Consider the following 576,716-nt stretch of genomic DNA (forward strand, 5'->3'; position numbering starts at 1 on the left):
TCATTCCTGGCATAATAAGAACTCTCTGTCTTCCTCTTTCCTATGCCTAAATACATTAAATATTGAAAAGGATTTGACTCAAGATGTTAATACACATTTTAAAAGTACATTAAAGCTCATTTATAAAATATGAACAGACATAAGGATCAGTGTCACACTATAGAGGATGAATAAGCCTCTAAGATAGTAGGAAGAACTCAGGGTCCTCCAGGTCCTGGTATCTTGCAAATGATTATTCATTACAACACACCATTGATCTTGTTTAAAATGTAAAAAATAACTTGCTGGTTTTGGACATGTCAGCGTTTTCTATCAGGCACTGAATCCTTTGTTTCCCCTTTCAAAACTTTACTAAAACCCATAATTTTTTTAAATGAGTTTATTATACAACCTATATGAATTCTTGAGTGTCCTTAAAAAAGCAAACAGACTAGCATTTAGAATTTTCCATAAAACTTATAATGGGTATCACATTTTCATCGGTTAGTAAAGAAACTTACCAAATTGGGAGGAGTACTCAGAGATTGTGGTAAATAATGTCTTATGTAAATCTAATGGCTTATGTATATAATGTCTTATGCTGGCCTCAGTTCCTTCTGTTTGAGCATCATTCTCTAGCTTTGCTAATATTATTGGGATACAGGGGCCAGCGGTGAGAGTTCTCTAATGGAAATGGACTGGGAGGGAATTCTAGAATCTGATCTCTCAATAGAAAATAGGACTCGTGGTAATGTTAGAAAAAATGGCATTCTTTTATCACTATTAAAATATATGCAGAGGAGAGTTGGTCATTGAAGCGACTCTCTTCTCCATCCCCTGGTCAGACCAGAAAACTCATAATTACAAGATGTTTATGGGGTGTTAAACTAATTCTCAAGATACAGCTGTACATTCTGATAACTTTATGAGGTAGAAACAAGTCTCTTGAGTATATTCATGTGAACAACCTCATTGGACAAGCAAAAGAGGGACACCCTAGATAAGCACTAGATGTGTTAATTTGATGCCTGTGGGAAGGAAAAAAGGGATTTCTTTCCTTCCCCTCCCCATTGGTCGGATAGTTTTGAAAAGGAGCGACTAGGCCCGTAGGCGACACTGCATCCAGGACACATACCAGACTGACATAGACACAGAGGGGCAATCACTCAAGGGTGGAGGCAGCTTCCAACATTTGGACCTCTGGCAGCAAAGAAGAGAGCCATGGATTCAGAGCTAGCCCTGGCAGTCCAGATTTGGGCCACAGGGAGACCTTCATGAGGAGAGAGAAGACTTCCAGGCCCAGCAGCTCCAGAGTTGTGATTTGCATGGAATCAGGAAGTTCTCTGATATTCACTGGCCCAAATGACTACGAATTAGGGCCTGTGTAACTGCTGATCTACATTGGTGGCAATGGAAAATAGGGGAGGGGCGGGGTGGTTCCTCACTATGAGTTTCCTACACCAAAGAAATCATAAGTCCAGTCCAATAAAATTTTAAAAAATATAACAAATCTCAGCATTTAAGTTATCATTTTAGAAGAGAGGCAGCACGGAGTAGGAGAGGGTAGAGACCCTACCTTAAGAGTCAGGAAGGCCTGGGTTCCTGCCTTGACTTTGACAGCTATGATTGGGCCCATCCCCCACAAAAAATTGCATTTTAAATGAAAAATATAAATGCAGTTGATAAACTGGGAATAATTTACTAAAAAGGAAAAACAATCTCAGTGACAGAATGTGAGCTTCCACATTAGAATGAGTGACCCTTGAAGGCAGGGACTGTTTTGGCTTTTCTTTGTATCCCAGGTATTAACGCAGTCAGTGTCTGGCTTAAATGTTGCTAGACTGAAATTTAGAAAATCTGTTTCTGCACACAGTAACTATAAGGCCCAAATTACTTGAACATTTTAACAATTCTGTGATTATTTTGGTTATGTCCCTAGCCAGACATATGCCAGAACCATCTCTGGCTAGCTCAGAGAGGTGGTTGTTAAATTTTCAGCATGAGCATTCACAACTCAGAAATTGGCAAATGATACAAATCAAGGGCTTGATTTGTTGTTTTACTGATTGTCTATACTTAAGAGAGTGATGGAGAAATGTTAATGGTCAAGAACTTCTTTTGTTTGCTCATTTTTTCCGGGCTGTTTCTTGACTTTGAACTTGATGCCCAAGTTGAGCTCTGCTCATCTGTTGGTGGGGGAGCACTGTGCCAAGCCTCAAGTTTTTTGGGGGCTGCCATTTTCAGAGTTAGTTCTGGGGGCCTGCCAGTTTTTGGTGTTTCCAGGGTGGTGTTATCTGGTCTGAGCTCTGATCTTTATTCAGGAAGAACTCTCCTGAAGCCACAAGCTCAAGGGCTCACCTTGGCCTTGGCCCTGGAGCTGTTCCCTTGTGACCAAACACAAGTGTTCTTCTCCACCCTGGAACAGTGACTCAATGGGAAACAGCTGCCAATCAGTGCCAGCTGTGCCCAGTGTCAGCAAAAGGTCCTCTTTCTGACCAGTGATCTGACCCCCTTTCCGGCTCTGGGCTGAGAGCTCTGGAAGCTGCTGCTGCTGCTCCTTGTGGGATGCCTTCAAGGCCCACTGCTGGTGCTTCTGCTGGTCTTACACACCCTTCCTTCGGACCTCCTAAGTTGTCATAGGTTGAAAAAAATGTCTCTTTCTGACCTTTTGTTGGCTCTGCATCCCCCAAATTTGATTTGAGATGTTATTTTAAAGTTGTTTGGAGAAAAATGTTGGGAAAGTTAAGCCAGGTCTTGGCCTATACTCTGCTATCTTGGCTTCACCTCCAAGAAATGTTAATAATGAACATTAAATGTAAATGAATGCTGTACTTTTTGGAGAGCTGGTTGTTAAACATTTAACAACACTCTTTGCCCTAGTGTACAACTATATGTTTAATTCTCTTGTGATTTTTTTAGGTTTTTTTAAAAAAGGTTTTGAATGTTTTGAAAGGTTTGAAATGTTTTCTAATATACTTATGCATTCAGATATGAAAAAAACATGTGGAAGTATGACACCCACCTGACAGAACCAAGTGTGGCTGTTGAGTACAGGCTCCTAAAGTAGCTGATAAACTCTTTTGCATGAATTTCACTCCTGAAATTCAGTCACCTGACTGGCAGTTTATGTCCTTTTAGCTACCCTGAACATAAGCCATGTTTAGTAGTGAGGGAGAGAAAGGATCAACCATTGCACTTGAAAAGTAGCACTTTTTAATATGTTTAGAGTAAGCAGCCATCCTTGCTAGTCAATGAAAAGCTTCATTAGTTTCTGTGAAACTTGTTGAAGAGGGTGGGATGACACATTTTTGATGCCTATTTGTAGGGCTGTTTATTGGGGGCAGCTTGGTGGCTCAGTGGATAGAGCAGCAGGTCTGGAGTCAGAAAGACCAGAGTTCAAATCTGGCCTCAGATACTTACTAGCTGTGTGACCCTGGGCAAGTCACTTAAACCCTCCCTGTATAAAACCTGGAGAAGGAAATGGCAGACCCGCTCCATTATCTTCCAAGAAAACCTAACGGACAGTTAGTTGGTCCACAGAGTCATGAAGAGTCAGATACAAGTGAATGACTGAAAGACAAAAATGTATAGGACTATTAAAATAAAAGGGATAGAATCTCTGTCTTCCTGGCCCTCTGTAACTTGTTTACATCTGGCTAAACTTTGTTTACTCATTTATTTAGTTTGAAAAGAACTTGGAAGGTAGGTGATACAGTGGGCCTGAATTCCTGAAGATCCAAGTTAAAATCCAGCCTCAGACACTTAGTAGCTGCGTGACCCCAGGCAAGCCACTTAGCCTCTGTCTGCCTCAGATTTCTCATCTGGAAAATGGGGTTAATAGCATCTACCTGTCAAGATTGTTGTAAGGATTAAATAAAAACACTACATAAATACTAGCTATTGTTGCTAATTAATATTGTGACGTAAATCTGAAGTCAGTTCTCTTTAAATAAAGCTCAGATGCGTGTCATAGGTTCCTGAAGCATACTTTCCCCCGCCTTTTTAAAAGTAATTACATCTGAATCCTTAGTGCTCAGAGCCGGAGCCAAATAGCAAGCCATGGCTCAGAGCATTTGGGGACAAATTAATGTAAGATGCCCATCTCCTCAAGGATATCAGAGCACATAGTCATTCTCAGAATATTTTTAAAATTCAAAGGTGGAGCAGTAAATATTGTTCAAAACAAGGTTCTAAAATCACCAGGAAAGCGGAGCAGTCAGAGTGTCCGACCTCTGCTCACCCTAGATCACATCCCTTCAAAAGTGATAGCATGTTCATTTGAGAGATACTCACGGACATGTGAGTTCTGGAAATATTTGGGCCTTGACTTGCTTTGCATTCTAAACTGAGCTTCACTAGACCGTGGACTTTTGCAACCCGGGATATTCAGGCAGGGTTGTTATTTATGAGGCTCATGCTGAAGACTATTGAGCTGCCTGGTTTTAATGGCACTTTGCAAAATGGTCTGACTCAGTACACTGATTTAAAGGACTGAGGACCCACTAATTGAGAATTTGGCTATTGCCTGACTTTGTCCCAGGTGATTAACTATTTTATAAAGGAGACTGACGCTCGATTCATTAGCTCATCCTTGGATGAAAATTAGATAGGGCTTCCATGTTATTTTTGACTTGGATGCTTATTTGCTTAAATAACGAATTCCTTTTTCTTATTACTTCTTACACATTGCATTTGTTTTCAAGATTGGATCTGATCAGTAGTTGAGTCTGGGAGTGGGAAAGTGAAATCTTATTTGATTATTCTTATTTCTGTTTTCATTGAAGTCTATTGCTCTGGTTTGAAATTTTCAAAAAGACTTCCCAGGAGTCTTATTTTATTGATATAATTTTTTTGGTGGCTCTTCACTGAATCAGGTGACAGTGGGCAGGTAATGACTTCGCAAATTAAAATCATCCAACCTGTTGGAATTCAGCTGGTCAGATAGTCTGAACTTTCACCTGACTTGAAATTGAACGTTTCATAGTTAGCCCATCTGTACCCCAAATGACGGATGTATTCTTTTTTAATTAGTCAGTTACTAAGTACTTATTCAACACCTAATATGTGCCAGGCACTGTGCTAAGTGCTGGGGACACAAAGAAAGGCAAAAAACAGTCCCAGCTCTCAAAGAGCTCGTAGTCGAATGGGGTAGACAATACAAAAACAACTATATACAAACACAGATACATTCTGGACATTGCTGTTGTTTGTTCTTAGTTCTCAAAGATGACCATGACATCAGGGAGGTGATGCCATGACATACAAGTGAATTGGATTTAAGTGAGGGAGGTCACCAGCCTTACTTTCTCCTTCAGAGCCTTCTGGGTCCAGTGGTGAGATAAAAATCAAGCTGACTGGAGATGGCCCTGGATGAGCTGGGACCTACTGTTGGCCAATCAATACAGCCAGAGTGATTTGGGGTTAAGGCATGGTCCTTGAGAAAAAAAGAGGGAAAAAAAGAAAGGAAGAAAGAAAGGAAGAAAGAAAAGGAAGAAAGAAAGAAAGAAGGAAGGAAAGAAAGAAAAGAAAAGGAGGGAGGGAGGGAAGAAGGAAGGAAGGAAGGAAGAGCTGTGTTGCTCAACTGGCTAGTTCCATTTGGGGCCCCAGATAATGCACAGAAGAAAGGCAGTTGTGTAATCCCCCTTAATAGGGGGAAAGGCTTTGTGTAGAAGGGAGGATTTTAGCTGGAATTTGAAGGAAACCAGGGGAGACAGAAGGTAGAATCAGAGAGTATTCCAGGCATGGGAGAGAGCTGGTGAAAATGCCTGACATCTCCCTTGAGACTGCTGAGCTTGCCTACCAACTTCCATTGCATGTAAACCATTAACAATGATGGAAAAACAATATTGTATTACTGGAGTATTTTGTTATTATGCTGTCATTTCAGTTGTGTCTGACTCCCCCCGACCCCATCTGAGCTTTTCTTGGCAAAGGCATTTGAGTAGTTTGTTATTTCCTTCTCCAGATGAGGAAACTGAGGCAAACAGGGCTAAGTGACTCGTCCAAGCTCACACACCTAGTAAGTGTCAGAGGTCAGATTTGAACTCAGGTCCTCCTGATTCCAGGGCTGGCACTCTATCCACTGTGTCACCTCTCTGCCTTGTTACTTGAGTATACACAAAGCTTTATTACTCAAAGTCACCTCTTTCTTGGTAACAAGTTAAGAGAATCAACAATAGGGACCCAAGGAACCTCACACAACACTTGTGATTTATACAATGCATTTAATTGGTAGCAGTAAAATGCATTTCTTGAGTGGAATTCGTTGTGAAATGTAAACAAGTTGACAATGTTTATTGCAATCTTAAGTAACTAAAGACATATGTCCCAACTCTGCCTTTTCACTGGCTCTCCCCCAAGCCTGGAATGCTCTTTCTCCTTACCTCTGCCTTCTGGCTTCTCTAGCTTCTCTGGGCTTCTTTCAAAACTCGCCTCGGATCCCACCCTCTGCAGGCAGTGAGCAGCCACTTGGGAATCTCTTCTCCCTCCCCCACTGCCAGCGTCAGTACTCTGAGCTTACCTCCCTCTGGTACTGTTCATATCTCGTATGCCTATGGTTGTTTGCATGTTGTATCCTCATTAGCCTGTGAGCTCCTTGAGGACAGGAACTGTGTTTTTGCCTTTCTTTGTGTCCCCAGCACTTAGCCCTTGATTGCTGTATGTGCCTGGCCCAGGGTAAGCACTTAGAAATATTTGTTGACTGACTGTTGCTGTCCAGGGGTTTACAGGTGCTGAAAGTGGTAAATTGGCAGAAACACAGTCATCTATCAATTGTGAGTGTGTGTGTGTGTGTGTGTGTGTGTGTGTGTGTGTGTGTGTGTGTGTGAATGTTGGAGAAAGCAAAGAAGGGTAGTTTCTCTGAAATTAAAGAGAGGTGGTTTATCCAAAGAACTCTCAAAAGAAGAGGTTCTCTTTACCAACGTAGGTTGACACTTTCTCAGCCATGTATAGTCTTAGGGAATTGCTTAGAGTCCTGAGAGATTTAGTGATTTACCCAAGGTCACATAGCTACCACGTGAGAGACAGAACTTGAACTCAGGTCTTCTTGGATCTGAAGTTAGCTATTTATGACGCCATGCTGTCTCACAAGGTTGATAGAACATAGAAAGTTGGTGGGCCTGTCAAATAGTCTTTAATAAATGCATGTCGATTCACTGGCTATTATATATATCTATATCTATCAAGGTTCCTAAACCTATTTTCATCAGGGAATGGATACTTCAAGATGTATATTTGACAAACTGTATAAATAAAATATGACAACATCAAGAAGAAAAAGGAGATGAATCCAAGCATGGAGACATTGGTTACAAAGGAACATTTACCACCGCAGTAAATTGAATCAGATATTTGTGCATTTAAATTTTTAAAAATGGACTATCAATCTACTTCAAGGGCCAAGAGCTATAGAAGCTTCTTAAGGTAGCTACCACACACGAATTTTCATCTTGAAATTGGGCCTTTCTTTGGGCCTTCTTTTCATATCCTCAAACATGCCTCAAGTCCTTGACTGAGTCTTTGGGTCCTTTGCTTCTCTCTACTTCTTCTGTTCTGCTGTACTCATGAACCCATCCACAAAGGGGTGGATCAAAGCATAAATGATTTCAGGTCAGGTCAGTACAATTTTTTTAGCCATTCTGGCAAAAGCTTTCATAGGTGACGAGGTCGCATTATTGGTCAAAATGAGGTTTGAGGTTTTCTGTAAGTTTTATTTAAATTAATATGCCACTCCTGCCCCTTAGGTATCCGTATAATCAAACATTTTCTGTGAAAAAAAATCTATTTTCTCTCTGTACAAGTTTCTCACTACACACACCAAAATGATAATTGCATAATGCACAGTTCAAAACCTTTCAAATCTGAATGCCTGCAAAGATTATTTTTGTAATAGCATGCAAGTGATATCTTCTCCCTCTTCAAGTAAAGGAAATCCTTCCTGAAAACTGAGTGAAAATTTAGAAGCTATTGAATTTGAATGAGAAGTTTCTAATCTTTGGATGAATCTGACATATACGTAGTGTCTTCCATTGTGTTGATGGAATAATGTGTTGCATCACTTGACGAGGAGATTCCATTTTGAACATCTCCGTGCCGAACATTGCTTGATCATTCTGCCTAAGAAGGGCTTTGGGGAAAGACCTAATTTCTCTGCATTTCACAGGACGGACCTCCAACCCCAAATGTAATAGTAGCAGTATATACACCTTGTTTGTACTGATACTCTGGTGACTGGGAAAGGTCCTAGCACAGACAGAAGTGAAGAACCGAAGCAGTTATTTATATGATTCAATTTTAAAATTTAGGTAATTGAGGTAAATACCGAGGTTGAACAATGTGAATAAATGCTTCTGGTCTTCACTTGAAGTGAACAGTGTTTCAAATACAGGATAAAAGCAATAGCAACAATCATAGTAGCTGTCACTTATATAGTGCTTTAGGTTTGCAAAGCACGTTACTTATGCTTAATCATTTGATTCTCACAAGCACCCCGTGAGGCAGGTGCTATTATCATCCACATTTTACAGATGAGGGAACTGAGGCCCAGAGCGATTAATTGTTCCAGGGTCACACAGCTAACAAGGAGTCTGAGGCAGCATTTGAACTCAGGTCTTCCTTACTCCAAGTCTCGCCCTAAAGCTACTTAGAAGAAAGATTAAATTGTCATTAGCCAACTCATGGCTATTTGCTCCTAACCTCCATTTCCAAAGGTTTCTGCCTGTGTGCAGGCTTTAACCCTAGAACTATATGGAGATGTTCTGTATTGGCAGCTGTTTTTCTAGATCAGGTGCACATATTTAGTAGATTATTCGTGGATTAGATTATTAGTAGATCTTTCATCTCTTCTGAGACATTTAATATTAGAGATTACTTGGATCTGAGGAATAAAGTTGAATTCCTTACTTACGCGGGTTCATGTTAGTGAAGCTTTGATCTGATACCTTCAAATTGCAATGCAGTGAACACTTGGACTGAGTTCAACTGGAACAATTTCATTCACTTTTCCTAAACCTCTTTTCCAAGCAGTAATTAAATAGTGGCTAAAAACAAAAGCTTGGAAATTATACATGAAAGCTGTATTTTTATTAAATGTGAAAACATGTACCCATTAAAAAGGATATCTATATACATTTTCATGGCAAGTTCTCCTATTACAGGATAGACTCCATTACACACTTGAAAATAGAATGATGAATAATAGCCAAATATGTGTTGGGTTAAAACTTGTAAGAATGCACAATTAACAACACAAGAGAAGAGACTAGATTTACAAAATTGTTGTAGGTAGCTGAGGGCAGTGGTTTAATAAATTAAGAAAGAGAAGAAAGCTAAAAGTCATCCTAGATACCAATTATATGAATGCACAAATGTTGCATTAAAAAAACTTACAAATAATCTTATGTTCTTATTTCCAGGAATACTCGAGAATTAGCAATTTAACATATAGAGTAAGAAAAGAACACTTCAAATTCTAAATTTATCACAATTAGATAAGTTATTAAGATGGTTACCATGTGCAAGTAAAGAAATATTTCTATCTATAAAGGTTTTTCTCTTTTAATTATTTAAAACACCAACATGCCCTTTAAATTATCCTACCATACTAATATATAGTTTGTGTTAATTATATAAGATCTTAATGCAAGTAAAATATTTTGAAAAATATGTAAGGTCTAGTGAAAGACAGGACATCATGCACACATATTATTTCAATTATACAATAATTAGATATTGAGAAATTTCCTAAGGTTTTGTTGAGTCAATTTTTTCCCCATAGCATGGAAGCCTGGACAATTTTACCATTTGAATCCAATTCTTTAGCCTATCTTCTAATCAACAGATGGGTAATTGTGCTTCCATAGCAGTATTATCAGCTACATACTTTAGCTGAAGAATCAGATGAAAACTGAGTTGGCAACACTGGAGTGAAACACCTTTCCAAGTGACCTTATATACGGCAACCCAAGTTTCTCTTCCATTGTTATCCAGGCCATCTCAGTGGGAAAGAAAGAATCTTAAAGTTTAATTTGACATGAATCACTTATCAGTCTTTCAATAACTATTCAGATTTACCTTAGTTGTACTCTGGTTCCAAAGTTGGGACTGTGTGTGTGTGTGTGTGTGTGTGTGTGTGTGTGTGTGTGTGTGAGAGAGAGAGAGAGAGAGAGAGAGAGAGAGAGAGAGAGAGAAAGAAAGAGAGAGAGAGAGACACCGAGAGAGAGAGAGAGACAGAAGACGAGAGGGAGTTGAGTGAGGGGGAAGTAGTGAGGGATGAACATTATGAAAATCAAAATGGGTGCAATCTCTTCTGAGCACAGCCATTACATTTTAACTAGAGGGAAGAAACTGTGCTTCCAGACTTTGTAAAAACCTAACCTTCCTACCCTATTATCATCTCTAATTGTTCTATAGTACTGTATTTCATCATGAAAAGGATGAACTGGAAGAATAGTTTTGTTTAGTTAAGTTAGAAAAATGATTTTTTTTTTCTGTAGAAGAAAACCAAGGAGACTATTAATAGAAGGGTCATGATTCCTTGGCAGATTTAGTCATGGAAGGCTTTCTCTTTAGAATACACCTTAGGGTAGAAGTGTTCAAACTTGCAACAAGCAAAACTCACTGGATGAATTGCATTAAAGTGTAACTGGGAAGTGCTTAACAAAATAAATAAAAATACCATGCAACACAGCTAATGTTAATTTGTGGTTTTCTAAGTCAGTATGTGGCCCACCAGGATCCATTTCTTTTTTAGTTTGACTCCACTTCCTCAGGGAACTAATAGGACAGGACCCATGGCTTATTACCGATTATTATTATTACTATTCTGAATTCAATTTACAGATTATGATCAAATTAGGAAAGCTACTGATATGTGGTAATAATGCCATTCAGTTGCCTATTTACAAAAGCCCATGCTACATCTCCCCTCCTCCCTCGACAGCTGTCATTGTAATGAGGTTTTTTAATTCATGGTAATAGCAACAAGGACATTATGGATTAAAATCCATGTAGACTGAATTGAGCTCTTACCTTCCTTCAGATGCAGGACTTCCAAATGCAAGGTCTAATGCAGAGGTATTGGAATGAGCAATCATTAAGCATAAAAAAGTAAATGTATTTACTTGTATGAGTTCCCCCCTTTTAGCCTACATTCTTGAAATGGAAGTAGGGAGGGAGTGGGATCATGTTAAATTGCCAGAAAGTGGGGCACACTCTTGGAGGGCACCACCAGTGTCCTCCCTACCCCCCTCAGCACCACCCTGGGCTTTGGAACCAAAATTAAAGTTTATAAATAGTAAGCACCTCAGCAACTTCCCTTTTATTTCTTTTAAACAATTCTTACTTCTGCAGAGAAGCAGGTATTCTAGGAGGGAGGAAATTATGTATGTTACTTATCCCCAGTTTCCACATGTAAAATGAGATGAGAGAGTATGACCTATGAGATCCTTCCAAGCTCTAAATCTATGATCCCACATAAAGGAAACACACACACACACACACACACACACACACACACACACACACACACACTTCCCCCTACCCTTTCAAAAATATTTGAGGAAAAAGGGAACAAAAGAGAAAGACCAAAAAAAAAATCCAAGGGATGAAATCTACTGTATTTTATGTTTCCAGTGCTGAGTGTGGCATCCTTCAAAAAAACTTCAAATATTTTAAAAGTCAGATTAAAATGAGAGCAGAATTCAGTTCATCTGCTGTTTGTCCTCAGATTTTAACATGATTCAGAATGTGCATTTTGATGATAATCCCTTAAACTCAGTTTTGTGAGATCTGGGGATGGGAATCATTGCATTTCCAGACTGAAAAGTGGGAACCCAATTTGGACCAAAAGATCTGTTCCCATTAACTAACTGTAGGCCTTCTAACTAAATGCAGTTGTAAGAATAGGAATAATAATCACCATGAATGAGCTCTTCTACTAGACCTTGATCCCCTTGAGAGTAGGGGCTGACTTTCTGCTTTTCTTTGTATCCCCAGAGCTTAGCACAGAGCCGCCTAGCACACAGTAAGTGCTTAATAAATGCTTACTCACTACTTTTTGGATGCTTAATGTTAGATAATGATAAATAAAAATAATTGTGTCAATAGTGACACGTGTCCTACAAAGCTACACCAATTATTATAGTCCATTAACTAACTTGCCCCGAATACCTTTGGAAAAATATGTTCTTTTCAGACATAAAAGTAATATAAAAATATAATTTAAGAGAAAAATCTGACCCAATGTAGCAGAACAACACCCCCCCATACCAATGGCAGATCTCTTACTATTCCCAGTCGCCCCTTCTCCAAAGGAAAACAAGTGTAGTAATCAATGTCCTTCTATTACCGTGGATCTAGCTGGTGACACTGAACCAGGTTCATTTTCTGTATCTCGTGATGTATTTTCAGGGAAATGTTAGTAAAGGTAATTAACTAAACAATGCTGGTTGATATAGAAACCTACTGCATTAATTACAAAGGGACAGAAAAACCAGTCATTCCAACAGTTCCTCTCATCATATGAGCATTAATTTTGTGGCTTTTCCAGAAAGTTTTTCTTCAACTTTGACTAGGTTCCCTATACTTTCCAGGGCCTCCTAAGCTACCTTTTTATGAATCACTGGCTGTGTCTGAGGTATATAAAATATTAGCCTCAGCCAAACAACTAAATAAGTAAAGCTAATGCCAGAATGTCTATATATGTTTATAAATGGATTTATACAATATACATATGTGTATATGCACTTGCACACAAACATATATATGATATATGCTATGTACTACAACCTCCCCAAAGCCAAATAACCATGAGTGTATTCTGTAGTTACTTTCCTTCATAGCAAAGTGAATCGAGACTTATGTCTAAGCTTTGTCCCTAGAAAAACCAGAGTGTTATAAGCAGTAGATGTTTAAACCTCTTAAAATATTCCAAAGGCAAATATTTTGGAATGATTAGTCTCATTTCCATAGATGAAGATAGATCATTGGACCAGAAAGCCACTGAATTCATGACTTTCCAGTGGTATCTTATTCCCTCACTCAAGGAAAACTTGAACATGGCCAGATATGTACTATAGTCGATGGCATGAGGAGGGTAGGGAAGGAATGGACAGAATTAGACGGCTATCTGGAGCCACTCCCTATGACACTTTCTGAAGTGAGAACTTCTGTGTTTGGACACCGATGTTCAGGATTTGGTGATGGAATGACTCTGGGAGCTCCCGTGCAGGATCTTAGCTACCCTGGAAAATGGCCCTGCTCTTTTTGTGCCCCCCGGACACTATGCTACATGTCTACCCCCAAGAGCAATAGCATCAGTATGACTGGCCTTTAATGAACAGAAAACTTTGACTCTTAGGCCTTCAAATTTGAAGCGAAGACACTATGTTCAAACCAGAAAACTATTCCAAGTGAATCCATGTTACCCTTGCAAAGAATGCCATTGCTAAAGCCTATGGAATACCAAAGCTTTTCCTCCTCTTTGGCCAAATTTGTGAAAGGAAGACTAATGACTTGGTAGAATTAAGCCTACATCCTGAAAAGGACTGATATGTGCTTTAAATTATAGCAAATCTGGAATGATACAAAGCATAACCAAAAAAAAAACCAGTGTTTCATACATTGTTTTTCTGTGTTTTATTTATAGAATTTTTTTCCTGTGTAATATCACATTGGAAGGTAAGGGATGCTGATGCCACTAGTTATATGGAGTGAAATGTGTAAAAATAATCCGAAAGAGCAAGTGTGCATCGAGATCAACTCATACATGAGGAGAGATGAAAAACATGGGAGAAGTAGAAAGTTGAAGGATTTTGCTAGAAGTGGGGAAACCTGGGTTTAATGAATCAGAACATAAAAAACCCAGATTTATATTGTTTCTTTTTGTAAATAAAACAGAATTTTTTGACACATTAAGAACAAGATCACGTTAATGAATGCAAATTCTATTTTCTGTGCTTTCTTGAATAATCTTGTTTTTACTTAAGATAAACCAAACCAAACCAAATATTTATCTTTTTTTCCTTCTAGAAAGTGTTTGTAATGGCTGGTGTTAATGTAAGACCCAAAGAGAAAAAAAAGGAAATAATGGATATGAACAATGAGTTTGTCATAGCTTGAAAATCCTGTTTCTGCATTTCTTACAACATGGATTAGAAACATGAAGGCCAATGGTACCCTTTTTATTCTAGTCTTACCTCTAAATAAGAATAGCTAAATCAGGTCCAAGATTCTCTGAAATTGGAAGCCATTCTTGGTCAAATGAGAAAAATAATTCAAAAATTTTTTTAAAATGGGAAAAGCAGTCAACAAAATGGCTGAAATACAGTACTATGAGATTAGATAAGAATCCAGGGATTCTCCAGATGTTATATTTTGGCACTTTTTTTCTTAAAAATAGTTGCAGGTTTGGGACCATTTTTGATGACAGCCAGGTATCTATGCAGTATCATCTTTAGGATACTTTCCAACTGACTAAGATAAATTTGAGGTGGATGTCTCGTGTGAAAGGACAGCTTCTCCAGCTCGAGGCTTTGGGGCTGCTCCTCGCTGTGCAGGCCTGCGCTCTTGGCTCCTGAGCTCTCTATGATTCATGGTGACTCATTTTATTACAGTTTAAATCTGTACTATAAATTTAATTCAGCTCCTTTCTTCACTTCTACCTTGCATCCCCAGTAGACACTGGGAAAATCTGTTTTCCTGAGGAATAAATCATTAAGGATTCGAGAGATATAAGTCAGCTGGGACCAGAAACTGGCAAATAATCTGCCCTTTTTAAAAATTATTAAAGACTTTAGGCCTTTCCTACAAAAGACAGAAGATTCTCTTCACCTAAGATCAAAGAATCCCTTCTCATAGCCTCCCGAGTTTGAAGCTACAGTTGCTGGATGGTCACTGATGAATATTCTGTACCACGATTTTGACAGGGTGATCTATGACTCGCTTTTGTTTCAGAAATTAAGGTGAGACCGTCCCCCACCTTTCTGCCATTGTTGAAAGCTGGGCCTCTCTCAAGAGGATTTCTCATAATGAAACCCAACAAAGCAGGAATACCACAGATCAAGATTTTTTCCCAAGATCACAAGCTGGTACGGACCCTAGAGGGATCCCTTCATTTTGCAGATGAGGACATGGGAGATGCTAAAATCTATGATCTTATGATCTTAAGTGACTTACCCAATATTATATGGTGAGTAAGGAGAAGAGCCAAGATTCAAATACAGGTTTTTTGATTTCATTCTACCAAAATGCTGTCTCCTTACCAACATGGCTGAGTTGCTGTTGCTTAATTACCAATTTATTGTCTCTTTGGCAGAGAATGCTGATTTAACATGATGGAAGCTTTAAGGAGGCAAAATAGGTAGTGTTCCTTTTACTTACACCAGCGCAATATATTTGGGAGGGTCACAGAAGGATCCTGCCCTGGAAATGGTATGTATAGAGAGGCCCAATAATCCATCATTTCTCAGCTCTTCTGCTAGTTGAAAAGCCAACAAGGGAGCAGAAAAGACAATGACAGTGGTTTTCCAAGACTGGCAAAATTTTCCTTTTTATCCCTTTGGTAGAAAGTCACAATTCCAATCCATTTGCTTCTAACCCATAGGTGTGACCTGTGTGACGCCTTCAATCAATCTGGATAAATTTCATGACAGTGATGTGAGTGAAGGTCTCACTCCAGTATTTCTGGTGAGAAATGACAGCACATTAAAGTAAATGTCCTAGCTATGCCTTCTTGGCTGATTATGGCAAGCAAAAAATATGCTTCTGGAAATGGGACAACTGCTGCTTTATTGCTGCACTGTAAAAGAACTGTGGCAATGCTAGTTTCTTGTATAAACTAAGGTAAATTTGAAACCTTCATTTCCACCCAAAATTGCAGAAATGTGCTGCATCAGGCCTTACTTAAAGTCCCCTTTTTCCCCCCTAAGGGCAAAGTACAAAAAATCTTTCACCAAAAGTAAGTGAGAAATCGGTAGATTTTGACATAAAAATCAAGACAAGCTTTCTTCTATTTCTTGAGACAGTACAGTTTGTGATTCACAGGATAACTTGCATCAGACACCATTTAATGAAAGCTCTCAAATAAGCAATTTTATTCCTATCCATGATCGCAGACATTTACAAAACCATAACATCTGAATTCACCTTAAAAAATAACTTATATAAAGCAGTGATATACACAGCACAAAATAGTTCAGGGGGAGGGAAAAGTAACTTTTAATAATTAAAATGTAAACGTGAAAAAAGACGGAATAAAAGTCCCTACTTATTTCTACTTAAGATGTCATGTGATAATTATTTTACAATGTCCTGTGGATACATGTATGTATGTGTGCATGTATATGTCTATATAGCATACACATATACAGTACATTCATTGTCCCACACATATACATACACAGATAATTATTTGCAGTTCAATTTAGGGCAATTTTAATATGCCTCTCCGTACAGTTGTTTGTATCACGTTTGCACCTGCTTTCTTCACAAAATAAGGGAGAGAGCAGGAAAAAAATAGAGTTGGTTTGGTTGTGACTGAGATCCTTTTGTTTCTTAAACTGTACACGGTGATGAGTAATTTTCTTCTGGAGTAGTTCTGTGAAGAAGGCTGACTCACTGTTGTTGTCAGAGGAGGCTTGGGGATGGATCACACGCTCATTGTCATGCTCGGGGAATACTGAAAGAAAAGAGGAATCCATATTGTAACAACAGGACTTGCTCAGACCGCTGACGTGCTTTTCCAGGGCTATAAGAGTTCCTGGGCATCTTGTTTTTTTTCTTCTCACACTTACAAGTTTAACCTTGAAGAGCAAAAGCTCTAAGACCATAAAACGTGTAAGGTAAAACAGACTTGGCCTATTTAAAAAAAAACCACAAACTTTGTAGTGTTGTCTTTAGGCATCCACCACTTTTCATTTCCCCTTCAGGCCAGGGAGGGTGTTAATTAATCACTTAGCTCTATGGAGGCTGACTGGAGAATAGACATCTTTAATGGACTCTCACATGTTTCATGGAAAATCATCGGGGTGGTGAAGTGGATACAGAATGCTGGGCTTGGAGTCAGGAAGACCCGAGCTCCAATCCAACCTTGGACACTTACTAGCTGTGTGACCCGGGGCAAGTCTGTTTGCCTGTTTCTTCACCTGCAAAATGGGGATAGTGATAGCCTCTACCTCCCAGGGCTGTTGTGGGGATCAAATGAGGTAATTGTAAAGTGCTCAGCACAGTGCCTGGCACATAGAAAGCGCTACATAAACGTATTATCATTGCTGTTGTTGTTGTTAACGTGAGTGATACATCACCAAGAGTGGTTTCCCTGGAGTCGCAGGGCCTCAGTTTTCTCCTCTATAAAATGAAGGGATTGGGCTAGACAGCCAGTAAGGTCCCTTTCCAGCTCCAGATCTATGGTCCTAGTCCAGGTTAGTAATTGTGGAAGAATCATGTTTCCCCAAAGTCCATGGTTCAGAGCATTGAAAAAGGGCTTCCTTTTTATACCTTTTTATGTCCAGGGGCCAAGTGTCACTTTGTAGCAGTTAACCACACACACACACACACACCACAATTCTCCAATAATATGGATAGAAAATAGTATAATTATTAAACGCCAATTGCTTTTTTTATTGCTCTGTAAATGAGGCTATATTCCCGAGTGTCTGAAAGCTTTACCCTCTGGTCTACTATCATCTTATCGTATTACCAATTAGGGGCATACAAAAATGCCTTCTTTCCCCCCAAAAAGTGACTGTAGATTGAACTGGGATCTCAGATCAGGGCGCGGAGGTTTATGTATTACAATCTAAATGTATAATCATGACTGTCTGAAATATTTTAAAGTCAGACAACAGGTACTTCCTGGATTTATTCCCAGGCTCTAATTCTCTTTATCAAGTTAAGGTGTGTTGTGTATCACTGAAACTTGGTTAAATAAGTTGAACCCAGGCACCAAGATATTGGGGAAGCTTCAGTTAGACCAGAGGTGCTGGTGGTAAGAGGATGGCAGGGCAGGCTGAAGTGATTTTCAAAAAAGGAGCAGGGAGAAAGAGTAGTCTGACTAGAAACTAGGTTGAGCTGGTGTAAAGCAGAAAGGAGGAAAAGCTACATGTAAAAAGAACTGAAGATGGAGAGAAAATAAATTTCAAAGGAGGCAAAACCTAAGTAAGCTGAAGCAGATGAAGAAAGCCTCTGCTCGAACCAGGAGAACATTGTACACAGTAACAGCTACTTTGTGTGGTCACTGACTCTGATAGACTTAGCTCTTTTCAGCAGTACAATGAATGATCTAAGACAATTCCGAAAGACTCATGATGGAAAATGCCATCCACATCCAGAGAAAGAACTATGGAGTCTGAATGCAGATCGAAGCAGGCTGTTTTCTCTCTTTTTCTTTCTCACGGTTTTTCCCTCTTGTTCTGATGCTTCTTTCACAACAAGACTAATGTGGAATTATGTTTAATATGATTGTGCATGTATGGCCTATATCAGATTGCAGGCTATCTTGAGGTGGAGTGAGGGAAAGGAGGGAGGAAAAATTTAGAACTAAAAATCTTATAAAAGTGAATGTTGCAAACTAAAAATTAATTCATTATTTTTAAAAAAGCTTCTATCCAGCACCCTGCTTTGACCAGAGACTGAGGGCTGTCAGGGAGCTCAGAAGCATTTGACTGATAAGGAAACCGAAGGTCAAAGAGCTTACTGACTCCCCGAAGGTCACACTACCCAATAGGCTGAGCTGGCACCAGAACGCCAATTGGTCGTCTGATTACAAATTCAATATCCTTTCTGTCTCCTACCCTGCAATGGCCTAGATAAAGGGAAGAACATTATTCCTCCAGAGACCAGAAGATGAGCTAAAAGTTGTTTGGCCTTGAATTAAATAATAAAATCATGGTCTAGTAAGAATAGCTGTATCCTTGAAGGTAGGGGGCCTGGAGGAAATGACCCATGGTCTGAGGACATTAAGAACCTGGAAAAGGACCATATAATCCTTTTAATATATTCCAACCCAACCGGGTAATGTTGGTCTTTTTGTGATTTGACTCAAATTTATATAATTTGTACCCTGAAATTCTCTAATTTTGGTCTAAAGTTTAGTTGTGAAAGTGACTTCTCTGTACTAGACCACATTAGACAAAAGAAGAGGATGGGGCACAATAGGATTAGAGGAAAAACTAGGGAGGGATTAGTTTTCTGGCACAGAAATCATTTCCCCTTTTAACCACAGGGTGGTAGTGGGGAAAAGCTAACCAGAATCCAAAATCTCCAGGTTGAAGAATCTATCTTGCTGAGCCTTCGATTTGGGCCTTTGGCTGAAATGGGTGTATCTCATTCACTCACATGGTGTATTCACCATACAGATTCTTACAGATAAAAGTAATAATTTCAGGAACATAATATAACCTCAATTGTAGCTAGAGCCTAACTAAAGAGAAGCCTCAATTAGCTGGATTATTTGCTGGCACTTCATTTTTAAGGTAGAAAGGAAAAAAGACAAATAAATAAGCTTGTAACAGATTTTTCTTTTTAGGGGAAACTTTCAGGGAAGAGATTCACCTTAATCATTTTACATCTATACTATTTTGTCCTGAGGGACAACACTCATAATGATCCTGAGACATTATAAGACTGTCAGTTACCAGAGATTAAATATCCAGCATTACTAAGACAGCAAAGGATAGCCATATATTTTGGGAATATTTTAAAAAATGATCAGAAGAAAGGAAATCCTGTTTAATTTAGAATTAAATAGCACATTTAGTTAATCAGACCACCTCACTCCATGACCATTTTCATTAAAGTTTTTTTAACAGTGCTAAAGAAGTCTACCTCATTCAAATATTAAAACAGTAAGACGCGTGTTTAAAGAAGATACTATTGCTTTCACATGGAATCTAAGAGAGAGATTATTAATGTCAATTTGATTCTTTTTACGTGAGTGTGTTTAAAAATAGATGTGCGCACGCCTCAGCTATAGATGGAATTCAAGCTATAGCAAGAAAGAACACTTGTAAAATTTATTATCCTTCTAATCTCACTTCAATTCTAAAAGCTGAACTGAACTGACCTTGATTTCTTGAAAGATCTGTGGAATTTAAATATGTTTGTGAAATGTAAGAATAATTTCATCTATTAGTGGTCACTAATAACTTGTAATCAAAACATAGCCTCTTAGGCAATTAGCTTGTTTACTTGGAGTATGGAGAGAACAATTCATGAATTTGCTAACAATGCTTGGTCTTTGATTTCTATAACAGGAGACACTTAAAACAGAGTAACTGAGAAAAACATTTGAGAAGCTATTTGATCAACTTAAGTATCATCTGTCCTTAATAGTATAGAAGGAAAGTAGAAAGCAGAGATATATTATGGCATCAAGCACTGATATGAGTTGTGATAAGATCCATCTATTAAAATTGGTTTTTGTTAATACTGATATTTGGCCAATCTTGAGCAAATCACAAAGACTGACATTTATCGTCAGATTGATTTGGAGCCTGAGAGCTGGATTTGTCCAAGGAAGAAGCGAAATGGGTAACAATGGTGGAACATTAGAAAAGATGAGTGTTGGATACAGGGAAATAAAGCATCAGCTAGGAACATTAAGATACTGAGAAATTAGAAGCATCTAATAAAATTTAATTTCTGAATAGTCTGAATAACTGCAAATGTCACTTTAAATGCATTTGGTGCAATAAACTAGATTCTGTCTATTATGTCTAATTATCTAGATCAGCAATATGCAATTTTCACTTCTATGGCAGCAAACTATTCATCTCATGCTGCCTTTCTGAATATGTAGCTTTTATTATAGCTCCTGGATTCTGGGAGAAGTCACAGAATTTATAGGAAAATGGGGGTGGGGCCTTGCCAATGGAGCAAATGATACAGAATTTCTGACACTGTTCCCCATCTTTCAAAAAAGGAGCAAGAAATGAAAGGGGGAAGGGACTGTCTTTTTTTCCCTAGCAGTAAAGGGGGGGCAGGTGTTAAACAGAGTATCATGTAGAGAGACATAAAACATTCATGGTATATTATACTGATATTACATTGTAATGTTTCTATTGTAGTGCTGTCTCGATGAAATGACTTACTGAAACGTCTGTGCTATCTAGCGGCTCTGTTCCAAGACTATCTGTGAGGTTGCTTCCCCTCAAACGGAAGATAAAATGGCTCTTGTAAATTTGTTGGCAGCACTACTATTCGGTTATTCAGAGCTTAATAAACTTGATTTTACTTCAAAGCATTACCAAATGCAATGCTGAAACTATGTTGCATATACACACAGAGATAGACTGAGCTCTTTGCCACCACGCCACCAAGAATCCTCAGACATTTCACAGTCTGGATCCAGCTTATCGTTCTGAAATAATACACTACTACCCCACGTTCATTCTAGTTCCAGATAAACTGGCCTCCTACTTCAGGATGGGCAGCTAGATGGTGTGGTGGATAGAGTGCTGTGTCTAGAGTCAGGAAGAGTCATCTTCCTGAATTCAAATGTGACTTCAGACACTCACTAGCTGTATGACCCTGGGTAAGTCACTTTACTCTGTTTGCCTTAGTTTCCTCATCTGTCAAATGAACTAGAGAAGGAAGTGGCAAACCACTCCAGCATCTTTGACAAGAAAACCCCAAATGGAGTCAGGAAGAGTTGGACAGAACTGAAAAATGACTGAACTCCAAGATAGTCCATCTCTACTGCTCTCTCTCTTTATCACTGCCCTAACCCTAGCTCCTATTCAAGGGTCATCTCCATGAGGCCTTGCCAGACAGTCCCAGTTGGAGCCTCCCACTATCATTCTGTATTTATTTTGTGTACATCCTATATTCATTCATGAATGGTGCACAATCCTAGGAGAATGTGAAGCTCCTTGAGGGCAGAAGTCTCATAAGATGCCTGCACAGAGTAGGAACTAGATAAATGCTTGGCGCTTAATTTTTATGGACAGGAGCATATTCTACTTTTTCATTTAAAAAACATTTTCCATCAGTTTCTATTAGTGAACTAGAAAATATGCATTTTAAACTTTGGATGTTGATTTTTCTCTTTTTTTATCTAATCCATGTTCCCAGGGTATCCAACAGAGAAAACACTTAAAAGTCAAAATAAAATGTGTAAATTCCTACTGATATATTGCAAAAACACTTTGAATCTTACTAAATTTGTATGTATAAGCATCTAAATGACATTTTACTCTTTCCATGAAAAAAGAGAACATGTGTGCCAGTACATTCCACTCTAGGAATAAAATGAAATTCAGCAATTTTAAAGGTTTTAGTCTTTTTAATGGTCAAGTTAAACAAGGATATGATGATTTCTTGACGACAACGAGGGGGGCAGGATCATAGATCCTGTGTGACCCTGTGGAAGTCTCTGATCAAGATCTTGGTTTTAATATCGTGTTTGCTTAGCTGATCTTTGTGAACACTAAAGATAAAAACAGTTCTGTTGAGACTAGTTAACGAAATAAACCAAAGTGCCTTATCCACCTGAATCATTAAAAAGTTTCTTTTGGCAGCAAAGCCTTTTGAGAAGCATTTCCCAAGATGAACCTAAATTTAGGGGATCATGTATATGAGGGGGCATTCTTTGCTTCTGAAAAGGTCTTTATAATTCCTTCAAAAAAAAGGAGTCCAGGCAGTGGCTTCCTTTCTGTTTTGCACAATCTGCTGACTTAGCAGAGTTTCTGAGCTGGGAAGTCCCATTTTGTAGATAGTTTAATATAATTATTCTAAGATAAGTAGTGTCATAATCCTGAGAGGATAGATTGTTCCAAAAATGTGTGTCTTCAAGTTGTCTGTGCAAAGCAAATAAAATTTGCATATTCTTTACACTGGAAAATGTTCTCTTTATGAATCCTTCATGTAAAACAATCCCTGCTTTGCTTTGATCGCACTGAAATTTACTGGAATAGGCTGTCTTCTTCATTTCTTTAAAGCATTCTGATTTTTTGGTGGTTGTTTTTCTTGTTGTTTCTTTCATCCCAACCAGCCTGTACATCCCATGCCATTCCCTCTTTCTCCCCAGTTGGGATTCAAACAGAAATGTAAGGTGACCATGATATAGAAAGAAAGCCAATTGGCTATAAAACTGTGCATACCCTTTGACCTACCAATATCACTATCACGTCTGTATCTCAGAGACCGCAGAAAAAGGAAAAGGACCCATAGTACAAAGATATTCATAGCAATTCTTTCTGTGATGGCAAAGAAGTGGGAACTGAGGGGATGCCAATCTATTGGGGAATGGTTAAACAACTTATGGTATACTGTGATGGAAAACTATTGTGCTACAAGAAATGACGAAGGAGGTGGTTTCAGAAAAAAGCTAGGAAGACTTATGTGTGATGCAATGTGAAGTAAGCAGAACAAGGAGAACATTGTACACATTGGTAGAAATATTGTAATGATAATCAACTGTGAAAGACTTGGTAACTCTGATCAAGACAAAGATGCATGAGAATTCCAAAGGACTCATGATAAAAAATGCTCTCCACCTCCAGGGAAATAATTGATGGACTCTGATTCAAGCATATTTTTCACTTTATTTTTCTTGCTTTTATTCTTACAAAGCTAATGTGGAAATAATGTTTTGCAGGACTGCATCTATCTATTATCTATAGATATATGTATATATATATGGAGTATCATATTTCTTGCCTTCTCAATGAGGAGGGGAGGGGGTGGAGAGAGAGAATTTGGAACTAAAGATAAAAATTTAAAATAAATTAAAAATCAAAGGAAAGCCAATGATATTCACAATGAAAATGGTAACCATGGTGGTTGGCATGACGGCAACCTTTCCTGATGAAGAAGCAGGGGAACAAGAAGGCAAGGATGCTATCAAGGTGAAAAGAACTGTTTGTGCCCTAAAAGGCAATTTTGTCCTTTTGCTTTCTTTTGTGGGGGTGATAGAGAACGGACCGGTAGGACGTTGCTGCTCCTGCAAACTGTACACATTAGTCTGGCATCTAAAAGACTATCCTTTGCTTATATTTTGGGGGGAGTGAAAGACCTACTTTAACTTCTTTCCTTCCCATGCATATAATAAGGGGGTGGGGCTAGAATCTTTCTACCTTCCCTCTCCCTTGCCATTTGAATGGCTGGGAGGAATAAATGGTATCTATCTGAAGACATGAATGGCAGAGGATGGGCCTGTCAACTAGTAGAATGGGCCAAGGAAAGAGGAGAGGAGTACCCAGAGAAAGAAGAGGGAGTTTGGAAATCTTGCCCTCATATTGTATGAAAAAACTGGGAAAACCTGGCCTTCCCTGAGAAATTGTATGGACTCAGAGGTTGTGGACAGTCACGAGGAGCAAAAGGAAGCTAGAGAGAGAGAAAAAAAGCCTCCTGGGTCAACCCTTCAAACAACAGAGTAGCAGGTAAAGATAGGGGCTGCAGGGGGTCCCTTGCCAGAGGAAAGCTAATAGCTGGCCCATGACTCCAAAGGGAGTCAGCCTCAGTGTATCAAACAATGCCCAGCAGAATCTCTGGAGTTCTCTGGTTCTTTGATAACACCCTGACCTTCCTTGCTAGCAGAAAGGATGCACCTTAATTGAAGAAACTATGGGAAAAGTATGCTATATCTGGATAGCCTGCTGCAGCCATGCATAAAACCAGTGGAAGATCCATGACTTGAAAAATGAGTCCCACAATTCTATGTAAAGTGCCTTTGGGGGCAGCTAGGTGATGCAGTGAGTAGAGTACTGGCCCTGGAGTCAGGAGTACCTGAGTTCAAATCTGGGCTCAGACACTTGACACATTTACTAGCTGTGTGACCTTAACCCCAATTGCCCTGCCTTCCCCCCTGCAAAAAACAAAACAAAACAAAACATGCACCTTTTCAGATGTTTCCCACTTTCTCCATTCTCATGTTCAGACTAGTTAGCTTTTTGAAACAGAAGCTCCCATTTACATAAGGCTTTGAGAACTACACTATCCTTCCCTCACAATAACATTGTGAATGAAAAGAATATTTATTATCTCCATGGAACTGCTGGTTTTACTTGTTCACAAATATGGGATATTCTGCCTCTCCCCATGATCTTAAGCATAATTACACAACATTTTAACTGATGTAGAGGCTCTAGCAGAGTTTAGACATGAATATTTGTGAGATGAATAAATTAGTGCTTTTAAATTGGTGTGGGATGGCATAAAGAACAATAGGTCTGGAATCAAAAGATCTGGGTTCAAATTTCATCTCAGATAGTCACTACCTGTATGACCGTGGACAAGTTTCTTAACTGCCTAGGGCTCTTTATCTGTAAAATCGAAGGCTTGGCTTAGATGGCTTTTGAGGTCCCCTAGTTCTAAATCTGTGACAAGGCAGAGTGAGAGGCAAGGTGGTCTAACTGGATAACTGGACCGGGAAGCAGAAGACATGGGTCTGAGTTCTTTTTCCTCATCCATAACCTTGTACTTGGTAAACAATAAAGCACTATATATTTGAGGGCTGTATAAGGTCCTGGGTCCCTGTGAATAATAACCAAGAAAATAAAAGCAGCTCTACTGCTGGCCTCTATGTCTGAGGAAGCTCTAGAAACAGTCATTATGTTAAGAACAAAGGGTGTTATCAGTAGTTACTGCCTTGGACAAATGCTGGGCCAAGAGGCTGACATCCGGGGCTCTTCACCCTTGATTCTTTTACCACCATCGCTCAGCAGCCTCTCTTCCTTTGAGGTTCATTCTTTTGTTGTCACTTGGTCCAGATCTTTGTTACAGTCATTTACTGGACTCTAAGTCATCCTTTGCCCCTTCCTAAAGGACATGAATACTTGGCCTTCAGTCTTCTCCAATCCCACCACTGTCTTAACAGTTTGGGATTTCAATGTATGTTTCAATGTTCCCTCAAACAGACCTGGCCTCCCAGCTCCTTAACTCCTATGATATCAAATTTTACTACATATAGTGATATTCTATTTCTATGATTCAGAAGTACTCTCAAATTTCTTGCCAGTTACACAATCTTCTCTTTCTTCTTTCCTCTCTCCCTTTCCCTCACTCCTCCTAAACCTATTCTTCATTAGGAAATCTAATCGCTCCACCTCTATGTTTTCCCAGTGGGCCCATCTCTGCTGAATCTTAATTTTGCCGAGTAATTCAAATATACTGAATCTCTGGCCTCCTGCTCCTATTTCCTGTTGGGCTGCCACTCACAAGCCCAGACTATTCACACCATCTGCCATCTCTGTTCTTACTCATGTGATGCTGAAAAGCACAACAGGAAGATAACACCCCTTGTTTTTAACACAATGGCTGTTTCTAGAGGCGCCAACAGTAAGTAACCATGCTGACTGGATTGTTACCTGTACACTTACATTATGTAACCTCAAATGGGCTGCGTAACAATCAATCCATTTACTCTTCCCTTACTGATTCTTTGTCACGCTCCCCTCAGTGGCTCTTCTGGACCCATCTCTTCTCAAATTTCCCATCCCATACCTATTCCTTGATACTCTCATCCAGAATACTACATTTCCTACTTTACTGAGAAAACAGAGGTTATCTATCTTAAGTTTCCTCTTTTTTTCCTACATGACAAACCTCAAAAACTCTTCATCATTCCCTAACCTCTCCTCTTTTGCTCCAATCTTTAGAGAAAAGGATGCCCCTCCCATTTGCTAACTCAAGCCTCCACTGACCCCATCTCCCTTCTGTTTGGAGGGCAGAGTACCAAACTCCTCCCAATGCCTTCCTTTGTCAAGTCTCAGATGACTCCACTTTGTATCTGCTGCTCTGCCTGATTTCAGCTCCACAGAACACGAGGCCCACTCCCTTTCTTCCCCTCCCCCTCTCTTTGTTGCCTGATTTCATGTGTTGCTTTCTCCTTTAAATTGAAAGCTCTTTGAGGGAAGGGACTGTTTTTCTTTTATTAATGGTATTCCCAGCACACTTAATAAATGTTTATTGGACAGGGTTGGATTAAATTACTAATTAAATTCATGGGAGCTGATGATGACCAAGTGAAGTAGTATAGAGGGAGAAGAGAAGAGGGCCTATGACAGAATCCTCTGAGACACCTACTGTTAATAAGCATGACTTAGATAAAGGTCGAGCAAAGGAGTTTGTGGAGTGGTTTGACAGGTATGATGAAAACCAGCACAGAACAGTTTTCTGAAAACCTAGCGGGAAGAAAGTATCAAGAAGAGGATGATCTACAGAGTCAAAGGCTGCAGAAGCATTAAGTCAAGCAGGATTAGGAAAATGCCAGTGGATTTGACAGCTCAGAAATTATTGGTAACTTTGGAGAGAGCAGTTTGAGTTAAATGATGAAGTTACAAGCCAGACCGTTGGGGGCTAAGAAGTGAGTGAGAGGAGAGAAAGGGGAAGCGCCTCTTTGCGGATGGCCTGTCCAAGGAATTTAGCCACAAAGGACAGAAGAAATACAAGGCCATAGTTAGTGGGGATAAAGGTGATTCTTCCTCTCCAAGTGGGGGTCTTTTCATCATGGTGGTGACGCGGCATGTTTATGGGCTGAACAGAGAGGCAGAAAGAGAGAGGATGAAAATAAGTGATAGAATGGGATGATGTACGGGGCAATCTTCTGGAGGAGAAAGGATGGAAGTGGATTTCTTGAGGAGGTATAGGAGTTAGCCTTGGTAAGGAGTAAGGCCATTTCATCATGTGAGATAGGGGAGAAGGAAGAGATAGTGGCTGAGGTATATGAGTGATGAGATGAGGAAAAGGGGAGAACCTATCAAAATAATGGCTATACAGACCTCCAGAAGACCTACAATGAAGGATCTGACCAACCTCCTGACAGAGATGACCACTGTGTGGATTTGTTTTTCTTTACTATGCTTTTTTGTTACAAGGAATTTCCCCCTGTTTACAATTCAGGAATGGGATTTGCGGAGTAGGGTTGCCAATGATAATACTAAAATGAAGAAAAGAAAAAGAGGGCCATGGAAATATATATATATATATATGTATGTATGTATGTATGTATGTACATGTATAGGCACACACACACACATATATATTTTTTAATGTACACAAGAAAAACAGAAGGAAGTTTAGAAGGAAGTACAGACAAGCAGGACAGCTTTGATAGTAAAATGCTGAATTTATTATATATGTTTTTAAAAAGAAAGCAGCATTGAATAGAGATTCATAGTTTCATAACCAATTCTCGTTTTATTTTGTGCTTTGTATGTAGAAATGCTTACTTTTTGGGTATTACATTCAGGATAAAAAAATTAAAAGAAAGTGAGTAGAGGACAGGAAAATGAAAGAACAAAGTAGACCATAGAAATTTATTATGGCAAGTCACTTAAAAGTTACTGAGACGTCATTTTAAATTTGTCTGTCCTTTGCTTCATCCAAATACAATTTGCTTTCTTTGTATCCCCAGCATTTAGCACAGTGCTGAATAAATGCTTGGTGACTGATATATGCACTTTTCCTATTTCGGGATCTAATGGCTGAATAATAATATAACAAAGAAATACTTACACTCTCACTCTGAAAAGGATTTAAGAAATTTCCCCCCATTTCACCATCATCTCTTGGAGTGCCAGGCTGATTACTCAGGCTCATGTTATTGGGAGAATTCTGTAAACAAGATGCATAAAATAAGGCATTGCTGAAGACTTTGCTTTGTACTATGTGTCACAAATGACTCTAGGCTCTCAGGAGACAGACCCACCTACGTTTCTAATCTGAGCATTCTGGCATCGAGTATTAGTTCATTTTTGTACCTTAACAAACACAAATATTTTCCCAAATGAAAAAAAAATAGCACACGCTACAACTTTTTTTTTCTCCTAGTTTCAGAAATAATTACTCCAATCTCCACATTTAGCTCACAGACTTCCTAATATCCTAGAGACTTTAAACCACATTCTCAGCAGGGGAACTACGAAGGGAACCTACCTACTGATGAGGCATAATAGGGCAGTAACTGCCCTTGGTAATTTTACTAATCAAACTTAAAAGGTCACTGTTTTAATGAGCATGTTCCTTTAATTCTACACTCAATTTTGCATAGCAACACCATTTCAACAATTTTTCATTTTATGTGATGTATAAAGAAAAAGAGAGTGAACTACAGTGGTTGGCCACAAAAGGAAACACCTAAGAACTCAAGAATTTGTTGTCTATGCATCCTTTAAAGGAAAACGTGAAGCTCAGAAGTTAAAAGTTAATTAGAACTTTTTTTTTATTTTGCCATGCATCTTAAGAGATTTACTTGATTCTTTTATAAAAAATAAAATGCCTTACCTTAGAAAAGTAATGAAATGTTGAAATAGCAGTAAATTTTTGCATTTTGGGTGTAAATTGTGTCTAGTGTCTCAAAATTGCAACATACCCTAGCCTTGCCAGGAAACATGATGCCTTCACTATCAACAAAAGATGCAGAATGCACTTCCATTTCATGTCTCAATTTTTATCTTTCGGTTAAATCCTTACTTGTTATCTGAGGTGGGGCTAACAGTTTAATGTTTTGCTAATTTTTTTAAATCAAAAATTGATTAATGTGACTAATACGGAAATATTTTTATATGATGGTACATGTATAAACTGTATCAACTGTCTACCATTTTCAGAAGAGGGGAGGGAGAAACATTTGAAACTCAAAATCCTGTAAAAATGAATGCTAAAAATTTTCTTGACATGTAACTAGGGAAAAATAAAATACTACTGAACTTAAAAAAACCCTAAAATAATTGGTTAAGCAATAAGGCAGAAGTGAAGTAGGGCTTGTATCTTGTTACTTTGCACCCTGCAGAGAGGACCTGAAGTCGACTGGAACTCTGCGCTTTGTTAAATTTCACAGGGGTAGAACAAAATAAAAAATGGGCAAGAGTGAACGACATAAACAGTATTTTATTTTTCCTATAAATCTGCACCCTCACCAAAAAATACACATAGGTAACTTACCTATGTGTTGACAGAGAAAAAGCACTTGCATTTCTAAAATGAACGTGCATAGACTGTTACTGAAATCATTAAACATTTATGAAGGTATCAACCTTAAAAGTACTTAATAATAATTTATTAGTGATTTTTCATAATAAACTCTGAAAACAGGAATTTGATCTTTGACTTGGTTCAAATGAAGTTCATTAAAATATAATATTACTTAGGATTTTAAAGGTCTAAATTTTTCTGATTTTCAAATTAAATGAAGTTAATTGCTATTATTATTATTAAATATGATTAGATATGTGACAAACTGAAAGAATGCATCCCAAATTACTAATATATATTTAAATAAACTTACAAAATGTATTCTACTCTTCTTCATGTCAAGGCAACTTCCCATGGAGCAAATGAGGTGCTCAGAGAGCTGTATTAGCTGTTTAATTGTATTAGGGAATTCTTTAGTGCATGGATTGATCAGATATTACAGTAAATCACTTCTTGATCAAATGGTTTACACTCTGTAATGTTTAATTGACTTCAAACAAAGGGCTGACTCAAAATATTTAAAGCAATAATAATGCATTATTTTTACGTGTGAGGAAGCTAATATAGAAATCTTAGCTGGTTCTGGCACACACAAACCCCTCCCCCACCTAAGTAAAGGGTGTGCCAGGGTCACAGGTCTAAAGCTGGAAAGGTTCTTAAAGCTCAGCTAGTCCAATTCTTTTATTTTACAGGTGAGGAAACTCCACTAAGATGTACTAAGGGGGAAGTCACTTTCCCCAAGACCAACATTAACATCCTATCTGATATGTTTTTAAAAACATGGACAGGAAAGTAAGTGACTAAGCCACGTTAAGAAGTAAAGGACTGGGCCACCCAGTCCTGCCCAGTTCGCTAAGCTGTCACCGCACGGTCATATAATGAGACGGCAAAATCATTTTACCTGAAGAGAAATGCGCAGGATGTGCTGTGGAAATAACAAGGGGTCCTCTGGGGCGAATTCTTACAAGTTCCTTACAGAAGTTGTGCTCTAAGTGATCAGTGAATGGCACAATGAGGTCACAAACCTGCACAGCATTCTCAACAGCAGCCTCTGAGAAGGGACTGAGCTCTTCAGTGATGTGCACTTATTATGCTCTGACTCATCATCAAAGCAAGTAATTTTTGAGTGCACAGTCCTCAGCTGGACTCAAGGGCCTTGGCGGGGGGCTGCAGTATAATTAGGGAAGAAGGTATCCCCCAAAAAGAGTATTTGCAGAAACTTAAAGGAATTATTTTTAGCAACACAAGGCCCTTTAGTTTAGGCATCTAAACTTTTTATTCCCTTGCTGCCTATTTAGAATGCACTCCAAAAATCCAACCATTTCAATATAAGTGGTTTCCTCTATAACCCCCTGGCTTTTATTTAATGCATATGTAAACATTTTTCTGAGAAGGGACCCAATGGCTTCACCAGACTCCCCAAGGTTCTATGACACCAGAAAGGTGAAGCCTTCATCTTACGAATGAGAGAGTAGAGGCCCAGAGGGGTTTATTTGCTTAAGGTCACATGGTAGCAAGAGAGCCAGGATCCAACTCCATGGCTACTACCAAATCCAACGCTCTTTCCACTGTTCTACTCAAGCTCAGGTCTTGCCCACATTTTCCTAGGCAGCAGGGGACAGAATGGAGAGGGTGCAGGGCACTGCATCTGGAGCCACAGGACCCAGGTTTGAATCTTGCCTCAGCTGTGTGCTGCTCATGTGAACTTGGGCAAGTTGATTTACCTCTCTGGGTCTCCTTTTCCTTACTTGTAAAGTGAGAGTCAGACTAGATGACTGACTAATAGGGTCCAAGTAAGGCTCCTTTTCAGCTCTATCTCCACAATCCTATTCTACCTTGAATTATACTGATTTGTATAATTACATGGTATCCTCTCCACTGGTCTGCAACCTCTATGAGGGCAAGGGAATTTTTTCATAGAATCATCTGAACTGGATGTGATCTGAGAGGTCATGTAATAAAACTCCCTTATTTTTACAGATGAGAAGAATGAGGCCAAAAGAGCCGATGGACTGGATATTGGCAGAGGTGAGATCTGATCCCCCCCTTCCCGCGCCAGGTCATCTGACACCAAATCCATCGCTCTTGCTATTTGACCATACTGCCCCTCTAGGGACGATGAAAAATCACTCTTGTTTTTCATCTTTGTCCTTTCAGTTCTTAGCTCAGGACCCTGCACAAAGTAGGGGTTTAAGAAATGTTTCTGTGATATTCACTCATCTTAGTTAACTTACTAGGACCATAAGTTACAGACCAGGTTCTGACCTGCACTGATAGAGAGAGTTTCCTCGTGGAGAATTCCCAATACCAATGAGAACACAAGTCCGATCTATTCCACCAACCCACCTCATCCCTCCCCAAGCTAACACTAAACTAAACTAAACTAAAAAATAGAGCTAATATTACTCCTACACAGCTGTTTTGAGAAAAGCGTTTTTGTCAATCTTCAATGTTCCAAATGCACGCGCGCGTGTGTCTGTGTGTGTAAATTTAACTATATAAATTTGAGTTGTTATTATGTACAATCAATTCCACATCTTGGAAGCAATTGCCTGGTGGCATATATCTTGATGTTTTACCTATTCTGTTCTATGTTGCTAAGCCTACAATTCATTTGCTAGAACACATATTCGCACAGAAAATGTTATATTAATATGAATCCATATCTTCATGCGTAAGAATGTGTATGTAAGTTCCCTGTGTAAATGTGTGTGTTACTACAGGTGTGTGTGTGTGTGTGTTCTCTGTCAGGCTCATAGGAGTCTGCTTAATCCACTGTATAGCTATAATATTGGAGATTTGCAATTTAAAAAAAAAGTAGAAAACAGTATTTTTTAATACTGGTAATTAAATAAGATAAAAATAATAAAACTAAATTGGAAAGTTTTTATTTCTTTTGAATGCTAAAGCTTGAGAAAAAAAGGGAATTTTTTCTCTTTTTCTCCCCCCCCCAACCCGCCACTTTGTTCCATTTGTGAACTAAAAACCACCATCATATACACGGCTGATAAACCCAAGAGCAGCTCAGTAAACAGTGGGAAGTGTCAATAAATGTTTAGTGAATGGCTGGATTGTCAGGTGGAAGACTGTTAGAAACACAGGGTAAAGTGTATGGAAGACATTAGACTAGGGAATGGGATTGTAGAAAAAAAGATTATTTTGCTAGAGTGAGGAAACTGATGGAGACTTTTGCAGAGATTCTGAGTGACTCTGAGACACTTTCAAGGGCTCTAGAGGGTTGATGGGGCTGCTTCTTTACGAGATCTAGTTTCAAAACTTGTGGTTTTCATTTCCCTTGGGAAAAATATACCTCTAGTGCTACTTTTATGCTTATCCACCATGATTGAGGTTATTTTTGGATTCCAAATGGGATGGGGGGGGGAGGAAAAGAGAAGGAAAGAAGAAAGAAAGGGAAAGAGAGACAGTGCCATGCAAAGGAAATAAATGATTTTATACTTGAGCTTAAGCCTTCTTGGTTGCCCCAAATACAGGTGTCCTAGCTGTTTGCCAAATTTGTTGTTGCTATGCAAAATAAGACAACCTAGACATGCTGTCATATTCCAAATTAAACATTTGACTTGAGGTCTTAATTTAAAACAGTATTTTCTCATACAATCTTATTTTCAACTTCTGGGGAAGTCATTCAGTTTTACAGTAGCACAGACAAATTAAAGGAAATGAAATGGTCCTTTAATGAATTTCCATAACTTCTAGATGAAAAGCAATTGTCCAACGCACTCACTTCATTGGTAGTGAATAAATAGTTCCTATCAGTCATATCTACATTGTACTATTATTCTGGTTTGGGTTTGGTCTGTTTTTTTTTTTTTTTTGGAGACTAGGTCTCCCTATCTCTTCCAGGTTGAAAGTTGTGTAGCCACTCACAGGCTTGATCTCACTGATGACCAGCAGGGAAGCTTTGATCTGTTTCATTTCTGACCTGGACTAGTTCCCGTCCCTCTTCAGGTAGCCTTGGGGACTCCTGCTCTCAAGGATTCACCATATATGCCAAATTTAGTACAGACAAATGATTAGCTTTCTGCACTGTAGCTCAGAATCCCCAAACACAAGCGATCCACCAGCCTCCCTAGTAGTTGGGTTTATAGGCATGTGCCACCATCCCTGGCTATACTGTACTTCTAACAAGAATAGAATTTTTTTTTGCATTTATAATAAACCCAAAGTTGTGAGGTGTTCTTTAGAAATAAAATATACATTTAAATTAAAAACTTATCTTTAGATTCCTAAACCACCAATAACTAAGAGTAAAAAGACAACATGCTATTGTAATAACCACTTTCTCCTTGTTTTAATATAAACTCCTTTTGATTTTTTTCCATTTTAGGGAAATGAGAATAATCACTAAATAATCAGGCTTGCCTGATATCTTTATGAAATATAACATATAATTTCCTCAAGTTTACCTCTTTCTGATATTTGACTAAACTTTATTGCCTTTTCAAAATGTTATTTTCTCAGTGGTATTAATTTTTTAAATAAAATAACAATATAATATGACTAAATTTGTTATGACATGGACATGAATTAATCACATTGGGTAGGTTCTGTTAATAGCCACTGGCATATTCATGGGTAGTCAAAAGAACCATTTTACCATTTCCAACCAGTTTTAAACATCAAGCTATCATGGTTAAAAATAAAGCTCATAAGATAATTTAACAATTCAAACTAAATATTTAACAAAAAATACACAACATACTCACTTTGGAAATACTGTCCATATCTCCTGAGCCTGAAAGAAAAAATAAAACACACGCACACACACACAAAACCCTCATTAGTATCTAAGTAATTCAAGTAAGATTTATTTTCCAAATTTTCATATTCTGTGCTTCAAATGTATTTTTCAGTGCACACATCTCAAATAGTTATCCTCTGTTGTGAATCTAAAATAAAAAATCTCTGGCCCTCCAATTTGTAGGCAGGAGTCACTCCTGGCGCATGGTGGCAAATTCATGAAAAATTTCTACTCTTGGCAAACAAAGTCAAAAGCATATAACAACAAAACAAAACCAAACAACCCCACGGTGAAACCCTTACCAGGGCTCATGAATAAGACTCTTATGGAAGTGTAGACTTCTTTATGGAACAAATATGTCTCACTTAGTCTGATTTTCAGGTACGTCTTTATCCCCAGATAGATTTTGTTTTGTTTTGTTTAATTTTACTAATCTGGAGCTATGATTTCATTGGTACAGGAACCATCTAGTACAAAATCTCACTTCAATGAGGCAGACTGGACATTCTTTTGCAACTTTACAGGTTAAGATAGTGGCTAAGTGGCACCCAGAGCTTAAGTAACTTGCCCAAGATGACCTGGCCCTAGAACTTGAACCTGGGTCTTACTGCATGATCAGTCTACTAGAACTGTTTTTCAAAAAATAAAATCCTACAGAACTTTGGAAACCATCGAAAAGAGACATGATCAAAAAGACCATGACCAATATTTTCCCATGGTAATCAAAATAAAAAATTTCATATTAAACCTTCTATAAATACATAGGAGCTTCACAGAATTATTTCATAGTTATGGTTGGTCTTTCAAAATTATATCTTCAAAATAGCTAAGATATTTTGTTTTTATGAAGATACATGAAAGAAAGGTAAAATGATAACAATTCATTCCTGTTTCTGTACGGGGGAGTATGAGTTTCTACACAAGCCATTACTGCAGAGCAGTGGCCCTATAGCAAAAGATGAACTGTAGTTTAAAACAAAACACTAGTAATTTTTGGCATAATCATTCTAAAAATACATTCTAATGACAGGGCTTATTTTAAAAGCTAGAACTAAACAGGAATAATAAATTCTTTCTGAGAGAGGACATGTATTATTGAAAGTATGTTGATTTTAGCTAGCCACACTGAAAGAAGCCGTCTACCAAACACACATAAAGCTTCTGCAAATTGTTTCTAGTCTAATGAATATTATAACTAAGAACATGTTTGTAGCTATCATATACTTTATTAATAAGCTCACTACTAATAAAGTTTATTCATCAGAAGCAAAGTGATGGAGAAAGAAAATGTGGTACTTTGTAATAAAGGAGAACATGAGAAAGTGATCTTTGAAACTTCCATGGGTGAGAGATTTCACTTATCACTGTGGGTCCTGTTACCAACAATGGAGACCTCAAACTAACTGTGTTTTTATTGAGTGACTCTTGTTCATGTCTTCCCTTAAATCCTTCAAAGGGCTTTCATGAAACATGTGTGTGTACAGGGGGGCGGGGAATGCTAATCTACATCTCTAGACATTGCAAGGATATCATTAAAGGCATGAGGGCTAGCAATTAACCAGTGTCCCTCTCTACATGCCCACCTCCTCTTCTGGTCATACATTTCTCTAATAATGTCTATGCCACTTCCTCTGCATGATATGCCATAATAGCTTGCAGCCTACTTACATGTAGTGTGCCTCTCCATTGACCTTCTGGTGACCCATAACTTAATTTCTCTGGAGCCTGTGGCATTACATGGCTAGAAGCCATAAAGTGTCACCAGAAAACTCTTGAATTTATAAAAGATGGGACTTTGTTTGAGGGGAAGCTTGGGTTCATTAAAAGCACTCTGTAGATTCTCAGAGCAACATAACCTCCTCTACTCTTCCTACTCATTTATGCATCCAGTTCATTTTTCAACCCAAATATCTGTCTAAGGACTATGTATAAATGGGGTTGCCCATCCAGACGTAAATCATACTCTGGAAAACAGGTGCTCTATAAATATTTTGAAATCCAGGCAAATTGGTAGCTATGCACCCTTAATAAACACAAAGGCTTTTGCAACTATCAATACAGTGTGAATAATCTAGTGTCTCCCCTTCCCTTCCCACAGCCCTGTCTAGGTTTTTGACATACCCCCTTGTGAGACAGAAAAGGAACCGAAGCGTAAGCTTTGAGTTTTCACGGCATAAAACTTACCGTGTCAGAATTCTTTATGTCTGGTTGTTTGTGACAAATTATAGGATTGGTCAAAACAAAAGAAGGTAGCTCCACCTTTATGTTCTGTTCATTTGTTTTCAGTCATGTCCAATTCTTCATGACCCCATTTGGGTTGTTCTTGGCAAAGATACTGGAGTAATTTGTCATTTCTTTCTCCAGCTCATTTTTATAGATGAAGAAACTGAGGCAAAAAGGGTTAAGTGGCTCGCCAAGCGTCACACAGCCTAGGAAGTGTCTGAGGCCAGATTTGAACTCAGGAAGATGACTCTCCCTCACTCCAGGCCTGGCGTTCTATCCACTGCGCCACCTAGCTGCCCTAAGCTCCACTATGTTGCTAATATCAATGACTGGCATGAAGCTAGTGTTTAAAAATTTTTTTTTTGCTTTTTTTTGGGGGGGGGAGGGCAGAGGGCAATTGGGGTTAAGTGACTTGCCCAAGGTCACACAGCTAGTACATGTGTCAAGTGTCTTGAGGCTGGATTTGAACTCAGGTCCTCCTGACTCCAGGGCCAGTGCTCTACTCACCGTGCCACCTGGCTGCCCCTAGTGTTTTAAAATTTACAAAGCACTTGACATATAATCTTGCCTCAGCCTCAAAACAACTCAGGAAGTAGATACTATAGGTATTATCCCATTTTACAGATGAAGAAACTTATTAAGACAGGTTAAGTCATTTGTTCATGGTCACATAGGTAAATTCAGAGACAGGACATGAACTTATATCAGACATTAGTTGTCCACCCCCACCCCACTCTGATCTGGCCTCCTTTGTTATGACGTCAATACATTCTCAGAGCACTGAACAAGTGTTGTCCCACAACTGCAAGAGGTGAGAACTGTATCTATGCCTCTTTATCACACTATTTGCTTACCACAGAGAAACAGTCTGTCAATCGATTTACCCTCTACCCTCTATTCCTGTTTTGTAAACATTTTTCCCTTGCACTTTAGGATTGTTTTAAAAATATCTTTAATTTTTTTTATTTTACAAGTAACAAGTATTTTTCTACTCATTTACCTTTCCCATCACCCTCCCTCCCCTTAATTTTTTTTTTAAAATTTAAAAACCTAGAAAAAAATCCCCACATTAGCCATGTCCAAAAATGTATTTCTCCCTCCACATTTTAAGTTCATCATCAGGAGGTGATTCATAAACTTTTTTGCAGAATGACAGGTTTAGAGGTTTTATATGTACAGAAGGGGCACCATGTGGAACCAAGCTGCAGGTAACACCTGTAACTGATTCAGTAAACAAGTAATCCCAAAGCCTTTCATTCAATTAAATGAATTCAGGCCAATAAACATTTATTGATCACTTGCCCTTTTTTAAAAGGCTCTGTGGCATTCTATAAACAAGAGAATCAGCTCATTTCATGAGAAAAGAAATATGCAGAAAGGAAAGCATGCCTCGATTTGGGTGACTATGATTTAATCAAATCACTTGACCTGAATCTCCGTTTTCTTATCTGCAGATCCTTCTGGGATCCCTCATAGCTGCCACACTGGATGTATTTAGGGTCTCCCACCCCAGGCAAGCTCATTGCTGGATCACCAATGTTACCACTCCTATTGCCACCATATTTCCACAGTCTTAGTTTTCACCTTTCTCTGTATCCACAGTGCTTAGGACATAATAAGCACTTAATAAATGCTTTTTCCCCCACACTATGAGTTTGGTAGATAAGTAGGAAAGTGACAAGCTATGGTTAGATAGATAAGAGACAGTGTCATTTAGGGTTTTGTTAAAATGTACCCAGAGCTGCTCCCAAAATGGCAAGTTTTAAGTCATTCTATATATTCTTTCCTTAACTAAGGAGTTCCTGGTTACTGGAAGAAACCTGTCATTCCCCCAACTTAGGAGGGGCTTAAAGAAAGAGAAAATTTAACTGAAGGTATATCTGATAGGAATGAATCACAGTAATCACCAAAACCAAAAGAATAAAATTCCTCATTGGTTCTATCTCACCTCATGCAACCATCCCCACTATTCATAGTCCTGTATCTCTGCTCCTTGAGAAGGATATCTACCCTCAGCGAGTGTCTCCGCTTCTCCTCTCACTCTCTTTGTAACCCTCTGCAATCTGGCTTCCAACCTCTTCTTTCAACTGAAACTGTCCTCTCCAAAGTTACCAATGATTTAATTGTCAAAGCCCATGGCCTACTCTGAAATCTCATCCTTCTTAACCTCTTTTCAGCATTTGATATCTGGGTTCTACTGACACTTGCTCTCTCCTGGCTATCTGACCACTCCTCAGGCCCTTTTGTTGATTCTTCATCCATGTTATAATCATGAAGTGTAGTTAGTTATCCAAGGTCCTATCATGGGCCGCCTTCTCTTTTTTTCTTCTTGTAACAACAATGCTACTTGCCGCTACTGTGGCTGTGTAAGGCCAATTAACACCAGCACACAGGAGGGCTGCTAGCACAGGTTATTTGATCTGCTTTTCTAAGGAAAGCAACTTTAAGGGGTTTACAATCTCACTTTAATTAAACATACATATATCATTCACTTAGTTCAGGGGTAAAAGTCAGCACTCTGAACTTCAGAGAAAACACAAACAGAAATTATGAGCAGAAATTACATAAAAAGAGCAAATAATCGTCAGACAAAGCTTCTGTCTGTCTACAGCAATAACAAGCACCAAGATCTGGGTTTTCAAAGCCTGGGGGCTCCTTAACGGCTACGCAGAGTCTCGTCTGGCCAAATCACAGGAATATTCTTCCAATGAGTGAGCCCCAAAGCAAAATGCTAACCTCAGAGTACATATACACTTCTTCAGTGTCAGAGGGTGTCACAACCATGTGATTCAAACTCATGTGACTTAGGCTTTCTTGTGACTTAAGCAGGTCATCAACCACTCTTGATTTAATCAAAGACTCTTGATTTAAACAAAGGCAATGTTCAATCAAAGGCACTTGATTACCTTAGTGCTGGGAAGTACTCCAAAAGAAAAAAAAACAGCAAAAAGTCCCACCCTGCTTGCCATTACACCTCTATACCCTCTCACTTGGCCACCTCCTCACCTTTCATGAATTCAATCACCATCTCTCTGCAGATGTTTCCTAGATCTCTTTATCCAGCTCTGGTTTCTCTCCAGAGCCACAGTCCTGGGCCTTTTGGACATCTTAGAGCAGATCTCAGACTCAACATGTCCAAAACAGAACTCATTTTCTTTGCCTCCAAACCCATACTTCTTCCACACTTTTCCTATTAGTGCTGAGGGCATGCCTAACCTCCCAGTTACTCAGGCTTACAGCTCCAGTGGCATCCTCAACCCTTCATTTGCACAACATACCAAATCTATGGCTAAATTTTATTGTGTCTACCTGCACACCTCTCACATACAGCCTCTTCACCATTTGCCAGGACTGTTGCAGTAGGTTTCTAATTGGTCCTCTGACTCAACTCTCTCCCTTCTCCAGTTCTTCTTCCACTCAGCTGTCAAAAGATGTCCTTGAACACAGGTCTAGGCTTCCTCTTACATTCCAGGATCAAACAGAAAAGACCCATGTTTGGTATTTGAAGCTCTTCATAACTTGGCCTTCCTACCATTTCTGTCTTCTACCACTTTTCTCTACCCCATGGAATGATCCAGCCACAATGGGCTTGCCATTCCTTGCACTCTACCCCCTGACTTTGAACTTGCTGTCTCCTACGCCCAGAATGTTTTTCGTCTTCACCTTCACCTTTTAGTTTCTTTGGCTTCTGTGGAGACTCAGCACAAATTCCACCTTCTGCAGGAAGTCTTCTCTTTTAGGGTGACCTTCTATCTACTCTTTATATCTTGCACGTTTATCTCCTCCATTATAGTGTGAGTTTCTTGAGGTAAAGAACCATTTTTGTCTTGTTTGTATCTCCAGCACTAGGCACAACGCTTGGTGCATAGTTAGTGCTTCGGGAATGCTTGTTGACTGACTGAATAAAGCTGAAATCCAAACACTGCTTTCCTATAGATATTGAGATGATCCAAGTTTTAACAAATCCTTACACTTCCCAAATTTGTTATTTGCTATAGGGGGAGCTAGGTGGTGCAGTGGATAGAGCGCCAGACCTGGAGTCAGGAAGACTCATCTTCCTGAGTTCCAATCTGGCCTTAAACATTTACCAGCTGTGTGACATTGGGCAAGTCACTTAACTCTGTTTGCCTCAGTTTCCTCATTTGTAAAATGAGCTGGAGAAGGAAATAGCAAAGCCCTCCAATATCTTTGCCGAGAAAACCCTAGACAGGGTCATGAAGAGTCAGACAGGACTGAAAAGTGATTGACTAAATCTGTTTGCTATTGTGTGGATGTAGCCCCCAAAGAGATTTTTCTGGCTGTCTTCTCTCACACAAGCAACATGGAGGATTGAAGCAATCATTTATTCCGCACCTAAATTCTGCTACCTGCCTGCAGAGAGGTGGGAGGCATGCTTCAGCATCTCTTCTCTAAAGTCATTACTTGCCAATTTCACTGATCAGAGTTCTGGAGTCTTTCATGTTTTTTTTTCTTTTTTGTTTTTAACATTGCTGTCATCATTGTGTAAATAGTTCTGATTCCGCTTACTTTTCTCTGGGGACTTGGCTTTTCTTACAGTCTCTTATATGTATGTTTAAGGCCTTTCACTTTTTAAAGTGTGGTAAAACTCCAGGAAATATTTTGTCTTTAAAAACTGCATGGGAGATTCTGATTGTGACAGGATGATCTGTGGAATATGACAGAAAGATGTAGTTCACGGTGGAATTCAGTTGTCATGGGGACGTCAATATCTCTTGAGAAACTATAGGATTTAAAGATTCTATTCACATAGCTACTAAAGTGGAATTTTTTTTCTTTTATGTAGCTAAATGTGGTATGTTCATCATGAAAAATCCTTAGATTTCTATGTTTTGAGTCTGCTACTAGGATTTTAGTCACTGTTAAGTTTTTGGAGCACATATTAAGAAATACACACTTTTATGTTGAAAGAATTACCACTTAAAGTTTAAACAGTATTTCTCCATCTATATTTATATGTATAGTTAAAAGCTCCAAGACCTTTTCTTCCACATGCTAGTCAAAGGCACACTGACCAGACAGCCACAGAAATAGATGTCAGTCAGGTTTGAAAGCACTGTAAGATACTTCTAACCTTAAGCTATGGTGCAAACAGCACATTTATTTAAGATGATTTTACCTACAGCTAGATTGTGTATTAGGTACAGTATAATAATATGAAGGCTGTGAATTCATTGGCTGCCTTAAAAGTGATTCCTAAATACATCAACGGATTCAATGATCTTATTTATGTGGGTATTTCTGCCCTTGGTGCTATGATCTCATCCAGTGCGATTCAATAAATTTCACTGTAGTAATAATAACTGACACAATGTAATCTTTAAAGTTTACAAAGTATTTTAAATATATTATCTACTGTGAGTTTCAAAAGAACTGTGCCATAAGTACGTTAAGTATCATTATCCCCACTTAAGAGATGGGGAAATATTCTGCGAAGTTAAATGACTTGTCCACAGTCATTCAGTTAAAAGACGTCAGAGGGAGTATTTGAAAATACAAGTCTTTCTTGCCCCCGAGTCCAGTGCTTTATCCCCTGGGCCAATAAAACATTTTTTCTCTTCATCTTATTGTACTGCTGGGATTTTTCTTCATTCTAGTTTTCTCTCACCTCCTCTGCACTACCTCCCTTTTTATGAGGGAAGAACAACTGGAAATCCCATTGTTGTTCAGTCCTTTTTCAGTTGTGTCTGACTCTTTGTGACCCCATTTGGGGTTCTCTTGGGAAAGATACTGGAACGGTTTGCCATTTCCTTCTCCAGCTCATTTTACAGATGAGGAAACTGAGGCAAACAGTTAACTGACTTGCCCAGGGTCACACAGCTGGTAAATGTCCGTGGCCAGACTGGAACTTAGGAAGATGACTTTTCCTGACTCACCACCTAGCTGCCCCCTGAAAATCATGAAGCACAACAAAAATTCCTCATTTCAGCACCAAATGATTCAGCAGAATGTTGGAGTCAAAGCACGTGTGTTCTCATGTTGGCTCTGCCACTAATTACCTGCGTGACCTTAGCCAAGCCATTTAGTGTCGATTAGGGTTTCCATAAAATGAGGGGTTTAGACTAAATGGTCTTTAAGTTTCCTTCTCCCTCTAAATCAATGATCCTGTCATATCAGGTGGTCAACGAATAGATATGGAATACTGGTATGGTTTCTCATGTGTTCTGGTAAGCAGACTACTCTCGGTCCTTCAACACATCTGTCCTCCTTTTATCTCAGCCATATGGGTCCTCCATGCCCTGCGACAGATCACAACCCATCCCTGCCTTCTTGGCCTGTGTGCCTCCTGTCCATTAGCCTTCCACAGATCCTTCTTAAAATATGCTCTCAGTGTACTGGAGGCCTGCCACTCAATGTACCCCATATTAACGAGCATGTTCCCAAGAATTTGAACAGGATAAAAAGAACTGAGCGTTCAAGCTACTCTGAATGGGGTTGGGACTTAATCTTTCTCTGATTCAGGATTCAGGAGTTAGCGCAGGTTCCTGCACTGCCTCAAGATCATCATTAGGAACATCCCTGGCCATTGTACTGGGAAGCACAGAAGTTCAGGATCACAGAGTTCTCCAGCTGATAGGATGCTGGATAATAGGATTTAAAAGATTGTTAAAAAAATAGTTACTTACACATGTTACAATATAATATTATATAATATAATAAATATATATACTGATTTGTTTCTTAGGATAACACAACCTGTACTGCTTCTTAAGAGTTTAAAAAACTTCTCATTCTCCAATTACAAAGTTTATAGGCATAAATTCACAGTTAATTTATTTAAAGAAATTACATAGAGAGAGTATGTATTTTAATTTTTAGAGTAGCCTGGTAAAAGAGGTGAATGATAATTAACTTCTTTATGTACTGAAGAATACACAGATCATAGGACTTTTCAGAGTAAAAGAGAGTACAAGAACTCAACACAAAAAAGTATTGAGATTTAATTAGCCTTCTAGTAGGAGATAAAATGGTCACTTTGGATATTAATTATTAAAAAAGAACAGTTATTCAATTGGCATTTAACCAATATTCTCTATGACCATTAACTTAAGATTATATATATTTTAATAGATTAAGATAAACAACTGAATCTGTAGTTGGATTTGAGCACTTACATTGTTTCATATTTTCAGATGAAATTCAGGCACCATGCCAACAACATTTGGGCACCACAATTTAGAATATGTTAATACCTTGCATCAAGAACTGTCATGACATTAAATATTATATTTAATTTCCTTACCTAAAGATCCATTCATGTGATGTGATTCCATTCCTCCTAATCCACCCATTGGACCATCTGACCCTGGGCCCATCGGAAACTATTAAAAAAAATGAAAATGACTGATCATAAATTTAAAAGCTCAAGTTAAAGTCTGGGTACAACTTCAGTCCTCAATAATCAAGTATCCATTAATGAATAACTCTGATAGGGAACACATGCATGCTTTTCACTTAAAAATTGTAATTTCCAATGCCTTCTCCCAATGTTTTTCCACCCTGAGTGGACTGACAGTCACTTCAGGACAAGAACTGTGTCATATGACTTTGCAACTGCTACAGTGTTTTGTACATGTCAATTAATAAGCATGTATTAAGTACCCGTTATATGCCAGGCACTGGACTGGGTGCTGGGGATATGAAAACATAAATGAAGTCGTCGAGGAGTCAACAGTCAACAGATAACATGCGCATCTAAGAACACGTAAACGTGGCAGCAAGGTGGCAACGTGCATAGAGTACATGACACTGGGCAAGTCACTTAATCTCTCTGTGCCTCAGTTTCCTTGGGTGTAAAATGTGAATGATAAAAGCACTGATCTCCCAAATTAAGGTAATCTCATTTGTATTAATAATAACTGTACTAGCTATTTTACAGGGCTATCGTGAGGATCAAATGGGACCATGTTTTTAACACCCTAATCTTTAAATAAAGTACTCTCTAAGTGCCAGCTATGATCCTATGATTGATTATTATTGTAAATAACTGGAACTGAGATTATAAATGATGCCTTGCCGCTATCTCGTTAAGGATGAGATAATATCCATAAAGCACTTCGGAAACCTAAGACTATTATTGTCATAATATAAAAATAAGTATGCATAAACTATATACAAATAAATCAAGGTTATTCAGGGAGGAAGCGCCATCAGCTGGGAAGATCAAGAAAGGCCTGTTGATTTCCCTAATCTCTCCTCCCACTGCTGGCTGTTGCCATAGTCAGATCAGAAATGTATCACACAGATTTGAGAGATGGAATGGAAAAAAAAAAGTATGTGAGTCTTATCCATTGAATTGTGAAAATTTTCATGTTTGGAAGATTTCTTCCTATGGGTATGTACATTCATATGAAAGTAATACTCTAGAATAACAAATGCTTGGATATTCCCAAATTCTCAGCTTCTAAATATCCTGACAGGATTTTATTTTTATGCTAAATGGAACAGAATTTATAATCTGCATTACCATAACAAGGGAACAGAAGGTAGGACTGAAAGATGTGGTTGGCTTGTGTCAACAAGGGTTCTTTCCAAACACTATGCCAACATCAGAACTGATACTTCCAAATCCTTGGTATGTACAACCACTGGTATGGCAACATTTTATACTTTCAGTTCCAATTATTTACAGTAATAATCATAGGATCATAGCTGGCACTTAGATAGTGATTTATTTAAAGTTTATAAAATGTTGCATCCATGATCTCATTTCTTTTACATAGTATACCTCACACTCTTGCTCTAAAGATGAAGAATTTTTTTTTTTAAATTTGGTACCTGTTAAACTTACAATTATAATTCTGTTTGTTCAATGAGATCAAGTAATATCATTTGATCCTCATAGTAACCCTGTAAGATAGCTAGTATAAATATTATTATCCCCATTTTATGATGAGGAAATTGAGGCCAAGAATGGCAAAGTGAATTACCCAACATCACAAGACTAGTAGGTGACAGAGCTGGGACTCCTCTTTTGACCCTAGCTTCTACTTCATGGTTCTCAATTCCTAGAATTATAGGTGCTGATAGAGACCAGTCAGGTCAAGGTAGCCCTTCAAAGGACTTGTTTTAATGACATACTTTCCTTTTCAATAAACTGTGCATTTTAAAATCAGGGTTTGAACATAATATACAGCTTGGAGCCTCAATATTGTCAAACTCAAGCTTACTACTAGACAAGCCATGGGTTCTGATTTTACACAAACTAACTACTCAAACAGGGATCATTACTTTAGTACTGGGTTATTTTAACAAATAGGGCCTAGATTTCCTAATCTCATGGCACATATTGTTATCCTAGCTCACAACATGTCAGGAAAACCAAGCTAATAATAAAAATCTTTTCATGTGGAAGAGGAAAAAACAAGTCACCACTACATGAATAAAGAGTGACCATAAAAATGATCACATAAATTATTTCAAATTATCCAGAATTCCTATTTTTCTATAATATAATTAGTAAGCCAGAGACCATTAATAACTTATTTTATTCTAAATTATATTCAAATGACACCTCTACAAAATTTCTTTTGTCAATTCTATGTGCCAATAGTACAGAATTCCTGGAATCTCACAATTCTGTTTGTTCAACTTGGAGAATTTGAAGAAAATTTCATTTTTCTCTGGTAGTTTTGTCTAGACTGCCTAGAATCTTCAAAAATGTCCAAAAGAACTGATTTTGCAAATCTGAAGGACATAGTGTACACTCAAGAAAAACTAATAATGGATTCATACTTACATTAGGTCTGTTGGGTCCAGGAGGTACTGCATTCATTAGAGTATACATGTTATCTCCAGAATTGGTAGAATCTAAAACAAAATATTAGCTCATTAATATCCTTCCTTATTGTCAAGACATATGAGGTGTTGCATAGTGAAAAAACTAGTGAAAGACTGTGTAAATGTTTAGACATGTTTTTAGCTGCATCATCTGAAACAGGCAGCAGCAAAGCTTATTAACAAATAGGTGCCAGTCTTCATTTTTCAGTTGATTTGAGAATTCAATCCCATTATGATTAAAAGCCTATAAACAGGCAGTGACATGGAGAAGTGGGACAATTACTTGCATGATGCTATTTAAAAAAAACAAATACTACTACTTGAGAATTCTATAAAATTGAGGGAAAATCATTTGTTCTCATTGAATTAACTAGATACTTGCCTTAATTCTCCACTTCATTGACTACATGCAGATATAGCCCAAATCTCCTAAAGCCAGGTTCTACTGAGTCTCTCATTTCCCCTCAGGCTCTGCAAGTATTTCTTTTTTCTTTCAATTTATTCAAATAATTAGCAAGAGTTAGAGGAGTCCTCTGGCTTAGTTCCAAGAGAAAGACAAGAAGGAGCCTATACAGTCTGAATATAAACAGATCACCTGACTGAAGTGTAAGATACTTTCTTCCAAAATAGCTGCTGTGATATTTTTTTCATACACTTGATCTCACATATATAGTAATTTAAAAATGTGTTGAGTCTATGCATGTAAGTATAAAGTACAATAATATACCTCACAGTATAGTAGCAGCATCACTTTTAAAACACTTATATTTAATGACAATTCTCTAGACTTCTGTAAATTCAAATGGTTATTTCTGTGAGTAAGGTGCAGAAACGTTGGAATTTTTTCTTGTAAGAACAACCATTAACTATGTAATACTGCTCCATATTAATGGATTTATTGTGCCCAGAGATTCATTAAGTCTATGTGAATTGGTTCACCGTGTTGAAGACAGAAATTATCTAGCATCATAGCAACAGCTGTGTCAACAGTTGGCTGAGGGCTCTTACCCTGGAACCTATGGTCCCACTTCTCTGCCCACCACTGTGACTGGAACAGTATGAGCAAATTTCTGTTTCCTTCTTACTAACAATGAATAAAGGATCTGAGGACATGTAGAGCTCCTTCACCTTCTTTCACTTATTTCAGTGCTACCAGGCCTCAAGGTTGCTGGCTATTCCTGCAGCAGACGTGGGACTTCTTTGGACACGGTCATGCATCTTTGTTTGCTGTCTATTTGAATTTTACTTTTGTATCAATGCACCATGCCTCTAAAACGTATACCCCAAGTTAGCCTTTAAATGGCTATGGAAAAATCTTTATCTACTAAATAAAATTCTTTTTAAAAGCAAAACACTGGGTTGCTTAAAAGAAATATCGAAGAGACTTTTTAAAAGTTTTAACAGCCTTGGTCTTTGGGTAGGATTAAAGGGAAAATGAAGGCACATGTAGAGGGGAAGAAATCAACACACATTTCAAGTTTCTATGAGGTGAAAAGGACAGAACTTCTTTTTCACTCATTCACTATTTTTGTGTGTAACCAATGCAATACCAGAGGGAGAGGAATAAGGTCAGTATGATTAACCAGGGATTCTGTGCATCTACCCTGGAAATGGCATTGCAAAGTGGGTTACTTATGTGATATCTAGTGAGTAACTAACTTTCCTCTGACCAAGGATGAAAGGAGAGAATTTGGGAGTGGGAATCTGTGGGCACAGACCACTAGTAACCTCCCAGGACCTAACTAACTGGATGGTTTATTGATTAGTACATGCTGTGTCCTGGGTTACCATATGATAGTTAATAGAGGTTATGTATACCACATGTGGAAGGCAGAGCGGCAGAAGAGATAGCCATCCTTGAAGCTTGGAAGACCTGGAAGTTAAGTCCTACCTTTGACATGGATATACTGGCCAAATCAAGTCACCTTCGAGTGTTCTAGGCAACTCTCTAAGAACAGAGGAGGCCAATCTGTATTGGTACTGAGAATTTCCTCACCTGGGAGGTCCCTATATACCAGTCCCTGTCCATTTTCCTACAAGGTGTCGCATCATTACAAACTAATGAAAGACTGTGTAAATACTTATACATGTTTTTACCTAGGATATGCTATGAGGTTTCATTTTTCCATGTTGTTTATAAGAACATATTGTCATGCAATATGGACCTTATAATTGAAAATTAATTGAACCAAGGCTTTTAATAAGACCAGTAACTAAGACATGGACAGTAAGATTAATTTATATCTTTCTGTCTCCATTGAATTTTGCAATATTCTCCTTGGGGAAGTTCAGAATAGAGATACCTAAAAGGCTTTGCCTTTGAGATAACTTAAAAGAGTTCATAAAGCAAGGTACAAAATCACTGTTAATTATTAACTTTGCGTTTTAAAAAAATGACAATGAGTATAAATATTTACAAGGTGCTATTTAAACTTCATTTCAAACTTTTCTATATGATATAGTTATGTAAATTTAATGTTTTTAAATTCCATATAAAAACCTTACAAGTAATAGTAATTTAAAGTATTGTTATTTATTTGATTTTATAATTTTTTAAAAGACATTAACAAATATCCTAGTTGAAAAGATTTTTTAAAAAAGCCTTTCTGATATACTTTGGCTTTAGTGGCTAAATAATCCTTGTGGTGAGTGGCCTACATCAAAAGGGTCAAACTCTATGACTGAAAGTGGCCTGCAAAACTCCTTAGTGTTGAACAAAATGAAAATGTAATTGAGAAATGTTTAACAAAGTAAACAAAAATACAATGCAACATAATGTTAATTTGTGGTTTTCTTAGTTAATATGTTATTTAATATGAACCCACTAGGCTTACACCACTGGCCTACTTGCAGCCCTAGGCCTGAAAGATTTGGGAGGGAGGTCCCATTTGTGGCTATACAGCTATATGGGTCCATAAACAGCAGGGAATCTGAAAGCATTACTTCCTTTTTTGTGGCAATTTCATGAATTGGGAGATTTGGATTAAATCTTTTATTTTTATTCAACAAATCTTTAAGTTAGACAATTTCTTCTATAAATTCCATAGAGGCTATTTCACCATGTTGATAGTTTAGAAATTTTAAAAATAAACATCTTACTGAAAGATTTAAACTGAAAAGTAGAAGCAAACTATAACAGGTTAATGCATTTACACAGATATTTAAAGTTAAAATATTAAAATCTTTTTTTTAGAGCTGAAAGACACTTCAGGGATAGTACAAGCCCCCCATGAGAAACTCATGGCTCCGAGTGGCTTAAGTTAGTTGCGCAAGGTCTCACAAATAGCGAGTAACAAATATTTCCTTAGTGCTTACTTAAAATTAAACCAGTAACTAAAGGGCATAGTTGACTACTACCTACACAATTCTTCTATAAGAGATGAGAGGCAATCACTATTTAGAAGCAAGTTAATTTAACTATTATAAATTTACTCTACTCATTAAATGACCATATGGTCATTTGTATTCCAATACCTGCTGGACTAGGCATGATGGGAGTTCCTGGTGGCCCTCCACCTCCTGGAGGACCCTAAAACAATTATAGAAAATATTTAGTGAAAAGAAAGGTATCTCATTAATAATAATAATAACAACAACAAAGAATAAAGGTTATGTTTGTCTTTGCAAAATACAGAATTGAAAACAGAGGCTAATATTTTCTCCATTTATTTTCTGTGAAATATCACTATCTTACTTTATCATTATGCAAAACATGATTTAGTTTAATATATTTGAGAATTCTAAGCACTTTAGATAAGCATTCTAAAAGCACTGAATCTATAACTCCGAGTACAGCGCTCGATCATTAATGATATTAACATATCACACGATGAAGTATAAAAGGTAAACCATTTAATATGGCCTTTTAAATCTATATAACGAAAATTATTTATGTGTTTGTCATTTACTTTTCTTTCCCAGTGATTCACTGTAGTTGTGAAGAAATGAAAATACTAAAAGAGATTTGATGTAAATAAAATATGCTCCTCTTGGCAGTGTTCTTTTTAAAAAATTCTAATATTTTCTTCCTTCAACCAAGCATCAACACAAATGTGTGTAACGTTTTGTAGATGTGTTCCTACTTCTGTAATTAGAAATCAGTTACAATTCTAAAACTGTGTGTTAATAAGGTGAAGATGTGGAAGGTCCAACATTAACTGATTTACTGTACACAGCTACTATAGGTTATTCAAACAGACTTTGGTTGTTGAATTACTAAGTGTGGCTTATCAATACCCTATTTAACAGCTAGAGGGCAGTTAAACTTTCCTTCAAAGTTCTACAAATTTACTATAAATCACAATTACTGTGATTAAAAAGAATGCATTTTCCAAATGTCTCTTACTTTCCATTGTGTTCACATTTTATGTAATCCTAGAAAAAATTGGGTTTTAGTTAGGGACAATGAGCACTGTCATTGTTTGAAGGCCCCAAAAGTAAATTTACTTTAAAATGTTAAGATATGAAAAAGGCAACTTGAAGGAAAAATACCTAAGTAATTTCCTTTTCCTTTTAAGTGATTAATTTAAACTCACAACCTAATAACATAACACTGGTTATAAAAAGCTCTGGAGTAGCAAGTAAACATTCTTTGTTTTTCACATGCGCTAACTGATTCATAAACAAAATGCACCTCAATAATGGCTGAGTCACAAACTTCTGAAAGCCACCTAAACAAAGGTTTCCAGTTTCATCTATTTATTCTTTGTTTCTTGGCTTAATATTGTTTTCTTTTTATTTCACCTCCTTTCATGAAATGAGATCAGTGCAGGCTGTAAATTATATATAATTTTCCAATGCATTAAAATCCAATTATGCGAAAGGAGAACTACAACACAACGTCGCTCTTACTGCATGGTGGGCAGCAAGGAAAAACTATTAAGCTGTTAAGTTTTTTCAAAGTATTAGAGACATTTCCTACACAAGAAGGACATTATAAGAAAAAGCATCTGAAAAAAAAATCCAACTCTTAACTTTTACTTGTCAGTAGTTTGTTGGAATGATGCACTCTATATTTGCAGGGTGGGGAAGTTTACTATCTACTCAGACTTTAAAAGCAGGTTTCAAGTGAAACACCATGTAACTGAGAAAGTCTCTCTTCTTCATTGGGCAGGGTATCCGTATTATACTGGATACAGAGCATATGCTGAAGTAAAGCAGAGCACTCAGGGCAATTCTGACCAGATTGATAACTGTTCTACTAATGAACGTCAACATATGTATTGTAGATGGCAGACAAAGCAACTAAACATAAATCAGATGTTCACTTCTCAGCCAATACACAAGGGCTCGTCTTAACATCTGGACAACTATTTCTCTGCCTAAGTAAAATGTAACATCAATTCTAATGAGCAAACAAACCCAAATGTACTTACTACATAATTCCCAGGAGATGCTGAGGAGTATGGTATCTAGAAGGCGAAAAGGACAGAACAATTTATTTTCTTTTGATTTATGTCAAAGAATCAAGGCTGAAGCAAAGTGAATTCGTGTTCTTACTTTTAGTTAAAGATAAATTTAAAAAGAGTAAAAAAAGAAAAAAAAGTAAAAAAAGAGGTACTGCCAATAAATACAGTTCAAGTAGTGAAAGAATCAAAGAACAATTGCATTATCATTTTGTGGTTTTAAAAAACAAAGGCCAGATCTTAGTCAAGAAAATTCAACCAAAGTTGTGCAGATAAGGAATGATCTAGTTTAAGGTTCTCATGTCCTGACTATATATTACTGTTAACTTCCCCCCCCATATTGACGAACAATATTCATATACACAAAAACAAGAAAACTTACCAGTAACCAGAACTCTGGAAATCAGTCATCTTCCCAATTGTGTACATGAAAGGCGGTAACCGGTATTTTACAAAGGCAGATTACACCCTACTGAACACAACTACTTTGATTCAGTACTTGGACACTGATATCAACCTATACCCTTCGCAAAGTCACCAGCCTCACTTTCTCCTCTGGAGCCATCTGGGAGGCCAGTGGTCAGACATAGATCAGGAAGACCACGGGTGGCCCTGGATGCAGTGGGAGACCTTGGTCTTTCTAAGTTAAGTTCTTTCCTAGGTCTCAGTTTGACCAAGGCAATGACCATTCTGTGATTAAGGTTACATAAGAAATTTCTTTCTTAAGGACCATGCCTTAAACCCAAATCACTCTGGTTCTCACTGACTGGCCAACAATAGCCCACCTGGTCATTTGTTTGGAAAACTGAGAACTGGGAAACTGGGCGCCCTGATGGCTCTGGAGGAGAGAGTGAGGCTGGTGACTCTGCACAGCCCGTCCTCACTTAAATCCATTCCACTTGTAAGTCATGGTATCACCTTCCTGATGTCATGGTCCTCTTCAGGAACAAAGGACAAACAACAACAACCTATACCCTTTACTGTCTAGCCACTGAGTGTTGTGTAGGGGAGAGAGCGTTGTTTTTAAGTCAGAGGATCATATTCTGCCTCTGACCTTTACTCCCTGTGTGACTCTGGGCAATGACAATGATGGTGATAATCATGATAATAAGTGGCATTTTTATAGTGCCTGCTGAGTACTTTACAAATATCATCTCATTTGATCCTCACAGCAATCCTGGGAGGCAGGTGCTATTACTGTCCCCATTTTACAGTTGAGGAAACTGAGGCAAACAGATTAAATGATTTACCTAAGGTCACACAGCTAGAAAGAATCTGCCAGTTGGATTTGAACTCAGGTCCTTCTGACTACAGACCCAGTGCTCTAACCACTGAGGCACCTAGCTGCAACCTCTCAAATTATTTAACCTCCTTGTGCCTTTACTTTCCTCACCTATGAAATGATGGGGTGGGATTTGGCCCTTTCCTTCTCTGTATCTGGGATCCTAAATTTTCTAACAAGTAAATCAAGGATGCTGCTCAGTTGCCAGAACTTGACCACTAGTAACAAAATCATCTTGACCTCTCCATAAAAGAACCTTGATCAGGATCCTTTGTAGAAGACTATTCAAAAATATTATGATGCTTATTAGTATATGGCTGAATACTAAGAAATGAGGACTCAACAACATATTTATTAAAATAAACCTTTTATCAAAAAATACTAATACTTTGGTCAGCTTGATGTGGGTCTTCCCTCCTGCAATGAAGCATACCACCTATTGATTCTTTCTTATCTCATGGATTCTTGTCCCCCTTTTCCCATTAAGCCTCTACAAAGGGTCCACCCTTTGTAGGGCTAGGGACTAGTGTCCTCTAGCTAACTTGACATTATATGCACACTAATGGAAGAATCCCTGAGGTATCCATCCCCTCCTCTTGCCGTATGACCAGTCACTCTCCCTTTCTAGTCATCCATCTTTCTGCTGGTGTTCTGGATACTGTTTTCATTCTCCCTCCCTCTCTAGTAACAGGTTACAAGTGACTGAAGTAGACCACATGCTCTTCAGTGCATGTGCATTTTTAATTCTTAAGGAGACTATAGTTTTCTGTGACTGGCAGAGATACAATCTCTATTCAAGAATATTGTCAAATACAAGATTGGCTTTTCTTTCAGAGATAAGGATGAGGTCATCAAAAGCACCTTAAAACTTCATAAATACAAGTTCACATTTCTCCTCCTCTAGGACCCAAATCATTGTATATCCCCAGTGTTTGTCTAAGATACATGTGTAGTAATGGCCCAGTTCTAGGGGATGCAGATTACGAGGTCTATTTTTTTTATCCTATTAGGTTTTACTGTCAAGCTACTAAAGCTGAGTAGCTAGGTGGTGCAGCAGTGGATAGAGCATTGGACTTAGAGTTAGGGAGACTCAACTTCTGAGTTCAAATCTGGCCTCAGACTCTTACTAGCTGTGTGACCCTGGGCAAGTCACTTAACCCTCTTTGCCTCAGTTTCCTCATCTGCCAAATGAGCTGGAGAAGAAAATGATAAACCACTCTAGTATCTTTGCCAAGAAAACCCCAAATAGGGTCATGAAGAGTTGGCCATGATTGAAATGACTGTACAGCAACAACACTAAAGCTAAACTCTTTTGAGTGACTTTTTAAAAACTACACCTGTGATTTCACTGGTATAAGAAGTTCCCAATGAGGAAATCCCTCTATTAATGCAAATCTATACCATTTTACAATCTAATAGAGTTGACTGGAGAAGAGAGAGCTTAAATGACTTGCCCAGGGTCACACAGCTAGTATGTGTTGGAGGGAGGACTTCCTGATTCCAAGGAGGTGCATGATGCCAAGCTGAACAGAAGCAAAATATGGATTAAGCCCATCTCTTTGTTTTCTGATATTATAATCCTATTTACCTGCTATGATATGCTTATCATCTTAAAATCTACTTAACCAATTATTTTTAAAAAGCAGCCAGTTTTAAGAAGCACCCTCTACATTTTTGGGGGTATTCTTAATACCAATCTCAGCTCATTCTGAGTTTTAGTATTCCTGATACTGTTTCCTTCCCCTCCCACCCCCAGGACAAGGGCAGTCTTATATATTCATCCTCAGTTTCTTGCATTTATTTCAATTTTTATATCTTAGTGATATGATGCTTAAGATGTTTTCATTAAAATAGAGGATTCTGCTATATCAAGAGGAAAATTTATTTTACCATTTACTCCCCTTTAGCCTAGGGTCCTAGGCTTGTATATTTAATTATGCAGTGGCCAGAATGTGCTGCCAAGTTTTGTACATCATGTAGAGTAGTTATCACTTTGTAAGAGGAATTATGGATTTGTAAACTAGTTTACAAGTAAGCTTTTCCTCCAGGCTTTTAAACTTATTTGGAGCTTAATTCAGTTTTTTTTTTTTAAAATTAAGTACTTAAATTGCCTAGTTTCTACACCAAACATTGGAGGTAGGGATATGGTGTTCATTCATTCACTCAACAAATATTTATCCATATTTGTATGTTATGTGTTGTGTGTGGGAGGTGGAGGTAGGGAATATCAGTATGAATAGGAAACACTTTTTGGTTCATAGAGTCTGAAGTATAGTATATAACCCAAAATTCTATTGTTTTATTATAGAAGACTGTCAGAAAAATTCTACTTGTGGCTAGCTCCTGATGAAGTGAAAATATTGCTCAAATGGGGACCAGAAGAAACCACAGTATTCCTTCTCTGCCACTTACCAGTGGTAAAATTATGGGCAAAACCCTTATCCTCTCTGAGCCTAATTCCTCATCTGTAAAGTGGGGTATTAGAATTATATGCCTGTATCACTTCCCACAGTTGCTGTGAGGATTAAATGAAATTTATAGAAAGTGCTTTATAAACATTAAGGTACAAGGAAAAAAAAAACTAAAAAGAACCTGGAATGTTATATATAGCAATGAGAAGAGATGACATATACGAGTTGAACTGAGTGATTCAATTCAGATCAACAAACATTATTAAGTTCTTACTATTTAAAAACCATCAGAATTACAAAATGCAAAATTAAGCCATCCCTACCTTTAAGGATGGTTTACATTTTACTGCGGTTGTGGAGGAAGCAAGGTACTATACTTATATGAATACATAGTAATTTAAATAAGGAAAAACGGTTTTTGAGGGGGTTGTTTTTAAGTTTAGAATGTTTTAATGCTGGCTCCTGAGAGATGATTGTTAAATTTGCTATGTGAGCATTTACATCTTAGAAATCTGCAAATGCTACAAATCAGGACTTGATTTACTATTCTGTTGATTATATAAACTTAAGGAAGTGATGGAGAAAATTTATAATAATGCAGAATAAACTTATAAGTTTATCCTGTGACTCTTTCCCCTGCCCCTGAGAACTTTCCAGCATATCTGCATTTATATATGAGTGAAGCCAGTTTCAAGGTCAGGTACAACTATTTGTAAAGTTTCAGAGAGGACATGGGAAAAAAACCCTTTCATAAATTCCAAATTTCTTGTCTGAAGTGTTTCCATTTAATGGGATAGTCATTGTCCTTTAATGAATTCCCAGCAGTGAGAAATTAGTATGTGAATGTACCAAATTTTATATATACATATATATACATACACACACACATATATACACACATACACAAATATATGTATGAATTGTGGTTGTTTTTTCTTTCTGACATCAAGTTAGCTAATGCTTTACCTATTTTATTTTTCATATTAAAATTAACAACAACATGAAATACTAGGTTAGTTTCGTATTTGCTCTGGTACCACCCAAATTATGACTCTAAATTTAAGGAAAAGAAAAAAAGGAAGAATCTCCACACGCTCAGAAGGACTAAATGTGGTCTAATTTTCATGCTGAATGAATCCACTACCATATTAGACAGTGCAGTGAAAAAATCAGACTGGCCAAATTCTTACCATTGTAGGCCACTAAGCAAATTATGGATGAGTAACAGATTATATCTGTTACAGATATCTTAGGATACTAATTTAAAAGGAAAAACAGGTGGTCTACCAATTTTAAAGATAAGTCTGACCTGAAATATTTAGTGACTATTATAGTTTTAGAAGTTCATACATTTTTCTTAGACATACTGACTAAAGGGCTATGTTAACATAATGGATAAAATAGCAGTATTAATATTAATATGTTTATAAAAAGTATTTATCTGCAAAGAATACACATATTACTCCTCTAAGTAGGAAAAAATCTCACAATAAATTTCATAATTCAAGTATATGCATTTTCTTTAGAATCAATTACTAATTTATGATATGTGTGTGTGCACACATATATATGACCTTGGTCCTACCCAATTCACATTTTGGTCAGTGTAAATGATTCAAAGGGACAGCTAAGTGGTGCACTGGATAGAACACCAGGCTTAGAGTTGGGAAGACTAATCTTCCTGAGTTCAAATCCCACCTTAGATACTTACTAACAGGGTGACCCTGAGCAAGCCACTTAATCTTGTTTGCCTCAGTTTCCTCATGTATAAAATGAATTGAAGAAGGAAATGGCAAACCATTCTAGTGGCTTTGCCAAGAAAACCCCAAATGGGGTCACAAAGAATCAGACACAACTGAAAACGACTGAACAACAAAACAATTCAAGGGCCTTCAAAAGCACAATGTTTTGCTAAGCTATTGAATATGCTATTCTAAATAAGAGGTCCAATGCTATGATAAAGAATTAATTTCACAAGCTATAACAATATCCAGTCCCACAAATGTACTCACTGAATTGGCATTTGTTGGATTTGGCCAAGGTCTACCACCACCTGGACCCCTATAAAATAAGATAATAAACAAATGTTTAACTCAAACTAGTTTTAGCTTCTGACCAACTGACAACACGTAAATATATTAAATAACAAAATCCCAATAATTCCACCAAAACTTTACTAAAGTAGTCCTTTTCCAACAAAGAAATAACCTTTTCCTATGTCTCTTTTTGAAACAAAACAAATTACTTTATTACAAACGTATTCTATCATTTAGTATTTTAATATTTTGAAACAAAACAGACAAAAACCAAAATATAATCTCTATAAATAGTTAGGCCGAATAATACAGATAAACGACTAAAACGCAGCTGTACACTTGTATTATTTACCATTTGTTAAAAGAAAGAAAGGCTGCAGGCTCTAACTTTAATAGGGTAGTAACAACATGCAACACTGTATTTAACCTGAGATTTGTTGCTGTTCAATGTCACCTTTATTTATAATAGTTGCTGTAGGTTTGAATATTGTTCTTCTGTTCCTGCATTCTTTACTTGTATCACTTTATATGTCTTCCTACATTTCTTGAATTGTTTATATTTATTATACCATACAGTAAAATAATAATATTCCATTTACATAACACAATTTATTAACTTTTCCCCATTTAATTGTACACACAGATCATTCCCAGCCTTTTGCTATTACAAACAGTGCTACTTTGAATTTTTTTTTGTACAGATAAGTCTTTTTTTCTTGTGCATAACCACCTTAGAGTATGAAACTAATCATGGGATTACTGGTTCAAAAGAAAAGAATGTTTTGGGTTTTTAATTTAATTTTTGGAGGGGGGAAGGCAGGGCAATTGGGGTTAAGTGGCTTGCCCAAGGTCACACAGCTAGTGTGTCAAATGTCTAAGGCTGGATTTGAACTCAGGTCCTGACTCCAGGGCCGGTGCCCTACTCACTGTGCCACCTAGCTGCCCCTGTTTTGGGAACAGGTATGAAGAGGTTCCCACAATACCCCCATGTAGCCAGGGCACATGCCCGGAGGGCACCCGGTGAGGAAGCTGTGTGGCCAGGGCAAGCAGTGTCTCTGATGCTGCAGGGGCTCGGGGGCTCTGGTCATGCAACTGTCTGACTTTCTGTGGATGTCTGCTGGGTGTCATGTTTCTGCTTTCTGTGGGTGGTCAGCACATCTCCGCAGGACTTCCCATGGCTTATGCTGGGCTTTGTATCTCTTTGCTCAGTGTCTACTTGTGTCTGTTGGCCATCTGTGTGGGCATCATTGTTAACAAGTTGCTTTCTGCTGTCATCCGGTAGGCTTTACCTCTTCAGGGTTATCTCCTAGGCCCTCTGCTCCTACGGCTTCTACAAAGCCTCTCTCCAATAAGAACAAGCTGATGATTTTTAACACGTAGCACTAACACTGAGCTTTTGATGCTATCAGCTGACCAAGAAAAGAGAAAAAGCTGTCAGAAAGTCTCCTAGCCAGGATGAATCCTTTTCTTTTATCTGTCCCTTATTTGGAGCTGATCACGATCATCTCCTAGTCTGATGGGTTTAGAAAAGTCCTTGCTGTTCTCCTTTAACTCTCAACTTCGAGCACATGTCCTCAAAGCCTAGTCAGGTGACTCTGACCTAAAATCCTACCCATCTGCCTCAAACTTCCAAGAACTCTTTGATGGACTTATAAATTATATTCCAGGTTCGTCTTTGATTTCTCATCCTGAATGAGAATTCCTGTGTGATTCAAATTCATACTTTTTGATATGCTATGTATTTCTTCCTGGATCAGTGGTGAAGAATCTGCAGCCTTGAGGCCACATGTGGCCCTCTAGGTCCTCATGTGCGGCCCCTTGACTGAATCCAAACTTCATAGAACAAATCCTTTTATTAAGGGGACTTGTTCTGGGAGATTTGGATTCAGTCAAAGGGCTACACTTGAGGACCTAGAAGGCCACATGTGGCCTCAAGGCTGCAGCTTCCCCACCCCTATGACCTGGATGTTTATAAAAATCTTCATTTTATTGTTGAAGCTCTGGAGTCCAGCAACTGAATTTCTGGGTGAGTTCAACTTGAGGACCATCTCTGTCAAAGTCCAGCGTGTTTCATCGAGCTTCATTTTGTCCTCTGTTTTCAATATTTCTGGGAAATTGTTTGGTGTGATTTTCTAAAATATGGTATTCAGAACTTTTTAAAAAATGCTTCCTGCTGACCAATAATTCTCAGGTGGTGTCACTTGGTTATATCCTCTATCCTCTATTCATACTGAAGAATGTAGACATTCTCAGTTAAGCTCTTTAAAAATTTTGTTTAGTTTTTGTTCTACCTCTTCTTACATTGAGACTATTCTACTTTTCAGAGATTCTACCATTTAATCAACACTTTCCAGTGAATGATCCAAACAAGGGGTGGGGAACCTAAGGCCTCAAGGTTACATGTGGCCCTCTAGGTCCTCGAATGCGACCCCTTGACTGAATCCAAACTTCATTGTGAAGATCCCCACCCCTGGTCTAAACTGTTGAGTCTAATATGTATCTAGTTGACTTGATTTCTTCCTTCACTGATTTTAATTCTATGTTTATAGATGCCAGGTAGCTCTGTATTTCTGTTGTTGAACTCATTACCATTCAGAAGATTTTTGTGTGAGATCCAGTTTCCCTTCTAGATATACTGTTCTTTTTTTCTTTCCTTCCAATGTTCTCTCCTCCTTTACTCTTGCCTTATAATGTTTAGTCAATGCATTGAGGCTTTTTTGGTTCTTCTTTTTCTTCTTCCATGAGAATATTATTTTCTGTGAGCATTCCCCACCCTCTTTTTGCTGTTCTTTTACTTATAAGGTAACAAAATTGTGCTTAGTCATGATCGTTCAGATCTCCATCATCTTGCTAGCCATCTCTCCAATGTAGAATTATTTCTGAAAGAATTAAGCTGATCATTAGTAATAAGCCAAAACAGTGTAAAATTCTTTGGTTGCAGCTATTCACAAAGTGATAACTCTGTCACTCTGACCTGAAATAATAATATAATAAGAACAACTATAGCTAAATATAGTTATCTCCCCATGTTTTCTACACACACACACACACACACACACACACACACACACACACACACACACAAAATAAAAATAGCACAGGTATACATTTGAGAGGCATGGTGGCATAGAAGACAGAGAATTAACTCTGGAGTCGAGAAGGTCTTGCCTTAAAAACACATGGCAACATGATCCTACACAAGTCATTTAAATTTTCCAGGCAACTCTGTAAGAGTGTCACTTATGTGACCTATATGAGCTATGAGGATTCTTATTTTAACTTCCACAGGTGAATCTTGAGTTGTAGATCAAGGCCATACCTCCCTCTCATGAGTTTTAGGGGTGCCCTGAGGAGTTGGTGGGTAATTCTTTAATGTCTTTGATATATGCATCTTCTACTGATATACTTCCCCCTGCATCTGAGAATCAGCTACTGTCAGTCAAAAACAACAAAAAAAATTCTTGTCTGATAATCTGTCCTTTAAAAACCTCTGTCCTAATGTTAAGTTTCTAAAAAACCTGTTTTCAGAGATAGGATTTCAGGGCTTACTGACATCATAAAGTCTATAATGTAAGCTGATGTATGTGGTGATCCTCTATCAATGAATCATTTAGGCAGTAAAACAAGTGATTCTATACAAACTATCTGCTCTTCAGTTGTGTTTCATGTAGATAAATAAAATGGAGTAAAGAAGCAATTGGGGGCCAAATGATACAGTAAGTTCATAGGCAAAGGGCCACAAACAGACTCATACATTTAGTGAAGCAATGTCCCATTTGGGGAAGCCTAGACCTCAGCTTGAAATTCTGCCCATTTCCTATTGGATACTTACCTCATCTGTCAAAGAAGAGACTAAGGATTAGAGTGAGGATTTGCTAGTGTTAGCTATTACTCTGGTATTTCTTAAATAGAATGTGGTACATTATATGCTTGGACTAATGCCTGGGATACTTTCTTTTCATCTGAAGATGACTGGAGCTTCTTTTCAGTTAAAACATCCTCTGTCTTTGGGTGGCTGAACTGTCAGTCAGAGTAAATCGCTAGAGGCATAAAAATGAGTTAAACTGGTGACTGGCCTGATGCTGACTGATAGTCCTGTTAACCAGAGATGGCAATGTTTCTAGGCTCTAATTTATACAAAAATCCTGCACAAAGCCTTGATTGGAACAAAGTGTTGAATTTATCATTTAAAAAAATCATAATAAAAGCAATAGAATATATTACACAGCTATCCTTATCATAATTTTGTATATTTTGTGTCAAGCTTAAACAAGAATTATTAAAGTAGCATGAAAATAATATACTTGTTTTGTGACTTTCAAATGTTCTATAAACACTCATTTATTCTTATGATCCCAATGAGTTTTCCATTAAATTGCATTTTAATATTTTAAGAGAAGTATTAATAATAATTCATATTTATATGGTAAATTTTCTTCCAAGTACTTAGAACACTTGGAATCCACTTTAACCTTCACAGCATTTTTGGCTGGGTGGGAAGAGGTAAGCAAGAAGGAGAGCAATGGTATTGAATGGCAATTATTATTAGATGAGATTCTAAAATTCTGTGATTGTGTCTCCCCCTTTTCTGTCCCCCCTTTTAATATCAGCCACATTATAAAGAATGAATATTATAACCCATGACATAAGGCATGTCATAGAGAGGAAGTTTCTATGTAAATATAGTGCAGCCATGAAATTTAAGCTATGCAATTTCATAATAAAAACTGAAATTGAAAGAAGTCAGATTTTTATAAAACACGGCTGGCCCTCAATGAGTTAGAGCATATCATTAATATCAAAGCAACTGTCTTTAACAAAGAAACAAGAACTTGGACCTCTGCAATCCTTTTCCCCTTCTGTTTCAGACAGGAGATTCTCACAGAAATAGACATTTCTTATCTTAACTAAAATTCATCTTATTCTAAGAAAATAACACAGAGAGCCATAAATGTATAGGACTTATAAAATATAAAAAAATACTTTTAAAATTAACTCAATTATTTTATCTTCAGATATATTAGGATTGTTTCCCTTTACCTGGAAATTTAAAAAAAATATGATTGCACAAATTCTTGTATTTTCTTCTCTATAACTGTAACTTCTAAGGAAATGAAAATTAACTAGGATATAATACCGAAGGTAGCATAATACATAATCAACAAAATATGGAGAAAATGACTCTTAGATATAAGCATCATACAAACTGCTAAGCGTGATATAATGGAAAAATTGTAATATATTTGGATCCATATTCTGGATCTCTATACATAAACATAAATTATCTTTAATGATCAGCTATGACCAAAGTATATATCTAACGATTAAAGATGCTTTACGATAAATTTTTCACACATATTTTTAGACTCCATAGTAGAAAATATGACTTGGATATGGGTTATTAATTATTCATACATGCAAGCACAGGAGAACAAAGATAGTCATTTCAGTTTCAGAGATTCAAGGAGCATTTTAAGGCCATAAATGATCATATGGAATAATACCTTTTCATACTCTAAAACTGGTTTGCCTAATATACAAATAATTGTAATGTGAATATGATTAGAAGAAATTAGGCATATATTAATGACTTTAAAATGATTATCAAAGTTAATCTATAAACCTTACCCCCCCGAAAAAAATTAGTTATACTCCATACTAATGGTGCAGTTCAGTTACTATCTTTAATTTTTTTACCTTTTTAAAATAAATTACTTACCTTTAATTCTGATGTTATTAAAGTAGTAATTCTAGAAAAGAAGTATATATTTGGGAAACTACTGCCCGAGTTAAGCTAACATACTGGCTATGTGATCTGATAGTAAGTCATTGGACCTCCCAGTGTAAATAGCCAAATGGTTGTCAATCTGTTTCAGTAGAGGGCATTTCCCAAACTGGAAGTTACTTACACCAATGAAATCACATATGGCCCATGCCCTTGACAATTTTTTTTGGTTCAACTTGTCACCAAAATTATTGATCATTAGCATGTTTTTCATGATCACTAGCATGTTTTTCAGTGCCAGCAAAATGTTAATAGGTAGGTAGACTAGATATAGTTGGATCCAAAAAATGTTCAGTATTATATAAAGTATCTCTATTACTTTGGATCATCCATCTTTAGACCACATATCTGCAATTCATTAACGGATTCTCCAGATTACCAGTGACTTTTATAATACCTAACCCGGGGCAAATGGAACTTGTAGGGTAAATTGGACAATTTTGAAATGTGAACTTTCTTAATACATTTCAGTACAATGGCAAATGAAAATAACTATTCAGTTCTCTAAAACAGCCTTTGCAGTAAATCTCTGCCATTTGCTCTATGACAGGCTGAATTCAAACATTTATCAGAGTTCCTTTAGGGGTGGAAAATGAGGATGGCTTTACCAAAGCTTACTTTTTAATGAGAATGGCTTTATCAAAGCTTACTTTTTAATCAGAGGTAAGTCTTGTCTTTTCCAACAGCTAATTGGCTAAGTGTAGAAATTAAATTTTAAAAAGATAAGGTTCTTTACTATTGCAGGTTTGAATTAAGATGCTGTTTACATCTTTATTTTTTGTGACTTCATTTTTTCATAATTGGTACTGTAAGGAATCTATGAACTCATCAATGTGGGTACTCCCTGCAGTAACACATTTGCCCATTCTTTATGACTCCTGTCCATGTACTTTCTTATATCTGCCACAGGAGAGCCAGCCAATATGCTGAAGACCTTCCTCTCATTCTCTTGGCATCTCATGCATACCGATTAATTGGCATGCAATAAAACATTAAAATTTAACAGAAATATCAAGCAAAAGTTTGCATCAAAGGACCCTGAAAATGGCATACCCATTCTTTATACAGGTTGTAAAAGGAAAAAAAGAAAAAAATATGCAGAGCATTTTTTGGAAAAAAATTAATAAAATGACGATATTGTTACGATATTCAACCAAATAATACATACATTCCCTCTCTTGGTTTGAGCCACAGCTTATTGTTTGTTTTTAAAATGAGTATCATTCTAATAAAGAGAATAGTGTAACAGATTTGCTTACATGTTCATTCCAGGCATTCCAGGGCCACCTAAAGCATTCAGAGGGGGCCTCATTGCACCTCCATAGTTCTGCAATGATAACCAAGGGTCAGACTACCACAAAACAAAAAAACAAAACCAAAGAGGAGGGGGGAAAGAAAGGAGAGCAGGTTAATGACTTCCCTACACAATTGCTGACTGGATAAGGCCTGTGCAATTCAGTGAGGAATCCATTCTTGTACTTTTTAATTTTTAGCTTATGAAAAATGTATGAAAATGTAGGCTTATTGAGGAATATTAAATGAATTTGAGAAATGTTTATAATCATAACATTCAATACACATTTATTAATCACCTACTGTGTGCATAACGCTGTACTTTTTAAGTGGAGGGATTTCTTATAAATTACAGATTTCTTATCTTGGCACAACAATATAGGCAAAGTTCAATGCAAGAAAATCAATTTGAAATATTCAATGATCACAATTAAAATTCCAGGGTTAAATTATAAATTCCATAGTAACCTAAAAAAACAAAACTAAATCATGCACATTCATAAAAGCACTAATTTATACATATATGCACATGTAACTTCTTAGGCATAATGGTTAAAGCTAACTTGGAATTAAACGGTTTTAGAGTTGGAAAGAACATTAGAATTCACCTGGTTTAAAGTCTGCCAGTGCAAAAGTCTCTTTTATAAGACCTTGATACTTATGGTCACTGAGCTGCCTTAAAACTTGCAATTATAATAGGAAGTTCACTCATTTAATTGTTACAATGTTCTTTCTAATGCATCAGAAGCCAAAACCCTGTGTCAATATACTAGTTTGCCAGCAGTAACAATATAAAACAACAAATCTCTTCCTCGTTCTCAAACTGATCTTTTTCTAACTAGTATTTTTTTAATTTCATTGTTAGGTTAATGTTACCACTGATTATAGGAACACTAGGTTAATATGGAATCCTTGTTGCACCAAAAGTGAGTCAAGATAAAAAGAGAAATAATCTTGGTGTAAATTGCAAAGAGAAAGATTTTTTTTTTAAATTGAGAAAGTACCCTAATTAGGGACATACAAAGGAATACAACATGTAGACCAATAACTGAAGTAGGGAACACGGGAAGATAAATCTTTTGGTAATTTGGACATGAAGTCAAACGGAATGTTTGCTCATTCATGCAACATGCAAATATTTAATCTTTGTATGCCCACACCCCCAGTTTCGAATACAGCATTCTGCACACAGTAGATGCTTTATTTTGATATGAATTGCACTGAACTATCGTGTGTCAACTATATAATCAGCACAAACACTATATATTCTAAATCTCATAACTTATGGGCATCTTACTGGGACTTCTAGAGGAACCTACACTGATTAAAAGATATAATTTTCTTCCATTTTTAAGGTTCCAAAATGCTCCTATACTTGCAAATTCTTTCCTCTACCACATGACTCTCAACCTTAGAACACATAAGCTTAAGAACAAATATTCAATATTGCACTGTTTTCAAAGATCATAGTCAACATGGTATTTTACATAAGAAGCCTCTATTTGGTTTCCTCCAAGCAAATTTTTGGCTATGATGTTACTGTTGACAAAGTTTAAAGTATATAGGGTGTAATGAAGAAATTTAAACATAAATTCTCATTAGAATCCCCTCACTTCAAATTATTTTACCTGAGCCAAGAATAGCTCTTGTTTTTTCTTAATATGGCATAAACAAAAGGATAGTTTCTTCTTTCATTTAAATATAGATGACTCATACAAGCAATTTCCTTTGTCTCTGTGTAGCCTAAATTTGAAAAACTGTCTGATTTTTCATGTAAATCCATAATACCGTATATGAAAATGAAGAGTAAGGATGCTGCTCTGCCACAAGCAAGAATAATTTCAAAGAATGAATTCCTGTCTGTTATGATTTTGATAGCCATTGCTCACAAATAAAATTTACCTGAAATGAGTATTTTCTAAACTTTATTAATTTAATTTATTTACAACCTAAGCCAGATAAATATACAACTGTGTAACTTAGAGTATAACCAAAGTGACCAGCCTGCTTACTATTACTACATTTTCAAATGAAGTCTAAGTGCTTTGACATCTCAGGTCAGCACATTCTGAACGATGTTAGCATAATTCCTCCAATACAAAATTTGTTAAAACAACAAACAACAACAACTCTCCTTAGTAGAGTACTATTGTGTTTGGAATGAAAACAGCTGAAGGGTCAGTTGCAAATTAAATACATTTAATAAATTTGGGCACGAATTACTATGCATTAAGAAAACCTTCTGGAGAAAAATTTCAGCTGCTAATTTGTCCAGAGGTAACCTCTTTGATTCTGTTATTTGAGAATGAAAAACACATTTAACCAATGAAATACACTGCTAGAACAATTACGTATTTGGCACAATACACACTAGTTAGTTAGCAAATTGCTCTTACTAACTGAACTTCTCACATATTTTAATGATTCTTAAAGGAAAAAAGGTAGCAAAACGGTAGAGAAGCAGAAATAAAAATTGAAAATCTGGTTCAAATAAACTGGATCATGGTATAGAAATAACAGAAAAAGTTAAAAATTCTTAATGACCTATACAAGATCTTTAGTTGAAAAGAAATTTAAGTAAAACAAACCTTGACTGGCTTCAAATCTATATTATCTAATTTCAACAGAACCCTCATCATAACAAAGCAATTTATTTTACTCCTTCCTAATTCATTTTGTATCCTACTCCCACAAAGACTAGTCCAAACCTCTTCTCTGTTCAAGCCTACCACATAATTTCTTCCTTTCCCACTTTTGGGAGGGTCTCACCTCATACTTTATTGAGAAAACAGAGACCATTCACTAAGACCCATGTATCTCCCACTCTTCTCTTTATCTTAAAGTTACTTGACATCATTCCCTATTCTCCCCTCCTTTACTCCAGTCTTTGATGAAGAGGAGACCAATCCCCTTCCTAAAGCCAACTTTTCTATGTGATCCTACCATCTCTTGTTTTCTCTAACAAACTGTCCCTTTTAATTATTCCTTCTTTTCTCCAGTCTCCCTATCTCTGGGCTCCTTCACTGCTACCTATAAACTTGCCCAAATCTTCCCAATTCTAAAATAAAGCCAGACAAAACAAAACAAAAACTCAATTGATCCAACCAATTCCTGAAGCTAGATTCTTAATTACTTCTCCCTTTCTCAGCTAACTCTTAAAAAAGCTCTTACATTTGTTGTCTCACTTCTCTCCAAACTCATCAACTCAGCTGAAATTACTCTCTCCAAAGTCACCAATTATTTTACTGTTAATTGCTAAATTTGATAGCCTTTTCTCAATCCTCCTCCTTTTCAATATCTGGCAACTCGACACCTAGCTGACCACTTACCCCCTCAACATATTCTCCTCTTTGGATTTTTTTTTGACATTGCTACTTCTTGGTTCTCCTTCTAAATGTGTGACAATTCCTTCTTATACTATTCTTGGATAGTTTATTATTCATGTCATGCTTCCTACCTGTGGTTGTACCTCAAGGATCTATCTTAGCCCTTCTCTTTTCTTATTTGGTAACCCGACCAGCTGCTGTTTTCTCTGATGAGATGATAAGACTTTCAAGATCTCTCCAGTTGCTAGTGGCTCTTCTCTTTAATTACACTGTATTTATTCTGCATATTCTGTGTGTGTGTGTGTGTGTGTGTGTGTGTGTGTGTGTGTGTATAAAACGTGCATATACACACATACATATATATACTATATGTCATGAGTACACACAAGTATGTATATATGTATGTCTATACATGTTATGTATACATGTTTACCCTAATTCAATGTAAGCTTCTTGAGGGCAAGGATTGTTTTATCTTTTTTCTTTGTATTCCTAGCACTTAGTACAATGCCTGGCACATTGTAAGCACTTAATAAATACTTATCTATCAACTGATTGGGCCTAATTACCATGAAAATTGGCCTGGTTCAGATAATAGAGTTTGGAGCTTGCATTTGTATAATGTAAGATTTTATTTCATGTAAGTACTCTGAAAAGGTAAGTTTTAAAACATACAAGTTTAGCTATATGAAACCTATATGATTCTATAAAGTCATTTTACATATGTTCATAATATCTAACACTTTGAACCCTTTGGTTCAAACTCTCAGACTACTTGGACACAATTTAATAAACTTAATTCATTATTATGAACTTGGGAACAGAAAGAATTAAAGAACTTAACTGAAGATGCTTAAAGGATACCTAGGAATATTTTGGGTCCAGAATGAGCAGTTCCATTTAAATTTGGGTATCTTGGGGGAAACTGATTTTAACTAATCTTAGAAAAATGTGAAAGTTTTGAAAGGATGGGGTTACCAATTTTAGTGATTATTTAGAACTTTAGTGGAAATAATTTAATTCTCATATGAACAATCAGTAAACATTTATTAAGTGCCTATTATGTTACAGGCACTGGGGATATAAGGACAAAGAATGAAATGACATCAACTCACAAAGCAGCAAGGTGGAAAACCTAAATAGTTTATCTTTAGCATAAGTTAATATGACCAGAACAGTCAATCAAATGAGCCATGAGAATAAAATTAATTTGAAATCCTGTCAGGTACTTGAAAAATAACAAACCAGCCCAATGCTCCTATTACATATCCAAACTGCCTTCAAACACATTCCAAAAGAGCAAAACTATTAGTTGCTTTCATGAAGATGACAGGGAAAGAAATTCACTGACTACTGTTAATGATGTGAGAGCCTCCCTCTACAGGTTTATACAACTCTCATCTCTGTTATTTTGATTCACTCTTTAGAAATTAATTTCCACTTCAGGCACTTTATTTTTTTGCAAATGTAAGGGAAAATGTAAAGAAACTATCTAAAACAAATTTGACCTCCTGGGACAAAATGCCACTGCTGGATAGAGAAGTCTCAATTCTAGTGTATAATCTCTTGCTTCTGGTTAAGTACAGCTGACATATATCGAATAGTATTAGATCTGCACAAGAGAACATACTTCAAAGATGACTTCTCAATGGCCCTCTGGTGTACACTAGAAAATTGTGAATATAAAGCTCACATGATTTTTCCTAATGTTTTGCTATTTAACATTATCAACACCTTGATTTTTATTTAGGATATCACAACCTTTTTTCCAGTATATCTAACAGAAAGGCATTGATACCAATCAATTACCGAATTATACTTCTAAATACATTTCCTCTAAAGAGGAAAAGGCACTATACAAATAAAGTGGAAAGCTGTTAAGACACGATTTATTACACAGATTGGGATTTACACAGATAAAATCACATCCCCAGAAACAACATTATATCAGGCATTTGTCATGTTAAAAGCCAGATATAATATGGTTAGCCAGTGTGAAATAAGTATTATGTATGAGTCCTGTTTTGGAAATAAACACATCGTTACAATGATTTAAAGACCAGTATTGGGGTGGATGTGATTTAGAAAATTCATAATATATGTGTAAACATTTGCATCAAACTGGCCAGACTCTTTTTTTTTAATCAGCTGATATTATTCAGATACATTTTGTATATTATTGCTGAAAATATTTGTGCATTTCAGCACATGAATTTATAATAAAGTTATTACTTAGGCAGAAAAAAGAAATAAGTATTATGGATATAACATCATCCTTAGTCCTATTCTACAGCTACTGCATCATAAAAAGGCTCTTGGCCATGCTTATGGTTTACCAATGTCAACCGCCACACACAAACATTCATGCCAAATACCTGTGGCCCTAAGGGAACCATTCCTCTTGGAGGGGTCATTCTCTGCATTGGTCCGCCCATATTTGGATGACCTGAAAAAAGACATGAAAATGTAAGATTTCAATGTGCACAAATGCCAAAGCAGAGTCAACAGTTTATATAACTATATTGGTAATTAAGGTGGGACTTTTTTTTTTAACTGTTTTCTCTTTTAGAATGCTAAAGTAATCAAATGCCTTTGATTAAGTCTTACTAGGTGCAAAGTCCCAGGCCCACCCTTTTGCTGATTAGGTATGAAGCCTTCAGGACCTAAGAAGGGCATATAAACTCAGAGGTTAACATTTTGTCTGGGGCTCACTCATTGGAAGAGTATTGGTGTGGAAACTCTGGGCAGCCATTGTGAAGAGCACCTCAGCTTTGGAAAAACCCAGGTGTTGATGCTTCTCTGGTAACTGTATTGCTATAGATAGACTGGTTTGTGTTATTTGCTCTGTTTATATAATATATGTTTGTAATTTCTGTTTGTATTTGCTCTGAAGTTGAGGGTGTTGGCTTTTTCCTCCTGGACTAAGTGAATAATATATGTGTATTTAATTAAAGTGAGATTGTTAAGCCCTTAAAGTTGCTTTCCTTAGAAAAGCAGATCAAAGAACCTGTGCTGGCAGTTCTTGTGGCTGGTCTTGTTGGGTCTTACCCCACCTACAACAGGTGCTAGCCACATTGTTGTGATTTCACATATATTATCTACTGAACCTTCTCAACAATCCTTTGAAGTAGGCACAGCTGATTATTGTCCCCATCTTACAGAGGAAGAAGACTTGCCTAAAGTCACATGGCTTGTAACTGGCTGAGCAAGGACCCAGAACGCAAGTCTCCTGATGACTCCAATGATCTATTTTATTATTTTGTTGTCGTTCAGTCTTTTCAGTCGTGTCTGACTCTTCACGACCCCATTTGAAGTTTTCTTGGAAGAGATACTGGAGTGATTTGCCATTTCTGTCTCCAGTTCATTTTACAGATGAGGAAACTGAGTCAAACAGGCTAGTAAGTGCCTGAGACCAGATTTGAATTCAGGAAGAGGAGTCTTCCTGACTCCAGGCCTGGAATTCTATCCACTGTGCCACCTAGCTGCCCCTGTCCTCCATTTAACTACACTGAGTCCATAAATGCAAATCATAAGATACCACTTACAGAATGTCAGAAATGAAAGGATTTTTCTGACCCAAATGCCCCAGAAAACCAAGACCTGGAGAGATGAAGTGGCCTCTCCAAGGCTACAAAGTTAATGACATGCCTGCAATGAAAATCCAGGTTTCCTGACAGATTTCTAGTACGCTGCAGTTGAGTAAATTACTTGCACAAGTGCAATGTTACCAGCTGGTGAAACTTACAGAAAGGAAATTTACTTGGGAAAGTAAAGTATTTCCATTGAGATTCTTAGCATCAATATCATAGTCATATATTTTAAAGAACTAACCTTGTTGTCGTGTTGGGTCCATTCCACTAGGCAGTAATGGCTGACTTCCTGGGACACCTCCAAGTGCCTGATATATTTAAAGAGAAACAAAGCATGATGATAGAATTCAACAAGTTATATTAAATACTTAAATTAATTTTAGTATTTCTCAAGGGTCCTTCTCAATCATGTCAATCTCTCAATATGAGAAAAACCCTCACATGCATATAAGACCATTCAGTGTCTATTACTGATCAAAAGAAGATTATTTCATGACTTTATTCAGTGAGTCAAAGACTCTTTGGGCTTAAAGAACTGAGAAAGCAATCACTGACTTTAGAAGAACACTTTTTCAAAAAATTACCTTTTTCACATAGGTCTCCACAAATCCTACACAAATGCTTTAGTGTGATCTGGAGGACACCCTGGATTCTCAAAGACCATTCTAACCAAGCACAAGGTCAAGCAAGTCCTTCCAGGCTGGAAAAACTTTGAGTAAGTCTTAGCAACAGCCTTGTCCACTTCCTGAGAACCAGCCTACACGTAGGAGAGGCTCAGCAAGCCAAGTCTGTTGGCTACTTGGTGGTGAATTCTTTGGCTGTGGTAACCCATTAAATAAACTGCCACAATATTGCATTTGGGGAAACTGTATGGAAAGAAAAGGCTAAAAGTATTATAATGATACAGAGCTAGGCAAAGCCTAGTTGATGTCAGTGTGACACCTCTTTGTAATATTTTCCTTTGTATTCTCCATAGCTCCTGCTCCATCACTTTGCATAGAGTAGGTGCTTAATAAGTATTAAGTGAATGACTAAAACATGCTTGGATAATAACCAAGGCAGCATTATAGCTGGGATATGGCCTAAGAAGCTATGAACTTTGTGCAACTATCCATATAGAGTAAAATCTGGCAACTCTGTAGAGCATATGATCCCCGCAAATCTTCTCAAATTAGATCATCTCAGCTCAAGCTTACCTTTACAACTTTCTTCCTATTGATACCTTTGGTTGCCCAATACAACCACCCCTTTTCCCCTCACCCAGAGAGGCATTTCACTGTTAGAGGCAGGGAGTTAGAATGTTCTTTGCTCCCCATTGCCACTTCCAGGTTCTTTCCTGACCTCTATGATTCAGTAACATCTCTTCCTTTGAGGTTCATGCAATTCCCATGTATGACACAATCCAAATCTTGGTTTGTTTATAAAGATCATTTCCATACCTTCCTCACTGAGTTCAGTACCTGGCTCACAATTTTTCTCTCCTCCTCACTCATGTCCTCATACTAGGAGATTTCAAATACTTTGTTTAGTCCTTCATAACTTAGCCCCCTCCTGCCTCTCCAGTCTTCTTTTTTTTTTTGGAGGGGGGAAGGCAAGGCAATTGGGGTTAAGTGATTTGCCCAAGGTCACACATCTAGTAAGAGTGTCAAGTCTCTGTGGCCACATTTGAACTCAGGCCCTCCTGACTCCAGGGCCGGTGATCTATTCACTGCACCACTTGGCTGCCCCATCTCCAGTCTTCTTACACCTTACTCCCTGACATGTATTCTTCCATCCAGTGACACTTTTCTCCTGGAGATTCCACAAATAAGACACTCCATCTCGACTCCGGGCATCCTCTCTGGCTATCCCCCACGTCTGGAACACTCTCCTCTGACTACCAACCTCCCTGATTTCTTTCAAATTCAAACTAAAATCCCAAGCACAGGCCGTGCGCCCCCGTGTGGCCTGCCTGTGTCCACCACAAGCACTGAAATACACACAAATGCTCTAGTTAAAGCACTTATGTCACTTTCCATGCCTGTAGTAAACATTGGGGGGGGGGAGAGGAGGGGCGCACTTTCTGCAGCCCTGTTCTAGAGGAAGCCTTGCCCAACCCGTCTTAATTCTAGAGCCTTCCCTCTGTTAATTATTTCCTGTTTATCCTGTATATAGATTGTACATATTTGTTTGCTTGTTGTCTTCCCCGATTAGACTCTGAATTCCTTGAGGGCAGGGACTGTCTTTTGCCTCTTTTTATATCTCCCCTGGGCTTAACCCAATGCCTGACGTATAGAAGACACTTAATAAATGTTTATTGACTGACTTATAACAAAGAATATAAAAGAAAGAGGAAAGAGGCAGATTAGAAAAACTAACCATTCCAGTCAAACATATATGCTCTGCTCATCTCCATAGCCCTACACTTCTGCAAAGAGAGGTAGATGCAGTCACATCTCCTTTCTTTGTACCAAGCTCGTTCATTAAATTTGCACAGCATTCAGATTTGATTTCTACTGCTGTTTCTATTTACATTACCATAGTTATTCTGTAAACTTTTCCTGGTTTTGCTAACTTCACTCTGTATTGGCTTGTAGAATTCTTCCTATGCCCCCATACTTTCTTCATACTCACCATTTCTTATGATATAGTAATATTCTATTGCATCCATATTTGGTTACACAGTGTCATTTGATGGACATTGCTTTGCTTCCAATTTTTGCTTTCACTTTGCTAGAAATATGTTGGTATCTATTGGGCCTTTCTGTCTAGCCTACACTTCCTTAGGGGTGTTTGTCTAGAAAGTGAATCTCCGGGTAAAATGGTATGAACTTTTTAGCTACATTTTTTTTTAGCAAAATTCCAGGTTACTTTCCAAAATGGTCAAATTAATTCACAGTTAACAAATATGTTATTAGTATGCCTGTTTTCTCACACAAACCCTCTAAAACTGACTATTCCCATTTTTTGTCATCTTTGCTAATTTGCAGGGTGTGAGGTACTTAATAAATACTTATTCCCTTCCCTCCCAAGCCATGAACACTGAATATTCCTACAGTTAAATAATTACTTCTTTAAAGAATTTTTTTAAGTTGGAATGTTAATTAGTTAAAAATTCTAAATTATTAAACAATTTATAGTTTTGCTACTTTTGTGCTTATGGTATCTATAAAGTACATAGGATAATAGGCCTATTTGTAAATAAACATACTAAACTTACGAATATAAATGAGTCTCTGAAAGACTAAAACATGTATTGCAAAATGATGTCGCAGAGCCCAGAATATTTTGGGGACTTCTCTTTTGAAGCTGCCTTCAAAAACCACCACATTCATTAAAATACAACCCACTAGTGGAAAAATTTCATTCTTCTGGTGGGAATAGATATGATACTTTGAAATAGCTAAAAGTTATGTGGATACCAGTTCAATTAAAAATTGTTTCAATGGAATCTGGATGAGTACCATGGTGAAGAAATCCTAGACCTTAGTTCGCTCCTTTTGTGTCATATTGACTCTTTCAAACATGGCAGTTTCATTGTAACCCTGATTTCCAGCCAAGCTAGACCATCTTTCATGAGGCTTTCCTAAGGCTCCACCTAAATGGTGGAGAGAATGCTGATGTGATGCTGCATAAGTGCTTTGAGGAGCAGTGTTCGTACAAGAGTTTTGGAGAGGAGGGACATTCTTGAGTCCTTATTCAAAAAAGACATGCGATTCCAGACCCTATTCAGGAATATCTCCAGGTAGGAGAAAGAGAAAGGTTTTCTTAAAAGATAAGTAAGGAAGTCTGTTCCTCAACATGTCTCTGATTTTCAGCTTGCCTCCTGAGAGACTTTTAGGAATTTCCCCTTTGGCAAGACTGGAGACTGTTTAAGCTGAGATCTTGCTCTCAGTGGGAAAGCAGATTTAGACTTGTATATTTTCTGGTTAATCTATAAAACTTTCCTTATTTTTGTTTTTTATTTGCTTAGATCTTTTGTGAAACCAGATGTTGGAATTAAGGGGCCAAGAAAATGGGTATAAGTTTAGTATACCTTCCCTGCTTTAAGAGAGAGTTACTAGGGAAACTAGTGGCTTTTCGTTCTGAACCAACCAGGCCCCTATACCAGCAATGTTTTGCAATGGGTCGGGGGGAAGAGGGCAGACAGACATAATTCTCGTCTGGTACCCTTACATCAATGGAGAACTGAACACTCACCTTCATGGTCGTTTCTCTAGCTCCCCTCAAGGCAGAAATTACAATCTCCCTTAGAGAGGAGTGAGCAAGATTCCAGAGATATCCATCAATGCTCTTCATGAGCTGTGTTTTGACATTCTATGTGGATATACATAACGTACATGGGCAGCACACACCTTATATCTAAATGATTAGCCTGATTAACTATTGAGCACCATAGGATAAATTTCATGTGATGCCATCAATATCAAAGAAACAACCATCACTATTTTCAGTTGTGATTTTGACATACACATTCTCTTGGAAATTTAGGAAAATTATAGAAAATTTTGGCACTGACACTTTCTGGGTAATTCTGGAAACACTTTATTTCATCAATGGTTACTGCCTCAAAAAATAATAAAAAGTAAAAGTCAAGTTTTTGCTCTTTCTATTCATTGCTCAAATGTCTGATATAATCATTGTAAACATCCTTAAGTATCCTTTTAAGTCTATTTTAAAAAATCTAAATTTGTCTTCAGTTATCATGCTCTTAATCATCCATTTGACCTCGTTAAAATTTTGACTTTCATAACATTTTCCTTATGGATGGATGGATGGTCTCTCTATCCCTAGTCATGGACCTATAGTTTACTTTTAAGAAGCATTTTGTGAGTCAAAACATTTTATATTGATATCTCATTGACAGGTTCAACTTCATAGATTTGATATAAATTATTTGCTCTAAATATCCAAACACTCATTTTGTGTTTTATCATAGAGCAATATGAGTTTCTATTCATTACTTCCTGAAATAAGTTCATAATCTTTCACCTGGCATTCAAGTGTAACACTATAAAAATCAGTTTATTTTCAGCTCAGGGAGTATCTGAGGAAAGACAGGCAATGGAAGGGTAACTTGGGGAAAGAATTCCCCTTAAATATCTTTCAGCTCTCTAATGCTCTGCTCTAAAATGCTTATATAGCCAATGATTTTCCTTGAGATCTCCCTTATTGGCATAACTCAGCCCTCCCTTTGCTCCTCATCTATGTACTGGGAATGCCAGCTTGCTTCAGCCCGTTAAATCCACATGCTCACAATCTCTCCCTTGGTACTGAGAAAACTTCTCCCTTTTATATAGATTCCTTAGGGTGTAATACGGTCTCTCATAGACTTTGATTCAAGGAGGTATACAGGTTCTGTCCACATTGGTTTTGATTGCTTAAATCAATCAATAAGTTTACCTCATTAGGCTAGCAGTGCTAACGTGGGGGGAGTTTGAACCTCACTTTTACATTCCCCCTCCCAATTTTAATATTTACCATTCTCAGCAAATCTAACTGGAGTTTGTTTGGAAAAGGTCAAATACTGGATAGCTTTTTAGTGATGGGAGGATAATCTGCATTATCTGATTTGAAGAACAGTGTACATGGAAGAGTTTGCAATAAAATCTCGTAATTAATATTCCTCTCTTTCCAGAAAAGTCTAATTCCCATTATAGCAGAAAAAAACTCTGTTTTCCAGTTTTGATCCCTAGAAAGCTTAAATTTAAACACACACACACACACACACACACACACACACACACTCCTCAATAATGTGGCCACAATATACCTTTTGAGCTTTATTTTCCATTGTCTAACTTCAAACTGGCCTATATTAGCTGTATCCAGACTTTATGACAAAAGTTTTTTGTTGCTTTTGTTTTCCAACATCCTACTGCAATACTTCTTGAAGCGTTGAGATTATTTCTGCTTCATCTATGAGTAGTGCACTATGGATACATTTTCATCTGAAGTGCCAGATGGGATATGTCCATCGAGCGAGTCAATCTCTCTCAAGCCAAATCATGAAGAAATTGCTTGTTCCTACCATGTTTTGGGGTCATTGCCAGATAACAGCATCATCAGGACTGGAAATCAAGAAGTCTACTGATATCCTACCAAGATTTTCTTCAACATATACTAGAGACCATCCAATACCTCGCTGGTGAAACTCTTCTCCCTCTAGCGTTGTTTATCTTGGGAACTGAGGGTTCACCTACATCAAGATCCAGCAAAGCAACCAGTTTACTGTCACTTTCTGTGAGACCAGGAATAAAGGGAGTACTGGAAGTACTTTTGCTAACACCATCTTTCACAGACAAGACCAAGATTTTGTATTCCACAGTGCTCCTTTCTTCTTTGATTTCCTCTATTGTTGGGTCAGTGGTGGGGTTGACCTTGGAGGTACACAGCTCCCAATGGAAGTCCCTTTGCCTACCTGAGCACCACCAGTCCCTGGGCAGTCCTGGGGCACTTCTCCAATTCTGCCACCTTTCTTTCAATAAATGGTTCTTGATAGTGATTACCATTATGTTAAGTCAACAAGAACTTTTTAAGTACCTTCTATATGCCAAGCACTCTCCTAGGTACCGAGGAAGCAAGAGCAAAGAATAAAACAATCTCAGACCCCAAGAGGTTACTATAATGCTTTAAAATATTATACCCTTTATACAAATTTGATTTAATCACTGCCAGACCTATTGCAAAATGAAGTAGGTTTAACATAGTATTTATTTTTCTTCCTTCTTTTCTTCTTTAATAAGATTATCAGGAGAAAACATTATTAAAATATGCAGAAATAAACAGTATAGTCAGATTGCAAGGAGATTTTGGGGGGAGAAAAAAGCTACTATTTTATATGTAGATTTCCTATTTTCCTTTGGGGTTGCTAGCTGGATATACAGTGTGTGTGTGTGTGTGTACATATATATACACACACACATACATATATTTTATTTGCTAACATCTGAAAAGAACATTACCGTGGTACAAAGGCTTCAGGTTAATGAGATATTTTATGTTCTCTGAAGCTTTGGGAGAAGCAACAGGACCAAAAATCAAACCCAGATGTCTTGTGCAACTAAGATTTAAATGGGGCAAGAGCTCACAGCACTGGATGAAAGACTTTATTTTATTTGGTGTGGGAAGGAAGAGAAAAAGTACTATTTTGCAGGCATGTGTGATCTGTTATTACTTTTTCCCCCACACCATTAAAGTCCTTCATACAATACTTACAACTTCAAGTCATAAGGAAATGAGATTTAAAAAAAAAATCTGATTCCATGGGATTTCAAATAATAATTTTAAACACATGTAATCATAATATAAATAATTTAGGCATACTTTATAACAAATTACTATTTATATAGCTGAAATGTATACTTGGTGTTTAAATATTTCAATAATATATATTATTAACTACTCTAAGAACAACCACTATCGTAACTGAAAAACAATAAGCAAAGAGAATTCAATGATGGAAGGGGCTATCTTGACCTGGCAAAGGAACAAAACTTCTTCCTCTAATCATTAGCCATTAATTTTTATAAATCCTAAGTATATTCAAATAGTTATGAATCTAAGCATTAAGCAGGCCTTAGTATATTTAATTTTTATAGTCCAACCCTCATCAAAGCCATCTGTTTCTAGAAACCCGATTCTCTATATTTTCAACTGCAAAATACAGTGCCACTGATTTACCCAGTGCAGAATGTACTTGCATTTATACTGTAGAAGTCTTTACTGCATCATGTCATCCTGGTGGTTTTCACATTTTAAATTAGGGTGACATGCCGAAAAAAAGGTACAAGATTACTGGTAAAGGACATGGCTGCTAAATGGAACTTAACTCTGAATAAGGTATTCAAATCACGTACTGTGAAAGAAGTGTAACTATAGGGTTTGTTAAAGTTACAAGTTTCTCTCTTGCTCTGGGATTTGAAAATCTGGCTGATCATGTTTATTTTCTTTGTAAGACTAAAGTGTTTTAAAGGCTTCTTTCACCCAGATGCCCACTTTTCCTATCTGAATGGAAGGTACAATACTGAAAAAAGAATAGGTTTTAGAACTAGTATTGCGTAGCAGTATTTACATTTAGAATGCTAAAACCCAAGTCCTCTTACTGAACATGTGTGGGCAGAAAAATGATTCATTTTATATTAATAAATAATATCCTTACAACATGAGATTGCCTCCAGAGTTGCGCAGCTATTTCTTGAGGGTTGTAAAGCACAACAGGCAAACATAAGGTTATTCTAGTACAGCCAACAGAGGACACGATCTGAAATAGACTGCGCTTACGACGCACAATTTCAATTCACTTAATTGTTGACAGAGTTTATGGGGAAAAAGGATTCTGATAACTTCACATAGTTAACAGAAAAACAGTTGCACCTTCCTTTGGGTATTCAGTATCTGCTCTTAAATTTCTTTTTTCCCTTTTGATACACAGAATATTCTGGAAGCCACAGCCTTTCAACAATAACAGTTACACCCTCTAACTGATCAAATCTTAACTTTATTTGTATTTCACATACATCTCTCAATTTTAATATATAAAATCATATCATCAAATACAAAGAAAACAGTAGGAAGAAAAAATAGTGGAGAATACAATTTTAATTAGAAGAGATCATTACAGTCTTAGGAAGTACTTAAAAGTCCAAGAATTTTCATTATTCTGAATGAATAACAAGCTCTATTTTTTTTAAAGACTTTTGATCACTTAGCTTTCCATTCTCTACAATGGGAAGAAAACTAGATCAGCACAGCATAGTGGATAGAGAGCTAGCCTCAAAGTCAGGAAGATTGGGTGAAATGTCACGATAACATCCCTGGACAAGTATGTCACTTGAGCTGAGTGCTCTAGACAACCCTCTAAATTATAGAGAAGATTTTTGTTGTGGTTGTTCAGTCACTTCCTACTGTTCATGACTCCATTTGGGGTTTTCTTGGCAGAGATACTCAGGTGGTTTGCCATTTCCTTCTCCAGCTCATTTTACAGATGAGGAAACTGAGGCAAACGGAGTGAAGTGACTTGCTCAGGGTCACACAGCTAGTAAGTGTCTGAGGCCAGATTTGAACTGGGGAAGATGAATCTTCCTGACTTCAGGCCCAGAGCTTTATCCATCTCACCACCCAGCTGCCTTTTACAGAGAGGGTAAAGACCCTCAGAGGTAGAGGAAGTTTCCTATACCAATGAGAGCATAAATCCATTCCCTATCTCTATGCTATCTCTCAAGTTGAGTTAACAAGCATTTATTAAGCATTTACTACATCAGGCATTTTTGCTAAGGACTAATAAAGGGAGGAGGTAGGAGGAGCAAAACCAGCTCCTGCCCTCAAAGGACCTGACATTCTAATGGAGGAGACAACGTGGAAATGAGGTCCGTATAAGATATATGCAGAGTAGATAGAAGCCAGTGAGAGAGGAAGGCATTAGCAGCTGGGACATCAGGAAGCAAAACCAGAAGGTGGAAGTGAGAGGGCAGAATATTCCAGGCAAAAGGAGAGAGGCTGTGAAGAAGGGGATGCTGGGCTTCAGGAAGTGCAAGTGAGCCAGCGTATCAGGAATTGTAGAGTGTGAAGTGGGACAAATTACAAAAAGCCTGGAGAAGTCAGAAGGGCTCAGATTAGGAGGAGCTTTAGATGTCTCTAAACATTCTTGTTAGATTACCTGACTCAGAGTCAAGGAAGCTTTTCTGCAATGAGACAAAGTCCAAGTATTCTCTCATGGCTCCTGAGTTTATTGGCATTTATTCTTTGCCCAACATACTTCAAGGCATTCCTCTCTTCCACCACCACAATGGCTACTATAGCTTCCTCCTTTTTGTTGCAAATATTTTATTACTTCATAGCTTTTTACCTTCCCCAAACAAACAGCACTTACAACCTCTGATACATATTATAAAAAGTACCCTTTTTGTGTGTTTACACACAAACTATGGGGAAAAGCCTAAAGAAAATCTAAGGTGGAAGACTGTCTTAATCAATTGCAGCTATGAATTCTTCCAGTTTTTGCTCATTTTAAAGATGAGCATTATGGATTCATAATGACATGCCACAATCATTAGGTATTTAACATTTTATTATTCAGTCTCTTGGTAGGAATATTTTTGACAATACAATAAAACTACATTAATTCAAAGGCCAATATAAATTAATAAAACAACTGAATTATAGAATACTAACGAGAGTATTATTAAATTTTTATTGTTCCAAATACATATGTAATAATGCCAACTTACTATTAACCATAAAGATTCTATCAGTCCCACTTTAATGGGTGTGTGATTCATTTGTAACTATTATATTAGTTGTATGTAAGACAATCTTATGAAAGTGCTCAAAAATTGTTCATTCTTAAGGAGGGCAAATATTATTCCCCTATATGATCCAGTTTATACTACTAATTTGCCTGAGAAACCTTTTCTCTCAGTAGTACAGAAGTAAAATATTATAAATATTGAATTAGTAGAATATGAATTAGCAAAATTTCAGTGTTTATGAGAAAAAACAAAGGGAACAAAGAGCCTGTCATATACATTATAAAACAAACATAAATGGGGACAAGGCACCACTGATTTCAGCACACTTCACTTGAGGAGGTAAAATGTATCCAGGCTTAAAGAGCCACCAACACTCCTGTCATGCAAAAATGTCAGGCTACTCTGACTGAGAATTTATGAAACATTTCTATGCAGCAATTTTGCCCAATATTTAAAAACAGTCATTACACAGGTTGTTCTTGTTCAATTGTTTCAGTTGTGACTCTTCATGACCTCATTGTGGGTTCTCTTGGCAAGATAATGGAGTGATTTGCCATTTTCTTCTCTAGCTCGTTTGCAAGTCCTCTTTCAAATGGAGGAGTAATCTGAGGTAAACAGAGTTAAGTGACTTGCCCAGGGTCACACAGCTAATAAGTGTTTGAGGCCTGATTTGAACTCAGGACTTCCTGACTCCAGGCCAAGTGCTCTAACCACTGTATCACCTAGCAGCCCTATTCTACAAGTACCGGAAGGCTTCTTTTACATATATTTATAAGAAAGAGGATGCTAATTGTTGACTAAATAGAGGAAATTAACTATTACAGACATAAAGCAAAATAATTTTCAGTTTATCTACTGAGTTAAGGAGGAACATTTTTAGGCTCAGGAGGTAGTGTTTAAAATTCTTACACAGGTGGTATAAAAGTCCTCTTTTAGCTAAGGTAGAAGAAGCTCACCTACGGAGTCCCTTAGTCTCTGAAAACAACAGGGTTAAGGACAAACGGGACTGTAGAAACTCCTGAAAGGGCGGTGTGCCCCCAAAGTGTTAGTGTAGTTTTAAGCTTTAAAAGCTTAACTGCCAATTGAGAGAGTAAGATCTAAAAGCTTAAAACTGCACTAAGACTTTTGGGACACCCTGTATTTTCTCTGGCCTTCAAGCCATCATCATCAGGGAAGCTATCGTTGCAGAGTCATGAAGGGCTCTCTAAGTATTTGGGCAACAAGGAAACCACCTTGCCCTTCCTATAGGTGCTCTGAGTGTTCCTCTTCTTAGTGTAATTTCAATTGTGACTAGTACAAAATATAAAATAGGAAGCTGGAAAAATTCTTAGCAAAATTCAGAAACAGCAGTTGAAAAAGTCCCATCCTCTATGCAGAAACAATAAAGGCATTTACATAAATAAGCAGATTTGAATGTCAATGTATGTGTTCACCCATAGAGAAAATAGGGTTTCCATATGTCAGGATCCAAGGCATCTGTATACTTTCCCATTTCATGGCCTATTCCCTGGCTTAGACCATGTTTTTCAATACTGAGTTGGGATTGTGGAGAGATGCTCCAGCAGCTCCAATGAGCACTGCTGGTCACAGAAAGAGTGAAAGACCCTGTCCATGGTACAAGTCTTCACCCAGAGCTGGGATTGGAAGCTAGTATTTCTTGCTTCTACAGTGGCCGCAGAGGAAGATTGTTTGTTATGGGATTCTGCAAGGACTTTACAAACATTTCAACCAAAATTAGGGTAGAAATGGGTTAAATTTGGTAGAATTTGAAATTTGGTAGAATTACTGTGAGAATTAGCATAAAGGAATAATTCAGGAAGGTGTGGGGCTTAAGATTTGTATTTTGGAGCAATATTAGGGGTTAAAAAGAAAATGAGTTAATGAAGTCAACAAACATTTATTAAATGCTTCTGAGCTAAGTGCTGGCACTAAGAAAAAGGAGGGAAGGGGGCAGGCAAAAACGGCTCCTCTCCTTAAGAGCTCACATTCTAATGGTGGAGAAAACATGCAAAAGTTAGGATAAGAAGAGAATAAATTAATACTATTACAGATATGGACAGTTTTCCTTTAGACACAAATGGAATTAGGGAAAAGGCCATCTTTTGTTTGTACTCACTAGCACCATGTCGTTCTGTGATTGTTTTCTAAGTGTTTTATGTTTTTGTGAACTGTCCTCCTAGCTCCTTGAACAAAGGAACATATTTTACACTTAGTTTGTATTTCCTCACAGTGGTAAGCACATAGTAGGTGCTCAGGGAAGGCTTAATTGCCTAAGAAACATGTGGATCTAAAGACATGTGAAATGCCACAAGAAGTCAGAGGCTACTTATTTTTGTATTGGGTGAGAGCTCAGTCCTTTGAGTGGTCACTATTTCCTGCCTAGTTCCTGTGCCTGTGGAATCTTAGTGAGGCTGCTTTCCTGCACATGCAAGAGAGAGACTCTGCTCTCCTTTCTCCCATTTCAGAGAATAAACAGATAGCCTCTGACTGTTTCCTGTCAGCTTACTATGTGACAAAAATTCTTTTAGTTAGCTTCTGAGCTAGAACTAAGTTTGCATATAAGTTTCAAGCAACTGATATCTTACTCTTTTCCTCATCTGGAAGAGCCATTGGGGGCCAAAGAAAATGTCATCAGTAGCAAACTCTGTCATAGCTGCAACAGCCCTAAGGAATGATATGCTTGACCCAGCCTAGCTAAGCAAGGGAGCACCTTGCCAACTGGTTATACCAAATGTAGAAATGAACTTAGAAGAGGGAGAAAAGTATTCACGGGCCAGAAGGTTCCACCTAAAGTGTAGCCGCCACTTCAAATACGAGTCCACTCTCTCCAGGGACTGAATGTGATTCCCAGTGTGGGGAGGAGAGGATTATTGTTCTTTTTGGTCCCTTTGTAAAAGCTAATTGATGTCAGGTTAACTGTAATTGGGCAGTTGCTAACTGGTTAAGTTAAATTGTGGAGGGTGAAGGGAATGAATGCCAGGGCTTGTGAGCAATAGTTTTAGATGCCATAACCCTTCAGGATTAACTGAGGGGGAAGTAAGAGCTGCCCTCCAAGACCTGACCTGCCAACTGGGAGAGTGAGCCTAAAGCCTGCACTATATCAATATATGTCAAGAAGCTAGAGAACCATCGGAAGGCTAGCAACCTAGCTGTAGATCGAGATAAAAATAGTCTTAGTTAATTATATAGTTATAATTGATCTAAAATCGAAATTATGAACTTAAATGTAAGTAACACGAAAAGAAATGAAAAAATTAGGTTAATGATGATTTTTTCAACAACATTCACTATAGCAAGGTTTTAACTGGCAATACTTAACTAACATTTACCCACTTTTTCAGAATGCCGTAGTGGAAGGAACAGGCAGAAGACAATGATTGGAAGTGTTGTGTCACTAACTGTATAATCTCAAGGTAACCTCTTTGGATCTCATAAGATTCCTCATTAACAGAATCAGGGAAATGGACTAGGGAATCTCTAAGGTCCTTGCAGCTTTAAATTCTATGATTTTTATGAGGCAAAATTATGTAACGAAGAAAAAAGCATAAGGTGCTTAGGAATCACAGTAAAAGTAGCATTAAAAAGTACAGACATGATTTTTTTACATTTCGTAAAAATTCAGAATTTTTTACTGAATTATAATGCAAATTTATATTTCATAGAGGCCTTACCTGGTTAGGTATTCTCAGTGGTGGTCTTGGACCTCCAGGGTACCGAGGTGACATGAAAGGCTATTAAAAAAAAGAGAGCATATAACACTGCTGTGAGATTCAAAAATCTAAGGCTTATATCTTTAAGATATTTATCATACTATTTTTATATACGGCTACCTTTTATTAAATAAACCTCTTGAGGAAATTAGTATCATGTCACCCAGGAGATATACTTTGAGACTTTTATTGAAGATTATGTGAACTCTGACTTTACCCTTAATATTGCATAGGAATCAAAATATGCATTATCATTAATGGAGAGGCACAGGTGTGTGTGTGTGTGTGTGTGTGTGTGTGTGTGTGTACGTGTGTGTGCATGTGTACATGTGTATGCAGGCTATTATGCGTTACAAACAAGGAATTACAAAATGATACATAGTATATAGGATGTCCCTAAATATATGGTCAAAAAGGAAATGAAATGGCCCATGTTCCACTTGGTATCCTGGAGATGTTACAAAAACTCAAAGAAGGGATTAAGCACCTGTGTGGTCAACATTTCAAGGGAAAAGACAGGATCAAGGGTTGTGTAGGATGAGCAGATGTAGGTGGGTTGCGATCTGCATTATCAGCAATAATACGCCTATCAAGAACATCACAGATTTCTGGGAGTCACTGAATATTTATTAATGATGATAGAAATAATATTAATTTAGGGCCAATTTTCTGGTTTGGAGGGAAGATGTTGAACTCAGCTCTTCCCTGCCCCCCAACCAATCTTTATCCCATAGCCATGCTGCTTCTTATCCACACACTGGCTGTGTGACCCTAGGCAAGCATTTCTCTGCACTCTGGGAAACACCCTTTAGGTGCCTATGTGGCCCGGAAGATGTGCATGTGCACTGATAGGCATTTCCTCTTATGGGAGATCCTGATGCCAGTTGCCAGTGATATCGTAAGTCCAGTCCCTCTCACTTTCTTCTCTGGCTGAACACTTACACTTATCACAGCATCAAATATTTAGAGCTGCCAGGACCCTCATGAGTCATCTAATCCAACACCCTCATTTGACGAATCAGGAAACTAAGGCCCAGGGAGTGATGTGCCTAAATATCACATGAGTGGTAAGTGGCAGGGATGGTGGGATTTTATATAATTACTCAGGAAACTGTCATATTAAGGGTCTGACTAACCAGCAAAACGAAGTTTTAAATTAGATGAACAATTTGGTCCTCTGCTCAAGATTCTGAATTCTTCTTAGGTACAAACTTTAGATGTGGAAGAAAAATGTTTCTTAGTCTTCCACTCAAGTCCTTGCCTGATGTCTCAAGGTAGTGCACAGCTCTGGGTTTGGGAAGGCCGGGACGGTGGAGAGGTCCCTACCAAACTAGCAAGGCTTCATGGTACAAGCTGGTACCTGTTTCAGGCCCCCGGCCTCGCAACTTTCTTGGGGTTCCCCCCAAGACCCAGGCCTTTGCCTAGCAAAAGGCCTGATCTCACGGAGAATGAATGGGGCAGGAGCCGAAAGATGGTGAATGACTCCGAATTTTATTTCAGCAAGCAGCATTTTTATATCTTTACTGACGTAGGTACATTCTTTGGTTACGTGGATGAAGGATAGGTAAAAATCAAGACACCTGGATACTAGGACCGCCCTGACTCCGCCTACTCTCCTCCCCTTCTCTTCCCAAGCTAACTCGAAGCTCCCTCCGGGCAGTCCAGGCAAAGAACCGGAAATTCCATGTGTTCTGGCAAGCCCAGACAGAAAGCTGGAAGTTCCATGTGCTCAAGCAGGTCCTGGCAAAGACCTGGAATTGCTAGGGAGGCAACAAAGTGGAGAACCCTCCTCCTGGCTCCACCCATATCTCAGAGGCCTGAGTTTATCTCAGCAGGCCCCTGGGCGTGGAGGTCCAAGGAGGGCAGGGCTCGGCTCTAACTCGGCCGAACAGGTACCCAACTGTCTGAAGAGCCTCAAGCTAAATTCAGAGTAACTGCAGAGCTTGGCTGCAGGGTAATGACTTTTTCAGCCTTAGAACCTAGTAAATCATCTAGTAATAGTTGTAGAAAAGTTACAGTCTCTGGGTAGAGAGCACCCACACCTACAAAATTACAGATCCTTGAAGTACTTAAGAAGGAGGAAGTTACCCACAACAAAAAGAAATTATGCAAAGCTCTCTTTTGTTCCCAAAGTGGGAGAGAGCCACAGACAAATGGGAATCATCCTTCCCTGGCTGCCTAACTACTAAGTTCCCTGGAAGGGCTCCCCAGTGCAATGGAATGCTCTGCCTTTTCCCAGCCGCCACCACCTTTTACTGTTCTTTTCCCAGGTGGAGATTGCACGGTAACTAGCTTGCAACCAACTAACTGCAAGAGAACATTTTATTCTCCCCAACCACTGGGTTGTATGTTAGTTTTATCATCTCTCCTATTCGAATCATGAAAAAATTGTCCTCAAACTAATTTCCCCCAAGTCAATTTGCAATTTTTATAAAGTTCCTTAGTTAAGACTCATAGTATTAAATATTTCTTAATTTTCACATTCATTTGCTCAGTGCAAGAAACATAATTATTTATGAAAGTTCTTAAATATCTTGTCCTAAGAGTAGATTCTTTTCTCCTCTGCTCATTTACTTCACTGCAATACAGCAAGACATGGGTCAGAAACAGCTCATCTTTTTCTTTGTTTTACTTGCAAAAATGTGTTAGCTTCTTGAAATTATTAAGAATCAAATATTTGATTCAATGTTTATGTATAGCTGTAAAATGTCTCTCAAAAAGTGTCATTTCAAGTAATTTATTTGCTCAGATTATAATTGAAAAAGTAGTTTGGGAACATGGAAAAATAAGAGTGGATAATTAAATAGTACTATGTTATTTAAAGAATTTTACTGTGAAATACAAAGAAATTCATGGAAATTATGTTAAATGTTAACTCAATGTCAAATGTTGAAAAGTTTAGAAGAATCCTAGAACAAAATAAAATTTAAAAATATTTTTCAATGTTCCTATCTATAGTTGAAAGATGATTCAATATTAATTAAATGAAACATTTAAAATGAGAAATTTCTCATCTTAAATATGGCACTGTGGAGTAATGTATTTTAATGTTATTTCCTGTGTCCCTCCTACCTGACCATGAGGTCCTATCATGGGATTGCTGGGCTTGGGAGATAGGGAACTGGAATGTGGTGATGGTTGTGAACCAGCACGTCCCTAAGGAGTAATAAAATCAGGGAAAGGGTTAGAAAGAATTTCTTTTCAGCTCTCTCTTTTTTGTTGTTGTTGTTCTTGCTTATTCTCTCCTTTCAGAAACTGTCATTGTGTATTATATTGGGGAAAATTTGGAAAACTACTTACGTATTTGGATTAAACTACTTTATGCACATGTGAAATAAAGTAGAAAACCAACAGTCATTCAGGTAATTCAAGTCACATCTACTTGCAAACTAGAGTGAAAATTTAAAAAAAAATGTTTTTACAGTACTTAGAACACAATACTTGTTGAGTCATTTTTCGTACTTAAATAACCTGGATAATTGCCACAATTATCCACTTCTGAAAGGTAAATGGTGATACTGGGCCACCAGGGTTATGTCCTGCCCAAGACAAATAAGGTCTATGTGACCCTCGACCAGTTGTTTAATATTTGCGTGCCTGAGCCAACTACCTAAAAAAGCAACTTGCCTAAACTTTGAAGATCAGCTTTGGGCTTTGGGAGAGAGAGCTTCCCTCACTCCCTTACACTGAAGGAATCACAGGTTCCAGTGCCCTCATTCCCCCTCACATCTCCCACCACTTTAGTGGACTGTAGAGACAGACCATCAATGTCTAAAATGAAAGGTAGCTTATTTGTAGTAAAAGCTACAAAGGAAATATTGCTATTTGCTTTCAGATTCAATTAAAGGTGCAAAAATTAACATGAAATCTTATACTGTGAAAGTCCTTATTTAAATTATAAAGTCTACACTAGTAACAGAAGTAGTTATCATTTGATAAGTTTCATCAATATAACATCTATACTATTACTCTGGAAAGAAATCTTTTCTTGGTTAGGAGTCCTTCCCTATGGAATTTTTATTTACTTGTTTCACCTCTGTTATAGAGGATTTTAAAAATTTTAATTTAAAAAAAAATCAAGGTCTTTGCTTGAAATAGTGGTGGTAGTAGGGGCGGTAGTGTTAGTAGTGAACCAGTGACTGGAAAGAAGTGTTGGCCTCCCTCAAATTCTCAATGCTTTGATAAGAGTGTTGATAAGAGCCACGATAGGTATGTCTTAGGCCCAATTCTACCACTGACTCCATTACTTTAAGAAATCAACAATCTCTCTGGGTATTTGTCCTTTACCTGTAATATGAAGCAATTGGACTGGGCCATCACTAAGGTCCCTTGAAAATCCTACAATTCTACATTAGTTAAAGCTATTATCCTCAGCATTATAATTCACTACAAAGAACATATAGAAGATGCTTGCTAAATATGCCAATTGTTTTTTTTCTCCTTTTATGGCAGCAAAGAGAATTGATTATTAGCTAAATATCACGGGCAGCGGTTGGAAACATTCTCTTGTTTACTATGAATCTAAATAAATGTTATAAAATTTTGAAGAATATAAATAAATAAATTAATTAAAATATAAATAAGTTATGCTTGAGCTTAGGGACCATGAATGAGCAATATGACTTTATTATTCTTTAAAGTTTTCATGCATATAGACGGTGAGTTAGAGAATTGCCACAGCCATCTTGTTTGTACAGGACTAGCCATGAAAACATTTACAAGAGGCTTAAGTGGTGGAATATGAGGACACAAATTCCCACCATTAGACATTTTGTGAGTTTTTAGATAGAAGCAATTTATAAAGTATACCTTCTTGTCTAGGCCAAGATCTATTTAATAAACACTTACAATAGAGAGCATGGTTGGGAGTTTATAGTCCTCATATATGCTACCCTTTTTGGTGAATGTGAGAGAAGAAAACCTCAAACTAATAACAGAGAAAATGTTCTGAGTTTTATTATTAAAAATATAAATATAAGAAAAAAACTTAGAATTTTCAATCAAAAACAAGTATAAAATATAATTTCTTCTTCAGAATTCCTAACAATCCATGGTGCAAATCTGAAATTTGTTTTGGGGTAGTACTTCATCTTACAGTAGTCCTAGTAACATCAGTAATAATAATGCATTTTATTATACATTAAAATTCTGTCTCATAGTTTAATTAATGTTACCATCTTTCTGCAACTTCAAAATGATGTTAGGTTTACTTTTATTTATTTATAAATGGCTCTGTTATTTGCTATGTAACATTCTTCTTAGAGGTAATATTATCAAAGTACCAAATCAAAGAGTCAAAAATTAGTAGGTAAAATAATTAAAGATATATAGCCAATTAAGAAATTAGTATGTGGCAAATTAATAAAAGTCACACTAAATGAAGCCTATAGTATTTTACAGAATTACATCACACTGTTGTATGGTATTAATTTAGTTATCACTAGTTATTAATCCTGTAGTTAATGGATGTACACATCTTATATCATCAAGACAACAAGCATTACCTCTTAGTATGCCTAGGTGACTCTCTAAATCTAAGTGGCAGAGAAGTTGTTGACTTGTATTGGTAGAGGGAGCTTCTCCACCTAGAATCTCCTCGTACTAATGAAGTCAAAAGTCCAGTCCCTATTCTATCCCTTCTTGTAAATAACATATTGTTGGGTTTTGCTTTCTAACCCGTTCTGCTACCTTCCTCAATTTAATGGGTGAGTTAATTTCATTTACATCCACACGTAACTTTTAAGCTTGCTTTTCTTTCAAATAAATTCTATTCTAGCATTTCTTTCTCCTGACACCCACCCCTCCCTAGTTTTTAGAAGAATAATAAAAACAAATGACTTTTTAGCATTAGTGGCTTGTTATACTTAACAAAACTCTGATTTCATTATTTCCACATTCCCTCTTCTCCCAAACTAAACCCATATTGGTAGATATTGTAGTTTTCCCTCTTTCTGTTGCTGTCTACTTTTAGCCTACCTTCTGCAGCCTAGTCCCTTATTTTGAATAATTTTGTATGGAATCTGAATTACAAGAAATAGCTCTTATTTCCTCTTCAGTTTGTTTATTGAGCCTTACAGTCTTTTTTTTTAAAGTCCTAGTTGTAGTTGGTACACAATTATTCTGAAGTTTTACATGAGGCTTCCATGATACCATAATTTCTTCATTATAATTTATTCACTATATTCAAAGATTTTTGTTTTTTGTTTGTTTTGCTTAATAATTCCCTCAGTCAGAATTGGGAAGCCAATTGCATTAAGGACATAAGTTTTCCCCCTTCTGGAATTTTTTCTTTAAATTCCTTTGGAATGCATCTTAAATATGCATCTTAATGTTTTTGGAGTAGTCAAGGAGATAGCTGGATTCATTTGAAAATTTTCACTCCATTACCTTGCCTGAAGTTACCCCATTTACTTGGATTTTACTTGTGTAAATCGCTAGGCCTATCTCTTTTGAGTGGTCATGAAGTTTACTGAAGAGACTCTATGCTATGATGGGGCTCAGTGTAATTATCATTTTGTCATCAGTAAACAGGAACATCTGAAAGACCTCACCATCTATAGGGAATCCTTTCCATAATAATGCTTTTTTTGTTTTAAAGAACCTTTATAGCTTAGCACTAATAGATTTTATTGAAGGATTTTATGCATTTATTTATATAATTAAGTATATGAATTGCTTTTCTAATGGAGAACCATATTTGAATGGTATAAATCCAAATGGGTCACACATATTTCTTATATCTTTTATAATTTGTGCATAAAGAAAGACTATACCTATGTTCATTGCAAATAAGCAAAGAAATTGGATCATTTAGTCTCTCAAGTAACATTTTCCTGAATATGCATTTTCAATATCAGTCCACCAGTCTGCAGTGAATAGAATATTCTTATCAAATGGCAAACATTAATGCACTGAAAGTAATACTCCAAACTTGTGTCTTCCCTTAGAAAGTCATATGCATAGAACATGTACTACTAAGAAAAAATGTAAAACAATCCATGTGCAAAATACATGTTGGATGATTTAAGATCAGTAAGAGCAGTCAGTGACTTGGGATCCAGAAATCTGTACTTAGAGACTGAATTATCATTTTTTTACATATGTAGTCTAAGACGTATAAAATAACACCAAATGGAAGAAGTAAAGGGTATACTGAGTCACAAGCAAAGCCAGGAAGATGAATGAGTTGGGGAGACAGAGATAAAGCTAAGCCGAGGGGTAAGGTCTTTATTTCTCCTAATAGCCTAGTTAAGTTCCTGGTCTTTTATGTGAAGAAACCCAGCCAAAATCTATAAGGACTTTGTATTTATTCTTATGCATTCATTTTATAGATGTGACAACAGTTGGAGAAAGGAAAAGTGATTTGCCAATGGTCACACAGCAAGTCGGGGGCGTGGAGTGGGGTGGAGGGGAGGCGGCCCATGTATCTTAGTGCCCAGGTTTATGCTCCTCCTCAGCACAACAGAATGCAGGTGATGGGGAGTGACCCAAGGCCCTTTTGAAGGGTTTTCTTGGAGGGAGGGAGGGAGGTCTGACTGTGAAGACTGAGATCTAAGGAAGCAAAGGAAAATCCTTCTCCTTTCCTTTTTGGCTTTTCTCTAGAGGTTAGAAACTATTAGCAATCCCCAGAATACTTGAACAGAAAAGTTTGGGCTCAGAAACGCTTCCCTGAAACTCCTTATCTGCTGAGGGCCACTGGCTTGGTCCAGCCAGATCTGACTGGTCTTTAATAACCTTTCCCTCACACCTCACACACACTTCACATAGTATTTTTTTTTGCAACTCTCTAATGCACTTATTATATAATACTGTTATCTGTATATCTTATTTCCATATTAAACTGGGAGCTTTGCCATCATGCCTTGGTAGACTGTAGGTACTTAATAATGTTTATTGAATGAATGAATGAATGAATCAAAGACTGGCAGCCTTTCAAACAAACTGAACTTGTAACTTTTAAAACTGTAACTGAAACCTCAGGGTTGAACCATTCAAGGTCAAAGGGTTAACCAGGAATGAGTTTTCTAGACCAAATGTAGTGGATCAAGGCTGTCATCCTAGCTGATGGACAGGCTGAGTGATGCTGCTGGATCCTTATGCTTGAGAGTCCTGAGTTTCATCTGGCCAGGTCGCCTGGTTATTCTCACTAAGTCTGGCATTAAAATGGTGAGCATCCTGGAGCAGGGGATTACTGTGATGCCTAAGGATGGGCTTCTGTGCCAGTCAATGGGATCAAGAGTAAGTGGCCACTGTACTTCTAGCCTGGGCATGACTCAGTCATGGACGGAAGGAAGGAAGGAAGGAAGGAAGGAAGGAAGGAAGGAAGGAAGGAAGGAAGGAAGGAAGGATGGACAGAAGGAAGGAAGGAAGGAAGGATAGGAAGGACAGAGAAGGAGGAAGAAAGGAAGGAAAGAAAGAAGGAAGGAAAGAAAGGACAGGGAATGAGACAGGAAGAGAGGGAGGGAAGAAGGGATGAAGGAACAAAGGAATGAAAGAAGAAAGGAAGAATGAAAAACAAAGATGTTTATTTTCTAAAGGGCATAAGCATATTTTCTCAGAACTGCAGTTCTGAGTGTGTTCATGAGGAGTAGATACTGGATAGCAGACCATTCTCAAGGTTAGGGACATTCTCCAATGGCAGTGCTGACAAAAATTATAGGATTTAGAGCAGGAAAACACATTAAAGAGTTCCTGGTACAACACCCTTATTTAACAGATAAGGAATGTCAGAAAATTTAAAAGACTTCTATAAGGTCACAAAGATGACCTTGCAAAAAGCTTTCCACTTGAGTCAAACTGTCCCAAAATGGTCCATTCTGAGTGCCTCAAGCTGCAAATTTATTCATTCTTCCAACATTTATTAACAGTTTTCCATATGCTTTACTGTGCTAGGGCTTTCAAAGATATAGGGGACAAAGACTGCTCTCTAGGAGTTTATAATATAACAAGAGGAAAGATACATACATAAATAACTATGATGCAAGAGAGAAGGAGATAATATAAAGGAGAGAGTTAGAGGTAGGGCAGACTCAGGTCAGTGCCCTGTTAACTGAAGTCTGATCCTGGGACAAAATGAGGTTCTCAGGGGTCATTCAAAACAAAACTAAAGGAAGTTTACTTAGCTATAGCATAGAAAGGATAAGCAACAAGGACGTTCCAGTACTTAGCTCTGGTATACTTGGCCCCTCTCATTTCCACATGCAAACTTCTCTGGTCAGCAGGTCAGGGCATGGTGACTTATTTGGTTTTGGAACATCCACCAAGTCTGAAGGGTCCCGACTCCATAGGGGTGGACCTTTTCATGTCCTCAGGTGACCAGGAAGTCATATTAATATTGCCGGAGTCTACCATCTGGGACAATCAAATCCTGGGGACAGAAGTGTCACCTTTTGAGGAAAAACTAGCCTAGTTCATGTTGCAGGGGGAGGGGGAGCCCTAGGAGATATTGATGTTATCATAGAGAGGTTCAGGCACTCTACTATGAGAAATTGGTGGTGGTGGTGGAAAGAGGTCACTTTCAGTTGGGCTGATTAGGGAAGGCTTCCTGGAAGAGGCAAACTTCCAAAAAACAGATTGATTGGTGTGAGTAGGAAAGGTCGATTCCAGGTGAGCAAAGAATTTAAAGATGGAAGATAGATTATAATCTAATTTGGCTTTTAGTATTTAATGAAAATGTATAGTTAAAAAGAATTCATTGTTTATTAAAAATTTTTCTGAACTGTTTTCCTATAAATAAAAATGCATATTTATTTTAGAAAAATTGGAAAAGTCTGCTTTCAGATAACAATAGATTTTCTATATTAGTATGTCTATACTTTACATGACAATTTACAAACTAATCCAAAGTCACGTATGGCAAAAATGGAATGGATGATATTTTTTATAAAATAAGAATCCTTCTTAAAATTCTTCTTTCCTTATTTCAGCTTCATGATGACTACAGAACAAGGTGACACCATTAAGTGGTTTAACAGGCATTCTTGAGAAGTTATAAAATTAAGTAGGAAGCTCTTGTTATACTGACACTTGTAGGTAAGAGTAAAAGAAAAAGGTATTAATATTATCGAAAGAATTAAAATAATTGTAGTAGCTGGTCACAGTTCACTTGCTTAGTTCATACCATCACTGATAGACTGGTTTGCCAAATGGGTGACTGTCACTCTTCCAAGGGTTCTAGGAGTAATTTTATGAATGAGTATCCTACTAAATGCTAGCTCATGAGCCCCTATCAGTGTGCTTCCCTTTAAATGACCAGCAGTCTTGGCTCTTTAGCAAAGACATTTACTCAAATGCAATAGCAAGAACAAAACATCTTACCCAACACCAGAGGCACACTCTCCAACAAACATATGCAAAGACCAAGAGAGAGAAATAGTAGGCACAAACTTAAAGTATAATGGTAGTGAGATTCACAGTAAAAGAACACATCTGGCCAAGGCATATGAATGATAATACATTAACCTGAGTCTCAAACAACAGGCAGCAATGCATAGGTTACTATCAGCATTGATGGAAGGAACTCTAAAATCAATGATATCATAGAACAGTTTGAGTCTTTGATTATGCCTCTGCATATGCTATAAAATAGAATTCTTATAGAGTTGCTTTCTCTAAAATTATTTCTCATTTACTGTATATCAAATATTTAACTCCTAAATTTAATTCTTTTTTCAATTCCATTGTGGATAAAAATGTACCTATATTATGGGAAACATACAAATTACATACATTTTTTCAAAAGAGCTTATATTCTAACAATTATTAAAACACCTTTAGTTCTGAAGTAAATTTTAGTGTAATATGAAGATAAGAAATCAATCAGATAGGGGAGAGGGCACAGAAAATCATATGTTTACATAACCTAGACTAGAGAGCCACTTCAAGAGTCAAGTATTTTGTAGAGGACACAGTTTAGATAACATTTAATATTCTTTCCAAAGCTAAAATGCTGTGAATCTATGAGAAACACACAAGGGCATTGATCTGCTACAACTTAGTGAACATATGAATAATTGCTCTAGTTTATTCATTTTCCTGTTATTTGATTTATTTAAAGTTAATCTACCAATGAAAGGTCTTTGTGTAGATGGACAAATGCAAAAATTAAATACAATAATATTATAATGTATGTAGGATTTAAATGATGGTACTTTCATCTTTGTAAAGTATTCCTAATCAATTAAATCATTCTCCGCAGGCCACCAAAAATGGTGCTACTTTTGATATTCTTTAACATTCTGGGAAAAGTTAAGAATTCCTATGTTGAAATTTGGCAAAGAACTCCCTATTTTGAGGTATGTATGTCTAAGTTCTCTAAAGGCAACAGGGAAAGGAAGCATACGCTTTTAAAATGTTTTAGTTGTAAGACCTAAATATCCATTCTGTCATAAATAGGGAAACTAAATCTGTTTTAAGCACATCATTGGAAAACCAAGAGGGAACTATTTTCTCATAACAATAAACTGGTTATACCCAGAAAACGAAATGGTCAACTTCTAAAGAAATAACTTAAAGCTGTGATATAGCAATTTAGAAGTTACTCCAAGTTTTATTTCAAAAATTTTCAATTAATCCCTCCAACTTCAATAGTGTATATGAATAAAAATTATTAAAAGGTTACTGAACCAATTAAAAAAAGTATTTCCAAATATTTCATTCCCCCCCTGTCATGACTGTGCTTAAAAGGTAGAAGATTACAGTGGTGATCCATTTTAAGGCTTGGTACTACTGAGGTCTTAAATATTATCGTGATTTTTAAAACTGTTTTACTCTTCAGGCAGTATGCTATTCTGAGATTAGTAATATGGCATACAAAATACATATGATGCTTCCAATTTAACAGAATTTAATGGACAAAAACAAATGTAATAGTCAAAACTGAAAATATGAATGTAGTATATATACATACCATTAGACATAGTGGGAGTACAAGAATGGACTATAAAGAAAGACCTAATAATTTTATTTACAAGAAACAGTTTAAGACAAAGTTTCACATAACAGGTTTAGAATGGCTATGGTAGAATTTATCAAACCTCAGCAGAATCAAAAAAAGTCTGTACTGGTAATTCTTAATCAGAGAAGACAATAGTAAAACTAGAGACAGTTAAGAGAGATAAGGAGAGAAATGGTATAATATTTAAAAGCATTATAGATAATAATTATATAAGCATTAAATATACATCAAATAGCATAACCTCTAAGTACTTAAAGAAAAAACTATTTTACAGTAAGATCTAGATTAGTTAATAATTATTAGAGACCTCAACATATTTCCTGTAGAATCTGACAAATCTAACAGAACTTAGAGGAAATAAGTTGAGATTCACAATAGAATACTAGCAAAACTAGTTACTACTAACTATTTGTAATTACTGAGTGGGAATAAAAACACACTTTTTAAAAAAGTATTGTATGGTACCTGTACAGAAACTGACCATATTCTAGAGCATAAAGAAATTATGATTAACGGAAAAACTATGAAGTATTCAAAAATAAATGGAGGATAAAGTATGTATCTCTAAATAGTGAATGGACTAAATAGCAAATCATGAAAAGAAAATAACAATAAAGAGACAGTATGGCAAATAGCCTTACCACTATTTACCTATGTGAACAATTAACAAGTCAATTAACATATTATGAGGAGTTTGGACTCAATGACCTTTAAGATCTCTTCTGGTCCCACATCTATGATCTTATGAAATAGTATACCAAAATTTGTAGAATACAGGTAAAGCAAAGCCTAAGGGGAAAGTTCTCTTTCTCTAAACACTAATATCATTAAAAGAACCAAAGGACATATCAATGAAAGTTAATGTGTCACTAGAAAAAACTAGACTATCAACAAATAAAAAAATCGCAAAACAAATACAAAAATTAAAAAAAAAATCTAAAAGTTAAAGAAAGAAAATTGATAATAAAGTACCATTGAGATGATAAAATTTGGGAGCAATTTTGTTTTTTAAATATAAAAAGAATTATCTCATTTGATTAAAAAAGGAGAGGAAAACTACAATTTGCCAAAATTAAAAATTAGAGAGGGAAATTTACAACAAATAAAAAATTAAAAAGTACTAGAAACTATTATACCCTATTACATGCCAGCAAAACTGATAAGTTAAATGAAAAATTATGAATAATATATAAACATAAAAGATGCCCCAAAAGTCTTAGTGTAATTTTAAGCTTATAAACCCAGTATTAAACCCCAGAAGAATAACAGAGCAAGTAAGAAACTAAGTAACATAATCTTAAGGAAAGAAACTGAGCAAACTATAACTGAGTTCTTAAAGGTAAAATAAAAACCTTAGACCAGATTTTTTTTTACAAGTGAATTCTATGAAACATTTAGGGAAAAATTAATCCTTATAATAAACTATACACAAAAATGGAGACAGAAAACACCTTATCAAACCCTTTACCATTGGATAAATAGGCCAATGATACTAGAAAAAAGAGAAAGATAAATAGAAAATGAAAGACTATCACTAATTAATATTTATGTAAAAATGCTGAATTAAATATTAACAAACAGGCTAAGCAATTATATTCAAAAATTACTCACTATGATCAGGTTGGATTTACAACAGAAATGCAAGGATTAGGAAAAACTATACACCTAATAAACCATATTAATAAAAAAGTCACATGTCTACATTAACAGATAAAGAAAAATAGATTTCAACAAAATACAGCATTGATTGGTACAAAAAATTCTAAAAAGCAAAGGAATAAATGGATCTTTCTTCATTATGATCATAGATATCTATTTAAAGGCAAAAGCTAGTATTATCTGCAATGGAGAAAATGTAGAAGATGAGAGAATGCTGAAGTTTCTCAATAATATCAGGGATAAAGCAAAGAGGTCCATTATCTCCACTCTTATTTGACATAGCACTAAAAACTGAAGGCTATTTATTAGCAATAAGAGAAGAAAAAGAAACTGAGGGAATAAGATAGGTAAAAACACTGTATTTGCATATGATGTGACCTTTAAACAACGTGAGGTTCAATGAAAAAAATTAATAGAAATAATTAAATTTCAACAAAGTGATACACGATCAGCCATTAGAAATCATCAGTCTGGGGCAGCTAGGTAGCACAGTGAGTAGAGCACTGGCCCTGGAGTCAGGAGAACCTGAGTTCAAATCTGGGCTCAGACACCTGACACATGTACTAACTGTGTGACCTTGAGCAAGTCACTCAACCCCAACTGCCTTGCCAAAAAAACCCAAAAAACAGAAATCATCAGTCTTCTTCCATCTTACTAATAAAATCGAGGAAGAACTAGAAAGAGAAATTCCATTCAAAATAACAACAAAATGCATAAATACTTGGGTTCTGACCTAAGACACAAGCATAATTTATGCAAATAACTATAAAATATTCTACCAAAATAAGATGACCTAATATTTATAGATATGCATTTTCATTCATGTTTTTCCTTGACAATATAATTTTTCTATTACATAAGTTAATTTACAAGTCCAAAATAACTGCCAGGTAGTTAGAGAAAGAAGACACTAAAAATCAAGAGAATCAGGAAAGGTAGCATGTACAAGATGGTACAGAGCTCCATGTGGAAGGTGGGGGCTCTATGGGCAAAAGTGAGGAGATGGTACATTTTATGGATGGCAAACATCCAGCGTAAAGTTAGGGAGGCAGGAGATAGAGTACCAGGTGTGAGGAAGAGAGAGAAGGCTATTTATGGACTGGACTACAGAGTGAAAAGAGTACTGTATAAAGAGATTAGCTTATAGAGTGTTTTAAAAGCCAAAGAGAATAGCTTCTATTTGATCCTGGAGGCAACAGCATACAAATGGAGCTTACCAAATAGGTGAGTAATATGCTTGTATCTGCAAGTAAGGTAAACTACCTTGGCAGCTATGTGGAAGATAGACTGTGGTGAGGCAGGGAGACCCTTTAGAATAATGTTGCAATAGTCCAGGTGAAATCGGATTAAGGTGAAAATGGATTAAGCTAGTACTGACTGTGAATAGAGAAACTGGAAAAGATGCAAAAGATTCTACGGAAAAAGAAAATTGGCAAGATATGACAACTGATTGAATTATGTAGGATAACTAACTGGTTAATTTAATCAAGACAACTAAACCTCATCACTGTGGTACCAATGGGGAATTTTAAGACTGAATAATACAGCTTAGCTTTATGGACACAATTTCATTATATAAAGTCTTTTTGTAAAATTAAGGGACAATTCACAAATTAAACCACTGGCCTACAGCATAAAAAGCCATCCTGGTACCCAAAAGAAGAATCAAAAGACCTTTGTACTGGAAGAGATTTTAGAAATAATTTAATCCCATTTCCTCTTTGAAAAAGAAATTCATTCTACAACATTTCAGACAGATAGTCAGCCTCTGTTTGAATGATTCCATGGATGGGAAGGGCTACTACATGGTGCAGTGGATAGAACCCTGTGCCTGGAGTAAGGAAGACCTGAGTTCAAATCCAACCTCAGACACCAGCTGTATGATGCTAGGCAAGTCACTTAACCCTTTTTGCTTCAGTTTCCTCATCTATAAAATGAGCTGGAGAAGGAAATGGCAAACCCCTCCAGTATCTTTGCCAAGAAAATCCCAAATGGGATCGTGAAGAGTTGGATATGATTTAAATGAATGAACAACAACAACTGATAGGGAACTCATAACTTCATAGGGCGACCTACTCTATGTATGGATAACTCTAAGAGCTGGAATGTTCTTCTTTACGTTGAACTTAAATCTGCTTCTCTCCTAACTTGCCTTTGTTCTAGATCTGTCCCATGAAGTGACATAGAACAAGTTTAATCTCTCTTTCCACAAAAGCCCTTCAAATATTTAAAGACAACTATCCTGCCCTGCCCATGATTTCTGTCCTTATGGCTAAAGGTCCCCAGTTTTTAAGTAGTTTTTCATCACTAAGGTTTCAAAATCTTCCTTGCATTCATTTGTCATCCTCCTATACCTTCTATCCAGTTTTTCATTTTTTTCTTTTAAAATGGGGAGCTCCGGTGACCAACAAGGAGAGGAAAACTATAATTATTGAGGAATTTATGAATGATAAAATAAAAATTTCATAGCAGACATAATATTAATAAATGAAGAAATCATAAAGTATTCATCTAATGCTTCCAAGTTTAGGAAGCATTTTCCTAACAACTATACTATGAGGTAAGTAATTATTAACATTGTATATTAAATTTATCACATATTTAGAAAGAAAAGCAAGCTGTATGCAGTAGATACGTAGTTTTATTACAATTCTTTTTTCTGTTATATTACCTATATGAAAGTTCTCATTTTAGTTGTTGTTTATTAAGTTTAGAATAGGAAAAAATAAAATGAAAATATGTAAATGTAAGTATTATCATCCCATTTTACCAAGGAGGAAATGAAGCTTAGATAGATTAAGTATTTTTTTTCCTCTGTCTATTGATTATCTCCAATGTATCTGCCTGTATCTTGTTTGGACTTTGTTGCTTGCACTGTTGACTCTACCTTTGGCTGTGGACTCCTTAACAGTCGGGATTATATTTTGCCTTTCTTTGCATTCCTAGTACTCAGCACAATGCCTCCTCACAGTAAAACAAATTAGGAGGATAGTAATCCCAGGTAAGAGGTGATCAGGGCCTGAACAAGGGTGGTGGCCATCAAGATCCTTTTGAATCCTACTTCTGCCTTGTATGATCCACCAATGTAGCATATGACTTCAGTGTTACTCAATGTCCTTCACAACTTGGTCCCAATCTCCCTTTCCAGTCTCATTATATATTGTTGCTATTCAGTCATTTGAGTCATGTGTGACCATGACCCCATCTGGGGTTTTCCTGGCAAAGATATTAGAGTGATTTGCCATCTCCTTTTCCATTTCATTTGACAGATGAGGAAACTAAGGACAACAGGGTTGAGTGACTTGCCCAGGGTCACACAGCTAATAAGTGTCGAAGGCCAGATTTGAACTCAGGAAGATGAGTCTTCCCTTATTACATACTACCACCTATTCAATAAACTCTAGTGGCTCTCTATTGTCTCCAGGATTAAATACAAAATCCTGTTTTTGGTATGCAAAACACTTCATAATCTACTCTCTGGGCCACCACTAGGGCCCCATCTCCCACCCCCACCCCTGTCCCCCACCGGAGTCTTGTTATACCTTATTCCCTGCTACACACTCTTTGATTGCACTTGATCTATACTGGCCTCCTTGCTGTTCTATGAATATGACACTCCATCTCTCAGTTTCAGGCATTTTTTTTCTGGCTGTCCCCCATGCCTGAAATGCTCTCCCATCTTATCTTCGTCTACTGGCTTCCTTCAAGCCCCAAGGCTTCTATAGGAAGTCTTTCCAAACCTTTCTTTAACTCTAGTGCCTCCCCTCTATTAATTATTTTCTATTTATCTCATGCAGAGTTTATTTATATTTGTTTGTTCATTGTGATCTCCTTGAAGGGAAGTCTTTTGCCTCTTTTTGTACCTCTAATAGGTGTTTAATAAATGTTTGACTCTTATTGACTAATGACTTTACAAATTACTAATCAAAATATTGTGCAGAGAAATGCCAACAACAGAGTTCTGTGCCACAGTATTGGAGACTACACATCAGATTGACATGGAGTCATTAAATAATACTCTTTCGATAAATGTCGTTCCATTAGCTATGAATTTACCCAATCATATTGCTCTATGTCCTGTCCACACACATATGAGAACAAACTTTATCAAATGCTTTATTAAAACCCAGATAAATGGAGTCTGTAGCATTTACCTGATCTGATAACCCCATCAAAAAAGAAATGAAGTTGTTTTACCATAATTCTTTTCTTAGGGAATCCTTGCTGGTATTCAGTATCATTAATTCTCTTTCTAAATGTGCATTAACCATCTACTTAGTAGTCCTTTCTAGAATTTTCCCAGACATTGAAAAAACCCCAACAATAATTAGTTCCCAGAATCTAACACCCCTTCTCAATTAAAATGATAACATTTGCCCATTTCCAAATTTTTGGCATCTCTTCTAGTCTTCATGATTCAAAACAAAACAAAATGATAGTAGTTCCTTGTTTTGTATTATGCCCTAAACTTTCTGTGCCTCAGGATGTAATTCATCTAAGCTTAGAGATTTTTTTAAACATACTTAAAGCATCTGAGTGTACTTTTACCACATGTTCACCTATTGTGGGCTTAAATTCTCTCTCTTAATAATGTCGGTCCTGCCCATTTATATTTGCCAATCATTCTTCCTAATGACAAATATAGAAATAAAATAGAGGTTGACTAACCTTGCTCTTTCTTAAAAGACACGAAAGGATTAAATTTTGCAGTAACTAGCTTAATATTTACAGTTTTGCAGAGTCAAATAAAGTCAGTGTAATATTTCTGATAAACCAATAAGAAATACATGCAAGGGGGTCACATGATCAGTACTGTAGTGTAGTGTTTCTTTTAGCACAACTTTCCTATACCATAGCCACATAACAGCAAGAAATGCAGCACACACACATACAGTAATTAAAATATCAGCAAGAAAAAGATAAGATGGAAATCTTTTTTCCAACCATATAAGGTAATCCTACTGACACAACAGTGAAGGACAAAGTCCTTAAAGTTCCCACTCACTTTAACTATACTTGGTCCTATAAACTATAGAATTACATGACCTTATAGAAGATTACTTCCCTATACCTCATAAAATTGGAAAATATTGATCCTGTCAAACTATGCAACAGAAAGGGACACAACTGTGTTGTGGGTCTGTATGTGTCTGTTTCTCACACAGAAGTGTCTTATTAGCAAGAGAAAAGAGAATCTCTAAACTTAGATATCATCTTTTCCTGTGGGGTTTACATTGGTCAGAGACCTAGCCAGACCCCACACTCAAACATAAGGAGGCTGAGTTTGTGCAGATTTAGGTGTTGGCACAGAAGAAAATATACATTATGAAGGTTGAAGAAGGGGTCAAAAATAGAGTAGAACGAAGTCAGAGACAACCTACTAGAAGAACAAAAAGACTGAAAGACATTAAAGCCAATAGAGAAAAGTTGGCTAAAAGCCCAAGTCCCAAGTAAATGAACGAACAATAACACCCCTCAAAAGAAGAAAAAAATAAATAATACACTTGAGAAATAGCCAAAGCACTCTTAAGTTGTGCGTTTTAATGGAAGACAAATCAAAAAACCTTAAAAAATGAGAAAACATGACAATAAATTCTATGAACTAACAGAACACAAGCAAGAAATTCTTGAGCTGTGAAAAAGAGAAAAACAATTAGCCAAATAAATTAGCATTGAAATTAGGCTGAAAACCAGAATACTTAAAGAAAAAATGCATGAGAAAAATAAGAGTGTACAATTAGGAATACATCTTTCAAAACAGCAAATGTTTTGAAAAAGATAATAAAAGATGTGTAATGGAAAAAATTCGAGAAGAAAAATTGTCCAGAAAAAAGCAAAAAACAGTTTAAATTATTATACAAGGTAAACTGTCTAACCTTAAAGATAAAATACATGGATATAACTTAAGGCTCAGAGATATCCCAGAAAATCACAATAGATCTGAAACTCTAAATAATATTTTACAAACAACAACAGCAGCAGCAACAAAAACCACACATACAAAAAAATTATCCAAAAATATTTGAAAAAAATGGCAAAGTGTTGATTTGACAGAATCCACAGAGCAAAAACTAAGCTTAAAAATTTAAGGCATGTTCTGGTAAAAGTTTTATGTTAAAGTACAGGCGATAAAGCAATCTTTTTAACATCAGAAAAATATCTACCTAAAATGAAAAACAAGCTTGATATGCAATGGGGATATACTAGAAGCTTTTCCAATAAATACAGGAGTAAAGCAAGGATGCTCACACTCTACACTATAATTTGATATAGCTCTCGAAAGGCTAGCCATAGCAATAATTCAAGAGAAAGAAATTAAATGTGTAGTGATAAGCAAAGAGGAGATAAAATTATCCATATTTACTGATGACATGATGGTTTACTTAGAAAATTCTAGGAAAGGAGCAAAGATACTAACTAAAATAATTAATAGATTCAGCAAAGTTGCAAGAGAAAAAATCTCCTACCCAAATCAAGAAGATGTCTATATAACACCAAAATCCAAAAGGTATTAAGAGAAAGGGAAATCTGGTTCAAATAACAACAAACTGAATGAATTATTTAGTGATAAATCTAACAAAGCAAACAAAATCCTTATAGAGATTCTACTGCAAAATGCTCCTTAAAAAGATAAAGTATAACTTATATGTCTTAAGGAAGAGTCCTTGTTAGTTTCTTGGCCACGCTGATACAATAAAAATTGTAATATAACAAAATTTTTAGTTTTTAGTCATTTTCTGCTTTACTGCTATGCCAATCAAAGTACCAAAGGAATACTGTATAGAACTCAATAAAATAACAAAATTCATTCAGAGAAACAAAAACTCTAGAATATAAAGAAAATGATGAACAGAGATATCAGCGAGAAAAGAATAGCACTTCCAGATCTCAAAATATATTATAAACAGTATTCATCAAAATAATTTGGAATTGCTTTAAAAAAAGAGGTATATCAATGGAAAAGACTAACAAGGGAAAGACAGAAGAAAGGCAAATAACTCGGTGTTGCATAAATCTAAACACATAAATTGCTTAAGAAAGAACTCCCCTATGGTAAAAAAATGAGAAAAGTAGAAAGCAGTCTGTCAGAAATTAGGCTAGCACCAGCATCATATGGATTATTTTACAATAAATTCAAAATGACTAATATAAAAGATCATACCATAAAAAAATTAGAAGAGAAGTAAATCATATTCCTTTCATAAATATGGGTAAGAGATATATTCTTAACAAAACATGTGATTATAACGGATAAAATTGATATTTTGATTACACGAAACTGAAAAGATTCTGAACAAGCAAAATTAATGCATCTAGGATGTGAAGAGGTGAGGTTGAATAAGGGAAAAAGATCTTTGTATCAAATTTCTTAGATAAGAGTTTGGTATTCAAGATATATAAATAACTAACATCTATGTGTGTGTATGTACGTACACACATATTTATATATGGTGTTTAAGTTAAGTACAAAAATACATGCATATGTGTGCATATACATCTAATTCTTTTTGAGAACTATTGAAATCATTTAACTATGCACATACTCACATGTGTGTATAATATTTATGTGCATATGTACAAATACATGTATATATGTTCACATGAATATGTACCTATGTATGTATATAAATACATATATATAAATACATACATATATACATATGTATATATATATCCATATATATATATCCATGTATCCATAGAGGCAGCTAGGTGGTGCAGTGGGCCTGGAATTAGGAAGACCTGAGTTCAAATATGGCCTCAGACACTCCCTAGTTGTGTGACCCTGAGCATGTCACATCACCTCTGTTTGCTTCAGTTTTCTCAACTGAAAAATCTGAGGATCAAATCAGATAATATTTGTAAAACACTTAGCACAGTATCTGGCACACAGTAGTTACTATATAAATGAAAGCTATCATAATCATCATCATTATCATCATCCATTCCCCAACAGATAAGTGATTAAAGGATTTGAACAAATGATTCCCAAAAGAAATGCAAAAAAAAAATGAAAGAATGTTCAAAATCACTAATATAGTCAGTCAACAAGCATTTATTAAGCACTTAGTACATGACAGGCACTGGGGATACAAAGAAAGGTAAAAGAAAATCTTTGCTCTTAAGGACCTCACAGTCTAATGGGAGAAAAAGATTATTAAAATTATATACAAACAAGAAATATAGAGAATAAATTAATTAGAAATCAACAGGGAAAAGGCACTAGCATTAAAGGGGATCAGGAAAAGCTTCTGGTAAAAATGGGATTTTAGTTGGGACTTAAAAGAAGACAGGGAAGCCAGGAGGTGAAGGTGAGAAGGGAGATAATTCCACACATGAGGGATAACTAGTAAAAATGCAGAAAGTAGTGCAATGGAGTGTCTTACATGAGTAACACTATAGAAGTCGGTGTTACTGGAATGCAGAAAACATGGATTTGGCTAAGGTGTAATAAGACTGCAATGTTCTCAGGCAAATTTTTGCTTTACTTAATCAGTTCCCTGCTAGACTTAACGCTCTCCACTTTGCTGCCATTTTTGCATTAACAATAGCTCCTCCTATAATATCAGCCTACGATGTCAGTAAGTTTTTTCTTTAAACTTTTTGCATGCTTAAAAATTCCGTGAGAAACTTCATGAAATAAGATTTCTTATAAAAGTAATACAAATATTCCAAGTATTAGGTCCAGATTAGTGTAAATAATGAGTCCCCTAAAGAGGCCACATGATTTGAAACTGCAGTGCACATTTCCATTGGACCATATTACCATCGCTGTATTTTATATGGTAAATATCTGTTATTATATTTTACATAAGTATAACTTTGAATAGAGTGAATCTGAAATGTGACTACTTTAGAGGCTTCATTATTTACACTAATCTGGACCTCACTGTATTAGAATGTTATGATGATGTTTCTAGCATTCATTGGCATTATAAAAATATTTTTATTTTGAAAATTCTTTGAAATGTTTTATAAACCATCAGAAGTAAAGAAATGAAGCATAAATTGCACATCAAATGAATTTTACTAGTTAATTTACAATTCAAAAATCCTAATTTGTTTAGTTTCTCTTCTGTTTTCATGAATATCTCCATCAGACCTTACTGTCACCCCCAGAAGATAAGATACTGTTGATGAACAATTTTAATTCTAACCAATACTAAACTAATTTAGCTCACAAGATAACATGCTTGCGTTTCCATAGTCTGCTTATGAACACAGGTATGTAACAAATGTACCGAACATCTTAGATAGCCTACCATCAGCCCATAATTGAACAGCGTTCATATAAAATAACCATGAAGTAATATTGAAAATCTCATTTTTTTCCATGTTCTATTCTGATGAGTACTACATGGCTAATATCATGGAACACTAAGAAGTATAGCCAGAAGTAGTTTGTGAAGGGAAAGGAACAAGTATTTATTAAGTGGCTACTGTGTGCCACAAAATTATCTCATTTGATCCTTATAACAATCCTGGGAGGTAGGTGCTATTATTATTAGTCTCATGTGATGGAAGAGGAAGTTGAGGCAAATAGAAGTGATGTGACTTGCCCAGGGTCATGTAGCTAGGAAGTGTCTGAGGCCAGTTTAGAATGTAGATTCTCCTGACTCTAGGACTAGCACTGTATCCTCTATACTGCTTAGCTGCTAGTGGATAATTACCAACATTATTAATTATCTAGCAGCCAGGGGTGGTGAACCTGCAGCCTCGAGGTCACATATGGCCCTCTAAGTTGCCCCCCCCCGGCCCATTAAGAGTTGCACTTGAGGATCTAGAGAGCCACATGTGGCTTCGAGGCCACAGGTTCCCCACCCCTGAGTTGAAAGTCTTTCTACTCCAAACACTTTGTGATGGAATGTGCTTATAGGCCTATGTGTCTATTGATCAGTTCTCCATTTCCTATTTCAGAGAAGAGTAAAGATTCATGAGATTGCCATTCCTTCACAATCCTCATCCATGTTTTCTTGTTCTTCTAGTACCCTCCAGTTATGAAAGATAGTAAGATCTCCTGTTTTTTCATTTCCTCCCTAGTGTATTCTTTTCTCCCTTCCTCGAAACCAACAGAATAGAATAAAACTGGCCCCTGGATTCAGTTTTTTCTTTTCTAAAATTCTCTTTGTGATTTTGGAAGACTGTGGGATATTGAAGGGACATTTCTTGTCCCCCTTAGAATGTAAGCACTGATCATCATTTAGACTTTCAGTTTGTTAAAACTGATTAATTTTTCTAAGCTTCTCTTTTCCCCTGCTTTTATATTTCAAAGATGCTAACCAACTCTGATCTTTTTATTCAAAAGCATGGATGTCCTTTATTTCAATTAAAGGTCATTTCTGTCCCCTATAGGATTATACAGTTTTGAAAGCTATTATTTTTGGTTGTAAGCTTTTTTTCTTTTTTCTTTTGGGATATTGTATTCCAAGATTTCTTCTCCTTTAAGGTCATTGAAGCACAGGGGCATCGTGTGATCCTAGCAGTTAGTTGTTTCTTGATATTTGAACTCTTTCCTTCTGACTAATTATACTATTGTTTCTTTGATTTGGAAGACTGGATTTTTGTCTACATTCCTGGATGTTTTCAATTTGCTCCCCCATGCCCAGGATACGGCCAATGAATTATTTTTATTTTCATTTTGCCCTCTAATTCCAATAGATCTGAATTTTTTGAATGATTTTTTTCGAAATATGGTTTTTTACATTTGTTGCTTGATCATGATTTTCAAAAAGTCCTATGATTCTTCAATTGTGTCTCCCTGATTTGTTTTTCAGTTCAGTTGTTTTGGAGAGTGGATACTTTACAAGTTCTTCTAATTATAAAATCTTGACTTTGGTCTAATACAGCCTGTCTCACTGAATTTGTTTGCTTCATTGTATTTTATGAGTAGTATTTTATGACCATTACTTTGGTCATGTTATCCATTTTCTGTTCTATGTTATTTAATATCTTTCCAATATTTTTACTCAAGAGCTCTAATTCATTTTTTTATCACTTGCTACCTTTTTTCTATTCACTCTTAGAGCTCTTGTGATCAACCATATATTTTTCTGAGGCTCTACTTGTGTTTACTGTGAGGTTCAACAAAGGTTTGCTTCATTGTGTTCTGAATTTTCTTGTGTTTACTTGAATCTTCAATTTCAGTTCCTTGGATTTGGACTTTGTGCTAGGATATATACACTCCTCAAATTCAGGGACACTGCTTTATCTTGCCCCTTCTGTAATAAAGATGCTGCTGCCACTGACCTGTTGAAGATCTGGCTTTGTGACTGGATCCTGACCTTTTCTTCTGTTGAAATTTCTGATATCTGTTTCCCTATCTTGGTAGACCAATACAAATGTTTCCTTGGTCCTATTTCTATCTCCTCTTTCTGTAATCACCAACTGGAAATGATGCTGGTATGAGTACTACAAGGCAGTTAGATGGTACAGTAGATGGAACACTGGACCTTAAGTTAGAAGGACTTGAGTTCAAATCTAACCTCAGACACTTGCTAGCCATTTGACTCTGGGCAAGTCACTTAACCTCTGCCTGCCACAGATATCTCAATTATAAAAAGGGGGATAATAAAAAGTACCCACCCCTCTGGATTGTTGTGAGTATTAAATGAGATAATATTTGTAAAGGACTTAGCACAGTGCCTGGCACACAGTAAGGACTTCTTGTTCCCTCTCCTTTTCTTCCCCTCCCCTAGAGGAAGGGGGAGGAGGCTCTCAATGCAGGCTGTCTGAACATGACATTGTCTCTTGCTCTGGTCATCCATCTACTGGGAAAGTGCTCATAAGGTCTCTATCTCTTGGAGTGCCTCCATTAGAAGCACTGGCTTCTCAGAGGGCTCTAAGGCATGAATGAACTGCCCAACCCTATCTCCCTCTGCAGTGACCTACCAGGGGCTGTCTTTGTCCTTCACTATGATTATGACTGTCCAGGGCTGAGGTGCTATTTGTCTCAGGCTCCATTTACCAGAGACTGGAATGGTTTTATACTCCCCCCAAGCCCCACCAACATGCCCACAGGCTTCTGGCCATTTTCTTGTACAATTTTAGACTGGGTGGAGGTGCTTATGGGTCTTTCCCTTTGTTTACTTATCTCTATTTCATTTGGTGTATAAAAATTTTTGCTGGGGTGTTTATTGAGAAAACTGGGCTTGGAACTACCCTTTTACAATATCATATTAACTGGAAGTCCTGAGATTATTTCTTCTGATTGATTGATTGATTCATTTAACAAGTATTCATTAAATGCCCACTTTGTTACAATTTGTTTTGGCACAAGAGGAACTACCCAATGAATTCCTAAATAAATCCTTTTGTAAAGCATATCCCCAAAACAATTTGTTTTACAGAAAGATGCAATTTTAAATTTTGACAGTGGTATAGCATTAACTGTTGCATTTGCTGCCTGTCTTTCCATTTTTGCTACTGAATCTACTATGTACATTGTCTTCATCATATTTTCTTTATCATGTAAGTGTTCTCTAGTTCCTCGAATTTCTTCATATTTTTCATACCTTACGGAACAGTAATATTTAGTTACATTTATGTGTCATAATTTGTTCATCCATTTACAAATTATTTGTCATAAATTTTGGTCCTAGCTTTTTATCATCCCAAATCAACATTTTTATCTGTGTGGGGTCTGTTCTTGCTCTCAATAACCTCCTTTGGGTTATTTCCCAACAGCAGAATCTCTGGATCAAAGGGTATGAAAAGTTTAGTCATTTTGTTTGTACATTCCAGGTTTCTTATCCTGAATGGCTGAGGGAATTCATATCTCCAACATAAATGAATTAGTGTGTCTGTCTTCTCACAGATCCTCCAACAGTGAGTTTTCCCATCTTTGCTAACTTGATTCTTGTAAGGTGTTACCTAAGGGTTGTTTTAAAATGAAACTCTTCCATTAGCTTTGGTTTTGAATATTTTTTCCAGTGGTTATTGATAGATTATATTTCTCTTGAGAACCATTTGTTCATGTCTTTGACCACTTACTTTTCTAACAGGGAATGGCTCTTAATTTTATAGATGTGTCAATTCCCTATATATTTTGGATGTCAAACATCAGAGAGCAATTAATTCAAAGATTTTTTCCAATTCATAACTTTTATGGCTCAGCATTTAGCATAGTACCTGGCACTTAATAAATGTTTATTAACTTTTCTTCTGATTTCATGGGCAAGCACATGTGTATGTGCATGCATATGTATTTGTATTTCAATATATTATCATAATTACCTAATTAGTTTTGTTATGAGCTTTTTTTTCATCCTGGGTCTGGTTAAAAATTTTTCCCCTAGTTATAATTGTGAAGGCATAATTACTCATTACCTTCCATTTACTTTAAGGGTGTCTTTTTATATTTAGATAATTTGTCCATTTGCAACATATTGTGGTATATCCTGTAAGATGTTGGTCTAAACTAATTTTCTACCAAACTATCTAATTTTCCTAGTGATTCTTACCATCACTTTCCTAGTAGTTTGTGTTCCGGGTTTGTCAAACAATGGACTGCTGTGAACATTTGTTTCAAAGTCATGCACATCTACTTCATTCCATTCATCTACATTTCTGCTTTTCATCTAGTACCAGATGGTTTTGATATTTACTGCTTTGTAGTATACTTTGAAACCTGGTAGTACCAGATTTCCTTCCTTCCTACTTTCCTATCACTTCATTCCTCTATATTCTTTAACTTTATTTCTCCAATTGAATTTTATTACATCTAATGCTATAAAATATTCCTTTGGTAATTTGACTACAACATACACGAAAAACATAGAATTTGTATGTTCATTTTTGCTTCATATTTTTTTACCAAGAATAGCCCTGCTATGCACACTACATATCTTTCCAAGTACTTAGGTGGTCTTGTAGCCTATAAATGTTATTTTGTAGTTGTATTTATCTAAGTCTTAAATGTGTTTTGGTAGGTTGATTCTCAGGTATTTAATACATTTTGCTATTATTAAATGGAATTTCTCTTCCTGTCTTTCTTGGCTAGTAATATGAAAAAAAATCTATTCATGCTTGAAACTTTATTTTGTATCTTGTTACTTTATCGAAGCTATTAATTATCTCACAACTTGGCCTCAATCTACCTTTTGAGAACAATTGTACGTTGCTTCCTTTCATGTACACCACAGTCCAACCTGAACTGGCTTTCTTACTGTTCCTTATGCATAGAGTGTCATTTCTTGTCTCAAGTCTTTGCTCTGGCTGTCCCTTATGCTTGGGACACCTTGCCTCTCTCAAAATCCTTAATTGCTTAAAAGATTAAATGTTACCTTCTACATAAGGCCTTTCCTGAATCCTGCCCTGATCTGGTGCTTTCTCTCTAAAATAAATTTGCATCTACTTTTTATCTGCTTCTAGATGCACAGATTATCTCCCCTGGCAAGAGTCTATAGGCTCCTTGAATAAGGAAATAGTTTAAAAATTTTGTCTTTATAACCCTACTGCCTAGAATAGGGCCTGGCACATAGTTGATGCATAAAAAATGCTTGATGGTTGACAAATTATTTTTATGAGCCTCAAAGGTTCTTTAAATACCTATCTTCATACCCTCTATTTTTATTTCTTTCTTTCTTTTACTGCTAAACCTATAATATTGCTGTCATTATCTTCTGTGGTGCTGAAGCTCCAAAAGAGGAATTTATGGAACAAAGTTAGTGACTTTTCTTGTATAATTTCAAGTTGTTTTCCTAGAATGGTTGAAACATTTACAACTCCAACCAGCAGTGAATTAGTATGTCTGTCCTTCCACAGCCTCTCTAACAATAGGTTTTTCCCATTTTTGCAATTTGATGTATGTAAGGCAATACCTCAGGGTTATTTTAATTTGCAATTTTCTCATTATTAGTGATCAGTGCAAAATATCTAGCACCATGCCAAATAACAGTAAAGAGAATAGGCATCACTGCTTTATTTCTGACTTTAGGGGAGAAGTTTCCAATGCTGTCAGTGAGATTCGGTTATTCAAATTCTCTATTTTCTGACTTTCTGATCTGGGTATTTTAGATTTTTTAAAATACGAATTCATTTATTTTAATTCCATAATTTCTATAATCATACATAGATTGGGAAATTTTTTAACTTTCATTTTAACTCACTGTGAATTTCATCTCATTTTTAAAAAATTAGTAAAATAGTCTTCCCCTTGTTAAAAAAAGCAGCAAATTAGTGAGTAAACAATTTTGTTAATCTTTTTAAGATTTCTATTTTGTTCAGAAAGTTTTTGCAGTTTTGTTTTTCTCCTATTGTAAAAGTTTTTATGTTTACTTTGAAATTATTGTTGATTTTCTAGTTTTTTATTTACAAATTTAATGTATTAGGCTCCTGTTTCTATCGTATATATACACACACATTATATATGTGTGTGTGTGTATATATATATATGTGTGTGTGTGTGTGTGTGTGTGTGTGTATGTATATACACATGTGCTCAGAAATATATATTTTCCTGTAAAGAATGCTTTATCTACATCTCAAGAATTCTAGTATGTTATCTTATTATTTTCTTTAATATTTATTCTTGCTAAAATCTGTTCAATGACCTACTCATTATCTAGTCTCCATTGCAGTGTGTCATTTATCCTATTGATTAAAAAGTTTAATTACATTACGATTCATATGTAACGCATTTATTTTGGTCTTTCTGAATTCATGAATGCCTTATCTGTTACAATGAGCTCAATTTTTGTAAAGCTTTTTTGTAATGCTAAAAAAATAATGGGGGCTAGGGAATGTATTCCTTAAGGTTCTCATCCAAAGGGCTATGATGGATTTTTTTCTAATATCCTGTTAAGATTATTACTAAAAATCTTTGCTAGATTTTGTCCAAATGTGAAGGAGCCATGTTGAAATATCCTATAATTACAGTATTTTTTTAGATTCAGTTAGCTTATGTTTTAAGTACTTATATATGATGACATTCAGTGTAAACTATTTCATATTGCTATTGTTTCATTATCAATGGTGCCTTTAAGAATAATGTAGATTTCTTGCTTGCCTTTTGATTATAATTTTTTGCTATTGCTTTGTCTGAATGTCATATTAGCCCCTGCTGATGTGTTGTGTTCACCTGAGGAATAAATTCTATTCCAACCTTTCATTTTTTAAAAAATTGTATAAATTTGGATAATGCTAAATACATTTCATGTATGTAGCTAATTGCTGGATTTTGCTTTCTAATACATTCTTACAACTTCATTTTATGGGGGAGTTATTTCAAAGTTATATTTTGTTTATTCCTCCATCGAATCCTGTTGAAAATTTTTTTCTTTCTAAAAAGTAAAGAAATAACTACCCCAGATCTGCAATTTGTATTGCTTAGAGAATAATCTGACCCTAGTGTCATCTTCTCCTCCCTGAAACTTTGGAATTACTCTTCACTGTGTAGGATATGTGGGTAGAAGCCATTTTCTTTTTCTTTTTTGTATGCTATTCTACTTTTCCTTTACTTTTTTGTTTCTACTGAGTTGTACTAATTGATTCTAACTGGAGTTCCTCAGCACATATTTTTGCCTTCTCTGTTGCTTGAACTATTTTCCTTTTGATGTGGGAATTCTTAGCAACCGTAATTGTGGGCCTCCTCTAGTCATATGTGGCAGAGTTTATCAATCTGTACTTTGCCTTCTAGTTTTTATACTCCTTGGCAATTTTCTTTCATGATTTCCTGAAATATCATATTCACTCTTTTTGTTTCAAGATTTCTGTGGAGGCCAATGGTTCTTTATACCTTATCTTCTAGATCAGTGGTTTTTTATTATAGAGCCCACATGTAGTCTCCAAATTTTGCTTTTGACAATGCTTCACCCCCAGCTACTAGCACCTTTTCCACTCAAATTAACTTATACTTAGAGTATATACATACATACATGTATGTATATATGTATATGTATGTGGGTGTGCAGTATAGCTAGTATAAAGATGAAGTTCCACTCTCCCCCCTTAATTAATATAATCGCAGGAGGCCTAGATGCTTCAGTTGAATAAAAGATGCAAACTGAGTGTGAATATAGGCCTTTAATCAATTTTAAAGGATTATAGTATTTGACCACCATATGAAGGCAGTTGATGTGACACACTGACTGGCTAAAAGAATTAGACACACTTCTGAGCCTATGTATAAAAAAAGCGATTAGAATAGCAATGAGTCTGTCAAAAAGAGAACTAGTTTAGTTATAGAAAAATCCCAGTTTAAAAGATAGATCCAAGGCTTTCCAAGGGACACATTTTTGGAGAGGAAGGGGAAGGGGAGGAGAACATTTCAGTCTCTCTTTTTACCCCTCCCCATTAACCATGTTGTTGGAGAGACTGGACTAGTAACAGTATAGCTAACTGGAATCAGTTCTCTCTGGATCTATCTTTTAAACTGGGATTTTTCTATAGTACTGCCATCCACCCCTCCAAAACAATTATAGCCAGGTTTTTTTTGGAGCAGTTGGGATGAGCCAGGAGTACCCAAGGGCCTATTTAAGATGACCTCAAATACGGCTAACTCATCATAAGCAGAGATGTTACAGGATGTCTCTCTGAAGAGACTCAAATACATAAACATGCATTCTGAAGTAAATGTTCTTTAAAAGGATACATGTGTGTACCATGCTTAGACTTTGCTACCTGCTAACCGTTTAGGCGAAAGATGGAAAAGACTAAGTAATAATAAGAATAAGAATAATAGTTGTCTATGTAGGATCTTGAAGGTGTTTGTAACAATATGGTACACAGAATGACTGCATCTTAACAGAGAAACACCTGACTATAAATGAATGCAACTGCTGGTATGGAAACTGAATGTGTAGGAAGACCTGGGTTCAAATTCTGTCTTTGATGCTTAACCTCTCTGCATCTTTCTTCACTGATAAAGTGAGGGGATTAGATCTGCATAATTTTTGAGATCTCTTCTAGCTCTAAACCAATTACCTACGATTTGTATCGAGAACGTATTTCTAGGTACAACAAGATTTAATCCTATTCTATTATTTGTAGAGAAAAGAGCATGATAAATATTCTGTTGGCAGAGGGAATTTGGACCATCCTCTAGGACCCATAGGTCCTTGAATTATTCCTGAGAGCCAAGATTATTGCTGGGTGTCATGAAGGATGGACAGCAGCTGTCAGCAGCTTATGCTTCCTCTTTGTAGCTGTCAGCAGACGTGAAGATATGCCCACCTAGGCTGGGTTGTTTTCTTTCCCGTGTTTGCAGGGATGTGAAGGATTGACATAATTCCAGGAAATCACAGCTAAAATGAACCTTAAAGATCATATAATTGAGTACCTTCTAGAGATAGGAAAACCATGGCTTCAAGAGGTAAAATCATTTGCACACATGTGATGCAATATATTACAGAATCAAAGAATGTAAGTGCTGGAAGGTGACCTCAGAGATTACTTACTGAAGTCCAGAGAGGGGTCAAATAATGCTAAATAGGAGAACTAGGATTGAAATGAAAGTCTTTGAATTCCAAATCTAGCATTCCCTATGATATCAGTAGACCTGGGAACAGAGTTGAAATATCTTAATGATTTGTCCAGGGATTCAAGATAGAGGATAGCTAGTACAGAATTCCTACAAAGAAGGAGTTCTTATCTGACTCTTCTTAATTCAGATATCCAGGATACACTGAGATGACCATACAGCCAATGAATAAAATTGGACAACTTTCTATCTCTATTGTGTCATAAGTTGCATACATGTACTAAAAAGCATCTTTATGTCTAGAAGATATGATCAGATAGGTTCTGTTTATTAGAAGAATAATAAATGACAAATATCTTCCAAAATTTTAAATTTCCCAAAGAATGGCAACAGTTTCATCTGTGTTCAACTCTACATGTAAGACAATAGTACAAATATTCTGATATATTTTTCATTTCTAATAAATATTATACATACATTATTTTAAGGATCTTTAACATCTATATCATTCTATAAAGAATTTTCAAGAAGACACTTTTGAAAGCATAAATAATTTTATATTTTAATTAAACTGATATTTTTTTACCACAGAAGAAGGCATTGCAATGTTTTGTACCAAGTATCTTGGCACTTTTGGCTTGATTAAACACCACAAAAAGTGGCAATAGAAACAAACACAATTTGCGAATAACCTAACTTTTAAATTTTTATATTTTAACATTTATTTATGTTTAGTTTTCAACATTCACTTCCATAAGTTTTAAATTTTCTTCACCTCCCTTCCCTCCTTCCTCCCCAAGATGGCGTGCAATCTGATATAGGTTCTACATACATTCGTATTAAACATATTTTCACATTACTGACTAACTTTTTCTAAGTGAGCATTGTGACATGCAGGCCAGATTTCCAAAACAAAGTTCTAAATGGAAATCCAGGTAAAGACTTTCAAACACTTGCTTTCCTTCCTTCCTTTCTTCTTGATCTATTTCATCATTGGCAGCAGCTCTATAGGTGTTTTGTAGTTGCATTAAAAAAAAAGCTTATTTAGTTACTCAAGCTGAGCAGTTTTAATTTGTTCTAATAGTTGAGGCTAGTAAAGCCATTACCACAGCTGCGGGATGGCATTATCAAAGCCAGCAGCTGTCAGGCACCTTTATTTTTTTAGGCTGCTTTTATCTCTTCTACTAGGGAACAACTTGCTCTATTTTCCAAAATACTGAATTCTGACATCCTCATCTTTAAGAAATTTGTACCTTTTATTTTTTTATGTGTGATTGAGAGAGTTTTATTTTCAAAATAATGCTGGCAATTTAGCACTAAGTTTTACAAATTCAAATCTCAGTCAATTCTGAGCTATTAAAATGAATAATTTTCATAGTATTTATGATTACCAATCAATCAAGTTTACTCAGATATTCATTGGTCTCCTATTGCAAATTAGAAAGAATTTCTAATAGCTAATGCTTTGATTCTTTGTCTAAGACCAAAAAGACCTCTGGGGAAAGAGGTCTTTTCTTCCTTCTTCAAGTATTTCCTGTGACTAATTTCTGAAATAACCATGGTCAGGAAGGATAAACAGAAGAGACAGTCAAAACACGAATAGTGTGGAGAGCATGAAGATGACACTGAAGGACAAGTATCTAGACAGGCTGCTGTCACTGACTATGATGAACTGGCTACAGCAAAAAGGCAACTGATAATATAATGACTAGACTGAGAAATCCAAACAGTACTAAAAGCAGAAATCATTATAACCAGAGTTTAGGAAAACTTGAAAAATGAACAAAATATTTTCAGCGACAACTTAAGTATGTATTTGTCTAGGGGATATGTTTAATTAGCTATTAAGGAATAGTAGCATAATATTTTCCCCTTATTTTTGATTCATGCTCTTTGACTTTTTTTTTCTTTCAATAATCCAAGGAGAGGTTATGTCTATTCTTTGAATTTCCTCGCTCTGGTTATTTTATGCTACTAACTGAATGTTATTTAAATCGAGTTTTGTCTAGTCAAGAGTAATAACACAGAGAAGAAAGGAAATTTCTTTTTGTTCTTTCTTCTTGTATTCTTCCTGCCAAAGCATTAGGTCAGCTTGCTACTGTGCAGCATTGCTAAAAATAGCACCCCAGTAAAATATACCCCGAACAAATGGAGCTATCTAAAAACCACCACTAGATGGCAAGGCAGCTTTACCATTTTTAACATTATGCTTGTATGCAAAATATGATTTGAAAACATGCTAGCAACACATTTTTCACCATATCAAGGTTTTTAAAAAAAGTAATTCACATTTTTATATATGGATAAATATATAAGAAAATTATATATACTTTATGTTCAACAGTATGCCTGGTAAATTCAATAATAATTAACAATTATACTTATTACAAAGTACCACATTTACATTCATATTCACCCATATATAACCAGTTTTCAATAGGTTCCATTAAGAAAACCAAAGACTTGAAGACCAGAATACAGTAGTTCCATTAAGCTAAAAATCAAAACAAAATATACTGCATGCTGAAAATGAAATAAGAAGCCTACCCAATGTTCAAGAGTATTTCAGAGATATAGATTACCTAGAAACAATATTATCTACTTGCACACCTTATAAAAAGACTTGTATTTCACATTCAATGCAGATATAGGGAGTTGACAAAATCCAAAGAATAAAAGATATGTGTCCTCTGATATAAAATCACCTTTTGGTAAAATTCAAAGAAAAAAAGAAGCCTAAAATATTCCTCCTAGTTTAGCTGGATTAAGTAATAAGTGTAAAAATTAAACACAAATTTCAAGATACAATGAAAACAATAGCTCAGCCCTGTTGTCTGTGAGTCTAATCATTCCTTCATAAAATCTTAAGTGTTCTATAATCTAGAATGTATTTATGGAAATGATTTAAATTTTTCGAAACAGAAAAAGGTAACTGCTCTCCCTTTAAAAAAATCTTCTGTTTCATTAAGCCATGGCCATATTCTAAGCTTAAGGAAAAGCTAGTTGGTCTGGAACCCAGCTACTTTGTTTGAGTAGGGCAACAGGAAACAAGAACAGGGTAATAGTTACTAACTAGGATGCTTAAACCTCCTTCACTGGCTGTGGGACAGCTTTTTCAAATGAATGCCATTAATAAATAAGAAAATTATAAAAATCATTATTTAATTCAGATATATTGTCATCCAATCAAACTTTAGGCAGAAGCCTTCAGATTTGTCATTGGCCAATCTTTTTCAGCCACTCTGCAAAGGCCAAGAGGAGAGAATAGGAAGTCAAGCAAATACAAGGTTTTCCACTCATGGCTGGAAGGCTCCAACGTGACTCAAAGTACTGAGTGTCTATTATACTCCTGCCACCCCAGCAGGGAGTTAAATGGAAAAGAACTTGGAACTTCTCTCTTACTTCCCAATTTGAAAAACGCTACTTCAGACAAGTGATTTCCAAACTGTTTTTGCAATAACCTGGAATGTTTCCAGTTAGCTCAATGCATTTAATTCTCAAAAACGAATTTTTTTTTAATATGGCAATTTTGGAGAAGTTGAGATTCACTGCTCTAGGTCTTTCACCAATGCTGCAATTTATTTCACTTTAGAATATTTCTGCATTTGCCAGAAAGTTTTATTATTTACATTTTTATGTGGATGGTTTATATTCTACCAAACAAATCTCCCTTTGTACCTCCACTTCTTTTGCAGTTTTAAAATTGCAATTATATGCTCATTTTATTTTAATGTTCTTCAGAATCAAACTTCTTTTTCAAAAAAACTCTAATATCCTTTAGGATGAATAATGTTAATATTTGACCACATATAAAGATATGACTCTAAAGAAACTATATCAAGATGGGCTTCTTAAAAGCACATGGAATTTGTCATTTTTAAAGTTCCATCATTTAAATACATTCGTATTTTTCAAGTGAAGCCCTTGTCTAAAAAATTGTTTTGTTGGTACAAATTCCCATTAATTAAGACTTCACAAATTCAGAATTAGGGATAATTCTATTACGGAGTCAGCTGAAGTTTATATTTAAAACATTATGGAAAGGGAGGCTTGTTATGCGCACAAAAAGGAAAACATTATTAGGAGGGAAAGATTTGTCTATTTAAGATAATTATTTTTAAGCACTTTCTTAAAATTCATCCACATACAATATCATTCCATTATAAGCAAAGATTAGAACTACTATGGTTGGCACTTTGATATGTTAACTAGCCAATCATTCTTCTGTACACATTCGACTCTAGTAGGCAACACTCCATTAACCTTGGTCCTGTTCCTGAGTATATCTCAAAATATGAGGTATTTCATTGAAAATTTCTTTGCAAATATTTGGAAATATTTTGTAATTCTGATTTTCACTATGTCAGACACATATTTCCCTAAGATAGTGTGAATTAAGAAAAGTTAGCTATAGTTCAAGAAAATAAAATATCATTCAGCCGCATATAAAAAGAATTCATCTTGAATTCCAGAAAAATAAAAGTAGAGGATTGAATTAAAATATCTCTAAGGCCCCTTCTACTCTGATCCTATAACTAAAACTTGGGTAAATTTGGCATCCTCTTGGTTGGGCCTATGCATCACCCTCTAAAAGGACAATTAGAGATGGATATGTTAAGCTCAAATATGAATTTTCTGGATTGTGGGATTTCAAACCAATGTAATTAACTGACTCCATAATAGCTCAGCATAGATAAATCCATGCTGTAAAGAATGAAGCAAATATTATGATCTATGTTTTTGCATGCTTTTTTCATTCTATTAGCTAAGTGAATTAAAAATTCAAAACAATTACTTAACATTTTCTAATGACTGGCCATCCCATATTTATGCATTTGAAAATAGACTTTCCTAATATTTATGTATGCTACAAGTATAGCTCTTGTATATTGATTTTTATTAGCAACTGCCTTCTATTATCTGCCAGCACTCCATATGTTCACTGGTGTCCTTCACCATGGGAAAGGTTCTTCTCCAGTTGCCCTTCATACGTATTACATGAAGTAACAGAATGACTGGGGCAGGTGTGTAGCTCAAGTCCTTTGTTTTACCAGCAGAAATTATGTGAATAATCTTCTAGAAAGTTGACTCTTCATTTACTTTCAGTAAACAGAATTTATGTACAGTTCATGCTGCATCAATTGCTCTTACCAACTCCTTAGAACATGAGTGAGGAACCCAGAAAAGGCCAGGGGACAACATTTTGTTCCCTTTATCACACAGAAAATACAGAAACTGAAATTATGGCTATGTATCTTTTGTTATAGAATACAGAATGGAGAGGGGGAGGAATACCATGTAAACTTCTCCCCAAGTCCCACCCCAACAAGGGACATCTTCATTTCCTGCTCAATTTGATAAAGACTTCTGGCATGCCTCCTACAGCAACCCATCCTGAAGACTCATTCCTTTTAAAGAATTATGGCTTAAAATAGCTACTGTATGGCAAAAGGGTTGAGAACACGGCATAAATATAAAAAGGAACGAAAATATACAGTAAACTATGAATTACAGAAGATAGGCAGTGAATAATGTAAGCTTCTTGCTACAGGTATTCTATTGTTCAAAATCATGGATATGCTGATGTCTCTGGGATACTATAAACAGTACAAAACATGGCACACTGAACTGATCAGTGGAAACAGTGGTATGCATGTGGGCCTATTAATTCACTCAGATGTGTAAGCATATAGTATTTAGGATCATACATAATTTGAATAAATGAATATAACTTCATAGATTTATTCACACATATCATCATTAGTTTTGAGTTTAAGTTGTGGCTCTTTTTATTCGATTGCTATACATTGGGAGGCAGCGCTGGAATTGTGAGTGGAAAGGACAAGCCTTGAAGTAAAAACAGATCTAGGTTCAAGTGTGAGGGGATGTCGCTTAAGCTCTCCATGTACCCAGGCAACTCTCTCAAAATCCCAAGGTGAAGAACGGTGGCTCTTTGGCATTGGTTAGAGGAAGGTTCCTCAGAGGGAGTTAATTACACCAAAGGAATTACTGGTCCAGACAAAACAGTAACAGAAACTTGCCTCTGTTTCAGGCATTTCAAATTTGTTAAGGCATTGATCTATTCTGCAATGATGTTAGTATGGACTATCTAATGATTAATTATTAAAGATTTTGAAAATACAAAGCACTAAAATAATAGCCAAACATTTTCATATTCCTAATGTAACTTACTGTAAATAATATGTAACATACTTTATTAATTCTGCTAATGCAGTACATGATAATAACCCATATTTGGTAAAATAAAAGGATTCTCCAATTTTTTCAAAGATCTCAACATCAATTATATTTGGAAATTATATTTGCTAGATGTATATGGGGGTAGAGATAGGATCTGGAAGAGAAAATGGGCAGAGGTAAGAAATGCAATCTGTGAAATGAAAGTACCCTAAGGAGCCACAATTACACAAAGACTAGCAAGCATTGTGGTAATGAATGACATTGGAACAATTTAAAAATACAATGTATATTTTAAAATGTCAACTTAATATACTTCTTTTAACAATCTAGTTGACAAGCCACAGTCACTTGTCAAAGATGTGGCCTAAAGCTCTTCCCTGGTATAGTTGGACAGCTCATAACTTGGCTGTACTTTATAAATGCAGTGAAATTTGGATTTTCTCTGCCTTGGGGAGAAGGGAAGAGCATGGCTAGATCAAATTCAATACTATTCCAAAATCTAGTTTTAGCAACCTCTCCCACCAAACCTTTACCAAATACTAAGACCAAAATTGTGGCCCTTCTTTCCCTTTCAAGTAGGGGACAAGATGGTCAAAAGACAAGCAAATTGTGAAGAAGACATGAAAGAAAGATAAGTTATAAACTAGGTAAGGATTCATGAATAACCAAGAACTAGCATATAACATTACGTTCACCATAAGATTTAAAATAGACTTATCTTCCTGCATAGCCTCAAAGTCACATAAGAGTTTCTGCACCTTAACATTCCTGTAGTCACAGTTTGTTTGTGTACCTGAAAGAACCCTGGTGGTACAGGACCTACTGGCATGCCATCTCCTGGGGGAATGTTTCCTAGCACTGGGCTGGGAGCTGCTGCAGCGCTCTGAAAAGAATAAAGGGAAAAAAAAGCCTCTGTCATTACAATGAAGGCACAAAACCAAAGATCAATGAAACTAGACTGTAAAAAGGGACATTTAGGGCCAGCAACTAGTACTTCTATGTTCTCATTTCAAAGGTACTTCATAAGTCAATTAGTAATTTAGTCTGGGACTGTATAGGTCAGATGATTGAAACAGGAAGTTTCAAACTTTTTGAAATTACGAAACAATTTTTCATACTTTTTAAAAATCACAAAGCCTGGACCAAACAGGTACATACAAACACATATATATGAGATTATAGCAATAAACTATTCGTCAATAGTCCATTTTCAGGAAAGGCTGAGGAATATAAAAAAATGTTGTAGCAGTAATAAGAGTTAATTGTCAAGGTGGTGAGATTAAGAAAGAAAATTCTGGGAACCATAATAAAATTCTTTTTGTGGTTTGTTTTAGCTTCTCATTGCATTCACTATGCATTAATTAAGTACCTTCTATGTACAAGACTATTACTTAAGTTAGAAGTGGGAAGATAGAGTGGCTAGATAGTTGGCCTCAAAGCCAGGAAGACTTGTGTTGGAGTCATGGCCTTGACACATACCTTGGCCAAAACACCTGTGCTGCTTTAGGCAACTCTCTAACAGCAGAAGTTGGAGATAAACTGCTGACTAATATTGACAGAAGTAGTTGCTTACCTAGGGATGCCCTACCCCAATGAAATTGTAGGTCTAATCTCTATTTCCTATGTATCAGATACCGTTAAGCAAGGATTTTAAATAGAGCATAGTCCCTGCCATCAAGGAGTTTACATTCTATTTCAGGAAGGGAATATATATGCAACATGCCCAATAAGCATAATAAAAGGTAGAGTGCGAAAGAGGCAAAGGAGAGATACAAAGAACTTTAGGAAAATTTGAGCAGAAAAAAGAGAACTCTTTCCATCTGGGAGATTTTTTTTTAAAGGAGTGGTAAATAAAAGGGAGAGCTTCATATAGGACATAGTACCTGACCTGAGCCCAGAAGAAAGAGAAGTCTTAAAGTTTGAGGTGTAGGCTGTGTACTTTACAGGCACAAAGACACAACTCGCATAAATGTATGAAGACAGAGGCAACATCATGAGCTCAGGGAACAAACAGGTAGTTGTGTTTGGCTGGAACACAGAGTGCATGGAGAGTGACGTGAAATAAGGTTGCGAAGATAGGTTAATGTATGGTCTCGAATGCCAGGCTGAGAAGTTTGTGTTTGATCATGTCAACAATCAGAAGTCACAGAAGGCTTTTGACTAAGTTACTGATGGGTTCCCGTCTGTGTCTTGTTTGTGTCAGAAGCTGTGTGAAGCTGTGTTAAATTGGGGGCGCCTTGGTAACAGAACCTTTTACCATTACCTTGGAATCCTCAAAGTTCACTGAGGAGTAGGCTTTTTCAATCCTGACATACTATATAAATGTGTATAATGATTATTACCAGAGTGACATGAAAGTTGCTTCTACTTTCTCCAGATACCTTTGGTCTGGACTTTAAAATCAGAGTGCTTAGTGGGAGTGAATTTTAATTATCCTTTTGACAAGAATTTATGGAGTTACTTTTCATTAAAATAGGGAGTATGAATGAAGAAGCATGACTACACTACAACAGATGTAGGGGAAAACACTCTAAAATAAACACAGGAAAGCTAGAATTTGCAATACTGTTAAATGGAACTTAAAATACATTTCTACACATTCCCTCCTCTTTCTCCTACCTTCTCCCTTGCCTCTGCACAAAATAAGGCATGTTACTACTGTCCAGAATTTAAACAAGTGCAATAACCCTAAATATGAAAAAATTAATCTTAGTCATCAAATCTCACAGCTTATGATAGAATAGCAAAATAAATCTTAATGCATTATCAGTCCTTACAAAACATACAGCAACAAGACCCCTGAAAAACTCATAAAAATACAGGGTATCTATTTCAAAAAGTTATGAAAATTTGTCTTGAAATAGAATGTAGTTTCCATTCCAACAACTCTTTTTAAACAAGTATTTGACTGTTTCCTAGCAGTTTCAGAATTCTGGCAATTCAACTTTTTGTATACAATGTATATATGATAAAGTGATTTAAGTATTGATCAAAACAAGAGATAGCAGAAATTCATTTCTATGTGCTATGTTAAGGTCTCTGTATTAAAATATTTGTTTTTAGTCTAGATATAGACTGTATTTAAATATTTCATTTGTCATTGTATGTGAATTTATAAATTAAGTTCTTTGAGGGCAAGGAGTATCCCACTTTTGTATTTTCAGCCCTAGCACTCTGTATAGTGCCTGGTACATAACATGCACTTAATATGTGGTTGTTAGTTCTTTGACTGTTTGTAGAGTGGAGAGTCTGGTAGCAAAGAGATCAGTGAGGAGGTTATTACAATAGCCCAAACGAGAGAAGAAGAGACCTGAACTAGGGCTATCGCTATATAAGCAGAGGGAAGGACATGGAGAAAAGATTTCAGAGATAGAATCAATAGAACTTGGTAACTGGTAGCATGTGATGGTGGGGTGAGGAAAAGGGAAGAATCGATGATGACTGAAGTTTTTAACCTGAATGACTAAGAAGATGGTGGTATCACCAAGAGAAATAGGATAATTTGGAGGAAGAAAAGGTTTTGGGGGAGTTATTGACAAGTTCAGTTTGGGCTATAGTGGATTTGAGCTGCCATCATGACGTCAAAGTCATGGTAAAGACAAAATGTTACACATTTTCTGTCTATGAGGGTCATTATTTATATTGCTTTCTGGTGTACTCTTTGATTCTACTTGGGAACAATGTACTGCTAAAGAGTGAGTAGGATAATATTATTTGGAGAATCAGGTAGACAAAAAGAAGATTTAGGAAGACTACTATTAAAATACTTTAAAAAATCAGTAATTTCATAAAAACACCTGAAGTCCAATTCTACTTGCAAAATATAAAAGTATTCTGTAAAACAGATTGAAAGATCACGAAAAGGACCAAAGTGATGGATTTTATTTTATTTTTTTTGGCCAGTAAGCAGTGTTCTAACTATAGATTTCATCCCTAACTGGCACCAGTTGTCATGCAAATACTGAAGTTCATTATAAAGGTATTAGGAAATAAAGTAAAGATGAATTAATGTTAATTTATTACTTCTGGAGAAAAAATTCCCCAAAACCTTAAAGTGAGTAATTATGGTAGGTATGTATGATTATCTTTATAATAATAGCATATCCATCCATACAGCAAATTTGATTCTATATTATTATAATAATGCCATGACATTTAAGCATATTGATATAATGTTGTACATGTATATTTCTTAGTATATATTAATATGAATACTTAAAATTTTACATATGTTCCACAGAAGATGCAATCATCACTGAGTATAAAGGCCATCGAATTTTAATATTATCTTAAGGTAGCCCCAAATTTAAACAGTGCTATCTGAAATGTTATTTAGCTATGATTGTGCTTAGCCAAATTCATAGCCTTGCCAAAAAACTACGCCTAAACAAACTGAATTCTGGTTTACATTTTTGTTGAAACCAAAAAGTATAAAAGGAGAAAATACTTCTGAAAAATGAAAATAAAAAAGAAACTGGCTCCTTTTTAAATGGAAAAAAATAGGTATGCTTGTAAGGTAAATAGCTATTTTTTCATATTGTTATATGTATATGGTTACACATTTACCAAAGTATAATGTACCCAATGTAGAGCAGCATAAAGGAAAGTCAGAGGACTAAGGTTCCAATACCACTGATACTTACTACCTGGGTGGCCATGGGCAAGTTATTTAACCTTCCTGATTTTCATTTTCTTCATCTGTAAAATGAGGGATAAGATTTGACCTTATGACTCAGTATTGTGACCAACAGCATAATCTTGGGCAAGCTACCTAATCTCTTTGCTAGTACTTTCTCTTTGTGGAATATCTCCATTTTTCCAGTATATGTCTTTGTCTTTACATAGTTTTTTTTTCCATTCAGTCTCCCCTTTAGATTGTGGAAATGCCTTTTACCTTTCTTTGTTTCCCTAAACTTAGCACTTAGTATATCATAGGAACTCAATAAAGGCTAGTTGACTATGACTTTTGGACCTCAATTTCTCAATGTGTTGTTGATTGTGAGTTCCTTGAAGACAGAGACTATCTTTTGACTCTTTTTGCATGCTCATCCCTCAGCACAGTGGCTAGCACACAATTTGTTGTGGTGAGTTGTTTCAGTTGTATACAACTCCTTGTGACTCCACTTGGGGTTTTCTTAGCAAAGATATTGGAGTGGTTTGCCTTTTCCCTTTCCAACTCATTTTACAGATGAGGAAACTGAGGCAAGCAGGGTTAAGTGACTTACCCAAGGTCACACAGCTAGTAAGTGTCTGAAGTCATCATATCTGAACTCAGGAAGGTGAGTCTTCCTGACTCCAGGGCCAGCACTCTATCCATTGTACTACCTAACTGCCTGTAAAATGAGAAGAATGACTGTATTCTTTTTAACCCCAAATGAGTTCTGACTTGAAATCTTTACAGTCCCTTCTAGCTCTAAAGTTCTATGATTACAAGATCCAACTGACCTTTTTGGCTGTAAACTATGAGACCGTGCTATATTTGTTTTTGTGAGGTATATCAATACAAGGGAAAAGGTCTGATGCAGCAATACTTATGTGCCCATTGCCTGCCATATGGAATTCACAGTTATTACTAAAGAAAGAAAACACGAAACACAAGATAGATGGCTGGCCTTCCACACTGGGAATTCCCTACACCCATGAAAACACAGGTCAAGAAGGAGTTAGGTAATAGGGGAACAGAAAGATATGAAAAAGTATGTGATATAATTACCAGACATTTATTTGGCTATAGAAAAGATCTGATATTTCAAAGGGACAACGTAAAAATGGGATTCTTAGGTGTTTGGCCACTCTTTTTCAATTATAGTCATGCAATAGTAATATAAGAACATTTAGACAGTGAAATTAATTAGTCTGATAGTAATTTTTAATCTTTTCGAGATTATATGAAATTATTTGATCAGCATTACTTTTGCTGATTCAAGATATTATTAAGATACATTCTTAAAAAGTATTTTTATATCTTCTAATTGGTATTAGTCTTTTTTTTGAAGATCTATGACATTTTTTTTAATATACTTAGTTTTCAGCATTGATTTTCACAAAAGTTTGAATTACAAATTTTCTCCCCATTTCTACCCTCTTCCCCACTCAAAGATGGCGTATATTCTGGTTGCCCTGTTCCCCAGTCAGCCCTCCCTTCTGTCACCCCACTCCCCTCCCATCCCCTTTTCCCTTCCTTTCTTGTAGGGCAAGATAAATTTCTATGCCCCATTGCCTGTGTATCTTATTTTCTAGTTGCATGCAAAAACTTTTTTTTTGTTTGTGAACATCTGTTTTTAAAACTTTGAGTTAAATTCTCTCCCCTCTTCCCTTCCCACCCACCCTCCCTAAGAAGTCAAGAAATTCAACATAGGCCACATGTGCATCATTATGTATAACCCTTCCACAATACTCATGTTGTGAAAGACTAGCTATATTTTGCTCCTTTCTAACCTATCCCCCTTTACTGAATTTTCTCCCTTGAGAAAAGTGTTTGTTTTTGATTACCTCCACCCCCATCTGCCCTCCCTTCTATCATCCCCCCTTTTTTGTCTTCTTCCCTCTTCTTTCCTGTTGGGTAAGATACCCAATTGGGTATGTATGGTATTCCCTCCTCAGGCCAAATCTGATGAGAGCAACATTCACTCATTCCCCCCTCACCTACCTTCTCCTCTCTTCCTACACAACTACTTTTTCTTGCCACTTTTATGCGAGATAATTTACCCCATTCTATCTCTCCCTATCTCCCTCTCTTACTATATTCCTCTCTCATCCCTTAATTTGATTTTATTTCTTTTAGATATCTTCCCTTCATCTTCAACTCACCCTGTACCCGCTCTCTCTCTCTCTCTCTCTCTCTCTCTCTCTCTATATATATATATATATATATATATATATATGTGTGTGTGTGTGTGTGTGTGTGTGTATGCATATATACACACACATATATACACATACATATATACATACATACACACTCACATATACATATATACATAAACATACATATATATGCATATTCCCTTCAGCTACTATGATACTGAGGTCTCATGAATCATACACATCATCTTTCCATGTAGGAATGTAAACAAAACAGTTCAACTTTAGTAAGTCCCTTGCAATTTCTTTTCCTTGCTCTTTTTCTTCATTACCTTTTCATGCTTCTCTTGATTCTTGTGTTTGAAAGTCAAATTTTCTATTCAGCTCTGGTCTTTTCACTGAGAAAGCTTGAAAGTCCTCTATTTTACTGAAAATCCATATTTTGCCTTGGAGCATGATACCCAGTTTTGTTGGCTAGGTGATTCTTGGTTTTAATCCTAGCTCCATTGACCTCCGGAATATCGTATTCCAAACCCTTCGATCTCTTAATGTAGAAGCTGCCAGATCTTGGGTTATTCTGATTGAGTTTCCACAATACTCAAATTGTTTCTTTCTGGCTGCTTGCAGTATTTTCTCCTTGAGCTAGGAGCTCTGGAATTTGGCGACAATATTCCTAGGAGATTTCTTTTTGGGATCTATTTGAGGAGGCGATCGATGGATTCTTTCAATTTCTATTTTGCCTTGTGGCTCTAGAATATCAGGGCAGTTCTCCTTGATAATTTCTTGAAAGATGATTATCTGGCCTCTTTTTTTGATCATGGCTTTCAGGTAGTCCAATGTTTTTTAAATCATCTCTCCTGGATCTATTTTCCAGGTCAGTGGTTTTTCCAAGGAGATATTTCACATTGTCTTCCATTTTTTCATTCCTTTGGTTCTGTTTTATAATATCTTGATTTCTCATCAAGTCACTAGCTTCCACTTGCTCCAATCTAATTTTCAAGGTAGTATTTTCTTCAGTGGTCTTTTGGACCTCCTTTTCCATTTGGCTAATTCTGCTTTTCAAGGCATTCTTCTCCTCATTGGCTTTTTAGCTCTTTTGCCATTTGAGTTAGTCTATTTTTTAAGGTGTTGTTTTCTTCACTATATTTTTCAGTATTTTTTTGGGTCTCCTTTAGCAAGTCATTGACTTGTTTTTCATGATTTTCTTGCATCCTTCTCATTTCTCTTCCCAATTTTTCTTCTACTTCTCTAACTTGCTTTTTGAGCTCTTCCATGGCCTGAGACCAGTTCATGTTTTTCTTTGACTTTGTTGACTTCTTCGGTCTGTATGTTTTGTTCTTCTTTGTCACCAAAGAAAGAATCCAAAGTCTGAGACTGAATCTGGGTGCGCTTTCGCTGCCTGGCCATATTCCCAGCCAACCAACCTGACTCTTGAGTTTTTCAGTGGGGTATGACTGCTTGTAGAGTTAAGAGAACTATGTTCCAAGCTTGGGGGGATGTGCCAGTTCTGCCACACCAGCACTCCTCCTTCCCCAAGAACCCCCAACCCAGACTGGACTTAGATCTTCAGCAGGCTCTTCACTCCTGCTCTGATCCACCACTTAATTCCTTCCAACAGGTGGGCCTGCGGCCAGAAGCAACTGCAGTTGTGCTTCTGTAGCTGCCCCACCTCCGCTGCCCCAGGGGTGGTAGGAACTCCTTGTTAAACTCTGTCCCCAGCAGCTTTTCCCACTTACCTTCTCTGTTGTCTTTGGTGTTTGTGGGTTGAGAATTCTGGTAACTGCTGCAGCTCACTGATTCAGGGCGCTAGGGCACGCTCCGCCCGGCTCCTGGTCTGGTTGTTCTGCCCCGCCCATGCTGGGCTCTGCTCCGCGCGGGACAGACCTCATCCAGAGACCATCCAGGCTGTCCTGGGCTGGAGCCCTGCTTCCCTCTGCTATTTTGTGGGTTCTGCAGTTCTAGAATTGGTTTGGAGCCATTTTTATAGGTTTTTGGAGGGACTCAGCGGGGAGCTCACCCTAGTTCCTGCTTTCCTGCCGCCATCTTGGCTCCGCCCCCAAGTATTAGTCTTTAATGATGGAAAATAATAATTTAAATAATTTTTGCCCTCTGAAAGATTAAGTATTTCAACATTTCTACTCAATTCTAAAGAATCAATATCCTCCTTTGCTGCACGGCACTCTTTGGTTCTAATGATTAGAGGTGTTGCACAATGCAGAGTTTTTAGTAATTCAAAGACCTCTGCCTGTGCCAATTTCCAATGAGTTTTTAATCATATTTTAACTATGGTTATGACCGAGTGTGTCATTTAATGCTTTAATTTCTGAGCACACCTTTAAAAATGTTTCCTGACATTTAGAAGATGTTTAATAAATACCTGTAGAATAGCATAAAATAAAGCTCAAAAGGGAGGTTAGAGGTAGACTATAGAGTTTAGGGAGTTTATTTTGTTAAATATATGGAGGTAGGACATTGGAAGCAGGGTGATCAGTTGGGAGATTCTTAAAATAGTTCAATGAAGAGATGATGTGGACCAAAAACAGAAGCTTTTCATTTTTCAAAGTGAAAACTGTACTTCTGAAAGTGGATAATTTTTGCATGTAGAAATTAACACAATTTAAGAATGTATTGTACAAATGAAAAATAAAAGCTGCTCTGAAATTGTCCAAGACATTCCATTGGGGGGACGCTGGGGTTTTAAGTAGACAGGAGTACAGAATTTTGTGTTCATCTATGATGAAAATGTTTCTTATAAAAAAAACTATGATTATTTTTTAATATTTTGTGCTTCTGTAGGATAAAATTTATTTACGATTTCTCAAGTTTTCCTGATTTCCCCATCCCTCCAAGTTACCATCAGTCAAACCTATCAGATGATTTGTGAAAATTCATGTATGCAGAACACTGAGCTAAGTTCAGAGAAAGATAGCAAGTCTACCAAACAAATAAAGATTTAGTCCTCACGGGGCTCTCATAATCTAGCAGGGAATAGGACATATAACTACAATACACAATAACACAAGTCGGGTAAATCAAGAGACATGTACAACAAAGTGGTATGTGAGGTTCATGAGTCTTTCAAGACAGTGCTAATGTCTACACTGTCACAAGCGCTTAATTCATGATATACTACTTTTAGATTTTGATAACTATTTAAACCACAGAAAGGACAACAAATAATTTTGTGACACTGAGAACTATCAGTAAATGTTAATTTTATTTGACTTATACCACAGGGAGTTTTCTCTGTGACTCCTGATTTGGGTTTGGATACCCATTATGTAGCTCTATTTCTATAGATTTAATTTCACTTGAGTACATTTCTACTAACCAAACCTGGATATAGAGGCTACAAAGGCAATCAAATTTATCATAAGCATCTCTTTGGTCTTTGGTACTGGATGAATTTAACTGGCATACCTTTGCTTTGAAAGTGCTTATATGTCACTTTCTAAGTGTTCTTAAATCACTGAACAGGTTTATATTTTGTTTTTCCAAATTATAAGCTTCACAAAGAGAGTGACTTAGTCTTTTATTTGTAAGTTTTTCTTTCTCAGACCACTTAACAATTTGCTTTACACAAGAATATGTGAAAATCTAAAGCTAAATTGGGGGGAATTATTTGCTTTGTCAAAAGGAATGCAAAATTATTTAAAATTATACCAGAGTATGAGTCCATATTATCAAACCCATGGAATGCATTTCCAATTATTGACTAGATAGACAAAAAATTGGGTTTGTGCAATGTTAGCTTTGGAAAAGATCTAATAATGTAGTTGTAAACCTCGGTTTAATTATATCTGGTCTTTTAGACAACTACTTATATAACACGACTTGGAAAATTTTGGTGGCAATATTTTAAAAGATCAAAAGAAAGGGACATTATTAGTCCACTATGGCTGGCATTTTTCTCTAAAAAATGAAACAGGTTACTCCTAACATTAGGCAAGGAAGTTGTAGTTGTGAAAATGAGGTAAAGATGGAACTTGATGAAGATCTGCATCTCCAAATTGAAAAAATGAATTTTAATAGAAAATAGAAGATTTCTCAAAATATTTACTGAATTTTTAAATCTACAGGATTCTAGCTTTTGTAAAGTAAAAGTGACGATTGACAGGGTTAACTATTTGCATATTTCTCTGTCTCTGAATGTATCTGGCTCTGGATATGTAGCCTTTCTGCATATATCTCTAAGTTCACTTTTCTGTTAACACATATGCATGGAACTTTCTCTTTGACTTTCTTTGTCTTTTCTTCTCTGTATCTTTATCTATGTCTTACCAACTTTCTTCCATTACCCTACCACCTTTGTCATGTCTCTTCCTTGACATGCCATATCATAGAACTGGAGCTTTTATTTTTATACTCTTGAATAATTTTGGGTTCCTGATTAATTTAAAGAGCAGATGAATATATGGTTTTCTGTTTAATCTCTTCAAAAAAAATCCCAAATGACCTAAATTTTAAAATTATTTAAGTTTAATTTAATTAAACAATTCCACAAACATTTAGTGAGTGCTTAGTGTACATAAGATACTGTGTAATGAATTGTAGAGATACAAAGAGAAAACAGGAAAAATTCTCCACCCTATACTTACACCCTACTAGTATAGGAAAATTCAGCATATGTACAGATAGTAAATACAAATTATATACAAAGGGGATTGATCTTGCATAAGAAGTAACATCTGAGCTCAGTCTTAAAGGGTGCTGGTGGATTCCAAGAGGCAGAAGTAAAGAGGAAGTGCATGAGGCATGAAGGACAGACTACGTAAAGATAAGGAGGCAGGAGCTGTGTAAGAAAGTTGTATTGGACAAAGCAAAGCAGGCCAGTATGTCAGGAACAGACCAATGAATGAGGAAGATTAATACAAAACAGGGATGAAAAGAAAGTTCTCCTGGGGGCGGATTATGAAGGACTTTAAAATACCAAACAAATGAGTTTGTACTTTATCCTAGAGGTACCACTAAACCATTTTGAGTAGTGGATAGGCACAGTCAGACCTCGACTTTAGGGATACAGTTGGCAGCTTTGTAGGAAATGGATTGGAATGAAAGAGACTAGAAGCAGGCTATTGCAATTAATCCAGGCTAGTTGACTTGTTTGACTTTTCATTCCTATCTTCTATGGGTAAATAGTTGTTGGATAAAGTGGGGAAAAAATTCTTATCCATACAATAAACTAGAATGATGCTTTAAGGAAAAAAAGCATAAAATAAATTTGTATACATTATTATTTAATAAACATTTGTTTGTTAACAAGTGTTTAAAATGGACATCCTTTTAATTGCTAATGTTATTAGTTAAGATTGGATTGAGTCTATGATTTGTTCCTATGGTTAATCTTATTCATTAAAGGAAATGAGACAAAACATTCTGTAATTTTTAAGATTGCAAAAAGAGTAAATTTTGGAAACTACAAACCAATATTCTGGCAGAATTCTGGAAGAGTTAATTAAACAGATGGTTTGTGAAGATTTATCTAAATGAAAGTAAGGCTCACTGAGAACTAGGTTAAGTGAGAGCAAAAATCATTAGCAAAATATGTCCAATTAACCCCCCTTTCTTTTTCCATACCGTTATTATACTGGTAGAAAAGGGGAATTCAACAGACACTATATGAACAGTAAAGAATTAGGCAATTATGCTATCTTTTGTGGAGAAGATGGAGAAATGTTTATTAGATAAAGAGTAGTATTAAAGGAATTCATATAGCTAAAATGCTTCATTTGGGGGCTAAGCTAAAAGGAGCTCTCTAAGGGTTACAGATGGGGCTTCTCACTAATCCCACCTTATTCATCATTTTTATCAATGGCATAAAAGTTAAAGACATTCATGGCATTCTTACCAAGTATACAAGTGACACAATAATGGGATATACAAAATATATGTGTACATATAAAAGAAATGTGTATGTTCTAAGGAAGACAGGATTAGAAAAGATATAGACAGGGTGGAATGCTCGTGCAAGATGTACAATAATCCTAGGTACAGAATGTGTACATATTTTGATGTGCATAGCATATTAAGGATTACAAAGCTCTTTTCTCCTGTTGGAGCAATATCTATCATGTAGACTAGGCCAGTTTTTCCTACAAGTGTTTAAGTACCTTCAAGACTGATTTGGCTCAGGTTGTTAATAACGGCTGGCTGTTATTTGAGGAGACTAGAAGAATTTTCCCTTAGGCTTCACGAGCTTACTTTCATGGCCAACAAGAGAGGCAGGGAAGCTGTATTTTTCCTGTGTATCCTTTCCATGCTATGGCTAAGTAACAACCCTCTACCTCTACTCCCAATCCCTTTTATTATCTGTTAGATGTTCTACAAATGTCTCATTTCATTCCAGTCTCTAATGTAATCTATGCATCCTGAGTCAGGCCTGGACTACAACATCTCTCCAAAAACCAGTGAAGTAGGTGGTATGAGTATTATTTCCATTTTATAGATTAAGGGAAGGTATTATAGTGAAAAGAACACAGGGTTTGAAATCAAGTCATCTTGGTTCTAAACAGGGCTCTAACACTTACCTAATATGACTTTGGGAGAATCATTTAACCTCTCTAGGCTTAAATTTCCTTAGCCACACTGGATTACCTCTAAAGTCTTTCCCAGCTATAAAGACTCTAATCTTTTAAGATTTAAAGAGATTAAATGGTTTGGCCATAATCAGTCAGACAAGCAGTCAATAAACATTTATTAAGTACCTACTCAGTGCTAGTCACAGGTAGCTAGGTGACACAGTGGTTAGAGTGCATAGGGCCTGGAGTCAGGAAAACTGGTCTTCCTGAGTTCAAATCTAACCTCAGACACTTATTAGCTGTGTGACCCTGGGCAAGTCACTTAACCCTGTCTGCTTCAGTTTCCTCATCTATAAAAGGAGCTGGAGAAGGAAATGGCCCAAACGGGGTCATGAAGAGTTGGACATGACTGAACAACTGAACAACAAATATGTGAGGCACTGTGCTAGGCACAGGGAATACAAACTATGGTCATATAGCTTTCCAACATATTCTGGCCTCTAACTTAGATCTTCTCCCTCCAAGTCTAATAACCTTCCCAGCATGACATTTTCGGTGAAACTGAAAAGGAATAAATATTTTGCATTTAATTTTTGGGGTGTTTTTAAAGTCAATTCATTTAGTATATGATGGGTAAGACTATCTTTAAATTAATTTGTACAGAGAGAACGCAGGGGTTTTAGGTTGGGCAAAGGCACAACATAAGCTAAAAATGTCATAGCTGTTTGGAAAAAATAGCACTAATAAATCTCAGGCTATATTGATAGGAGAGTGTCCAGATCAAAGGCATCAAAGTATTGTAATAGTATTCTCTAGTGAGACCGCATCCAGTATACACTGTATGCAGTTCTATGAGCTATATTTTAAGAAACTTTGGGAGGTGTGGTGTCATAAAAATGGAAAAAAATAATTAAAAAAGTAAACTGGATTTAGAGTTTAAGCCCCGGGATTATTCTGTTCATTGGTGTACCACCTTTGAGGAAGGACATTAACAAGTTGGATTATATTTGGAAGGCAGCTAGAACTTTGAGAGGACCAGAGACTATTATCTTAGAAGAACCAATTGAAAGAATGGAGTTTGTTTGGCATGGAGAAGAAAAGATTTTGGGAGGCAATAACTGTCTTCAAGTATTTGAAGGGTTAGAATGTAGAGAACGGATTAGACATGGCTCAGCTATTTATTACCTACCTTGACCTCAGGCAAGTCACTTAATCTCTCCAGTTCTCATTTTCCTCATTGTTTTAAAAATGAAGGGATTTCACTAGATGATGGGTAAGGCACCTCTAGCTCTAAAAATTCTGTGATTTTATGATTCTAGCTAGCATAACCAGAAGAGGAAAACCAAGATGGGGATGGGTTTGGAAACATTGTTAAATGACAAACTGCATAAGGAACTGGAGATGTTTAGCCTGTAGTTGGACAGGGAAGGAAAGCGCATGACAGTTCTCTTCAAATACTTTAGGGGATGTCATATGGAAAAAGGAAATAGAATTCTTCATCGTAGCTAAAGGAGATACATCTAAAGCCAATGACGATAAATGAAAGAGGCAGATTTCAGTTCAGTATTGGAAAGAGCTTTCTAACTAACAACGGAATGGACGGCCTTATGAAATTAGTAAATCCCTATCACTGAAAACCTTTGAGAAGAGGGCAGGCATTTGCTAGGAGTATTGGAGAAGATATTTCTGCACTCAGTGGGTGACATCTAAAGCACCTTTCAACTTTAAGATTCTAAATCCCTGCCTATAAAAAGGAAGGAGGGGGTAGAAATAGAGAAACAACGTCTTTTAAAAGAGAAGATAAAAATTGAATTACTCGTATTAAAATGTGAACAATGTTGGGAAATGAAAGTACACATAAGCCACTTTTATTATCTAGAGAATATATAATGAAATGGACTCAGAGACAACACAGAGTTTGCACATAATATGGATTAGGATTGAGAACTAATAAAGCTAAACTAGATCCCTATAACAAATAGTTAGATGGCTTCTAGTCCATGAATCACACCTGGTCACAGCCAAATATCTCACAAATTCACATCATGGTTCGCTGAACTTATCTAATACAATAATAATTTCCAATAATGGAAAGACAACCAAAAAGATGATCACAGGACACTTCAGATGTGTCAGGAGCATCACTTCTAAATATGATGAAAAATTATTATCATTATTACAGTAAAATGAACTCATAAAGTACCTTAATATACTATAGAGAGTTATGTGTATGTATACAGACATAAATACATTAAGAAATGGTAAGGATTTTCCTTCCCTCAAGGCTAAATCTATCCTCTCTTCAGCTTTTTACTCATGGCCCCGGGAACCAGCCTCTTGGGTCAAGTGGAACATATCTAATCCATTCTCCACATTCTAACCCTTCAAATACTTTTCTTCTCCATGCCAAACATCCTCAATTCTTTCAAATGATTCTTCTAAGATAGAGTCTCTGGTTCTGTCACAATTCTGGTTGCCTTCTTCTGGATATGATCCAACTTGTTAATGTCCTTCCTCAAAGGTGGTATAAATCACTGAACGGAACACTCCAGATATGTCCTAACAAGGACAGACTACAGTGTAATAATTATCTTCCTCATTCTGGACAGAGAGATTCCCTTAATGCAGCCTAGGACAACATTACCTTTGTGACTGCCATTACATACTCTTATCTCATATTGAATTTGCCCAGGACTTTTTTATATAAACTATTCTCTAGCTAGGTGTCAACCATTTTGTACTTGTGAAATTGATTTTTCAAATCCATGTGTAGAACTTTATATTTACTCATTAAATTTCATTGTATTTGATTTGAGTCATTATTCCAGCCCACCAAGATCTCTTTATATTTAGACTCTGTCACTGAATGAACTATTTATTCCTCTTACCTTAATGTCATCTAAAATTTTGGCAATCATGTATTTTTTGTCTTCAAGGCTTTGATAAAAATGTCTAACAACTAACAGCTAAAGGCCAAGGACAAATCCTTGGGGCTCCAGGCTAAGACTGACTATTGTGGAGGGGGGTCCAGTCCTTCAACTACTTCTGATCCACTTAATTGTACCAGCACATACGCCGTGTCTCTTTATCTTGTGAAGAAGGATATTTGTAAAAAACTTTGTGGAAGTCCAAGTATATGGTCTCTATAGAAATTCTCCCAATCTACCCATCCAATTACTATGCCAAAAATGTAAATGAACTTATTCTGGCATGACTTGTTCTTGATAAAGCCATGCTTGCTTTTAGTGTTAATTGCTTCCTTTTCTAAATATGGACAAACTATCTCTTTAATGATATGTTCTAGAATTTTGTCAGGAATCCCAGTTAAATTGATGATGTGTAGATTGCAAACTCTACCTTCTTCCCTCTTTGAAGAACTACATGTCTGCCTTTCTTTAGTCTTGTGGCACCTCACCCTATTTTAAAGATTTCTGAGAAAACACTGCTCTCAATTCTTTCAGTATCTTTGGGTATATTTTGTCAGGGCGCCAAAATTTGAAAACTTTGAGAGTAACTGTTTTCTTACCATCTTCTCACTTATCTTGGGTTTCAACTCTGTAAAACTTTTTTGTATCCTTTCTAATTATTCATCTTATATAAGAAAACAGAAGCAAAGTACGAGTTAAGTTAAGAAATTTGGGCTGTTCCCCTTGACCTGTTATCATCACCTTATCCACCCTTCTTTATTCTCTTGTTCACTCAATAATAATAGTAATAGTAATAATAATAATAATAATAATAATAATAATGATAATAATAATAATAATACTAATGGTAAATAACATTTATATTGGAGAAGGAAATAGAAAACCATTCCAGTATCTTTGCCAAGAAAACCCCACATGAGGTCACAAAGAGTCAGACATGACTGAAATGAACAAGCAACAAAAAGTTTATATAGTGCTTACCATGTTCCGGGGACTATGCTAAATGCTTTACTATTACCTATTGAAACATATTCCCTAAAGATCTTTATTTGTGAATAATTATGATGATGATGACGAGGATGAGGAGGACTAACATTTATAAAGCACTGGCTATATGCCAGGTACTGTGGCAAGTGCTTTAGAATTATTATTTCATTTGATCCTCACAATAACGCTGGGGGAGGGGGATAGATGCTTTTATTATCCCTATTTTACAGATGAGGAAACTGAGGCAAGAAGAGGTTTAAGTGACGTGCCTAGGCTTACACAGGTACTTTTTTCTGTTCCTATAGCATTTATCCTCACCTTCAGCCCATTCTACACATTAGCACTCCTGACCATATTCTTTGTTGTTCAATCATTTTCAGTCATGTCCAACTCTTGGTAACTCCACTTTTTTTTTATTTGTTTGTTTGTTCTTTGTTTTGGGTCTTTTTGGCAAAGATACTAGAGTGGTTTGCCATTTCCTTCTCTAGCTCATTTTACAGATGAGAAAACTGAGACCATCAGGGTTAAGTGACTCATGCAGGGTCACACAGGTAGAAGGTCTGAGGCTGGATGTGAACTCAGGAAAATGAGTCTTCTTGACTCCAGGCCCGGCATTCTATCTACTGTGCTGCCTAGCTGCCCAGACCATATTCTTAGATAACCGCTATTCTTTTATTTTCATACCCAGCCGTTTTCCTTGCTTCTATCTTCTGTATATGTCTTAAGAACCTGAGTTAATGACTTATTTGTATGGCCACATAGGTTTCCTTAAGCAGACCTCTATTTTTCTCACTTGTATCAGTATAATTTCTGTTTGTCACTTCTGGATTTAATTCTTGGGAACTTCTTATCCTTTTGTGTCCTCACTTATCCTGTAGATTAAGGCATTGCAGCCTACGTATGCTTCTTCTGAGCCCTTTGAAATCTGCTCTTCCCTAAAACAAAGGACCTCATCTGATAACGTTTGGCTCCCCTCTACTTGCTATCATTAATTTTATCATGGAGGAGTCCCTTGCCCATGAGTATCAATAAATTCAGCTCAATGAATGAATTAAACACTTGTGTTCAAAGCACTGTGCTAGGCCACGGGGGCCAAAACTGAAAATGGAAGTGAAGTCTTTGCTCTGAAAGAATTTACATTCTAGCACATGAAATAACATACATATAAACTACTTTAGAAACATCTGAAAATGGGAAGAGTACTCAGGACTAGACTGGGTGAGGATGCGCAAAGGTTTCACAATAGAGGTGGCACTGAGCGGGGGCCTTGGAGAAGGATAAGGAATCTACCTGAAGATAGAAACAAGCGAGCAGAATACTCCAAGAAGGCATGGGGGTACAGGTAAAGTGACTATATAGAAGAAAGGGATGGAATTTTGAGTATGAAGAATTTAGAGTTGCCCACTTTGGCTAAAGCTTAGAATACATAAAAGATATTGATGTGAAATAAGTCCGGAAAGGAGGTTGTAATCAGACTGTTCAAGGCCTTAATCAATCGAACATTTATTTAGTCCTTGCAAGGAGAAAGCAAAACTAGTTGCTGTTCTCAAGGAGCTTACATTCTAATGAGGGTGACAAATACCCACACACATAAATAGGTGTATATAAGATATACACAGATAGAAAGTAACCTAAGTAGGAAGGTATCAGCAGCTGGGGAGAGTGGGAAAGGAAGACCTCCCGCTGAAGGAAGAATATAAACTGAGACTTGCAGGAATCCAGGAATTCAAAGAGGCCAACGTGATGAGGGAGCACATGGGGACGGTGAAAATGTATGGAATGTTGTGTGTGAGGAACAGGAAGTAAGCCAATATGGTTTACTACATCATTTGTAGACAGGGAATAGTGTATAAGATGACTGGAGAGAGAGAAGGGTTCAGTGACAGACTGTAAAGAGTTTTAAGGGGCAAAGGCATTTTTATTTGAACCTGAAGATAAAAGGGAGCCACTAGAATTCATTGCATGGGAGGAACTGCAGTGGTGGTGGTGGTAGTGACATGGTTAGGCCTATACTTTAAGGAAACTTTGACAGCTGTGGGAAGAACGGATTAGGGTGGGGAGAGATGAGGCTGGGAGATCATTTATAAGGCTGTTTTCATAGATTAGGAGAGATGTAAAAAAGACCTACATGTACACTGTAAGAATGAGGGGCCACTAGGTGGCGCAGTGAGTAAAGCACTGGCCCTGGAGTCAGGAGGACCTGAGTTCAAATCCGGCCACTTGACACATGTACTAGCTGTGTGATCTTGGACAAGTCACTTAACCCCAATTGCCCTGCCCCTCCCCCCAAAAAAACAATATAAAGAAGAGCACATATACATGAGAAATGGTGTGAAAGTAGAGATGATAAGACTTAGCAACTGATTTGGTATACAGATAGCGAAAGGGAGGTGTCAAGGATGACAGCAAGGTTTCTAACCCAGACCACCATTCTCCCAGGCACCTATTGGCTTTAACATGTCAATGAGGAAGAGGTGTGGGTTTTTAGGGAAAGATAATGGATCTAATTTTAACCATCATGAGTTTGTGACACCTATGAGAAATCTAGTCTGATTATCAATTCACTCCCTAGTGATGGGATCTTAGTTTATCTGATATGTTACTTATATGTGGTATATTTATATTACCTAAGATTCAAGTTGCCTCTCTTAGAATTTGTCTTCCTTGAATTGCTGAGGTTCTTGTCTGCTATTCTTTTTGCTATGTTATAGAGCTTGGAAGTTTTCTCCCTGCTTCTTGCTTTTCATTTTAAATCCTTCTTGAGAACACTTATGAATCTCCAGGGGGAAATGTACACACACACACACACACACACACACACACACACACATTTTACTGGCCCTTGTTAGGTACACTCCAGCCCTGGCCAAGAATGCATATTACTAACTATATTTTAAGCTATAGTACAGACATCCAAATCCCGTTCTCAGACACCATCTTCTTAGCCATCTGTTCATTTTGCAAATCTGCCTCTCTCTTCTGAATCCTCTACCTTCAATTGGCAATAGCCATCAAAAACACCACCTGGGTCCTTAATGTCTTCAATTTTTTCCCCAAGACTGCAAAATCCTTGGCAATGTTTCTTTTTAAATTCCTTTTGGTAGTATCATTTATTTCTATATGTATCACTAGGAGTGTCTTAATCATTACAAGATTTGACAAACCCCAAGAGGCTCTCCATCACACCATAAAGGAATGCCTTGGAAATTCAGGAGACCCCTCTGTTTATGGAGTAGATTGAGCTGGATCTCCATTCGGAAAACTGAATAGTGTGGTTTTCAATAATTCCAAATTGCTTGCTGCTGCAGAAGTCTATCTCTTTAACATATTCTCCTGGTGGTATCATCACATGTCTATGAATCATGGGATATCATGATCTCAAAAGAATTAAAATTTTAAATAATCCAAAGGGTAACATAAAGATGTGTGACAGGAATATCTGTACTTCAATTTTTACTCATGATAATTTTGCATAGGAGAGGTAGCTAGAAAAAAACATCATGGATGACATGACCAAAGAAGGATGTAGGTTGTCATGTATAAGGAATAAGGAACAGAAAACAGATAACTTGAGTTGTATATTGATACCCCTCAAATATCAAAATAACAAAAACAAATTCTTAAGCATATTCAGTCAATTCTCTATAGAGGATTTATGTAAAAATATGGGCAAGAACTGCATATGATTTTAAGTGGAGAAGTTGTGATCTGTTTCTGGATGGAATATCCCTATCAATGTATGAAAATAAAGAGCAAAAAAAGCTTACAACATTCAGTTATAGATTGCTGGTTAGCCTTATAGAGGTTCAATTTTTGCTAAAGACTTCCCATAAACTGTACAATTTACCTAAAGGAGACAGGACCATTGATAATGAATTTTTTGCATATAGATGGATACTTACAAAAACATCATTTAAAACAAAACTTTTGTTTGTGTCTGGAATCATAGTACCTCTAATATAAGAGAAATGTCTACCAGAGTCCTCAGACTCCCAGCAGAACTACAGACCCAAAAGCAACCAGGAAGAAACAAAACAAGAAGTACCTCTTCTGCTGAAGGAAAGCATCCTCTCAGCACCTAGAAACCAATAAACATGGCCCCAAAGAGCCAAGACTGCACTGCATCCTGTGGGTGAGGTGTTAATTTACTCTATGAAAAGATGAAACTACTCTGATTTTTAAAAGGTCAGTCTTTTCTTCAAAAGTCAAGAAGAATGGGAGAAGTTATAGGAAGCAAGAAAACAGAGCAAAAGAAAAACAGAGTGAAGAGAAAGGGAAGCGGGACGCTCTCCTGGCACTAGAGGAAGTGGTCAGCACTCTGGGAAGAAGAGTGATAATGAGAAAAGAACAGAAGGCAGACCAGCTCTGCAATGGTGACTGTGTCAGAGACAACATAGCACAAATACCGCGTTTATGCTGCATGTTTACAGAAAGGATAAGATTATAAGAAATAAACATCAGGTACAACTTGGTACCATTCTCAGTAATTCTTAACCATCATGATTCTAATAATAATTCCTATTTTTCCTTTAAGGAGAAAAGTCATCATTCTTCTCTCTCACTCACTAGTTTGGCATGCAAAATCCCCATGGATTTGTCTTTGTCATTTTACTTGGCTCCCCATGACAGCTTCAGGGTATAACAAGTATTTCTCTCCCTCTCTCAGTTATCCTGGGAAAGGTCTGTAGGGAACAGAAAAGACAACATAACAGTTCCCCAGCAAAATTTCTCTTTCTGCTTCGTCATGTAGGAGAAGCTGAAAGAGATTACAGCTTTGTGGGTGCCCCTCTATGAATGTCAGTAGCATGAAACTCTATACCTATCTTTGTTTCCCCATTAGAATAGAATAATTTTCTATTTATCTCTTAAAGCAATAGCCTTCATTACAAACAACTTTGACTCATAACAGTGGAGGCCAAATGAACTAGAATTTAAATGAAATGGTAAAGCTTACATCCTAAGCATTTCTCAGCTAATTCCCTTAGCAACAGCTCTAACTTAAGCTCAAATACAAATTTACTACTGATACAATGATCATCTTTCAGTAAAAAAAAGTCTAGAGCAAGCCCCCCCCCCAATTTTTAAGCATTAAAAATAAAACCTACCATTTTAAAAGTCAGAGTGGTTTCATATCATTTTATAAGATTTTCTTTAAAGAGTTGAATCAAAAACCATTTGCGCATTAAAATTCCAACCATCAGTTATTCAGGAAAATCATTAGTTAGAATCCTTCCCAATATTTTATGCATTACCATAGCTAGAAAGAGAACTGGAAATCAGTTTTCACTTTATTAACTAAATTTCAAAAAGTAGCTTTCCTTTCCTTTCTTTTTTTGGAGGGGGTATTAAAATATGGTTTTCATAACTGACATAACATTAGATTTCTCCCGTAAGTCCCTTTAAAAAGCACTAATTGAAAATAACGGTTGTTTACTTTGGCCAAAAACTTGAAAGAGGAACAGCATCTAAACAGGCCTTTCTGGATATCAACATAGAGTAAATAAATTCTGCTGGGGGGGCAGCATGAGGTTTGAATTATTTGATTGCTATGAAAATTGGACCATTTTAGAAAAAAAATCAAGTTATTTGAAACTGTACTGGTATAGACTACCACTAACAATAGTAAGTTTGAAAGATTTCTTACCCCATGCATAGCTTTGGGAGTTTTAGTGATTTTTTCCATGAAGTCAACTTACCTACTGCTAGAGAAATAAAATAATAAGTTCAAATAATTTGAAAGATACTTTATCATTCTAGCACTGAGGTCAGAGGGAGATTATAAATGGCAAAAAGAGTCTAAGAAGATGATATTGTTGAAGGTATACTACAATATAAACATTGATTAACTGGACCTCAACTTAGAAAGAACCACAATTAACTGGTTGTTTTGTTTTTACCAGCATTCTCCTTTTGGGAGAAGGCAGAAAATGTAAGAAAGGAACCCATATTGAGGATTTTCTTTTTAAAAACAAATACCCAAGGCCCTCAGTTTAATAAAAAATTCATTTGACTAGAACATTCTTTTTCCTAAGCAGCATACTTGGTGTTTATACTTTAATTTATACTTAGTCATACAAATTTATTGATCCTGATTGCTTACTCTGAGTGCAAGTATTTGGCAAGTTAATTCTATCTACATCTATCCCTCCTATATCTGTTGCCACTTTGGACCTCACATGGTTAGATTAGGGGAGCCTCACTGTATATGGGCCTACATATTTGACCTAATTGCAGGAGACCTGGGTCTAGAAAGTTCGCAAATTCAGAACTGAGAGGGATTATGAGAGAAACTGATACTGTAAGTACAAATTCACTGATGGCCTGAGAAACTGACAATCTCAGAGCCAACAGGCAGTTTGTAGTTGAGCTGGCTAATTAGCTGTCTAGGGTATTTTCAGTAAGATTTTTGTTCTATGTTAGGCTATGCCTAAAAATGTCTGACTTCCAGAATATAACTATAAAAGTATAGCAAATTAGAGACATTTTAATTTAAAAAACTTTTTAGTTTTCCTAAATTTATCCTAATTACTCACATATGACCAGTGGAGAACCACCTCTTCTGCATGTGCGGGCGCACACATACACACACACACAATCTTAAGAGTGGCCCCCAAGAATGAGGTTAAGATGAGGGATACTGAAAGAAAAAACTCATAACTCTGTGCGTGTGTGTGTGTGTGTATGTGTGTGAGTGTGTAAGCATAATTCAATTCTGTAGACAATTCCTTTATACCCCATACCATTTCTAGTTCAGAGAATGACAGCAGGCAAGATGCACAAAAGGCAAAATTATCATTTTTTTCCTTTTCTGCATGAAGCTTGAAACTGTTTTTTTAAGATTAGTATAATTTAAAGGGCAGCTGGGTGGTTCAGTGGATAAAGCACTGGACCTGGAGTTTGGAAGACCTGAGATCAATCCAACTTCACACACTAGCTGTGTGATCTTGGGCAAGTCACTTGACCCTTTTTGTCTTTCTCCATTTGTAAAATGAGCTGGAGAAGGAAATGGCAAACTACTCCAGCATCTGTGCCAAGAAAATTTCAAATGAGAAGAAGGTGGACTTGACTGAACAACACTTCTGGGGATGTCATCATGCCCCCCCCCACTTAGTTTTTTTTAATGTGTTATCTTCCTCTATTAGATTGTGAGCGTGGGGACAGAGACTGTTTCTTTGTATCCCTAGTGCTTTGCACAGTTCCTGGAACATAGTAGAAACTTAATAGATGTTTATTGACTGACTTCTCAAGTTCACTTGTACTTTTCATTTTTCACAGGGCTAACCAGAAGAGGAAATAAATTGTATTCATGAAACAGTTGTGTATGCCAAAACCTCAAGTACAATATACCCATTAGGGTTTGGAAGCTAGCTTTTAATGAATTAACAAAAATAGTTATACAGAAATTTGTTATTATTTCTTAGGTTTAAAAGGTCAATTTTTGTTCCATGAGTTGTTGGAACATTTAGTTGAATTCTTCTCCAAATCAATATTAATTTCCTTCCACTTTCCACATGTATCTAAAACTTTTTTTTGGTGTTCATAGGTCATGTTAAACACTGATGTCTTATTTTTCCTTGATGTTTTATTTAATATCTACTTTTCATGATGGCATCATAAGTATACATTTAGTAAATTACCCTAAGCATTTTGGAGGCAAATGGGACAACAATCTTTCAAGGTGATTGTACAGAATATGAGGCATGTACTCTTCACATTCTGGGTGTCTGATTATAATAGCTTTATTATGTAAATTCAGAAAAAAGAATGATATTCATAATGCCTTAAGAATAGAGGAGGATAAAATCCAAGCCAACAAAGTATTTCATCAACAGAACAGAATATTCCCTTAATTTTATTCTAACCTATAAAGAATCATAGGATCATCAACTCTAAAAGTCTTTCAGCCTTTCCTCCTTGTGCCTGTGACTAATAGCAGTATGATTCATTTTTGTTTGTAAAAAATACATCAGAACTTAACATATAAACAAGAAAGAAGACAAAGATTTATTCTAAGGATACTTCCAATAACTGCCCCTAAAAACAGGTGGGAAATCTTGTTCCTTTCCAAATAATTTTTTTGCAAACAAGAGAAAATTATTTAGAGCCCTATCTAATGAATAAATTGGAATATAAACAGTTTGGCATTAAAAAAAGATCAAGCTATAGAGAAATATGGTGGATTTTCATTTTCGACTTGTAAAGATTATCCAAAGGCAAATCCAAAAGATGTTTTCTAAATGTTTTTGAACAATGACACAGAAATGCCCAATCTGCCAATATTTTGAAAGGTAACACTCATTTGGATTGTAAAGTACTGTCATACTTGTGTAAAAAAAAATCAATCTCACTTTGTATTTTTCTTTATTAAAAAAAAAACATTAAAGTGAAGCCATTCAATATCCATCCTGATGTTTAAAAGATTTCCAAGAAGGCCATTCCATACCTTCCTGTAGCCTATACAAATATTTAACTCTTTTTTTTTACTATCATGCTATTCTACCTTAAATCTCTCCTCCTCTTCTTTAAATTCAAACTCTTTTGCTTCATGGAGGAGAAAAAATAATGGATTTCCATCTTTGACCACTCTAAGTAAAAGTGGAATTAGAATTTAGGACTGCAGCACTTTTTGAATAATCAAAGCTATTATGATTACAAATATTGTATTTGTCAGGCTAAAATAAATTTGGTATTGTTAATGGGATGAATGATAAATATCTTGGAGATGAAGTTACTTAGCAAATTCATCATTTCAAGTCACTACATGTCACTAGAAAGCACACTGACAAAAGCTGATGTTGCTAATGTTTGCTTTTGGTATTTTGTTAAATAGATTTGGATAATTTTAAAGGATACTAAAGTGGAGTAAATTATACAATCTTCATGTAAGGACTCTGCGAGTGATGAAAATGAATCAACAATGCTATTATTATATATTAAATACCGACTGATTTCATTATCATTTTATCTGAATAGTAATTTGACAACTGTAAGATAACCACAAAATTCATTTTCAAGCTCAAGTACTAATATATGGTTACAGCTAGCACATAACTGTTAAGTTAACATGATTTTAACCACCATTTTGAAAATGGAGCAATAAAACTCCTTTCCTTGTGAAATCATTTACTGTGATTACTCAACTAAATGAGACTATATGCCTTGTCTAATTCTGGCCAAAGAAGCATTGATTCAACATTTAACACTCAAATGATGTATAGTAGCCAAAACATGTTAGCAGAGGCCAAATCCTCTAATTTTTCATACTAAAAATGTCAATAGAGTCAATGTAATCAAGAAAGCACAAACTGTGTCTTGAACAAATTTACTGCCCAACATTCATACTGCCATTACTAGCATAATTTACATAGAAATAACAACACAGGATAAAAAGTATCTGTGGCATCTTTAGTTAGTGTTTCAAACCTTCCTCCTAAGTAGTCAACAACTAACATGGCAGTCCCACTAACAAACAGATTCTTGAGCATTTTATACAAGGTTAGAAGGAAGTGCCACAGAGTGAAAAAATTCCAATTGCCCTGTAAGTCACATCCTAGGCTGACCAAGCCAGAGGAATGGCGTATTGTGTTGTTTTTTTTTTTAACCCTGTAAGACTGATTTGATTGAAGAACCTAGGAACTACCTTGAATCTATCCCAAAGGAGATCAAACCCCTCAAACTGACTTTAAGAACACTTATTCTCCAGGAAATCTGATGGGGGGACAGATGTAATGAAGGAGAATTAGACCAATAAGTTTCCAGTTTGTTCTCCAAGACTAAAAAGGGTTGCTGGTTTGCCTAAGTTTGATTTGCTGAAGCATTCTTATGGATAGCACTTTCAGAAGCTAAGAAAGAAAAGGGATGGAAGGGTTAAATGATCTCATATCAATAGTCACTATTTGAAACGTACCACACTGACATTAGCATACACATTCCATTATCACTTGATATACGATATATACTACATGAAGTACACAACATAACAATTTAATACAAAGTTAGAAAAATCGCTGATTTGTTGCACAATTTATATATTGAAGGGAACACCTCTCAAAGTAAGATGTTTCATATATATGTATATATACACAAAGAATCAAATGTAACAATATTAACAGTAAAGACCTTTCAGAGGAATTTTCCCCCAAATGACTCATATTGAGTCTTTTTTTTCTTAATGTCAAGTGACCAAATGCAAGGATGTTTGTGGTGAACCACAAAAACTTCTAACTTAGTGTTAACACTTTGTGGGTTGTTGTAATGCTGAAAATAATAAAAATTCCCACAAATTTTTGTACAAGTGTTCATATTTTTAAAACAAAATCAGAAGGTTGCCTTTGTTTTCAGAACACAAAAATATTTATTTCCATCTTGTTTTTAAAATATAAATGAAGCAACCATTTTTCCCCTATAAGAACAAAGTAATGTATGATACCACATCTTTTCATCAAGGATAATATTTAATCCTTTTTCCCTAAAATCCTAATTCTAGCAATTATAACCTTACTGGCAAGATAAACTATGAATGGTCACTATTTCCTGCCCAACAGGGAAAACCAGTAATTTATCTTTTCATTTAATGTGTACTTAATACTTGCCAGTCTGACAACTTCTAACTGGAAAGCACAGCTATGAAAATAGTAAATGCCATTTTGGAATAAACAATTCTCTTTCTATTATAAACAGCACAAAACATAACTTTAATATCAAGAAGAACATTGCATGATCTGTTTAGAAGAAAATAGTTCTTCCCAGGGTTCTCACATGCCATTATCCACTGGACTTAATTATCCAAAACCTTCCCTTCTGCTCCCTTCTTCCATAATACTGCTGGTAAATCATGAGAGAAAACATTAAAATAACTCACAAGGTCAAACCAACTAAGTTGGTAGCTTCAGTCATAAATACCTAGAGTTGTAGAGCCGAAAGGGATTTTAGAAATCATCTAGTTTACCCCCACTAACTTTACAAGTGAGGAAACTAAAGCCTAACAACCTAAAGTGACTTGTCCAAAGTCATCAAGCTCTTCGTTGGCAAAAGTGAGTCTAGAAATAAAGTTCTCCTGACTTCCTAGTTGGTGTTCTTACTACTATACCATGCTCCCTCTCTCATTCCAATGCTTGAAAAGAATACAGTAACCTGGGTAATAGGCAACAAGATAGGAGCCATGTAGTGTTATACTGACTCTGGAAGATAACTGGTTTATACTCAGTTACTATATACTCAGCAATTCATATTGAAGGTTTAGAAATTCTTTCCTACCATTTGAATACAAGTACCCACCAGTTAACACAAGAAAAAAATACCTCGACCTAATGATATGAGCCAACAAATCAAGAATGACCAAATATCCGATTCCACTATCACCAAAAACTGACTTTGACCACTTTATACATGATGTAATTGTAAAGTTCTACAAGTATATCTTACCTCTAAAAGGTCCATTTTATCTGCATTTAAAATTTGGTAATGCTTATAACAATATATCTTAAAGAATATGCAACTGCAACAACAAACATATTATTTTTTTGCCCCATACAGAAAAAAATACAGTCTTTTCTATAAGCTTTTCAATAGTAAAACAGAACTGGGCCAGAACAGGGACATGTTTCCACCTTAAAAGTTAAAAGTTACCTATTTGAAGTAACAAGTAATATATTACTAGCTGTTGTAGATGTCCTCCTTTCTTATTTCTAGCAGGATATATCACAACTATCCTTTAAAACTCTGCTGAAGATTAATTTCCTTCATTAAGTCTTTATAGATCAGCCCCATTTGAAATGTCATTTCATTATTTAGCATCCTTTGAGATTATTTAGCCAATACTATATACTTGCATCTCTATATAGTTATAATTGGTTATGTATGTTTTTCCCTGTCACTTGTATATTCATTTACATATTGATACAGCTCTGGCTCTTGTGTTTATATGTGTGTGCGTGTGTGTGTGTGTGTGTATACACACACACACACATATATATACATACATATACACACACACATACATACACACATATATATACATACATATACACACACACACACATATACATATATATATATATATATATGCGCTTAGGTATATGTGTGCATGTATCTATCCATATCATATCCTTATCCATATCTACCTATTTATCTATAGCTAAATCTGTATATGTGAATAGACATGTATATGTATTATGTGTATATATTACATGCATATATATGTTTGTATGTGTGTATATGTATATATCCTTTTATTGTGTGTGTATATGTACACATGCTTTTATTTTTTCTATTACAGAGAGTAAGTTATTTAATGTTAGGGCAAATATCTTTTTTACTTACTCTAGAGGCTAGCATACTGCTCTGTATATGCTCAATATTAACTAAGCGTTGTTGACTCACAATATATTACAATTTTTACCACTTCAACAAAGACAATAGGATAGGGTGGATAGGGGAAGAGGAGCTAGAAGAAAGCAGAAGGTGGAGTTTCATCATGTCACAATTTTGGGAAGCCATGAATTTGACACAGGTAGAAGATAGTTCCTAAAACAGTAACAATCATCCCAAGATTCTTTGCCTTGCTTTTCTCTTTCTGTCTAAACCATGTTGCAAAATAGGCTATTATGAACCAGTAACTACTATCATTAACCACCACAGACCTTCTTCTCATTTGTGTGTATGCAGATAGAACTTAAAAACTCTCAAAGTCGAATTGTTTAAACATGTGGGTATAAAATGGAAAATCCTCTAAAAGAACATAAAATCTTGATATTCTCAATCTCCTAATCTGTATTACTCTAAATCTAGAGTGTGTTGGCAAACAGGAGTACCTTTTATTGCAGTTATTTGACAAATTTTGTCTGTTCTACCTCCAAAATATTTCTCATATTCATCTGTTTTCCTCCACTTTCGCAGTATTCATTCTCATTCATTATCACCTCTCATCTGTAGTACTGCTACAGCCTCCTAAATGGCTACCCTCATTTAAGTCTCTGCCCTCTCCATCTACATGCTCCACAGAGCTGCCAAAGTGACATTCCTAAAGCACAAGTCTGACCACGCCAAATAAATCCCAAAGAAAAACTCCTTTGGAACTTAAAGCCTTTTGACAATCTAGCTCCAACATACCTTTCCAACTTTATTTCATATTATTCTCTTTTACATGTTCTACAGGCCAGCCAAACCACCTTCTGCCTGTTCTCATATATGGCATGCCTCTCCTTTCTTTATGTCTTTGCACAGGCTATCCCTCTTGCTTGGAATGTGCTACCTTATTAACACCACATCTCAGATGCAACCTCCTACTCAATGCATTTCTTGGGTCCCCCAGTAGCTAGTGCCTTTCTCCACAGTTATATTAATGTGCATGGATCCTCTTCCCTGCGCTGAGAAAATGGAAGCTTCTGGAGGAGAGGAATTGTTTTATTTCTGTCTGTCTTGCCTAGTATACAATAAGTGCTTAAAAAATCCTTAACTGACTGATATTCCTTCATCATGAAACCTGGAATGCTATTATAAATGTTCCATAGACATTTAAATTGTGCTAGTCAAAAGGATTCAGATTTTTTCTTTTTATTTATTATAAGTCAAAAACCATTCTTTTCTTTGTCAAAGTCCGTTTCACCACTGATATGGTATAGTGGAAAAAAGCCACCTTTGGTGTCAGAAAGATCTGAGTTCAAGTCCTACCTCTAACACAGACATAGGTTGTATGATCACAGGCAAGTCATCACATGACTTCGCACTCAAGCCAACTTGATAACACTATATACAGTGTTACAGGGAGGGGTTGGGGGGGGGGTTGTCAGCATACGTTGGTGGAGAGAGTTTCCATATTTGGAATTCCCTATACTGATGAAATTCACTGGTCGAGACCAGGAAGGAAAAGTAGCTATTGAGAGATAGAAGACTTCAAAAAGAAACAAATCTCTAGGAGTTGGCATCTTGCTAATACTTAGAACCTCTAAGGTTACAAAACACAATATTTAACTGAGCAACACACACACACACACACACACACACACATACACACGACATACTAATTTGGCAGTTTAATCAATATTATATAATATTTCTTAAAAGTTATTAGCTTCTGGTTTATCAGACACACTAAAATCTTCTTTAGGTTATGTGGCATTAAGTTAAATATACTTTATATATTTTGAAGAATACTGACATACATGTCATACACATGTTTATGGTATGTTCTACTTATCTAGACATCAGGCTTCCATCAATCTCAAAGAAAGAAATGGCCTCTAAGCATGGAGGAAAAGAACTGCCTTAAGGTCCATCCCCTTATAGGAAAGGCCTCAGGCTTCCCACTCAGACAATACTGAGTAGACAAGGCAGCAGGGTTTTGATGTCACCAACAAAACAATTTCAAAAAACAGAAGAGTTATAAAAGCACAGGCATGGGGGTGTGAGGTTATCACTTACTCGAGAGACAAAAAGCCTTTATAATATTTAAATAGGTTTTGAAGCTGTAATTGTTCCAGCAATTGTATTTACAATTGATATTTACCATAATAGTTCTTAGTCATTAAAAAATATCATAGACACATAATTGGACTGGATCAGTTTTACTATTTGGTAAAACTCCCTCATGTTACATCAGGGCAAAGTAAGGCAGGGAGGTTAAACGAACTGCTCAAAATCCAACACAACTTCCATATAATCTAAGTGCTTCCTGATGCCTTCAATACACATCTATGTCCATGCTGTTGTATTATCCAATTTATCAGGATGACAGTATTTGATTAGAATTTAAATTAAAGACAGGTAAGGGCACAAATATTGCTACAACTGTGGATCTAAGTTGAGTAACAATGATATTCCAATAAAATGGTTTTTTTCCTCCGAGAAATTACATTTTTGCACTACTCCCCCAGCTTTGCTGGAATCCAAGATTCTTTGGTCCACAGGTATAACAAAAAGACACTTTCTGCATTGCTGGGTTTTTTGGGGGGAAGTACCTCCAAATCGTGTCTCTGCTGAATATAACTGACATCAAAACTCTCAATTTTACTTACTCAGATCTAAATCAAAAGGAACCTATGCTCATAAAAATGAAAAGAAAGTTATTTTAAAGATCGCTACATTAAAATTCGACATAATACATTCTGTTGGGACTTTGGGGAGGGGGTTATTATTGCTTGTGTAGTTATAAGCAGAATATGATAATACAGTGAACAGAAAGAAAGAAAAAGGTCTTTTTTAAAAAAAATCAGAATATAAAATAACTGAGATCATAAGTTATTTTTTTAAAGAAAAGGATTAGTTTTGTCACTAATAACGCAATGATTCCTGAGCTTCTGCAGGAGCAAAGAGACAAAGGAAATAGAAATAAAATGAAGTAGGATAGTAAGGATCATGAAGATCATATTTAACATGCTGTTGGTTAGAATATAAAAATCTTTGTTTCAACAAGTCAGATGGTGAAAGACTGTGTGTAATTCTTGTAACTTTGCTTTGATAAATTACTTTACAAATGCAGTTACTCATTTCCTTCTACATAATATACAGAGCCATTTTTTTCTCCCCACTCACTGAGTTGCCACTTTAGGTCAGACTCTCACAATCTTGTGTTTGGACTACTGCAAAAGTTAACTAATTAGACTCCTGGTTCACAGTCTTCTGCCTTCTCCAGCTTATCCTCCACACAACTGCTAAAATAACATTACTTTTACATCTTACCTAGAATCCTTGTCACCTCCTACAGAAAGCCTTTCCTGATGTCACATGTCAGTGCTCTCTCTTGTGTCAAATATATTTATCGGTCTAAATGATGCATCATTCAGAATCGAATGCATGAGTCTTGAAGGCAAGGACTTCTCTGTCTTTTTCGTCTTTGCATGTATCTATAGTACCTAACATAGTGCCTTGCATATATAAATGAGCAGATGCTGAATAAGGGAAAGTGGAATTTTGTCCAATATCCATCTACATTTTCAATTTCTGTCTATATAGATATTGTGTGTCTGAAATTAGAAGGCAGGTGCTATGAATCTAATATATATTTGTATGTATGTGTTTATGTATATGAATGTATATGTATATATACATATATAAATATACACTTATGTGTGTATGTATATGTGTATCTATCTATATGATTATAACTTCATTGGTCAGGGTATGGTGATGGGGAAAAAGAAGCAAAAATGAGAATAGAAACCTAACATGGCTTACAGGAAGTTAAATCCTGTCATACAGACAGGGAAACAGAGGTCCAGAAAAGAGAAGTCACTTGTCACAAGATCACAAAGGAGACTTGAGTATGAATCTGTGTTCTTCCACTAACTGGGACTATGAACTAGTCATTTAAACTCTTTAGGTCTCAGTTTCCTCAATTTGAAAATTATAACAGGTTAGATGATTATTGAAGTTCCTTCCAAAACTAAACTCTATATGATTCTGGAACTTATATTAAATATGTCATATTATGTAGCATATGCCTATATTTTTATACTATTAATATAGATTCTGATAAATTATTAAAGCGCCTTAATGTTTAGAATCACATCTATTCTTCAATGGGAATATTAGCCTACCTATTCCAATTCGCTTATCATTTATTTCAGAAATGCTCAAGTTGAAAAGTCAGTTGTAATATTATGTGTTACTTGTCTATTAAACATTGTATTATGAAAAAAATTATGGATAACACCAATATAAGGAAATAGCATCTGGCACCTTTTTATTTTGATCCTGATCTGTGATTTCATTAGTGTATTCCAGTGGTTCCCAATATTATTTGTTCCCCAACCGCACTTAAAAAAACAACAAAAAATGTGTTATGAACCACCAGAGTAATTTAATATCCTACTCATCATATTGTTTCAGATGTATTCATTAATTGCTTATAATAGCTATAAAGGTAACTTTTACTCCAAAAAGCTCCAAATTAAAATTTGCATTATATAATTATAAAATACAAAATATATTCTAGATAGAATTATGGAGCTCTAAATATAAAATTGATCATTCTGTAAGCATTAAAGGAATTCATCAAGCAAGACTTCATATGCTTACTGTTAGCTGCAAAATTTCATACTAAATTTCTTTATCTAATAAGTTTTGCTGAATATAAATAACATTTTGATGAAGTAAGTTACAATTTGGGAGATGTTTAAATAATACAGTAATCATATCTAAAGTGAATTTTGCTGTTGGGATTTTCTTATTTGAAAAAGTTTTGCAATATTTGGCTTAACACCAGACAAACACAGTCTTAAATGTAGTTTGACATTGAGTTTGTATCTGTACTATGATTTAAAACAAGAATAGAGTGATTATGCTAACTCACACAAATAGATGGTAGAAAATGGTTGGCAAATTTTATAAGCTCTCTTGCTGAGACAGAAATTCATTTTTCATCTTTAGCCATCTAACCAATCAATGAGTGAATAGCTAGTTATGATATAAAATATCCACTTTTATACTGGCTAATCCTAGGCACTATATTAAATGATAAATGTATTTAAAGTGTAATTGGATATTTATATATAAACTAAACTTTGTAAGGAAAGAATCTCTCCAGACATGACTTTCTTTCCTTCCACTACTGTCACACTGGCTCTACTCTCACAGAAACTCTATTGAGTAACTGACCAGTGGGGCTAACCAGCAGTTCTTTAAAAAATCTGTCAAACAGATTAATAAAAAGAAGAAGAATAGAAGTGGAAGAGAAGTTTAAATTGGGAAACTGCAAAAAGAGACAACACAAGGTTTGTTTCTGCATTACATATGTGATGGTCTATGATGGTATCAAGATGGAGTCTAATGTCCATACCCAGCCTAACATTAGTGCTACAAGAACACAAATACTTGTAACATCTTGATCACATGATTACACAATCAAGGAAGCACAATTAATAGACATTAGAGAGGAATGAGGAAGGTATTTTGGTGTACTGTACAAAACACAAGCAAAGGTGTACACATCTGTCTCACCATCTGTTGGGAATTGGGTTGTACTTGAATGCTGAATCCTTATGATGATTTTAGCAATAGAGAGATAAAGGAAGATTTGGAAGAGGAGAACATCTCGGGGGAAGGATAAAGAGCTTTGTTCTGGGCATAATGAGTGTGAGATGTCCCTAAGATATTCAGTTTGAAATGGTACAGGCCTGAAGCTCAGGGGAAGTCAAAGGGACAGATGTGTAGGTCTTGGAGTCATTTGTATAGTGATGATGATTTAACCTTGGGAACTGATGAGAAAGCATAGAGGAAAGGCACTGGGCTTGGGATCACTAAAACCTGAGTTCAAGTCCCACCTCCAACATGTATTAGCTATAGGAATTAGACCAAGTCACTTAGCTTTTCTATACTTCAGTTTACTTATCCAGACATGAGCTCTGAACCCAACAGCCTCCAAAGTTTTTTTTTCCATTTTTAAATACGTGATCCTATAAGAAGGCCTAGAACAGAGCTTTGGGGCACACCCACAGTGAGGGGCAAGATATGCTTGATGAACCAGGAAAGGAGACTCAACAGAAGTAGTTAGATAGGGAGGATAATCAGTAGAGAGTGTTGTTGTTGTTGGTGGTGTTCAATAGTTTCAGTCATGTCCAACTCTTCATGACTCCATTTGGGGTTTTCCTGGCAAAGATAGTGGAAAGAATAGTTTCAATTGAGTGATGAAGGTAGAAGCTGAATTTCAAAAGGTTGAAGAATGACTGGAAAGAAAGGAAGTGGAAGCAACCAGTATAATAAACATTTTCTTGGAGTTTGGGTAAGAAATGGAGAAGTTGGTAGGGTTTAATGAAGATTTAATGGCAGCGATTTGGGCATATTTGAAAGAAATAGGGTAGGAAGTTTTAGATAGTGGTTGAAGATCAAAGAGAAGGGGGAACAGGGGATGACTGAGGTTATGATCTTCTAGAGAAGATGGAAGGGGATAAGACCAAATGCACATGTAAATGGGTTAGCCTTGACAAAAAGAAGGGCCAGCTCATTTTCAGAGACTTGTAGAAAGGAAGAAGAAGTAGGAGTAAACATAATGGGAGCAGTTTTGAGATAAAGAGAAGAGGAGAAGAAGGTGCTTATGTAAGGTAGCCTCAATTTTCTCAGTAAAGAAGTGAGGCCTTAATATGGAAGGTTTGAGGAGAGAAGAGAAAGTTTGGAACAGCTTCTGCTGGAAGTGAGGTAGGGAATCAATTTGGGTGTTAAAAAACATTGGACTGTAGCAGTGAGGGCATGGTTGAAATGGAGTATCATGAATTTGTCATATACCCAGTCAACCTGGGTTGTGACTTCCTCCAGTGTGGTTCAGTAGCCTGGAGTAGGAACAAAGGAAACAGACAGTAGGAGTAATCCAGGCTAGGGGATGAATGGAAATAAGGTGAGACATTCAAGAGTAAAAGACAAAGCAGAGTTGAGCAAGTTAACTTTAGGGGTGAAATGGGCCAAAAGAGAAGTCATAACACAGACAGGGGCCTGAAATGGTACTAGGAGATGGAGGCAGTGAAGAGACAGATAAGTGTGAAGAATAGGGAGGGATGGAATGGTATGGGATTATAGTCAGACAGAGAAATATCAAGGGTATTATAGAGATGAAGGGGAGAGAAGGGTACAATTGGAGAGAAGAATAACCAGTTACGATTTTCCTCTTAATAGATGTACTCCCACCTCCCAAGATCTCACATATATGCAGTTTCTATAAGTTTAAATAAAGGCTGAATAAGACAACTTAAACTGGAGAGAAGCACAGCTGAATGAAGATGGCAATGTGATCTATCAAGCAGTTCCAGAGTAACAGGTCATTTTAGTATCCTTTAAGGAGATATAAAACTACTTTTCTTATGTCATAGATATTTGGTGAATGTTGACTATATGTATAGACCTATAGTGGATGCTATCTGGATCTATATAGGCACATACAAAAACATGGTACACGAATGTGGCAAATCTGTTAACTCTAATTCTCCTATCTTGAATACCAGTGATGCTGAATGCATTTTTTATTAGACGGTGGCATGACTGCTGATTTCAACCTTCCCAAGAAAAATAACAAACTACTTAATACACACTACTGGTACAGTCCATGCGGTACTATTATAGGATCATGGGCTTATAGAACTGTAAGGGATTTCTTGACTTGAAGGACTACAAGTCAAAAAGTTATACCATTTTCTTTTGCTAGGAAAAACTCTGGGATAGATTAGTTGGGACAATCTGAGGCGCAAAAAGACTCAATCTGAGTCAGATATCAAGGGTTTGAATCCTGGCTCTGACGCTTGGATAACTGCGTAGCCTTGGATAAACCACCTCCACCCTCTAAACCTCCATTTCCCTTAAAGGGATGGGGAGGGAAGAGAAGAGGGCACCTGCAGTGGTGGCTTTAATTGGGATTTCATGGTGAAAGAGAACTCAGAAGAGTCAACACCTCCAACTAATGCAAATCATTTGTTCAGCAACTCTTAGAGAGCTACCAGAGGCACAGAGGGACTAAGTGACTTAGCCAGAATCACACAGCAAATACTATTCCAACCAAGTTGTGCTCCAATCCAGTCAACTATTTAGGCATGTTTTATGTATCTAGGGATCATGAAGAGTCTGACACGACTTAAGGAATGAACAACAAAAGGGTGACTGCATTGCTGGAGGGATCTATTTTCAGGTAAGAATTGAAATTTACCAATTTTTTAGTCAAATGTGAGAATTCAAAAGTATATAGAAAGTTGGTTGCTACTATAAGACACATAAATAGCTTTCTGGTAAGTGGTGTATACATAACCCTAATTTTCAGAATCCTCAGTCCCTATTATTTTTAAAAGCTACATTTGTACTAACAAGTCTTTATCACTTAGGGATAAAAATTCCGAGTGTACAGAACCTACAAAGGCAAAGGTTCTTCTTTATTCAAGTCATGTTCCTCCCTTAGTTTGTTTTTAAAACAAAATATAAAGAACCAATAGCAATGGTCAGATATACTAGAAGGAAAAGGAATAAAAAACACCACCAGTAGGTTAATCCCCTTCCCCCTCCAATAACTCTTTAATGGGCTGGCTACATATTTTAAGAACTAGTCAAGAGAAAGGTATCTGCTAAATTAACATCAGCCTTATGCACATAAAATTTTCCATTCTAAAAAATATCAGTGATACAAGTCTACAGAATCCAGAAATATGGATTCTCTCAAAACCACTAAATTTACTCAGGAAATTTATCAGAATAATAATTGTTACAAGGTTCCAGCCAGGACTAATCTTCAGTCACAGTTATATTAGGCTTTTAGAGTGAAATGCAAATCTTGGCAGAAACCCCAATTCTATCAGAAAACACATGCTAAGATAACACTCTGTAAGGAAGGCTTAGGAAGTCCTTGAGAAAATGATATAAACCATAGGGCCACATAGTCTATATTACTATGGCACTTCATTGCAGTTATATAAATTAATCATTCATGTGAATTAGTTACATATGTCCTTTTCCAAGCTTTTCCCTCCCATACATGTTGAGTTAACCATTATACAAACTTTCAAATACATATAATGTTTGGAGGGTAGCTTCGTCTTCCACATATGGACATTATTTAACTAGGATTCTGTTGACTTATTTTCTATTAGACAGGGACCCCAAATGTCTATCAATGCAACAGAAATTTCAACATACATTTGAGCCTATGATCAAAAAGCCTTTCTGAAGCCATCAAAATTTGAAAATTAGTTTATGATTTTCCAAATTATTCAGCAGATTTTGAAAATTAGGAAAATGTTGATACAAAGAAAATTCACATCCTAAAACATTCTTATAATTGTAAAAATCAGTGATGGTAGTTTGCCAACACTATAATTAATGCTTAATTGTGATTTTTAAGTACTAAAGGACCAAGTCAAATCTCATCAATTGAGCAACATACTGTCTCTTGAAATCAAGGTATACAATTATCAATAACAATATTTCCCCTGGATTTGAACATATCATTGATAATTTTCATTCTAGTTCTGGGATGTTTACTTTACTTACAGAATTAAAGAACTTCAGAGTTGAAAAAGGCCTAAGGGCTAATCTAGTCTAATCATCTCATCTCATAGATGAAGGAATGGAGACTCCAAAAGATTAAATTAATTGCTCAAGGTTACAAAGATAGCACAAAGCTGCAATTAAAATCCAAGTCTCCTTCTTCCTGGTTCAGTCTTTTTCCCCTGCTGTTCCATGCTACCTAGTGAATAATGATTGTATCAAAGTACAAAGAGAAATTAGATGGTTAGAAAGATAACATTGTTTTCAGAAGAAGAGAATGCACTCTCTAGTACTTTGGAGAACTCTCAATACTACCAAGGAAGATACAAGGGTAACAAACAAAATTCATTTTTCACATAGAAGGAAGAACAATAAGACAATATCTCATTTGGACATTTGGGAGAAAATAATGTTAAAGTTAAAGATTATGATGAGTTATAATCAACTCCTTTGAGGTATGTTTGGAGTGATTAATCAGAGTTCCAAACTTTACCAACAAGCAACCTAGTCAACTCTTGGGACCATAATGTGAGGGTGTAAAACCCAAGAGTAAAGAACTAGAGAGAATTCTTATGTTTGGAGAACTAATTATGATGTATCTTTATAGATACTAATATAACTATATCTACTAATATAGATACTAATATAACTATTATAATTAGGATTTCTTTACGTGTAAATTTTTTCACATAGCTGTAAGTAAAAAGTAACTTGTATTGATCATTCAACAAATAAGTATTTGCTACATACTATATGCATATGACATTTTATTTTATAAACTATCCTGTTATTTTTGTACATAAATATATGAAGTATTGATTTAAAAATACTACCCTTTTCAAAAGAATATACAGACCAAGACTGGCTTTCTCATAACACCCTTCCCAAGTTTTATTTTTTAACAACAATAATGACAGCTAACATTTATATAACATTTCAAGGTTTACAAAGTACTTTACATATATTATTTCATTTGATTCTCACAACAATTCTGAAAGACAGGTGCGTGAGGAAATTGAAGGAGACAGAGGTTAAGTGACTTGCCCAGGGTCCCACAGCTAGTAAGTATGGGTCTGAATTTGAATTCAGATCTTCCTGACTCTAAGTCTGATACTCTAAACACTATGCCACCTAGCTACCTATGCACTTTTTTATCAATAGCTTTAAAACTGCATAATGGAAAAAAACAGAACTTTCTTGGTTGGATATGGAAAGGGGTGTTTTAGCTATCTCTGTTACCACCATAATTTAACGAGTAATATTGAAGGGGGTGTGTGGGTGCTTCTGCTTGGACCCTAATTCTAACATTTCTCCTTAGCCTCCGCTTGGGTGCCTGTGCCTGGACCCCAATTCCAAAATCACATCCAATTTGAAAATCACATCTCTCCCTAGCATCAAAACACTATCCCTAGCAGTTTCTCTCTAGCAAAACAGGACAGCATGCCCTAGCAAAATGCTTATCTCTCCTCCTGATACAGTGGACAGCTGCACCTATAGAATTTATTGGTCCAACTCCCTGTGTACGTGCTAAATTGGCTGTGCACTGGGCTATAACAATATTTACTACTTACTGACTTTACTGATATGTATTCTAGACAGAGTCAAATGTATACTCCCTTATATTCGTCTTGTCTAACAAGACTTTGATGGAAGCATCCTGGATATTACCAGTCAGACCTGACTGTTAGTTGACTTAGTGATGTTTCAGGGCTAAAACCACACTTCCAGGTAGGCCCCCCCCCCACCTTGGGCTATTTCCCAGTGAACTCTGGGTAAGATACCTGCGCAGTAGAACAAAAAGTGCATGTTCCTTTAAGAACTTGCCACTCCTTAACCACTCCCTAATCCCACCCCAAAACAACTAATTAATATTTGGCCTATATAAACTTTACCTGCACCCCTCTAAGGTTGCAGATTCCCTAAGAACTCTTGCCCACTGAAAAGCGTAATAAATCTTTGTCCCCTTGACTTGAAGAATGCTTAGGTCTGCGAATTCACTACAGATGGCCCCAACCCTCTCCAGTACTTGGGTCCTTGAAGGGTACTCCCCCCCTCAATGACCCTGCCTGGGAACTCCAGTCTTGGAGTTCCTGGACCTCGTCTCCCCATCCCTCAACAATATGAAGTTTAGGTGTTTGGAAAGGAGGAAAGGCAGAATAATCTTCACCTTCCTCATTTGGCTCCAACATGTATAATAGGTCTTGTGAATGGTTTCCAATGGATGGTGGCTTTAGCAGGTAGGGTTCTGTCATGAATGAGGTAATCTTTTTTTATTCAAGACTTACCTGTTCTTTGGAAACGTTTTAATCTGGTGGAGCACAGGAAGATAGGGAGGTACAATGTCTTCCCTGCCAAGAAGGCAGAGCTGAGCAATAAGGAGCATAGCTACGAACATGAGACCTCACTTGCCTAGAATTAGCAGGCAGGGCTTCAAGACAAGTGTTTTGCAGTTGACTTTTCCTCTGGGTGAGGATGGAAGAAACAAATATCCATCTCTCATCTCTTCTTTCACTTGAGCCAGAAGTTCTGAATGAAAAAGCACGAGAACTTATGACGCACCAAGCACCAAGACAGTGCTTCTTAAACTGTGGGTCATGACCCAAATTTTCTGAAGGCACAACCACCAAAAATTAATTAAAAATCAAACGTAATGAATCAGAGGTGTTTCTCGCAGTGTTGGCCCATGTTACACCACACAATTTCACTGCAGCCTTGGTTCTGAGCACAAAGCACGTGCACTTTGCACTGCACATGCCCTCAGGCTATACAACACCAATGAACTCTGCAAAACCGCAAAAAGGGGTCCTGAGTGGAAAAAGTTTAAGAAGCCCTGTGCCAGAACACAAATAGAAAAGGCTAGTCAGTACCTGATCTCAAAGATTCTGCGGTCTGAATGAGGAAGAAAACACATAAAGTTCAGCTCCTGGATGGATAGAAAGGCCCAGAAGTCCTAACGGGTTCCATGTTGGGGGAGATCTTAAGGCCCAGTGGTCCTTAGGTTATGTCAATAGGTCAGATGACATTTCGGGGCATTTTAAAGGCAGGGCAGATGGCAAGGCCTAGTGGTATTTTTACAGTTGTATCAGAAGGAATAGAATTGTTGGACCTTATCTCATCTAAGCCTTGTGGACAGTGAAGCAGCCCAAATGGATTTTGCAAGAAAGGCAGAGGAAGGGGAAAGGTATTCCCAGCAATTGTAAATCTCCCCACCACCAGACCCTTCTAGAAAGGTCTCAAACTTACAGTGAGTCTCTATTTTCATCATTTTCCTAAGAGTTTCTTCTACAGTCCATATGCGTGACAGTTCAAATTTTTTTCTCAAGTCAAAAAGTATCTTTGTATTTTAGGGTTCAATTTCCAGGTGTTCCAAACAGATCTGGGGATGGCAAACAGGCTAGTAGTTGATAAAAGGTCTGGGCTTAGGGCTTATTAATGACTTCCCCTTTCTTCCTATCTTGATAACAGAGGAATAAAAGTTAATCTATGATGCACTGGAAAGAGCCCTAAACTAAGTCAAGAGATCCCAGCCTATGAATGGCTCTGCTAATCAGTTGTACTATCCATAGCTAAGTCATGTAGACTCTTTGAGGCTTATTTTTCTACCTATAAAATGAGAGATTTGAATTAAGGACACTCTCAGGATTATGATTGAGAGTATGATTCTAAATAATGAATACAGTGAATGAAATTCTGAGTCAGCAAGTGAACCAATTAATTTTGACCTTGATAGATCTGACTAATTTGATATTTTTCATTCAGACCAAATGATTTCACACTTATTAATACTGGTGATTTGGGAAGAAAGTGGGTGCCTATCAATTGGGGAATAGTTAAAAAATAAGACATGTGAAAGAGTAAGAAAGCTATGGGTAAGATTTGTAGGAACTGATTCAGAGTGGAGTAAGCAAAACTGATAGAACAACATACACAATGACTACAACAATGTAAGTAAAAAAAAACTCTAAAAGGAAATTAAACTATGAGTGACTGAAAAATCAGTAAAAGTCTCAGAGAACAGTGAAATAAACAAAGCTCCCTCCTCATGGCATAGAATTCCTGTATACATTTTCAGGGCAAATCACTAAATCAGATGAGTTTCTGCTTAACTGTTTTCCATTTTTGAAATGTTCTTTTATCACAGTTCAACAAAATGCATGGAGAATGAATAAACCCCCATTCCTTCCCCAAGTTTTAATATCTCCCTTTCTACTGGCTACATCCCTGCTGCCTACAAGCATGCCCAGGTTCCCTCCATTCTTTAAAAACAAACAAAAACCCTTCTCTGGAGCCTGATCCTGACTAGGTATCCCTCCTCTTCTTACGAGCTAACCTCTTTTAAAAAGTCATCTGTACTCGATGCCTCTACTTTCCTCAATCTCTCCTAAAGCTTCTGGCTGCCTGGCTTCCAACCCCCTTATCCAATTAAAACTACTCTCTCCAAAGATAACAATGATCTTCTTAACAGCTTCTTCCTCATTCCTCTTCCTTTTGCCCTCTTTGCAGCCTTTGATCACCTACCAGACACTCTCTCTTCTTTAGGTTTTTGTGCCATTGCTCTCTGTGTTCTCCTACTGGTCTCAAAGCTCCTTCTCAATCTCCTTTAGGTCTTCTTCCATATAGAATAGCTCCTTTGGAACGATTTCTTTTGACCCTCACATACAGTATCTAAACAGAGCCACTAAGTGGGGCAAACTCCTACATATACACAAAGTCCCTGGGGACAACTGGGAAAGCCAGATTCTTGTGGAGTCCTGAGGTTGCCTCTCTTTGGAGTGTCCAGTTTGCCCTGAAAGCCTGATGCCAATACTTCAGTCAACTACTGATGTTCCGAGGACACAATTATCAAAGCAAAGGGAAAATCCAACTCTTCTGAAGTTGTTGAAAGTCATCCTCTGGTTGAAGAGGGTTGGGAAGAGAAGGAAACAGGGTCTCTCACTTTGCCACCCAAGTGATTCTCCCTCAGGGAGCTGGCTATAGCTTCTCCACCGCCAGGTAAAGTAGTGTAATCTTGAATTTCAACTTGGAATGCTGTTTTATATGAGCCCCACAGCTGTAACTATTTGTCATAGCTAGAAGAGATTTCCTGGAGGGAGTCACTGGCTTTCCTACAATGACCCAACTCCTTTACTTCTCCAAAATTCACTAAGAACTTGTTTGTGGCTTGTTTACATATTTAATTATTTCAGTAGAGATAGCTAGAAATTGTTCACACCTTTGACTGATTTTGTAACTCAAACAAAGAGGCCATCACACCTGATAAAGGTACCTTGACTTATGGCATCTTATTATGTTAAATGGGGTTGAGGGGCATAGGACAGTCCTCCTATACCCGAATTATCTCATTTGTTTCTTGCAGTAAATGGGAGGGAGATTACATAGACGAGAAAAATTAGGCTTCTTAAGTGTTTCAGGGGCTGTTTTTACTTTTCTTTTTATGGCCAACACTTAGCATGGGCCTACAGCATTGTAAGTGTTTAATAAATTCATGTTGACTGACTTAAAGACTGACTGTTTCAGGCAGATTTAATGAAGAGTGAGTGGGGTCTTTGGAAGCAGGGAAACCAATTCATTGGCTTCTATAATAGTTCAGGCAAAGAGGTAATGAGGGCCTTAGCTAGTGTGAAGGCTTTGTAGGTGAAGAAATGGTATGAAAGATCAGAATGGAGTGAGGCACTGGTCTGAAATTTCAGTTGCTGTTCACCAGACGTTAAACTTTGGTCAAATGATCTATTACCTTCTGAGCCTCCCTGTAGAATGAGGGGGTTGGACCAGATATTTCTGAAATGAGATCCCTTTTAGACCAATTAATAGTTCACAGGGTATTGCTTCTACCTTGTAGTTTCCCAATCCCTGAGGGAGGACCACTGTAGGTCTCAAAAAGTAGAAATGTGATTCGTAATGTGATGTGGACATGTTCGCTAGTGATGCTCTATGGCCAGGTCAATCTGGAAAGCCACAGTCACTGGTTCGGAACCAGGGGTGTGACACAGAGGCCCAGGGATAGGTCTGAGCATAGCTCTGAGGCAAGGACACAACTTCTACAATTGCCTGGCTATATCCTTCCCATCTCTATCATTCACCTTTAGGTAGCTATGTGGTGTAGTGGTTAGATCTTTAGGCTTGAAGCCAGAAGCTTACTAAGTCTGTGACCCTAGGTAAGTCACTTAAGCACCCGTCCCCCTCAGTTTCCTTATATGTAAAATGGGGATTAATAATAACAGTACCTACTTCATAAAGGTTTTGTGAGGCTCAAGGAAGTTAACACCTGTAGAGGGCTTTGTATTAAATAAATTCTAGCTATCATTATTGAAACAGGATTGCAAAAGCGTCAAAATCCCAGTCTTCTTTCCTTTGCCCTCCAGGTGTCTCCCATATGCAGGAAGTTCACATTATATTCCTGCCCCCAATGAACTAACTGGCTAAAAAGTCTCTCAATGCAGTCAGCTGCTTGCTGTCATGCAGACTGTTGGAACAAATGATTTTTATCCATTTTGGTGACCATACAGGACCTGCTTTAATTATGCTGCTAATACATTTACCAGTCCTCTCCTCTTTCTTCTTTATGCTCTCATTGTCTGTCTGCAATATTCTGGCTCTCTTCAGATTCAGTATCTTTGGTGAACAATTTCATTTTTCTATCTAACTTCTTTTTTGATACTGAGTTCCAACCAAGAAACAGTTAAATTATAGGGCTAAGCGTGTTTATTAGCTAAGGCTGGTTTCCAATGCAGGTAAAAATATGTGTCAAGTAACTAGTTACAGTGGTTACAGAATTCCTATTGTACCACAAACATCACCTTCTCTTTCAACCATGACTAAACAAACAAACAGTCTTCCATAACATGCCTTATTAAAATATCTTACTGGACTGAAACCTTTTCACTGAAGAGAGAGGAGACGGGAAAGGTCTAACAACCCACTTGCTGAAGTGGTTCAGCAAATAAACTTCACTGGCCTATTTCTCCAAAAAAGAGAACATCAGTTTAGGTAAAAATAGCCTACAGGAATTCTGTATTACAGTAAAGGCAGTCCCAACTCACCGAAAAAGGTGTGATTCCAAAGTTTGATTATGTTAGTTGGTTAGAAGTGGAAGTATTTCACCAAGAAAGTATTAAGCATAGGGGTAGATGAGCAGACCATTCTAGAAGTGCAAGCACAGAGTAATAAGACCAGATCTGAAATGCTGCACTGAGAACAGAGTGGTACTAACAATGGCACATGTGAATGGAGTCTTTGTTTAGGGCACTGTAAGATGTTAAAAGTTTTGGATATTAAGGAACTTAAAGGGAGTGTTCCAAACTGCATGATGTAATTTGATTTCTCCTAATGAAAATTTCTTCTGGTGCACTGTGACCAGTGCTTGAAAGTGGGAATGTAAGTATCAGCAGCCCACCAAGCTGTCTAGCAGAAAAAAAAATTTATGGTATTTAGGTGGAGATGAGCCCCACACACCACTAATCTGGTACTGCCAACGATGTCTCCGTACGCTTTACCTTCTGCAAAAGAAGTTTTATTGTGAGCCAAATAGAAAACTGATATGGTACTAAAAAGCTGCTTCCTAAGCTCCCCCATTTCTTTTTTCACTGAAATTCTAAAGGGCAAAATAATTCAATGGAATTGAAATATTTGAGTCCATAGAACTAAATTCTTCAGAGGAACACTCACATTCTTATCCTTCTGAGCATCTGCTTATAGAATTTGAGGAATCCTGGATTAAGGGGCAGAAGAATGGGTCTCTGAAAAGGACAGGGTAAAAGTTTTTACTAGATAGGAGAACAGAATATTAGGAAGGCAGTACTGAAGGAAGCAATTGGTGGACTCAGGATTCATCTTTCTCTCCTTGGTCCACCACTACAAGTTCCACTACCAAGCGCCTTCCTTGCCTGGGATAAGCACTAGAGCCTATCCATGAAGAAAAACAAGTACCAGAGGAAGGGGTGGTTGTGGGAAAGGAAGGTTTTAGGATAGAGTGAAATCTGTAATAGTGAGAAGGAAGAGGAAGAAGAATTATGGGAAATCTCAAGAAGAACTCCATTTTGAGCCCTCCTCATCTCTCACCTGAACATATATTTGTACAAGTGAGCATGAGATAAAGGCAAAGGAAATGTCAAGGCAAAGTATTACGATGAATTTTATTTTGGAGAGATAGCTTTTAAATAAATGGTGGGGAGTAAAGAATCAGTTCATGAATGTTAGCTGATGTTGGGGAATAATGTATGAATGAAAAATATTTATTAAGGGCTTACTGTGTGCAAAACACTACGCTGTAAGAAGCAGGGATACAAAGAGAAAAGCAAAACCAACTTCACTTCAAGGATTTGCATTCTAAGAGGGAGAGAAAATATATACATGGCATGATAGATGCAAGTCAGCATGGAAAGGCCCAGTGGTTCTTCAGATGCAGTGACAAAGCACTTAGAGTGGCTCTTGGTTGAAAGACACTTAACTGACTTCACTGAGGTCTCAGGGGAAGTTGTGGGGACAGTGTGATACATCTTTCATAGTCCTCCCCTCAGAGAACAAGGTATTTCAACAGATTGAGATGGCAACAAGAAGGAAGACATGATTCCATTCTAGACATAGTGAAAGGCAAAAAATGGGACAGGGAAGGCTAAGGATGACCGACAGAGAGTAGTCCAGTTTGGCTTTAACACAGATTAGGTAAAGAGAAGTGATATGAGATAAAGTTGAAAAGGTACACAGAAGTTAGATGTGAAGGGTTCTGAACACCATCATGTGATGGGCAACGGAGAACTACTGACGGTTTGTGAGTGGAGAGGCATGATCAGCAGTACATCAGAAAGATTAATCAAGCAATGGTGTGTGAAGGATGGCTTGAAAGGAGAGTCTGGAAGAATAGTTAATAAGCTATTGCAATGGTCTAGTATAGCACTCTCTCTCCAGGGCTGTTTCATCAATTCTCACTCAAATTGTCAGGCTTAGCTCAAAGGGTGATTACAACTAATCTGTTCAGGTTCTAGGGGTAACCCTGAGGGTTGCTGGGAGTTCCCTAGTAGCACTGTCACTCATTATCCCCACTCTGTTGGGCCTCCTACAGTTTATCAACCAGGCTTAATTAGATTTTAGAAAAGGTATTTACTAGGCAAAGCCCTTCCAAGAGTATTTTAAGGTAGCATGGCCTAGTGGATAGAAAACCAACCTTGAATCAAGGAAAACCTGGATTCAATTGCTGTCCTTGACCTATGTAGGCTGGGTGATGTTAGGCATGTAAATTCTCTATGACTATACATTATAGAGGAAATGCTGACCTGCATTTGTAGGGTAAATTTCTTCAGCCAGGAGATCTACTAAGTAGGTTTCACAAGAAAATGTTACAAAAACAAGCCCTTCAAACTAGGGATGTATTCCCCCTTTACACAAGTCCCTCTGGAAAATGGGCTCAAATTTGAAACACAAAGGTAGTGAAGCACATGTGACAAGGGAGAGAAAGCACAGCTTCCGGTCTCTGGGAATCATTCTCCACCTCTGTAGAGTCTTCACAAAGTATCTTATAAAGGTACCTCTCAATTGGGCTCACAAGATTGGTCCCTTTCTAGAGTTCGTAGCCCCAAGGGGTCCTTGACACTGCCTTTTCTCAGGGCATCTAGTTTATCCTCCCAGGGTCTCTCAGCTTCTGATGTAGACATTGCCATAAGTCACTACTGCTATGGGGATAATGTTACCTCTGCTAAAGAGAATTCCAGATCTTCTATTAAAGCTTTCAGAATCTGTGAGATGATCCCCTTTTCAACTGACAGAAGGGGGAAGAGAGGGAAAGAGGGAAATAGACACAGAAGGAGTGCACGAGAGAGAGAGAGAGAGAGAGAGAGAGAGAGAGAGAAGAAAAAAAGAGAAAGGAAGGGAGGGACAGGGAGAGAAGGGGAAGGGGAAGAAAAAAAGGAAAGGGAGGGAAGGGAATGGAGAGATATTTCTATCTTCTCCAGGACTCTCGGGAGTCTTGACACTACTTGAATAATGAGTTCTAGACTAGTTTGCTTTTAAAAACATGTAGCCCCAAAGTATATCTGATTCTTTTAGCCAATCACAAGATATTTCTTGTGTGGTATCATCAGTCTTTTATCCAGTGATTAAAGCACTTTAGTCCTCTCAGATTAATTAAGAACTTATTCTGCATCTAGTTTATACTTCTGACTGTCTGATCAGTTGATCTGTCTGGGCCTTCCATGGCTAACTGGGGTGAGATTGGAATGTCACCCATACTCTGCTAAAGAAGAGATAAGTGTCTGAACTAGGATGTTTATTTTGGGAACAAATTTTATTTTATTTAAATTATTAAATTATTGATTTGTTTAAATTATTTAATAATTTAAATATTAAATTTTTTTGTATCTGAAGTCATTACAGAGTTGATGGGAGTTGGTAACTACTGCAAATATAGAACAAAGAAGTGGGAAGAGTTAAAGTTACTTCCAATTATGATCTCAGCTGAATGGCGTTGAGAAAGTAGCAGATAAATAAATTTTGGATTCTTTGCTATCTCAAGTTATACATTTTCTTGACATATTTATTGAGAAATTCTTAATATATTTGAACAATGCCTTTCTAAAAGTATGTATATTTTTTAAATGTCAAAGAATAATTTAAAATCCTAATAGTTAATTAGGTATGACTGAGGGGGCTGAGGGGACTGACATGATTGGAAGGAATCTCTCCATTTTTATGTTCACATATTATTCAATTTGTCAAATTTATTTCTACTCACATACACTGATGTCTAAGACAAAAATAGCTTATGTTCATAGCTGCCAGGTTTCTCTGAATAAATGAAGGTAAGACGTAACCTAGTCAAAAGGAGGGAGCTAGTAAAGTTAGTCCTTCAGCTCATAACTTATCTTTCTTTGTCCTTTACCCTACTTTTTGTTAACTGTCCTCTTATTTTAGGTAACTAATAGTCTCTGGCTCTTTGTTTACTCATCGATGACTAAAGAATCTGATGCAAGTCACATAAACTTGAAAATTAATTAAATGGTCACACTTTATGTAAATGAATTCCAGTCAATGCCACCTTAAATTTCAATTATTTTATTTACAACTTAATGGTATTTTAGTGATGTGAATCTCCTTTTCTAGGATGCTGGAATGCATCAACATGCTGCTTCTATTATTTACACATTTGGTAACAGTTTCTGACAGTAATGCTCATCATTGGAATAGTCTCTTCATTAATATACTGTTGACTGTGATTTAATTCCTGTATTTTTATTTAAATTTGATGTTAAATAACCTTGCTTCCCTAACTACATCCTAAGGATAATACTTTCTCATATTCACCCCAGGACCTACCTGGCAAATTGCCTTACTGTATGATCTTGGGTAAAACTTAACCTCTCTGGCTACTTATGTCCTCCTCTGCAAAAGGCAGTGCCCCTGTTGTATGTGATCGATCCAGTTGCTGAAAGGGCAAAAAAAGAATATTTTTAAAGTAAAAACTTATAAAATCTACTACAGAAGAAATATAGCTTCTCAGATAAAATGCTGAAGAGAGACAACCTGTTTTCTTTGTCCCTCAGAGAAATGTATTGGGAGGACCTATTTGAAGGCAAAGCACAGACTGAGGTGATGATGGCCACAGGGCATTGTGGTCCACCAGCTCATTTGCATGTGACTGATCTTAGAGTTTTGAAGGATATAGCTGATAAATTGGAAATTTTTAAAAGTCAGTTTGAGGATGGTAGGAAGATCATACAAGGATTGTGGGGTCACAGCTTGTGGAAAGGTGGATCTTTTGAGTTTCACATCTTAAATCAGAAATAGATCACTGCTTAAGAGAGGGCCCTGATTTGAGGCCTGAGGTGCCTAGAAATAAAAGACAGGAGGGGTAGGAGATGACCAGCTAAAGACAAAAGCAGGAGACTTTGGGGACAAAAGGTTTAGAAGGTAAAGGTAAGAAAAAATGCTGCTTAAAGAAGACTGAATATAGGAGTTAACTCAAGTTAATAGACAGACTCTGCAGTTGTTTTGATGGGAATTATGCCTATTGGAAAAGATACATTGTTTTGCTAAAAGCTAACTGGCAGGAGAAAGGCCTTTGAGTACTATCTAAAGATCTAAAGGGAAACTTTTCAGGGATTCTCAGTGTTGCCCTTTACTGCCCCATCTGATTCAAGAGGGAGAAACAATGTGGGGAATCACAGGCATTGTTTTTGTTGGGAGAAGAGGTGTAGCTTTGCTGAAAGCCAACTGTATATAACAAAACTGGCTGCTATTTGAAGAGCTGCCTGGGGGAAAGGCTATATGGCCCTATTGGTATCTATAACTTGAGAGAGAAAACTCTCCTCATAGCTCCAAAGCAGATCTGGGAGAATGTAGCAGTTCTCTGGCTTAAGAGAACTTAAGCTCCTTTTCAGCTCAAACAATTGCTTGCCCTTGAAAGAGCATAATACTTTATCAGCACCCTGCCAAGGGTGTCTGAGTACTAAAAGAGCTAGTCACTGCTATGATGCCCCAGACTAAAAGAGAAGCAGCTTTTCCTGGCAGAAGAGTTCTCTAAAGCTTACATAAGATTTTGTATAAATGGAAAGTTCAGGATCTATAACCCCATCTGCCAGAGTAAGGGCGGGTTGGAGTGAGTGAGCTAGTCCATGGAGAGAGAAGAGGAGTATAGATGCTGCAGCAAAAGGTTTACAGATGGATGGTTCTATGTCTACATTATTCAATGGAAGAGAGATGGGACTGGGTGATCTCTTAGGTTTTTTTCCAGCTTCAAATCTTATGACATGGCCTGTTTATGACCTTTTCATTTCAGGAAATATTTAGAAGACAACTTTTAAAAATAATTCCAAGATTCCAAAGGACAGAAATCAGATTTTATGACACGACTACTAAAAAGAAGAGAAACCCAAGTTAGCTTTATAATTAACTCAATTCCACTGACAAATTTTATTTAAATACTAAAACAGGAAGGAAGAAAAAAAGCATTTATTAAGCACCTGTTATGTGCTAGGCATTACACTAAGTGCTTTACAAATATTAGCTTGTTTGAAATAACAGTTAACTAGTACCTCTTTTGGCCTTTTCTATATTAGCTTATCATGCAATATATTTGATTTTAGTAATCAGGGAAAGTGGACTTAATATTCTTTCAAGTATTCACTTCTGTAACAGTAAAGCCTCCTGGCTCTACAAATTTTCTGTCTTAACTCTTATATCCTTTAGCCCAGGGCTGTCCAACCTTAGGTTATCTTAGGGCCACATTAAAATAAAATAATTATTCGAGGGCCTCACCCAGAATAGAAAATGCAGTACACTACCAGAAGGTGGGGGAACACATGTCATCAATATGACAGGCGAAGGTGTGAAGTGCAAAAGCAAACACAAAACAACAAAGCAACAACACAACAGTATAAAGGTAGGTGCATACTGACTAGTCTGCATTGTACAGACACAACGCATCCCACAGATTGATTAAAAATTCCATGCGATACGTTCAGTCCATAATACTGCTTGAAAACACCAAAGAAAATTAACATCAATGAGATTATTTATTAGTGATGGAATTAAAAAATCTAATATGCATTCCATGTAAATAATTATTTTATTTTTTCGTGTGAAAATTGAAACCCCCAGGAGGGCGGTGCACTGTGGGCTGCGAGCAGGCCGTATTTTGGACAGCCCTGCTTTAGCCTATATTACTCATATTTGATTTCAGTTTTCTAATTAATGGCATTCCATCTGGAACATTTTAAGCATGAATTTCTAGTGCCTTGTTACACAAAATAATATTTAAGAACCTTTAGTAACTTAAAGACTGATTTAGGTGGCTCTCAGTTTATGAAGTTTTATCATACTTGAAGTAGCCTTGTTCCTAAAATGAAAGTTTGAACAAATATTTTACAAGAGCAATTTCAATTCTCCATTATTTATTGAGAGCATTTTTAATTTCAGGAAGTGGGAATGTATTTCTCACAATGAACCTTTCAATTTTAAATCCTGCTTAAAAGTTTAAAAGCAGTTTATTTGGCTTTTACTTATAGGAATGAATGATTCAATAATATTGCTACATTTTAAATTTCCCTTTAAAAACTGATACCAAAATTCAACTAAAATTTTTATAGTTATTTCTCAGCTTCAAAATTCATAGTTTATTAGTCTCCAAACCGCTGTAAGCTTCAGGCTTGTTCAATGGCTTTGTTCACACTTAATGTGAAAGTCTAAAAAGTCATTAACAAGAAATAAACATGGCAATGTCATTACCATTTTCACATTTGTAATACTGAGGTAAGCTGGGCATTTCAGAGAATTTTTAGTAATCATAACAGGAAATTTTAAGAAAAAAAACAGCAAGAATATTAATAAACAGCCTAAGTGTTTCACATTTCACCAGCTATTTCTATTATAAATAGAAGTAATCTCTTGCAACTTAAAAACAAGTTTTCCCATTTGGGCAAAACAAACAAAGAGAAAACCCCTACAGGTTTATTTTTGTTTTGTAGCATTAAGCTAAGAATGTTAGCATTAACTGGCTAATGTTCAAATAGTGAGAGCATTTATAATATAATTCTTTTGCAGCTACATACATAAGCAAAGGAGGGCTTTCTAAGTGTCTTTAGCATATTCTATTCTGGTGCCAAATTCATGTGACACAGCTGGCTTCACACGGTATTGATTTAGTACAAGTATCTATATTCAAGAAGCAGAATAGCCAAATATTTAATTATAATCAGACACTGTCTGAAGAAAATTGAGATTTACACAGCAAAAAACCTCATGATTTACATAGAATAAATAATGTTGGGGTGGGGGGAGGCTGAAATGAAACTACAATACAGAATTTAGAAAAAGAGTTTAATTTTCCAGTTAACCTGTAGCTTAAATAGTGGTGAGTATAAGTCATTATAAAGGGAAGGAGAATGCCAAGTTAAGTTCACTGTTTATAAATTCCCCTTTATCCATTTTACATAGCAATGTATGAAACTCAGCATGCAATAATATCACTTCACCTGAAAAGGCACCATTAAAAATAGGTCACAGCCTCCAAGGGAGGAGACAAACTGTGGAGAGGAGTGCCATGAGCCCGGCAGGGGTTCGAGAAATGATGCTGCTAATGAGGCTGCATGACCGCTGAGTACAGTACTAGGACTTAGCAGTGCTCATTCTGTCTCTGCCGCCCATCTCTGGGTGGCCTTGGGTGAGTCACTTAAACTCTCAGTGATTCGGATTTTCCAGCTATTAGATAGATACTAGAGATGATATTGTATCGATAGCCTTCATGAGGGTGTTAACAATCACAAGAAGTATCTTGGAGAACTGTGGACTTCAGCACATAGTGCTTTCACTATCATCATGACCCTAGCCTTTGTAATTACCTTTTAAATTATTTAACGTTGCTTTATTTAATCTAAAAAACATTGGTGTTAATTTCCTGCAAGTGCTGTTTGGAGATTAATTCTCAAGTATGAATTGCTTTCAAAAGAAAGGTAATTTTAAAATGAAAAAACAATCCTCAAAGCTGTAGGTGTTGAGAGGAAATTTGAGATTTTCTAGTCTGACACAGATGAAGAAATTTAGATGAGAAACATGATGTGATTGACTATTAATCAGTGGCAGAGACAGAATTGTAACCCAGGTCTTCTGATTCTAAGCATGAGGCTGCCCCCATTATACCATGCGGCCTCCTATGGCTCTTCTTTTCCTCTGGGTGGGACAGACTGTTAAGAAATAATCCATTTAGCAGAAAGGCAGCATGGCACGGATGGTCTTGGGAGTCAGGAATCAATCGAGTATTTATTAAGCACCTACTATGTTCCGAGGCACTGCAGATATAAAAAAAAGAAACAATTTCTATTCACAAGGAATTTAATTTGAATGGAATAGACGACAAGGGCATACATAAATATGTAAAAATATGAAGAGGATAAATGCCAATTAATAAAAAGTAATCAGATACAAATTAGGTTTGTGAGAGGGGACGCTGGCAGGTAAGAGGACCCCTGAGCTTTGACTTGAAGGAAGAAAGGGATTCTACCAGGTGGAGGTGAGAATGGAATGCATTCAGGCACAAAGGCAGAGGTGGAGACACAGGAGACCCAGATAGAGCGCTATGGGGTGTAGTATTCCACGTGATAGGAGAGGAAGGCACATGGTTGGAGCACAGGAGGTAAGTGGGGTTAGAGTGATGGATTCTGAAGCTAGAAAGATAGGTTAGGGCAAGGTTGTGAAGGGTTTGGAAAGCTAAGCAGAGGAGCTGATATTTCATTTTAGATATAATAGCAATCCAGTGGAGTTTAGTGAATAGGGAAGTGAGACATATGGTCAAATCTGCATTTGAGAAAATCATCCTAATAGCAGGGTGGAGGATAAGTGGAAAGAGACCCAAGCCAGGGAGCCCAATTAGGAAGCCACTCCAATAATTTGGCTAGAGGAGAAGAGGGCCTGAGCTAATTGTTTTGGACAAGTTGAGATCGAGATGCCTTGGGGAGATCCAGTTTGAAATGGCTTACAGGCAATTGGCCAAGCAGGATGGAAGGTTGGGGAGAATGCGGCTGAATGTTTAGTTCTCAGAGTGACTGGCAGAGAGATAAGTAAATTCATGAAAGATGATGTCACCAAGAGAGAATACAGAAAGAAGATTTGGAGACCTAGAACAGAACAGTGGGTAGCACCTAGTACTTTTATGGGGTGTGATCTGGATTGTGAAGCAGGAAAGGAGACAGAAGTACCAAGAGAGAATGGTGTTATCAAAACTAGAGAGGAGAGCGTATTCTGTCCAGGAGGAGAAAGTTGTCAAAAAGTATCCATTGCAGCACACAGGTTGCAGAAGATGAGGACTGATAAATGATGTCAGTTTCTGGGTTCAAGGTCTGCCTCTGACACATTAAATGTCTCACCATGATCAAGTCACTGAACCACCTTGTGCCTCACGTACAACTCTCAAAGACCAGAGTTACAGATTAATTTCCCATCTGCATCAGTAGAGGGAGTTTCCGTCACCAGTGAAATCTCAAGAACAGATGCCTCCTCCTCTCCCTGCAAAAACTCCTAAAACAGTGGTTTTAAACCATTTTTTGAGTGTATGATGGGCCCCTGTGACAGTCTAGAGAAACCCATTCTCAGGAGGATGCTTTATTAAATGCCTAAAATAAAATACACAAGATTTCAAAGATGTCGATGCAGTTAACAAGGTATAAAAAAGCTAAATTTGTGATAGAATATGTATACTTCTTTATTAATGCATTAAATAACAAGACAATAACTTTGAAATATAGGCAAGTTGAGGGACCTAATAACTACAGTAATTCTGAAGTAGTGATGAATGTAAACAATATTTCTAGATCTCTGCAACAACTGTGATATGATATGAAAATATCTGAGATCTCTGTTGGTGACAAAATCACAGGTAGAGTTAAGACTATGGCCATTTGTGGTCTATATTCATAACTGAAGGAAATGTTCAATTTCAGTCAGAGGTTAATGAAAATAAAGATGTCATTTTTCCCCCTCCATGTTCACTGACCCCCTGAAATCTATCCACGGATATGAACCCCCAACTTTAGCACTCCTAATAGAGAGATTGTTCCCCACCCCACACCCAAACTCAGCAGATATAATCAACACAACAGATTAACATTTTAAAGTAGCACCCGAAGACTGTAAGATAAAGCCATCCAGACAGACCTCTTTCTGCATTTTAAAGAAAAATGATCTTAAAGTTATGGTAAGGTCTACATGCGGCTATAGAACCATTAGAGAGATGGTGGGGAAGGGTGTATATGGTAGCAATTTACCTATAAATTAAGCTGCAAGTACTGAAATACAAAGATTTGTGAAAAAAAAACTGGTGCATCTGAGTGACTGAGTGCTGAACGTTCCTGTAAAACAGAAATATAAGCTGGGTATTCTGAGGATGAAAATTTAGAAATAGAATGGGATAACAAATATTTTCTTATGCATTGTAGTTCAATTGAACTAAATGTGCATAAAGATAAGCATCTCAATCTTTTTTCTTTTCTTTCTTTTTAAAAATGTTGGTTTTGGCTGAGGCCACAGTTACAACAGGAAATAAAAACTGCATTACTCAGGAAGGAAGCTAATGAGTTCCCCCTCCCCCTAAATGCCATTAGACACTTCCTGAATAAATGAGAACCACATTAATTTAAAGAAGGAGGGTACTCGCATGAGCAACAAAAAACAGATTCTGTTCTACATTAAGACTGAAATCAACTTGAATTATAAAAGTTAGAGATGGAAAGACCTATTAGTTCATCTTGTTCCTCTGTTGCCAATGCAGTATTGCTTCTAATACTATAATATGTATATTCTTGAGTGCATTGTTAAATGACAAGCAATGGGACTTTACCACTTCCCCTTGAAGATAATTTCACAACATAATGCATTTCATTGTCCGAATTTTTTCCCTGATGTTCATCATTAAGGCTTGTTTTCCCTTCAATTCCAATCTATTACATTGTGTTGTACTTGATCATGGGAATATACAAACAGATATTTACTCATGTTAGGCCTCTTACATAAAAATAGTATATTTGTGGGGTAGATATACTTTTCTTGTTCAGATTCTCATCCCATGGGGAGGGGGCAGCTAAGTAGAACAGTAGATAGAGCACCAGGTCTGGAGTGAAGACGACCTGAACTCAAATTCAGTCTCAGACACTTGTAAAAACTGAAATTGTGATAATTTCCATTCAAAAAGTAAAAATGCCCAGTCAATGAGAATTACATTTTTCCTAAATACTACAACTTCCATTTTTCCAAAGTTAAGTCTAACTAATATTCTTTGAATGAGTCAGAAAGACCTGAGTTCCAATCCTAACTGACAATTACTAGCTATATGGTCCTGGTCAAGTCACTTAACCTCTGTCTGCCTCAGATTCCTCAAATGTAAAAACAGGGATAATAACAGCACCTACCTTACATGGTTGTTGAGAGAATTAAATGAGATAATCTTTGTGAAGCGCTTAGTATAGTGCCCGGCATATTCTAGGGGCTATATAAATACTTATTCCCTTCCCATAGAACCTAGTCGTTTTTAACAAAACTGAAGAAAATGAAGTCTCTCTTGAGTTTAACTGCAAAGATACATCAATCTATTTTCCCAGCATCCAACCTTAAGAAACTACTCTAAAATAACTAGTTACGATCCTGCTACATTACTAGCCATGTAACCTAGGCACAATAATTTCTTTGCCTGAGTTTCCTTATCTGTAAAACGAGGTGGAGGGACTTGATGTTCACTGAATCTTTAGAATCAGATGGTGAGAGTTCTAAGTAACCTTTGAGATCACCTAGTCAATCTCGTCTAGTCCTCATATTCTCTGAATCTATGAAGCTAGGTTACCATGGAAAAAAATCTATTAGAAAGTATTTTATTTTATATTCAATCTTGCACCTTATTTCAATTATAATTACAGAGATAGTAAATATCACTCCTAGAGGAAATTTTATTAAAACCTCTAGGCCAACAGTATGATGCCCTTGGGGTTTGAAATTCAGTAAAAATGGGTATATATAGTCTACTTCAGCGAGTTCTAATGTAGCACAATCACTGAGATAAATGCAACTCTTGTTTTGGGTATTAGTCCAGCACCTGGGTATGGCCACAGTATAGCAAGTGGAATGCACTACCAAAGCAAGCAACCACTGACATTTATATGATGCTTTAGCATCGCAAAATGCTTCATATGCATTATCTTATGTGATCCTTGGAACTGTGTGGTAAATACTATAGGTTTTATTATCTTCATTTTACAAATGAGGAAATTTAGTTTGAGAAAAAGATCAAGTGATTTGCCATGTATCACACAGTGAGTAAATTTCAAGACAGAATTCAAAAGCAAGTCTTCCTAATTCCAAAATTCTATCCATTGTATGATCATGCCACCTAATGTTGCCATACATTAAATCTCATCTAGTTATTAAAATCACTACTTTCACAGACTGGAGCAATAGAAAATATTTCCCCAAATATACTGTTTTCCTTTTCAAGTAGGATTTTGATTCCTTGCAAATTTTAGACATACCTTTCAATTAAACTATAAATGGGCTTTTATAAGTTACATGTTAGATAAAATGTGAGATTTGTTGTTTAAGTGTTAGAATTCTATTTTTCAATTAAAAATTAGATCTTTAATATAAAAAAATCTGCTTCAGTCATGAAATTCTAAGCATAGTTTCACGTGTCCACAGCATGAAGGAAAACATATACATCTTTTGAAAATGAGGATGTAGATCTAAATGAAGTTTAATGTACTCTCATTCCCTCTCCCCATCTCCCACATTTTTCTTTTCTCCCTCTGTTCTCCTTCCTCACTCTGTTTCTGAGGAACTCTAGTTCTCCCTACTCTTGGCAGATGCTATCTAGCCTAGACAGTAGAATCTCTGTGACTTGAAGATGTGGGATAGTATGACCTTGTCAACAAATCCTCACGATCTTCCTGAGACCCAACATGGGCTTACTGACTCCATCTAATCTTTAGGTGCTCTTCAGTCCAGTTTAACTAAGTCAGAACATTTTCTTCTTGACAGCTACTACGGACCTCTCTTTCTAATCACTCTTTTCTAATCTACTCCACTAGTTCACTTTCTCACTGTTCCCTCAAAATGGCTATGTTTGAATTTAATTCAATTCAACAAGCAGAGTTATTCTAGAGGTCTATCCAAGGGATCTAACTTTTCCCAACTCGGCCCTGACCCTCTCTGTCGTTCCCTCCCATTTCCATGTTACTGTCCCTTCCAGTTCCATCCAGACTACTGATTGCACCCCCTCCGCCTCATTCAAGAAGTTGTTCCAACAGTCATCCCTCTACCCTAACTCATGTATCTTCAATTTCTCCCTCTCCAATGAAATGCTTACAAACATGGTTGGGTACCTCAAATCTAAAAATCTCTTTCTTTGATCCTCCTCCCATCCATCTGCCATACCAAAAAAAAAAAGTTATGCTTCACTTTCTCACTACTCTCTCTTGGATGTCTTGTAATATGGCTTCCTTTTTCACCACGCTACTGAAACTGTACTTCAAAGTCATCAATCCAAGAACTAATCCACTCGGTTATTTTTCCATTCTCATTCTGGATGCCTGGAATGCATTATTTCTCCTCTCCACCTGGTGAATCCCTAGCTTCCTTCAAAAGACAGGTCATGTGTCACCTCTGACACAAAGCCTTTCCTGTCCCCCACTATTAGTCTCTTCTCCCTCTTAGAATAACTTTGCACTATTTTATATTTACTTATTCACTGTGTATATGTTGTATCCTCCCTATAATAGAAAGCAGGTAAGCCGCTTGAGGCAGTAAACGGTTTCATTCTTGTATTCACATCCCCACAAGCTAGTACAGTTTCTTGCACATATTAATTAACATTAATAAATGTTAACTTGAATTAAAATATTTCTGTGAAACTTCCACCTTTTGCCCCTATCCTGGCATGTGAGCTTGATGCAAAGAAGACTAATTCTCCTTCTGTACGACAGCCCTACAGAAGTCTGGAGACAGCTACCCACCACTTTCCACCACGCTACCCAAGGCTTCTAGGAGAAACATCTTCAGTCCTTCTAGGGATACAATTTTGAGCTTCCTCAACATCATGGTCACCCCCTTCTCTTTCTCTCTCTCTTTCTTTCCTACATTCTTTATTTCCATTTTAAATGAGGGGAACAAAACATACGTATATAAGAATACACATGATATATCCAAAATGAATACAAGGTAATTTTGGAAGAGAATGAAAAAGCAACTGAGTTGTCCTGAGGGAAACCTCTGGTTCTACCTTCAGTTTTTTTATTTTGTATTACTACATTTTCAAGAATAACAAATTATTCAAACTAGTCTTTTGGGGGCTTTGATATAACTGCACAGTTCAGAAACTGAATAAATATGATGAAGAAAGGGACATTCATATCTGGTTGTGTCACATGGATTAATGTTCAGAAAGACTAGTCAGCAGGGTTTTTTTAATTTAAAAATATATAGCACAAGAGCTATAAAAATTGGTAACTTGTATTTCCTTAAGACAGAGAGGTAGTTGGTCCATCATAATTGATCTGTATTATACCTACAACTAGTTTGACCAGGAACAGAAACACTAGCAAAGTATAAGCCACCCCCAGCATTCCCAGTTTATGTCTCTCTCTCTCACTGATTGAGGCAGGAGAAAGCCATATGGGCTGGGAAAGGCTATCTGGACTATACTTAGAAGAGAATTTAGATATAGTCTTTAGATAGTTAACATGAGGAAGTTAAGCCTCCTGGCAATGGATATAGTAACTGGTTGGTTATAGTGGAGGGCAGTTCTGGGGAATAAACTTAGAAGAGAAACTGAACTAATGGTATCAATTCACTTTAGAGGTGAAAGAAAGAAATATTGTACTTTACTCCCAACAAGGGTTTGCACAATTCTTTTCAGAAAGAATATGGCTTAGTTGTGAAAAAACACAAAAGGACAGCCAGAAAGAAGTAAAGTGCCTCCAACCCTCCAGATTAACTGAGGATAGGCTGATTGTAAGAACATAGATTGTATTTTAAAAGAACAATTCCTAATATATTCAGTTCTGAAAGACTCCTTTCAAGGGGAAGGCTAGGAAGAACAAGAGCAAATCTAAAAAAGTGACCCATAGCACAGAGGTCCTTAGAAAGATCAAGCACACAGAAGATAAGGGTCTCAATTTTAGTATCAATATTTGAATGGGCAGTGGGTAACATATAATACAGAAGTACATTAGAAAATTAAAAGCTCCTGTTTGAGCTGTAAATATTTTGTCAATTTGGTTATTGCCCCAATGGTTAACTGTATTTACTTTTGTTAATACTTAATTACAAAGTAGGTTTTGTTAACAGAGAATAGTCCTTGACTTACATACATTCAATTTACAAGGGACTCATACATATAATTGGACACTCATGTTCTCTTCCTCCACCTCAGGAATTCCTAAAGACACTGCATTTAGAACCATCCACTCAGCTCTAAAAATTTGGAGCTTTTAAAGTTTCAGAAGAAGAGAGTAGTGTAAGGAAAATAGCAACTGATAAAAACTGTTTGCCTCAGCGACCGACACTTAAGAAAAATCACCTGCTCTACCCTTTAAAAGTTCTCATTTATATTGCTTTTTTCAAATCCACTTTGTTACAATTAATTTCACCAATAAAATTCATTTCGGTTAGCAATAATTCTCCCTGAAAAATGTAAACGTTTCTAGTAGACTAAGTGATTAAGCTATTCACAAGTTAGTATTTACACTGATAAAATGATTTTGAGAATGTCACCTAAAACAGTGTTAGGTGAGTACTTCGTTAATATTAAAAAAGAAAATAATACCAGTACTACCAGAGGTGGGTGGTGAAAAGTACACATTTTTTAAGATTTATATTTCAATATCTAATGATAAATTTTCTTATAAAACAGTGTTGGCCTGGATATGCCAAGAACTGGCTTTGAGAGGGCACATCTAGTTCTCTGGTCAGAATAGGAGCAATGGGAAAGGGTCAGGAAAAAGGCCCAAATGAAGGTGGTAGTAGGACTTCTCTCAACACTGCATTATTTTTGCCCTTTGAGGGGTACTCTGAATTGGGTGAACACAGGACTGATCTGGAAAACCCCTGAATAAGCAGGAAGCAATAGCATGGACCGACAATTCTAAAATAAAATTCTGCACAGGATTAAAAGAAACAGAACCAAAGGGGGCAGAGCCAAGATGGTGGCTGGAAAGCAGGGACTTGCTTAAGCTCTCCCCCAGGTCCTTCCAAACACCTATAAAAATGGCTCTGAACAAATTCTAGAGCTGCAGAACCAACGAAATAGCAGAGGGAAGCAGGGCTTCAGCCCAGGCTACCCTGGATGGTCGCTGGGAAGGGTCCATCGCATGGAGCTGGGAGCAGAGCAGAGCCCAGCATGGACCATGCTAGGACCAACCAGACCAGGAGTCAGGCAGAACAGGCAGTAGGGCCCTGAATCATTGAGCTGTGGCAGTTACCAGACTTCTCAACCCACAAACACCAAAGACAACAGAGCATATTAGTGGGAAAAACTTCTGGGACAGAGTGAAAGGAGTTCAAAGTCAGCCACCATCCCGGAGGCAGCGGAGGTTGGTGCAGCTCTGAGGCTGCTTCCAGAGCTACAGCTGCAGTTGCTTCTGGCCCCAGGCCCACCTGGTGGGAGGAATTAAGCGGCAGATTAGAGCAGGAGCGCAAAGCCTGCTTCGCCCTGCCTGGATCTGGGCAGCAATTCTGGTTGGTTGTTCTTGGGGGAGGAGGAGCACTGGTGTGGCAGAGCTTGCTGGGTAGAAGTAGCTCTGAAAATAGCAGTGCAGCCCCTCATGCTTGGGACACAGTACTCTCTACTCTACAAACAGTCATACCTTGACAAAAAGCTCAAGGATCAAGTAGTTGGCTGGGAACGTGAACAGGCAGCAAAAACGGTCTCAAATTCACACTCAGACTTTGGAATCTTTTTTTTGGTGACAAAGAAGACCAAAACATACAGCCTAAAGAAGTCAACAAAGTCAAAGAGCCTACATCAAAAGCCTCCAAGAAAAACATGAACTGGTCTCAGGCCATGGAAGAGCTCAAAAAGGATTTGGAAAATTAAGTGAGAGAAGTAGAGGAAAAATTGGGAAAAGAAATGAGAGAGATGCGGGAAAACCATGAAAAACAAGTCAATGACTTGCTAAAGGAGACCCAAAAAAATGCTGAAGAAAGTAACACCTTAAAAAATAGACTAACTCAAACAGCAAAAGAGCTCCAAAAAGCCAATGAGAAGAATGCCTTGAAAGGCAGAATTAGCCAAATGGAAAAGGAGGTCCAAAAGACCACTGAAGAATATACCACCTTAAAAATTACATCGGAGCAAGTGGAAGTTAATGACTTTATGAGAAATCAAGATATTATAAAACAGAAACAAAGGAATGAAAAAAGGAAGACAATGTCAAATATCTCACTGGAAAAACCAGTGACCTGGAAAATAGATCCAGGAGAGATACTTTAAAAATTATTGGACTATCTGAAAGCCATGATCAAAAAAAGAGCCTACATATCATCTTTCAAGAAATTATCAAGGAGAACTGCCCTGATATTCTAGAACCAGAGGGTAAAATAGAAATTGAAAGAATCCACTGATTGCCTCCTGAAAAAGATGCCAAAAAGAAAACTCGTAGGAATATTGTCGCCAAATTCCAGAGCTTCCAGGTCAAGGAGAAAATACTGCAAGCAGCTAGAGGAAACAATTTGAGTATTGTGGAAACACAAGATCCAGCAGCTTTTATATCAAGGGATCAAAGGGCTTGGAATATGATATTCTGAAGGTCAATGGAGCTAGGATTAAAACCAAGAATCACCTACCCAGTAAAACTGAGTATAATGCTCCAAGGCAAAATATGGACTTTCAAGCTTTCTCAGTGAAAAGACCAGAGCTGAATAGAAAATTTGACTTTCAAACACAAGAATCAAGAGAAGCATGAAAAGGTAAACAAGAAAGAGAAATCATAAGATACTTACTAAAGTTGAACTGTTTTGCTTACATTCCTACATGGTAAGATGATGTGTGTAATTCATGAGACCTCAGTATTAGGGTAGCTGAAGGGAATATACATATACATACATATACACATACACAAACACATACACATACACATATACATATACACATACATATATATATATGTATATATATATGCATGTATATATATACATATATATATATATATAAATAAGAGAAGCACAGGTTGAGTTGAATCTGAAGGGATGATATCTAAAAAAATAAAATCAAATTAAGGGATGAGAGAGGAATATATTGAGAGAGGGAGAAATGGAGAGATAGAATGGGGTAAATTATCTCACATAAAAATGGCAAGAAAAAGCAGTGCATTGGAAGGGAAGAGGGGGCAGGTGAGGGGGAATGAGTGAATCTTGCTCTCATCTGATTTTACTTGAGGAGGGAATAACATACACGCTCAATTGGGTATCTTACCCCACAGGAAAGAAGGAGGAAGGGGATGAAAGGGGGGGGGGGAACGACAGAAGGGAGGGAAGATAAGGGGAGGAGGTAATCAAAAGCAAACACTTTTGAAAAAGGACACGGTCAAGAGAGAAAACTGAATAAAGGGGGACAGGATAGGAGGGAGCAAAATATAGTTAGTCTTTCACAACATGAGTATTGTGGAAGGGTTTGTATGATGACACACGTGTGGCCTATGTTGAACTGCTTGCCTTCTTAGGGAAGGTGGGTGGGGAGGGAAGAGGGGAGAGAATTTGGAACTCAAAGTTTTAAAAGCAGATGTCCAAAAAAAAGTTGTTTTGCATGCAATTGGGAAATAGGATATACAGGCAACAGGGCACAGAAATCTATCTTGCCCTACAAGAAAGTAAGGCAAAAGGGGATGGTGGGGGTGGGTGACAGAAGGGAGGGCTGAATGGGGAATGGGGCAATCAGAATATATGCCATCTTGGAGTGGGGGGGGTAGAAATGGGGAGAAAATCTGTAATTCAAATCTTGTGGAAATCAATGCTGAAAACTAAAAATATTAAATTAAATAAATAAGGAAAAGAAAAAGAAACAGACCCAGAGCATACAGAAAATGTGTCTCTTGCTCCCATAGCTTTTTTGTTATTTAAGGAAGGCAGTAGTCATAGTTATCCAACTGCCTTGCAAAGAAAGTAATTGTTTACAAGGTCCAGCATAAAGAGGTGTTAGAAAACAAATAATACTTCTATAATGTCTGAAGCATGGGGAAATATGGGATTGTAATAGCTGGGTATTTTGCAACTTGGGAGAAGAAACACTGAAGTCTAAAACTAGGTTGTCTGTTTGGCTTTTGGAGGACTTCAGAGAGTGTGTGCTTCTCTCTTTCCCACCCCCCATAAAAGAAATATGTAATTGAAAAAGACGGGCTGATTGCATCATGAGAGAGAAAACCAAGAGTATAACCCTTATGATGTCAATAAAGACTTCCAGTTGGTAATGTGAACCCTCTGTGGCATATTTATAGGAAAATATAGATGAGTTGAACAAGATTTGCAGGCATGGTTGGGTTGTAGTGTGCATCACTGGAAGGATGTCTTGTATCAGTGAGATTACAGATCCATTTGACTTATCAAGTTTCTTTTCTATAAAATGCCAAAGACCACTGAGGTCTCTCCAACACTGAAATTATGATCATTGATGTTGTTTTAATATTTCAATGCTAGAACATTAATGAAATTTATCTCTAAGATGGCATGGTAGAAAGAACATTGTTTAAAAGGAAATCTGGAAAGTAAGGTTCTTCAACAAGCAGTTTCACTAATTACTTTTTTTAAACAAATCGCTTAACCTCTAAGTTTAATTATAAAATACAAGGTTGGATTAGATTAGTATTTTCCAACTGTCAATTTGTGGCAAATGTTGTTGGGTTAATTTTTAGTCAACAAAAATTTGGCTGCCAATAGTCTTTAATTATTCAAATACACAAAGAAATATTTAAAAGCAAAAAAATTCCCCATGTCCTTCCTGTTCCTCCTACCACTAGCTCTCTTCACGTTAGTTCCTGGTCTTTACTCACTGAACTACTATGAACCAATGAATTTATGGAGGGAAGAGAAGTCCATGACAGAGAATTTGGGTATTTTACTGGTTGACAATATCATCTGTGTTCAAAAATACTGAATTAAATTATATTCCAGGAATCTATGGGCAATGTATTCTATGCTGGCATTTATTAATCTGTTAAGAAATTTACCAATTAAATACCCAATTACTTTGTCTGTGAAAGATATTTTAATAATTTCAGTTCAAAAATGAAAATGCCTAGGAAGTGAGAATTACATTTTACCTGTACACTTCCACTTTCATTTTTCCAAAATGAATTCTAGGAATCAGCAAGGAATACCAGAGTTCAAATCCAGCCTTGGACACTTATTAGCTGTGGAACCCTGGGTATGTCACTTAAACACTCTGCCTCAGTTTTCTCAAATGTGATAATATAGTGCCTATATCCCAGGGTTGTTGTAACAATCAAATGAGATAATGTTTGTAAAGTGTTTCACACAATGCCTGACATGTAGTGAGCGCTTAACAAATGTTTATTCCCTTCCCTTCTCCTTACCAACAGTAATCTTCTGAAATAACACTTCTTCTCAAAGATCTCACTCCATAAATTATTCCCACTCTTACATCTTGCATCTTCAATCTTTCTCTTATTGACCAGCATTCTACCCTCTCCTCCATCCCCCACTCCCATGGAAAACTAACTTGGTTAAATCTCACTACCTCTTCTAGCTACAGTTTGATTTCTCTCCTTTCTTTTCCTGCCAAAATTCCTGAGAATTTTGAGTTATGATGAGAAGTTGAGTAGTTATGGGTTGTTACTTCTGCTTCTTCCTCACTCTTTAACCCCTCAAAATCTGCTAACGTCTTATATGTAAAATGATTTTTACAAAAATCACCAATGATGCAATTACCAAATGTAATGACTTTCACAGTCCCAAGCCTTCCTGATTGTTTTTAAGCAATCACCTCCTTTTTGACATTGTCTCCTGTCTGACCTTGGAAAAATCACTTTATCCTTCTGGGTATCCATGACCTCCTATCTGTAACATTAAAGTTTTGGAGTGGCTAGCTTCTAAGATTCCTTCCAGCTCCAATTCTCCAATTCCATGACCTCTATGTTTGCAAATTCTGTGGTTATTTGGGTAGAAAAGGCATTATATTTGAAAAAAGGAGGATGAACAAATCCCAGTTCTGCTACTTACTATCTGTGTGACCTCTGACAGCCAGGGAACTTTGCTGGATCTCATTTTCTTCATCTGTAAAATGGGGGAAGGGTATACTAGATGATCTCTAAGGTCCCTTCCCATTTTAGATCTGCATTTCTATAACTTTATTAGCTATTATTATTCTTATTAATTACTACTACTCTTCTCCCCTCTCTTTCCCTTGGTTCCTCTTCCTGATCATTCCACTTCAGCAGATATAAGTGCACCTCATAATTCTGTTCTCCTTCCTTTTCTAAATGTCAGTTCTAGGCCTCAATTGTTTTCATTTATAGAATGATTGTCATCACTCTCATTCCCTATGTTTACTCTCACTCAACCATCGCATCCACTCCCAAACTTTCTCCTCTCACTTATAAAGCAGTGACTCCTAGAACTATATGTCTTGTCCTAACCTCTTTTATAAACATGAGTCTCCCTTTTTTAACTGGCCTCTAGTCATCTCCATGTGTATCCCACCTGAAACTCAATTTATCTCTTTGGCAAAACTTTTTCTTTTTCTTCCTGATTAACATAAAACATGTTATGCTAAACTACAACCAGAACATAAATTAGTGCCTTGAAAGGTCTTCTTACTGAGGCAGTCTTTCACTGGACCAGGATCACATTCTTGAAAAGTAAGGGTTTTGTTTGTTTTTTTTTTAAACAAAAGGTACTATTAGTTTCTAAGTGACCCTCCACGCATATGGAGAAAGCCCCTCCACCAGCCTACCTCAGATAACTCAAAACATGATAAGCTAATAGAGGTTTTTACTGGCCTAAGTTCAGGCATAAACAAAACAGGAAAAAGAATAAAGTAAACGAATACCATAATGCATACGTTCATGTACTTGAGTACTATGCTGGCATACATTAGCAATTACCTTAGGATCATATCCTGTCTCTTCTATGTCTTTCTTCCCTCTTTCCAGCAACTGGTTTCACAGACCTGACCTTTCCCCCCAAAGCTGACAGCTCAGGAGATTGGTGGCTGCCTTTTATAACCACCTTTCCCTTTTAAACCATTCAATATACTGTTAAGTAGTTCTCTCTACTTCTATTTTCACTAATTTTCCACATGGACTGAGCTGGTTTCCTAACCATTGTATGCATTAGGACAGTTGTAAATAAGCACATATTCCCAATAAGTCTTAAAAAAACATTTCTTTACACTTCTATGTTTCTGTAAATGGCATTCCACCAACTTCCAGGTTATCCAAGGTTTGAAACTCCTGCATAATTCCATTTCATAAGCTGCATATTCCAATGGAAGGCTTTCATTTACCACTGCTGGAAGTAATGTGCCCTCATGTAAATTAAAAAGCACTTGGTTTATGCTCCTCACATGGCACTTACCAAATTCTATTTTGTTATTATTTGTATATATGCCTCATTTCCTATTTTCCCTACCAGAATGGAAGTTCATAAATGGTAGAGACTTCAGGATAGGACCTTTCTACTACTGCCTAGCACAGTGCTTCTTCACATATAGTAGTAGTATAAATGTTTGTTGAATGAATGAATGAATGAATGAATGAAAGACAGTAGGAGAACATTAACCAATTTGCTCTATGGAAAATATTAGTTATGTGTGTGTGCGCGTGTGCGCGTGCGTGCACGCGCACACGCGCATGTGTGTGAGAATGTATTTGTGTCTGTCTTACATTGTTATAATTACTTCATTTTATCCTGCTAAGATTATCTTCATTACGTCAAAATCCTTAGGAGTCCTTTTTTAGATCAATACAGGATGTCCATAAAGTCCGTGTACAATTTAAAATAGTTGTAACTTTGTAACTACATGTGATAGAAAGAATCTGTAACAAGGATTAGAAAGCTTGATGTATCTAGTTTATTTCTGTCTTTAGAAATTTTATGCTTGTTTTGTTTTTAGAAATTCAACTTAAAAATTACTTATTTTTTCAGGATTACTGTTGACCCATGGCTTCACTAGAAGAGAAAGTAAACTGTGTTCTTTGGTTGGCTGAACTAAAATCTACCACCACCGTCCAAAGTCTACCATTTTCTTGGCCTCCACATTCACCAGATTTGACTCCATTGGATTTCTTTTTATTGGGACATGTGAAAACTAATGCTTACTCAACCAAACCTCAATCTAAAGAAGACTTGCAAGCTAGGATAACTGTTGTGATTGCTGGCATTACTGAAAATCAGCTTGAAAATGTTTTCCACGAACTACAGAATCGTATTACCCTTTGTATTAGTAATGATGGTGGACATGTTGAAAGTTAACAAGAACAATAAAAAAAATTAAGTGTTTCTTCTTTTGCTTTTGACAGAATTTTTCTATCACACATAGTCAAAAAGTTACTATTTTAAATTGCAGATGGACTTGACGGACACCTTGTACATAGATTAAATATGCACCTATGTACAGAGGGCTAAAAATTGGAGAATAATTGATCTGAGCAGAACTTTGAAAATTGAATAGTCCAAACCAACCAGTTTATAGAATATACTAACGTTAAGCATGTTAAAGGCAGCTAGGTGGGACAGTACATAGAGCACCAGTCCAAGAGTCGGAAGGACCTGAGTTCAATTCCAGCCTCAGACACTTACTAGCTGTATGACACTGGGCAAGTCACTTAACCCCAATTGCTTCCCCCTTCCTGACAGAATTTCTAATATAATTTGGTATTATACTAACAAAGATAGAAATGAAAGTCAACTTGATATTTCAATATTAGACAAATTTACTGAGACTCTGTTTATAACCTATCCCTTCTCTTCTTCTCCCCCCAACTAATATTGTATCCCTTCACTAATAGCCAAAGTTGTCTTTGTATTAGATTGACAGAATTTTAGAAATGGAAGGAAACTGAGAGATTATCTAGTTTACCTCAAAGCTAAGCTGAAATTTTTTTAACCTTGTGTTAAAGACCCTCAATTATCTATCACCACTGTACTTTTCCAACCTTATTTCCTCTTTCACATTTCCCTTTTATTATGAAGTTAATAATCATTAAACCTAAACATTTAAATACACAAAAACATAAAAGAGGATCATAAACAAAGCCCTGAATTTGTCATGTACAACTGATTCTTTAACACTAAGTTCAATAAAGTAGCAACAAAACTGTCCTATATGGATCCTTTTCTGAACTTATTTTTTCCTGTGTATTTTAAAATGTTTTGATTCTTTTTTCCTTCCTTCTTTTTCTTTTTTCTCTTCCTTCCTTTTTTCACCTTCTTTCCTTACTTTCTCAACCTTATTTTATACTACTTTTTCTCCATATATTCTACTTTCAGTCAAACTGTACTACTTACTCTCTGTCCCCTGAAGACATTCTATAATTTTCTGCCTCTGGGTCTTGGTTCACAGTATTCTCTCTGTTTACAATGCCATTTCCCCTTATCCTTTAAATCTCAACTTAAATGTTCTTTCTTCTTCGAAGTCTAATCCTCTCAGTCATAACAATCTTCTCTATGCCTCTCTTTGAACTTCATACAATATTTGGGAGGGGGCAGAGTAGTAAAGGTGGGGGTGGTCTTCTCCAATACACTTTTCAATTACCAGATACATCATTCCTCCCTACTGGCCTAAATTTTCAATGAGTGTGGGAACTAGGTCTTATCTAAAATTTGCATTTTCCCCAATAACCTATGAAGTGTTCTGCGTATGGTAGATGCTCCTCCTGCTGAGGAGTCATTCCCCAACATGTATGTGGTTAAGGAGATGAACTGTTTTCAAAAGAATTTCAAGTGAAAAAATGCTCCCTATGATAAATGAGAGAAATGAAAATTAAAGCTCTAAGCTTTTGCCTCATACTCACCAAACTGGCAATGATAAAAGGAAAAATAGTTTTTACAAATGATTAAAATGTGTTTTCCTTTGATCAGAGATCCCTCTACTAGTCATAGAACTCAAAGAAGTGGAAGACTTAAAAAAGTACCCACATATAACAAAATATTCAAATAGCACACTTTGATGTAGTAGAAAAATGGGAATAAAGTAAGTGCTCAGTAATGGGGGACTGTTGAACAAATTATGGTATAGTAAATGAATGTAATGGGATATTATTGTACTGTAATGAATAAGGAGATAAGAGAAATTCAGAGAACCATGAGAAGACCTGAATGAATTAATGTAAAGTAAATGAAGCAGAAAGAGGAGAATGATATACACGATGACTACCAAAAAGATCATTAAAAGAAACACAAACTCTGAGTAATCAGAAAGTCCAATCTTGGCCCTTTCTAGGTAGTAGGAGATTGTGGGGATGAGGCTTTAAAGATATTGCAGAGGTGGTCAGATTGTGTCACTTGGTTTTAAGTGGCTTGTTTTTTTTTTTTTTTGTTATAAGAAATTGCTCCATTGGGAGGAGGGGGAGGGAGTCTATCTAGAAATTATGGTAAAATAAAAACAAAAGGCATCAACAGAATACACTTTTAAAAAAATACTTTTACAAATAAGTACTTGTTGAATTGAAATGAATTTGATGGATAGAGAAATAATGAAGGGAAGAGAAATGAAGTGATAACTTGTTTCAGAAACCAGTCCTGATTCCTGGTCCAGGTTGATTTCCAGAGTCATGTCGGGGGGTAGGGGCTGGTTTTGGACTGGATCTGTGATCACACTAGCAAAGGGGAGCTACCAGTGATGAAACTCCCTCTAGCAACGCAGAGCAACGCCTACTATAAAACTTAAAGAGCTGCCTGGGACACTGAGAGTTAAGCTGTTTGCCCAGGATACCAGAGGCACTGTGCGTCAGAGACAGAACTTGGGTCTAGGTCTTCCTGACTGACAACAGCAACAACAATTGCTTCTCTAGTATTTAAACAAAACGTGTTAGTGGATAGAGAGTCAGCCTTGGAGTAGGAACACCTGAATTTAAGTCCACATTCCAATGAAACTGTAGCTCTGGTAGGTGTATATATGCGTGTATGCACACACACATATATGCATATATATTATTTTGATATTACATGAAGAAGTACATATGTGGGTATACATATAGAGAGTATCACTAACATTAAGAGTAGAGTTTCTATAATAGTAGTTTTGCATGAATTGTCCTATAAATACTTTTGACAGCTTACTGTTTTGATTAGTAAAAACAAGTTGTAAAACCCTACAAATCTCCATCTGTACCTAGAATAGGCTAGAATGTGTCCAATTCTATGTGGAATACTCAAAAACTGTTTTGACTATTAAAGCCCAGTTGATACTATTCATTTGGAAATTTGATTTGCATGTTGTTTTGAGGTGTAAGAACGGATATTGATAAGTATGTTTAAAGTGGCACACAAGGAGTAAGTCACTGACTATTTTGTGGCCTCCTAGCATGCCCTGATTATAACTATAAATTCTCTGAGCAGGCTAATATTACCATGGAGAAGATTTAAAGCAAGACTTGGAAATGACAAATTAAAAATTATATATATACACACACACACACACACACATATACATATATATGTATGTATGCATATATATGTATATATGTACACACACAAATCTATATACATACACACATATATACGTGTATGTATAGATATATATCTATGTTTTCATCACTGTCTCAACTGCTAGTCTGCTTTTGATTACTGAAAACAATATGGGATCATAGAAGCAAACTATAAATAATAGGTAATTTTATGTGTGCATTTCATGAAAAAAAAGTTGTCTTTGTTAAGGCTTTTTTAAAAAGCCTATATAGGAAATATAACATCAGGAATAATCCTGCACATTATTACATAAGAATATCAAAAATATAATTATAAAAATGATTTCTCTAAAACACCTGTTGTTTCTTTCACATTTAGAATCTTCATTGTTGACTACGTTGAGCTAAATCCTCTTTCTGACACAAAATTAAATCCCAGAAAAACCTCCCAACTCAACTCAATTCAACTTCTTTAAGTTACAGCAACAACAAGAAGAGTAAAATTTAGAAAGGGTATTCCAGTATCTGAATTACTTCTTGTTGGCAGTTTATTTTCTTCATATACAGGTAGAGCAACAGCTGTTGCTGAATAGTTCTAATCACTAGAGAATTTCTCTTAGCACAGTTAGACAACATGGCCTAAATTCAAAGTGACACCAAATTAAGGCTTGTTATGGTAATAATCATGGCAGTGTAAAGTAGTTCAGTGCTATCTAAAGTCTGTGTCTTCTAGAATTAATTTTAATTACATCAGCCTTGATGATGACCAACTTCAAAACTTACAGTAAGCCAAGATAAAACTATCATGGTTTAACTACATTTAACCTGTGAGATATAGATGGAGAGAGAGATTTCTAAAAGATCCCAAACTGAAGGAACAACACATTAGCAATAAAATGATAAACAACACTTCTTCCTTAGCTAAGACAAGATTTTTCCTTTCAGCAATACACCATATTTGTGGAAGATAATCAGGATGGAATTAACCTGCCTTTATTCAGAGATTTATTACATTCTTTTAAAGTTTGCTCCTGCTACGAAGAGCAAGTCTTGGGGGTGGCGAGGGGGTCCTCAACTATCACTTTTATCTTTAACAGTAAAATTAGTCATAGGATGTTCAATTCAAGAAACATTTATTCCAAACAATGCAATGTATTAGCTACTAGAGATAAAAATATAAAACAAGACACAATCCCTGCCCTCAAGATACTTTAAATACAGGTGGGATTATGGAAAAAACATCTAAATAATTAAAATACAAGTTACGCTGTGATAAGCATGCCCAAGAGATCCATAATGACATAAGTTTTTGTAGTAAGAGATTCCCTTATTTGGGGAGCAGGCAAGAAATCAGGGATAACTTCACAAAGAAGGTAGTATCTGGATTTTTAACTCTAGGACAAGAGAATAGTTTACGCCTGGGTAAAAAGGCATCAAGAAAGGAAAGGGCAGGGTGAGACTGGGGAATGTGGATATAAATGAAACTTATCACCATCACCTCTTTCTACTCATAGATAGGAATGGTCCAAAGTCGCAGGACACTGTGCTATTTCATAGGTGAATAAAATGACAGTCTTTTGAAAATGAATAAAAGCACTGGGATATAAACTTATCTTCTATCAGCATCTTGAAATTAGCTTCAGAAGAGCTCTAGTATCTGATAGGATGATGAGATGAAATATACTTCACCTTATTCCAACATGGTTGCAATTTCTTCCCTAGATCTCTATATTTTGCAAGTTTTTTCATTATGTATGGCTTGGAGATTATGAGTATTCAGTATGGGGAAATCTATTAGAAACTTTATTCTTAAATTTTTATGAATCAATGTTATATCCAGGCAACTACGAATAAGAGTTCTGTCTGTGTCTGATACTCTCATTCTAGTACAGGTTATCTATTGAATTCTCCAGGATATTTGGAAGATTTGTTATTGGTAGTAGTTGGTGTTATATTTAGTCCAGAAAGGATGCCAATCAGAGATAGCTGTGAAGACATATCTATGAAAAACAAAGCAAGTTCTGCTAGTACCATGGCTAGCAAATACATCTCTGCAAATAAAACTGCATGTATAGAATTGTTCATTTTTGGATACATAATTTCTTTTGCCATTTTACTTGGGCATTGCCCTTAAAGAGATATCCATTCACATTCTCACTTTTGCTCTTGTACCTGTGTTCTGTTCCTTCCTCCCCTCTTTCTCTGCCCAAAGGAATGTCTGTATTGTAGTAGACCCACATTTCCAAGTTATGAAGGTCTATTATACTTTAAAATACAATTCTTCATTTTATACTTGCTATATATTACAGACTATGGACCCATTTAAAATATATGATTGATGGGTGGGGGAGAGTTTTAGAGCTTTTCTGACTTTAAAAATGATTATTACCCATTTTATTACTAACATTCTCTACCAAAATTATACTTTTACCCTTCGTCTGTTTATGACATAAAAACTATAGTGCTGAAATCAGGTCACGCTAAATAATGGAAAAGAAAACAGATGAAAAAAGAAATGCTTTGGGGATTAAGATCCTCTTTAACCTAACATAAAAGAAAAGGTAGGAGAAACAGTGCTATTTGGAGTATTTTTTAAAAGATGAAATATTACAGAAAGTTTCCTGGGAAGGAAACTCCTATTGCTAAGCCACTTTAGTGCAGTTACTAGAATCAGAGACTCTTGAATTTGTAAGGAATGTAATTTAACTCTTCTAAATTCAGGGATCTCTTTTATAGCGTATATAGTTATATAGACTTTGCTGGATTACCTCCAATGATGGGGAACTCATTATCTAATGAAAGTGATAGCTGCATTGTTAGTTTTAGTTTTTCAGAAGTTCTTTCTGTTGGGAAAAAAAACAACACAATGCAATGGAAAGAGCCTTGGTCTTGGAGTTTGAATATCTGAGTTTGAGTTTTGGTTCCAACACTTACTAGCTGTGAAATCAGTTAAGTTGTTTAATCTGCATAAGCCTCAGTTACCTCAACTATAAAATCAGAGTGTATTTTTTGCACTATGCGCCTCACAGTGTTGTTGCAAAGAAAGCATTTTTTAAAATTTAAGACACTAAATAAGTACGTGATTAATTTATTATCCTAATGCCCTGAAACTGTAAGCTCCATGTCAGCAGCTCTCAAGTCTTATCTAAATTCTTAACACCCCCAGAACCCAGCAAAGTGTTCTGTACAAACTAAGTACTTCATAAATATTTGCTGAATTGAATGTTGAGGCAGAAAATGCTTCCTCATAATTTCCATCCATTGGTTCTAGTTCTGTCTTTTCACAAAATTAGTCCATTCTGTCTACATGACAACACTCCAATGGTTTGAAGGTTTCATTGTCTTCTTTATGCTTAATAACCCAACCTCTTTCAACCATTTCTCCTATGAACTTTTACCAGTATGGCTTTCTTTTGATTCAAGTATTCTGTCAATGTTTTATCTAAAATGTGGTACCCGGAGCTGAACACAAAGAAGAATACACAGTTATCCCTCCCACATTGTGACTTTCCCATCACGGTTTCGTAGGTTGGCATGAGAAATTAAATGGGAATTTTGGGGGAACTTTATGGAAGCCGCAGATAACAAGTGAAGGCCAGCAGACAACACAGAAAAAGTTTAGAAACTTAAAAATGCATAAAATATATGTATAGTATTGTATAATATCAACATATTTTATCTTTTAATAGCACATTCTTCTCCTCTATGAAGGGAAGACCAAAAATTTTTATGCAGATTTTTTCAGATCAACGAGGCACTGCACCCTAACCCCCATAATGTGGAAGAGATGACTGTATTGAGAATCCTTTCACTTAGTATCTATATACTATATTAATCATTTGACCATAGAGTTAAAATTGGAAGAAACCTCAGAAAACACTTACCCAAAGCTCCTTATTTTACACATGGTCAGCCAAGGCCCAGAGAAGTTAAGCAATTTGCCCAAAGACATATAATGGCAGAGAGGAAACTTGAACACTAACTATAAACCCACATTTTCCCACTCTACAGTAAATCTTGTGGTCAACTAACATCTCTAAAGAGATTTTTTTTTAATAGGAAGAGACATCACGGGGCAGATTTCCCTTATCCTATCCTTCTACAAACGATTTTAACAAGCTAAATGCGAGATTAAATATATATTCCTATTAAAATTTTGTGTAACTTGTTCTAAAACCAGCCACATACAGTAGGGGAAAATGTTATGAACTCAGGATTTCTATGAAATTTAAGTAATAATTAAATTAGGCATATGACAGTCTCAGTTACAATTTTTCTTAAGCTCATTGAGTATGTCCTTTAGACAGGCCCAAAGGAACCTAAATTCTAACAGTGCTACAAAGCTTAATTTATATATGGTTTGGAAAAAGAATGAGGATACACATCATTGGAAAATATCTTGCTCAAAATAAAGTCTCATAAAGTAATAAATGATCAATCTGGGAGTGTCAATTTGGAGACTATGGTCATTGAATGTCGTTAATTCTTTTGTTACCAGGCTAAAGTTAGAGATTCTTAACAAAATGATGCTATATCATACCAGACATTTTGTCTAATGGAAAAGGGCATAAAGTTTTAGTATTCTTGTAGGTTCAATTATCCAATCTGTCTCAGGCCAGATAAGAAGTTTGCAATAGAAGAAAATAACAAATGCAGTTTCTAAAAGAAATGCATTAATAGATTTCCTGGGAAATAGTGAATAGCCAATTAACCTGAAAATAAATCTGAACTACTACAATATAATTAGACTTCTAAGATTTTAAAATTGAGGTTCCAAAGCCACAAAACAGAAATTAGTTTTGGTTTCCATTGCTGGTGGATTGTTTCACTGAAACATTCAGACAAGGGGAATCATCTCCAATTGGGACCTATAATTGAAAGTCAGATCACAAGCTTCAGCTTTCAATTGGTGAATATATCACAAGGGAGATGTCACTGAATATTCTGGCTTGGGGGCCAGTGCTAACAAAAGGAAGATCTAAATAATCATTAAAAGTGTCAAATATTTGAAGATCTGCAAATGAATTATAAAAGTATAGGAAATGACAAGCAGGTTGATGAATTATCCTTTAAGTGAATATGAGAAAATAAAGAAGGAATTGTGATATGTGTTAATATAAAATGAGAAATCCCCTAAGAGAGATCAGAACATATTTATAACTTAGAAGCTTCCTAAAACAAACAGCAGTTAACTTAAAAGAAAATAATAGTTAAATTAAGGTAAAGTTAAACTAGGTTAAGCCCAGTCACACAGCTAGTGAGTGGCAGGATTTGAACACTCCTCTTCCTGATTCTAAGTCTAACACTATATCAAATAAATATGTTGACTTTAAAAATGCACATGTAAATATTTCATTGTAATTTAATCCTATAAATAAATGTAACCCGAGGTTTAAGCCTAGAAATTTGTATGAGATCTTAGTGGTTGAAATAATCATTACTCAATGTTCTTTGTCCATGTGAGGCACTGGGCTGGTGAGATCTAGGGAAAGATCCTTGATATTTCCATCCCCCATCCCTGCCCCAGACTTCCTGAATTTCTTCAAAGAGGTCTCTAGAGGGAAAGATTTTCAGAAGATGACATATGTAGAGGAGTCAGTACCTTGAGTATTTAGGATTTCTTTATTTCCAGCTTATCACACTAAAGACCTCAGGTAACTTCCCCTCAGATGAGATCAGGCACTCTCTCTCTGTCTCTCTCTCTCTCCATTTCCCCATTTCTTGCTCTTAGTAAAATTCAATTACTCTGAGTATTGTTTGGCATATTCTAATTGTATAACTTCTCTGATTTCTGTGTACTATAGGCTTGGATAAATGGGCTTATTTGCTATTCACTACATTTGATGGTCTTTGTGTAACTGAAATTTGGCAGGGAAGGGAGTTCAGCCTTCACATATAGCCTAGGGACCTCCTTCCCAGTTGAAGGATAGTGACCAGGAAAAAAAAAGTTCAACCTAAAAATTATTATATGTAGATTATATATGTATGTATGTGTGTGTATATATATATATATATATATATACACATATGTATGTGTGTGTATATATGCATAGACAATACTTAAGGGGGCAGATAGCTATGGTTGTAACAGAGACTGCTCAGCTTTGTGACCTGTTTCTTGCTCTACCTCTTGGAAGGAAACAAAGCATTCCTTAGAAAGAGGTAGAGTGGTCTCTTGGGATATTTATCCCTGCCTCCTTGTGAATTGTAGCACAAACACACACACACACATACACACTCCCTCTATATAAACATTTTTTGTATTTTCAAAATCTGAATGGAATGTCATTCATGAGGCATAAAACTATATCATAACTGAGACTGGGAACAAAGGACAGTATAATGGAAAAAAATTTCAGCTTCAGGTAGTAAAGAATATTAGGGAATTTGATAGTGATAAGAGGAAGATGTGTCAGCCATCTGAGATTGACCACAGTCCCAAATCTTCTTTAGCCTACTGAGCAAAACTGCATATTTCTTTTTTGCTTTCTGTGAACTAAAGTACCTAAATTTAAGAACAAAAAGATGATCTAAAAGTTCCTCTCCTAGACAAATTTCTAAAGATGAGCCTGAATGCATTTAATGCAAGAAAACTTTGTTAGTCTCTCCAAGTTTGTTTCCTCAATTCCAAAATAATGGTAGTATGAATTGTTAAGGAAAATATGTTGAAATCTAACTTATGAAAATAATTTATATATACATCAACTTAATATATGGATATTTGGGAAAAAAACAGGAATGTAATGCACTCAAGGTAATTTACTTTTTATCATAAAAGGATAAGAAGCTGAAATAATTAGAATGACCAGTTTAAATTCAGTCACTATAATAAATATTAATCAGAAATGCTTGCAAATCTGAACTGATCATCTAGTCAGAAAAAGAACTGTATTTCATCAAAATCCAACTCACTAACCTGTTTCAGAAAATCACAGATGATGGAAGTTAAATTTAATCCACAAAATGACTCTATATTTATTATATATAAATATTTTTAAAACTTTGCAATATGAAATATGCTAAATATTTAAAGTATTTCTGATACTATGCAAAATTTCATTTTTATTTTCCTAGTTTGCAACCCATTTTCATTACATTTCTGGTGAGGTATATGGAGTTAATTAAGCACATCCAACAACTTGGTTTTTTCATACTGAAAATTTCAACTGAAAATTAATTACAACACTAAGAAAAAACATACTGAATTCTCCCTTTTCTCAACTCCTACAACTGAATCATAGGATCTTATACTTAATGATTTGTCATTTGTATTGTTTTTGAATGATTTCATGTATTCATTTTCTCTGGCTAGACTATAATCTACTTGTGGGGAAGGACTCTGTTGTGTATTCCTTATATTCCTCACCCAGCTAGCACAGAGGTAGATAGCCACAATAAGTATTCAATTAATACTGATTCTGAGTCCTTTTTTGTAAACTCTACCCATTGGTCTTTTGTGAAACTTTGATGGAATCAAGTGAGCCTGGATCAGTAAAAAGAATTTAACAGAGGGGGAAAGGACATCCTCCAATGAAATGACACTACAATATTACAAATTACATACAGTTGTTTCCAAGATGATCTTTACTTTGTTGGAATGCAAGTTGAAAGTAGGCCAAATTAACTGAGCTGACTAGTATTGTGAATGTGACCTATTTTCCCACCTCCCAAAAGGCTTGTTTTTATATTCTCTTTTTTCTATCTACTATTTATTAAAATTAACTACTAAGTTGCTTGAAAATTCCCCCAACCTAGAAATGAGAAACATCTTGTTAATGTAATAACTTAATAAGTGTAAAAGACTCCAATAAAAACATTAGCAAACATGCAAAAAAGGTATATAGTAGGAATTTAGATTTTCTTCAAAACAGAAGATATTTAAAAAGCTCTGAAAACTTGATTTTTTAAAAAATGTCAAATGAATTTCAAAATTTCAATATTTAAGAGTAAACACAGTAAAAGCATAACATAGTATAGTATGGTATAGTGTAAGTACAGTATAATATAATATAGTATAAAATAGATGCCTGCCAGGAGACTTTGCCAAATAATAAACATTACAAAAATGTGTTGCTGAAGAAAAGAAAAAAGAATTTTAACCCTTGCAGCAGAAAATATCAATCTAATTACTTGTTCAAGACATGAGCTATAATTAAAGTCTGCTCCCACAGCGTATATTTCAAAGCAACTGTCCCTTTTGTTTCCTTACTTTGGTAGACTGGTGATTTCAATGTATAGGTTTTTCCTCAATTGCTGTAGATGGCAAGCCAGCCTTCTCATCATCTGTGATTCTTGCCACTATTTTTCCTGTAGTTCCTCCATTGAGGATCCACCCAACTTATTGCAGAGTTTCCTCCAGTTCCCTTAATATTTTTATGGCTATTTCTGCAATAAACATGCTGACCATCTATGGTATTCTTCACTTTGGTACTTGACTGGTCTGTCCTTTTTTTTTCCTAGAAGTCAGTATCCCTGATGTTTTTTAAATCATTTCTTTAGCACAGATCATTCTGGCAACTTGGTGAAACCTATTTAACCCAGTTGGTATCTTTCGACTGCCCTTCAATTCATGTGAAATCTTGGTGTTCCACAACTCACAGCTGGAGACATGGGCTTTTGCAGGAGTAAATAGTTTTGATTTGTTCGGAGCACACCCCAATCTTCCAAATGTGATCCAGCCATATTGTTATGTTCACTGTACACCTACATCACCCAACCTAGAAATATATGTGTATGTGCTCACACACGTACACATATACAAGAACATACGTATAATCACAGAGACCAAGGGAAAAATCAGGAGTTGCTGTTACAATATGCCATACAGCAAGGGAACAGAGCATGTATCCAACAAAAAAAGAGGTCAGAGTACATGTCCCACAAAAAGAGACCAAATCAAGTATCCATTTCCATGTGAAGTATTCTAGTCCATTCCACAAACATATGCACATCCTCATTAACTAAATATTCTGCCTTAACAACTATATGAAATAACCTGTAACATGTTTAAAGTGGTTAGAAAAATAATCTTTTGAATAAATATTAGTTTCATTGATCAGACTTTATACTGTTCTAGGGCTCTAATACAATGTTACCTGTGAACAGAAACATTTTCAGAACCTTACCATCTGTTTCTATAAAGGATTTCCTTCCTTACACTGGTGATCATTTCAGGCAACTATGTATCTCCCTGTTGTATAATTCACTCGATATTGATACTAAGGAAATTGTTAAGCAAAGTTATGGCTAGAGTGACATTTGTCATAGAATCTTGTACGATTTTAACATATGCATGGGAAACAGGTTTAGGAAAGTTTTAAGATGCCCGTTTTGCTTTACTGAGAAATTCTTTTTTGAAACCCACATATAAGTTGATAGAGGAGAATCTCACATTCATTCTGCCTCTCAATTACATGACTTTGACGATATGGTCTGCAATAGAAAACTGTATGTGAACAACTACCTATATCCTTCACATATTTTCATCACTGATGTCCTCTGTGCAAAAATACACCATTCTCACTAAGATAAAGATTTGAAACGGTAGATATAGACCTTGAAAAATTCACTTAAGTTCTCTGAACCTTAGTTATACATCTATCAAAATAAGAATAGCAACACTTATTGTGAGGCAATATTATATAAGCCTACATGTGGTATATAAATGTGAGCTATCATTATTCATTGTGTTTATGTTACACATGGATTGCTAAGGCCAAAAGCACTCATCACCTACTGACCACTCTCTAGCCTTAAGCAATTCCACACTTCATTAGGCTGGCCCTCAGAAAACAGGAATAGTCTATTATTTGGTATATATCCAAAGCTTTTCAAGCTTTGTAGGGTTACTTCCACACCATGTTGAGGCATCAGAGTAGGACTTCCATGAGGAGCTCTGATAACAAGACTTCAAAACTCAATTTCAACTATGTGCCCGGGCGCACTGGGCTAGGTGCTGAGATAAAGACACAGATAAGAGAGTTCTTGCCCTCGAGCAAATTACATTCTAACTGAGTAGAGACAGCATGTACACAAATAAGTAACTGAAGTTACATATAAAGTAAATACACAATAATTTTTTGTAGGAGTGGCACTAACAACAGGGGGAATCAGAAAAGACTTAGTAGATGGTAGCACTTCTGCCAGGCCACGAAGAGGGTTGGGAATTCTAAGATGTGAAAGTAAGGATGGAGAGCATTTTAACCACACAGGACAGCATATGCAAAGGCACAGAGGGGAAAGATGGGGTGTGGTGTATGAGGATCAGCGAGAAGGCCGGTCTGGCTAGAAGGATAAGGATGTGGGAGGGAGAGGGATGTGTCTGTCACCAGCCTAGAATTAAGCTGGAACCAGTTTGTGAAGGACTTTAAATGCCAAATGGAGGAGGCTACACTTTATAAGCAGCACAATGTAGTGGAATGAACACTAGATCAAGTCAGAAGCCATGAGCTCAAATCCCATTTCTGATGGGCAAGTCATATAATCTCCTGAGACCTCAGTTTTCTCATTTGTAAAAGGAAGGAGGATGACTAGGAAGTCTCTCAGTCCTGTCCATGTCTAGATCCACGATCTATGATTCTGGAGGTGAGATGAAGAGTGAGCCACCATGGCTTTTGGAGTACATGACTGATATGGTCAAATCTGGGCTTTAGGAATGTTTGTTAGCTGGGTAGAAGAAGCATACACGTATTCCAAGTAATACACAGTACCTTTTCCCTCAAAGCAGTTGAATGAAAAGACTGATGTGTTTGGTATGAATTAAAATAATTTACTTCAAACCAGTGCAGTGAGCAAAAATTCCTCAAAAATGTAATTTGATTAAGTGATGTCTTGACTGTTTTAAAGAGTCTAGAATTAGTAAGATTCCCTTAAGTATTTATGATTTTTTGACTCCTAGAAGACAATGCCAACTCTGCAAAGATTATGCCACCATCCATTCGATGAATCAATCAACAAGCACCTATTAAGTGTCTCCTATTTGCCAAGCACTGTGCCAGGACCAGGAATACAAAGACAAGAATGGCTTGATAAGTACTTTCAAAGAATTTACATCCTATCAGCACATACTTATTACACCTGTACTATGTGCATGGTGATAGGATACAATGCCTGTTTCCAAGAAGTTCATAATCTGCTTGGGGAGTAAAGGGAGAAAGACAATGAAAGAAATAATTATGATGCAAGAACTAATGAAATGTGCGAAAAAATAAGCAACTGTTGGGAGACATGTTAGGTGAGAGAAATCACTTTCACCTAAGAGTTGAGGAGGGATGTGCCATTTGAAGTGAGCCATGAAGAGAGGTGCTAGTTATAAACGTTTAATCATTAATAATTGTGTTTTCTTCATTATCATTTATAAAGGATTTCTGGAAACGATATGTATGACTCTGGTCTCTGAGAAAAGTTGTTCAGGAAAACTTGAACAGAAGCCAAAGTAAGTGTTTACCAAATCATTTTTTCTACCTTAGAGTTGCCACTTTGAAGAAAGCCTGAATTTCCCATCTTTCACCACTAGATGGAAAGCTCCTATGTCAGTAAAGCTGACAAATAGGTGAGGTGGGCTAAGTAAAAATGAAAGTCTAGCAAAAGCTAATGAACAGGATGACAAATTTTGAGGTATCAAAAGGTAGGATCTTCTTGTATATATCTTTGTGTGGGTGGGAATGCATATACATTATATATGTATACACAACTAACGGATCCATATTCCTAAAGCCTAGATTGGATCATGTCAGTCATCTGTTCCAAAAGCCACATGGTTCACTCTCCATCTCACCTCCAGGATCATAGGGTCATGGATCTAGAACGGGAAGGGACAAAGACACTACCTTAGTCCAACTCCCCCCTTTTACAAATGAGGAAACGGAGGTCTCAGGAGATTATGACTCACCCACTAGAAATAGAATTTAAGCCCAAGTCTTCTGACTTGATCCAGCATTCATTCCACTACACTGTGCTGCTTGTAAAATGCAATCTCCTCCTTTTGGCATTTAAAGTCCCTCACAAACTGGCTCCAGCTTAATTCTAAGCTGATGAAACATTATTCTCTCACATACTTATCCTTCTAGCCAAACTGGCCTTCTTGGCCTTCTTCCTTCTCCTTCTCTCTCTCTCTCCCTCTCTCTCTCTCCCCCTCCCTCCCTCCCTCATATATAGCTACATATGTGTATATATGCACACACATATACATATATACACACATACATAGGCAACTATATGTTATATGTAACATATAGTCATTTAGTAATTCTGTACTCCACATCCAGTTCACAGTGTTTATTGCATCAGATTTTCTGTTCATTCATCAAATTTAAAAATTCAGTAAACTCTAGCTATGTCTTAAGTTTTTCTTAAGAACTTATGGGTAAGAAGTAGAAGGAGTAGCCTTTGGAATCTTAAACAGCGTATATTCCCTATTTGTATTGTATCTAATCAAAATGTTCCTCTTCCTCCACGGCAGCCAGGGACAAAACATATTAATGTTCCAGAAACTTCTGACCCAACCTCAAAGTCTTGAATTACCTCCAAGATCAATCAAGCAACCATGCATTTATTGAGTACTCACTGTTCAAAATCAGTCAACAAACATGTATTAAATGCTTGTTAGGTACACAGAACTGTGCTAGACATTGCTGTTACAGAGATACGGCACAGATACTGGTGCAAAGGAGCTTATAACCTAAAAGAGAGGAAAAATAAATTGTACACAAATAACTATGATGCAAGAGAAAGCATGTCAAATACAAAAGAGAAGTGTAAGTAAAATGTTGTGGGAAATCTGAGGAAGAAAGCACTTCTAGCTGATGGGGATATGAGAGTCAGAGAGAATCTCATGAAAGAGATAGATAGCACCTGAATTTGACCTTGAAGACAGAGAGCTATAAATAGTCAGATGTAGCAGGGCAAAGAGATTTCATTTATCCATAAGAAGCAGAGTGAGTAAAGATACAATGATGTAAGAGGAAGGACAAGAACTAGAGCTTGAAAGTAGCCTTGTTTGGAGGGTGGAAAATAGAGAATGTGGAAGGAAAGAGTTTAAGAAAAGGTTGGAAAGGTAAACTGAATCCGGATTATGGAGGACCTTTATTGTCAGGATTAAGAGTTTGCATCATATTTGGTAAACAATGGGGAGCCACTGATTAGAAGAGCTGAATGATCAGAATGATAGGCCAAGAAGATAATTTGGGAACTGGTGTGAAAAAAGGACTGCAGAGGGTATACACTGGAAACAGAAAGAATAGTTAGTATTTTATTACATTATATGAGAAGAGATAAGGTCCTGAACAAGTGTAGACGCAGGAAAAATGAGAAAAAAATAATATTTTAAAAGTACTCACCAAGGTAAAATTCACAGGGTTAGCAACTGTTTGGACATAACAGGTGGGAAATAGTGAAGGACTAAAGGTTACAAGCCTAAGTGACTGAGGTGATAGTCATGCTACCAACAGAAGTTAGAAGAGTTAGAGGGATTGAGAATGAGATGAAGAATTCTATTTGGGAAATAATGAATTTGTGATGCTGGTAGGATTTTGGAGCTTCAAGAGACATTGAAAATGAAAATACAGATTTAAAACTTTCTTGGAGGTGATAATTGAATCCACACTAATGGGGATAAAATCACTGAGAGAGTATAAAGGGGAAAGTTAGGAGAATTAAGGAAAGAATATCCATTTTATGGGAGTAGAAAAAAATATATGCAAGGAGCCAGAAAGGGAGTCTGAGAAGCAATGGTCAGACAGGGAAAAGAACAGTGAGAGCATAAAATTAAGAAAACCAAGTAGTGAGAGGTTATCAGGAAGAAAAGGGTAGCTCAAGAGCCACCAAAGACCATAAAGGCAGAAAACACTCTGGATTATTGATGAAAAAGGCATTAGTCAATCAACTAGCGTTTATTGTGTCTACTATGAGCCACACAGTGTTAAGCACTGGGAATACAGAAATACAGAATAGTGAGGCACAGAAATCAGATTGCAAGACACGGAAGAATTAATGGGAAGTGACACAATAAATACAGACTACTCTTTCCAGAAGCTGAGCAACAGAGGCTAAGAGACATAGGGCAATAGTTTTAGGGGGGTGGTATCAAGGGTAGGGTTTTCTTTCCCATTTTTCAAAAAGAGGGGAAAGCTAACTATCTTTTAGGCTCAGTAAAAAGGGACAATAGAAAGAGAAATGAAGATGCATGAGAGAAAAGAGATAACTGATGAAGTCAGGTTACAGAAGAGAAGTGAAGGTGTTAGCCTTGGTAAAGGGGTAAGGCCACCTCTTCTTCTAACACTTAAAGAAAAGAGGAGAGGAGAGTTGTGAGAGAATTGAGAGGTTCAAACTAGAGGAAGGAGGTTAAAGGAATTCACCTCTCTTTTCAGTCTTCTAAATAAAGTAGAAGTGAGGTCATCTGCTAAGACTGAGGAGCAGGTATTTGGGGTCTGAAGACAGAAGTGAAAATTTGGAACAGTCACTATGGGAAATGTGATAGAGAGTCAATAAGAGATGAATAAAAGGACTGCCACTTAGCAGGGAGGGTCCACTTAAGGTTATGTGGTATACATTTGCAGCAGACATAGAATACGTGCTATGTGGTTTCAGAATTTCCTTGAAAAGCATTGAGCTGGTCAGGCATAGGCTAGGAAGAGGTTAATTGATAGACATTACTGAGAGTTGAGGGATTAAGAAGGTAGGAGAACAGGAGAAGGGAGAAGGCTTTCTGGGTGAAGTAAAGGTATGACTGAACTGACTTGTTGAATTAACAGTGGACCTGGGTTAAATTTAAGTGGGAAACAAAGTGAGGCCAGAAAAGAGTTGATATACTTCAAAAATAGGGAGGAATCTAGGGAATAAAGGGCATAATGAGGTTGAAGAACAGGAATGGAAGTATTGAGGGAGAGGAAGAAGAGTAGAAGACTGTGGTGGGAGAAGGGAATTTCAGAGTTTAGGATCTTGGAGGGAGTACTAAGTGATGATGAGGTTTGGCTCGTAGTTGAAATGTAACAAATATAGACGTCAAAGGAGTGAGGGAGTCCAAGGAGCTGAGGACAGAGTGTTAGAAGGGTTATCACTGTACATAGTGAAGCGTTGAGTAATGATAGTAAGGAAAATGCGGAAAAGGAAGCCTGAGCCATATACCAAAGTCATTTAGAAAGGTGGAAGACAGCCTGGAGCTTCAGAGATGAAAGTTGCAACCATCAGTATGCCAATGACAAATATGAGTACGATTATGCCAGGCACCATGAATAATAGAGAAGGAAAAAAAAAGATCAGATAAATTTCTCAAAGGTAAAATACAAGGTTGAGCAGGATAAGCAGTCATAGATTTGCTGCAAAAAGGAATTTGGAGTTAATCTTGAGCTTCTTACTATAACTCAGAGTAGTTCACTATGGTAGTTGTTAAAAAATAGTATGGGCACACAAAGATTAGTTCATAAAGAATAGTAATAAGACCTACATATCTCTTCTCTCAAATTGCTTTTCTGCTATACTATCATGGGTTCTTTGAAATAAGGGAATCCATATCTAGTGTTCACTTAGCTGGTTTGTGCCAATCTGTTTTTATCTCTAAAAAAAGGAGGTAAATAAAGAGAATTAATTGTTATCAAATGAGTAAAAAGAGCGTTGAAAAAAATGTTTGTCAGCTCATTAAATTTTTTTTTAAACTGTTAGTTTTGGCTACCTCAAATACAGTTGAGTAACCCTCTAAATTAATTTTGCATATGCTTCTCTCTCTGTTATTAACTTTCATTTATGCCTTTTTAAAAATATTGAAAAAATTTCCCAATATGTCCCTCATTTGTTTAATATGGAAACATGAGTTGAGATGGCTAAATGGATAGGTAGATAGATAAATTAGATAGGTAATGAGAACAAATATTTATTAAGGCCTCACTATGTGCTAGACACTATGCTATGCAATGGGCTGAAAGACAGAAGGAAGTAACCCCATTCTTAGAAAAATGAAAGGTAAGAACTACAAGGTTAATTGCTAATTGGAAGCGAATGTGGTGCCATGCCTGTGTAGCAGATTTATGGAATAAGGTAGCAAAATAAAAGAAAGCCAGTAAAAATACAGTTAAAAGGAGAAAAAAAGTTATTTGCTTTGAAAACTGGTAGGAACTCATTTAGAAGTTCAGCATATTCTACTTCACCCAAACAGAAACAAATAAAAGTTATTAAAATTTCAACCTAATTTGCTAGTGTGGGAAAGAGAAAATTGACAGCCCTGTATCATAGAAATAAATGTATTCTTTCATTTCTTCTATCCCCATATTGCATATTCAATTTTGTAATACACATGGGAAATAATTTGTTTGCTTTGGGAAAATAAAATAAAACAAATTGTATCTTCCACAAGTCTCATTTACATTGAAATATATTATAGATAGCGATATGTACAGACTAATGTTAGATAAAACTTATCTTATTTAATGGTTCTTTTGGTGAGAATGGTTGTATCCTGGTGCCACAAAGCCATCTACAGTTATTACACTGACCATGCTCCTATATACTAGCACTCTCTTCTCATTTTCCTCTTGATTACTTCCCAATCACAACCCAGAAGCTGAATGTGCCAGACACCTTAAAGTCAAAATGTCCAAAATAGAACTCATTTCCGCCCCACCCCGCCCCCAGCCTTTCCCTCTTTCTAAGTTCCCTATTACTATCAAGGGTAGTGGCATCCTCCCAGTCACCAAGACTCCCATCCTAGGTGTCATTCTTGACTTATCACTCTCTCTTCCAATACCACCACCCCATATCTATTCAGTTGTCAATCTGTCATTTCTACTTTTGCAACTTCTCTCATCTATGCCCCCCCTTTTCTCCCTCAATGCTGTAAACACCCTGGTGCAGACCTGATCACCTCATGCCTGGACTACAGCCAGAGCCTGCTGGTTGGTCCCTCTGCCTCAAGCCTCTTCCCATTCTAATTCATCCTCTACTAAGTTATCAAACAGTTCTTAAAATAAAAGTCTGATGAAATCACCCCCTCCATTTAATATACTCCAGTGGTTCCCTATTACCTCCAGGATCAATCATAAAGTCCTCTGTTTGGCTTTTGAAGTCCTTCGCTGCCTATCCCCTTTCAACCTTTCCAGTTTTCTTAAATCTAACTCCCCTCCATATACTCTCCAACCCAATGCCATTAGCCTCCTTGCTATTCCTCAAACAAGATATTCTTGACTCTGAGCATTTTCACTGCCTGTTCCCCATGCCTAGAAATCTTTCCCCTCATCATCTCAATCTCCTGGATTCCCTGGTTTCCTTCAAGTCAAAAAGCCCCACCTTCTGTGAGAAACCATTCCCAATCATCCCTAATTCTACTGCTTTCCATTTGAGACTACATCCAATTTATCCTATTAGAATTATGTGCCTGCTGTCTCTCCCATTATATTGTCAGCTTCTTGAGCTCAGGGACTTTTTTGCCTGTCTTTGTATCCCCAATACTAAGCACAGTACCTGGCACATAATAGTTGCTTAATAAATGCTAGTTGACTGACAAAAAAGAACAAAAGAACTTTAATAGCAGTTGGAATCCATTGGTTTAACATGCTAGGTTACTCTGAAAGCATTTTTTTTTCCACTTACAGAAATACATACTTAGCTCTCTGAAATATTGGAATTCACAGTTTTTGAGTGTTTAAAGATTGAGAACAGTTTGAGAAGAAGCAAAAAGGAGTACACAGCTCTAAAGACATGGAGAATACACAAGGAGGTTAACAAGAAAAAAGTATAACAGGAAAGGGAGAAGAAACACACAAAAGGAAAAAGAAAAGGTGGAAGGTCAGCGCAGATATGCAAAAGGAAGGAAGTGTTAAAAGAAGGACAGTGAAAGTGAAAATAACTGAACAAAAAGTAGTCATGGTACAAAACAAGTGAACAAAGCAATAGTGAAACGTGCTTTTGGGGAAAGAGAAGATTTAATATTATTTTCAGTTGTCCTGAATATGTACAGTAATTGTAGGACATTATTGCTCTTTTTTGCATCACTCTCACCTGTTGTTTTCATTACTGTCTTCACAGATATGGTCTCTTTCTCAGTATTCAGATACCTAGGCTACTACTTTATCTAAGAGAAAAATATTTATCTTGCCACTTAAACCAATGTTGTGCTGTCTTCCTGACCTGTGTATTGCTATACCTTTTTTAAAAAAATTTCTTTGTATAATGCAAAATCTAATAAAAAATCTAAGTTAATTGTCTTCAGTTGCCATGACTTTCAGAAAATGAAATCTAAGTAGGCATCTTACTTTATCTGTCTTCCCTTTATCTTCAATACTTTTTTCATTCATTCCTTCATTCAACAAGCACTTATTAAGTATGCTCCTGTTTTCCAGACACTATACTAGGCACTGGGGACAAAAAGAAAAAAAATTAAATAGACCTTGCCTTCAATGAGCTTAAATTCTATTGTGTGAGGGAGTGAGGGAACAATACCTACTCAGAAATAAAATTTGAAGTACATACAAAGTAGACCCAAAATATTGTCTATTGGGTGGGCATTAGCTGAAATCAAGAAAGGCCTCATGAGGAGGCAGCATTTAAGTCAAGCTCAGAAGAAAGGAAGAGATCATAAGAGGCCTTGATGAGTAGGGCATGTCTTCCAAAGACGAAGGGCAGTCTATACAAAGGAAGAGAGTTGGGAGAACAGATATGGTAGACAGAGAACAGCAAAGCAAAACAGTTTAATTGGAATGAAGAATGCCAAAAGGTGACATGAAATGGGCCTGAGAGGCAAGCTGTGAAGGGTTTTAAAGACCAGATAGAGGAGTTTGCAAAGAAGCCACTGGAGCTTTTAGAACAGGGAGGGACATGGGAAGGTCTGAGAATATCAATTTCCCAGCCCTATTGAGGATTGGAATGGAGGCAGGGAGATCAATTAGGAGGTTAATGCACTGGTTTCCAAACTTTATGTAGTAACAACCCCACATTTTTAAAGAAAAAAAAAACTGTCCCCTCACCTTTCATAAAACAGCTTAAACAAAAATTTCTTTCACACATTTTAGCAAAAGAAAATTTAAAAGCTATTACTATATATAACACAAAAATTTTAAATGTACTAAAAATAATCTACATATTTACAATGTTCATATTTATGACAAAGTAATATCAAAGAAATTACATGTCTGGTCAAACAAAATAATAACCATAATAATATTATTATTAATGTAAATAGTTGGCTTGTTTTTCAATACAAAAGGTCTTTAAACATGGGTCCACTGATACTGTCACCTGTAATTCTTTTTCTACCTTAAGTACAAATTGTAAGCTTTATTTTATCCTAACATTCTTTTAGTTCAAAGTCCAATACAGTTCCTACATTCTTTCATTTTCATTTTAAAACTAGCAATTACATTGAAAATTTATCTTAATGGAGTATTGCCATAAATAGGTTTTCAAAATAACATATTTTCCCTAACAACAATTTCAATAACCTCTCTTACATATGTAATTAATTGGGCATCTTTGGCTACATCTGTTAATTTGTCAACTTGCAAAACAGAAGAATAAGATTTTCATTTTTCAATTAATAGCAAATGTCTTTAGACATATATGGGCAATTCTCCTTCCCACTGTATTATCTTAGAGTGGAACCATTTGAATTTGCTTTGCATATGATTTGGAAGTGACATCACTTCAATCACATCAATAGCTGCAGATAGTACCAACATTTCATCTGTCAAATGAGGCTTTTAACACTTGGTAGTTCTGTGGGCAACAGTAAAAGATACAATCATGGGTTTTTTTCGATGTCCCATATAATTTTTTGTTTTGTCTTTAAGGCATCTGATTTTTGCTGAAAATTTTTTCTTTTTTTGCCAATATATTCTAAATGCAAACTATCATTATACCATTTTAATTTGTTAGGTTTCATACTGTCTATAGATAAAGCATTTATACAAAACAAAGGGAAGCCTTTTCTTCTCCATCAATCCCAAAAAAAAGTAGACTGAATTTCTTTTTGGATTTGGATTTCTATATTTTTTCTATTGTCTCTATATTATCTTTTCTTATATTAGCTTTAACTATTCTGTTGAATTTTCTCTTCAAAACAGCCATGTAATTAAATCATCAGCATTTCTACATATCACCAACAAAGTCCAGTAGTAAGAGATAGAAAAAGAAATTCCATTTAAAGTAACTGTAGACAATATAAAACACTTGGGAGTGTACCTGTCAAGATGAGCTCAGCAACTACATGAACACAATTACAAAACATTTTTACTCAAAGTCAGATCTAAGCAAATTTTTAAAAAATCTATTGATCATGAGTAGGCTGAGCTAATATAACAAAAATGAGAATTCTACCTAAATTAATCTACTTATTCACCACACCAATCAAAATACCAAAAGTTATAGAGCTAGAAAAAATAATAACAAAATTCACCTGAAAAAAAAAAAACAAGATTCAGGCATATTAAGGAAAGTAATAAAAAATGCAAAGGAAGGTGGCATTGGGGTACCAGATCTCAAACTATATTACAAAGTGGTATTCATCAAACCTCTATCTGGTACTGGCTAAGAAATGGAGGTGGATCAATGACTAGGTTAGTTACACAAGACACAGTAGTTAATGACCACAGTAATCTAGTGTTTGATAAACCCAAAGATCCCAGCTTCAGAGACAAGAGTCACTATTTGACAAAAACTGCTAGGAAAACAGAAATAGTATGGCAGAAACTAGATATAAACCAACATCTTACACTGTATACCAAGATAAAGCCAAAATGGGTATATGAATTAGACATAAAGGATGATACCATAAGGAAATTAAAAGAGCAAGGAATAGTCTACCTGTCAGATCCATAGGGAGGGGAAGAATTCATGACCAAAGAGTTAGAGAGCATTACAAAATATAAAATAGAATTTGATTATATTAAATTTAAAAGCTTTTGCACAAACAAAAACAATGCAACTAGGATCAAAAGAAAAAAAAGCTGGGAAATAATTTTTACATCAAGTATCTCTGATAAAGGCCTCATTTCTCAAATATATAGAGAACTGAGTCAAATTTATAAAAATATAAGTCATTCCCCAGTTGATAAATGGGGAAAGGATATGAACAGGCAGTTTTCAGACAAAGAAATCAAAGTCACATGAAAAATGCTCTAAATCACAATTGATGGGAGAAATATAAATTAAAACAACTCGGAGGTACCACCTATCAGAGTGGTTAATATGACAATAAAGGAAAATGTTGGATGTTGGAGAGGATGGGGGAAAACTGCTGGGACACTAATACACTGTTGGTGGAGTTGTGAAATGATCCAACCATTCCGGAAAGCAATTTGGAATTATGCCCAAAGGGCTATAAAACTGTGCATACCCTCTGATTCAGCAATACCACTTCTAGATCTATATCCCAAAGACATCCAAAGGGGAAAAGGACCTATTTGTACAAAAATATTGTAAAGCCAATCAGTAAGTTAAAGATTTTTCCTGCCCACTGAACAGGCCTCAGGTGGGGACAACAAAGGGAGGCCTGATTAAAGACAAGCCCATACCCTTTCACTAACTAGGTGTTAAGCCCCAGGCTTACAGTTTTTTGCTAGTTAGCAAACTGGTTGGCTAGTTTGCAAGAGGTGTGAAGCCCCCAGGGCCCTAAGGGGAGTTGCTAAGACCAGAGCCAGTGGTATGTGCATGAGTTCCAATCAGCTAGGACTGTATAAAAAGAGAGCCCAGAACTGGGAGCAACAGAACTTGGAGCAGCAGAGAGCAGCAGGATTCAGAAGCAGACATCAAGAAGACATTGAGGCAGCGGACACAAAGGGAGAGCCAGCTTCAAAAGAGACTGAAGAGCAGAGAGTGCTAAACAAGAGAGAGTTGTGGAGATCAAGGAATTCGGAGTCCGAAGAGCTTCAGGAGAGAGTGCTGGGAGGAGAGTTAGGATTCCTGAGTGATCTTCTACAGGAAGGCCCTAGCAGGAGGTGGGGTGGGGGGGAGAGGCTACAGTATGGCTTGGTTTCTTACTATAATATTTTGTTATAATTTCCTTGTTACTACAGTGATTTTTGAATATTATTGCCACTGTATCAAACTGGGGGCAATGGTCCTTAGATTTGATCCTCTGGAGTCTAAATAAATGTTATGTTTCCTCTACCTTCTACCTAGAGAGTTCCTTATACTTTGCGATTCTGAACCACCCAGGCATGTCCATGGTCCTCTTCGAGGTCATGAATTTTGCCTTACTGTTAGGAATATTTATAGTAGATCTTTGTGTGGTGTCTAAGAATTAGAAATCAAAGTGATGCCCAGCAATTAGGGAATGGCTAAACAAGCTGTGGTATATGATTATAATGGAATATTACTCTGTGATAAGAATTGACAAGTAGGATGATTTCAGAAAAACCTAGAAAGGCTTACATGAACTGATACATAGTGAAGTGAACAGAACCAGCAGAATATTATACACAGTAACAGCAATATTTTTTGATGAAGAATTGTGAACGGACTCAGCTATTCTCAGCAATACAATGATTCAAAACAATCCCAAAGGATTAATGACAAAGCATACTATCTACTTCCAGAAAAAAGAACTGATATTGTTTGAATACAGGCTAAAGCATGCTATTTTTCACTTTCTTTCATTTTTTTTTTCTTTTGAGCAATCTTGCACAAAATGACTAATATGGAAATGTTTTACATAATTGCATATGTATAATCTATATCTGCTTGCTTACCATCTCAGGGAGGGGGAAGGAAAGGGAGGGATAGAATTTGGAACTGAAAACTTTAAATAAAAATGTTAAAAATATTGGGAAAAACCACAACTCTAAGGTACCACCCATGTTTATCAGATTGGCTAATATGACAGAAAAGGAAAATGATAAATGTTGATGGGGATATGGGAAAATTGGGACACTAATGCACTGTTGGTGCATTGTGAATTTATCCAACCATTCTGGAGAGCAATTTGGAAATATGCCCAAAGAGCAATCAAGCATACCCTTTGATTCATCAATACCACTACTAGAGGTCTGTATCCCAACGCGATCTAAAAAAGGGAAAAGGACCTATCTGCAAAAAATATTTATAGATGCTCTTTTTGTGGTGGTAAAGCTTAGAAATCGAGGGGATGCCCATCAATTGAGGAATGACTGAACAAGATGCAGTATATGGTTGTAATGGAATACTATTTTGCTAAAAGAAATGATGAGCAGGCGAATTTCAGAAAAACCTGAAAAGACTTACACAACTGATGCAAAGTGAAGTGGGCAGAACCAGGAGAACACTGTACACAGTAAAAGCAACACTGTATGATGAAGAGTTGTGAATGCTTTAGTTATTCTCAGCAATACAATGATCCAAGGCAGTTCTCCAAAGGACTCATGATGAAAACTGCTATCCACATACAGAGAAAGAACTGATAAGAGTCTGAATGCAGATTAAAACATACTATTTTCACTTTTTAATGTTTTTTTTTCCTTTGGTCTGTTTCTTCTTTCACAACATGACTAACATGGAAATATGTTTTCCATGACTGCACATATGTAACATATCAAATTGCTTACTGTCCTAGGGAGGAAAGAAATGAAGAAGGGTGAAAGAAAATTTGAAACTCTAAAATTTTTAAAAATTGATGTGAAATTTTGCTTTACATATATATTTGAAAAAAAACCAAAGACATGTATTTATCCATCCTGAAGATAAATTATTTCACTTTTAAAAAATTAAAGAGAACAAAAAAATTTAGACAATTAAATTCAAATTTAATTGTTGTAAATTTCCATCATCTATAACCATTTGAGTTATTTAATTTTTTACTGTTATTGTTCTTTCAGAAACTAGCTGGTTACTGAACTAAATAATGTTGAAAAATATAATAAATATTATGGTACTTTTAACTTGAACATAAAAATTATTTAATTTCAAGTTTGCACGCTTCATATTCAAATGTGGCAAACAGTAACTCATCCTGTCATGAGTATATACTACTGACAGTGATGCTGGCAGACTGCACAAATGGTAAAATTTAGTGACAACTCATATATGATCTTGTCTGCACATAGCACATTAGCTAATGTGCAACAGCAAATGTTGCTTTTGCTGACTTTGATTTGAAATTTATGCTCAACAAAAAAAGTGAACCTACTTATATGGGAGTTACATTTGAAAATAGCTAATACTTCTGGCCACTGATTCACACTTTCCCAAGATGCGTCTTGTATATCCCCACCACCTCCCACCCCACCTCCTGGGACATACCCAATAGTTTGGAAAATTCTGCTCTATTTAAAAAAAAAACAACAAAACAAAACCCACAATAACAAAAGTATACCACTTGAACTACTCATATGTTATCACCCAATGAAAAAAATCACAATCGGTTCACCTCTATCTTACATTAGATCATACATTTGCTGGATGATATCTTTTATGTCATTTCTTGTACATGTCAATACTGATTATGTACCATAACCTACTCACAATCACCAGGAACCTTCTCCATGCCCTTTGGGATACTTGTGTAGCATGGTCTTGATTGGAGTCCTTAGCCTTGGCCACTTCCAGGGAAACAGCTCAAGGAAGGAATACAGCACTGAAAGACCTGGGTGCTTCTGAAAGATTAACAATCTCCTTACTGGCTAAGCACAAGTGCCACTGACTCAGTGGATCTTTAAAAGAGGATCATCTATCCAGTCTTCTCTTCTTGCTTCCCATAAGATGAATATGTATGGGTGGTGGTTGGTCCCCTTCTCCCACACAGGCTAGAATAGCCTTGTGACAGCTCTGATTTGAAGTGGGGAGTGGCAGGGGAAAGAATCAGCATTCCATAGGGTGTACTCTAAGTCAAACCCTGCTACACTTGTATTTTGGGGGGTCCTGATCTGCGATTTCATCAGTACAGGGGGAACTCTATTGTTGAAACATGTTCTCCGACCCAGATCAGCACCTCCTCTGTTCTCCACTGTGTTCTGACTCCAAAGCCAGGCTCCTAGCCACTGTGCCATGCTGCCTCACCTGCTACTTCTATTTGTATTTAATGATAGATATTCTGTGTAATGGTAAACTGCAAAGTGCTGACAAATCTCTATATCCTTTCCTTGTCTTTTTCCTCAGCTTTTACATAAGACAACCTTCAGGAAAAGATTCATATGCTCACACCTAAAATCATGGCTTCTGGGACCTTAGCAGAGGTGTAAATCAGAAGTGCCATTAGTAGAACAAGAGACGAGAGTTTTAGAATCACAGGATGCTAGACCTAGAAGACATAACCTAGTTCAATACTTTCACATTATGGATGAGGCAAATGAGGCTAAAATAGTTAAGTGGTTATACAGTTAGCATAAATGAGACTGGAACCCACATCATCTTACATTAGGGCTCTTTTTATTTTGCCTTGCTTCCCAGAGGTAGCTTTAGCACCATTAATAGAAGAGTATTGTTTTCCTACATACAAGGAGACCCATGGCTAAAAACCATGGTCTGCAATCCACATAATCAACCTGTGTCAGGTACTCAGGTGTCAGAACAAAGCCATTGTGAACCTAATATAATCTCTTCAGAAGCTGAACAGAAAGTAGATAGTTTGAAACGCTCTATGACCCAGTAGGACTGGGTAATCACGAGGAAGAACATACTATTTCATGGTTCCATAAATGTCATCAGGAAGTCAAAGAAGACAAAAAATACAAAGTTACAAAAAGGATACTTCAAATGGAATTCATCTGAAGTCACCCAAAGGGTCATTAACACAAAATGTTTTAGAATAACTTATCCTCTTAATTTTTTTAATAGATCCCATTGGGATCTATTAAGAACAATTAAGAACAATAATGAATATAGAATTTAGGACATTGTTACCTATGCTATGGTTTCTTCAAGAGAAGTCACAAAAATATAAATGGCTGGTGTTACCAAGAGAAGTCACAAAAATACAAATATCAAGTTATTTCACTATGACAATCTTATAGCAATATTTCCATATTTTATACATTCCAGATTGTTCTCCCTAGTTCGGATTAAATAATTCTATCCATATAAAAATATTTTATCAATCACGTAAAACTGAAAAGGGCCCACTATTGTACACTGACATCCTTTTCCCCCCAACTTATACCTAAATAATTTGGTGCAGCTATTAAATTAATTCTATACACGTCCTCCAACTATAATACAGAGGAAGAAAAGCATCTTCTATTATGCCAGTTGCATGGATCTATTATCCTGGATTAGGAGAAACAGCTAAATTGCTGACCACTGTCCAAAGGAGTAGCTTATCATTAGCTATATTAAAACCCAAGATCATTGTATTTGGCAGAGATACTCTTACATTTAAAGAGATAAGCTCCACTAGGGGATGAACTGAAGCCAGCACAGTGAATGCTCTTCACACAGTAGGCGCTTAATAAATTTTTGTTTACTAGACATCATCATTCAAGTCAATTTACTCAACTTCTTCAAGTCTATTTATAGCTAATATCCTAAGAATCCACTGGAATACAATTCTATTCAGAGTTCAGCCCTCCATAAAGTCTTCATTGATGTATTTTTATGCTAGACAGTTGAGCTGCCTTGATTTTTCAGCTCAAAATACGTCTTCCTGTTCATATGGTCCCATTATCCAATGAACTCCTCATATGATAACTGCCTACGTGTTTGAGCAGATTCTAACTCCATTCTGGGGGAAAAATATTGGGCCTATTCACAATCACCCCCATGGCTCACCTTGGTGTGCTAACATTCCATCTGAGTAAAAATCTATTAAGCTTTCACAACAGAATGTCAACTCTGCCTCCTGCATATCTGGTATTTAAAATACACATATCCTCCTTTAATCAACACAGATTAAATCCCTGTCACTTTAGGCACTTGTCAGAGAATTCAACCCCAAACTGGACATGATATAGTTCTTGCCAAAGGTTTGCTCAAGCCATATTATATTTGAGTGAAAAAGAATAATGAACATCCACTTCACTATATTCAATTGAAGTCTATTTATCAAATAGCTAATCAGTCAAAGGCACAGTACCAGGTGTTAAAGATAGAATGACGAAAAAATAAAATATTTGGTCCCAAAGAAGCTTACATTATATAGGCAGATTCAATGTTTACATGGAATAATATGTTATAAGAAAGAATATGGTGGGAACAAAGTAAAAATCCAGACAATTTGGAAAATGTGAGGAGGAAGATGAATTTTCATCCTGATTACTAGAATTGTTTTCTTACTTCACCTTATCTTCCAATGTGAACCTTCTTGCCTGCCTGACCTGATTACCTTTCCCATCTCAAACTGTACCATTCAGGGTCCTTGACTTAGCTTAACTCTCAGTGATTGGCACCATAGCCTCTCCAGCTTATCCACCTTACCTTCTAACTTCCAGACCCATGTTGAAACTCTAGTCTTTGGCAGATGTGGAAGGTACTAAGTCCTCCTCTGCTGGAACTGGACCTTGGCTCAGCCCTCACCACCAGGGCCTTGTTTTTCATAACTAACTTAATTCTGTTGCCACCTATTTTCATGTACATTACACATGGGAAGTGAGATAGATGAGTAAGATAGAGTACGTCACCAGTTTGTATTCACCTTTAAATAATTCATGCAGCTCATGAACCACATTTTTCAATGAAACTCAGTAGTATATCAGATCTAATTTTCCTATATAAATAGACCTGTGAAATAAGTTAATACATGAACTTTAAGTAGTTACTAAGTCTAGCACTAGGTTAGGCTTTATGGAGGCTACAGGACAAATAAAAGAGGCAATTTGAAATATTGGATAGATATCCAACCTCAAAATCAGGGAGACTTAGGGTCAAATTTCTGATCTGACATACAACCTTAGAGATCCTGGCACTTTCCAAGACTATAAATTGCAGAGGAAATGTCCAAGTACATTAGTAGAAGTTTTCTCACTGGTAGCACCTATGCTAATCAATGAAATCACAGGTTTCATTCAAAAACACAAATCTGAAAACTGTAAGACTACCTCAAACGTTTTTAGTTAGGTACGTGGTGATACAAAGCTTAAATAAACAAATAAATGTTTAGATAAATCTTCGATGATCCAGAAGGTATTTTAAGGTCTTTCAGTGACACAGAAACCATTGCCTATGGTGGCTGTATAAGGTGAAGATTTTGCTGGATCTTTACTGAACATTTGGGAATGTGAGACTGAAAATTGATTTCAATTCTGTTTCTGTTAAGACCTCACTGGAGTCTTTAATCATTGAGAGAGGCCATTCATACCATTTATTGGTAACTGCTTGCCTTACCAACAAATGGATCATACTTAGAACTCTGTCTCTCAGAATTTCTATCAGGACAGGAGGCTATCTTCAGAAAACACCCAAATCCCAATACTAACTCATTCATTTGATGTGTGTTTTTTAACCATTCATTTGTATGTTTATATTTCACATTCCGAAATCCAAAGCACAATAATAAATATGTACATGAATGGTAAAACAAAACAATAACATATACATGTATATACACATACTCATTTGAACGTTCTGAATGTTGCATTCTAGATAAGGATAAGGACTAGATGTGTGATTTAATTAGTATAGGGAACTCTGGGATGAAGAAAATCCTTCATATCAACACAGGCTGGCAGTTTCTCAGCAACTTCTGGTCCTTGAGACTTACCTAAAGAACTGCAAGCTGTTGGAGGCAGAACATAAACCCAGCTCTTCTAGCCTATGAGGCCAGCTGCGCATCTACTACATCAGACTACCCATCCCTAAGGGTCACAGATCAGAACTACATTTATGTATATGTTCACAATACATATATACATTTGTATTATATATGCTCACCAACTATACCAAGATTTCACATTTGCTTAATCCATTTAATTTTCCTAAGCACTTTCATAGCATCTCATTTGATTCTTTAACCTTCTCAATGTGGTAGGTGGGACAAATATTACCAATTCTACTATATACATAAGAAATTAGGTCAAAGGTGCTTAGTGGCCTAAGATCCCACAATCAACTAATTGGAAGAGCCAGTATTAAAAGCCCTTAGACTTCTGATACCAATTCCAGCAACTTTTCCAATATATCACACAATCACGTACATAGTAAGAGCTTAATCAATGCTTGTATATCTCCATTATCACAAGTTCCGTTTGTATAACACTTTGAGGTCTGCAAAATCTGTTACATATATTATATTACTTGATCATTTCACATGTAAAAGCTTACTTTTTTAAAAAAATCATTAGATTCTTTCCACGAATTTATTAAATGATGAGAAATTTTTTAAATGAGCTGAAAAGTAGAATTAAAAAATCTCTTAAATGAAATGTTGAAGTTATACCAATGCTTTTCAAAATGTCATAGTATTGTTTTGAATGGTGTTATTTAACTGAACTAAAAGAATTATTATAGAAGAGACAAATTCATTTTATTAAACCTTAAGGTCAAATCCAAAAATATTTCTGCAAAGAGACAAAGATTTTTCACTTTTTGGTTCTCAGCATGGAACACATTACTAAATTTATTCCATTCTTTCACAAAGGTTTAACAAAGGCAGCTGCTGTTATAGAAAATTCTCTTGACAATACTTGACTACAAACTACTAAGCAACTAGAACAAAGAATACTGACAACAGAATTTCAGTCCCAAAGGAGTACATTTAAAAATCAAGTAACTGGAAATTGAGAGTTGAATCAAATGTGTATGCAATAATATGCTGATTTCAGTTCTGCAAATCTGAGTCTAAATGCAAGTTGAGGTAACAGAAAAAATTAAACTAGGAGTTTTATCATGTCAGAATGAAGACAATTTGGGGGGAAAGCACAAGAATAGCATTAACTCAAGTAAAGAATATGCATGTTTTACTTACTACACATCAATGATTTGCAGGAACTGTGAAACAAAGGGGATTATTAAAATTCAAGTATATCTTTTGACATCTCAAATTTTAACTTTACACACTTAATAAATCAAGGTATAAGTTGCTTAAAATCAATAATTTAACAAGCATCTATTAAGTGCTTACTCACTGTGCTAGGTTCTAAGAATACAAAGACAAAAAAAACCCAGTACCTGCCCTCAAGGAATTTACACTCTACTAGGCAGAAACAACAAGTACACAAATGTATAAATACAAATAATATGTGAAATAAAGACAAATTAATGAGGGGGTGGAGGCAGGGAGAAAACCTGAGGGAATGGGGAAGATCTTTTAAAAGAGCTGGCACTTGAGCTAGAAGAAAGAGGTAGGGAATTTTGAGGTTCCCACTAGGGTCTTCAGGCAATATATATCTGATTCATTTTCTGATTCATTAATTGCAAAATATCAAAATTCAGAAGTTCTGGCTTCTCATCACCTTTTCACTTTGCCAGCACTCTGGAGACAACTTAGGCATCATCTAGGGCCGCAGGCAGACAAAATCTGATTCCCTTGTGCCCACTCTCTTGTGGGAGTAAGAAGGAAAATCTAATGTGTCAGACATAATAAACCTAAGTATGGGGTGTGAGCTTTTCCTAGTATTTGGGGACCTTTAGTTGCTACGTTCACTGTTGTTCTCATTTCTTCCACTTCCCACTACGTGTCTTGATCAAGAGCTTGGAGGATATAAATGAACTGTTTAGCTCCGCTTGTGGTCACTTCCTGTTCCTTCTACCAAGTCTTATTTTTTTTTAAATCAATAATAGTAATAAAAAACAAAACCCCCATCCAAGTCCTTATAGAAGTTTAGTTCTTTGCTGAAAATCTGTATTCTGCTTTACATTTTCTGGGGGAAGGAGAGATACTATTTTTATGGGACACTTTATATTTTTATTCCAAAAGTTCAATAGTGTAGTTATCATATATTTTATTCAATATGTAATCTGTAAGACCATACAACTTTAAATGTCAGGCTCATGATCATGAAATTATAGAACTGAATAGGGAAGGGACAATAAAGGTCATCTAGCCCAATGCCTTTATTTTAGAGTTGAGGAAACTGAGGCCTGGAGAGGTTAAATGACTTACCCAAGGCCATACAACCCATAAGTGACAGAGCCAGGATCTAAGCCATGTAGAATAAAAAGAAACAACAGTAACAACCCCTTCTTAGTTTAGTCTTGGCAGAACAAGCCAATTCTGGATTTTTTCCATATACAAATGATGCAATTTCTACATAAGCATAACCTTCTCCTCCCACCTTAAATTCTTTGATTCTAATGTGTTCCTATGTTAATTCTCATTATCCTTAACCCCCGAAGGGAGACATAAGAAAAGAAAAGATAAAATTTTAACATTTGCATATCTTAGGCTTCCTCAGACTTGGGTCCCTGAGAACAAGAATGGCGTTTAAGACACTTATCTGGGTCAGCTTGTGAGCTCCTATCTGATGTTTCTTTTGCCAAACTAAACCAGAGGTTTTACTAAATAAAATTAGCTAAAAATAACCACATCCCTACCCATGTGAATACATTCATCCACTATAACTGCTAGGAGAGGAAACACGAACAGACTAGACCATTTATATGTTTAGGACTGTGTTCTTCCTGGTACACTTTTCTGCCCCTCTTGCCACCTGTTTTCTTACATAGCCACTGGTATCATCTGTTGTTCTGCTTTTTCTACTTCACTGCCTTCTACAGATTCTCTACTGAACTGCTATGACTACGCAGTAGCTCTCAAGTGAATACCAGTTGCTTTGCAGCTTCTTTCCCTAGAATGGTAACAGTTCTTTTTAGAGAAAGTCAATAGCCTCAGGGCTATTTCAGCTCATTTGTGAGTCAAGACCATAGTCATGCCAGCCAGTACATAGAGAGTACCTAAAATCTGTCCTGTGAACTAATTCTACTTCTCTCAAGCATCACCTCCCTCAGTCCAGCCCAACATTTGGGTTGGGTAAATAAATATCTTTCAATTCCTACCATGCCCCTAGCATTTAGACTAGATTCAATTAAATCAATTCAACAAGGAATTATTAAACACCTACTATATTCCAAAGCATCAGGAATAGAAACAAAGAACTAACACAGTCCCTGCTCTTGAGTAATTTACATTTCACCATAAGAGAAATAACACATACAAAAAAATTTTTGGTACAAACCTGTGATTTCATTGGTGTAGAAAGTGAGCATATTCTGTATGTATACAGAGAAAAGAGAAATATCAAATTAAATTATATGACCCATTGGTTAATTACCATGGACAATGGAGAGAAGGTAGAACTGCTAAAATCTAGTTATTTTTTCAGCCAAGGAGAATGATTTTATTCTAGAAATAACAAAATAAAAATAATTAATATGAAGTTGAAAAACAAGTTGATGATAAGTCCTAAGGGCCTTATGGCATTGAGCTTTGACACTGTAATAGTAATCAGGGTGGGACTTTTTTTACTGTTTTCTCTTTTGTAATGCTAATGCTTGATCAAGTACCCTTAATGAGTGTTGCCTTTGTTTGAATGGGAATGTCTTTTGTTTTGAAGTGCTTCTCAGCACTAAGGCAATTGAGTGTCTTTGAGTTTTGCCTTTGTTTGAATCAGGAGTCATTGACTGGCAACAATGTATATGATATGGTGCTAGTGATTGAAGATCTTTCCCACACCCTTTTGCTAACAGGGTATATGAGCTCTGAGGTTGGTGTTTTGCTTTTGGGGGTACACTCATTGGAAGGGTGTTAGTTACAAGACTCTGGGTAGCCACTGAAGCCCCCCAGCCCCCGCTTTGAAAACTCAGATGCTGGTGCTTTTCTCTCTGGTAACTATGTATGTAATGTCTTGATCAGACAAAAGTCTGTCTGTTGATCTGTTTATATTTTCTCTGCAATTTCTGCTTGCATTTGCCCTGAAATTCAAGGTGCTCACTTTTCCCCTGAACTAAGTAAATGATACATGTATGTTTAATTAAAGTGAGACTGTTAACCCTTCGAAGTTGCTTTCCTTGGAAAAGCAGATCAAAGAACCTGTGCTAGTAGCCCTCCTGTGTGCTCTTGTTGTTGGTCTTTCACCTCCACAGCAGCTGCTAGAAACATTGTTGTTACACGCTTATGCTGGGACTGTGTTTTTCTTGATTGCTGAGATAGCCCCAGAGCCCTAACCATTCTTCACCCCACCCATCTTCTCACTAAGACCTCATGAATACTTCTTGTTGTACAGTCTGTTACTTCCCTCTAAACCCTTTCTACTTGTTGTACTGAGAATCGATAATCAAATTAACATTATGATTGCTTCTGGAAAGAGTACATCAGTTGAATGCCCAAAGTCTCCACTAGAACTCTTTGTGACATCTCAGAAAAAAACACCATCCCTGGATCACTATTCCCCTTTATGTGTTGTCCACCCCACTACCCCCCCAACTAGAATATAAGTTTCCTGGTCTCTATTTTGTATTTGTATCTATAGCACTTAGCACAGTGCCTGGCACATATTCAGCACTTAATGATTTTTCATTAACTTATTTATTCAAATTAAGATAAAAATACCTCATTGCTCTGAGGAATTCAAGCAAAAGGCCCAAAAAGATGATACCTCAGGATACCGAAAGAAACTGGTAAATGTAATCACTGAGCCGCTGTCACGTCAAACATGAGAAATGCCATGGGACTGTAAAGATGAAATCTGTTATAGAATTTTGTTGTAAATTTCTACATCAGCAGTTCTCAAAAATGTGGTCCACAGACGACTGGGGGTTCCCTTTCAGAGGGTCCTTAAGGTCAAAACTATTTTTATATGAATACTAAAGTGTTAATTACCTATGAAAGTACTCTTCTCTTTTCCAACTATATACCTTCGTGAGGTAAGGTTTTCTTTATACATTTCAATAAACACAACAAAAACATATCACAAGTGATTAAGTGCAGAAGCAGATAAAAGAATCCAGTTATCACCATTAGGTCAAACACTAAAGAGATTTACAAAAATATATAAAACAATGTCACTATTCTCACAAATTTTTTTTGTTCTGGAAAATATAGAAATCTTCTGAAAAACATATTCCATTAACATATAATTGGCTTATTAATGTTATTTTAAATGAATTGATAAGTAAATATTTTATATTTTTGTTTTAATTTTTAATATGGTATGTATTGATAACTGTGATGAACAAAATTTGGGGTTCTTAATTTTTAAGATTGTAAAGGGATCCTAAAAACAGAAAGTCTGAGAATTTCTGATCCACATGTTTATTTTTCTAAAATTGATCATAGATGTCCTGGTTCTATGTATCAATTATCTTCAGAACTGCATAGCTATAAAGCCTGATACTATGGTGGCTGAAGCTGGTGGATTATTCAAGCTACAGAGTTCTAGATGGCAGTGGGAAAAAAAGCTGATCAGGTGTCCACACCAAGTCTGGCACCAATATAGAGTGACCCTTAGAACAGGGGACCACCAGGCTGCCTAAGGAGGGCCAAACTGGCCCATGCTGAAAAGAGAACTGGTCAAAGCTGCTGTGCCAGTCAACAGTGGGTTTGGGCTCATGAGTGGCACTGCACTTCCAGCTTGGAGGGAGACCCAGTCTCAAAAGAAAACAACAAAAACAAAGACTATGCTGATATGGGAAAGTAGATATGATAATAACAAAGACTAGAATTCATAAAGTGCTTTAAGGTTTGCCAGGTACTTTACAAATATTTCATTTGATCCTCACAACAAGTGTAGGAGGTAGGTACTATCATTATCCCCATTTTACAGATCAGGAAATGGAGGCAGAGAGAAGTAAAAGTGACTTGCCCACAATCTCAAAGATAATTGTCTTTGGCCACATTTGAACTCTGATCTTCCCAATTTAAGGTCAGCACTCTACCCACTGTGCCTTGGTTGACAGATATGTGAGCTGGTGGTTATTGATATTATTTTAATTTCCTTTGAAAAATAATCAGGTCTGAGGATGTTTCCAAGTCTTTGGCATTTTCTACTCTTTTAAAGAAATCCAATCCTAATCCTTTCAATGTCCCCACAACTGCACTGTCTAGAGCATGGATCTCCTCTAGGTTTACTTGGTCTTGGCTACTCTACCCATCTTGTTGTCTTCTATGACATCTTTACTTCCATATGCAGCACATCTAATACACTGATGTTCTTGTCTAAAAGTACTGACTGCTACTGTCACTGATGAAGAGTTTGTTTTAAAAATCTTCACAAACTTTTTCATTTTTGGTCTATCTGCTGTTTGCCTTCCAATTTCATCCTTAAGTGTACTTGGAATAGTTTTCGTTGATTGAATCTCTCACTCCAAGATGAAGAAACTTAAGAATGATAAAGGTCTTAGATGGGGAGTTAAAAACATCAAAATTACAAGATGGGAGAGATGTAGCTAGACAGTAGTACCTCTGGAAAAAAAATCTGAGGATTTTAGTGGACTGCAAGCTGAATGACTCAATAGCATTACAGGGCAGCCAAAAAAAACCTCCAATAAGATCTTAAACTCTATTAAGAGAGACATAAGATCTAGGAAGAAGGAGGTGATAATCCCACTGTCCGCTGCATATCGAAATATTGCGTTCAGTTCTGGGAGCTACATGTTAGAAACACATTGAAGTAAGTTAGAAACTTCAGAGACCAGTGAACAAGATAGTGAAGAGTTGGTTGCCATGCAAGGGTTGAAAGAAGAGGGATGTTTAGGCTGGAGAAGATCATGTGTGGGGGGATATAAAAGCTATCTTCAATAGCTCGAATAGCTGCTAAATTTTATTCTACTTTCTCCCTCTCTCTTTTCATAAGAGCAATTGCAGGGTGAAGGGTAGGGGAAATGGGAGGGAATATAAAGGAAGAAGATTTTAACCTTGATGTAAGGAAAAGCTTCTTTATAAGTGGAGCTATCTATAAATGGGATTAGATGATTTGGGAGGTAGTGGGTTCTTTCTCACTGAAGGTCATATTGTAAAAAGTATTCTTATTCAGGTTTGGATAGGGTAGACTAATTGCTTCCTGGGATCCCTTCTGTCTCTGGGTTTATTAACCCCCAAAAATGCTTTCAAGAAAGGTTTTGAGCACCTTAAAGCCTATAAGCAGAAATTTGCACTCCCTTACCAGACTTCAAACTGCAGCAGTATCTAAAATCACCATAATTCTCCCTACCATTAGCATCTATCCTTAAATGCCTTTGAAAATTTGTGAATTAGTGGGTATAGATTAGCTAGGTTAGTTAATCTGATTAAAATCTTTCATGGTTCCATGCCACTTATGAGAACAAAGGCCCTAAGCAATAAAATGGATGACAGTTTTTCATGGGTTAGAAAAGTAGGGTACAATTCAGGCCTAAGGCACTATCTCCAAGTCTCTGGACAAGAAAAGGTATGGTGAAGCACTTAAGAGGCTACAATTATCTAAGGAGGATAGGAAGGCATTGCAAATAGTAATGGGACCTTAGCTAAGTGCTTTAAAAAAGTTTATGTGATCTTAGGAGAATATTACTTTTTTTTCTTTTTTGCGTAGATAAGGATAGTTTTATTCCTATAAATGAGCTCCTGTGTCTTGATTTTTTTTACAGCTCCTATTTGATAGACTCCAGGTGATCAAGGAGAGTGAATGCCAAAAGCGGCATAATGAAACCTGGGAAAAGACTACATGATAACTGCTGTTTAAAAAGTATACCTCTTTTAACCAAGGAAATAAAGATAACTCTCTAACATTTACTTAATTTAGACACTTAAATTAAAAAACGTCCTAGACTTGAAACATAAAGACCCTAAACCAAGATATAACCAAGAAGAGTTATGTCTTAAGGTCAAGCAGAGGGGCTGTACTCCATTTTTTTAGCAGCTTCTTAGCAGATGAGTCGAAGAGTAAACAGGTGTTCCCTGGGTCCTTCAAACTGAGTTTGATATAAACCCTCTGGTTATTTTGTCTGAGAAAGGCCACCTTAGTATGAGAAAAGGGGCCTTAATTGTCTGTGTCTGGGGACTGCTGACTATTATTTTTCCTTTAATAAATAACAGAAATAACATTTTATAGAAAATAATAAAAAAGTACAGAAAAGCATTCCCCCTAAAATAAAAAAGGTGAATAACACATTGGAATAAGGGTCATGTTAGAGATCTGATAGACATTTCCATCTTGAAGTCAAACAAGATAATACTAGCATTACCTGATTCACTGATTTATAAACTCAAAGAAGTATGTATTTCTTTGAGAGGACTCCATCTTGAGCTTAAATCTTAAGCATTTAGAAAATGTGTCCTAGAATTCTACTTTACAATAACTTTTTCTAACATGTAATTTCTCCATGGAAGTCAACTAAAAGTTACCAAGAAGCCTAGGGTAAGATTTAGGGCATTTGAAATTCTTTAAAAAAAATAAAATGCGGTTTTTATTCACATAAAAACTCTTTCCATTTTCTACTATCTACAACTCTAATAGACAAAATTAAGTGTAAATAGCAGTCAAAACTGCTAGATTAGTTAATCTGATTAAAATCCTTCACCAATCCAAGTCACCTATTAGAACAAAGGTCCCAAAGGAAAAAAAATGGAAGAAAGTTTTTTTTTTTAATGGGTTGGAAAAGTAGGGAATAATTCAGGCCTAAGGCACTATCCCCTCAGTCTCTGGGTGAGAGTATGTTTGGTAAAGCACTTAACAGGCTGCAAGTATCGAAGGTGGATAGGAAGGCACTGTAAATAGGAGTGGGAGGGGCACATTTGACAAATTTCCCCCCCCTAAAATAAGGGAGCCAGGCATAATGCAGTAGAAAGAACTGTGGCCTAGGAGTCAGGATGCCTATTCTATTAACTAGCTGCATGAGCATTAAAGAACTACTACACATTAGGTATTTATTGTCTTATTTAAAAATGACAATTTTAACACTTATGTCCCATGCAGAAAATGTAATTCTTAATTCCTACATAACTGGATATGCTATAAATCTACAACACCTAATATAACCTTTTTCTGATAATCACTTTTTTAGCTTTTTAAGACCATATAGCATTATTTTTGTTGAAGTAAAGCTACTCAATCCCTAACTATTTCATTCCAGAAAATGAATCAACACATTGGCATCATTTGCCAGGCACTGATGTGAGAAACGCAGCTTCAACGGATGCCTTTCTCTGCTGTATCCTTGCTGTTAAGCATGATGATTACTGAACTGAAAACTATCATTATTTTTTTTACACAATAACTGCTGCCCCAGTGTCATGCATTCTCATATGAACATATAATCATATAATATTCTCATTCTCATGCCAGTTTGAAGCATAAACATTACATACTTGAAATTTGTCATTTTGAAGTCTATGTCTAAATACCACCATATAGTCATATAAAATGGAGAAAAATCAGTTATCTGGATATTCCCATATATCTGGATATTTTACTGAATTTTTCAAAGTCTCAACTTATAAGTCTGCCAAATATATTCTCATCTGGCAAACTTTTTTTTGCTAAATCTCTAATAATTCATGTAGTATATTTTAGGCTTCTTTAGATGATTTTTTAAAATTTTCCATAATTATCACCTTTAGTTAAGTTTTTAAAGATTAATTTTATTCCATAAAACAACTTTTATCCTTTGTTGGTACAAAATTCTGTTGCTAAAAAGGCTTCTTGCTTTTAATAAAAACCTTTTTTTATCTAAAAGGGGCAAAGTGTTTAGACTAAAAATTGAAGGGAGTTTTCTGCATGCCAAAGACTGCGAGATTCAAATGATAAAAGCCACTCTAGACTGGTCAGTAGGAAGTTTGTTCATTTTCTTGAAGAAAACAATCAACAGGATTGGGAAATTGGGGAGAACGCTTAGCAAAAAAAAAGCATTTGAAATAACAAATATTCAGAGACTTGAGAGCAATAGTAAAGCCAATGGGAGACAGCAGTATCTGGCTAAAAGCTCTATAAGGAGATACAAAAATAATGGGGGAAGTGGTCCCAGAGAGTGGTGGCACAGCATCCCCATGTGTAGAAATTCCATACTTCGATAATAAAACTGGCATGACAAGCATATAATACAGCCTACCTGAATGGGATACTACTGAATGCTAAATAAAATTTGAAAAATTATAATAATAATTATAATAAGGGGTATTTCATTCATTTCATAGAATAACATTATTTCATTGCAATGAGAAGTGGTCTTAAGAGTGCTCAATAAAGGAAATACCACATGCTAGAAAGAGTCATTTAAGTTTAAGAACTCACAAGGATAGAGTATAGATTAGACAAGAATCTGAGTAACAGAGAAATTACTGTGTGAAGTAATTTTGAGTGGATTTAACAGTAACGATCATCCGCAATTATTGTTTTACCATATGCCTTACTTACTTCATCCTACCTCCTTCTCCTTGTTAATGCTGTGGCTCTGCCAGAAATTCCCTTTCCTCTTTTCCAATGCAGATCATATATATTTTTCCAAGTTCATACCCCATTCCCTCCATGAAGTCTTCCCTAGTGACTCCAGCCTTCTTGAAATCCTAGAACATTTACTATCACTCAACTTTTAACTGTATTCTATCTGAATTCTACGTTCTAAGTACAGAATATAATAATTCTACAACTGAGATGAGATAATGCATGTTGAGGATTTTATAAGCGTTAATCACTATACACCATTTGTTACTATGATCACAATCGACAACAACGCAATGAGAACAATAACTACTACTAGTACCATTACTAGGCAGACACTCGACAAATCGAGACTGTCGATCCGCTGACACTGTTTGCTGTCCCAACAAAACCTGCAAAGAAAAGGGACTAGAAGTGTATTCGCTCTTTCTTTGTTTTCAACATCTTTTTTTATGGACGCGGTTCTATACCAACATGGTGAAATATTAGTGGTTGTTGGGGGGGGGGGGAGAATGAATTTTCACCATGGCAACTCATAAAACAAACGAAATAACAAAATGGTCTTCAGTCCTTTAAGACCCACTGACACATCTTCAGTGTTGGTGGCCATGGTGGTAAAGGGGGTAGAGAATGTTGACAATCACCCCATTTTTAGAATATCTATAAACATTAACCTATCTGAAGTTTCTCAAAATATGAGTCATATCTTGAGTCTAATGAACAGATATACTATTAAAGGAATTGAATCATAAACTGTCACATTCTTACTGCAAAGGAAACCAGAGACAAAAGGAAATCGTAGTTAATTGGATGGATGGCTCACAAGCTTTTCATGGAGAGGCAAATAAAGGTTAGTGGAGGTGGTTTCATTATGCGTCCAACAAAAAGCATCATTTGATGTCACAATTGGGCATTTGTATTGCAGAGCTCATTGTCAACATTTGCAAGAATACCAAACCGGTGCTCTAAATCAGTATTGATTAGAGAAATGCAAATCAAAACAACCCTTAGGTACCACATCTCTCCTGTCAGATTGGCTAACATGACAAAACAGGAAAATTATAAATGCTGAAGAAGATGTGGGAAAATTGGAACACTGTTACATTGCTGGTGGAGTTGTGAATGGATCCAGCCATTCTGGAGAGCAATTTGGAACTATGCCCAAAGAGTTATAAAGTGTGCATACCCTTTGACCCAATAATGCCACTTCTAGGGCTGTATCCCAAAGAGATCATACAAGTGGGAAAAGGACTCGTGTACAGAAATATTTATAGCAGTTCTTTTTGTAGTGGCAAAGAACTGGAAATCAAGGGCATGCCCATCAATTAGGGAATGGCTAAACAAGTTATGGTATATGAATGTAATGCTATAAGAAATGAGGAGCAGACAGATTTCATAATAACCCAGAAAGACTTACATGATCTGATGCTGAATGAGGGCAGCAGAACCAGGAGAACATTATACATCATTACAGACACACAGTATCTGTGATGACTAACTTTGATAGACTTGCCTCTTCTCAGCAATGCAAGGTTCTAAAACAGTTCCAAAAGACTCATGATGAAAAAAGCTATCAATATCCAGAGAAAGAACTACGGAGTCTGAATGTAGATTGAGGCAAACTATTTGTTCTCTCTTTTTTTTTCTTTTTTTGGTTTTGTTTCTTCTTTCTCATGGTTCATTCCATTGGTTGTAATTCTTTACAACTTGACTATTGTGAAAATAATTTTAATGTGAAGGTATATGTAGAATCTACATCAGATTACATGCTGTCTTGGGGGTAGGGGGGAAGAGAAGGAGAGGGAGAGGGGAGAAAATTTGGAACTCAAAAACTTGTGGAACTGAGTGTTGTAAATTAAAAATTAAAAATAAATTTTAAAAAAAGAATACCAAACCAGATAACCAAAGTTTATTATGTGCCAATTCTTGCTCCACAAAATGAGAAAAACTTGATGAAAAGGAAGCAGCTTGTGGTCTCAGAATTAGGAAAACATAGATTTAAATCCTACCATGAATATTGAGGAGCTATGTATCTATGGGCTTATAAACTCCCTAAGTCTCAGTTTCCATGTCTGTAGTATGGGGAAAATAATGTCTGGAGTACCTATCAGTGCTGTCATGAGACTCAAATGAGAAAATGATGGTAAAGTGCCAAGAAAATTTTAAAATGCTCTCTTAAGTCAGGTATTACCATTAATACCCTCCAAATGAAATTGCCAGACACTTTTAATTCTCAGTTACATCAATGGAAAGGTGGTCATAGAGAAAGGTGTCACAAAATCTTTTTTAAAACAAGGTTCAGAAGTAATCTACAAAAGAGAGCAAAAGTGTTTAGATAATATAGACCTTTAACATCTATCCAACACAAGCAGTTTCTTCAAGAAGAAAGCAGGAAATAGTGGACATGGCAAATATCCAAAATATGAAACTGTATTTTAAGAAATAACAAATAACATTACTGATACGTGAGTCATTTCTAAATCAAATGCCTATTTAGATTAAGAGTTAATGCTCTAGGATCAAAATCAATACTAAATTAGAAGAGAATAAAATTGTAAGATATGTCAAAGAATCAAAGCAATTCTAATATATTTAAAGAAGTAATTTATGTAAAAAAAGAGAAGTGGATAAAAGAACAGGCCTTGACATAGACTAAGGCATCATTTCCCAAAGAAGTTTCATGAATGTAAATTAATTGACACAATGAAGATATGCAAAAAAAAAACCCACAGACCATCTCCACTAGCACATACAAGATGTCTTTGCTAAGTAAAAAGTTACGGCATCATAGTTGATCTAGAATATAAACCTGTCTGTAAAATCTTATAGAAAAAGATCATAGAAGATGAAGAAAAGTATTGCCTTATATAACAGTGAAAAGTAGTAAAAAAGAAGAAAAATTCTAAAGATAGCTTAAGGAGAGAACCAATTAAACCAGATCATCCTTGGGAGTATTTAAAGATTAAACTAAAAGGAAAGAAACAGAAGACTGAAAAATTGTAAGATCCACAAAGAGTTCTATAAATTATTTTCCCCATCAACTGCAGTCATTCATAACATTTGAACTTGGACACCATTGTCCTCGATTGCTGCATAGGATCCTAGGATCTTGGATGTGAAGCTAAAAGGAACTTTGTCCCAACACCTCATTTTATTATAGGCGAAATAGCAAGCCCACTAACCTAAGCAATTAGCCCATAGTGATCACAAAACTAAATGCCAATTAACTAAAACAAAATAGAATATTCTAATACTATTACAGATAGCAATAATAATAATAATAATAATAATAATAGTAAGGCTTTCTATTCACATAAGTTTGCGTTTGGATCTCTGTGATTTCCAACACCTTTATCTTATCCTAGAGTCACTAAGGCTGTATGTTACTAATATTTCGTATCTTAAGTGTATTTTAACTTGTTTTACTTTTCAGTTAAAATCTCTGTTCTTAAGTTACTGCTATAAGGCAAATTGTGTAATTATATTGCAGATAACTACTAAGAATTTCCTAGAAGCCCCCTGAAAAAGTATATAGACCCTTAGACTTGCCCTAAGTTGTAGGATTCCTAACCAGGAAGGGGAATGAATCCATGTGAGTCAACAATAATCCTAGTGTCTGCTTGACTGAGTAATGAATATGCATTTCTGAGAGATCTGATCTCCTAAAACACAATGGTAGTGATTTCACTTATTTACTTCAATATGTACATTATCTTGTTTCATAAGAATGATTTACATATGGACTGAGGGCATCTTTGATTAAAGTTTGAAAAGGATACAGAGCTTCCAGGCTAGAACAGGAGCAACACAGCCATGTAGCTATACTATACCTAAAGGGTAAGGAAGCTTTAACAATCCGCTAGAGAATTTATTTCGGGTCATCTGTATAAACTACAGAGTATTAGGTCAAGGGCAAGAGGGAAATTTCAGAGGGGAGAAGAGGAGGGACTGAAACCATTGACATCTCCAGGGGAGGGTAAAGGGAGCTACTCCAAAGCCCACTGGTAAAAAAAAAAAATATATTTTTTTTAATTTTAAATTTTTTACTAAAGATCAGCACTAACTACTATATTCTTAATTTTTTAAAATGTTGTTTTTTTCATATGAAACCAGATGGGCTTAGCTAGATATGGGGCTTGTGTTAAGGAAAAGTGGAAAATGTGTTTGCATAGGTAGGAGGAGGAAGCCAGATTTTGTATGAATTTTAATGGCAGAAGATTCTGTCAGTACATTATCACTACCTGTTATTAAAATAATGATTATTTGCTAAAATCATCTAAAGATAACTTAACTTTTAGAAAATTGGGTATAGAAAAAGGTTAAAATGTCTTTATGCCAAAATTGTCTCTAATAGTGGTAATGCTGTTGCATTTTTAGCAGGTCTTAAAAATGTTAAAAGATTGAATTTTTTTTAAAGATAAAAGTAATTATCTTTTATCATCATCTCTGGAACAGTGACAATGTGTACCAAACATTGAAGAAGATACAAAGTTGTGGGTCCTCCCCTTGTACACATATCCTAAGTTAGGTAATGTAATTCAAGCCCTCCATGTATAATAGTTATGATGTCATAAAGAAGGATCAAAGCAGGGAAAGGTAGTAAGGAAGAAATAAATGTTATGATAGAAACAAAAGGGAGGAAGGAACAAAATCAAGAATTATTAAGTGATAGGGAATTTAAAAAATATAGCCTAAGACAAATATTCCGATTCCTTAGAAAGAATATTTCACTTTCATTTTTGCCATGAGGTGAGCCCATCTCAGGTGAGAAATCACTTTACCTCTCAGGGCCCCAGCAAATCTCTAAAACTATGCTTCAGAGTAGCTACAGATATGTATGGTTACAGGCACTTTCCTTACTGGGAGATCCCTTCACCACTCCCCCTTCTCTCCCTCCACTTCCCAAAACTACCATCAGGAATACTGACACAGCACAGAAGTCAACTGCCAAAAAAAATTACCGAATAATTATTTTGCTTATAATTTTACATACTGTACTATACAAAAAAAATTGAGAATAAAATCTCATCTAATTTAGAAGAGTATAAATTTCTTAATGGCAAGGACTGTAAATGTTTATTTAATCAAATTATATATTTCAAAGGTATTCTACCCTGATCAAAGTATATAGTATTATAGAAAAGAATGTATATACAAGCCTTGTCAGGTACTGTTTTGAAAAAGAAGAGTAGAAAAATACGAAAAGAAGCCAAGTTGTTTCTCTAGATGTAAACTGCTTTCTGAAACCACAATATAACTCTCATTTTTAAAAACTTGGCCATTTATTAACTCTAAAATAGATGCCTTTTTCAGTCTCTGTCACAATCTTAATTAGGACCAAGTTCCTTTTTTAAAACAAGAAAATTTGTTGAACATATACAAGTATGTTCATTTTTCTGAATATATGTGTTTATTTAAAATAGAATTGTCCTACAGATTTGATCTAATGACATAATAAAACAGATACTGTATTAAGAATGAAATGAAATGTGAAGTAATTATATATAATCAAAGCAGCATGATATGCAAAAATGATTCTCCAAATTGAATATTCTGGGAAGATCTAAATATAGAATTATTTTTTTAAATCTTGAATATTGCTAACCTGTCTGTGAATCAACTCAACATTTATTAATGAAGTTTTTGTGTAGACTACTGGGGGAACTTATGATCTAGAAGATATGGCCTGTGTCTGCTAGGAAATTATACTAAATGGAAAGCCAGAAAACACACAATACAGCCCTTTCCCCTCTTCCACAATAACTGCAAGATGCATTAACAGAGCTATATGTTGAGATATGAAAAATGCAAGAAGGGTACAAACTTAGTAAGTCTGGTGTTTACATTCTTTTCACCTTATGGTCCTAACTCTCCTCCTTTTCTTCCCTCAACCGTCCCAACCTTGGATATTAACCCATTGAGGAAAATGGATTGTTGAAATTCCTTTCCTGTCTGAAAGCTGACACAAAGCTAAAGAGATCCTGTCATGTTAGAAGATTGGGCCAAATCTACTGAGGTGAAATTTCAAAAGGATAAATGTAAAGTCTTACATACCAGTTCAAAAAAATTAACTTCCCAAGTCTAAATACAGCCAAATAGTTCTTCTTCTGCAAAAAGACCCAGGTGTAGGCAAGCTCAGAAAGAACAAAGAGCATCATGTAGGAACCAACAATGCTTATGCAATCTTTGGCTACATTAAAAGAGAGAAAATAGTGCCCAAGTATACTCTCTGCCCAGGTCAGAAGTACTGTGGTCAGTCTGGGTATGGTTTAGGAAGTGTACTGATTGATAGGCTAGAAAGCATCAACAGGAGAGGAAGTCACTTAGAATCACTGATTTTGATATAGAGCGTTCTTCAGGAGTCATACAAGTCCAACCACCTCATTTTACAGAGATCATGTCCAAGTCCAACCACGTCAGTTTACAGAAATAAAAACTCAAGTACAGTGAGCTTAAACATCTTGCTCAATGTCATCACACAGTTAGTAAGCAGCTCAACTTAAGATTGGGACCTGGGCCCTCTGACTCTAGACATCTTGGACCAGATAAGTTACAAGGTCCTTTCCAGCCACAGCTCTACTATAATCCTCAGCATCTGAGGCTCTGGCATGTGGAAAAAGAGATTGGCCTCATTCTGCTTGGCCCGGATAGCAGAACTGGCTGTGGCTTTGGGGAAGGTGGTGACTGTGATTTTTCTGAGTACCAAAGCAATGGGGCTTGGTACCTGAAAGATCTACATAAGACAGGAATGTGGACTATGGGGTGGAAAACAATGGCCTTGACTCCTCAATTTAACTTCTGCTTTAAATTGTATCTTCTTGCCAAGCCAGAAAAGATCTTGGAAATAAATTAAATTAGATAGCTATTTGTAATATTGCTAGCATAAAGGGCATATCAATCAATTCTTCTTTGTCTCCACTGACCACCAGTGTTGTTTCCCACAGGGTCCTACCTAAACATATAGGCTTCCTGATGAGAATGTAAGCTCCTTGAAGGGCAGGAATTGCCTGGCTTTTGTATTTATATGCCCAGTGTTTAGCAGAATACTTGACACACAGTAGGGACAGGGTATGACCTGTGGTTTTACTTATATTCCAAGAACTTCTGGATGAGAAAAACTTCTTTACCATTGGAGGTCAGCAATTTCTTTGCAACTAAGTCTTAGAGAGTTGGGTCGGGGGTCTTGCATGGTTCTGAGGCCAGCTGTCCATAAACTATTCCACACTGCCCCTCGCATACAATAAGAACTTAAGAAATGTTTTACAAGCCCAGGGAAGCAACAGGCCAGTGAACACTACATACACTAATTTCATCATAGGGTTAAGCAGATACAAGTGGAGGATACATACCCTCCTGACCCTACCCATTCAATACAGACCAGTGAATCCCAGCAGAGTAAAATGTACAGAAGAGATGTAGAATGGAATAGGATCAGTAGGGAGTAGGCCCATAAGAGCAATATGATTACATAACCAGAACACATAGGTGGTCCTGCAGCACAAGAAGTGTGAACTGGCCCCTCATATATGCATTCTTGACCATGTGGGTTCCCAAGAGGTGCCCCTTATACAAGATCACTTTGCATGTCCCAAGACCCCACTGCTGCTTTACATACATTAATGGAAGAATGAATAGTGGATTCCCAGGGAGCAATGACTATTATGAATTTTCTTGCAATGCTACTTCATTAAAAGTCTTTAGGAAATTTTTTCCTTGTGTATTGTGCCTGAATGCATTCTGTTCTAACTTGGAGGCCTCTGGAACATCTATCCTAGGTACTCTGTAGGACCACTTCCATTTGGAACTACAGCTCATGAGCCTCCATTGATGTGTTCACTTTTTCACTACTCCCACTGATTACACCACTGATTTCTAAGTACACATAGAAAAATTTCCTAATAATGAAAGCTATGTAAAAGTAGAATGCGCTGCCTTATGGGGGAGCAGGTTTTCTTTCCCTGGAAGTCTTAAAGCAATTGTTGGATTGTTACTTCTCGGAATATTGCAGATGGGATTCTGGTTCAGGTATGCGCATCTCCCTTTCTCTGAGCTCCTTTCCAATCAGGAGATTTTATAACTTTCTGAAAACACTTTTTATTTTAGCGGTTTACAGGGGAATTAAAAACTACAGGAAGATCTTGCAGAAGAGATGGCTTTGAGCTGAGCCTTGAAGGAAAAAAGAAAACACATTGCACCTAATGTCAGCAAATTTTGTAATGGAGAAGGGCTTTAGAATTCCTGGAACAATAGGAAGTGACCCGATTTGCCACTGACCCATGATAATGTGAGTCAGAGGCAGAATTTGAACCTTGGTCTTCTTAACTCCAAGGCTTTTTCTATACCCATGCTGAATGGTCTATGATGAAAGAAGTGAAGAAGCAAATGTGCACTTTGATGGGCGCATTTTTTCTTACTGCTCTCCATGTGTAGGAGCCAGATCTCCTAAGTAGGAATCAAAAGCCAGTTTTATGTCAACAGTCTTGAAAGCAAGAGTAGAATAAGTTAGAGAATAAAAACTGAAGTAGCCTACCAATACAATGATTTCTCATAAGGCACAATAATCTCTTCCTATGTGTGTGCATGTGTGTGTGTGTGGGTGTATATGTATATATGTGTGTATATATGTATATATATGTATATATATCATACACACACACATACATACATATTCATACACACACACACACACACACACACACACATTACTTTAACTGAAGAGGGCCTGACGTGCCTAGCAATCACGCTGTACACCTCTCAGCCCCAAGGGTCCTGGAGACTGTGGTTACTCTGGAAAACTACAGCCCAGAAGAACCCAGTGGCATTTGTACTTGGTTCTGAAGGACATCTGGCAAGTCCAAAACAAGCATTGTGCCAGATGGTGAGGTACCTGCAGTGGGGTGGGAGGGAGATATATTTCTACTACCAGGGACAATGAAACTAAGAAGGGACTATAGATGTAGAAAAGATTCACTCAGGAACTGAACAAGGAAAGAGTCTAGGTCAAAGGGCAAATAGGCAACTTGGTGCTTTACTCAGAATATCCTGCCTTACTCTTTACTAAAGAGTTCAAATGCAGAGAAGCACTGATTTAAAACCAAAACCAAAACCTTCTTCCTTCAAATCCTTTCTTTTCTTTTCCCTTTCAGAAACTATGAAGGACTGAAATTTTCAGTCAAAGCTGGACACCCCATTAAGGGAGCTACAGGTAGTTTTTCCTTTCAAATGAGCTGAAAAGGTCTCTACATCTGTAGCATTCTCATTGTTTCCATGAGATTAACCTAATGATCAGATAGAACAATTAAGTGATCAGATGGAAACCTCCTCTCACTTGACAGATGGGCTTTACGACAAAGGTACTTTTCAGGACCATCTAGTTCTACTGTTAAAACATTCAACCATGCCCACATCCTTAAACTAGATTACTCTTCTTTTCAAGGGAACATTGTTCTCACATTGGGCATGGGTTATAAGAAATGTTGCAATTAGCAAATGGTGTTTACAACCCTGAGGGCATTATATTTCCAGCTTATTCATGAAGACTTACAAGCCCTGATGAGAACAAAACAAAGTCTAAATTGTAGGAAATTATTTAAGCCATCAGCTCCCACTGGTGGGAAGCCATAGCATGGTTAACCCTAAAACATGGAAACTCTATCAGGGTCTGTCTGGGTTTTCGCTTTACTTCCCAGAAGCCCCAAGACAGGTTGATAGTATGGGTAACTACTAGGCAAAAGTTAAGTTTAGATTTTTTTTTTTTACTTTTTGCCATTCACTCACATTTCAATCTTTGCCAGTTGCTTCAAGGGAGTTCCACGCAGCTGCTGCGCTCCCTGCATCTCCAGAAGGGTCTCTCACCATACAACTACATCCGTGGAGGGGCTCAGCTAAAGTCCTCTATCAATGATGATGCAGATTTCAAAGGAGTAGCAGAAGCTATGAAAGTGATTGGCTTCAAGCCAGAGGGGATTCAAACCATTTATAAAATTCTGGCTACTTTTCTCCATTTGGTGAGTAGACACTTCCCCCAACGCGTGCCCACAATGTGATATGTTAGGAGGTCTTGGCTCTACTGTATGGTTCTCCAAAGTAATTTGATTTGGAAAAATAGGCTTTCTCAGATTTTTAAAGAAATAAGAGTGCCTATTGTCAATTCTGGGGGCGGAGCCAAGATGGACGTGTGAAAACAGCATTTCACCAGAGCTCTCTCACAAGTTCTGTCACATTCCTATAAAAAAGTGAATCTGAGCAGATTTGAGAGAGCTAGAAACCAGGAACAGTCTGAGTGAGGCAAATTTTCAAGCCAGGGAAGTCTGAAAGGCCAACAGCAAGAATTTGTCATGCGGAGCTGCTCCAGAAAGCACCAAAACGGAAGCAGCTGCGGAAACCAACATGCAAGACAGGCTAGGAGAAAGCTGGGTGCCCGAAACCTGCAGAGTTCTCCAGGCCTTCCAACACAGGACGGCAGTCTGTGGAAGCGATGAGAGGCAGCAGCGCAACACCACCAGCTGTGAGACATCAACTACTGGGTCTTGCAGCCCAAAGGCTTCTTGAACTTCTGGGAGACATAATGGCCAAGTAAATGGCTCCAATCCCTTCCCCCCCAACCCAGAGAAATCATCAGGAAAAAATACTGGAATAGAGGAGACAGAAGTGGGGCTTCAGTGGCTGAGCAGTGGGAGTTCCTGAGTCCCAGAGGGGCAGAGCCGGCAGGTCAACACCAGGAGCCCAGACGTACCTTTGCACCCTGAGGGGAAGTGCCAGACACCAGCACAAACGACAAATAGCCGAGACCATTCCTGAAGAGCAACAGTGCTGGAGAGCAACCCCAGGGGAAGAAGAGACTTCAGGCAGTCAGACTCTTCCCTCACACCTCAGGAAACTGAAGGCTATAATACACAAAGCCAACAACTTGAATCACAATCCCCAGAATAAGAAACCTGGGACAGAGAGCCCTGAGCCCCAAAATCAGAAATTCATTGTAAAGCCAGGAAAAGGCTAACCAACATGAAGAAGAACACAAAAAAACTGAGGACCGATGATTCTTTTTATGGAGACAGGCACAATCAAAATACCAATTTGGAAGAGGATAGCAATGACACTATACCCACATCTGATACATCAAAAGGGAATGTGAACTGGTCTCAAGCCCAAAAAGTATTACTGGAAGAGCTAAAGGAGGATTTTAAAAACCAAATAAGGGAGGTAAAAGAAAAAACAGAAAAAAATGGGAAAAAAATCACTGATGAAATCAAGTCCTTAAAAAATAAGACTGGTGAAATGGCTATGGAGATTCAGAATCTAAATAGAGAAAATGACACCCTGAGAGGTAAAATCAACCAATTGGAAAAGGAGACTCAAAAGCAAAATGAAGACAGCAACTCATTAAAAATTAGAATTGAGCATGTTGAAGCTAATGACTCTATGAGGCATCAAGAAGTAGTCAAACAAAATATAAGAATGAAAAAATAGAAAAAAATGTGAAATATCTGATTGGAAAAACAACTGACCGGGAAAATAGATCCAGGAGAGACAATTTAAGAATTATTGGTCTACTGGAAATCCACGATGAAAAAAAGAGTACCTGACAGTACCTTTGAACCAGAGGGTAAAACAGTCATTGAAAGAATCCACCGATCACCCCCTGAAAGAGATCTCAAATTGAAAACACTGAGAAATATTATACCCACATTTCAGAATTACAAAGTCAAGGAGAAAATACTGCAAGCAGCCAAAAAGAAACAATTCAAATACCGTGGAACTACAGTCAGGATCATGCAGGATCTCTCAGCTTCTACATTAAATTACAGGAAAAACTGGAATATAATATTATGGAAGGGCAAAGGAGCTGGGACTACAACCAAGGATCAACTACCCAGCAAAATTAAGCATAATTTTTCAGGCAAAGAGATGGACATTCAACAAAATAAGGGAATTCCAGACCTTCCTGATGAAAAGGCCAGAACTCAGTGGAAAATTTGACCTTCAAATACAAAACTCAAGAGACATAAAAAGGTAAACAGGGGGAAAAAACCCATGAAACTTATTAATCAACAAGGGTAAATTAGTGACATCTTTATATAGGATTCCATCATATTATGTATGATATATAACATACATATACGTATATATGTTAATTATATGACATATTATGACAATTGAAAGGGATACACATAGAGTGTGAATGTCTGTATAAAATAACTGATATAAGGATAAAAAACATAATCAAGAGATGTAAAGGGAGGGCTTTGAGAGAAGAGGTAAGGAGGTAGTAGAAAAGGGTAAATTACAGCAAATGAAGAGGAACAAAAACACATTATAATAGAGGGAAAGAAGTGAGGGAGAAGAGCAGTATTTGAGCTTTACTGTCATCGGATCTGGTTTAAAAAGGGAATAACATACCCTAATATAGAAATCTAACTTGTCCTCAGGCAGTGAGAGGGGAAAGAGGGAAACAAAGGAAGGAGGGGTGGTCAAAAGGGAGGGAAGAAGTAGCAAGGGGAAACCAGTAAGATAAGGGAAGGGACTCAAGAGGGAGGGTAAACTGAGGAAGGTGGTAGTCAAAACAAAACTTTGTTGAGGAGTGCAAGGGGAAAGAGAGAAATTAAAGCATTAACAGGGGGAAATAGGATGGAGAAAAAGACACAGATAGAAATCGTAAAGGTGAATGTGAATGGAATGAACTCTCCCATAAAATGGAAGCAGATAGCAGAATGGATTAAAAACCATAACCCTACAATACGCTGTTTACAAGAAACACATTTGAAACAGGGAGATACACACAGGGTAAAGGTAAAAGGCAGGAGGAAAATATATTGTGCTTCAGCTAAAGTAAAAGAAAGCAGGTGTAGCAATCCTAATCTCAGACAAAGCAAAAATAAAGATACATTTAATTAAAAGAGATAAGGAAGGACACTACATCCTGCTAAAAGGCACCATAAACAATGAATCAATATCATTGTTTAACATATATGCACCAAGTGGTATGGCATGCAAATTCTTAGAGGAGAGGTTAAGGGAATTACAGGAAGAAATAGATAGCAAAACTATTAACAATGGGAGACCTCAACCTCCCCCTCTCTGAACCTGATAAGTCTAACCTCAAAATAAATAAGAAAGAAGTTAAGGAGGTGAACAGAATTTTAGAAAAGGCAGATATAACAGACATCTGGAGAAAAGTGAATGGGCATAAAAAGGAATATACTTTTTTCTCAGCAGTACATGGCACATACTCAAAAGCTGACCATATACTAGGGGATAGAAACCTCACAATCCAGTGCAGAAAGGCAGAAGCAGTCAAAGCATACTTTTCAGATCATGATGCAATAAAAATTATTTTTAATAAAGAACCAGGTAAAAATAAGCTAAAAATTAATTGGGAACTAAATAATACAATTCTAAAGAATGAGTGGGCCAAAGAACAAATCAGAGAAACAATTAATAACTTCATTCGAGAGAATGACAATAATGAGACAACATACCAAAACTTATGGGATGAAGCAAAAGCAGTTCTTAGGGGACGTTTTATATCTCTAAATGCTTACATGACTAAAATAGAGAAAAAGGAGAGCAATGAATTGGGCATACAACTGAAAAAGCTAGAAAAAGAACAAACTGAAAATCCCCAAATAAATACCAAACTAGAAATACTGAAAATCAAAGGAGAGATTAATAAAATTGAAATCAAGAAAACTATTGAATTAATAAGTAAAACAAAGAGCTGGTTTTATGAAAAAACCAATAAAATTGATAAACCTTTGGTGAATTTGATTTTTTTTATTTTATTTTTTAATTTAAATTTATTTAACATATTTAGTTTTCAGCATTGATTTTCACAACAGTTTGAATTACATATTTTCTCCCCATTTATACCCTCCCCCCCAACTCCAAGATGGCTTATATTCTGGTTGCTCTGTTCCCCAGTCAGCCCTCCCCTCTATCACCCCCCTCCCCTCTCATCCCCTTTTCCCTTCCTTTCTTGTAGGGCAAGGTAAATTTCTACGCCCCATTGCCTGTGTATCTTATTTTTTAGTTGCATGCAAAAACTCTTTTTTTTGTTTTTGAACATTGTTTCCAAAACTTTGAGTTCCAAATTCTCTCCCCTCTTCCCTTCCCACCCACCCTCCCTAAGAAGTCGAGCAATTCAACCTAGGTCGCATGTGTATCATTATGTATAACCCTTCCACAATACTCATGTTGTGAAAGACTAACTACATTTTGCTCCTTCCCAACCCATCCCGCTTTATTGAATTTTCTCCCTTGACCCTGTCCCCTTTCCAAAGTGTTTGTTTTGATTACCTCCACCCCCATCTGCCTTCCCCTCCATCATCCCCCCCTTTTATTTTTTTTATCTTCCTCCCTCTTCTTTCCTGAGGGGTAAGATACCCAACTGAGTATGTATGGTATTCCCTCCTCAGGCCAAATCTGATGAGAGCAAGGTTCACTCATTCCCCCTCACCTGCCCTCTCCCCTCCTCCCACAGAACTGCTTCCTCTTGCTACCTTTATGCGAGATAATCCACCCCATTCTATCTCTCCCTATCTCCCTCTCTCAGTAGTTGCTCTCTCATCCCTTAATTTCATTTTATTTCTTTTAGATATCTTCCCTTCATCTTCAACTCACCCTGTGTCTGCTCTCTCTCTTTTACATATATATACACACATACACACACACACACATATATATACATACATACACATACATACATATACACATAGATATATACATACATACACATTACATATATATATATATATATAATATATATATATATATATATATATATATATATATATGCATATTCCCTTCAGCTACCCTAATACTGAGGTCTCATGAATCATACATGTCATCTTTCCATGTAGGAATGTAAACAAAACAGTTCAACTTTAGTAAGTCCCTTGCAATTTCTGTTTCTTGATTACCTTTTCAAGCTTCTCTTGATTCTTGTGTTTGAAAGTCAAATTTTCTATTCAGTTCTGGTCTTTTCACTGAGAAAGCTTGAAAGTCCTCTATTTTATTGAAAATCCATATTTTGCCTTGGAGCATGATACTCAGTTTTGCTGGGTAGGTGATTCTAGGTTTGAATCCTAGCTCCATTGACCTCTGGAATATCGTATTCCAGGCCCTTCGATCTCTTAATGTAGAAGCTGCCAGATCTGGGGTTATTCTGATTGGGTTTCCACAATACTCAAATTGTTTTTTGTGGCTGCTTGCAGTATTTCCTCCTTGATCTGGGAGCTCTGGAATTTGGTGACAATATTCCTAGGAGATTTCTTTTTGGCATCTATTTGAGGAGGCGATCGATGGATTCTTTCAATTTCTATTTTGCCCTGTGGCTCTAGAATAGCAGGGCATTTCTCCTTGATAATTTCTTGAAAGATGATATCTAGGCTCTTTTTTTGATCATGGCTTTCAGGTAGTCCAATAATTTTTAAATTATCTCTCCTGGATCTATTTTCCAGGTCAGTGGTTTTTCCAATGAGATATTTCACATTGTCTTCCATTTTTTCATTCCTTTGGTTCTGTTTTATAATATCCTGATTTCTCATAAAGTAACTAGCTTCCACTTGCTCCAATCTAATTTTTAAAGTAGTATTTTCTTCAGTGGTCTTTTGGGCCTCCTTTTCCATTTGGCTAATTCTGCCTTTCAAGGCATTCTTCTCCTCATTGGCTTTTTGGAGCTCTTTTGCCATTTGAGTTAATCTATTTTTTAAGGTGTTGTTTTCTTCAGTATAGTTTTCAGTATTTTTTGGGTGTCCTTTAGCAAGTCATGGTGAATTTGATTTTAAAAAAGAAGAAAATCAAATTACCAGTATCAAAAATGAAAAGGGTGAATTCCCCTCTAATGAAGAGGAAATCAAAACAGTAATTAGGAATTATTTTGCCCAATTGTATGCCCATAAATTTGACAACCTTAGGACTATGGATGAATATCTATAAAAACATAAATTGCCCAGGTTAACAGAAGAGGAAGTAAAATTCCTAAATAATCCCATCTCAGAAAAAGAAATTGAGCAAGCCATCAACGAACTCCCTAGGAAAAAATCTCCAGGGTCAGATGGTTTTACATGTGAATTTTATCAAACATTCAAAGAACAATTAATTCCTATACTTTGTAGATTATTTGGGAAAATAGGTGAAGAAGGAGTCCTACCAAGTTCTTTTTATGACATGAATATGGTACTAATACCCAAACCAGGTAGAGTCAAAACAGAGAAAGAAAACTATAGACCAATTTCCCTAATGAATATTCATGCAAATATTTTAAATAAAATATTAGCAAAAAGATTACAGCAACTTATCACGAGAATAATACACTATGACCAGGCAGGATTTATTCCAGGAATGCAAGGCTGGTTCAATATTAGGAAAACTATTACCATAATTGACCGTATCATCAACAAAACTAGCAGAAACCATATGATCATCTCAAGAGATGCAGAAAAAGCCTTTGACAAAAAGCACCTGTTCCTATTAAAAACCCTAGAAAGCATAGGAATAAATGGAGCCTTCCTTAAAATTATAAAAAGCATCTACCTAAAACAATCAACAAGCATTATTTGTAATGGGGATAAGCTAGATGCATTCCCAATAAGATCAGGGGTGAAACAAGGATGTCCATTATCACCCCTACTATTCAATTTGGTACTAGAAACATTAGCTGTAGCAATAAGAGGAGAAAAAGAAATTGAAGGAATTAGGATAGGCAAACCAGAAACCAAATTATCACTTTTTGCAGATGATATGATGATTTACTTAGAGAATTCTAGAGGATCAAGTAAAAAACTACCTGAAATAATAAACAACTTTAGCAAAGTTGCAGGATATAAAATAAACCCACATAAATCCTCTGTATTCCTATATATTACTAACAAAGCCCAACAGCAAGAGAGAGAAAGAGAAATTCCATTCAAAGTTACTGGAGACACTATAAAATATTTGGGAGTCTATCTGCCGAGACAAACCCAGGGATTATATGAACATAATTATGAAATAGTTTTCACACTAATAAAGTCAGATCTAAATAAATGGAAAAATATCAGTTGCTCATGGTTAGGCCGAGCTAATATAATAAAAATGACAATTTTACCTAAATTAATTTATCTATTCAGTGTCATACCAACTGAACTACCAAAAAATTATTTTACAGAGCTGGATAAAACAATAACAAAATTCATCTGGAAGAACAACAGGTCTAGAATATCTAGGGAATTAATGAAAAGAAATGCTAGGGAAGGTGGCCTAGCCATACAAGATATTAAACTGTACCATAAAGCAGCAGTCATCAAAACTACCTGGTACTGGCTAAGAAACAGAGTCATGGATCAGTGGAATAGGATACGTACACAAGGCGCAGTAGTCAACGACTATAGCAATCTACTCTTTGGAAAACCCAAAGAATCCAGCTTCTGGGCTAAGAATTCACTATTTCACAAAAACTGGGAAAATTGGAAAATGGTAGGGCAGAAACTGGCCATAGACCAATATCTTACACCATATACCAAAACAAAGTCAAAATGTGTTCATGATTTAGGAATAAAGGCTGATAGTACAAGCAATTTTGGAGAACAAGGAATAGTTTACCTACTGGATTTATGGAGAAGCAAAGAATTCATGACACAACAAGAGATAGAGAGCATTACAAAATGCAAAACGGATAATTTTGATTATGTTAAACTGAAATGTTTTTGTATAAAAAAGCCAATGCAACAAAGATAAAGGCCTCATCTGTAAAATATGCAGGAAACTGAGCCAAATACATAGGAATACAAGTCATTCCCCAATTGAGAAATGGTCAAAGGATATGAACAGGCAATTTTCAGAGGAAGAAATTAAATATATCTATAGGCATATGAAAAAATGCTCAAAATCACTACCGATTAGAGAAACGCAAATCAAAACAACTCTTAGGTACCACATCTCTCCTGTCAGATTGGCTAAAATGACAAAACAGGAAAATGATAAATGCTGGAGAGGATGTGGGAAAATTGGAACATTGTTACATTGCTGGTGGAGTTGTGAACTGATCCAGCCGTTCTGTAGAGCAATTTGGAAGTTTGCCCAAAGGGCTATAAAAATGTTCATACCCTTTGACCCAGCAATACCACTTCTAGAGTTGTATCCCAAAGAGATCACACAAGTGGGAAAAGGACCCATATGTACAAAAATATTTATAGCAGCTCTTTTTGTAGTAGCTAAGAATTGGAAATCAAGGGGGTGCCCATCAATTGGAGAATGGCTGAACAAGCTGTGGTATATGAAGGTAATGGAATACTATTGTGCTATAAGAAATGGGGATGATACAGACTTCATAACAACCTGGAAAAACCTACAGAACAATGCTGAGTGAGTGGAGCAGAACCAGGAGAACATTATATACAACCACAGATATATGGATTCTATGAGGACTAACCCTGATAGACTTTGCTCTTCTCAGCAACACACGGTGCAAAGACAACTCCAATGGACTCACGATGGAGAATGCTATCTACATCCAGAGAAAGAACTATGAAGTATGAATGCGGATTGAGGCACACTTTATGCCTGCCTTTTTTCCTCTTTTTTTCTCTCTTTTGTTTTTGTTTTTGGGGGGTTTTTTGGTTCTGTTTTTTCTTTCTCATGATTCATTCCATTGGTCATAATTCTTCTTCACAACTTGACTAGTGTGTAAATGAATTCAATACAAAGTTATACATAGAAGATATATCGGATTCCATGCCGTCTTGGGGAGGGAGGGAAAAAAATTTGGAACTCAGTATTATGTAGAACTGAGTGTTGTAAACTAAAAATAAAAAATAAAATTAAAAAAATAGAAAAAGCAAGTTAAGTTTAAAAATGGTACCTGAGCTCTGAAATTACCCTCCAGAATTGTTTATAGATAAGAAAAGAATAGCAAACTACAATTTTGTTCTATCATCAGCAATGATCTTAAAAGTACACTAAGAAGGCCTACATGGTGAGATTTCAGATTTATGTGGAAGGCTCCCTGTTCCCCAAAACAACTTTTCTTCATTGGTCACTGATGAATGAAATCTCCAATAACAGAAAGTTTTATCTCTATCCTAAGATTTGATGTGTTCATATTCAAATTCCTTCCAGAGAAACACTTTGAGCCAATTAATTATTGTTACACTTTAGCATAAAGAATATTTCCTGAAAGTAGGTTTGATATATAGGATGAGAGCAAGAGGGCTGCCTGAGGACACTAACTGCCTGGAAAGAACACCAGAGAGGAAAGGCTGGAGACATCAAAACACATTTTATCTCTATAATTTTGAGATGGTCTACCTTGATTAGCAAAATAAAATAATCACTGATTAGGACTTCACTGATCACAAATATGTGATAATTCAGACAGGATATTTATGATTTCACTAAGTTCAAAAAGGTCTTTGCACATTTATAGGGATTTATTTGGGAATGGGAAAAATCTAATCAAAACCACAGATATCAAGCGCTAAGTCCAGAAATTACACATTATGTTTTAAGTATGTTTATGAATAATTATCATATCAAGTGAGAAGCAGCTTGCTGCAGCAGAGATAATCCTTGGTGTCAGGAAGATGTGAGTTCAAGTCCTACCTTTTTAATCATGATGGCTACAAACCCTGGATAAGTCACTTAAGTTCTCAGTGCCCCACCCTCCTCCACAAGTCTCTAAAGTTGTTAAGCTTCAAAGCTGTTATCAACCTGCATTGGGAGAGGGGGTTACTCCCCAGGAACTCCCTTTACAGGTCAAGGTCAAAAAAAAAAGTCTAAACCTTCACAAAATCCTATTTCCATTCTTTATCATGGAATGGAGGCATCTGTTGATTCTGATGGCCCTGCCTGAAGAGTAAAGGCTGTGACAGCTTCTACTCAACTACAAAGGCTTCTAGCAGTCAATCAACAAGCACTTATTAAGCCCCTACTAAGTATGGTGCAGGGAAGCCTGCTTTTAAGAAGTTTATATGTACATATAACAAAATAAATGCAAGGAAACTAGGAGTAAGACACTAATCGCAGGGTGAATGTCCCCCAGAGACAGAACATGTTTGCTCTCTGAGGACTAGCTTTGCTAGGCCTTGAGAAACTTGCATTAGAGTGATTGGGGGTGAGGGTGGGGAATTCTCTCATTATAACAGACATTTCTATAAATCAAATTATACTATACTTTCCTATTGATTTAATTGGAGACAAATTCTCTTGGGTCCCAAGGTATAACAGAAATGTCACTTGGGAAATACAGTAAATTTTTTAAACATGCATTAAATGAATGAGTGTGTTGAAATGTGTATGTTGCAAACTGTAGACTGGCATGGGTAAAAGGAGTTCCTTAAATCAGTGAAATTACAGGTCCTAACCACCACCATCACAACCATCAACAACATACATATGGGTATTAGTTATTATAGCACTGATTATGTAATAGATTCGTTCTTCTATTTTTTTTGCCAGTTCTTCACATCTCTGAACAAAATGTTTTGGGTTTTTCATTTAAAATGAAGGAGGTAACAGGAAGTATTTTTCCAACTCAATATTTTCCTCCTTACCTATAAACATTTCTACAATTGTTTATTAAAAATTAAAATACATTTATCATTTTCTGATACTGTATATCTAGTGAGAATTCTAATCATCCTGTTAGGGAAAATAACAAGCACATTATTCATCAAATGTACACATGCACCTTATTTCACAGAGCAGATGTGTTCCCAAAAAACTGGCTGCAATACAAATTTCTGTAAGTCAAATGATACCTTCCCACTTATTTACTTGGAGATGAAAATTCCCATAGTAGAATAATCCCAAGATGATAGCTATGTCACTTAGGAAATAAAGCAAGTATTTTAAAGACACATTAAAAGAAAAATAATCACTTTCCAATAAAACAATATCACACGATTCTTAAATTTAAAACTGCAAGGCACTTCAGACCCCCCATTCTTCAGACATCCTCCATTTAGCTTTTAAAGCTCATCACAAACCTGGCTTCAACCTACTTGTGAAATCTCATTATATATCAACTCTCAGCACCTGCTTCATGCCCCTTCAGTTCATTCAGTTCAATGGTCCTTTTCTCTGTTCTCCACACTATCCCATCTCCCATCTCCATGCCATCACACTGGCAACACCAAAGGCTGGGAACGTGCTTCCCCCATTTATGTTTCACAGACTCTTTTTGCTTCCTTCTAGCCTTTTCCTGATTCCCCAAAAGCTGGAGCTTTCCTTCCTTAACAACTTCAAGTTTCTTTCATCCTTGGGTCTGGTTTTTTTTTTTCAAATTTTCTGTCAAATTGTCCACCCAAATTTCTTCATATTTCTGTTACTCAGCACCATCAGATCTCTTTGGTCATAATTTGGGGGGTCCCTCTCTACTTGGTCCTTTACAATACACGTCCGTATATTCAAGGTAACTGGAGTGTCTCATTTTATTCCCTTATAAATTTTACAATTAAAACTACACATTTACATTGATGCAAACCAGCCTCCAAGTCCCTATCAACAGTTGTGCCTTACTCCACAATCACTTCAGGAAAAGAGATGTACTTTGCTGCAATATGTTCCTCAAAGAGCTGATTAAATTTAAGATTAAATTTTCTTATAAAGCAAATAAAAACTAAAATGCACAAAGGTTTATTTCTTAGTAATCCTATGGCAAAATGATTTGTACATTAAAGAATCTTCACATAAAGTTAAGTAATTATCGCTTAATTTTTGTAAATCTAGACTTGGACATACCACTTTTGTTTCAAAGTAAGGTAACTTCAATAAATTAGAATTGTGACTGTATGGCCACCCTATATATGCTCACCAAAACTCAGATGGTAATGATTTGTTGATTTTTAAAAAGCAATTTTCCAAAACCAAAGCACAACCACAGTATTAAATAGAAATGTAAATGAACACGGACATATACATTACAGACAACTGATTTTTCAAGCCCTCTAGTTAAAAAAGAAAAAATGTTGATACAACTTAGTCAAACATCATGGGACTTACATAATCATGGAAGGCTTTAGCTTCACTTGAGTGTTCACAAGTTTCACGTCTTTCTGGTGCTGCACAGTAGAGATCCCAAAATACACTATAAAAAATAAAACAACAGTAAGAAAAAGTCATAGTATCAGTATGAGAAAATAACCAATTCCCCTAATGCAAAGACTTTTGGAACAATCTTGCTTTTCTGCAGCAAAATTTTCTTCTTAAGACAACATAACCTACCATTAGGAAAGTTAACATGTGACATTCATATAATTTTAGGGTACCTCCAGGAGTTTATTTCCCACAAGACTGGAAGGTGTTTTAGATGAGCTATTCCTGAACTGTGTATAAATGAAATTATTTAACATCTATGAATTAAAAATCAACACTGAAAAACAAAATTTAAAAAATCAACACATCCATCCATATATAGTAATGTTTTTCAAAGTTACTCAAAAGGATTTATGGAAATCATATAAGTCATTTTCAAGATAATCCCTGAAGTAGTGAAAAGGTAAGTAAAATATCATAATTTAATTGATGGAGAACAAAGATATTTGTTCATTTGTCCAAGATTATTGAGTTGTTCAGTGAGGAATTGTACTCATTTTAGCCAATTTTTCTGCCCACTAAAACACATCGAAGCAACATTTCTTCAAATGTTTTCTCTTTCTACAATGAAAAGAACAAAGTTATTCCGAATTCTAAGAATGTAAGTTTGATGATTATTCCAATAAGATATTTCCTCTTCCATGTAAGATCTAATACAAAGAAGTTTCTGGTAAGTGTTCTGTAGTACGGAAAACTTTTTTTTTTCTTATTTTAAAATTATCAGTCTGTACTTATTTGGAAATAATGCTACATAACACTAAAGATTTCCTCAGTTGTAATATCCACACGATTGAATAAAAGATAAAAGAAGTTTTGAAAAGATCTTAGAACTCGTAATAGTATTTCTACAGGACAAGGAGTTTTGTTTTTGTGAAAACTGATCAGCATGCCCTTTTAATCTTCAAAGAAAGGTACTACATCTCTTAGGGTATAGATGGCAAGCCTAGAAGACTCTCCTGATCTATGTGGTTTTTGTTCATGATTTTCCATAAAACCTCTCTAAAAGATCCACCAAAAACACTGGAAGATTTCCTCTGTTCCATTTAATCTTCCTTGGGCATCAGTTCAGCCACACTACCACAATTCTCTGTTGGTGTTTCATATTTAAATTCTTTCCTTGTTCTCTGGATTTTTGTTATAATACATCTTTTTTTTCTCTCACTGAAAAAAAATGGCTCATCTTTAATATCGCTACTCAAAGGCAAATCATTTTTGGTAAGACTCTTACAACCTTCAACGTCCTTTCCAATTGATTGTTCTTTTGTTCTGCCTATGAGTCTGATTGCACTTACAGTGTTCCATGATTTATAGCTCTACAGCATTACAGAAATAATATTGGTGCTTTTTAAAAATGGACTGTTGAAAAGGCCAAACAGTTTCCCAAATTCAGTATACCCAAATTCTTCTTTTTCTTAAGTTGTAGGCCCTCCTCGTTGTCCACTTGCCCAAGGAACATATACCAATATCCACTTTGGTTTCAATCAGAGAACAAAAGTTAGGCCAAGAGACAGCATGGCTTAGTAGACAGAATGCAAGGGTTTAGTTTCAAGAAGATATGGGTTCAAATTCAGCTTCAAGATGTTATTATTTAGTTGTTCTTGGAAATGTTGATTAACCTCTATACAACTTTCTAGGACTTGATAAATTATAGGCAGATTAAAATCTGCCTAATGGGAAGGAATTCCTATACTAAAAATCTCTTTTAAATAATTATCCATTTCTTTGGGAAGAAGTTTCTTTAGTGTTATGCATCATGGCTAAATTAGTATAATATCATCTATAAGAACCTTACACCAGGACTCCCCATCCCTGTTGGATCAAATATAAAAGTAACTGTTCGGTATTCAAAACCCTTTATAACATACTCTACTCTCTTCTTTTCCAGTCTCCTTACAGTTTATGCCTCCCTATGTACTCTGCAATGCAGTAACACTGGCTGTCACTCAAAAAGAAAACTTCATCTCCAAGCTGGACATTCTCACCGGCTGTCCCCCATGCATGGAATTTTCTCCCTCCTCATCCCCATCTACTGGCTTCCCTGGCTTCCTTCAAGTACTAATAAAATCCCACCTTCTGCAGGAAGCCTTTCCCGGGCCCTCTCAATTCTAGCACTTTCCCTCTGTTGATTATTTCTAATTTATCTTCTACATAGATCATTTGTGCATAATTATTTGCAGGTTGTTTCCCTAACTGGAAAATGAGCCCCTTGGGAGTAGGGGCTATCTTTTACCTTTTTTTTAATAACCCTAGAGATTAGCACAGTGCCTATGGCACATAGTAGGTGCTTGATAAATGTTTATTGACTGACTGGCTGACCGACCATCAATACAAAATGTTTCTATTTGGGCATTGTGCAAAAATTCCTTCTTCACACGGGTAAACACATTAAGTGAACTTGGGTCTTTTTTGTAGTTCTTATGCTGTTGGCATTAAATGGATTGTTGAACAGAATTATCGTGAAGGTGGTATCATCGATTCTGTGATGACTTTTAACATATGCATGGGGAGACACATTGTTTGAAAGAAGTCAACAATCATTGCTCTTTTTAAGCAATACACTGCTCTTTGTTCTTTGTATATTGAAATGTTTGTATTTGCTGATAATCCTTAAGTTCACAATAAAAAAGAAAATTTAAAATAAAAAAAATCCTCCATGACTGTACACTGTCCTATTCAAATACTTCATTAAAATCAGCAAACAATGTCCACAATGTAAACCTACATTCTTTATATCTTTTACCTAGCTGTAGAATCGTGGAGGTGAGATACTGTATAGAAAATAATCTACAAAAACATGCCTATCCTCTTATTTTGCCTTCAAGAAAACCCTCAATGTGTGCATAAAACATTCTCATAAAGATTTCATAGGAATGAGGCTTTTCAGTCACCTCTTCTATGTAAAAGTGTGGTCTTTTCTCCATTTGATGGTGTGGGGAGGTAACAGTCCATTCTAAATATATTTTAAAATGAGACTTGTGTACCCCTAATATTGTATAGCTTCCAGCGAATTTTTTCTGAATACATTTGGTCAAGTTCAGGTGCTTTTTTCTGATCTCACTGTCTTAAATGACAGTAATTATTCACATGGTATATCATATACTAAACCACTAGAGTCCAGATGTGATCATTCCAGCATTGTCACAATTAGAACAGATGACTTTAGGAACAATGGAAATTCTATCCCATTTCATGTCTATCTGTTTACCTCCATATTTCATCCACAGATGCTTTAAAGCATGATAAAATCTAGCTGAGCTTTCCATTGTTTTCTGCAGGCGTGTCAAGTATTTTCTGTTTTGTTAAATGATTCTGCTCTTAATTTCTATGATCCTCTCCCATAATATTTGCAAATCAGTTTGAACTCTACATGGTATTGCCTTTTGTTGTCATGCCTTTCTGTTTAACAAAGAGATGTTTAACCTGCAGAATGAGGCAGTTTCAGGGCTCTTCTGGACCTCTTGGTGAGAGCCTTGCCTCTGCTATCTTGGCAGTCCAAGCTCAAAGCAACTCAGGACTCACATGGACCAAGATCCATGTGTAGTAAACTTCTCATTAATAACAAAAGTCTTTGGTTCATTTTTCCCTAACAGTCAGAACTATTACACTGTCTCTAAGAAATGGGGATAATTACTTTAATCTATTTCCTATTTTGAGTGATCAAAACCTTGTCTGGGTTACTGCTGTTATAATCAAAAGCTATGACTCCTCAAGCCTATCCTTTTGTATAATTTAGCATTGATTTTGACCTTTAACCAGTCAGTCAGTCAACAAGCATTTCGTAAGTATGTACTAGAGATTGTGCTAAGCATTAAGGATATACAGAAAGTCAAAAGATAGCCCCTGCTCTCAAGACGCTCAAAATCTAACAGGGAAGACAAAATTCAAATGACTATATGCAAGCAAGATATATATATGTATATGTGTGTATATATATGTGTGTGTTTGTGTGTGTGTGTGTATGTCTATATATGTACGTACATATACAGGCTCAACTGGGGATAATCAACAGAGACAAGAAATAGTATTAAGAGGGATCAGGAAAGACTTCTTGTAGTAGGCAGAATTTTAGCTGGGATTTGAGAGAAGCCAGGGGACAGAATAATAAGCGTGGAGAGCAGTTGATGAAAATGCCCAGAGTGAGGAGATGGATCATCTAGTTTTAAGCGCAGCAAGGCTAGCAAAGTATGAGAGGTTGTGTACTATTTAACAAGTGACAAGGTAAAGGTGGGCAGATTATAAAAGGTTTTGAAGGTGAGAGGATTTTACATTTGATCCTGGAGGTATCAATGAAGTCTAATGAAGAGGACATGTGTTTTAGAAAGATCAATTTGACAGCTGAGTGGAAGATGGACTCGAGTGGGAGAAACTTGTGGCAGGCAGACCACCCAGCATGCTACTGCAACAGTCCAGACCTGGACCAGAGAGATGGCAGTGTCAGAGGAGAGGAGGAGATGTTAAGAAGGTAAAATTGCTAGGTTGGCAACAGATTGAATGTGGGTGGGGGTGGGGGGAGGAGAGAGAATGAAGAGTCAAGGATGACAGACATCTAAAGTGGGAGCCTGGGAGACTAGCAATATGGTAGTCCCCAGGCAACAATTTCATTAACTAAATAAAAACTACCAAACATTCACCCCCTTCCTCTCATTTATCTGAGACAACACAGGGGAGAAAGAGGAATAGATGAGATGGTAAAGCTTTTAGCTCACACAGTGAATTAGCAACCCCAATCCAACACAAATTAATTTTGTTTCCAGGTTGTCCCAGACTTTAACTCAGACTGACATTTCTTTTCAAACATTTGTATAGAATTATATTTACTATAACACTGTCTGTGCCACACATTGTGGCATCTAATCACAAACCATTCTCCTTCTCCCTCATTCCATAACATGAATAGCCATTCATCTCTCTAACCTCTCCTCCCCCCCCCCACCCCAGAAGAGGATATGCAAAGCTCTTTGAATGCCACTAGGAGCACAACACAACCTAAGTAAATACTAATTAAATTAATGTAATTTATGATTTCTTAAGAGGCCATGTTAACTTCTACCTCTGACCTATAATTCTTGCTCAGTAAAGGACATTTCCCTCAAAGACTAGATTTAGAGATAAAAAGGACCTTAACATTCATTCATCTAGTCCAAATCCCTCCTTTTCCATATAAGAACTTGCTTTTTATTAGTTATAAACATTTTTATGGTAAAATTCTTTCTTTTGTTAGGAAGAGGAAGAGAATACTATCATCCTTAACCCTCCACTGAGTTTTGAAATGGAAGAAAAGAACTCCATACTATGGTACTTTGTGGCAATGGAGGTACCTAACTACCTGAGAGATCTGGAGGACAAAGCACGAAGGAAAAACCTCACCTATCTTCTTTAACTCCTACATCCCTCCTCCAAAAAAATGGTAAATAAAAAATTGGGCCAAGTATTAATTAATTATGAAAGTTCACAGCCCTTTACTCCCATATGTATCACTTACATAATGAACAAAAAGAGAGAAATATGGGAATTTGGCATCCACAAATAAGGCAAATAATAAAAAAAAAATTCAGTCTGTAAATACAAGAGTATGATAAAATTAATCTGATTATAGTATGTTATAGTTTCGTTAATTTACATATGAATTTAAAGCCTATAAAGGCTTCTAAGGTAAAGTACTATGCTGACTGAACAGGTGATGCTGGTCAAATAAATGCTGGGAAATTTGGCACAGGGTCTATCTATCTTGAACTCAGGGGTCCATGTAACACCTATACAAACTTCTTATCTGCTAGGAGAAAATGTTTTCAAGTTTTTCAACAAAAAGACATCAAAGACAAATTTCAGGGATGAAAGCCACATAAAAGATGTAAGATTCAAGGATTCAATTTCTTGTCTACCTTATCAATTTACATAACAAGCAAGAAACAAAATAAAGGCAACAAGAACAGAATCAGTTCAAGATGAGAGAATTAATCATCAATTGCTTCAAGAAGATGAAGGCAGTTAAAGTTAGCACCAGAACCATATATTCCTTACTGACACAAAAAAATTTAAGATCAGACAAAAGAAATGTAAAAAAGCTATTCCTAGAAGTTTGGAAGTTTCTCACTTGAATTTTCTTATGCTCTATATTTTAAAACATGGTGGTGACAATATACTTAAAGATAATAGAGTATGTAAGTTCCTGATGAATATACTGAAAGTCCCTGAAATTAAGTTGTTGCATGATATGAAATCAAGGGTTCTTTACTTGCTCCAGTAGAACCTTCTTAAGCATATGTGACTCCGTGATTTTCAGTAAACAAGTTAAAGTTCTGTTGCTGTTTTGTAATTCCTCCCCATGAAGGACCACAAGGGCCTCAAATGGCTTCCATCCTTCTTCTGAAAATCATTTGAGTCTATCAACTTCTCATGGTTTCTAACTAATACTAATGACTAGAATATTAAGTGGCTTTATTTGTATATACATATCATTTGTTAGAAATGCTTATTTTTTAGAAAACCGTGTAAGCACATACTATAAGCGATGTCTTATCAGAACTTAGCAGTGAGCCCCGCTCTCCAGAAAGCCTAGCCATTATAGTGAGCATAATAAGTTCAGAGAAGTACTACCCACTTAGAAAGGCACTGGGTAAAATTAGACATAGCAATGAATTCTCATCTCATGATCAGTTAAGTTCAGAGAAACTTATCACAAAAAGGCTGACCATAAGGCGAGAGAAAGACAAACATTGTCCTGATTTTCAAAAGAGGGATGAAAATACAGTTGGCAAACTATAAACCAGTGAGTTTGATTTTGATTCCTAGAAATATTTTATTAAAGATTATCAAAGAGATGGTTAGCCAGCATCTAAAAGGAGAAGCGTCATTGTTTGGTCACATCAGATTCCTCATGACCGTGTTGGAATTTTCTTGGGGAAACTGAGGGAAACAGGGCTAAATTGGTAAGTGTCTAAGCCTAGATTTGAATTCAGGAAGATAAGTCATTTTGCTCCCAAGACCAGTCCACTGTGCCACCTAGTTGCCCAGAAAGAGAAATAGTAATTATAAAGAACCAATATTGCTTCACCAAGGACACACCAGACAAAACTCATTTTCTTATTTGACAGTTATTAAGGTGGGACTTTTTGCTATTCTTAAGTGCCTTTAATGATTCTGGCCTTTGTTTGAACAGGGCAGGTAAAATGGGATCTTTTTGTCTTGGAGTGTTTCTCAGCCCTAAGACAATGTAATGGTAATCAGGGGAGGCCTTTTGATTATCTTCTCCTTTGGGATGCAGAGGTAGTTAAGTACCTTTAATGAGTCTTGCCTTTCAAATGTAATGGCCAGCAAAATGGGATTTTTCACTCTTCTTTGTTTGAGTGCTTCTCAGCACTGAGGTAATCAAGTGCCCCAGGGTCCTGGGATATATAAGATCCAAGGTTTGTGTTTGACTTTAGGGCTCTCACTCATTGGAAGAGTGTCAGTATGGAGACTCTGGGTAGCTGTTGAGGAGCCCCCTGGCTTTGAAGAAACCCAGATGTTTGGTTTGGGGGCTCTCACCCACTGTGACTCTGGGCAAGTCTTTGTAACTGCCCCCCGGCTTTGCTAACCCAGACCCATTGGTTCTTCTCTGGTAACTGAATTGTGATTTGGTCTGTTTATATAATCTCTGTTTGTAATTCGTTTGTATTTGCTCTGAAGTTCAGGGTGCTGGCTTTTTCCCCCTGAACTAAGTGAATGATATTTGTATGTTCGATTAAAGTGAGATTGTTAACCCCTTAAAGTTACTTTCCTTAGTAAAGCAGATCAAAAGAACCTGTGCTGACACCTTTTGTCGCTGGTCTTGTTGGGTTTTACACCCCTGCGGTGCCAAATTGTTGCTACACAGGATCACTAAACTAGTAGATGAGGTAAATGGTGTATACTTTACCTAAATTTAGGACAACTTCTGATAAAGTATCTTACACTTTTCTTGTGGGGAAAAAAGGAAAGATGTGGACCTAATGATAATAAAATAGGATAGATTTAGAACCATTTGGATGGAGTCAAAAATAGTTATTAATGGTTCAACACTATGGCAGAAAGTCAATAATGGAGTAGCTCAGGGGATACCTGTTCACTGGCCATTTAATATTTTTATCAATAACTTAGATAAATACAAAGATGGTATGTGCTCATCAGATTTGCAGATGACAATAAGCTGGGAGAGATAGCTAACACGCAGGATGACAGTCAAATTTCAAAAAGATTTTGAAAGGATACAGCAGCAATTCTCAAACTTTTTGGTCTCAAGTATCCTTTATACTCATAAAAATGACTGAGGACACCAAAGGGCTTTTGTTCATATATGTTTTATCAACTGATATTTGCCACATCAAAAATTAAAACAACTTAGTATTATCGTGAAAATAGTTATGACCTCAATGACCGCCTGGAAGGATCTCAGGGACTCCTAGGGCTCAGGGACCAGAGTTTGAAAACTCCTGAGACAGAACTGGGTGATAGCTAATAAAATGAAATTCAATAGGAATCAATGGGAAGACTCACACTTGTGTAAAAAGTCAACTCCAACAACACAAGATGGGGGAAGGTTGGATAGCCAGTGGCTAGTCTAAAGGACATCTGGGAGTTTTAGTCAGCAGTAAACTCAATATGAGCCAGCAGGTAGGCGCAGCAGCCAAAACAGCTAAGCCAATCTTGGTCTACATTAAGAAGTTGTGTCTTCCAGGAACAGAAAGGTGATAGACACATGGTACTCTGCTTGATTTAGACTTCATCTGAAGTACTATGTCCAGATATGGATGCCACAGGTGAAGAAGACTGGTAAACCAGATAATATTGAGAGGAGGGAAAATAGGACAGTGAAGGGCCCTGAGGTCATGAAATATGAGGATCAGTTGTAAGGAACTTGGCAAGAGAAGGAAAAGAGAACACGGAAGGGAGAGGAAAGCAGGATGGAGTGCTGGGCCTAGAGTCAGCAAGACCTGAATTCAAATCCAGCCTCAAACACTTACTAGCTGGGTGACCCTGGGCAAGTCACTTAACTTCTTTTTGCCTCAGTTTTTTCATCTGGAAAAAATGGGGACAATAATAGCACCTACCCCTCAGGGTTATAGTGAAGATACCTAAAGGATTGTTTTATGGAGAACTCACACAAAGCAAGCGCTCAGATGGAGGTCAGGAGAACTGATACAAGGACACTTTCAAGGTCTCTCTGAAGAACTCTGGAATTGATTGTGAGACACAAGAGACATTGGCATGGGACTGCCAAGCATGGCATGTCTGCATCAAAGAAGGCACTGTGCTCTATGAGCAAAGCTCACATAGAAAGAAGAAATGTGAGATGTATAAATGTAGAGATATTTCATTCCAAATGCTCACCTGGACTATTTGTGCCCAACCTGTGACAGAAGCTTCCCAGCTCATATTGGTCTGACACACTGTACCTTGACTCCAAGATAGTGATGTCGTTTCAGTCCTCTTCAAGCATGAAGGAAAACTACCAACCAACCCACAGCGAAGATGAAATGACTTAATTATTGTGAAGCGCTTAACACAGTACCCGGGACACATAGTTATGTTAGTGATTGAAATTATTGTCATTAGTATCATACGTCAACAAATATCTGATGGGCTTTCCTGTGGAAGAGGAATTAGACAGATTCTGTTCAGACACAGGGAGCAGAACCAGGAAGAAGAGATGGAAATTGGAAGAGGGTCAATTTAGGTTTGGTGTTAGGGAAAACTTCCTAAAGACTGGAGCTGTCCAAAAGCAGAAAGTGCTGCCTCAGGAACTGGGTAGCACATTCCCTTCCCCTTCCTGAAAGTCTTCCAGCAGAAGGTGGATAATTACTTGTTAGGTATGCTATGGAAGATTATTTTCATGTATCTGTTGGACTAGATGGTCAATAAAGTTCCTTAAAATGCGCAATTTCTTTGCTTTGATGAAACAGTTTTTGTCCATAGAAACTACTAAAATCATCTACTAAAGTTTAGAAGAGTGATGATCCTCACTGGTAGGAAAGGTATCCACAATAACTGCAAAATCAGTGCCTGGTTTTGAAGTCCAGAAAGCCAAGCTGGGAAGGAAAACAAAGGTTGGCTAGCCTAAGACCTTTCACAAAATGGAGGTCCCAGGAGGAAGAGGGCCGACATTGATGAGGGATGTTCCAGGGTGAAAACCCTAGTGGGTGATTAGATGTTCAAAAGCAAGGAGGTCTCACGTGCTGAGAGAAGCTCCAGGTTTTGAAGTCCAGAAAATTAGGAGTAAGGCATGTGAAGTATGTGCAAAGCTCAGTGTATGAAAAAAATGCAAATTTCCTGCTCTACCTCCAAAACCTGCAAGGTACTCAGAGGTATAGGATATAAAGAACAATACTACAAATGAATTAATGTGCGAGCATTGCTGAGTGCTATGTGCCAGAAGCTGGGCTAAAAGGTGAGGAACAAAGACAAAAATAAAACAATCCCTGCCTTTAAAGAGCTTACATTCTGATGGGGTAAATAATTTATACATACATAAGTACAGAAAGAATCAATTAAAAATAAGTACAACGTAGCTTTGGGAGGGGGGCTGCAAGCTGGGGAACCAGAAAACATTTCATTTAAAAGGTGACACTTGAGCTGAGCACAAGTGAAAGAAAGCAATGATTTCATCAAATGCAAATCAGGAGGTGAAGTATTCCACAGGTGGGCATCAACACAAAGACAAAGGCCGTAGATGAACTTTCTTATGTGTGGAACACTGAATGGGCCATTATTTTTGGAGGGGAGCAATAAAGTATATGAAAACTGGAAATAGAGGAAGGGGACAGGTTGTAAAGAGACTTAGCTATCAGAGGAATTTATACCTGAACCTAAAGACAACAAGGAGTGAGTATAGTACACTGAACAGGGGGGAGGGTGGTAAGATCAAAATTATGCTTTTGAGAAAAATTCTTTGCTCCTTAAATTGAGGATGGATTTGAGTGTAGAGAGGACTGAGTCACAGAGACCAAATAGGTTACTGCAATGGTCCAGGAAAAAGTTGATGTGGACTTGAACTAGTGTGGAGGCTCTGGAATTAGAAAGGAGAGGGTATATGGGAGATACGCTGTAGAAACAGAAACAAGATTAGACAACTAACTAGATATGTAGGATGAGTAAAATGTGTGGAGGGTAACGGGTGTGGAGGATAATACTGAAGTTAGGAATCTGGGGAACTAGGAGCATAGTGGTATCCTCTATAACAACAGGGAAGTGCTGAAGAGGGATGGGTTAGGGTAGAGGTTATTCTGTTTCAGACATGTTCAGTTTCAAATGCCTATACAACATCTAGCAGTTGGTACTACAGGAATGAAGGTTAAGAGAGACACTTAGGCTGGATGGAGAGATCTGGAAATCATCTATATGTAGTAACTGAACCCATGGGTAGTACTGATGTCACCAAGAAATAGTGAATAGGAAGAAAAGCAAAGAGGGCCCAAGACAAAGCTCTGAGGCATGCTGACAGATGTCGATGATAAATTACCAAAGGAGCCTAAAAAGAAGAGGCTGGACTGGTAGAAGAAGAACCAGAAGACAGAAGTTTCATGAAAAGCCAAAGAGAAGAGAGTATCCAAGAGGAAGAAGTGCTCAACACCGTCAAAGGCTGCCAAGAAGTATGGAGGATGAGGAAAAACAGGAGTTCATTAGATTTGAAGATGAAGATATCAATGGGAATTTTGGACAGGGTCATTTCAGTTGAAGTCAGAAGTCAAATCGCAAAGGGCAGCTTAGAAGAGTGAAGAAAAAGGAACTGGTGATACAGGGTATGGATGGCTTTTTTCAAGGAGTTTGAGAAAGGGAGGAGAGAGCTAAGATAATAGCAGGCATGGTAGGATCTAGTATGGGTATTTCTAAGGATAGAGTCATCTTGGGCAGATTTGTAGGCTACAGGGAAGCTATAAATAAGGAGAACAGGCAGCTACACATTTTCATGAGAAAGCTGAGGGGAAAAAGAGCGGAGCTGAGGGGAAATCAATGAGGATCTATTTCATGGAGGCAGGAGCTGAGTTGTGCTTTAAAGGAATGAAGGGACTCACAGGAAGAAATGGGCAGAATGGGAGTCTATCCCAAAGACAATGATGGGAGGTCAAGACAAGAATTTTTTTTGCCTAATCCTGTGAATTCATTAGTACTGGGAACTTTCTAGACCAATGAAGAACGGGTTGGAATACAAAATTAAAAGAAAGCCAGGAAGTTAAGATCAAGCCAGAATGTTGTAGTAGTAGTAGTAGTAGTGGTAGTAGTAGAAGTAGAAGAAGTAGAAGTAGTAGTAGTAGTAGTAGTAGTAGTAGTAGTAGTAGTAGAAGATAGATACAAAGATAAATAGCATTTATGTAGCACTTCTGTGCCAGGCACTCTGTTAAGTGCCTTATAAATATTATCTTATCTGACTCACCCACAGTTCTGAAAGTAGGTGCTACTATTATCTCCCATTTTACAGTTGAGAAAAATGGGAAAACAGAGGTTAAATGACTTGCCCAAGGTCACAAAACCAATAAGTGTCTGAGGCCAGATTTGAACTCAGGTCATTCTGATATCTGGCCCAGTGCTCTGTGTCACCTAACTACCTCTCCATGGATTCATACTACATGTGATTAGTGTATTGTCTTTCATGAATTTGAAAAACAAACTGGATGACAGATTGAATTATTTCCTTCCCACACTGAAGTCAAGGGCACATATGCATTATTACCTCTTCTGAAAGTATAACACCCACCCCAGGTTCCTTTTCTAACAAAACCAAATTCAGGGTAATAAGATGGTTTGTGTCTTCTTTTCAAAGGGGTCACCGGGCAATGAAGTTTAACTACCTTTGGCTGTGATCTTTTTGCCTGGTTGTATTGTTTGGTTTTGTTTTGGGACATATGGATAGAATAGAGGAATGCATAATGTTGCTCCCCAGAAATGTCTGCCTAGTAGCCTAACATCATAGAAATTTGTTCTATGTACAGTTAAACATGTGAGTTAGCAATCAAAGTAAGCTAATAAAAAGACTGAGAAAAAGGGGGCTCTCTGATTCATTATAGAATGTTCAGTGTACATTCTGCCATCAGATCATTAGAAAAAAAATTACAGACTCACAAAAGCCCATTTCCTGCCAGATTCAACAGTTATTAATAAGGAAAGTCTTCTTACAAAAGGTGGGACACAAATGGTGAACCTCCAAAGGAGATTTAAAAGGAGCAGTCACTAAGGAGAACCAGGAGAAAAAAGTGTCATGGAAAACCAGAAAAGAGAGTATATCCAGGAGGAGAGGATGGGTGGTGTCAACTGTTGCAAAGAGGACAAAAAGGATCAGGCTTCAGAAAAGGCCACTGAATTTAACAGTTAGGAGATCTTTAAAAAATAAAAATTTTATATTTATAGCAGCTCTTTCTGTGGTGGCAAAAACTTGGAAATTGAGGACATGCCCATCAATTAGGGAATGGCCGAACAAGTTGTGATATATGATTGTAATGGAATATAATTGTGCTATAAGAAATGATGAGCACAGTGATTTCAGAAAAATCTGGAAAGACTTACATGAACTAATGCAGAGTGAAGTAAGCAGAATCAGGGGAACACTGTACACAATAAAAGCAATATTGAATAATGAAGAATTGTGAATGACAATCTATTCTCAGCAATACAATGATCTAAGACAATTCCAAAGAACTCATGACGAAAAATGGTATCTGCATGCAGAAAAAGAATTGATGTTGTCTGAATGCAGACCCAAGCATACTATTTTCACTTTCTTTTTTTGTTTGAGTTTTCTTGCACAAAATGACTAATATGAGAAATTAATATTCCTCTCTTGCATTTAATAACTAATTATTGTATTAGGACAAAGGTTTATCCCCTTTTATATTTCCACATCCCAAAACCAATCAGTGTAGGAAATCTCTCTTAAAGATTTACCCAGGCCAGCTAATCAGATAGTAAAAGAAATTCTAAGATAAGGCTAATGGGTGTATTTCTGCTCTTTGTATTTGCTCAGACAGGTCTGGGGAAGTAATGATTCTCCCGTTTGTCAAGACAGGTGATATGGAAATTGATATCTCTTTGACTAACATTTGGGTGACCCAAGTCAAGTACCCCAAGACTGTCATTTTGATATATAGCTTACCTCTCACTGTGTTAACTAAACAGAGTTGATTGGTACCCCTTAGGAACTCCTACTCTTCAAAAGGCATATAAATTATGAGCCCACTGTCATGAGGGGTCTTTGGTCGAAGACAGATTGCCAAATGACCATCCTTTTTATTAATAAATTGCTGGCCTTATGAATAAAATGATTAGATTACACAGAAACTATGTCTCTCAAAATTTTTTAATCACCACACTATCTGGAAATATTTCACATGATTGTACATGTAAAATCCATATCAGATTGCTTACCATCTTGAAGTGGTGACAGAGGGTGAGAGGGATAGAATTTGGAACTCAAAACTTTAAAAAAATTTAAAATTGTTTTTACATGTAAGTGGGAGGAATAAAATATCAAAAAATAAAAACAAAAGGTTTATCTTTTTAAATAAGAGAGACACTGAAACCTTTTAAAGTATACAAGATCATATGCTTAAAAACAAGTGACATAAGATGATTTACAGTTTTATATCAATTTTTGGTGTTCAAGTTCAGAATTTTTAAAAAATATTTTTAAAAAATATATTTAGTAACCTTAGAGAGAACAGTTTGACCCAAATAGTTAAGAAAGGAAGCCACGTTGCCAGGGGTTGAGGAGTGAGCAGGAGTTAAGGAAGTGAAGACAACAACTGCAGCTCATTTTTTTTCTAGAAGTTTGGTAATAAAAAGGAAGAGAGAGATAAGACCATAGTTTGAGGAAAATTCAGAATCAAGTGAGAGTTTTTAAAGATGGGGAAAATCTAAGTGTATCTGTAGGAAACAGGAAAGGAAGCTAGTGGAGAAAGAATGATTGAACATTATTAGGAAAGTAGAATAATGGAACAGCTGAGGCTCCTAGAGAAGAGCTGAGGTGATGGAATGAAGAACCCAAGGAGCTGGATTTGGTAACAATGACAGCCTCTGCCTCAGAAACTAGAGCAAAGGAAAGAACTGGGGGTGACGGGGTGTTAAAGAGCTTGAGGTAGAAGTGGGGAGGCAAAGTCCTCTTCTGAGATGAGAGGGGGAGAAACTGGAGTGGGAAATGTGAAGAGAAAGGAGTTTTAGTACTGGCTTCCAACTTTAAAATTTAAGAAAATGACCAAGACAACCCAAACAGAAAAAGAAAAATATTGACCAATGCAAAAATTTCAAATATTACATCAGCAAAGAAGCTACAGAAACATATCAAAAAAGTAATATACTATGACCAGGTTGGATTTATACCATGAATGAAAGGTTGGTTCAATATTAGGAAGACTATAATGATAACTGTGAATATTAATAGTAAGATATCAAGAATTGCATGGTTATATCAGCAGAGGTTGAAAATCATCTGACAAATACAATACCCATTCTTATTTAAAAACAATGATAGCAACATCAAAAGCATAGGAATAAACAGACCTTTCCTTAATATGTTAAATAGTTTCTGCCTAAAACCAAAAGCCAACATTATCTGTAATGGGAAAAACTAGAGGCCTTTTCAGTAAAATCAGAGGTAAAGCAAAAATATACCATATTACCACAGCTAGGTGATACAGTACTAGCTATAGAAGAAAAAAAATTAGGGAATAAGAACAGGCAAAAAAGAAACAAAAGCATCACTTATTTTGCAGATGAATTGATGGTTTGCTCGGAGAACCCCAGAGAGTGAACTAAAATTAATTTAAATAATTAATAATCTCAGCAAACTTGCAAGATTCAAAATTAATCCACATAATCAACTTTTTTATACTACCAAAAAAACTGAGCAGGAAGAGAAAGAAACATAACATTCAAAATTAAATATAGAACATGTAAAATACTTGGTAATCTACCTACCAAGATACACATAGTAATTATACGAATACAACTATAAAAGTCTTTATAGAAACAAAAAGATCTAAATAATTAGGGAAATACTAACTGCTAATGGGTAAGCTAATACAATATAATAAAAAATGACAATAGAGGGGCAGACTCAAGATGGCAGAGAAAAGGCAGCAACTTGCCTAAGCCCTTTCAAAAACCCCTCCAAAAGCTTTAAATAATGACATAAAACAATTCCTGGATCAGAAGAACCCATAAAAGGATGGAGTGAAATAATTTTCCAGCCTAAGACAACTCAGAAGGTCGACAGGAAAAGTCTGTTGAACCTAGGTGAGAGTGGAACAGTTCAGCAGAGGCTGCAACAACACAGACCCAGCCTCAGCAAACCAGGGGCAGGCTGCGGGAGCCACTGAATCTGCAGCAGCAGCAGCTGCTTCTGGAGCTCTCAGGCCACAGAGAGTGAGGAGATAAAACAATTGGTCAAAAAGAGATTACAAGGGTTTCTTTGCTAGCGCTGGGAGCAGGACTCTGCTGCTTTGCCCATACTCAGATCTAGTTCGCAGTCCTGGGTGGCAGTCTCAGGTGAGGAAGAGCACTAGCACACCAGAGCTTGTGTCCACAGCGGAGTGGGGACCCTCATCAGAGTCCCAGGGCAGAAAAGAGTGGTTATGGTCACTCATAGACCAGAGCACAGGCCAGGAGAGTAGTAAATGCACCTGTCCTTAGATCATACTATCTTGGAAGAACTGAAAATTTACAGGTCCCTAGAAGTATCTCTGAAAACAGCAGCACAAAATCCCCGAAGATTGGGACAGTGCACCCTCCATTCTGGAAGCAGAGGCCTACTTTAGCATAGAGTTAAAATTCAAAAAATAGGCTGGGAAAACAAGCAAACAACAACAAAAAACTTCTGACCATACAAAGTTAATGTGGTGAAAAGGAAAATCAAAACACACACTCAGAAGAAGACAACAAAGTCAAAGCTCCTACAACCAAAACCTTTAAGAAAAATGTGAATTGGTCTCAGGCCATGAAACAGCTAAAAAAGGATTCTGAAAATCAAGTAAGAGAGGTAGAGGAAAAAATTGGGAAGAGAAATGAGAGTGATGCAAGAAAATCATGACAAACGAGTCAATAGCTTCATAAAGGTGATACAAAAAACATACTGAGGAAAATATTACCTTAAAAAGTAGACTAGGCTAAGTGGCAAAAGAGGTACAAAAAGTCAATCAAGAAAAGAATGCCTTAAAAAGTTGAATTGGCCAAATGGAAAAAGAGACACAAAAATTCACCAAATTAAAAAAGTCCTTAAAAAGTAGAATTGGTCAAATGAAAGGGAGGTACAAAAGCTCACTGTGGAAAATAATTTCTTAAAAAGTATAACTGAGCAAGTGGAACCTAATGACTTTATGAGACATCAAGAAACAATAAAAACAAAACTAAAATAATGAAAAAATAGAAGACAATGTGAAATAGCTCACTCGAAAAACAAATGACCCAGAAAATAGATCCAGGAGAGAGAATTTAAATGTTTTTGACTACCTGACAGCCATGATCAAAAAAAGAGCTCACACATCAACTTTCAAGAAATTATCAAGGAAAACTGCCCTGATATTCTAGCACCAGAGGGTAAAACAGAAATTGAAAGAATCCAACAATCACCTCCTGAAAGAGATACCAAAATAAAAACTCCCAGGTCAAGGAGAAAATATTGCAAGCAGCCAAAAAGAAACAATTCAAATAGTGTGAAGCCACAGTCAGGATAACATAAGATTTAGCAGCTTCTACATTATCAGAGGGCTTGGAATATGATATTCTGGAGAGCAAAGTAGTTAGTATTATAACCAAGAATCACCCGCACCTAGCAAAACTGAGGATAATCCTTTGGGGGAAAAATGGACATTCAATGAAACAGAGGACCTTCAAGCATTCTTGATGAAAAGACCAGAGCTGAATAGAAAATTTGACTTTCAAATACAACACACAAGAAAAGTATAAAAAGGTATACAAGAAAGGGATATCATAAGGACCTTAATAAGTTTAAACTGTTTACATTCCTACATGGGAAGATGTAGGTATGTAACTTATAAGAACTTTCTCATTATTAGGGCAGTTAAAAGGCGTATATATAGATAGAGGACACAGGTATGAGTTGGATATGAAGGGATGATATCTAAACAAATAAAATTAAGGGGTGAGAGAAAGATGTACTGGAAGAAAGGGAAAGGGAGAGGTAGAATGGGGTAAATTATCTCACATAAAATAGGAAAGAAAAAGCTTTTACAATGTAAGTGAAGGAGAGGGGGGATGTGAGTGAACCTTACTCTCATTAGATTTGGTTCAAAAACGGAATAACATACACACTCAATCGGGTATAGAACTCTATCTTACCTTACAGGAAAGTATGAGGGAAAGGGGAGGGGATGAGGTGAGAGAAGGGAGGGCAGGTTGGGGGAGAAGGTAAAAACAGAGAGAAGCAAAACACTTTTGAATAGGGAAAGGGTGAAAGGAAAGAGAATAGAATAAATGGAGGAGAGAATAGGATGGAGGGAAATACAGTTAGCAATAGTAACTTAAAAATTTTTGAAGCAGTTTTCACTGATAAAGCCCTCATTTCTCAAACATATAGAGAAATGAGTCAAAATTATAAAAATAAGAGCCACTTCCCACTTGATAAATGATCAAAAGATATGAACCATTTTCAGATGAAGTAATCAAAGCTATCAATAGTCATATAAAATGCTTTAACTCACTACTGATTGGAGAAATGCAAATTGAAACAATTCTGAGTTACTACCTCATACCTATTAGATGAGCTTAATAGGACAGAAAAGGAAAATGACAAATGTTGGAAGGGATGTGGGAAAAATGAGACACTAATAAGGAGTTGTGAACTGATCCAACCATTCTGTAGAGCAATTTGGAACTATGTCCAAAGGGATATAAAAACATGCATACCTTTTGACCTAGCAATACCACTACTATGTCTATATCCCAAAAGAGATTAAAAAAAAAAAGAAAAGGACATCTATGTACAAAAAATATTTATAGCTCCTCTTTTCTGGGGGCAAAGACTTGGAAATTGAGGGCGTGCCCATCAACTGGGGAATGGCTGAACAAACTGTGGTATGTGATTATGATGGAATACTCTTTTTCTATAAGAAATGATTAGTAGGATGCTCTAAGAAAAACCTGGAAAGACTTACATGAACTGATGCAAAGTGAAATGTGCTGTGTACAAAATAATAGCAATACTCTAAGATCGGCTGTGAATGACTTAGCTATTCTCAGGAATACAGTGATCCAAGACAACTCTGAAAGACTTCTGATGAAAGATGCTATCCATAATCAGAGAAAGAACTGATGGTGTCTGCATACAGATTGAAGCGTACTTTTTTTACTTTTATTTTTCTTGAGGTTTTGTTTTTGGTCTATATCTTCTTTCACAACATGACAATGCATGACTACACATGTATATCGAACTGCTTGCCTTCTCCAATGAGGAGAGCTGAGGAAGAGGGAGAATTTGGAACTCAAAGTTTTAAAAAAATCAATGTTAAAAATTGTTTTTACATGTAGCTAGGGGAAATAAAATACTAAATAAATTAGAAAATAAAAAATGACAATAATACCTAAATTAATTTATGTATTCAATAACATACTAAACTACCAACTACAAAAGGTTTACTTTAGAAAACTAATAAAATAATAACCAAATTCAGCTAGAGGAGGAGTTCTTAAACTTTTCTATGATACTATCTTTCACAGTGTGTAGAGGCCAACCGACTCCTCTCAATAAAATTTTTAAATGCATAAAATAAAATGCATAACATTAAAAATAAAAACAAACTCATAGACCCCAGGTCCAGAACTCTTGATATTAAGGAAGGTCAAGAATCTTAACGGAAACAAAGAAAAAAGGAGGAAAGAGCCAGAAACAAAGAAAAAAGGAGGTAAGAGGGGGCCCTAGCAGTACTAGATCTCAAACTATACCACGAATCACTAATTATCACAATTATTTGGCACTGGTTACAAAATAGAGGGATCTATCAGTAGAAAAGATTAGATAAAAGCATATCAAAGCAAATGACCTAGTAGTTTAGTGTTTGATAAAACCCAAGAACATGGCTACTGGGGTAAGGAATTATTATTTGACAAAAATTGCTGGTAAAAAATGAAAAGCAATCTGGCTGAAATCAGATTTAGACTAACACTTCATATCACATACCAAGATAAGCTGCAAGTAGATACATGAACTAGATTGAAAACATCATATTATAAGCAAAATAGAGGAACAAGAAAGAAATTATCTTTCAGATCTATGGAAAGTAGATGAATTCAAGATTTAAAAAAGGGATAGAGAGCTTCATAGAAGATAACAGGGATAATTTTGGTTACATAAGATTTAAAAGTTTTAGCCCAAACAAAACCAATGCAATTAAATTTAGAGGAGGAAGACATAAAAGAAAAAAAAAATCTTTGCAATGAGATTCTGTGATAAAAGTCTCATATCCAGAATACAAAATGAAGTGATTCAAATTTACAAGAATAAGCTCCATTCCTCGATAAATAAATGGCTAGAGGATATTAACAGGCAGTTTTCAAAGAAAGAAATCCAGTTATCATCAAACACAGGAAAAAATATTCCAAATCACTAATAATTAGAAAAATGCAAACTAAATCAATTTTGCATTTCTACCTCACATCTATCATATTGGAAAAGGTTAAAAAAAGGAAAAATTACAGTTGCTAGAGGGACTAGTAGAAAACAGGAGTCTAATGTACAGTCTAATGTCATTGAAGTTGGGAATTGTTACAGCTATTCTGGAGGCTAATTCAGAACCATGGCCCCCAAATCACTCAACTGAGTACTCCCTTTGACCCAGACATTCTACTATCAGACCTATATCCCAAAAAGATCAAATAAAGGTAAAGAAGCTACTTGTACAAAGATTTTTATAGCAGCTGGAAAGTAATGGAGTTCCCATCAATTGGGGAATGGCTGAACAAATATATTAATGTAATGGAATAATACTAACATAGGAGAAATGATGAAAGGGTCAGTCTCAGAAAAACACAAGAAGACTTGTATGAACTGATACAGAGTCGAGTGAGCAGAACTAAGAAAACAATTTATATGATAACACAACATTGTAGAGACATAGGTTTGAAAGACTTAAAAACTATTATCAGTGTAATGACCAACTACAATTCCAGAGGATCAATAATGAAGCAAATTATCTACCTCCTAAAAGAGAAGTGATAGACCCAACATACAGAATGAGACATACATTTCTATATTTCTAATGCAGGAACTTGTTTTACTTGACTATGCATATTTGTTATAAGAGTTTTGGTGTGTTTTTTCTCAGATTTTTTTTTGGAGGGATATGGGAAACATTTAGAAAATGGAGTGCTCTTTGAGAACAAAAGACAGAAGTATAGAAAATATATACAATGACAAACTTGCATTGTTGGTCATTAAATACTCCTGCATATATGCTGGCCATTGGAATACATTATAAAGGTAGTTTAATTGGAAAAATTTAAAGATACACTTACCACCACCAAGAATGCAAGAAGCCTGGAGGTTCCCCCAATGTGATGTTTTTTTCCCATCTTATCTAAAACAGAGTTAAAAAGATATTAAAATTTTCCCCAAATGCTGTGTACACAAAATTTCTTCACACATATAATAAAGCAGTAACTTCCTTCTTTAATATTTTAATATATAGGCTTTTGTTATTGTCATATTATTATTTATTAAGGATTTATAAATATATATATTTAAGTAGTTATTGATTCCTGTAAACTAAAGGAAAAAAACCTTGAAATTTAACATTTATTGCAAAGATGATAATACAAGCAACAGTCATTTCTTTTCACAGAATTTGATGTCTCAAAAATTAATTCAAGTAACATTATATTATTTCCATCCATATAAATATAGCAGGACACCTAACACATGGTAAAACTATAGTATTTGTAAATATGCCACATTAGTTTCTTAACTTCCTGGATACTACAGTGGTGATCAATGTGGACCATTCTGCTAGCTAGATTATTCATCATTTGGTTTTAGATATCAGCTTGCCCTAGTGATGGCATGATCGGATAAATGTTTTAACTAAAAGCAGTGAATTGTGCTGGCATCTTATAATGAGATCCATCATAGTAGAGTGTTTGGCTTGATTTGGCCTGGTGTCTGTATACTAGCTCTAAAAGTTCCCTTGAGTAGATAGCTGAAATTTGCAAATAAAAGTAAGATATATGGATGTTATTTTTCCTTTTGATTTAGAAAATTAAGTTGGCAAGTTCTGTTGTATAACATAGATTGGTGGGTCACCAATAAAAAATTATAATAGAGATAGAAAATAGCAATGAGCAGCTATCACTTATACAGCAACACAGCATTTAAAAAAAATTTCACTTGATCCTCACAAAAGAATCCTATGACGTAAGTAGCACAGGTAACAGGGATAGGGACTAAACCTCATTACATAAAGAAATCTCAGGTGAGGACACTCCTTCCCCCAGTTTAAGACTGGCACCACTCTGTAACTTAGTCTTAAAGAGTTGGCTACTACAAGAAAGTTAAAGGAATTGTCTAAAGTTGCAAAGCCAGTATGTGTCTCAGAGTGAACCCAATCTTCCCAGCTGTAAAGTCAGCTCTCTAGCCATTATGTCAAAGCAGCCTCTGAAGTAAGTAGCACAGAAATCCACATTCCTGTTTCACAGATGAAGAATCTGAGACTCAGAGAAACTAAACTGTGGCTTAGTGGGAAAAGTACTGGGCTTGAAGTCTGAGAAGATCTGGGTTTGAATTCCCTATCTGGAACTCTGTGACCACTGACATGCCTTTAATCTCTCTAAGCCTCAGTTTCTAGAATGAGCCAGAGGAGAGGGGAAGTATGACATAATGAATAGAGTCAAAAAGTTAAGAATTAGGAAGATTTAGATTTAAATTCTGGCTTAGGGCACTTAATATGTGTGTCACCATCGACAAATTTAGCTTCTCAGCTCCCCAAAAGTAACCCTATAAGAGCTGCTAATCCACATCGGTAGAGGAAGTTTTCATACTGGGAATTTTCTTCTACTCACATAATCTACAGGTCTAGACCCTTCCCAACACCCACACAGAAAAATTCTAGTGTTTATAATAGTCATACATAATGTAAGGCAATTGACTTACACTAGAAGTGGTAATGACTGGATTTCAAGAAACAAGTTGTCTATTGGTCATATCTTCTAAAAGTAACATTTTCCTGACATTTCCCTCTTGATTAGTCATATTTAGGTGAAAAGGGAATTATGGGTGAAGTCTGGGGAATATTACCCTCTATTTCTGCTGGGGTGTGAAAGTTCCTTGATAAAAATGAAGAAAAGGGTCCCCAATCATAACATAAATGACATTTTAAGAAAACCATCAGTGACATACAGTAGTTTCTGTTTATCAAAATCACAGAGCAATGGAAAAGTCTGCTTCACTGAGAGGTTCCAGTTCCCCTGTATTTGCAAGCTGCAAGTACTTTTCCTTTGAAGTTACCTTCTGTCTACCTCATACATATTCTGTATATACTTAAATGTCTCCTCTAGTAGAATGTAATATTGAGGGCATGGACTATTTTTGCTTTTTTCTCTGTACCCCAAGCACTTAGCACAGTGCTAGGTGAACACAGTAAGTGCTTAATAAAATGTTTATGGATTATTAAATCATTGTAAAATGCCCTAGACATAAAAGCTTTGGAGAATGTGGATCCTATAACATACAAGTTCTTTCTAGCTCGAAATTTATGACTTTGTGATTATACTCTGAAAAATTTTTTCCCAAAAATAAATTTTCATTTATATCCTTTATTTTTAGATCCTCTGATATTCTCCAATATGTTCCTCCTAGGGAGCCATCCCTAATAATGAGGATTTTAAAGAGGAGAGAAAAAGGACAACAAGACTATCAGCATATTGAAAAAGTCTGACTTGATATGTAGTATTCCACATCCGCAGCTCCTCATTTCTGCAAAGATAGGGGGAGGGGCAGCGTTCTCCTGTGTCCCAGGAGGTCAAGCTTGGTCATTTCACAGAATTCAATTTCAGTTGTTTTGCTGTTGTTCTTCCCGTTTCTATTGCTATGATCATTGTGTAAAACTGTTTGCGCGGTTTGGCTTACTTTACTTTGCATCCATTCTTGTATGCCTTGCCCAAGTTTCTCAGTTTCATCATTTTTATGATTTCTCACATTCGCATTCATGTACCACAAGTATCTTAGCCATTCTCCAACCGAAAGGTGTCTACTTTGTTTCTAGTTCTTTGTCACTATAAAAAGTGCTGCTATAAATATTTTTGTGAGTACGGAGCCATTCTTTCTGCCATTGACCTCCTTGGGTTATGGATATTTCAGTCATTCTTTTTTGCCTAATTTCATCTTGATCTCAAGAATGTTTGAAAGAAATTTGCCCTTTATTGCCCAATAACAACTTATTCATTTTACTTGCTACTTGTTCCTTTCTCATAAAAGTTTTATGTGAGGGAGAATGCTTGTTTGAACCTTTTTTTTGGTTCCCCCAAAACGGGATTTAAAGTTTCAGACCTAGTTTAGCAATTAGTAACATTAATGATTTTACCGAAGACTTACTAAGCACACTGAAGTTTTACCTTATGTCAATGGTAAATGTTAAAATATTACTTAAAAATCAAATGTAGTAAGACTCAATTGTTGCCTTAACTTTAAAGATTAAATAATTAAAAATTAGTCAAGTACAAGAAGGAGAATGTGCCCACAGATCCTTGAGACCACCAAGAGGTAGAGGGCAATTAGAGAGGATCATTACTGTAGATTACAGAGAAATTGAACAAATTCCTTCCATTAGTCATTACTACAGAGATGGGGAAATTCCTATCCCAAGGGCTCTTAAAAAAAAATTAACAGGAACTCAGAGGGTGGCCTTAACTAAGACTGAAATCTTTAAGGAAGAATTTAGGGAATAGATTGAAAAACTTAAGTGCCATTAAATTGCTAGAAACTGGTGGGATTTGTCAAGGTTGTGAAGTAAATAAAATGTAAACCAGTGGGGATGCTGATGAAGACAAGTAATTTGCTTTTATAAACCAAAATTATCTATGAAGATTGGAAAGTTGTACATGTGATAAGCATTTTTTAAAAAGAGAAGAGGAAATCTAGGGAATTACTGATCTTAATTTGAAGGAAATTAATTGCAACATCTAAAAAGGTTTGTATTAATCATAATAAATATGGACAATGGCCAATCAATGTATATTATAAATACGAAAAAATGTCAAGCTTGAATTTTTTAAAGCGAATTGCATCAATAATTTGCCTACCTATGCCACTCCTACCTGAAATTTTAAACTAATCAATATATAGCTCTTCCAAGAAATTTATAACTATTACACAAAAATGAGGTAAAGTAGCTCAAGTGATTTTGTTCAAGGATTTTTAAAGAATAAAAAGGCCAAGTTATATGTAAAATTGTGGCATGATTTACATCTCTTTCAACAGCAAAAGCTCAAAGAGTAAAACAAATTCCTTTGTCAATCTTATATATTTTTCAACCTTGCCATTTTTCTACTTGGTATTAGATTCTGAGGTAATAGATGGAGAAATCACAAGGTCAAGAAAGCCTAGGTTCAAGTACTGCCTCTGACAGCCTCTGGCTTTGTGACTATGGACAAGTAACTTAACCTCTCAGTGCCCTAGGAAACTCTCCAAGACTATAAATTACTACCAGCTATGGTAGTACAAGCCTATATTCCCTTGCAGTGGGGGAGGCTAAGGCTGAAGCTGCTGGGTCCTTTGAGTTCAGGACTTCTGAGGTGCCACAGGACTAAAGCTAAGTGTCCATACTAAGTTCTGAATACGACAAGCCCCAGGATTGGGGGTGGGGGAAACGCACTGCCTAATGAGAGGAAAACAGGGGCAGGTCAGAAAAATTCAGCAGGTTAAAGCTTCTGTGCCAATCAGTACTGGGTTCTGGCCATGAATAGCCACTGCACTTCCAGCCTTGGTGACAAAGGGAGAGCCCTGCCCTACCCTTCCCAACAAAAGACCATGAGTTGCAGAGAAAGTGAGCATCTGCAATGAAATTGGGAACTCTTGGTGAGGATTCCCTCTCCACCAGTATTTGCACATACATTTATTTCTTTATCTGATTTATTTATCTATTTATTTAGAAGCAGCTCATTTTTCCACTGAATAAAACTAAGGAAAGGGATCTCAGAGAAGTCTTAACAATTATGATCATTTTCAGCAGCAGCATAAGACTTTTGATTTTTCAAAATGTTTTTCATGTATTTAACCTCACTGAATAATAGAATCTGACTTTTGGAAGGAATTTCTGAGGCAATCTAGAGCCACCCCGCCCCCGGACTAAGAATGCCCCCTAGAAAGTAAGCAACAAGTTGTTGTACAGTCTTTTCACTTTTACAATGCTCTCATAATTAGGAAGTTCTTATTTACATAGAGCCGAATCAGCATCTCTGTAACTTCTACCCAATGCTCCAAGTTTAGCCCTCTGGCAAAACCAAGCAATCTTTCTTGAATCCCACAGCTCTTCAACTACTTGAAGAAAGAACTCACAGCCATTCTTCCTTGCCCCCTACTCCTCCTCCCCACCAAACTGTCTTCTCTAACCTAAATATTTCTGGTTCCTTCAAATTATCTTCCTATGGCACAATCTCAGGACTCCTCCATCTAGGTCACTTTCTGGCTTATAAATATATTTACAAAAAGTGTGAACTTCTGTCATTTCTCTACTTCTACACCAGAAGTGTCAAACTCATGGCCTGAAGAACTCTGGGTTACAGCCTAAACCAGATTAAAATGTAACTGGAAAATTTTTAACAAAATAAATAAAATAGAAGGCAACACAGGTAATGTTAATTTGTTTTTCTAAGTCATTATGTAGCCCACAGAGATCCATTTCTATTTGAGTCTGACACTACTGTTTTACAACTCCTCTCATACACTACATTTACATTCCTTTTCTCCACTCACACAGTCACCATAGTTCATCAAGCCCTCATCATGATTCACCTGGACTATTACAATAGCTTTCTTACAGGTCTCCCTGTCTCAAGACTCTCCCCATTCCAATCCATCCTTCACATAAGTGTCAAAGTGATTTTCCTAAAGGTATGACCATGTCACTCTCCTATCCAAAAAACTTCTGTGGCTCCCTATTACCTCTCAAAGTTGTAAACTGAAGGGTAGAGATAGGAATACCAAGAAAGGGGATACAGAGCTGTTGGGTTCTGGTCCTTGCAAAAACACCCATAAGACAGAAATACAGCATGAATGAGATATGTCTAGACAGGAGCTTATGCACAAAGGACCTTGGGACTTTACTGAATGTTCTCCAAACCCACTGAGTTAGCAGTGCAACATGGCAGCCAAAAACAAGCAAAATGGTTCTTATGCTGCATTAATAGAAATACAGATTCTTGTATAGGACAAGCGGGCATTCAGATAGATTTGCTGCTGGAATCACTAGGAATTTCCATATTGATGAGATTACAGATTTATCAAGGACTCAGAACAAGGGATATACTCTGATCATACTATGAACAAACCTCACAAAATGTAATGTACTTAGAGAAAGGAGACCAGAATGGAGAGAAAACAAGGAACTATCATATGAAGAACAATTGAAGGAAGAAGACTGCTTAGTTGAGGTGAATAGACTTCTGGAGATTTCAGTGTTTTATTTAAATGTACAAAGCACTATCATCCAGAGATCAGCAGTAGGACCAATAGAAGGAACTATTTGGGAGCTAGATTTAGGCCCAATATAAAGAATTTCCTAACAATTGCAGCCATCTCAAACTAGAATGAGTTCCCTGTCAAAGGAAGCATTCATGTAGAAGCAGGACAACCAGTTGTCAGGGATGTGGTAACATAGGCGGCTGTGCAGGTTTGCTTAGATGACTCCTGAAGTTCCTGAAACTTTAAGAATCTGTGAGTCTAGTCCAGGCATGGGGAATCTGCAACCTCGAGGCCGCATGTGGCCTTCTAGGTACTTGTGTACAGCCTTTTGACTGAGTCCAAGTTTTACAGAACGAATCCTTTTATTAAGGGGATTTGTTCTATGAAGACTGGATTCAGTCAAAGGGCTGCACTTTAGGACCTAGAGGGCCACATGTGGCCTCCAGGCCACAAGTTCCCCACCCCTCATCTAATCATTCAGACCTGGCTACCTTTCTTCTCTTCCTAACAGTAAAGAATGGCCTGCCTTCTTAACTGTCCATCACTACTACTCATATTCCCCAATTAGTATTTCTCCCACTTAGTGGAAAACATAACAATCTCACAGCTTCTCCTCTCCTGACACTGAAGCAAGTACATGGTTCTTTTGAGACTTAAGACTCTAACTTATTGAAGTAATGGGAAAAGTGGTAAAGCTTAAAAGGCTCTCTTCTATCTACCTGACAACTCCCCTCAAACTTTTGAAAAAAAATTTTCTCCACTTAAGTTCCATAGGGAAAAAAACCCAAAGCACACAGAAGCAATCATGTTAATGTTTGAGTGCACAAAAGCCTAAAGTAAGATTCACCTATATTTTGGAAGAAATCCCAGACTTAGCCTATAGGGGGCATTTTGTAACAGGAGCTAAGGTAAGAGTTTGTGCAGAAAGTTGGAGATGAGGTGAGTGCTATGTTGCATATACCTTCCGATTCCGTTATTCTACTACTAGACAATACTCCAAAGAGATCGACGACAAGGAAAGTGACTAACATATGCAAAAATATTTGTAACAGAATTTTTTTGATGTAGCAACAAACTGTAAATGAAGTAAGTGAGTATCCATTTAACTGGAGAATGGCTAAAAACAAAAGTACAGGGACCTGATGTAATAATATTATAACTCTCTAAAAAATGGCACAAGAATTAGATTCAAAGAAACATAAGAAACCTAGTATGAACTGAGGCAGAGTGAAGGGAATAGGACTAGAATGATTTACACAACTGGGTAGAGAAAAACAAGTTGGAAAAATTCTGATCAGTGCAGTGATCAATCATGACTCTGGAAGACATGATGAAGCATGTCTCCCATCTTTGGGCAGAATGGTGATGCAGCATCAGAGGTGTGCAAGGAGACATACATTTTCTTACATGGACAATGTACTGATTTCTTTTGCTTGCCTGACTGCACTTGCTGATCGTAAGGAAGAGCTTCTTTCTAGCAGGGCTGGAGAGCTGATGGGTAGTGAGAGTGACTCAAATAAAAGAAGAGAAATAAAACTATCAATGAAACAAAAAACAGACGAGAGAGCAGAAAGAAGTTCAGGAGAGGACACATATAATCAGGATGCTATTATGTTAAATTTAATATATAGCTTTAAAAACTGAACAGAACAGAAATGTACAGCTTCATATAAGACTTTTTTTCCTGTTTTTGTACACTAGAATGTTCATGTTTGTTGGTATTTGCTAAGTTCATAACAAAAAACTAGAGGAGAGTACAAGGGGTAGTTCATGATGGAGTGGGACAGAATAACAGCTATAACTCTATGGAAAAATGATCACGAGGGGATAACTCTTCTTCCTTCACTTTACTTGCCAATTTTACTCACTCCTCTTTCTCCTTTACCATTGATACAACCACCACACAAGATGTCCTGAGTCAGTCCCTGGAAGAAGTTAAAACTAGGGACTGGAGGTAAAGGTTGATGGCAATTCTTGGCAGAAATGGTATCAGCAATTGCCCAGGGGGAAGGGGAAACAGGAAGGTAGAGAAATTTCAAATGGCAACCTAAGAGAGGGAAAGAATGTTCCTTCAAGAACACAGGCAACCAAATGGGGTGGTCATTCCATATTGGCATTCATTAAGTCAGGGGTGTTGAGATACAAGTATGCATTTATGTCCATATGTACATGGAAAAGAGGGTTGATCAGGGAATTTCTCCCCCAATTAACTTGAGCAGTGAGTGGGAATGGGACAGAATGGGAGACTACTTTTGGCCTTTTGCTTACTTACTTTTTCACAATTTCCCTTGAGCCTTTCTTCTACAGCACTAAGGAGTTAGGAAGCAGAAGGAAGGAAAGGGATTTCTCCCCTCTCCGCACCCCCACCCCCCAGCAGCAGTTGATGGTGACTTGTGGCAGAAAGACATGGCAAACGTTGGCACTCAGTCTTGGAATATGAAAAGGCAGCATTAAGACAGCTAGTTAATCAATCAGCAAGCATGTGCTAAGGGATGGGGATATAAAGACAAAAGTGAAAATCTCTGCCCTTAAGGAACCGGAGACATGTTCCATCATTGGTAAAATGAGGATGCTAGAATAAATTATCCATAAAGCTCTATGGTTCTACATTACATCTTTTTCTTTTGAAGAATATTACTTTTGTAGTCTCAAATAAAGGTATGGAAATATTGCAAAATTTAAGGAACAAAAAAGACTTATCCTGGTTTAGGAAAAAAAACCCACAAGAAGGTTGGATTCCAGTGATCCCAAGTGATGCCCTGAAGAGGCAAAATTTGCTCTAGGATTCAGAAAGAGCTCGTGGAATGGTCCAAATAAAAGCAAATCTGGTAATAACCTTGAACAAAAAAGCCCCGAAAACCCCGAACTCTTCTCTCACAGTCTGGAGAGCATCAGAATCAGTAACAGAATTAGAAAAAATAGAACCATTGTGGAAAAAAAGCTCAAATTAAGAGCTAGTCAAATACGTGTAGGTAAGGAAAACAGAAAGGCTCAAAAGGTGATAACTGAAATATTTCCTGACCAAAACATGAGAAAGGGATGTGGGGGACGAAGCCAACATGGTGGCTGTAAAGCAGGAACTTGCCTAAAGCTCTCCCCCAGGACCCTCCAAACACCTATAAAAGCGGCTTGGAACAAATCCTAGAACTGCAGAACCCATGAAATAGCAGATGGAAACAGGGCTCCAGCCCAGGACAGACTGGATGGTGACTAGTAAGGTCTATCACACAGAGCTGGGAGCAAAGTAGAACAGAGCCCAATGTGAGCAAAGCCCAGACCAACCAGGCCGGGAGCTGGGTGGAACAGGCCCTAGCACCCTGAATCAGTGAGCTGTGGCAGTTAACAGACTTCTCAAACCACAAACACAAAAGACAACAGAGAAGGTTAGTGGGAAAAACTGCAGGAAAAGAGTGAAAGGAGTTCGCAGTTCGGCCACCGCCCCAGGGGCAGCAGAGGTGCTGCAGCTCTGAGGACATAACTACAACTGCGGTTGCCTCTGGCCCCAGGCCCACCTGGTAGGAGGAATTAAGTGGCAGGTCAGAGCTGGAGTGCACAGCCTGCTTAGATCTGAGTTGCAGTCTGGGTTGGTGGTTCTTGGGGGAGGAGGAGCGCTGGTGCGGCAGAGATTGCTGTGTAGAAATAATTCTGAAAACAACAGCACAGCCCCTCAAGCATGGGACAAAGTACTCTCTACTCTACAAGCAGTCATATACCGACAAAATCTCAAGGGTCAAGTAGTTGGCTGGGAACATGGACAGGCAGCAAAAACAGACTCAGATTCAGACTCAGACTTTGGAATCTTTCTATGGTGACAAAGAAGACCAAAACATACAGCCAGAAGAAGTTAACACAGTCAAAGAGCCTACATCAAAAGCCTCCAAGAAAAACATGAACTGGTCTCAGGCCATGGAAGAGCTCAAAAAGGATTTGGAAAAGCAAGTTAGAGAAGTAAAGGAAAAATTGGGAAGAGAAATGAGAGTGATATGGGAAAACCATGAAAAACAAGTCAATGACTTGCTAAAGGAGACCCAAAAAAATACTGAAGAAAATAGCACCTTAAAAAATAAACTAACTCAAATGGCAAAAGAGCTCCGAAAAGCCAATGAGGAGAAGAATGCCTTGAAAGGCAGAATTACCCAAATGGAAAAGGAGGTCCAAAAGACCAATGAATAATATACTACCTTAAAAATTAGATTAGAACAAGTGGAAGCTAGTGACTTTATGAGAAATCAAGATATTATAAAACAGAACCAAAGGAATGAAAAAATGGAAGACAAGGTGAAATATCTCATTGGAAAAACCAATGACCTGGAAAATAGATCCAGGAGAGATAATTTAAAAATTATTGGACTACCTGAAAGACATGATCAAAAAAAGAGCCTAGATATCAGCCTTCAAGAAATTATCAAGGAGAACTGCCCTGATATTCTAGAGCCTGAGGGTAAAATAGAAATTGAAAGAATCCACAGATCGCCTACTCAAAAAGGTCCCAAAACGAAAACTCGTAGGAATATTGTTGCCAAATTCCAGAGCTCCGAAATCAAGGAGAATATACAGCAAGCAGCCAGAATGAAACAATTTCAGTACTGTGGAAACAATCAGGATAACCCAAGATCTAGCAGCTTCTACATTAAGGAATCAAAGGGCTTGGAATATGATATTCCAGAGGTCAATGGAGGTAGGATTAAAACCAAGAATCACCTACCCAGAAAAACTGAGTATCATGCTCCAAGGCAAAATATGGATTTTCAATAAAATAGAGGGCTTTCAAGCTTTCTCAGTGAAAAGACCAGAGGTGAATAGAAAATTTGACTTTCAAGCACAAGAATCAAGAGAAGCATGAAAAGGTAAACAAGAAAGAGAAATCATAAGGGACTTACTAAAGTTGAACTGTTTTGTTTACATTCCCACATGGAAAGATGATTTGTGTAATTCATGAATCCTCAGTATTAGGGTAGCTGAAGAGTATATATATGTGTGTGTGTGTATGTGTGTGTACATATATATATATATATATATGTACACACACACACACACACACACACACATATATGACAGAGGGCACAGGGTGAGTTGAATATGAAGGGATGATATCTAAAAAAAAAATCAAATTAAGGGATGAGAGAGGAATATACTGAGAGAGGGAGAAAGGGAGAGATAGAATGGGGTAAATTATCTCACATAAAAGTCGCAAGATAAAGCAGTTCTATAGGAAGGGAAGAGGGGGCAGGTTAAGGGAATGAGTGAATCTTGCTCTCATCGGATTTGACCTGAGGAGGGAATAACATACACACTCAATTGGGTATCTTACCCCACAGGAAAGAAGGAGGAAGGTGATAAAAAAGGGGGGATGATAGAAGGGAGGGCAGATAGGGGGAGGAGGTAATCAAAAGCAAACACTTTTAAAAAGGGACAGGGTCAAGGGAGAAAACTGAACAAAGGTGGATAGGATAGGAAGTAGCAAAATATAGTTAGTGTTTCACTACATGAGTATTGTGGAAGGGTTTTGCATAATGATACACATGTGGCCTATGTTGAATTGCTTGCCTTCTTAGGGAGGGTGGGTGGGAAGGGAAGAGGGGAGAGAAGTTGGAACTCAAAGTTTTAAAAGCAGATGTTCAAAAGTAAAGTTTTTGCATGCAACTAGGAAATAAGATATACAGGCAATGGGGCATAGAAATCTATCTTGCCCTACAAGAAAGTAAGGGAAAAGGGGATGGGGAGAGTGGGGCGACAGAAGGGAGGGCTGACTGGTAAACAGGGCAATCAGAATATAGGCTACCTTGGAGGGGGGGAAGGTAGAAATGGGGAGAAAATTTGGATTTCAAACTCTTGTGAAAATCAATGCTGAAAACTAAAAATATTAAATAAATAAATGATTCAAAAAAATAAATAATATATGAGAAAGGAATCAATTCTGTGCTATATCAATATTAATGGCCAGAACAAATATTCTAAAATAACAGTTACTCCCCAAATAATCTGTACATGAATATATAAGATTATTTTAAAGGAGCACATTTTGCTTAGGATAATATTAAAATTGCTTTGCATTTCCTAAGGAAACACCAACTACAAGGAGGGAAATGTAGACTAAAAGTATGCTAAGCGAGTAGTCTGGGATTTTAAAAAATTGCTTACACTGATAATCCACAAGGTAAATACATGCCAATAACAGAAGTTCACCATATAGCATGCAAGCACACATACATAAATGAATTATATAAAACTGCTTATTTTAAAACAGGCATTCATTTATTTATGCAATCTACCAAAATTGTAAGCCAAAAAAGATACAAAACATACCTCTGATAAAAATGTCTGAGCAGATTTCTGAGCTCCTACATGGAGCAGATATTCATATACATAGAGTGCTAACCTAGAAAATGAATAAAATATATTAATAATTGAGAAAGTTCTTAAAATTCAAACTCAAAGAAAACATATTATTTTTCCTTTCAAAATAATGTCATTATAAAATACAAAGAGAAACATCCTTTCCCATGCTTTATGGGGGCATTTACATTTCCATCTTTCTCTACATTCTTATGTCTGTACGTATACACACACAAAAAGCAGTTTTGAATAGGATCTGTAAGAGCTGGCTTTGGAGCTGAGAAGAGGGTTTAACTTTAGCCTCTCACATACATTACTTGGGTGACCCCAAATCAGTCACTTAACCTCTGAGAGCATCAGGCAACCAACCATCCAAACATGTAAGTTGCAGAGTAGGTACCAATCATCATTACGAGGAGTTTCCTTCCTAAAGAGGACAACTTCCCTACTAATAAAATCACACATATATTCACATGTTTCTGAGCACATACATAAAAACGTTATATGTATATGGGCATATGGACATGCATATATACACATTTATATATGTATTCACAAATGGAAATATCCATGTATACATTCATATTTGTTATATAGATTCATACACACTCATGAATATTCAGAAACTTCTTACAATTAAGATAATATGTGAAGAAAAAGGCAAAGATGTGTCTCTGTGAGCAAGAAAGGTCACGATCACAATTCAGGTTTGTTCATTCACTACCTTTGTCCTACCTTATACAGCATAATTTTACAATTATAAGTCTATGACCAATAATATGAATTCCTTTCCCTATTTTCCAGGAAGTCTCCTTTTATAATACAAATAAATCATTCATTTGCATAAGAATGTGATTGTTTCACGGAAACTTTCTAACAACTTTATCGCCTCCAATTTTTTTCTGTGTGTTAATATAAACCTTAACTTTTTCTACATGTGCATGCCAAAAATCTTAGTTCTCACTTATATGATATCCATTTTTATATTTGTTCAGCAATCTTTCATCAGTCTCTAGCTTTGACACTAACAGAAATTATTAAATTTTATGAGCTACCTAAAATATAACGAAAATGGTATTAAGAAGATCTAGAGATAGCAGACCTCACTAAAGCATTTAGAATTTTAGTTTGAAAATTATATAAATATATACATGTATATATGCACATACTTATGTACACGCCCCTCTATATATGATCTATATATACATTCACACTCATATATGTGTTATGTGTGTATACGCACTCTATAACACACGCAAAGAATATTAAGTATTCTGCCTATACACATACAGTTCCCATTATCACGTGAACTCTTCATTTTTAAACTACTCCATGTGATTTAATTTCAGTTGAGCTGTTAACAGAATATTATTCAAAAACCCAAATTAGTCTGTGGCAGTATTTTTAATGATATCTTGGACTGATGCCCAGATAGCACACAACAGTTCAGTTTCTGCTACTCTGTATTTACCAATATTGAACCAGGTTTCTAGTAAACAATACATTGTAACAATTCAGTATAGTCATACTATTTCTCCTGCCAAATGATTTTTTTGTTGTTAAAGACGGATGACATTTCTGTCTGAAACACTCCGCTTATAAATGAGTTGTCACACAAGTAGCAGAAAGAAAAGCTTTTCTCATTCCTGATCATCTATCTCCTTGTCATGAAGTGAGGTCTTCTACAGCTGATCTGCACATTGCTCTAACTAACATCCTGAGAGTCCATCTGTCTGGTCAGGCAGCTCACAGCTGAAGAGCGGTCTGTCTAAGGACATTGATACTCATGGATACAAACTCAAAACTGTTCCTCTTCCTAAATTAAAAAAAAAAACACACCGTTATCTGGATGGTATTTTCTTCTAGGAGCAAAGGGAGTATTTCTGAATTGTTTTTATTATAAGTGCTAACATTCATATAGCACTTGAAGTTTTGCAAAGTGCCATACAAATATCATAGGTGCTATAATTATAACCATTTTCCAGATGAGGAAAGGAAACTGAGGCTGAAAGAGTCTAAGTGGCTTGCCCTGTTTAAGGTAGGAATTGAATTCAGTCTTCCTGACTCGAAGTTAACACTTTATCCACTGTGACACCTCACTGCCTTACAACACTCTTCCCTTCCACAATTCTCCATTTAAGAAACAAAAGATACAATCTGAAAAAAAATAAAGGTATAATCTGAAATGAAATGTTAAGTGGGGTTTTTTTTGATCATTTGTTTAAAGCATCAGTCCCAATCCAGGCATTGTGAATTTAAAAGGAACATTTGGCACATGGATACACTTTTCTAGGTTTTCATCTATGTCTAAGGAAAAGAGTCATTTGTGTTATTATTACCAGGAATTAATAACTCATCATAGTGCTTTAAGGTTTACAAAGCACTTTTTTCGTAATATTGGAGGTAAGTAATACAACTATTACAATCTCCATTTTGTAATGATTTAGTGAGTCTGAGGTTGATTGTTTTGTTTCACATCATATGCTAGCGGCTGTGACTCAAAGCCAAGCCTTCTGACTCCAAGTACTGGGCTCTTTCTACTATACATCCCTGCTTCTTAACTTCTGGAAGGCCCACAACTTTGAATCATCTTCATCCTGTGACTCTCCTGAAAGACAATACAGAGCAGTACCTATAGGGTTGGTCCTGCATCAGGAAGACTTGGGTATTTGAAAATGTTGCCTCAGACATAACACATACACATTTGTATATGTATATACAAATGGCTGTTTCTATGTATACATTCATGTTTGTAATTGATTCATAGATACACGCAAATACTCAAAAAACTTCTTACAATATACTAGCAGACTGGCAGCCGAGTCTTCCTAATTCTACCTCTATAACACTTTTCATCAGCAGTCTCTTCTCCTCTCACAGCACAAACATTCCTGTTAAGGTCCTCCCTCATCAATTCTTCCAAGGCAACAGCCTCCTTATCGGCCACCCTAACTCTCTCCAGTTCATCTTCCATCCAAGTGCCTGGAGAATATTCCAGGCGATGCTCAGGAAACTTCAGCGGCTCCTCAAACTCCTATGACATTTCAAGTCCTCTCAGGCTTATTACACATCACTCTCATTTATACATACAGACACTGGCTGTGCTGTTCCTGACTCGGGAGACTCCTGTCTCATCCCCCAGAGTTTATACTGAATGTCACTCATGGCTAGAAGGCAGACCCCCTCTAACTATGTATGCCTCTTGGAACTTCCAGAATGCCCTAGTTTCCTTCTTTCAAAGGATAGTGCCTGCACCCAAAGGTTCACCATCTGACAGAATATGAGAGTTTTAATGGCAGGACCTATTTCATTTTTTTCTTTATCTCTGGCACCTCGTACAATGCCTGGCACCAACAGTCACTTGTTAAATGCTTGGTGATTAACTAATTTTCTGTCATTTCAATGCCACTGCCAATACTGGTTTTACATATCAGAGGAAGCATTAGTAGAAGTTTCTGCACAAGAAGGTCTTTCTAACAATACAGATATAGATCAAGTTCTTTGCCCCATCCCCCTCATCCCAAAGGGCTTCGTACACAATCAGATAGACAGAAGTCTAATTCTAATCTCTTCACTTTCACATTTTTCTTGTATTTTTTTGTTTCCACCCTGAGATCTCAAAAGTAGAATTGCGGTAAAATACTGACTAAAATAGGGTTTATTTGGTGGCTCAGTGGATAAAGCACTGGGCCTGGAGTCAAGAAGACTTGAATTAAAAACCAGCCTCAATTACTTATTAGCTGTGTGACCCTAAGCAAGTCACTTGACCTCTTTTTGCCTTAATCCACTGGAGAAAGAAATAGCAAACCATTTCAGTATCTTTGCCAAGAAAACAGCCATGGACAGTATGATTCATGCGGTCACGAAGACTCAGAAATGATGGAACAACAAAACCTTATATCCCTAGTTATTCATATTCTTTCCCATTATCAGATAATAGGAAATTATAACTTCATTAGAAAAATATGTGAACATTTGAGTAAATAACATTAATAAGCCATCTAATCTTTTTCTTTCACTCCTCTTAAAACTCAACTTCTAATATTTTAACAGAACTTCAAAATAGTTATTCTTATCCTTATAATAGACATATTAATGTTATTTAATCTAAATATTTTCCTTAACATCTCATTTAATAATTATTTTTCCAACTCTGAACTAAACAAGTTCAACTTTTTAATGTGCTGACACATAAAATTCTTAAATTCTGTGATTGGGAGTGAGGAAACACATAAAATCTACAAATAATTTCACTGCATCAACGTTAGCAATCCTCAGCTTCTCTCATCTCAAATTCTTCTGCAGAATGAATCCAGAGATACCTACCACTTGCTGCTCTCAGAGATGTGAAAAGTGATTAGATAATATCTGTAAAGTACTTGGAATTTCTTTGAAGAAAAGCATTAGAACATAAATATAATTTATTATTGAAAATAAAGTTATTCTATGCAAATAAAATTCGACAATTTTAGTCTAGACTTGATGAAGTAATTATGTTGATACTGAAGATAAGAAGGCAATCTTGGCAATTTCTAATTCCTTTTAAACCATCTTTTCAGTTAGACCTTAAAAATATTAATTCATTTCACTGCTGGAATCAGTGAAATTTGTGGTATAACAACAGAGGGAGAACAAACCTTGATCTTTAAAGACACCTAGAACTAGAGAGAACCTGTTTATCAATGGCAAAACTGATATAAGATGATTCATACCATTCACCTCCTGTCAGAGAGGTGACAGACTTAAAATCCAGAATGAAAACGTGTTTTTGGACAAGGCTAAGGTGGAAATTTGTTTTCCTGAATCATTTGTATTTTGTAGTATTTTTTTAAACTTTTAAAAATTGTTCAATGGAGGGGAAAGAAAATAAAAGATAAAAAACAAGTATTTTTTTAAAGAGAAGGAAGCGACTGGTATTATGTACAAATTTAGAAACTCCCTGGTATCATCTCCTCTACTAATATAATTAAAAGTTGTTTGTATGGCTAATCAAACTTTAGGCTAAAAAAAATAGAGTAAGATTCATTTTGAAGGCTAATATCAGAAGGCGTCCTGAAGCTTGTTGTCTATATTTCTTGCATACCAAGTTCACTATTACACTTTAATGATTTCTCTAACTTACCTTCAATGCTCTGCCCCTAGATTGAGGTGAAGAAAATAGGGAGTGCACTCACAGCTTCCTTAGTCATTCAAGCTATTTCCATCTACATATCCGTGCCTCCTCCCTTGAAAGGAAATGACCTAGTCCGACCAACTATATAAATGTCAAGTGGTATTATTATCATTAATATTAACATCGATATAATCTAGCCTCTACTTGTATATTCAGAGGTAGCTGAGGTCTGCTTAGATTTGCCTACTCTGATGTCTTTCGAGCCTTCTGATCCCTTGTCCTGCAACCACCTAGGGCCACTTGGAATCCATTTGTGGTTCTGGGTACAGCCAGATTCTAGCGATTATACATATGAGGCTTCATTCCTCAAGTCTAGAACAAACAATGAGATAGGTATCTTTTTGTATGTTTACCAAACCCAGTTTGCATACCATTTAAAAACGCTGTAATTAGGTAAACTAAATGAGGGATTCTGTTTCTCAAAATCCCAGACTACACAGGCAGGCATATTCCATTGAATCTTGTCAATAATCCTGCAGTAATGTCTATCTTTATAGATGAGGGGGAAAAAAGGCTCAGGAAAAAAGGAAATTAATACAGAGAAGTCCTTCATTTTATTAAAGCATTTCCTTCTAAACTCTCTTTCACCACCTATCCAAGTGTAAAAAGATTTATTATAACTATATATTCGTGCTAATCAAAAAGGAAAACAGGAATATGCAAGCTCATTCCACAAAACAAACATCTTAGATTTATTTGTATTTTTATTAACTAAAGTTTAACAATAATATATTTAATCTACTACTTTAGGAAAACTACAAATACCTTACATTATCAAATACATCACTGTTCTACCTCTAAAGACAGAAGAGATCCTATAGACTGAAATACAAGACTTTGAGTTAGCATTCAAAAAAAATTCTAAAGGTTTCGTCTAAATCACTAGATATAACACTTAACCTGCTTAGCCACTGATAAATGTAACATAATATAAATATAACACTTAACTCGGAACAATTAGGAGGATTCTACAAATTAGAACATAGGATGGATGTATAAAATTATCATGGGCCTTCCCAAATGTATTTAGGACAATGTAACACAGATTTTTTAAAAATTAAAATAGAGGAGGAGTTAGCAATAGAATAATTCTACGGATCAAGATGGGGCAGCTAGGTGGTACAGTGGATAGACTGCTGGACCTAGACTCATTTCCTTGAGTTCAAGTCTGGTCCTAGACACTTACCAGCTGTGTGACCCTGGGCAAGTCACTTAACCTTGTTTGCCTCAGTTTCCTCATCTATAAAATGAGCTGCAGAAGGAAATGGCAAACCCCTCCAGTATCTTTGCCAAGAAAACCCCAAATGAGGTCACAAGGTCAGACACAACAGAAATGACTGAACAACAATTAACCAAGAATTATTGTTGTTATTTATCCCTTTAAAATATCCTAATTATTGAGCTAGTAAATTCTTTGTAGAGAAAATTACTCTAAAATTGCTTTATAACTTTAAGGTGAACTTTAAGGTTCTAAAAAGCAAGTTAATCTGAAATGAATGTATCATCAATTTAACACTGCTCAGTGTTAGCATCCACTTATTTGTGGGAAATTAACTTGCTGCAAATATGTCCACCTTCTCAAACAGATATATCAGGGTCATTGAAGCATCTAATGTAATCTTTATAAATCTGAGTTTCTAATCCCAGTTTTACCACTCAACACCTACATCGAGCCTGAGTAGATAGATAACTGCACTTCCCTGGCTCTCAATTTCAATAAAATGTTCAACACAATTTAATATACCTTTTAAAACACCTTCTACATAAGACCCTCAGCTAGGCACTGGGGGATATAAAGATAAAATTGAAAAACAATCTTTGCCCTTGAGGAGTTTAGATTCTAGACTGGGTTGGATGACAATCTCACAAAGGTCATTCCAACTCTAAAATCCCAAGATTCAGTGATCTGGAAGCCATATCAAACATCACATTGTTTTAACAATAAGATCCTGGAATATAAATAGTTCATGAGCATTAAAACTTTGCTTTCTTCACTTCCGCTCCATTGGACTGAATGTGCCACAATCCAACTTGACTCAACAAGAGGAAGGCATGACACATGGAAGCATACACAAGAGCAGAGTGGGGCATAAGAAATGCTATAAAGATATGTTAAGACATAAGCAAAATGGCAGGATTTTTTCCTAGCATAAGATAGAAAAAGACAGACCAACTACATGGTGTGACAATCAGAAATGAGATTATAACTGGGAAAAAATCACAGCATAATACTGCATCTGCATGATACAGCAAAAGGTTCTAACTTCAACCATCATACCATGTGACTAAAGGATCATGCAAGTCACAAGAACAAGCAGAAAGCAAACAGCAATGGTGGCTAAAGGCTAAATAAAGCTGACTGTGCACCTCAGAAGCTCTAGGGCAATACCAGATTTAACCTTCTAGTCTAAGCTGCATCAAAGCCCAAACTTTTGTTCCAGATCTAATCTCCCATATTCAGCCAGAAACTTGTCAGTTCTGACTCAGGAAATCCCAAAGATTACAAAAATTTCCAAAGGTACTGATACTATCATAGAGAGACCAACATGCTTTATGCTAGTCAGAATGAAGCACAACAGATGACTAATTTTGTAGCTGGTAGTAACATAAATATAAACGTGTGTCTGCGTATACACGTGTGTGTGTGTGTGTATGTATATATATATATATATATATATATACACATACACACACACGTAACTCTGCATTATGCAAATACATAGGCAAGTACATATATATACAAATACACACATATACACACATACATATGTATATATGGTTTTCCAAAAGTCTTAGTGAAGTTTTAAGCAATTAAAGCTTTAAACTGTGAGACTTTGGGGGACACTGTATATATATATATGTGTGTGTGTGTGTGTGTGTGTGTGTGTGTGTGTATGTACATATATGTGTATATACATAATGTGTGTAAAGGCAGGATTTAAAAAAGGGATTTGAATTTTTTTCATCTCTTTGTTCTCCTTAACTTTATGTGCATGCCAAACAGGGATCTCAGAAGTGAGGGAAGCCTTGTTTCAGCATCCTTTATTCAGATCCTGGGGATTTTAGAACAGAACAAGCTAAATAAGCTTCATAGATTCAGACTCATGCACAAAGTATAGCAAAAATTAAAAAGAATTTTCTAGCCCTAAGTCAGACGATTGTCTGGGACCAAGGACATCAAATCCAAACCAGGAATAAAGCAGTCAAATAATCAGCCTGGGATATTTTGCTGCTATTACTGACTACTGACAGGGTATGATTTCTCAAAGCCCTTGACTATACACTAAAAGAGGACAACTAGGTGGCACAGTGATTAGAGAGAAGGGTTTGGAGTCAGGAAGATGTGAGTTCAAATCCAGCCTTAGGCACTTACCACTAGCTTAGCGACTCTGGGCAAGTCACTTAACCCTGTTTGTCTCAGTTGCTCATTTGTAAAATAAGCTGAAGAAGGAAATGGCAAACCACTCCAAGTATCTCTGCCAAGAAACCTCAAATGGGGTCACAAAGAATCAGACACAATTGGAATGACCAAATAACACGAACAACCACCACAACCACCACCACTAAAGGAGCAATACCTCTCCCTAACTAGGAGAGATTTTCTAATCACTGAACCCAAGCAGATGGTAGCAGGGAACAGATGATCCTGAAGAGGGTAAACAACTCGTCAGTGTTAGAGGTATGAGTTGCCCTGGTCACACAGGCTCCTAACGCATTCCCCTTCATACAAGTTCCATGGATACATATGCCCTCTGTGAGTGTTCCTTGATTACACATGTTCTCTATAGGTATGCCCTCCCCCTCTCATGGCATGGTAGCCTATGGCAGTGGACATGAGAGAATCTTTTCTTGTCATTTTATTTCTGCTGGTCAAATGTGACTAAACCTATTGTTTTTAATGTGTCTTCTTGTTAGCTGAAAGCTTATACATATTGGCAGAGGGTTATGAGCTACAGTTTGAAGAATGTGCTAATCACAGAGTGCCTTGAACACAGGCTAGCTTTTCAAGGTGTCCCAGGGTGTCCCTTCAAAGTGAAGGCTCACCAGACCTATGGAAAAGCAATGTGCTAACCGGACTGTGGAAACAGTTGGACTTTCAACTGTCAGTTTTTGCTACTAATGAGCAGTAGAGATAAGGGACTGGCAGAAAGGAAGATGAGGCAGCAGCATTGGATAGAGGCTGTCAGACCTACGGTGAGGGGACATAAACATAAGGCTATGGCAGTGTTATTGGGGAAAAGCAGAGGACAGTCATTGGTCAGGCTGTCCAGACTGACGGACTTCCTGAGTTCCAAAGGTAAGAGACATCAGACTCCTGAGGTTGCACAAATCTTAGTTGGGGTCTTCCCAAGTAAGGGAAAGAAGGGGGAAACCTGGCTTTGGGAGAGGCCCTGGAACTACCAGTCCACATAACAGCAGTGGCCAGAGAATTGGAATCTACCATAGGATTAAAAGTTAGGCAGACTCCAGGGCTACTGCTATACAGACATTAGAGAGAAAAGGTGGGAATCTAGATGAGGGAAGTCAGCTAACGTACGTGGCACAGCACACAGAGCGCTGGACCTGGAATCAAAAAGACCTAAGTTCAAATCTTAACTCAGACGATGACTAGTCGTATAACCCTGGCCAAGTCATCTCATCGTGCTTTGCCTCACTTTCTTCACCTGTAAAACAGGAATAATAAGAGAATCTACCTCCCAGTGTTACTATGAGAATGAAATGAAATTACATTTGTAAAGTACTAAGAAATGCTAGCTAATATGGTTATTATTCCAGCTTGGAAAAGCAAGGGGATCTATCTTTCCTTTTATTCCTTTATTCCCGTAACTCCTCTTTACTTCCCCTTCTCTCTCCCCTTCCCTTCCTTTACTAAATATTCTTTTATTTCTTCACTTTTGCTTTTGCTTCTACTTCCCCTTTCTTTCATCCTTGCTCATCATTCCCCATGCTCCTCTCCTTTTTTTTTTATTTCTCTGAGCTCTCTTCTCTTCCCTTATCACGCCTTGGCCTCCACTCTGCAAAGGGTAAGCTGAAATACAGTCCTAATATCCTTATCACATATATTAATCCTTTCGTTCAATTCAACAAGTACTTATTGAATACCTACAATACAGCTAACACTGTGTTAAGCACGCAGAAGGCGTAATTCAATAACATTCCCTTCCCCTTCTCAAGAAGTTTATAACCTAGTTGGGGAAAAAAGAGACCTTTTTTTCCCCCAACACAAAAGAAAACAGGACTCTATCTAACCAACTCTCAATAGAATGGGGAGGAAATAAATGCTACAAGCAGGACTGAAGCTAACATTTTTCACACCTGAGGCAAGCTTCATAAAATAGGATAAGAGTAAACAGCATGAAAAGCTTCCTCAAATTAACTTTAAAAGAGAAATTCTGCTGCACAACTAGAGGGGACATTGAGGCCACTGACCTGTTGGAGGCAAGAAAGTAGGGAAGAGTTCATCTGAAGTGAGGCAACCTGGGGGCAAAGTGTGAGCCATCTGGAAACTTTCAATTTTAACTAATTATTTTTGCTAACTAGGTGCTAAGATCAGTTGTTTCTATGCTGTTAAAGGAATACAAGCGCTGTTAGCACCCTCTAGAGTTCCATGAACTGAGAAAAAGGCCTGGTCATCCTGTCCTAGAAAGAGTGCTGACTGTAAGTGATGAATGAGGCCTTGAATAGAGAAAATTTTGGATCATAAAGGATGAATATAATTTGAATAAGCAGACTGGAGAGGAGAGTAAGAAATCTAGGCAGGCTCATGTAAGAACATGAGCAAATGCTACAGAGAGAGAAAGGAATGGGGTCTATTTGAGGGATATTCAAGAGATCAGAGTAGAGGGTTTGTAACCAGGGAATGATCAAAAAAAAATAAAGGTTGGATGGGTATGTATGATCTTGAGTCTCAAGCAGAAGAATGTATCTTATAGGCACCGTGGAGCTGTGAAGGTTTCTGAGTGCTAGTTTAGGAAGATGAGTCTAGAGACAGAATGTATTGTAGGATGACTTGGATAGGGGCAGAGACTGGAATCAGGAAAGCCAATTAGGAAGCTAGTCTGCTTTTAAAATATCTATATATACCACCAACCAGTATCACAAGCAGAGATATCTCTGATACGAACAATAGTAGTTAGAGAAAATAATGTAAAAATCTCAAGGCCAAATACTCTAGGACAGGGCTGTCCAACCTTAGGTTATCTTAGGGCCCCATTAAAATAAAATAATTATTTGAGGGCCGCACCCAGAATAAAAAATACAGTACACTAACAGAAAGTGGGAGAACGTGTATGATCAACACGGATGGGCAAAGGCTGGGAGTGCGAAAGCAAACACAAAACAACAAAGTGACAACACAACAGTATAAAGGTAGGTGCATACTGACTAGTGTACATTATACAGACAGAACGCATCCCACAGATTGATTGAAAATTCCATGCGATATGTTCCGTCCATAATACTGCTTAAAAACATCAAAGAAAATTGACATCAGCGAGATTATTTATTAGTGATGGAATTAAAAAATCTAATATACATTCCATACAAATTATTATTTTATTTTTCCACTCATGAAAATTAAAACCTACAGGCAGGCCGCATAAAATTGCACTGCAGGCCGCATACGGCCTGTGGGCCGTATTTTGGACAGCCCTGCTCTAGAAGAAGAAACTTCCAGCTTAAATTAGGACACCAAAAAGGCGGGGAAGGGATGGGGGTGAAGATTCTACAACATTGAAACTGTCATTGAAACCCAAATGTATAATAGGGAGATCAACCAATGAGAGTCTAATCTTGGAGTATGTACAATATATTCTCTGCCTGCTACTAATCTATGTAGCTGCTTGGTGAGCCTGCTTCCAGAAACTGGTAATGAGATAGGTATTCTCTGACTGTTTCCTACTGGCTTCCTACATCTTGACCGAGAGCCTTTTAACTGGCTGCTGAGCCAGAACTAAGTATGTGCATTTAGAATGTGTGCATATAAAAGGGCCAAACAGAGCTCCTTCTCTCCTTTCCCTGATAACTTTGTAGGAGGAAAAAGAGGTGGTCCTGCAACTGGCGGAAGAGCTGGTGGAGACAATTCTCAGGCAGTGTTCTGCTACTGGCTGCCTTATCTCCACACCAAGGAACCCCCCATGCCGCCATGACTTTAGAGTGCTGCTGTCACTTCTGTCTCTATGTATAGTACTCTTTTTTGATCTTAGGTGAATGAATATCAGGGATGAAAAAGAACCTTGGGAGCTTCAAAAAGTTGGAAGAGTCACCACAAGTCCCCTTAGCATGGGCTGGGGTAGCAGCAGTAGCCAAGGCCTGCAAGGAGCCTGTCTTGAGGGACAAACTGAGCCAGCCCAATAGTGACATGATCTGGCAGCCAAGACAGTGTTTCTTCTAAGCCACACGTGAACTTAGTGAGAACAACAGGACCTGAAATACACCTCCACCATACAACCCATCCACCTACCCCTACAATGGCCAGGATGGGAGGTGTATTATTTTACAACAACCACTTTGAGTGCATTCTCCCTAAGGACTTAATATACGTGTAGAGGAGGGAGTATGGCCCTGGATTAGGGAAGACATTTATAGTCTGGTACTTGTCATATATTCTCAATAAACATTTCTTTGTAAAAGTAAATTAAGAAGTTGATGGATATTGGGAAAATGTTAATTGGCCAACTGCTATCAGGGGCATGCTGTCAGGGACTCATGAGTGACAGTACTAGAAAAACTCCAAATCCCTAAAGGTTACCCCTAGAACCTCAGAGGAAAAATACCATTAGGGGACTTGACCTATTAGTGTGAATATGAGTTAGGAGAGTAAGCCCAGAACTCATGCTACAAATTTAATAAAATATAAAAAGTAACTGAATGGTGGTAGCAAAAACCATCAAATTATATTGACTCATAATATCAAGTACATGTTAGTAGTTTTGGACCTTTAGCTTAGGAAGATAAACAATTATGGAACTGAAAGTTTTGTTGAACAGTTTCTCATTGTGATTTTCCCATAGGGTTGTTCCAATCATTCTACCAGTCATGCCAGTAGTATCTTATAGTAAGGATGACAAGTTTGTTTTTAAAAAAAAAGCAGCCTTTTTGTAGGTATCAAAAAGATAACCTTTAACATGGAACAGGAAAATTTCTGTGCAGGTATAAAAGGACCCAAGTTGAAAAGGATTACTGTTCTATTCTGCTATTATCTTCATATTAGTAAGGTTGCTGGCATTGAGGGCTTGTTATTTAAGAGGGAACAAATAGTTCCTTCACAAGGGCCCTAGGGAACTTGAACCTTTCAAAGAGGGTATTCATAATTTCCATCAGAATAGAATCCCAGTATTCCTGCTACATTTATTTGCCAGGAAATGACACAGTATTGTTTTTAATAAATCATAGAACAGGATTCTTCAATCCTTAGAGCATCTCTCTGGCAGAGGAGGTGAATCTTAGCTGTGGACACTGGGTAAGTGTCAGCTACTGTATGAGAAGCAACATCTACAGCTGTAAAAATGCAATCTGTGTTCATTTTTTTCTGCAAAGAATGATCAATGCTTTACAAATTAAGTAATGTTGGATTTTAGGTTATTCTGGAGGCCATCTTGTTCAACTAGATGGTTAATGACCCAATTATCAATTAACATTTACTGAGGGCATACAACACAATAGACTTAAGTTTTATCGCTCTAACTTAACAGAAGCTTAGGCCAGACAACTTCAAGAAGGGCTAATTAGCTTTAATGGTGACTACAGCTTTAATTCACACATTACATTGTGTTTTGTGAGACTCAGTAACTTATGATCACCATATTTTAAAAGGGCATATAAAATTATAGAATTTGAGTTTGAAGCAACCTCAGGGGCCAAGTAAGCATTCATTCATTCATTCATTCAAAAAGAATTTGTTAAAGTGGCTACTAGGTGCTAAGTCTCTCAGTCTATCAGATTACTCTGTGCATACAGTGAGTACTTAGTATTTTAATAATGAACAAATTAAAAACTATAAAAACAGTCTTCATGTTTTAAAAAGTAGATAAAATAAACTTCTACAATTGAAATTATGGAATATGTAATTTGTTCTAGTTTTCAACCGATTACCAATCACAGATCTTCTAAAAATTCATCTCAACAGTCCTACAAAACTGTGCTTTCGCTCTATCTCTCAGTACTTTCTGAAGGTATCAGAAAAAGGGAACTATCTTTACCTAGTCCATCTGGTCACCATCTACTCACAATGAGCCTTAGAAGTGAAACAAAAAATAGAAACCAAAAAGCAGGACAGGGAGATTTGTGATAGCCAAAAGCCAACCTAAATCGAAGAAGCCAAATGTTTCCAACTACAGAACTCATAACCATTTATGAAAAAACATAGATATAGATTATGTAGTACTTATTCAAATAGCACTCTTTTACCCTTCCAAGATTACACTTCAATTCCATAACTATTCCTCATGTACAAATTCTGTAAGATGTAAAGTTCTGCACAGCTAGAAAACACCAAAAAATGACAATAGTATTTTGAAGGATCTATTGTTTCATTCATGAATACCCTTTCACCAATGCACATTGCAATTCCCTTCCCTAAATCTTCCAAGAGTATTGCACCTCTGGAAGGCACTGGCATTGGAGGCTTTCCTCTAGTTTTGTTTTTGACTGTCAAAGCCCACACTTCCTCATAAAAGAACTCTTATGCCATCACTTATAACCTATCTACTCTCAATTGATCCACATTTCTAGTAAGTTAGTTTTCTGTTATCCAGACACAAAGCAGAAAGATCACAACCATGGTAGTGGGGAGGGGAAAGGATCAAGAAATGGCAGGTTCTTCCCTATATGGCTTTGGGCAAGTCACAACCTCTCTGGGCTGAAGTTTCCTCTTCAGTAAAGCCCTGTTATCTGAAGAGGTTGGATTCTGGTTTGTCAGTTAACCTCTCTGGTCTTCAGTTTCCACAACTACAAAATGAGTATTAGACAAGATGGCCTCTGTTGTTGTTCAGTCATTTCTTCATGACCCCATTTTCTGTGGTACCTTTCAAGTCTAGATGTGATTCTATGCTTATGAAAGTCTCCCAGCTCTTAAATCTTATGACCAATAAAAAGCACCAAAATTTCTATAGAATCAACAAGTACAGTAGCCTAGGGCTAATTACTTGAGAGCCAGCACCACAGCAATACAAACCTCAATAACTGCAATGCTACCTAAGGGTATCTCTATTTATATATTATCAAATATAATATATTATTAATATAATGTTAATTATGCTTGTTAATATTATGTATTGCTATGTAAGTTAATATATCACCTATGTTTATTATAGTTATATATATAGTTATATAAGTTATATATATCACCTAAAGATATATTAATTAAGGTTGGCAATGATGACTCCGGGTCCTAAAGAAAATGTCATATTATATGCACTATAATCCACTTAGGGAGGCAGAGAAATGAGCAATTTTAAGAATACTTTCAAGGCAAGTTGTTAAATTAAAAGGTTTTGTATTAAAAGGAAAAAACCCTCAGTTGTCAGCAACAGTGCACATAAGTTTGGAAAAGAAGTGAACAATGGGAACAAACATCTAGCCTATTTATGAAAGGCAAACTTTGCAAATCCATTTAATCACAAACCATTAGACAACTTAGCAGATATCCGTGTGTCAGTTCCATTTGCTAATTTGCTAAAAGTAGATCTACTAGTCCTTCTCCTTGGGAACTTTTGTAGCAGTCAGTTTATGTTATTACAGACAAAAGATAAAACTTTATTTCCTTAAAAAGGTAAATAGAACTTTCTACTAATTCAAGACTAGTTTCCTCCTAACTATTCTAAATTAATGAAGTTGCATTAATCTCTAAACTACAATATTTGTTAAAAAAAACTATTCTATTCATTACAGATTTAGGTACATTCACTCAACAAGAATTTACTGTGCATCTCCCATGCTACCAACATATAAATTTTAATATCTGAACAACAAAATTACCTAACAATTAAATGTAATTATCTTAAATTGACCTTACCACAAATTACACTTGGACAAGGGAAGAAAAATGAATTTAACATTTATCTACAATGTTTGCCAGTAGGTGGCATCTATTATAGCAGCTACTAACATAGACTAAGGCTTAACATTTTTTAAAAGTATTATTTGCTCAATGGAAACATTCTCATTGAAATTGTATTTTTGTGACAGAGACATTGGTGCTTTTATTTATAAGGTTCTAAACTCTTTCGCTTTATTTTAGAAATCATCCATCTGCTTAATTTTGATTTAAGTATTAATTCTTTCCTTCACCTGAAAAACCTAACTGGCATCAGATGATCTGAGTTTGAATTGTGCTGCATCAACCTGGACAAGTCACCTAACCTCACAAAGGTGCACAAGTAAAATGGAGATGATAACAGAACGTACTTGTGAGGATCAAATGCAATAATATTAAAGCACTTTGTAAGCCTCACAACATCAAATAAATGTTTTTATTATTGCATGCTGTTTCCTCACTTCTACTTCTTATAATTGTTTGTTTCCTCTAAAGCTCAAGACAAATAACCCCCCTGAATGGGGGGGGGCCTTCCTTAAGTATCAGATACGTCTCCCGCAAATTATCTTTTATCCATTTTGTACATATTTTATGGGTACTTGGTTGTTTTTTCCTCTCACTGGAATATAAGCTCCTTGAGGGCAGGGATTGCTTCATTTATGTCTTTGTAGTCCTAGTTCATAGCAAAGTACTTGGAACATAATAGCCATTTAATAAATATTAATTGATCTAAAACCGTTTCAATTACAAGTAGTCATTAACCCAAATTAATGAAGAGCTTTTATGATATAAACAGAAGACCAAGGACACTCACCTCACATCAGAAAGGACTCCTAGGGAATGCAAATTAAATGGTCAGCGACATCTGTTCATTGTCACATTGAAAAAGTAGAAAGGAAACAGAAGGCAGGACACGTAGCCAAAGTTAAAAGGGGGGATACGGTCACTGCAAAAAAGATTATCTACTCATAAATACTTAAAGAAATGCCTTCCATCTGAAGCATTTCCTAAGACACATGCTAGAAACTGGACTGAAATCATTATTTATTTCACTGAGGACCCGTAATTAATCATACCCTATGTGATGAAAAATAAATTTTAAGGAACCCCAGAAAGAATAAGCACTTTACATAGATACCTGTCGCGTAAAACATAAATTTCTCTGTCAAAGTTCAATAAATGCAAAGCATGCCCAATTTTAACAAAATCTAAAACACAAAAATAAGATGAATTCAGATCTGTTCACTTAACAGAAGAATTCATTTTTTAAAAAGTCGTATTTGGTCCTATCACGGTGCAATAAAATGTGGTTTGACTACAACATAACTCTTCAAAACCCGATTTGTAACATAATGAAGAGGATGTGTTTATACAGTCCCCCTCAATAGCTGTTTATGGGTGGCATTTAATTATCACTCATAATATTTTTGAGTTGAATGCAGTTAAACAAACATAAATATCATTAGGTAGGTGGAGATGATTTTGTTACTTCCAACCTGAGCCTCAAATTGAAATGCTCATTTTCCTTGTAAAAATTACAGCTGCCAAGTTCCCCATAAATTCCTAATTTCACTTTTTAATTTTTTGACCATTGCCTAATAAGAATCTAGCTTTTTCAAGCTACCACTTCGTCTACCAAATGACAAACAAGTGTTTTTGAGTACCCGCTTCCATCTACACTTAGCAGAAAGGCTACAACCTCCTCTTTTGCGAAATCTTGACTCCACCACGTGCTTCTGTTTACCTGCCGACACAACTACTACAATTCCTCTTACCTCCAGTTACCAGGAAAAATGCAACTGCCTCTTGATGGAGTGAGCTATGAGAGGCTCATTACACTAGTGTTCTGAAGTCTGCACTGGCCACCACGCTGCTACAGAGCGTAATTTAAACTGTTCCCTTTAATCTATAAATCTTGTGTGGTTTAGGTTCTCATTATCTTCCAGATGGTCTCTTTCCTACAGATCCACAACAAATGAAAATCAATTAGATCACCTTATTAGCTGTTGCCAGATTGTTCACTCCAGGAAAATGCCTTCAAAGGATTTCCTACCTATATTAATTTGATAAATTAATCTGCTAAAACACAAGATTTATATTTTAAAGCTACTATATATAGATGGTAACAGTGTTGGCCCCAGGCAAAACCATGAACTATGGGAAAATTATTTTCAGTGTATCCCTCCAAATCATTGTACATTTCCTCCCCCTTTTTCTTCTTCATTGCTTCTCTGCTGCTTATGTCCATGGCCCTGACACTCAAGGCCACACCACCCTCAACCCCCAACCCCCTCCAGGACCGACTTTAGGCTACTGAACTTTCTTCGTATTACCCCAATCTGATACCACCAAAAATAAAAAAAAAATCCGAGACCACTTGGGTATCCTGTACCTGATTCTCGTAAGACTTTGATAAAGTGACTCATTAAGGAAACTGCTAAAATTTTAATGCGTTAGCATGACTCATACATTATCCCTTTCTGATAAAAATATTTTATATTTTATAAGAGTATTGAAGGCCTTAGCCCAAGGAAGTTAGGAATCTGAGAACTTGAAAAACCATGACGAGCCAACAGATCAGATTTAAAAGAAGGCAATGTGTTAACCCTTCAAATAATAACATACAGGCAGATGACCATTTCACAGACACATAGGTCCGCTCCTGGATGATGGGTCTCAACTACTGTACGTTTTTTAAGACATTATTATATTAACTATGCTGATTATTAGTGTAATTGATTGTAGTTGATTGTAAATGTGATACATTTAAGTATAAATAAACCCTGCAGTTTTCTGAATGTAGGGTAAATTTTTTTTAATTCAATAAGCAATTAACTTTTGAAGGCCCAGTATCTTCGTCCTTTTTAATCATCTCAGCATTGTATCATTTTATTTTTTCTAAGAAAACGAAGTGTTCTATTCTCCAGAGCAATATTGCTAGTGCTGCAATCCAGGAAGAGAATTCATGGATCTGTTTGTGATGTTAACATTCCCTGAATCCATCTATTTATAGTCAGTTTCTGTCTCCGCCTCTTCGTCTCTCTGTGTCTCTGTCTCTCTCTCTGTTTCTGTCTCCCCTCCTTCTCCTTTGCCCCCGTGATGACTCTGTTTTTACTAAGCTTTTCAGGTACAAAGCTACTTACAACTGTGAGAGACTAATCCATGTAATTGTCCTCAGCTCCTGTTGTAGACACTGCTGTCAGCTGTTCTGGTGATGCTGCTAGGACACTGATGGAAATTTCAAATCCTCTCAATTTCCCAAGTTCACAAGGTCCTATTCTAGCCAAACTGGGGAAGGAGATGCATATGTTAACCTCTCAACATCCCCAATTAATTCCCTCCCAGGAGCTTGGTTAAAACCTCTCTCTCACCTCGAGGCTGCCAGACCTTCAATGATCAGTTCCATGCTAGCTTACTATTTTCTATAAAACCCACAGGATATAACTGAGCATCCTCAGTCAATCCTAATATACTTCCTGTGAAATCAGTTCATTTCATCCAATGGCTTTCATTTCTTCCTAATTGATAATTTTCCCCAACTCGTCTAATGCCCTTGTTTCACTGAATTAAAAGTAGTATCTAGGGGCAGCTAGGTGGCACAGTGAGTAGAGCACCAGCCCTGGCGTCAGGAGGACCTGAGTTCAAATCCAGCCTCAGACACTTGACACACTAGCTATGTGACCTTCAGCAAGTGACTTAACCCCAATTGCTATGCCTTACGCCCTCAAAAAAAAAAGTAGCATCTAGACCTTATTCAGACCTAGTTGATACCTTAGATTGACTATGTCAATCAATCTTGGCACTCTCTAATGATTAAAAATAAGGGTAATGAACACCCACACCTCTCACATTAGGAAACTCACTATGCCCTCCCTTACTCCCAGACAGCCCATTCCAGTTTCTGAATACCTCTACTCATCGAAAAATTTCAGTATAATAACAAAACCTGCTTGCCTTCAAGTTATACAGACTACTTGCTTACCCGACAAAACAAATGCAACACCTTTTCCTCATAGCAATCCTGCAAATACTTGTGAAGGACAGCGCTCATTACCTACTCCACTTCCCTTAGACCTCTCGTCAGGCTTTAATATCACTAATTCCATCAATTATGAGTCCTTTCATCATCCTGGAAGCCTCCATATCTGGAATGTACTTCTGCTGAAATGAACAAAATATTATAAATGTGCTCAGACCAGGGCAGAGAGTAACAGCACTATAATCTTCCTTGTTCTAGACTCTATGCTTCTCTTTATAAAGCCTGGGATCCAACTAGTTTGTGGGTTGCTTTTCTTTTTTTTTTTTTAACATGGCACATCACATCTAACGGCAGACTCAGAATAAACTTACAAGGAACATCAGTCATTCACTCTAAATATTAGAAAGAAATAAATGTAAAATATCTTATCAATGTCCTTATTCTACCAACTTCAAAAATTTCTTCAAAAGAAGAGACAACAACAAAGAGTAAAAACAACAGGAAGACATTTTCTTCTTTTATTTTTTGGGTGGTAGGAGCAGAGAGAAGATAGAAAAGAAGACAAAACAAATCAGATACCACCAAGGCAATATATAATTTACTAATAACTGCTATCATTGAGCTAGAATTGTAGTCTAATGCTCAGAAGGGCTGGATGTTAGGTGAGGGGAGCAGGGTCTAAGTCCTGGCTCTGTTACTTCTGGCTTGTCTGACTTTGGGCATGTCACTTAACCTCAGAGCCACAGTCCACACATATACGAAATGAGAGTAGTAAACTACATGCTGCTGTAATCCCTTCCAACTCTAAATATATGCCCCTATGAACTTCATTCATGATCTACGAATTGCATACTTTTAGTAATTATTTTAGTAAACTGAAAAACATATAACTTAAAATTGTTTTGACATCACAGAATCACAGAATGTTAGAGTTGGAAGGGAGCCCAGAGATGTTGTCCAACCTCTTCCTTTTACACTTGAGAGTATTAGAAAGAGTGCTGGAATCGTATTTGGAAGACATATTTAAACTTAATCTTCTTCCCTTGTGCAAATCACTTCATATCACTAAGACTCAGTTTCCTCATCTGTAATATAAGAGTAATAATATTTAAACTACCTGCTTTGCAGGGTTGTTTTCAGGAAAAGATACTGGGAGTTATAAAACATTATATAAAGCGGGTTATTCTTAAAAAGCCAAGGCCAGGACAGACCCAAGATGGCAGAGCAAAGAGAGATTTTTTTCCAAACTCTCCCAACATTCTTCTCTAAACAACTTTTAAAAGCCTGCCAAATCAAATTCTAAGCTGCATAACCAACAAAATGTCAGAGTTGGTCATTTTTCCAGCCCAGGACAGCTTAGAAGGACAGAAAGAGAAGAATGAAGCACAAGAGTGGGTGGCTGGCTGGGATCTCAATGCAGCTGAGCTCACCAGCTGTCAGCCTTGGAAGTCGTGGTGGCAGCAGCAGTAGCAGAGGTACTCAGTGCTTAGAAATGGTTAGGGGATTGAACACCTGGTTAGAAAGAAATTACAGGGAACCCCATTGCTTGCCCAGTACATTTCAAGGAAGACAGGAGTGCTTGTGGTCTCAAGGGAGCAGAGTCCCAACTTAAATTTTTAAAAAACAGATTTAGAGCAAAAGATCAGTGACTACACATCTCCCTGATCCCACCACCTTGGGAGCACCAAAAACTTACAGGCCCCCAGAACTAGGTGTAAAAATAGCAGGATATAAAAGCCTGAAGCTCAGTACAGTCAATACCCCTCTGCCACACAAAAGTAAGCAGAGTACTACTCTACCATAAAGTTTAAAGTCAAGAAATAGGCTGAAAAACAAACAAATGACAAAAATAGAAAACATAACCATAAAAAGCTACTATGGTGACAGGGAATCCCATGAAACAAACTCAGAAAAAGACAATGACCTGGAAACATCTACCAAAAAGAACAAGATTGGACACAATTCCAACAAAAAATTTCTAAGAGCTAAAGAAAGAAAATTTTTTTGAAGAGCAAAAAAAAAAAATTAAAAATCAAATGAGTGGTAAAAGGAAACTGGGAAAAGAAATGAGAGCCATACAAGAAAATCATGGAAAGAGAAATAATGGCTTAATAAAAGAGGAACCAAAAATATTGAAGAAAATAAGGCAGTAACTTAACTTGACAATTGGTCAAATGGGAAAAGGGGTACAAAATCTCAATGAAGAAAATAATTTCCTAAAAACAATAATAGTCAAGTAGAAGCTAATGATTCCATGAGACATCAAGAAACCATAAAACGGTCAAAAGAACGGAAAAAAATAAAAGAAAACATGAAACCATCTCACCAAGTTTTTATAATAGAGGGGAAAATACAGAGGACCTGGGAACACCTGAATCTCACTCTCATATGAATCAGTACAAAGAGGTAATTATATACGTACGTACACGTACACACACACACACACACACACACACACACACACACACACACCCCTGAGTAAAGAATTACCTAACAGGGAAGTAAGAGGTGAAGGGGCTAAGGGGAAAAAAAGGTGGGGAGATAAGAGAAAGGAAAAATTAAGGGAGGCAGTGGTCAGAAGCAAAAGACTTCTGTTCTGAGGAGGGAAGAGGGTCAAAAAAAAGATAAGAATAAATAGAAGCGAATGGAGGGAAACTGACAGCTAGAAATCATAACTGAATAAAAATGTGATGAAGAGACCCATAAAATGTAAGTGTAGTAGGATGGATTAAAACCCATTTACAAGAGACGCACCTGAAAAAAACTGTTTACAAGAGACACACTTGAAACAGACAGGGGACATCTCCAGTTGTCCTGATGTATAGCAGGCCACCAGACCCAGATGGCTCCAGAGAGGAGAGTGGGCTGATAACTGCATAGTCCTCCCTCACTTAAATCCAATTCACTTGCAAGTTATGGCATCATCTTCCTGATGGCATGGCCCTCTTCAAGAATGAAGGACAAACAACAACAACTTGAAACAGACAAACACAGAATTAACATAAGGAGCTACAACAGAATCTATTATGCTTCAGCTGAAGTAAAATAGCAAGGGTCACAATCATGATCTCAGACCAACCAAATTCAAAAATAGATCTAGTTACAAAAGGTAATCTGAGAAACTACGTTGTGCTGAAAGGTGCCACAGACAATTAAGTTATATCAATACTAAACATATATGCGCCAAATGGCATACCATAAATTCTTGAAGGAAAAGTTAAATTAATTACAAGAAGAAATAGATGGTAAAATTATAATGGAAGACCTCAATGTAAACCTCTCAGATCTAGATAAATTTAAAGATAAAGTAAATAAGGAATAAGTTAAGGACAGGCAAGTTAGATAAGATAGACCTCTAGAGAATATTGAATGTTAACAGAAAGGAGTACATCATTTTCTCAGCTGTACATAGCACCTTCAAAAAACTGACCATGTATTACAGTGTAAAAACCTCTTAAACAAATGCATCCTTTTCAGAGTATAATGCAATAAAAAGCACATTCAACAAAGGGCTTTGGAAGCATACATTAAAAATGAATTAGAAACTAATCCAATCCTAAAAAATGAGTGGGTCAAAGAACAAATCAGAGAAACAATCAATAATTTCATTAAAGACAATGACAAACATAAGACAACATACTAAAATTTCTGAGATACAGCCAAAGCAGTACTTAGTGAAAATTTCATATCTCTTAACAGTTAATAGAAAGAGCAGATGAACTATAACAACAACAAAAGAAAACCTAGGGGAGAAAATGAATTTAAAATTTTCCACTTAAACACCAAAATAGAAATCCTGAAAATTAAAGGAGAAAAGAATAAAAATGAAAGTATAAAGGCCACTGAACTGATCAATAAAACTAGGAGCTGGTTTTATGAAAAAACAACAACAATAAAACTGAAAAACTATTGGTAAATTTGATTCTAAAAAAGAAAACTAAATTGTCATCATCAAAAATGAAAAGGATGAAAGTACAACCAATGAAGATGAAATTAAAGCAACTATTAGAAGCTATTTTTCCAGTTATATTCCAATGAAACTGACAATCTAAATTAAATGGATTAATATTTACAAAAATATAAATTGCCCAAAATAACAGATGAGGAAATAGAATACTTATATAACCCTATCTTATAAAAAAGAAATTAAACAAGCCATAAATTAGTTCCCTATGAAAAAAAAGGACTTGATGATTTACAAGCAAATTCCACCAAACATTTTTTCAAAGACTCAAAAATACTTCTCAGTACAATATAAACTATTTGAAAAAATAGGTAATGAAGGGATAATAACAATTTTTTCTATGACACAAATATAGTTCTGATACTTACACCAGGAAAAGCAAAAACAGAAAAAGAAAACTATAAACCAATTTCCCTAATGAATATTTATATAAAATTTTTAAATAAAATGCTAGCAAGGAGAAATCTGCAATATATCACAAAAATCACACATTGTGACCAAGGCAGTTCAATATTAAGAAAACTAAAAGCATAATTGGCCATATCAATAACAAAACAAATTATGATTATATCAATAGATGCAGAAAAAGCTTTTAATGAAAAATAATACTCATTGCTATTAAAAACACTAGAAAGCCTAGGAATAAATGTGTCTTTTCTTTATTTGGGTGGCATAGGCTAAGCAATCTGGGGGTAAGTGACTTGCCCAGGGTCACACAGCTATTTAGTGTCTGAGGTCGGATTTGAAATCAAGTCTTCCTGACTCCAGGGCTGGTGCTCTATCCATTTTGCCACCTAATTGCCCTCTTGGATCTTTACTTAAAATTATAAGTAGCATCCACCTAAAGTCAGAAAGATGTACTGTCTGTATTTGGGATAAGCTAGAAGTCTTCCCAATGAGATGATGGGAAAAATGGAGATATTCATTATCACCATTATTCTTCAGTATTATACCAGAAATACTAGCTATAGCAGTAAGACAAGAAATAAGTAAATTAAATGAAGGAATAAGAATAAGCAACAACGAAACATAGCTATCACTTTTGTACTATAGTATAGTGGTATATGCTTAACCCAAGAGAATCAAATAAAAAACTAGCTGAAACAACAACCAACTTTGACAAAGTTGCCGGATATAAAATAAACCCGTATAAATCATCAGCATTTCTATATGTTACCAACCAAACTCCACAAGAAGAGCTAGAAAGAGAAATTCCATTTAAAATAACTACAGACAGTACAAAATACTGTCTACTTGCCAAAACACACAGGAACTATATGAAAATAATCACAAAACATTTTAACATAAATAAAATCAGATTTAAACAACTGGAGAACTATTAATTGCATATGGTTGGGCCAAACCAATACAATAAAAACTACAATCGTAACAAAATTAATTTACTTGTTCAGTGCCATACCAATCAAAGCACTATTTTATTAATCTAGAAAATAATAACAAACCTCATCTGGAGTAATAAAAGGTCAAGAATATCAAAGACATCAATAAAAAAGTGAAGGAAGATAGTCTACATGTATTACAAACTTTATTACAAAGCAGTAATTGTCAAAACAATCTGGTATGGGCTAAGAAACAGAATGGTGAATTGTGGAATAGATTAGGTATACAATATGACTACAGTAACCCAGAGTTTGATAAACCCAAAGATCCAAACTAGTGGGGCAAAAGAACTCACTATTTGATAAAAACTGCTGGGAAAACTGGAAAGTAGTCTGGCAGAAACTAAGTATAGTACAACATCTCACAATATATATCAAGATAAGGTCAAAATGGACACATGATTTAGATACAAATGGTGATATCATAGGCAAATTATGAGAGCATGGAAAACATTACCTCTCTAACATATGGATAAGGGAAGAGTTCATGACCAAAGAAGAGACAGAATGGATCAAAGGTGGTAAAATAGAAATTTTGATTACTTGAAATTAAAGGTTTTGTAAAAACAAAACTAATGCAGCCAAAATTAGAAGGAAAGCAGGAAACGGGGAAAATTTTTATAGCAGATTTCCCTAACAAATCACTCATTTCTCAAATATATAGGGGACTGAGTATAATGTATAAAAATAAGAGCAATTCCTCAATTGATAAGTTGTCAAAGGATATGAACAGGCAGTTTTCAGAAAAAGAACTCAAAGCTATCTATAGTCATATGAAAAAGATGATCTAAATCACTAATAATTAGAGAAATTCAAATTAAAACAACTCTGAAGTACCACCACCTTATATCCATCAGATTGGTTAACTATGACAGTAAAGGAATATGACGAATGCTGCAGGGGATGTAAAAACATATGAACGCTAATGCATTAATTGGTTGGACATTAATCCAACCATTCTGGAGAATAATTTGTAACTATGACCAAAGGGCTATAAAACTGTGCGTAACTTTTGACCCAGTAATAGCAATACTAAGTCCATATCCCAAAAAGATTAAAGAAAAAGGAAAAGGATCCATATGCACAAAAATATTTGTAGCAGCTCTTTTTGTGGTGGTAAAGAATTAGAAATTGAGGGGATGGGGGGCAGAGACAAGATGGCAGCAGGAAAGCAGGGATCTGCTCAAACTCTCCTCCAAATCCCTCCAAATGTGTAAAAAATGGCTCCGAACAAATTCTACAACTACAGAACTCAGAAAATAACAGAAGAAAGCAGGCCTCCAGCCCAAGACAGCCTGGATGGTCGCTGGGAAGGGTGGGCTGCACCACAACAGACCAGGAGCTTAGGAGGTTGGGCAGAGCAAGCCATAGGGCCCTGAATCACTGAGCTGTGGCAGCCACCAGAGTTATCAACCCACAAACACCAAAGAAAACTTAGCAGGTCAGTGGGAAAACTGCTGGATCAGGGTGAGAGGAGTGCCGCAGTCTGCTCCAGCCCTGGGGGCAGCAGAGGTGGTGCAGCAAGGAGGCTGCAGCAGCAGGAAGCTCCTGCAGCTGCCTCCAGAGCTCCAGTAACAGTTACTTCTGGTGCCAGGCCCACCCAGGGGGAGGAGTCAAGCAGCAGATCAGAGCCAGAGTGCAGGGAGCACTTTTTCTGGCGCAGAAGCAGGGTTCTCTTGCTTTGCACTGCTTGGATCTGTGTCATTTTCCTGGTTGTTGGTTCTTTGGGGAGGAGGAGCACTGCTGTGGCAGAGCTTACCCTCTAGAAGTAGCTCTGAAAACAGCAATGCAAATGCCACTGAACCTTGGGAAAAAGCACTCATGATTCTGAAGGCAGTCATACCCTGACAAAAACCTCAAGGGTCAAACAGTTGGATGGGAACATGAACAGGCAGTGAAAGTAAGAAGATCAAAACACACAACCAGAAGAAGTCGATAAAGTCAAAGAGCCTGCATCAAATGCCTCCAAGAAAAACATGAATTGGTCTCAGGCCATGGAAAAGCTCAAAAAGGATTGAGAAAGGCAAGTGAGAGAGGTAAAGGAAAAATTGGGAAGAGAAATGACAGTGATGCAAGAAAATCATAAAAAAAAAACAATTCAATGACTTACTAAAAGAGACCCAAAAAAAGACTGAAGGAAATAACACCTTAAAAGAATAGACTAACCCAAAAAGCAAAAGAGGTCCCAAAAGCCAATGAGGAGAAGAATGCCTTAAAAGGCAGAATTACTCAAATGAAAAAGGAGGTCCAAAAGATCAGTGAAGAAAATACTACCTTATAAATTAGAATGGAGCAAGTGGAAGCTAGAGATTTTATGAAAAATCAAGAAATTATAAAACAGAACCAAAGGAATGAAAAAATGGAAGACAATGTGAAATATCTCATTGGAAAGACCACTGACCAGGAGAGATAACTTGAAAATTATTGGACTACCTGAAAGCCATGATCAAAAAAAGAGCCTAGACATCATCATTCAAGAAATTATCAAGGAAATGTGCCCTGATATTCTAGAACCAGAGGGTAAAATAGAAATTGAAAGAATCCACTGATCACCTCTTGGAAAAGACCCGCAAAAGAAAACTCCTAGGAATATTACAGTCAAATTCCAGAGTTCTCAGATGGAGGAGAAAATATTGCAAGCAGCCAGAAAAAAAACAATTCGAGTATTATGGAAACACAATCAGGATAACACAAGATCTAGCAGCTTCTACATTAAGGGATCGCATGACTTGGAATATGATATTCTGGAGGTCAAAGTAGCTAGGATTAAAACCAAGAATCACCTACCCAGCGAAACTGAGTATAACACTCCAGGACAAAATATGGATTTTCAATAAAATAGAGGACTTCCAAGAATTCTTGCAAAAGAAAAGACCAGACCTGAATAGAAAATTTTACTTTCAAATACAAGAGTCAAGAGAAACATAAAAAGGTATACAGGAAAGAGAAATCATAAGGGACTTACTAAAGTTAAACTGTTTGGTTACATTCCTACATGTAAAGATGATGTTTATAACTCATGAAACCTTTCTAAGTATAAGGGTAGCGGAAGGGAATATACAGAAATAAATATACATACATATGTATATGTAGACAAAGGGCACAGGGTAAGTTGAATATGAAGGGATGATATCTAAAAATACACAAATAAATACAATTAAGTGGTGAGAGAGAAACACATTGGGAGAAGCAGAAAGGGAGAGACAGAATGGGGTAAATTATCTCACAAAAAAGTGGCAAGAAAAAGCAGTTCTATTAAAAGGGAAGAGGGAGCAAGTGAAAGGGAATGAATGAAACTGGCTCTCATCAGACTTGACTTAAAAAGGGAATAACATACACATTCAATTGGGTATCTTACCCTACAGGAAAGTAGGAAGCAAGCAGACAAGAGAGAGGGGATGATAGAAGGGAGGGCAGAAAGAGGAAGGAGGTAATCCAAAGCAAATGCTTTTTAAATTTTTTTTTAAATTAAGATGTTTTATTTTTAATTTACAACACTCAGTTCCACATGATTTTGAGTTCCAAATTTTCTTTACCCCCTGCTCCCCTCCCTCCCCAAGATGGCATGGCATCCAATATATCTTCCACATATAACTTTGCATTGAACTTATTTACATAATAGTCAAGTTGTAAAGAAGAATTATGAACAATGGAATGAATCATGAGAAAGAAGAAACAAAACCAAAAAATAAAACAAAAACAAAAATGAAAGGCAAAAAAATAAAAAACAAAAGAAAAAATAGGAGAGCAAACAGTGTGCCTCAATCTGCATTCAGACTCCATAGCTCTTTCTCTGGATGTAGATAGCTCTCTCCATCATGAGTCCTTTGGAGTTGTCTTTGAGCCTTTGTATTGCTGAGAAGAGCCAAGTCTATCAAGGTTAGTCATCACAAAATCCATATATCTGTGGTTGTGTGTAATGTTCTCTTGATTCTGCTCCGTGCACTCAGCATCGTGTAGGTGTTTCTAGTGTATTATGAAGTCCGTATCTTCCCCATTTCTTATAGCACAATAGTATTCCATCACATTCATATACCACAACTTGTTCAGCTGGGCATCCCCTTGATTTCCAATTCTTTGCTACTGCAAAAAGAGCCGCTATAAATATTTTTGTACATATGGGTCCTTTTCCCACTTGTGGGATCTCTTTGGGATACAACCCTAGAAGTGGTGTTGCTGGGTCAAAGGGTATGAATGTTTTTATGGCCCTTTGGGCATAGTTCCAAATTGCTCTACAGAATGGCTGGATCAGTTCACAACTCCACCAGCAATGTAACAATGTTCCAATTTTCCCACATCCTCTCCAGCATTTATCATTTTCCTGTTTTGTCATTTTAGCCAATCCAACAGGAGAGATGTGGTATCTAAGAGTTGTTTTGATTTGCATTTCTCTAATCAGTAGTTATTTTGAGCATTTTTTCATATGCCTATAGATGTCTTTAATTTCTCCCTCTGAAAATTGCCTGTTCATATCCTTTGACCATTTATCAATTGGGGAACGACTTGTATTCCTATACATTTGGCTCAGTTCCCTGTATATTTTAGACATGAGGTCTTTATCTTTGTTGCATTGGCTTTTTTTATACAAAAATATTTCAATTTAACATAATCAAAATTATCCATTTTACATTTGTAATGCTCTCTATCTCGTTATGTCATGAATTCTTTCTTTTCCATAAATCTGATAGATAAACTATTCCTTGCTCTCCCAAACTGCTTATAGTATCAACCTTTATTCCTAAATCATGAACAATTTTGACTTTATTTTGGTATATGATATAAGATATTGGTCTATGCCCAGTTTCTGCCCTACCATTTTCCAATTTTCCCACAAGTTTTTGTGAAATGGTGAATTCTTAGCCCAGAAGCTGGATTCTTTGGGTTTATCAAAGAGTAGATTGCTATAGTCGTTGACTTCTGCATCTTGTGTACCTAACCTATTCCACTGATCCATGACTCTGTTTCTTAGCCAGTACCAGGTAGTTTTTATGACTGCTGCTTTATAGTACAGTTTAATATCTGGTATGGCTAGGCCTCCTTCCCTAGCATTTCTTTTTATTAATTCCCAAGATATTCTAGACCTCTTGTTCTTCCAGATGAATTTTGTTATTATTTTATCCAGCTCTGTAAAATAATTTTTGATAGGTTGATTGGTATGGCATGGAATAAATAAATTTATTTAGGTAAAATTGTCATTTTTATTATATTAGCTCGGCCTAGCCATGAGCAACTGATATTTTTCCATTTACTTAGATCGGATTTTATTGCGTGAAAACTGTTTCATAATTATGTTCATATGGGCCCTGGGTTTGTCTTGGCAGATAGATTCCCAAATATTTTATAGTGTCTACGGTAACTTTAAGTGGAATTTCTCTCTCTCTTGCTGTTGGGCTTTGTTAGTAATGTATAGGAATACAGAGGATTTATGTGGGTTTATTTTATATCCTGCAACTTTGCTAAAGTTTTTATTATTTCAAATAGTTTTTTTTTACTTGATTCTCTAGGATTCTCTAAGTAAATCATCATATCATCTGCAAAAAATAATAATTTAGTTTATTCTTTGCCTATTCTAATTCCTTCAATTTCTTTTTCTTCTCTTACTGCTACAGCGAATGCTTCTACCACCAAACTGAATAATAGGGGTGATAATGGCCATCGTTGTTTCACCCTGTATCTTATTGGGAATGCATGTAGCTTATCCCCATCACAAATAATGCTTGTTGATGGTTTTAGGCAGATGCTATTTATAACTTTAAGGAAGGCTCCACTTATTCCTACGCTTTCTAGTGTTTTTAATAGGAATGGGTGTTGTATTTTGTCAAAGGCTTTTTCTGCATCTATTAAGATGATCATATGGTTTCTGCTAGTTTTGTTGTTGATATAATCAATTATGCTGACAGTTTTCCTAATATCGAACCAACATTGCATTCCTGGGATAAATCGTACCCGGTCATAGTATATCATTCTTGTGACAGGTTGCTGCAATATTTCTGCTAATATTTTATTTAAAATTTTTGCATCAATATTCATTAGGGAAATTGATCTATAGTTTTCTTTCTCTGTTCTGACTTTTCCTGGTTTGGGTATTAGTACCATATTTGTGTCATAAAAAGAATTTGATAGGACTCCTTCTTTACTTATTTTCCTAAATAGTATATAAAGTATAGGAATTAATTGTTCTTTAAATGTTTGATAAAATTCACATGTAAAACCATCTGGCCCTGGAGATTTTTTCCTAGGGAGTTCATTGATGGCTTGTTCAATTTCTTTTTCTGAGATAGGGTTATTTAGGAATTTTACTTCCTCTTCTGTTAACCTGGGAAATTTATATTTTTGTAGATATTCATCCATATCCCTAAGGTTGTCAAATTTATGGGCTTACAATTGGGCAAAATAATTCCTAATTATTGTTTTAATTTCCTCTTCATTGGAGATGAACTCACCCTTTTCATTTTTCATACCGGTAATTTGATTTTCTTTTTTTAATCAAATTGACCAAAGGTTTATCAATTTTATTGGTTTTTTTCATAAAACAAGCTCTTGGTTGTATTTATTAATTTAATAGTTTTCTTGATTAATCTCTCCTTTGATTTTCAGTATTTCTAATTTGGTATTTAATTGGGGATTTTCAATTTGTTCTTTTTCTAGCTTTTTCAGTTGCATGCCCAATTCATTGATCTCCTTTTTCTCTATTTTATTCATGTAAGCATTTAGAGATATAAAACTTCCCCTAAGAACTGCTTTTGCTGCATCCCATAAGTTTTGGTATGTTGTCTCATTATTGTCATTCTCTTGAATGAAGTTATTAATTATTTCTATGATTTGTTCTTTGGCCCACTCATTCTGTAGGATTAGATTGCTTAGTTTCCAATTAATTTTTAGCTTATTTTTCCATGGTTCTTTATTACAAATAATCTTTATTGCATCATGATCTGAAAAGTATGCTTTGACTACTTCTGCCTTTCTGCACTGGATTGTGAGTCTTTTATGCCCTAGCACATGGTCAATTTTTGAGTATGTGCCATGTACCGCTGAGAAAAAAGTATATTCCTTTTTATCCCCATTCACTTTTCTCCAGAGGTCTATCTTATCTGCCTTTTCTAAAATTCTGTTCACCTCCTTAACTTCTTTCTTGTTTATTTTGAGGTTAGATTTATCAAGCTCAGAGAGGGAGAGGTTAAGGTCTCCCATTATTATAGTTTTGCTTTCTATTTCTTCCTGTAACTCCCTTAACCTCTCCTCTAAGAATATCACTTGATGCATATATGTTAAATAATGATACTACTTCATTGTCTATGGTGCCTTTTAGCAGGATGTAGTGTCCTTCCTTATCTCTTAATTAGATCTATCTTTTCTTTTGCTTTGTTTGAGATTAGGATTGCTACACCTGCTGAAGCACACCATATTCTACTTTTACCTTTACCCTGTGTGTATCCCCCTGTTTCAAATGTGTTACTTGTAAACAGTATATTGTAGGATTATGGTTTTTAATCCATTCTACAATCCACTTCCATTTTATGGGAGAGTTCGTCACATTCACATCACAGTTATGATTACTATCAGTGTCTTTTTCTCCATCCTATTTCCCCGTTTATGCTTTTATTCCTCCCTTTCCCCTTCCACTCCTTAACAAAGTTTTGCTTTTGACGCCCGCCTTCCTCAATTTACCCTCCCTCTTGATTCCCCTCCCTTATCTTACTGGTTTCCCCTTGCTACTTCTTCCCTCCCTTCTGACCACCCCGCTCCCTTTTCTCCCCTTTCCCCTCCTGCTGCCTGTAGGACATGTTAGATTTCTATACTTACCAGGGTATGTTATTCCCTTCTTGAACTAAATCCAATGAGAGTAAAGCTCAAATACTGCTCTTCTCCCTCCCTTCTTTCCCTCTACTACAATATGTTTTTGTGCCTCTTCATGTACCTCCTTACCTCTTCTCCCAGAACCATCCCTTTATATCTCTTAATTATATTTTTTATCATTATATCAGTTATTTTATACTGATATCCACAGTCTATGAATATCCCTTTCAATTGTCATAATAAGTATGCTATTCTCAAGATTGACATACATATGCATATATATGTATATATATGTATATAAAAACAAAATAATCCTATATAAGGATGTAACTAATTAGCTTTATTGATTAACTAGGGTTTTTTCCCCCGTTTACCTTTTTATGTCTCTTTTGAGTTTTGTATTTGGAGATCAAATTTTCCATTGAGCTCTGGCCCTTTCATCAGGAAGGTCTGGAATTCCCTTATTTCATTGAATGTCCATCTCCTTGCCTGGAAAATTATGCTCAATTTTGCTGGACAGTTGATCCTTGGTTGTAGTCGAAGCTCCTTTTTGCCTTTAGGAATATCATATTCCAATTTCTCCTGTCATTTAATGTAGAAGCTGAAAGATCCTGCGTGATCCTGACTGTAGTTCCATGATATTTGAATTGTTTCTTTGTAGCTGCTTGCAGTATTTTCTCCTTGACCTGGTACTTCTGGAATTTGGCTATAATATTTCTTGGAGTTTTCAACTTGGGGTCTTTTTCAGGGGGTGATCAATGGATTCTTTGGATGACAATTTTACCCTCTGGTTCAAGGACCTCTCTAGGCAATTTTCCTTAACGATTTCATGGAAGATATTGTCCAGGCTCTTTTTCTCATCATAGCTTTCAGGTAGACCAATAATTCTTTGATTGTCTCTCCTAGATCTATTTTCCAAGTCAGTTGTTTTTCCAATCTCACGTTTCACGTTTTCTTTTATTTTTTCATTCTTTATATTTTGATTCATGATGTCTCACAGAGTCACTGGCTTCTGATTTTTAGCGTTTTGTTTTCTTCCTTTATCTTCTCTATCTCCTTTTCCATTTGCTTGATTTTACTTTTCAATGAGAAATTTTCTCCATTTATAGTCTGATTTTCCTTAACCAATTCCCCGATTTTACCTTTTAAAGATTTGTTTTCCTCAGTGAATTTTTTTTCCTATTTTTTCTTTTACCTCCCTAATTTGGTTTTTAAAGTCCTCCTTGAGTTCTTCCAGAAATGCTTTTTGGTCTGGAGACCAGTTCACTTTCCGTTTTGAGGTTTCAGATGTGGGTGTAGTATCCATGCTGTCCCCTTCTGAATTGGTATTTTGATCTTCCCTGTCTCCATAGTACAAATCAATCATCTGGCTTCTTAGTGTATTTTTTCATGGTGTCTTTTTCTCCCCCTCCTGGCTTCTAAAGTAGATCTCTGTTTCTGCGGCTCAGGGAGCTCTGGCTCAAGTTTCTTGTGTTGGAATCTGTGGGTCTGCTCACTGGCTTTATGTTCTACAGCCTCCGGTTTCGTGAGGTGTGGAAGATGGGTGGTCTGGCTGCTGGTCTCCTCTTCCCCAGGACTGTTCTACAGAATGGGTGGTCTCAGCTCTTGTCTGTGCTGGTATCTGCCACTTCCCCTGGCTGTGCAAAGCTTTGTCTGGGGGCCTGGAGCTGAGGTTAGTTAGCTCCACCCCCTGAGGCTCAGTTACTCTCATTGTTCTGCTGCGGTGAAGGATGCTGGGACACCTCTCTTCCTGCACTAGTCTCCTTCCGCCATCACAGGAAGGGCCCTCTCCCCCACTTCTCTCACTAGTGAAGCCCCCCTTCTGGCTCCTCTGTTTCTCCTGAGGTATTATTCTCTGAGTTTATTCAAGAGAGGGATAAGAGCCGTTTTACCTGGATATCATGGCTCCTGGAAGTTCAAGAAGGCGAGTTTCAAACCTTTAGATTGTGGGTTGGAGGCCTCCGGGCTAGCTGCTCCGGTGGTCACAGGCTCTGCACTCTGACATACTCCTGTCCTGGGCTGAGAGGCCTGGGGCTCAATGGCGGCCATAGCTGGTAATTCCACCCTGGACCTGTTCCTGCTCTGGCGTTTTGCTCACCCAGCACTCTCCCAGACCCATGCGCTGGCTGGATTCCTCTGCTGTTCCCGATTGGTTTGGTCTGGTGCCACATGCCTGGCACTCCTACCTCTCACAGTCTACTAGCGGCTTCTAACTCTCTCAAACCTGCTCAGATTCATTTTTTCAGATGTATCTGACAGAATTTATGAGAGAGCTCTGGTAGTTCCTTCCTTCCACAACACCATCTTGGCTCCATGCCCAAAAGCAAACACTTTTGAAAAGGGACAGGGTCAAGGGCATAAAATTGAATAAAGGGGGACAGGATAGGATGGAGAGAAATATAGTTAGTCTCTCACAACATGACTGTTATGGAAGTGTTTTGCATAATGATACATGGGTGGACTATGTTGAAATGCTTGCCTTCTCAGTGAGGGTGGGTGGGGAGGGAAGAAGAAAGAAAATTTGGAACTCAAAGTTCTAAAAACAAATGCTCAAAAAAAGTTGTTTTTTACATGAAACTGGGAAATAAGACATACAGGCAATGGGGTATAGAAATCTATCTTGCCCTACAAGAAAGTAAGCAGAAAAGGGATGGAGGGGGGAGTGGGGTGACAGAAGCGAGGGCAGACTGAGGAAAAGGGAAATCAGAATATATGCCATCTTGGGGTGGAGGGAGGGTAGAAATGGGGAGAAAAGTTGTATCTCAAAATCTTATAGAAATCAATGTTGAAAACTTAAAAATATTAAGTAAAGAAATAAAGGAAAAATATAGATGTGGGAAAGCTTCCACATTTCATCAAAAAAAAAAAAAAACCAAAAAAAAAAAATTGAGGGGATGTCCATCAGTTGGGGAATGTCTAAAGAAGTTGTGGTAAATGATTGTGATGGAAAGGAAGGAAGAAAGGGATGGTTTCAGAAAAACCTGGAAAGACTTATTTTATGAGCTGATATGAAATGAAATGATAAATAGGAAAACATGTTGATGTTACACAGTAACATCAATATTATAACATCGACTATGAACAACTTAGCTTCTCTGATCAATACAATGATCCATGACAATTCCAAAGGATCCATGACAAAAAAAAAAGGTCATCTACCTCCTGAGAGAGGACTGATGAATTATGAGTGCAGATTAAAGCATTTTTTTCACTTTTTTTCTATTTTTCTTTCTTTTTCTTGTAACACGTCTAATGTAGAAATGTTTTACATGACTTCATATGTATAATGAATATTACATTATTTCTTGCTTTCTCAATGGGTGGGTTAGGGCATGGAGAGAAAAAGAGAATTTGGAATTAAAAATTTTTTTTAGAAAAATAAGCAAAGATTCACTTAAATCTATTAAATTACTAAATAAATTAAAATTAGTATTAAAAATAAGCAGGAAGGTTAATTTAATTTTTCAGAATCACAGAATATTGACAATAGAAGGGACTTTAAAGATTAGAATCTATTTTCACCATTTTAGATGAGGAAACTAAGCTCCAGAGAAATAAAATTAGATGATCATAGATTTAGAGCTAGCAAGGATGTTGGTAGTCATTTAGTACAACACCCTCATTTTATAGATGAATAAATTGAGGCCTGAAGAGTCTGTAGCTTTTCCAAGGTTAAACAGGCAGTACTCTATAACTCTAAATCCAAGGTTTTTCCCACTACAGTCCACTGCCTCACATCTACAAATTAGATGAATTCTAAGGAAAATGAATTGCAATATATATTAGCTATAAAATAGAACAAGTTAGAACAACAACATTGTCACCAGAACCCATTCCTCCAAGGTTTAAGAAAGGACTTACCCAAGGTCTCTCCCCAAGTCTAGTGCTAGATTTGTCCAAGATCACTAATCTGGTTGGTAACAAAAGTGGAAATTGAAATCTAAGTCTTTTAATTTCTAATCCATTCTTTTTTTTTAATTTGAAAAGGTATCATGAATTGAAGATATATTAAGATTGATACTCATTTTTATACCATATTATTAGCAGCCCTATGTAAACATCAAGATTATGCCAGCTGTCTTGAGGGCTTTCCATTTTGCCACTTAATTCAATCTATATTTAATAACTTTCTCTTATTACAATCTGATGCAATTCAAGTGATAAATAAAAAATAAAATCACATTAATGTGAGAGGCAAAAGATCTGAAAAAATGAACTTTGAATTAAACAGGTTCAGATTTTTTTTTCTAAAGAGTACATAAATCAGGAAATGGGAGCTGCTTAAAATGAATGATACATTATTTTGAATAGACTGATACCAGGCTAATGAGATTTTGTAATACTCAATGTAACAAACTCCCTCCAAAAAACTCAAGGTCTCAATGAAAGTGGAATCCAAACTTCAGGTGGCCTGAATAATACATTAAAAGATGGTGATAAGACATTGTCAAGCAAACTAAAAATTGGTATAATATAGATCCAACCTCCCTGGCTTCCTTTGAGTCCCAACTAAAATCTCACATTCTACAGAAAGCCTGCCCCAACCCCTCTTAATTCCAGCGCCTTCCCTCTATTAATCATTTCTTCTTTATCCTGTATTTAGCTTATGCTGTATATATTTGTTTACATGTTGTCTCCCCTGTTAGATTGTAAGTTTCTTGAGGGCAGAGATTTTCTTTTGCTGCATTTTTGTATCCCTAGCGCTTAGCATAATGCCTGGCACGTTGTAGACCCTTGATAAGTGTTCACTGATTTACTGACTGATCTATATTGACCCTTTGATTTCAATTTTTTTTCAGCTTCTCACCCTTCACCCCATTCTTGGAGTCACTACATCTATCTCCCATAGCTCTAGTCTAGTTCTAAGTCATGAGTAGGATGGTGAAGACCTCTCATGGAATCTGCGTCTCAGCCTTTCTGTAAATTGAGTGGAATAAATAAAAGTGAGGGCTTCTCAGCTTGGCTCAGGGCTTCTGATTGACAGCTAAGCCTAAGTTTCGAGTTACCTGACCTGTAGGAATCTGAAACTTAGAGCAGCCTGACCCCCTCAGCACGTGCCTCGCCAAATAAGGATAAAAGTGTTTTTAAGAGTTGGTATTGGCTAAATTAGCGCTTTCTTGTTCCTTGTACCTGGGGTAGATTTCCACATTTAGACTGTAAGCCTGAACTCCACCAATGAGAGTAAAAAGGTCAGTGGTGGGTGGGGGTTGTTGGCGTTAGGGTATATTAGCTGGATACTGCCCTCTGGGCACTGCCTCTCCCTACAACTGTCTATCCGTTTGGAGACTGCCCTTTCCCACAGGACTTCTGCTTTCTACTTTAGAAGCCTCTGAGTTTAATTTTGGGTGAAGTTGCTGTCCCACACAGTCAGATGGCAGCAAAAGTGTCTCTAAGCTTGCCATAGCTATGACAATAATGAGAAATGGCTATCAATCAATATGAATATATCAAACATATTAAACTCTGTGCCACCCACTTTATGCTAGGCACTAGAGAGCCAAGTACAAAGAATGAAGTAACTTTCAGGGGCAAGGAGCTTAGGAGACAGACTGGGTATGGGAAGTTACTTAAATACACAAGTTCTGAGCTATAGTAGGACTGATCGAGAGGCCACAGTAAGTCCAGCACTAACGTGATGAGTCCCAGAGAGTGAACACGATACTAGGTGCCTAAGGAAGGGAGAACAGGACCAAGTCAGAAAGATATAGAGCAGGTTAAAATATCCATATAGACAAGCATCAGGCTGGTGGACATGAGTACCCATTGCACTTCCCACCAGTACAAGCTAGAGAGACCTACACTTAAAAATGCAATTCAATACACAAATGCATATATTTACATATATATAGAACCTCATATATATGAAAAATAGTTAAATACAAGGTAGTTTGGGGACAGAGGGCATTAGGGGTTGAAAGAGGCTGGAAAAACTTTGTGTAGAAAATGGTACTTGAGCTGTGTCTAAAACGGTATATTTAACCTTTCGTGTATCATATGGCCTCCTTTGGCAACCTGGTGAAGGCTATGTACCCATTCTCGGAATAATGATTTTAAATAACTTAAACGCATAGGTCGAAAAAGAAAACCAATTATACTGAATTATAGTTTTCCATTTTTTTTAAAGATATTCACAACCCAGAGGTTAAGAATGCCTTATTTGGAATGAGAAAGACTGTATGAGGGGGAGGTAAGGAGTAAGTACATTCCAAGCACATAGACTGGGAGATGGAGTGACCTGTGTGAAGAAAAGAAAGACTACTTTGGCTGGATTGCAGAGTCCAGAAGGGGTAGTAATGTCCAATGGGATGGGAAAGATAAGTTGGGATAAGATTATAGAGGGCTTTAAATGCTAAACAGAGTAGTTTATATTTAATCCTTGAAACAAAAGAAGCTGCTGAATTTGACTAAGGTAGTCACATAGATCTGCACTGCAGGAAAATTTCTTCGGAAGCTGTGTGTAAGATTTACTATAGTGGCAAGAGAAGTGTGGTAGAGAGGCCAATTAGGAGGCTGTTGCAATACCCTGGGTGAGAGATGAGAGATGCCCTGGATACAGGGGTAGCTGTGTGAGCAGAAAAAGGGGTGGAGTGAGAGAGGCTGTGGAGGCAGGAATGCTGAGATGTGACAACTGATTAGTTACCTAGGGTGAGGGAGAATGAGGAATCCAAGAGAATGCCACCATTATTTACCTCAGAATCTGAAAAGATGATAATGCCTTTGACAGAAACAGGGAAATCTGGAAGAGGGGAGAAATAATGAAGTAAGGTTTAGATCTGCTGAGTTAAAGATGTTTGAAATGTCCAGCAGCAATTCATGATGTGGGACTGAAGTTCAGGGAAGAGCCTGGAGCTAGATACATAGATCTGAGAGTTATCTGCACAGAGATAATTGTCAAACTTATCAGGAGCTGATAAAGTTACCCAGAGGGAGTGTAGAGGGAAAAGAGAAAAGGCCTTAGGAAAGAGCCTTGGGGAACACATGTATGATACAAATGATGAGCTAAGAAAGGAGAGGAAGACAGACTGGTCATTGGGGTAGGAGGCAAAGGAGGAGAGAGCAACATCATCAAGACAGAGAGAAGAGAGCCTAACTTCCAGGAGGAAAGGGGGCCATATCTAAGGCAGCAGACAGGATAAGGACTGAGAAAAGACCCTCCAATTTGGCGATTAAGAGATCACGAGTAACTTTAGAGAGAGAAGTTTCAATTCATTGATGAGGCTAGAAGCCCAACTGCAAACAGTTAAGGAATGAATGATGAAAAGAGGAAGTAGAAGTAAATACTGTAACGTTTTCTAGGAGTTTGGCTGACAAATGGAGGTGAGATAAAAGATGGTTGTTTAAGGGCATGATAGGATCAATTGAAGGATTTTTTTTTAAGGAAGGAAGAACCTGGGAATATTTGAAAGCAGGTAGAAATAACCAGTATCCAGGGAAATGTTGAAATTCACAGAAGGGGAAAACTGAGCATGCAATTTACTGGAAAAGATGGGAAGGGGCAGGATCAAGCACATATGGAGGAGGGCTGGCCTTGGCAAGGAGAAGGCCCACCTTTTTCTCAAAAGCCTGGGGAATGGAGAAGAAAGGAGATGACGTGCCAAGGAGTTTTGAGATGAAGAGGATGAGAAAAGAGGAAGCTAATGTCAGATGGCCTTCATTTTCTGACTTAAGAGGCAAGGTTGTCACCTGAGAGAGAGACAGAATGGAGTAGGAGAGGCTTGAGAAAGGAAGAGAATGTTTAGAATAGCTTCTATAGAGAGTGAAACAGGGAATCAATAATAAATAATATTCAAATTGTATTTATTAAATAATAATAAATAAAAGGACTTCCTTCCTGCATAGGGACTCAGTTGAGGCTGGATAACACAAATTTGTAATGTATTTGGTCTGCACAACTGTAAGGCTACTTTGATTTTCTGTAGCAGGAATCATCTGTTCATTAGACTTCATGATCCTTCTCATATACTAAACCAGAGTAGGGAGAGTAGGACTTGCCTCAGGACACCTATTTCAATATAACACTGCCTCAGCTACAATGCAATTCTTCAGCCTATGCTCTAAGAGCTACATCACAGCAAGGTTAAAGCAGCTATCTAAAATATTCCGCAGGACCCTACCTACAAAATAGAGGCAGGATGATAAGGAATAAATCGGTGTATCTTATTATGGTCATATTTTAAAGAGAGGGAACATGGAAAGAACATTGGACAATCTGGGTTCAATTTCTGGCACTGCTACTTAATGGCTCTGTAACCTTGGACAAGTCACATAACCAATCTGCTCCTTGGTTCTTCCATTTGCAAAATGCAATAATAATACCTATCCTACCTAGCTAATGGAGTTATTAGGATCCAATGATTATAAGGGATATGAAAGGGCTTAGTCTCTAGCTACCAAAAAAAAGATTCAAGAACAATTCAATTGTTACATTTAGTTAAAAAAATTTAAAGAGTAAGTTGGCATATTTAGTTAGAATTTTTGTTTAAATAAGAGGTTATGCGGTACAACAGAAAGAATGCTGGATTTAGAGTTAGGAGTTCAAAGACCAGTGCCTCTACTTTTTTTTAGCTGTGTGACCATCTAAAGTCAGTCAAGCAGTCAATGAGCATTTATTAATTGCTTACTAGGTGTCAGAAACTATGCGAAGCACTGGAGATCCAAAACAAAAACAAAAACAAAAAAACCCATGGTCCTTGCTCTCAAGGGGCTCACATTCTAGTTTCTTCAACTGTAAAAATGGGAATAATACATACACTATCTATACCTCAAAAGGGTGTGGTGAAGAAGAAACTACATAGATCTTCATGTACGTGTTTTATTATTACTTCAAAAATCAGAAAGTGTTATCCAAGTGTAAGGCATTGTTCCCTGATAATATAAACAACAAAAAATCTCCAGGAAGAGCTTCATGCTTTTCCACCAAAAGATTTGCTATTCTTTTTGTTCATTACTTGGCACTGATATTGTTTGGCCCAGCCTGAGTCCAAGATTTGGGGGCTGCCTTTTGTTTGGGTTGTCTAAGGTATCCTGGGAACCCCCACAAAAATTCCAGGAGACTAGCTGCCAATTTGGGAAAACCAGGGGAAGGAAGAAAGGAAGAGATCACAGTAGTTGGTTCAAGGGTCCTGAGAGATGGGTTGGGCTACTCTGGAGATGGGGGGTGGGGTTCTTTGGCATTTTATTCCAAAGTCTCTTCAGCCTCCTCTCAGACGAGAAACAAGTAAGCATTCAGACATGGACAGCTCCTCCTAGGGTCTAGGTCTGGAAAAGCCCACTGAAAGCCAGACCAAGGTTCCTAGGCTCCCTAAAGCCACCCTAATGTGGACCAGAAATAATCAACAACTCTTCCATGTGGCTCTTGGGTGATTTTTTTGAGGCTTCTGGAGTGAGCCAGATTGTAGCTAACTAAATGATGTCAGTAAGCACTTGGCAGCAAATGCAAAGCCGTTTGTGGGACTGGAAACATTTATATTAACAGTGAAACTAGATCAGCTTGATCAAATGTTTCAGCAACGTTTAGAACCTGGTGCTAAAGAGGTGTTAAAAATCAGAATCCAACTACTATTAAGAAACTCTTGCCTTTCCAAACCCATACATTTCACAGGGTCGCAAAACAAAGGTTTGTGTGTCAAACACCAAATCTTGGCATCCTTGACTAGGTGACCACACAAGAATACCATATTCTTTTATGTCTAATCCTCTATATTTAAAGTTCCTGTTTTCATATTTTTATTTAAAAACCAAATTTGGGGAGGTGGGTAGCCTGCAGCTGGGTTTTTTTAGAATTTTGGTTTAAAATTTTTATTATTGTGAACTTGACAAATATCAACAAACATGAACATTTTCATTTACAAAGAACAAAAAAAGAAGACTATACGAAACTGCAAATCCCTAGTTAAATCATTTGGTTTTACGTATATAGTAAATTTAATATACTAGTTCTAATTCTGTCCTACTTGTGTCTGTCTTCCTATCAATTTCTTTGTGTTCTAAATAATATTTTTTAAAATGTTTCATTAATGCTCTTTTCTTTCTTACCTTTTTATGGCACCACTATAATTAGAGCCTTTGTCTCAAGCATAGTCAAGCAAACAAATTGGCACACTGGTTGTATCTAAAAATTTCTCTCTCAATCTGTACTTCTAGTCTAAGAGGTAGGGAGAAAGGACCAGCCAATTTAGAGAAGTGGGAGGAAGTAGTATACCCCAGCTCTCCCCACAACTACTCCAACAAAGAACTAAGACAAAAACCAGAGTAAGGAGTAAAGAGAAACAAATAAGAAATCATAAAGAGTCATCTTTTTAGCCTAAGATTAGAAATTCGACCTATAGTCAAGTGATCCCAGCAGGAAATATGGAACAAAGTTGGGCTTAGATCAGATACTCTGCCCAAAACTCTGAGCAAGGCCAGTAGTATGGAGATACCCATTGCTGATCCTGGACTCAACCACCAGCCCAGGTCAACAGAACTGGAGATTTCCCAGATAGCAGTGAATCAAAGAGCCTCAGAGCTCCCAGGCAGGCCAGTTATATAGGGTTGTCAAGAGCAGATGCTCGAAGAGTGTATAGACAAGCACGCAAAAAGACCAAGGTTACAGGCTATATGAGACCAGAGATACCTAAGACACAAATCCAGAGGAGAATTACAAAATACCTACAACCAAAGCCTCAAAGGAAAACACACCTTGCTCACAAGATCAATTTATATTCCTAGAAGAAATGATGAGTTTGTTTTAAATAAATTAAAATATTATAAATGTAATGAGAGTGATTCAAGAAAGCACCAGAAAAGCAATGAGAGCAGTGGAAGAGAAACTTGGAAAGGGAAATTGAGTTTTATCACAAGGAGTACAAAACCTTAGCCAAGTAACAAACTGAGGTGCGAAACTTGGGGAGCGTTCATGGAAAGAACCATTCTGATGCCTTGTTTTTCCAGACTGAAGCTTTGGGTATCATTATGGAATTAAACTATTTTGTTGTTGCTAACAACCCTGGGAAGCACTCTCTTGCTGTACTGCATTTGTTATATCTAAACTCTAGCAACTGGCCAATGATAGGAGAATTCTCCAAAATTCCTTAGCAGGAGCTATCTTCTATACACACACACACATGTATGTATGTATGTATGTATGTATGTATATCTATGTATATATGTGTGTGTGTATATCTATGTATATATGTGTGTGTGTATGTGTGTGTGTATATTGCCCAATAGTGTACTTCCCCTCTCCATCAACCCCAAGGAGCTAACTACAACCTTCCTGAAATATTAATTTGTGGTTTAATTTTAGAAAATCAACTGAGTGACATGAAACTCCAGGGTGATATGTGACCCTTATTACAATTTTTTTTCCTCTCCTCAGCAGGGGTTCAGATAAATTCATTGTCAATTTGGGAGCTATGGAAATATAAACCTTGTTTGGGCAGGACACAAGTCCTGCTATGTACGCCTAGTTTATGGATTAGCATCCACCAAATGCAATAAAAAGTATGAAGGTGGCAACAACATCAAGGAAAGGAGAAGCAATGTTATGTATTAGACAGAATGCTGAGCTTGGAGTCAGCAAGACAGGTACCCATCCCACCTGTGACACGCAGTGGCTGTGTGACCATGAGCAAGTCAGGTAATGTCTCTGAGCTTCCGTTTGCTCACTTGTGGAATGGCGACAATAACATTTATAGTAATACCTCACAGAGTTACTGTAAGACTCAAGTGAGGCAATGAATGTAAAGTCTTGCAATTTTTAAAATAATATATAAACATCCTAGAGGCAGCATGACATAGTAGATAGAGAGCTAACTTCAGTGGCACAGTGGATAGACCCTGAGTGTGGAATCAGGAAGACCTGAGTTCAAATCCAGTCTCTGATACTTATTAGCTACGTGATTTTTGGGGCAAATAACTGAACCCTTGTTTGCCTCAGTTTTCTCATCTATAAATGGGCACATAACAGCCCCTACCTCCCAGGGTTGTCCTGAGGATCAAATGAAATAGTAACTATAATGCACTTAGGACAGTACCTGCTACATAGCACATGCTATATACATGTTAGTTATTACTTATTATTATGGTTGTTCACATCCTGTCTCTGAAACATATTTGATCCTAGGCAAATGACTTAACTCCTTATTGTTCTAGACAATTCTTTAGGACTAAAGTTGCAGAAGTCACTATTTGCCTTGGTTGAAGGGAATTTTCTCATCTCAGAGTCTCTCAGAAATGTCTCTCACTACTCTTCCTACTGTGACTACTACTGGCAGTAGCCACCACAGTTAGATTCATCAGAATCAGGGGGTCAGAGACAAATAATGTTGCAAACAAGCTCTAGCCATTTACATAGCCCATGTGGCTCTGGGCAAATCTTTTGTCCTTTCCAGGGTCCAGTGTTCTCATCTGTAAAGTGAAGAGGCTGGATAAAATGACCTCTACAATCTCTTTCAGTTCTAGTACTGTGATCTTATATTATACATTTGGGTGAATCATCAGGCAAAAGAAATAACCAGGAGTCAGAGTCAGAGGCATGTTTCCAGGAAACAGAGAAAACAGGATGCAAATCTGGAATGCAAGAGATCTGATTCAGGTTGCCAAGACAAAATCAGAAACATGAGAGGGTTATGGGGAACCTCCACAGTTCAGGCTCATAGGCTGAATACGATAGAGCAGAGAGACAGGTCACCGACAGAAAAGAAAACGCATATAAGTGCTAAATAATTGATGGCATATTCTCCATCTGAACCCAATGAAGATTAATCCCTGCAGCTCTCTTGCTTTTCCAGTCTTGACAAACTCAGTATAATATATTTTATTATATTTTATCATATATTTATAATATAATTTACTCTGTTTTGTGTATTAGTCTTGTCTCCACAAAAATGGTGGAATTTTCCTGAGAACATGGATGTGTGTCATACTTCTGCATCCCCCATAGAACCTACATAAGGAGAATCCTTTGATACAGGCAACAACTATAGCAGGAGAGACTTGTTGGAATTTCCTTATAGAAACATCTTAGACATGGATTCTTAGCCTGATGTTCATGAAAATTTGTAAATGTGGATACATATGTACACATATAATATGCATATATGTATATCTATAGGCATGTATATGCACATATGTTTTTGTGGAACATGTGTACACACATGCATACATATACACATATATTTTATACACACATATATAAGTGTATTTCAATATAATTGGTTTCCTTTATAATTCTATGTATTTTATTTTATGCATTTAAGACTATTATTCTGCAAAGGGGTCCGTGGGCTTCACCATACTGCCAAAAAGGTCTAAAACACACTAAGAGATAAAGAACCTGATCTTAGAAAGTTGTCCAGAGCAATGAGAGGTTGACTTGGCCAGTGGGGTCAGACGTAGGACTTAATCCCAGGTCTTTCTGGAATTAGGGCCTGTACTCTGTATATGTTATTGTGCATGTTTTAGCTATTACTTTATTACATTTGAGGGAAAGAGAAGAGGGGATGATATTTAGTTTTCCAGCTGGACTCTATATTCAATGACATAAAGAAGTAAATTGGAGGTCTGGGGAAGGATTTACTAAACTGAAATTCCATTAATAGCTGAGCCTGAAAAGCTGTATCTAATAAAGGTAGTATTCCATTGCTAATTGTGCTTTATAATCTTGGGTGAATTTGTTTACCAAAATAAACCTTTGAGTAAAGTAATGAGAATATCATCATCATCATCATCATTTCATAGATGAAGAAAATGAAGCTCAGAGATAAGGGGTTTGTCCCAAGTCTCAGAAATAATAAGAAGCAGCCCTTGAAATTTATAACATTTTATTTATGAATAGCCTTACATCTTTTTTCCCCTTTCTGATACAACAGTGGTATAACTACTAAGTATATCTTTTAGGTAAAAATAGATGCCATTATTTCTCTAAGAATTAAATTAAAATTTTTTAAAAAGCATCAATGCAACCATGTTCCACCAAGCTAAAATGAAAATAGAGGTTACAAGAAAGATAAAATAATGTTTTAGTTCAAAACGCAATGTCATTTGTTCTATCAGTTTTACAATAGAATACAGACATTAAATTATGAATGGCTGGACTGTCAGAGGAGGGTGAGACTTAAAATGCTAAACCAGCCTAGAAATGATTGAGCTGTGAACTTTTTTTTGCCCAGTCTAATTATCTCTATCCCAAACTAGATTTCCTTTTAAAATAACTAAATGTAGTAACAAAACTTCTTTTTTGCTTTTAAAGAATTTTAGACTGTTTTAAATTTTGGCAGAAAAAGTTTGAAACACCAAGGTGGTTTACATGTCCTAGTAATTCAAAAATAGTTAAGTTCTTAATGGTAATTCTTGGATTATATTTTTAGCAGCTAAATAACTGTATGAGCTACAATGTTTTCCATATTATTGTTTCCTAATAATTGTCAGAGAATGAAAAGAGAAGAAAAGTGGAAAAGGTAGAAATAAAACCAATGATAGTTATTTTTGAAGGTACTTGGAGGGGCAGGAGATTGAAAATGCTGATTAAATGAACAATTATTTTATGTAGTATTTCTTAATTCCTGATTTTTTTCTTTATTTCCAAGACCAAGAAAAAAAACTGTTTTTCAACGTGGGTCTTAAAAAGAATCTTTTGGATCTTATAAGTGATCTGAAATAATAGTTTTTATTCCACCTGATTATTAAAGGTAACATTTTACTTTCTTAGGTATAGTATTCTACTCGATTTTACTAATTTGAGAGGCAACTTGGTTTAGGAGAGCTGGTGGTCTTGGAATCAGTAAGCCCTGGATTGATGTCCCACTTCTAAAATATGGTTTGTGTAACCCAAGCAAGTCATTTGACTTCAGTGACCCAGAAAACTTTCTAAAATTATAATTTTTAAAGTAATTTTTATTTCTTTTTTTTAAACATCATGATAGCTTCCCCCAGTTTCCCTGCCCTTCCCAAAGAGCCAGCCAATATAACAAATAGGATTTTCATATCTTTTCTTTCAAGTCTTGTTTTAACTTTTTCATTGTTATATTCACTTTTGATTTTGGGGAGGGGGTTGTTATTTCCATTTACACTGTGGTAGTCACTGTGTATATTATTTTCTTGCCTCTACTTACTTCACTTTGCACGAATTTATGTAGATCTTTCCATGCTTCTCTGTATTCATGGCATCATTTCTTACAACACAATAATATTCCAATATTTTCACCTACCACAATATTTTTTGGCAATTCCCCAATAGTTGGGCATCTACTTTTTTCCAATCCTTCACTAATACAAAAAAGTATTGCTATAAATATTTTGGTATATATGGGAACTTTCTTCTTATCAATGGCTTCCTGAGGATATAAAGTGAATCTCTGTATAATCTCTGGGTGAAAGAGTAAGGACATTTTAATTGCTTTATTTGCAGAATTCCAAACTGCTTTCCATACTAGCACCAACAATACATCAGTGTGCCTGTCATCCCATAACCCCCTCTAACATTGACTACTGCCATTTTTTTTAAAACTAAGATTATAAATTAAATAACAGTTGTTGATCTGCATTAACTAGAGGGAGTTTCCTCACCTAGAGTTCCCCATGCCAATGAGATACCAAGATCTGGTTCCTCCCCTCCCTACCACTATCTCACTTGAGTACTACTAAATATTTTTTTTAGTTCAACAATGAATCATTTCAGTATGTCAGAACATAGGATCATAGATTTATAGCTAGAAGGAATCTTGGACGTTATCTAGTCCCACCATTTCATTTTATGAATGAGGAAACTGAAGCTGAGAGAGGGGAAGGGATTTGCCTAGTTACTAAGATGGTTATTGGCAGAATCAAAATCTGACTCACTCCCAATTCTATGCTCCTTCCACTATACCATGGTATCAAATAAAAACTAATAGTTCCTAGAAAAAGTATTATATCAAATGTTTTCTGGTCACTTCTTATATTTATCTTATTTTTGGTTCTCTTATTTCAGGACAGCTGATGAATACTCCCCCAGGGCTTGCACATGTTCCCAAATCCTGCACCAATTCTGCCCAAGGCATTGCCACCTGCCTACAACTACAAAATTCTCTCGAGTGTGTAGGAATGGCCTTTCAGCATTTCTTTCTGACTTTACCAATCCTTATTTTCCCTTTATCTTTCTGTTAATTATCTTTTCAAATTCTTGTATCTGCTCTTGTCATTCTCTCTCCTCCAGACTCTACTGTGTTTCATATTTTTGCTATCTCTTCCTATTCAACTTCCCATATTCTGCTCTTTGACCTCAAGAACTTTATTTCATCCAAGCCAATCCCCCAAATTCTTATTCTATGCACTTTATAAAAGACTCAGATTTATTTCTTCAGTTTGCTTCTCTCCATTAATAAACATTTAAGTATTGACAATGTACTACTGAATGAGCCTAGTGAGAAACAAACCATTCACCATTTTCCATAAAGAATTCTGATAAAGCTGTTCTCACAATAGATTCCATAAACATCACTGACCAATGAGAACTCTTTGGGACCTATACTGAAGGCAAGGTCAAAAAAGAGTTTGGCAAACACAAACCTGCAGATAGAAAAAGCAAAACTCACAAGAGGAAGTGGTCAAAATTCCAAAGAAAAGCCCCAAACAAAAAACATAAGTGGTAACTCTGGTCATTTTGCTGTTGTTTCTAAATGCTTCTGACAATAATAAATTTATACCATGCAAAAACAAAGTCCTTCGCAGATTAATGAAATTCATTAAGTAAATATTAAGCCAGATTCTCCCAAAGCCCACCCAGCTGCAAAAGCATGAATCCAGTAGGATAATCTGGTGAAACTTCATTAGGACCCTGACTAACTCAGAAAATGTCTTAAGGGGACAGGGGTTTCACCTAAGCTTACATCTGCATTATGTAATAAAAAGTTTACTTGAATTAGGAGGATAAACAAATTTCAAGGGGATTTTTTAAGCTAATTACAAGAACTGCTCTCAAGTACCCTCAAGCACTTCAGAGGATACATTTACATAGAAACAATTACTATGCTAATCATCATCATCATCACCAAGAAGAACTATTTACTGTGCTCTAATTACAGGCTTCAGGTATATAACTGATGTAAGGATTTACTCACTGCCCTCCAGAAGCTTGGAATCTTGTTGCAAAGAATGGTGTGGGGGGTAATGAGGGAGGGAGAGAGGGAGAGAGAGAGAGACAGAGAGAGACAGAGACAGAGAGAGACAGAGACAGAGAGAGAGAGAACAATCCAGGGTAGAAGAGAAAGATCAATGAAGGAAAAAGACAGTATAATAATCTAGCGGTTATTTCTACAATCCCATTTCATCTCTGTTCGGGATAATTAGAAGTGGCAGTATCTGGGCACAAAGGTTTCTCACGCCTAGAGTTTCCTATCTCCTCCTCCTTTGTTGCCCCTGGGAGTCACTGCCTTTTGATCATTTTCAGGGTGTGGAATACATAAAGGACAGTAACTGAAGCGGGGCTCTCTGTCCACTTGTACATGCAGACGGCAGCATTTTGGGGGGAATCAGTCCGCTGTGTAGCCAGCAGATACAACCTGCATTGCTACCCTCTGTGGCCGTGACCAGACTTCAGTCTGTGAGGGCACCTAGGGGTTGCTGTTACCAACGGAGACAGAAGTGGCACAAACCTTGAGAAAGACTTCCTCTGGCAGTGCAATTAGACAGAAGCTGCTACAGCGTGGACCAGTGTGTGAAGATGAGACAAAACCTAGAGTGGAAAGCAGGTGAGCCAGATGTGGAGAGCAGATGTTCTAGGGTCATGCACGCAGGCCAGAGCTGTCAGGTGTTTGGGCTAGTGAAAATGTGAAAAGAATGATGTACCTTCTTTCCTATACTCCCTCTTTTTTCCCTGCAATCTAGAACCTGGTTTGAGGTCCCTGATTCACAACCTCCTTACCTTGATTTTTCCCATGACCCAAGAGAGCCCCAGTGTATGGGGGCTATCCCTGAAGACCCCTGGAAAAAAGTAGAGAAAGCAAACAGAAGGTTTCTGGAAAATAAAGGAATAGAGGCTCTCTTTGTGGAGAGCATTTAAAAAGTTTCCTTTCATTTTTGCTAAGCTTATGAGTATAAGAGGTTCACTGGTTAAGAAAGGAACATCTGGGTGGTAACTGGAGATAGAGCCACAGATTTTTCTATAATTTTATTTTAATTGAGATTCATATTTAATCATCTCATAGTCCAGACTGAGAATCCAGTCTGTGTATTTCATTCATTTCCAGTCATTTTAAGCCTTTGCCACTTGGTAGGATGGGAAGGTAATGCATGTGCATCAGAGAGGTCTCCTGTACATGTGTCATAAGACCACTGGGCTAGTGACTTGAGTAGAGCACCATCAGAAGGCCAAATTATTTTTTTATACTCTATCTTGGGCCCACCTAGTGATTTGGGATTGAGATTTGGGGGGGCAGGGGAATGCTACTCATAGGCTATCTAACAAAAAAGTTTATTTAGCAATAACATGGAAAGGATATTTGATATTCAGAAAGGATATCACACTGGTTCAGGTAGATGCAGTTTGTCTTAGTTACATATGGAAATACATCTGGTCAGAAAGACGTGCTGAGTTGCCTAGCAGTGGCACATCTGTCTGGTCTGGTCTGACTCCTCACAGGCTAGGCTTTTTACAATCTACATGACTAGGAAGCCCTACTTCCTCCCACCAATCAAGTGTCAAGGATGGTTCCCTGTCTTTCACGGAAGAACTCACCCAGTCAGTGGAGACCTAGTAGATCCTGCACATGGTGGACTCTATATAAATGCCGCAGTGATGACAATGACAACACTGATGACAAAAGCTCCTACCGCACATTCCCTCAAGGAAGGTGGCACAGGAACTTGTACCGTCACTCATTACCTAATGTCACACAGGTAACTCCCAAGTGTAAACAACCCTCTCACTTACAAATGAGGGAACTGAGATCTAGACAGGTTATGTCATTTCCCCAATGATGCACAGGAAGTAAGTGGCAGAGGTAAGACTGAACCAATGATTCCCTGACTTTAAATCCAGTACTATTTCCATTCCCATTAAAAAGGCTTCATTGAAGGCACAGGACTGAACTGGGCCTTAGCCAAGTCAAGAAGGAAGAAAGGTTATTAAAAACATAAGGCCACCTGGAAGAGTGGGAAAGGTGTGGAATTTTGCATCAAAAGACGTAACTAGGTCCAAACCCCAATTCCACACTATCTGTGTGACTTTGTGCAAGTCACTTAATCTCTCTAGACTTCAATTTCCTCATTTGTAAAATGTGGGAGTTAACTAGAGGACCTCCAAGGTCCTCTCCAGTCTTAAAGCTATGTTCTTCCCATGAACTGTGGAAGCAAATTACAAATCGTTACTATTCACTGAGGACCCTCTACAATATAATACTATTAGCTTAATTCAAGTAACTGCATGGTAAATAGCTGCTGACCGAAAAACAATAGCAAAACACTAATGACCAATAAGTACTGAGGTACTGGGAGGTTCAATATTCATTCTTCACCACTTCAAGGATCAGTGATGTCATTAGGCCTCTCTCCACACAGGATGATAAGCTGGGGGCCAAAAACAATCTGTGGCCTAGTGGTCAACCTCCTTGTCTCCAACAAGACAAAACAGTCTACGACCAGGCCTCCCTCCGCCTTAGCCTGCCCAGCTGGGCAGGGCCTGCCAGAGCTAGTGCTCTTCCGGTAAACTCTCTATGTTCCATTAAGATATCAGAAGGCATATTATGTTATATATCATAGACAGAAAAAACCAAACCCTCACATTTATGTCAGCGGCTAAAATAAGGAACATATGTGTATTTTAAAACTCTCCCTATTTCAAATTAGTTATCATTCTAAAAGTCTCCTCCATTTCTCAACCTATCGATATCCTTGAAAAAGACATCGAATAATAGCAAAGACTCTCCTCATCTGCTTCTGAAATCTTTGCCATCTGACGGACCACTTTACCATTCCGCTGAAACAACTTTTCCTCAAAGTTACCAATGACCTTGTAATCATCGAATGTCCATCCTTCTTGACCTCTCTGCAGCTTCTGAACATTGCTACAGTATTTAACATTGTCGACAACCTTTTTCTGGACTTTCTCTCCTCTTTGAGTTTTCACGACACTGCTTTCTTTTGGTTCTTTTCTTCTGACAGCTTGGTGGTACAGTGGAGAGACTGCTGGGTGTAGAGTCAGGAAGACCTGAGTTCCAATCCAGCTTCAGACATTCACTATCTGTTACTTTGGGCAGGTCACTTAACATCTGTCTGCCTCAGTTTCCTTATCTGTAAAACAGGGATAATGATAGCACCCAAGGTTGTTGTGAGGATCAGATGGGAGCTTAGCACAGTGCCTGGCACATGGTTAGCACCATATAACTGCTATTGTTATCATCATCATCATCACCATCATCATCATCATTTTGTTTCTCACTCTCCATTGTCAGATTATCATCCATGTCACATTCATTGACTGTAGGTGTCCTGGCTCTGGCTCTGTCCTGGCCCTCATCTCTTTTCTGGCTTTGCTCTCTCATTCGTTGATCCCATCAGCTCCCATGAGTTCAGTAACACATGACAATCAAGCACAGATGGCTCACAAATCTGTGTCCCAAATATCTTAGTGCAGTTTTAAGCCTCTAGGGCTTAATAATTTAATAATTTTGGGGACATGCTTAACAGTCCCAGTCTCTGTCCTGAGCTCCAGTCCTATCTTCATCCTCTGTCTATTGAGCATTTTCAACTGAATATCTTACACTCACCTTAAACTCAACATACCCTCAACAAAACTCATCTTTTTCCCCAAAACCACCCCCTCTTCCAAAATTCCCTATTACTGTTGAAAGTACTACATTCCAGGTTCACAATGTCAGTGTCGTCCTGGACTCTTCACTCAACCGCCAAATCCTGTTGTTTCTATCTCTGCAGTCTCGCTCATATTTGTCTTCTGTCCACTCGCTCAGCCAGCAGTCTTGTCCGAGCCCTGACTGCCTCTTATCTGGTAACCCTGCCTCTCCCTGGTACAGCCCATCTTCCACATGGCTGCCAACGCGATCTTTCCTAAAGCTCAGGTCTTAACATGTCACTCAACAAACTCCAGCATCTCCTTATTTACTTAGAGAAAAAATAATACAAACACCTGTTTTACCCTTCACAACCTGACCTCCTTCCAGTCTTCGTACACATCACTGTCCTCCATGCCCTCTATGGTCCAGCTATACTGGTCCTACTTGGTGTTCCTCACACAGTCTGTTCCTTTATACTTGATCGTCCTTAATGTCTGGAAGGCTCTCCCTACTCACCTCCTTGGAATGACTATTTCTTTGAAGACTCAATTTCAGCACCACTTTCTGCAGGAGATATTCCCTGGTCCCCTCAGTGCCTTCCCTTCTAAGGCTACTGCGTCTACTTTGTCTGTCTTCTATTTGTGTATGTATGTATGTATATGCACGTATATACACACACATATCCACATACATATGGATGCATAGGTACACACATATGTATATATGCGTATATGCTTATATATTCATAAGTGTACATATTGTCAAGCTCATGAGCATGGTAGAAGGTAGAGAGTGTTTCATCTTTGCCTTTATGTCCCCCGTGCTTAGCACGCAGTAAGTATGTAATAAATGTGTTGATCGATTACATATGGGAAAGTATTTTTAGTACCATGAACTAAACCCCAAAGGTACTAGTAAAAGCCATTCTGAATTTCTACTAAATTAATCTTTATATTACTAGCTATCCAACCAGCACCATACTTATACACTTTGGTGCTATGGGCAATTCTAATCTAATGGTAGGGTTATTATAACGGAATCTAGAACTGTTATCTAATGCAGAAGAAAGGCAGGATGTAGTTTACTGGACTATCTGGAAATTGCATATTGAACTTCAATATCTTCATATCAAATGCCATTCTCCAGGAAGTATCATTTTGTGAACTCATCTGTGGAACAGTCACCAAAGCTTCCCCCAAACCATTAACTGTCTCCCTCTTCCTATTTTTGCACCTAAATGCTATTGCTACAACCAAACAAATTTATAAAGATTAATCCTGTTATACCAGGAATATATGTCCCCTGCAGCTCTTGGCAGCAATAGTTCTCTTTCCTGAGCAAATGCTCCACACTGGGAAGCTCCCTCCTTCACCTTCACTAACTCTCCATGTAGTACAACAGAGCGAGTTCTGGACTGAAAGTAAGAAGTCAAATTCTAGTCCAAGAGGCATCATTTACTGATCATGACCTTAAGTTGCCTCATCTGTAAGTCCTGGCTTCGAATACATTTCCTTATTTGCACAAAGCAGGCAAACTAAATGATTTCTGAGGTCTTCCCCACCCCAGATCTGACATTCTATTATTCTTGACTTCAAGTTCTAAAAACCACAATAAACTAAGACAAAAAAATATGCAGAAAAAAACTTACGATAAATTTGTCTCTCCACTGGTCGAAGACTCCATTCGTGCCTGTTATACTGTATAGGAACTTCTAGGTTCCCTCTGGATACTATACATTTAAAATATGCTGAAGAAGAACACAGAGGACTGGTCAAGTGACATTAAGAGGTATGAGAACTAAGTCTAATAAAAAGTATGTAATTACAGTAGACTCACTCCTCTCTGCCATCTTCAAAGATTCAGCTTTTCAGAGAACAGAAGATTTTCATATTTTCTCTTTACTTTAATCCTTTTAACCTAATCTACCCTGTAATTAAATACAATATGTCTTACTCCAAAACAGTGGAAAGAACATAAATCATGAACAATTATAAAGCCAGATTAATAGAAAAGTGGATTATTACGAGAGTTACATGGTATGAAACCAGGCTTCTTCCCTACCTCACTGTTTGGGGGCATATAAAGAGATAATTCATATGATGTCCTGCATTATCTATTATATTATATATTCTACCAAAGGTCTGCCACCCTTGATTGATTTCCCTGAATATCTGCAAATTGACAGTCATGTGAAAATGGAATAACTGGAAGATTGCAGTCAATTTAAAGGCAAAAGAAGTTGACTGGTTTTAAATGCTCCAGATGCTTTTCTATTAACTTCACCACTAGCTAGCTGTATGACCCTGGGCAAGTCATATGCCTTCTCTGGGTCTCCCTTTCTTCATCTATAAAGTCAGACAGTTGGCTTAGATGATCTCTAAGGCCCTTTTTGGTTCTAAGGTTCCATAAATTCAAGAAAATAATACTGTGACAAACTAATTAGAATTGACTGAAGGTACTAGGGATGTTCATCTTACGAAAGAGAAAATTGGGTAGGGGGATGGGGAGTTCCCGAATACTGAAAGGGCTGTCATGGGGAAGAGGGATTAAATTGGTTCTGTTTGACCCCCCAAGGCAGAACCAGAATCACTAGGGAGACACTGCTATGAGGCTCATTTAGGCTTGCTGTCAGGAAAAAACTTCCTAGCAATAAGATCTGTCCAAAAGTGGAACAAGCTTCCTCGGGAGGTAGTAGGTTGGTTAAGTTCCTCTTCCTTGGAGCTCTTCAAGCAGAGAGTGAATGACTACTTGAGAGTATGTTACAGGAAGGACCCCTTTCATGTGCAGGCTGTACTAGATGCTCTCTCTCAAATTCTATGGCTTCTATAATTTTGTGACTGAGTGATCAAATGTAAGACTCCAGGTTATCGTCCTTCCTTTCTCAAGGAATTCAGCATCTGATTCATGGTCCTTCTCTCTACCCTAACTCTTGCCCTAACACTTGAGGATTTCAGTAAACATGCTGAGTTCTTCTCAAACATCCTTGCTTTCCAATTTATCAGCATGCTCAATCCCCATGACCTACACCAGGTATGGGGAACATGTAGCCTCGAAGCCACATGTGACCCTCTAGGTCCTCAAGTGTGGTCCTTTGATTGAATCCAAAATTCACAGAACAAATCCCCTTAATAAAAGGATTTGTTCTGTATAACTTGGACTTAGTCAAAAAACCAAACCCACATTGTGGCCACAAGGCAGCAGATTCCCCCACTCCTGACCTGTACTATCACTCTACCTCCTCTACATATTAAAATAGCTATACCTTCAATTTCATCATTACCTAGACATATGCCATTTCCATCATCTTTAACTCAGATTCCCTTCTCCAATCATAATCTCCTGTCCTTCTATTCAATTCAATATGCAATTATTAAGCAGCTACCTTACAGTAGGCATTTCACTGGCCCTGAATCTTCTGTGTCTCCCTCTGCTTTACTCTTTCCTAAACATATTCTTCCTCCATCCAGCTTCTGTACTTTAGTCTATGATCCCAGCTTTGGCTTCATTTCCTTCCTTTCACACTCTTCACCTTATTGTTAACCAATTCAACTATACTTGTTCTCTACAATTGAATGTCTTTTTTAGCTCATCCTTCTACCATTCATGCCCTGGCATTCACCCTTGAATCAACCTTACCACTTTCCTTTGCTGGTTCTACTCAGGGGGCTGCTAAATAATGTTAGAAAAAGTTACTACAGTTGACTACACCTGTGCCAACCGGGTCAATCAATCAACCCAATAAACATTTATTAAGTGCTTACTATGGATCAGGCACTGTGCTATGCACTGGGGATATAGTTAATAAAAAGAAACACAATTATTGCCCTCAAGGAACTTACAATAAAATGGGGGGGGGACAACACACAAAAAGAGGCAGGAAAGTATGTGGGGAGACACCATGGGGTTCCTGGCATGGGACATCTTGTTTCATGGTATTGAAATCAGGCAGAGCCAAAGATGTAATTTATAACCAATCTCTACTTTATCTTTGTTGCTATACTGTAATACTATGACTCTTCCCTGGTTGATTTTCTAACATGCCCTCTGAAACTCTCCTTCTTTAATAAGTCTCCAATGCCACTTTCCCTACATGCACCCTAAAAAATAACTTTGCCTCCTAATTTATTGAGAAAATAATGACACTTCTCTGTGTACTAGCTCATCTCCTCTATTCTACTCCTCTTTCTCTGCTCCGGTTTTTGAGAAAAGGTAGTCCTTCTTGCCAAACCTACCCATTTGCTTCAGACTTGATCTCATCTCCTTCTATCTCTTTTAGCAACAGCATTGTTTCTTATCTTCAATATTCCATATCTACTAATTCTTTCCCTGCCATCTTGTCCAAATCTCTTTTATGGTTAAGAAAATTACACCTAATTCTGACATCCCTTCCAACTGTTTCCCTATACCTCTACCTTTCATTGTCAAGACCACTATCTACTTTTGCCAATTCTACTTCCTGAGGACCCATCTATGTCTCAGCTCCTTGAAATCTAGTTTCAGACCCTAAAAGTTGACTTTTAGAAGATAAATCCAATGGCCTTCATAGTATAAATGATTTCTTCAATACATTTTTCAATACAGAAAAATCCATACCACATTATGTATGTTAAAAACCTTTAAAAAGCTTAGGCATAAAAGAGAATGTATTTCTTTAATATGATTATAAGTATGTATTTAAAATCAAGAGCTAAGATTATTTGCAATGAAGAAACACTTAGAAGTTTTCCAATACAAAGAGAGGTAAGACAAGGGTACCACTTCTCTCCACTATTGTTTGACAGACTCCTAGAAATGCCAGTTACAGCATTAAGACAAAAGAACAAAAATCAAAAGTAAAAATCAACAGAGACAAAACTATACCCTATATGCATATGACAAAATGTTATGATTTTAAAGAGAAACAGAAAAGTAATTAATTGCTATAAGTAGCTTCAGCAACATATCATGATAAAATATGTCTATAAAAGTTATCAGCATTTTCATATAGTACTAATGAGAAATAATAAGAGAAACTTCATCCAAAATAACTACAAGATACATAAAATACATGGGAAATATGTACTAAGACACACCATACTTACATAAATATAACTCTAAAATCATTTTTTAAGACAGATTTAAATAACTGGAGAGCTATTTACTGATCATGGTTAAGCCATGCCATTATAATAAAATGACGATACTACTTAAATTCTGCAGATTTAGTACTATTCAAAATTATTGAGGGGAAATGTTTTTTGAATTAAACAAAAGAATAATAAAATTCATTTTGAAGAACAAAAGGTCCAGAATATTATGGTGTAACAACAATGTAACTAGCAGCTGCTAGCACAGCTTCTCTGATCTTCTTTTCTAAGGAAAGCAACTTTAAGGGGTTTACAATCTCACTTTATTAAACATACATATATCATTCACTTAGTTTAAGGAAGAAAGTCAGCACCCGGAACTTCAGACAAAACACAAACAGAAATTGCGAGCAGAAATTTATTATAAACAAATCAGCAGACAGGGCTTCTGTCTGTCCATAGCAATACATACGTAGTTACCAGAGAGAGTAGCACCAAGATATGGGTTTTCAATAACGGCTACCCAGAGTCTCATTTGGCAAAATCACAGGAATGCTCTTTTTCCAATGAGTAAGCCCCCCAAAGCAAAATGCTAACCTCAGGAGTATACATACACTTCTTCAGGATCAGCCCACAGAGGGCATCACAACCATGTGACTCAAACTCATGTGATTTAGGCTTTCTTGTGATTTAAGCAGGTCATCAAAGACTCTTGATTCAAACAAAGGCACGATTCAATCAAAGGCACTTGGTTGCCTTAGTGCTGAGAAGCACTCCAAAACAAAAGTCAGCAAAAAGTCCCACCCTGCTTGCCATTATACATGGGAAATGATGACCCAAAGTAAGAATTAAGGGGGCATAGTAACAGACCTCAGATTATATTAAAAAGCCATAGTTCTAAGTATTTGGTACTGTTTAAAAAACAGAGATGTAGGTCAGTTAGGACGGACTAAATAAGAAAAAAAACCCAGGAGCAAAAAAGGTAGCCAAATGCTTGATGAGCCCAAGAACATAAATTGTTAGGGGAAGGACTCCTTATTTCACCAGAAGTGCTGGAAAAGTTGGAAGGCACTATGGAAGAAATTAAGTTTGGACCAACATCTAACAAGACATACAAAAAGGAGTTCAAGATAGATAGGCAAACTGAATATAAATGATCACAACAGTAAAAAGATGAAAAATACTGATATGAGGGAAGACCACATGATCCAAAAGGCACTATTATTGCAGTCTCTAAAAACCCCTATTATCTCTAGGTCTTGTCAGGTGAATTCAAGTCACTGGCTCAAGCCAACCCTCTCTTCTCATCCCATCAAAAGGACACCTGTTGTGGGACTTGGCTGGGTTACATGAGATGTCAAGGGCAGATGGTCATCTGGAGAAATCTTATGATAACTGACCCACTAAAGCTGTGATCTAAGATAGGCTGGATCCATAGACTGAAGCAAATCAAATGGAGACATTTCCCCATGGGTGCTTTTATTTGGTATTTGGTAGGAAACAAACAGAAGAGCTGTTAGCTGGTGAAAAGGATGTTTTAGATTGAATTATACTGACTAGTTTATCTTGCTTAACGTCATACTTCACTAGCCTACATCTTAGGTATGTTACTCTATAGAAATTTACATTCTTTATAGGTAAGAGCTTTTTAACAACAGCCCTTGCTAAAACTATATTTAAAAGTGTTTAACATCCATTAAAATAAAACTGCTAATTACAGAGAGATAGAGACAATGACAGAGATAAGGACTGACAGACATGGAAATGAACACAGAACTGTGTCCAAAATTGGAGAAGAGGAAAAAAATAGGATTTTGATGATTGTGAAATTCCTTAATAAAGCCAAACTTCTCCCCAAAACAAAAGCTGTTTTACTATTAATATTATTCTTCCAGGAAACTCCCTAAGCCTATAAATTACAGAACGAGTGCTGAGGGCAGAGCCAAGATGGCGGCTGGAAAGCAGGGACTTGTGTGAGCTCCCCCCCAGTTCCCTCCAAACACTTATAAAAATGGCTCTGAACAAATTCTAGAACAGCAGAACCCACGGAATAGCAGAGGGTAGCAGGGCCCCAGCCCAGGACAGCCTGGATGGTCACTGGGTAAGGTCTATCACACGAAACTGGGAGCAGAGCAGAGCCTGGCGTGAGCTACCCTGTACCAACCAGGCCGGGAGCCAGGCGGAACGGGCCCTAGCGCCTGAATCTGTGAGCTGTGGCAGTTACCAGACTTTTCAACCCACAAACATCAAAGACAACTGAGAAGGTTAGGGGGAAAAGTTGCTGGGACACAGTAAAAGGAGTTCACGGTTGGGCCACCACCTTGGGGGCAGCAGAGGTGATGCAGCTCTGAGGCTGCTTCCAGAGCTACAGCTGCTGTTGCTTCCGGCCCCAGGCCCACCTGGAGAAAGGAATTAAGTGGCGGATCTCAGTGGCAGTGCAAAGCCAGCTTAGATCTGAGTCAGCTCCAGGTTGGCGGTTCTTGGGAGAGGAGGAGTGCTGGTGTGGCAGAGCTTCCTGTGTAGAAATAACTCTGAAAATAACAGCGCAGCCCCTAAAGGTTGGGACAAAGTACTCTCTACTCCACAAGCAGTCATACCCACAGAAAAAACTCAAGGGTCAAGTAGCTGGCTGGGAACATGGCCAGGCAGCGAAAACAGACTCAGATTCAGACTCAGACTTTTGAATCTTTCTTTGGTGACAAAAAAAGACCAAGACATACAGCCAGGAGAAGTCAACAAAGTCAAACAGCCTATATCGAATGCCTCCAAGAAAAACAGGAACTGGTCTCAGGCCATGGAAGAGCTCAAAAAGGATTTGGAAAAGCAAGTTAGAAAAGTAGAGGAAAACTTGGGAAGAGAAATGAGAGTGATGCAAGAAAACCATGAAAAACAAGTCAATGACTGGCTAAAGGAGACTCAAAAAAATACTGAAGAAAATAACACCTTAAAAAATAGACTAACTCAAGTGGCAAAAGAGCTCCAAAAAGCCAATGAGGAGAAGAATGCCTTGAAAGGCAGAATTACACAAATGAAAAAGGAGGCCCAAAAGACCACTGAAGAAAATACTACCTTAAAAATTAGATTGGAGCAAGTGGAAGCTAGTGACTTTAGGAGAAATCAAGATATTATAAAACAGAACCAAAGGAATGAAAAAATGGAAGACAGTGTGAAATATCTCATTGGAAAAACCACTGACCTGGAAAATAGATCCAGGAGAGATAATTTAAAAATTATTGGACTACCTGAAAGCCATGGTCAAAAAAAGAGCCTAGATATCAGCCTTCAAGAAATTATCAAGGAGAACTGCCCTGATATTCTAGAGCCACAGGGCAAAATAGAAATTGAAAGAATCCACAAATCGGCTCCTGAAAAAGATCCCCAAAAGAAAACTCCTAGGAATATTGTTGCCAAATTCCAGAGCTCCCAGATTAAGGAGAAAATACTTCAAGCATCCAGAAAGAAACAATTTGAGTATTGTGGAAACACAATCAGGATAGTACAAGATCTAGCAGCTTCTACACTAAGGGATGGAAGGGCTTGGAATATGATATTCCAGAGGTCAATGGAGCAAGGATTAAAACCAAGAATCACCTACCCAGCAAAACTGAGTATCATGCTCCAAGGCCAAATACGAACTTTCAATAAAATAGAGGACTTTCAAGCTTTCTCAGTGAAAAGACCAAAGCTGAATAGAAAATGTGACTTTAAAACACAAGAATCAAGAGAAGCATGAAAAGGTAAATAAGAAAGAGAAATCATAAGGGACTTACTAAAGTTGAACTGTTTTGTTTACATTCCTACAAGGAAAAATGATGTGTATAATTCATGAGACCTCAGTATTAGGGTAGCTGAAGGGAATATACAGATGTGGATGTGGATGTGGATGTGGATGTGGATGTGGATGTGGATGTGGATGTGGATGTGGATGTGGATGTAGATGTAGGTGTAGATATAGACAGAGGGCACAGGGTGAGTTGAATAGGAAGGGATGATATCTAAAAAAAAAAATTAAGGGATGAGAGAAGACTATATTGAGAGAGGGAGAAAGGGAGAGACAGAATGGGGTAAATTATCTCACATAAAAGTGGCAAGAAAAAGCAGTTCTGTAGGAAGGGAAGAGGGAGCAGGTGAGGGGGAATGAGTGAATCTTGCTCTCATTGGATTTGACCTGAGGAGGGAATAACATACACACTCAATTGGGTATCTTACCCCACAGGAAAGAAGGAGGAAGAAGATAAAAAAGGGGAGATGATAGAAGGGAGGGCAGATGGGGGAGGAAGTAATCAAAAACAAACACTTTCGAAAAAGGACAGAGTCAAGGGAGAAAACTGAATAAAGGGGGATAGGATAGGAAGGAGCAAAATATAGTTAGTTTTTCACAACATGAGTATTGTGGAAGGGTTTTACATAATGATACGCATGTGGCCTATGTTGAATTTCTTGCCTTCTTAGGGAGAGTGGGTGGGAAGGGAAGAGGGAGAGGGGAATTTGGAACTCAAAGTTTTAAAAACAGATGTTCAAAAAAAAGTTTTTGCATGCAACTGGGAAATAAGATATACAGGCAATGGGGCATAGAAATTTATCTTGCCCTACAATAAGGGGAAAAGGGGATGGGGGGGAGTGGGGTGACAGAAGGGAGGGCTGACTGGGGAATGGGGCAACAATAATATATGCCATCTTGGAGTGGGGGGAGGGTAAATATGGGGAATATGAAATAATTCAAACTCTTGTGAAAATCAATGCTGAAAACTAAAAATATTAAATAAATAAACAGAAAAAAGTATTAGAACAAGTGCTGATATGAATATGTGAAGGGAATTTCCTTACTGGAAGTTCACCACATAAATGAAATCAGATTCAGTTTTTAAAAAAAATAAAAAATAAAAAACCTCCCCCAATGATGTTGTATGGCTGTGATTGATGGAATAGTATAGTCTTCAAAGAATTCAAGTTAAAGATTATTTCAAGGGCAGCTGAGAGACACATGGTAAACCTGACTAGACTACAACACATTCCAAATAAGGAATTACACATAGGAGAAGCAGCATGTCATCAAAGGAATGTATGATTTTAATACATGAGGTAGCAATATACTGAGAGTGAAAGAGAACAATGCACAGCTAGCATAGGGGAAGAGGGCCCCTAAAACCTTGGATGGCCCCTCTGTGCAAAACGTAAGGTACAGTATGCCAGATTGTACAATATAGGCAAGAATGATGGGTTACAGGATCCGCATCACTGGAGGAGAAGATCACAAAGCCACTGGATTGTCACAGTAACATTTATTAATAAGCTACAAATAACGTCCCCCAACATGAAATTTGTCTAACTCACCTGTTGGAGTACAGCCAGACCACTGACTACTTAAAGCAGAATAGATGGGGTTAAAAGTGCTAACACATGTCTGTCATCCCTGCTAATGGGGAGGCTGAAGCTGATAGATCACTTGAGCTCAGAAGTTTTAACCTATACTAGGGCGAAATCAATTGAGTATCTATACTATGTCCAGCATCAATATGAGGACGCACTGGTAGCAGGGGGCCACCAAGCTGCCTAAGGAGGGCAAACCAACCCAGGATAGAAATGGCAAAAGTTCTATATTGGTAGTCAGATTGGGCTTATAAATGACCACTGCACTAGGCAGGATAGGGAAATGTGGTTATAAAACTAAAAATAGAAGAATAAAAATGAGAAGATAAGGTATATAATTGAAACAACTTCATTCTGCCCTATTGTAACAAAATGTTGATCCTGAAAACAAAAAATAAACAAAAGAATATCTATTGATACACCAGTCAATACCATTTCCAAAAGAAATTTAAATGATATAAATTAATATCCGCAAGGAGACCAAAAGAAACATGTACCACCAACAAACACTTCATCTGCTTGGCAAGATACGGCAGTGAAGGGCAACACTGATTCAAAATAGAAATTCATTTGTAAAATCTTAAGGAGTCTAGCAAAAGATTACAAGCAATACTGCTTCACAAAATAGCAGGGAACAATGGAAATTAAAGCAAATTAACAGAAACGTTGGTAATATCCAAAGAAGCCAAATCATCCTGAGGCTATTTTAAAGATAAGACTAAATGGGCAATGAAGAAATGAAAAATTAAAAGATCTGTACAAACATTTAGAATTTTCTCCATCAATTTCAATGAAGACACTACATTTCAGCTCAGTATCACAGTCCCTAATCTTCTGCATGAGGAAGTAAAAATGGCAGCAAGATGAGAATGTACTAGGAAAGCTTCTAATGATACAAGGATGAAAAAAGCAGTTGTATTAGTCCGAGACACAACGCCCCCCCCCAAAAAAAATCCACTCTGGAATCAACTACACTGAGGATTGATTTTAAAGATATCTCAAAGAAATGAAGAAATCAAACTCTTAGAATAAATTTAAGACCTCATTACAACCAAAATATGACTGACTAAATATCAATCACTATTGAACTATGTGCCCTATGTATATGCCTATATGTACCTACAAGTATATCAAAAGCATTCTTGCCAAAAGTTTGAGAAGGGAAGAGATATACTTTCATAAACTATACAGTAGATAACATCTTTTATTCATATAATAACTGAAAAATACGGAGAATATAAGTACTCCTCTGCCTTACATTTTTGCTGACAACCAAAAGCATAATTTGTTAGGGCTAAATGCCGCAACAAAAGCTTTCTTTCAAACAAGGTATTTTTCATGCATGTCAGAATCACACAAGATTCCAAGATATAACAATACAGATAACTTCGTTTAGCAACTCACTGATTATTAATACTGCATAAAGCAGGTACATGCATGCTTGCCAAATGTTTTGCTACCCTCATGAAGTCTAAATGGAAGAAGTACTTCTCATAAATAGTGAGATCCTCCTATTTGTGTAGAGATGGAATTGTGCTGATTGAATCAAGCCCTGGAATATTGCAAGGCCTGCTAAATGAGATCTATAACAACAGAAACAAAAAATTTCAGAATTGCAATGTATGTGGCCATCTAGTCATCCAAACATAGAAAAGAATCCCCTCTCCAACATACTTAACACGTAGTCATCCAACCTCTGCTTGATGACTACTGGTGAGGGAAACCCATTAGCCATTCAACTTTTGGATAGTTCTAAATGTTAGTAAATTTGTCCTTATGTTAAATCCAAATTTACTTCTTTATAACATCTATCCATTTCTCCTTGTTCTACTTTCTGGAACCAAGCAGAATAAATCTATAATAGCCTTTCACATTTTTTGAAGAAAGATATCACATTCTTTCAAGGGTTCTCTTCTCCAAGCTTAAATAGCCTCAGCTTCTTCAAACAATGATATGGCAAAATCACTCAGGAGTTTGGCCTAACCATCAACATGGAAGAAAACAAATAGATTTTTAAATTCTTACTATCCAATCACTAATGCCCCATGGGGCTAGTCTGTGGGTACCAAGATCCTGGACAGGCATTTGGGTGGACAACAAGCTGGGATCAGAAATGAACTGGAGGAGAAGACTGTCTTAATTTTTTTAATGATCCCAAGTATCTTCCTCAAACAAAGGTCCATCTTTGTAACATTGTTACTGGTGACATCACTATTCTTTTGGTGATACTTTATGGCTGCATGTCAGTTACCAAAAACCTAAAATTAAAGGTCCTACACATTACAATAGAAAGGTATATGGAAGGCTTGAGAAGTCTGCAAATTTTTACTGATGAAGAATCACACACAAGGCATAATGCAAAGAATGCTAAAGGAAATGAAGGTTGGGGTTGTTGTGTGATGGAAGTCGATGGACAGCTCACCTGATCCATTTGTATCCAAACAATTATTTTTTAAAGTGAAACAAGGGTTCATGCATGTTGTATGGACTACCTGTGGTAGACTCATGAAAGTGCAGGGACAAGAATGCACAGTATTCACAGACATGAATGTCTTTGCTGGCAATCTATACCAAAAGAAGGAATATCTACTTTGATGAGAGCACAAATCCATGAAAATACTGAAGAATTTTTATTGGGTGGCCATAATATCTGCACTTAATAAGCCATTAGAGAATCTCTAAAATTACAATTCAGTTTTGTCTAAACTTTATGACAGGCTTTGGGTTTCCAACTATCCCAACACCCTTGGTCAATCAATAAACATTATTATTAAAGTCCTTACTATTAATCACTGGGAATAAAAAAAGGCAAAAACATAGTTCCTGCCCTCAAGGAGCGTACATTCTTATTAGGGAGACAACATGTAAATAACCAAGTCTATACAAGATATACTTAAAAAGCTGTGACCTCTGCTGTAGCTGCCAGAATTTCTGTCCCTTTATAGTTACACTTGTGGTCATGAAACCATGGGGAAAGGCAGAAAAGGAAGCATTCTATTCTTCAACCTCTTACCTGCTAGAGCCATACTTCTTTTCATAGAGTGACCCAAAATGAAAATGAAGCCAAAGAAAGTTTGTTTAATGATTTAGCTCAGATGGGAGAGAATATATGAAAAAAATCCATTAAATGTAATTAGATTAAGGTAAAACATAAGGAACATTTCATCCAAAGGTACACCTCTTATGGAGAAGGGGCTTACTCCAACCACTGACCAGACCGACAGGCAGATATACTTAAGAGCCCTGGGAAAAGAACTGCCTCCCTTCTCCTCCTCCTCAAAAAAAAAAAAAAACCCAGGCCACCCTGCAGCCATTATCCACAGAATGAACGCTTGTGAACATGTGACCTGGCAAAAGAAACTGCATATGGTAAGACCGTCCCTATCTCTTTACCAGCCATGAAACAGAAGACCCAGAAAACAGTGCTCTTGCTACCAAAATCCTTAGCACTATCAAATGGTTCAACATCAAAGATGGACATGCTTTAATCAAAGGAAATGACATTAAGAAAGATATAAACTATACTATCTGCTCTGCTACTGAACCCTAAAGACCACTGGACTTCTCCATCTAACTTATAGCTAAAATCTACATGTGGTATCTCCTGTAATGAGCTCCTGGAGATGAGAGACAATCTCACATTTTTATTAGGATCCCCAGTAGTTTGTAAATAGCTAATACTTAAGAAATGCTATTTCATTCATTCATTCATTCATTCATTCATTTTTCAATGGCTATCTGCTTGCTTATAGTTTCTAACCTCTGAAAAACCACTGTAAATCTAAGGCAACTGAATATAATCACCACTAAACTAAATGCTTTTTTGGAAAAACAGGCTAAAATGTTCTCTCATGCACAGTCTTTAATTTAAAAATATTTTATCGTGTTTTTAAGGAAAAATTACCGCAAATGGCATCTTCTTGGAAATAAATCAAACACATGTACAAAGTTTCTTTTAAATCAATGGAAGTGCCAAGACACAGAGCTATAGCTATATAACTAAAACTATTCAATATATGAAACACAAATTTATTTCTACCAAAAACTGTTTTCAAATAAATACATCACTACTTTATTGGTTTATATTAAGATACATCCAGGTATTTGAGCACAAGCACACAACATACACCAGTACACATACTGCTAAAAAGAGTTTTAGTAGGAATAACTCTGTTACTAAATGTACATCTTCCATCTTCAAAGGGGAAATGTTCCTCATGCATTTCTGTGAGTGGGAATGTCCACCAACACTGTGGAAGATTCTATACAGTCATTTTCACTCAGTAATGATGAGCCAAAAACGTGAACCATAATGGAAAGGTCTCAAAGATTCTTCGAAGGATTTGAAAGCTCTATATGATTTGGAATAATTTGGGCTGATCTTCTTGCTTCCCACCACACTGTTCAGCATAACACATTTCTAGAAATGATGGTGAGTCAGTAAAAAAAGCGTTTATTAAATACCTACTACGTGTAAGGCATGGTGTTAACCACTGGAGATACAAAGAAAAGCAAAAAATGGTCTCTGCTCTCAAGAAGCTCACTGTCTAATGGGAGCGACAACATAGAAAAACTATGTACAAACAAAAAATATACAGGATAAACTGCATATAATCTTATAGTGAAGGCATTAGCATTAAGGGGTACTGGGAAAGGTTTCTTGTAGAAGATGGTATCTTAGCTGGTATTTGATGGAAGTCAGGGAAGCCAGGAAACGGAGATGAGGAAAGAATTCCAGACATGGGATACAGTCTGTGAAAAGACCCAGAATCAGAAAACAGAGTGTCTTGTGCAAGGAACAACATGAAGGCCATTATTTCTGACCACAGAAGATGGTCAAGGGAAAAGGGAGAAGCTGGAGAGGAAAGTGCAATAAAACTGGAAAGGTAGGAGAGGGACAGATTATGAAGGGCTATGGATGCCAAAGATAGGTCTTTATAAATGATCTTAGAGATCACGGTTACTGGAGTTTATTGAATTATGTTATTGTCAGACATATGCTTTAGGGAGATCAATTTAGGCAGCTGAGAGAAGGGTAGATAAATAAGAAGAGAGGTAAGAGAGAAATATCAACCATCAGAACATTGCAATAGCATAGGTATAACATGCTTGTACTGGGGTGGTAGCTGTGATGAAACTGGGTTCCTGGAAATCCATAAAAATCTCACAAATGCAGAAAAGCATAAATAATAAATACATCCTTTGTTATCTGTAAGGAATTCTATTAAATAAATGCACTGTGAAGAAAGAATTAAATGTTAATTGGTAACTAAATAATAATAACAAGGACTGATGGGTCAAAGAACAAACCATAGAAACAACAGAAAATTCTATCACAGAAAATGAAAAACAATAAGACATGAAAACTTATGGGATGCAGCTAAAGCAATAATGAGGGGAAATATTTACATTTCTAAATGTTCTCATCAACAAAAGAGGAAAAAAAACAATTAAATGAATTGGGCATGCAACCAAAAAACTTTTAGAAAAGAAACAAATCAAAAATTCCCAAGTAAATACCAAAGTAGAAATTCTAAAATCAGAGCAAGAGATTAACAAAATAGAAAGCAAGAAAAAACTCCACCAAAATACTGAATTGCTAAATAAAACAAGGAACTAGTTTTTTTTAAATAACAGTGAGAAAAACAGAAAAAGACAAAGATAGAGACAGAGAGGAAAATAAAACTGTTCATCTCAAAAAGGAGAACTCAGAACAGCTAAAGAGGAAACAAAGGGAATTATTAGAATCTATTTTCTAAAATTATATGCTAAGAAATTTGACAATCAAGAGGAAATAGATAACTACTTACAAAATATAAAATATTCTGATGAACAAAAGAAGAAAGATTATTTAACAACCTAATATAAAAAGACATTGAACAAGCTACAAATGAACTACTAAAGAACAGTAAAACTCAAAGATCAGATGGATTTATAAATAGATTTTATCAAACTTTCAAAGAACAATTAATTCCAACATTATATATTATATACAAAAACTATTTAGAAAAATAGTAATATATATATATATATATATAGTAAAAGAAATAGTAAAATAGACCCATCTGAGCTCTGTGATGAAAAATATGGTCTTGGTAAGTAAACTGGGAAGAGATAAAGTAGATAAAGACACCTAGACAAAACATTGACCAAAAAAATTAGAAAATAGGCTACGACAGCACACTTAAAAGAGTAAACAGTATGAATATATTGCTGTTATACCAGGAATTTAGGAACAGAACAGACCACATTAATAAGAAAAATAATGAATAACCCCATGAATCTATCAGATATTGAAAAAGCTTTTGACAAAATCCAACATCCATTTCTTTTAAAAGCACTAAAAATCACAAGAACAAATGGATTTCCTTTAATGTAGTGCAAATTCTCTCTCATATATAAAGGCCTTTCCAATAAGACCAGAAGAATAAGTAATGATGTCCATTATCACCACTACTATTTAAGAAAGTGCTAGAAAAATGTTAACTATAGAAGAAAGACAAGAAAAAGAAATCAAAGAAATAAAAAAAGCAAAAAGGAAACAAAATAATTGCTTCTTTCAGAGAATACGATAATTTAAAGCAAAGGTGTCAAATGGAAGCCCATAAAACTTAATAGTGGGCTATAACTGGGAAATGTTTAACAAAATAAACAAAAATACAATACACTTTATATAATGTTAATTTGTGGGTTTTCTGAGTTAATATATAGCTCCCAAGGAATTCTTTCTATTTGAGTCTGACACTACCTATCTAGAGAACCCTAAAATATCAACTAAAATTAACTGAAATAATTAATAACTTGAACAAAGTTGCTAGATATAAAATAAATTCATATAAATAATTAGCATTTCTATATATTACCAACAAAACCCAGCAGTAAAAGAAAGAAACTACAGAGTATATAGACTTGGAAGTCTATGGAAAATAGTGTATAAGTAATAGCACCTAATAAGAAAAGGTCATAAGAAAGGGACCTTCGCAGTACAAAATCTCAAACTATACTACAAAGTGTAATCATCCAAATGATTTGGTACTGGTTAAAAAACAGAATGAGGTCAATCAATGAAACATGTTAAATACACAACACATAGAAACAAATGAACATAGTGGCACAGTGTTTCATGTACTCAAAGAGTTAACTACTGGGGGTTAAGTTCACTTTTGGACAAAAACTTCTGGGAAAACTAAAAAGCAGTCTGGCAGAAATTAGGTACTGACAAACATACTGTATAACAAGTTAAGCTCTAAATGTATACATGAATTAGACACAAAGAGTGATGTCATAGAGAAATTAGAGATGCAAAAAAGAAAATATCTTTCAGATTAAAAGAGTTCATGACCAAAGAAAAGAAGATCAAAAGATAGAATAGACAAATTTTATTATACAAAATTTAAATGTTTTTGCACGAATAAAATGAATGCAATTAAAATGAGAAGGCCAACAGGTAACTGGGGGGAAATACTTGCAGTAAGTTTCTCTGCTACAAATTCATAAGAACAAGAGCCATTCCCCAATTGACAAATTATCAAAAGACAGGAATAAGCAATTTTCTAAGGAAGAAATTCAGACTACCAATAAATATGAAAAGAAATGCTCCAAATCTAATGATTTGGTACCATTTCTATACAATTAACAGAAATACAAATTAAATGAATTTTGAGGTTTCACATTACCTCCGTCAGACTGGTAAGGATGAAGAAAAGGAAAACAACAGTTAAAAGGGTAGCAATAGGCACACTAATGTGCTGTTGTTGGAGTTACAAACCGGTCTAGCTTTTCTGGAAATCAATTTGGAACCATACCTAAAATGGCACTAAATTTTGCAGAACCTTGGATCCAGCAATGCAACTACCAGAGCTATACCTCAAAGAGAGCTAAGAAAAAGGAAATTAACACACATGTACAGAAATATCTATAGCAGCACTTTTTGTTATAGAAAATAACTGGAAGCTAAGAAGTTACCCAAATACTAGAGCAAAGCTAAATTAAATATGGAATGTAAATGTAATGAAATATCATTATACGTAAGAAATGATAAAATGAATGGTTTTCAAGGGGACTTGGGAACAATTATTTGAACTGAGATGCAATGAAATGAGCAGAACCAAGAGTATAATTTATGCAATAAATCCACATTATAAAGAAGAATAACTTTAAAATACTTAAGAACTGTGATCAATGCAATGAACAAGCATTATTCCAGAGGACTGATAATGAAGCATGCTATCAGCATCTCACAGGAGTACGGGACTCAAGATGCTTCATTTTCTTCCCAGTTGCATTCCTCTGGACTTCTCCCTCATGCTCCCCACACCTGTACTTTCTCCCATCCTCCTTTTCTGCTTCTTTCTGTATGGTGTCTTTCCCCAATAGATTGTAAGTTCTGTCTTTTGCCTTTCTTTGTATCCCTAACACTTAGAACAGTGCCTGAGTGCCAGGTACTTAACAAAATGTCTAAATAAAAAATCACTTTATAAATGTTTTTAGATACCACCAATGTGACAATTAGCTTTACTTAACTATCCATGTTTGTTAGGAGGACTTTGTTTTCCTTTTTATATTTCCCAAGTGAAGAGTGGGAGTGTAAGGGATTAGAACTGGAGGGTGCAAGGGAGGAAGGAAGTAAAGAAGGATAGAAGGGAGAAAGGAAGGAAGGGAGAAAAGGAAGGAGGAAATAAGGAAAAGAGAGAAGGAAGATAGAAGGGAAAGAAGAGAGGGAGTGAGGAAGAAAGGAAGGAAGAAAGGAAGGGAGGGAGGGAGGGAGGAAGAAAAAAGGGGAGAGAAGTAGGAAAGGGAAGGGAAAGAGTGAGGGAAGAAGGCAGGAAGGAAAATAGGAAGGAGGGAAGGAATGAAGAGAGGGAAGAATGGAAAGGGAGGGAAGGAAGAAGGAGGGGAGAAAGGAAGGAAGGAGGGAAGCATATGAAGGCCAGGCAGGAAGAAGGGAAGGAAGGATGGAAGGAAGGAAGGGAGGGAGGGAGGGAGGGAGGGAAGGAAGGAAGTTATTGAAGCATTTTTTTAAAGACTAAAAACTAAACCTATCATCTAAGGCTGGTTGTATTTTTTCTGCAGATGGTCAAGATTACTCTCAGAATCCACAAAGTTAGCAATCCCACTTTCAAGGAACAAGGAAGCAAAAGACTTAATGTTATCTTTAGAATGGATTAAAATTATTTCTAAATATGCTGCAATATGATTTTTTAAAAACACCAAACCAAAAAAACATAGTTATCCCTGCCACATCGTGACTTTCTCCACCGCAGTTTTGATATGCCACAGGTCGGCATAAGAAATTAAATGGAAGTTTTGTGTAAGCCACAGACAACTTGCGAAGCCCAGCAGATGACACAGAAAAAGTTTAGAAACTGCATAAAATATATGTATAGTATTGTATAATATCAATATGTTTTATCTTTTAATACCATAATACATGCATAAATATAAATGCATAAAATACATATGTATAGTATTATATAATATCAACATGTTTTATCTTTTAATACCATAATAATTCAGACTTCTCTGCTATGAAGCAAGAGCTAAAAAAAATTGTGTGGATTTTCTAGATAGTGGAGGGTGCCCCACCCCTTAACCCTTGCAATGTGGAAGGGATAACTGTAGATCCTTTATATGTAATAGAGGAAATTTTCCCTATATAAACAAAAGTAAAGGAAGAACGCTATCTCACTGACATTATTTGACATCCTGTAAGTGCTAGCTATGGCAATAAGATGAGAAAAAAATCAAAGATATAAAATTGGCAAAAAGGAAATAAAATTATCCTTATCTACAGAATCACCAACTTTTCATACAGTATTAACAAAAGCCAGAAGCCAATGATTCCATTAAAACTAAAAATGTATAAAATATCAGAGGATCAAACTATCAAAACATACAAAGAAAAGATGTGTGTGTATATATTATATATAATATGTGTGTGTGTTGTGTGTATGTGTGTGTGTGTGTGTAGATCTATAACTATCTGCCTATCTGTCTAAATGCAAGTTTTAAAATTTCTACAGAAATAAAGGAAGATAAATAATTAGAGGTACTCAGCTCTCATGTCTGGGTAGTGAAAATATTATAAAAATGATGATAAACAAGGACCAGAATAGTAATCCCCTGTTTGGTAAACCAAAGAACATAAACTACTAGGAGAAAGATTTTTTTTTAAGAAATATAATTAATTTATTTATCTTTAGTTTTCAACATTCACTTCCATAAGATTTTGAGTTTTAAATTCTCTCCCTCTTCTTCTCCTCCCCCCTCCCCAAGACAGCCTGCAACCTGATATAGATGCTACTTCTACATTCACATGAAACCTATTTTCACATTAGTTATGATGTAAAGAAGAATTAGAACCAATGGGAGGAACCACGAGAAAGAAGAAATAAAACCAAACAACAAAAGAAAAGGAGAGCAAACAGCATGCTTCCACCTGCATTCAGACTCCAAAGTTCTTTCTCTGGATGTGGATAGCATTTTCCATCGTGAGTCTTTTGGTCCTTACTTTGCTGAGAAGAGCTTAGTCTATCAAAGTCAGTTATCACACACTGTGGCTCTTACTGTGTACAATGTTCTCCTGGCTGCTCATTTCACTCAGCATCAGTTCATATAAGTCTTTCTAGGTTTTTCTGAAGTCTACCTGTTCGTCATTTCTCATAACACAATAGCATTCCATTACATTCATATACCACAACTTGTTCAGTCATGCCCCAATTGATGGACATCCCCATGTTACCACAAACAGAGCTGCTATAAATATTTTTGTACATGTGGGTCCTTTTCCCATTTTTATGATCTCTTTGAGATACAGACCTAGAAGTGGTATTGCTGGGTCAAAGGATATACACAATTTTATAGCCCTTTGGGCATTGTTCCAAATTGTTCTGCAGAATGGCTGGATCAGTTCACAACTCCACCAACAATGCATTAGTGTTCCAATTTTCTCATGTCTTCTCTAACATTTATCATTTACCTGTTTTGTCATGTTAGCCAATCTGATAGATGTGTCGTGGTACCTTAGAGGCATTTTGATCTGCATTTCTCTAATTAATAGCGATTTAGACCATTTTTTCATATAACTATAGATAGCTTTAATTTCTTCCTCTAAGACCTGCCTGTTCATATCCTTTGACCATTTTATCAACTGGGAAATGACTTGGATTCTTATAAATTCGACTCAGTTCTCTATATATTTTAGAAATAAGGTCTTTATCTGGAATACTATTACATTTAATAGGAATATTATTGTATTTACTGGCTGTAAAAATTGTTTCCCAGCTTTCTGCTTCCCTTGTAATCATGGTTGCATTGGCTTTGTTTGTGCAAAAACTTTTCAATTTAATGTAAATCAAAACCATCCATTTTGCATTTCATAATGTTCTCTATCTCTCATTTGGTCATAAATTCTTCCCTTCTCCATAGATCTGAGAGGTAAATTATTCCTTGCTCTCCTAGTTTACTTATGGTATCGGTATTTATATCTGAGACATGTACCCAATGGGTACAAGATGTTGGTCTATACCTAGTTTCTGGCATACTATTTTCCAGTTTTCCCAGCAGCTTTTGTTAAATAGTGAGTTCTTATCCCAGAAGCTGGAGTCTTTGGATTTATCAATCAGTAGATTACCATAGTCATTAACTACTGTGTCTTGTGTACCTAACCTATTCCACTGATCCACCACTCTATTTCTTAGCTAGTACCAAGTAGTTCTGATGATTGCTGCTTTATAATACGACTTAAGATCTGGTACAGCTAGGCCACCCTCCTTTGCATTTCTTTTCATTAATTCCCTTAATATTCTAGACCTTTTGTTCTTCCAGATGAATTCTGTTACTGCATTTTCTAGCTCTATAAAATAATTTTTGGTAGTTTGATTGGTATGGCACTGAATGATTTAATTTAGGTAGGATTGTCATTTTTATTACATTAGCTCAGTCCAAAACATGAGCAGCTGATATTTTTCCAATTATTTAGATCTGACTTTATCTGTTCATATAGTTGCTGGATTTGTTTTGGCAGGTAGACTCACAAAATACTGCTAGGAAAACAGGAAATAGACTCGGCAGAAATTCGATTTAGACAAATATCTTAAATCATCTATCACAGTAAGTACTAAATAGCTATTCAACCTCTATATAAAAGATCACATCATTTAAAAAAAAGAAAAGAAGACCATGGAAAAAGGTTAATTTCACAGAGCTATGGGCAGGGTAAGAATACTTAACCAAATAAAGGAAAGAAATGATCATGAAAAAGACCATATTAATTACATAAATAAAAAGATTTTGATATAACAAAATTATTGCAAATAGAATGAGAAGAAAAACCATCACTTTGGGGAAAAAATCTTTACATCCATATATCTGATAAAAGTCTGATATATAAGATATATGAGCAACTGACATAAATATGCAAGAACAATAGCAACTCTCCCAATGAATAAGTGGTCAAAATATATAAACAATTTTAAAAGAATGGCAAAATATCAATACCCGGATGAAATCATGTTCCAAATCATTTATAAAAAGGACATGAATTAAAAGAGCTCTGAGAAGTCAACCTCACTCTCCTTAAAATAGCAAAACTAACAATTTAGAAAATCAATGTTGGAGGGGATGTGAGAAGAGAGGAAAACTAATACAAAGTTTATGAAGATAGGAATTGGTCTAAGTGTTCTGAAAAATCTAGAATTATTTAAGAAAGTTGACTAAAAATGTTTAAGCCTTTAACCCAGAAATATCATTTCTGGGCACTAAATAAGTCAAAGACCAAAAGATAATATGTATAACAAAATGTATATAATCAATCGATTAAATATTTATCAAATGGCTACTGGAGACAAAGACAAAAGCAAAATAGTCCCTGCCCTCAAGGAGCTTACCTTCTAATAGGGGAAATAATACGCATATGTAAACATGTATGTAAAATACAAACGAAACTAATACACAGGAATGGGAGGGGAGAAGGGGGAAGGCACTATCAGATGAGGAAAAAGAGGGAAGGCTTCAGTCAAATGAAAGAAAACAGAGATTCCAAGAGGCTGAGGCATCAAGGAGACAGGCGCTGTAAAGTCATGGAGAGAAGAGTTAGTGGCGTAGTACACAGAGTGCGTGTGGAACAGCAAGAAGGCCAGTTTGCCTGGACCCACAGAGCACAGAAAGAGGTGTAGTGTACAACAAGGCTGTAAAAGTAGAATGGGGCCAGGCTGTAAAGAGATTCAAAGGACCAAAAGAGAGAGGACTATATATTTATAGATCTCCTCCTCCTTGAAGGACATGGATAGAGGTTTCCCAGGGTGGACAAGCATGGATGAGTTACAATCTAGATCATGGGAGGAAAGACCCAAATTGATGAGATCATAGAGCCTCGTGAGTATTTACTGCACTAGCATATGAAATATAAATGAATAAGAACAGGATAGGAACGTATCCTAGGACCATGTTCAAAAATGCTGACAATGGCAGGATAACGATAACAACAAAAATATGTAAAATGTCCCTGTACCTGGTGATATGGGGATGCAGCTACACTGCATTATATTAAAATGCATATAGTTAAAGAAATAATTAATAGTAAAATTTTAAATAAAAAAGTTGTGGTATTTGTAATGGGACCATACCTGCCAATAGCACCTTGCCACTAAATTCCACAAGTGTATAGTTATTACTCAAATCCAGGTGATCTCTGAGACGTATAACTAGAAACACATGAAGCATTATGACGGATGCCTTTTTGCATTTCTACAAAATCCTCTCCTTTAAAAATGTTGAAACTAAACACATTATTTTATTGAGGTTCATCCAGGCATTTTGAGTATAAGCTTTCTGCTACCGTTCAATCCCAATAGAGAGAATCCCTATGGTACATGACCCAAATGCCAATTCAAACTGGGTCACTTCATTTTCCTAACCATTTTCTTATAAGGAATAGTATTATCACTTATTTTTGCCTCTTTCTGCTATATCCCCATGAACAGCCACATAGCTTTATAGCTCTTAGCTAGAAAATGGTGGATCTGTGACCTACTCCAGGCTAACATTAAAGTCTCATATTAAACAGATCAACAGTAAAAAAAAAAAAAAAACTTTAATTTCCCATGCTGCGGCTGAACCTTAGCGTACCCTAGCTCCAATGACAAGGAATAAGGCAGAGATACTACATATGGCACCAATATTTGCTACTTATAAACTGACAAGCTAGTCATACTAATGAGAAATTTTCAGGAAACTACCTGGACTTCTTCTTATTCAGTATTCTTTGTGTGGAGGATACTTAGTTGAAGTGGTTCAATATTTAATTAGGATTCAATGGTAAAGCAGTTTGCCCATTAAATTATAAAAATCTTCAATATTTACATAGCATTTTCTAATTAATTAAATAGCTTAACTTAATTGAAGTTTTCAAATTAGATTTTAAAAGTTAGCCAATTTTCCTGCTGAAAACACTCTGGCTGTTTTAAAAGATATTAGGACATAAATAATAACATATATGTTCTCTAATATCATAAGTAATATACAGTCTTAGGTGCAGTTATTTAAAAGTCAGCTTCTCTTCCACCTATCTATTAAATCCTGAGCTCAAGTCCTTAGGCTTCTATATTTTTCCTGTATCAGTTAACGATAATATATATATAAATGTATTTGTTATACTGCTTATGGTTTATTGAGGTCATATTTTGAAAATTGTAAGTAAAACTGGAATCTAACATTCCAAACACCTAGTGCTTCTTTCTCTTCAACTTCAAACTGGTTTAAAAATACAAGCAGAAACATAATTTGGCTTTCTTTCCCCTCCTTCCTCACCTCTCCCCTTACATCTACTGATAAATTTCTCATATTTCTAATTTATTTACTGCCACTTTGCAGCTCAAACTTTCCAGTTGTTGGGTTGCTGTTAGCTATCTAGAATGAACCAACGCCAAGTACTCTCTAATGAGCACCTGGCCATGGATCAATGGTCTAATGCTGCTGCTTCACGTCTTCTGCTTGTGATTAAAGAGTTTGAGACTAAGAATGAATGGAAGAATAGTGAATGTGTGCGTGAGCCAGGTAACAAAGATTCTCAGTGCTTGGTAACAGCCACAGCCATACCAATGGTTGTCTATTCTTCTACTTCCTAAGGCCCAGGTGTGGGAGAAGGGATTTCCTTAGATCAACAGAGCTCCTCTCCTCTTCTTTTGTTCTCTCCCCGCTATGGGAACTGCCCAGTACCAAGTCAGAGGTCAGAATGGGTTTTCTAAAAGGTTGAGGAGAGTTGGAAACACTGAAAATTCTCCATGCCACCAAAGTGATAAGCCCTGTGCTGATTACACAGTACACTGAAACCAGGTCTATGTTAGGTAAAAATGGCCACTTTGGCTCCTTTCTACTGTCTCCTCACCTACATTAAATATAACTCTTATCTCAAACTATTAAAAACTATTTTAGTATTTAATTATTCTTAGGGCCCAGAAGTTACTCCTCACGTCTAATCTAAATCTTTTCATATACTTAAAGGCCAGCTGACTGAATTCAGTGAAAAAGGAATAGCTAGTCACCAACTCCTTATTATAAACAATTAAACTGTTCAAGTTATCCAATAACTACAACTCTATTATTCTCTCCAGTAAGTTCTATTCTCATAGAGGATTGAGAAATTTTATCACATATTTTTTAAAACATAGATAAAATATTTTCAGAAGACTAAGCAAAATATGGAAGAATTACTTCTTTCATTTTATGCTAATACATGATACCCTAAGTTAGTTTTCTTGGTAAATAACTTCATTATTGAATTGTTTATATTCAATTAATTTCACTAGAGTTCCAGCAATTCTATCCATTTAAGAACCCCATGCTTCAAAAGATCTGCAATCTCACTTATGTGGGAAGTCCCTGCAATGGTATAGGCCAAAACTCATATTCCTGACTACCTTGCGCAGCTCAGGTATGTGTCTTCTTGTACATTCCACCCAACAAACTGGGACGTTCCTCTAACTTGCTTGATATTGTGAATATCAGTGGACCATCTACGGGTCATCCATCAGTTAGCACTTGCTTTTGCTACTCACCTAGTATATCTTTTTTTTCTACTCATACATTTCTCCAATGACTTCTATCCAGGACAACTCATTTTTAAAGTGCCATACCTTGCTCATGTCTCATGTTCATTTTCCCTTTAATGATCTTCAACCGTCTTAATAAATACAACATATTGAATGCTTTTTGATTCTCTGTTTAGTGATCATAGACATAGTACCTGATGGTCATTATTTTGCTTAGCAATATTACTGCACATTAATGGTAATAAAAATATAGAAGATTACACTAAATCTCTATTGATCACGGGATGTCCCATGGGTCAGTTTGTGTTCAGCCAAATCCTTGGTAAGCACTTTTTTGTTATCACTCCTAAAAAAATGTTATGATGACTCCTGAAAAAAAGGAGTACAGAAAAAAATTAGTTGAGTACCTCAGTTAGACTTGAGTCAAAGAAGGTTTATTGTAAATAAGAAACAGGAATTCCTTGATCTGTCTCTAAAACTTATTGATCCTAGAGATATCCCCCATCAATTGATTACTGAATGGGCCAAAAATGGAAATGGCTTTTTTATGGACTGATTAAACTGTTTTTTATAGACAGCATGGTGTAATAGACAGAGAGCTGGCTTGATGCCAGAAAGGAATTCAAGGCATGCCACTGATAAATACTGGTTGTGTGATCTAATCTAAGTTATTTAACTTCTCAGGGTCCTAAGCAACTCTCGGAGTCTAGATGTTGCAGAGAAGGTAGCAACCTACATTGGCAGAAAGAGAGTTTCCTTACTTGTGGGCTCCACATATCAGTGAAAGCTATCTCTATCATCTTACCTTAATTCTTTAGGGAAGCAGGCAGACACGCACCGCGCGCGCACACACACACTCACACACACACACACACACACACACACACACACACACACACACACACACACACCAGGAATCAGGGGGTGACTAACAGATATACTTCAAGAGGTTAAGTCCTTAAACAAAATATTTGTTCTCTAATTTAGGAAAATCCCATAAATGGATAATTTTGAATGCAGATATTCCACAAATTAATATTTAGAAAAATCCATGGCCTAGTACATGGAAGACTCCACATCACATCTAATTTCCATACTAGTTTTAAATAAGTTTCCTTCAAGAAACTGTTAGCAAAACAGCCGGGGTCATTTGAGGACTCGAATTTTGGACTTAAAAATAAAAGCCTATGTCCTCTGCTTTAAATATCTGGCAAGCTTTTGTTAGTACACTGTGAGTAATGAGAAGTAGCCAAAAAAATAAAAAGAATTTCATTTCCCGTGTTTTAACCACCCCAGAAAGCAGTCTTCATCCCTCTTCTTGTACTTCTTCTTATACAAATGTGCATGGAGGCAGTATGATTATACTGGAAACTATAATGGCACTGGGAGTCTGTAAACCTGGGTTCTACTCCTCTAAAAATCAGATTTAATGACCAAAGCCCTTCCTTTTCCAAAGGATTCTGGGGGAAAAAAAACAGGATAAAAAATTGCATGTCAGAGTTTTCTAAAAAGCAAAAAAGTGCCATGCAAGGCAGAGTCTCAATAATTCCTTTTCACACTACAAATCTATGATTTTAGGATAGAATAACAGTTGTAGAAGGAGAAGAATATAAGTAATCTTATTCTTTAAAGAAGTTAATTCTTAGGTCTTGTTGCTTTTCTTTGTAAGAAATTAGAAGACTTTAGTCAACAAGTTATCCAATATTTATTTCATATGGAATAATCAACTTTGTTGTCTTTATCCACATTAATGGAAGAGGAAGGTTGTCCAGACAGACTCATTCATAATTGGTCTGGAAATTTTTTTTTAAACCACACTTGAATGTGGGTGTGCCTGACATTCTCAGCAATTCGAAGCAATTTACACTGTAAAAAAATGAAACAATATTATGTAGAGATGACTCAGAAGAGGCAGAAAATTGTTCAGTTTCTCAGTTAATGTATATATGGAATCTCTTTGGGGCTCCCCCCTACATGCTGGAAGTGTAATAGTATCACCTCTCAGACTAATACAATAGAGCAGCTTACAGCAAAATTGATTTCTTCTTCTAAATTTGCCACAATTGTGTTTCATATACCCGGCATTAGGAGAGTAATAAATCAATAGTGAAATATTTCATTATCAAAATGAAACTGTAATTAGGATGCTGGGGGCAAAGATACAAGAATATTCGGATTAACTGAATTTCTGGTTATTACAATTGACCAGAAATTCGGGGAAGATTTTTGACTCCTTTTAAAAAACCTTTCTAAAATATATCAGTACACTCGTTTTCCTTTCTTAGTAACTACAATGCTTCAAAGACCTAAAATAAGTGACAATATTCTATTCATCAACACTACCTTTCTGAGACTTAGTAGATGGTCTTTATGAATTGTTATGGATGAAATAAATGGTATGTCAGGTGACCAACCTTCTCAAGATGAACCTATAAAATTCTTCATAGAACTGGCTTTTAAAAAAGTTATTTTGGGTAATTTTGTTTTGCTTCTTTTCTACTAAAAAGAAGAATAGAGGGAATTTTTCCTTACTAATTGAGGGTTCTATTCACTTTGGGTTCTTGTTCATCAAAGTTTGATTGTGAATAATTTGGTCAAAAGGGTTCTCTACCAGACTGCAGAGAACATAAGAAAAAACGAGAAATAATAGAAGGGTGACAGCAATATGTTCAATGGATATTAATTCACAAAGTAAATAATCTGCCCTAGACTAAGCAGCTAGGGAATTAAAAGGAAGCAGTCACCATTTTCTCTACCCTCAAGAAGGTTACAATGTGAAAGCAACGAGTCCAAATAAACAGATAAATGTATTTATAACTAGCTGGAAGTACCTCTCTTGTCCACTTTCTCTTTATCTTATGTATCTTGCTTCATTATCTTAGTCAAACAAATACCTTTGAAAGTGGCTGCTCTTTCTATGCCCTCTTCACCAACATTCATACTATTTCCAGCCTGTGGTTAAAAAAAAACCCACTAATTTAAAATTCTAGCAGCTCATGAAGTATAATATAAAAATGCGACACCTGAAAGTGTTACAGACGGAAAGGGGTACCTGCAGAGGTGGATAATATGGACGTGGAAGATTCACTTCTAATAATATTAGTGTAGGTGCTTTGCACAGTACCTAGTGTGTAGCAGGCACTTAATAAATACTCGGTACCATTAATATGATTAGCAATGTAGAAGTTAAGAGAGAGAATGAAAACTAAAAAAGACTACATTTACATAGTGCTTTACGGTTTGCCAAGTACTTGATAAATACATATATTCCAAAGACAACCTATATAGGATTTAAGGAATTCAATTCAGGAATTTTTTTTCTCTTTTACATATATGTGTGTGTGTGTGTGTGTGTGTGTATGTGTACATATACATATATATATGTACACATATATATACATACACACGCAGAAGACCATATAGTCTGTGGTAAAGAGGCTGGCCTCAGAGTTGGTAAGACTTGGGTTCAAGTACTACTACAAGGTATACAGGTGATAGGACACGGGCTAAATTACTTAAAACTCTTGGCTTCACCACCCCTCAGACAATTGTAGAGAAGGCACCAGTCTGCACAGATAAAGGGATTTTCTTTATCTAGAGTTCTTTATACTAATGAATCCAGAAATTCTATTGAAAATGTACATTTATTGAAAGGGGAAGGGATGGAAGCAAGGAGAAAATTTAGAAATGAAAATAAAATAAAATTGAACTTTAAAAAATCAGCAAATGCTAGCAAAAAAAGGAAAATATCCATATAATCAATTTTAGAATGAATGATTCCAATTAATCAATATTGGGAGACAATCTGAGTTAATAAAGTAAAAGAAATACTATTAAGAAAAGATAGCTAATAAAAAGAATTCATATAACCAGAAGTGTGATATTTAAGAAGTTTGGAGAAATTCAACAAACTAGCTTTTAATCTTACATCCCAAAAATGTCCTCTGACAATTCTATATTGTTAATTTATTATGTGATGACAATAGTGGTTTCAAGGCTTATATAAATAAGAAATACTAATGAATACTTGTAGGTTTTGTGTTCTTTATTTATCCTTCTTAATAAAAAACAAACTGATATCTCTTCAGTCCTCACAAGGTGTCCCAAATTTCAATAAACTTAGTCTTTGTAAATCAGAATAGGCAAAAATCAAAGAGCTATAAATCCTGCTCAAAAAACTAAACCAAGAGCTCTGTCAGTAGCAAAACCTCCCCTTCAACAGACCTAAACTGGTGAGGTGAAATGATGAGAGGTGGCTGCAAACCCACTACTAATAACTTACTAATTAATTAAGCTTTGAGACTCAAGGAACACCCCTCCCTGCTGCCCCACCCCCAACCAATAGCATTTTTATTTGGCAATAACAAAATCTAAGATGAAAAATAAAAAGTCTTATTCAAAATAACTACAAAATTCATAATACATCTGGGAATCAATCTACCAACATCCTTCAAACATGTAGGAATACAACTATGTACACTAAAAAAGAAATGAAGAGCCCTTCATGGAGGTAGGAGGTCCACAAGTATTACACACTGCAAATGTTTTTGGACTTTTTGAATGTATTGATTAATTGTGCTAATTTTTTTCCTTTTTTTGTCTTTAAGAAATACTATTTGCGTTATATAGAGTGACTATGGGGGAGGGGACAGGAAACAGCAGATAACTATAATGATATAAAAAACAAAAGACATAAAAATGAATTTAAGAAAAAGAAATAGAAGGACAGAGCCAAGATGGTGGAGTAAAAGCTGGGACTTGCCTGAACTGTCCCCCACATCCTTCCAAATACCTGTAAAAAATGAATCTAAACAAATTCTAGAGCGACAGAATACACAAAATGACAGGGTGAAACAAGTCTCCAGCCCAAGACAGCCTGGAAAGTTAATGGGAAGGGAACAGAGCACAGACCAGGCCTCAGGGCACTGAATCACTGACAGCTGTGGCAGTTTCCAGACTTCTAAACCCACAAATGTCAGACATTTAAAAAGGTCAGTGGGAAAACTCTGTCAGACATGGGTGAGAGAAGAGCACTGTCCGGCTCCAGCCTGAGGGTGGCAGCAGCAGCAGCAGCAGCAGTAGCAGCAGCTGCAGTGGCAGCTGTGGCAGTGGTGGTGGTGGCAGCAGCAGTGGCAGCTGCTGCTTCCAGAGCTCTAGGCTAGAGATGGTGGGGGAATCAAGCATCTGATCAGAGCAGGACTGCAAGGATCTCTTTGCTGGCCCTGAAGCAGGATTCTCTTTCTTTGACCTGTTTGGATCTGGGTTGCAGTCCTGGGTGGCAGTCCTAGGGTGAGGAGAAGCACTGGTGTGGCAGAGCTCGTGGTGGCTGTAGAGAGGGAATCTTCCTGGAAGTTCCAGGGCAGAGAAGAGTGCTTGAGGTCACTCACAGACCATAGCATAGGCCAGGAGAGAAGTAAACACCTCTCCTTGGATCATACCACCTCAGAAGAACTGAAAATTTACAGGTGCCGAGAAGTAGCTCTAAAAACAGCTGCGCAAAACCCTTGAAGCTTGGGGCAGAGCACTCTCCATTCTAGAAGCAGAGTCATATCTTGACAAAGAGCTCAAAAGTCAAATAACTGGCTGAGAAAATGAGCATATGGCGTAAAAAAATTCACACTATAGAATCTTACTTTGGTGACAAAGAAAATGAAAACATACAACTACAAGAAGACAACAAAGGCAAAGATCCTACATCCAAAGCCTGCAAGAAAAAAATCTGAATTGGTCTCAGGCCATGGAAGAGCTCAAAAAGGATTTGGAAAAGCAAGTAAGAGAAGTAGAGGAAAAATCGGGAAAAGAAATGAAAGTGATGAGAGTGATGCAAGAAAATCAAGAAAAACGAGTCAACAGCTTTCTAAAAGAGACCCCCAAAATACTGAAGAAAATAACACTTTAAAAATAGACTAACCCAAATGGCAAAAGAGGTCCAAAAAGCCAGTGAGGAGAATGCCTTAAAAAGCAGGATTGGCCAAATGGAAAAGGAGGTCCAAAAACTCACTGAAAAAAATAATTCCTTAAAAATTAGAATGGAGCAAATAGAAGCTTATGACTTTACGAGAAATCAAGAAATTATAAAACAGAACCAAAAGAACAAAAAAATAGAAGACAACATGAAATATCTCATTGGAAAAATCACTGACCTGGAAAATAGATCCAGGAGAGATAATTTTAAAATTATTGGACTATCTGAAAGCCATGATCAAAAAAGGAGCCTAAACATCATCTTTCAAGAAATTATCAAGGAAAACTGATCTGATATTCTAGAACCAGAGGGGAAAATAGAAATTGAAAGAATTCACTAATCGCCTCTTGAAAAAGATCCCAAAAAGAAAACTCCTAGGAATACTGTAACCAAATTCTAGAGTTCCCAGGTCAAGGAGAAAATATTGCAAGAAGCCAGAAAGAAACAATTCAAGTATTGTAGAAATACAATCAGGATACACAAGATCTAGCAGCTTCTACATTAAGGGATCGAAGGGCTTAGAATATGATATTCCGGAAGTCAAGGTTAAGGAGCTAGAATTAAAACCAAGAATCACCTACCCAGCAAAACTGAGTATGATACTCCAGGGGGAAAAATGAATTTTCAATGAAATAGAGGACTTTCAAGCATTCTTGATGAAAAGACCAGAGCTGAATTGAAAATTTGACTTTTAAAAACAAGAATCAAGAGAAGCATGAAAAGGTAAACAGGAAAGAGAAATCATAAGGGATGTATTAAGGTTGAACTTTTTACATTCCTACATGAAAGATGATATTTGTAACTCATGAGACCTTTTGCAGTATTACGGTAGTTGAAGGGAATATACATATATATAGACAGAGGGCACAGAGTGAGTTGAATATGAAGGGATGATATCTAAAAAAGTAAAATTAAGGGGTGAGAGAGGAATATATTGGGAGGAGGAGAAAGGGAGAGATAGAATGCAGTAACTTATCTCATATAAAGGAGGCAAGAAAAAACCTGTAATAGAATAGAAGAGGTGGGAGGTGAAATGGAATGAGTGAACTTTACTCTCATTGGATTTGGCTTAAGGAGGGAATAATATACACACTCAATTGGATATCTTACCCTACAGGAAAATGGGGGGGGGAAAGGGATAATCGAAGAGAAGGCAGATTTGGGGAGAGGTAGTCAGAAGAAAAGGGACAGGGTCAAAGGAGAAAATACAATAAATGGGGGAGGTGGGATAGGATGAAGGGAAATATAGTTAGTCCTTCACAACATGACTATTATGGAAGTGTTTTGCATAATGACACATGTATAACCTATATTGAATTGTTTGCCTTCTCTATGAGGGTGGGTGGGGAGGGAAGAAAGAGAGAGAATTTGGAATTCAAAATTTTAAAAACAAATGTTAAAAAAATTGTTTTTACATGCAACTGGGAAATAAGATATACAGGCAATGGGGTATAGAAATTTATCTTGCCCTACAAGAAAGTAAGGGGGAAGGGGATGGGGGAGGGTGATAGAAGGGAGGGCAGACTGGGGAAAGGAGTAATCAGAATGCATGCCATCTTGGGGTAGGGGGAAGGGGAAAGATGCGGAGAAAATTTGGAACTCAAAATCTTGTGGAAATGAATGTTGAAAACTAAAAATTAATTAATTAATCTAAAAAAAGAACAATAAATAAAGTGTTATCAGGATTTTTTTAAGTTCATGGAATGTAGGTTAAGACCCATATCTATATAATAACTATTGAAAACAAGATTGAAGTTGAAATGTGAATAGTTCACCTATATTTTGTTATACGTGGAAAAGAGATATTTTGCTCTGGCTTTCCCACATTAGGTTCCTGTATACTGATTTAGCCTTAGAGGACAGGGAAGTAAAATAATGGGTGGCGAGGATGAAAATCAGTGACAATTTAGTAAAAGAGGCATATTTCAATCTTCATTATTAAAATACACACAGTGTTCCTTGAATGTCACTCCATTTGGGAGACACACCACCAAGACATTCAATCTGAGAAAGAAAAAAAAAGATATATTTTCCATGGATAAATCATTGTTTTCCAAACAAAAAGGGGGATTATCATTTAAGATAAATTATAAACCAATGAATTTAGTAAAGGAGGTATATATCAGTCTTCATTATTAAAAGTACACAAAATGTTATTTCAATGTCACTCCCTTTGGGAGACAAACCAACAAGACATTTAATCTGAGAAAGAAAAAAAAAAGATTTTCCATGGATAAATCAGTGTTTCTCAAACAAAAAGGGAAATTACAGTTTAAGATAGATTATAGACCAATCATACTAAATAATACTGAAAGAGATCTCTAAATCAGTGTCTCTGAACTATGTGGGTTGAAAAGATTTGGAATCCAATGAAACTGCCAGTATTCTCCTGTAGACTAATAGATACGTGATCTTCTATTCTGGTAAGTGAGAATTAAAACTTTCATCTTAGCCAAGAGACAATACTGAGGCCAATAGCTTCATAGCTGAAGTTTCCAAACTTCAATCATTTCCTTGGGGTTTATGATACAATTTTCCTTAATAAGTGACTCTCTGTCTCAGATACCCCAATGTCACAGTTTGAGTAAGTGGAGATGTTTGGGACTGATCTGGGACCACCAGCAGCAAGTCTTGTGCCAGGCCTCCAAGGAAGCAGTTCAGGGTTAACGACTTGTTTATTTATGAATTTAAATATTACAAAAATGTGTCCTAATCCTTGTTTTAAAAATCAGAACCAGCTGGTGACAACTTTTTGTGCAGAAGAAAGAAGTAATCTGGGATAACATACTCAAAAACACTATAAAATCTCTTGCTTTTCCAAATTGCTCTGTTTCCTCTATATGCACAATGAGACTAAGAAAACACTTTTCTCAAAGAAGAAAAATTCCCAGGGAACTCATTTTAAAAAACTGAGGTACACTGGAACTAACTATTTACCTTCTCTTTTCTAATTTCTTTTATTACTATATTTCTATGTTCTCTCCAATTTTTGTCATGGAAACAAATTGTTCAGTCACCATGGGTACCTAAAAATAACAACCAGACACCTGGGTAAACTGTAACAGAAGCATGGGGGAATCCCTGAGTGTCTACTCTGGGGGCAAGCAGCTGAAATCTAGAGCTGCTTGGTGACTCTTTGAAATCTGCCCATAATGGTCATCAAATGTGAAATCCAGGAGGTATTTATTTGAAGCTGGTCCAGTGGTAAAACTAGTAGATGGGAAGTCAGAGGGGCATGGGTTCAAATCTTACCTCTGGTATTTATAAGCTATGTGATCAAGTCACTTAACATTACTGCACCTCAGTTTCTTCATCTGTAAACTGAGGGTGTTGAGGCAGCTAGGTGACACAGTGGATAAATCTCTGTGGCTCAAGACAGGAAGATCTGAGTTCAGATCCTGCCTTTAAATACTTCCTAGCTCTGTGACCTTGGGCAAGTCACAACCTCAAATGTAAAATTAGGATAGCAGTAGCACCTACCTTCCAGGGTTGTTGTGATGATCGAATGAGATGCTATTTGTGAAGCACTTAGCACAGTGCCCGGCACACAGTAGGTACTATATAAATGTTCGCGATGATGACAATGACAACGATGATGATGCCACCTGAGGTGCCTTCTAGTTCTAGATCTATCAGGCTCTAACTCACCTCACCACTCTTTGCTTGCTTCCTCATCCGTGAAATGAAGGGGGTTGGACCACATGAGTTTTAAAATCTCTTCTAGGTTTGAAGCTCTAAGTCCTCACATGTCTCAGATATTTGCCCAAAGCACACCTAAAAATAAATAATTCCTACTCACTCAGCTACAGTGGCACAGCCACCGCTGCAGTGTGCCTGAGTTAGGCTTTTTAAGAAATTCTCAGTTACATCACTAGGGTGAAGAGAGGAGAAGCGGGGCGCCATGAGCACACATCTCTGTGACTTCAGTTCAGGCTGACAACACAGAGAACAGTCTAAGCCTTTAATAACCAGAGGGTTTGGACTCAACCCAAAAGAAGCCTCTTCACTTATCTAATTGTTAAGAAGTACCTCATGGTGAATATTATTAACAACAATAACCACAAGCGGATTTGTTGTTGTGCAGTTTGAAGTTTTTCAGTCACATCCAACTCTTTGTGACCCCATTTGGGGTTTCCTTGGCAAAGATAGTGGAGCGGTTTGCCATTTCCTTCTCCAGGTCATTTTACAGATGAAGAAACTGAGGCAAACAAGGTTCAGTGACTTGCCCAGGGTCACATAGCTAGTAAGTGTCTGAGGCCAGATTTGAACACAGGAAGGTGAGGTCTTCCTGCCTCCAGGCCCAGCACTCTATGCACTATAGCACCCCCTACCTGCCCTAACACTTGACAATGCTTTAAAGTATGTAAAGAACTTTATGTATGTACTGGGAGGACTGGCCCATGTGTTCAGTCCTTATGAACACATGAGGCATGCTTGGCTGATGCAATTTCCATGTGGACCTTGGAGCATTAGCTGTCATTCTCTAATAGGTTTTGGTTCACTAGCACAAAGTGAAGAGGAAACTTTTGGATTACATGTGGAATTAGAACTGGGGGATGTTATCAAAGCACTGATGAGCCAAAGTGAGCCTCCCTCCGGCCTGGATGGGATGGGAGGAGGCTGAGTCGCTGTAGGCCTCTGGATAGGGGAGAAGCCTCGGGCCAGAGCCAGCATGAAGCTGAGAGAACACAGCCCTGATGTTCTTCTCCCTCTGTTGTGTCTGTTCTTTCCTGCTTCTATGTGAAGGAGACCAGAGATGACTGCTACTTTGTGAGCTCTGAACACAAGGTCAGAGCAGCAAGCTACTGGAAGTCCAGTAACTGCAGTCTGTGCTGGGGTTTGATTAAAGCTGGACAATAAGGGGCAAAGTCCCCAGCTAACTGGCCCAGTCCAGCCATGGTAGAGATGCAGACTCAGCCATAACGCATGAGGAAGGGAGCTTGGTGAAGTGAATGTATCTACAAACTGCATTAAGTTTGAGCACACTCTCCCCAGAGGATGAGGAAGTATAGGGGAGAGTGTGCCCTCGGGTATTGATGGGAAATGTTTGTAAGTTCTGATTATGCTGTAACTTTCCACTAAATATCCTTTTGTAAAAACTAATTGATGTTAATTGGTTAAATAGAATCGGGATGCTAATTACTGGAGATTAACAGTAGCAGAGAGAATGCTCTGGAATGGAGGCTACCTTCACTGTGGTAACTGGAGAGGGGATATCTAATCCCACTTGGGAGGAGTCCAGGCAGGGGTGGGGAACCTGTGCCCTCGAGGCCACATGTAGCCTTCCTTCTAGGTCCTCAAGTAGGCCCTTTGACTAAGTCTAAGTTTTACAGAACAAATCCTTTGATGGAGGGGATTTGTTCTGTGAAGTTTGGATTTAGTCAAAGGGCTGCTCTTGAGGACCTAGAGGGCCACGTGTGGCCTTGAGACTGTAGGTTCCCCACCCTGGTCCAGAGTGTCACAAGAAATACATTTCCTCATTTGAGTATCACAACAACCCTCTAACTTCTGCAAGCATCATCATCCCCCTTTCTCTGGCTAAGTCAAGAGAGATGAATAGAGATTGGAGAATGAACCCTTGCCCTCCTTCCGTAGACCTGGAAATCCATAGGAAGGAGATGGGAGGGTGCAGTTTAAAGGGGGGGAGTAGTGTTTAGAGGCAACAACTTCTTTAGGATAGGCAGAGGAGCACAGGTGTTTTATTTTCATGATTAACATAAATATATAGTTGACCTTTAAAAGCTAACACTATATCAGTGATGTGCTTCTTCTACTTTAGATTCCTAATAAATGAAAACAGTCAAAATAACTTGGCACGACTGAAGTTGTGTTATTCCAGTAATATCCCATTCTCTATCTCTTGCCTCATTCTGGACAGTCCCTTGACAGAGACAAAAGCAGTCATTACATTTTAACCATCCATCCTTTTACTGGAGACACAAAGGCCTTTGTTTCTAAAGTTTCTTCCCTTACTGATCGAAATAATTCAAAACATCTAGCCCTAAGGTCTATTATGTTGCTTCACAGTAAAATGAGACTGACTGCAATTTGTCAAGTCTTTAGCACCACTGTGAGAACGCATGAGTTTCTTAACCCAAAATAAAAATAGACGAGGCAGGAGCATAGCAAGTAAATCAATCAACTGAAGAGCATTCATTCATCACCTACTAGATGTCAGTCACTACGCTGAGCAGTGGCACTACAACAACAAAAATCAAACAGTCCTTGAAGTGCTGAAGTTGGGAATTAAGAAGACTTGACTTCAAATCCTACCTCTAACAAGTCATTTAACCACTAAGAACTTCAGGTCATTCTCTAAGACTTACGTGGTTATAGGGAGCTCTGGAAACTTGCTATATGATATATATACATAGGTTAAGCAAAGATATGTTTTCCCCCATCAATTAGCACATATGCAAAACGTACTTGACTATGCTGCTCATTTTGAAGACTCTAAATTTTAAGTCCAATTAAATTAACTAATTTTTCCTGAGTTCCATCCCTTTCCTCCACCTCTGCACGCTGGTCTTTGCAAAGGAAACTCATGCTACTAACTCACCATGATTAAAACACGTGCTCTAATTGCCGTCCTGGCAGTGATAATGGATTTGGATAATATAGGTTTACATTATAGAGCTGTCTCCATTAGAATTGTGTGGGACAAACCACAGGCTCAAAATAAACAAAAACAGAGGTGTCTCGGTTTTCTCAAGGTAGAAACAAAACAGAAGCTTTATTTGATCAAGTCTCGCGAGAATTGGGCATCTCCCACTACTAGGGTGGGATGGTAGTGCAGAGAGGCAAGGGGGAGAAGGCAAGCAAGGGGATATATAACCTTGTACAAACAATTCTAAGAAATTCCACCCCTAGAGGCTGGACCCCTGTCCCTATTTGCTGGGACAGGTGGCCTCACAATCTATCCCAGAATAAGTTTATCCTATACTAGCACAGAAACTACAGAATTACCTTATAGGGAAATCTCAATGTTAAGATGACGGCATGGGAGTGGGCTAGGGGAGGGGGAGAGGGGGAGACCATCTGATTTCCCCGAAATCACATGGTTCACAGGAAAACGAAACTTAGGCCTAGTGAGGTCTACATCCTAACCAAATTTGTACTATCTGAGTATTACCTTGCTTGATTTATTCATGGGAAGCTTTCACAAACAATCTTGTGTCCCACACAGAATCAAAGACACGCACCTTGTGGTACAGCCAAGCAAGACTAGAGGAAAAGTTTTAGATGAGGAACAAAGAGAAAGCTACCCAGTCTTCAAATATGTCATAGCATGTTGCCTGGCCCTACCCCATCCTGGTCTCTCTATCCCTTACCCTACAGTTTTCCCTCATTAAATTCTAAGGTACTTGAGAGTATATATGTGGTAGATGAATAAAAGGGAGGAAAACTAAAAGGAAAGGCAGTTTGGGGAGGCACTCCGGCTTAGAGAAGGGCATGATCTACGGTCTAGTAGCTGGAAAGCATAAGATACATTCGGGGAATAGAATAGTCTAAACTAGAGGGTTGGGGTGGAATGCAAATTATATGAGAGTAAGTAATTGTAAGAAAAGGACCAAAGGGTAGCCTGAAGTCAGACTGTAGAGGGCCTTGAATATGAAGAAAATTTAGATTTTAATTTGACATACCAAGTTATTCTCCTACTCAATAAATTCCACTGGCCACCTATTGCCTCTCAAATAAACTAAAAACTCCTCTATTTAGCTTTTAAAGCCCTTCACAACTTTGCCCTAATCTATTTTCCCATCATCATTAAATCTCCCTTCTTTAATCCATAAAAACTGGGCTTCTTTGTTCCTCACACGATATTCTCCACCTTTTCTCTCTGTGCCTTTCTACTGGTTACTTGTCCGTGCTTAGAATGTACTCCTTACTCATCTCCCCTTGACATACCTGCCTATGACATATTCAGAAACCCTCTTCTTCCTTCAAGTATCACTCTCTTTTTATAGGAAGACTCTCCTGATCCCTTCAAACTAGCTTCACCTTTATTGGTATTTATTCTCTTCAGCTTTGTTCTTTATTTATGTGTCCTTGTTGTCTCCCCCATTATAATTTAAGCTCCTTAAAGGGAAAGAATTGCTTCATTTATTGCATTTGTACCCCTTAACACAATGCCTGGCACACAGTGCCTGGCACACTTAATAAATGCTTGTTGATTGGCAATGGCAAACCACAAAGATTTTTTTAAGATGAGCGGCAATAAGATCAGAAATACGAATTAAGAAGAAAAATTTAACTTCTAGTTATAGGATAAACTGAAAGGATGGATGATGACAATGGTTAGAGATCCAGACATAATGCTTAGCAGTAAACAATAATTAGCAAATTAACAGTTAGCAAATCAGCGTTATTAAACTTTAGCTACCACAAAACACTTTTGTAATAAATTAGGTGTAAATATATAAAAGTTATCAGCTTAGCCCACAAAGAAAAAGTCATTTTGAAATTTAAAGAAACTTGTACTAAGTATTTAATTTGTATCAAACACACTAACGCCTTTGATAGAGACAAAACATTTTACTTAAATTATTAGCTTTGACATTTCTTGTTTGCTAATTGTTCTATCATAGTTTGTACTCTATCTTTAGCGCTGACGCATATCAAAATGCACAAAAAGCACAACCGTAAAAAAGGAGGTAGAATAAGGAAAAGAATATAATACACGAAGATGTAAACAATCTGATTTCAGTAGTAAAATGGATCTCAACCTGTCTATGGCTTAACAGGTAAGTCTTAGGGAGCTGCCTGTTACAGAACTAGAATCAAAAATAGGACACAAAACCAGATTAATTCACTCTGGGCCAGGCATTATCCATTATGCCATACTGAAATGATACATGGAAGAGAGAAAAAAAAAACAAAAACAAAAATTATTTTACAGCATTAGTTTTTCTATCCAACTGATATGGGTTTACACTGGGATACAGATGAATTTCATAAAGGTGAATTCAATTGTCTAAACAGGACAATATATTTATGCTTACAAAATAATGGGAGTTAGATGAAAAATCTTCATTACTTGCTAAGTAGCAAAGATAAAATTTTATGAAATAGCACAATAATCTAGTAATTTCCCCAAATTGTCTCTCTCTCACACACAGACACCCTTCAGCATACTTTGAATCTTTCAGATCCACAGGTTTAAAGCCTTCCCATTTTTAATAGAATACAGAAAAGAAGTGTAAAATGAACCAATAAAGGCAAATCTGCCCAAAGACCAGCTTACAATAAATATAAATGCATAGGTAAAAATATTATTATCTGTACTGAATAAACTCTAAACTTAGTTATAGTCCTCTTTTCTCTCCATGTATACATTTATAATAAAATGAGTCAACTAATATGAACTTTAAATTTTACACACACAGTAGGCACTCAAGCATTGGTGAAGTGTCTATTATGTGCCAGCCACAGAAGACACAAAGACCAAAATGTCCCTGCCTTCAAGGAGCTGGCATTTTATAGGGGGAAACAACATGAACAAAGTAAGTCTACATAAAACATATAAAATGTTTAGATATCAAATAAATACCAGGCAAAAGGGAGGACGGGAGTGAGGTTGGGGGAAGACACCGGCAGCAGGAAAGGCCTCCCACAGGGAGTTGAATTTGAGCATAACCTTTGAAACAGACTATGAAGGCAAAAGGCAAAAGTGAGGAGGAAGGGCATCCAGGTCTAAGGGTCAGCCTGGGCAAAGGCACAGAGATAGGAGATGAAAAACAACAAGAAGGCCAGTTTGGCTAGAAGGGGTGGGGAGCCTGCGGCCTCAAGTTCACATGCGGCACCATGGGTCCTCATATGCGACCCTTTGACTGAAAGGTACCTATTTGAGGCCCTAGAGAGCAGCCACATGTGGCCCCAAGGACATAAAGTTCCCCCCACCACCACCGCTAGAGCAATGAGTGTTTAACTTCATTCATCTATGTAAATATGATGTACTTGGGGTTTCTACCTTGCATAGTCAGCATCATTTTTGTTCATTTTTTTAAATGAAGCATTTTGGAGACATGCTTAAATTCACCTTTAGCATTAGTTCATAATTGCATTTTCTCCCAGAATGGGATCTCTTTTAAAATTCCTACGGTGTTTCCGCTGAAACTAAAATTAATGAGGTGCTTTTGTTCACTTCCTTGTTTACACAATCAGGATCACGAATGAGGTTACTCTAGGTCTGGAAACAAAACAGAATAGCTAAATTACTGCTGCAGAAATTCCCAGGTTGATTTTAGGATTTTCACTATTTCAGGGAAATGTTTAAATGGGAAACAATCAAACACTTATTTTTAAAGTTTTATTTTAAAAATACTTGGAATTAGCAAAACATTCTATAAATAAAGTCTAATGTTAGTAGGGGATAGGGACAGCAGTGAGGAAACTTCCTCTACCAGTGCACCTTGCCATCTTCTCTGCAACACAATCCCTAAGACGTTAAGTGACTTGCCCAGGGTCATCTAGCCTGTGTCAGAGACGGTAGTGAATTCCAGGTCTTTCTGATTTTGAGGCTACTTCGCTATCTCCTAAACCACACCTTTCTAACACTGTCCTCTAATGCTAATATATGGTATAGATTTTTAGATATTGAATCTATTATGGTACTCACAGCATCTTAATGTTCCTTTCTACAATTCAACCAAAAACTTTTAAAAGTCAAATAAGAAAAATATTTTGGCCCAAAGTCCAGATCTTTAAGTGATAAGTAATACTTTGAACTAGAGGTGAAAGAATGTTTTGAACTCTATGTAAAAGCCAAGTTCAAGTTCATGAGTTTTAGAGGACTCTAAGGGGAGTAGACATCTAAGGCTTTGGACTAGGCAATTTTGTGTTGACCAATAGAATAGAATAGAAACGATAGCTAAGAGAACAAAGATATGTTACTATTCTTTGTCCACATTTTTTAACATGCAGAATCTTTTTTTTTCTTCTTTACTCTCAACAGTAAGTGTAGGATAAAAGAAAATCCTTGAGGGCTGGAAAAAGACAGCACTGCTACCTGTGTTTGGGCAGCTGGGTGGCCCAGTGGATAACACATCCTGGAGACAGGAAGACTATCCTCCTGAGTTCAAATCCAGCCTGAGACACACTTCCTTGCTGTTTGACCCTGGGAAAGTCACTTAACCCTGTTTGCCTCAGTTTCCTCATCTGTGAAATCGCAAACCACTCCATTATCTCTGCTAAGAAAACCCCAGATGGTGTCAGGAAGAGTCAGACATGACTGAACAACAACTACCTGTGTTAGTTTTGCTTGCTTGCTTTTTAACATTAAAATTTGTAATTATATTGAAACTTAACCAGATATTAGAAAGGCAAAAAACCCAAATAAACAAAAACACTAAATTTGAAACTCATAAAAATCCTAAGATAAAATTCTGTAAAAAGTACATTTCTGACTGGCTAGTTGATTTGTAAAGTATTCTTTTAAATAATTTGACAAATTAGGAGTACTTTTTATTAATATTTTCATTTGGTGGGGTAAAAGACCTATGTTTTCATCACTGTAGGGAACACCCTCTACCACCACAGATCAGCATCTTCTCTGCAACTTACCATCTTGGGGAGTTACATGGGGCACTGAGAGTGACTTGCAGAGAGTCACATAGTCAATACAGGTCAGAGGCAGGACTTCAGAACCCAGGCCTTTCCTGACTCAGCTCCCTGTCTACAAAATGCTGCCACTCACTTTATTTCAGTCAACAAACATTTAAGCACTTACTGTGTTCCAGGCACCATGCTAACTGCTGAGGATACAAAGAAAGGCAAAACTATGTTTCAATTCTCACTATATTGTTCCTTTCTCAACAGTATGGAATACTTGGGAAGAGGCTGCTGGACGTTCACCAAATTGTAGAGCATTTCAAAGAAGAAAGAGACATGACACTTTTTGGCTCAACTGAAAAAACAACTTACTCCTTTTCTGAATGAAGTTTTCTAAAAATAAATTATTCTGAAGATCCAAATTAAATGTTGGCCTCAGCTGAATCAAAAGTTTTGTAAGTTCACTAGGAGACAATTTGCCTAGAAGAAAACCAATAGGCTTTTATTATGCACTCTTTCACGTCTAAGATAAAGGTGATATCTAGCATTGTTAATAGAAAACATGTAATAAACTACATAAAAGACTTCAGTGTTGCATTTCTAGTATAGCCATAGTCAACAAATGCTCAAAATCTGAAGATGGAACCCCAAGGCAGTGTTTCTGGACTAGGTAGTACAGTGGCTATCCTTGGTTAGAATTTGTCCTCTGATAAAGTTGTCTGTAGTTCTTGAAGAATATTCCTATAGGAAGCATGTGAAACCTTCTTTTTAATAGTGATTATATAGACTGGAGAATCCCCCTTCCTCATTTTGCAATGAAATTATAGAAAGAGAAGAAAAGCTTGACAACACGTACAAATTTTTAGATCATGTGAGTTTCAAGCAGCTTCAGAGTAATAGGTACTTGTGTACAAAAAAATAGTGAAAACCTAAAATTCCTCACCATCTATGAGCTCTATTTACATAACGGTGCTAGTCAGTTTCTTAAGTTATTTTATGGAAGATGCTGCTGGTAGCAGTGACAAATTATTGCTCTATTTTTGTACACATCTAAAAGAAGTCGTGGTATAGCAGAAAGAACGTTGAATCTGGAATTAAAAGACTTTCATTCGAATCTTGGCGTTGCAGTTTATTATATGTGTGGCCTTGTGTAAAGCAAATTAATCCTTCTGGACCTATTTCTGCATCTGAAAAATTAGTTTTGACTAGGCATCCTTTGAGGTCCCTTTAAGACAGAAATTTATGATCTTATAATCTATGACATCCTACTTTAAGAACATTACTTGAAGATAACCCTAATAATATAATGGACACAAATTCAATAAATATTTATTAAATACCTAACATGTGCAACACATTCATCTAAAGTCCTACTGTAATGCCTTACTGTGGCATGGAGCTGACCCTAGGTTCTTGAAGGATATGTCAGAGGAACACAAGCTTGGGAATGAATATTTCCCGTCCAAGGACCAGCCTAGGTAAATTTGGAGAGGCTACCTGTGGTCACTGAATCTTTATGAAATACAGAATGTAGCATACACAAATAGCTGTAAAATGTGAAAGAGGTAACTGTGAGATTCAAACAGTGAAATAAAACACTTGAAATAAGAGACTAAACGGTACAGGAAGGAAAAAATTGTTTATGAAGCAGGTGGTAGCACAAAACTAGCAGAGTTGAGCAAGAAGTAGAATAAGCCCTACAGAAAGTCATGGGGGGGGGGGTTGGGGGAGAGCAGAGGAGAAGAGAGGAGAGCAGGGGAGGGGAAGGGAAGAGAGAGACCATATAAGGAAACAACTAGTTGCACTGCAATGTAATTGGAACATAGAGGATGTTAAGGGAAGAAAAATGAAATAAGGTTTTCCAGGTAGTTGTCCCTAATATGAAGGGCATTAAATTTCAGTCTAAGGAGTCTATATTTCATAAAGACTCAATGAAAAATTTTGAAAGAGGAGGGACACGGTCAGACTTGTGCCTTAGGCAGGTTTAGGGCAGAGAAAAAATGATTTCTATTTAGTATATATTTGAGGTACCAACAGAACATGCAAATGGAGAACAAAGTTTGATATGAAACAAGCTCAATGGAAAGACTGGAGGTGGTGAAAGACTGGGTGTGTATGTGCATATATCTATATATACATATTCACATGTATGTGTGCGTATGTGTGTGTGTGAGTGACTGGGAGTCATCTGCAGAGAGATGATAAATGAAGCCACTGGAGTGGATCAGATCAAACACGGAGAAAATTTAGAAAGAGGAAAAGTGACCAAAGTAGAAATATTAGGAGACTAAGGAGAAAGAGGAAGAGGATAAATCAGTGACAAGGACTGAGAAGAATTAATCAGCAAAATAGGAAGACAATTAAGAGACAGCAGTGTCACAGAAGACAAGGAAGGAGGAGGCATCCAGATGTAACAAGGAGTCAACAGTATCAAATGTTCCAGAAGAATCAAGGAGATTAAGGACTAAGAAAAGACCATTGAATCTAGCAATTAAAAAATCATTAGTGTCCTGGAAGAAAACAGTTTCAATAAAGCAGTTAAATTAGGAACCAGATTTCAAGGGTTTGAGGAATGAGTAGGTGGTGAGGAATTAGAGGCAATAAGTGTTAACTCGAAGGCTTAAGGAGATAGCAGGGTAAAAGGAAGAATTTTTTTTTGTTTATGTTTAAGCCCAGAAAGATGTGAACATTTCTGCAGTGGCCTTTTGGAGCATGCCCAGATTGCCTGCCATGGAGGCACCTTGGAGAGTTGAGGGGGTAAGGGTGGGGGGGGAGCTTTACAACATGGATGGCAGTGACTTCATTTGAGTGGCTGCCTAACCAGAACTGGCATCTTTAAAACTGGAGTCTCTCTGGCTGGTGCTCTTTCCTACAGCATCCAGATAGCATCACCTGGTGAGCAAGAAAGGACTTCCTTCCCCTCCGTGCTCCTTCTTTTTGGCTCTATGAAATGGACCTGGAGGGGTTTTGTTTCTGTTCTCTGTTGTTTGCCCTTGTCAGTTTCAGTTGCCAGCAGCTATCCCTCAGAAACTGGAGCCATGGCAACCTTGGAGCCAGGTGGGATGTTGTAGCCAGCCCAGCAGGAAGGCCCTGAGAAGCCAAGATGCCTAGAACTTGAGCCTGGGGAGGTTGTGAACTTGGAAATGGGGTTATGTGCTCTATAGGTACTGAGCTTAACTATGAACTTAATCAACTCCCCCTTCTTACCTCTTCCCTTCCCAGAGATTGAGGTAGTGCAAGAAGGGAGGGGCATTATGCGTCTCATATACCGGGAGACTAAGTTCGTATATTTGTGAGTATACCTTTTGAAGCAAATATTCCTTCATTTTTAGATTTAAATATTTTAGAAATATTTCTATAAGACTAAATGGGACTGAGGTGCAGGAGACCACCCCTACAATTGAGGGAGCTCCCCCAAGGGAGGCTGGAGCCATTAGTAGAGAGCCTGGACACCTCCAATTCCCATTAAAGATCCCAGAGGACCCTGAGGGAGGGGGGGAAAGTATAACTACCTTCGGGCAGTGGGGGCCAGGGTAATCTGTGTTACACTGTAAAAAGTATGAAGAAATCAGAAAATAGGGAAGCTCTCAATGTGATTCCAGAAATAAACTCCTGAAGTACACTGAAAGGGATGGAATTCAAATGGGAGAAAAGAGGAGTTTGCTTTGACACACAAGACCTGAGGCTCAGAGGGCATAGGATTCAAAAGGATGGGTTGTGTGGTATTAAATATTAAGTAGGACATTTATGTGAGAAAATCCAAGAACCAGAGGGTAGCAGCACTGGGGAGAACATTTTGGTGAAGATCAGTAAGAGGAGAAACAGAAGAGATTTTGTCACCATCAGAGCTTGGATGGAAAAAAAAATAGAGGAGGGCTTTGGGAAACAGACCACAAGTCTGGCAGAGTGACGCATAATTAAAGCAGTAGCCACCTCTTTTTCTTTCTCTTCCTTCCTTTCTTCCTTTTCCTTTCTCCTCCTCCTTCTTCCCCCTCCCTTTCTTTCCCCCCACCCCACCCCAAAGCACAAAATGTTAAGAAGCTGAAAACTTCCTTAGTTGCTTCAATAACAATTTGGTCCTAGAGTTGGTGACAGAGGAAAAAGCCAAGCACAGCATGATATATACCCTAATTTGGGGGAAAGTAGATTATAAAGGGTTCAGAGAAAAGAGAGGTAGAATCCCATGGACACAAATTCTACAGGAAAGTCAGTCCAGTAAGTCATACAGGAAGTCAGTCACACAGGAAAAATGGGAAACTCTAGTCAGAGAATGAAATTGTGCAGATAGCAAAAGGAAGAATTTCTGTGAGAAGTAGGGGTTGCCTGAGAAGCCCAATGTGGATATGCAAAGAATTCATCATTCAACTTAGATTTTTTAAAAGAAATGTACATTTGGTACTGGTTAAAAAATAGAAATGTAGATCAGTGGAAACAGATTAGGAAATCAAGAGTCAAAATCAAGTGAAAAAAGTAACACAGAATTTAATAAACCTAAGAACAGAATTTACTAGAGGAAAGGCTCCATATGTGACAGTAACTCCTGAAAATCTTTATTTCAGTCTGGCAGAAGCTAGGTTATAATTTCCATCTTACACCATATACTACAATAAATTCCAAATCTGAATATAAAATGTTACATCATTTCTTTAAAAATTAGAATATGAAAACATAGTAAAGAAATCTTTCACAATTATGTCTAGGTTAAGGGAGGGGAAAGAAAGGGAAAGTAAGGGAGGGAACAGAAGGGGAGGAGAAGAAAGAGGAAAGATGGAATTTGGAGGAACAAGGTCAATTTATATGAAATGTTATAAAGTGAAAAAAGAAGAGCCAAGAGAACAATATTTACAACTAATCAATGGCTACCATAATGTGAATGAATAGAAAAAAGCTTTAAGAAGCAGTTCTTGGTCCTAAAGCAGGGATTCTTAACCTTTTTCTGTCTTGGACCCCTCTGGCAGACTGGCAAAGCCCAATGAAAGTTTTCCAAAATGATGTTTTTAAATGTGTGAAATAAAATACATTAGATTACAAAGGAAGCAAATTATATTGAAATAGTTTTTCATGGGCTGTAGGATAATAATTCCAAAGGAAGAACTGTCCTAAAACAAAGGTGAAAAAACGAATTTCTCCTTGACACTACACGTGTAGAATTTTGTGCACACCATCAGAAAAAGTTGCTGTGTTGGTTGGTATTCTGCAATTGTTTATGTGTTTTTTACAAAGATAGTTCTATCAGGGTAGGAAGAGTTATTAGGAAATGACAAGTATGAAAACAAAAAGCATTACTAAATGGTTGTTAAGATGCAACTATTATATATAAACAGTGAAAGACTTTCAATAAGATAACAATGAATAATTGGGCCTAAGTTAGACTCACCTTCATCAGTATGAAACTTGATTAAGCTTGATTTAAAAAAAAAACACATAAAAGACAGAAAAAGAAATCTTCAAAAGGATGATTCCACGCATACACACACACTAGAAAGACTCAAGAAATCGGGTTTATTTTTTAATTCAAAAATAAAATATTATAGGCTGAAAGAACATGAGGCAAAATCTCCATAAGAATCTACAACACTATAATAACTATAACTAAACCTCCAGAAACAATAATTGGATAATTGCAAAAAATCCAAGATGATTAAGGAATTTAATAAAAGAATTCAAGGAAAAGAAAATCAAAAAATATGATGTGCTTGAGACAGGAAAACTTAATAAAAGGTATGGATATTCTAAACAGAAAAAGATCATGGCAGAAATGCAACAGATCAATGCAGGGATGCAAAAAGAAACATTAGAGCAAAATGAAAAAGACATCAAATTTTTATTTTTTTCTCAATTACATGTAAAAACAATTTTTAACATTCATTTTTTTTAATTGAGTTCCAAATTCTCTCCCTCTCTCTCCTCCCTGCTTTGAGAAGGCAAACAATTTGATTTGGATTATACATGTGCAGTCATGTGAAACATTTCTATATTAGCCATGCTGCAAGAGAAAACAGACAACAAAAAAGGAAGAAAGAAAAAGAAAGTTTTAAAATTATGCCTTGATCTGCATTCAGACTCCATCAGTTCTTTCTCTGGAGGTTGACACCATTTTTCACCTTAAGTCCTTCAGAATTGTCTTGGATCATTGCATTCATGAGAACAGCTAAGTCATTCACAGTTGTTCATTCTAAAATATTGCTGTTACAAATGTTCTCCTGGTTCTCTTCACTTCACTTTGCATCAGTTCATATAAGTCTTCCTAGGATTTCTGAAAGCATATTTCTCATCATTTCTTATAGCACAATAACATTCTATCGCAACCATATACCACAACTTGTTCAGCCATTCCCAATTGATGGGCATCCCTTCGATTTCTAATTCTTTGCCACTGGAAAAAGAACTATTATAAATATGTTTTTCACATGTAGGTCATTTTCTCTTTTTTTCTTAATTTCTTTGAGATACATATCTAGTAGCAGTATTGCTAGGTCAAAGGGTATACACAGTTTTATAGCCCTTTGGGCATAGTTCCAAATTGTTCTCCAGAATGGCTGGATCAGTTCACAACTCCATCAACAATGCATTAGTGTCTCAATCTTCCCACAGCCCTCTAACATTTGCCATTTTCTTTTTCTGTAATATTTGATAGGTGTGAGGTGGTATCTCAGAGTAAAGACAACAAATTTTGGAGAACACATGAACAATCTAAACCAATAAACAATACAAGAATCACTGGCCTGGCGAGTGGCAGGGGAAGGAACCTGATGAAAACAAAACAAAAAAAAATGAACACCGTATTTCAGGAAATCATACAGGAAAATAGTATATAACTGTTAAAATTAGAGGAGAAACTACAGATTAAGAGGAATCCAAAATATGCTAAAGAGGAACTTCAAATTTAAAGTTACTCAGAAACAATGGATGTTAATGTTGAACCTAGATTTAGATTTCTTATGTTAGAAGATGTGGATTAAGATCCCAACTCTGCCACTTATTAGCTATGTGACCTTAGCCAAGTAACTTAACTTTTCTAGTGCCCCAGTTCGTTCATCTTTAAAATGAGGACAAGATAACCTATAAGATCTCTTTCAACTTCACAGAGTGACAGTTTGATATGAAATCTTCTTTTTCTGTTCTTTGTATATAGATAAATGTTCATGTTTCATTATGACTGTGAAGTTCACAATAAAAAAATTCTTCAAAAAAGAGATCATGGAGAATATAAGGGCAAATGTTAGCCAGATTTTCTGTCAAGAGAATACAAACTTAAAACTATAAGTCAGAAATTACCTTGGATTTCTGACAAAAGCCTGAAATATATTATTAAAGAATGGCTAGTTAGTGAACATCCAGAAGAGGAAGCTGTGATCATAAACAACCCAGAGTTTTCTTCTAGAGCAGGTCATGCCAGACTAACTTTATTTCTTTTTTCAAATAGTTTTATATAATTTACCAATATTGTATGAAAGAACTTCATAAAGTCTCAAATATTATTCTTGTGAAAAAGATGGAGCAATGTGGGCTGAAGCAGCAGGGTCTCTAAAGTAAAGTGCTGAACTAAGATGGTGGCCCTATGATAAACAGAAAGGACCGGATAAAACATAATGTTGTAGAGGGCAATATATGACAAATGATTAGTTATGAGGCATTAGGGAGAGTAATGGGCCAAAGATGACACAAAGGATTCAAGTCTTTGTGACTAGAAGGAGGGTGGTGACCTTAATAGTAATACAGAACTTGAGAAGAGGTGCCTATTGGGAGTAGGAGGAATAATATGAGATCTGTGACAGATAGTGCAATCTATCCATGCCTGCTCATCCTGTGAGATTTATTCTGTCCTATCCAAAATGAAAAGGGGTAAGGCAAGACCCTTACTCACCAACTAGTTACTGCTCTGGAACTAGAGACAGGAGGTAACCTAGGAGAAAGAGATGAGTATGCTCAGAGGGGAGAAGGTTCCCAATAGTACCTAAGCAGCAGCTGCTGTGTGCCTGGTAAGTTGTGACTTCTTTGAAGGGCCAATGTCTGGTGCAAAGGGGAAAAGTTTGAAACTTGCACAATGGAGGGAAATAGAGTGAATTATGGGCATAAAGGTTATGTATGATTATGTTGGGAAAAAGCCCCATAACTGGCTTTAAAAAGGGTGGCATGCAACCTATATTCCCACCCTCTTAATAGTTGATCATACCCCCCGGAAAGCCATGACTCAAAAACTATTTCTTCAAGAATAGAAGAGCAACACAGTGGATTCAGAACATACTAGATAAAAAACCAGGAAAATATTGAATAAAGCCCAATGTTAGAGAAACATGAAAAAACAAACTGCAATATGGAAAGACTCCAGTTACAAAAACTTCTGGGAAAACTGGAAAGCAATTTGGCAGCAATTAGATTGAGACCAGAATTTTATACTATGTAACAAAATAATGGATATTTGACCTAAATATAAAAACAATCACATCACAAAAAACAATTAGAAAGTAAAAGCATGTACCTTTCATAACTATGACTGGGGAACAATTTTTAATCACAAAAGGAATAGAGGTAATCATAAAAAAGAAAATTTCAACTATATAATCTCAAAGCAATAAAGACAGAATTAGAAAAATGATAGAATTAGGGAGAAAGTTTTTACCTCAAGTCTATATCTCTAATAAAAGTATGTATACAAGACAGGAAATGAATTATATATAAATAAGATGAGGAATCATTCTCAATTGTATGAGTGGTCAAAGGATGTGAACCATTTTCAAGAAAAATTTCAAATTATAAACACTCTATGAAAGATTTGTTCAAAATGCTCATTTATAATGAGATAAATTAGAATTACAACTCTAAGACTTCACTTCAAATCTGGCAAACTGCCAAAGATGAAAATAATCAATGTTGGAGGGACTGTAGGAATACAGTATTGGTACAGCTTCAAATTAGACCCACCATTCTCAGTCAACAAACAGTTGCTAAGTACTAACTATGCTCCAGGCACACATAGGAGATAAAAACTTGGGGGGAGGGGGTGAAGGGGAGGAGAGGGAGAAAGATCCTTGGTCTCAAGGTGTTCACATTCTATTCATGTTCTAATGGGGAAGACAACATCCAAATAACTATTTACAAACAAGACATACTGTATTTCCCCGTGTATAAGACTCACTCTTTTTCGAAAAATTTGGGGTCTAAAAACTGCATCTTATACGGTGGTTACAGATTTTTTTTACTTGCATTTCCTGCTTTTTCGTGCTTGTTGTCTTTGTGCTCATTGTTTCGCATTTGTTACCAGTATATTGGGTTACATTTTGCCACGTTCCGCCCAGAAATGGCTCAGAAAAGATTTTCATACAGTGCTGAATTCAAGTTAAAAGTGATCCAGTTTGCAAAAGTGAATGGAAATCGTGATGCTGAATGTAAGTTTAGTCCTCCTCCAACTGAGAAAACAATCCAAGACTGGCTATGGAAGGAAGAAACCCCACTGAAAACACCACGGCAGAAGAAGACCATGAGAAGCAAATCAGCAAAATGGCCTGATTTAGAGATGGAACTGAAGATAGGGATTGAAGAACAAAGGGCAATTGGAATTCCTGTGTCCACAGAGATGGTTCAACATGAGTCAAGAAGAACTGCTGATGAAAAAGAAGTTACTGACTTCAGAGGACACAACTGGTGCTTCAGGTTCAAGAAACGGAATGGACTAAGCATGCGTACACACACCAGACTTGCCCAAAAGTTGCCTGAAAGCTATGAGCAGATGAATAAAACTTTAGTTCAATAACTTTATGTAATACGTTTTTTTTCAAATTTCAGGCCCCAAAATTAAGGTGCATCTTATACGTAGGGAAATACGGTATATAATGTATATGAGAGAAAGGATTAGTAGCAAGGGAGAGACTGAAGCATTTGATCCTAGTCTTCTGTTTTTAATTTTAATTCTTTTATTTTTAATTTATGGAAAAAAACAAGCATTTCCACAACACAGCACAATCAAAAAGATTATTGTACATGAAACTGCACATCTACTATGCACAACTTGCTATCCCATTCACATAAACAACAAAATTATCGTGTAATTTTTTTCCTTCCCTCTCCCCTCCCCCGGCCCTATACAACAAAATTATCATGTAAATTTCGTTTTTGCTTCCCTGTCTTCCACCTCCCCACCCTAGAGATGGCCACCATTAGACACAAATAGGTTTGTATGTGTATATGCATATATATGTGCACACATACATATACACTCACATATATGTGTATATATATATATACACACATATATACATATTTTGTGTATACATACATATATAAACACATATACATATATACACAGAGAGACATGTATATATCTATATATTTTAAATGGTTCCATACGTACTTCTATTTATCAGTTCTTTCTCTGGATACAGATGGTGTCTTCCTTCATATATCCTTTATAGTTAATTTGGGTATTTACAATAGTCAAAATAACTTATTCACTCAAAGTCATTCTTAAAACAATATTGCTGTTACTGTATATAATGTTCTTTTGATTCTGCTCATTTCTCTCTTCATTATTTTGTGCAAGTCTTTTCATGTTTTTCTCAAATCACCGAGCTCATCATTTCTTACAGCATAGCAGTATTCCTTCATAATCACATACCACAACTTGTTCAGCCATTTCCCAATTGATGGGCATCCCTGCAATTTCCAATTCTTTGCCACCACAAAGAGAGCTGCTATAAAAATTTTAGAACATTATCGGGGGTTTTTTTCCCTTTTTCCCTAATCATCTTTGGAAACAGACCAAGCAGTGGTATTACTGGATCAAAGGACATAGGTAATTTAGTAACTCTCTGGGCATAATTCCATATTGCTCTCCAAAATGGCTGGATCAGTTCATAATTTTACCAACAAAGAATTAGTGTTCCAATTTTTCCATATCCTCTCCAACATGTGTCACTTTCCCCTTCTATCATTTTAGCCAATCTGGTAGGCATAAAATGATAACTCAAGGTTGTTTTCATTTGCATTTCTCTAATCAATAATGATTTAGAACATTTTTTCATATAAGCTGTTTTAATTTCTTCATTGGAAAACTATCTGTTCATATCCTTTGACCATTTATCAATTGGGGAATGACTCATATTCTGATAGATTTGACAAAGTTCCTTACATATTTTAGATATGAAACCTTTATCGAAGAAACTGTCTGTAAAAAAATTTTCCTCAAATCTTCTGCTTTCTTTCTGATCTTGGCTACATTTATTTGTACAAAAACTTTTTAACATAATTGAAATTATCCATTTTATACCTAATCTTGCTCTCTACCTCTTGTTTATTCATAAATTGTTCACCTATCCATAAGTCTAACGAGTAATATGTTCCATGTTCTCCTAATTTTCTTGTAAAATCTCTCTATCTAGGCCATGTATCCATTTTGACTTTGTCTTGGTAAATGGTGTAAGATATTAGTCTATGCCCAGTTTCTGCCATACTGCTTTCTAGTTTTTCCAACAATTTTTACCAAATAATGAATTCTTATCACAAAAATCTTTAGTCTTTATACTCATCAAATACAAGGTTGTTATGTTATTTACTGCTATAAATTGTATGTCTACTCTATTCCATTGATCTACCTTTCCATTTCTTAGCCAGTATCAGACAGCTGATAATTATGGCCTTATAATATAGTTTAAGATCTGGTACTGCTAAATCTCCTACCTTTACATTTGTTTTTTTTATTTCTTTTTATATTTCTGACTTTTTGTTTTTTCAAATGAATTTTATTATTTGTTTTCCAATTCAGTAAGAAAAACTTTTTGGTAATTTCATTGGGATAGCGTTGAACAGATAAATTAGTTTGTGTAAAATTGTCATTTGTATTATATTGGCTCTGCTTACCCATGAACAATTAATATTTCTCCAAACATTTAAATCTAATTTTTTTAAAAAAGTTTTTTTTTATAAATTTTGTTTATATAAGTCCCTGGGTTTCTTTTGGCAGATATACTCCCAGGTATTTTATACTGTCTATAGAGTTATTTTAAATGGGGTGTTGTTTTACTATCTCTTCTTACAGAGTTTTGTTTGTGACATATAGGAATGCTGATGATTTATATGGATTTACTTTATATCTTGCTACTTTGCTAACATTATTCATTGCTTCAACTAACTTTTTCGTTGAATCTTTGGGAATTTCCCAGTATATCATCAGATTGTCTCCGTAAAAATATAGTTTTATTACTTCATTCCATATTCTGATTCCTTCTATTTCTTTTTCTTCTCTTATTGCTGTTGTTAGGATTGAGTATTGAATAACTAAATATTGAATAATATTGGTGACGTTGGGCATCCTTGTTTCATACCTGATCTTACTAGGCAGGCTTTTAGTTTATCCTCATTACATATCATGCTTGCTGATGGTTTTAGGTAAATGTTTTTTGTCAATTTAAGAAGAAATCCATTTATACCAATACTTTCAAGTGTTTTCAATAAAAATAAGTGTTGAACTTTATCAAAACCTTTTTCTGCATCTATTGATATAATTATATGAGTTTTTAAACTTTTGCATTTGTCCTTCATTTTCAAAGAGGGTCCTGACATTAGGGAAATGATGATATGACTTGCAGTTGACTTTGATTTGAATGAGGGAGGGCTGTGCAAGGTCACCAGCCTCACTTTCTCCTCCAGAGCAATCAGGGTCCAAAGACCAGATATTCACCAGGATGACTGGAGATGGCCCAGGATGCAATGGGAGACTACTGATATAATTGATTATGTTAGTAGTTTTCCTTATATTAAAAGACCTGAGTCTCGACAGAAGCCAGGTAAGCTGAGTCAGAGGTGAGGAAGAAGCACACTCCAGAAATGGGGAAGAGCCACTGAAAATGCAAATGCATAGTGTGGGCAGATGGAGTGCCATGTGTAAGGAACAGCAAGTAGGTTCATGTACCTGGATTACAGAGTTAGTAGAGAAGAGTAAAATGTAAGGAAATTAAAAAGGTAGGAAGGGTCTAGGCTGCAAAGGGCTTTATATGCTAAATGGAAGATTTTATATTTGATCCTGGAGGTAACAGGGGCCACTGGAGTTTATTAAGTATAGGGGAATGACATGGTCAGGCCCACTCTTTAGGATGGTGAACAGGGGATAAACTGGACTGGTGAGAGACTTAAGAATGGGAGCCCAACTACAAGGCTATTCCAATAGCACAAACAAGATGTGATGAGTGCTTGCTGTGTAAATGAAGAGGAATGGACTTCAGAAGGGAACATAGGACATGTTGTGAAGGTTAAGAAAAAACATTTGATAAGAGACTGCATTTTGGGGGTGAGTACAAGCAAGAGGAGTATTTAGGTTGTGAGCCTGGGTGCCTGGGAGTGTGACAGTATCCTCAAGAGTAATAGAGAAGTCTGGAAGAAGAGCAAGTTGGTGGGGGGGGGGGGGGGCGGGATAAAGATTAATTCCCAATTCCAGATGTCCAAGAAGCACTTGGTGATGTAAGACTGGAGCTCAGGAGAGAAGTTAGGGCTAGATATATAGATCTGCAAATAACACACACAAAATTTAATTTAACCCATGGGAAGTGGTTGAGAAACTCACCAAGATGGGTAGAGAGGGATAAGAAAAGAGGGTCCAGTCGGAACTTTTGAGGATAACACCAATGGTTAGCAGGCATGACTTGGGTTAATATCTAGCAAAGGAAACTGAGAAGAAGAGGTCAGGAAGACAGGAGAAGATGAGAGACAGACAAAGAGAAACAGAGACAGACAGACAGAGACAGAGGCAGAAAGAGACAGAGAGCGTTGTCATGAAAATCTGGTGAGAAAAAAGAGGCCAAGAAGATAGGGTAATAATCAGCAGTAGCAAAGGCTACAGAGAGGTCAAGAAGGATGAAGTCTGAAAAAAGGCCATTAGATTAGGCAATTAAACAATTGATGACTTTGGTGAGAACAGTTGCAGTTGAATGCTGAGATCAGAAGCCATAATTCAGAGAATTTAAAATCAACTTAGAGGATAGGAAGTGGAAGCACCTACTGTAGATGGCTTTTTTCAAAAAGTGTAGCTGAAAAGGAGCTGGTAGACATAGTTGAGTTAAGTGAAAACTTTTAAACATGAATATGTTTATGGACAGCAAGGAAGGAGCCAATAGATAGGGAATGACTAAAGTTAGAGAAAGAATGTGGAACATAGAGGGGAGATCTACTGGAGAAGATTCGGAGAAAATGGAATTCAAGGGTACAGGTAGAGAGGGGTTCCCCTTGGCAAGAAGGAGGTCCACCTCTTTGTGTAAGACAGGTGAAAAAACAAACTGGAATTATATGAGAAGAGTCACTAAATTGTTTTTATCCTCTTGCCTTTTCATTCTGCAATCTCATTATGGGCATATACCCCAAGGAGGACTAAGACATAAAGAAAGGTCCCACATGAATATGAAACTATTCATAGAAGCATTTTTCGGCGTAGGAAAAAGCTGGAAACAGTTGCTCATGTTGGTGAATGAATGAAAAATGTTTTATGTTAATGGAATGGAATATTATTTGCACCATAAGACACAGTGAACAAAGAATTAAAACTAACTTAGAAGGACTTATAAGACTTAGAGAAAGTAAAGTGAGGAGTATAATATGTACACTGAAAACAGTAAAATAAATCAAAAACACTAAAACAAAGCTGAACTCTGAGGGATCATAATGACTAATCTTGGCCATGGATATAGATAATGAAACCCTCAGGGCTATGGGTTTGAATGGCACATACACCTTGTGCATGCCTATTTGGGGGGTTTTGTTGTTATTATAATACAAAGGGGCACACTTATAGTGACCATGATACAGAAATCAAAGGCATCAATAGAAACTCATTTTTTGAAAAAGGATAGATGTATACTATCAATCATATTGTACTGGTCAGTTTTACTTAAATACCTTTCAGGAATATACTTTATGGCACATTTGTTTGGGCATTCAGAAGTTGTTTTCTCAAAACAAAATGTAATAGAAGATGGCGGCTGGAAAGCAGGGACTAGCATGAGCTCCCCGCCGAGTCCCTCCAAAAACCTATAAAAAATGGTTCTGAACCAATTCTAGAACTGCAGAACCCACAAAACAGCAGAGGGAAGCAGGGCTCCAGCCCAGGACAGCCTGGATGGTCTCTGGGTGAGGTCTATCCCACACGGAGCTGGGAGCTGGGAACGGAGCAGAGCAGAGCCTAGCCTGGGCGGCAGCAGGACCAACCAGACCAGGAGCCGGGCGGAGCGGGCCCTAGCGCCCTGAATCAGTGAGCTGCGGCAGTTACCAGACTTCTCAACCCACAAACACCAAAGGCAGCAGAGAAGGTTAGTGGGAAAAGCTGCAGGAGTGGAAGGAGTTCCCTGTTGGGCCACCGCCCCCGGGGCAGCGGAGGTGGGGCAGCTACAGCTGCAGTTGCTTCCAGCCCAGGCCCAGCTGGTGGGAGGAATTAAGTGGTGGATCAGAGCAGGAGTGCACAGCCTGCTGAAGATCTAAGCCCAGTCCAGGTTGGGGGCTCTTGGGGAAGGAGGAGTGCTGGTGTGGCAGAGCTGGCACATCCCCCCCCAAATGTGGAACATAGAACTCTTTAGTCTACAAGCAGTCATACCCTGCTGAAAAACTCAAGGGTCAAGTGAGTTGGTTGGGAATATGGCCAGGCAGCGAAAACACACCCAGATTCAGTCTCAGACTTTGGAATCTTTCTTTGGTGACAAAGAAGACCAAAACATACAGCCTAAAGAAGTCAACAAAGTCAAAGAGCCTACAACAAAAGCCTCCAAGAAAAACATGAACTGGTCCCAGGCCATGAAAGAGCTCAAAAAGGATTTGGAAAAGCAACTTAGAGAAGTAGAGGAAAAATTGGGAAGAGAAATGAGAAGGATGTGAGAAAACCATGAGAAACAAGTCAATGACTTGCTAAAGGAGACCCAAAAAAATACTGAAAAATACACTGAAGAAAACAACACCTTAAAAAATGGACAAACTCAAATGGCAAAAGAGCTCCAAAGAGCCAATGAGGAGAAGAATGCCTTGCAAGGCAGTATCAGCCAAATGGAAAAGGAGGTCCAAAAGACCACTGAAGAAAATACTACCTTAAAAATTAGACTGGAGCAAGTGGAAGCTAGTGACTATTATAAAACAGAACCAAAGGAATGAAAAAATGGAAGACAATGTGAAATATCTCATTAGAAAAACCACTGACCTGGAAAATAGATCCTGGAGAGATAATTTAAAAATTACTGGACTACCTGAAAGCCATGATCAAAAAAAGAGCCTAGATATCATCTTTCAAGAAATTATCAAAGAGAACTGCCCTGATATTCTAGAGCCACAGGGCAAAATAGAAATTGAAAGAATCCATCGATCGCCTCCTCAAATAGATCCCAAAAAGAAATCTCCTAGGAATATTGTCACCAAATTCCAGAGCTCCCAGATCAAGGAGAAAATACTGCAAGCAGCCAGAAAGAAACAATTTGAGTACTGTGGAAACCCAATCAGAATAACCCAAGATCTGGCAGCTTCTACATTAAGAGATCGAAGGGCTTGGAATGTGATATTCCGGAGGTCAATGGAGCTAGGATTAAAACCTAGAATCACCTACCCAGCAAAACTGAGTATCATGCTCCAAGGCAAAATATGGATTTTCAATAAAATAGAGGACTTTCAAGCTTTCTCAATGAAAAGACCAGAGCTGAATAGAAAATTTGACTTTCAAACACAAGAATCAAGAGAAGCATGAAAAGGTAAACAAAAAAGAGAAATCATAAGGGACTTACTAAAGTTGAACTGTTTTGTTTACATTCCTACATAGAAAGATGATATGTATGATTCATAAGACCTCAATATCATAGTAGCTGAAAGGAATGTGCATATATATATATATATATATATGTTTATGTGTGTATATATATATATAAGTGAATGTGCATGTATGTATATGTCTATGTATGTGTGTATATATGTGTGTATATATATACAGAGAGAGAGAGAGAGAGAGAGAGAGAGAGAGAGAGAGAGAGAGAGAGAGAAAGGCCACAGGGCACAGGGTGAGTTGAAGATGAAGGGAAGATATCTAAAAGAAATAAAATCAAATTAAGGGATGAGAGAGGAATATATTGAGAGAGGGAGATAGGGAGAGATAGAATGGGGTGGATTATCTCGCATAAAGGTGGCAAGTGGAAGCAGTTCTGTGGGAGGAGGGGAGAGGGCAGGTGAGGGGGGAATGAGTGAATCTCGCTCTCATCAAATTTGGCCTGAGGAGGGAATACCATACATACTCAGTTGGGTATCTTACCCCACAGGAAAGAAGAGGGAAGAAGATAAAAAAGGAGGGGATGGTGGAGGGGAGGGCAGATGGGGGTGGAGGTAATCAAAAACAAACACTTTCAAAAAGGGACAGGGCCAAGGGAGAAAATTCAATAAAGGGGGATGGGTTGGGAAGGAGCAAAATATAGTTAGTCTTTCACAACATGAGTGTTGTGGAAGGGTTATACATAATGATACACATGTGGCCTATGTTGAATTGCTTGACTTCTTAGGGAGGGTGGGCGGGAAGGGAAGAAGGGAGAGAATCTGGAACTCAAAGTTTTAAAAACAGATGTTCAAAAACAAAAAAGAAAAGTTTTTGCATGCAACTAGAAAATAAGATACACAGGCAATAGGGCATAGAAATTTATTTGGCCCTACAAGAAAGGAAGGGAAAAGGGGATGGGAGGGGAGTGGGGTGACAGAAGGGAGGGCTGAATGGGGAACAGGGCAACCAGAATATACGCCATCTTGGAGTGGGGGGGAGGGTAGAAATGGGGAGAAAATTTGTAACTCAAACTCTTGTGAAAATCAATGCTGAAAACTAAATATGTTAAATAAAAAATTTTTAAAAAAACCAAAATGTAATAATAATTTAAAATTTGAAATAAAGTTAAAAATAACAAGATTATTCTTTTTTTGCTGAAAGCAGATGAAACGCTTGATTTTCCAAGAGAGAAAAATGTCATTTGTAGTTAGACTTGTCCAGCAGAAAGTTATAAAATGCTGAGAAGAAAGAATACTTGCTATATATGGAGTTAAAAGATCTGGGTTCAAATCCAGCTCAGCCATTTGCTAAATGTGTGACTATGGGCAAGTCACTTCCATGTGACTCAATTACTCATTTTTAAAATGAACAGGTTAGACAATATGTAATTTTATGATATAACAGTCTTGGATATAATACTCAAGTTGTACAATTGATCCCAAAGCAAGGTGCTGCTCAAAGTTTTGTAAGAGTCTAGATCTGGCCCTAAAATTATTGTTCAGTTGCGTGATGGCACAAATGATACACCAGGAAAATCATGTGGTGTACAAAAACAAATTTAGGAAAACAATTCTCAACATGCTTTGTCGTACTTACCAACTGGGCCTAGTGATGATAGTTTTTGTTCAAAAATATGAATCACTATCCACTTTTTTAAACTTTGTAGTACTTTGTATAACATCAACAAAAAAGCAATGTATCTATCAAATGTATTCTTAATGATATCTTAGAATAATAGTACACAGGCAGCATTTATCTACTGCTACTGACGTATCAGTGAATTCCACTTTTTAAACGGATGCTCCCAATTGTTTCCACAGGAAAAATACTGCTTCAGAGCCACCAGATATAAAATTGAAGGCAACAGAATTAAAAAGCTAATGTGCTAAGTGTCAACTTCATAACATATATATGCATTATTCTGTCAAAGATATTTTTAGCCGTTTTGTCCCATTCTCCTTGATACTAAACAACAAAAATGTGTTTGGAAAGAACTGGTGAAATTACAAATATTTTCTGTGAGTACTTTGAAAGAACAGAAAGTGTCTAGGAAATACTATGGGGACATGGTATGTCTCAAATATGCCAAGACAATAACTTAGAAATTGATGCTAAAAGGAGAGAAAAAAAGGAAAAGGAAAGTACATAGTTGGAGGGTTGTCTATTAATAGCTTTTAGGGAACTTACAGTGAGGCTCACCACTTGCATCTAAAAACTGCTTTTGTTGAAACATTACTGCCCAGTTTCTGAGGGGGAAGCCCACTTTTTGTAAAGCCAAGACTCTCTGCACTGGTTATGAATCTTCAAGGTTCACTGATCTCTAAAGGAGAAAACAGTTCTACCTCTCATAACTTGTATGTGAATCAGGACACCTCTGACCAGGAAGCAATAATTGTGAAAAGGAAAAAGCATCCAAAGGGCCTTCTTGACCAAGAACAGTACTAAAAGTGTCCTAAACATACTGTTCCTGTACAGAAAGACTCAAATATGTGTAAACTACACTTGATTAATGAATTGCTATGGACGAAACCTCCTCTTTTCTTACATATATCTTAAGGAAAACTTAATAGGTCATGAAAAAAATATCCTATTTGCTACTAGGTAAAGAGAGTATTTCTTAAATATTTCAGTGCAAAGTCAGGCAAATTTTTAAAGAAAATCATTCCTTTAAAAGAATTTTGTAGGCTTTTTTTTCTTTCACTCAGTCTTTGGACACTGCCTTTTTCAGATAATGCCATGAGTTCAGTGTCTTCAAAGTAAAGCCCAACAGGGCTGTGTAACAGAGAATGCCTTTCCCAGGTAGAGCATGTGTTATAGAGATGAGAGCCTTCTCCAGGTATGCATACATGTTCCAACTTAGTTTAGATCATAGTTATTTTTCCACCTCTTACTTCATGTTCCATCAAGTATGATCATGCCTCCACAATTAAGCATCAACTACTAAAACTGAACACTAAAAGGTCCTCTGTCAACGGAGCATCTGTCAACCTTCCTTTTACTCTAACAATTTTGATTTTGTCATGTACACTCACCAGTTTTGTGAGTTATTTATTTTCTAGACATGAAGCATGAATTTCATTCATTCAGCCTTTAAGAATTCTATCTCTTAGAAAATTTAAAAATCATATCAGAATCTTAGAAAAGCCCCCACTTTCACGGTTATATAAACAGAATATACTTTCTAGTGTTGGGGAATGCATAGGGGGAGTCTGCTGAATAAAATGGATGTGTTAAAGGGAGCCTGGGGCCTATTTCAGGCAGGTAACATATTTGGAAGAATATTTTTCACAGTTAATTGTATTAGGGTCTTTTTCATGAAAATAAATATTTCTCTAATACTCTTAACAAATATAATCAGGAGGGCTTCAAGCTGAATGTAGAGGGGGTGGGAGAAAAACTTCCTGCAAACATATATACACCAGAGTAAATGCTACAGAGAGCAGTAGGAACAACACAGGAATAAGCGCACTAAAGAGAGCCGGGAATTCATAAGAGATAAAATGATAAATATAATAACCCAAAATAATCCAGAAATGATAATAAACATTTGTAGAGAGCATTAAGACTTGAAAAATACTTTAAATATATCCTCTCAAATGAGCCTCACCACAATCTTGTGAGATGATCATTACAGGGATTAGCTAACAGAGGAGTCAAATGCCTTGAACTAGATCACCCAGACATAAAGCATGAAAGGGTTAAAACCCAGGATCTCATGCTATCAGAGATTAAGTGATTTGTCCAAGGTCACCTGGCTAGAAAGGACCACAGAAAGCATTCAAATCCAGTGTCCCCTAATTTCAAGCCCAGGACTCTTCCAATTATCCCACACTGCTCATAGGCTTAGATGCCATTATTTAAATGCACCAAGTATGGGGAGTAACAAAGGTAAACAAGCAAGATGATCCTAATGTAGGTTGATGTGACAGATACCAGTGAGCCTTGGTGGGATGGGATCCATGACTAGAATATAAGAATAACAGCCACAACAACATTTATATAGCTCTTACTATGTGCCAGGCACTGTGCTAAGCTCTTTACAATTATCATCTCGTTTGAATATAGCTCTAGAATGGGATAACTCATCCAAAAGGAATAAAAGAGATAGGAGGGGGGACAGAGACGAAATGAATAACACTATATATTAATAAGATGTTCCTCCGCCCATGGGACCTTGTACTCAAATTGGGGAGCTTTTGAGATGCCATACCATTGCCTGGCCATCGACAAAATCATGCCCTCCGCCTTCCCACAGCACCATCCCAACATTTCCCCAATCTGGCCCTCTATGTATTTGCCTTTCCATAAGAAGAACAGACATCTCCTGAGAGCAGAGGCTGCCCTGCTTTCTCATAGTACAGTGCTTGGCACCGAGTAAGTGCATTCATCTATTCCTATGGAAACATGGTATAGAGGAAAAGAATGGAGTTTGAAGTCAGGAAGACCCAGAGTTAAGTTCTGTCTCTGATCCATACTGGCAATCACTGAGCCTCAAGCCCTCTGCGCTCTCTGAGATTCTAAACTGCAGAAGTGGCCCAGCTACACTCAGCTCAACTGTTCCAACAGCCTCTTAATTGGTTTCCCTGTTTCCAGTCTCTCCTGCTCTCCAATCTAAATGATATTCCAAAAACACCTATCTGACCATGTCATTCACTGACTCCTCTGCTTGGGGCAGCTTCAGCAGCAATAACAGTAATAACACAACTAGCATTTATATAGCGATTCAAGGTTTGTAAAGAACTTTACAAATTGTTCCATTTGATGGCTGAGAGAAATTAAATGACTTTGCCCACAGTCGTACAGCTGGTAAGGGCCTCAGGCAGGATTTGAGCTCAGATCTTCCTTAACTCCAAGTCCAGGACCCTATTCACTGTACCACCTAGGCAAATAAGGTTGAATACAAATTCGACCTTAATATCAAACGTCAGACTATTAAAAAATTGAAGATAACTTTGTCAGGTACTTTTCACGGCAACTGCTAAAAGTAAAGTCCTTAACAAAAGAAGAAATGGGAAATTACAGGAGATAAAATAGATACCTCCAATTACACGAAAATAAAAGATATCAAAACAAAATCCCTGAAACTAAAACAAGGAGGAAAGCAGCCAAATGGAAGAAAATCTTGGTATCAAATAATTCTTAAAATGGTCTTAAATACAAGCTATATAAGAAACTCACATAAACACAAAAAAACAAAAACTAAGCCCCGCTGTATAAGTGGTCAAAGGAGATGAATAAACTGCTCTTAAAAGAATCACAAACTTATTAACAACTGTATGAAAGATTTCTCCAAATCATTGATAACATGAGAAATGCAAATCAAAACAACCCTGAAGTTGCATCTCACCTGCCAGCAAAGATGAGAAAACATAGAAATAGTCAATGTTGGAAGGGGAGCTGTAAATTAATCCAACCATTCTGGAAAGAAATTGGTAAGTATACAAAAAAAGTATTTAAACTGTGCACTTTTTGACTCAGAGATCCCTCTGCTAGGCAAATACTCAAGGAGGTCTAAGAGAAAAGGGCTCCATGTACATAAAAACATTTATAGCAACATTTATGTGGTAGCAAAGAAACTGGAAGCAAAGTAGATGCCCACTGATTGGGTAATGGCTAAAGAAATTAAGGTACTCCAATGTAATAGAATATTACTGTACTACAAGAAATAATAAACAGAAAAATTCTGAGAAGCGTGGAGAGACTAATATGAACTGTAGTAAAGTGAAGTATTATCATGTGAGTAACATAAACAGTGAGGACAATACAAATGGAAAGAACACAAAAAGAGCGAGCACTGTGAAATTATGACCAAATACTGTCCTGAAGAAAAGATGAGAAAGTCCATCTTCTTCGCCATTTTTGCAGAGGTGCTAATCTCTATTTGCAGTTCAAAACACTGCACACACTGTGAAGATGTAGCTGATGGGGGGTTGGTTTAGCTGAACTGCTTTTCTCTCTTTTTCTTTGGTTCTCAGTCTTTTTTTCAGAAGATGGGCACTCTGGGTAGGGGAGGGAGAGTTGGGATTTACATGGAAATAAAGGTAATGTAAAAATGACAGATTTAAATAAAAATTGTCTAAAAACAAGTGTTGAGTTATGCTAGAAATAGGAAAAATCTTGTCATGGAAATAAGTTTTAAGATTAAAACTACACCAAGACTTTTGGGACATCCTGTATATAACAGACCACCTGAATCAAATGAATACTTATTCCAAGCCAAGTAGCTTATGAAAAATCCCAAATCTTTTTAATACTTTTCTTTTTTGTTTAAAATCAAGAGGATCATAGATTTAGAGCTAAAAGGGACCTTTGATGGTACTGGAGCCAACACTTCCTCATTTTACTGAGGCAAAGAATGATACCCAGAGGTGTTAAAACAATTTGGGAATCTACTGGAGCTCTACCAAAAAGTACAGCATTCAATAAATCTTTGCCACCTTTTAATTATATTTTCATCCTTCAAAAGCAACAATGATAAAGAAATTTAAGAAATAGATAATTTCAGAAGAAACTGAGAAAACCTCTATGAACTGATTCAGAATGAAATGGAAAGACCTAGAAAAATATTTTATACAATAACATTACAGGAAAAAAACTTTGAAAGACTCTAATCAGTAAAGTGACAAACTATAAGTCCTAAAGACTGATGATAAATTAACCACTTCCAGGAAAGGAGGCAATGAATTTAAATTGCAATTAAGTTATATGGGGATGCAAAATGTCGGAATTTTTTTTGTCTGACTATATACCTGCGAGTCAATGGTTTTATTTTTCACAGTGAAAAATTTACTAAATTGAAAGAAAACCATTGAACTAATCAAATAAAATTAGGAGCCAGTTTTATAAGCCATTGGTTAATTTGATTTAAAAAAAAAGAAAACCAAATTACCAGTATCAAAAACAAAAAAGGTGAATTTATCACCAATGAAGATGAAATAAAGCAATTATTAGGAGCTATTTTTCCCAATTATATACCAATAAATCTAACAACTTAAGTGAAATGAATGAATATTTATGAAAATTAAAATTGCCCAGACTAACATAAGAGGAAATTTGTTGTTGTTGTTGAGTCATTTTTCAGTTGTGTCCATCTGTTTGTGACCCCATCATGGTTTTCTTGGCAAAGATACTAGAGTGGTTTGCCATTTCCTTCTCCAGCTCATTTCACATATGAGGAAACTGAGGCAAACAAGGTTAAGCAACTTGTCCAGTGTCACAAAGCTATTAAGTGTCTGGGGCCAGATTCAAACTAATGAAGATGAGTCTTTCCAACTCCAGGCCCAATATTCTATCCACTGCACCACCTTAAGAGGAAACAGAATATTTAAATAACCATATCTTAGAAGAAGAAATTAAACAAGTCATAAATTAACTCCCTAAGAAAAAAATCCCCAGGACCAGATGGATTAATAAGTGAATTCTACCCAGCATTTAAAGAACAATTAATTCCAGTACTATATAAACTATTTGGGAAAATAGACAAAGGAGTCCTATTAAAATCCTTTTATGACACAAATATGGTGCTGATATCTAAACCAGGAAAAACAAAGACAGAAAAGGAAAATTATAGATCAATTTCCCTAATTAATCTCGATGCAAAAATTTTAAATAAAATAATAGCAAAGAGATTAATGCAATACATCACAAAGATCATACATTATGACTGGGTGACATTTATACCAGGAATGAAGGTTTGCTTCAGTATTAGGAAAACTCACCATAATTGACCGTATCAATAACAAATCAAGAAAAATAATATTATTATATCAACAGATACAGAAGAAGCTTTTAACAAAATACAACACTCGTTCCTATTAAAGACACCAGAAAGCATAGTGAATAAATTGAGCTTTCTTGAAAATGATAAGTAGCATTAATCTAAAACCATTAGCAATAAGGATAGGCTAGAAGCCTTCCCAATAAGATCAAGGGTGAAGCCAAGATGCCCATTATCACCACTTTTATTCAGTATTGTACTATGCCTCTAATCCAAAAAGATCAAAGAAAGAAGAAAATGTTTACAAATTACAAAATAATTTACAAAAATATTTATAGTGGCCCTTTTTCTAATGGCAAAAACTGGAAACTAAAGGGGTGTCCATTTTTAATTGTGAAATAGCTGAACAAATTATGGAATGTAAAAATACTTATGTGCCATAAGAAATTATTAAAAAGATTTCAGAGAAATTTGTAGAAGATTTATGAACTGATATAGAGTGAAATGAGCAGAACAAAAGCAATTTCTATTCTAACAACCCTATAAAAAGTAACAATTTTGAAAGACTTCAAAACTCTGATCAATACAATGGTCAACCATGATTCCAGAAGACAGGATAATAACGTTACCCAATGCCACAGTTTGGGATGTGGCCAACATGAAAATCTGTTTTGCTTGACTATGCATATTTGTTAAAAGGGCTTTGTTTTTCTCTGGGAATGGGGGGAGGGGATTTGGAATGGAAGGGAAAAGTAAATTCTTGGTAACTAGAGCAAAAAAAGATATACAGGAGGGTGGAGTGCTGGTTAACGAACTGCTAGCTCAATGCAAGTCAGCAATGCAAAATGGCAACCAAAAAAACTAAAGCACTTGGGAGTGCATTAAAGAAACAGGAGCAACTACGTGGCATAGTGGATAGAGCCCCAATCCTGAATTCAGGAGGACCTGAGTCCAAATTCAGCCCCAAGACACTTGCTGTGTGACCGTGGGCAAATCACTTAACCCAGATTAAGAGAGAGAAAGAGAGAAAGAGAGAGAGAGAGAGAGAGAATTTCCAGATGAACTAGGCAGTGTATTACGGTTGTTTCTGGGTGCCACATTTTAAGAAGGGCATTTACAAAGTGGAGAATGATTACAGTGGACAGTAAAGTGAGGAGACTGAAGACCATGCCACATGAATATAGATAATTGGAAATGGAGGTGTTGAGCCTAGAAAAGACAGAAAGCTGTCTTCAGTTACCTGAAGGGCTCTCATATGGAGCAGGAGAAAAGAACCATGAACAATGGTAGAATCTACACTGAGTTAATCTTCAGATCAATTTAAGAGAAAGCTTCTTAACAATTAAAGGTGGAATGGCCTACTTCAGGAAGTAGCGAGTTTCCCCTCAACTGACATTTTCAAGTGAAGAGGCTTCAGGACCACTTTCAGAGGTTGTAGAAGAAATTCTTAGTCATCTGAGGGTTGAATTCTATGACCTCTGAGGTCCCTTTTAAATCTAAGGTTTCATTAGTTGATGTCCATGAGCACTGCGAATGTAGGTTTTTCAGGGTTCAGCAGCAACACAACAAAAGAAGGCATGTACTAATCAGCTGCCCCATCATTGTTAATGTACTACCTGCATCATTAGCTCAGTAGTCACAAGATCCTTGCCCTCCTTCACAACAGCCAGTGACAATAGTTACATTGGAAGAACGGAAGCAAAATATAGGATAGGATAAATATCCAGATGATAAAGGACAAGAACGAAGTTTAAAACCCAGGTCCAGTGTAGTGACCTAAATATACTATATATACTCATTTTAAGATATTTTATCTTGGAATGTATGTTATGTATATGAAAAAATCCTGTAGCTAGCTACGATATAGTTTCTAACTAGAATAATTTTTAAGCACTGTATATGAGATATTAGAATGAATTTAAAATTTTATTGTTGTAACTAAAAGAATTTTTGCTGATTCTAACTACTATTGAAAGCTTGAGAAATTATTGAAAAGCAGACATAGATTATAAATTCCAATACTCATCTCCTTCCGAAATGACAATTCTATATAATACACAATTTTTTTAAATTAATGTAAGAGATAGCATGTTATTTTGGAAAGAACATTAGACTAGATTCAGATGAACTGTATTTTGAGTCTCAGCTCTTCCAATTTTATACATATATACAGGGTGTCACTAAGGCCTTACTGCAATTTTAAGTTTTATAATACCATGCAACATACATACACAGAGAACATGTATGTGTATATATAAAGCCAAACATTATAATTATGTATACCTATATATGCTACATATATTTTTCAGATATATGTGTGGATATATACTATATATGTTATATATAATATATATCCACACATATATGCATCTCTGTGCGTTTGTTTGTGGTATATAATTCTGTCACAGCTTCTTTGAACCTCACTCTCCTTACCTTTCCAAAGCTAGATTATAAATTGGCAGAATAACCTCATAGGATCATTGTAAAGACTCAGTGGCATAATACGAAAGTGTTTTATAATTACCAAATTCTAAAAAACGTAAGCCACTATTATTAGTATACTTAGAAATGACTTAATATATTTGGATAATTTAATTCTTTAAAACAATGGGCTAGAAATGTTATTAAAGAGAAAGGTAATACAATTAAAAAAACATATTTAAGATTTGTAAATTTTATATTTAAATAGTAATGTCTACACAACTAAGGTATAGTATGAAAATAATTTACCCTGAGAGCTGCAAAAATAAAATATAAGGTATGTTATAAAATTACTTTTGGTGGAATTTTTTTTCTAAACTTACACAGGATGGGAGACATTTTCTCCTGCAAGTAGATATTTAAAATTTTTTTACTATCTTTTGTTTTTCTATCACCATCATTTATGGTGTATAACTTAAGTCACAACCTCTTTGAGCTTCATTTTCCTTATCCCAACTTAGTGAGCCAACTTTTGTAATAAAGAAGAAGAGGGTTTTGGGAAAAAGCTTAGCAAAATCAATCAACAAACCAACTATGTTGTACAAAAAACACTATATTCCTTATCCATAATCCTCTACCTTTGCAAAGAAGAAAAAGAAGTGTATTTTACAACTCTTTTCCCAGCTTGGTTATGATTATACAACATAGTTTCAGAAGTCTTGGTTCTTTCCATTTGCATGATTATAGTCACTGTGTGTGTAGTCCTGGCAAAGGACTCATTGTCTTTAACTCATCCTCTGACTATCAGGATGACTATGCAGAGAGCAACTGGCTACATCTCCCCTCAGGATTCTGGGGTAACTCAGAAGGGTTTGGGGCTGTCGCTCTAATACTGTAACTTATAAGCTCCTACCAGCATGTTCCCCCCTCATTATTAATTGACATTATTCAGCCTGACTCAATTAGCTTTTAGAAAGAGGAATTTATTAAGGTGGTATAATAAAAAGTAGGCACAAATCAACCTACCCAATTGGGTGCACACTCTCCCCCAAAAATATATACAGAGTCCAGGGTAGAATGAGCGCAGCTTTCAGAGCACATGTAGCAAAAAGGAGACTCAGCTTCTGGTTACTGGAAATCTTTTTCTCCTATACATGGGATACCAATAAAGCTCCCCCTAAGTATGATGCAGTTTTCTGGCTTTCCTCAATATGGCTAGTTTATCTTCAGGTCTTGATGTACACAGCACCCATCAGCCACTATTCTTCTAGGAACACTGCTAGGATGCCCATGAGAAGTTCAAACCTTCAGATCTTTGAAGTTAAGGTAACACTCTTACTAAAGGACAGGGGAGTACTGAGCCTATTCCCTCTACCCCAACATGATTCCCTCTCAAAGACACAGCTGGAATTGCTTTGCAATGACGCAGACCTAGTATTAGAATGGTCCATTCCAAACTAGTTTGCTGCCTTTATCCAAACCTCACAAAGTATGACCTACCCTTCAACCAATCCTCCTATACTTCCTGAATAGCATCATCTCGTTTCCTCCGATGGCTTTTCATCCCTCCCAAATTGATAAAGGACTTTCTTCCATACCTAATTTAATTCCTTGGGTTGACTGACTCAATAGAAATGTTCTCACCTCATAAAGGTATCAGGCTATAGCACATCTTGTTAGTCCCTTGCAGTTGGAGAAGGTGATTGAGTGATTCCATAGACCACACCCTTACACATATATAGTTTTCCTGATTTTGCTTATTTTGCTCTGTGTTGACTCATGTTAGTCTTCCCATGATTCTTTTTATAGTGCAGTAACATTGCATTACGTTCAAGTACCGCAATTTGTTTAGCCATTCCCCAACTGATGAGTACCTACAGACCTCTTAATTTAAAATGGCACTATATTAACCTTCCTTTCCAGAGGCATGCATTTAAAACATAGAAAATAGGATTTCCATAGATATTATTATTTTCTGCTATTGTGGGTTAAAATATTTTTATTCTAGTTGTACCCCAGTGGATATGGCATATAAGGGAAACATAAAATGGCCTCTTTTCTTAAGTGCAGGGTTTTTAATGTCTTTTCAAATATTTAACACTATCGCTGAGAAAATATAAAAAATTTTACAAACTTCTAAAAATGTTACTTTAAAGAAATTCCTTTTAACTGGATTCTTCTGTTTTTACTTTCTGTCTTCTTACCCTTCCCGCATATGATTCCACAAGATTGAATTTCCCAGAACATCAACTTCATCATGTTAATACCCTGCCAAAAACCATAGTGTCTTCCTCATACCCTTCAGAAGGTCTAAACTCCTCTGCCTAGTGTTCAAAGCATGACATAATCTAGCTTTACAATCTTTTTCAATCTACTCCTGAACACAAATCCTGTGCTCTTCTCGGGCCAGTCTTCAGCCCCTCTTTAGCCTCACCCCCCACACAATAATTATCTATCTCTATGACTTTCTTTAAATCAGTCAATAAACATTTTATTAAGCACCCACTATATGCCAAGTACTGTGTTAACCACTGGGGATGCAGGAAGAGACCAAAAATGGTGCCAGCCCTCAAACTCGAATGGGAGAGAAAACAAGCAAACAAGTAGGTGAGAACAAGTTATAGGGGGAGGGGGAGGAAGTAATTAACAAAGAAAAAGCAATAGAATTAAGAGACGTTGGGAAAGGCTTCCTGTACAAGATGAGATTTTAGTAAGAACTTGAAGGAAGCCAGGGGAACCAGAAGCTGGAGATGAGGAGGAAGAGCATTCCAGGCATGAGGGAGAAAAGGCCAGGAGCAATGAGAAGGAATGTCTTGTGCGAGGTAAGAGATTTAGATTAGAAAGCGTCCTTAAAAGCAATATGGTCCTATCTCCTCATTTTACAGATGAAGAAATTGAGGCCGAGAGAAGTTAAGTGACCTGTCTGAGTTCAAACAGGTCATATACTGGCAGGACCAGGATTCAAACCTAGGTCCTCAGACTACAAATCTAGCACATCTTCCATAACACTACGCTGATGTTTATCTGTATTCTATTAATGTCCAGTAATGCTTTATTTACAGTCCTCTCCCTACAGTATTATTCACATGACAGACTTTGGATATTTATTGAAAGTTTTAGCCTCCTCCTCTTTCAAGTTCCATTATGATTTAATCCACAGTGATCTCTCCCATTCTCGTTCTGTACATCGTCTGTAAAATTTAATTTAGTATCCTACTGCGTTTTTTAGGGTTTGGGGTTTTTCTGTTTTCACAAGGGGTGGCAGGCAGATTGCTCAGATCTGTGATTTCATAGATGTGTGAAACTCCCAGTATGGTTATTCCTACCATCAATGCAGATTAGCAACTCATATTCAAAGTCTAATATTGGAGAGTTAACTGGAGCCCTGAGCAGCTAAGTTGACTTGCCCATGTTCTCACAACTACTGTAAATAGGCAGGACTTGAACCCAGGTTTTCCTGACTCCAAAGCTAATCCAGCCACTACTCCAGAATGTTTCCTATCATAGCAACGGAGTGTTCAGCGTACCGTAATTTTCCAGACAACTAAAATGCAAGGGGATGAGAGGGTAGGGGGGTGATAGAGGGGAGGGCTGACTGGGGAACAGGGCAACCAGAATATAAGCCATCTTGGAGTGGCGGGGAGGGTAGAAATGGGGAGAAAATTTGTAATTCAAAATGTTGTGAAAATCAATGCTGAAAACCAAATATGTTAAATAAATAAATTGCATTTAAAAAAAATGCAAACCTTTGAAAACAGTAAAAAGTTTTTAAGCCATTTTCAATTGAGATGATCTTAGAACATAATATGCACTTCCCTGCCTTCTTAGAATATAGAAATAATTAAAATGTTTCTTAATGAGTCCAGGTCAGCTTCATGAACTAGTCCATTACACATGGACTAATAGGTGGCTGCTGTGGTTCCAGCACTCACTGTATCTGTGACCCTGGGCAAATCTTTTCATCTCTATGGGTCTCAGTTTCCTTATCCATTAAACAGGGGTTACCTTCCCCTCAGCTTTCTATTTCATCAAAATGTTAGAAGTATCAAATGAAGTGCCATATATGAAAGTGCTGTATAAACCAAAACCCTACACACATATTTATGTATATATGTGTGTGTGTAGTATCACTGCCATAACATAATGACGACGACCTTAGAAGCAATCGAGGACTACATGCTTTAGAGCCGTTGTCTCCTCCCTGGCTCTTAGCTATCACTTCTCAGTATATTTCAGCTTCACAGTGGCACTTCATACCTTTTAAGTTAACAGTATTAATTTTACACACAATTCTTGCCTAACAGTAGCTTCACACTTATTTTATAGTAAATTATATATGCCTTGTGACAGTTATTTCTCTAACAGCCTTTTTCCCCCTTAATACTAAGTTCACAACAATATTCCTAATGATAATTAAGGTTGCCAGAAATCTGACCATTGGGTAAGTGGAGTGTTACTATATATGCTGCCTTGTTCTCTAATTTTTCCATGACTTCTACACTTCAGTACATCACAAATTTCTTATGGCCAGGAGCTGTTTTATATTCCTTTTATATTTCATAGTAAATAGAATAGTGCTAGATAAATTCTTACCGACTAGGGTACAGAATCAGACTGAAGTGTTAGGACGCGTAAAGATAGCCAGATTACAAATAACCAGGACACACTGAATCACGGAACAGCACAATCTCAGAAAATTTTAAATTACAAATAGGCCAAAGGGCCACGGATAGAATCACGGTGGGCACAAGCAGGTGGCAGAATTTTGTCAGTAATGATTAGGGTGCTAAAAATGGCCTTAAAGATATTTTCAATGACATACACAGGCGGGAAAAAGTAGACCATTCTCATATTAAGAATGAGAGTCAACAGATAAACTGTCTGAGTGGTATATTGACCCCTCAGTTAGGAAGGATGCCAGTCCATCAGATATAGCTTTTCTACAAGATTTATAGGGGCAAAAATCATATTGTACAAGATAGACAAGGAGAAGTTGCAAACTGAATCAGTGGTAAGAGCGTTCACACCAATAAAATCGAGGATCCTACAAAGTAACAAGTAGGTAATCATTAAAATTTTACTGAGAACCTACTAGGAGCAGAAAGCCTATACTTGCACCTTCAAACCCAAAAGCAAAGAAAAGATTGATTCTGGTTTTCAAAAGCCACAAAATCATAGTACTGCGATTTAAAAAAAAAAAGTTCTTGAATTGGAAAGCTCTAAGTTCCAAAAATAATTAAATGCATAAAATAGTTTTCCTATTTTTCAAACTTGATGGAAGCATTTATTTTATTAACCTTAATATCTAAACCAAATTTTCTAATGCATTCAGCCAGTAAACAACTACCAATTTGTAAATGAGCTGGTCTCTTTGCAAATTTGCTTATTTTTTCCCAAGGTTTTAAACGTGTTGTTTGGTCATTTGTCAGTTGTGTCCAACTGTCTATGATCCCATTGGGGGTTTTCTGGAATGGTTTGCCATTTTCCTTCTCCAACTCATTTTACCATTGAGTAAACTGAGGTAAACATGTTTAAGTTACTTGCCCAGGGTCACACCGCTACTAAGTGCCTGAGGCTACATTTGAACTCACATCTTCCTGACTCCAGTCCCAGGTGACGAGTGACCTCACCACCAGGTTTAAACATATCTTTATTCTGTTTTTTTTAATAGCATCTTCTCCATAGATTCCTTAGTTAACAGGATGCTTTATGTTCTGTCCACAAGGGTAAAATCTAGGTGTCAAAATAATTATTCAGAAAAAGTGATGAACATAAATATCACCTGATAATTTAGATCTTTGTGGACAAGAGGGAGAGATTAGATAAGTATATTGAGAAAGAGGTGGCTGACCAGACCAAGAATGACAGATAATGGACTGATGTCAACGTGTTGACAAGATTCTAGTGGAGTGCTTTAGGGCTCTATCTGTATTCTTGTTCTGTGAAACACTTTTATCAGTGACTTAAATGATACGTAGAGACATTTGTGGATGACATGAATCTGGGAAATGTAACTAATACACAAACAACTAAATAAATAAATAAAATCCAAAAGGGTATCATCAGGTTAGAATTATGGGTCATAGCTAATAAAATGGCTTTGAATAGATAATAAATGCTTGTTGATTGCCTCAATAGGGATTAATGTAAAGCCTACAAAATGGATTTAAAAGCATAGCACAAGTCCAGATGAAAGAGACACAGCTAGAAAGCAGTTCATGGGAATGAAAAAAGACCTATGGATTTTGGGGAGTTACAAGTTCAGTGTGAGTTAAAAGTATGCCATGGCAGTAAAAACCAGTGAATGTTCATCTTTTTTCAGTTTAAAGCATAAAAGTCCATCGAAATTCCATCTATTAGAAGAAACTGAGGCCCAGCAAAATTAAATGATTTGCCTAAGGTCATACAGGTGGTGTCACAGGTGAAATTTGAACCCAGGTCCCCCAACTCCAGATTTTTCCACCATACTACTGTGCTTAATGGAAAGCAATGTAGGGTTCAGAATGAAGGAGAAGATAGTCCTACTGTGCTGTGACCCAGGAAGACTACATCTGGGATAACTTCAATTCTGAGTACCACATTTTAGAAAAGAACAGTGATGAAGTTGAATCATATGTATACAGGACAAGTAAGTCGTTGAGGAGCTATGGAGTTATGCCACATAAGGATCAGAAGGACCTGGAGGTGTCCAGCCTATCCAAGATTTGAGGGACAGGAATGGGGAAGACAATCTTAGCAGACTTCATCATCTGAACAGGGATTAGACACATTTTGTTGTATAGAAAGCATAACTAGGAAGAAATGACAGGAGCTTCAGAGAGGTATATCTTGGTTACCAAGATAGGAATTCTCCATCTCCAGAGATTTTCCAAACAAAAGACTGAATAACCACTTGACAGAGACAGAGTAGAAGGGGTTAGACAAGATACCACTGAAAAAATTTTGTTTGTTATTCCTGGACCCAGAAAAAGAACCTGAGAGAATGAATTAAAAATTCCAGCTTGATGTCAGGAACTATGACTGTCTAAAAGTGGAATGAACCATCTCACAGGTGGAGCATTACCCTCCACCCCTTCCCCATTAGAGGTCTTCAAGCAAAGCAATTTCTATGGTGGATGGGTTGCATTCCTTCCCTTCCAACTCAATTCTAGGATTATTTGAATTTCAACCCATTCTTTAAAGCCCAACTCAAACATCATTTCTTATACAATCCCCTCATTAGTAACAACCTACCCTCTTTGATAATTAAGATTCTTTGTTTCATAGTAACCTATCCCCACACAGTACTTTGTTTTCTAACTCCCTAATGCACTTATGTGTGATGCAGTTGTCTTTGTGTTTTATCTGCCTTAACAGACTGCAAACTCCTTAATAGCAGAGGCTAAATTTTATTTTAAAACTATCTTTTCAGCAGTGTCTAGCACACTGTTCCGCACGCAGTAGGTTTGGTGCATTTACTATCATACAATTGTGATCACAGAACCCTACTGGATTGCCAAGACAACCAAATCATTGGCTGATTCACAATGAAGGTCTGTGGCCAAGTAAGGGAGAAGGATTTCCTGGCTGTCTTAGTAAGCTTCAGGCAAAAATACTTATCCACTTCAGGAGTTCCAGTAACTATTCCAGTAAAAACCTTGAAAAATAGGAGGAGTCAATAACTGCTTCCAAATTGGTTAGATGCCAATTACTGAAACTCATTCAATGTCCTCCCCCCCCCCACTTTTTATATAATCCATCTATAGCAAGGGTTATCCTTTAAGTTAGGGAAGATGCTTTCTTTTTCTTCTTAAGAACAAAGAGCCATTTATAAATCCATTGGGAGGGGCAACATTGAAAATTAGTGTCTCTCCATGTTCATCTGTATAATATTTGGATATTTGGATAAACATACCTTTGAAACTGGATTTTGCCTGCATCATGGTATTTAAAGTCAACAGGAGCCTGAATAGGCAAAATCTGATTTTGATTATCATCTCAAGGAAACAAAAACTTCTGCCTTTTGAAAGCTGCACCAGGCAGAACTGCAATGTCTTAGAAATTCATGCTACAAGATATTGTCTTTCCACATTTAAAGCTTTTGTGATTTTACAATAAATCAAATTCATTCAAACATTTATTTAGCACCTAATATGTACAAAGCAAATGATGACTGTAATACCATTCCTTCTTTCTGTAGTTATAAATTTTTTTATTAAATTTTTTCAAATTAACAAACACAAAAGCACAAATACAAAAAAGGTTGCTTTACACAAATTACAGTTTCTATCAGTCACTGCATTAGAACATGTACTAAAAATAAAAGTAACATCTCTTTATTTTATCTTATGTTGTTTATAGTATTTTAGTCTGTTTATAAGACAAAAATGACCTTTAATCATATTGAAGTAGGTTAGTACTTTTTTTCTACTCAATTAAATTTCAAAATGCCATCTAACAGTCTTAAAAGATGACTCATACTTAGGGTGCAAGGATGTCTTAATTTGTGATGACAATTTATCTTGTGTCATAATCTTCTGTATCTTACTGAACCAGTCTTTACTTATAGATCGATTCTTCATGATTTCCAACCAGAAAAAAAAAATTTAATCAGGTTCAGAAATTCTTAACATGGTTACAGATAAAATGCCAGGTCAAAAATAGGACAATTTCATCAACCAGACCTGCAATGCAAATTTCATTTCACTACATAAAATGTGCAAAAACAGAAAATGCTACTGAACCTCAAGATTTTTCAGTTTGGGTGGGTTTTTTTCATAAATCATGTTTTTCTAACAGCTAAGTATGTTACAACATCCATTACTTCGAGTGAGGTAAGCTATGAAGCATTTCTGGTAACTAGCAAACATTAATTTCTCTATAAATGACCTCTTTGGATCTAATGATCCAAATCTAATGATCAGACTTCTTAATATACTTCAAATCCATCAACAGACAATAAGCATTTATTATGCACCAACTATATTACAGGTCCTGGAAGATACAAAGACAGAAAGGAAACAGTCCCTTTCTTCCATGAATTTACCATCTGCTAAGGGAGATAGCACATACATATGGAAATATAGAGAGAATTAAAACAAGGTAGTTTGGGAATGGAGGGCACAAGCACTTGGGGGGAAGGGATATGGGGAGAATCATCAGGTAGAAGGTAGTTCCTGCACTCTCTTGAAGTAAGCAGGAGATACTACAAGGTCAAACTGAGGAAGGAATATATTCTAGGCATGGAAGGAGAAGGGAACAGACAGCAAAGGAAGATCAAGCACCACATGAAGAAAGGAAAACCAAAGTTTGATAATAGGAAGTAAGGTAAAACAAGTCTGGAAAGGCAGGGTCGGGCCAAGGTTATTAAAGGCTTTAAAGGCCAAGTTTATGTTTTGTTCTAGACACAACAGGGAGCCTGATTTACTGAATAGGAAAATGACAAGGCCAGGTCTGCCCTCAAGGAAAATGACTTTGGCAGCTGCAGGGAAGATGAATTGGACCTGGAGAGAGATGTGGCCCAGAGACCAACTCAGAAACCATTACAATCCAGGTGATGAGGGCATGAACCATGGTGGTTGCTGTGTGATTACTGAAAAGGGATCAAGAGAGAGATTACGGAGATAGAAAGGGCAAGATTTGGCAACTAATCAGATATGTGGGGTGAGATAAATGAGGAAATGAAGACAATCCAAGGTACAAACCCAAGACTAGAAGAATGGCAATGCCTTCAATAGTAATAGGGAAGTTTAGAAGAAGGATGGATTTGAGGGGAAAGGCAGTATTTTAGACTTGGTGATACTGCGATGTCATGGGACATCCAGTTTGAAAGGTTCAATGGGCAGTTGGCTCTTGATGTGGCACTAAACCAAACATGAGAGACTAGAGCTAGATATATACTTCCAGGAGTCATATGCATAAGTGAAAAAAGTATATTATATCAGTTTCAACTTAAAATATGTTTCTCCTGAAATCCAACCTTCATTTTTGGCATTACTCTATAAATGATCTTTCACCAATTTAAGCAACAAGGTCAAAAAAAAAACTTGGGAAATACTCAGTCTTTGGAAGGAAAGTGGTCCCACAAAGGCCTTAAAGTCTCCTCTCTACCTGAATCTTCTCTATTAACAAAAATTGCTACAAGTATTCTAAGAAGTTTGTGCAGCCACCTTTCCGAGCAAAATATTCTCATAGTTCCCAATAGCCCCAAACATACAAGAGTCTTGGTTAAGTTCATCTAAATGTCAGTCAGCACGAGGAAATGTTATCAGTCAACGAGAGAAAAAATATTAAAGTAGCAGCAACCTCAAAATTTCATTGCATGGAAATACACCTTGGAAGTTAAACCAGGAGAGAAAATAAGCCACAAAGTAAAAACAAAGAAACATAGGAGGATGTGTTCCCCCATGAATTTGAAATAACTAGAGAATGGAGATGGGAGTTTGAGATTGTATAGTTTATCCATCACTATCAAATGAACTGAAAAAGAAAAGTCAGAAACTCTAAAATTTTGAAACCCTGTCTTATTCACCCAATATTCCCGCGAAAAAAGAGGGTAAAGAACAATTAGTTGCCTCAATTATGCCATATACTTATTAATAGTACATAATTCCCAGAGGTTGTCATCAAAAGCAAAGAGGGACTACGAGTTATAGCCCTTTAAATCTCTAGCTTAGTTCCCAGATCATTTCTACTAGGAAATCCAGGGATTTGTTGACAACGTTTTGCATTGCCCGCTTCCTTTCCTCTTCCGGAAGACAGATCTTCATCTTTCCAAATGCAACAATTAGAAAGTACCTCTCTCTGGAAACTAGGTATAATCCGTGTCCACAGCTGTAAAACTCAGTAAACCAAAAGACTACTTATAAACCAGTCACAGTGGCTATTTTTGTTCTAATAAGCCTCTGCATACTAAATAGATCTTACTTCAACTAGTTAAATTTCCACTTACTAAAAATGATGACAATATTCTGTCCTATAAAAGGATGAGGATATGTCAGAAAGTCTTAAAAGTATAATCAATCCTGAAGTATTTGAAAAGTCAAAAGAAACTAAAAGATTTATCAGACATATTTAAGTTTTGCCACAATTTATCCATTACATTTAAAATGAACTATTCACTGACAGTATTATTTAAACTCTGAAAAACACAGATCTGACAAGATCCTCAGAGCATTCTATGTACTGCCACTACTAACTTGGTAGTCGTGCTTGGATAAATAACTAACAATCTGTGCCTCGGTTTCTTTACCTCTAAATAACCTTAAGATACACAGATTCAGAAAAAAACCAATGAGGACAGTAAGCTGTCCTTAGACTTAGGAACACCCAGGTTCAAGTCCTGGTATGATCCTTCTCCACTGTGTGAACCCTGGCAAGAAACTTCATGTGTCAGCATCCAGGCAACTCCCTAAAACAATCAATCGTAGAGTAGAACCCAATCTAAATTAGTGGAAGACTTTCTCTCACGGCACGTCCAGGTTCCCTGTACAGGTCCAGTCAAAAAAAAAAAAAAGTAAAACTTGCTGTTATGATTATTCATTTAGTTGACTAAATTATGAAAACATTGTGATAAAATGAACACTGGAAAAAAGTAAATCAGATCAAGTCTTTAATACATGAAAGGATAGCCTTAAATCATATATTAATCTCATTAAAGGATATACCCCCAATTAGATCTTCCACTTTGGCTTTAGTTTGCAGTTAAAACTCAAATATAGTCTTTTGACCCTCATCTTACTCCTACGCTGAGCACAGGCTTTTGAAGAAGGACTTTGAAACAGAATCATGCCAATGTCTTTCAAAAGTTTCTGCCAAACCAAGCAGGGGAGCAGAATGGAGAATCAATGAGCCCCTAAACACAAATGTCATTACTATGTATTAATAGTGGACCACTAAGGCAAAGAAACTTGACTTACTACAATCATGTTACACATGGTTATAAAGCGGACACTAAGCATAGGGAATAACTCAAAAGTAATTGGGGACAGCTTGTTGAATTCTTAGTCTAGTATACTTATTTTAGAAGACTTCTCAAATGTATGATGCTTTAGATGAAAGAAAATCAAACTACCCTGTACATGTTCCTTAATGTTGATTCAAACTGAAGAAAAACACAATGATGACCAAGGAAAAACAATTAATTATTTTGCTTAGCACAGCAAAATATATAAACTTTAGTTGTCAACCAGTGTAAAATATACTGTTCTATATACAGTAGGGATACACTATATAAAGGTTTGCCAAATTTACTTTGTTGGATAGATATTTATGAATAGAAATCAGTGATTTCTATTAAATTTTGGATATATAAAATAACATTTATAAACAGCAAGTGGCATAGTAGTGTATCTCAGCTGCATTTGAAAGTTCTGGTTTTTCTAAATGGGCTTCAATATAAAAAAATATAGTTATATGAGATTCCATGCCGTCTTGGGGAGGGAGGGGAGAAAATCTGGAACTCAAAACTATGTAGAACCGTGTGTGGTAAACTAAAAATAAATAAATAAATATTAAAAAAAGATTAATGTAAAAAAATATATACTTATTTTTGTTAATATACTGAAACATCTATATTGCTCCTCCTGCCACAACCCCTCACCTTAACTAGATGAGAGCTAGAGAAAAAGCCCATGGGAACATACCTATGGAATAACTGTAACATTCAGGCCTGACAAAACAAGCCTAGCAGGGACATGTCTTCATTGAGACAGGAAAACTTTGTGCCATATGTTCACACTCTAAAGAGAAGAGTTTACTATTTAGCTGCAGTCATTCTCTCCTCTAGTCAGTAACAGTAGAGGTAGGGGAATGGTACAGGAAAGCAATAAGCAGGGAGTTCTTTTAAAGGAACTTTTAAAAGTGTGCTTTTAAAAGAACACCAGTTTAGTCATTACTATCCAAACACAAAGAGGATTTGAAGCTCAACTTGAGAAGACTCCATTTGTCAAAAAATTTCAGTTCATATACTAAAATGAAAAACAGTACCAAGTTTAAAAAAGCATAAACAAGGCTGGACTGTGTAATTATATTGATCTCAATAAACTTCCATATTTTATTTTAAAATTTTAACATGTCCATAAAGACCTTTATTGCAAGTTGAGTTACTAAAGGCCATCCTATATGATAAACTAAAATAATGACAAGTCTCAATAAACCTATTGGAATCTACTGATCTAAACAATCATCAGCCTCCAAGTTTTCTACCAGGATTTTTACTTTATTAATTACTTAGCAATGTTGCATGCATCTGATGGCAGCAAACAGTCAAGCTAAGAACATCAATAAACTTCTAACAGAATTCTGACGTTTCTTCTTATGTTTATGGCCATAATTTTTCACGTCCTTGAGCCTTTGAACCTAAGTTTTTTTGGGTTTTTTTTCCATGATTGATCTGACACCACATGAAGGATAATTCCAGATAAACTGGGCAATCATTTTCAAACCTAAATGTGTTGCCTGAGAACTGATAGAGGCCTGATATAAGTAGATAAAGAAGAAAAATGTCAATTTATTTATTTCCTTCCAAATTCTTACTAAGGTTGGGGGGGGGGGAATCTTTATTTTAACTTTGGTCTCCTTTGTAATATTATGGGTTTTTTTTTAATTTTATGCATTTAAAAAATCAATCTGAAGAAAGGACCCATAGGCTTCACAAGATTGCCAGAAGGGCATGACACAAAATGTTGTATCATCTCTGTTCTAGAATAAAGGCAAACTGGTCATTGCTAAAAAAATCTTTCCAGGAAAAAAAGGCATCCTAATAATAACAGTAAAAATGCCTCTAGTTGATGGATCTACATACGCTAACTTGAAAGAGTAAACGATTTAGTAAAATAATATTACTGATGCATTTAGTATCAATTGAAAATTAAATTAAAAGTAGTTAAAGTTACCTAAGAAACTATTATGGAAAGAATTCAATGTGGTCACACCTTCTCCTGAGCTACATACAGCTCTAAGAAAATTCCCTCTCTCTAGATATATCTTGTTATAAAAGCCATACAATGAATAGGAAGAAAAAGAACAGGCAACTCCAAGGGGAAAATAGGAATTAGAGAAGAAAATAAAGCTTTTTTTAAACTTTTAATTATCATCATCTAAGCCTATACTTGGTTTTTGCATCTGACTCCCAAATTTTATAAGCAGGTCATGTTAGCTGGAGGTCACCAGCATTAGAAGAAGACGTAAAATGGGGGATAAATGGAGTCAAGGGGTGAAGGAAAAGTTCATGCAGTTTCACAGACTTCATAAGAAAGGGGATACAGACTGAAACAGATTTCACTGGTACTGGAAACTCCTAGAGGAAGAAATTAAGGTCCGCATCTTCTGTAATTTATACTTTAGAGATCTAACACTTGAGTGGTTAAGTGACTTGCCCAGGATCATACAGCTAGTATGTGTCAGAGACAGGTCTTGGACCTACGTCTTCTTGGCTCCAAAACCAGCTCCCTATTCACTGTACCTTACTGCTTCTCTAAACTAAAAAGTTGATACTGTTCCTAGAAACCTAAATCCCAAGCATTTCAAGCTTTGGGAGTCTGAGTTGTGAAAAGCCACATCCTTAGGAGCTTTAATACATCCACTCCTGGGCAGATCCTTCTTTCTTCTAGACCTAAGGTTAAAAGCTGTGCATAGGTGTAAAGTTAGTGCTGATTTTTAACCCCCAATTTGAGACTTTATTTGGGTCTATTTCACAGTTATACTCCACAAAAATACATAACTCAATGAAGACATGGTGGATAGGAAGTTGTCTTTAATAAATATTAAATCAGAAATTTTAAAAAAAAAACTAGTTTAAATCCAACATCAATCATCTGAATAGTCAAGCTATAAATCACTGTTAATATTCTAAGTATTTCTGTATAGCTAACTTAAATCCTTCAAGCTTCATTATAAACCCATTCATTTCCTTAATGTAATCTTCAATCCTTTTATGCACTCCAGTAAAGCTTCCACATATATATATATATATATATACGCATATATATATATACACACACACACATATACATATATATACACACACACATATACCTTAGAATATAATCTTTGCAACAAAGAATAGTTTCATTTTTAGAAGCTACATGCCAAACATTAAAAGCTATTTACTTAGAAATTTTTCAAATTCATTTTGGACTTAAGAGTAAAAAACAAGAATGATTATTTGGCTATTTACTGAAACAATATGAAGTTGATAGTCACGAAATCATTGGGAGGTGAACCATCCTCCAATTCTACTCATTAATTACCATTAGCCCTGAAATGTATTATACTTGGTACTAGAAGGGAGGATTGCTAGAAGTTTAGATGTCTATATTGCGGCCAATCCTTTTCAAGCAGTTAAGGATTGACCCCATTTTACCAAGTATTGGGAATACGGGTAAGAAATAAACTAGAGATAATCATGACCTGTTACAACCTATTTATAGAAGGTTATATGAATACCTTTTGACAAAGAAGAGATAATCCCTATTGCTTGATTGTATCTTCAAACTTTTAACATATAAATTACCACTATCTAAACAATTTTACCAAAAAGCATGAATTAATACTTTAAACCATTTTAAAATTAAGTCATTAAACCTTAAAAAGCAAAACTAATGATTTTTTATGTACTCCACTTGCATCAGTACAGGTAATCATATGCACTAAATAAAACACTTACCTCACAGGATTGTTGTGAGGATCAAATGAGATAATATATGTAAAGCACTTTGCAAACCTTAAAGTGCTAAATGAATGTTACCTATTATTAACTGAGGGGAATCTCCATGCTACCAAAAATGGATTTTTTATTTAAAATATCTTCACACTTCAGGTGAAAGTACAATTTTGGTCTCAGTCTTTGTCTTCCTTTGCTTATTATTGTCAACACAAATGCAATTACACATTTTCCATGAATAACCAAAAATGAAAAGGCATTTTTTAATTTCTCAATTTTTATAAATATCTTCTAAAGATGAATCATTGTAAAAATATGTGGTCTGTTAATATTTGACTTAAAATAGCATAATAATTAAAGACCATATTAATAACAAAAGACTAAACTATTATATTTTTGCTGGGTAAAACAGAATATAGTATACTTTCTGTACAATTTTCTTTGTATGAAATTCTCCACTTATTTGATGATATTCTCATAAATTAAAGTTAACGTAAAATTTCAAAAGTGAGAGATTTGTCAAGATAATAGTTCAAATAGACTCTGCCAGAAAAGTTATATAAGCTGTCCTAATGTTTAAGATTCCACCCTGTACAGATAAACTAAGTCATTTAAAGGAGAAAACTGTGACAGTGGCTTTGCCACAATAAGAAAGTGGTATTACAAACTGAAACCTATATAAAATTAAACTAAACAAGTACACTTTTTGAAACTTCCTTTGCATGGTAGTTGCCTATATTGTTCTACCCTTTCACGAACATCAAATTCACTTAAAAAATAAATGGTGTTAACTATTAACACATTTTTTAAGTTGTGATTATAGCCATTTAGTTATATCCCCAGGTCATTTGGTTACCTGGACTAACCCAGAAATGCAGACTTTACATAAATTGTGCATGTCAATGCAATGCTATGTCTATTTTTTAAGAAAATTAAATACATATGTAACATTAATCTTTTTGTTCTGAGTTCTTCACAAGTATATTTTATTTCCACACCATTAATTCCATTTTTAATCCTTCTTTTGGGAAAGGGAGTGGGAAAAAAATCATAAACTAGCAGAATATACTTTACCCTATCATCCCTCCAAAAAAAAACCAAACTAGCTTACAAAATGTTAAGTGTCTGCAAATATTTAATTAGACCCTCTTCCACCAATGTCAAAGGAAATATGTACTTGACAACAGTGGGCATCATATATAGTATTATTATTATGGAGTATATCTTCAATTTTTGTGTTTTGAGTCAGGGTTCTCGTATGCATAATTTCTTTTATGTCGAGTTTAATTTCTTTTATATTCCAGTTCTATCAGTCAATAACAAGCTGAATGGCTAATGTGCCTTTATGGTTTTTCTGACAGGGAAGGAGTAATTGGTAAAGTTCACATAATAAAGAATTTTTTTTTCATTTTGCACCAGAATTTAGGCCCTTAAAATGAAGTTGCAATAAATTCTACATGCTGAGTAATTCTACCACTACCCCAAGTACGATGTTCTAATTTTGGGGGAAATTCATTCCATTTCTGCCTATGGTTGAAGCTGCAAGACACATTTGGTCCACTATTGCGCAGCAGCTAAAATTTAATGTGTTTTTTCATGCTGAATTGGTTTTATGGGGCAAACTGGCTTTGAAAGTGAGGAATAAACCTTTAATATGGAAAGGAGGAAAGGATAAGGGTATATTTTCCTTTATAGCTTTGCAAAAACACATGACAATATTACTATCTTCCAAGGATTCACCACAAAACACCCCCTAAATAATCTGACTTTTTATAGCCTTTTAACAATTTACACATCAGACTTGTGAACTTAATTTTAGGGAAACACATGAAAAAATCCCTCACCAAATGGTCTTTTCCAAGGAAAGATAAGAAATTCAACAAATTTAAAAACTCTTAACTATCTAGGATGTCATTTATAATACAACCTGAGCAGTATATGAAAGAAAGGCCTTATGCTAAAAAGTAATTCAAGAAATCACAGGCATGGAATGACATTCTGTTTCTAAGTACTGGTAAACTACTATATTTTTTAATGTATAAGTTCAGTTCTATCAAACTAGATTTCCATAGTTCTGGAAATCGTGTCATCCATTAATTCACCGGTTTGACTCTGAAGTAACCTATGCCAGACTTAACCATAAACATATTTTCTTGTGAGGAAAATTTGACATATATCCAAAATATTTCATTTAATTATTTTTTTGCTAGAAGACAAAATGAAAACCAACACTATAATGCTACAAAGTTGACTCCCAAAGATGGTTTAAAAACTGAACGAATTTAACAAGCTACAGTATTTGCTTTAAATGAGGTAACATTTAAACACCGGAATATAGTCTTGGATTCATCAATTAAAAGAGCCACAACTTAAAAACAAAAATTTACCCAAAACTGGCCTCTCCGAATTCTTGTATCATTTTATTATTACAACTTCGGATCTGCGAAGCTACTCTAAAAGGTTCTATGTTTCTTTTTGTATCTGATTCATTTACCTATGTTTTTATACTCTATTTGAAATTTGCCATGTAGTTTTAGGCTCCAATATGACTTAATACAAACAAGTTAATACCTATAATAATATTACCATATTCTTTCATAAATACTGTTCAAGTTTACATCTGATATTAAGATTAAAAAGGACAATATCACATTTCTTACTATTGGATCCCTAGAACAAACTATCAGAACATTTTAAAAAAGAAAACAGGGACTCCTCATCATTAGGTTTCCATCTTTATCTCCAACAAAATTTTGAAATTTCCTAAGAGTTACTCTGTAAACCAGCATACACACACCCCAACTTTCTCATCACAACCGTTAAGAACAGACCAGCATTAGTATAAACATTAGGACCATAAAGGGATCTTAAGAGGTCACAGGGAGAAACTGAGGCCTAGAGAGGTTAAGTGATTTGCCCAAACCAGTTTCTGGAATTCCAAATCTGAGGGGAGGGAGGGAGGGGCTTCCACTACACCTAGCTTTATCAGATGTTATGAGTTACTGAGCAACAATATGTATAGTCACATCAGACCAACCCTTATCACTACAATTTGTGTAAAGCCTGAAACTTGTCATCCTGTAACATTGTACCTTATATCAAGTGCATATTGCAGTGGCTAGAGACAGCCTTAGAGGCTTGTTTCACCTCTGATCCCTCTAATCCTTACAGGAGAGACCCTGGGCAAGTCACTGACTGAATCTCTCAATAAGTGAGATAACTTAATTCTAAAGATTAAATTGCAAAGGACTTAATAACCAGTATTGGTAAGAAGGCTCCTCAGCAGGACCTCCCTACACAGTTGAAATCACAGGTCTAATAAAAAAAAAAACAATTAAGAGTAAGGAATCTCTAAAGGAATACAGTAAAAAGAACCAAAGTGCTGAATATCTATTTTTGTGATCAGTAGGAAAAAAACAACTTTTGCACTCATGTAAGTCCTTTGATATTCTCCTCAATAAATTCCTAATGCAGAATCAAGATTATGGTACAATTATTGTTTCTTTTTTCTTCTGAGAATTTCTAACCACATAAACATAATTAGGACTAATTCAAACCTCTTTGTAAATTCAATCTACTGTAGAAAAAAAAAACACATTAATTAAATCCTACCCTTTACTACATTTAGAAGAGTGGCTACAGTTTCATACTTAAACTATACAAACTTAAGAAGCTCTGACCCTAAATCCTATGAATTTGTTTTAAATACTGTACTTCAAATAGGGACTTCCTTATGGAAAAGAAAACATAACTATGCATAAGCATTTATCAGTTATCCACCATCAGAATGAATGCTGCAAACTCCAGTTAGAAAATATGCTTCTCAGCAAATTACAAAACATTTCTTTTATTTCATACTCATGTTTAGAACAACTCATTTTTCCAGAAGTTTTCTTTTCCTACTATGTAATATGTATGAAGTACCTAAATCTAGGATCTAGGATCAGGAGTAGTACACATTGCCTCTATTGAAACAAGATATTTTTCTTTGCTAATGCGCCCTTTACCAATGAAGTCTGGTAACATCTCTACTCTCCAACAGAAGTTCAGATTCCCAACCTAAGAAAGTTGTTATACTTAGTAAATTGATACCATAAGAAAAATCCGAATTAAATAATCACAAATTACAGAATGGGGAAATTGAATGTTTAGGGTCAACCCATAAATTTTTAAAAATTCACTAAAAAGACAGCTAGGTATATGCTTTAAAACAGAAAATGTCACAGTAATCTGTTTTGCCCCAATTCCAAACAATGTTCAGCCAAAAATTAATGTAATAAAAATTAACATTCTGCAGTAGTCACTGTCAATAGTTCAGAAGTGACCCACCCACCTGAATTTAGTACAGAAAGCAAATTCCTTCATGAAGGCCAGAATTCCTGATGCCAATTGCAATGAATGGGAGAAGGAATGTATTTAAATCAAATAGCACCATCTAGCAGGCCCCCCATAACTTTGCTTACAAGGGTAGTTATTACTTAGGACTATAGAACTAAGCTAGTTCCAACAGCAAAACTAACTAGAATCAATGTTTGTTTTCATGTATTAAAAGTTTACTAAATACATAATTTGTATAGAGTAACAGGAGAAAACTTGAAAGGGGGGGAATAAAAAGTAAAGAATGAAAACTTCAGAAAAGGAAAATTTCACAAACGTTTCAGAGTATAGACCAAATGCATTTAAAAAGCATTCCTTTCCAGGAGTCCATAGCTGATAACCCAATGTAATTCAAGTTGTTTCCTAGTTCGTATATTCCTTAAGACAAATGAAATAATACCAAAAAATCGATCAAGTCCCTCGCCCCCGATAAGTGAGTATAAAATATAGATGCTGCATAATCATCACATCTATTTTAATGAACAAAAACGAACTTCCAAACGAGTATTTTTTCCTCATGTATTGAAGCCGGCTGATTAACTCATAACATAGATTGTTTCGAACTCCAATCTCAGGAACTGCTGTTTGTTCATTATGCACCTTTGTGGGCTCACTACCTCAAAAAAAAAATCTCCACCGAAAACTGTAGCATCTCTCTAGGCAGGCACTCTCTTAGTGTTTTGGTAACATGAAGGCCTTTCACTAAGAACTCCCATAAGAAATTGTGTATGTTGCTGCCAGCAAGAGGATTAGGTTTTCCTCTCCTTGTGGCGAAGGAAACTTTCAGGAGAAGGCTGCGCAAGGGAGTCAAGCTCAATCGCATCTGAGCTTTCCCCTCTATTTGTACAGCTACGATTATTATGCACTAACTTCGGCTCAACAACCAAAGTACATTTCCTTAGCTGCTCCCAAATTCTTTCACCTCCGACCTGAGTCTCTATCCAGCGTGGCATTGACTAGAACAGCCCCACCAATAGGGTCATGGGGCGCTTACCGAGCATCTACCTTTCTGTCTCTGCCCCTCTCCACCCGGAGAAAAGAAGGGTCTGCTCCTCTTCACCAACAGCCACCTCTTCTCTTATTCATTTTTAGTAACGTTCAGATCATCCTTACGAGTCCGTAGGAATAGCGGGCAGAAACCTTGCACCGCAGTTTGCAGAGCCTGACATCCGCGAGTCATGGGGCCCTCTTTTCTCATACACTTCTCCTCTCCAGTCACCACTGGAGCGAACACCTGTATCTCCCCCTCAACCCTGACCAAACAGCTCTTCCCTGAGGCGAGGGCTTTTACCCTCGAAAACAAAACAAACACAACAACAAAAACCCTCTTCCCCGCTACCTCGCGTGCCACTACCACATGCAGTCTCCTATAAGCATCCGCCACTTGCCTTCCACGCTCCCGGGGTGCCTGCACCCCTTTGCACCCCGCTGTTGCAACAAACACCTCCCTGTACACTGCATCGACCACAGTCACCCCTACAATCCCGCTTCCCCGACCTCTCCAAATCCACCCACCTTCCCCAACACCACCCCACATCAACAGCTTCCCCCAGCCTGCAAACCTCTCCGCCAACAGCCACCCCCTGCTGCTGCTGCCGCCGCCTCCCCCCCCCCCAACCCCGGGCTGTCGCGGCTCCCTTGACATTTGGGAGACATAAAGTCTCCATAAAAAAGTTCTCGGCTACCGGCGGCAGAATTGGGCTCGCTACGTGAGGGCAAAAGCACTAACCACCTCCACAAGGAGGTTCCTCCTCCCTAAGGCACGCTTCCCCCCATGCCCGACCCCTCCCCAAGTTAACTCGGGCTTAAACAAAAACAGAAACTCCCAAACTTATAATCCACCTTCTCTCCTTATCACCTACCCCACCTCATGTTTTGTTGTTCTGTTTTTAAAGCACAGAACATCCCCAGGACGTCGGCAGAGAAAGAGCATGATCTTCCCCCTCCTCCTCCCCCCCAATATCCTGCCCAAACATCTTCATCGCCTGCCCAGTTCTCCCACGATGTGACCCCTGCCAGCAGGCTCTACCTGCCCCTTAACCCTGCTTCTAAGCACGCCTTCCCACCGCAGCCTGCCCGGCCCCAGAGGACCAGCGCCAGCCCCTCTGCCCTCCTCCCTCCACCCCTGCTTCCCCAGGACCCTCAGCCCAAGCACGCGCCCCCCCATTCCCAGCCTCCTGAACCCCGTCACCCAGAACTATTGCACCCTCCCTGTACCTTCCCACTCCCCGCCCGAGCTTCTTTTCCCCCGACCCGGTCCTCACCTCTATACCCCACCTCCCTCTCGCATACCCGCACTCTCACCCCGATTTGAGGTGCAGAGCCCTCCACCCTCCACTCCCCCCACCCCAGGGCTGCTCTTTTAGTCTCTGCAGCCCTGGAGCCCTGCTGCAAAGTTACTTTGTGAGCAGATAAACCAACGGATGATTTCCCTCAATCATCCAAACAAGTTTCCATCCCCACCACCACCCCCCGACACACACAGTCGCTTCCTTCGACAGCCCCCCACTACCGCCCTACTCGCCCGAGTGGCTCCGAAGCAGCCACTACCCCCATCCCCCCCACCTCGTACCCTTCCCCCTCCCATCCCACCCCCGTGAGGGTGTGCGGGCTAGAGGGTGTGGGGAGTGGTGGTAAAGAGGAGAGACGACACTTACTTCTCCCGGGCCTGGCTGTCGGACGGGACGGCGCTGCTGTTACTCTTGCCTTTGCCGTACATGCTTGTGCCGAGAGCAGCTCCCACTGTCACGCACCTGTCAACCCATCACAGCCTCCCCGGGAACAGCCCCGTCCCCATGGCGACCCACGCAGCCACCCCCACCATTGGACGCCCCGGGCCTGGACCCCGCCTCCTTCGCCTAGGCAACGGGCGAGACTGACAGCTTCCACCCCCCACCTCTCCCGACGTTCTGTAGCGCGCGGTGGCGGCAACAGCCAAAGCCGCCGTCTCCTCCCTCCTTCCCTCCCTCCTTCTCTTTCTCCTCCTTCCCTCCTCCCTCTCTCCTTCCCCCTCCCCCTCCGAACCCCGGCGCAAGGGGGGAATTAGAAACTGCTCTAGAAGGATTTTAAACAACTGGCTGTTCCCTCCACCGCCGCCCCTCCCCCCGCGCCGCCCGCGCGAGGCTCCTCACTGGAGAGAAGGCGCCGGGAGGAGGGGAAAGTGCGGCCTGGAGTCTCACAGGCAGGAGCCGGCGGAGCCGGAGCGGACGCGGCCCCCAGACTCTGGGGCGCCCGACAGACACGCGGCCCCAGCCCACCCCCGGGGCTCCCCGCTGCGCCCTAGGAACACAGGCGGGGGGAGCAAGTAAACGGGGGCTGAACGCCTCCCCCCACGTCCATGAGGCTTCCCGTTGAGGGTAGCCGAGCCCCCCCCCCGGGGGCTCCCCCAGCCTGGCTCCCGGAGGCCTCGCTGCCCTGGGGCGTGATTGGCCCCCGCCAGCGCCTCTCCCCAGCCTGGGCGCTGACCCCTGGCCCACCCCGGCCCTGAACCTCTTCCTGGGCCTGAGGAGGCCTCCCAGGGCCCTGCCCGGCGCCTCTGTCCATCCCAGGGGACTCTGAAGGGGGCAACCCCCCCCCCCAGCACACACATACACGTGAATTTGGGCCCCCCAGGCGTGGGCGAAGCCAGCCGAGGCCCAGAGATGACCCCAAGGGCCAGGCCCATGAGACGTGGAAAACTGGGCTCAAAAAGGGCTGCCACCAAAAAGGGGGGGGGGGGCAATTGTCCTTTTTGGAACCTTCCTACTCATCCTGTTTCTGCATATGTGGGAAAAGTTTAACACACACACACACACACGCACACACACACACACACACGCCAATTCCCAATGGATCTCTCTTTTCCCCAGCTGAAATCCCCGGCTGGGAAATGGGGCTGGGTGCAAATGTGCAAAAGGAGCCGGAGAGCAGAGGCTGCTGTTCCCTGGACGGGGAGGAGGAGGGGCTACGGGGAGGGGAAGGAGAGGGCTGGAGTGCGGGGTGAGGGATGCAACACAAAAATGGGGGGGGGGGTTCCTGGCTATTCCTGATACCTAGTTTTGAGCACTTAGCATGGACATAAAAATGCATAGAGAGATAGATGGAACTGAAAGAAATAGGATTGTAGGGAAGATTGGCAGGAAGGGACAGGAATACAACAGCAATAAAAGGGTAAGGAAGGGCAAGTGGAGACGAGAAAGTAAGAGAGAGAGAGATAGAAAGAGGGAGAGAGAGAGGAGGCCTTCCACCAAGCATAAATCAGCCAGACTTGGGAAATAGGAAATAACAAAGACCAAGTACATGGAGAGTAGGGAGAAGGGGGCGGGGGGGGGGGGGGGGGCGGATAGGGAGATGAGAAATGGAGAAAAATGAAAGGAATAGCATTGAATCAAGAATCAAGGATAGCATAGTCCTACAGGAGAACAGGGTTAGGAGCAGTATTTGTAATCTCATTGATAAAGGGAGCTCTTAGATGACGAAATTCCCTCTCTGCGACTTAGAATTTTTCCAGAGTTTCTAGAGCCTGGGTCACAGGGCCAATAAGTTTTGAGAGGTGGAACTCATCTTCTTGGCTGGAAAGCCAACTCTTTGCCATAGCAAGCCTGCCTCTAAATAAGCAGGGAGATCTCCTCTGAGAAGAAAGACTAAAAATAAGGGAGTAATGGAGGAAATTATGTTGAAAAAGAAAAACTAGTGAAAAAAGGGAAAAAATATGCAAATAGACAAAAAGAGTATAGAACCAAGGTGAAAAATTACATTCACTTGAGAATATAAGAAGTATCCAAGAAAATATCCTTGCCATTTGTAAAAATATGAGCATCCTTCCTATCTCTGATGGCCTATTTGATTGCTGTATAATATAATTTGAGGTCAATAAATACAGATTCTGAAGAAATGGAATGAGGTAGATCAAACCAGTAATTCCCTCTTCATTTGTTGGTCAAAACTTCCAAAATTCTTAGGGCTGCTACTGCTTCCTCAAAGTCTGTCATCAGATTAATATTATTTGACCAGTGTTCAAATACTCAATTTCCATTGGCTCCAATCCAGAAAATTATGGGTTTAACCTACAGGTCCATCAGCCATGGAATCCTATAGGCTGTTGCTCTTGGATTTCAGGAAAAAGAGTTCTGGCTGCCATCCCATCCTCATGCCTGTACCTGCAGAAGAAATTATTTCACCTGAAAATCAAAAAGCCCACCGGTTTTCAATGATTCAGAAACCACATTAGCCACTATCTTTGCCCTCAGACCTGGATATGGATATGAGGAGAGAGAGAGACAGAGAGGGAGGAAGAAAGAGAGAGAGAGACAGAAAGAAAGAGAGAGAAATTTAAGTCATGTTTGTATGTTTGTGCAGAAGATCAAAGACTATGGTCCATATATTTTGGCTATCTTCATGGCAGACAGTGAACATTACAACTGAACCAATCTGTGGCAAACGGCACCTCTTGCTAATACAGGAAAATGTTTTAATGGTTTTAAATAATGATTGATTATTAATAGGTAATGCAATGTTTCAGGTAACAATGTTATAAATGGAAGCTACCTTCCAGGGTCAGATAGCCTAAGAGCAGGCTATAAAGAGCAGAGACATCAAACTATAATATGGTTGAATTGAACTGGGCTAAGCTAGGTTGGACAGAATCCTAACTGACCCTTGGTGTAGAACTACACAATTCATCAGAGGGACTACTGATGTTTGTAGCTGAAAGCCAATAGAAATAAGGTGATAGGAGAGTGAGTGGCTGGCTGTAGGGCAAAAAAAGCAGAGTCCTGAAACAGCCTGGAAGGGAGAATGGGAGGAGCACTCTCTTTCCCAGGGATTTCCTAACTTCTAATTTAAGATCCATCTAGAATAATAACTCTTATATGAGAATTTCCGTCTCCTTCTCTTCTTCCTCCTCCTTCTCCTTCTTCTCATCAGTCCTCCTTCTCAGACTCTTTCTTCTTCTGCTCCTTGTGCTCCTTCTCCACTCATGACATCTATCTGATATTCAACAACTAAAAGTGAAGACCCAAGGATCAAAGTGTATATCAGGCCTGAGCTGATCCCTAACCTGAAGGTGGGGATTATGTTGTATGAACTTTCCATTGAGGATGCCTGTATGGCTAAAACATAGTTGAGATATATACAAGATTTTACCATACATAACAACATGTACCCACAGCTTCAGATCCATTATTTCCTGGATGGTTCAATCGCTTTTGCTTACCTTTGAACTTTAAGGTAAGGAAAAGGAGAAAGAATAATGGAAGGAATGTTTACTGACCATTATTTAATTTATTCATTTTATTGGTTTTGACCCAAATTTGGTACATGTACAGAGGCCTTTGGGTAGTGGCACATTTTCTTGTATTCCCAAAATAAATAAATTACAGACCTGCACAGTGGGATATAGAATTCAGAACAATTTGGTCTTAGTATCTGGAAAGAACAAAGTGCTAAAAGGTCTTAGTTCAGAACTTGCCAAGTTAATGTCACTGTTACCTTTACAAGAATGTTATCATATAACACACACACAAAGTGAAAATATAACTACACAGCTTATGACAATCTTAAAGTTTAAGTAATCAAATAAATTATCATTAAAACATCTCTGTAGTTTCATAAAGTTGAATGTGTCTGTTTTGTTTTCCTTTAAGTGTTTACACATGTAAATAAAATGCTTCTTTGCCCTTGCTCAAATCATTTTGAGTACAAAGAGTGTTCTTTGCAGCAGCAACTGCATCTCATGGGGCCAATATTGTAATTAATGAGATTTGAAACACATATACTGAGCCAAATCTGAGATCCCAGAACCAGGATTGAAGATCCTTTGCTTTGTTTGTTCTCGTTTTTTAAAAAATGGGAGGTAGGGCATGGGCAATGGGATGTTTTAAAGCTTAATGATGTATTTTAGAGGGTTTTTTTTTAAATGGCTTTCAAAATATTGCTTACTTCTTTGGACTGGCATGGAGAGCACTGGAATTTGTGTATGGGAGTAATGACCAGCTGAGCTACAAGGATGGGCCATTTGGGGTTGATATTTTTTAACTTTTAACTTTTTTCTTCCAGATATAGAACACCACATTTACTCAATAATGTTTGGGTTTATTTTTTTTCCTTTTGTTTGAGTATGCATGAACTATTTCTTTCTTTGGGAACCTGCCTCTTATTCCTGGAAATTTTTATCATTTCAAAACAGGCATTGCATTATACTACACCATCTGAACTCTAGATTGATGACATGTATGTGCGTGTGTATACACACACATACACACACACACATATATACGTATATATGTGTAATTTTTAGTATAATTTAGTAAATGTTTAGTATACATGTACATATATGTATATAGATTTTTCTTCTTCATAGATTAAAATGCATTAAGTAATGTCTACCTTCATACAAAGCATGATAAACATGGAACTTTTCTAGATAGATAGATATGGATATAGATGATCATAAATATGCAACTTTGCTAGATAGATATAGATGAGCATACCACTTTGTTAAGTATAGGTTACTGATGAATTTAATTATCTTAATCACATACATTTATTTTAAAACCATAATTCTTTAGATTTATTGACTTAGAGTAATTTTTTTCATCTATTGAAAATGAGTTTCTTAAAAATAGCTTAAGCAGAGGGGCAGCTAGGTGATGCAGTGAGTAGAGCACCAGCCCTGGAGTTAGGAGGCCCTGAGTTCAAATCTATCCTCAGATACTTGATACTTACTAGTTATATGAACATGGGCAAGTCACTTAATACTGATTGCCTCAAAAGAATATTTATGCATAAAAAATATATCCCTTGTTTTTAGGCAAGTCTTCTAAAGGACAAAAATATTGTTTGTTCATTTGTTTCATAAAAACCAATTAGTTTGTAAATAACAGAAGTCTTCATTCTACTCACAGCACTTTTCATCTTCGAGCATTTTCATTTAATCATTAACATTCATAGTACCCCAATTAACTAGATTTTCTTAACCAGATTTTCACAGAAGGATAAACTGAGTCCCAGAAAAGTCAAATTAACTTGTCTTAGAACACATAGAATATCAGAAGTAAACCTAGTGGTATTTATTGTTTCTAACGGCAAGTTCCATTCCTACACCACAAAAACCACACCTCTTTCTTTGAAAAGTGACTCTTCAATAGAAAAATGTGAGCATGCTATGAGATGTTGTCATTCAAAATAGCTTATGGAACATTATTCTTAGAGAGAGCAAACTAATGTGATCAGATTCACCAACTGCCATGCTACCATGTACCAAAATAGTGTTCCTTGGTATCATTACACACCATAATGCAAATCATCACAATATGCAGTCATAAAAAAGTAAAGGAAATAGAGGAGAATTTCAGAATAGGTTTGATGGAGGCTGAAGATTGTTGATTTAAAACAAATTCATTGCTTCAATCAGCTACTTTTTAAAACTTCACATTCGTAAGAGTTCGGTGATAAGGTTAGGTAGGATATCTATAAACTTTCTTAGTTCTGAACAGTTGCAAACGATACATAGGGCACCTTTTTTTTAACATTATGAAGTTTGATATGCCTGTTCCTTACATAGACTAGGTGCCCCCCAAATGTTTGTTGAATGAATGTTTAGTTTTCTTTAAACAAAATAGTACTGATAAAACTATATGAGAGAGAAAGTATTATCAAAGAATGCTAGATTTGGAATCAGAATTTGGGTTGCAATCCGAAGTCTGCCACTTAATACCTCTGTTACCTTAGGCAAGTCATCTAATTTCTCTGGGCCTTAGTATGCTGATTTCTAAATTGAAGGGGGTTGACTAAACTTCTAAGGTCCCTTTCAGCTCTAAATCTAGTATAGCATGTATGGATTCCTGAGCTACTTTACTAAACCCCAATTCCCACCGGCCCACTGGGTACCTCTACCCCACCTCAGCACAGCTAGCTACATCTCCCTTCAGAGATCTAGGGCAAGGCTTCTTAGCATTTTGTGTCATGGACTTTGACTATCTGGTGGAATCTATGGACCCTTTCTTAGAATGTTTTAAAAGACATAAAATTTGTAAGATTATGAAAACTAATTATATAGAAATAGTTATCAAAATATATTTTTAAAAAGTTTAGGGACCCTAGGTTAAGAAATCCAGCTCTAAGCATTGAGGGATAGGGATACTTGGAACCCCATAATTCAAGGGCAAATGACAAGGGTCCTTCCTTGAAAGACTTCTACCCAAGCCTTCTTTCAGTCAAAGACAGGATTTATTGAAACACCAGTTGAGGTGAGAGAGGTGTTAAGAATCCGAGCTATTGGCCAGACTGAGCAGTTTAGTTGGGGCAAGGTAGACCTTATATACAGTGGTCAAGGAGTGGGTCTAGATGGAATCAAGGAGTGGCAGTCTAAGGTGGGGCCAGGTGCAGACCAGGAGGGCCACAGAGAAAGGGCAGTTAAAAGGATTATACTAAAATGAGCCTCTGGCACTCTGTAGGAGAGTTCAGGGGAAGTTGTGTGTGGGGGGTGTTTTCCAGGGCCCATACCCCATCATAAGGATAGCAATGAGAGATTGAGTGTGTCTTTCTAGTACTCTAGCTTATGAAAACACATTGCTATCAGTTGATATCATACAGCCAGGTTCACTTAGCTTTTAGAAAGGGTATTTACTAAGGTGGCATAAGAAAAATTGGTTAAAAAAAAAATCCACCCCCCTCCCCTCCAAAAGGCTGTAACACTCTCCCACAAGTACATAGACCAGGGGAAAATGAACTCAAGGTTAGAGAGCAAGGGTGCGAAAGAATTAGTGTTTGTTGCTCCTGTAAGTCTTTGTGCTAGAATCCTTAGAGTATTTCCCTTAGGTCGTTGGTGGTGGTGATGTTAGGAAAGGGCAGCTCTGTGGCACAGTGGATAGAATGCTGGACTTGGCGTCAGCAAGACTCATCTTCCTGAATTCAAATCTAACCTCAAACACTCACTACCTGTGTGACCCTGGGCAAGTCACTTAACCCTGTTTTGCCTTAGTTTCTTGTCTGTAAAATGAGCTGAAGGAGGAAATGGCAAACCACTCCAGTATTTTTGCCAATAAAACTCTGAATGGGATCAGAAAGAGCTGGACATGACTGAGCAACAACAAAAGTTCTGGGAAGATAGGAAGTCCTCAGAAGTTCACAAGGTCCTTGTCTGATCAGAGGGGGAGAAACGAGATTGAGGCTGAAACCAAGGTTCAGGGCTCTTCCTCCCACAACCCCAGTTCATTCCTTCTCCAAGGATTGCAGCTCCACTTTGCTTGCTCAAATCCCTCAGATTGTGAGCTAGCTCCCTCCTTTTATGTAAACCTACAGGTTATAACCACCTTTTCTTAACCAATCAAAACGACTTCCTAGCAATGTTACTGCAATTCACCCAATGACTTTCAGGGATTTCTTAAAGTGATCAAAGACTTTTCACACTTAGAGACTAAAGTCTTTGCTTGGTCTTTGAGAAGTATCTTCATCTCATTAAGAGCTTAGTAACATCTTATCATTTTCTTTAAGTGGGGTTAGACTGGGATCTGCTGTTCATTATCTCTAATAATTAGGAGAGATAGTGCTATAGAGTGAATTTTCCTGTCTGATCTAAGAAGATCAGCTTTTGAATTCTATAAGATTTAGGTTCAACTTCAACGACACACACTACTGCTAATACAGTAGGAACTTGTACATTATTTTCAAACCACTACTTTCTGCTATTCATATAATATGGTTGGCTTTATAGAGAATTTGTATGACTCTTGAAGCCATTAAATCTCTCCAGACCAAACTACAGGGTTACTCATCTATGCTGGTGAAGTAAGTTTTTACATTGAGAGTTCCCTACATCACAGGCAAAGGGAAAAAAAAAATCCAAATATCTTTAGCCAGTTAGATGAACCAGTTAGATGGATATTTACTTCCTCAGGTATAAGGAATATTTAAGTAATTTATTTCTATGAAGCCAGTTATTTTCTATCAATAGTAGACAGCGTAAATAAAAAATAATGTACAGTGTTTACGTGTCTACTTCATTAGGAAGCACCTTCAAATTACACAAATTCACAGACAAGTGTATTTCAGCCATTGACACAGCAAGCTAGAATTTTCTGACTGCCTATCCTTTAAGTTGATTAGGAGGCAGAAGGTAGAAAGACCCCCATTAATGTGTAGCATAAGAGCGTACTAAATATGATTTCACCTGATTTTCTCAGGGCTCCAGGGTCACATTCCTAAAAGTCCTTGAACCTTGCGTTCCACATAGCCTGGAATATTTTGGAATTAGGAGGTAGGGAATAGTATTTTTAGAAAGGATTTGGAAAATATTAATAACATTTAAAATCCTAATGGTCCCCTAAATGTCTTTGGGAAAGCCAGACAAGTCAGTCAACTCCTGGTGCCTTTTACTAGATGTCAAGAATAGAAACAAGAGATTTGTAAAAGGAAAGCTTTGAATCATGGGGTGCTGTTGTTACTTAGATTGTTCACTATCCTCTCCCCTTCCTGAGCCTTCTTCTCTTTTTCCCTTTCATTCAATCTTCTCAGCCCTTGGCACCCAGAGATATTTATAAAAACACTGGTTTTATTCAAGGCTAAAGTTGTTGCTACTCCCTCTCTAAAGCGAGGATACAACTTCTGACATATTCCTTTTTTTCATGTGAGGTAATTAGAAATTAAAAGTTCAGTGAAGATACATCTGCTTATCATGGTTTTCCACTAGTACTACATAGTTTTTCAATGTGGTCCGTTTTCTGGGAAGGAGGCATATAGAATATAGTCTCTGATTTCTGGCATAGGGGTTCTAAGAAGATAAATGAACAAGGGAGAATATGGTTCTGGTTTTGTAAACTTTCACTCACACATCACCCCAGGACAGCTATAACCATTTTTCCAGCTTTTCTGAATGCCTTCCATTGTCCTTGCCTTTCTCTCACAGGCTAGTGCATCTTAGTCAAGTCTTGGAATTTAGATTTGTTTGTTGTTAGATTTTTTTTTTTCTTTTAGAAGAGACCAGTCCCAGTCTAAAGGACCATTTATCATTTGTGGCAGAGAGAGATGTTTACAGGATCTACTTTTTACGTGTGTTTTTTTCTTGTAGAACTAGAGAACAAGACTGTGTATTATTATGATTCAGTATTGGAGGTGCTTAAGGGAAGGTTCAAGAGAATGTAGGGTTCACTTTCATCCCATTTCTTCTGAAAAAATTTTGAACTGTTCCAGAGGATCCTTCTCTCATCTCCTCCCAGTTTTCTGTACTGTCCCTGTTTTCTTTTCAAGACTTCATTCTTTACCCCCTCTAACACTTTCCCCCTCCCCAATAAACTAATTAAGTTGTGAGAAAACTGGAGAGGATTTGGGGAAAAGTGAATAGTTCGCATTCACTTTACTTCTCATTGCCTCCAAACAAAGTCTCTAAAACTATACATTGCAAATGAGTTACTAATTTGCCTTTATAGAGGAAATTTCCATACCAAGAGTTTCCTAAGTCAATAAAATCACAGGTGCAGCTAGCCTTTTCCTCCAAAAATATCACCCAAACATTTAATCTATCATATGCCACAATTCTGCAATATCAAACATCTACATGAATTTTTTTAGTTGTTTTAGTCGTGTCTGACTCTTCATAACCTCATTTAGGGGTAGCAGAAATATTAGAGTGGTTTGCCGTTTCCTTCTCCAGCTCATTTTACAGACGAGGAAACTGAGGAAAATAGGATTTGGTGACTTGCCCAGGATCAAATAGCTAGTAAGTGTCTGAGGCCAGTTTTGAACTCATGAAGAAGAGTCTTCATGAATCCAAGCTCGGCATTTCTATCCACTGTACCACCTAGCTGTCCCTTTGATAAAACTATGTTGTTCCTCCAAATGCTGTCTGTAAATTATATCATTCGATCCTCACAACAACCCGGTGCAGTAGTTACTAATATTTCCATTTACTGGCGAGGAGCCTGAGACTTGGATCCAGTGACTTGGCCAGGGTCATGAAGGTAGTAAGTGTCTGAGGTACAATTTAAATTCAGGTCTTAATGAACCCAAGAACAAACACTGCACCATGATGTTTCTCTTCCAGAGCCAGCCTGGATTCGAAACAAGAGCTGGAGCCACAGTAGAAAGTCTCAGGAAGTCTCATTTACTCAAAGTTGGCAGCAGTAGATTCTGCTCTCATGGTTACATTCTTCTAACTAAGCAAAAACAGAGTCATCATACCACACCCGTTTTCCCCTCAAACTTAGCCCTTCATCAACTTCATTTCCCCACATTCTGTCTGTTACTGAGAAGGTAGTTTCAGCTCACTTTTGGCTTCTAAGAAGAAAAGAAATGTGGCAAGCCCTTCTTTCTCTCTTGTTTGTTGAAAGAGATAAGACATCCCCTCATACCTTCCGTATGGGTCAGCTCCTGTTCTCTTTCTAACTTCACCACTATCACTCCTTTCCATTCCTTCTGTGGGGCATCATACTGGCTGTCTCTGTGGCACTATACGATTTTCTGAAGATAACGTTCAGAAATACCCAGCCCTTTCTCTGCCTGTTATTGTCTAATCGGTGCGCTGCTGCCTCTTCTTAATAAAGTAAATAACTTTTCAGCACCATCTATATTCACTCAGCTTTTAAAGAAAGTTACCCAATTCTAGAAATTAGGCTAACAGGTCAAAAAGAAAAAAGAGAAGGGTCTGCGAGTCTTGAAACATATGGATAGCTATTTTACCTATTTTTTTCCCTCATTCATTCCTGCTATTCACAGTTACTTTTCCTTCCTCCTGTTTTTCTCAATTCACTTCCTCCTCCTATTGTATCTCTTTCCCTTTCCTTGCATCACATTTCCTGTTGCTTCTCCTATTCTGTGAGGCCCTATCAATCCTCAGCATTTTAATCTGTAGTCTGTTCTTTTCTGTTTTAGGGGAGAGAAAAAAAGTGCCAAAGATTTTTCATCTTGATATAACGGAAGAAAGAACCTAGAGACTTGTTAACCCTTGAGTTTTCTCTGGTTGACCTGTAATTACACAGAGTGGAACCATGGGGTAACTAAAGAGACGAAGGGAGGAAGAAGAGGGGTGGATCAGGAAATACTAGTTGTTTGTGACTGCTAGTCCCAGTTCATTCTAAATTCTGACTGAACCTAAATGCATGAAATCAAACAATTACACCAACTTTGGCTACTTAGCATAATAGAAATAAATTTGTAACATACTATTAGAGAAGGATTAGTGTCTCCTGTTTTGGAAATAACATCCTTCACTTTAACATTTATGTAACAACAGGAGACCAGTATTTTGTGGCAACAATTCAATTACATTGACATCAAAACAGGTTTATTAAATTAATAAAAGCGCATGATTTTTCAGCTTTTTATTCCCTGCCCCCATATCTCCAGGTGGTCCTCTGTGGTTCCCCTTTCATATTCCTGTTTCCTTATTTTCCATTTTTTTATTTATTGAGGGCATTTTCAATTTATTGTCCTAAATAAGACCAACTCAGAACAATTTAGGGTAACCATTAAGAAAGAACCTAATGATAATGAGAAGCATTGAAAGACAGAAGAATTGTTTACTATTTAAATACTTAAATTGACCTGGAATTCACTAGAAAGTAGCTCAGACCTTTTCCGCTGCACTGAATGATAGAAATGGTATGAGTAAGATTTTTGGTGCTTCTCACATTAATTCCACTAATGACATAAATAGCTTAATGGACACAAGCCTAAATGCACCCCCAAATTCAGTAGGTCTTTGTCAATGAGAAAGAAATATGTGTATCAGTTAACGTTAAGTCCTTTGTTCATCAGGAGAACAGTAGCCAGAAGGTGACATGCTTGACTTCAGGCATCTTACTTCCAAAATTTTTGCCAGTGAATAGCAAAACTTAGATGACCTAGTTTGTATAGAAAGTGGGAAAGGAATCTCTTCTGTTTATCCATAGCCATTGATCCCTTCTTAGCAAAGCAAATTTGCTTGTAGCCTCAAGTGAGTTATGTATCTGATGCAGACACAAAAGACACTTTATTTCCATCTCATCACTCCCTAGCTCAAAAACCTTCAAGGGTTCCTAGATAATATCCACATTCCTTACTGGTCCCAAAGTATATGCTCCCTGCCATTCTATGCCTAGAATGTCTGCTCTCTCCTTTTCTGCTTACTGGAATCCTAACTCAGCTAAACTTCAGGGTTCTTCATTTCATGAAACTCTTTCCAATCCCCTTCACTCTTACCAATTAAGAGATAGTCTTTCCTTCCTCTCACTTCCCACTATTTGTACCTTTCAAGCAGTTTTTTTCTTTTGTATTGTCATGTATTTGTTATTTGTACCACATCCCCCCTACGAGTTTGCAAACTTCTAAAGGATGGAAACTACTTTGTCTTATTTATCTTTTTATATAACTTCCCCGGTGCCTAGTCCAATTCTCTACGTATGGTTGAATTTAATAAATGTTTATCGATTTGAATTTTTGAAACTCATCCTCCACTGTTACCCAAATTTTCTTCTTGTCATTATCCCCAAGAGACCCTGTACTTATTTCCCTTTTAGAGATTCATAGAATGTTAGAACTGGAAGGATCTTCTAGTACAGAGATGTCTAGAAGCCAGCTGTAACCCTCCTGTGAAACCGATTGTTAAATTTCCAGAAAGCGCAATCACTTAAAAATCAGGGCTTAATTTATTGTTTTGTTGGTCATCTGGACTTAAGAAAATGTTAATACAGATTAACCTTACAAATGTGTACACATGTACTTTGAGAGCACTGCTACAGTATCTATAAATATTGCTTGAGCTCTTTAGGAATACAGTAGAAGGCTCAGGGAATGAAGTCATCACCAGACCAGAAGCCTGGTAACTGCAAGCTAATAATAGTAATAGTAACAATAATAATAATAACTGGCAGTTATATAGCTCTTTAAGGTTTGCAAAGTAACTTATATCCATTATCACATTTGAACCTTACAACACCCCCACTCTAGTCCGGTGTCATCATTTTGTAAATGTAGAAATGAAGGCTAAAGAAGACACTTATCCAATACCACACAGCTATTAGGTGGCAGAATTCAAATCTAGATTTTCTTATCGCAAGAACAGGGATTTCCTAGCCTATGTTTTGTTCAAACAACTACATCTACATAAGTAGCCTGGCTAAGCCATGCCTTATCCAAATTCTACAAGTCCATCAAAGCCCACCTAAAGTCCCATCTCATGATGATGCCAACTCCCAATGATGGACCTTTCCTTTTACTTAGCGGTACACATCCTTGTATCATTATTGAACTTTTCATACTAGATGCATGCCCCGTCTTCTCAGCAAGGCTGTAAATTCCTTGAGTAGAGGAATAGTAATGTGAAGATACTGTAGACTTACAACATTTAAAAAAAATAATTAATTGGTTCAAATTCATTAGCCTCTTTATTGACTAGAAATGGCCACTGAGGTTATATTATTGCGAAGTCATAGCATGGAAAAGTACTTCAGAAGGTCATTTGTTGTTGTTCCCAGACCCCAAGCAAGTAAATAAATAAATCAATCAGCAAGCAACTACTGTGTGCTAGGCACAAAGACAGAACATGAAACATACAAAGACAGAAATGAAACAGTCTCTGTCCTCCAGAAATTTACAGTCTGTTAAAGGACACAACCTGCATATATTCAAAATAAAATCAAAGTAGTGTTTTGTTTTGTTTTTGTAGGGGAGTCAATTAATATGCATTTATGAAGTACCCATTATGTACCAGGCAGCTAGATGGTTTAGCAGATAGAGAACTGAACCTGGAATCAGGAAGACCTGAGTTCAAATGTGGCCTCACACACTTAGTAGCTGTGTGACCCTGGGCAAGTCACTCCACCTCTATTTTCCTTAATCCACTGGAGATGGAAATGGCAAACCACTTCAGTATCTTTGCCAAGAAAACACCATGGACAGTCCATGGGGTCATGAAGAGTCAGACACTGCTTTGACTGAAAAACAACAATGTGCCAGACACTGAACTAAGTGCTATGGCTGCAAAGAAAGGTAGAAGACAGTCCCCTGCCCTCAAGGAGCTCACAATCTAATGGGAGAAACAATATGCAAACAACTGTATATAAAATAAGCTATGTACCGAATAAATGGAAAATAATCAATAGATTGAAGGCACAAGAATTCAGAAGGATTGGGTAGGATTTTAGCTGGGACTTGAAGGAAGCCAAGGAAACCAGGAGGCAGAGATGAGAAGGGAGAGCGTTCTGTGCATGAAAGATAGCCAGAAAAAAGTTCTCAAATCTGAGAGATGGAATGTCTTATGTCTTGTTCTGGGAACCACAAGGAGGCCAGCAGAATGAAGAGTATATGGTAGGGTATAAGATGCAAGAAGACTGGAAAGGTAGGCAAGATTCAGGTATGAAAGGCTTAAAATGACAAATAGAGGATTTTATATTTCATCTTGGGGGTGATAGGGAGCCACAGGAGTTTATTAAGTAAGGGGTGGGGCGACATGATTGGAAAATCACTTTGTCAGCTGAATGGAACATAGACTGGAGTGGGGAAAGACTTGTGGCCAGAAGACCAACCAGCAGGCTAGTGCAATAGTTATAAGGAGATGAGGGCTTGCACTGAGGTGGTGGTCTCAGAGGAGCAAAGAGGGCTTGTTCTAGAGATGTTACAAAAGTGAAATTGACAGGCCTTGACCACACTAAGAACTAGGGGATCAGGAACAGCTTTATGTAGAAAGCAGTACTTGAACTGAGATTTGAAGGGAACAAGAGATTCTAAGAGGTGGAAATGAAAGGGAGAGCATTCCAGGCATGGGGCACAGTCATTGCAAACACATGGAGAAAAATGGAGCTACATATGAGAAGAATAGCAAAAAAGTCAGTGTGGCTGTATCATAAATGGCATGAAGGGGAATAAATCTGAACATTGATCCTAATTTTAAAGAGTTCCAGGAGGGAAAATTACACAAACTCCTTTGGTTCCTGTTGTCATGTTCCCGGGGAGGAGTAAGGGATGGCACTAGGGGTTTGGTGTGGTCAGATATCTTCCATTATCTGGCTTGTCTATTGGATATGATGCTATAAGAATTAGGGATAGGACTATTTGGGGTAAAGGCAACAATACAGTCGGGACTTGTAAAGACCAGAGAAAGTAAGAAGAAATGTTATTAAATAATTTAATACCAACACTAGGAAAAAGGTCAGAGGCAAAAGAAATGATGGAGAGGACATAGTCCACAATAAGATGTCATTAGGATCTAGGGAGCTAGTAAAACCAGCAGATAAAGGAAAAGGGTTCAAGGATCAGTAGATCATAAATCTAAAGCCAGAAGGTACCATAGGTCTAAGGAATAAGTTCAAAAAAAAGTCCCTAATGACTTGTGCTCAGTGAACTAAGTGATTTTTAAACCAGGACTTATGTACTAGATCTAAAAATATTTCAGGAGGATAGAACAATGATTGGTTACATCTAATAAAATTAATTTTAAGAAGGATAGGTGTGAAGTTTTACATTTCGACTCAAAAAATCAAGTAAGTAGGATCTTTGTTAGATAAAAATTCATTGTCAAAAACCCTAGGGCTCTAAGTGGGTTTCAGGTTCTTTACGAGTAAAGAGAGTATTAGAGCAGATCCAAAAAATACATTGGTACTAGGATTAGTAAAGTTATATTCCTGCTCTACTCTGCCTGGGTCAAACCACATCTGAAAGATTATATTCAGTTTAAAGAAACATGTTCAAAGCTAGAGCATTGCTCAAAGGAGAAGATCATTCTGCTTTTGTTTAAGGGCTTGTCTCTCACTAGAAGTTGTCAAAAAAGACTTATTAGGCATATTATTTAAGGGACTCATTCTGATGTAAATTAGACTAGATGGCCTTTGGAGTCCCTTCCAACTTTAAAATCCTGTGATTCCATGAAGAGCCTTCAGATCATCAAAAACATAATTTTAAAAATAGATATTTATGGAATATCTTTGTTTTCACATCACCTAGATTTTCACTTGTATCTCTTTCTGTCTTCCTATCAGACAGCCATTCTTAAAAAATAACTAAAAAGCAGAAGGGAAAAAATTCAGCAAAATCAATCAACACATTGAAAAAAAATCTGATATGATAAGCAGTGTTATACATGTATGAACTCTGTCTTCTTCGAAGGGAAACAATTAGGCAAAACATCTTTGTAACAAATTTCTCAGATAAGGGTTTAGTATAAAAGATATGCAGACAACCAATATGCATGCCTGCACACGTGGGCACATGTGCATATACACACACATGCACACACACATACAAACATACACATGCATAACCAAAAGCCATTCTTCAATATATAAGTAGTTGAAAAATATGAAAAGTTCTTGAAAAAACTGCAAACTGTTTAAAAAAAACACATGAAACAATGCTCCAAATCACTAATAATAAGAAAATTGCAATTTAAAATAACTCTGAGGGCGGAGCCAAGATGGCGGCTGGAAAGCAGGGACTAGCTTGAGCTCCCCACCAAGTCCCTCCAAAAACCTATGAAAAATGGCTCTGAACCAATTCTAGAACTGCAGAACCCACAAAACAGCAGAGGGAAGCAGGGCTACAGCCCAGGACAGCCTGGATGGTCTCTGGGTGAGGTCTATCCCACACGGAGCCGGGAGCTGGGAGCTGGGGGCAGAGCAGAGCAGAGCCCAGCGTGAGTGGCACGGACCAACCAGACTAGGAGCCGGGCAGAGCAGGCCCTAGCGCCCTGAATCAGTGAGCTGCAGTGGTTACCAGACTTCTCAACACACAAACACCAAAGACAGAGGAGAAGGTTAGTGGGAAAAGCTGCAGGAGTGGAAGGAGTTCTCTGTTAGGCCACCGCCTCTGGGGCAGTGGAGGTGGGGCAGCTACAGCTGCAGTTGCTTCCAGCCCAGGACCACCTGGTGGGAGGAATTAAGTGATGGATCAGAGCAGGAGTGCACAGCCTGCTGAAGATCTAAGCCCAGTCAGGGTTGGGAGTTCTTGGAGAAGGAGGAGTGCTGGTGTGGCAGAGCTGGCGCATCCCCCCCAAACGTGGAACATAGAACTCTTTAGTCTACAAGCAGTCATACCCCACTGAAAAACTCAAGGGACAAGTTAGTTGGTTGGGAATATGGCCAGGCAGCGAAAACGCACCCAGATTCAGTCTCAGACTTTGGATTCTTCCTTTGGTGACAAAGAAGACCAAAACATACAGACAAAAGAAGTCAACAAAGTGCAAGAGCCTACACCAAAAGCCTCCAAGAAAAACATGAACTGGTCCCAGGCCACGGAAGAGCTCAAAAAGGATTTGGAAAAGCAAGTTAGAGAAGTAGAGGAAAAATTGGGAAGAGAAATGAGAAGGATGTGAGAAAACCATGAAAAACAAGTCAATGACTTGCTAAAGGAGACCCAAAAAAATACTGAAAAATACACTGAAGAAAACAACACCTTAAAAAATGGACAAACTCAAATGGCAAAAGAGCTCCAAAAAGCCAATGAGGAGAAGAATGCCTTGAAAGGCAGAATTACCCAAATGGAAAAGGAGGTCCAACAGACCACTGAAGAAAATACTACCTTAAAAATGATATTGGAGCAAGTGGAAGCTAGTGACTTGATGAGAAATCAAGATACTCTAAAACAGAACCAAAGGAATGAAAAAATGGAAGACAATGTGAAATATCTCATTGGAAAAACCACTGACCTGGAAAATAGATCCAGGAGAGATAATCTAAAAATTATTGGACTACCTGAAAGCCATGATCAAAAAAAGAGCCTAGATATCATCTTTCAAGAAATTATCAAGGAGAACTGCCCTGCTATTCTAGAGCCAGAGGGTAAAATAGAAATTGAAAGAATCCATCGATCGCCTTCTCAAATAGATCCCAAAAAGAAATCTCCTAGGAATATTGTTGCCAAATGCCAGAGTCCCAGATCAAGGAGAAAATACTGCAAGCAGTCAGAAAGAAACAATTTGAGTGTTGTGGAAACATAATCAGAATAACCCAAGATCTAGCAGCTTCTACATCAAGAGATCGAAGGGCTTGGAATACGATATTCCGGAGGTCAATGGAGCTAGGATTAAAACCTAGAATCACCTACCCAGCAAAACTGAGTATCATGCTCCAAGGCAAAATATGGATTTTCAATAAAATAGATGACTTTCAAGCTTTCTCAGTGAAAAGACCAGAGGTGAATAGAAAATTTGACTTTCAAACACCAGAATCAAGAGAAGCATGAAAAGGTAAACAAGAAAGAGAAATCATAAGGGACTTACTAAAGTTGAACTGTTTTGTTTACATTCCTACATGGAAAGATGATGTGTATGATTCATGAGACCTCAGTATTAGGGTAGCTGAAGGGAATATGCATATATATATATATATATATATATATATATATATATATATATATACATATATATATATATATACATATATGTATGTGAATGTGTATGTATGTTTATATGTATGTGTGTTTGTGTATACATATATATATATAAAGAGAGAGAGAGAAAGAGAGAGGACACAGGGTGAGTTGAAGATGAAGGGAAGATATCTAGAAGAAATAAAACCAAATTAAGGGATGAGAGAGGAATATATTGAGAGAAGGAGATAGGGAGAGATAGAATGGGGTGGATTATCTCGCATAAAGGTGGCAAGAGGAAGCAGTTCTGTGGGAGGAGGGGAGAGGGCAGGTGAGGGGGGAATAGTGAATCTTGCTCTTATCAAATTTGGCCTGAGGAGAGAATACCATACATACTCAATTGGGTATCTTACCCCACAGGAAAGAAGAGGGAAGAAGATAAAAATAAATGGGGGGGATGATGGAGTGGAGGGCAGATGGGGGTGGAGGTAATGAAAAACAAACACTTTGGAAAGCAGGGTCAAGGGAGAAAATTCAATAAAGGGGGATGGGTTGGGAAGGAGCAAAATATAGTCAGTCTTACACAACATGAGTATTGTGGAAGGGTTATACATAATGATACACATGTGGCTTATGTTGAATTGCTTGACGTCTTAGGGAGGGTGGGTGGGAAGGGAAGAGGGGAGAGAATTTGGAACTCAAAGTTTTAAAAACAGATGTTCAAAAACAAAAAAAAAGTTTTTGCATGCAACTAGAAAATAAGATATGCAGGCAATGGGGCATAGAAATTTATCTTGCCCTACAAGAAAGGAAGGGAAAAGGGGATGGGAGGGATGTCAGAAGGGAGGGCTGACTGGTAAACAGGGCAACCAGAATATACGCCATCTTGGAGTGGAGGGGAGGGTAGAAATGGGGAGAAAATTTGTAATTCAAACTCTTGTGAAAATCAATGCTGAAAACTAAATATGTTAAATAAATAAATTTAAAATAAAAAAAAAGAAGTGAAGAGAAAAAAAAAAAGATGATAAGGTCAAAATGGATACATGACCTAGATATAAAGATAGTCCAGAGAACTATAAGGTACATACCAAAGACTAATTACAAGGGACTCAATGAGGATAGACTGTTTACCTTTTATGTATATAAAATGTAAAAAAAAAAAACAGCTCTGAGATTTTACCTCACACCCAGAATATTGGTAAAGATAACAAAAAATGGGAATAGTCTTTGTTAAAAGGGTGGAGCTATGAGTTGGTGGAGACAATCCGGAAAACATTTTCGAATTGTAACAATAAGAAACTAAAATGCCCATACTCTTTGATTCAAAGATTGTGTTGCTAGACATATAACCCATGGAAGAAGTCATTAACAAAAAAAGAAAAAATACATGTGCACCAAAATATTTATGGTAGTATTTTTTGTGGTAGCAAAGAGCTAGAAAAAAAATAGATGAATATCAGCTGAGGTGTGACTAAACAAAAATGAAAGTAATAGAATGATACTGTGCCATAAGAAACAACATGCATGATAAATACAAAGAATCATAGAAAGATTTACCTGAACTGATGTGAGTAGAGCCAAAAAAATGATACATACAATAATTAGAACAATACAAATGGAAAGAGCAACTACCAAACAATTGAAAGTGAACGTTATAAAATTATAAAGAACAAGCTTGACCCCAAAGAAGAGACATGAGATGCTCCTCTTCTCTGCTCCTTTGCCAAGACTCTTTAAGAAACAGTGATCCCTACTGAGAACTTGTCGTAGGAGAGCAAGCCTGAGAACATTGAATTACTTTTCTATTTTTTTAACCAATACCAAATAGTTTTGATGATAGCCACTTTATATTATAGTTTGAGGTCTAGAAGTGCTATTCCCCTCTTCATTCATACTTTTTTGGGTATGTTTCCTTGATATTCTATATATTTTGTTCTTTCAAATTAATTTTGTTATTATTTTATCTAGCTCTCAAAAGTATATAATTAGTAGTTTGATTGATATAGCATTAAATCTAAAAAATAATAATAGCTAACATTTATACAGTGTTTATACTATGTGCCAGACACTGTGCTAAGCACTTTACAATTATTATCGTATTTGATCCTCACAACTCCGGGAGGTAGGTGCTATTATTATCTACATTTTACAGATGAGGAAACTGAAGCAAAAAGAGATTAAATGACTTGCCCAGAGTCACATAGCTAGTAAGTATCTGAAGCTGGCTTTGAACTCAGATCTTCCTGACCCCAGGATCAACACTCAATCCAAGGTGCCACCTAGTTGTAAATTAACCTTGGCAGTATTGTCACTTTTATTATATTAGCATGGTCCAAAATACTAAATATTCTTTCTAGTACCTTATATTTTGTAATTGAATATAAACAAATATTAAATATACTTTGGGAGATTGATTCTCAAATATTTTATGTATTTTATAGTTGTTTTGAGTGTGTCTTTCCTTTCTATTTTGGCCTCCTGGATTTTTACATACATATATACATATATAATTATTTGAATGGGCGTGGGGAGTGGCATTTTGTAGCTACAACTTAGCTAAAAGTTATTTGTTGTCATTTGTTTATTTTACAAAAGTGTTATTAAAGAGAAGAAAGCAGAACAGAAATTGTTGAATGAGAAGCCATCAGTCCCAAAGCTGTATGAAAATCCAAAGTCATTGTATTAAGTGTGAGGGCTTCTCTGCTGGGGGCTTCCTTTTTTTCTTTTTTTCACTTTTATTTAGTATTTTATTTTCCCCCAGTTACATGTAAAGACAATTTCTAACATTTGTTTTTAAATCTTTGAGTTCCAAATTCTCCCCCCTCCTCCCTCCCTCATTAAGAAGGCAAGCAATTCAATATAGGTTATACATGTGTAGTCATGTTGCCATTACTTTCTTTGTTAATTCCCTAGGATTTTCTAAGCAAACTTAAGTATCTAAGTTTCTAAGTACCATCAGCAAGAAGACACGGTTTTATTTCTTCTTTTCCTATCTTTATGGCATTAATTTCTTTCTTTTGTCATATTGCTATTTCTAATATTTCTAGAACTATATCAAATAATCGTGATGAAAAGGGGCATTCTTGCTTTACTCCTCTACTTATTGGGAAAACTTCTATTATACCCCTATTGCATATAATGTTTGCTTTTAACCACATCTTCATTACTCGTATTTATATAGCACATAAAGGTATGCAAATTGCATTATATGATTACCTAATTTGGGCATACCATACAAGAACTAGTTGAAGGAAGTGAGGATACTTACTCTTAAGAATAAAAGACCTAGGGGGAAAATGTTAGGACTATCAAAATATTTGAAATACTTTCATACGAAAGGAGGACTTAACTTGTTTTTGCTTGGTTCTAGAAGGTAGAGCACTGGGGAGAAGTTCCGTAGAGGAAGATTTGATGTAAGGAAAAACTTCCTAACAGAACTATCCATGAGTAGAATGAGATGGCTTGTGTAGGGAATGAATCATTAATCATTTCAAGTAAAGACAAGATATTGTAGAAAGAACTTATCTTTATATATGGGTTGGATTCGATGACTTCTAAGGTCCCTTCTGATTTTCTATGCTCAGTGCCCTTGTTTTTCTGGATGAATTGCAGTTGTAGACAATTCTAGTCTCTTCCGCTGCCCCCAGGATGTGAGGCAGTTGTGTCAGGATGACAGAAAACACCATTATTCACTGTTTCTATCAAGAAGTTCTTCCTTATATCTAACTCTGTTGGTGTATCTCTTGATATAACTGGATTTGCTCTTCTGTAGGACTATAGAACAAGTAATGAGTATTCTCTTCATAATTGCCTTTATATCCTTAAAGAAAGTGATTGTGTAAGGGATAGTTTAGTCTCCTTTTCTGAAGAAAATTTTAGGGTTAATTACAAAGTACTTTACCCATACTACTTTCACTTGATCCTCACAAAGACCCTGTGAGATTGCTAGCGACAACATAATTGTGATGGCTTTGAGGGCCCAATGTACAAGGCCTCTAAAGGAGGGAAGGAAAAGAAATGCTGTACTTTATTAACACTGAAAAAAGGTGACCAAAAGAACAGCAATAACTACTGATCTCTATCTCCTCTCTCTCATCTATACAAAATGTTTATGAGAGTCATCTATACATGAATCAAAGGAATCCTTGATAAGAGTATTAGTAGGGAACAAGCAGGCTTTAACAATTAATATTTAACAATGAAGCACATCTTTACCATCTCACAATTAACTGAAAGATGTAAAGAATATTCTCTGTGCTTATTTTTCATTGCTTGTGAAAAAAGCACTTGATTCAATAGAAAAATATGCCACCTTTCAGGCTCTTTTACAACAAGGCTTCTTCCATTCATACATCAAAATTATTCAAGATTCCTTGGAAGATATAATAACAGAAATAACCCTGTTCAATGACCCTCTTATAATAAACATCAGATGAGACATAAAAAAGGAGATGTATGCTTGCCTAAGGCATTTATCACTGTGATGGAGATCCAATGCATATTCCAAATCAAAGAGGGATTTCCCATGCATGGTGAGATACTCAGATGTTCCTGTTTGCAGATAACGTGGTGATTTCAACAAGGCCCAGGACACTGCACTTTTCTGGAAGAGATCTGCAATCACTCAAAGGAGTCTGACCTATACTTCAATGTAGGCAAAACCAAGTGGATCCCATGCATTGGGATCCTTTTTGTCAGTATACATATTTAGAACAGACAGTACAGATGGACAAGGAGTTGGGCCCAGAATTGAAAAGGAGGAAGAGGAGAGTGGGTTGCCTCTGGAAATTGCAAATTTCTTACTTGCTTAAGCTTTCCATGAAAGGAAAAGGCCATCTTCTTAATAGCGACAGCCAACGTTGCTCTATAGGAGTGATGCACAGTATGCAATGTTCTCCAGACAATCATGATACAGAGGGCAGTGGAAAGCAGTATGGTGGGTTTGAGGAACCTGCAACATAAAACCAGAAAGATTTTCTGAAGAACAGGAGTAAAATACATCATCAAGGAATAGGAAAAATATCGTAAGACAAGAAGGAAAAAATGGGTTGGTTATACGGCAAGGGTAAGATTTGACAAGTGGATATCCAGGGTGCTTCAGTAGCACCTTCCTCATATTGAGAGAAAGCAAGGAAGAACCTCAGAAAATCTGGTAGACCCCCACGACAGACTTAAGGGAGGACATGGACAAGAGTTGCTCAGGATGGAGAGGCTTGGAGGGATTGTGATCTGTATCATTGGAAGGAAATTATGAATTTTTGAGATCACAGAGCCATTTGAATATTTAACATAGCTCACTAAATATATTTAAATTTATCAAATATATTAATAGCATTAAAAATTAATTTCTCTTTTCTTAGGAATTGTCATAAGATTTCATAGAACCAAATTTTAGTCATACTTACTATTCCATAGCTTCAGATACCTAGTACTTATTAGCAGAAGAAGGCACATTATTTTTCAATACTTTTCAAAAGGAATTCACAGGATATATCATGCTAATAGACCTTGATTTACATTCTAATAATCATAAGAGCTTCTTAACTATTCCATCAATTAAAAAATTCTCTCTCTTCCAAAGACCCTAGTCCTATTTAACGCTGAAATGCCCTATATTCCAAAATTGCCTTGCATTTTCCTCTCTCCACTCCCAACAATTCTCCCAATCCTTTAGTACGTAAGTTAATTGTTAGAGAAGTAAACAAATTAATTTACAGTAAGTTGTCGACCACCTTCACTGAAGTCCTACTAGCCTGGTCAGGGCAATCTCCAGTCATCCTGATCTATATCTTGCCATTGCACCCAAATGGCTCTGGAGGAGAGAGTGAGGCTGGTGACTTTGCACAGCCCATCCTCACTTCAACCAAATTCACTTGTAAGTCATGACATCACCTTCCTGATGTCATGGTCTTCTTAGAGAATGAAAGACAAACAAGGAAGGAACAACAAACAAACCGGCCTGGCACATCATAAACTCTGGCAGGTCCTATCAAGCTGGAAGGGATTAGAGTTTAAGTACAGTACCAGACTGTGCCTGTCTATTGAGGACCCTCCTAGATAAATGGGAAAGACTCATCATCTGGTTTGCCACAGGGTAATAAATTTTTCAGCTGGGTGAACGGAGTATCCATATTGATGAAACTATAAATCCTAAAAGTATTAAATTGTTAGCAATGCTGGTATATTCCCCTTTGCCAACCCTTCTAAGAATTCTTGGATTGGTGGAATTTGAGGAAACATGTAGGAGGTATTTGAGGTCAGAGAACCTCTTTCCTTAAATTCTTACTCAACCTTTCCTTTATATACATCTTCCAATCTTGCTGCTTATTCCATCTTTGTTCTTTCTGGTACCATTTCTACCTCCCCTATAAGCATATCTGAGACTGTGATGTTAAGGTCTGTGTGGTGTTTCAACCATTCAGAAAATAATTTATTGTAATGATTTTTACAAAATCCTCCATGCCCCCCCCCCATTTTTCTTCTGTTTGTAGTCCTCTGTTTGAATTTTTAAATGTTCTTGGGATAACTTTACTTAGTTGGACATCTTGCCAGGCTTTCTTTAAATTGGTTTTATGCTCCTATCATTTTTCTCTATTTTATGAGATTCTGCTACTCACATTTTTCTACCCTTTTTCTTAAGATTTTACAAACAATCTTGTATTCTAACCTAGTGTTGCCTTTGACAGACATCTCTTTCTGGCAAGTATGTCACATATTTGCTGACTAAGGCACTTTATATGATCATTTAGTGTCCTTGTGGCAATTAATTTACATTGGTTAAATTTATGAATAACATTTTTATAGTAGGCTTTGATATAATTTCTTTTGTCTATTTCTCATTTTTATTTTCAACTTCTTGTTTAAATAGCTCAGTGTTGAGTTGTTTCACTTGCATGCCATCTATTTTTCTCATCGTTTTTTTTCTTCTTGTTCTTTGCTGATTCTGATCTTATCTCTGATGAACCAGTGGTCTGACTATACACATACAACTGACTAAGGGACAGTCCCACATCAATACCAAGCCTTTTCCTGTCTGTTAAAATAAATATGCTAAGAAAAATACATTAAAATAAAATAACCGAGTTCATCTTTATTGTTGTTAATTGGTGCTTTCCATGTCTAGTGACTACCATTTTTTTTTCCTTAAAGAAAGTGTTCATGAAATAGAGGCATGGGACTTCTATATAATCTGTAAGTCTTTGGCCTCTCTCATTGCTTCTTCCTCCATCCTTACCTTTTCCTACTTTTACGTTGGATTTGTCAAATATTGTTGATTTGTAGGGTCTTTTCAAGTTCTTCACTGGATTTTCTACTACTTTGTTCTCAACAATGGAAGTTGGAACATAAATTACAAATATTTTCATGGTGGACGTTTTGCAAAAATGTATCATTAATATTGAAATACATTATAACAAAATCTTATTAAATAATATTAAAATAATATTATAATAAAATAATAAATATATAAAATAATAAAATAATATTAAAATATTGTTCGTTGCCTTTAGTTGTAAGATAGATTTACTGTGCTCATTCTTTTCCTCGTCTCTCCAAAGAGTAACTATGATCCATCCTTCCAATTAGCTTCAACTTCCTTGTTCTGGTTTTGTTGAGAGCAAGAATGTCAAGATTGATATGACTCAACTGTCCCATTGATATGTCTACTCTATGATCACTAGACAAAATCTCACATTTAGAGTACCGAGAGTCAGCTTAAAGTTTATTGATGGCCAAAAACTGAGTATTTCTTAGCATCCTCTGCCACTTTTCCTGCCACTGAATGAAACTGCTGAAACAGAATAGGAGCACGTAGAACTGAGGGCAAATTTAATTTTTTTTTGTTTTATGGGCTGCTATCCCAAAAAATTAATCTCAGTGGACAATCTACTGGAGATATATCTCTCTATAGTCAACTAGGTTGATTGGTTGCTAGGACCATCCCAGAAACTTTTGCAGCATAGAACCTGCCTGGAATTAGTCTTCAGGAATCCAAGGATACCTATGTACTACAATGAATCATTAGAATATAACTTTATGGGACATCATGTAAAATGCACATTTTCAATATATTTGTATATTTAGTATGACACTTATAATTCCAAATTTTGAGTCTTGTTTTAAAGACTTTATTGAATCAGATTGATTCCATACTCTTTCGATAGGACCTCAAAGGGGTAATCTAGTTGATTCTTTTTTCTTTGAGTCGATGCTCATCTAAATTACCCTAGACAGTTGTGTATGACCCCTAATTAAAATATTTCTTATAATATTATAGAAACTCAATGATTAAGCTTAGAATAAATGAGTCCAAAGTTGATACAGGAAAATTTTAAACAGCAGTAAGAAAGCCACTTGTGGGTTAATGGAAGAAAAGCCGAAAAATAAATGGTAAAATGGTAGAAATCAAGGAATCATAAAACACATGCATTTGTGATTAAGGTGAGCTTTTAGCAGTTATTCAATCAAGTGCCCTTGAAGAGTTTGGCCTTTGTTTCATTGATTAAATTAGGAGTCCTTGCCTCAAGGGAAAGCCTAGTTTACGTGGGTTTGAGTAACATGTTTGTGACATCAGAGGTTTTTAGACCACGTCGGTTTAAGTTGCATTTTTGTGACATTTTTAGGTCACATGGGTAAGTTGCATGTGTGACTCACCTTTGACCCTGAACAAGATATATAAACCCAGAGGTTGGAGTTCTCCCTTGGGGCTCTGAGCCACTGGAGGAGTGGCCCGTGACTCTGGGACAGATGTTGTTAAAAGCTCCCCGGCTCATCAACCCAGATGTTGATGGTTTCTTGGTAACTATGAATTGTGATCTGGTCTGTTTATATTGTGTATGTCTGTAACTTTTTTGTATTTGTTCTGAAGTTCAGGATAATGGCTTTTCCCCCTGAACTAAGTGAATGATATTTGTATGTTGGATTGAAATAAGATTGTTAACTCCTTAACATTACTTCCTGTAAGCTCAACTCACATAGCTATAAGGAATAACAAGAAATATCCTTAAATTTAAAGTAAAAAGTTATGGCTTTCTTTTTCTGTTATTGATGGTTAAAGATTCACCGAGGGGTCTTTACCAAATCACTTAAACAATCTGTGTGCGTCAGTCTATAATAATGAAAGAATACTTTAAAAAATACTGTCATGGAGAATTTATGATATAAAGAAGAGGATGGAAAAGAAGGAAACAAATGAACATTTTTAAGGAAGTAGGAATGTATAATACCGTGAACATGAGAACTCTTCATTCTCAGATCCTACTCATCTGTAGAAGCCCAGGGTCTGTTCCATCCCTATCCCAACCAAAATAGCTCCGTCTGCTCCACAGTTATCTGCTCTTCCCCAGATGGAGACAAGGCAATGGCGGCTGTGCTCCCAATAATGAACGGGTCCCAGGAACTAGAGATCTTTTAGAATGTGATTGTGTTTTTCACTAGGTGTAGGATGGGAGTAACTGATCTGGATCAAGTGGTCTGCTACAGAAAAGTGATCCTAGAGAATTATGAAACTATGCCCTTTCTGAAATTCTTGGTTTTGAATCTTAAGTTGCTTTTTCAGTTGGAGGAAGAGAAAGAGGTGTGGGCCTGAAACTGCAGGGATCTGGAGAGAGAGAGAGATTTCAAGAGTCATACGTTCAGAGTTCCAAGTGTTGTCCTGGTTCTTCGTTGCCACCCACTGAAAAGGACTTTATTCTGGCTCTAAAAATCTCCCCTTGATGGACTTTGAACTTTCCTTGCTCTGTCTACTTGTTAGTCCATTGACATATTAAGGATCATTGATTGTGTCACAGTCAGTTAATACCACTTAGATTACATCCTTGGCTTGGGCCCTTAAAATGGAGAGAGAGGAGATATAAAGATAGAAGGACTACCTAAGGAGATTCAGATTCATTTCCCTTAAGGGCCTGGGCATCTGTTAGGGCCTTCATAGGTATCCAGTAGCCCTTCCCTTAAATTAAACCACCCTTACTCAACTTCTCTAGATCTCCATGTTTTTATCCATAAAATGAGGGAGTTGGACTAGATGGCTTTTAAGGTGCCTTCCAACTCTAAATCTATGATCTGGTAATAAATCTTATGTATAACTCCAATTAACTGTCTGTATAATAAGAACTCACAATTATATAGTGCCTTGAGGTTGACTAAGTAATTTGCATGTATTATTATCTCATTTGATCCTTATTAAAAGCCTTTAAAGCAAGTAGTTTGAAAATTTTATCCCCATTTTACAGATGAAGATGCTAAGGGTAAGACAAGATAAACCATAGTTCAGTGGGAAAATAACTTATAGTACAGTAACTTTGGAGGCAGGGGACATTACTAACACCACTATCTAAGCGAACTTGAGCAAATAATATAACTTTTTCTGGTCCTTAATCTGTAAAATTATGGAGTAAGACTGGTTTTTCTCTGAGCTCCTTTTTAGTTCACCATCAGTGATGGTGCCAGGTGTTACAAAGAAGCAGCAGAGCTGGTAATTGAACCCCACATGGTATGATTCCTAATCCAATGCTCTGTTAACCATACCACACTCTCCAAATACAGAGCTGACCATATCATTGCTCAACACTGTTTTCAGTGGCTCTCATTTCCTATAGAATAAAGTATAAATTCCTTAGCTTGGCAATTGGAATCTTTTTTTAATCTGGACCCAAGCTACATCTCTAGCCTTATTTTCCACTGTACCCTTATAAGCACCAAGGTAACAAACAGGAGAGTCAAACTGGAGTATTCATAACTTCTTGAACATGGCTGCACTTAAAGCTTCCTCAGTGAAATCCACAACAGTGCAGGAGATGGCTCCAAACATAAGCATGTGTAACAGGGAGGATTCCTGTAGTTGCATTTGTGCAGTAGTAGCCTTCTGCCTAATGACCTGCATTTTCTGAGATGATGTAACAATTCCAAATTGGTTCCTTGATCCTCAAGAGGCCAGCTGAATGAAGAGACAGACCCTTACATCTCATTCCTCTTATAGTCTAGAGGGGAGGAGAGGAGAGATAGGTCTGTCCCCAGTGTTGCTCAGTGGACAATCTTCACTGAAGCCATCCCCAGTCACAGGGGCTATGTCCAACTCCAGAGATCATCCCTGTTATATGTGTACAACTGGGAAAGGTGCCAAAGATAAACAATGAGGTGGGACCATAAGTGCACAGAAAAAGATGAGACTAGATTACATTTAAGGAACTGCACAGCGCTTTGGATGAAACTGAGCTGCCTGCCTACTGTCACAAGAATCTCTTCTTTTTAACGCTGGTCATCTTCCATTGATGCCATGTGGCTGGAAGTAATGGAACACCACCATCTTAGAGGAATGATAATTGAAATTATCTCAGATAGCAATGGAAAAAAATGCATGATGGCCATATGTAGACTGAACTATGCAATAATTATTGGGTGCCAAAAATGACCTATAAGACAGGGAAGTCCAGTCAAAGCAAGAATGAGAAACAAAAGATGGATAGCTCAAAAGGTACATATATTGTGCGTTAGCACCCCAAGATATGACAATAGCAAGAGGAAAAATCTCTGATTTTAGATCTAGCAGAGTTAATTTAGTTAATTAACTTAGTTAATTTGGATCTAACAGTAAATTCTTATATATTAAAGTACTAATTTTTCTATGATTCATGCTGACAAAATCATAGATCATTTTTTCTTGTAATATGAGGCTATTAGGAACTATCATTTTATCAACTGATGTCATTATATTATTAGTATTAGTTTATCTCAGCATATATAGCATATATATATACATATATAATACGTGTATATATATATATATACATATATAATACGTGTGTATATATATATATATATATATATATATATATAGGTAAGTTGGTATAGTAGTGGCTAGAGAGGTGGCCGAGAAGATCAAAACTTAGTTCCTGCCTCTAATACACACTAATTTCGTGACATGCTTAATCTCAGTGTTTTAGGTGACTCTCTAAGAGTGTAAGTCACAGAGAAGATGCCAACCTGCTTTGGTAGTGGGAATTTCCTTATCTGGGGAGTTCCCTGTTAGCAATTAAATCACTAGTCCAGTCCCTATAGTATGTAAAGTATTTTAAATTAATAAAGCTACATCTGCTTTAAAACTATTTTATAATTAGAATTCTTTATTAATTTGGTCAGGATTGTTTCCCCTCCCCCCATGCTGCTTTCAGTGAGGTCGTACTGCATTGTCTAAGAGCCATTTTATATCCTAGGCTTTTTCTCCCATTTGTACCTTGGAGAAGTCAGGGCAGGAAAGTGACACAGATGAGAAAGAGGAGGGGGTGTTGCAGATAAGTATAGGTATTTTGGTGGGGACTAGGGGGTTTCTGAGCACTCTGGGCAATTCAGAGAGGGAGGGCCATCTTCAGGGTGACTTGTAATACCAAGAATTCTCTCCTGGAGAATTTGGGGTGGGCAAGGAGTTCTGACGAGGGAGATTTGGAAATTGTGAACCAGGAATTTATTAACAAAGAGGTCTAGCATAGTGCAGTCTGTAGTGTAGAGTAGGATTGTAGTTCAGTGTGATCCAGTGCAGCTGAAAGAATGTTGAATTTGAGAATCAGAGGGTCTGCCTTTGTTACTTATTACCTGTGTGATCCTGAACAAATTATTTAACTTCTCTGGACCTTATTTTCCTTACTTTTTAAATGAGGGGGCTAGATTAGATGATCTCTAAGGTTCTTCCAGATCTGAATCCAGGATCCTAATGCTTGTTGAAGTGAATTAGAATCCCAGGATTAATTAGAATATTGGTTCAGAGTATCTCATGGGGATGAGAGAGCAGGAAGAGAGGAACTGAGCTGAAAAATCAAGTGTAGGAGAGCTGTTCAGAATGCAATTCCAGAACCTGGACTCTTTTACTCTTGGTGGCCAGTTTACACACCCTGCCTTTTGTAGTCTTCTGGCTTGTCTTAGATTCAATGGTTATGCCTTCCTACTTGTGCTTTTGCCCTGCCTATCCCCATGAAATTGGAACAGTGGGAAAGGAGAGCTCTGAGAACAGGTAAATGTATAATTCCCAAATTTAAAACAAAACAAAACAAAATCCAGGCAGCATGGAAACTACTGGATAATGGTTTCCTATAAATACTTTGGCCTTTGACCCCAGAGTTTATTTATTCCAAGATATGTTAATAATTTCAGAAAGAAAAGAAAAGCTAAAGTTATCATCTCCATAGCTTGGGAAACTTTATGCCATACATAATGCTTTGAGTTTACAGAATGTATTTGCTCCAACAAGGCCAGGAAAAATAAATACCCAGTTATCCCAGTGAAGTCAGAGAGGCAGGGAAGTGCTTCTGTGGTGTGCTTTGGAAGTCTTCCAGCTCACTTCCAGTTCTGGGTGTGCCTTTTCAAGACAGTGCACTTGGGAAGGGCCCTGCCTTGCCCTTGGTTGAGGAGAGCCCCGATTAAGTAAGGCCTGTGGCCAGGGCTCTCTCCAAGGCCTAACTAATGCCTTAGAATATGGATAAGAGAAGAAAGCAATCTGACATGAGGCCCAATCAGCCACCTGATAGAAGTTTGAGAATAAACTGATAGGGAAAAAGCAGATTTTTCAAGCCCTGGCACTATGCATATGCTAATAATTAGAGAGAAAAAAATTGTAGTTGAATTATGAAACAACTGAATAAAAATAGATTACCTGACAGGGAGCTTCTTAATATGACATTTTTCCATGAGAAAAAAATGATCTTTTTTTTTAAAAAATAGGCTAATTTTGTTCTGTAAACTACCGTCTCTTGTTGCAACCAGACTAGGGCTTGTATCTTTTGATGACATTTTGATTTATAAAAACCTGAACTAGTTCAGTTTCAATCATTCTTTTTTGTTCAGTAGGACCAGGGTAGGGTGGGGGGTGGGGTGGGAGGAAAAACTTGAGAGATGGATATCCTTCCAAAAATGGCATGCGCAAAAGCTTATAGAATTCTTATCCAAAAAAAAAAAAGAATTCTTATCCAACTGTGGGTCAAATTTCATGAGCCAGCATTAGGAATTCCTTTTGTTTCTTGTTCTTCTGTACTCCAGGTCTCACATTCTTCAGCACTATGAAGTGTCCTTCCATTGAACTTTTTAATGCACAATGAGCTCTTCTCTCTGCTTCCTAAAATCGCCTCTCTCTATTATTGTTTTCCCCAGCTCCTTTCTTGTGGTTGTTCAGTGCATTAGTGCTGTCTGACTCTTCACGACCCTGCATGGGGTTTTCTTGGCAAGGATACCGGAATGGTTTGCCATTTCCTTCTCTAGTGGATTAAGGCAAACAGAGAGTAAGTGACTCACCCAGGGTCATGTAGCTAGTTAGTGTCTAAGGCCAAATTTGAACTCAGGTCTTCCTGACTATAGCTTGGTGCTCTATCCAGTGTGCCATCCAGCTGCTTCCCAACTCTCTTCAGCCCAACCCTACATTTACAAAAGTTTGCTTACTGATTTAGGACACTACATATGATTAGTGTAGAAAATTAACAAAAGTGATGATAATAATAACAAGTAACATTTATACAGACCTTACTAACACCATTTAATTGCTAAGTCTCTCTACTAGCCTACTCCTCTGATGCCTCATTAAGGGGTGGACAGGACCCTAGGTTCTGTAAAGCAATGTTCATGGAGTACAAGCTCCTGCAGGCCCTAGCAAGATGCAAAAGTTTGTGGTTTTGGTCTGGTAATGGATTGTATATTTGCTATTCAAGGTTCAATGTAACTGAATTCAGAAATGCTTATCATCAGGTTAACTGCAGAGTTATGGATTTTTCAGACATAGCAATGCCCTAAAACTATGTCCTAAATTGTGGAAGAGTACCTGTTTACATCAATGGAAGGAGTAGCCACAACAGAGAAATCATGGATCCTTGAAGCACTGAAGTACTTACTAGAATATGTTGCAAATGCTAGTTGATAAGAGAGTTGAGTATAGCAATGAAATAAGGGGTCTTGTGGTTCTGTTTCCATATATTATATTGAATTACCACGCAATATTGAATAGATAAGGATCAATTATTTTGTCAATGAAATAGAAAGCAACTCTATTTCCCATCCAGCTCAGAAGATTAATGAATTGGTCTTTTTAATGTGCTTTGAGATCCTTTGTTGAAAAGGATAATATAAATGCAAATAGTATTATTATAATCAGGATGAAAAAACCACTCCCACACAAAACATACTTCTCAATGTTTGCTCATGAAATATTTGACTATTATCATGTAAAGAGCTGTAGAAAGGATGGAGAGTAAAAGGAAAGGATTCTGCACAACTCTGGTTCCATTTAAGGAAAATGGTTAGATGACCTCGAGAAAATGCTGCCAAAATAGATACAAATCAACTTTATCTACTGAAAAATGAAATCCCCTCCCCCTGAAATGAATAACCAGCAAAACTAGAAGCACAGAGGAACAATGAAACAGTGAGCTTTCCACATTCATGTCTGAACAGTGTACAAATACAGAGTAGTCCATGATTTCTACCATTAAATCAAGGAATAATGAAGATTGCTTTAAAAATACTATCTCCATCACAGCAATCCACTTTTGTTACGGGTTCCATTTACAAACAAATAAAGCAAGAAATTAAACTTAATTGCCAGTCCAGGTTTAACATACTACAATCCTACAGATGAAAGAATCTTTACTAGACTATTCACAGTCCTCTTCTTCCTAGTCAAGCTGCTGGTGTCTGCAGAGCTGGGAATGCCAAGAAACGGTCCCGTGTGGCTATCCAATGGTCTGGTGGTAATATTTGTTTTACAGGCTAGAGTAGGTAACAGGGAAAAGATGGTAAGAAATGTACCCTACCTTTTCTGCTTTTTTGTGGAATGTGGCATCAACAAAAGACTTGTTTTAGTATAAAAAGATGAGGCCACATTTCCACATTAGTTAACTCATGAATGACCTTTTGGATTAGAATATTATGAGGATAGTGAATACCAGGGTTTGAATCTACAGTTTCCAAAATAGTCAATGATAGGCTTTACTCAGTTGCATCTATCTTTAAAATGACAATTTTGTTCAAATGTGGCATTGGCTAAGTCTTAGGAAAGAGGTGATTATCCAATTTGTTAATCATTCAGGCCCTGTGTTTCTCCCCCTCCATTCTTTTTTTTTCCTTTTTTTTTTTTTTGGCCATTTCACTTCTCTTCCACCAGAGGGAGGGTCGGGAAAGGGAAAGGAAGTGAAATTCAGATTCATCAATTTTACTCTTTAACAGTTCTAATTTTTTTAAAAAAAGGTTCAGTAGTGGAAAAGACTGACATTATTTACTGAAAAGAGAGTTTGGGGTTGTAGCCTTGCATTCCTGTCCCCAATGGGTGGATTAGTGAGTCAGTTAAGAAAAGGTATTTATGCTATCTAGAATTACAGATAGTCCCTCTTGGCAAGCAAGAGAGTGTACATTCCCAATTCTGCTGCAGTAAATAACAGCCAACAGTATGTAAAAGGTATTTAATGATACCTATTCCCTATCTAACGCTGTACCGTATTAGTCAGGAAAAGGTACAGATGACATTGGCAGAGTGGATTATAATGGTTTCAGTTTTACACAAGTAGCACAGAAATTGCCCTCCTGAGACATACAACTTCCATTTTTGCAGCACAACTTCCCTTTTCTTTTTGTTTTTCTAAGAAGTCCATGGTCAGTATTTACTCAGCAATCCCCATATACTAGGAACTATACAAAATACATATGTGACAAAGTTCATGCCCTCTAGAAGCTGACATTCTAAGATGATATGATACATAAAAATGAGAGAAAATCCACCATAAAATAACAGTCATATTAACATTTATTCTCGGTATTGGTTTCAATTGTAAAATGAAGGAATTGGACTAGATGACCCCCAAGGACCCTTCCAGCTCTAAATCAATGATCCAATTCATTACTTTTCTCACTACCAAAATGAAGAACTTTGGAAGAGACTCAGACAGCTGAGAGAGAGAGTTTGGTGGTCTAAAAATAGTGCCAAGCTTGGAGTAGAGTTATAGGGTTCAAATCCTGGCTCCTATGCTAACTATGGACCCTAGAACAAGCCATCCTACCCTTGCCCCTTTGAGCTTTGGGCTTCATACCTGAGAATAATAGTACTCGCAATCTCTATCTTGCAGGATTATTCTATAAACCTTACAAATATATGAACATGAGCAAGTTTGTTTCAAATGCTATGTGCCACTCCATATAATATTTTAATATCAGGGAAATACTACTGATTGTTCAAAACAGGAAATCCTCCCTAGTCTTTTGGTATAATTGTTAGCTTGCTCTCCAAAATTGAAACAAATGCTTGTACATCTCTGATGCACTGTTTATGTCCTATTTTTATTACAATTACCATATTTGTATATATCATATCTCCCTACGATTCTGCAACTCCATGAAGTTAAGTGACAAAATCTTATATGATCTTTGTAATTTACTTAGAGTTTATTACAGTTCTCGACACACAGTAGATGTCTTTGGAGGGGATAAAATTTGAACTTGGGGTTTTTAAGGTGAAGAACAGGGAAATGACATGGAGGAAGCAAGAAGGCATTCTATGTAGAGGAACTCTAAAGGAGTAGAAGCAGAAAGGAGCAAATTGTGTGGGTATGGAGAATATATTAACATGACTAGAGAGCTGAGAGCTTTATCAGTAGAAGAAAAAGTGAGGTTGACAAGATAGAATATAGACAGTACAGCTGCTGGAGGGGACTGAATGCTAAGCCAGGAAATTTGGATTTGACATGATGAGTATTAGGGAGCCCTCAGGGTCATAAGCTAAAAATTTGAGCTTTCTGCACATTTCAGAGGAGTGCCCCATTAACAGTGACCAATCATGACTTCAGAAGATGAAGCATGAAAATTGCCATTCACCTCTTGGTAGAGACTTGGACTAGAGTACAGAATGAGACATACATTTGGTTTTTATTGTAAACTTAGTCTATGTAAACATTTTAACATAGTGAGAATAGAAAAATAGGATTGATATGAAACTGTAAATTTCCATTTTAAGCATATATTAAATTTAGCACAAAAATATCAACACTGCCCTGCTTGCCTCTGTCCCATTCTGAACTTACCTCTGCTTGCTACAGTCTATATTAAGAGTGACATTGATTTTATTTTTCACATCACTATTATTCCCTCCACAAATAAAAGCCCTGTATTATAAGTATAGTAAAAAAATTTACACACTATGTATGAAAATACATTTCCCTTTCTGCATTTATATTTCACCACCTCTCTGCCAAGTGGTGGGAAGAGTGGAGTCATAGTTGGTCGCTGAGATGCTCATAGTTCTTTAGTGAAATATCTATTTTCAGACATGGCAAATGTGTTGGATTGTTTTGCTTTACTAGACTTATCTGTTATAAGGGAGTGCTTCTAATTGAAGTTGAGGTTTAGGTAGAAATACAGATGCAAAAAAGAAAACAATCAATAAACATTTAAAATACACAGAAGAAAGCAAAAAGTTCAAGAGGAGACTCAAGGCATTTTTGCTACTTCTATGCTAGATGTAATAGACACTTAAAGGCAAGCACTGTAACAGAAGTTTATGTTTTCATATACTATCTTCCTTTTTTGTATATCAAAATGTTCATGCTAGCTGATGATTAAAGTCATAACACAAAAAAAGAAAATTTAAATTAAAAAAAGGAGTATACCATTACTTTTGCTATAGTCCACTTGCAATCAATGCTCCTTAAATTAGATTAGGCAGTTTTTATGTCTATGGAGGGACAAAAATACAACTGGCTAAAGGGTTATTTTGCAATATAGTAGAATGAGAAAGGAATTAAAGGTTAGGAGGCTGTACTCTCAGGGAAATGTCTATATTTTTAAAATAAGTTTTTATTGATATCTTTTTTACACTACCATAATTTCCCCCAGTATTCCTTCTCCTCCCCTTCTTAGAGAACCATTCCATATAACAAATAGTATTTTTATAAAAGTCCAAAAAAAGAAGAGGAAAAAAATCAGCAAAATTAATCAATACATTCTTTAAAGTCCAGAAATATGTGCAAAGTACAACACTTGTGAAGCTCCCACCTCATAAAAGGGTAGGGTTGGGAAGGTAGTGCTTCACATATCTCGAGTCATGCTTTTTCTTTATAATTTTGCAACAATCACTTTTGATTTTTTTTGTGGTTTTTCTTTCCATATACATTGTTATAGTCATTGTGTATAGTGTTTTCATGGTTCTACTTGCTTCCCTCTATATCAGTTCATGCAGATTTTTCCATGTTTCTCTTTTATTCATCGTAGTTACAAATTCTTATAGCACAATAATATTCTTATTATGTTCATGGTCTACAGTTTGTTTATCCATTCTTCAGTTAATGGACATTTATTTTGTTTTTAATTCTTTGTAAACACAAAAAGTGATGCTATAAATATTTTAGTGTATATGGAGACATTCTTCATATCAATGGCTTCCTTAGAGCATAAGCTAGTGATGGAATCTCTAAGTCAGAGGGTACAGACATTTTAGTCACTTTATCTGCATAAATTCAAATGGCTTTCTAAAATGGTTGTGGTAGTGGTGGTGGTGGCTGTGTTGTTTTAGCCTTGCCTGACTCTTTGTGACCCCACTTGGGGTTTTTTTGGCAAAGATACTAGAGTACATTGCCATTTCCTTCTCCAACTCATTTTACAGATGAGGGAATGGAGGCAAACAGGGTTAAGTGACTTGCCCTGGGTCACATAGATAGTAAGTATCTGAGGCCAGATCTGAAGTCAGGAAGATGAGTCTTTCTGATTGCAGACCCAGCACTCTATCTATTGTCTATTATCTATACATTATTATCTATACACAATGTACCTGTGTGCCTCCAACACTTATTTCCATCTTTTGTCATCTCAGCCAATTTGCAGGATATAAGATAAAGCTTAAGGGTTGTTTTGATTAAAATTTCTCTTATTAGTAATGATTTGGAATGTTTTTGCAAATGGTTGTTTATAGTTTTCAGTTCTTTTGAAAACTGTATATTTTCTTTAGCCACCTCTCTCTTGGGGAATGATTTGTGGATACATATCTATATCTACACACAGACACACACAGACACACACAGACACACACACGGAAATACACAATATATATGCATATATAACATGTACATAGGAGTACACAGGTATATACATTAGTGAATATATATAATGTGTATATGTGCACACACACATATACATGTGTGTATATATATATATATATATATATATATATATATATACACACACACACATAATTGTTTATATATCTTGGATATCAAACCTTTATCAGAGAAATTTGATACAAAGTATTTTTCCCCATTCAACTGCTTCCATTCTAATCCTGAAAATTTTACATTTTCTCCGTTTCATATAATCAAAATCATTTGTTTTTTCTTCAGTATTTGTCTCTATCTCTTGTTTGACAAAAGAGGAGAAAGGGAACATTGTGGAATGTGAAATGGATAATTTTAATTACATTAAATTAAAAGGGTTTTGCACAAATAAAATCAATGCAGCCAAGGTTAGAAGGAAAGCAGAAAACTGGGGCAGGGCAAATTTCTCGATAAAGGCCTCATTTCTCAAATATATTAAGAACTGAGTCAAATTTATAAGAACACAAGTCATTTTCCAATTGATAAATGGTCAAATCATATGGACAGACAATTTTCAGAAGAAGAAGTCAAAGCTAGCTATAGTCATAAGAAAAAAATGCTCTAAATCACTATTGATCAGAGAAATGCAAATTAAAATAATTCCGAGGTACTGTCTCATACCTATCACATTGGCTAATATGGTAGAAAAGGAAAATGAAAAATGTGGGAGGGGATGTCAGAAAATTGGAACACTAATCCATTGTTGATGGAGTTGTGAACCGATCTAACCACTCTGGAGAACAATTTGGAACTATGCTTAAATAACTATAAAACTGTGCATACTCTTTGACCCAGCCAAACCTAGGTCTGTATCCTAAAAAAAGCAAAAAAATGCAAACGGACCAGTTGTAGAAAAATATTTATAGCAGCTGTCTTTGTTGCAGAAAAGAATTGAAAATTAAGGGGATACCCATCAATTGAAGAATGGCTGAACAAATTTGGTATATGATTGTGATGGAATGCTATTGTGCTATAAGAAATAATGAGCAGAATGCTTTCAGAAAAATCTGGGAAGACGTACATGAACTGATGTAGAGTGAAGTGAACAGAGCTGGGAGAACACTGCACATAGTAACAGCAATATTGTATGATAATGAACTGTGAATGACTTAGTTTTCCTCAGCAATACAATGATCCAAGACAGTTCTGAAAGACCTATGATGAAAAATGCTATCCACCTCCAGAGAAAGATTTGAGGGAATATGAATACAGATCAAAGGATAATTTTTAAAACTTTCTTTTTCTTTTTTGTCTATTTTCTTTTGTAACATGGCTAACATGGAAATATCTTTTTTCATGAATATATGTGTATAATGAATATCTAATTGCTTGCCAATTGAGGGAGAGGGGAGGGGAAGGAGGAAGAGAATTTGGAACTGACAATTAAAAAAAAACATAAAAAACAAAATTAAACATTGTTCTTACATGCAGTTTGAAAAAATATATAAAACTTTCAATACACACTAAAAGAATACATCCCCTACCTCTTGCTCTGAGGGGTACATGGTCTGCTTCCCTTCTAATTTTTTTATAGTATGATTTTTAATATTAAGGTCACATAGCCATTCAGAATGTGTTATGGCAATGCAGCCTACGAAATTGCCCTGTGGCCTAAATCAGATTAAAATGCAATTGGGAAATATTTAACTAACTAAATAAAATACAATAAAACATAGATAACGCTAATTTGTGGTTTTCTAAGTTAATGTACCTGCCTGCAGGGATCCATTTCTATTTGAGTTTGACACCACTAGTGTAATGCATCGGTCTAAGTCTAATTTTTACCAGATTGCTCTCCAGTTTTCCTAGCAGGTTTTATTATTAAATAGGCAGTAATTTCCTAAATAATTTATGCTTTCTGCTTTATCAAACACTGTGTTATTGAGTTCTATTGTTTCTTATTCTCTCTTATCTACTCTGTTGCATTGATCAATTTTCTCTATTTTTTAAACAAATATCAAATTATTTTGTTGGCTGCTGCTTCCTAATACAGTTTGAGGTCTAGAAGTTCTGTTCCCCCTTTGTTCCTACCATTTTTCGTCATTTCCCTTGATATTCTAGAACTTTTATTTTTTCCAAATGATTTTTTTAAAACAGGTTCTGTAAAGTATCCCTTTGATAATTTTATTGGTATAGCATTAAAAGTGTAAAATAGCTTTGATAGTATTGTCATTTGAGTGAATGGATCCCATGATATTTTGTAGTTATTTGGAATGAGATTTCTCTTTTTTATTGCCTCCTGAATTTTGTTACTATTATATATAGTATTTGTTTTTGAGGGTTTATTTTGTATTCTGAAACTTTGTTGAAGATACTGTCTCAAGTAGTATCTTTGCTGATTCTTTAGGATTTTCTATATAGAACATTATATTGCCAGCAAACAGGGATAGTTTTATCTTCCATTTACTTAGCATTACACCTTTAATTTCTTCTTATGGCTATTACTAGCAACTCCATAACTAAATAAAATAATAGTGGGAAGACTGAGCACTCTTGCTTTACTCTTGTGTTTATTGGGAAATCTTCTAGTATATCCCCTTGAATATAATGTATGTTTTTTGGTTTTAGATACTTTTTATAATATTAAAAAAGATACTTCTATGCCTATTTTGTAAAATGTTTAGCATAAATTAATGTTGTAATTTGTCGAAAGCTTTTGATGCATCTATTGAGATAAATATGTAGTTTTTCATGTTTTTAAAATAAGATTATGTTGATTGTTTTCCTAATGTTGACCCATCTTTGTATAACTGCTATAAATCTAACCTGGTCATAGTGAATTATTTCTTGAATAAATCATTGTAGTTTGACAAGATTTTATTTGAAATTTGTTAATATACACTAATAACATTGGTCTATAGTTGTCTTGTGCTTTATCATTTCTTGGTTTAGATTTCAGATTTAGAATTAAATTTTACATTTAGAATTTTATATTCACCTATGTAGAAAGAATCTGATAGGGTATTTTCTTTCTCAATTTTTGAGAAATTTTTTTAGTTTTGGTACGAATTGTTATTTGAGAGTTTGATAGAATTCTCCTGTGAATCCATCAGGACTAGAAATCCTACCACCCACCTTCCATCTTTGGTAGGTCTTTTGCAACTAGTTATATTACCTTTTCTGCATTTGGACTATTTAAGATCTCTATTTTTCTCTTAGTTTGGAAATTTTATGTTTTTGAATGCAGTCCTCTATTTCTTTAGAGTTTTCAGCTTTGTTAGCATATAATTGTTCATCAGAGACTCTGATAATTCTTTTTATTTCCTCTGGGGTTTTTTGTGATTTCATCTTGTTTGCTATTTTATTGATTTGATTTTCTGCCCTTTTCAAATCTGTCAATTTTATTGGTCGTTCTTAGTTTTATTTATCATTTCCACCAAGTTTTTGCTTGTTTGTTTCTAATTTATTCCTTCTCTAATTTTTAATATCTCATATATAGTGCTTATTTTAGATTATTTTTAGGCTCCTTATTTTTTTAAATTCATATTCAGTCCATTGATTTTCTGTTTCTATTTTGCTAATGTATATTTGTATGGATAGTATTTTCCCCCTTGAAGACTGCTTTAGCAGCATCTCATAAACTTTGGAATGTTTTGCCATCATTATATTCTTCTTTCACATAATTATTGTCCACCACCTTAGCTGTCACCCAAAAGTCCATTTCTTTTCTTTTTCGTACCCCTTCTGCTGGCTCCACTATTCCAGGATTTTTCCTGGTGCAATATTCTCTCAGTTTTAATGATTTTTTTATTTGATATTTTTTAGTTTTCAGCATCGATTTCCACAAGATTTTGAGTTACAAAATTTCTCCCCATTTCTACCCTCCCCCCCACTCCAAGATGGCATATATTCTGATTGCCCCATTCCCCAGTCAGCCCTCCCTTCTATCACTCCACTCCCCCATGCCCTCCATCCCTTTCCCCTTTACTTTCTTGTAGGGCAAGATAGATTTCTATGCCGCATTGCCTATATATCTTATTTCCCAGTTGCACGCAAAAACAACTTTTTTTTAGCATCTGCTTTTAAAACTTTGAGTTACAAATTCTCTACCCTCTTCCCTCCACACCCACTCTCCCTAAGAAGGCAAGCAATTCAACATAGGCCACTCATGTATCATTATGCAAAACAGTCCCATAGTCATGTTGTGAAAGACTAAGTATATTTTCCTCCCTCCTACCCTGTCCCCCTTTATTCAATTTTCTCCCTTGAACCTCTCCCTTTTCAAAAGTATTTGCTTTTGATTACTTCTTCCCCCTATCTGCACTCTCTTCTATCGCCCCCCCCTTTTTACACCCTTCCCCCTACTTTCATGTGGTGTAAAATACCCAACTGAGTGTGTATGTTATTCCCTCCTCAAGTCAAATCCAATGAGAGCAAGATTCACTCATTCCCCCTCATCTGCCCCCTCTTCACTTCCAATGAACTGCTTTTTCTTGCCACTTTTATGTAAGATAATTTACCCCATTCTATCTCTCCCTTTCTCCTTCTCTCAATATATTCCTTTCTCATTCCTTAATTTTTATATTCTTTTTTTAGGTATCATCCCTTCATATTCAACTCATCCTGTGCCCTCTGTCTATGTATATGTATATTCCCTTCAACTACCCTAATACAGAGAAAGGTCTCATGAATTACACACATCATCTTTCCATGTAGGAATGTAATCAAACAGTTCAACTTTAGTAAGTCCCTAATGATTTCTCTTTCTTGTTTACCTTTTCATGCTTCTCTTAATTCTTGTGTTTGAAAGTCAGATTTTCTATTCAACTCTGGTCCTTTCACTGAGAAAGCTTGAAAGTCCTCTATTTTATTGAAAATCCATATTTTGCCTTGCAGCATTATACTCAGTTTAGCTGGGTAGGTGATTCTTGGTTTCAATCCCAATTCCTTTGACCTCCAGATTATCATATTCCAAGCCCTTCGATCCCTTAATGTGGAAGCTGCTGGATCTTGTGTTATCCTGATTGTATTTCCACAATACTCAAATTGCTTCTTTCTGGCTGCTTGCAATATTTTATCCTTGACCTGGGAATTCTGGAATTTGGTGACAATATTCCTAGCAGTTTTCTTTTTAGGATCTTTTTCAAGAGGCAATTGGTGGATTCTTCCAATTTCTATTTTACCCTCTGGCTCTAGAATATCAGGGTGATTTTCCTTGATAATTTCTTGAAAGATGATATCTAGGCTCTTTTTTTGGTCATGGCTTTCAGGTAGTCCAATAATTTTTAAATTATCTCTCCTAGATCTATTTTCTAGGTCGGTGGTTTTTCCAATGAGATATTTCACATTGTCTTCCATTTTTTCATTCCTTTGTTTCTCTTTTATAATATCTTGATTTCTCATAAAGTCACTAGCTTCTACTTGCTCCAATCTAATTTTTAAGGTGGTGTTTTCTTCAGTGGTCTTTTGGACCTCCTTTTCCATTTGGCTAATTCTCCCTTTCAAGGCATTCTTCTCCTCATTGGCTTTTTGGAGATCTTTTGCCACTTGAGTTAGTCTATTTTTTAAGGTGTTATTTTCTTCAGTATTTTTTGGTCTCCTTTAGCAAGTTGTTGACTTGTTTTTCATGATTTTCTTGCATCACTCTCATTTCTCTTCCCAATTTTTCCTCTACTTCTCTTACTTGCTTTTCCAAATACTTTTTGAGTTCTTTCATGGCCTGAGACCAATTCATATTTTTCTTGGATGCCTTTGCTGTAGGCTCTTTGACTTTGTTGACTTCTTCTGGCTGTATGTTTTGCTCTTCTTTGTCACCAAAAAAAGATTCCAAAGTCTGAGTCTGAATCTGGATCTATTTTCACTGCCTGGCCATGTTCCCAGCAAACTATTTGACCCTTGAGCTTTTTGTTAAGGTATGACTGCTTGTAGAGTAGAGAGTACTTTGTCCCAAGCTTTAGGGGCTGTGCTGCTGTTTTAAGAGCTACTTCTACACAGCAAGGTCTGCAACACCAGTGCTCCTCCTCCCCCAAGAACCTCCAACCAGGATTGTGACTCAGATCCAAGAAGGCTCTGCACTCCTGCTCTGAGCCGCTGCTTGTTAGACTTACACAAAACTTAGAAAGTAAAATAGAAATTTCCTACATCTATTATATTGCTGTCCATATCTTCTGGTAGTTCAGTTAATTTTTCCTTTGTGAATTTAGATGATCAGTTGTGTGGCACCTAGTAGTTTAAAATTGATATTGCTTTCCTATCTAAGGTTCTATTCAACAAAATGTAGTTTTCATATTTATCCCTTTTTGTGTTGTGGATATTTGTTTTTGTTTTGTCTGATAGCATGATTGTATGCATTGATTTTTCAAAATTCATTTGATGCATTAAAAATTTCTTTCTAGCCCCTCATTTTTATATTGTATATATCTTTGATTTTTAAAAGGTGTGTTTCTTGTATGCTGCAGATTGTGAGGTTTTATTTTCTTACCTAATCTTTTTTGTTTTATTAGAGTATTTTACCTAATCACATTTAAATGATCAGTTAGGTTTATATTTACCTGCATTTGTCTCCAATATTACTTCCCCCCCAAATTAAAATTTTCTGTCCTTTTCTTCCTCTGTAAACATAGTGCTTTGTCTCTTCAGTTATCTGAAATGCCCTCCCACTTCCCCTTTGTTACTTCTTTCCCTAGTTTTAGAATTTTGATTAACTTATTAGGATGAGTACTCTAAGTATCAAATCTTTACAGATTATACCCATTGTAGGATCTTCATCTCTTTATATAGGATATCTCCCTTCTGCCATGGGAACCTCATGGTTCATCAGTGGTGCCCCTTCCCATCAGTGAAACAAGATTTTCTTCTTTCCTTTTATTTCAGTCCCTTTCTTACCAATTCTCTTATAGGTTCCCTTCTTTGTGAAAGGTTGCAGGAGTATTTTCCCTTCCCTTCATTGTTAGCCTTTGACTTGATAGTATACATCACATATTCATTTCTATCTTTATCCTCCTCACAAAACACCGATTCAACTTTAGGCAGATGAAGTTTAGTTCATGATATTTCAAAACTATTTCTCTACCATTCCTTTTATTTGAAGTTTTTCTTGTATTATTTCTTGCATTATGTTTAGGTTTTTTGACTTTTCATGTTCTTCTGGGAGAGCTACAATCCTTTCATTGTCTCTAAGTAGTCTGTCTTCAAGATAAATATGTTTTGCTTATATGGAGATCATGTTTTCTTTTATCATTATTGCTTTTTGCTTCTCTTCTTTTGGGTCATTCTTTACTCTTGTGTATCTGCATTCCCAATCAGTTATTCTTTCTTTTCTTTTCTTTGGTGAGACTTGTCACTGTGGATCCAAGGTATTCTATTCTGCCAATAAATTCTGCTACATAGATCATAAACTGTGCTTTCACAATTTTTTTCTCTTTTAAGCTAATCAGGAGCCATTGTTCACACCATGACCTCCAATCCCTTGACCCCCCAGTTTTCTCCTAGACCATCACTCTTGCACTAAACACTTTCTCCTCTTTCCCCCCACCTTGATTTGGTAAACCAGTTCAACTCTATATTGTTTTCTTCACTCGAGTCCTTGGTCCCCTTATCACATCACTGATTGCATCCTGCCAAGCCTTAGCCATGGATAATTCCCTCTATCAGCCATCTTCACTTCTACACATGTGCTACTGAACAAAGGTGGAGAAAATCACACAACCATTCTAACTAAAAATTTATATTGCATAACCTCTCACTACTGCTAGGCAATCTTTCTGTTTATCCCTTATCAACTTACTGTCCCAATCTCCACAGTAGCTCTTCCAAACCTTTTCAACCCTCTTCAAACCTCTTATGGTACCCCTCCCTTGCTCTCTCAGCTGAGAATGTTGACTTATATTTTACAGAAAAAACGAGACCATGAACTGCTTCTTTTCCCTTCTTCATCCCCTATTACTGAAATCCTTTCTGCCAACATTTCCTCCTTCATGCCTTTCTCACACAAATAAGTGGCCTTACTCCTTACCAAGGCTAACTCCCTTTATGGGATTCATATGATCCCAGTCCATCCCATTTCCTCCAACAGATTGTCCCTTCTGTCATCTCCACTACTGGTTGTTTCTCTACTGCCTACAAGCATGCCTATGTTTCTCTTAGCCTAAAAAAACACTCACTTGATTCTTGCGTCTCTGCCAACTATTACCCTATAACACTTTTGCTCTTTATGGCTAACTTCCTTGAGAAAACTACCTCAAATAGGTGCCTCAACTTTTTCTCCTCTCATTCTCTTCTTAACCCCTTATAATTAGGCTTCTTATGTCACCATTCTGTCAAAACTGCTCTTTCCAAAGTTACCAAGAATCTCTTAATTGTCAAATCCAGTGACCTTTTCTCAATCCTTATTCTTCTTGACCTCTCTTCAGCTTTTGACATTGTTGATCGCCCTCTCCTTAATATTCTCTTCTCTCTACCACTCTCTCGTGCTTCTCATCCTACCTATCTGACCAGTCTCCTTTGCAATTATGCCCTTTAACCACAAATGTCTCACAAGGTTCTGTCCTGGATTTTCTTCTCTTCTCCGTTTATACTATTCTACATGGTGATATCATCAGTTCCCATAGATTTAATTACCACATCTATGCTGATGATTCTCAAATCTACCTATCCTTCTCTAACCTCTATGTTGACCTCTGACTTTCAAACTGCCTTTCAGACATCTTCAGTGATGTAGAAATCTTTAACTCAACATGGCCTAAATTGAACTCATTGTCTTCCTTCCTTCCCCACTTCCATATTACTATTGAGGGCACCATCTTTCTAGTTTCCCAGGACTACAACCTAGATGCTATCCTTGATTCCTCACTATCTCTCACTCTCTATATTCAATCTGTTACCAGGGCCCATCAACTTCACCTTTGAAACATCTCTCCAATATGCTTCCTTTTCTTCTCTAATACTGCCACCACCCTTGTGCAGGTCCTTGTCACTTCAGGCTTAGACTGTAGCATCTGTCTGCCTACCTTATCTCTCCCCACTCCAATCCAGCCTCCATTCAACTGCCAATCATGTCACCCCCTACCCAATAGACTCTGTTAGTTTCCTACCATCTTTGGGATCAAATATAAAATCCTCTTGTGATCAAAGCTTTTCATAATCCACTCCTCCCTTAACATTCTTGAGTTTTTTTACATCTTATTCCCTTCTACATTCTCTGGGATCCAGTGACACAAGCCTCCTTGCTATTCGACAAGTAAGATATTCCATCTCTTGGCTCTAGGTATTTTTTCTGAATATCTCCAGTGCCTGGGATGCTTTCCCTTTTCATCTCATCCTCCTGGATTCCTTGGCTTCTTTCAAGTCTCAACTAAAATCCAGTCTTTTACAGGAAGTGTTTTCCCATTCCCTTCTTAATTCTGGTATTTTCCCCCTTTTATTTTTTTCCCTATCTATCCTATATATACCTTGTTTGTACACATTTTTTTGCTTGTTTTCTCCTCTATTAAATTGTGAGCTCCTTTGGGCAGGGACTGTATTTTGCTTCTTTTTATATCATCAACACTTAGCAAAGTATGGTATAGTAGGTGTTTAATAAATGCATATTGGTTGGCTATTGAATGATTGTCTGCTGTGGTTCCATGCTCGCTTGGAAATCTGTAGGGTCCTTTGCCTCATCAGGAGTTGAATATTTATGTGTGTGTGTGTGTGTGTGTGTGTGTATACATACTCAGTTGATCTGGAAGACATATTTCCTTCTGTTGTTAATATTTCCCCACTTAGTTTATCTGCTATTGCTCAAGATCCTTAACTGAGTGTTGTTGTTCCTAAGATCTTTGGTAATTTCAGTCTTTTTTACTATTTCTCTATTGCTCACTTTCTGACTCATTCCCCTTTGATTACAGGATTCCCTGTTGGCTGAACCTTAAAGCCATCTCAACTTCCTCCCACCCTGGGTAATTCATGTTTTATTGGCCTCAGTCTCTGCCCTAACTGACTTTGTGGGTGTGGGGTGGGGCAGACAGAGTAGCTTCTAGCTGAGTTCTTTCTCTCAGGCTTAGTGGAGTTCCTTATAGACACACACTTGTGTCTTGCACCAGTTCTCTCTGTTCCTCAGATCTCTGGCTAGTTTCTATTTCAGCACAGGACGATGCTGTGCTGCTTCCCAGCCAGGGCAAGTTTCTTACTTTTTACTTTTTTTGACACTTGGAGTAAAGGGCAAGGCAGATTTGAATTCTGTTGTAAACCCAGGTGTCTATTTATGCAGCCCTGTTCAAGTGTAATGGGTGGTGTGGAAAGATGGACTGAATGAATGCATTAAGAGTTAGACGTTAGTCTTTTCAGCTATTAGTTCATTAAATTGTTGCCTCATTTGGGTTTTGGGTGTTTTAGACTGTAGAAGCAGCTGTAATTGCTTTATGTCTTGCTTATAATTCTTACTTTGAAAAGGTTATGAGGTTGTGAGGATCTGAGAAAATGTCTAGTTTTCCATCTTGTTGTTCATGTGATCACAGGAAGACTTCTAACACCTGCTCGGCTGCTAGTTCACTACAGCATGATAATGTCTCTGGAGATCAGTTACTTTATCTATAAAATGAAGAAGTTGGTCTAGGTGATCTTCAAGGTCACATCCAGCTCCCTAATTCTGAGCTAAGCTTGTTTTCTATTACTTTTCCTCATTAAGACTACAGGCAAAAGAACATTCAATCCAAAATAAGACGAATAATTACCTTTAGCAGGAAAATAACGTTTATGTTTAGAAGGTTTAGCTAAAGTTGGAATTAGCTATGAATGAGACATAAGCCCAATTTTACTATATGTTAGACATCCCAGCTGATTGATGTATTAGATACAGAGTGACAACTGAAATATCCCTGCTCTTTAAACTTCTAATAGGAAAACAGTGATCTCTCCTGACTCAGTCCTCCTAAATCTTCCTGAAATCTAGCCCCCTGATTCCTTGGAATAGCTTCACTATCTGGCCCATAGTCTATCAGTGTGAGCACTCATTCCAGGATACTGGAAATTAATATATTTAAGTGGACAGTACATTGATGGTATATATAATACACTGAAATGTGTGGTTGTTGTTATCTGTCCTTTGTTTTCAAAAAGGACTTGCATGTGAATTGGACAGGAGTGGGGCAGAGGTCAAAGTCATCAGCCTCACTCTCCTCCCAAAATGTGTGGTTACTTATAGGGAAAGGCATGGAGGAAAGTGTGATGGTAGGGTTCATTAGAGAGACAGAGTGTAATGGTTGTGGTGACCTAGGCTCTGTGTGTGTGTGTGCGTGCATGTGTGTGTGTGTAGTTGACCAATAGTCCTCCAAAAGAGATAGAGATTGTGGTGAAAAGGACACTGGGTTGATTGTGTGGATTGGTAATTGTGAGTTGACTTGTGCAATTGTTTAATTAAATTGTAGTTCTACAGATCCCAGACACAGATCATATTACTGAGGTGCTGGGCACTGATGATCTGTACCCCATATTTAGCCCGAGGTCATAGGATTTTGAAGTTGGAAAGAATTTATTCAGTTCAACCTCCTCATGTTACAGATGAGAAAACCGAAACCTCTAAAGGGGAACGGACTTTCCCATGGTTGTGTAGCAGAGCCAGGACTCAAACTAGAGTTTTCTAATTCAAAGACCTATGCTCTTACACAACATTGAATATGGAAGCCACTGTATAATTCTGAAGTGTCAAATATGATGAAAACAATATATGTCCTCTGTACACAACAAGTGCTCGTATTTTCTACTATTAGACAAATACTGTTTTAACAGCTATATGAAGGCAATTTAGAGCAGCAAAATGTTGCTTATTAGAGTGGTAAAGCACTGGGGATGAAGTTTAAATACTTTGGCCACATGATAAGAAGACAGGACTCATTAGAAAAGACCCTGATGTTGGGAGAGACTGAAGGCAAAAGGAAAAGGGGACAGCAGAGGATGAGATGGATAGATGGTGTCATGGAAACAATGAACATAAACTTGGACAGACTGAGAGATAGTGGAGGATAGAAGGGCCTGGCATGCTATGGTTCACGGGGTCACAAAGGGTTGGATATGACTGAATAACAACAACAAAAGCACTGGATTTTGGGTCAATGGATCTGGGTTTGAATCCTGACTAACCCCATTAGCTACTATGCCTGAACCTTTGGGTAAGTCACTTCTCCAGTTTAGGCCTCAGCTTTCTCATTGCAAAACAAAGGGGTTAAATAGAACTATAATTAGAAACTCTAGGACCCAGGTCAAAATCAGTTAAATGGGGCACAATCACGGTCTGGAAGATGACTTCTTATACAACCCACTCATCCAGGGGATGACTCTATCCCTCTGCTTAGGACTGTGCCTTTCTAACTGATCTTCTCTGATTGCTCCTTATTTTGATACTGGCCCACTAGGAACCTGAAGTCTACCTCTCCTTCCTACCACTGTTTGGAGATCCACCATGGGAAGGAAATGAAGCCTTTCATGTCAGTTCTCTGGCACAAAGTTCTAGCTACCTTATCCTAGTTGAGCTTCTGGATTCCAATATATGACATCTAAAGTCCTTCCAGCCTTAAATAATGTGTGATCTTATATAGGGCAGGAGACCAGCTAAGAAACTGTTACATTAATACATACATATTTTAATGGGGTAGTGATGGTGCAGATGGAATTAAGCTACAAAAAACACATAATATATACTTTTTAAAAGAAGTTAATTTCATTATGGATTACATTATTGATGGAGGAGATGATGTACATTTATATACATTGATTTCTCTTAAATTACTGCATAGTCTACAAATAAGATTGTAGCCGGTACTAAGATCAATCAAAAAAGGAGCAATTAAAAAAAAGTCTGTAAAGGTTTATTTTTGCCCTTACAAAACCTTCACCTAGTTCTTTTAAAAATGATTTTCCTTAATGGGTCAGCCAACATGTTACTTGTTGATTTGCCATCTTGCTTATCCGAATCAAACTAGAATCAGAGATTTAGGGCTGAAAGGAGCCATCTAGTCCCACCTCTTTATGACCCAGAGAAAGTAAGTGACATCTCAGGTCCTATAGGTGGTAAGTACCAAACTAGGATTTAGACTCAGGCCCTCCGGCTCCAAATCCAGCAAATTTTAATACAAATGACAAACAATGTACAATCCATTGACATTTCAGTGGCATAGTACTGCACAATGAAGGCTACTCAAGGTCAAGAACAACCAGAAGTTCCATCAATGGAGCTGATCAGCTGATGACAGTAAGGTGACTTGATTTAGTGAAGTGTCAAAGATCACTATGGAAGAATTGATGTTTTGTTTGAGTCAAAAGAAGCCCCTTAAATATACTAGAAAGCACTGTGATATTACTGCACTTGCCTCTAGGCCTCTGATGATGGTTCATTTTGAAGTCCAATCACTCTGCACCCAGGAAACGGTATTGTTTACCACAAAAGGCTCAGCAAAAACTGCTGCTAAAATTGCTGCATGGTCAGTCATGTTTCTTGAAATCAATTTTCAGATCAGGTAGCTGCCTGATGCAAAAAAGTGAGCAGCAGAATATTTCTTTTGACTGCCAAACTGAGATACCCTGGACCTTTCAATAGCCAGGTAATAAATAAAAATATATGCATTTATTTGGGGGCATTATTATTCTAAATGGCTTGAAGCAATGTTTTCATCCTCCATCACCATGGAAACAGTTGTAAAATTTCTTAGAGATTCCTCAGAAACAAGGCTACCTACACCCATGGTAATGGTAATGGGGTACAATGGATCTCCAAGGAAATAATGGGCTACTTGACTGCAAATAGTGTGACCCATAAGAAGAAATCTCTACTTGTCTAATGGACAAATTGGGGGTGTGAGCTGGCAGACAAAAAAAGAAAAGTCAAAAAAGCAAAGCAAAAAAAAAAATATCAAGCAGTTTTGAAGTAGTTTGCAAGCATACCACTCTCCAAAGTTGAATTAACTTTCTCTCTTTCTGAGGGAATGTTCTGCTGAGGTGTTGACAGTGGAATGATTTCATCCATATTCAGAGAGTACATGCCACACAGCCATTACAGATCAGACAAGAGTTGTATAAAAATGAGTTGTCTAAAGGAAATAGTCAATCTGCAATGCCAAAGACTAGAGTGCTCTCCTTCAAGGTGAACCATGTACCATTCCAAAATACCAAATGCATTTAGTCATTTGAATCTTTAAAAAAATGGATGGAACTTGATACATTTCAGAAAACTGAAGAAAAACTAAAATGGATTGGGACTGGTGCTTCTTATAAGTTGTGATTCTAAAAATTTAGGAGTTTTACCTACTGTCTCTACTACTCCCGTATCCATAGCTGATTTCTGTTCCTGAGCAACTTTGAATGCTATAAAGGTGAGAGTTATGGATGAATATACAAATGTTGATTTTTAAAAGTTTGGTTAATGCCGTTTTGTGCAGCTCTGACTTTCCTGGTGTATGATGATTAAGCTAGCATTGATCTAGCACTTTAAGGTTTGCAAAGTGCATTACAAATACCTTATTTTATCCTTACCTTACGCTTTGGGATGTAGGTGCTATTTTTATCCCTAGTTTGCAAATGAGAAAACAGAAGCTTAAGAGGTTAGGTGTCTTGCCCAGGGGCACAGCTAGTAAGTGTGGGAGCAGACTTGAACTCAGATTTTCTTGCCTCCCATTCAGTATTCTCTCCACTACTCCATCTTGCTACCTAGATGCCTGAAAGTAGCACAATGCCAAAAGCATCCTATTCCCAGCATCTCGTCCACAGTTTCTTCAAAAAAAAGTCTATTTTCACAAGATCTTAGGCCTGATTTCCAATGGGAAGAAGCCTGGAGAAATTTGGACTCTTTTCCAAATATTTTTGTCCTTTTCTAAACTGAATAGAACCTCCCAATCTCCCTAGATTCACATAGTTTCAATGAGATCACATCTTTCAAAGAGAATGTAATAATTCCATAGAGAACTTAGCACTTCTGACAGCTTACCTCCTACTGTCTTCCTTGCTTCATAAATTATGCTGCCTCTGAATGTGAGCTGGGCAGCACCATTTTCCTGGCCCCTTGTGAGTCATGATTTCTCTTAACTATGTCAATGCCTCTTCAGGCGAGCTGTTCCTTTTGGGCAGAATGTGCTGTGAACTGCCTCATGGAGGGCAGATTTCTAATTATATACACTTATTATCATTATCATCATCATTATTATTATTGTTATTATTATTTTACATTTTCAAGGTAAGTAATAACTATTAACTTTAAGAATTACTTCCAAATGAAAAAAAAACATTACTGTTTAATTAACAATCTGCTCCCTGTAATATACTGTGACCTGAAAAGCCACTCTGATGGTAATATGCTGTTATCATTAAAATTAACTAACAAACCAGAAGAATGGTGCTGTTCAGGTCAGATATGGAGAGAGCATAATTAAAAGAAAATGAAACTAAAAACAAGCACCAGACCAGAAGATCAACACAGTGCAGACAGCCAGAGTGCCAGCAGCTTCCCCAGGCTTCGAGGCTGTGCACCGCAATCCTGACCTGGACCTCCCTGGCTCTTACAATCTCCCTTCTTCTGCCAGTTTGGTGGTTTGGTAATGAAGGGACAAAGAAGAGAGGGTGGGGCCATTCCTGTCTTTTATCCATTATTGTGGCAGCCTAAATATTCCTTAATGAATATGGTTCCATGTTCTGTAACTTATTTGGTATTCTTTACATAGGGAAAGAGAAAATCCTTCTTTGAACTTTATATATACTTACATGAATTCATTTATTCCTGGAGATCAGAACTACTAAAATGTATCCTAAGCAACATAGGTAGCTCCTGACTTACAAATGACTCATTCATATGAACAGTACAGCTGCCAGCACCCTGCTCCCTGCCATTAAATGCCTCCTCCTCCCCCCTCTTCTTATCCTCCAACTTCTCTAATTCTCTCTCTCTCTCTCTCTCTCTCTCTCTCTCTCTCTCTCTCTCTCCTTCCCTCCCTCCCTCCCTGTGTCTCTCTTTGTCTCTCTCTGTGTCTCTCTCTGTGTCTCTCTCCCTGTCTCTCTCTGTCTCTCTGTTTCTCTCTCCCTCTGCCTTCCCCCTTCCTTTTCTCTCCCTCTTCCTCTCTTGCTCCCCCTATTCCCTTCCCACTCTTCTCTCTCCCCTTTTCCTCCCCCTCTCTTTCTTTCTCCTCTGTCCATACTCCTCATTCCCTACTCCCCTTCTCTTTCCTTTCCTCCCCACCTCTCTATTTGGGAAACACTATAGCTGCCTGTAGACCAGCAGGCCTCCTCTTTTCTCTCTCAGGTGAAAGTCTCCCTTTGCCTAACCCCTGCCTACCCCTTCCTACCCTTCACAGATCCAAGGGACTCAGAGTTCAGGCTCCAAGCTCAGAAATTAACTTATAAAAGTTCATGGTTCAGTGTGGCCCAAGACTCAGCACTATCCTTAGTACTCTCTTATCTCTACTATGGGTTAAGTAGATTTTTGTGGGCTGGTCTTGGAATCTGACAAGCCTTTATATCATTATTCTAAGACCTGTACCACAAGTCTATTTTCTGTAGAGTAATGAGTTTCTAGAAGGCAGAAGTGAGCACAGTGGTTACCTGCTTACAATTCTTAAATGTTGTAAAGAACAACTGATGGGAGAGGAAGGTAAGATTGGACTACTTGGGATGCTATGGAGTAAGAAGATAATACCAGTCATTTGGTGGAGTCAGAGAGACTAGCTACTGTTTGGCAGGCGTAAAGTACATCCAGTGAAGAGTGTGTTACTTGCGGGTGCAAAGAACATTTGTTCAAAAATAGAAAAAGAATGATTACTGGAGATGAGATGGTGAATCTGAGAAGTATGGGAGATTCAAGCAACCATGGTGTTGGTAGGGTCTCCTCCTCTTATCTTTGTGTGTGGAGATGTTTATAGATGTCTGCGTTGGCCTGGGGGCCATGCCTAATGTTGCTGCTGCGCCTAAACTAGAAGAGGGAGCTTTGGAAGATGAACCTGAAGTCAGGGCCGTTCTGGTTCTCCCTATCTGGATGGTGTTAGCAGAGTTTACTGTCTCTAGCAGTGTGATACCAGGCATTCATAATGCGGCAAAGGAACTCCTATAATTATCCATTATCTTTATGGGAAAACCTATTCCAAGTGCCGAACAACTGACTTACAAACAATCTTTCAGACTAAAGTTAGGGATGGCCCTGGATAGCATTTTTCAGGGTTTCGATAGAGTTGGGCTTATTTTTATGTTTAAAAGTACTGCAGGGAATCACTCTGGCCTTGATGAAAATTGAATGGAGATTTGAAAGACCTTTCCCTCAATACCAAAAAGATTCTTACCAGTTTTGCTTTAAGGTGTGTGTGTGGGGGGGGGGGGCAGCATTACGTGTGTGTGTGTGTGTGTGTGTGTGTGTGTGTGAGAGAGAGAGAGAGAGAGAGAGAGAGAGAGAGAATTTAAACTATAGTGCAGAATCAGTAAAATATGGAGCTATAACTTCACTATAAAGTAGTCATCCCATTCCTAAGTTTGGTATGTAATATTTAGGCCATCTTTGAATTAAGTTCTTAACCAGTTAATAGGCAGGTGATAAGTGGGCAGTCAGGTGACAAAGTCTACAAAACAGGCCACACAGAATCAGGATGAGCCCCAACAGAACTCAAAATATTATGTGATATAAGTTGTTTGCTCAGGGTCTTGAAGCCTTTGAGCCTACTTTTAAATGATCCTGCCCATACCTGCCCATGAATTCCTTTAGCCTATTCTGAAACAGATTGCTACCAGGCCCTTAGGAGAATGTCACTCATTTTCTATTTGCTTTAATCCTACTTTTTACTTGAAATCATAAAAATATAGTTAGCTTGCACTTTATTAATATTCCCAAAACAAAATAAACAAGACATTTGTAACAGAGCAAATTTCTTAAGTTTCTTAAAGTTGTTTTTCTTTGGAATGTTGCTTTTCATAAATATGTCTCCTGGTTCTGCTCACTTAATTCTACATCAGTCAGTTCATACATGTCTTCTCAGGTTTCCCTGAAACCGCCCCTTACATCATTTCTTATGGCACAGTAATATTCCATTACATTAATATATAATAATTTATTCAGACATTCCCTAGATGATAAGCATACCCTTAGTTTTTCGTCCTTTGCTACAACAAATAGAAATGCTAGAAATATTTTTTGTACATATGAGTCTTTTCTCTCTTTTTTTGATCTCCTTGGGGTACAGGCACAGTAGTGGTATCTCTGGGATAAAATGTATAGATAGCTTAGTAACTTTGGGAGCATAATTCCAAATTGCTTTCGAGAAAGGCTGGGCCAAGTTATATCTTCACCAGCAGCACATTACTATGTCTGTATTTTCAAACCTCCTCCAATAATTGTCATTTTCCTTTTTTTGGTAATCTTTGCCAATATGTTGGGAATGAAGTGAAACCTCAGAGTTATTTTAATTTGCATTTCTCTAATTATTTTTTCTTATAGCTACTGATAGCTTGAATTTGATTTTTTATTTCTTTCATATTTGAAGAATTTTCTTATGTATCTTGGCTATCAGATATTTATCAGAGAAACTTGTTACAAAGGTTTTTTTTCCCCAGTTAACTTTTTCCTTTCTAATTTGAACTTTACTTTTACTGGTATAATTTTTAAAAATTGTATGTATTCAGAATTGTCCATTTTATCTTCTTCAATACTTGGTCCCTTGTTTAGTCATGCATGAACTCTTCCTCAATTCATAATTGTGAAAGATATTTCCTTCCTTACTCTTCTAATTTCATTATAATGTGGTCTTTTGTATCTAAGTCATGTTTCCATTTAGAGCTTATGCTACTGTTTGGATGAGGATCTACTGAGTCAACCAATCAAATCACCCTCACTTCACTTAAAGTAAGTGTAAAGATGCTATATCCTGATACCTTAACAAGGTGAGAACAATTCAAGATTGAATAAATCAATCAATCATGGACTTTAGATTTAGTATGAAAAAAGTTCTTTATCAGTATAGATGCTTGTGAAAGTTATTGGATGAACAAGGGTGATATTGCATTACTTTAGAAGTATGTCTATATTCATGGAGGAAATATAGTCTCACCCTGTGTGAATTTTGTATAGAATAATAGACACATTTGAAAACTGGAGATTCAATTTTCCTATAACTATGGAGAGCTTTTTAGCCAATCCCCTGAGAAGGAATTGCTTGGGAGGAGTGGATGCAGGTGAAAAGAAGAGGCTCAGCTCCGTCTGGGCCTCAGCCTTGATTTTGGTTTCCTCCTCACTACATGTTGGCTAGAACAGGACCTTGTGTGAGCTTCAAAAGGTCCAAAACTTTTTAGAATTTCTATTGGAGACCTAGCAGTGTCTCAGGAACAGCAGTGAACGCATCAGGAGTCAAGAACAAACTGGATGCAATGAAGAAAGGCTTTACAAGGAGCCCAACAGAAAATGTACATCATTCCAAAGTAGAAAAAACATTCTGAGGACTTCATGAAGGGGAAAAAGGACTTTCAGGATCTGTTACTCCCGTTGATAAACAGTGTACTCTAAACTTGAGCCCACTTTCCTGTAAACTTTGTATGTACTGGTGGGAAAATGCTTCACCGATTTTGAGTGGAACGATGTTTTGTCCCATGTGTCCTAACTACTTTAGTAAATACCTACTAAAGTGTATTTAGTCTGGCTGACTAATTGATATAAGCCAATAATCATGGGGAGAGGGAAGCACAATGGTGGGGGCATTAGGAAACCACCCCCCAACCATCTCAGGCAACAAGTAGAACTCTGAGAGAAACACCTGAGCTTTGGGGATTGGAGCTCCTCATTTGAATTAGGGTTAAGAAGCTATAGAGTCTATGCTTCCTTGGGTGTATTGTGTGACATCTTGGTCTGAACTTAATTTCTACCAGATTACTTTCCAGTTTCCCCAGGAGTTTTTGTTGAATAGTAAGCCCTTATTCCAGCAGTTAGGGTTTATGGATTTCTTGAACACTATGCTATATTGTATGTTCATTTACTTCTGTATATTATGTACCATTAGGTATGTTATTCCACTGATTGACTCTTTTAGTTTAAACGAATGCAGAGGAGTTTGGATGGCTATTGCTTTGTAGTATAGATTGGGATCTGGTACTTCCCACCTTTTTCATGATTTCCGTAATATTCTCAACCTATTGTTTTTCCATGTGATCTTGTTATTATTTTTGTGGGTCTAAAAAGTAAATCTTTGCTAGTTTGACTGTTATGGCATTGAATAAATAAATTAGTTTAGGTAGCATTATCATTAGGCTGGCACAGCCTAACCACGAGCAATTGATATCTCCCCAATTATTTTAGTTTCCCTTTATTTCCATAGACTGTTTTATGACTGTATTCATATAGTTCCTGTATGTACTTTTGTAAGTACATTCTCATGTATTTTGTGTATTCCATAATTATTTTGAATGGAACTACTCTTTCTTTCTTGTTCTGTTAGGTTATATTGATAGTATAAAAGAAAGCTGATGATTTTTATGGATTTAATTTATGTCTTCTTGATTTGTTGAAGTTATTATTTCAATAAATTTTAATTGACTTTTTAGTGTTCTCTAAATAAACCATCATACTACCTGCAAAAATCAACAGTTTTGTCTCCCCTGACCTTTTTTTTGCTAAAACTTGCATGTCTAGCACCATATCAAAAAATAGTGGTGATAATGGACATTCATGCTTAACTTGAGTTTTATTGAAAATTGTAATTTGTATTGTTATTAATATGGTCTTATATTTAGAACTAAAACTATGTACCTGCGTAAATATTACATGGTGATAGGGCACATTTTTGATTTGTTGTTATAGCCTCTTTGCTAGTATGTTTGCATCAACATTTATTTGGCATATTGGTCTGTAGTTTTCATTCTCAATTTTCTCCGTGGTTTAGGTGTAAAGACTATTTTTGCATCAAAAAATTAGTAGAATCTCTTCCTATTTTTGCAAACCATTCATGTAACATTGGAATTAAATCTTCAAATGTTTGAAAGGATTTATTTTAAAATCATCTGTTCCCTGGCTTTTTTTCCCATTGAGAATTCATTTACGATTTAATTTCTTTTTCTGAAATTGGGTTATTTAAAATTTATTAGTTTTTGTTCTGTTCAACTGTTTTTTTTTTTATTTTTTGTTAGAAAACTCATCCATTTTATATAAGTTGTTGACAGAGGGAGTTCTTTTCTATGATTCATATCAATGAAAGCATAGGGCCATTTTTATTGCCATTCCCATCTATCTTGGTGGCACATAATTAATCAAAATAATTTCTATTAATTTCCTTTATTTTATTTCATTTATTGAAAATTACCCTTTCTCGTTTTTGATATCTGAAATTTGGTTTTTCTCTCTGTTTTTAAAAATCAGATTGGCTAAATTTTATCTATATTATTTTATTTAAAAACAAGTTCCTAGTTTTATCAACTCAATGATATTTTTGCTTGCAATTTTCCTAGTTTCTTCTTTTACTTTCAGAATATCTGTTTTGGAGTTTAGTTGATTTTTTGAGATGCTGCATTCCTAGTTTTCTTAGTTACATGCACAGTTCATCAATCAATTCTTTCTTTTGTTGATTAAAGTATTTAGTGATATAACTTTTTTCCTTAAGGACTCCTTTGTTTGCCAAAAGTCTCAGAATATTGTTTCATCACAGTCATTTTCTTTGATGAATTTGCCTATTCCTTTTCTCATTTGTTCTTTGACCCACAAATTTTTTTGGATTAAATTATTTAGTCTCTTATTAGTTGTTAATCCTTTCTTCAAAGATTTTTTATTAATTATAATTTTGATTTTGTTGTGGTCATTAAAAGAAGTATTTACAACTTGTGCTTCTGCATTTGTTTGTGGGGTTTTTGTGACAAATTTAATAGTCAAATTTTGTAAAGATACTATGCCCAGCTGAGAAATATGGATATTCCTTTCTATTTCTGTTCAGTAATTGTTAGAATGCTGTCATATCTAGCTTTTCTAAATTTTACTCAGCTCATTAATTTATTTATTAATTTTCCTTTTACTTAAATTTGTCTAAATTGTTTATTTCTTCCTGTAAATTGATTGATTAAGTATTTTGATGCTATGTTATTTCAAATATTTATTAAGTATTTAATATTAATATATTGAATATGGTGTTTTAAGTATAATGTAGTCTCTATGTTGTTTCTTTTAATCATCTATTTTACTGTTACTTCATCATGACTGTTCCAGTCCCTTAGTTTAATTGTATTAATTTTTATAAGTGTGTTTTATGTAAAACAACATTGTTGGATCCTGCCCTCTACTCCATCTATTTTATTTTTTCATTTTATAGATGAGTTCATCCCATTCATTTTAATTGTATATTTCCGTTCTTCCTATTCTCTAATATGTTACCTTTCAAACATAAACTTCCTTTCATGCATTTACAAACTGGATGTCCAATAGACATCTTAAACTCAGTATGTCCAAAATGGAACTCATTATCTTTCTCTCTAAACCCTCCAACACCTCCTATCTTTCCTATTACTATAGAGAGCAACACCATCCTCCCAGTGCCTCAGGCTTACAATCTAGGAGTAATCCTTGTCTCCTCACTCTTTCTTACCCCACCCCATCCCCATATCCAATCTGTCACCAAGGCCTGTTGAGCTCCCCGCTGAAATATCTCTCCAATATGTCTCCTTTTCTCCTCTGACACGGCCACCCTTCTAGTGTAAGCCCTCATCGCCTTATGCCTGGACTGTTATAATAGCCTGCTTGTGGGTCTACCTGCCTCTCCCCATTTAATCCGTAGATTTTCCTAAAGTACAGGTCCAATCATGTCACACACACCTACTCAATAAACTCCTTGGCTTCTTATTGCCACTAGGTGGTTAAAAGACACAAGGGTCAAATACAAAAGGCTCTGTTTGGCATTCAAAGACCTTCATAATCCAGTCCTCTCCTACCTTTCCATTCTTTTACACCTTACTTCCTGCCATGATTTAGTGACACTGGACTTCTTGCCGTTCCACAAACAAGATCCTCCATCTTCAGCTCTGGACATTTTTCTGGCTTTTTCTCCATGCCTTAATGCTCTCCCCACTCCGTTCCAACTACTGACCTCCCAACTAAAATTCATTCTTTTATTGGAAGCTTTTCCCCAATTCCCTTAATTCTAGTTGTCTTGCTCTGTTAATTGCTTCCAATTTATTCTCAATTTGTATCTCCTATATGTAGCTTGCTTTGTATATTTGTTTGCATATTATCTCCTCCATTAGAATGTAAGTTCCTTGAGGTCAGGGACTGCTTTTTTTATCTGTTTGCATCCCCAGTTCTTAGTATGGTGCCTGGCACTAAGAGGCGCTTAATAAATACTGATTGATGGACATATTTTCCTTTCATTATCCACTCAACACTAGTGAGTAATCTGCTTCTATTCCATTGTCCCTCTTCTCTTCCCCTCACCCATACCAAACCACAGGTTTCTCCTTTCTTTCATTTTTATGCCTGCTTCACAACCCTGCCTCTAGAGCTGGAGTTTGTTTTGCTTATATCTAATCTCTCTCTTATTCTACCTTTCTTTTTTCCTCTGGCTATTTCCATTTGTTTCCCTGTTGAGTTTTATGTTTTTTCTACACCAAACTCAGAGGGGGAGGGAGAAGAGAGAGAGAGAGAGAGAGAGAGAGAGAGAGAGAGAGAGAGAGAGAGAGAGAGAGAGATTGTTATTGTACTTTCACTGTCCTTTGTCCAATTCAAATGAAAGTGAGATCATGTATCATCTGACTTCCCTACCCTTTCATCTATGTTTTTTAAAAGTTTTTTCTAGTACATCCCATTATGTAAAATCATAAGTTATATGTCCTTCCTTTCCTCTTATTCTTCTGTAATATATTTTTCCTCACTCTACCATCTGTCTTCCTTTTAAGATCCTCTGTTTATTTTAACTCCCTCTATGATCCTTGAAGACATTAGAGTTCTAAAGGGATATTAGTTTCTTCTCCCCCAATTAGAGCATAAACACTTCCTTCCAGTTGCTCCAATCAATGCATTTACTTTTCTAGATTTCTCTTGGATCCTGTCTTTGCATTTCAAAGATTCTATTAAGTTCCAGCCTTTTCATCAGGAATGCTTGGAAGCATTTATTTCATCTAAAATCCATTTCATTTAAAATCCATTTTCCACTTGTTAGTTTAGTTTTGTGAGATGTCATTCTTAATTGTAAGACTTTATCTTTTACCTTTTAGGACATCATATTTCAAGCTCTCCTGTCTCTTACAGCTGCCAAGTTTTACAGGACCCTAACTTTAGTTCCTGGACATTTGAACACTTTCTTTCTGGCTGCTTGCAATTTTTTTTTCTTTACCTTAGAAGCTTTGTATTTTGGTCATAATGTACATAAGAGTTTTCATTTTGGAGTTTCTTTCAAGAGTTCACTGATAGATTCTATTTTCAGTTTGCCCTCTGGTTCCAGTAAAGCTGGGCAGTTTTTATTTACAGATTCCTGAAATACAGTATCCAGGACTTTTTATGGTCACAAATTGTAGGTAGTTTAATGCTTCTTAGGTTATCTCTCTAGGGCTTGTTTTGTAGATGAGTCATTTTGGGTAGGAGATAACTACCAATTTCTTTTATTTTTTCACTCTTTTAATTTTGTTTTCATATTTTTTATCTCATGGAATGATTTATTTTTGTTTGATCATTCTAATTTTTAGGGAGTTCTTTACTTGTGTAAAATTTTGCATCTCTAGTAGTCAACTGTTTATTCTCCTTTCAATTATTTCCTATAGGGCTTTCACTTTATTTATTACATCCTTTTTTCTTATTTTATCTCTTCTAGGAACGCCAATAGACCTTGTGGCCAAACATACCTTTATCTGAGACTCTGCCCATGGAGACCAGAGAAGAGGTCTAAAAGGAGCATAGAGGTCAGTATTCATCTTATATTAAGTAGCCGCTGGAACCCCATGCTTCCACCATTTCTACCTGCCATCCTTGTTGGGTGGTCTGAGATATGAGAGCCTATGGTGTCCTTTCTAAACTCCCCTCACTTCCCAACTCTCTCAACCCTGGCCCCATATGTTGATCTAAAGCTTTTCTTTCTTCTCTGAAATGTTTACATGTCTGTTTAATCATTATCAAATTTCAGCTTAAAGTTGACTACATTACAGCCATTCTTGATTTGTATATGTTTCATTACTGTGAATGGGGAGCCAGAAATAAGGAAAGTGATAGGAAGAAAGACAGACATAGAGAGAGAGAGAGAGAGAGAGAGAGAGAGAGAGAGAGAGAGAGCGCAAACATGGATTCTCATTTGGAATTATCAGGATTTTGTCTCAGCTGGGGGCTCTAGCACTAAATGAGAGAGAATCTTCCTGATTTTATATTCTATAACTTCTTTCAAGCAGGGCAAAAGCTGAATCTGTGATTTTCCCTTGACAAAAGCCCAAGCCATATAAATAAGATTTAAATGGTGGTAGGAGGCTTGATGACTAGGGAGAATTGTGGCTTCCCTCAAAAGCAGTTAGCTTCAGGCAGTTTTATGTCTCCTTTGTTCTCTCCCACATTGAAAGGGGTCATTTGCTCCAGAAAAAGGGTCTGAAGGAAGACACTGACTAAGGGAAAATCATGCCCACATGGATGGCAGAAGAGAGGAATTGGGAAAACGTGGCTCTACCCACACAAAGGTTGAGGGCCATCTGAGGGGAAACAACTAGTTTTCCTGTTCATTCAAACACCCCCAAACTTGTAGAATGGTAAACCTCCTCCAAACCTCCCTATTTATGTTGATACATCGCCATCTTTCTAATAATTTAGATTTGCAATTAAGGAGTCAACCTTGAATCTTCACCCTTCCTTATAGCCAGGTGCCAAGATTTGTCAACTCGGGCTCCATAACATGTTTTATATGTTTCCTTATTTCTACTTATGCTAGACTCTACCCTAGTTCAAGCCCTCATTCCCTATCACTCTGACTATTGTTAACAGTCTCATCATTTTCTTTCCTGCTTCCAATTTTCCCCTCTCCAATTCATCTTTCATACAGCTGCCAAAATAACCTTCTTAGAGCATAGGTCTGATCATGTCACTACTCTGCTCAAGAGTCTTCAGTGGCTCGCTATTACCCTTAGGATAAAATACAAATTCCTCTGTTTTGCATTTAAAATCCTTTACAATTTGTTACTACTTATCTTTCAAGAGAGTCGCATTATTCTTCCTCCTGTACTCTACATTCTAGCCAAATTGGAACTCAACCTTTAATCTCCAGGTTTCATGCCTGTGCACAGCCTGTCTTCCATGCCCAGGGTGTTCTCCCTTCTAATCTTCTTAGAATGCTTCAAGGGTTGGTTTAGGTACCAGCTCCTCTAGGAAGCCTGTCCTGATATCCCATTTTAGTGATTTCCCCTCTACTCACCTTATCTTGCAATTATTTGTTTATCTGTACATTTCCTAGTGGAAAATAAGCTCCTTGAAGGCAGGGTTTTTTTTTTAATCTATAACACCTAGGACATTGTATTTCACATAGCAGGTTTTAACAAATGGTGGTTAAATTGAATTCAATTATAACTGAGAAGTTATTCTAATTCTAATTTTTTGTCATCATTTTAAAAAATGCAATGTTTTCCAATTCGACCAAATAGTTTTTCATTTCCACCTTTGTTTATAATAGATTATAACAAAATGATCATGAGACTGAAAATATACACACTTTTGTGTGTATATGTATATATGTATAAATATATATATACATATTATATATATATAAACATTTATTAAGCATTATATTAGTGTTTTAAATAAGAAAGTGAGGTGGTCATAGATATCAAGGAACTCACATTTTAATTGACTATATATACACACTGTATACATTTACAATTCATATTAATGGGATTCCAAGAATATTTTACTAGAATTAAGAAGAATTAGCTTTTAGACATGGTTTTACCATTAATATACCCTTTATGCATGGAGAAGTATGGGCCTCAATTTCCTCACCTGTAATGAGGGTCTTGGACTAGATCCCCCAAATCTCTTTTAGCCCTAACATTCTATAATTCTCTGATTCATCCATTGGTAACCTACTCTTTTGGCCTAGGCTTGTCTTCTTGCAGTCTCATCAGAATACTTTGGAATTTTTTAATGGGACATTCATTTCAAAACTGGGACTGTTTCACATTCCCTCCCACCCTCCCCCTTCCCCCTTGGTGATGACATGTACCTTCTTTTACCTAGACTGTGCCTGCTGCCATCTTTAGGGTCAAACTGTCTACCCCCTTTACCATCCATGATGAGACAGAGTTCTAGGTAAGAGACAGCTGCAGTTTGGCAGTCAGGCCTGTAGCCTTTACAGCCCTCCTCCCCCCGCAATGCGGCACCTAAGTAGCACAGTGGATAGAGGGCTAGTTGGAATCAAGAAGACTCATCTTCCTGAGTTCAAATCTGGCCTCAGACACTTACTAGCTGTGTGACCCTGGGCAAGTCACTTCACCCTGTTTGCCTCAGTTTCCTCACCTGTAAAAATGATCTGGAAAAGGAAATGGCAAACCACTCCAGCATCTTTGCCAAGGAAACCCCAAATGGAGTCATAAAGAGTTGGTCATGACTGAACAACAACTCCTCCCACTCCCCACTTAGCAATACCCCTTGGTTTTTTGGACAATTTCTCCACTGCCAAAACTGGAGTCATGGTAACACACACACATGCACACACACACAGAGTACCATTTGGGAATATTGTGATGAAATATTCTCTGGGATCTCTGAGAAAAGTTTGATTTCTGTTCTATTTATTACTCTTGTCAAGACCAGAGCATCTGTGTTAGGAACCTCCCTTCCTGGTCCTTCATCAGCTTTTCCTCTGTGTTTCTGCCTCTGCCACTGAGGAGGGCCAGTTCAGCAGCTGCGGGAGACCTTGATTAGCGGCTGGCTTTTGTGCAGAAGCTCTTCCCCGGCTGCATCGATCCTAGTCGCTTTCACTTTGCAAGCGGCAGCTCTGCCGAGAAGGAGCCTCTCTGCCAGGCAGCAGCCTGCGCATGGCAGTTGCTTGTGAAGGAGACAATCTGTTTTCTGGACAAGGTGAGTCTTGGGCAGGTTACCAAACCGTGTTAATTTTGTTTAAACACTAACAGCCTACACATTTTCATTTAAAATCTACTAGCTGGCCAAGCCCTCATGATAGCAAGTTTCAAAGACAATTTTTTATTGCTGAGTTATAAGCCCTTTCAAAGAGGGTAAATTATGTTTAATATTTAAACAGTTTCTATTTTGTTGAATTCTTTCCTATCTGAATATTAACCATATAGCTGCTGACGTTTCCTTTCTAGAGTCATGCAGAATGTTGCTTCAAACATTCTATAACTGGTGAGCTCCCCTGTGCTCTTTAGTGCTTTTTCTGTAACCAAATTCATCTCCTTAAAGCTAATTCACACATTATATTCTATAATATCCCATGTGCCATATTCCCTTTCTGGACTATAAGCTCCATGAGGTCGGGATGTGATTTATTTAAGCTTTATAACCTAGCCAGCAACAAACTGGTAAACACATGGTAAACACAACAGCATACACACATAATAGGTATTTGGTAATGGGATTAACCATGAAGATGAGTGGTCCTAGAATTTGAAATCATTATATTTCATCATAAGATGGTATTCAGAGGCAACTAGGCAGTGCAGTGGATAAAGTACTGGACCTAGAGTCAGGAAGAACTGAGTTCAAATCCAGCCTTAGATGCTTATTAGAATAATAGCAACTACCTTGCAGGGATATTGTGACGATAAAATGAGTTAATATTTGTAAAATGCTTTGCAAACTTTAAGGGACTATATAAATGCTAGGTTGTTGTTCTCGTTATTAAACTCCTACTAGCAGGTTTTCCTTAGAATTGTGTTTGTTACTAGTAGCCAAAATCAATGGAGCTAAGATAGAAGAGAAACCATAGATGTGCAGGGGTAAAACCCGACAACTTTACCTCAAATGACCAATAAAGTTCTTGTTTCCAAGTTACATGGGGAAAAGACCAAGAGGCGTTCCACAAAGGAGAAGTAGTCAAAATATATGAACAAATAGTTCTCAAAAGAAATGCAAACTATTACCAATCACATGAAAGATGGCTCCTAGGGGGGTAGAGCCAAGATGGCGGCTGGAAAGCAGGGACTAGTGTGAGCTCCCCGCCAAGTCCCTCCAAAAACCTATAAAAAATGGCTCTGAACCAATTCTAGAACTGCAGAACCCACAAAATAGCAGAGGGAAGCTGGGTTCCAGCCTAGGACAGCCTGGATGGTTGCTGGGTGAGGTCTTTCATGCACGGAGCTGGGAGCGAAGCAGAGCCCAGCATGGTCGGTGTGGACCAACCAGACCAAGAGCCAGGCAGAGCGTGCCTTAGCGCCCTGGATCAGTGAGCTGCAGCAGTTACCAGACTTCTCAACCCACAAACACCAAAGACAACAGAGAAGGTTAGTGGGAAAAGCTGCTGGGGACAGAGGGATAGAGTTTGTGGTTCAGCCACTGCCCCAGGGGCAGCGGAGGTGGGGCAGCTACAGAACTACAGCTGCAGTTGCCTCCACCCCCAGGCCCACCTAGTGGGAGGAATTAAGTGGCGGATCAGAGCAGGAGTGAAGAGCCTGCTGAAGATCTAAGTCCAGTCTGGGTTGGGGGTTCTTGGAGAAGGAGGAGTGCTGGTGTGGCAGAGCTGGCGCATCCCCCCAAGCTTGGAACATAGGACTCTTTGCTCTACAAGCAGTCATACCCCGCTGAAAAACTCAAGGGTCAAGTAAGTTGGCTGGGAACATGGCCAGGCAGCAAAAATGCACCCAGATTCAGTCTCAGACTTTGGAATCTTTCTTTGGTGACAAAGAAGACCAAAACATACAGCCTAAAGAAGTCAACAAAGTCAAAGAGCCTACAACAAAACCCTCCAAGAAAAACATGAACTGATCTCAGGCCATGGAAGAGCTCAAAAAGGATTTGGAAAAGCAACTTAGAGAAGTAGAGGAAAAATTGGGAAGAGAAATGAGAAGGATGTGAGAAAACCATGAAAAACAAGTCAATGACTTGCTAAAGGAGACCCAAAAAAATACTGAAAAATATACTGAAGAAAACAACACCTTTAAAAACAGACTAACTCAAATGGCGAAAGAGCTCCAAAAAGCCAATGAGGAGAAGAATGCCTTGAAAGGCAGAATTAGCCAAATGGAAAAAGAGGTCCAAAAGACCACTGAAGAAAATACTACTTTAAAAATTAGATTGGAACAAGTGGAAGCTAGTGACTTGATGAGAAATCAAGATATTCTAAAACAGAACCAAAGGAATGAAAAAATGGAAGACAATGTGAAATATCTCATTGGAAAAGCCACTAACCTAGAGAATAGATCCAGGAGAGATAATTTAAAAATTATTGGACTACCTGAAAGCCATGATCAAAAAAAGAGCCTAGATACCATCTTTCAAGAAATTATCAAGGAGAACTGCCCTGATATTCTAGAGCCACAGGGCAAAATAGAAATTGAAAGAATCCACCCATCGCCTCCTGAAATAGATCCCAAAAAGAAATCTCCTAGGAATATTGTTGCCAAATTCCAGAGCTCCCAGGTCAAGGAGAAAATACTGCAAGCAGCCAGAAAGAAACAATTTGAGTATTGTGGAAACACAATCAGAATAATCTAAGATCTAGCAGCTTCTACATTAAGAGATCAAAGGGCTTGGAATACGATATTCCAGAGGTCAATGGAGCTAGGATTAAAACCTAGAATCACCTACCCAGCAAAACTGAGTATCATGCTCCAAGGCAAAATATGGATTTTCAATAAAATAGAGGACTTTCAAGCTTTCTCAGTGAAAAGACCACAGCTGAATAGAAAATTCGACTTTCAAGCACAAGAATCAAGAGAAGCATGAAAAGGTAATCAAGAAAAAGAACAAGAAAAAAAATTGCAAAGGACTTACTAAAGTTGAACTGTTTTGTTTACATTCCTACATGGAAAGATGATGTGTATGATTCATGAGACCTCAATATTAGGGTAGCTGAAGGGAATATGCATATATATATATATAATACACACATATGTATATATATGTGTGTGTATTTATGTATATATATGTATATGTATATGTGAGTATGTATGTATATATGTATGTGTGTGTGTGTGTGTGTGTATATATATATATATATATATATATACACAGAGAGAGAGAGAGAGAGAGAGAGAGAGCGGGCACAGGGTGAGTTGAAGATGAAGGGAAGATATTTAAAAGAAATAAAATCAAATTAAGGGATGAGAGAGGAATATATTGAGAGAGGGAGAAAGGGAGAGATAGAATGGGGTGAATTACCTCGAATAAAAGTGGCAAGAAAAAGCAATTCTGTAGGAAGAGAAGAGAAGGCAGGTGAGGGGGAATGAGTGAATCTTGCTCTCCTCAGATTTGACCTGAAGAGGGAATACCATACATACTCAATTGGGTATCTTACCTCACAGAAAAGAAGGAGGAAGAAGATAAAAAAAAGAGGATGAAAGAAGGGAGGGAAGATGGGGGTGGAGGTAATCAAAAACAAACACTTTCAAAAAGGGACAGGGTCAAGGGAGAAAATTCAATAAAGGGGGATAGGTTAGGAAGAAGCAAAATATAGTTAGTCTTTCACAACATGAGTATTGTGGAAGGGTTATACATAATGAAACGCATGTGGCCCATGTTGAATTGCTTGGCTTCTTAGGGAGGGTGGGTGGGAAAGGAAGAGGGGAGAGAATTTGGGACTCAAAGTTTTAAAAGTAGATGTTCAAAAACAAAAAAAAAGTTTTTGCATGCAACTAGAAAATAAGATACACAGGCAATGGGGCGTAGGAATTTATTTTGCCCTACAAGAAAGGAAGGGAAAAGGGGATGGGAGGGGAGTGGGGTGACAGAAGGCAGGGCTGACTGGAGAACAGGGCAACCAGAATATACACCATCTTGGAGTCGGGGGAGGGTAGAAATGGGGAGAAAATTTGTAATTCAAACTTTTGTGAAAATCAATGCTGAAAACTAAATATATTAAATAAAAAATTTTAAAAAAAGAAAGATGGCTCCTAATCATTAATGATAGAAATTCAAGTCAAAGGAATTCTGAGGTTTTATCTCACATCTAGCTAACTGGAAATGAAAACAAAAGATAGTAATTGTGTTGAATAGGGCTATGGGAAAATGAGGAAAAATGTACTGTTGGTGAAACCATTATCTGATCCCACCATTATGGAATAATTTAGAATTATGCTAGAAAGTGACTAAAATATCTTAAGATTTAAAGCTAAAAGGCACCTCAGAGGCAATCTCAAGTTCACCTTTTTCCTTTTATAAATGAGGATACAGAGATCCAGGGCATCTAAGGAAATTTATCTGGGATAAACAGTAAATATCAAAGATTTTATTTAAACTGAAGTCCTATGACTATAAAGCCAGCCTTGTTTCCTGTATCCTTTGACTCCAGAGATATCATTTGGGTATATACCAGAAAGTGGACAAAGAGAGAAAGGTATCATACATCCCAAAAATGTTAACAGCGAGAACAGTTGGGGAGTAGATAAATAAATTATGGTACATAATTGTAATGAAATTTTACTGTATCATCAGAAATTATGAATATGAAGAATTCAAAGAAGTATGGGAAGACCTATATGAACTGATTCGGAACGAAGTAGGCAAAACCAGGAAAATAACACACATAAGGACTACGATAAATAAATGGAAAGGATAATAAAAACAAAACTCAATGCTGTGTAACTGCAAACTTCATCATTAAAACTTTGGGAAAAATGCATCCCTACTCTTTCTTTATAGCGGTACCAGGTGACTCTGGGTATGGAATGTTGCCTATTTTGTCAGATATGATTTAATATGTTGATTAGTTTTGTTGAAGTGCCTTTTTTCTTTTTCTAGTTTTCGTCTTTGTTGTAAGAGTTGGCTCTCTGCTAGGAAATGGTACGTATGATATACTCATAAATGAAGTGATATAAAGACAAACAGTATCAATAAAAATAAAGGATGACAAGGTTGATTTTCTGGTATGTGTCAGTCCATCCACCGACTTGTTGCTTGTCTTTCTGAAAAAGAATCTTTAAGTATTTTAACATTTATACATCTTGGCAAAACTTTTGCAAAAATTAAAAAAACCCAAATTATTTGTGGGTATTGCTTGTTTTGACAGTTATGGAATGGCGAGTTACTGAAGTCTTGCATCAGTAACTAATAACTTCAATAACTTGCTCAAATAACTAGATAATTTTAGTAATGTAGAGGCCACTAAGTGGTGTAGTGGATAGAGCTCTAGGCTTGCAGTCAGGAAAATGAGTTCAAATTTGGCCTCAGACATATGCTAGCTGTATGAACTTTAGCAAATCACTTCATTTCAGTGTGCCTCAGTTTACTCATTCCTAAAATAGGGAGAATAATAGCATCTTCCTCCCAGGGTTGTAATGATCTAATGACATACTATTTTGTAAAGTGTTTAACAGTACCTGGCACATAGTAAATATTATAGAAATGCTAGCTGTTATTTTTATTATTTTTTTATTGTAGAACTGACCAAAGGAAGTCTGAAAGAGCATGAATAGATTTCTCTAAGCTTTTGGAAAATGACCTTCAGAATTGACCTACCTTTAACACGCCTATGCCTTTCAAATGAAAACTTCTTAATTGAACTGAACTATGTGACTATTTCATGGCATTTAAAAGCCATATCTTGTGACCTATGCAGAATATAAGCCGTGGATATTGTACAACCCAATACAGATTGTCCAACATATTTCCACTCACTGCAGGTATGAAACATTCACAATTAGCTGTAAGACCATATCATACACGCACAAAGCCAAATTTTTATAGTCTCCAAATAGGGGTATACAATAAAAAATGTTTGTATATATACATATATACCCACATGTATATATATATATATATATATATATATATATATATATATACATACACAGTACACATATACACATTATATATTTATACATGTATTCATAATGTGTGTATATAAACATATACATATATGTATTTGTGCATGTGTGAAGCTCAGCTGACATCCCTTGTACATCCAAATATAAAAATTCATTCATGATTGCCAAATCTAAGTCAGATATTATGGTGGAAGGGGGAGGGAATATATCTCATTTGATCCTCACAACACCGTGGGAAGTAGATGCCATTATCCCCATTTTACAGTTAAGGAAACTGAGGAAGACACAGGTTGAATGATACAGCTAAGTATCTGAGGCTAGATTTGAACTCAGGTCCTCCTGATTCCAGGCCCTGCACTGTACACACTGCTTCATCATAGATGGAAAATTACTCTCATACCTGGGTCTATTTGTCCTACAAGGAGAGTGACAGTGTGAGTCATGCTAGAAGCAAATATTACAAACTCTTTTTAGTGGTAAGCAAGATCAAACAGTTCCCAAACACACCTCTCCAATCATAAGCTGCAGGATTCATCCTTGGAAGCACTAAACCTGGGTGTTAGGCATAATTTTAGTGAGAGATGGGGATGGGAAAACAAATTCAACACCTAGTTTGAAAACTAAGTGCAAATGGTACAAAGTTGGACCAGTAAAAGGACCATGCCTCCCTAGCTGAAGTTTCTAAGTTAGGTGTCCTTAACTTTTTTTTGTATCATGGACCCCTTTGGTAATCTGGTAAAGCATAGGAATCCTTTCTTAGAATGATGTTTTTAAATGCATAAAATAAAATGTACAGGATTATAAAGGAAAGCAATTATATTGAAACATAGTTATGAAAACTTTTTAAAACCAACTTTCATGGAGTTACTAAAATGTGCATACCCTTTGGCTCAGCTACATCACTACAAACAAATCAAAGAAAAAGGAAAATAATTTCTCTGTCTTTGTCTCTGTCTCTCTCTGTCTCTCTGTCTCTCTGTCTCTCTCTCTCTCTCTCTCAATATATAAATATTTATAGCAGCTTTTTTAGTGGTAGCCAGATATTGGAAACTATGGAGGTATCCTCCTGTTGGAGAAAGGCTAAACAAATTGTGATCTATTAATTTAATGAAATATAGTTGTGTCATAAGAAATGATGAAATGGTCAGTTTCAGAGGAAACTTGAAAGACCTTTATGAACTGATGCAAAGAGAAGCAGAACCAGGAGAACAATTTATACAATGATTGTTGTTGTTGTTTGTTTTTTGTTCTCAAAGAGGACCAGACATCAGGAAGGAGATATCATGACTTGCAAGTGAATTGGATTTAAGTGAGGGAGGGCTGTGCAAAGTCTCCAGCTTTACTCCTCTAGAGCCATCGGGGTCCAGTGGCAAGATATAGATCAGGACAACTGGAGATGGCCCCAGATGCAGTGGCCTTTTTAAGCTAGGGTTTTTCCCAGGTCTCAGTTTGTCTTAGGTAATGCCCATTCAGTGATTAAGGCTAGGTAAAAATGAGGCAAAGAATGGCCTCTTTTACCTAGTCAAAAAAGTTAAATCATTCTTGGATGGAGGATTCTCAGGGTTTCTGGCCAAAACAGAAACAACTTCTATTTACACTCATTCTGAACCATCAGAATCCAAACAATTACCAAGTGAGGCTTGGGCTGGGACCTATTGTTGACCAGTCAATGAGAGCCAGAGTGATTTGGGTTCAAGGCATGGTCCGTAAAAAAGAAATCTAGCCATAAACCTCAAAATATCTTGCTAGGAGAGAAAAACAATGTTCAAAGACTAGCAACTCTGATCAACACTATGAAAAACATATGTCCAAAAAAATTAAGATACGACATGTCACTCCTCTTCTGTTAGGGAGATGAGGAACTTAAAATTTGGTAAGAGATAAGTGCTTTCCAACATAGACAATGCTGGGAGTAGTTTTGCTGGACTATTTAGCTGTGTATTGAGGGCTTTATTTTTTAATTTAAAAAATTGTTTTGTTTAATGGGAGGTTGGTAGTGGAGACGACAGAGTCAAAAAATAACATAAAAACAAATTCATGGACCCCAGGTCCATGTAGAACCCCTTTTCTAATGTAGATGTAAAACTGATCATTTTGCAACTGACTACACAGAATATATAAGAAAAGAAATGAAAAGCTGGGGAGACAGAGGCTTCCCAGGATGCCCTGACTTAGTCATTGAGGAAGCTTTCCAACTTTCTGTTAGAGAAGCAAACATCTAAGGGACAATTAAGGCTCTGGTCAGAGGTTGGAGCTGAAGAGCCACACAGATAAGAAATAGTGTAACTTAGATTTTCGATAAGTGAATCAGCAACATTAAGTGTGTACTCAGTCCTTGTAGTTGCACTGTGTTAACCTTACTTGATAAAAATGGCTGCACAAGACTCCCACACCACCTTTATGGGTCTTTGTTGGGAGACATTATTGAATCTCTACTGTAATGCACAGTCTCTGGAGCCTGTCCATTAACTAGCTCCCTATATGAGCAGCACCCCTGGTGAAGTAAAATCGGATGATAATACATGTCCAAGCCAGTGTATGCTGGTATCTTCCTATGTGCTAACAAGACATGAGAGTGACTTGATTCTTTCAACCAAGCATATTCAGGACTGACTCGTTCATCATTTCGCATCATTTGCATGGAGAAACCTAATGTCTCTCATGCAAGGAACAGTGCTTCTGTGTTCAGTAATAAAATATATTAATCTCCATAAGTTGTCATTTAGCTTAAAAGAAAGAGAGTCTTGACAAGCAAGCCCCATGAGAAATGCACTACATGATATCACAGGAAATGATTTCTGGACAACTGCAAAGAGTATAACCAAATCATTTCAAACATCTCCAGCACTGTCAGTCTATGTAACATTATATTTTTAAAATGTGCATTCATTAAAATGTCTGGTTTTCCACACGATAGATGTAGCGAGCAATCTTTTGGAATCTAAACTTAGTTGGTTTTGACCAGTTTTGCTGTGTTATATTCACTGTGTCTGATCTGAACAGGAGAACACAAAATAGGAGAGAAGGAGGATGTTAAGCTGACAGCTTTAGACTGCCTATATGCATGATTATTATTCCAGCAGCCTAATGCAAAACCTGCAAGTCTTTCAAAACACTTTTATGAGGAACTCGACTTTTCTTGGACACTGGTGCTTCTATGAGTAGTTCCCCAGCCAGTAATCATCATCATCATCTCACATTTATATCGCACTTTAAGGATTACGAAATGCTTTCCATACAACTGCAAGGTAAGTACTGCAATTATCACTGCCCCCATTTTACAAATGAAACCGAGTCTCAGAGAGGCTAAGTTACTTGCCCATGGTCATACAATGGGCAGCTAGGCCTAGAGTTGGGAAGACTCGTCTTCCTGAGTTCAAATCTAGTCTCAGACACTTACTAGCAGTGTGACCCTGGGCAAGTCACTTAACCCTGCTTGCCTCAGTTTCCTCATCTGTAAAATGAGCTAGAGAAGGAAATGGAAAACCACTCCAGTTGTCTTTGCCAAGAAAACCCCAAATGGGGACATGAAGATTCTGAATCAGCCAAACCACAGCAGTCACACAGCTAGTAAGTGTCATGGCTATGTTAGCACAAAGGACTAATGAACAGATGGAATATAAAGGAATATTTCTGTTCTTTAAAAAAATTTATATGAGATGGGTTAGAAGACAAAATAAGTTCTGATAAATTATTTTAAAGATAGTCTCTCTCCAAAAAGAAAAAAGGAACCATGACTATAATTTATAATTTTCTTTTTATGTTGCTTATTATCTTAAATTCGACATTATAAGACAGCTCTCAGAAACAGGCCAGATTTGAGGACTTTACCTAAATCATGGGATTTGATAGTATGCCATAATTGATTAACTCAAATCCAGTGATCCATAGTTTTATACCAGCCAATCTCTCAGTAAGGTCATTCTAGAAAACCTTTCAAACAACTACTCCAAGCTCTCCTTCCAATTTGCCCTTCAATTAAATGCTTAGCTAAATAAGTACAATATAAGCCTCAAAACCTTTTAAAAAGTTTAAAAAACAACCCTACTAATTTAGGTTAAAAACAAAAGTAATAGCAGCAGAAATGTCTTTAAGTTTTGCAATAATCCTTCCAGTACTTTTGCATCCCAAAAGGCTCCAGATGTGACCAGCCACTGCAAAAATGGTAAGTTGTTTATCAGCATTCTACATTGGAAACTGGCACCTGTAATTGTCCTCATATTTTGCATCAGCAGAATTAAAACACATAAAAAATGACCAAGAGACATTTTTGCGTAATAGCACCTACACATTGAGAGTCAAATGCCCTGTCTGTCATCCTGAAGGTGACAGCCTCAACCTAGCTGTTTCCCTCCTCTAAGAAGTGTGTGTGTGTGTGTGTGTGTATGTGTGTGTGTGTGTGTGTATGAGTGAGTGTGTGCGTGTGTGTGTGTATGTGTGTGTGTGGTGTATGTGGTGACTCGGTCCTATTTCTATAGGCTCTCTGGAGGTAAATAGGTTGCTCTCCTTGCCTTTAAATAAGTGGTTGCTGATGACTTTGAACCTTTCAAATAATTGTGTTGCTTCTCTTTCCTTACTTTGTCCCTCCTCCTATTCCTGCCCCCCTGCCATGCTCACCCCACATTTAGTTGAGCAGGAATTCTATTGCTCACCTCAGTCTGGCTGAAGGTTTATGAACCACGACTATATTTGAATCATGTGACAATAATTAACCACCTTGTTGGACTATAGATCTAAATTTTTTTCAAGAGAGACAGAAAAAAAGCCTCCTATTGATTATGGAACTCGGATACATTTTATAACTCTCTGTTCTCTCCATACTGCTCTTTATTAGCTGATAGAACAAGGTACTTTTTCTGCTTTGCTGGTACATACAACACAGATTCCCGGGACTTCATTTTTGCCTGACTGTTGATTTCCATCCCTGTGCAGCAACAAATTGCAGTTTTGGTACTGATGCAAATAAATCACAGGGCACTTAAAGACCAGAAGTTTGCTAAAAAAAAGTTTTCTTTGCTCTAGAGAGGTGAACGTCAATTCCAAACCTTAAAAAAAATACCATTATTTATTTTTTAAGTTTGTTTTTTTTTTTTTAAGAAATGAGACTTTAGGCATTTATTTTACTAAATCGTCAGAGGAAAATAGGTACTATCTGTTTCCCTTTTACAAATAGGAAAACTCAGGAGCAGAGATGTAGGTGATTCGGTTAAGGTCAAATTGTGAGTCAGCACTGGAACCAAAAGTAGGACTCAGTGTGCCAACTCATTATATAGGCAGTGCAGTTGGCCATGCTGCCTTTGCACAGTAAAATTATACAACAGACTCATTTTGGGGCGTTAAGCTGAGCTTTGACTAAATGCTATTTTAACCTCAATTGATGATAATTAAGCTTGACTAGATACATTAAAATAAGCCCCAGAGCAAGGATGTTCTAATGTAAGGTCGCTATGGAATGTCTAATTTCCCCCTGCTGTGTACAAGTATACTAAAGTTTCCCATACTGAGAGCACATCCAGCAAAAACTGGATTATGGTTTCAACACCCTGCAGGAATTTTGCAATTGTCTGCAACAATTCCTAGTCATGTTCAAAATATTCATATTCATCTAACTATCTCGCTGTGAATCAAATCTTTAACCCAGCAGTCCTTCTATTGCTCAGAGTAGGAAGGGTGTCTTACCAAATATTCAAGGGGGAAGGGAGAAAGTTTAGGTGTCTAGGAAGAGAAGTCATAGATATGACCCCTCCACATCCATGACCTCATGGAAGCAACCACATGTTTGATCCAGCAGCAGTGAGTAACTATTGTGCCACTGACAAAGTTCAATGTTCCATAATTTATCCATTTTGTCATCAAATGCACGAGATCTCAACTTTTTATTGGGTAAGTTTGATCCAGGTTCTCTAGAAGTAACTTCTAAACTGGAAAACTTTGTTTTTAAGATTTGGGGTAAGTTTTATCACCAAAGGATCCAGAATTTCAAAACTTTAGTGCAAATATTTCTACTGAAAATAATTTTCTTAAAGAATTTGACATAAATTTAAAGCATCTATTCATTAAACAATGGAATGATCTCAAGTGGTATTGGTTGTGGAATATGAACTAGTTCCTCCTATTTATAGCAACTATTGCTACTAGGATGGGAATTCTGTCTAACATGTTTTTCATTCCCTACACTAAATGTTTGATGAAATTAAAGGTATGTGATATTATTTTTGCAGGAAAAACATTAATTTTTAGATTTTCTCATATTATATCTTCTAGATCACTTGCTTTGGCTTGTAGAAATTCAAGTGTCCTTCCAATCTTACTGTCTTTTGATTTTGTTTTAAAAGTTTTTCTTTTGTCTCTGCATTTTTGAGGTTGAGATTTGCTAAAATCTCTTTCAAAGAATCTATTATTTTAAAAAATATCTTCATTATTGGTTTGAAATAATTTATTCCTGTTTGTCTTTCTAAATATTTGCCTTCATTTCCATCAATAGTTCTTCATTTACAATTTGATTTGTCCTCCAATGTACTCTGATGAATTTTGTGATTGTTCCATTAATATTTCTGTGGGTTTTGTGTTTCATTTTTTTCATTCATTCATTCAATAAACATTTATTAAACACCTGCTATGTGCCAGGCACTGTGCTAAGCCCTGGGGATATAAAAAGAGGCAGATAAGATGGCCAGAGCTGAGAGATGGAGTGTCTTGTTTGTGGAACAGCCAGGAGGCCAATGTCACTGGAACAAAGATGATGTAATAAGGAGCAATGTAGAAGAAGACTGGAAAGGTAGGAAGGGGCTGGGTTATGAAGGGCTTTGATTGCCAAACAGAGCATTTTGTATTTGCTCCTGGAGGAAATAGGCAGCTACTGGAGTTTATTGAGTGAGGGGGTGGGGTGTGTGTGACATGACCAGACCTGTAGTTTAGGAAAATCACTTTGGTGGCAGAATGGAGAATGGTTTGGAATGGGGAAAGACTTGAAGCAGACAGACCCACCATTAGGTTATTGCAACAGTCCAAGCGTAAGGTGATGATGGCCTGCATCAGGATAGTCACAGTGTCAGAGGAGAAAAGGGGCTGTATTGAAGAGATGTTGGATATGAGGAGTGAGAGATAAAGAGACATCCAGGAATCCAGAATGGCCTGAGGGACTAGGAGGATAGTGATACCCTCTATAGTAACAGGGAAGGTTGGAGAGAAAAGAAGGTTTAATCAGAAAGACAATGAGTTCAGTTTTGGACATATTGAGTTTAAGATGTCTACTGGACATCCAATTCAAGATGTCTGAAAGACAGTTGGAGATGTGAGATTGGAGGTCAGCAGGTATATTGGGGCAAGAAAGGTAAATTTGAGGAATCATCAGCATAGAGATCATAATTAAATCCATGGAAGCCAATGAGATCACCAAGTAAATAGCATAGAGGGAGAAGTGAAGAGGGGCTCAGGACAGAAACCTGAGGGACACCTACGGTTAGAGAGCATGATCTGAAGGAGGATCTAGCAAAGGAGCCAGAGAAGGGGCAGTCTCATAGGTAGGAGGAAACTCAGGAGAGAATGGTGTCCTGAAAACCTAGGGAGAAGAGAGAGAAGGAGAAAGAATGATCAACAGTGCCAAAGGCTGCAGAGAGGTCAAGGAGAAAGAGGATTAAGAAAAGGCCATTGGTTTTGACAACTAAGGGATCATTAGTAACTTTGGAGAGATCATTTGTGGTGGAATGATAAGGTTGGAAGCCATATTGTAAGGGGTTAAGAAGAGAGTGGGACGAGAAAACGTGGAGGCACCTATTGTAGACCTTTTTGTGGAATTTAGCTGCAAAGGAGAGAAGGGTTATAGGATGGTAGTTATCAGGGATAGAAGGATCAAGCTAGGGTTTTTTCAGGATGGGGGGACATGGATATGTTTGTAGGCAGTAGGGTTTATTTGTGGTAATTCCCATCTATTCTGAGGTTTTTCATATCATGGTTATATACACACACATACATATATATGTACATATATGTATACACACACATACACACATATATATCTCATTCCATAACACTTATTCATTATATTGTTTCATCTTTTAACTTATTCCCTCTTTTTCAGTCTTGCTGTTATTTCTAGGAGGTTTTCCTTGTGATTAATTCTTTTTTATACCTTCTTTGTGGTTTGTTATTCTTTTTTTCTTTATACTTATGTTGCTGTTTTCAAGTGATGAAAGGGAATTTAGCTTAGATCTGACCTCTTACAACACCTTTTAGGTGAAACTCAAATATGATTTGGTTTTTTGGTCAAGACCTCTTATGCTGTTTTATCCAATAAATCTAATAAAGCAATAAATCAATAAATCTTGCTCAACATCCATACTGTTGGCTCTTAAAATTCCCTGCCTCTATGTCCAAATAATTAAAACAAAATTTGCCACAACTACAGAAAAAGTAATTAAAAGTGTATGCTCTCCCACTGAGGAGTTAGTAGTGTCATCTTTATTTATAAAGGCTAGCGCATATTCATAGGACAGCTAGGTGGTGCCATAGTACACAGAGCTCTGGGCCTGGAGTCAGGGAGACTCCTGGAGTTCCAATCTGGCCTCAGACACTTATTAGCTGTGTGATCCTGGGCAAGTCACATAACCCTGTTTGCCTCAGTTTCCTCATATGTAAAATGAACTGGAGAAGGAAATGGCAAACCACTCCAGTATCTTTGCTAAGAAAACCCCAAATGGGGTCATAAAGAGTTGGGCATGACAGAAATGACTAAACAACAACAAAGCACATACATTTATAATAGTAGCTCACAGTTATAATACCAAGGTTTAAAGAGAACCTTCCTTACAATAACCCTGTGAAGCAAATAGCATAAATACTATTATCACCATTTACAGATAAAAAAATTTGGTCTCAGTTTAAATGACTTGTGTAGGATCATGGTATCTTTATTTATTTTTACTAAAAATCTCCCTTGATATGAGTGAGTAATGCAGCACCTATCCTCTGCCCCTCTGACTTAAGGATGGGGTCATGAACTCCAAACCCTCCATTTAAGGAGGGAGCTCACCTCAAAACATCTCATTCCTTACTCACCTGTGAGACTTTGGGACTTCTTTGACCCTGTCCCAACCCTCACTCCAACAAGTCCGGTTTCTTGGCTTCCTTTTGTGTATTATCTTTCCCCTTTAGATTGTAAGCTCCTTGAGGGCAAGGACCATCTTTCTTTTTTCTCATTTGTATCCCCAGGCCTCAGCATAATGCCTGGTAGGGTTTAATAAATATTTATTGACTGACCTACAGATATCTTTTGGTTTTCTATCACCTTTATTTCCTGTCATATCCCTCTTCCCTCCTTTTGGAACAAAGAATAAAAAAAATAAATAAAAAAATAAAGCACTGTACCAAATGATCGACTGATTCTGACACTAAGACAGGAAGTGAAATATTTCACATCTATATCTTCTCTGTGGCTAAACTTGGCGATTTTGATCATAAAACATTCAGTTTAGTTTTTATTTTATCCATTTGCATTATTTTAACCATAGTACATGTTGTTTTCCTGGTTCTGTTTACTTCACTCTGCATCTATATAAATCTTCTCTTGTTCCTTTGAATTCATAGCCATTATTTTCTACAGCACAATAATATTTTGTTATATTTATATATGATAATTTGTTTAGCCATTCCCCAACTGCTGGGGAACTTGGTTTCCCATGCTTACTATCACAAAAAGTCACATGGTGTCTTGTTCAGCACCACAAGACTAATAATCATTGGAACTAGAATTATCCCTAGCTTGTGACTTTTTGCAAATCACTTCTCGAGGCATCAGTTTCCTCATCTGTAAAGTGACTAAAGTGACTTGTAAAGTGATTTCTAAAGTCCTTTCCCACTTGATCTAAAAATCTTATAATCCTACAGTGAGCATGAGCAACCCACCCCATTTTAGCCACAGTCTGCTAAATTTATTCTAAAACTAAGCCAGTCACTTAGATCCAAGGGGATCCTAAGCATATATCAATTGCAGATATTGAACCCTAGGGCTTTCATTATCTTAGATGAGACCTTGGGGAACAAGGAAAGTTCTGTCTGAATGAATCAAAATGCTCAGAAGGAAGAAGTGGAATGTGTTGTGTGGGAGTAGAAGGAGGAGGTAGGGAGGAGCAAATCCGAGCTGATCTAGAATTACCTGCTTGTCTAAGGATTCTTTAAATTGTTGTCCATTCAGGCTCTGAACAGACTAGCCCAGGGCACTTCTGGCAAAGATGGCAACATGAAAGCTTCAAGTTGAGCCCGGTTCCCCTCAGAAATGCCTCAGAAAAGACTTTAAAAGCTGCCAGATGAAGAAACGAGCCAATAAAACCAAAGGGAAACACTAGTCAACTCCTTCACCCAGCCCAGGACTGCACAAGAGGAGAGCAGGAAAAACGCAGGCACTCAGGTTGGAGGTATGCCAGGGGGGCCTGAAGCCAGCATGATCTCTGGTATCTCTGGTGAATGGGGCCCAAAGCCAGGAAGAGCTCAGTTTCTGCCTGTCAGAGCCAGATCAGGGGGAAAACACAGCTCCAGATCTGTGACAGAGGGCAAGGAAATGGAGACAGGGAAGAGGCGCCTTGCTTTGCCTCTGCTGAGGCCCTCCAAGAGGACAGAAGTCAGTACAGATATCTTGTCCAGGCCTGTCACAGCTGCAGCAGGAGATGAGGCTCGTTGTTAGTGGGTGACTTAGCATAAGAAGATAAAGGAGGGATAGAGTGCCAGAGCTCTCAAGGAAGCCAGTAGCCGGTGCAAACTCCAATGTTTTGTATCGTGTTAGGACTTGTCAGTGCTGTGGCAGGGGACCGAGCCAGCTCCCAGTTCATGACTGAGACTAAGGAGAAGAAGATGAAGACGGGACTGAGGCCAATGACTGTCTTGGGCTCCCAGGAGATGGAGACAGAAGCCTGGGAGTGAAGCAGAGGGCAGGACCTGAGCTCGGCTCTGGGTCCTCCTCTCTGTTGCAGGCCAGGTCTGCAGAATAAAGCAGCAAGCAGAACTGGACACAGTCATCGAGCCCAGGACTGTGGTGAGGCAGTGAGTGCCAGTGGTATCCAGACTCTAGAGGGGACTGACAATACCAGGACCCTGCCACTCCAGCCTACAGAGCAAGAATTTGGTCCACAGCATCCCCATGAGTTAAAAGAAGGTCAAGAGGCAAACACAGAATAAGAAAATAATTCCATAAGCACAAATAGAATTCTCAAAAGAAAAAGAAAAGCTAGACCACAAGGACTCTAAGGGTAGATTGGAAAAAGGGAGCAAGAAACCTAAAAAGGAAATTATAATGCTTGAGGGGGAAAAATGGAAGGAAAATAAACCCCGCAGAAGAGAAAGTAGAAAATATTATTCAGGTATTATTTGAAAAATAGAATGGAGGAGATAAAATTCAATGAGACAGTAAGAAATATTATAGCAAAGTCAGAAGACTGAAAAATTAGAACAAGTGATATATATCCTATCAAAAACAACTGACCTAGAAAACAAGTCAAGGACAGATAATTTAAGAATCATCAGATTCCCTTAAAAAAAATGACCAAGCAAAAAACTGGATACTATATTTCAAGAAAGCATTAAAAAAACACCTGCCAAGAACTATTAGAACCAGAGGGTAATGTGAAAATATAAAGATTTCACTGGTCACCTACTGAAAGAAACACCAATTGAAAAAAACCATAACATACCCATATAATAACATACCCACTAAAGCAGTGGTATCACAGTCAAATAGAAGCAGATCCCTGTGGGCCACATATTGATTTAGAAAACCACAAATCAACATTATGTATGTTGTATTGCATTTTTATTTATTTTTGTTAAACATTTCCCAATTACATTATAATCTGGCTCAGCCTGTGCTTGGGAGTTTTGTGGTAGCTTGACTGCCCATGAGTCACAAGTTTGACATCTCTGTTCTAGGACAAAAAAAAAATGCTTCAGGATACAGTAAGAAAAGGTTAAAGTACGAAGGATCAGAGTCAAGATCACACAAAGACTATACTTCAACTGCTTAAAAAAAGATATCTTGGAATATAGTACAGCAAAAGGCAAAAGAAAAAGGTATACAACACATTAATTTATCCTGCAAAACTGAAATAATCCTATTGAGGAAAAAAAATGAACCTTTCATGGAATTTCATGGATTCATCCCTGATGAAAAGTCCAGGACTGGGTAGAATCTTTGAAATGTAAACACAATAAACAAGGGGCAACTAGAGAAGTAAATACATTTGAGCAATTGGACAGGGCTAAATTAAGAATTACATTCTAATAGGGGAAGAAGAGAAAAGTGTCCTTTCAAAATTCCATTGTCTTCAAACATCCTTTACAGAAAGAATTAAAAAAAAAGATAAACACAGAGGTCAGATGTTCTGTTTTGTTCTGTTTTAAGAGAAAAAAGAAAAGGGAGAAGGGAAAGGAAGAAACAAGGAAGAGGAGAGGAGAGGAAATGACTATTTCTCATAATTGGAGCTTGCTGGGAGAAGAAAGCATAAACATGGAAATTAGGGAAGTGTTAGGATCAAGGTGATTTTATGAACCTTTCTTTTATCTCTGAACTGGGCAAGGTAGGGTTGAATAAAACCCCTAGAATCTGGTATAGAAGTACATTAACTACAATACAAAAAGAGACAAAGACAGGGAAAAGGAAGACCAATGTTTAAAGGGGAGATATTATTGAAAAGGACCATTCACATGCAAAATCAACTTCAACCATAGAGAGTAGAGTCAAGAGAAGACCAGGCAGAGCAGTAGCATCAGACTATTCTAGTAATAGATTCCCCTTAATCTCATTCCCTTTCTTCCTCACTTTTTTCTTTATAAAGATGAAGTGAGGGGCAAAGAGAGAAAAATTTCAAGATGATATAATGGCCAGAGTAACACAATAATTATATCACAAATATGAGTGGGATTAACTCCCCCATAAAACCCAATAGAGTAGCAGAGTGGATTAGAAAGGACAATCTCAAAATATGATGTTTACAAGAAAGACATTTGAAATAAAGATTCACATAGGTGAAGATAAGGGACTGGAGCAGAATTTATTTGGCCTCGGGTGAATTTTCGTTTAAAAAAAGGCAGAAGTGGTCAACATGACCTCAATAAGGCAATAGTAAAAATAGATATACTATAATTAAAAGAGATAATCAGTGAAGCTATGCTATACTTAAAGGTACTAGAGATAAAGAAATACTTTCAATATTTATTATTCATACACTGAATGGTGTAATATTTAAGAACTTAGAGAAAAAGTGAAAGAGAACTTATTCATCAAAAAGGGACTTGGGTTCAAATCGTGTGAAATTATAAGCCAATAAAATTGATGAATTGAATGAATAAATATTTTTTAAAAATTTAAATGCTCATATTAACTAATTCTTAGAAAAAGAAATTGAATAAGCCATACATTAATTCCCAAAGACTATGACTGATTTACAAGTGATTTTTATCAAAATTCAAAGCACAAGTGATTCCAATAGTACATAAATTGTCTGCAATAATAAAGACATCCTACTGAACTCCCCATATGAAATAAATATAGTATTACTACCCAAGCCCAGGGAAGAAAAAGAGATAAAACATAGATTAATATTTCTTATGAATATTGATTTAAATATTTATTTAAAATTAGCACAGAGACTCCAACAATATATTCAAAAAGTTATATACTATAATGAGCTTGAAATTTATACCAGAAATCTAGGGTTGGTTCAATATTAGGAAAACTAAAAACACAAAAACTATAACAATAACAAAAACAACACACATCATAATTATCAATATAAATGCATAAAAAGTGTTTGACAAAATATATCTTTCTATGTTAAAAAACTTAAAAGCATAAGAATAAATGGATTTTCCTTTATGTTGTAAATAGTACTTAAGACCAAGAGCTAGCATTATATTTTCTAGAGAATGCAGTAATATCAGGGGTAAAGCAAAGATATCCATTGTAACTACTATTATTTGAAATACTTTTAGAAATGTTTGCCATTATAATAAGACAAAGAAATCGAGGAAAGAAAGGTATCACTTTTTGCAGATGATAAGATTGTTGACTTAGAAAATATTAGAGATTCAACTAAAATTTATTAAAGCAACTAATGATTATTTCAACAAAATAGTACACAATACTCACAAAAATCATCAGCTATTCTGTATGTCACCAATAAAACCCAGAAGAAGGGATAGAAAAAGAAATTCCATTCAAAATAACTATAACATGTATAAATTCTTAGAATCTACCTATCAAGACATATTGGGCCATTTTGGGAAGCAATTTGGAATTATGTCCCTAAAGCTAGTAAATTGTGCATATTCTTTGACTAATAATACCACTACTAAATCTGTATCCCAAAGAGATCAAAGAAAGAAGAAAAGGATTCATATGTACCAAGTATTTATAACAGCCTTTTCTCTGATGGCAAATAATTGGAAATTGAGAGGGTGATCATCAACTGAGGAATGATTAAACAAAATATGATATATGTATGAGATAGACTACTCGTGTGCTATAAGAAATGATGAAGAATATAGCTTCAAAGATATATGGGACATCAACGGGGGAACGGCTGAACAAGTTGTGGTATATGAATGTAATGGAATACTATTGTTCCATTAGAAATGAAGAACAGGGGCAGGTAGGTGGCACAGTGAGTAGAGCACTGGCCCTGTAGTCAGGAGGACTTGAGTTCAAATCTGACCTCAGATACTTGACACATTTACTTGCTGTGTGACCTTGGGCAAGTCACTTAACCCTAAATGCCCTGCCTTCGCCCCTCAAAAAAAAAAAAGAAATGAAGAGCAGGTGGACTTCAGAAAAACCTGGACTTATTTGAACTGATGCGAAGTGAAGTGAGCAGAACCAGGAGCACATTGTACACAGTAACAGCAACATTATGTGCTGCCTAACTTTGATAGACTTACCTCTTCTCAGCAATGCAAGGATCTAAGACAACTCCAAAAGACTCATGATGGAAAATGCTATCCACATCCAGAAAAAGAACTATGGAGTCTGAATGCAGATCAAAGCATACTATTTGCTCTCTTTTGTTTGTTTGTTTCTTCTTTCTTGTGGTTCCTCTGATTGGTTCTAATTCTTCTGTACAACATGACTAATGTGAAAATATGTTTAATATGAATTTATATGCATAGCCTATATCAGACTGCATGTCATCTGGGGGGAAGGGAAGGAGGTGGAGAAAATTTAGAACTCAAAATCTTATGGAAGTGAATATTGCAAACTAAAAATAATTAATTAGAAGATATATGGGAAAACTTGTATGAACTGATTCACAATGAAGTGAGCAGAACTAAAACAATTTATACAATAATAGAAATATTGTAAAAATTTATCAACCCTCACCAACACAATAATCAACCACAATTCCAGAGGATTAAAGATGAAACATGCTGCCCATCTCCTAATAGGGCTCAGAATATTGAGATGTATTTTTTTTTGGACATGACCAATGTGGAAGTTTATTTTGTCTGACTAAACATATTTATAACAGGTTTTTTTGTTTTTCTTGCTTTCCAAATTGGAGGGCTGGGTGGCGAAAGGAAGAAAATGTAGATCTGAAAATAAAATAAAATTTAATTTAAAAAAGACATACTTAGAACTAATACAACTACAAAATACTCAAACAAAAAAAAGGAAGACAAATAATTGGAGAGATATTCATGGCTTATTATTGGGACATGCAAATGTAATAAAATGGTAATACTGTCTAAATTAATTTATCATAACATTCAAACTACCAAAAGAGCAAGCAAGAATAACAAAATTCATTTGGAGGAAGAAAAGTTCAAGAATCTCTAGGGAAGTCATGAAAAAACATGAGAAAGAAGAGTTCTTAGCAGTGTACTCTATTCAAAAGACACTATAAAGCAGGAATCACCAAAACAATAGGAACAGCCCTGGAATAGATAAGGTAAACAAGTTCTAGGAACGGAAGAACATAGTAGCATACTAGTCAATGGACTCAAGGTCACTACTTACTTAAAGTGTTCCTACTCATTAAAAACTATTGGGAAAATTAGAATGAAGTCTAATAGAAATTAGGTTTAGTCTAACACCCCACACCACATACCACAATAAGCTCCAAACAGATATAAAAAGTCATGTAAATAAATTAGAGGAGAAGGAAAGGTTATTCCTTTAACAATTATTGATAGAGGAGGATTTCTTGACTGAACATGGGATAGAGATGGTCATAAAAGAGATAAAATGATCAAATTCTATTGCATGGAATTGAAAAGGTTTTTTTTTGGGGGGGGGGAGAGGAGCAGAAAACAAAATCAATGCAGTTAGAATGAGAAGGGATAGGGGCAGTTAGGTGGCACAGTGGATAGAACTCTGGCCCTGGAGTCAGAAGGACCCTGAGTTCAAATCTGACCTCAGACATTTGAGCTGTGTGACCCTGACAAGTCACTTAACCCCAACTGTTTTCAGTTGAAGCCCCTCCCCCCAAAAGAAAGAATTAGAAGAGATATAGTTCATTGAGGAAAACTTTGCAGCAGATTGTTTTGATAATAGTTTGACATCCAAGATGCTATTTGTAATTGATACAAATATGTACAACCAAGAGCCCTTGTCCAATAAATAGTCAAAGGCCATGAACAGGTAGGTTTTTTGGTTTTGTTTTGTTTTGTTTTTCAGTTTAGTATTTATTTATTTATTTTTCTATTAATTAATTGATTTTTAGTTTTCAACATTCTCTTACACAAGATTTTGAGTTCCAAATTTTCTCCCCATCTCTCCCCTCCCCCCACCTCAAGATGGCACACATTCTGCTTACCCCTTCCCCCAATCTGCCCTCCCTTCCATCACACCTCTCCTTCTCTTATCCCCTTCCCTTCTATTTTCTTGTAGAGCAAGATAGATTTCTCTACCCCAGAACAGGTAGTTTTCAAAAGAAGAAATTAAAACTATCAACAACCACATGAAAAATGAAATACGTGTTAAAACGTTCCCTCATATTCCACCTAATATCCATCAGATTGGCAAAAGAAGATAAAAGAGGGAAATGGCAATTGTTGGAGAGATTGTAGGAGGATGAACATACTTATATATTATTGGTAGAGCTGTGAATTGGTCCAAACATTGAAAAGTAATTTGGAATCATATTCTCAAAATCATCAAATTGTGCATACCTTTTGAAATAATGATAATTATCTATTCATAATTTGTTGTCATTCCATTTCTCCTGTTTTGCATCTCAATGTTGTTCTTCCTCTTCATCACAACCTCCAATCCCTCCATCTCTCAGTTCTTTCCCAGTTTACCATCACTGCACTGGCTACACTCTCCTCCCTTTCCCATTTTGACCCTTTGGTGAAACATAACTCTACACTGTGCTCTCCTCTCAGGTCCCTTGCCCCCTTATCTTACTTGGCTGTTTGCCATCAAAATCATCAATCTTGGATTTCTCCCATGTTGCCTTCACCCCTACTCAAGTGCTGCTGAACAAAGCTGAAGAAAATCATGAAAGCGTGCTGACAAGGTCCGCTGACAATTTATGTTAAATAATCTCACCTGGAGGCAGCTGAGTGGTACAGTGAAAAGAGCACTGGGCTTGGAGTCAGGAAGACTTGTTTTCTTGAGTTCAAATTAGCGTCAGACACTTATGGGTTGTGTGACCCAGGTGAGTCACTTCACTCTATTTGCCTCAGCTTCCTCATCTGTAAAATGAGCTGGAGAAGGAAATGACAAACCACTCCAGTATCTTTGCCAAGAAAACCCCAAGTGGGGTTGTGAAAAGTTAGACATGACTGAAAAACAACCGAACACACACAATCTCAACTGGGCTTTCACAATGGCAAGGCAATCCTTTTACACCTTCCTGACCAATTTGCTATCTCACTTAACTACCCCAGAGGCTCTTCTAAACCTTTTCACCCCAATTTGAACCTCCAATGACTCTCCCTTTCCCCCACTTATTGAGCTGAAAACCTTGCCTCATATTTCACTGAAAAAAATACAGACCATTCACTGAGAGCTATCTCTTTCCCCTTTTCCTCATTGCACATCAGTCAGATGCCCTCTGCTACTATCTCCTCCTTTACCCATGGTTCACATGAAGAGGTGGCTGGCCCTTTTCTTTGCCAAGACAAATACCTCTAGATGCAGAAGTGATCCCACTCCATCCCATCTTCCCTAGTAGATTGTGCCATCTAACACCCCAATTCTATCACTTATTTTTGATGTCTCCCCATTTACAGGCTTCTTCTCTACTGGTTACAAACACATCCATGTCTCCCTCTTTCTCAAGAATCCCTCTCTTGTTTCATCCATCCCTACTAGTTAGCATCCTATAGCTCTTTTCCCTTGCCTTTCCTCAGAGAGGTCAAATTATCCTCCTTGCATTAGGACAGTCTAGTTCACCTCATTTATGTGTATGAACATATAACTTCACAGTTTGTTAATATCTTTTTTGAATTATGGGCCTTCCCAAGTTATAACTGACACTCTCCAAGGATGGCATGAGAGAATTTTTAATGGTTTGCTGTAATCCATGTATTTTACCTTCATTCATTTGATGTTTAAATTGTACAGACTTATAGCAGTTTTCAGTTAATGGTACATGGTCAAGCTCTGAAGGCCAAGAAACAATTGCATTTTCAGGTAATGTTATATGATCAGGCTATGAAATGGCTGTATTATTTATTAATTATTGATTTAAAATTGTATCTAATCACTGGAATCAGTACTTAGGAATTAGTTTGATTTAAAAAACAGTTTGAGTATTTAACATTAGAGTCTATAAGAAGATTTGACTTCTTTAGAAGAATAACTTCCCTGTTTTTCTGGACTACAACTTGGACTCTTGCCCCAGATGGGAGGAGGTGGAAGTGTGGGGGAAGGGGTAGGGACAATGAATACCTGGAGTCATAAGATGTTCTACCTGGTCATAAGTTAAGGGTTGCTCAACACTGGACTTTCCAGGAAATGTTGATCAACTCTGTTGTCATGAGTCTTGGAAATCCCTTCTTGTAAATCAAGCTAAATATACACCCACCCTACACTCTTAACAACTGTATAAAAGACTGCTCTGTCTGCTCTGATGCATCTTGGTCACTGAGAGGCTTTTGGGATCTCATTTACTGGCAACTGCTAGTTTTGCAAATAAATTATTGTGCTTGGAAAGTTTGTGCCTCAGTTTCTCTTCATCACAGATTTTTATTAGAACAAAGTTCTGACTTGATCACTTGGCCAAAAGTCTGAATTTAAGATGTTCCCCTCAACTAGTAATTATGTAAAAAAATGTGGTTTATCTGCTGTCCTCTATTCTTGATGAAGCCAAATAATCATTATTTCCTTTTCTTAGTGCTCACAAGCCATCTTTTTAAATAATACATTCTAGAATTTTGACATCAATCAAAGTGGAGTAATTTGGGCTACCTTTTAGAGGTCTATATGTTTTCTATGGGTAGCTAAATGGGGAAGTGGATAGAGTGCTAGACATGGAGTCAGGAAGACTCATTTTCCTGAGTTGAAATCTGGCCTCAGACACTCACTAGCTGTGTGACCCTGGGCCAGTCCCCTAACCCCATTTGCCTTAGTTCCTCATCTGTAAAATGAGATGGAGAAGGAAATGGCAAACCACTCCAGTATCTGACAAGAAAACCCCAAATGGAGTCACAAAGAATCAGGCATAACTGAAATGACTGAATAACAATAAAAAATGTTTATTTTGATGGAAATGAAGTCATTTCTCATTTCTAGCTTTGTTGTACCTTCTTATTTACACTATTTCTCAAATATCACTGAGAGTATTCAGTATTAATATATCATTGAGTTCTGTTGGTACCCTGAGCTATAGTTTGTCCAGACCTAGTGACTTGTCCCCATGGGGAGCAGTTAGTAACTATCTTAAAATCATTTCACTTACCACAGGTCTTAACTCCTTGTCAACTATCTTTCCAAGTCAGAAGATAATTCTCAACAGAGGAAACAAAAGCAGACTAAGGATTGAGTAATTCTGCCTTCTTTCCATCATAAATTATCATTGCCCCATCTATCCTTTTGGTATTTTTCTTGCTTCTAATATAGTCTTAAAAAGTCCACTTTTTGTTGTCCTTAGCATTCAGCAGCAGCTTCAGCTCATGCTATGCATGAGTGTTCTTGCCAATATTTTTCTCTCTGGTAAAATGTAAATTCTTTGAGGGAAGAAGTTGTGTCTCTTAGAATTTTTATTTTCCTAAACCATTGCATAATGCCTTGCACATAGCAGTCATTTAATGTTTCTTGGATTGAACTAAAGTGTTATAGGATCGTGTGACTCTTGTGCTCTCTCTTTTTACTCCAATTTCCATTGCCTGCCCTTGTTTCCATCTTCTAAGTGTGTTTTAATTTACATATGTGTATATATACATGTGTGCTTGTACACATATGTACACATATATACACACACGCATGCATGTATATGTGTGTATATTGTGTTATGGCTGGGTCTCCCTAACTCACCAGACTGGAAGTAGAGCTGCCACTCACTGGTTTGAGTCTAATGCTAATTGGTACAGAAGCTTTGACCTGCTCTGTTTTTGACCTGGGACACTTCACCCCTCCTTAGGCAAAGGGACCCCTCACTCTTGGGAGAGAAGGTATTATCATATTGTATATAGTATATAGTATAGACATTCAATCAGCTTGACATGCTGCAGCTTAGAACTCTCAAGCTCAAGTGATTCACCATCCTCAACCTCACCAATAGCTTGCATTACAGTAATGCACCTCCACAATTGGCGTAAGTATGTCTTTTAAAAATCTAAGTTATCTCAAGATTGTTTTAATTTGCATTTCTCTAATCAATAATGATTTAGAGCATTTGTTGGTGGAATTATGAACCAATCCAACCATTTTGGAGAATAATCTGGAATTATGCCCAGAAAGTTACTAAACTGTCTATACCTTTTCACCAGCAATACCACTACTTGGTCTGTTTCCAAAAATGATTAGGGAATAAAAAGAACTGATATGTTCTAAAATGTTTGTAGCAACTCTCTTTGTGGTGGCAAAGAACTGGAAATTGCAGGGATGCCCATCAATAGGGGAATGGCTGAACAAGTACTACTATATGACTGTGACAGAACACTACTGAGCTATAAGAAAAGATGAGTTCAATGATCTTAAAAAAATATGGAAAGACTTGCACGATGTAATGAAGAGTAAAATGAGTAGAACCGAGAGAATGCAATATTGTTTAAAGAATAATTTTGAGCAAGTAAGTCATTTTGGCTATTATAAATACCCAAATTAACTATAAAGGACACGTGAAGAAAGAGGCTATTTGCATCCAGAGAAAGAACTGATAAATAAAAGCATATAGAGAATAATACCTATTTTGTCTAAATCCTGGAGATTTTCCATCCATAGTTCAGAGATTATTGCCAGGCATTATCCACCAGTTGATAGTTGAACTATGATGATCCATCCATCTCTAGGGTGCAGCAAGGGAGAGAGAAGCAAAAGGAAATTTACATGATAACTTTATTACATATTTGAAGGGAATAGCAAGTTGTACACAATATATTTGGACTTTCATATGCAATCATTTTTTATTGTACTGTTATGAAAATGCTTGTTTTATTCCATAAATTAAAAAAATAAATCTAAGTTAGTTGGAGTCACCTGTACATCCATAGTAATCTTTTACACAGGATTACTGTTTCTATCTCACTAGAGAATTGTTTGTGTTTTCAGAGTTTCAGTCTTAAAAGTTTCCCATCCTTCTTGTTTGGACTTTATAGATTTGTAAGCCATAGGATTCTACCTATCCTTTCCTCTGAACCTTTGGAAGGCTACAGTCTCCCCAAATCTGGAGCATGTATCTGAATATTCCTGACCTTCCTTTTCTATCACAGATTCTAAGATGGAGTGGCCACTTCTTCCTAGGATTCTCATCATCTGTTTTAGCAACCACTTCCTACTTCTGGGTGAGAATCTAGTTGAGAAAAAGACCTGCCCTTGTCATCTCCTCCACATTTTAAGAACAAAGTCTTAATTAAAACAAGTCAAGAATTGTTCAACTGCTCTGCTTTTGGCAGAGACAGAGATATAGACATAGAAATAGATAAAGACAGAAAGAAAAAGAGAAAGAGAGGAGAAAAGAGACAGAAAAAGAGAGGAGACAGAAGAGAGAGAGAGAGAGAGAGAGAGAGAGAGAGAGAGAGAGAGGAGAGAAACTTTCCCGGATAGTATAGATAATTGATATCTTACTTCACTACTATATCCCTGTACCAGATTTGTGATCCCTTTCACAAACTCATGTTTTCTTCCTGTCCAGGTGCTTCATAGTTTACACCTTTGATCTTGTGAGTTTTATTTCTGAATTCATTCAATTAATTGAATTCCACCATGTTCTGATTTCTTTGGTTTCTTTTCTCCACAAGAGGGTATATTTTTAAGACTTCCACTTTCACTTTAAATTCTGTTGTTCTTTGAAATAAAGTACACCCAGACATAGGTCAATCATGAGTTTCTTCCCACAAAATCTCAGAGAGGTCAAATTATCCTTCCTGCATTAGGATAATCTAGTTCACTTTATTTTTATATGCATATATATGTGTACATATACACATGTATACATATATATATATATATACATATGTATATATATGTAAATCTGACTTTACCAGTTTGTTGATGTTTCTTGGGAATTACTGAGACTTTCAAACAATTTTCTCCTTCCCATGTTAAAACTCATGATCTCTGTACTATTTCACTTGACAGATATAGGGGGATACTTCTTCCTCCTCTTCTACATCCAGTTTAAAGTTTCTTAATCAGATTCACAAGACTTCAAAAATATATAAATTTACCAGCCTTCCTTAGGTGCCCTTCATCCTTCCTCTGGCACTTATTAACTGTGGGACCTTGGGCAAATCAATTAATATTTTTGTGCCTTAGTGGGGATAATGATAGAATTTACCTATCAGGGATGTTGAGAGGATCAATTGAGTTAATATATGTATATATATATATATATATATATACATATATATATATATACATATATATATATACACACACACACACACACACACACACACACACACATATGCACATATATAAAGTGTTTTGTAAACCTTAATGTGTCATATAAATGTTAACTATTATTTCCATTTTTATTCTGTGGCAAAAAAAAAATATGGATCTCATTCTCAGACTCCATCTTCCAAACCAACAGTTGACATCCAAAATCTGCCTTATTTTCTGAGGCCTCTACAGTCAGTGGGTAGCAGTGATTAAAAAAAAACAAAAACCTACCATGTCTACCCCCAAAATCTTCAATTTATTGCCCAGGTCTTCAAAATTCCCACTGGTGCTTTTTAAAGAATTCTCCTGGCAATATCATTTGTTGCTATGGGAATCACCAGGCATGGTTAGGGGTTGTTGAGTTTGATAGGTTTTAGGAAGCTCCTTCTCAGGTTTCAGATGCACGCCCTCAGGAAGATAGCAGACCACTCTGTTGTTCAGGTCAGGTGAATAATTAGCTGCTTTGGTAACCCATAACAGAGAACAAAGAACATTACCACTCAGTACTTCTTCCTCTGGCCATTACTAGACAACAAGAGAAGTGTGGTAGAAGTGTGAGGGCACTGGCCTTGGAGCCAGAAAGCTTGGGTTCAAATCCTGCCTCTGATTTTTAATTCTACATGGCCTTGGGCAAGTGACTTTACCTTTCTGGGTTTACCTCACTTAACCTCCATTGGTTGAGAAGATGGTGGCTGAAAATGGCATCTGGATTGTTTGGGGTTTTTTTTGTCACAAAATAGAATATGGAAATAACAGCTAGCCTTTATATGACACATTAAAAGAGGCACTTTGCATATGTTAACTCAATTGATCCTCACAACAACCCTGAGAGGTAGGTTCTTTCATCATCCCCATTTTACAAATGAGGAAAACAAGTCACAGAGATCTTAAGTGACTTGCCCCAGGTCATACAGCTAGGAGCTGTTCAAATTTGATTTTCTTTTTTTAAAATAACCAAGTTCTTTAAATTTATTTTTAGTTTTCAACATTCAACAAATTGTCTCCTCATCTCTACCCTCCCCCACCCCAAGGTGGCATGTATTTTGATTGCCCCTTTCCCCAGTCTGCCCTCCCTTCTATCACCCCCCTCCCCCCCATCCCCTTTCCCCTTACTTTCTTGCAGGAAAGATAGATTTCTATACCCCATTACCTGTGTATCTTATTTCCCAATTGCATGTAAGAACAATTTTTAACATTTACTTTTAGAATTTTGAGTTCCAAATTCTCTCCCTTCTTCCCTCCCCACCCACCCTCCTTGAGAAGGCAAGCAATTCAATGGCAGTTATACATGTATCATTATGTAAAACACTTCCGTTAATAGTCATGTTGTGAAAGACTATATTTCTCTCCGTCCTGTCCTGTCCCCCTTTATTAAATTTTCCCTTTTGACCCTGTCCCTTTTCAAAAGTGTTTGCTTTTGACTACCTCCTCCCCCATTCTGCCCTCCCTTCTATCATCACCCCCACCTTATCCCCTTTCCCCCCTACTTTCCTGTAGGGTAAGATACCCAATTGAGTGTGTATATTATTCCCTCCTTAAGCCAAATCTGATGAGAGCAAGATTCACGCTTTCCCTTTCACCTACCCCCCTTCCCTTCCATTACAACAACTTTTTCTTGCCACTTTTATGTGAGATAATTTACCCCATTCTCTCCATTTCTCCAATATATTCCTCTCTCACCCCTTAATTTCATTTTTAGATATCATCCTTTCATATTCAACTCACCCTGTGCTCTCTCTCTCTCTCACTCTCTCTCTCTCTGTATATATGATATATATATATATATATATGTATATATATATATATAAAATACATATATGTATGTATGTATGTATGTATATTCCCTTCAACTACCCTAATACTGAGAAAGGTCTCATGAGTTACAAATATCCTCTTTCCATGTAGGAATGTAAACAACACAGTTCAACTTTAGTAAGTCCCCTATGATTACTCTTTCCTGTTTCCCTTTTCATGCTTCCCTTGACTCTTGTATTTGAAAGTCAGATTTTCTATTCAACTCTGGTATTTTCATTGAGAATGCTTGAAAGTCCTCTATTTCATTGAAAATCCATATTTTACCCTGAAATATTATACTCAGTTTTGCTGGGTAGGTGATTCTTGGCTTTAATCCTAGCTCCTTTGCCCTCTGGAATATCATATTCCAATCCCTTCAATCCCTTAATGTAGAAGCAGCTAGATCTTGTATTATCCTGATTATGTCTCCACAATACTCAAATTGTTGCTTTCTGGCTGCTTGCAATATTTTCTCCTTGACCTGGGAACTCCGGAATTTGGCTACAATATTCCTGGGAGTTTTCTTTTTGGGGTCTTTTTCAAGAGGCAATCAGTGGATTCTTTCAATTTCTATTTTACTCTCTGGCTCTAGAATATCAGGGCAGTTTTCCTTGATAACTTCTTGAAAGATGATGTCTAGGCTCTTTTTTGAATCATGGCTTTCAGGTAGTCCAATCATTTTTAAATTCTCTCTCCTGGATTTATTCTCCAGGTCAGTGGTTTTTCCAACAAGATATTTCACATTGTCTTCCATTTTTTCATTCCTTTGGTTCTATTTTGTAATTTCTTAATTTCTCATAAAGTCACTAGCTTCCACTTGCTCCTTTCTAATTTTTAAGTCAGTATTTTCTTCAGTGGTCTTTTGGACCTCCTTTTCCATTTGATTAATTCTGCCTTTTAAGGCATTCTTCTCCTCATTGGCTTTTTGGAGCTCTTTTGCCAGGTAGTCTATTTTTGAAGGTGTTATTTTCTTCAGTATTTTTTGGTCTCCTTTAGCAAGTTTTTGACTTGTTTTTCATGGTTTTCTTGCATCACTCTCATTTCTCTTCCCAATTTTTCCTCTGCTTCTCTTACTTGCTTTTCCAAATCCTTTTCCAGCTCTTCCATGGCCTGAGACCAATTCATATTTTTCTTGGAGGCTTTTGATGTAGTCTCTTTGACTTTGTTGACTTCTTCTGGCTGTGTGTTTTGATCTTCTTTGTCACCAAAGAAAGATTCTATAGTCTGAGTCCTTTTATGCTGCCTGCTCATTTTCTGAGCCAATTACTTGACTTTTGAGCTTTTTGTCAGGGTATGACTGCTTTCAGAGTAGAGAGTGCTATGTCCCAAGCTTCAAGGGTTTTGCACTGCTGTTTTCAGAGCTACTTCTATTCTGAGGTGGTATTATATTTTTGAAGGGGGGACTCCTATCCTAGCCCGTGAACTACCGGAGGACTCCCTCCCCACATCCACCACGAGCTCTGCCACATCAGCACTCCAGGACTGCAACCAAGATCCAGGCAGGGTAAAGCAAGAGAATGCTACCTCAGCACCAGCAAAGAGATCCCTGCACTACTGCTCTGAGCAACCACTTGATTCCTCCCACCTGTGGGCCTGGAGCTGCAGAAGCAGCCCCTGCTGTTTGTGCTGCCACTGCTGCTGCCACAGCTGCCTTAGCCGCCTTGGGGCTGGGGCTGGACCATGCACTTCTGTCACCCAAATCCAACAATTTTCCCACTGACCTGCTCAGTTGTCTTTGGCGTTTGTGGGTTGAGAAGTCTGGAAACTGCCATAGCTCAGTGATTCAGGGCCCTAAGGCCTGCTCTGTCAGGTCTACTCTGGCCTGGTCTCTTCAGGCACGGCCCACACAGGGCTGCACTCTACTCCCAGCAAGGTGCAATATACCCTTCCCAGTGACCATCCAGGCCATCTTAGGCTGGAGACTTGTTTCACTCTGTCATTTCGTGGGTTCTGTAGCTCTAGAATTTGTTTAGAGTCATTTTCTACAGATATTTGGTGAGATTTGGGGGAGAGCTCAAGTGAGTCCCTGTTTTCATGCCTCCATCTTGGCTCCGCCTCCCCCTTGCCTTTAGTTTTCAAAGAGAACTAAAGGTATCACAGGGTAGTGTCTTGACTATCCCATGAGTTGCATTTGTGAGGCATAGTTGCACAAAGTGGTCAGCCTCACTCTCTCTTCCTGAGTTGCTGAAGTCTAATGGCAAGATAGAAGTCAAGATGACCAGCAACGGCCTGGGAAACAGTGGACAACCTTGGCATTTTCCATGGCTGACAAAGCTCTAAGCACTCCACAGTACCTGCTTCAGCTACCTTCATGGCCATTGAGAGCAAATTGTTCTCATCTGCCCATTCAACTGGGGAAAGTCTTCACATGCTTGGGGTAAATATCCCCCTGACTCAGCAATGGATTTGAGACCTGTCAGTTACCCTCAACCTAGTTTAGCCTGTCTGACAACATGGTTTTACCAGGGTGTGACCACTGTACATGCTACAGCTTCTTAGAGCTATAGATTAGAGACTAGTGCCAGTAGACACCAAAGGTAGATGATCAGTCCTGAAAATAGCTTGACAAACTCTCACACCAGAAGTGCTAGTCCTCCCTGAACACCCCATACACAGCTAGTAAGTATTAGAGGAAGGATATAAACTCTTGCCTAGGGATGAAGTGTACCTAAGAAAGGCTCATAAATTTATATATTCTTGAAGTCTTATGAATCTGATCGAGAAGGCTTTAAACTGCAAATAGGAGAAAAAGAAGTGTCCCCCTATATCTGCCAGATCACCTATAACATGGGAGGGTATTGGACTAGATGACCTCTGAGGACCCTTCTAGTTCCAGATCTGTGATTCTGTGACAACTCTTCTGGTGGTATCTGTCAACCATCATTCCTTAGAGAACAAGAAACTGCTTTCTCCTTCTAAGGATCTGGCTCCCCCCTCTACAGGAAGAGACATATCTATATAGATAGACAAATATAGAAATTTATCTATCTATATATAGATGTGTGTATATATGTATATATATACATATATAAATATAAAATAAAACATTTAATATTTGGTGTGCCTTCTTACTTTCCATCTCAGAGTTATATTTCCTAATCTTCTATCATGCTGAGGAGGGTTAGGACTCACCTCTACTTAAGATTCTTTTTCTTGTTTTTTTTATCTATTAAAATATTTCTTCTATTTTCTTAATGAAGATTCAGATTGCCCTAGCCATCCCCACAAACAAAACAAAGTGGATGAAACATACTAGCTAGAAAAATATCAGGGATGGGAAATCTGTGGCCTCGAGGCCACATGTGGCCTAGCTCTAGGTCCTCAGGTATGGACCTTTGCATCCAAACATCATAGAACAAATCCTCTTAATAAAAGGATTTGTTCTATAAAACTTGGACTCAGTCAAAAGGGCACACCCAAGGACCTAGAAGACCTTGAGACTGCAGGTTCCCCACCTGGCTGCATCATAGCATGCAGCTAGATGATGAGCCCATCGTCTCACAAATACTGAATGGATGCTGTGGATGACAGTGACCCGGGCCTCGAATTGAATAGAAGGAAGAAATTGGAATGGATTTCATTTGACAAACTGCATTGCACTTTCAATGATCTCAAGTTGTTCATAACTACAAAAGCTATTTCTTTAATAGTATTAATTAATTAATATTTTAAAAAATTAGTTCTTCCAGTGATGTTCTATGGCTTGCGATCTGAGACGAATCAGAGAATTACAAGTGATCCAAACGGCAGTGGAAAGAAAGACATGGAGTGGACACAAGTAGGCTACAGTATATGATCGATGATAACTTGCACATGAGAAGCAGTGCAAAAGATCATCAAGAATACTTGTATTGTAAAAGCAAGTAGGCTGCCAATACTTTAAGGGGCAGCCCACACACAACCAGTGGATCCACGTGTGAGATTAACATCTCAGAGATATTATTAAAAAAAGAGAGACTAAGACATATACATGGAGAAAGACAGAGATAGAGACAGAGACTGGGAGAGATAAAGCCATAGAGATGTTGGTTAGAGCATTGTTTCAACAATCTGGCTAGCAGCTTCTGTGGGGACATAAGATTCACCCATAGCCAGCACCCAGAAAGCTGCCAACTGCAAAGGTTCTTCTGATCTGCTTAATTAAGGAAAGTAAGGTGAAGGAGTTGACAAGCTTACTTTTAATTCAGCATTCAAATATCATTCAGTTAGTTCAGGGGAAAAAGCCAGCACCCTGAACTTCAAAACAAAATGCAAACAAATTTCAAACATCAACAGACAGACTTTGTCTGATTCAAATCCCAACACATAGCTACCAGAGTTCAACAAAGTTTCAACATCTGTGTTTACAAGCTGGAGGGCTCCTTAGCTACAACTGCCCGGAGTCTCCTCATCAACACCATCTCCAGAGCCCCACACAAATGGCTCTGTCCTCCCTTCTTATAGGGCTTCAGACATCAAACATCTTCTGAATCACCAGAGCTCAGGCTCTGGTGATTATTTCTTGAGTTGGCCCCTCCCCTTAGGACCCTGGGAGGTTCACATCCACATGGATTACGTTAATACCTAATGGGGTTTGGACCTGGGGCTTAGCACCTAGTAAAGCTCACTGAGATAAATTGAGTCACTCAAAGAAAACAAAGGCCATTCTGGTTACAAGCATCTTTGATGATAATTGGATAGACATAGAGGAGAATCTCAAAGGATGAGAAGGCATGGAAGGTTTATGACCTGTACTGGCCAAGAAAATGCCCATACCAAAGGTATCGTGGACTGATCTATGCATTGACATAGTTAGTGATAGACACAGATTTAATAAAGTGTCCTCACAATGTTTTGGCGGTAACTGGGGTTTGTTTTTTGTTTTGCTTTGTTCTTTTAAATAGAATGAAAGGCGTGAAGGAGTTATTTTGGACAGAAAATTCCTTTATTACTTTTTAAGAAAAAAAAATAAATTAGGCCATATCTTTAAAGACTTATAAATGGGGAAGTAGCATAAAACATATCATAATGTCACAAAACAGATGTTATTTTGCTCAAAACTGCAGCTTATAAAAAATGAAGACTAAAAAAGATTTTTACAGTTTGTCACCCCTTTTTGTTAGTTTCTTGTTTCAAGATCTGTGACTTCATCTGTGTAGATTGTCCTTCTACTGGGTCAGATTGTAACCCTTTCTACACCTTAATGGCTTGTTTCCTTGCTTGCTGTTGGCCACCCTTCTGGTGAAGTGCCTCTATTAACTTAGCTTGGCTATGCTTTGGATTACACTGGGTGCACACTCAATGACTTTCTAGCTTGCTTAGGTTTGCCAGAGGCTACATTCAGCTGATATAGTCTGAATGGGGACCCAACTAGTTGGGTAACTCAGCTTGGTCCTCCCTCTCCCTCTCCTTCTCTTTCTCCTCTCCAAAGGAAGGTAAATTTTGATGGTCAGAAGGTGCCCACCTAACTTGGGGTTTACTAGCTAGACTCCTTCCTTCCTTCCTCTCTTTATTTCTTCCTTCCTTCCTTTCTTTTTTCTTTCTTTCTTTCTTTCTTTCTTTCTTTTTCTCTTTCTTCCTTTCTCTCTTTCTGTCTTGCTTTCTCTCTCTCTTTTTTTCTTTCTTTCTTCTTTCTTTCACAAAACCTTAAACCCAGCTCATTCTGAAGCTCATAAATTAGACCACAATCGATCACTGCCCAAGCTCCACTTAATGGCTGTATTTTGGACCCTCCTGGATTGGAGTGAATGTCAATGGTAACTGTTTCTCTTTGGAAAAGCAACCCTGAGGTTCTTCCCCTCCCAACTTTATTTTTTCTTCTTTTAATTAAAGGGGCTGTTCCTTGATTCACTTCTTAAGGAGGCCTATTCACTCTAAGTGAGTACCTGAAAAGGCCTTAGCTTAAAAGGGACAGGGTCTCCCATTGCATCCTGGGCCATCTGTAGTCATTCTGATGAATATCTGGTCACTGGATCCAGATGGTTCTGGAGGAGAAAGTGAGGATGGTGATCTTGCTCAGCCCTCCCTCAAATCAAGTCAACTGCAAGTCATGTCATCATTTCCCTGATGCCATGGTCCTCTTCGAAAATGAAAAGAGAAACACAACAGCCTTAGGAACCCAGAGTCACCTTCAAACCATGATGATGCATTGGAATGGGACTTTAGTGAGGGTTTTTCTGAGTTATAATACTGAAAGTTATAACATTTAGTAGTTTACAATGAGATTTTCATTCTTAAAGCAAATAAAAAGTTTCATCTAGAAAGAAAACAAAATATGAATTACTGAAAAAGTGTTTTAGTGAAAGATTATTGTTTTCAATAGAAAATCTTAAAACACATAGTAATATTACCAAGTATAAGCATTGTCATTAACCTTCAATTGTAAAGTGCTATTTGATAATGAGCAGGTGCATAATAACAAAGAAAATTTCCTATTATAAATAAGAGTAGTACAATAAGCAAGGAATGTGATTACTTAATTTAAGTTTGCCCACAGAGGATACAAATTAAGGATCTTTCCAAAGTGGAAGAACTCACTTTCTTCTGTGTAATACAGAGCAAAGGTTTCCTAAACCCAGAGCAGCATAGCCATGTTTGAATATTGGGAAAGACTTTCTCTATGAACAATATGTATTATAATTTTGCATATTTCCAAATCCTGTTTACAAACACTAAGAAAAAAGTTGTCTTATATCAGAGCACTTTCTTTTCTAAAAGAAAATTTTATGGATGTTTTTTTAATTTTAATGTCACATGCATTCCCCAGCTCAATAGAATCCTCTGCTAAAATGAAGTACAGCCATGCAAAACCAACCAAGACATTGCCCTTCTATCACAATGGATGCCGTCTTCCTCCACCATTGTCTACCACTTCTTGACCAAAAGGAAGGAGGTACATTTCACTGCAAGTTCTTGAAGTCAAGACTGGTCACTGCCCTATTTAGAGGTTTTGTGTTTTTCAATGTTATTTTTCTTTATTAGATTCTTGTTGTGTAAATTGTTTTCACGGTTCTAGGGGAGCATTTTCACAGGGTATATCCTGTATTGCTTTTAAATTGAAAAAAAAATTTTGAAAGTCTTTTTCATTCTTATAACATTCCTTTTCATAAATAAATTGAAGTATTAAGAACTTAGAAGAGTAGACACAGAGACGTCTTGGAAAAGTTTAGGAAAGTCCCTAACTCCTAGCCAACATTCCCATGTTCATAGAATTTGACTATTAAAAAAAAACCAACAAGAATGAAGAGAAATCTATGTTTAGTTTTCATAATTGTAAGTGACCCCACACAAGCCAAAAAGAGACATGGAATTCAGAGTTAGGAACAAATATTTACTGACTGCAGAAAGTTCAACTCACTTTTTCTTCAAAATAAGGCGTAAGTTCAAGTTTCAACTGTTGCCTCCCAGGATTGTTAAGAGGATCAAATGGGATAATAATTGCAAAATGCTTAGCACAGTGCCTAGCGCACAGTAAGTGTGATATAAATGTTGTTTATTATTAGCTTATTAATATTAATAGTAGTACCCATTGAGCGATAATGTTTTTTGCTTATGATGGTCTGAAGGTGTGTGCTCTTATTCTAAATACAGGTAATACCACGGTTACATGTACTGGGGATGTTTAACATGACTTTGTAGGGACATAATAACTGTCTTCACATATCTGAAGACCTGCCATGTGGAAAAGGCAGGTAGATAGGCAACAATTATTTATTTAGTGCTTACCCTGGAGAAGAAAATGGCAAACCACTCCAGTGTTTTTACTAAGAAAACCCCAAATGGAGTCACAAAGAATCAACAGGATTCAAATGACCGAACAACAATAACAGCAAAAAATGTGTCTGACATTGTGCCAAACACTGATGATACAAAGCAAATACTAATAAATACGAGCAAAAAGAAAGATGGTCCCTTGCCCTCAAGTTTACATTCCAATAGGGAAAGATAATGAAAGAAAAATTGCCAAACAGTGAGGGAGGGGAGTAGAGAACTTGAGTGAGGGGAGTGGTGGAGAAGTTCAGAGTCAGAAGCACAGCCAGGGACAAAAGGAAAGATGATCAACCTGTGCCCCTCCCCAAAATGGAGGTCCTGGAAGGAGTTCACCAATGGGAAAAGGGGCAGAGGGATGTTCCTGGATGAGAAGGCAACTGAGGCAGAAAAGGCCAGAGACCCAGAAGCACAGCGGGGAGAGGAATTAAAGAGGGATTGCACTCATTCTGCTTAGACCCAGAAGATAAAACCAGGGAAAGGGGGTAGAGGTTCCAAAAAAAAAAGAAAGAAAGAAAGAAAGAAAATTTAGGATAAATATAAGGAAAAAAACCCTTTCTAACAGCTCTGGGTACCTTGGAGTAGAAGTAGCTGTTCCCCTTCACTTGAGGCCTTCAAGCAAAGGCTAAGGTAATCACTTGTCAGATATGTGGTAAAGAGGATTATTATTAGGGTGTGGGTTGATCTACATGGACTCTGATGTCCCCCTCCCAGTTTTGAGATTATGATTTTGATATGTTGTAATAACAGCACATTTATATCACATGTGGGACAGCTAGGTGATGCAGTGGATAGAGCACCAGGCCTAGAGGCAGAAAGACATGGGTTCAAATATAGCCTCAGATACTTACTAGCTGTATGACCCTGGGCAAGTCACTTAACCCTGTTTGCCTCAGTTTCCTTACCTGTAAAATGAGCTGGAGAAGTAAATGGCAAACCACTGCAGCATCTCTTCTAAGAAAACCCCAAATGGAGTCATGGAGAGGCACACATGACTGAACAACAACAGCAAAATACAGCACTTAAAGGTTTGCAAAGCACTTTACAAATATTAACTGATTTTATTCTCAAAACAGCCCTGGAAGACAATTGCTATTATTATCCCCATTTTACAGACAATGACACTGAAGCAGACAGCATCTAAGGGATTTTCCCAGGGTCATAGAGCTGGTGTCTGGAGCTGGCTTTGAACACAGGTCTTGCTGACTTCAAGTCCTGGACCCCATGCATTGAAACACCTGCCTATGCATTCTATTTATGCATTCTATTTATACTCTTCAAGAGTGGAAAGGTTTTGTTTTTGTCTTTCTATCTCCAGCACCTAGAACAGTTCCTGCAACATAGTAGGGGTTAATAATTGTGTATAGCTCACTTAACCCCTCTGAGTGACAGATTTTTATTTGTAAAATACAGGACTACATGGTTTCTAGGGTCCCTTCTGGCTTCGAGCTACTGATATGCCTGCTGGGGTTGTATAATTCCCCACTAATTCTTTTACTCAAAACTCTGCTCTTAAACACACCCTTACTCTATTTTGTCAAAACCTTTACTGCACCAAATTCTTGATAATCCTTCATATACCAATTCTAACTCAACTCTCCTTTTCCCACATACAGATTACTTCTATTCCACATCATCTACGTACACTTTCTTTCAGTAAACAAGCTCTACTTCTCTCAAAAACACTCTCCTCTCATGCTGTCTTATCAATAATCTACAAGCTAGACCTCAGGACTTGTTTCCTTCACCACAGCTAATAGTGCACCAGAGTCCAAGGTACATCCTGACCCTTCTTAAATAAGTTCTGGGAATAACTTCACAGTCTAGTTTCAATCTATCTTTCCAGACTAATTTCCCATTATACCCCCTCATGAATTTTATGTTCCAGCCAAATTGGCCCATTTAATGTTCCCTGTACATGACATACTATTTTCCCCTCCATGTCTTTGAATAGGCTGTTTCCCCATGCCTGGAATGTTCTTCTTCCCCTTTGGGAGTCCCTAGCTCCTTCTAAATCTCAGCTCAAGTGATCCCCTTCCCCCTTTCCTTATTCTCTCACTTATGAATGCCACATCCATCACTTTACATTTATTTGTATGTATTTTGAGTTTATTTACCTGCAAATACGTTGTCCCTCTGCCACATACCTTCCCCTAGTCAAATGGGTTAAACTCCTTGAGGGCAGAGAGCTCGGTTTTTGTTGTTGTTTTGTTTGTTTGCCTTTGTCTACTACAGCTAGTCTTCTAGCTAGGTACTGCTCCATGAAGGCAACAGGGGTGGAAGACCTGCCTCATCCTCTTTTTTTACCTGTCCTGGAAGATTGCCAAGCTTCAGCTTGGGGAGCCTGATCCCTCAACAAGGGAAATATACTCCCCATTCTCTATCCACTCGAGTATGCCCTATGGTGGTGTAATCCTTGTATTCTTAGCAACTTTCCTTGAGTCTGGACTCCTAGAAAGCACTTAATAAATTTGAATTAAATTAAAAAGCTGACAGCTTCCTGTATCAAGAGCATTGGCTGCACAGTTTTCAGTAACAAGCAACGTCCTATCTTTTAAGAGATAATTTATTTCATCTTTTTGCGATGCTTTTTTTTGTTAGCTATGTCCAATGCCCTCTGATTTTTTTTTTCTTGAAGAAAGTAGTCAAGACAGACTGCTATGAGGCTTCTGAGTAATCTATGAGCCTTTGGCCTCTTTCATTTCTTAATCCTGAGATGCAGGCCCTAAGGGTACAGGTATGTAGGGCTACAGTATTTACAAGTATGTGGATCATAAATGTTTGATCATAAACGTAGCCTATGGAAGCAGGTAGAATGAAGTGAAAGAAAAGACTATGAAGGCATGCAGACTCTCCTCCGGAGGGCTTCCTACCTGTGCTCTCTGTCCAAGTGCTAAACTCGAAATATTGAGAACAAAACCCTCATATCTGTATATCTAATTTTAAAAGATAGTTTTTAAAATTGGGCTAATATTAAAATAAACCTTTAACCCACAAATAAACTTCACATGCTAGTAATCTGTCACTATTTACTGAGTCAATTAACTCAATTGGTTTGAGTAGGAGTGAACCATGCTCCAGCAGGGGGTATCGAGTGTTCCTCTAGTGTGGAATTTTAGAGGGTAGTAGATGAGGAGGAGGAGCAAACTAAAGAAAGCTTGGTGATTTGACTCTGAAAGGCACTGAGAGGAGTAAAGGTGCCACAGACAAATGCTACCTTCTTTGTACTTTTGCTCAGGTCCCTGGTGGTATTAACTTAGTGCCACCAAAAATCATCTGATATGTTGCCCGTGGCAAATAGCATTTAGTGTTTAGTTGTTCAGTTGTTTCAATTGTGTCCCAGTCTTTGTGACCCCATTTAGGGTTTTCTTGGCAAAGATACTGGAGTGATTTGCCATATCCTTTTCCAGCTCATTTTATAGATGAAGAAACTGAGGCAAACAGGGTTAAGTGACTTGCCCAGGGTCACACAACTAGTAAGAATCTGAGGCCAGATTTGAACTCAGGAAAAAGAGTCTTCCTGATTCCAAGCCTGGCACTCTATCCACTGTGCTACCCAGCTACCCTTTAGGATTTAGAGCTGGAAGATATCTTAGATAATGTATCATCTAACCCTCTAGGTACTTCAGAGACAACGATAAAAATGGCAATAGACTCTACCCTCATGGAGCTTACATTCTAGTGGATTGTGCCACAGGTTGTTGGGACCTGGCATTCATGGTGTTACATAACCAAGGTTACATCTATTAGGACCACTGAAGTTCATCCAGACAGAACTTATAACTCCCATCTCACAAAATATATTCATTCACCTATCTCACGGGGGGGTATGAGAGTGTGGACAAATCAATGCTCTTTACATCCTCTACTTACAAGACAATACATGAAATTGGGTCAGTAATGTTACCTCCATATATGAAAGCAAGTGTGTTATTATAGTTTCTGATTCTTAGCAATAACAAAGAACACATAAAATTAGATGTTTGGACACTCTCATGGGAGTTTACAATTTAAACAGACAATATAACCAGGTTGAAGAATAGAAATGTGTGAAGGGGAGAACTGAGGGATAAAAGAGAAAGGTAATAGCTTTTATCATTTTTTGTTCTGGTGGTCTAGGGAAAGATGAAGAAGAAAATCAATTTGGGGGAAAGATATGTTCAATCTGGAAGATGGTGGAGGGATATGAAAAGGAGGAAGAATGTGATTGGAGTGATGAGAGAGAAAAATTACCCTGATCTCATTCTGAACAGATTGCCAAGGAGAGAAAAGGAGTTTGCAACAGTTGCAACTGGCATGACTATGGCACAGACGACAGAAGATAAACAAATCAGCAAAATTCAAGCATTGAAATTTTTCAAAAACCCATCAGCATCAGAGACAGAAGAAGCCCATGGAAGTCATAAGAACAACTACTGAAGCTTCTTAGGTCTCTTAAAATTTCAATTGTTTTGTCCAAGTTTCAGGCAAATCAATGCTTTGGCTAATTTTTTAAAGAAAGAAATCAGAATTCTATATGAATTGTAGTCAGGATACAGCCATAGGGATGAGAGAGAAGGAGGGAGAGAGACAGAGAGAGAGAGACAGAGAGAGAGAGAGAGATGGGTGAATAGATTGGATAGATAGATAGATAGATAGATAGATAGATGAGAGAGATGATAGATGGATGATGGATAGATGGATGGATAGGTGGATAGATAGATAAATAGACAGGTGGTTAGATGGATGGATGAATAGATGGATGGATGAACAGACAGACAGATAGATAGATAGATAGATAGATAGATAGATAGATAGATAGACAGACAGATGGTTAGACGGATGGATGAATAGATGGATGGATGGACAGACAGATAGATAGATAATTTATTAAGGACGTACTACGTGCTAGGCATTATACTACGTACTGGGGATACTTAGCAAAAAAAAAAATTAAAGAGAAAAAAAAAAGATAGTCCCAAGTCCTCAAGGAACTTATACTCTAATGGGGGAAGACAATACATATAAGATAGCTGAAAAGGTGGAAAGGGATGGGTTAAGATAGAAAATTAGTTCAAAGAATCATAAGATGACCCAGGTTTGATTTAAGCATGGCTGGAATGGTCACTTCCTCAAAGAGAAGTTCCAAAGACAGACTCACCAATCAGAGGAGGAGGCTATAGAGGTCTCTTGGACTGAGACCAAGAAGTAGTCTGCAGAGTGAGGGGCTAAGCTAAACTTGAAATCACACAAAGAGACTTGATGTGTTTTATCCTATTAACACAGGTCAGCAGAATCAACTCATTCCCTGAAGCCCCTTGCTGCACCAAGAGGATTCAGGAAAGGAGACCAGGCCCTTAGAGACCTTAGAGATCATCTAATCTAGCTCCCTTATTTTGTAAAATAAGAAACTGAGACCTGGCAATGTGAAGTGACTTGATAATCAACATTGCATAGGCTTATAGATCTACAGCCAAAAAGCACCTTAACAATCGTTGAGTCCAACTTCCTTGTATTTATAGATGAAGAAACTTGGCCCAGAGGTTCAGAGAGGTTAAATGATGTGTCCAATGTCGTGTAAACAGTAAGTGACAGAGCTGAGATTTGAAACCAGGTCTTTTGACTCCAAATCTCATGCCACTTCCACTATATGTTATTCTTACCCCTCTAATAAAAGTATTGTTCTCTCTGCAAGGCCTTTTTGAATCTCAGTTTCATCATCTATGCAATGGGGAGAATAATAATCCCTGCCCTATAGGTTTGTTGTGATGAAAGTTAATTTTCAGGTCTCATGACCACAAAATGGAGGATTAGGCATTTTATCCAATCTTTACAACATACCAAAGCTATATAAAATAGGAACTACACATAAGAGATAAAGCAATTTCAGCTGTTCTCATAGTCTGGGACATTGAAAGCACAAATGAGGTAACAATTCAATGAACTAACAAAAGAGAAATTCTAGTCACTATATATTTATTCAGCTCCCCCTACCCCACTGCCCATCACACTTGGGCAGAGCTTTATAAGCTGACCTATAGCCTTGCAAAAGAACTCAATTGTCCCTCCTCTCTCTTCTTCTAGTGCCCTGAAATCCAAAAAGCAGCTCAGACTGTGACAGTTCCCCCTGCCTTGGCCCTGCCCCTAGAAGTTATGTGGGGCAGAAACTGAGACCAGTGAAATGGAAATTACTCAGCATAGGAGGACACTGAAACAGCTTGTTGGTCCAGCCTCCAGGGAAACTGCCATCAAAGGGGAAGGAGTCAAAAAGTAAGTAACAGGAGAATATAAAGAAAGAGGCTGAAATTACCGAAAGCAAAAACCCATTAATCTCAAAGATAACTTAAAGATTATAGGTCTCTCAAGAGAACTTGATAAGTCAAAAAACCCAAACACTAGAATTAATACAAGAAAACAACCCAGAACTTCTTAACACAGAAAACAAAGTACCAATTAAAAGAATCTATGGATTTCCTCAACAACAACAACAACAACAACAAAACCTGTAGTTTAAAAATTCCAAAACACATAGTGGTTACTTTTAACATTCCATTGACAAAGACCAAATTCTATAAGCAGCCATGAGAAAAACTTTTAAATACAAAGAAAAGGAAATTCATAAAACATAAGACTATTTTGTAGCCACCAGAATCTGCACAAGGAAATGTTATAATGTGCTTTGCAGAGCATAAGAGCTCAAATTGCAACCCAAGATGATCTACCCTGCAAATGTAAGCCTAATCATTAGTGAAACACTATGGACACTTAATTTAAAAAGGTACTTAAAACATTCCCAGAAAGAAAACCTTAAAAGTACCATGTAAAGGGGAGCTATTATTTTATTGTTATTTTTTTGGTTCTTGAACCCAATTACACTTTCATCTATGTGAGGAGATTCCAGTTGAGGAACTTTCTCTCCCAATGCAGATGTAAAACCTACCTTACAATTAAGTCTTAGAGAATTGACGTATGTATTGAATGGTTACCCAGCTTGATGCAACCATTATGATTCAGAGGTGGAACTTGAACCCAGGTCTTAATGGCTCCAAGTATGTCTTTTTATCCCCTAGGCCACACTATTTTTCCAAGGTCAAACTGATAGAACATTAGCAGAGCTGAGATTTGAAGAAGTCCTCTGACTTTAAATTCAGTAATCATTCCATTCCATTCAGCAGCTAAACCAATAATGGAAAACAAGGATGGCTAGGATTGAATATTTCAAAAATATCTCATGCCTTATTTTGGAATCCTTTGTAGAAGATAAACTTCTTGAGGGCAGTCACTATGATGTTCTTTATCTTTGTATCCTCAGTTCCTAGCATAGTTCCTTACACAAAGTGGTACATAACAAATGTATGTTGAATTGAATTGAGCCAAGTTGTGTAAATATTCATGTCTAGAACTGTATTTATATAGGATTACTATTTATCATATCATGTTTATGAATTTAAATGAAAATACTTAATGTGATGGAATATATGTACAGGATTAAAAATGGAAAATTTCAAGTCAAATTCTAAATGAGTGCTTTGAAGATTTGGGAAATGCTACATTTAAATTTAATGGAGGGATTGGATTCAATCTTTAGAAAATAAGAATATCTAGCATTTACGTAATGCCCTAAGGTTTGCGAAGCACCTTATAAATATTATCTCACCTTGTCCTCACAACAACCTTGAGAGTTAGGTACTATCATCCTTCTCACTTTAAAGATGAGGAAATGGAGGTACATCAAGGTTAATTGGTTTCCCCAGAGTCACATGGACGGTGAGTATCCAAGGCCAAATTTTAACTCAGACGTAGAAGACTCAGATTTGCCCTTTCTAGTGGGTAATATTTCTTGTCTAGTTCTAACCCAACGAATGAAGGCTTGGTGATTCTACTTCTAGTCATGAGGGACTAAGGGGCTGGTACTATGGGATGAGGAAGCATTTTCTGGGAGACTGAAGGGTTGACGACTTGGTAAGTGGATTGCCAACTTGAATATGAAAGGATCCATATCCCTTTCCCTTGGCTTTTACTTCTTGTCCTTCCTAGAGGCAAGAATAATGCAGGTTCTCTATAATCCACAAGGAAGAGCAAATCTGAGCATGCTCCAAGGACAGGGCCATCATTGGACAGTGTTCTATTCCATAATAATTGTATTTAAATTTTCTGAAGAAATATAGAACAATTTCTCCTACTTTCACTTTTTAAAAAATCTAGGTATTTTTTCTTGGGCTTCTACTTTGTCCTGAAAAGCATCAAACTAGTGAAAGTCTGAAGATCTGCTTTCATATTAATCAGTCTTATAGATGCTTCCAGGAATTTAGGGTAAATTTTATGATCTAGAAGTCTGAGGAGAGAGTAAGCTCTCATGAGTGTTCCTGTCAGTTTTTATGTTACTGGCATCTTAGCTCAGAAAATCTCTTCTGATACAGGTAAGACTCATTTGCAGCATTCCAGTGAGATTAGTAATTTTTTATGATGCTCCTAATTCCAAAACCCTGAGAATTCAACCAATTTCCCTAGAAGTCTAGGAGGATGCAAGGCTGGAACAAGGTGGCCTGATTGCATTCCCAGTGCTCAAGCTTCCAACATTTTCTGTTTTCTAGAATTAATCTCAAACTCCCCACCTGGTGACATCATACATTTCTGTCTGGCAGATAAAACAATTAAAACATAAGGATCAATAAGGGAATTTACTTTGCTTGGCTATGCATACTTTCTTTTACCAGAATTTTCTTTTTCTTTCTTTCTTTTCAATTGAGGGGAAGGGGAAGTGAGGTGGAAGGAAAATAAATGCTTGTTAATTTTTTAAAACAATAATAATAATAACTAATACATAGTGTTTACTATATGTCAGATACTGGGCTAAGTGCTTTGTAGTTATCATGTTATTTAATCCTCACAACAACCTTGAGAAATAGATATTATTATCTATCATCTGTAGGGGAAATTGAGAGAAACAGAGATTTTAACTCAGGTCTTTCTGACTCAAGGCCCAGTATTGTGTCCACTGCACCATTTAGTTTTAAAATGATAGGTTGATAAGTAAATGAATAGGTGGAGCCAAGATGGCAGAAAAAAGGCAGCAATTTGTCTGAGCTCTCACCAAAGGCCCTCCAAACACCTTTAAATAATGCCATGAAACAATTCCTGGAGAAGAAGAACCCACAAAAGGATGGGGCGAAATAATTTTCCAGCCAAAGACAACTTAGAAGGTCAGCAGGAAAGATCTGTCACTCCTGTGTGTGAGTGAAGCACAGTCCAGCTCAGGCCCCACCAGTACAGAACAGGCCCTGGCAGCCTTGGGAGCCACTGAATCAGCAATGGCAGCAGTTGCTTCTGTAGCTCTCAGTCCACAGACAGTAAAGGAATTGAACAGCTGATCAGAAGGAGATTACGGGGGTCTCTTGGCTGGCTCTGGAAGCAGGAATCTTTTGCTTTGCCCATACACAGATACAAGTTGCAGTCCTGGGTAGTAATCCTAGGGTGAGGAGGAGCATGAGCACACCAGAGCTTGTGTCCACAGTGGAGAGGGGACCCTCAACACAGTTCCAGGGCAGAAAAGAGGGCTTGTGGTCACTCACAGAACAGAGCACAGGCCAGGAGAGGAGTAAATGCACTTCTCCTTCGATCATACTAGGAAGTATGGAAGAACTGAAAACTTACAGGTCCCTAGAAGAATCTCTGAAAACAGCTGCACAAAACCCCTGAAGCTTGGGATAGTGCTCTCTCCACCCTGGAAGCAGATCCCTACTTTAACAAAGAGTTAAAATTCAAAAAATAGTATGGGAAAATGAGCAAGAGACAGAAAAAAGTTCTGACCATAGAAAGTTACTATGGTGACAAGGAAAATCAAAACACATACTCAGAAAAAGACAACAAAGTCAAAGTTCCTACATCCAAAGCCTCAGAGAAAAATACAAATTGGTTTCAGGCCAGGGAAGAGCTTGAAAAAGGATTTTGAAAATCAAGTAAGAGAGGTAGAGGAAAAATTGGGAAGAAAAATGAGAGCAATGCAAGAAAATAATGAAAAACAAGTCAATGGTTTGATAAAGGAGACAGTAAAAAATACTGAGGAAAATAGCACCTTAAAAAACAGATTAGGCCAAATGGTAAAAGAAGTTCATAAAAAGCCAATGAGGATAAGAATGCCTTAAAAAGCAGAATCTGACAAATGGAAAAAGAGGCATAAAAGTTCACTGAAGACAAAATTCCTTAAAAAGTAGAATTGGTCAAATGGCAAAGGAGGTACAAAAGTTCACTGAATAAAATAATTCCTTAAAAATTAGAATTGAGCAAGTAGAAGCTAATGACTTTATGAGACATCAAGAAACAATAAAATGAAACCAAAAGAATGAAAAAAAAATTGAAGACGATGTGAAATATCTCATTGGAAAAACAACCGACTGGGAAAATAGATCCAGGAGAGATAATTAAAAAATTATTGGACTATCTAAAAGCCTGATCAAAAAAAGAGCCTAGACATCATCTTTTAAGAAATTATCAATGAAAATTGCCCTGATATTCTGAATCCAGAGGGTAAAAATAGAAATTGAAAGAATCCACCAATCATCTTCTGAAAGAGATGGCAAAATGAAAACTCAGGAATATTATAGCCAAATTAAATAGATCCTAGGTCGGGGAGAAAATATTACAAGTAACCAGAAAGAAACAATTCAAATATTATGGAGCCACAGTCAGGATAACACAAGATTTAGCAGCTTCTACATTAAAGGATGACAGGGCTTGGAATATGATATTCCAGAGAGCAAAGGTACAACTCAGCAAAACTAAGTATAGTCCTTCAGGGGAAAAATGGATATTCAATGAAATAGAGGACTTTCAAGCATTCTTGATGAAAAGACCAGAGCTGAATAGAAAATTTGACTTTCAAATACAAGACTCAAGAAAAGCATAAAAAGGTAAACAGTAAAGGGAAATCATAAGGTCCTTAACGAGGTTAAACTGTTTACATTCCTACATGGGAAGATGTAGGTATGTAATTCACAAGAACTTTCTCATTATTAGAGCAGTTAAAAGGAGTATATATAGACAGAGGGCACAGGTGTGAGTTGGATATGAAGGGATGCTATCTAACAAAATAAAATTAAGGGATGAGAGAGGAATGTCCTGGCAAAAAGGGAAAGGAGAGGTAGAATGGGGAAAATAATCTCACATAAAAGAGGCAAGAAAAAGCTTTTACAGTGGAGGGGAAGAGGAAGGAGGTGAAGATTAGCTCAAAGAGGAAATAACATATACATTCAATTGGGTATAGAAATCTATCTCACCTTACAGGGAAGTAGGAGAGAAAGAGGATGAGAAAAGGAGGGAGGTGAGGGGGAATGAGAAAAGGCAGGGCAGACTGGGGGAAGGGGGTATTCAGAAGCAAAACACTTTTGAGGAAAGACAGGGTGAAAGGAGAGAGAGAATAGAATAAACAGGGCAGGGGGAATAGGATGGAGGGGGATACAGTTAGCAAGAGTAACTGTGAAAAAAATTTGAACCGACATTCTCTGATAAAGGCCTCATTTCTCAAATATATAGAGAACTGAGCCAAATTTATAAAAATAAGAGCCATTCCCTAATTGATAAATGATCAAAAGATATGAACAGTTTTCAAATGAAGTAATTGTAGCCATCTATAGCTATATGAAAAATGTTTGAACTCACTATTAATTGGCGAAATGTAAATTAAAACAATCATGAGCTACTAAATTGCCAAATAGGACAGAAAAGGAAAATGATAAATGTTGGAGGAGATGTGAGAAAAATGAGACATTAATGCACTGTTGGTGGAGTTGTGAACTGATTCAACCATTCTGTAGAGCAATTTGGAACTATACCCAAAGGGCTATAAAAGCATGCATATCTTTGACCTAGCAATAGTGCTAGGTCTATATCTCAAAAGAGATAAGAACAAAAAGGAAAAGGACCTATATGTACAAAAATTTTTATACCAGTTCTTTTCTGGTGGCAAAAAATTGGAAATTGAGGGGATGCCCATAATTTGGGGAATAGTGGAACAAACTGTGGGATGTGATTATGATGGAATACTATTATGCTATGAGAAATGATGAATAAGATGCTCTCAGAAAAAACCTGGAAAGACTTACATGAGCTGATGCAAAGGGAAATGTACTGTGTACAAAGTAACAGCAATATTGTGCAGTGATTAGTTGTGAATGACTTAGCTGTTCTCAGCAAAACAATGATCCAAGACAACTTTGAAGGACTTGTGATGAAAGATACTATCCATCCCCAGACAAAGAACTAATGGTGTCTGAATATAGATTGAAGCATACTTTTTTTTTACTTTATTTTTCTTGAGGTTTTTTGTCTATATTATCTTTCACAACATGACTAATAGAGAAATGTTTTGCATGACTACACATGTATAACCTACATAGCTTGCCTTCTCAATGAGGAGGTGGGGAGGGAGGAAGGGAGAGAATTTGGAACTCAAAGTAAAAATGAATGCTAAAAATTGTTTTTACATGTGGATGTAACAAATACAGTCAGGTCTCAATTAGTACGAATAATCAATCCCCTGAAGTGGACGCATTATTTAAATCTGAAATTAATACTTCCATCAGGTTGGAGTCAATTACTGTATTTTTCACAATTATGACTTTGAATAATGTGGATTCAAACACATGTAACCACTTCATGGGATCCATTACAACCACTTTTGGGACCTAGCTGTAAATACACAAATGTATTATTAGATGAATGGAAAACAATGAAAGAAGGAACAAACAGACATAAGGACCCAAAGACATAGAGGGGTCCTTGGCACTGGAGTTTGGGTATTCAAAATAACGTCTTAATAATGATCATTGTCACTCCTGCGCCATCTTAGGAAGATTCAGGAACAGTCGCAAGGAAAAATGACTTGTGAGCAATTCGGTCCCATTCACCACCATCTCTCTTCAGACGCTCACACAGAGCACTTATTTAAGAGGTTGCTGCTGCTCCTTCAAGGAGTTCTGTAGGGATGATGCCATAATCCAAAGAGCAATGACCTGGGCCCATCTACTCCAGACTTTCTTTAAGCTGAAGGGGAGATGCAGCATGAGGCCAGTGTGACATTCTGCTACCTAACAGCAGACAGATCAATGCCAAATTGTATAACATATGTCATATACAATGGAGTGGTATGTCATACCTGAGCTGTATCAGAAGTGTAGACAAGAAACGTTCACATGTGTAAGTTTACATATTTTCGCTATCTGCCAGCACATGTAGAAAACCACAAGCCAAATCTCATGTTTAGGCACCATGAAGCTTTGTGACACTCTCTGGAGACATGCCTGCTAAGATGGCTGGTTGGATGGCATTTGCCCATGTATTCACTATATCTTTTTTTGTTTGTTTCTGTCATGAATGAAAAAAGTGTCATAATTCTCTCATAGGAAGGATGCCAAAGACAATGTGTGCTAGACTGTAAGGCTCTTTAAATCAAGGTTGGAATTTTTAACCCATATCCATGCTCTTCCCCCACCTTCTCCCCTCCCCCATCTTGCCTAATATAGTGCTCAGCCCAGCCAGCTATTCATTCTATCAATTTATTTAGCTACCACTTCCAGAGACCATACTAAACTACTGGGTATTATGATGGATGGTGGGGAAAGAGTACCAAGACATGGGGAGTTTACAAAGAAGGTAAGGTTTTGTGAGTGAGCACCCAGCAGGAGGTGGGATTTAATGACTAATAAGGTATGCACAGATATCTTTTCTGTTATTTAGCTCTTGACAAACATCCTGTGTATCTTTTCGCTTCCTATGTGAGAAGAGGATAGGACTTGCTCACCCATGATATGAAAGAGAGTTAAGACACTTTCTGACACTTGGCAGTGCTTTTCCCGCAGAGAAAAGCTCTTCATTCCTAGGCTTCCACATAGCAATCCAAATGTTAAGAGAGGGGTTATTTTTGCTTTTCACTTTTCTGAAACATACATTAGATACCCAACAACAGCTAACACTCTTCTGAAGAGTCAACTCAAATGCTCAGATAGGCTGGCTTCCATTATGCCACTCCCAGTGACAAAGTTGTTCAGTCATTTTTCAGTCTGACTTTTTGTGACCCTGTTTGGGGTTTTCTTGGCAAAGATACTGGAGCAGTTTGCCATTTCCATCTCTAGCTCACTTTACAGCTGAGGAAACTAAGGCAAACAGCGTTAAGTGACTTGCCCAGGGTCACACAGCTAGTAATACATACATATATGCTAAGGACTAGGGACTGAAAAATCTCAGGGAGCTTCACAGTTGTTTTTCCCACATTGGTTCAAGCCCAAATTTTTCCTTTGTTCAACTTAATTGGCTTAGTCTGTGAATTAATAATGGATATTATTTTTTAAAAAAATATTTTATTTTTTCCCACTTGCATGTAATAATAGTTTTTAACATTCTTTTTTAAAATTTGAATTCCAAATTCTCTCTCTCCCTCCCTTACTTCCCCCCTCCCTGAGTCGGTAAGTAATTTGACATAGGTTATACATGTGCAATCATGCAAAACATAATATAATGGATATGATTAATTTCTTAAATTATCAAATTCTGAATTTGATAATTTGAGCAATTTCTTAATTTATCAACATACTCATCTCCTCATTGTGCTGGTAATTGTACTGCCCCTAAAGCTAGCCCTCAGAAAATCATGAAGGAGGCAGAAGTTGCCTTTGGTGCCAAGTCAATCCCTGTTTTGCACCCTTTCCCCCACTGTCTGCCAGAATTCTCTTTTCCTTTCACCCTCCAGATACATAGCATGGTATCTCACCTCTAGTGGGGACCCTGCATGATACACTGTAAAATGGACTAGATTTGTGGTCAGAGGACATAGGTTTAAATCCTGTTTCTGCCACTTTACCCCTACATGACTTTGGACATGTTATATCATTTTTATTGGTCTTATTTTCTTTAAAAATTCTATATAATTCATTAGAGAAATTGTTTCCTTTATATGTCATTATATCATATCATATCATATCATATCATATCATATCATGTCATGTCACGTTACGTTATGTTACATTACGTTATGTTATGTTGTGTTGGGTTATATTATGTTATATTGTTACGTTATGTTATATTATGTTACATTATGTTATATTGTTACATTATGTTATGTTATGTTACATTATGTTATATATTATGTTATATTATGTTACATTGTGTTACATTATATTACATATTATATGTTATATTATATTATATATTTCCTTTCTCTGTTTTGGTCTCTCATTGGCCTCAGTTTTCTCATCTGTATAATGAGGAAATTGAACTAAGATAGGCTCTGAAGTCTTTTCCAACATACGATCTTTGATCCATGATTCTGGCTCAAGAAAAATCCATTAACATGTTCACAACAAGGGGTTACTGATAACTTTCTCAGGAGGTATTTTCATCTTTTAAGAGAAAATCTAAAAGAAATAGTAATTAATTCAAAGGAATAAATACATACTGGTAGAACTTCAACCACTTTTACACTTTGGTAGAGGAGCTACTTGAGCAGGGGACCTTCTTTATCTTACACCACACTGGCTGACCAATTCCTCCTAGCCGCATCCAGTGGGTCAGGCCAGTGCTACTGCCACAAATCTGCTGTGTGACTTAGATAAATCATTAAAGTCTCTGTGCTTGTTTCCACAGCTCTTAATAATGGTACAATGGTCCAAATATGCCCCTTTTTTGTAGTTTCTCTAACTAGAGTATGTAGTAATGACTGGCTGCCTGTGGATGTCTGCATTCAGAACATCCAAATGCTGGGGAACAAAACACCCCAGTTTGAAAACATCTAACAATATTTGCCACATACCATGCCACACCCCTTTTCACAGGAGCATGATAAGGATTGATTGGTGCTAGTATTACCTTGCAGTCCTCTGGAGGCTGCAAAGACTTCTCACTTATAGTTCGTAGTCATCCAATGAGATGATGCGTATCAAAGCCCTTCATAAACTATAAAGCATTATAGAAATGCCAATTAGTTGTTTTATTAACAGTCAATTAATCAGGCAACAAGCATTTGTTAAGTACCTACTGTGTACCAGACGCTGTGCTAGGTGCAGGGAATACAATATCAAAGAATGATCTGCAAGAAGCTTACATTTTAATAGTGAAGCAAGTACAAATATATGATAGATACAGAATAAATGAAAAGAAGTACAAGGTATTTGTGGTCCTGATCCAAAATACAAGCTAGTTAGAAAGAGAAGATACTGCGGCAGCAAGGTGGGGCAGTGAGTAGAGCACCAGCCCTGAGAGTCAGGAGAATCTGAGTTCAAATCCGGCTTCAGACACTTGACACACCTACTAGCTGTGTGACCTTGGGCAATTCACTTAACCCCAATTGCCCTGCCTTCCCCCCTCAAAAAAAAAGAGAGGAAACTAACAGTGGAGAGAACCGAGAAAAGCAATCATCTTTTTTTCTATTCTACCATATTATGGAAATGCTTGTTTTATTTAAGTTCAGAATAAAATAAATAAAATTTTTAAAAAGAATGTAGTGGTAAAAGGATTCTATGTGGTAAAGGCAGAGGTGTTCTGTTAAATGTGTAATAATTGGGCTCTGGGGTTGGGGGGAGAAATTTATGTACATATATTTTAAAGTTTAATCTTCATTATTAACACTTTACTAAGTCTAGATAATCAATAAAACAATTAAGCAAGCCCTGATTTGTGGTGATTCATTCCTAATTTTTGTAGTGTGAATGATTACACTGAAAATTTAACAACCTGCTTTCAGGCTAGTTAAAGCTGGCTGCAGAACACTCCCGGGTGGAGGTGAGGAAAGAGTGTATCCTAAGCATGGAAGCCAGTCAATGAAAAAGCTCAAAGATGGGAGGTGAAGCATCATACATAAATAACAAAGAGGAGGGAACCTGGCTATGTGGGAATCACAATGAGGTTGAAAGAGAGCATAGGGCCAGCCAGGTTGTGTGGAGTTTTAAAAATCAAACAGAAGAGTCTGTATTTTATCACTGGAGTTTATGGAGAAGAAGGGAATGACATGATCAGTCCTAAGCTTAAAGAAACTCGCTTTGGCAGTTGTGTAAGAGTAGGAAACACTTAAGACAAAGAGCTCTGTTAGGAGGCTATAGCCATAGTTTTAGAAATAGTAAAGGAGCAAAAGGGACTTTGGCCAAATGGTATTTTCTTATTTATATCCCTTGTATGCTTCTCATTGCATGGAGGGGCCCAGTAGATATTAAGAGTGGTGGTTTCCCTTGGTTTCAAAGCCTTCTGAGAGATCTCTTCTCTTTCCATGACTGTCTCTAAATGGAGAAGTACTCCAAGCACTCAGTGGGAGTCTTTGGGAAATTAGATGTATCTTCTTCCCTTTCTAACCACAGAGGAATGGAGGCCAAGGTTTTTGCTCCCCAGGACTCCATCTACTCACACTCCCAACGTGCTCCAATCAGGGAATGTTTGGGGGTTGTTTGATACTTCCATGTACAAAACTCTGGGTCCTAAATCACATGGTGGGAGGCAAAGAGATTGTTCCCTGCAAAAACCATTAAGAATATCAAGGTCCAAGGAGGGAAATGGACTTACTTTGTGAAAATGAATACAATTAGACACTTTTCTGTGCAATGCATAAGTCATTCAAATATTAGATGTTCTAGGCCCTTTTGGTTAGGTCAGTTCAAGCTGAGTAACTTTTGGAAAAGGATCATCAGAAGTCTTTCAGATATTATACTATATAATTGGAGAACAGGTGCCTACCCCCACATCCCCGGAAATAAGAATTTAAGGAAGCAAGGTATTTCCTAAGAAGGCAACATGGGTACAAACATGTGTTTGTTAAGACTCTGCTAGAGGAGGTTAAGATATGTCCCGGGAATACAAGAAATATCTTTAAGATGAAACATGAAAACACAACTCAGGGAATCTGAAAGTTATGGAAATGTTACATTAAGGAAACGCATGTTTTATTCCATAAATAAAAATAAAATAATTTTTAAGAAAACAAAAGAAAGAAATGAGTTCACTGAGTACTTAAAAAATAGTCAGGAGAGGTGGTGCGGGAGAAGATGGGAACTCCAGAAGTGACGAGTCGGAGAAGACACTGTGAGCCACATGGGATGCATAGCTAGGACGTGAGCCATGGCTTAGTTAATGTATTTTCATTCATTCATTTAAGCAGTTGATCACAGAATATTACTGAATATTCTCTGACTTCTGGGGTTTGGAGGGGAGGCTGAGAGAAGTGTAATTAATGTACCACCTTAGTAGGGGTTCTCCTTCAAGGTGGTTCCTCAGTACTTCCAGTGCCCAGAATATAACCTCTTGAGGGGAGGGGGTGCCGTGAAGCAGAGGAGAGACCCAGGGACTGTTTCCAGCTTTGAAGCAGGGCTGAGGGCTTGAAAACCATCCTGGGGTTTGACCTTATTCTCAGTAAGCAAAGTAGCCCCTTTGAGATAAAGACCCTCCCCTCAGATGTTCCCAGTGTGTGACCTATGGAAGGATAACTAGGAAGAATGAAGTCTCAAGGAACTTTTAGCCAACCATTGTGCTGAATTAAATATAGTACTTTGCAAATGAGAGAAGGACCAAATTGATCCAAACATAAGCCATCCCCAAATATGTGTTATATAAATAGGAGAACTCCATGAAGGAAAAACTCATAATAATTGCTAGCATTTTTAGAGTACTTTAAGATTACAAAGCACTTCACAAATATTCTTTCACTTTATATTGGCAACAATCCTGAGAGGTAGGTGTTATTATTATCTCCATTTTGCAGAAAAAGAAACTGAGTCAGAAAGAGATGAAGTGACTTGCCTAGGATCACATAGCTAATAAGTGTCTGAGGCTGGATTTGAACTCAGGTCTTTCTGATTCCAGGTGCAACTCCCTAACCACTATACCACCTAGCTGCCATAGATACAGATATACACAAACATATGTTTATATATGTATATAAACTACATGTATGCCCACACACATACATGTATATGTGCACATGCACATAAATCATATAAAATCAATCACTGGCTTTGGAATGAGGACTTGGATTTCAAATTGAACGTGTCATTATCTGTGCGCCCTTGGGAAAATCACTTAACCTCTATTCCCTCATCTGTAAAGGAAAGGGCTGGATGAGATAGGCTCTAAGGTTCCTCCCAAAAAGCTCTCTTTCATATATATATGTACATATATACACACATATGTAGATATGTATACTTCTATATAATTTCATATTATGCATCTATGTATATGTATGCATGATATTAAACCACATCTACATATATGTATTATATGTGTATACATATGTAGGCGAGTATATATGCATGCATACATATGAACACATATGTGCGTTTATGTATAAACATCAAACTGATTATTGCCATAGTCAGGTTTTATACAAATCAGATTTAGAAAAACAACAGTGTATATATTCTTCAAATCAATACGGCACATCCTGTTTCCTCTACATCTTTGTTGAGCTAACACTTATTGGAAACCTTTCCTCTGTTCTCTGTAGCATCTGTTGTGGTGCTCTTGGGTTGGCAAGGGCATTGACTCTGTCTACCAGAGAATCTCTCAGGGAGAGGCTGAAGTTCCCCGTTGTGTCTGGGATCATAGAACCTTTTTCAACAAGATCCCTCAGGTGCAGACCCTTGCAAACTATATAACAAATGTACCCATCAAAACAATCTCACTGGGTCCCACAGAGACCATTATTCTACAAACAAATGTAATACAATAGTGCAATAAATATTTCTCTGGTGAAGTCATTAGGGTTTTTTTTTCCCTTCACTAAGCTGTATTCTTCAAATTTAATATAATTTCATAGTTTCCCAAAATCATTCATGGGTGTAGGTATAACATTCAAGCATTCTACAGCTTGTCATTTGAATAAGAATGACTATTAAAGTTTATGCTAAATGAAAATGCAAAAGCAGGCTTTAATGTTTTTATTATTTCAAAGTGCCTTAATTAAATATTTTAAATGTTACAGCAATTATCTTTTCATCACAGAACTCTGCATTGTCAACTATGCCACATTAAAATCATAAAAACACTATTTTAATATCAAATTATAAAACCCTCACCCAAAATAAACAGAAGGAGAACATGCTGAGATTCATCTTGTGTGCATTGTATTTCGCCTGTAACATTCCATTACCATGTATTCTGTCATGGTTGAGAAGTGCTGCATTATACAGGATACATTACAAATTTGGGAGGTCCCAGAGTTGATGAATGCCAAGTCCTAGAAATGTATGTTTCTTATCATGATTTTTAAAGAGAGTTTTACTACAATTAGTGAATTTGCTAGGTTACCAAACCTACTCCTGCAGAAGTGACAAGGAAGAAGGCGGTTTCACTTTGAAGGATGTATGTAAACAAATGCTGCATTTTACCTTCACATGAGCCTACCAAAAATAAATACATTTTCTGTGGCATTGAAGGAATTGGTTTTTTTTTTCCGCTTTGTTTGGTTTTAAGTTTTTTTTTTTTGTTTTTTTTTTTTGCTTGTTGGCTTGAATTTCTTTTTTTATTGCACTGCGTGAAACAATTGAGTTGTAAATTTCTCTGCCTCTCACCTGTAAAGCACAGTCAGAATTAGCAATTTGGCTGCTGTGGGAAGCCAAGCAAAATCCCTTTGGCCAACCTGAGAGTCTGATGCTCTTTCAGGAGTCGGAACTGATAGCTGAGATTGCAAGGGTGAGGAGAAGAGAGTCCATGAAGCTGGGGTCCTCATTCTGATCAGAATTAATCTTTTAGCTGCAACAGCTTTCTCTTCTTTGTCTATTACTGCTGTACGTGGAGGGAAAGCATTCCATTTGTGTCTGCACCTTACCTGGTGATACAGTCAGTCGATAAGCATTTATTAATTACCTACTATGTGCCAGGCACTGTGCTAAGAGCACATATACATCTTATGTAATGCAACTAGCTCATTCCAAGGAAGCAGGCTGTGGTGTCACAGTCAATGGGCTCCAGTCCTGGACATGGCCCCCACATGCCTTTATCTTTTTCTGTCATTACTGATAAAGTAGATGACAACTACTTTTTATCAAGGGCCTATTGTGCACAGAACACCCAGCTAGATGCCAAGGAACACGCAAAGTTTACATTTTTTGTCAAAATTTATTATTAATTTTTAGCATTCTCTTCTTTTTAAATTTTGAGTTCCAAATTCTCTCCCTCCCTTCCACCTCTCCCGCACCAACTAAGAAGGCAATTATACATGTGAAATCATGCAAAACATATTACCCATATTGCAAAAAATTTAAAAAGCCAAAAAAGAAGTGAGCAAATTATATTTCAGTTTGCACTCAGAGATTATCAGTTCTCTGAAGGTGGATAGTATTTATTCATCATGAGTCCTCTGGAATTGTCTTGGATCGTTGTATTGATCACAGTAGCCAAGTCTTTCACAGTTGATCATCATTACAACATTGCTGTTACTATGTACAATAATCTCCTGGTTCTTCTCACTTCACTTTGCATCAGTTCATATAGGTCTTGCCATGATTTCTTTTTGAAAACACCCCCCTCATCATTTCTTATAACATAATAGTACTCCATCACAGTCATATGCCATAACTTGTTCAACCATTCCCCAACTGATGAACATCCCCTCAGTTGCTACCACAAAAACAGTTGCTATACATATTTTTGCACATATAAGTCCTTTTTCTTTTAACTCTTTGGGGTACAGACCTAGTAGTGGTATTGCTAGATCAAAGGATGTACACAATTTTACAGCCCTTTAAGCATAGTTCCAAACTGTTCTCCAAAATGGTTGGACTGGTTCACAACAGTTTATTAGCGCACCTATTTTCCCTCATCCCTTCTAGCATTTGTCATTTCTAATAGTTGTGAGGGCGTACCTCAGGGTTGTTTTAATTTGCATTTCTCTGATCAATAGTGATAAGAGTATTTTTTCATATGACTATAGATAGATTTGGTTTCTTCTTTTGTAAACTGCCTGTACATATATTTTGACCATTTATCAATTGGGGAATGGCTCCTATTTTTATAATTTGACTCAGTTTCCTGTATATTTGAGAAATGAGGCCTTGATCAGAGAAACTTGTTGTAAGTATTTTTGATCTTACTTCATTATCTATGATATGTCAGAAAAATGTAGTTTTCCTGATTATTTCTTTTAATTAGTTCTATTTTTGCTTTTGCTTTGTCTGAAATCATGATTGCTACTTTCACCTTTTTTACTTCAGCCGAAGCGTGATAGATTGTCTCCAGTCTTTTATTTTAACTCTATGTGTGTCTTTCTGTTTCAGGTATGCCTCTTGTGTACAGCACATTGTTGGATTCTGGTTTCTAATCCATTCTGCTATCCACTTCCATTTTATGGGTGAGCTCATCCCATTCACATACACAGTTATGATACTACGTATTTCCCTCCATGCTGTTTTCTTCTGTTTATCCTTCTCTCTCTCTTTTTACCCTGTCCCTCTCCAAAAAATCTATTTTGCTTCTGACCACTTCTCCCTTAATTTGCCCTTCCTTTTATCATCCCCCTCCCCACTTTATCTTATCCCCTCCTCCTCCTATTTCTTTATTGGGTTTCTATATCCAACTGAATGTGTATAAACACATTCCTCCCTCTTTGAACCAATTCCAATGAGAGTAAGGTTCAACCATTGCCTGCCACCACCACCCCTCATGTTCTCCTCCACTGTAAAAGCTATTCCTTATGTGCCTCTTTTATGTGAGAAAATTTTCCTCATTTTACCTCTCCCTTTCCTCTTCTCCCAGTGCATTCATTTTTCTCACCCTTTAATTTTTTTTGAGATCATCCCAACATAATTGACCCTAAGTAGACTCCTTCTAACTGCCTTAATAATGATAAAATTCTTAGGAATTACATATAACATCTTCCCATATAAGAATGTAAACAGTTTCATTTTATCAAGTCCCTGGTGATTATTCTTTCATGTTTAGCTTTTTATGTTTCTCTTGATTCTTCTGTTTGAATGTCAAGCTTTCTATTCAGGTCCGGTCTTTTCACCAGGAATGTTTCAAAGTCTTCTAGTTCAATAAACATCCATTTGACCCAACCCTACCCCCACTCCTGCCCCCAACTAGGTTATTTTTGGTTGTAGTCCTAGCTCCTTTGCCTTCTGGATGATCATATTCCAAGCCTTCCATTTCTTTACATGGAAGTTGCTAAGTCTTATGCGATCCTGAGTGTGGCTCCACGATATTTGAATTGTTTAATTCTGACTGCTTACAATTTTTTTCTTCTCGACATGAGAGCTCTAGAACTTGGCTGTAATATTTCTGAGAGTCTCCATTATGGGATCCCTTTCGGGAAGTGATTGGTAGATTCTTTCAATTTCTATTTTGCCCTCCAGATCTCAGATATTTGGGGCAGCTTTTCTCTATAATTTCTTGAAATATGAAGTCCAGGCTCTTTTTTTGATCATGACTTTCAGTTAGTTCAATAATTCTTAAATTATTTCTTCTTGACCTATTGTCCAGGTTTCTTTTTTTTCCTAACAAGATATTTCAAATTTTCTTCTATTTTTTCATCCTTGTGAATTTGTTTTATTGTTTCTTGATGTTTCATGGAATCATTAGCTTCCAATTGCTCAATTCTAATTTTTAAGGAATCATTTTCTCCAATGAGCTTTTGTACCTCCTTTTCCATTTGGCCTATTTTGTTTTTTAAGGAGTTCTTTTCTTCGGTGAATTTCTGTGTCTCTTTTACCATTAGTCAATTTTGTTTTTAAGGTGTTATTTTCTTCAGTATTTTGTGCCTTTTTATCAAGCCATTCTCTTTTCATAATTTTCTTGCGTTGCTCTCATTTCCTTCCCCCATGTTTTCCTCTACCACTTTAATCTCTTTCTTTAACTCTTCCAGGAATTCTTGTTGGGCTTGGGTCCGATTACCACCTTTCTTTGAGGCTTTGGTTGTAGCTGTTTTCACATTGTTGTCTTCTTCTGAGTTTATAGCTTGGTCTTCCCTGCCATGATAGTTGTTGTTGTTTAGCTTTCATTTTCCAAAGAAATCCGGTGATATCATGGGTGATGTCTTAATTTGTGGGTGAATTGGATTTAAGTGAGACAGAGTTGCACAAAGTTGTCAGCTTCACTCCTTCCAGAGTCATGAAAGTCCAATGGCAGGACAAACGCCACCATAGTTGCTTTTTCTGGTCAAGTTCTTTTTGTTGTGGTGGTTGTTGTTTTTTACTTATTTTCCTAGCCTATTTCTTGACTTTGAAGTTTATGTTAAAGTTTGGTTCTGCTTACCTTGGTTTGGGGAGGCACTGTCCTAAACTTTAGGCTTTTTCTGTGCTGCTCTTTTCAGAGCTAGTTCTGGGGATCTGCAAGTTTTCAGTACTTCCAAGGTGATGTGATTCAGGGAGAGCTGTGGTCACTGTTCTCTTAGTTGGTGCTCTGGTCTTTAGCCAGGAAGGGCTCCTGTCTCCCTGAAGCTGCAAGGGCTAGTATTTTTCTTGGCCCTTGAACTGTGACCAGGTCCCTTTCTCCTACAGCCACAAGCACTAGTGTTCTCCTCTTTGCCCTGGAACTGTGACAAACCTCCTGCACCCTTGTGACCATCCACAAGCTTTTCTCTTTGCCTTGGGACTGTAATCCACAACTACATATGGGCAATAGAGTTGCCAATTGGCACCGGCTGCACCCAGTCAGCCAGCAAAGGATCTTTTGTAATCTCTTTCTTACCCGTTGTCCAATCCCCTTACCATCTCTGGACTGAGAGCCCCCAAAGCTGCTGTTGCCACCACAGCCACCTCCAAGGCCTTCAGCTTTTACTGCTGCCTTGCTCTGGGTTGGCCCCAACCTCAATGTTACGGACCTCTTCTGCTGACTGCCCAAGTTGTCTTAGACTTGAAAAATGTCTCACTCTGACTTGTTGTTGGCTCTGCTGCTCCACAGTTAGATCTGAGGAGTTATTTTAAAATTGTTGTAGGGGAATGTTGGGAGAGTTCAGCTGGGTTGCTGCCTGTACTCTGCCATCTTGGCTCTGCCTCTCCACACAAAGTTTAGATAAGGCAAAGTCCCAGAGTCGATGAGTGCCAAAGAGTTATAGAAATGTGTGTTTCTCATCACAATTTTTTAAAGAGTTTTGCTACAATTAGTGAACTGCCAGGTCTTCAAACTTACTCCTACAGAGAGGTGCCAGGGAGGAAAAATGCAGGATTGTGTTAACACAATCACAGATTACTCTAATTTACAGCATTAAGGTGTTACAACATAGTAGGTGTTAAGATTTACAAAACAAAGAGCTATTTGCAGCCTGAGGGAGAAGGTCACTATCTACACTGGAAACTAGGAAGTCTTCTTGGTAGAGGTGGCCTTTGAGTAGCCATTTAAAGGATGAGTAGCAATTCAGGTAATGTGGGAGATGGAGATACTCTAGGCATAGGGAACAAATTTTAAGCAAAAGCACAGACAGAAAAGTATAGAGCATACCATTGCTCTCACTCTCACCTGAACTCTACGGTTATTGACATGCCCTCCCACCAACACCAGGCACTTTATTCTCCCATGTGAAGAATGTTGGACCTTATGTCATATATGTGGCAACTGATGGAACCCTCTCATCAATGGTCCCTTAATGCTGATAGAGTTATGTGGGAGAGTGCTAGATTCCAGAACTCACACACAGTCTCAAAGCTTGAAGCACACGAGTTGAGACACCGTGGCCCCTGTCTCACCCACTATAGCATCACTTCTCTGTGTGCTTTCACTGATCCAGGTTCAAGCTCCCTATCCTGGAGGCAAACACAAGCTTCCAGAGTTCCTAGCTCTCAGATCCATAGTCTGCTGGGGTTTCAGGTTTCAGTAGGTTTTCTACTCCAACAAACATTTATGAATTGTTTACTTTGTGGTATTATCATTGGGGATTCAAAGACAAAGCAAAATAACCCCTGACATCAAGTTTACATTCTACTTCTCACACACACACACACACACACACACACACACACACACACACTAGGGACCTAATGCCAAGCACCATTATCAGCATAAATTTGGGCACTGGATTTTTTTTTAAGTTCTGCTTTATCTTTAAAGGCTTGCTTTATCTTTGGTAGATTTAAATGATGAGGAAGAGTCTGAACCAGAAAAAGAGATAATATTTGGTGGGACTGAGTCAGCGAAGGTGAAAGTAGATCTAGGTGTGGAACTCCAGCAACCTGGGCCTGGGGACCCCAGCAGATGATGGATCTGAGAGCATGTGTTTGCCTCCAGAGTAGGGAGATTGAACCCTGATTAGTGAAAGCACACAGGGAAAGGGTGAATTGTAGATGAGACAAGGGCCAATGTGCTTCAACTCCTATTTAACTAATTAACAATTATGAGTAGCTAGGTAGTTGTTTCAGCTTCTACTGCACAGCTGCATGCCTTTTATGCAGGGCATCCCCAAAGTCAAACCTTGGGTGATGGGGGTATAGTCCACTTTGGGGCAGCTAGGAAGCACCGTGGATAGAGGGCCAGACTTGGAGTCAGGAAGACCTGAATTCAAATGTGACCTCAGACACTTACTAACTGTTTGACCCTGGGCAAGTCACTCAATCATGTTTGCCTCAGTTCCTCATCTATAAAATGACCTGGAGAAGGAAATGGCAAACCACTCTAGTATCTTTGCCAAGAAAACCTCAGAAAGGGTCATGAGGAATTGAACATGACTGAAGTGACTGAAGAACAACATAGTCCACTTTGATTAGAGTATAGAAAGCATTGAGGGCAAGAATATGATATAAGGTTGGAAAAATAGGATGACACCAGATATTGGAGGGTCTTGAAGGCAAGGCAGAAGAGTTTGAACTTTCTTCAGGGAGCCATTACAGATTTTTTTTACACTGAAATAGAAGATTTCTGAGAATAAGAAAGATTGTTCTGTTAGCATTACAAAGGATGGATTGTAGGAGAGAGTAAAGGCAAAAAAAACCTGTAAGGAGGCTATTTCCATAGTCTTGGGGGATGGGAGGGAGGGTCTGTGCCAGTGGTAGCAGTGGGTAGAAAGGAATTAGCCATGAAAGATGTTTAATCAATGACTAAATACAAGAAAAGAAGGAGAAGAAAAAGTTTAAAATATCTCCAAGGAGATTGGCAGAATGGTGGTGCTCCACACAAAAATTGTACATTTAGAGGAAGGGGCAAATTGGGGGAGAAGGGGGACAGGAATTATGGGTTCAGTCTTGGATATAATGAGTTTGAGCTCAGCCACATGAGAATGTATTGTATGAATCTGGAGATGTGGGTCTGGAGCTCAGAAGAGAGACAGTAGATTTTGGTATCATCTGCATAGAGGTAGTAACTGAAGTACTGGGAGAGAATGAGGGTTCAAAGGAGTGAAGATGAAAAAAAAGCTAAGAGGGGCATAGACAGAGCCTTGGAGAACATCCAGGAAGAGAATGAGAAGCTAGTGAAGGAGACAGATGAGTAGTTAAAAGGGGTAGAGCAGTCAGGGAGTGGGATCTCTCAGAAATCAAGTTACGAAAGTAGGAGGGGATAGTCAGCAGGTTCAAGTGCCTCTGAGAAGGCATAGAAAGTGAGGCCTAAAAAAATGGTAATGGATTGGGCAATTAAGAATTTATTGGTTACCTTTGTTTGAGAGAACAGTTTTAGTAGCAAGAGAAGACAGAAGACAAATTGCCAGGAGGTGGTGAGAAGGGGCATCGAGGTGTCACTAATAACAGCTATTATTGTTTTTGTTTTTATTTGGGCCTCCGATTTGTTAGGGAACTCCCAGTGAGGAAGTCCCTCTACCAATACAGATCACTTTTTGCTCTGCCTCTTATAGTCTTAGAGGGTACCTGGGGCAGTAAGAAGCTAAGTGACTTGCCCAGAGCCATATAGTCATTATGTGTTAGAGGCAGGGCTTGAACCCACAGGACTTGACTCCAAGGCCAGCCAGTTTTCTACCCACTATTCCATATTGTCTTTTCATTATTATTACTAATAACATTAGCATCAATTACTAATTATTTCTAATGACTAATAATTGTTAATTACTGATAATAGTACTAATTACTATTAAGACTAGCCAAGTATTTTACATTCATTTGATACAAGAGTGTTATGGAGTAAGGAGTTTGCTGGTGCCATTATCTTATTCCCCTTTTATTGATGAGGAAACAGCCTGAAAGTGATTAAGTGATTTATTTAAAGTCACATAGCTATTAAGTTTCAGAATCTGGATTTGAAGGCAAGTCTCTTGGCTCCAAATACATCATTCTTTCCATTTCTATCATTTATCTCTTCAAGAAGTTTAGCTAGGAAGGGGAGAAAAATTATGGTACAAAAGTTGGATATGATACAAGCACCCAAGGAGACCTTAGCATGCATCCAGGCAGGTCATAGGATTGCACATTTAGAGGCAGAAGGGAACTTAGAGGTCATTATATCTAATCCCCCCATTTTACAGTTGAGGAAACAAAGGTTGAGAGAATAAGTGACTTGTCCTGGTTCACGCAAGAGAAGAATTTGAACACAGGCCTGACTTCGAGGCCAACCTTCTATCCATTACACCACATAGTAAAGAGCCATCAGCAAGGGAGAGATTGAAAAAGAATGAGAGAGGGGATGATTGCAGGTGTGAGCCCCTGAAGAAGGCCGGAGGGAATAGGATCTGTGTGGGACAAACCACAGGCTCAACATAAACAAAAACAGAGGTGTCTCGGTTTTCTCAAGGTAGAAACAAAACAGAAGCTTTATTTGATCAAGTCTCGCGAGAATTGGGCATCTCCCACTACCAGGGTGGGATGGTAGTGCAGAGAGGCAAGGGGGAGAAGGCAAGCAAGGGGATATATAACCTTGTACAAACAATTCTAAGAAATTCCACCCCTAGAGGCTGGACCCCTGTCCCTATTTGCTGGGACAGGTGGCCTCACAATCTATCCCAGAATAAGTTTATCCAATACTAGCGCAGAAACTACAGAATTACCTTATAGGGAAATCTCAATGTTAAGATGACGGCATGCGAGTAGGCTAGAGGAGGGGGAGAGGGGGAGACCACCTGATTTCCCTGAAATCGTATGATTTACAGGAAAACGAAACTTAGGCCTAGTGAGGTCTACATCCTAACTAAATTTGTACTATCTGAGTATTACCTTGCTTGATTTATTCATGGGAAGCTTTCACAAACAATCTTGTGTCCCACACAGATCCAAGGTAGAAACGGGATTAGGATTAATTAGGTAGGAATTACTCTTTTTGTTCCATGACCTCGAAGAAATATGATAGTAAGTGATGAGACTAAAAAGTTATGAGAAATGGAGGATGGGGGCTGAAGGAACTCTGGCCGAATGGCCTCGCTATCCAAGTGAAGTAGAAGGCAACACCATCTGCTATAAAAATCAGAGTGTCATGCAGTTGGAGGTGAGAGGAGAAAAGAAAATTTGGGAGGATAGGTTTTATGGAGAAAGTCCAGGTCTGACCATGTTAATCCCTTTCTCCTTAAATAAACCCTACTGGCTCCTAATGACTTCTAGGATCACACATAATCTCCTCTGTTTGGTAGTTCAAGATCTTCGCAACCTGACCCTTTCCTGCCGTTTCAGTCTACTTATACTCCGCCATTTTCACATTCCAGTTCAGCCATATCATCCTACTGATTATTTCTCATGGATAACATTTTATCTCTATCTGTTGTACTTTCTGTCCCCCAATTCTTGGAATACTCTCATTCCTCATCCCTACCTCTTAAAATCTTGGCTTCCTTCAAGATCTAGCTCAAATGCCTTCTACATGAAGTTTTTCTCAGACTCCTAGCTGCCATGACAATGTTACCCACTATCTATTTTGAATGTATCTTGTGGACTTATATTGTGGATATATTGTAAACTTATGGGCATGTTAGCTCCCCTATTAGAATGTCAGCTCCTTGAGGGCAGTGACCATTACAGATTTTTCTTTTTCTTCTCATCCCTTAGTACAGTGCCAAGTATATATAAATATATATGTAAACACATACACACAGTACTTAATAAAAGTTTGTTGATTGATTGAGAGAGTTGATAAGAGTAAAGCAGCAAAATTTTCAAATAAGAGCAAGAGCCTAGCTGAAGTTGTATGCCAGATCAATTCCATTCTTTCTTCAACAAATGTTTAGCAACCATGGAACAGAAGAGAGAAGTGGATGGTGAATGTTACCTAGGAATGAAGATTCACAGGTTGAGAATAGCAAAGGAGGAGCACAAGAGAACATATCATTAACCATTAACTTACCTGATAGCCATTTGTAAAACATTTTTATTTGCCGTGATAATTCGAATTGTTAAATTTTAGTTGGTTAAAATTTTTTAAAATGCTAAATTTTAAACTGGTTTTTAAATAGGCTAAAATCATTCTTCCTAATTTGGATATTTGGAAGCAAAAGCCCAGGCAGGTTGTCAGCTTCCATATTAATACTGCACTTGAAATCTGAGCTTCTTACCCTTGGATTTAGGCTCAGTTCCAATAACCAAAAATGACCTACCTTGTAAACTCTTTTCTCTCTCCTCTTCTTATTCTACTCTACAATCATGACAACAGCAATAAGTTCTTGTTACCTAATGCCACTACTTTATCCCTAGATGTAAACATCAAATGGAGAACTTTTAGTCACTTGGAGCACGTGTTGGCCTAAAACCATATTGTCAAGTGAATGTCACTTGACATTATAGATGTTCATGTGACTAGGGGGACAGAAGTAATAAACCCACCATGGTTATTAAGTTCTTGTGCTATGCTAAGCTTGATAATGGATCCATCCTCTGCAACCCCCTCCTGCAGCTCATCTTAATTACTATTGGGCTCTCAAATTAAACAGCTTCCTTCCATCTACTCTTCTTTTCTGTTAGCTGTCTTGCAATGTTTATTTTGCATCTCTGTAGAAGGAAAGAAAGGAAAGTATAGATCCAAATGGTAAGCTTATCTACTTGGCTTTAATACAGAGCAAAATTAAATCTAATTTTTGAATTTGTGTTTTGGCAGACAATGTGAGGACCAAATAGTCAAATTTAAAGCTCACATCCTTCCTTTATATTAATGAACAGTAAACTACCAAAGCGGCAAATGGTATAATAATGGAGTTACATCCCATATAGATTTAATTTCTCTGTAGCAACAGAAAGAGAGAAGAAGTGAGAAAGTGGGAGAGAGAAGGCGTGTGTGCATGTGTGTGTGTGTGATAGAGAGGTCAATTTCAATAGTGTGGGCTATTCCACCTGCCACTCTATTCTCCATCCAGTGGGTGTGAGATGGGAGACATGAATACACTATTCCTTCAATTGCTCTTCATTCCCACAAGCCTCTTACAATGTGAGCATCTCCTAGAGCTCTGTGTGATTCTAGAATCACCTCTTCATCATGTCCACAGTCTACTGATTCAGCTCAGGTTGGTAGATCTAATGAGAGGGACAGCTTTAATTGACCTTCCTAGCATCTCTGGCCAGCCAGACTGTCTCTGCTGTGTTCTGTGTTTTCTTCCCTTGCCTCCTAGAGAAGCAGAAAGAAGAAACAACAGTGATATGGTGATGTGATTATTCTCCAATATATCATCTTTACATAAGAAATTCTTTTAAGGACATTTCCCCCCTTAATCACCAGTTTTCTTGC

At 37.1% G+C, this 576,716-nt stretch overlaps 1 protein-coding gene and 1 pseudogene across 2 annotated transcripts; both read right to left on the reverse strand.

The window, feature by feature from the left end:
* Positions 1 to 15,935: 15,935 nt before the first annotated feature.
* SSBP2 (single stranded DNA binding protein 2) lies at positions 15,936 to 440,311 on the reverse strand. Of its 2 annotated transcripts, none has more exons than XM_036741120.1 (17): positions 440,129 to 440,311; positions 292,430 to 292,502; positions 279,967 to 280,028; positions 258,403 to 258,487; positions 124,764 to 124,853; positions 85,698 to 85,757; positions 72,039 to 72,105; positions 70,583 to 70,653; positions 64,848 to 64,915; positions 57,780 to 57,828; positions 52,045 to 52,080; positions 50,144 to 50,198; positions 46,629 to 46,699; positions 44,133 to 44,211; positions 34,614 to 34,642; positions 28,432 to 28,530; positions 15,936 to 16,654 (listed from the first exon to the last, which is right to left on the reverse strand). In XM_036741120.1, the coding sequence occupies exons 1-17, from the start codon at positions 440,188 to 440,190 to the stop codon at positions 16,625 to 16,627; spliced, it is 1,086 nt and encodes a 361-aa protein (XP_036597015.1). In that variant the 5' UTR covers positions 440,191 to 440,311; the 3' UTR covers positions 15,936 to 16,624. The 2 variants fall into 2 exon arrangements, with proteins under 2 accessions (XP_036597015.1, XP_036597013.1); XM_036741118.1 differs by having other exon boundaries at positions 64,848 to 64,939; positions 440,129 to 440,203.
* On the reverse strand, positions 77,652 to 78,288 carry LOC118857470 (annotated as a pseudogene).
* Positions 440,312 to 576,716: the final 136,405 nt, after the last annotated feature.

Source organism: Trichosurus vulpecula, chromosome 1 (assembly GCF_011100635.1).
Source record: "Trichosurus vulpecula isolate mTriVul1 chromosome 1, mTriVul1.pri, whole genome shotgun sequence".
Lineage (NCBI taxonomy): Eukaryota > Metazoa > Chordata > Mammalia > Diprotodontia > Phalangeridae > Trichosurus > Trichosurus vulpecula.

Coding starts and splice junctions, on each gene's coding strand:
- SSBP2 (XM_036741118.1), bottom strand. CDS start 440,190: ATGTACGGCAAAGGCAAGAGTAACAGCAGCGCCGTCCCGTCCGACAGC. Junction 124,854..258,402: donor CTAAAGCCTTCCATGATTAT/GTAAGTCCCATG, acceptor TATTCTTTTCAG/AGCGCTGCAGCAGCTCCCAG. Junction 46,700..50,143: donor CATCATGCCTAGTCCAGCAG/GTATTGGAATAC, acceptor ATTTTGTTTTAG/ATTCTACCAATTCTGGAGAT.